We start from the raw sequence: 515,131 nt of genomic DNA on the forward strand, positions 1-515,131 counted from the left end.
ATGCTTTTTTTATTATTATTTTTATAAAAAGACCCCTTAAAGTATATCTAAAGGCAAATTTTTTTTTCGTTTAGGATAGAATGGGGAGGGATTAGAACCCCTGTTAGGTTTTTATTAGTGTCTGTGCCCTGGTTAAGGAGATTCCCCCTCTCTATTTGTCCTGTTTACCATTATCATTGAAAGTAAAAGTAAAGAAAATCCCAAATTTTGGGTTGTCCCCAGAAAAGTAATAGAGGGAAAATCTTCCAATGGGGACACTAGTTCTGGTGAGCTGGGGGTCCCCAAGGAATTTCCTTGATTTACAGGGATTTCCTCTCACTTCCCGTTTTGGCTTGACAGGGGTTATAACCCTCCTTTGCTCTATCCAAAATGAAAAAAAAAGTTTTGTCAGAAACAATTTGTTTCCTTTGAGGAAGTAAATCCGCGGATCTCCAGGCTCTTTATTAATGAGAAATCGACCAGCATCCTACTGGACACGCAAAATAAATTCTCCCAGATATGGACCCAGTGGATACAATATACTCATCCGTCACTGTCCATGCAGAGCTATAACCCATTATAGTAGTCCAGAATTGCAGTGCTGGCTTTGGGCATCCCCGACGTTCACTCCTCTTATCCTACCTCTCTTTCCCATCCTCCTACTGTGGACATCCTTCCTTTCTCTTTCCTTCTTTCTTATTTCCTTGTTGCAGATTTTGTTGTGGATTCAGACTTGACGTCAGGACCTGCTTTTGTGGCCTGTAGAGATATTACCTGGCTCATCTATACCTACTCTAACTTACAGGCTACAAGTTTTGTTTATTATTATGTGATTTATATTGTTGGATGTTTTTACATTCTCGGCAGCTACATTCTAGATGTCTACCATAGGTGTGCGCAGCCTATTGTATTAGGGTGTGCACCCCAAAGCTCTAACGTGTGTGTGTGTGTGTGTGTGTGTGTGTGTGTATTTATACATACACACTATATTGCCAAAAGTATTGAGACACCTGCCTTTATACGCACATGAACTTTATTGGCATCCCAGTCTTATTCCATAACAGCTTCAACTCTTCTGGGAAGGCTGTCCACAAGGTTTAGGAGTGTGTCTATGGGAATGTTTGACCATTCTTCCAAAAGTGCATTTGTGAGGTCAGGCATTGATGTGGACGAGAAGGCCTGGCTTACAGTCTCCGCTTTAATTCATCCCAAAGGTGTTCTATCGGGTTGAGGTCAGGACCAGTCAAGTTCCTCCACCACAAACTCACTCATCCATGTTTTTTTGGACCTTGCTTTGTGCACTGGTTCAAATGATTTGGTGGAGGGGGGATTATGATGTGGGGTTGTTTTTCAGAGGTTGGGCTTGGCCCCTTAGTTCCGGTGAAGGGAACCCTTAAGGTGTCAGCATACCAAGACAATTTGGACAATTACATGCTCCCAACTTTGTGGGAACAGTTTGGAGATGATCCCTTCCTGTTCCAACATGACTGCGCACCAGTGCACAAATCAATGTCCATAAAGACATGGACTTAGCAAGGGTGTCGGAAAATTAACTTCAAGTGCAAAAGTTCAAATTATAATAGTAACTAAAACATATAGAATTAAGTGTAACAATCTAAAAAATAAACATTCCGAAGTGCTATATTGATGTAAACCTCACAACTAAAAAGTTGACTTTAAGTTAATTTGTATTGCAATTATCTGTAGAGGGGTTTCCGCCATCCCTGCTAAGTAAAAAAAAAAAAAAAAAAAAAAAGCATGTCTTATTCTCATTTTGATGTGTATTACATGTGAAATCACATATCACTGGAATTATTGCACTTGTAGTTAATCTGTATGGCAAATCTCTATAGGAGGGGTCTCCACCATCCCCGCTAAGTTTCATGTTTTATGTTTTTTTTCAGTGTGATGTGTATTATATGTGACATTACGTATCACAGAGACTGGTATTGTGGTAATATTGAAGTTTATTGAGATTTCCACACATTAGAGGATTCCACTATTATTGTTAAGTTATTGATCAGTAAGTAAGCACTGCACTTTTTTTTTTTTGTGGTGTAGAAACAAGCCTTTGAGGCTGGGTTCACATTATTGTGAATTGGATGCAGCATTCCCTCATCCAATTCGCAATAGCAGGATATTTTGACCGTCTCTCTATGGGGCCGATTCACATATTTCCGATGCAGCTCCGGTGTGAATTTGCACAGGGGTCCTGTGCGTCTTTTGGTCTGTTTCAGGTCGGAATTCAGCAAAAAATTTGGGCTGAAATTGAACCTAAAATGGTGGACAGGGGCGCACCAGACCCCTGCTGTGAGCTGCATGCGAAGATAGTGTGAACCCAGCCTCACTGACACTTTTTTATTTTACCTCCAGTAGTTTATTGTAAATAGTAGTGCAGTGATTACCTATTATACTAAAGATCAACATGTGGAAATATTAAACATCAACAGATTTCAGATGTTCCCCACCAGGCCAGCCCCCCCATGGACAATGTGCCTGGCTGCTGAGTTCATCTCCTCATCCCTGCACTCAGTGCACTGATGGGCACTGATTGGCAGCACACATAGGCACTGATAGGCAGCACTAATAGGTGCCACTGATTGGCAGCACTAATGGGCACTGATCAGCAGCACTGATTGGCGGCACTGATCAGCAGCACTAATGGCACTGATATGCAGCACTGATCGGCATTGATAGGTGGCACTGATTGACAGCTCTGAGGCGCACTGATATGCGGCACTGATAGGCAGCACTAATGGCCACTGATTGGCAGCACCGATTGCCACTGATTAGCAGCATGATGGACACTGATAGGTATCACTGATTAGCACTGATAGGCAGCACTGGTTGGCACAGATATGTGGCACTGATTGGCACTCATAGGCGGCACTTATGGGTGGCATTGGTTGGCACTCATAGGCAGCACTGATATACGGCACTAACGGGTGGCACTGATTGGCAGCACTAATTGGCACTTATAGCCAGCACTGATGGGCACTAATTGGCAGCACTGATGGTCACTGATAGATGGCACTGATTGGCAGCACTGATAGGCACTGACAGGTGGCACTGATTGGCAGCACTGATAGGCACTGACAGGTGGCACTCATAGGCAGTGCTGATGGGCACTGATAGGCAGCACTGATGGATGCTGATTGGAACTGATAGATGGCACTTATAGGGGACATTGGTTGGCACTAATAGGTGGCACTAATTGACACTGACAGGTGGCACTGATGGGAATTGATTGGCACTGATAGGGAGAGGTGGAGTTTCACATTGTGCAGACAGTGAGGCTTGTAAGAGCCGCTTAGTGTGACATTTTCAGATAATGTAACTGCTTGCAGAGAGAGAAACCAGCTGTCAAAACTCAGCGGTAATGCCAGGGATGGGCGGGACTGAACAACTATGAAACACCAGCCAATGATTGGTCAGCTTAAGAAAGGGGGAGGAGCCACATACAGGTAGCGGCCCACCCAGTCCCAATCCCATTGGCTGGTGTTTGATAGCTGTTCGGTCCCACCCACCCCCAACATCACCGCTGAGTTTTGACAGCTGGTCTCTCTCTCTGCAAGCACTCACTATCTGCTCAATGTGAAACTGTCTCACAGGCAGCTTGAGCCACACACTGCTTGGATGCAACATTTCACAGCGGGCAGATCTCGGGAGCCAGCCGGCATGGGGCTACACTAACATGCAGGGGGTGATTAGGGTGTGCCCAGGCACATCCAGCACACGTCTATGCGGTCTATCTTCTTGACAATTTCAAAAAGTTTTCATATGCCATGTTTTGTACCTTTACATTTTTTCAATAAAAATCTATTGAAAGTGGAAATAGAGGTTTTGCCTATAGTTCTACTTCTATAGTAGTTGTGAACATGAAATGTTATATTCACTTTCTAGTACAGTTATAACTATGTATGTAGGCACCATAACTGCTTTTACACGTCTCAGAAATGATCTCTCCTACCTCTTTTATAAGGTTAAAATGTTCTGTCATGTGACCATGCATCTCTTCTTCTTGATAGTGGGGGGCGAGGTTACACCATATACTTATATTCCATAGTCTTATATTCCAGCAGTGATTCTCAAACTGTGTGCCATGGAACACTAGTGTTCCGCGTGAGATTTGCAGGTGTGCCGTGGGAGTTTTGAAAAATATTTAAAATTGCTAGTGCTTTGAAACCTTGAACATATCGAAAAATTAAATGGTAAATCAATGTTGCAAAAGTTAGAAAGTAACATATATAAAAACGCAATCTCTGTCAGGCTGTCATTCATTGGTTCCTTTCGTAATGCGAGACTTGTGCGAGATCTCGGGAGAACTCGATCGCTCTAATTATATTATAATAAGAGACCGTTGAATTCCAACTTACAACTGATGCTTATTTGTTCATTGCTTGCTTAGCGATGGAGAAATACTTAATCAAGTCTGAAACTCTGGAAGAGAAACTGTTAAAGGGGTTGTAAAGGTAAAAATTTTTTCACCTTAATGCATTCTATGCATTAAGGTGAAAAAACTTCTGACAATACCGCCGCCCCCAGCCCCCCCGTTTTACTTACCTGACGCCTCGAAAGTCAGCTTCGCGTTCCCGACATCTATTCCTCCGCTCACCCTGGCCGCTGATTGGCTACAGTGGATGGATTGGAAGCAGCGTAGCCATTGGCTCGCGCTGCTGTCAATCACATCCAATGATGCGGCGCGCTGGGGGGCGGGGCCGAGTGATACAGTGAGCGGCTATAGCCGCCGGCTGTATCATGGGAGTGCGCCCGCAAGCACTAACCACCATGCGAGGGAGCTCGCATTAAGGTGGTTAATGCTTGCGGGGAGGAGCTGAAACAGCCGCCGAGGGACCCCAGAAGACCAGGTTCGGGGCCACTCTGTGCAGAACGAGCTGCACAGTGAAGGTAAGTATAACATGTTTGTTATTTTAAAAAAAAAAAAAATTTACCTTTACAACCCCTTTAAATTAAAGGCAAGGAAGCAAGCGAAAGTACAAAGAACATTACAATCGCTTCAATCTGATTTGCTCTCGAAAGCAGGCACATCCTATTTTAAATTAAATATATATGTAAAAATGTTCTTCACCACAAAAATGTGTTAAATATTTTCAGTCGTGATGTGAAAATGTTTAGATCTTTTTGGTGTGCCGCAAGAGGAAAAAGCTTGAGAAACACTGATCTACAGCCTGGGGCAAGGTGCAGTCTGTGCTTGAACAGGGGGTGTACCAAAGGCAGGCTATGATTTGTTGGGAGGTGTGTGCCAGAGGTAGGCTGTGATTGGTTGGGGGGGGGGGCATAGTGGCTAAACAAACTCCCCAATGCAGGCATGCTGTATGTCTGCACAGTGTCCTATACCTCTTAATGGCCAAAGGATGCAAACCTTCCCCGCTAAAACAAATCTGTGCTTTGTGTGGTCAGTTTAGAACAATGAAGAAACGTGACTGGCAAGATCAACCAGGTATTTCAGATGGAAAAATTACATGAAAATTATAGAGACTACGATTTATCAAACACACACATATAAAAAAAATATATTTAGGGTAAGATACACTTTAAACACTTGCCGACCGCCTTGTAGCAGTTTTACTGTTACAGGGTGGCTGCTGTGCGCAGGATCACCTATATATACCTGATCCTGCACTTCCAAGTAAGGGCGAAAATGCACACCACTAGCAACTTGCTCCTGGTGTGATTACACACAGTGGGAGCTGGTCAGTGGGTCCTGTGTACTCGATGTCCGCAGACACCCACCGATCATCAGCCGCAGAGACAGAACTGCAATCTGCCTAGGTAAACAAGGCAGATCGCCATCCTGTCAGGAGGGAAGGCATTAACCCTGTGTTCCTGCAAAGCAGGGATATGGATCCATGTACACTCACTACTTTACATTGTAGCAGTGTCATTTCTTCAGTGTTGTCACATGAAAAGCTATAATAAAATATACAAAAAAATGTGAGGGGTGTACTCACTTTTGTGAGATACTGTACATAGAGCCGTCTACGTGGCTGTCTCCCTGTGATGCATTGGTAGGGTAGCTGCCCAAGGCATTAGTGGCGGATGGTCACCTGCCTGTGTTTGCTGGTAGGGAACATGCAACATTTAATATGGATTAGTACATGTGCTATCTTGTCATTTTTTTTTATACTAATTCTATGTCATTGTAGGCAATCCATTGTTTGTGTCTTGGTCCTGAGGAAGCCAAATTGTTGGCAAAACGTTGACCATATAGACAGTAGTCCATAAGGCTGCATTCACATCTCAGAGTTTTGAATCACAGACAGATTCGCTGAGATTCTGCCCATGATTTCAAAGCACCGAGGTGTGAATGACAAATCGCAGAAAGCACATTTGAGATGCCATTCATTTGAATGGCACCTAAAATCACAGTGTGGTTCTGCCACGACTGGCACACGACAAGTCAGAACACGATTTTAGGTGCCATTCAAATGAATGGCATCTCAAATGTGCTTTCTGCAATTTGTCATTCACACCTAAACGCTTTGAAATCACGGACAGAATCGCTGCAAATCTGCCCGCAATTCAAAACACCAAGATGTAAATGCAGCCTAATACATACAGTTGTATGCAAATGTTTAGGAACCCCTGACAATTTCCATGATTGTCATTTATAAATATTTGGGTGTTTGGATCAGCAATTTCATTTTGATCTATCAAATAACTGAAGGACACAGTAATATTTCAGTAGTGAAATGGGGTTTATTGGATTAACAGAAAATGCGCAATATGCATCAAAACGAAATTAGACCGGTGCATAAATTTGGGCACCCTTGTCATTTTGTTGATTTGAATACCTGTAATTACTTAGCACTGATTAATTGGAACACACAATTGGTTTGGTGAGCTCATTAAGCATTGAACTTCATAGACAGGTGCATCCAATCATGAGAAAAGGTATTTAACCACCTCAATACAGGGCACTTACACCCCCTTCCTGCCCAAGCCATTTTTCAGTTTTCAGCGCTGTCGCACTTTGAATGACAATTGCGCGGTCATGTTACACTGCACCCTAATTAAATTTTTATCATTTTTCCCCCACAAATAGAGCTTTCTTTTGGTGGTATTTGATCACCTCTGCGGTTTTTATTTATTGCGCTATAAACAAAAGAAGAGGGACAATTTTGAAAAAACACAATATTTTTTACTTTTTGCTATAATAAATATCCAATTTTTTTTTTTTTTTTTTTTAACAAATTTTTTCCTCAGTTTAGGCCGATATGTATTCTTCTACATATTTTTGGTAAAAAAAAATTGCGATAAGCGTATATTGATTGGTTTGCGCAAAAGTTATAGCATCTACAAAATAGGGGATAGATTTATAGCATTTTTATTATATATTTATTTTTTACTAGTAATGGCGGCGATCTGCAATTTTTATTGTGACTGCGATATTGCGGCGGACACATCGGACACTTTTGACACATTTTTGGGACCATTCACATTTATACAGCGATCAATGCTATAAAATTGCATTGATTACTATGTAAATGTGACTGGCAGGGAAGGGGTTAACACTAGGGGGCGCTCGAGGGGTTAATGTATGACCTAAGGAGGTGATTCTAACTGTGGGGGGAGGGGACTGACTGGGGGAGGTGACCGATCGCTGTCCCTATGTACAAGGGACACGCCATCGGTCTCCTCTCCTCTCTGACAGGACGTGGATCTGTGTTTACATGCACAGATCCACGCTCCTGCTCTGTTACCCGGCAATTGCGGGTGCCCGGCGGACATCGCGGCCGCCGGGCACGCGCACCGGGTCCCTAGCGACGCAGCGGGCGCGCGCGCGCGCCCCCTAGTGGCTCGGGAGGGCGAGGACGTCATATGACGTCCTCCCAGAACAATAGAAGCCTCGTCCCGTCGTCATATGGCGGTGGGCGGTGGCTTAGTGGTTAAGATGGTCAGTTGCAAGATGTTGTTCTCTTTGACTCTCCTCTGAAGAGTGGCAACATGGGGGCCTCAAAACAACTCTCAAATGACCTGAAAATAAAGATTGTTCTACATTATGGTTTAGGGGCAGGCTACAAAAATTTATTGCAGAGATATAAGCTGTCAGTGTCCACTGTGAGGAAATGGAAGACCACAGGCACAGTTCTTGTTAAGGCCAGAAGTGGCAGGCCACGTAAAATATTGGAGAGGCAAAGGCAAAGGATGGTGAGAACGGTCAAAAACAGCCCACGCACCACCTCCAAAGACCTACAACATCAACTTGCTGCAGATGGTGTCACTGTGCATCCTTCAACAATTCAGCGCACTTTGCACAGGGAGAAGCTGTATGGGAGAGTGATGCGAAAGAAGCCTTTTCTGCACACACGCCACAAACGGAGTCGCTTGAGGTATGCAAACGCACATTTGGACAAGCCAACTTCATTTTGGAATAAGGTGCTGTGGACTGATGAAACAAAGATTGAGTTATTTGGTCATAACAAGGGGCGTTATGCATGGCGGCAAAAGAACACAGCATTCCAAGAAAACACTTGCTACCTACAGTAAAATTTGGTGGTGGTTCCATCATGCTGTGGGGCTGTGTGGCCAGTGCCGATTGGGAATCTGGTTAAAGTTGAGGGTCACATGGATTCCACTCAATATCAGCAGATTCTTGAGAATAATGTTGAGGAATCAGTCACAAAGTTGATGTTACGCCGGGGCTGGATATTTCAACAAGACAACGACCCAAAACACTGCTCAAAATCTACTCGGGCATTTATGCAGAGGAACAAGTGCAATGTTCAGGAATGGCCATTCCAGTCCCCAGACCTGAATATCATTGAACATCTGTGGGGTGATTTGAAGCGGGCTGTCCATGCTCGGCAACCATCAAACCTAACTGAACTGGAATGAACCAAAATACATTCATCCAGAATCCAGACACTCATTAAAGGCTATAGGAAGTGTCTAGAGGCTGTTCGTTCTTCTAAAGGCAACCCTACTAAATATTGACGTGATTTTTCTGTTGGGGTGCCCAAATTTATGAACCTGTCTATTTTCGTTTTCATGCATTTTCTGTTAATCCAATAAACCTTATTTCACTACTGAAGTAATACTGTGTCCTTCAGTTATTTGATAGATTGAAATTGCTGATCCAAACACCCAAATATTTATAAATGGCAATCATGGAAATGATTGTCAGGGGTTCCTAAACTTTTGCATACAACTGTATTATCGTATGGATTGTATGTCCTTGTATGCACACAACCGATTATATGGACCATTCATGTACCATGTACAGATGTAAAGTGTCTCTTTGTTCCCCATCTGTTTGGAGTTCAGATGCATTCATTTTTATGAATTTTAACTTTTATAATAAAGATTATATGATTTTATTTGATAAGTCTCCATTCTGTTGCTGTTATAGCCAGTTAATTTAGGATACTGGAGATTCTTTCTCCATGCTATAGTAATTTTAGGGATGTGGCACCCCTAGAAAACAAAAGTGGTCTGCCTGACACAGGATAAAAAACAAAGACTTGATAGAATCAGGGAGTATTTGGGGTATATCTAAAATACATCTTTTAAAATGCCTTTATTAATGACTATTCCATCAGCCAAACGAGTGTTTGAACTACAAGCATTTTCTGCCAAAGGACCCTTTCTATGCTTCTTTCTGGATAGAGTGATCCTTTGTACAATGCTGCCTTTATTTCACATCAAATAGGATATTGTTCTTCCACAATCTCTGATTCTTCATCTGGGCTTCTGCATGCTTCCGTTGTCCACCATGTACCCAGGTTTTACCCGCATGTCCCTTATTCAGAGCCTCAGAAAGGATTTTTGTTGTCTGTTATGGGGGTGAAGCAAGGCATTCATAGGACTACTGTATCTTGTATGGTAAAAACCTTGCACAAGGCTTAGAAGATTTAAAGTGGTTGTAAACCCTGCTTTGTTATTATTACCTACAGGTAAGCCTATAATAAGGCTTACCTGTAGGTAAAATGAGTTTCTCCTAATCGTGCACCGTATAGGAGATATTCATCCTGCATGCAGCCGCTGACATCAAGGGCACATACGCTCTGAAGGTCCAGCATACCATACTGGACCTTCAGAGCTTCTTGCCGGAACCGAGGGCTCCCACGCGCATGAACGCCGGGAGAATGTCAGCCCTCTCAGCAGTGAGCAAACGCCACTGGAAGGGCTTTGTTCCAAGGTAACTATTTCATAAAGTGCTAGTATGCATAGCATATTAGCACATTATGCCATTGTCATGCAGTTTTTTTTTCAGCGGTTTACAACCACTTTAAAGTATAACTAAAGGCAAAACGTTTTGTTTTTTTAAGTTTTGGATAGAGTGGAGAACGATTGGAATGCTTGTCAGTTTTTTTTGCTGTCTGTGCCCCATTAGGGAGATTCACCCTCTCTATTTGTCCTGTTTACCATTATCATTAAAAGTAAAGGAAAATCCCAAGTTTTCGGTTGTCCTCAGAAAAGTAATAGAGGGGAAATCTTCCAATGGGGACACTAGTTCTGATGACCTTGGAGACCCAAGGAATTCCATTACTTTGCAGGGATTTCCTCTCACTTCCTGGTTGGTTATGTGACAGGAAGTGAAGGGAATATTCTGCAATGCGCTCTAAAATGAAAAAAAAAAAAAAGAAAAAACCTTTTGCCTATAATTCTCCTTTAAGGTTTTCCAGTCTCCGATGAGATATTTCACTAGAAGAATGACCACATCCTGGGCAGGTTTCTCTAAGGTATTTACAAAACAACAATCTGAAAGGCAGCTAACCTGGTCTTTCTTCCATCATTGTTCACAACCTCAGATTTTTGGATAAAGCAACATTCAGAAGTCCTTTGTTAATGTTTCTAAAAATATATATTTTTTGGTGCATGGCAGCATATGGTATCCCAATCCCTACATGTCTTGACAGTGCCAAACAGCCCCAATTTTTTTTATTTTAGGCCTCAAAACTTTTTGGTGAAAAATATTAAAGAAACAAGATATCTTTTTATTTTGGATAGAGTAAGGGAGGGTTATACGTAACCCCTTACAATTTTTTTTCCACCATCTGTGTCCCATTGGGGAGATTTCCCTTCACTTCTTGCCAAAAAGGAAGTGAGAGAAAATCCCTGCAAATTAAGAGAATTTCTTGGAGACACCAGATCACCAGAACTAGTGTCTCCATTGGAAGATTTCCCCTGTATTACTTTTCTGGGACAACCCAAAATCGGGTATTTTCTTTAACCTTCACTTTCAATACAAAGTGAGGGGAGATCTCTCCAGTAGACCAAACTTCTAACCCTTCCTCCTATTTAAAACAAGTGGTGTTGGGCTTTAAATTGATGCTGATTTCTAAGGGACACACTGCTTGCTTTCCTTATGAGGCATCTAAAAGAGCAACTGGTCATCAAGGCACTCAAAATGCACAAATGCTTTCTGAGGTTTGGTTAGTCACTTATAAAACGACAGCCTAGAGCAGTGGTTCTGAACCATGAACCTTATGTTAGCCAAGTAAACTGCATAGCTAGATAGGGTCCATGCCTAGGTATGAGAAAACTAGATAGGGAGGCAGTCTATTTGGAATATGGTTGTTGGTCAGCAAGGTCCTTAAAATGTATCTAAAAATTAGTTCATCTAAAGCCAGCATTTTTTTATTTATTTTGAGTAGTAAAACGTTAGAACCCATGTAAGGTTTTTATTGCGTTTTTGTGTTTCCATGGTGACCACTGATACTGGGGCAGCAAAGGGAAATCAAAAAATTTTGAGTTGTCATCAAAACAGGAATAGAGGGGAAATCTTCCACTTGTTTAGATGACAACTGTCTAATGCCGCGTACACACGAGTGGACTTTCCGGCAGAAAAGGTCCGACGGAACGAATCCGTTGGACATTCTGATCATGTGTGGGCTTCATCGGAGCTTTTCTGTCGAAAAATCTGACGGACCTTAGAAATAGAACATGTTTCAAATCTTTCCGACAGACTCGATTCCTATCGAAAAAAACGTTTATTTGTATGCTAGTCCGACAGACCAAAAACGACACAAGGGCAGCTATTGGCTACTAGCTATTGAACTTCCTTTTCTAGTCCGGTCCGTACGTCATCACGTTCAAAACAATCGGACTTTGGTGGGATCGTGTGTAGGCAAGACCGTTTCGTTGTTACTCCGTCGAAAAGTCCTTCGGAGTTCAGTCCGACGAGAAGTCGTGTGTACGCGGCATAAGAGAAGATTTTCTTCATTTTGGAGAGCTTTTTTTTTTTATTTCTTGCTACATCTTTAAAAACAGGTCATAGGAAATCTCCACAATGGGGCATGGCAAAAAGTAGCCTGACTGCCCACTGTTCCAGTCCTCCATATTACATATATACATGTGCGTATACTCCTAGTAATCAAATTCACACAAAGCATATTCTTTGTCATTTAATTATAGCCTCAGTATGAGAAAAGAGGCCCGAAGGCCTCAGCAGGTAAAATGAACATGGAGAGCTTCTGAAAATTATGTTTAAAACTATATAAAAATATCAGGTGCAAGTTGTTCATTTATTACATTTAGATATACATTCTAAAGATGACTGTGTTGCCCTTGTTGAACTAAGATTATGTACAAACACACACGTATATACACACACACATACATATGTACAATATATATACAGGCACATGCATATATATACACACATATGTGTGAGTATATGTAAGATTAATACACAAAAAATATATCCAGATACATAAGCATGTATCTAGATATATGTATATACAAAAGCAGAAATATACAATACAGTCTCCTCGTGATGGCAGTTTTTGCTGTCTGAACATAAGAAAGTGAGAACAACCCATAAAGAGGGTATGCCTCGATCCAAGTATGAATATATTCATGGTTACTCCAGTTTTACACATTTTTCTGCACCTGGTTTCCTTTACAGTCTTTCATACCCCCCTGAGAAGTAACAGGTTGTGGCTCTTGTCTGGCTCCACTTTAGGGAGTTGTTAAATTGTAGAAATCCTCTCTAAAAAAAACCTGTTTATTTTGAATCTGTCTAATTTCTGTAACCATCAATGTCACTGTCCAACATCATCCCTTGGCAGGACATTCTAGAAAAAAACTTGGATGAATCCAGATTGTTATTCCGGATTAACTGAACTACAGGCAAATACCAATCCAGTTATGTTTTATTAAAAAAAAAAAAAAATCAATGCATTTTTTTTAATACCGCTCAAACTTCAATGAACCTTATCTAGCAAGCGTGTCAGAACAGCATTGTTCCCAGCACTGCAGTTGTTGTTTTAGTGCACGGTTGAAAATGGCAACTGGGATTGAATTGGCTGCTACAGAGAAAATTACAAATCAGATCTTTTGCAGTCACTGTTTTTTTTTTAGCATAATCCGGGGGTTAAAAAAAAAGAAAAAAGTCTGCTTTGTTAAATTTACACACTATTCTGATGTAGCCATAGCTGTTGAGAACATTTTCAAGCAAATAAATACTGAATAGATGTTAAAGCTGACCCCCAAGCAGGCAGAAACCTATACATTTATATATACATTGAAATAGATCCAGACAGCCTTGTATTTGACCTATGCTAAGAGTCATCACACCCTCAACACAACAACCCCCGCTCCCCCAGCCTTCTGGCTACAAAGAGTGAGCAGCACAATGAAGAGATCATCACTCTGCGCCGAATTGGCTCCTTGTGCTACCTCTCCCAATATAAATACTGCTGTACAGAGGATTACAGGATGCTAATAACAGGACAAATTCAGGTACTTAAGCCAGTTGCATTTAAAAATACTGCACATTTAAAAGTTATTTAACGAATATGTGATTACATTCATTTGTGTCTCTTAATATCTGCCTGGGGTACCCGTTTAATGAAGAGATGTTCCAGATCATTGAGACGCACTCCATTCGTTCTCCTTTGCTGTTTGACCAGAAGCCTGAACTGAAAGAAATATTTAGACTGCAATTGCTGAAATCGCTTATTAAAATGTTAGTTGCCTGGATGTCTTTGGGTTTTAATCTTTCTGAGCCTTATGTTGCATGGAGACCTTAGGTTAAGTTACCTGACCCTAAAAAAAAGGGTCAATTCATTAAAGCATAATGGATGCTTTATTTTACCTATTGCTTTGCTATTTTTTGCTATCACAATTTAGGGCAAAGTGACAGTCTCCTTAAACCTCACCACCACAGTGATTAATTGTCCGGTTGGGAGATGCTGTAATAATACCTAGTGCTTATGGGTATAGGAGTGCATGTGACCTTCTCTGATGATGCAGTGCTCAGGGCTGAAAATCATCAATTGTGTAATCTCAGAAAACCTCTGACAGACTTTACAAGGGGTTAGGACTGCAGAGCAATGAAGCGGCAGGAGAGTGCTGGGAAGGCCAGAATAAGTGGGCAGGGAGTGGGTTTTAAAGAGGCCGACTAAATTAGCAATCGTTTAAAGTGGTTGGTATTTTGTTAAATAACAAACGTGTCTACACTTATCTGCTCTGTGCAATAGAATTGCACAGAGCTGCCCCGACCCTCCTCTTCTTGTTTTTCTTACCGGCGCTCCTGGCTCCTTCACTCTTGCTGGTGCCCCTAATAGGAAACCGATTCCCATGGAAGCAACTGTGTGGGCTCGCTCCCGAGCCCCACTGCTGTGTCCATTGACACAGACAGCGGGACTCGGCCCCACCCCCTGTTCCCTCATCACTGGATTTGATTGACAGGAGTGGGAGCCAATGGCTCCCGCTGCTATCGCTCTGCCTGGGGGGGGGGACAAAGTTAGGAGAAACTCTCATGCACAGCGTTGGATCGTGATGGGGTTCAAGTATAATGCCCCTTTTCACACATGCAGGCCGTTTGTCAGTTTTTCTGTTTTTCATTTATCTGTTGATGGATGAAAAACAGACATCAATGCATCTCTATGGAAAAACAGATGTAAATTATTATTATTATTATACATGATTTATATAGCGCCAACAGTTTACGCAGCGCTTTACAATGTAGAGGGGGGACAGCACAATTACAGTACAGGAAGTCCCCGAGTTACGAACACAATAGGGACTGTAGGTTTGTTCGTAAGTCGCAACACTGCATTTGTAAGTGTAACTTCCAGTCGGAACACTGCATTTGTAAGTGTAACTTCTGGTCGGAACACTACATTTGTAAGTGTAACTTCCGGTCACAACACTGCATTTGTAAGTGTAACTTCCGGTCGGAACACTGCGTTTGTAAGTGTAACTTCCGGTCTGAACACTGCATTTGTAAGTGTAACTTCCGGTCGGAACACTGCTTTTGTAAGTGTAACTTCCGGTCGGAACACTGCTTTTGTAAGTGTAACTTCCGGTCGCAACACTGCATTTGTAAGTGTAACTTCCGGTCGCAACACTGCATTTGTAAGTGTAACTTCCGGTCGCAACACTACATTTGTAAGTGTAACTTCCGGTCGCAACACTGCGTTTGTAAGTGTAACTTCCGGTCGGAACACTGCGTTTGTAAGTGTAACTTCCGGTCGGAACACTGCGTTTGTAAGTGTAACTTCCGGTCGGAACACTGCTTTTGTAAGTGTAACTTCCGGTCGGAACACTGCGTTTGTAAGTGTAACTTCCGGTCGCAACACTGCATTTGTAAGTGTAACTTCCGGTCGGAACACTGCCTTTGTAAGTGTAACTTCCGGTCGGAACACTGCTTTTGTAAGTGTAACTTCCGGTCGGAACACTGCTTTTGTAAGTGTAACTTCCGGTCGGAACACTGCTTTTGTAAGTGTAACTTCCGGTCGGAACACTGCTTTTGTAAGTGTAACTTCCGGTCGGAACACTGCTTTTGTAAGTGTAACTTCCGGTCGGAACACTGCATTTGTAAGTGTAACTTCCGGTCGCAACACTGCATTTGTAAGTGTAACTTCTGGTCGCAACACTGCTTTTGTAAGTGTAACTTCCAGTCGGAACACTGCATTTGTAAGTGTAACTTCCAGTCGGAACACTGCATTTGTAAGTGTAACTTCCGGTTGGAACACTGTGTTTGTAAGTGTAACTTCCAGTCGAAACACTGCATTTGTAAGTGTAACTTCCGGTCGGAACACTGCATTTGTAAGTGTAACTTCCGGTTGGAACACTGTGTTTGTAAGTGTAACTTCCAGTCGGAACACTACATTTGTAAGTGTAACTTCCGGTCGGAACACTGCATTTGTAAGTGTAACGTCCATCTGTGCATAGATGTGGGATGTTCCGGGCGCTTGTTATGTTATCTGGAGCTCTTCTGGGCATGCAGTACGTACAGGTAGTACTGCAGTATGTGATGTGTCCAGAGGTATCCAGGACAAGTGTGGAGCACAAGTTGCCGGCATTTGAGGCCGTTCGTAAGTAGGAGTCGTTTGTAACTCGGGTGTTCGTAACTCGGGAACTGCCTGTACAGTTCAATACAGGAGGGCCTTGCTCGTAGAGCTTACATTCTAAAGGGAGGGGGTGGTGGTACAAAAGGTAATAGTTGCGGGGAATGATTTGATGGGGGTGGCTCGGGGACAGTTGTTAGGTGGGTGTGGGATAGGCTTCCCTGAATAAGTGAATTTTCAGGGATCTCCTAAAAGGTGGATTATCATCCATTTACATAAACATCTGTTTTTTGGAAGGGATCAAAGCCCTATTTTTCTACCGCTAAAAATGGATCGGATGAAAAAAGGGATGTAAACGAACAAACAATCAGTTTTTTCATGAAACTATGGCTCTGGGACTCAAGTGGTCAAGGACGCTATCTGGTGGATGTAAAAAAATGATGTAAAAACAGATAAAAAACTGATGAAACTTTTTTTTGAAAATGCGTGACTAAACTGATGAATCAAACGGTCTGCATGTGTGAAAGGGGCCAAATGTGTGACACCGGTTTTTTACCTCAGGCCCCTTTCACACCAGCGGACCAATCGGGTCTGTCTGTTTTTTCAGGCGGACCCGATCGGACCACCCATTGTTCTCTATGGGGCAGCAGATGTCTGCAGACATGTGTCCGCTGTCACCCCATCCGATTCGGTCCACTAAAAACAGACATATGAGAATACATTTGCCATCCCCCTTTGCAGTCCCTTTCCATCTCACCGCCCCATAGATAACAGTGGGCTGTGCCTGTGTCTGCTCAGCATAGCAGAGCGGACACAGACTTGTCATCGCCTGCTTTTCAGGGATCAGCAGAGGGATCCCCCGCTGAGCAGGTGGATCTGCTTGGACGGATTCTGCCCCGTGTGAAAGGGGCTTAATGCATAGAATGCTTAAAAGAGGTTGTAAACCCCCCCCCCCCCCCCCCCAAAAAAAAAAAACTGTAAGACAAAGGCATAATGAGTTAGAATGCATCGCATACAAGCTCATTATGAAATACTTTCCTTAGAACGAAGCCCCTGCAGCAGCGCCCACACACCACTGAGACGGCTGACATCTTCCCCGGTGTTTATTGTGGGTTTGCAGGCTCCGGCACTGTGAATAGCCGGAGCCGCAATGTCATCACTCCCACGCATGCGCATGGGAGCTGCGGCGGTCACGGCACATGGATCTGAAGAAACGGTATGGACGGTCATTCCTTCAGAGTGCATGTGCCAATGACTTAATCAACGGGGTATACAGTAAATATCTAGTAAAAGGGTGCAAGTTTAGGAGATATTTACAGTACCCACAGGTAAGCCTTATTATAGTTAGGAGTTTACTTCATCTTTAAGGTTAAAAAATCTCGAGGCTTTAGAACCACTTTAAAGTTTGTTTTTTTACACCACAAGCATATCCTGGTGATAATTGTGATCTTCTGTAAATTGCCTAATGAAAACTGCAGAAAAAGTAATGCAAGGTGGGAAAAAAAACAATACAGGTTCATGAGAAAAAGTTTTTCATGGCTAAATAACCACTTTGTGGAAAGTCCACACCTTTATGTATGAGTAATAAATTTTCTAAAGAGAAAATCACCATAATTAACACTATGAATGCAGTTAATAGATCTCATACTGCTTAGTGAACTGGACCAATTAAGTGCCACAGTGCAGGTCACATAATCTCAACCTTTTATACATTAAACCTGTCCTCCTAAATAAAAATTAAAAAATAAGGATAAATTCTCAGTGCACTCAATACATCTTTTTTTCATATTTTGAACTGAAAAGATGATTCTAAATTTAAAGCCTGAAAAACCTCTGGCTGCTCTCTGACTAAACCAAAAACTCACAATAATGGCAGTGACAGAGGACTGCTTAATAATCATAACTTTTTTTCAGGAAAAATTACTAGCATGGCATGTTAACCAGCACACCAGGTTCCTTCCAATACAAATCTAAAAGTGGACCTATCTTTCAAGTGACACTAAAGGTAATTTTTTAAAGTAACAAACATATCATACTTACCTTCACTGTGCAGCTCGTTTTGCACAGAGTGGCCACGATCCTGCTCTTCTGGGGTTCCCCCGGCGGCTCTCTTGGCTCCTCCCCACATCAGATAACCCCCTAGGAGAGGCGCTCTACTGGGGGGGGGTTACCTTGCGGCGCGCTCCCGAGTCCAGCATTCGGCGTCCATAGACCCCCCCAGTGGTGGCGTCATTGGATCTGATTGACAACAGCGGGAGCCAATGGTTGCACTGCTATCAATCTATTCAATCAACAGCCGAGAACCCCCTAGCAAAGGGACGGCGCGTCGTCGTGGGACAAGTTCGAGGACTCAGGTAAGTAAAACGGGTGGGGTGCTGGGGGCCGGTCACTGACAGGTGTTTTTTCACCTTCATGCATAGGATGCATGAAGGTGAAAAAACACGAACCTTTATAACCCCTTTAAACTGTCAACCCTCTGCCATACAGGGAACACAGGGAATATATTAATTTCTTTATTAATATTGTTAACAGTATCCATTTAGTTCTGTTAAGCTTCCATGGGATCTTCAGGTTTCCACAATGCCAGAGAATGTTGACATTTTTCTTGTTGCCATACAGGAAGTGTAGGGATAATGTAATGTTGCATTTATGTTACCATTCAACGGTTTACTATTGATACCTACAGCTCCATATGAAACAAAAATTGAGCATTTCCAGTAGGGCACAATGGATACTTCAAAAGCCCTTATGAACTTGAAACAAAGTAAGTAATGGATACTATTTACAAAATGTATTATTTCACTGCCTTACAGAATCAATTTCATCACAAAAGTGGTGTTGCACTTTAAATTTATATGAAACAGCAGAGGGGATGAAATACTTACCTTATTATTCATGTGATCTCTGCACAGCAGGAACATCAGAATTCAGATTAGCAGATCTTCCCTTTCAGCAGAGATCACACTGCTAATTGCCTAGGCATTCCAGAGAAGGTTTCTTTAGCCAAACAATATATTTTGTGCCTTCTGCAACTGTGCATATATATATATATATATATATATATATATATATATATATATATATATATATGGGACCAGAGGATATAGGGTTTAATGACAGGTCCACTTTCTAAACAGTTGGTGTTACTAAATTTAAATGTTCTAAAATATTATACTGTATCCTAACCAAGCTTCCTTACATTGATCACACATTTAAAAGCAATATATCAAAAGCATTGTTTATGGGTCAACATGTCCACAAATTAATACAAACCTCTTCAAATTATGATATGCATAAAAGATTCACAAAAGTTGTGCAGGAAGGGACGATAGCATATGTTAAATTAATGCAATACTTAAATGTGAAAGTGCGATTTCTGTGGTAGTATTTTCTTTTTGTAGTTTGATTTTCTTTTTTTTCTTTTTTTCACTTAAAGTCTAACAGTAACAGCGATTCATCAGTGCATGAAACTGTGACAATCCCCTCCCCTGGGGCAAAAGTAGTTACCAAAAAAAAAAGAAGAGAAAAAAAAAAATCTGGGATTCTCTGGTTTGGACAATTCTACTTTACAAGCTCACAAGTTCTTCCAAAACGATTTCCATTAAAACAGCATGCTGGTAAAAGCAAAGTGGACGAGATGCTGTCATGCTGGCAGAATGACATTGGCAACAGATTTCTGTCCTTTCATAGGATAAGGCAGGGGACTGTAATATTTATGCAGTAAAACAAGTCTGGAGTGAGTTCGCTTTTTCGCATAAATATTCTCGGTGACCTGCTCGGAGCGCTCGTCTTATCCGTACCGGTCAGGTAGGTCTCGAGATTATGCCATGTAGATGAAAGTGTTGATATCGGACTCATCTCTTCGGATGTACTTGTGTTCTATGAGCCATTCAATTTGTTCTTTGATCATTTTTTTCTGTGGCAAGAACATGTTTTTCAAAATTTCTACTAGTTCAGTCTGGAGCTGAGCATTGGTAATTTTCTTTCTCATCTTCATAATTTGAATAATGGCCTCCTGGAAAATAAATGAAAGGTTTCTACATACGCAGAAGCTGATAACAGAGAACAGTGAATGCAGTTATAGACAGTTTCCTTCATTTGAAGATGAACTCCAGACAAATAGCTCAATGCACAAATGAAATACATACAGGAGCTGTTTTATCTGCCAAAGGATTGTATTTTGCCCATCCAGTTCTGAGATTTTTACAGCTTGCTACATTGCAAAGCTCTATCTGGCAGGACAGGAGACCTGATTTTTCTCGGCTACATTTCACTAACACTTGCAGGTCTTCTCCAAGCCTGTGACTGGACAGTAAAAAGAGAAGCAGCACACTGATGAGTTTATCAGTAACTTTGCTCTCTCCACCTGTCAGCATGCTACTGGTTAGCACATAAGCATTGTAGCACAAATGACTGGCACTTTGTGTTACTTCTTCATCTCCTAAACTGAGCGCTGACTGCTGTACAGTAACCGTAAGAGGCTAATACCAAGTCAAATTCAGGCACTGCACTGCTTGCCTTTCATTAATGAATCCAGACCATTCCTCAGCTTCTGCCATTTTGCTTCATTATTTGCCATGGCATTCATACAGCTTGTCAACAGAAGGGTATTCTAGATTTTTGCAATGAGCCATCTCCTATTCTGTCTGAGTCAGGTTATATGCCAACAGTGGTGCTATTCTCCTATAGCAAACCTGTCACTGATCTTTGCAAGTTTACTTACTATAATGTGTTACTAGGCAGAATATTTAGGTTGTGGTTACTTGGTTTTTGCATGTTCCAGGTCCTCAAGATATCTTATCCCATTATTTATATTGTACACTATATACTTCACTATATATCACCAGAATTTACATACAGCACAAGTACAAATGTAGAGGAAGAGGTGTTCAAAAAAAGGGAATACTATCCTGTACATTTTTTTTATCTTGGAGTATGGTACAGGGCTGTAGTCATAGACCATGGCTTATATGCAGGCTACTAAGGATGAGCTCAGGCGTGTTCGCAAACAGCACGTGCCAAGCCCGCCAGGAAGTCGTCACTGCACAGCACTAATCACAGGCAGTGAGACATTTTCGATCTCTGCAGTCGCACATCGAGACAATGTCTCACTGCCTGCGATTAGCGCTCCGCAATGCCGACTTCCTGAGGGGCTCCGCACGTGCTGTTTGCGAACACGCCTGAGCTCATCCTTACAGGCTACCTTCAGTTAACTGAATCACCTGAAGGTAGCCTGCATATAACCCTGGCAATCGGACAGCAGGCATCGGCCCGCGTGTCCTTTCCTCCATCATGGCGGCCATGCGTCTCCTCCCCTCCTCCTAGGCATCCAATAGGATCGCCTGTCCTTTCAGCCAATCGGGTGACAGGTCTCAGACCCGCTTCCTGATTGGCCAGGAGGAGGATCAGTGTTACAATAGCGAATGTTTATGTTCGCATTCTCTGCGCCCCGAGCCCGCCCTATTTTGAAGCCTATTAAAGCCTCTGGTTGTAATCATGTGCTTCAAACCGCAGCTAGCTGCCATAACCCCGGTATCCTCTTCTTCAGCGGGCGGTCCGCTTTCAGATAAAAGTGGTCTCTGCTGTGGATTCGCCGCAAGATCACTTGTATCGGTGGCGGGGGAGCCCCCCCCTCCCGCTGCCTGGAGCCGTCGGCAGCGGCAGAAGCGATTGGGTCCTGTGTCCTGGAGATGGCCCTCACCTGTCTCCATACCCTTTCAGGGCGGAAGCGACGTCAAAATGTCACTTCCGCCCATAGCACTTAAAGGGACATTTAAAAAAAAATTTTTTTCAGATGACATTTAATTTTTTTTTTTTTATTGCATTTTAGTATAAATATGTCTTTTTGACCTCAGATCTCATTTAAGAGGCCGTTTCATGCTTTTTTTCTATCACAAGGGATGTTTACATTCCTTGTAATAGGAACAAAAAGTGATACTTTTTTTTTTTTTTTTTTTTTAAAGAAGTGTATAAATAAATAAGAAAAGGTCAAATAAATATTTTTTTTTTTTACACGCGTCCCATACACGCGTTTCCAAAAAAAGTGCGATTGTAAGACCGCTGCGCAAATACAGTGTGACAGAAAGTATTGCAACGACCGCCATTTTATTCTCTAGGGTGTTAGAAAGAAAAAAAATATAATGTTTGGGGGTTCCAAGTAATTTTCTAGCAAAAAAAACTTTTTAACTTGTAAACACCAAATCTCAGAAAGAGGCTCAGTCCTTAAGTTGTTAATGGAGGGCCGCCTCTGATATAACCCATGGTCTATGACTACGGTCCTGTACTGTATGATTAGGATATGTTAAACAATCAATGCTTTGAATTAAGTGCTATAAAATATTATCAAGTGCTGTGGTTACATTAGTTAATCTTTGGGCATAATGTAACATACAAAACTGATCATCTACAACAATACATCATAAAATGCAGACAATGTCCTGGTACGCACCTGCGTCCTCAATATTCGGAGCTGTACAATGCCTTCATTTTCTTCTTCCCTCATTCTCTCGGTTGTGAGTTGCAAGCGTCCAATTAAATTGATCTTTCCTCTTTTCTGAACTTTTGCATTTTTTCTTAAGAGAAGAAAGTGGAAAAAATATTTGCACACGTTAGGAAGCTTGTAAAATGATATATCCATCCTAGGTTTCTACAGTATGATTTGTTTGATCAATTTAAAGGGAAACTGCCATGGAAATAAATATCTTTGTGGGAAGCCTTACATAAGAGATGCCATTCTACAACTGCTGGGCTGCATGCTAACATCAAGGTCTTAGAACTAGCATGAGGTGACTTCCTCGCGTGTCACAGCACTTGCTTTGTGATTGGTCCAGCACTATCACTATCGGGAGTAGAGGGAAAAATCCCCCAATGGGGACACTAGTACCGGTGACTTTCATCAAATCTAACCCCTTCTCACTTTAACAAATATTAGAAAAGGATTAGAAAAGGGTTTTGACTGGAGTTCCACTTTAATCTCATTGTGTTGAGAGCCTGTTTTTAGACATATACTAATACAAAAAAACAGGGGGGGGTAGTGCTGCGCTGTCCTTCATATATAAAGTAAATCCTGTGGGTATTCAAAGTGTGTACAAAAATGGTACATATATGTAAATAAAACCATTAATCATGAAAATAAATATGCTCCAAAATTATTAGTGCTACACAGTGAGTAGTGCATATGCTTCTCAAATCATAATATTAAGTATAATTGATCTTATATAGTGAATAAAGTGCTAATAGTGCATAGATGAGTAAATGAGTGTCTCAAGGCTGGACACTGAATCAAAAATACAATAATTCTTATGTAGTGCACAAAGTGGTATTTGTGCATTGATAAATGTAAAAACAGGTGTCTGAAGGCTGGACACTGAATCAATTGAACATAGAAGTATTGCGGTATTAAAATGTACACAAATCTTCACAGAAATAGTCTATTTGGAAAAGTCTTTGGTGATCTAGATGGGTGGCTTGATATATCCCTTCACCAGTGTTTGAAAAAGCATATAATTAGGTGACTTAGCCCCTTCTTCCCGTGTCACCTCTGTGCTCTCTGGCCTCTCACCTTATATATGCTTTAAACCAGCATATCATCTTATCTCCCAAGTGTGGTATATAGATATCAGCTCGCCTCTAAGGGTCCTCTGCTTCAGCGATTTCAAAAGTGCTGTGTATCATAGAGCTAGAGGAAAAATAGGATTTTTATAACAGCTTACCTGCAAAATCCTTTTCTTGGAGTACATCACGGGACACAGAGCCATAGTATTAACTATATGGGTATATAGGCACCTTCAGGTGATGGACACTGGCACACCCAAGACAGGAAGTTCACTCCCTATATAACCCCTCCTCCTACCAGGAGTACCTCAGTTTTTGTAGCAAAGCAATATACCTCTGTGTCCCATGATGTACTCCAAGAAAAGGATTTACAGGTAAGCTGTTATAAAAATCCTATTTTCTTTATTGTACATAACGGGACACAGAGCTATAGTATTAACTATATGGGATGTCCCATAGCAATGCTATTTGAGGGGAGAGAGACACAACCCGCCAAAAGGCGATATCCTCATGTCTTTTTACATCCACCTATAAAATCTGCTGAATGTATGTACTGAAGACCAAGTTGCGGCCTTACAGATCTGAGCCATGGAGGCCTGGAGATGCACTGCCCAGGAGGCACTAACTGCTCTGGTAGAGTGCGCCTTGACTTGAAAAGGCAGAATCTTACCTTTTAAACCATAAATAAATCAAAAAGTCGCGCTAAAAACTGAAGGTAACAACAGGCAAATGTCTAAAAAACCTCATAAGAATATGAGGGTGAATAGTAATCACTAAATAGATCAGTTTTATAGGAGTGCTGAGCAATGTAAATACACACTTTAAAAGTAAACCAAACTAAATGCTGTTAGTTAAGTAGGCCACGTCCTGTTGTGACGAAACGGCGTAGGGAGGAGGAGCTACGTCCCGACGACACCGCGATTCACACACCCGGAAGACACGGGTTACTTTGGAGCCGGCCGGCTTTTACTCACATGTTTTAAACCACTATGTTTCTGTAATTGCAACCTTTAATTTTATATTTAATAAAACGCTGGTTTTATGCTATGTGGAGCACTTTGTTTTTTGCATGGTGACATTTCCTTATTTGCGGAGGCTGGTGGGAGAGAGTCCCTGGATCTGGACGCTGAGTGCCTGCTTTAAAGATCCCTGGCTGGGGTTGCAGCCATCCGCTCCCTGGGTCTCCTGTAATTAAGAGACCATTTCTATCTGGTAAGAGGCAGCAATTTTTTCCAAGAGGTGGAGGTCTGTCTACGCACTCTAATTTTTACCACAGCAAGATTTTGTTACATTATTTCACAGAGCACTTGGAGACAAAGTCATTTTCTATGCATATTAATTTAACACGGATGGACTTTTATTATTACTGTTTTTGTTGAGCTACGGACTTTTTTTGGGTTTATTGTATTTTCCTTTATTCATTTTTATTATTTTTCCTCATTTATCACGGTTTAGTTTTTTAGCCACAGACTTGTCACAATATTCTTCCTACAGTTATTTGAGATATTCACCTGTCATTGATTGGGTCATGCAATATTGATCTTTTCACATGGACATAGTCAATGTTTTCTGTGTCCTACTTAACAGCATTTAGTTTGGTTTACTTTTAAAGTGTGTATTTACATTGCTCAGCACTCCTATAAAACTGATCTATTTAGTGATTACTATTCACCCTCATATTCTTATGAGGTTTTTTAGACATTTGCCTGTTGTCACCTTCAGTTTTTAGCGCGACTTTTTGATTTATATATGATTTATGGTTTACTACTTTTTAGTCGCAGCTTATATCTATTAGTGTAAGTGCAATTTTTGTTTTTACCTTTTAAACCATAAGCCTGAATTATAACTTGCCGAATCCACTTAGAAATAGTGGATTTCGACGCTGCCTGTCCTTTCCTAGGACCTCATGGCAGCACAAATAAGACATCAGTCTTCCGGATCTGAGCAGTTGTCTTTAAATAGACCTTGACCGCTCTCACCACATCAAGACAATGTAGTGACTTCTCTTCCCTAGAACATGATTTTGGAAAAAACGATGGTAGGACAATATCTTGGTTCAGGTGAAAACCTGAGACCACTTTAGGCAGAAAACTTGGACGAGGACTCAATCCGACCCTGTTCTTGTGAATAATCAAATATGGCTCTTTACAAGAAAGAGCAGCCGATTCCGAAACCCTCCTTGTTGAGGATATAGCAACCAAGAACACTAACTTCCTTGTCAGAAGAACTAAGGGAGTATGCTGTATCGGTTCAAAGGGCTGTTTTTGCAACACTGACAAAACCAAGTTCAAGTCCCAAGGGTTCAAAGGTGATCTAACTGGAGGATTAAGCCGCATCACCCCTTGCATAAAAACCCTGACCAAAGAATGCGAAGCAAGTGGTCTTTGAAATAAGACCGATAAAGCCGTGAATTGGCCCTTAATAGTACTCAAGGCCAGCTTCATCTCTACCCCTAATTGTAGAAAGGCAAGAATTCTGCCTATGCTATACTTCCAAGGGTGCCATGGAATATCGGCCCCTGTGAGAGTAGGTCTGGACATAGTGGAAGGGACCATGGATCCCCCACCGCCATCTTTACAATTTCTGCATACCAGGACCTTCTGGGCCATGCTGGGGCTACAAGAATTACCAGTTTTCTTTCCAGCTTGATCCTGCAAAGAAGTCTTGGCAGCAACTGAATAGGGGGAAATGCATATATCAGTGAGAACTGATCCCACGGGGTCACCAACGCATCTGTTCCGCATGCGAGTGGATCCCTTGTCCTGGACACAAAGTTGACCAACTTCATATTGAACCTAGATGCCAGAAGATCTACGTCCAGAGTCCCCCATCTTTGGCAAACAGCCAGAAAAATGTCGGGTGAAGGGACCATTCCCCCAAGGGAACAACTGCTGGCGACTCAAGTAGTTCACCTGTCAATTCTCTACTCCCGGAATGAAAACTGCCGATAAGCACGGAACATTCCTTTCTGCTCAAGTTAGAATATGGTTCACCTCCCTCTGTGCTGCGAGACTCTTGGTGCCTTCTTGGTGTATGATATAAGTCACAGCTGTGGCATTGTCGGATTGGATCCTGACAGGACAACCCGGTAACCTGAATGTACAGGCCTTCAGAGCCAGATGCGCTGCCCGAATCTCTAGGATGTTGATGAGCAAAGTTCTTTCGGTTCTTGACCACTGACCCTGGACAGCTGTCTTTTCTAGTACTGCTCCCCAACCTGAAAGGCTGGCATCTGCCGTTACCACTTTCCAGATAACTGGTCCGAAGGATTTTCCGTGCAGCAGATTCCGGGTTACCAACCACCAACTGAGGCTCTGGGACACCCTTGGGGACAGCCGCATTGGCAAATCTAGAGCTTGAACTGTTTTGTTCCAAGCAGACAGGACACTATTTTGCAACAGTCTTGAATGGAACTGGGCATAGGGATCCGCTTCAAATGAAGCCATCTTTCCTAACAACCTCATGCAAAGGCGAATGGAGGGATCTCTTTTTGACCTGACCATCTGCACCAGCTCTCTTATGGCGTTCATCTTTGCCTGAGGCAAGAACACCTTTTTCTGGGCTGTGTCTATGATCAGACCCATGTATCCAGCCTTTTTAGTGGTTTTAATGAAGATTTCTCTAAGTTGAGAATCCAACCTAGATTTTCCAGGTACTTGATGCACACGTTTTGCTCCAAACGGGCCACCGACTGGTCTATTAGCAATAGATCGTCCAGGTATGCCAGGATTGTTATGCCCTGTGCCCTCAGCCTGGCTAGAGGTGGAGCCAGAACCTTTGTAAATACCCGGGGTGCTGTAGCCAGCCCAAAGGGCAAGGCTACAAACTGAAAATGATGCTGTTCTACTTTGAACCGCAGAAACCTTTGGTGAGTGGGAAATATAGGAACATGCAGATATGCATTCCTGATGTCGACAGACGCCAGAAGTTCTCCTCCTTGTAGGATAGAAACCACCGACCTGATCGACTCTATGCGAAAAGAGAGGACCTTCAGGAATTGATTTTGATTTTTTAGATCTATAATGGTCTGACATCTCCATTCAGTTTTGGTACCGTGAAGAGGTTTGAATAGAACTGTGGGGATTCGCATGATCACCCCCTGAGCCAGTAATCGGTCTCATGCCCAAAACAGAGATTGCCTTTTCCTTGGATCTTTGGGAACGTTTGACCACAGAAAACGGGCCGGTGGAAACGCAGTGGAAACTCCCAAAACTCCAGTTTGTACCGTAGAGCTATCGTGGAGATGACCCATCTGTCCTGAATTTCCTCCTGCCAGATTTCTGAGAACTGCAGAAGTCTTCCCCCCAGTCTGGCGAGCGGGGGCGCCCCTTCATAATGAGGCTTTAGAATTCTGTTTTGCAGGTTTCCTAGGACTTCTTTTGTGCCTGGGCCTGACCCTGAGGCTTTCCTCTAGACTCTGATGGCGGAGGCCGTCGCGACTGCCTAGAGGCTGATACCCCTGTCGCTGGAGAAAAAGCCCACTTAAATGAAGGGCGTTTATGCCTTCTTTTGACTGGCACTTGAAATCTTTTGGATGTATTTGTCCAAATCATTCCCAAATAGCCAATCCCCATGAAAAGGAAAACCAGTCAGGAGCCTTTTGCATGGTGCTTCAGCTGACCAATGTTTCAACCACAGGATCCTATGTATGTGTACTAGAACAAGCGCAAAGCGAGACGCCTGGTGAATAGAATCTTTAATGGCATCAATAGCAAAACATAATGCTCTTGGCAGTTCGGCCAAGTCCCGGGCCTGTTGTACAGGAACCTCCTTAAGGGCCTGTCTAAACTGGTCCTTCAGGGATTGACAGATGCCTACTGCACCTGCCAAAGAAAAAGAGGATTTTAACAGGAATTCCATTCTTTTATCTGTTGGATCCTTAAGCATTTGAGCATTGTCTACTGGACAAGTTAGACTTTTATGCACACTGGATATAGCAGCGTCAACTGCTGATACATTCCATCTTTTGGTGAATTTCTCCTCCTTGGGATTAAGTACTGAGAATCTTTTTGGAGGGAGAAAATGCTTATCCGGATGATCCCATTCAGCATAAATAAGCTGTTCTAGTAATGCATGGACGGGAAACGCATGCAAAGTCTGCAGAGGTTTTAAGGAACCCAAGGAAGAAGCTGAACTTTCGGCTGACTCAATTAGGGGCAGCTTGAAAGCAGAACGAACCATTTCTGTAAGAGACTGTACCAGCAACTTTGCAGATTGCGAGGCTGAAAAGGGTTCATCCACCACTGATTGCTCCGAAGAGGAGTCATGGGATTGTCTTTCTTCCTGATCCCCTGAAGGTAAAACCTCATCCCTCAACCCACTGTTCCCTTGATAAAGGGTCTGCAGTGGGGGAAGGGGATCTACCACGCTTACTATCCCTTTGGATGGAGGATGCGATTAAAGCCACTAGTCTTTCCTCTAGCCCCAACAGGGAGGAGGAAAAGGCATCTTCAGTCATGTATACAGGGGCTGAGATGTTAGAAGTAGCTGCAACACCTACTGGTTCCAATGGCTCACCATGGCTAGCCACTTCTGGTATTTCAGGAGAAGATGACAATTTAGAGGCATGACTAGAGTCTTCAGCGCCTGGGATGATGTTTTTGGTACCTTTTTTGAGGTGTTTGCACTGGCCTTTTTGAGAGGCATAGTCCTAAGCACAAAAGCAGAGTCACTAATAAAATGCATTACTTGCTGAACAATAGTCTAGCAAAAGAAATGCCACTAATAAAAGTTCAGCCTAGTGCTGGGTAAAATGTCTTTCCTAAATTGGGAATGCCTGCATGCAGCCCTTACATGCCCCACCGCTCCTGTGTCCCATGTGACTAGCCGTACTCTCCAGCTAAGGAGAGACTGCCTTTTGGACTCAACTAACCCCTGCGCCTGCACCGTGTGTCCTTGTGGATGCTACGTCCCACACACAGCGCCGCGCCTAGGCCCTGCCCCCTCCGTACGTCACCTGCCCTCCCCTGTTTTGACATTCAGTTCCCGCGTGGGCGGCATACGGGTCTGTCACTCCGCAGACCCAGCAAGAGGGGAGGGGAAGAGAGGCAGGGCCCAATGGTGCCACTCGAGCAGAGCGGGGGAAACTACAGAGCAAAGGGAGCCGCTGCAGCCCCAGCGGGAGGTGTTGCGGGGGGGCACCAACCATTGTTGAATTTCCCAACCCTTTAGTCCCTCCAGGGGAGAGAAGTGCAGTATGGCAAATCTCTTTCCTGCATGAGGAAAACCCGCTGAGAAAATCTGCTGCCGAGCCCACACACATGCTGTGACACTGAGCTGAAGTGAGAGACAACGTACTAAGGTATGTGCATTTACTCCCTCTAGTGGAGATTTAAGGCATGACAAAATTTTACCCAAGGAAGAAAAACCATAGATGGACTTTTTACAGTTCCTAGGCTTCTTCCCTTACCTTATCCTCGCCTCAGGATACTGCTAACAGACAGATCCAATCCATCACGGTGGGCTGCGTTTGCAACCCTTCAAGGACCGGGTCCCTTTTTTATCAGGGTTCCACTCCCTTGGACCTGTATAGCACCGCGCCAGGAAAACTTTATGGTAATGTGAGCATGACCAAAGCACTGGATCCCAGTGTCCAGCCCTCCAAGGAGAGGTGTTACAGGCAAAACCTTGTTCTTCCTACCTGAGGCCCGGGTACCATCCACTTTGGACTCAGTGGCACTTTGGATGGATCCGGTCTGTGGAGGCTGTTTAAATCCAGTAAAGATCCCTCCAGCGGAGCTCTTCAGAGCACATCTTCACTCGTGACCAACACCTTAGACACTGGTGAAAAAACTGAGGTACTCCTGGTAGGAGGAGGGGTTATATAGGGAGTGAACTTCCTGTCTTGGGTGTGCCAGTGTCCATCACCTGAAGGTGCCTATACACCCATATAGTTAATACTATGGCTCTGTGTCCCGTGATGTACAATAAAGAAATGGCTGCAATTACTGACCACAAGCTACACTATATAAACCCACTTCCTTTACTCTCTACTATCCCCTGATGAAGTCACGTGACCGTGAGGATTCGCGTAGGGAGTGGAGGAGTACCGGAAGTGATGCCGCATAGGAATGAGTTTAGCACTCGTGGAATTTCGCTGGCTTTTTAAATGTGAGAGTATGCTGTTTACATTTTTTTTATAAATATTCTTAAAAACCTTATCACACTACGAGAGTGTTCCTCTTTCTCTTATACACTTATTTGGGAGCTTATTGCAAAGGAACGTCCCTGCAGGACTAATAGAGACCCAGTACCCCCTATGGTACACAGAACTTTGGAAATCGCTGAAGCAGAGGACCCTTAGAGGCGAGCTGATATCTATATACCACTTGGGAGATAAGATGATATGCTGGTTTAAAGCATATATAAGGTGAGAGGCCAGAAAGCACAGAGGTGACATGGGAAGAAGGGGCTAAGTCACCTAATTATATGCTTTTTCAAACACTGGTGAAGGGATATATCAAGCCACCCATCTAGATCACCAAGGACTTTTCCAAATAAACTATTTCTGTGAAGATTTGTGTACATTTTAATACCGGAATACTTCTATGTTCATTTGATTCAATCTCCAGCCTTCAGACACTTGTTTTTCCATTCATCTACGAATAGCACTTTATTCACTACATAAGAATTATTGTATTTTTGATTCAGTGTCCAGCCTTGAGACACTCATTTACTCATCTATGCACTATTAGCACTTTATTCACTATATATCAATTATACTTAATGGTATGATTTATGATTTGGGAAGCATATGCACTACTGGCTGTGTAGCACTAATAATTTTGGAGCATATTTATTTTCATGATTAATAGTTTTATTTACATATATGTACCATTTTTGTACACACTTTGAATACCCACAGAATTTACTTTATATATTAAGGACAGAGCAGCACTACCCCCCGTTTTGTTGTTTATTATATTAGCCACGGATAAGATATTAGTGATAGCAGCTGTTCTGTTTTCTATTCCTTACACTTATTTAAAGTGGTATCATGTGAGTAACACACTACAAAATATATACTAATGCCACTTTTTATAGAGTGCATATGTGCAGATTTCTTTCATTGTGTGCCAGCAACTCTTGTGCTATATACATACCAATCAACACAAGCCAAGCTTTTAATCACACTTACATCAAGCTGAACTCCTGGTTAACTGAAAACAAGGTGCCCTCTGTGAAATCTTTAGGAGAATTTACTTGTGGTTCATATGACAGAACTTGCCTCTTCAGTTTTGGGAACGCTACAAGAGACTGAATTAAGTAAAAGAAATTAGCACACTCTCAATGAATATTAACACATAACACAAACTGCCCATCCAGCACAGCAATAAACCAAAGCATAAAAGAACATGCTTCACTGGTTCCTAGACAATCTGCTCATCTTTGCAGGCTCAGTGTATACCCAAAGTCAAATATAACTAGGATAAGAGATAAAGCAGATAAGAGCCCACTACATGCAGATAAAACACCCTTTAACTACTTGCTACCCAGGCCAATTCTGACACTTCGCTCCTACATGTAAAAATCATTATGTTTTCTGCTAGAAAATTACTCAGAACCCCCAAACATTATAGATATGTTTTTTTTAGAAGATACCCTAGGGAATAAAATGGTGCCGTTGCAACTTTGTATCTTGCATAGTAGTTTTTCAATTGCATGCGTTTCATGCATAAAAAAAAAAAACATTAGTTAGCCCATTTTTTTTGCATAATGTGAAAGATGAAGTTATGCCAAGTAAATGGATACCTAACATGTGACGCTTTGAAATTGCGCACACTCATGGAATGGCGCCAAACTTCAGTACTTAAAAAATAGGATTTTTTCGTCATACCTGTAAAATCCTTTTCTTTGAGTACATCATGGGACACAGAGTTGGGCTAATATTCATTACCTGCTGGGTTATACTCTATCTCCAGGTGAATGGACACTGGTAGACCAAAGGTCTTTAGACAGGAAGTGATCCCCTATATAACCCCTCCCACACAGGAAGCACTTCAGTTTTGTAGCAAGCACTGAATCCTCAAAAAAGAGGGGAGGGATCTCTGTGTCCCATGATGTGCTCAAAGAAAAGGATTTTACAGGTATGACAAACAATCCTTTTTTCTTTTTCATACATCATGGGACACAGTCAGGCTATCCATTACCTGCTGGAACGTCCCAGAGCAATAGCCTTGAGGGGAGGGAGACACCCTGACAAACAATAGCCATTAGAACTTTATACGGCAGCCCGCAGTACACTGCGGCTGAAAGCCGAACCCTCGGCTGCTCGAACATCCACTTGAAAAAATTTGGTGAACGTATGCACTGAAGACCAAGTGGCAGTTTTACAAATCTGAGCCACAGATACCTGATGGCGAAAAGCTCAGGAGGATCCTACACCCCTGATAGAATGAGCTCTCACCCTAAATTGACGGACCCAATTGGCAATGGAAGCTTTGGAAGCTGCCTGCCTTTTCTTGGGTCCTTTTGGTAAAACAAAAAAGGAGTCTGGTCCTCGGATCCCTGCAGATTTAGACAAATAAACCTTGACTGCCCAGACAACGTCCAGGGAGTTCAATCGTCTCTCTCTTCCGCCGAACGAGGCTGAGAGATAAAAAGAATGCAAGATAATATTCTAATTTAAATGAAAGGCCGACACCACTTTTGGCAAAAAAGATGCAACAGGTCGTAACATGACCCTGTCATGGTGAAGGATCAAGTACGATTCCCTGCATGAAAAGGCCGCCAACTCCGACACCTTTCAAGTCGAGGTGATAGCCATCAGAAAGGCTAGCTTGCGTGACAGCAAGTCTAATAGAATTTCCTTGATAGGTTCAAATGGTTGTTTCTGTAACACAGACAGCACCAAGTTCAAGTCCCAAGTACACATAGATGACCTAATGGGGGGAAGCAAGCGAGTTGCCCCCTGCATAAAGGTTCGGACCAGCGAATGGGATGCTAAAGGCCTTTGGAAGAATACTGATAGGGCCGAAACTTGACCTCTGATTGTGCTTAAAGCCAATTTGATTTCCACAGCTGACTGTAGAAAAGAGAGAGTTCTCCCAACCACGTATTTCCGAGGATGCCATTTTTTGGCTCTACACCAAGCAATATAAGTCTTCAAGACCTTATGATAAATCTTCCTAGTGACAGTTTTTCTAGCATTCACTAGGGTAGACACCACTGGTCCCGAGATACCATGGTCCTTTAACACCCTGGCTTCAATAGCCATGCCGTCAAATTTAGAGACTGTAAATTGGGGTAGAATATAGGACCTTGAGACAGTAGATCGGGGTGACGTGGAAGCATCCATGGCCCGTCTATTGTCAGTCTCACAATCTCCGGGAACCAGCGCCAGGCTGGTGCCACCAGAATGACTGGAACGCCCTCTCTCCGAATCCTACGCAACAAATGTGGAAGGAGAGGGATACCATAAACCAGGGAGTACTGGCTTCATGGAACTACCAGAGCATCTGCTCCGATTGCCAGTGGATCTCTTGTTCGGGACACAAACTGCTGTAGCTTCTTGTTGAACCTGGATACCAGTAGGTCGACCTCTGGCCATCCCCAACGTTGGCAATTTTCCTGGAACACCTCTGGGTGTAGGGACCATTCCCACGAGCAGATCTGCTGGCGGCTGAGATAATTTGCCTTCCAGTTCTCTACTCCCGGGATATGGACTGCCGATAGAATCGGCACATGTCCCTCTGCCCAGGCTAGTATGTGGTTCACCTCCTTCAGAGCTGAACGACACCTGGTACCACCTTAGTGGTTTATATAGGCCACTGCAGTGGCATTGTTGGACTGAATCCTGATAGGGCAGTCCTGACGCTCCACCATCCATGACCGTAGGGCCAGTCGTACTGCCCGTAATTCCAGGACGTTGATGGGCAGGATCTGTTCTGTCCTCAACCATTTCCCTTGAGCTGTGAGCCCCTCTAGGGTCACTTCCCAGCCTGAGAGACTGGCATCTGTAGTCAGTACTCTCCAAGTTACCGGGAGGAAGGATCTTCCCCTTCACAGGTTCTGATCCTGGAACCACCAGTTCAGGCTTAACCATGTCTGAGGAGATAAGAACATTGGATAATCCAGGGGTTGTCCTCTCCTGTTCCAAGCCAACAAGATGTCCTGTTGTAGAGGCCTGGAATGGAACTGGGCATAGGGTACTGCCTCAAAGGAGAATACCATCCTCCCTAGAAGACTCATACAGAGCCGAATGGAGGGTTGTCTGGTGCCCCTTACCTGGTGCACCCGATTCTTCAGGGCACAGATCCCTGCGGGTGGCAAGAATACTCTTGCTTGGGCCGTATCTAGGATCAGACATAAATACTTTAAACCTTGAGCTGGTTTCAAGGCTGACTTTTTGGTATTTCTGATCCAGCCTAAGCTTTTCAAATACTGCACTGTGCACGTTATGCTCTGTTCTAGAGCCTGTAATGAGTGACCTCTGAGCAGGAGGTCGTCCAGATACCCAAGCATGAGGATTCCCTTGGGCCCTTAAAAGACCCAGTACCGGTGCTAGGACCTTTGTGAACACCAGGGGAGCTGTAGCAAGCCCAAAGCGTAGAGCCATAAACTGAAAATGACGTTCCTCTACTGCAAATCGCAGGAACCTCTGATGAGGCTGAAAGACAGGTACGTGTAAATACACGTCTTTTATATCGATGAAGGCTAAAAAGTCTTCCATCTGGAGCGAGGCTACAATTGAGCAGACAGACTCCATCCGAAAGGACTGGATTAGTAGATACTGGTTTAGAGATCTTAGGTCCAAAAATGGGCCTTGTAACCCTGTTTGGTTTTTAAACCGTAAAACAGGTTCGCTCTTTTGGATACAGGAACCTGAACAATCACTCCTTGATGCACTAAATGATGTAGTGCCTGAAGCAATAAGTCTCTTTTTGGAGGATCCAAGTTTAAAAACCTCTAAGGGGGAACCTCTCGCAACTCCATCTTGTAACCGTGGGATATGATTGAGGTGACCCACTCATCCTGAATTATCGTTTTCCAAGTGTCCGCAAAGTGCAGTAGCCTTCCCCCCACCCAATGGAGTGGGGGTGTCCCCTCAAAAGGAGGGCTTGGTGCTGGGTTTAGAAGAATTTTGGCCTTGTGGCCTGTCCCTGGCCCTAGCGCCCTGTTGGCGGCGGAACTGCCTTTGCGCTGAGATATTTGAGGAAGCAGTCCCTGAAGTTTTAAACAAGGGACGCCTGGTGCTTTGCTTCACAGGAAGTAAAGAACTCTTCCCTCTGGAAATCTTTTGGCTATATTTGTCCAAATGATCACCAAATATACGTTCCCCATGAAAAGGAAAACCTGCCAATAACTTTTCACAAGGAAGCGCGGCTGACCATTTCTTAAGCCACAAAAGTCTGCGCATATGTACAGACAAGAGAGACAAATGAGAAACCTGCTGTCAACAGCAAAACACAGCACTCGAGGAATATCTCTGTCTTATTTTCAGGCAGATCATCCTCCTGGTTAGGCCTATCAGGCCGTTTGACCTGATCCTTTGCGGACTGGCAGATACCAATTGCTGCAACAGCTGGCTGAATAGCTGAACTGGCCTAAGAAAAGGAAGCCTTTAATAATGACTCCAATTTCTTGTCAACAGGTCTTTCAAGCCCTGTGCGTTATCTACCTGACAAGTTAAGTTCTTGTTTAAGGAAGAGACTGCTGCATTTACGGCTGGCATGCTCCATTTTTTTTAACAAACTTTTCATCCATGGGATATAAAAGGGAAAACCTCTTAAGAGGAACAAAATCCTGTCAGGATGTTCCCAATCAGCATACACCGCCTGTTCCAGCAGGGGGTGTAGGGGGAAAGCCTGTGCGGCCTGAAGAGGCCTCAGGGATCCCAAGAGGAGCAGGGGGGCTCAGTCACCTCTGCAAGAGGCAACTTAATTAAGAAAGAACCATTTCGGTCAGAGTCAGGATCAAAAGCCTCTGCGACTGAGAGGCAGACATCAGCTGGATATCTTTTTGTCCAGATTGCTGGGAAGCAGACTCATCCGCCAGGCCTTCCACAGAATCCTGAGCTTTTAGCTCTTTCCCATTCTCAACCCATTCCTGCTCCAAACTAGGAGGCTCCAGGGAAGGGGATCTGTCATGCTTCTTGCCACCCTGTGGGATGGAGGAAATCCTGCCAGCAATCCTGTGCTCTAACCCTGCTAGGGCCGAGGACAGTTCATCCTTGGTGATAAAAGGTGAAGCAGCAGCGTTGACTGTAGGCACAATACCAGATAAGCGCCAGCGGCTCAGAATGGCCGGAAGCCTCTGGTCCTTCAGGGGATGCAACACTAGGGATACAACCAAGTTCCTCAGGAACTACTGACATAGGTGTGCCTTTCCCTGTAGTGTTAGTCCCACTCCTCTTTTTTGAAGACATTTACTAGCCACAAAAACAGAGTACTTGTGTGTAGTATTAAAACACCTCAAAAGGGAGACCCTTTAATAGGGCTCATCAAGCCCCTATGCAACTATCCTGCTAAGCACCTTAGCCTGCCAAGCAACACTTGGTGACTCACGTAACCCGGGTAAGGAGAAATGAACTGCTGTAAGTGGCTGTTCAGAGTCTGCTCTGTGTCCCACAGCTGCCTTCTGGAAGCACCACATGCTTGGCATATACTGTACAGCTTAAAAAAAGCTGGCTGTTCGCCAGACCGCTCTGTGCATGCGTGCGCATGTACGTGCATGGCTGTATTCCCGGATGACGCAAATCTTCGTACACCCAGATAAGGGCTACTGCGCATGTGTGGCGAAGCCGCATGCGCCATGACCTCCAAACAAACTGTTAAGTCCATCGGCGCTTTTGCGAATGCACTGCGCCATGGCCGCCAAAAAGGCAACTGCTGAGCACAGCGGCACTCTTGCGAATGCAAACACCCACAGCTAGCCCAAAACTGCCCCGTATGGTCACCGCACACAGATGTCCAGCCTCTAGCTAGCTTGACTGATTGTTACAATCACTGGGACACCCCACAATAATAAATAAAGGGGTTTCACTTACCCGTCCAGGCACAGGGCAGCTTAGAAACTAAGAGCCCAAACTTCACCCATCACGGCGTGTTCCTGTCACTTGAGGACCTGCAAGGACTGGGTACCCTTTTCATGTTTAGAGTCCACTCCCTTGGACCTGTACAGCACCCTGCAGGAATGCCTTAGCGCTGTGGTGTCCAGGATTCCACTTTGCAGGGTCCAGTGCCCGGAGGCCGCATTACAGGCAAAACGTTGCAGGATCTTGAGTTCTTTTTGCAAGGCTCGGGTACCATTTATCTAAGCACATAAAGCCTGTGTCAAATGGATCAGTCAATCCCTTGATTAATTTAAGAACCGTTCGTGGGACTAGAGACCTGGAGCTCAGAGAGCTCAAACAAACCATGCCATCCACCTTGCAGACACTGGTAAAAAACTTGTGAGTAAGTGCTTCTTGTGTGGGAGTGTATATATAGGGGATCACTTCCTGTTTAAAGACCTTTGGTCTACCAGTGTCCATTCACCTGGAGATGAAGTATAACCCAGCAGGTAATGAATATTAGTCTGACTCTGTGACCCACGATGTATGAAAAAGAAATCCCCATGGGCGACGCTTTAAACATTTTTACAGGTTAATTGAGGTTACAGAGGAGGTCTAGTGCTAGAATTATTGCTCTCGCTCTAACGTTCATGGTGATACCTCATATTTGTGGTTTGAACGTTGTTTACATATGTGGGTGCTACCTACATATGCGTTTGTGTCTGCGCGTGAGCACACAGGGACGGGGGGCTTTCTCCCTCTTGCCGATCGTAAGGGCAAGCCGGGAGAGGCACCAAAGGGCTGGCGGGAGGGGGGACGTCCCCTTCCGCTTCCTGTAAGAACGATCAAGTGGAGGAACAGCCGCTATGATTGTTCTTACGGTGCAAGGAATTGCCGGCTCTAAAAGAAGATATCTGAATGATGCCTGTAAGCTGCAGGCTTCATTCAGATATACCCACTCAAAGTCCAAAACGTCATATGACGTTGTTGGGCAGGAAGTGGTTAAATAATAAAATGTGAATAAATGCACTTACAAAGTAGCGACTTGATCATACCAAACCACCGGTAGATCAACTCCCAGATGTCAGGAGGGGAAGGGGAGAGAAAATAGAGAATATCATACAGTTAGTGCAAACAGTGGCCTGTTGACGCTGTCATAAGTGCACCTGTGAAGCACACGACCTAGGGTAAGTTCAGGGAGGGGTCTCACTTGGCCACCAGGCAGCCTGAAGTCGGGGTCAGTCTCTTTTGAGGCAAAACAATATGTCAACCACATCTGGTTCATGGGCTGATAAAAAAAGAAAATGGAGGAAAAAAAAGTATGAAATCAGGATTGTGGATCAGACTAGGATTTGAAGACACCTGAACTCATCCACACTAGTAGTATGGATTGATCAAGTTGTTGCTTCACCTTTTATTGATTAAATTTTACCTGCATTAAAGCGGTGTGCCACCCGTTTTTTTTTTAACCTCCCTGGCGGTAATCCCGAGCGTGACTCGGGGTTGATTTTCTCTGCCAGGAGCAGTAACCCCGAGTAACGCTCGGGGTAATGTTGCAGAGCCTTCAGCGGAGTCCCCTTACCTTCTCCTGGCGATCCAGCGGCGTCCTCCGCTGAGATCACCGCCGAGAGATCCGAACGGCATCCGACTTCCTAGTTCCATTCCCTGCGAGCAGTAGCGGCGCATGGGAGCGGAACTGGGCGGGAAATTCAAAAGTGACACAAAAATAAAAGAGGTGATACATTGTAATCTGAGAGGATTACACTGTATCATCTCAGATCTGACACAAGAATACTGTACAGTGCCCTTTGCCTGCCATTTTCCTGTCATTTGTGCCCATAAGATTTTTGTAACATGGCATCAAAGCGCCACTTTACTAAAAAAGCTCTTTTGGACCAGTTGAGTGACAGCGACACGGAGTTGCTCGCAGAACTGAGCGATAGTGAGTCGTGGGGAGATTTGTCGTCTGACACTGATCTGTCAAGTGACAACGGTGATGATCCTGCACCTGACCTCAGTGATGTGCGCACTTGGTGCCCAATAGACTGCAATACGGACCAGGTAGCGCCCCCAAGATTCCCCTTCACTGGATCACCTGGGATGAAGGTAGATGTTGAGAGTGACAACCCTCTGGCATACCTGCAATTATTCCTCACTGAGGTGGTAACTGAAAAAATTGTCACAGAGACAAATCGCTACCAAGAGCAGCAATCCGCTACGCTGCATGCCAGGTTTTCCAGAAGCAGAAGGTGGGAACCGGTGACCAAAGAGGACATCTGGCAGTTTCTGGGACTCATCATTCTTCAGGGGGTGGTGGGGAAACCGCTCCAGAAATGGTACTGGACCACCAATAAGTTACTGGCCACTCCTTTTTTTGGCACTGTGATGTCAGAATACCGGTTTTCCCTCATCATGAAGTATTTCCACTTCACGAACAATGAAGAATTTGATGAGCCCACGCATCCTGCGCCCAAACTAAAAAAAAAATCTGGGAGGTATGCTAAATTATTGTGACCAATTTCCAGCGGACCTACGTGCCAGAAAGGGACGTCAGCGTGGATGAAAGTTTGCTGGCCTACAAAAGACGCCTAAGCTGGATACAGTTTATTGCATCCAAAAGAGCGCGGTTTGGCATCAAATCCTACATGCTCTGCGAATCATCCACTGGGTACATCTGGAAGTCATTTACACCGGTAAAGGCACAAAGTTCAACCCCAGGTACAGCGGCTATGGGATGGCCACATCATCTGTCCTTACACTGCTGGAGCCATTGCTGAACCAGGGATATTGTGTGACCATGGACAATTTCTACACGTTTCCGGAACTGTATAAGGTTTTGCTACAAAACAAGACTGATGCATATGTTACCGATAGGCCTAACCGACGTGACATGCCATCTATGTTTGCCAAGAAAAAACTAAAAACCGGAGAAATGGTTGCCTGGCAGAAGGGTAAGATGATGGCAATGTGGTGGCGAGACAAGAAGGACGTGTGTCTCATGAGTACTGTGCACAATACCTTCACTGCCATGGTCCACACAAAAGGTGGGAAAGGTGCTGAAGCCGCAAGTCGTGATAGACTATAATAATACAATGGGAGGTGTCGACAGAGCCGATCAGGCAATAACATTTTATCCGGCTATGCGCAAACAGCAAAAAAAATATTATAAGAAGATTTTTAGGCATCTTCTGGAACAATGCCTTTGAAACGCATATATCCTGTACAGAGCAAAGAGTGACATGCCTCTTCTTCATTCAGATTTTATCTGGAAGGTGGCTGAGCAGATTCTTGTCAACCAAAAGAACGCCATCAGTAGCTGTGAACAGACCAGGACGACGTGCTGTTGACGTTGCCAACCCAGAACACCTGACTGGTCGTCACTTTATGGACTACATACCGCCAACCGCAAAAAAGGCAGCACCTACCAGAATGTGCATGGTTTGCTGTTCAAAGTGAGATGGCAATGGAAAGAAAGTCTGAAAAGAAAGCAGGTTCCATTGTCCTGATTGTGACGTTGGACTTTGTGCTGTAACTTGTTTCAAAATGTATCACACTCAGGATGTTTATTGAATTTTCTTTGTTTGAAAAATGTCATTATTTTGTATTACATTATTGAATACAATTATATTATTTATTAGATTATAATTCATGATTTTGTGTTTCAAACTTTATCATATCTGGGATGTCTACTAGAGTCTTGTTTGGTCAGGTTTAAGTAAGTAATTACTAAGAATTGCAGGCCTACAATACATAACACCAAATTTCCATGCAAAAAATTGTACCGCTTTTGGTACAAAATTCCTGACATAATCATACCGCCAGGGAGGTTAAGTCAGCAGCTACAAACACTGTAGCTGCTGACTTTTAATAAGGACACTTACCTGTCCAGCGAGCTCGCGATATCGGCCACCCCGAGGCCGATCCGTCCATTGGATCGGCTGCCGGCGCCGCCATCCTAACCAAGGGAAACAGGCAGTGGAGCCTTGCGGCTTCACTGCCCATTTCCTACTGCACATGTGCGAGCCGCGCGGCGCTTTGTGAATGGCCCCATTGTTTCCTGGGACACACACATGTCACAGAAGACAATGGGGCTGCTCGTCGAGGAGGAGGAATTGAAGAAACAGCGCCGTGGAATAGGAAGAGGCAGATTAGGAAGACTGCCTAGCAACAGGGGTTTCTGGTGAGTAAAATTTTTTTTTTTTTCAAATGTTTTTTAAAATATTTTTTTAAGAATGTTAATGTAATTTTTTATTTTCTAGGGTGGCTCTCCACTTTAACCAATACACTCCATTTGGCTTTATCTCATAAATTAATCTCCAACAAACAAAACATTTACACATACCCAAAGAGTCCTTCTCAGCTCTGCATCTGGTAATTCTGTTGCCAATTTAAGATTTTCAAAACTAATCTTCTCTTTAGGCCTCTGGTTCCAAGCAAACAAAACTGCCAGCTGAAATGTTGTCACCTCAAGGTCATACTGTCCAACTTCATTCTTAAAGGTTATCTGTAATGAGAAACAATAGCAGTTATAAAGATAAAAGGGAGCCAATCATTTACCAAATACAGGAGCTGCTTTGATTGACTGCCAACTCCCAGACTTTACTGGCTATGTACTTGTTTTTAAAAAGATCAGAAATGGCAGCTTACATATTTCTCATTATAAAAATATATACTGAAATGTGGACAAAATACAAAACAAACAAACATACATATACCATGTCAACCCTGCCTATCTGCAGAAAATGTATAAAGAAAAATGGAAACATGATACAACTGGGACCACTAGAGTAGAACTGCATGTGTACAGTATGTCCCCTGTATAAAGAATGTCTGTGATGACAGGTTCCTTTAACAGCAGAATTCTACATACAATATATACTTTTTTTCCCCAGTACAGCTTGTAGATACAGCTATGCTTAAAGTGGATGTAAACCTGAATTTTTTTTTTTTTTTTTTTTTTATCATACTGTAGAGTATAAGATTTCCTATCATTTGAGCCCAGTCTTGCCACGCAGAGTTAATCCATCTCTGAGCAATCCTCTTTTATTGTTCAGTGAGATAAATCTTGACAAACTGAGAAAAACTTTTTCAAATCCTCCCCCTTGCTGTGAGTGACAGGTGATTTACATATCTCCTGCACTAGCCTAAGACATGCATTATTTTTTAATTCCCACCCCCACTCCTTTCTTCAGCAGCTCTGCAAGGATTGGCTGTTCCACACCTCAGCATGATTTGTTATGCTGAAGTCATGTGGTTACTATCCTGTCTTTTCACTGGATGTTAGAGATCATAGCAGAAGTTCAGTGTTAGAAATACACAGGAGAAAATGCATATTGACAGGGGGAGTGTAGAGGTGGGCGGGGAGTCTACTGACATCACGACTCCACCCACGAGCTCCAGACAACAGACCCACCCACAGAATATGCAGTTTTTCGGGTCTAATAACAGAGGAGAGACATTTGACAGGTAAAGATACATGCAGGAGGCATGTATATCCTTATAGATAACCCCTATGGCAGTAGTTTAGAAAGGATGACATTGGGTTTACATCCACTTTAATTGTTTTTTTTTTTTTTTATGCGACTTATAGTGGATCCAGTAGGCCATGTCATAGGTAAAATTTTGAGGTATTGATTACCTCCTTATATAGCACATTACTACACCTAACAATGCCTTCATCAATTGTTCTCTCTATAAGGAGAACTCTATCTTTATTTAGGCATTACCCAGGGCCAGATTAAGAGCATCATGGGCCTGGTGCTGAGGATTTTGGTGGGCCTTTTTATGGAAACAAAATGAAAATGCAAACAATTTTTCGCTAAAACAAATTAAATAAACTCTCACCAGTAATATCAGCCATGCAGCCTCTGAGCAGCAGCAACACCACCAATACCACCTGCTATGCGGTCTCTCACCAGCAGCAACATAGGGAGACCACATTTCCAAACTGTCATTCAGAGACAACCCCCTCTTCCCAAAAAAAGATGAGGGTGGGGGATGTAGTCTCAGGGTTGGCGGGGAAATTGGCGGTGGAGGTGATTTGTCAGGCAAATGGCTGGTGTTAGTACATAAAATCAATCATCCTGACACCATGCTTGATATGGTGTCAGGATGATCAAATTCCATTATTTCAGTTACTACATTGTAATATATAGTGAAATAGTTCAACTCACCATGATGCAGAATCAGTGGGACCTGAGCTTGTCACTTGCCACCAGATGCAGCTTGTCACTTGCCACCCATAGCCTGCCACCAGATGTAGCGTATCACTTTCCACAGTTGCCTGCCGCTATATGCAGCATGTCACTTGCCACCAGCAGCCTGCCACCAGATACAGTGTGCCACTTGCCACCAGATACAGTGTGCCACTTGCAACCAGATACAGTGTGCCACTTGCTACCCACAGCCTGCCACAGATACAGTGTGCCACTTGCCACCAGCAGCCTGCCACCAGATACAGTGGGCCACTTGCCACCAGCAGCCTGCCACCAGATACAGTGTGCCACTTGCCAACAGCAGCCTTTCACCAGATACAGTGCACCACTTGCCAACCACAGCCTGTCACCAGATACAGTGTGCCACTTGCTACCGACAGCCTGTCACCAGATACAGTGTGCCACTTGCCACAGCAGCCTGCCACTAGACACAGTGTGCCACTTGCCACCAGATACATTGTGCCACTTGCCACCAGATACAGTGTGCCACTTGCCACCAGCAGCCTGCCACCAGATACAGTGTGTCACTTGCCACCAGCAGCCTGTCACCAGATACATTGTGCCACTTGCCACCAGATACAGTGTGCCACTTGCCACCAGCAGCCTGCCACCAGATACATTGTGCCACTTGCCACCAGATATAGTGTGCCATTTGCCACCAGCTCTCTGCCACCAGATACAGTGTGCCACTTGCCACCAGTAGCCTTCCATCAGATACATTGTGCCACTTACCAACCACAGCCTACCACCAGATACAGTGTGTCACTTACCACCAGTAGCCTTCCACCAGATAGTGTGCCACTTGCCACCAGCAGCCTGCCATCAGATACAGTGTGCCACTTGCCACCAGCAGCCTGCCACCAGATACAGTGTGCCACTTGCCACCAGCAGCCTGCCACCAGATACATTGTGCCACTTGCCAACCACAGCCTGCCACCAGATACAGTGTGCCACTTGCCAACCACAGCCTACCACCAGATACAGTGTGTCACTTACCACCAGCAGCCTTCCACCAGATAGTGTGCCACTTGCCACCAGCAGCCTGCCACCAGATACAGTGTGCCACTTGCCACTAGCAGCCTGCCACCAGATACAGTGTGCCACTTGCCACTGACAGCCTGTCACCAGATACAGCGTGTCACTTGCCACCAGCAGCCTGACCCCAGATACAGTGTGTCACTTGCCACCAGCAGCCTGTCACCAGATACATTGTGCCACTTGCCACCAGATACAGTGTGCCACTTGCCACTGACAGCCTGTCACCAGATACAGCGTGTCACTTGCCACCAGCAGCCTGCCACCAGATACAGTGTGTCACTTGCCACCAGCAGCCTGTCACCAGATACATTGTGCCACTTGCCACCAGATACAGTGTGCCACTTGCCACCAGCAGCCTGCCACCAGATACATTGTGCCACTTGCCACCAGATATAGTGTGCCATTTGCCACCAGCTCTCTGCCACCAGATACAGTGTGCCACTTGCCACCAGCAGCCTTCCATCAGATACATTGTGCCACTTACCAACCACAGCCTACCACCAGATACAGTGTGTCACTTACCACCAGTAGCCTTCCACCAGATAGTGTGCCACTTGCCACCAGCAGCCTGCCATCAGATACAGTGTGCCACTTGCCACCAGCAGCCTGCCACCAGATACATTGTGCCACTTGCCAACCACAGCCTGCCACCAGATACAGTGTGCCACTTGCCAACCACAGCCTACCACCAGATACAGTGTGTCACTTACCACCAGCAGCCTTCCACCAGATAGTGTGCCACGTGCCACCAGCAGCCTGACCCCAGATACAGTGTGTCACTTGCCACCAGCAGCCTGTCACCAGATACATTGTGCCACTTGCCACCAGATACAGTGTGCCACTTGCCACTGACAGCCTGTCACCAGATACAGCGTGTCACTTGCCACCAGCAGCCTGCCACCAGATACAGTGTGTCACTTGCCACCAGCAGCCTGTCACCAGATACATTGTGCCACTTGCCACCAGATACAGTGTGCCACTTGCCACCAGCAGCCTGCCACCAGATACATTGTGCCACTTTCCACCAGATATAGTGTGCCATTTGCCACCAGCTCTCTGCCACCAGATACAGTGTGCCACTTGCCACCAGCAGCCTTCCATCAGATACATTGTGCCACTTACCAACCACAGCCTACCACCAGATACAGTGTGTCACTTACCACCAGTAGCCTTCCACCAGATAGTGTGCCACTTGCCACCAGCAGCCTGCCATCAGATACAGTGTGCCACTTGCCACCAGCAGCCTGCCACCAGATACATTGTGCCACTTGCCAACCACAGCCTGCCACCAGATACAGTGTGCCACTTGCCAACCACAGCCTACCACCAGATACAGTGTGTCACTTACCACCAGCAGCCTTCCACCAGATAGTGTGCCACTTGCCACCAGCAGCCTGCCACCAGATACAGTGTGCCACTTGCCACCAGCAGCCTGCCACCAGATACAGTGTGCCACTTGCCACTAGATAGTGTGCCACTTGCCACCAGCAGCCTGCCACCAGATACAGTGTGTCACTTACCACCAGCAGCCTTCCACCAGATAGTGTGCCACTTGCCACCAGCAGCCTGCCACCAGATACAGTGTGCCACTTGCCACTAGCAGCCTGCCACCAGATACAGTGTGCCACTTGCCACTGACAGCCTGTCACCAGATACAGCGTGTCACTTGCCACCAGCAGCCTGACCCCAGATAGTGTGCCACTTTCCACCAGCAGCCTGCCACCAGATACAGTGTGCCACTTGCCAACCACAGCCTACCACCAGATACAGTGTGTCACTTACCACCAGCAGCCTTCCATCAGATAGTGTGCCACTTGCCACCAGCAGCCTGCCACCAGATACAGTGTGCCACTTGCCACCAGCAGCCTGCCACTTCCTCCAGGACTCTTCCAGGATGGGTAGAAGGGACAGGGCCAGCATAGTCAAACAAATCCCTGGAGCCCCCACCCCTCCTGATCTGGGATGGTATGGCTGTGTGTAAAATGAATGCCAGGAGTATTGATCAGACCAAGTTTTATAGAGGGGGGTGTGTACAGCCTTTGGGCTCACACTGGTGTGCTGCAGTTTGGGCGCACTGCTTGTGTATCTGCAGTTTAGAAATCAATAGGACTGTGGGTAAAACGCAGGAACACTGCGGATACACCAGCAATGGGCCAAAACACAGCAAAGCAGTGCGAACCCACCTAAAAGCACAAGGAGCCGAGTCTACATATTGAATGCAGTTATAACAGCCATTGCTGAAGATAAAGGTAAAAGAGGGGAGAGAAGGGAGATAAGAGTCCAGTCACTGAGCTCACACTTGGATGGGAAGCTTATCACTCAGATATCTGTTCACCTTCTATCTGCCGGCTGCTCTGTTCATAATTTCCCAACCAACCCACACGGCTCCTTCACTGCACACAGAGAGGGGGAGAGAGGGGAGGGGGAAGGCAGAGCCATTTGTGTAGGGGGGAACTGTGCACTGTGACACTGTAATAACCACAGTGAGCCAACACAGATGCAGCCAGACACCCCTACATTTACACACAGCTTCTCCTGTCCCAGAGAAGTTTATGGACACGAGAAATCAGGCTTATACTGCTGACTGTGAGGGCCGATTTTAAGGCAGGGGCCTGGAGCTGCAGCTCCATCAGCCCCTATGTTAATCCGGCCCTGGCATTACCACAGATCAGCATCTATATCATTGACTAAGATGTTGGCTCAGATGACACACTCATCATGGCTGGGGAATTCTTACCAGTGTTCACAGACACAGATCAGCCCACCTGCTGCAGCCTCTCACCCTGTGACTTGCTAATAGATTACTGTATATACTCGAGTATAAGCCGAGTTTTTCAGCCCATTTTTTTGGCTGAAAAACCCCTCCTCGGCTTATACTCGAGTGAGCCATACCTTTCATTACTAAAACAGCGTGTGTAACAGCGTGTGTCTCCCGCTGAGATATGCAGTCTGTTCGGCCGTCTATTGTAACAAAGCTCCGCCTCCTCCTTGTCCGTGCTAGAGGAACACTGATACAATGCTGGGAAACCGTATCAGCGCTCCATCTATCAGAGACGAGGAGGAGGCGGGGCTTTGTTACAATTTACAGCCGAACAGACTGCATAACATAGCGGGAGACACAAGCTGTTTTGGCAATGAAAGGTACGGCTGCAGATGGGCACAGTGAGACTACAGATGGGCACAGTGAGACTACAGATGGGCATTGTTTACCCAGTAGCTGCTGCATTTTCCCACCCTAGGCTTATACTCGAGTCAATATGTTTTCCCAGTTTTTTGTGGTAAAATTAGGTGCCTCGGCTTATATTCGGGTCGGCCTATACTTGAGTATATATGGTACAATGTTGCATTGTGATCCCATGGGGAGAAAAGACTAAGGAAATGCTTCCTCCAGTCTGTTGCAGACTGATGACAGGCAAGTTACTTACCTGAAACACAGGGCCTGTTTTTTAATAACAAAAGGTGGAAATTAACAAAAAAAGAATTAGTTCACACATACGCAAATTAGATTCACGTTTCCCAGCATCCAATTTGCATGACAGGAGACTGTGACCAGCCCTCAATGGAGCCGGTTCACACAGCTCCGGGGCGGCCATGGTGCGCATTTTAACCTGATTCGCACCTGAATCGGTGAACAGGTTGCAGCATATGTGAACCTAGCCTAAAATATATATATATATACACACACACACACACACACACACACATATATGTTTCAGCATATTGTCACATGTTAGGAATTTATTCATGTACACTCTGAAAAGAAGGAACTGAAGGGTCAGTACAACAGATTGTATTTTCATTTGATACAAGGATTGATATAACCATTTCAGCATACTCTATAAAATGCTGCCAATTATTAGTACTACGCTGTATAATATAAACGCAACAGCGCAATACAGTTGACAACACTAAACCATGAAAACTGGTATTAATGCTCATTAAAGTGGAGTTCCACCCACTTTTACAACTCTTCAGTATCCCTCACTAAACTGTGCACTGTAAACGAATTGGATATTTTTTATTTTTTTTTCTCAGCACCTACTGTATATCTGCTGTATTCATTCTTCACTTCCTCCTCCCTGGCCGTGGCCCATCACATCATTTCCTGTTTGCAATGCCTTCTGGGAAGGGGCGGCAACTTCCTCTGACACTGCCGTTGCTATGGAAACCTGACCTGAAACCTATTACACTGCTTGTGCTGCATTGAGCATGTGCGAGATCTGCAAGGATGAGATCCAGGAAGAAATACAGTCTGGCTTCAGATGCCCACACTTAAGATGGCCACAGCCTGCTGTAAGTTTATAAAATAACATACTACAGCTATAAACTAACAAAACAGACCTTTATTTACAGACTAACTTTACTAGAATACATTAAGCGTGTGTATTATATGGGTATTTTTATTTAAAAAGTATCATTTTGGCCGGAACACCACTTTAAAGATGAACTTCAGGAAAAACTGATTCTTAAAAGTTAGGTTGTCACCTCCTCACTATTTTACAGAAGATCACAGCTCAGATTGTATTTGGGGTGAACTACTACTGACAATTTGAGCATCTCCAGCAGCCTTCCAGATGTAATGTAGCAATCATTAAAGGTAACCACGCTGACCCAATCTAACTTTGAAAATCAACTGTACCTGTCATTCATCTTAAACACTGTGCTGATTAGGTCATGTGTGAGTAATGACACCTGTGTTCACCTTTAAAGGATAAGTTCACTTTTACAAAAAAATAATAAATGCATAATTTTTTGCAGGTAAAAAAAAAAATGCATTGTTATTTTTTTGTAATGGACCTGTGAAGCATTGCACCCATGATCAGCAAATTGTGGGTGCAATGCCACAGTCCTGCAGACTGTCTGCAGGACACGAGCAAGCAGTTACACTGTGACAGGAAGATTTAAAGAGGAGCTCCACCCCCCCCCCACCAGCAAAAAATTAAAAGTCAGCAGCTACAAATAATGTAGCTGCTGACTTAATATTAGGACACTTACCTCCTGTCCAAGGATCCATCAATGTCGGCATCCCAGCTGATTTTTCAATCGGCTCTCGGGTGCTGCCACCGCCATTCCTTGTAAGGGTTCTCTACTGCGCATGTGCAAAGCGTGCTGTGCTTTGTGAATGGCGTGGGAAGGGTATATGTCAAAAACAGATACCCTCCCAAAAGGTGCCAAATGTGGCAGCGGAGGGGGGAGGAAGCAAACAAGTGGAGCTTCTCCTTTTAGGGAGAGCTCCACTTTAATGAACTACCACAGTGCCTTGTAGTTTTCCCGTTCACTGTTGTTGGATGGTGATGCTAGGTGGGCGGAGCCCCGCACGGCCACGTTTTCTGCAGGCTGTGACAGCGGGAGGAGATAAGACCCCATGCTAGCTGTCAGAATGGCGGAGCAGGGGCCTGTGCACCTATAACATGTTACACCCTGAATATCGGTGTAACATGTAACAAGAGGTATATCAACGGTCTTTACCATGAAATGTATACTGTCTCTGTGTAGAATACTTTAAACAAGTACAAGTACTTGCAGACTCTGGCGAGCCAGTCCTAAGCAAATACTACTCACAATGCCATTAGACATTAAATGATGCCAGTGCAGTTTTCTTCCACTGTGATTCTTCTTGTAGAACTCTTCCACTTCAGGGATGAGGTCTTCCAGTTCAGTGGGGAGAGAAACAAAGACCTTTTCAGAGCTCCTTGACCATGCACCCGCATTTAAAATCTTAATGTTCACAGAATCAGCTGCCATAACAAAACAGAACAACAAAACAAGATTAGACCATAGAAACAAAAACTATGAAAAAAATCCCATCTTCCCCCAAATCATAATAGAGATACAGGATCTACCTATTTAATGTACAAGTTCATTCTCATCCTTGCTGCTCTGGTAAGACAGTGACTTTGAACAAGCACACAGGTTAGGAGTCCTAACCAGCCCATAATGGAAGCTCCAAAATTTTTATACTGACAGGATATCAGCCTCAGCAATGATATATATAGCAGCTTGTGGAAGTGCTGGTTTCACTAAGGGCCTTTGTTCAAGGATAGGATCTCCTGCGCTTAAAATGCATGTCAGACACAGGTCAGCAGCTTCCTACTGACTACACTGGAGAAGTGTAGATGACAGTGCAGAGGCTGCATTTGACCTGCTTTATGTTTCTTTGGATGCAGCAGGTAAAGCAGGTCAAATGCAGCCTTGTGTTTCACATTCAAATATATGCATCTGAGTAGTGCTGTGTTTGAGCAGAAAAGACTGCGTTTGACACGAACGCCCGTTTACAAAAACCCTTATAGTGACACTCAGATGGGTTGTGACCTCACACTATCCCCACTAAAGAAAAACTGCACAACAGGACTAGCATGTTTATGGGAGTGGCTGAATTCCTTGCGGTTTCAGGTTAATAAATGGAATCTCCTGAAAGGGCCTAGATCTTTCTACAAATTCTCTGATAAGCCAAGTCGTATGCTGGCCAGATTCATCCAAGGTTCACAGCAGAAAATAGGATTTTTTAAAACAGCTTACCTGTAAAATCCTTTTCTTTCGAAGGACATCACGGGACACAGAGCCACAGTAATTACTGATGGGTTATATAGGTATCACTGGTGATTGGACACCCTATCAGGAAGTTCAACCCCCTATATAATCCCTCCCCCTTGCAGGGATACCTCAGTTTTGTAGCCAAGCAATATAGTGTATTAGAAGAGGGGCGGGACCTCTGTGTCCCGTGATGTCCTTCGAAAGAAAAGGATTTTACAGGTAAGCTGTTTTAAAAAATCCTATTTTCTTTCTCGAACATCACGGGACACAGAGCCACAGTAATTACTGATGGGATGTCCCAGAGCAATGCTACCTGAGGGGGGGGGGAACCACGACCAAGTAGGGTGCAATCAGACCTGAGGACCCTGTACCGCTGCCTGCAGCACACTACGCCCAAAGGCGATATCCTCATGCCTTCTCACATCCACCTGATAGAATCTGGTGAATGTATGAACTGAAGACCAGGTTGCGGCCTTGCAGATTTGAGCCATAGAGGCCCGGTGATGCACTGCCCAAGAAGCACCAATAGCCCTTGTGGAATGTGCCCTGATCTGAAACGGAGGAATCTTCTGTTTCAAACCGTAAGCTTGAATGATCAACTGTCGAATCCATTTAGAAATGATAGCTTTTGACGCTGCCTGTCCTCTATTGGGACCCTCTGGCAGCACAAACAAAACATCCGTCTTGCGGATCTGAGTAGTTGCCCCTAGATAGGCCTTAACTGCTCTTACTACATCCAACGAATGTAGAGATCTCTCTTCCGGAGAACAGGGATCTGGAAAAAAGGAAGGTAGAACAATGTCTTGGTTTAAATGAAAATCAGAAACCACCTTCGGTAAAAAACTAGGATGAGGGCGTAGTACCACTCTATCCTTGTGTATAATCAAATAAGGCTCCTTACAGGAAAGAGCTGCTAATTCTGATACTCTTCTAGCAGAAGAGATGGCCACCAGAAAAATTAATTTCCTTGTCAACAAGACCAAAGGAATCTGACTTATTGGTTCAAAAGGCTGTTTCTGTAACACAGCCAGGACCAAATTCAAGTCCCAGGGGTTTAGGGGCGCTTTAACCGGAGGATTAAGACGCATCACCCCCTGCATAAAGTTTCGGACCAAAGAATGCGAAGCAAGTGGCCGCTGAAATAATACTGATAAAGCAGAAACCTGGCCCTTGATGGTACTCAAGGCCAGCTTCATCTCTAATCCCATCTGTAGAAAATCAAGGATTCTACCTATGACATATTTCCTGGGATGCCAACCTCTGGATTCACACCAGGTTATATAAGCCTTCCAGACTCTATGATAAATCATCCTGGAAGCTGGCTTCCTTGCATTAATCAAGGTAGATATGACAGGACCTGAGAGCCCACGACTCTTCAGAACGTGGGTCTCAATAGCCAAACCGTCAAATTTAGCGTTTGTAAGGCAGGATGGAACACTGGACCTTGAGATAACAGGTCTGGGCGTACTGGTAGGGTCCACGGGGAACCCACCGTCATCCTTACTATTTCTGCATACCAAGTCCTTCTGGGCCAAGCGGGGGCCACCAGAAGTACCGACTTCCTTTCCTGCCTGATCCTGCGAAGGAGTCGTGGTAGTAGCAGAATAGGCGGGAATGCGTAAATCAGTGAGAACCGATGCCACGGAATCACCAACGCATCCGTCCCGCATGCAAGAGGATCTTTTGTCCTTGCCACAAATCTGTCTATCTTTTTGTTGAATCGGGATGCAAAGAGATCTACATCTGGAACCCCCCATCTTTGGCATATGGCCCAAAAGACGTTGGGATGCAGAGACCATTCCCCTGGAAGTAACTGCTGGCGACTTAGATAGTCCGCCTGCCAACTTTCTATTCCCGGGATGAAAACTGCCGATATGCATGGCACATGCATCTCTGCCCAGACTAAGATCTGGTTCACCTCTTTTTGAGCAGCTCGGCTCCGGGTGCCTCCCTGATGATTGACATAAGCCACTGCTGTGGCATTGTCGGACTGGATCCTGACCGGACAACCCTGTAGCCTGATAGTCCAGGCTTTTAGAGCTAGATGTATCGCCCGGATCTCCAGAATGTTGATGGGTAAGGTCCTCTCTGTCTTGGACCATACCCCTTGGACCGCAGCCTGTTCCAGAACTGCTCCCCAACCTGACAGACTGGCATCTGTTGTTACCACCGTCCAGGTAACCGGTAGAAAGGATTTCCCCTTCTGCAGGTTTTCGGGTATGAGCCACCAATTGAGGCTCTGACGCACCGCATGCGACAGGTGCATCGGAAAGTCTAATGCCTGAACCTTCTTGTTCCAGGTCGACAGAATACTGTGTTGCAGCATTCTTGAGTGAAACTGAGCATAGGGAACTGCTTCGAATGAAGACATCATCTTCCCTAGTAGCCTCATACAAAGGCGGACTGAGGGACCCTTCTTGGTCCTTACTGTCAGAATCAGCTCTCTCAAAGCAGTGATCTTTGCCTGGGGTAGAAATATTTTCTCCTGGCTTGTATCTATAATCAGACCTAAGTACTCCAGTCTTCTTACTGGTTTTAGGAAAGACTTTTCTAAGTTGAGGATCCAACCCAGGTGTTCTAGATACCTGACCGTGGTCCTCAAGTTTCCATTCAAAGAGGCTACCGACCGGTCTATCAAGAGCAGGTCGTCTAGGTATGCTATGACAGCTATACCCTGAGCCCTTAATCTGGCCAGAGGAGGAGCCAAGATCTTTGTGAACACTTGAGGTGCAGTGGCTATCCCGAAAGGCAGAGCCACAAACTGGAAATGGCGCCCTCCTACCTCGAAGCGCAGAGACTTCTGATGAGCAGGAAAAATGGGCACATGCAGATATGCATCTCTGATGTCTATTGATGCCAGAAATTCTCCTCCCTGCAGGGTGGGAACTACTGTTCGAATTTATTCCATGCAGAAGGATTGAATCCTTAGGAATCGGTTCAGATCCCTTAAGTCCAAAATGGGCCTGACACCCCCATTTGGCTTTTGGACCGTAAAAAGGTTGGAATAGAAGCCCAATCCCTGGTCCTTTGCGGGAACTATCATAATGACCTCCTGCGACAAAAGTCGCTCTAACGCTAGAAGGAGCGACTGCTTCTTCTCTGGGTCTCAGAGAACATTTGATCTGAGGAACCGAGGAGAAGGGAATTCCTGAAACTCCAGCTTGTACCCTAAGGTTACCGTGGAGACTACCCATCTGTCCTGGAAGTCCTCGTGCCAGAGCTCTGAGAACTGTCGCAGTCTTCCCCCCACTCGAGTGAGCGGGGGCGCCCCCTCATGCAGAGGTCTTAGTGTTTTGCCTAGTAGGCTTCTTTCCCCAGGACTTCTTTTGTCCCTGGGGTTGACTCTTGTCTCTGGACCCCGATGGAGGCGGCCGTCGAGACTGCCTGGAGGCTGAAGCCCCCGGTGCTGGGGAAAGAGTCCGTTTGAAAGAGGGACGCTTACTCTTCTTCTTGACAGGTAAGAGAGTGCTTTTCCCACAAGAGATTCTCCTGATATACCGTATTTATCGGCGTATAACACGCACTTTTTTCCCCTTAAAATCAGGGGAAAGTCGCAGGTGCGTGTTTTACGCTGATCCCCGCCGATCCCGAGCTGTCAGATTTTCAAAATCGCGGACCGCGATTTGAAAATGGCGCCGCCGGAGCCGAAGTACACAGAGCCGGTCCTCGGCTCTTTCCGGCGGCTCTCGTTTACTTTCGGCTCCACTCGTAGTCCCGTAGTACTCGGATAGCTCCGCTCGGGACTACGAGTGGAGCCGAAAGTAAACGAGAGCCGCCGGAAAGAGCCGAGGATCGGCTCTGTGTACTTCGGCGCCGGCGGCGCCATTTTCAAATCGCGGACCGCGATTTTGAAGCCCTGGAAGCAGGGACAGGGGATCCCAGGCTGCACTGGGGCAAGGCTGCACTGGGGAAGGCTGCACTGACAAGGCTGCACTGGGGAAGGCTGCACTGACAAGGCTGCACTGACAAGGCTGCACTGGGGAAGGCTGCACTGACAAGGCTGCACTGGGGAAGGCTGCACTGACAAGGCTGCACGGGGAAGGCTGCACTGACAAGGCTGCACTGGGGAAGGCTGCACTGACAAGGCTGCACTGACAAGGCTGCACTGGGGAAGGCTGCACTGACAAGGCTGCACTGACAAGGCTGCACTGGGGAAGGCTGCACTGACAAGGCTGCACTGACAAGGCTGCACTGGGGAAGGCTGCACTGACAAGGCTGCACTGACAAGGCTGCACTGACAAGGCTGCAATGAAGGGCATTTAAATGTAAGTTTTTTTCCCTTCAACTTCCCTCCTAAAAGTTTTTTTTCCTTAAAATTCCCTCCTAAATTGGGGTGCGTGTTATACGCCGATAAATACGGTAGTTATCCAAGTCCTCTCCAAACAACCTTGCACCACGAAATGGAAACCCAGCCAGTAGCTTCTTACATGGTGCTTCGGCTGACCAATTTTTCAACCATAGGATTCTATGTATATGCACCAACCCCAGTGAAAGACGGGAGGTTTGCACGATAGAATCTCTAATGGCGTCAACCACAAAGCATAAGGCAGCTGGAAGGTTAGCAAACCCCTGGGCCTGCTGTTCAGGTAATACTTTGATGACCTGTTTAACATGGTCTCTTAAGTATTGACAGACTCCAATCGCTGCTACTGCAGGTTGGGCCACTGATCCTGCTAAGGAGAAAACATCCTTCAATATTATTATTATTATACAATATTTATATAGCGCCAACAGTTTACGTAGCGCTTTACAACTTGAGGGTAGACAGTACAAATACAATACAATTTGATACAGTAGGAATCAGAGGGCCCTGCTCACTTAGAGCTTACAATCTAAGAGGGAAGGTTAAGAGATACAAGAGGTAATAGCTGTGGGTGATGTGCTGATTGAGAAGATAAATGTACAGTTGTTAGGTGGGGGCCAGATAGGCTTCTCTGAAGAGATGAGTTTTCAGGGATCGTCTGAAAGTGGATAAGGTAGGAGAAAATCGGACGGATTGGGGAAGAGCATTCCAGAGGATGGGGGAGGCTCTGGAGAAGTCCTGAAGGCGAGCATGGGATGAGGTGACAAGGGAGTTTGAGAGCAGGAGGTCTTGGGAGGAGCGAAGAGAACGATTAGGTTGGTATTTTGTGACTAGGTTAGAGATGTAGCTAGGGGCCAGGTTGTGGATGGCTTTGTAAGTTATAGTTAGTATCTTGAATTTAATTCGGTGACTGAGTGGCAGCCAATGGAGGGATTGGCAGAGGGGTGTAGCAGACGCTGAGCGGTTTGTGTGGTGGATGAGCCTGGCCGCAGCGTTCATGATGGACTGAAGTGGGGATAGCCTATTTAGAGGTAAACCAATGAGGAGGGAGTTGCAGTAGTCAAGGCGGGAGATGACCAGGGAGTGGATTAGAAGCTTTGTGGTGTCATTGGTTAGGAAGGGGCGTATCTTGGAGATGTTGCGAAGACAGAGGCGGCAAGCTTTGGATAGTGATAGAATGTGGGGTCGAAAGGTTAGTTCAGAGTCCAGGATTACACCTAGGACCTTGGCGTGGGGAGATGGGTTGATAGTTGAGCCGTTGATCTTGACAGGGAGATCAGGGGAAGTGGCACCTGAGGGAGGAAATATCATGAGCTCGGTTTTGGATAGGTTGAGTTTGAGAAAGTGATGTGACATCCAGGCTGATATGTCTGCTAATAAGTTGGTAATGCATGAGGAGACAGATGGAGAGAGCTGGGGGGTGGAGAGATAGATTTGGGTGTCATCAGCGTAGAGATGATATTTAAAGCCGTGGGAGGCAATCAATTGACCCAGGGAGGTGGTGTAGATTGAGAAAAGGAGAGGTCCGAGAACAGAACCTTGGGGGACCCCGACGGAAAAAGGAAGAGGAGAAGAGGAAGTAGAGTTGTAAGTGACACTGAAGGAGCGGTGGGATAGGTAGGATGAGAACCAGCGAAGAGTACAGTCACGGAGACCAAAGGAGTGGAGTTTTTTGAGGAGGAGGGGGTGGTCCACTGTGTCAAAGGCAGCAGAGAGGTCCAGGAGAAGTAGTACAGAATAGTGTCCATTGGCTTTAGCCATTAGTAGGTCATTTGAGAGTTTAAGGAGAGCAGTTTCCGTGGAGTGTTGAGGGCGAAAACCGGACTGAAGGGGATCAAGAAGTTTATTCATGGTCAGATGGTCGCTTAATCGGTTGTAGACCAGTCTTTCAAGAAGTTTGGAGGAGAAGGAGAGTAAGGAGATGGGACGTAAGTTGTTGAGATTGGTGGGATCCAGTGAGGGCTTTTTTAGTATGGGGGTGACTAGCGCATGTTTTAGAGAGTTTGGGAAGATGCCACAAGAGAGGGAGAGGTTGAAAATGTGAGTTAGAGAGCGTAGAATCGAGTCAGAGGGTGAGCGTAGCATTTGCGAGGGAACAGGATCCAGGGGGCAAGTGGTTAGATGAGTGCTAGATAAAAGTTTAGCAACCTCAGTAGTAGTAGCAGGGTTGAATGAGGGAAGTAATGATTGTATCTGTGGACATGGAGTGTTGCATGGGGGAGGTTTTTGCGCATTGGCGATCTCCTCATGAATTGTATCAATCTTAGTTTTGAAGTGATTGGCAATCTCCTGGGCAGTGAGTGAGTTGGTGGGTGGAGGCAGTGGAGGACAGAGTAGAGTGTTGAAGGTAGAGAAGAGTTGACGTGGACTGGATGAGAAGGTGTTGATGAGTGTGATAAAGTAGGTCTGTTTGGCAGTGTGAAGGCAGGAGTAGTATTTTAGGAGGGCAGATTTATATTGTGTGAAGTCTTCCTGGGTCTTAGTCTTATGCCACAGGCGCTCAAGAGCGCGGCTACGTTTTCTGAGACTTCTGGTGTCATCTGTTTGCCAGGGTTGTAGCAGTCGGGGCCTAATTCTGCGTGTAGTGAGGGGGGCCAGCTTGTCTAGGGAGGAAGACAGTGAGCTGTTGTAAACGAAAGTAGCTAGGTTGGGACAGGACAGGGGGGAGATTTTGTCATAGAGGTGATCAGTAGCAGAGTAGAGAAGAGAAGGGTTGAGGTGGCGAAGGTTTCTGCGTGTAACTGTTAGGCGGTTGGAGGGAGAAGAGGTGGAAGACAAGGAGAGAGCAAAACTAATAAGGTGGTGATCAGAGAGTGGGAGTGGATTGTTGGAAAGGTTGCACGGAGTGCACAGATAGGAGAAGGCAAGGTCAAGGGTGTTGCCATTGGAGTGGGTAGGAGCCTGTATCCATTGCTTCAGGTCAAGCGATGAGGTTAGACTGAGAAGTTTAGAAGTAATAGTAGTGTTAGTGTTGACAGGGATGTTGAAGTCCCCAAGAATAATTGTGGGGATTTCAGAAGAGAGAAAGTAGGGTAGCCAGGCAGAGAAGTCATCAAGAAAGGCTGATACCGGTCCAGGGGGCCGGTAGATGACAGCAATTCTTAGAGAAATGGGAGAGAAAAGACGAATGCAGTGTGCCTCAAAAGAGGAGAGTATCAGAGAGGGAGGTGGGTGAAGAACCTGATAGGTGCTGCATGGAGCTAGAAGGATTCCCACTCCACCTCCCTTCCGTCCACTTGGTCTGGGGGAGTGAGTCCAGAGAAGGCCCCCATGGGAGAGGGAAGCAGGAGAAATAGTATCCGATTCATGAAGCCAGGTTTCCATTCTTTTATCTACAGGATCCCTGAGCATCTGAGCATTGTCTACAGGACAAGTCAGGCTATTATTTACGGAGGAAATGGCAGCATCAATAGCCGGTATTCCCCACATTTTAATAAACTTTTCTTCCATCGGATAAAGTGTTGAAAACTTTCTCGGCGGAAAAAAACCAGTGAGGATCTGCACTAAGACTTTCTCCTCTTGGGAAGTCGCAGAGGGTCCCTCTCCACCTGAATCCTCCGAAGAGGAATCATCCATCCCATCCCGATCCTCTGAAAGGGATTCATCTCCTTTATCCCAGAGCTCCTCTGTCTAAGGGTCTTGGGGAACAGAGGAAAGCCTAGTGCGTTTTCTTCCACTGAGTGAAGACGTAATCACGGCCATTAATCTTTCCTCTAGACCATTAATGGTTGAGGAAAAAACCTCTTGTGTAATATATACAGGGGCTGAAGTGCCAGAAGCAGGTGTAGCCCCTGACCCCGATGGCTCTCCCTAGCTAGCCGTCCCTGGCCCATCTTTAGGGGGGGAGGATGCTGCCGACAGGGGGCCCTCAGAACCTGAACGAGATCCCCTAGTGTCTCTGGTTCCTGGGGTGCTTGAACCTCTTCTACCCATAGTGCAAAGCAACAAGGTGTGAGGTATACAAATGAACACTGCCTGCTGAGCGATGTAGTCTGGCTAAAAGCCTTGCTACCCAATGCTCAGTCTGGTGTTACTTCAGTAAATGCTGCCTAGGAGAATGCCTGTGTCCCACCTTACATGCGACCGTCAGCTCTGTGTCTCTCAGAAGGCTGAGTGCACCTGTACAGAATGCCTTTAATAGCCTGCAGCTGGCCTGAGTGGGAGTCTAAGCACTCTGTGCTGACATCCCGCCCCCGCCTCTACCGCCCCCCCCCCCCCTCGAGTTTTGAAAAAAACGAGCGCTTCCCGCGCTGCCGACTCTCCTGTCATGCTTCCGGAGAAAGGCTGGGGATGGGGGGGGGGGAGGGAGGGAGGCTGGTAACAAGATCTGCCTGAACGGCTATCTTGAGAGATGGTGGCCATTAGGCCGCAGAGCCCGGGTGGTATAACCACTTTATAGACCCCTGTGGCCCCTCTCTAGCCTGGGGGGGAACATTCAAACATGAGAAATCCCCCTTTCCACCTTACCTGTTTGCAGCCTGCTTGAGACGCTGGGACATAATCAGCGATTACAACACCTGAGACAGAGTCAGCATGTGTAGGTTTGTGCTCTTGGCAGCCCCCGGTGGTCACAATAGGCATAGCATGCATTTACCTTAAAGGAGAAAAGCCACTAGAACTCAAAAATTCTGTGGAATCTCCTCTTACCTTATCCAGCCGCAGGGTGCTGTTTACACAGACCCAATCTTCACCTCTCACGGTGGGCTCCGTTTGAAAAAACCGTCAGAGACTGGGGCCCCCATCAGTAGGGGGATCCAACAGTTCTGGGACCGTAAAGCACCTCGCCAGAAATTAGGAAGTTTAAAGCCATTTTCTGATCTGCGGGGTCCAGCTCTCTAAAAAGAGAAGCATTACGGGTAAAACCTCGTTTCTTCGGACACGAGGCCCGGGTACCATTCAATTCGGCCATGAAAAGACACTTTGAATGGATCCGGTTCGCCTGGCTTGCCCCAGTATAGGATCTTAGGATATTCCCTTTGGAGCTCAGCACAGGACATCTTTACACGTCCATCACCTAAGACACTGGCGTAAAAACTGAGGTATCCCTGCAAGGGGGAGGGATTATATAGGGGGTTGAACTTCCTGATAGGGTGTGCCAGTGTCCAATCACCAGTGATACCTATATAACCCATCAGTAATTACTGTGGCTCTGTGTCCCGTGATGTTCGAGAAAGAAAACCTATATTCCTCACATAACATACTCATCTGCTGTTAAACTCAATACATCACAACAGATAAACAAAATGCTAATACATTAATACTACAACCCTTAAGCATAAAGATATTCCCTAAAAATCTTCATGTAAAAATCAAAAAGTGTCCAAAGATTGATGACTGTGCTGATTTATCTACTGTACTTGCCTGATTTTATCTGCCTTGTGTGAGTAGTATACTTTTTTTTATTAAACTGTTTTATAGTTTTATACTACTACGCTATGAGTTCCTTCCTTATCTCTATATTCCCCTAAGCGTCTTCTGCTGAGTGTTCTGGGAGCCCTTAAGAGTTCTGAAGTATGCCATCCATTCCAGCAGGAATCTCTCCTGAAAAGTGCAGCCAGGCCTCCATATCTGAGGTTTTAACTGTCTGTAAGCAGTTTGAGAGTTGGGTGTGCACCTAGGTGTGGAGTGGCATATGGTTACATAAGAAGATGGGGCTATATACACATTTACTTCAAGAATTTTTTTGCATGGTTCACTTTTTATTTGGACTGATTTTGCACCATGCACTTTATTGAATTATCATCTTTGGACACTTTTTTGATGAATTGATTTTCACATGATTTTTATGCAATATTCCTATGCTTATGAGTTGTAGTATTAATGTATTAGCACTTTGTTTGATAGCGCAACACAATCATTTTGTTTATTGTTTTTATCTGTATGCGGTAGTTTAGTGGGTACTGCTGTCACAATCTTGGTTGCGGTCAATTGGTTTCATATGATTGGTAGTTTTTTGACACTAAGCACAATCAATACTTTTCTTATTTTTGTTATACACATCACAAAAGGTGGCACAAGAATTTCAGTCCTACTATCATAAACTTTACAATCTATCGGAGCAATCCCTGGCATTGTTAACTCATAAGCAGACTTTCATTTACGTATTTCTTGCAGCTTTGGGCCTCCCAAAGCTGATCTCTGAAATTGAAGAGACCATAGAGGCTTTGATCTCTGCAGGAGAATTACATCTGGTTATTAATTTATGCCAATTTGGATAAAGTCATGGGGACCAAATGGCCACTCAGTACCATACTATAAAGCTTTTAAAGACCTTCCCAGGCCCTTTCTTTAGGCTTTCAATCCACTTAATGATGGCATGAAATCCCCAATACATTCCCTTCAAGCACCCATCACTGTGCTTTCCAAGGATGGCAAAGATTTGACTCCGTGTGGCAGCTACAGAGCGATTTGCTTTGCTCAGCGCGAACCTTTAAATTCTTCTCCAATATTCTCACCAACAGGCTCCTTCCTCATCTTTTCCATACTGACCAAGTAGAGTTTATCCCTCAACGCGAGAGGCATGAGAAAACACTACTAGAGTGTTTCATCTTACTCATCTGGCCAGATCGAGGTCTTCCCTATTGATGCTTCTCTCCACAGATGCGGAGAAAGCATTTTGCCATGCTGACTGGCAATTCCTAAGATCTATGCTCTCCTATATAGGTCTGGGTACCCACATGCTAGCCTGGATCTCTGCCCTCTATTCCACCCACAAGCAGCAGTTTGGATTAATAAAACATGGTCTGACTTTTTTGGCCTGTCTAAGAGAGGGGGGCCGGCTATACTCCTTAATTTCTGTCCTGACTTTAGAGCCTTTGTTATGCGCCATGAGAATGAATAGGAATATTACTAGCCTTATTAGTAAATCTGGTCTTCACCTCCCCAATCTATCTTTGGCTAGCTAAAGTTAATATTAGGAACATGGAAAGCCTTAACAGAGAAAAAAAGTGTGGTAATACCTGCCACCCCTTGGACGGCTTTTATGTGCTCTTCTGCATACCTGGAGCTGTTACACCCTACAGACGTAGAGGTGACTTAAATTACCTGGATATTAGACCCTTACTTGTCCTTTAGGATTGGACTGGGAAGTGTTTCTATGAGCCCATGGCAAAGTGAGCATTATCGACTTAGAACAGCCTGCGTTCTCTAGTTCTTGGGGCCCCCCTTCCAAGCCCCTTTCTCTTTTTGCATCCTCATTATTTAATTCTTGTCCCTCTATTTCTTTCTTATTCTAGTTCTATCCTAAACCTGAAAAAAATATGTTAAGTATTATCATACGAATACTGGTAACCTATGGGTGCAGGAGTTCACTCTCTTTTTCTTGAGACATTTCCCCTACAATTTGCCATAGCCGATTGTCTATCTACATGTTGATTATAAATTCTTTCTATGTATTACTGTTACGTACACAACTTGGATAGATCTCTCAGCTGCGCCTTAGATACTCTGCTCTGTGATCAGGATTGTATGCCTTTGTCTTTTACTAAATAAAGAATGAAAAAAAACAGGACTGCCATGGTTTTTAAAAGGACGCTCCTAAGATACTTTAACATAATTGGGAAAATGCAGTATAGTCTTGAGGCTCCCATAGCGCCCTACTTCACAACATTTTGTGACTATTACACTACAAACACAGAACTTAAACATTGCTATTCTTTAAATTATTTTATGTAATACCTGGAAGTGCTAATTTATTATTTTTATGCATTTCTTTGAAAGCTTGATTTAAATCTTCAGATACTTTAATGTCTTGGAACATCCGAGCCAGTTTATTTACATAGTCAGCAGGCATTCCGACTTCCTTTAAAATACAAAAAAAGTCCACATCAAAATGGTGCCATAAACCCTAATTAAGCCATGTAGTTACCAGCTCTTTTCTATCAAAGAAATGCAAAAATGTTTGTATATTATTAACAAAAAAGTTGGCATTAATTATGAAACAAGTATTCATTTTCAGCAGCCAGGAAACACAAGCTTGCACTGCAGCAACAGAACAGTCACATAAAAAAAATAAAAAGCTTGAGCACTAATATTTCCATTTTTGGTGTTCTGGCTATATAGGGCATATCATAGGGGCAGGGCTGTATTGAGACATTATGCTGCACTTAGCACACATAAAGGAAGACATCTTTTATATCATGTGGTCTGTAACACTATAGGAGGTAGCAAGTTGTAATATTTATATTTAAGGACTACTTTTACTCTGTGCAGTTTACCAAACAAGAGAAAGGCTTTACGTTTCCTTGTATCTCATTAATTTCCACAGCCCCTGCCCGTTTCCCTACAGTTCTTTAACTAAATGTCCAGAAGTGGTCAGAGGAGGGAAATAATATAAGATAGTTGTATCACAATGTGTAAAAGCTGAGGCTTGCACTGGCCTACAAGTACTTTTATGGTGAATGCAGCCCTGATTAGGGGGCACTTTTAGACCTGCCTATCACTGAAATTATTGTGCCAGTACTAACAAACTCTCCCTGCCCTTTACGAGAGAGAGAGAGAGAGAGAGAGAGAGAGAGAGAGAGAGAGAGAGAGAGAGAGAGAGAGAGAGAGAGAGAGAGAGAGAGAGAGAGAGAGAGAGAGAGAGAGAGAGAGAGAGAGAGAGAGAAGAGAGAGAGAGAGAGAGAGAGAGAGAGAGAGAGAGAGAGAGAGAGAGAGAGAGGAGAGAGAGAATTAAACCTACAAAGTTTACAATTTTTACACACACATTTTAGATGGCAACTCAAGCTAAATGGTTAAATACAAAACTGAAACACAAATCTGTAGATTTAAGTTTTCTCTCTGCTGAGAGTCTGTTAATCTTATGCTCCATATTAGAAGTAGGAGCGCACACATATGCAGGCTCCTAGTTCTGACACGGCACTGCCACTGACAGCCACTGGTCTACACCTGTGCCACTCCGACTTCTGACACCCTGCAGTCACTGGCAGTTGCTGGTCTACAATAACAATCAGGAACTAATCAGCATGAGTTCAGGTGATCACCATGACAGCAAATCACAGTGATCGCATGAGGCTGGTTTACAAACAAATCTGTCAAAATTCAGCTTTCACTGTACAATATAAAAAAGGTTTGCACAACACTGGAGAAACTTATTGGCATGTTCATGGTTATTCATGGATATCTAACAGGATTTCTATAAAAACTACAACTATACAAGAGAGAAACAATGTATTAAGGACATCTTTTTTACCTGAGCCATTCCACCATGTTTCTTCAATCTCACTGTCTGCGGAGATGTCCAGAATCAGACGTCTTGTGAGGTGAGCTTTGTGATATCTCATGAACACGTCTTTATTCTGAACATATTTGAGCACCAGCAGCTGTGAACAACAGAAAAGAATTGACTACATTACAAGAAGCTGACCTCATTTAAAAAAAGCTGGATGATCCAATTTCTTTAAGTTGACTGTCTGTCTATCATGTTCATTAAACACTGCTTCCAAAAACAGGAACAAGAACTGAAGACTGCTAAAAAATGTGTAACAATAAAAGAAAGCAACAAACAAAAATCTAAACAAAAAGACTAGCCTTGAGTAGACCTGAAACGGTATAATCTACTGCCTAAAGCTGGCCATACACTAGAAGATTTTAGAACAAATGTTTCTACATTAGTGTGATTTTCTGATTGTTAGTGAGGTCAAATCGCAGTTTCTTTTTCTACCACAATGACAAGTAAATTGGAAGGAGCAGGATGGAAAAAATTTCTTGAAGAAACAAATTTCTAACAACGTATGTAGTTTTCTCTTAGTAAAGTCCATCCATTCTAAAACTGAATTTTAAAAGCAAGCTAATTTTTAAGTGCTCTCAAATGACATTCGTCAAGTAATGGAAAGTACTGAGGATTTTTATACATATGTTCCTACAAACACTCCTTCGAAAATCTACTATTGTATGGCCAGCTTTCATCTTTATATGTTCCCTGTGCCCCTTGGAATATATTCAAGATCAGATTAAGCCCATTACCGCCACCCCTCATTCAACTGTCAAATGCCAGAATCTCAGTGGGCCATAGAGGCTTTGGCAGAAAACCAGAGGCTTTGCCATAAATTAGCCTTCGGCTCTTTCACACAAGCTTTCCAATAAAGTCCACCTGTCTGCTTTTCAGGGGGACCTGATCGGTAGCTCAATGGCCGGGCTGATGTAAACTGACTTGTTCGTTTACACCCGGCCTACCTACAAATCAATCAGGTCCAGAAAAAGAAAATGGGAAAGCGCTGCATCCTATTCTGTTTTTCTGGACCTAAACCTGATGGATCGGAGGTAGCATGATGTAAACGGACACAAGTCCATTTATATACAGCAGCCCAAAGAACTATCACAGGTCCACCGGTGTCTTGCGGACACAAACTGGACGGGCACAGATGTAAAGGAGAAACTGACATCCGTCACGTTCAGCTCCAATTAAGAAGGGGATCTGCTTACGGATCTCCTGTTGAACGGAGCAGAGCAGCTCCATGTGAAAGAACTCTTATGCTCTGTACACACGATAGGATTTTCCGAAACAAAACCGTGGATTTTTTTCCGAAGGATGTTGGCTCAAACTTGCCTTGCATACACACGGTCACACAAATGTTGTCGGAAATTCCGAACGTCAAGAACGCGGTGACGTACAACACATATGACAAGCAGAAAAAAAAAAGAAGTTCAATAGCCAGTGCGGCTCTTCTGCTTGATTCTGAGCATGCGTGGACTTTTGTGTGTCGGACTTAAGTACACACAATCGGAATTTCCAACAAGAAGTTTTGTTGTCGGAAAATTTGAGAACCTGCTCTCAAACATTTGTTGGCGGAAATTCTGACAACAAATGTTCTATGGAGCATACACACGGTCAGGCTTTCCGACAACAAGCTCGCATCGAACATTTGTTGTTGGAAAATCCAATCGTATGTAAAGGGCATTAGAGCGAACCTGTCAGATACACCAAAGAGTACATAATGACAATACAATACTCCCTGCATACCTGGGAAAAAATGTGCATCCATACCATGCTTGAATACAGGTCCTCTTCTGCAATTAAAGTAAATCTAAAGGCAAAACCTTTTTTCTTTTTTGATAGAGCAAAGTCTGGTTAAATCTCAATAGGTTTTATTTGATTTTTGTATCCAACTTGGGAGATTTCATTTCACTTCAACACAACACAGTATAAAGAGAAATCTTTTATAAGGCTGAAATCTAAACAACTGTCCCACTGAAGGATTTCTCCTCTATCTTGCTGTGGGGACAACTCAAAAATGTGGATTTTCCACCACTTACATTCCCAGTGACACTGGAAAAAAAGAAAGGTTCCTGCTGAACTGTCTGAATTCCCAAACTATTAAAACAAAAAAAGCTTTGGCTTTAGATAAAATTTAAGCGCTTCCCTTTGCAAGCCCTACTCCATTGTCAGAACCTCAGTGGCCAGTAAAGGGCACTTGTTGGCATTTAACTGTTAAGGGCAGGGCCATGACTAAAGCCGGCCATACATGAATCTAAATTTGGCCAGCTCAGCAGGGACCATCCAAGGGTAGGCCGATTGTACTCAAGCCAATCCATCGATCATTTTGGGTACAACCAAATTGTCAGATTTTTTTACATGTAATTACTGCCGGCGGCTATAGCCACTAGTAGTAACCATTGTGTTCTGCTGGCCGGGGAAAGCTCCCTGCACCCCCCTGCCAGCAGAACACAATAGCACTGCGTGAGGCATAGCCAAACACTGATTGTGTTGATGGAGGCATTGAGCAATTTTCTTTCCTTCCACCGGTAGTGGAAGGAAAGAAAAGTGAATCATCTATGGGCTGCTTTAGTGCTGAATTCGAGAGAAGCAGAGGCCCTTTTTATTGCCTGGGCCTGTAATCCAGGGTCCTTCCTAATCACACAGTAATTGGTCTGATTACAAACACAGGTACAAGTAAGTATCACAACTTGCCTGCACTTACCAGTATTGTTGGTTTTATACACTCTGGCAGGCCTGACTGGTACACTGTAGATCAGATATCGGAGTCAACTAAATAGAATTTGACAGGATGGTGGTAATTTAGAACTTGTGTCTGCACTGCTGTGATACTGGCTAGGATTCCCACTATGGAAAACAACTGCATACTTGCTTGTGGTTTCCCTGGGGTTTCCTAGTATGTTTGTGTTGTGAAAACACACGATAGTAAGGTTTTTTTTTTGAGAGCCAGGACAGATGTGCATAACCTGCAAGCTCTATTAAAGTGGTTGTAAAGGCACAAGGTTTTTTTTACATTTATGCATATGCATGAAGGTAAAAAAACCTTCTGTGTGCAGCAGCCCCCCTAATACTTACCCACTTGCCCCCTCTCAATCCAGCGATGTCCATGAGAACCTTGCCTCCTTGCCTCTCCGGGACTCGCTCTCCTGATTGGCTATTAACAACAGCGGGAGCCATTGGCTCCCACTGCTGTCAATCACAGCCAGTGGGCCAATCAGGAGACAGAGGGGGCAGGACCGAACCGAGGCTCCAAGTGTGAATGGACACACAGTGCAGCGGCTTGGCTCGGGTGCCCCCATAGCACGTTGCTTGCTGTGGGGGCATCCGACAGGAGGGAGGAGCCAGGAGTGCCAGCGTGGAACCCGAGAAGAGGAGGTTTTGGGCTGCTCTGTGCAAAACCCCTGCACAGAGCAGGTAAGTATAACATGTTTATTATTTTAATGAAAAAAAAACGGAGTTACTTACCGGTAACATCCTTTTCCAGGAATCTTTCAGGACAGCACCATAGAGAGACACCGGCTCCTCCCCTCTTAGGAAACACCGCCTTCCAATTCAATATTTAAATCTCATCCTCCAACGGCCCCTCAGTTCTTCCGCCTTCCAATTCAATATTTAAATCTCATCCTCCCAACGGCCCCTCAGTTCTTCACGAGTTCCTCCGGCCAGCTGGGGAGACACAAGAATACGTCATACAAATCTTTATCTTACCTGACGTTCTCATGCGATGAGTTCTCATAGATAATCAAAAACCTGGGTGGGTACTAGTGCTGTCCTGAAAGATTCCTGGAAAAGGATGTTACCGGTAAGTAACTCCGTTTTTCCCCATTCATCTTTCAGGACAGCACCATAGAGAGGATAAGCGAGCACCTTACCTTAGGGAGGGACTACTGCCTGCAGCACCTTACGCCCAAAGGCTTGGTCTTTGGCTGACAGCAGGTCCAATCTGTAATGCTTCACAAACGTGGAAAAACTGGACCACGTTGCTGCTCTACAGATCTGCTCCGGAGAAGCACCAGCCCACTCTGCTTGAGAAGTTGCCACTGCCCTGGTGGAATGTGCTTTAATACCCTCCGGGGGCTCCAAACCCCCGATTACATAGGCCTGGCTAATGGCCAACCTTAACCATCTGGCTATTGATCGTCTAGAGGCTTTGAACCCTTTCCTAGCCCCTGAAAACAAAACAAAAAAAGAATCGGATTTCCTAAACTGTTTTGTACTATCTAAGTACTGAAGGACGCACCTTCTAACGTCCAGTTTGTGAAAAATATGCTCCTGTTCCCTCACAGGATTCGAACAGAAGGTAGGTAAAATAATTTCCTGGCCCCTATGAAAACTAGAGGCCACTTTCGGTAAAAAGGCCGGATCCGTTTTAAAAATCAAACGGTCCGGAAAAACCTGAAAAAAAGGCGCCCTAATAGAAAGGGCTTCGAGTTCACTTACTCTCCTTGCTGTGGTGATCGCCACCAAAAACACAGTTTTGAGGGTGATCAACTTCAAGGTACAGGATTCCAATGGCTCAAAAGGATCCCCTGTAAGAGACTGTAAAACTAAGGAAAGATCCCACACTGGGAATGGGGAATTTTTAACAGGCCTCTGTCTGCCTAAAGCTCTAAAAAACCTAGCTACCCAAGGATCTATAGCTAGCGGTTTTTCCAGGAAAACGCTTAGTGCCGATACTTGTCCTTTCAAGGTGCTAAGGGCTAATCCTTAGTCCGCTCCTGCCTGCAGAAACTCTAATACTGCTACAGAACTTCGTACATCGAAGGAGCTTTCTGTGCACCAACTGTTAAAGCGTTTCCACACCTTTAGGTAAATGGCTTGCGTCTCTCTTTTCCTGCAATTTAGGAGAGTTGTCACTAGCCGATCCGAGAAACCTTTGCCCTTTAGCAATTCTTCCTCAGTAGCCACGCTGCGAGGTTCCATCGCTCCACCTGAGGGCAACAGATTGGACCCTGAGAGAGAAGATCCTCCCGGATAGGCAGAATCCAGGGAGGCTCCACTGTCAGACTCTTCAAGAGGGAGAACCACGGCCTCCTTGGCCAGTGTGGTGCGATCAGAATGAGGGTTGTGTCTTCTGACCGAAATTTTCTCAGAACTGCTGGAATCATTACGGGAGGGGGGAAAGCATAACACTTTGAGAAACGCCAGCTCTGAGCTAGTGCGTCCACCCCGGCTGCTCCGTCCCATCTGTTTAGGGAAAAGAACAGACGAGCTTTCGTATTCGCCTTTGAGGCGAAGAGATCCACGGAGGGGACCCCCCACCTCCGAGTAATCATCTCGAAGATGTCCTGGTTCAAGACCCAGTCGCCTTCCTTCAGCATTTTTCTGCTCAGAAAATCTGCTACGTGGTTCTGCTCCCCCTTCAGATGTATTGCAGAGAGAGAGAGAATACTCCCTTCGGCCCACCTGAGGATGGATTCTGCCAGACCCCACAAGGATCTGCTCCTGGTTCCCCCTTGCCTGTTGATGTAGGCCACTGCTGATGAGTTGTCCGAACGGACCCTCACATGCTGCCCCAGGAGTTCTCTCTGAAAAGCTCTGAGAGCCAACTCTATTGCTCTCAGTTCCCTCCAGTTCGAGGACTTCTTTGCGTCTTCTTTTTCCCAGGTGCCCTGCATCATCTTGGAATCTAGGTGTGCTCCCCACCCTGTGCCGCTCGCATCGGTCGTAACCGTTATGGACACTGGAAGAACCCACTCCAGGCCCTGTGAGAGATTGGCCCCTTTCCTCCACCACCAGAGGGACCTTTTGACCTGACTTGGCACAGATATAAGGGAGTCCAGAGATGCTGGACTGTGGTCCCAGACACTCAGAATAAACAGCTGTAGGGGGCGAAAGTGCAGCCCTGCCCACTGAACTGCCGGAAGCGTGGAAGTCAGTAAGCCCAGTGCTGACATTGCTTTCCTTACTGAGATCTGACTGCTGCCCTGGAGCAGTAATATTGCTCTGTCCACCTTCTGGATTTTTTCTGCTGGAAGGAACACTTTTTATTTTGTCGAATCCAGTACATAGCCCAGGAAGGTGACCTTTTGGGCCGGAACCAAACTGGATTTTTCCAGGTTCAAGAGCCATCCCAGGTTTTCTAAGCTGTCTCTTGCTACCTGAAGATCCTGGTACAACTGCTCCGGGGAAGGAGCAAACAGGAGTAGGTCGTCCAGGTACGCGACTACAGAGATGCCTCTGAGCTGCAAGAAAGCCAGGACCTCCACCATCACTTTGGTGAAGATGCGGGGGGAAGAGGATAGTCCAAAGGGGAGTGCTTTGAACTGTAGATGAAACGTTCCTTCCCCAGTTCTCACCGCCAGTCTGAGAAACCTCTGGTAACTTTCTGCGACTGGAATGTGCAGATAAGCGTCCTTTAAGTCTATTGACGCCATGAAGCAATTTGGGGGAAGAAGCGCTTTCACCGAATAGATAGAATCCATCCGGAATTTCCTGTAGGTAATTGAGACATTCAGAGGCTTCAGATTCATGATAAGCCTGAATTTTCCCGAAGGCTTGCGGACCACAAAAATGTGGGAGTAAAAGCCTCTGCCTATCTCCTCTACAGGAACTCTCACTATCACCTCTTGTTCCTCTAACTCCTGTAGGGAGGATAGAAGAGCTGACGCTTTCTCTGCACACTTTGGCAGCTCGGTGACCAGAAGTCTGTGCTGAGGAGGTTCTGAGAACTCTAGCTGGTAACCTCTTCTTATGATCCCTAACACAAACTGGTTGGAGGTGATCATCTCCCATTGTGGGAGGAAGGCCCCCAATCTTCCTCCCACCGTGGTTACCCCGTCATTGGGTCTTCTTGGGCTGTTCAGGAGGGCGAAAAATCGCCCCTCCCCGCCCCTTGCCCTTCTGCCCCCAAGCTTTTTTCTGCCGCTCTCCTTTTGGGGTTTCAAACTTTCTCTGGGGGCGAAACTTTCTTTTAGCCTGCTCCCCAAACTTCTTTTTAATGGGAAAGGCCTTTTTCTTATCGGCCGTCCGGTCTAAAACGGTCTCTAACCCTGGGCCAAACAAGAGATCTCCTGTGAGGGGAATTCCACAGAGTTTAACTTTAGACGCGCTGTCTCCTTGCCACGTCTTAAGCCATAGGGCCCTTCGAGCCGAATTAGTGAGGGCTGAAGACCTTGCGGACATGCGCACTGATTCGGCGGAAGCGTCCGCAATATACGCTACACCCTTAAGTAGCATGGGAAAGGAAGCCAAAATAGTCTCTTTTGGCGTTCCTGCCTCAATATGCGCCTTTATCTGCGTAAGCCAATATTCCATATTGCGGGCCACTACTGTGACCGCCATGGCAGGCTTAAGGTTTCCCTGTGACGAATCCCAGGACTTCTTTAAGAGAGAGTCCATCCTTCTGTCCATGGGGTCTGCAAGAACCCCCATGTCCTCGAAGGCCAGATCTGTTTGCCTGGAAACCTGAGAAAAAGCAGCATCCAGCCTAGGGGTCTTATTCCAGACTAGAGACTCCCCTTCTGAAAAAGGAAACCTTCGCTTCAAAGCCCTTGAAAAGAAAGGTTTTCTCTCAGGATCTTTCCATTCATTCTTTATGGCCTCAACCAAAACATCATGGACTGGGAAATCTTTCCTTTTTTGTTCCCCTTTGTACATTTGGTCATGGAGCGATAACACCTTCTTTTCTTCCTGAATTCCCAAAGTGGTGTGAATAGCTCCCAAGAGCTCCTCCACTTCGTCCAGGGAAAGCTTATAGCGAGAGGTTTTTGTGGATTCCCCATCCACCTCCTCCACATCCGATTCCCTTTGAGAATCTGAAGCGGTGCTATCTGGCTCCTCCTCAATTTCCACTCTGGAGCCCCCTGGTCTCTCTCCACTAACAGAGGGAGTATCCACTGGGCTAGGTGTAACACTCTGCTGCACTGGTAAAGGACTGCTTTGGGCTTGCGGCAACTGGAAGCTAGAAAAGAGTGCCTTAAAGGACTGAAAGGTGCTAGAAAGCTCTTTGACGGATGCAGCAAGATCTGTACCCTGTTCTGCTGCCTGTCTGACTAATCCATCAATGCACTCCTTGCAAAGTGCCTTGGTCCAGGATTCCCCCATACTAACTCTACAAGAGGGGCATTTTTTCTTTGAACCATGAGGCGACTTGCTTTTCTCTGTGGCTTTCTGAAAAAGAAAGAGAGAGAGTCGCCATAAATGCCCAATCCCACCAGTGCTTTTACAGAGGACCACCAGGAGTGCCCCCCCCAGGACCAACCACCACCAGGGTCCCAGACACACTCCCCTTCCCCCCAACCACCAGTGAGGGGAGAACACCCGTGAAGCTATCGGGATTTAGGCAAGGGAACACCACCCCAGGGTTCCACTTACCTTAGCATGGCTGGTGCTACTGTCTCCTGGAGCAGTTCTAGAGACCTCTGTCTCAGACATGTCCGCTGAGGATGGTGGTCGATCGTTTCCCCCGACAGCTGACTCTACAGCAAAGCAAGAGGGTCGCACCAGCCGAACGCTCGGTCCGTTTTCTTTCCCCGCGTCCGGAACCGGAAGACGCGGAATCGTCGGAAGTGCCCGCCCTCGCCGGAACTGACGTCACCCGTCATCCGACCCGGCCATAGAGCTTCAAACGCTGGCTGCACAAGCAGGAGAGACTCAGGCACTTCCCACAGCGCCCCCCTGGGCAGAAGAAACACGGACCTCCTCAGCTGTCTCTTTCCCCAAGAGAGGCTGAGGCGCGCCAATTCAGTTAAAAACAGGTAAGTATGGCTTCCCCAGCCTTTACCTAACTGAATAAACAAATAGTAGAGGGAAAGAGCTAGAGAGACCCGACTCCCCCTCTTCCTCACACCAAATCTTTGGCTTCAGTCTCCCTGACTGATCCGCCACGGTTCCCAAGCAGTGTCTCCCCACCGGAGGAAACACCTGAACTGAGGGGCCGTTGGGAGGATGAGATTTAAATATTGAATTGGAAGGCGGTGTTTCCTAAGAGGGGAGGAGCCGGTGTCTCTCTATGGTGCTGTCCTGAAAGATGAATGGGGAAAAAATTAAAGCTTTACAATCCCTTATACTATGAAAGTTGCCAAAATGTTATTATATCAGTGCATAAAAATAAACACATACCACTTCCTTCAGCTTTGCTTCAATTTCTTCGGAAGTAAGCTTTTTACTGAGAGGTGTTTTTCTTAACAACATATCACAGTAATTAGCAAGTAACTCCGGGCATTTTGACTCAGGCTGTGTTTTTAATCCCACCCTAAAACAATAAATGTTCATAAAAATCATTATTATTCAAACTTGTAAGTTACTTAAACATCACTTTAGCATGACAATGCAAATAAAGTCTGCACTATGATATCAATGTTACATGTTTGGTGGAAAATTGGTCTGAATTATCTATTTGCTGGGATTCTACATCTATGTAGTATTTATGTCTGTGAATCAAAAATTATCATGAAGTAAAACAAAGCAAGTAGTTAAAGCTAAACTCTGATCAGATTATAAATATCACACTTGGGTGCTCTCCTTTTCATATAGTAAGGGCCCATTTATGCCACTGTGTTGTGTGTACATTGTTGCACTGTTGTGCCATTCATTTTAAATGTCACTCTAATGCCCCGTACACACGGTCAGATTTTCAGACGAAAAATGTTTGATGGGAGTTTGTTGTCGGAAATTACGACCGTGTGTAGGCTCCATCGAACATTTTCCATCGGAATTTCTGTCACACAAAATTTGAGATCTGGATCTCAAATTTTCCGACAACAAAATCCGTTGTTGTAAATTCCGATCGTGTGTACACAATTCCGATGTACAAAGTTCCACGCATGCTCGGAATCAAGCAGAAGAGCCGCACTGGCTACTGAACTTCATTTTTCTCGGCTCGTCGTACGTGTTGTATGTCACCGCGTTCTTGATGTTCGGAATTTCCGACAAGATTTGTGTGACCGTGTGTATGCAAGACAAGATTGAGCTAACATCCGTCGGAAAAAAATCCATGGATTTTGTTGTTGGAATGTCCGATCGTGTGCACGGGGCATAACACGCCTCCACACTGCAGGCAGCACACGGTAATGCACTATTATGTATCGTGTGCACTTTTCATAAAAAATGCAGCAGGTATGATTGTTGATCTATTGTGGTGTGTTCATTTGAATGGGTTTTCCTAATGCAATGCGCATTCATTGCACCCCACCAGTCACCCTGGCCTGACTGGACACTAATGCTCCTTCAGTCTTTGGGGGTATAAAAGAGAGTCCTCAACATCCTCATGAGATCATTTTACGCATGACCAGAGCAGCATCTTTGTGGATCTGATTGTGAATACTGTAACCATGACATGTCCCTAGACTAAACGAACATTAGGTCCTTACTATACAAGAGGGGAGCACTCAAAGGTTGTTTTTATAAATAGACCCGCTTTTGAGCCAGGTCACACCATAGAAATGCAGTCACGAATGCTTTTCTGCATGCGCGTATTTAGTGCGTTTTGGTGCATCTTTTTTCCCCCTCTTTTATTCTTCACTTTAAATAAGGACATATGTGTGCCAGTGTGTTTTGGTGCGCTTGGGTGGGTTTTTGATGCATTTTACCATGGTCCAGTACAGTTCAGTGCAGAAAAAATGCAGCATGCTCTACTTTTTTTTTCTGGAATGCACTGGAACTGACTGCACTGGTGTGAACTATGCCATTGAAAACCATATCACCTACTATCCATGTGTTTTTGATGCAAAAAAACAAAAAAAAAACACTGGACTGCACTTGGTGTGAACTGGCCCTTAAAGTAACTATCTTTGCTTATTGACCCTTACAAGGAATGTATAGTTTTTTTCTTAACCACTTCCATAACGGCCCAATTCTAGCATTCCTCTCCTACATGTAAAAACCATAATTTTTTTTGCTAGAAAATAACGCAGCACCCCCAAACATTATATATAATACAAATATATATATTTTGCGAAGACCCCAGGGAATAAAATGGAGGTTGTTGCATTTTTTTTATGTCACACGGTATTTGCGCAGCAATTTTCTGGGGAAAAACAAAAACACTTTCATGAATTAAAAAAAAAAACAAAACAAAAAAAACCAACACATTATTTACCCCAATTTTTTTGTATAATGTAGAAGATGATGTTACACCGAGTAAATAGATACCTAACAGATCATGCTTTAAAATTATGCACACTCGTGGAATGGCGCCAAAATTCGGTACTTAAAAATCTCCATAGGCTACGCTTTAAAAAGGTTTACAGGTTTAGAGTTATAGAGGAGGTTTAGTGCTAGAATTATTGCTCTAGCTCTAATATTTGCTGGGGGAGCACATTGCAATGGCTTCTATCCTTAAGGCTTCTATCTCTAAGTTATTCTTTCTACAAGTGATATGCACTTCAATCTCTGCTTCAAGTTCTGCCTCACCTGATCATTCCTTCTCTGTCTCTTTACAGGTATGTGTCAGCTCAACCACATCTTCCACCGTTAAATGAAATTGGGATCTGCTTGCTGTCTCTGTGTGTATGTCTTTGGTATGTGTCAGCTCAACCACATCTTCCACCGTTAAATGAAATTGGGATCTGCTTGCTGTCTCTGTGTGTGTGTCTTTGGTATGTGTCAGCTCAACCACATCTTACACCGTTAAATTAAATTGGGATCTGCTTGTTTTCTCTGTGTGTGTGTCTTTGGTATGTGTCAGCTCAACCACATCTTCCACCGTTAAATGAAATTGGGATCTGCTTGCTGTCTCTGTGTGTGTGTCTTTGGTATGTGTCAGCTCAACCACATCTTCCACCGTTAAATGAAATTGGGATCTGCTTGCTTTGGTATGTGGCCTTCTCTATCTGTTGCCCTGTGTGCATAACCATGACGTTGTTTTTTGTTGCTCTGGACTATCTTACCTAAGTTTTATATGTTGATCTTATCTTGGCCTCTGGCCTCTTGCTATTCTGACTTTAGAAGCAAAAAGTCCACTTTGATTGTTAGGCATTCTTATCGTCACTCATGATTAATTAATGAACTTCAACCCCACCCTTATAACAGTATAAATTTGAGCATCCTTGAGGGGTCAGCACATTGCTGGGGGGAGCACATTGCAATGGCTTCTATCCTTAAGGCTTCTATCTCTAAATGATTCTTTCTACAAGTGATATGCACTTCAACGATTGCACGAAGCAAACAAATATAGCAAACTGCACTGGAAAGCACCTAACAGACTGCAGGTGACCCTGTCTCTCTAATAAGCTCTCCTTCCACTCTGTAACATGCACTCTCTACCACTGCTTCTGACACTCCTGTCCTCTCTCCTCAAACTCTCTTACCTTCACCCCCCCTCTCCACCCGCCTGCTTATACATATCACCCTGCCTTCTGTCCTCTCCCTACTACTGCTCCTACCAACTCTTGCTCATTCTACATCCATATACTGATAAAACCTCCAGTACTCTGAGACATGCCCCTTCACAAAAATCACATTCCCACATTACCTCCCTCACCCTCCTGCTTCTCCTAATCTCTGGTGACATATCCTCAAACCCTGGGCCACCATCATCTGTCTTTGCCCAACGCTCCCATCCCCCTACACCCTCTGGCAGGAGCCGCAACCCACAGAACTTGGTCTCTATTCCTCTTTCCAAAACCAGCCCCCCTTTTCCTGTGCCCTTTGGAATGCACGTTCTGTCTGCAACAAACTCACCGCCCTTCACAAACTCTTTATCACAAATTCCTTTAACCTACTTGCCATTACTGAAACCTGGCTTTATGAATCAGATACTATTTCTCCTGCTTCCCTCTCCCATGGGGGCCTTCTCTGGACTCACTCCCCCAGACCAAGTGGACGGAAGGGAGGTGGAGTGGGAATCCTTCTAGCCCCATGCAGCACCTATCAGGTACTTCACCCACCTCCCTCTCTGACACTCTCCTCTTTTGAGGCACGTTGCATTCGTCTATTCTCTCCCATTTCTCTAAGAATTGCTGTCATTTACCGGCCCCCTGGACCAGTATCAGCCTTCCTTGATGACTTCTCTGCCTGGCTACCCTACTTTCTCTCTTCTGAAATCCCCACAATTATTCTTGGGGACTTCAACATCCCTGTTAACACTAACACTACTATTACTTCTAAACTTCTCAGTCTAACCTCATCGATTGACCTGAAGCAATGGATACAGGCTCCTACCCACTCCAACGGCAACACCCTTGACCTTGTCTTCTCCTATCTGTGCACTCCGTGCAACCTTTCCAACAATCCACTCCCACTCTCTGATCACCACCTTATTAGTTTTGCTCTCTCCCTAACTTCCACCTCTTCTCCCTCCAACCGCCTAACAGTTACACGTAGAAACCTTCGCCACCTCAACCCTTCTCTACTCTGCTACTGATCACCTCTATGACAAAATCTCACCTCTGTCCTGCCCCAACCTAGCTACTTTCATCTACAACAGCTCACTGTCTTCCTCCCTAGACAAGCTTGCCCCCCTCACTACACGCAGAATTAGGCCCCGACTGCTACAACCCTGGCAAACAGATGACACCAGAAATCTCAGAAAACATAGCCACGCTCTTGAGCGCCTGTGGCATAAGACCCAGGAAGATTTCACACAATATAAATCTGCCCTCCAAAAATACTATTCCTGCCTTCACACTGCCAAACAGACCTACTTTATCACACTCATTAACACCTTCTCATCCAGTCCATGTCAACTCTTCTCTACCTTCAACACTCTACTCTGTCCTCCACTGCCTCCACCCACCAACTCACTCACTGCCCAGGAGATTGCCAATCACTTCAAAACTAAGATTGATACAATTCATGAGGAGATCGCCAATGCGCAAAAACCTCCCCCATGCAACACCCCATGTCCACAGATACAATCATTACTTCCCTCATTCAACCCTGCTACTATTACTGAGGTTGCTAAACTTTTATCTAACACTCATCTAACCACCTGCCCCCTGGATCCTGTTCCCTCGCAAATGCTACGCTCACCCTCTGACTCGATTCTACACTCTCTAACTCACATTTTCAACCTCTCCCTCTCTTCCCAAATTCTCTAAAACATGCTCTAGTCCAGTGTTTCTCAACTCCAGTCCTCAAGGCGCACCAACAGGTCATGTTTTCAAGATTTCCCTCAGATGAAACGGCTGTGGTAATTACTAAGGCAGTGAAACTGATCAAATCACCTGTGCAAAATAGTGGTAATCCAGAAAACATGACCTGTTGGTGCGCCTTGAGGACTGGAGTTGAGAAACACTGCTCTAGTCACCCCCATACTTAAAAAGCCCTCACTGGACCCCACCAATCTCAACAACTTACGTCCCATCTCCTTACTCTCCTTCTCCTCCAAACTTCTTGAAAGACTGGTCTACAACCGACAAAGCGACCATCTGACCATGAATAAACTTCTTGATCCCCTTCAGTCCGGTTTTCAACACTCTACCGAAACTGCTCTCCTTAAACTCTCAAATGACCTACTAATGGCTAAAACCAGTGTACACTATTCTGTATTACTTCTCCTGGATCTCTCTGCTGCCTTTGACACTGTGGACAACCCCCTCCTCCTCAAAAAACTCCACTCCTTTGGTCTCCGTAACTGTACTCTTCGCTGGTTCTCATCCTACCTATCACACCGCTCCTTCAGTGTCACTTACAACTCTACTTCCTCCTCTCCTCTACCTTTCTCCATTGGGGTCCCCCAAGGTTCTGTTCTTGGACCTCTCCTTTTCTCAATCTACACCACCTCCTTGGGTCAGTTGATTGCCTCCCACGGCTTTAAATATCATCTCTACGCTGATGACACCCAAATCTATCTCTCCACCCCCCCAGCTCTCTCCATCTGTCTCCTCACGCAGTACCAACTTACTAGCAGACATATCAGCCTGGATGTCACATCACTTCCTCAAACTCAACCTATCCAAAACCGAGCTCATGATATTTCCTCCCTCAGGTGCCGCTTCCCCTGATTTCCCTGTCAATATCAACGGCTCAACTATCAACCCATCTCCCCACGCCAAGGTCCTAGGTGTAATCCTGGACTCTGAACTAACCTTTCGACCCCACATTCTATCACTATTCAAAACTTGCCGCCTCAATCTCCACAACATCTCCAAGATATGCCCCTTCCTAACCAATGTCACCACAAAGCTTCTAATCCACTCCCTGGTCATCTCTCGCCTCGACTACTGCAACTCCCTCCTCATTGGTTTACCTCTAAATAGGCTATCCCCACTTCAGTCCATCATGAACGCTGCTACCAGGCTCATCCACCTCACAAACCGCTCAGCGTCTGCTACACCCCTCTGCCAATCCCTCCATTGGCTGCCACTCAGTCACCGAATTAAATTCAAGATACTAACTATAACTTACAAAGCCATCCACAACCTGGCTCCCAGCTACATCTCTAACCTAGTCACAAAATACCATCTTAACCGTTCTCTTCGCTCCTCCCAAGACCTCCTGCTCTCAAACTCCCTTGTCACCTCATCCCATGCTCGCCTTCAGGACTTCTCCAGAGCCTCCCCCATCCTCTGGAATGCTCTACCCCAATCCGTCCGATTTTCTCCTACTTTAACCGCTTTCAGACGATCCCTGAAAACTCATCTCTTCAGAGAAGCCTATCTGGCCCCCAACTAACAACGTTTATCTTCTCAATCAGCACATCACCCACAGTTATTACCTCCTGTATCTCTTGACCTTCCCTCTTAGATTGTAAGCTCTAAGGAGCAGGGCCCTCTGATTCCTACTGTATTAAAGTGTATTGTATTTGTACTGTCTACCCTCAAGTTGTAAAGCACTACGTAAACTGTTGGCGCTATATAAATCCTGTATAATAATAATAATAATAATATTTGCAGTGCTACCTCACATGTGTTTTTTTATTGTTTATTTTATCTACACTTTCCCTTTTTTTCTTTTTGATCCTATTACAAGGAATGCAAACATCCCTTGTAATGGGAATAGGGCATGACAGGTCCTCTTTATGGAGAGATCTGGGGTATAAATTATAAGCAGCGTTAATATTGGCAGCAAATTTCGATTTAGTTTTAGTCTTAGGACTAAAATGGCATTTTAGCTTTAGTCTCATTTTAGTCTTTTGCAAGTGTTTTTGTTTTAGTCGTATTTAGTAGGACATTTTAGTCGACTAAATTGTACTGGAGATTTATTTAGTCGACTATAATCTCCAGTACATTTTAGTTGACTAAAGTCATTTTAGTCGATTAAAATCTAATGGGTTTAGTTACATTATAATGCATTATTTAAGCATTTCTCTACAATTCCCAAACTCCTTATATACTCCTGGGGTGAAAAATCTAATAAGTTGATATTTATGGTATTAAGGTTTGAACGTGACACAGATTTAGTCGTTCTATAAGGTCTTTAAGGTAAACCAAGTTTCATACAAGAATATTGCTTTTTTTGACAGAAGTGTAACATTAAAAAAATAAAAATAACTCTTTGCGTGATGATGCCACCATGCAGTGCACATTTACATGAACTTTTCTGCTTTAAGAAAATATATGTTTGGGGGGGTGTTTATGTAATCTTCAGGCCTAAATAGATTTTGTAAGCATGGGTGCAAAAACAGCTCTGGCAACAAAAGGGTTAACCCTGCACAGATCAGACAGAGTGCTGCTCTCCAGTAGTGGACAAGCTGTGAAGCCTATTGACAAGGAGCAGGTCTCCTTCAGGGGGCTTTGATATATCAGTATGAAGTGTGAGTGTGTGGCAGTGTGTGAGAGGGTTAACTACACAGCCAAGTCCCCCGCCATCCTAATAGAACATCCCACTTCAGGCTGCAGATAACAGACATTGATAGTCTAACCTTTCTGCGGACAGCCTAATATCTACAAATGCCGGGCTCCATCCAGAGGAAGCAGGAGCTCCGTGGAAACCAGAGGTTCTGAGGGTAAACGTCCCTCCTTCACATTTTCATTTAGTTTTCACTCGCTAAGGAAAACGGAATCGATTTTCATCATAGTTTTCGTCAGAGGACGAAAATGTGGTGTACTTTTAGTTTTCATCACTTTAAAAATGACGTCACTTCTGGCCTCCGAGGCTCTATGGTAGATTCATTCTCTGTCTCGCCGATCGCACAGACGAGTCGGGAGAAGCACCGGAGGGTGGCAGGGGGGGAGAACGTCCTATCCCATCATCTGTAAAAGCAATCTAGCGGCTAGCTGCTATGATCACTTTTACTTTGCAGGGAATTGGCGGCTGAAAGAAAAGATATTTGAATGATGCCAGGCATCATTCATATATCTCCACTCCAGATATCTCCACTCCAATATATCCAGGATGTCATTTGTTGGCCTAGGGATGGGAAATGGTTAAGGTCAGGTAAATCAGAAATATTGCAAACTATTATTTTGTATTTTCTTTTTCGACCAGCAAGTGGAGCTTTAGGTACTTTTCACATGAATATCCTTATTTACCCCCATTGATAAAAAAAGAATGTTTATAAAACTCAGTAGTTCAAGGTGAAAGTTACACACACACACACACACACACAACACATTAGAGTGACTCATCCTCCATCAAAGAGCTCATTCTGAGGTTTAAGTGACAGCCAGTCTGCCTGAAAGCACAATGCCTGTAATATCTTTTTAGCTGACTCATGGTGCTCAGGAAATCCTCCATCATGTATGAAATGTTAAACGTAAATGTTATATATACAGTACCGTGCAAACACTTTAGACGCTTGTTGTAAAGTGAGGATGCTTTAAAAAAAAAGGGAAAAAAAAGAATAAAATGAATAATTTTTATTATTTCAAATCTAGGTGCATAAATTGAAAAAGAAAAATCAAGATAAATTTAAACATGTCCACCCTTTGCCTTTAAAACAGCCTCAATTCTTCCAGGTACACTTGCACACAGCATTTTCTAGGAATTTGGCAGGTTAAAAAAACAAAACACAGTTCTTCTGCTGATTTAGGCTATCTCAGTTGCTTCTGTCTTTTCATGTACTACCAGAAAGACCCAATGTTGAGATCCGTTCTCTATGTCTGAGGCTGCTGCAGAAAGAAATGGGGCCTCCCTAGTATTGTATGGTGGATTTGATTTAGTTTTTTTTTTTCTATTTAAGTACTTTGTAGGTTGTTTATTGATAAATAAAAAGTACTTATTTTTAAAAGCATCCTTTCTTTACAGCTATTACTATACTATATAAAAGATATAAGACAGCAGTTTAAAAACTATTGAACCTAAAAAATACATACAAAAAACACAAACAATAAAAAAAATACAAAATTAAATATAAGAGACCGAAATTACAGACTTATCTAAAGATGAAAAGGGTAGAGAGGTGCAACTAATAAGCAAGAGAGAGCATTACGCTTGTGTCTCCCCATCAACAATAAGAAAAAAGTACTTTACCCTTTTTGCTTTAGTGGTAGCTCCAGTTTAAATATTGTTGCATCATTCACCACAGCCTTGTATGCCTAGAGGATAATAACAAGCACAATGAAAATGTTTGTTTCCTTTCTAAAGGATACAAAAGTCACAAATGTAAAGATACAAACTCAAAAATCAATTGGAAAAATTTTATACATAACCAATGCTGCCTAAATATGTCAAAATATCCTATAATAAATAGGTAATTAAACTCATCCCTGTCATTCCCAAGATCAAATGTTTTTATACACTTGTCTGGTTACCATGGCGCTGTCACAGCATGCTTTGTGAAATAAAAAAGAAATCAAGAAGTGTTGAGTTTTTTTTAAGCATTGTGTAGCTGTCTTAAAGTGTTACTAAACCCACAACAGTAAAATCAGTCTGTATATGCAGTAAAGCATGCTGGTTATATTTATTGCAGAACCTAAGGGGTTAATCCTCCTCACTGTGTAAAAAGGCTGTTTGATCCTGGCTTCTCTGCTCCTTCCCTCCTTCCACTGTCCCCTGATAATACAGAGTCTATGGAGTCAGGCTGAACATGCTCAGTTTTGGTGTGTATTGCTAGAGAGGTTTTTTCTTTTCCTTGGGAGGGTACATGTGATCAGCACAGGGCCAATCAGCACTGTCCAGACAGAGGGTCAGGGGTTCTGCATCCTCATAGGACGGTCAGAAAACTCCTCCTCCAAGCTTTAACCAGTGCTTGGTTGGACACCAATAGACGTCACAAGACTGCTCTAACTGCTGATGGGAAAAGGTATTTAGCACGTTATATTTACTAAAATAATTGCATTTCTATGTTCTGTGTACTGGGTCTAGTAACACTTTAAGGCTATCTCACAGGGTGATTAAAAACTGTGTTCAGGCCAAAGTTTTAGTTATGCGAGTATACTTAAAGAAGCTTTGTCATTAAGTCAGAATGGTTTAATGGACAGTAGTGGTGTGGAAATCCGAAGACGAAACCACTGAGTGGTGTAGGGGACTCGGGAGATCAACACTCTCGGAAGGGTTGGTTGTGTCATATAAGGCACCTGCTTGATCGGTCACTCTTAAAAAGTGAAAGATCACACAGTGCTGTGTATATGTACAGGGGGCAACAGACAGACACCTAGAGCCACAGTGCTGATTCACTGTTCTGAATGGTCAGCACTGCTTATTCATAATAGTTAAAATGATCACTCCACTGAGCGCTGCAGTGCTGTGTGAGCCATCAGCCAGGGCTGTGCATGTTTAAGAGCAACCCCTGCTAGAGAGAGAGAGGGCAGGGACACTGTGCTGCAAGTGCAGGCATTGTAAGTTAGGCTGCTAGCAGGGGTTAAGAGCGCCCCCGCTAGTGGCCAAAAACCTCTGCAAAAACTACGGTAAAGTGCCGCAAAAAATGTTGGTGCTTTACCGCTGACGCCCCAGTGTGAAAGTAGCCTAAGGGATTGTAAGTAAGGGAAACTGGCAGTGAAGCCTTCAGGCTTCACAGCTGGTTTCTTATTGCGCATGCGTGCTTCCCTTTTCTCAATGGTCCCGCTGTTTTCTGGGACCTGTGCGTGTCCCAGAAGGCAGTGTGGGCTTTCGGGGAAGGGGCCGGAAATGTCGTAGATCGACGATCTTACCCAGAAGTGGGAGCGGGTACCCGTCAAAACCAGGTACACGCTCCCCCCAAAAAGTGCCAGACGCGGCAGTGGAGGGTGCGAACAAGTGGAGCTTCCCCTTTTGGGTGGAGCTCCGCTTTAACTTAAGCTTTTTTTTTTTTTTTTGGAGTAATTTAACAATAATACATGAATACATGGAGAAGAATAGATAAATGAGGTATAGCGGACTAAAATTTATGCCTACCTTGTCTCGAGCAGTAAGAAACCTTGGATCATCTTGAAAAGCTTCTTTTACTAGTTTGCTAAATCTATTAAACAATGTCAGTAATTGCTCTACATACTTCTCAGAATCCTAGCCCAAAAAAAAGAAAAACAGCATTATGCTTTATTCGGGTTATATAGCTCTAGCTAATTTATGGTTTGAGAAAAATCACCAGTAAATACAGAATGAGAAAAGGATGTGGAGAAATCTGCTTATTAGAGATAACTAAAAGAGCACTTAATTTTCAAAGAAAACGTTTTAACCGAAGCTAACATACATTTTTTCCCCAATGCTAAACAATGGAGACATGGTGATGAGCATCCATATGAAAAATAAATCAGTAAAACTTATTAGACTTAAATTAGACATGTTTCTTATTTGGGTTGTTACCAACAATTATCTTTTTAAAATGCAATAAATGTGATATTACTTTCATCTCTTAAATTACAGTGTATCACGGCTTGTATAGTAAGATAGCAAATTAATAAAAAGTGTGAATTCATCTCCCAGAGTACACTCTTGTAAATTAGGTAACGGCAGGATATTTAAGCTGTCCATAGATGAAAAAATATGAACCCCCCCCCCCCCCCCAAAAAAAAGAATAAAAAAAAAAAAAAGATTCCCCTGTTCAAGGTCAATATAGAAATCCTCCCCGTTGTGCCTTCTTAGTGTATTCTGACAGCAGGGACTCCTCTGTTCTCAGAATACAATGGTAAGTGATCACACTGATACAATAAACAAAAACGGTCAAACAAGAAATACCTTCATTTTGGTTCATGTATGGCTAGATTTATTTATACAACTCTATACAATTCAGACATGACTGGATTACATGGAAAAGATGATATAAGAACAGAATACTTACAGTAGTAATGGTTTCTGCAGCTGCCACCATGTCTGCTAATCCAGCACTCACAATGTGCTCCTCAAGGTCCTTTAACATTGGCTCAATTCCACTTGGAACTTTATCCATGAGTGAAAACATTAAGTGCAACTCTATTGAGAGACCAGAGAAGAGCTTTAGCCCAGATGGGATCATCCTTCCAAACACACACAAACCAATATAAAAAAGTGTGTGATACAGAACAAAAACTGACAAGTGTACCAATAGATATGAACCAGGACAAAAGAGCCCATCAGTAAAAACTGGGGTCAATGTATCAGTTATGTTGCCCAAGACCTGAATATCACAGATTTCGGCAACAAATCCACCATTTGTTTTATGAAATTAAATCCGCTGCGTTTCAGACATATACAGTGAGGCAAAAAAAGTATTTGATCCCCTGCTGATTTTGTACATTTACCTAATGACAAAGAAAGTTTATAATTTTAATAGTAGGTTTATTTCAACAGTGAGGCAGAATAACAAAAAAAATCCAGGAAAACGCCATTTTAAAAAGGTTATAAATTGATTTGCATTTTAATAAGTGAAATAAGTATTTGACCCCTTCACAAAACATTACTTAGTACTTGGTGGCAAAACCCTTGTTGGCAATCACAGAGGTCAGACGTTTCTTGTAATTGGTCACACGGTTTGCACACATCTCAGGAGGGATTTTGTCCCACTCCTCTTTGCAGATCCTCTCCAAGTCATTAAGGTTTCGAGGCTGACATTTGGTAACTCGAACCTTCAACTCCCTCCACATATTTTCTATGGGATTAAGGTCTGGAGACTGGCTAGGCCTTTCCACGACCTTAATGTGCTTCTTCTTGAGTCACTCCTGTGTTGTCTTGGCCATGTGTTTTAGGTGAATGTCATGCTGGAATACCCATCCACGACCCATTTTCAATGCCCTGGCTGAGGGAAGGAGGTTCGCACCCAAGATTTGACGGTACATGGCCCCACCCATCGTCCCTTTGATGTGGCAAAGTTGTCCTGTCCCCTTAGCAGAAAAACACCCCAAAGCATAATGTTTCCTCCTCCATGTTTTTTTTTTTTTTTAAAAGAAACATGTTTATTCAGAAAAAAAATACATGTAAAAAGCATACAAGCATATCGTACTCTATACATATCTCCTGAGTAGTTATGTGGTATTTACATGCATGCACAAACTTTTGTAAAATAAACTAAAAACGAAAACTCTGGCACTTTTGTAATGGCAATCAAAACACACTAGTAGGACACAATATTTCCCCATCCTCCCTTCCCGTGGTACATTATCATAATTGTGCAGACCTCAGGACAGTTCCCAGCACCAAACCTCTTATTGTAAATATATCTATACATCGAATGTATGGTATTGTTAAGCCATTTATCCCAAACCCTATTATACTTAGTCGGACATCCCCTGTGTTTATATATAACCTTTTTGTAGGGTAGGGACAGATTCACCATTTTAATCCAGTCCTGAAAAGTAGGAGGGGAGGCCCTCATCCAGTGTTTTGCCACCAGTTTTCTGGCGCAAAAAAGTGTTTCTTATAGAAGAGTAGCAGTAAATTTGTCTATGGTAACATCTGGAAGCAGCCCTAGTACACATAACCTTGGTTCCACCTGAACAGGGGATCCCATATCATCATGCAAGAATTTAATAATTTGATTCCAGTAAGTTTGGATAACCGGGCAAGACCATATAAGGTGGAAAAAAGAGCTTGATAAGCTTGTGCATCTTGGACATTGAGTGTCTTGATTTTGGGAGAATTTAGCTATTCTAGCTGGTGTAAGGTAAGATTTGTGGATTATATATAACTGCGTCATACGCTCCGGAAGCCTAGGGGAGGCCCTTTTAACGTTTTCCAGAACCTCGTCCCAATCATCATCCTCCACTGGGCCTATATCCTCTTCCCATCTAATTTTCGCTGTGTCAATTATGCCCGCAACCGAACGTGCCCAAAGGGCTGAGTAGAAAGTTGATATCAGTTTAGTCGATTCTACTCCCGTTATGACATCTACCAGGGACAACACTTGTGGAGTTGGGTACCCATTTGCAAATTGTGTTTGTAGGGCATGTTTGAGTTGTCTATAATTGAATAACATGCGTGGAGGCAGTTGAAACTCAGCACTCAAAGAATTAAAGTCTCTTACTTCCGATGGGGTAATTACCTGGTGCAGAAAAATTATTCCCTTTGTAGCCCATCCAACAACCCCAGGGATCGAAAGCAATTCTCTCAATTGCGGGTTGTGCCACAGAGGAGTATGGGAGTGAAAAAAATCCGCGCCGATTAATTTTAATGCTATCTCCCAGACACGTTGATGCTGTTTCAGTAAGGGTCCTCGGCCCACTGCTCCCCTCCCACCAGTTCTACCCCTGAACAAAACCTGTAAGGGGGTGTAGGTATCCTTATTGGGTTTATTGCAAACCAGAGCCTGGTACTTAGCGCTGTCTGTGTTGTGAATGTAGTAAAAGTGAGACAATTGTGCGGCTATATAGTATGAGTGAAAGTCGGGTAGGGCTGTTCCTCCTGATGAGGTAGGGTTTTTAAGAGTGTTCCAAGCCAGTTTATGCCTACACGAGCCCCAAACAAATGAATTGATAAGTTTGTCGATTGTTTTGAATACTTTGAGGGGGATAAGTACTGGTGAGTTCCAGAACACATACAGAAATTTTGGCATTATGATCATTTTAATAAGGTTGATCCTACCCATGATCCCCAATGGAAGACGTGCCCATACCTGTATGTGTGATTTAAGGTATAAAAAGAGCGGTTCTATGTTGTTGTCTAAAAATTCCGTGGGGTCCCTAGTTATTTGTAGTCCCAGATATTGAATGCATGCCACCCTCTGCAGGGGGAGACTTGCTGATAGTCTAGTGGGCGGTGATATATCTAGAGGCAGAATTTGTGAATTTGACCAGTTCATTCGTAACCCCGAATGTTTTCCAAAATTTTCAATTGTGTGGAGGGCAGCCTGTAGCGACGGACCTGAATCCTCCAGATACAGGAGCATGTCATCAGTGTATAAACTCACCTTTTCCACCAAGTTTTCCATTCTAAGGCCCTGTATCTTTGGATTGTTCCTAAGGGAAATGGCGAGTGGCTCCACTGCCAAAGCATACAGAAGCGGGGAAAGTGGGCAACCCTGTCTAGTCCCTCGTTCAAGGGGAAATGGGTCCGATGTTCTCCCATTCACCGACACACTGGCCTCAGGTAGATAATGAAGTAACTTAACCCACTTTATAAAATTGGGTCCAAATCCAAACCCCCTCAAACACTCCCACAGGTATCCCCACTCCACAGAGTCGAACGCCTTGGCGGCGTCTAGTGCCACCACTGCCCTATTTTCGATCTCCTCATGCACTGCCGAAACGTTCATGTATAGACGACGTAGATTCATAGCCGTGTTTTTCCCCGGCATGAATCCCGTCTGATCCGGGTGTATTAGGGATAAAATGATTTGGTTCAAGCGGATAGCCAAGATCTTTGCCAAGATCTTAACATTGGCCTGGAGTAATGAGATCGGACGATAAGACTCGGGGTACAGGGGGTCCTTACCCGGTTTGGGAAGCACTATAATCACCGCTTTTCTAAGTGAGTGGGGAAGGGACTCAGATTCAAAAATGTGGTTATATAACCTCAGTAGCTCAGGCACCAGTACCTCCGAATAAGCTGCATAGAAGTCTAGTGGCAAGCCATCCATCCCGGGAGCCTTAGCAGGCGCCAGGGATGCCACAGCCGCCGTAATCTCGTCCACGGTAAGCGGGGCCTCAAGGGCCTCCAGCTGTGATTCCGAGATCTGGGGAAAGGGAACATTTTGCAAAAATACCCGAGTTTCCAGCGCGGTGACCTGCACTTTAGAAGAATACAGATCTGCATAGTACACCCTAAAAGTATCCACCACTGATTTGGGATCAGTCAACAGTACATCACCCGTGTCCTTTAGGGAGACAACCACAGGAGGCCTAGTGTCCTGTTTAGCCAGGTACGCTAATAGTTTACCCGCCCGTTCACCTTGTTCAAATACTCCTTGTTTTGAGAAAAATAATTTTTGTTTAGCCCTTTCAAAGTGCAATTGATCTAATATACGGGTATGAAATTTAAGTGCTGAAGCTTTGTCTGGTGTGGGGTCTGTATTAAATTAGTTTGTAATCTCGTCTAGTTTCTCGGTCGCCTCATGGAGTAGCGTTCTTGAGGTGGTTTTTAGTCTATTTATACGTGTTGTCAGTAGGGCCCTGACGTGCAGTTTGAATGATTCCTAGACCATTCCCACGGAGGCGGTGTATCTGTTGGTGTTAAAGAAATGTTGCCACTCACCAGGTATGTCTTCCTGATCCCCCAGTATCGATAGCCAAAATGGATGGAGGCGCCACAGCCTAGGCCCCGTCGGCAGGGATAGTATCAGAGAGGCCCAGCATGGAGCGTGATCGGACAGGGACCTAGTGTGATAACCTGAGTCTGTTAGTAGAGGGAGTAGAATGTTTGAGGTGAGTATCATATCTATGCGTGACATGGAGGAGTGTGACGCAGAGAAGCAAAAAAATGCTCTATCACCCGGGAGCTGATGTCTCCACGTGTCTCTAATAGAGAATTCTGCTAGTGTGCGTCCAAGTCTGGTAGTGTTGGTGGGCTGAGTGTCCCGGTTCACCTGTAACCTGTCCACAGATGGATCTAATACCATATTAAAATCCCCAAGCCAAATGGCTGGTATTAAAGGGTGTTTTGTCATATAAAGAAGGCCCTCATTAATCAAAGTGGAGGTGTACGGTGGGGGGTATATAAAACGCCAATATAAGATATTGAGTGCCTGATATGGTGCAATGCAGGAAAATAAATCTGCCCTGAGGGTCAGTCTTTACTGATATACAGCTAAATGGAGTGGTCTTAGCTATTAGGAGAGAGACCCCCCGTGAGTATGGGGTGTGGGTGGCATGATAGGACCAACCTATCCACGGGCGTTTTAAGGCGCTCTGAAGTTGTCCAGTGACATGCGTCTCAGTCAAAACAATAATGGCAGCGCGATAGGATTTAAGACAACGGAAAATCGCAGATCGCTTAATTTTATCTCTAATCCCCCTAACATTCCACGTTAGGAACTTTATGCTAGGCATGCTTAAGTTGTTTAAGATTATTGAGACGCATGTCACTGAGGTGTGCCCGAGACATAGACACCCACCGCCCCCACCATCCGGAAGTCCCCCAGCCATACAGTCGCAAATTATGTCTTATAAAGTGTCCATCAGTACTTTCTAATGTGCCAGACGGTAATAACCATATAAACATCAAATAACATTTCCCCTCCCCCCCTCCCTGCCCTCCACCTCCCAAACTTGGTTGGGGCATACAACCCAAAACCTGTGCGATTGTGCAAGAGTAGCTGTCTACTCGCATAGTGCGAGCTATAGTTTTCTATCTTAACCTTTGTCCACTGGGGGCACATTACCGCTTTAATTAGCAGAGCACGTGCCACCAGTGAAGGCGAACAAACCCTGGTGTAAAATTAGCAATGCAATTGACAGATGGCATTACTTAGCAGTGGTCGGTATATAAGTGTTCCCAACCGACCACTCCGCCGTGATATATAGTAATCATACATGACATATCTAAAAACTGGTAACCAAAGGAAAAAGGAAAAATAACAACTCAAAGTGACATATGACCTCCCCTCCCACCCCTCAGAAAAATAAAAAGGCATTTCTGGCAAGGACGTGAGCATGTGAAAATATAGTCTGCCGACCGGGTCCATGTATAGGAGAAAAAAAATAAAAAAATAAAAGGAATTTTGCTTGTTCACAGCACAGGCTCACAAAGTTGGAATGATCTAAGGCAGATCCTTTTGGTTGTACAAAACCTGAGTTCCTCAGATGTGTGGGGTAAAGCATCCCATGCACATGTTAACCTCATGTAAAGCATAGAAACCCTTTGCAGGTAGAGTATGTAAGTCACTGTTCGCAGGGAAAGAAAAGTAAAGTAAATGAGGCAACTTACAGACACCAAAGCTGCAGACCTAAAAATCTAACTGGGGGGACTATTCCTCTCCGCTTCACGCTGGTCCAGCCAAGCCACTGCCTGGGTTGGGTCCTCAAAGAAATGTGCACGGTCCTCACCCACCACCCGAAGGCGGGCCGGAAACAACATTGCATACTTTAGGTTGTGGACCCTTAGGCGCCGTTTAACCTCTCCAAAGCGAGCCCGCTGTTTTTGAACCTCTGCAGAGAAATCCGGGAAGGCCATCACGTGTCCCGATTGGAACGGTATATTCCCCTTGGTTCTTGCCAGGCGGAGAATGGCATCTCGGTCCCTGAAATTCAGTAGCTTTGCTATGAATGTGCGTGGTGGTGCTCCTTCAGGGGGGCAACGGGCAGGCATTCGGTGGGCACGTTCCACGACGAATGTAGTAGAGAAGGCCTCTCTGCCATACGCAGTGATGAGAAGCTTTTCCAAAAAGGTGGCTGGGTCAGGGCCCTCTGAGCCCTCCGGCAGGCCAATGAACCGGATGTTAGATCTGCGGGCCCGATTCTCAAGCTCGTCGTGTTTCTGAGCGAGTTGTTGGAGTTGGCGCTGCATGTCCTCCTGGCAATGTTGTAGGGGGTATATTATGTCCTCCGCTCGACTTATCCTGGTCTCCATTTCTGTGACCCGCTCCCGGATCTTGGTCATGTCCTGGCGGATTAGCGAAATGTCCACCTTCACTTCCTCTATCTTAGAGGTTAATGTGGCTTGGCATAACGAAATCGCCTCCAGGACTTTAGTGGTGTCGGCTGCCTCGTGTTCTGCCTGTTGGGCGGCATGAGATGTTGCTGAGGCGCCATCTTGTCCCTCCAGGTCCCGGTCTACTCGGCGGTATCTGTCTAGGGAGGAGGATGCCGTGTTGTTTCTCTTCGGTGGAGACATGTTAGTCCAGGAGCGGCTGAAGTGGTTACCCCAGGTATGGGCCGGTTTGCCGGTAAGAGATGTGCAGGATATCGCTAACAGGATAGATCACTAGCGGAGCTCTGCTCAGATGCGTCCGCTCACACTGCCGTCCAGGCCACGCCTCCTCCTCCATGTTTGATGATGGGGATGGTGTTCTTGGGGTCAGACAGCATTTCTCCTCCTCCAAACACGGTGAGTTGAGTTGATGCCAAAGAGCTTGATCTTGGTCTCATCTGACCACAACACTATACCCAGTTCTCCTCTAAATCATTCAGATGTTCATTAGCAAACTTCAGATGGGCTTGTACATGTTCTTTAAGAGAGTGCTCCTAATCTCAGCTCATTACCTGTATAGAAGACACCAGGGAGCCAGAAATCTTGCTGATTGATAGGGGATCAAATACTTATTTCACTCATTAACCTCCCTGGCGGTTTTCCAGAGTGTGGCTCAGGGTTAAATTTCAGCACCATTAGCGGTAACCCCGAGCCACACTCGGGATTGCATTGCAGGATCCTGGTGCAGTATACTTACCTTGTCCCCAGGATCCTGCGATGCCCCCCCGCTGTGTCCGTGGGCTCTGTCCTCCACCCGAAGCCTCTCTGCGCTGGGCTCCTTTCCCTGCGAGTGTCGCGACGCACAGGGGTGGAGCCCGGCAGCAAATTCAAAAAAGTGAAAAATCATAATACATACAGTACACTGTAATCCTACAGATTACATTACTGTATGAAATTATTTCACATCCCTTTTGTCCCCAGTGCTTTGTCCAATGCCCTGCATGCAGTTTTATATTATATATACTGTTCTTTCTGCCTGGAAACTGGAGATTGTCCATAGCAACCAAAAAGTGTCCCTTTAAGTCAAAAGTGGTTTTAGACCAGCTAGAAAACATCGACAGTAAATTTGAACACTTGCAGAATTGAGCGACAGTGAATCGTGGGGAAATTTATTTTATTATTATTATTTTTTATAATTATTTATATTTATTTATTATATTATAATTTATGATTTTGTGTTTCAAACTTCATCATACCCAGGATATCTACTAGACTCTTGGTGGACAGATTTAAGTGTGTTATTGCTAAGAATTACAGGCCTACAATATAAAAAGCCAAATTTCTATGCAAAATAATTGTACCGCTTTGAGACGCAAAAATCTGACATAATCATACTGCCAGGGAGGTTAAAATACAGATCAATTTATAAAACTTTTTTGAAATGTGTTTTTCTGGATTTTTTTTGTTGTTATTCTGTCTCTCACTGTTAAAATAAACCTGCCACTGGAATTATAAACTGATCATTTGTCAGTGGGCACACGTACAAAATCAGCAGGGGATCAAATACTTATTTCCCTCACTGTACTTCTCAATTCTGGTCCACCAAAATCAGCTGTTATGTGTGTCTCGTTCATGAGAGAAGTATGGGGGTTCCTGCTGCTGGTCTTCTTTTGAAAATACTAGTGGCCTAGCCATTTCCAGCTACCATACTTTTGAATCACAGACCCAGAACAAGCATGTTGTAATATGAGTGACAGAAAAATGCCAGAATCAGTGACTCAAAACATGGAAGACAGTGCATCAATAGCCAGGAACCTAGCACTCTGAGGACAGGTCAGAATTGGCCAACAGGTACATTTGAAAGCAGTATTAAACTCCCTAACATTTTTTTTTAATCCGTGCCCCTGCATCTTCATGCCATATTGTGCTAGTATGCCCTGCAGACTTAAATGTAAAAGGAAGACCTCCAGCGCTGTGCTGTCAGTGTGCAAGTGCTTCTATCTTCACCTAGTCTTCCTTCCATGTTTGCTCTGTTCGATCAGTTGAATGGCCAGATCGCAATTACATTACCCCCATGCATGCGTGTGAAATGAAAATGAAAAATGATAGCCCAACCCCGCAGAAAGGTAAATTCACAATATATACCCCCTTACCACCTCCCTGCTACAGGAGGTTACAACAGGTAAGCTTCAGTGTCAGAGCTTATACAGGAGAATTTTGTCACGGTCACAAATACCATGGCAATATTTGGGCCTGGTGTATTGCTGCTCAGTACTGTCACTGGTGGAGGTCACATGCTCCCCCATATCTAGAATGACTCCGACAAAGTGGGCAGGCAGTGATGTAGTTTGAATCGGCGAGTATACCTTGATAATACCTCGATGAGGGGTGGGCTCTTTCAACTGCTAATAATGACTATACAGTAGCTGTGTTGATAACCTGACTCATAAAAATATTTTGAGGAAATAAATGAAAAAAACTGCAGCTGGAGAACTGCCATGGGCAGCTATTAAATGTGACCAGTCTTACAAAAAAGAAATCCATAAAAAAAACAAAAAAACTGTTTAAAATTTGATAATATGAATATTTAGCTATATTTTATATTTGAGTTTCTATGTTGTTTGCATCCAATCTGGCAGAAATCAACTAAACGTAAAAGGTATTTTTGATTGATAAGAAGTTGTTAAATGAAAACAAAATAATCAGTGCTGGTGGAAAATCTCACTGAACTGGACCAAACTGATATTTTCTTTGTTGTGTTAAAAATATTTTTAAAGAAAATACTATTTTAGGCCATCAAATCTAAAATTTAACATTTATTGTTACCTGTATGGCTTGCATATGAGAAATGCATATTGTGTTCAAAATGCTCTGCTAAGGCTATTTGTGCATTCCGAAACACCATTACTGTCCACATATGGAGCTATATATTCTAATGCATACTGTGAACAGAGCACACAACAAGGTGGGTGGGTGGGTCGTGTGCATTAGGTGACAGTGACGCATTTTGTCAAGTCAAAGACTTGTCAGGACATCCTGGCGTGCGGCGTCCCCTACCGTTGGAAACTTGCACATCTTGGGCAGTTTAGTATCCAATCATGTATGGAAAGGGTTTGTAAGGATGGTAACACAAAATTACCCAAGTAATCCTGTTCTGCTTATATATAAGATGTTGGTGTATCTGCAGCTAGGATTGTTGAAGCACAATAGAGAGGAAAAATAAGCCAAGACTTAGTCAACACTAGCAAGTCTATGCCAGTAATAGCGGTTTGTGGTTTTAGCACTGCATGGCTTTTCCGCTAAGCTTACCAATAATGTTCTTCTGTCCTGCTAAATGTGCATGCTTATGTGTCTTTGAATTTGCTAACAACCTGTGCACTTTGAATCTATCTCTACATGACAGAGTGGGCCCTAACTTATATTCAGTATTACTGACAACGTGGGCTGTGGCAGTTTACAATCAAGTAGGGCTGGGAGATTTCCCCCCCCAAAAAAAAAAAATCTGAGATTTTCTTAAAAAAAACTCGATTCACCATCCGAATCGAGGTTTTTTTTTTTTTGGACACCGCGCCGGTCCTGAGGAGCTGCGGGCAGGAGTTTTTAGGCGAGGCCGCGGCTTGGGCCTAGTCCGCGGCATCCGGCCTCGCGGACTAGGCCCAAGCCGCGCCCTCGCCTAAAAACTCCTGCCCGCAGCTCCTCAGGACCGGCGCGGTGAAAAAAAAAAATCTAAAAAAAAATCGATTTGCTTAAATTTTGAATCGATTTGACCTCTCAACTCGTTTCAAGATTTAAATCGATTTTTTCCCAGCCCTACAATCAAGGCTCAGATATATTCATCAAAGTCTGTACACAGAAATCGCACCAAAAAGGTAAACGTGCTTTTGTTTAAAACACAGCACACTACAACCAACACTACTAAGTTACCATGTGTTGTGATGCGCTGCAACTTATGTGCATTGGAGTGACATTATCAATGAATGCTGTGCCTTGGCAAAAAAACTAGAAATTGCCCAAAAACTCTATACAAGCCAGCAGGTAGATCAAGCCTGCCTAATAGTTACATAAAGCCACAGGTTTTCACTGTGCACCATTACAGCCTTCCAGCCACCAGTGTCCTAACAACCAATGATGTCATCGTTGATAAGGAGGACATTGAGTACTTGCCCCTCCCCTTCAGCACCAGGGTCACATTAGCTGAGTGAGGGAAAAGAGAAACATTGGAATACTAATCAGTACCAGTGTGCAAAGGCCTATTTGCTTCGGAAGAATAAATTGCCGTTAATGTTGGGTGTCCTACGCATTTGAATGTTGCTACATTATGCAAAACTATTAGTTTTGTTTTTAATAAATGAGGTGCTTCGAGATTGTGTGGAATTTTAATGGGTGTCTTGACTGAAAATAGGTTGAGAAACACTGCTCTAAGGAACACTTCTATTATAAGTTCATGGTTGCTGAAGAACTGAAGGAAATGCCATGGTTGTAAGGTTTAGTGAGTTAGCCAGCTGTAAGCAGTTTTGTTCTGACATAAGCCTTACATCCTTGTCTGGTACTCTATGATTACGATATATTTAAAATTTTGCTTGCTTTACCTGGATATAAAAGCCAAACTACAATTTTTTGGGAAAAATTAGAAGCTGCACCAGGTTTTAAATGTGGTCTGTGCACTTCACACGCTGTCCTGACACCTTTCACCTGGTAACCTGCCCCCTGTCGGAGGCTTGTAATCTTTGCTCTCTTGCAGCTACACTGGCCAAAGAATCTTCAGCATCTGCACACAATACCGGTTTCCACCCTCTAGCTGCAACACCACTTACTTTGTCTTGGCCAGTGTACTGATGTAGCAGCAAGCGGGTGGAACCACAAAGTGCATCAGAAAGCAAAGAATAATCAGAGACATGGAAGGGGGACAGGTATTAGCCAATTTTTGTTTTTAGAGGCAGAGTAGCGGTTTGTCTAGTTAAAAGGTGCACTTATTCTTTACATTAAGAATACAAGTTTACTAGTAACTACTTACTTTCTGTCTCATTGCGTTTGATCATTCCTTGGCACTCAGCTAAAATGGTTTCTTTGAAAGATGTCACCAGAGCATTAACGCAGCACTCCATGAGCTGTAATTTGGAGCATATGAATTAAAATAAGTATTTATAAAAGTACTTTATGAAAGTCTGTGTGAACAGGTGCACTTGAAACACCTCTAAAGCCTAATATTTGTTTTCTTTAGTTGTGGATATTGTAGTGAGAGGTTAGAAACACCGTCAGGTTTATATTTCTGTTAACATAAAGAAAAGAAATGGGCAGCTTGCAATAGGTAAATATATAGTACCCAAACAAACCAACAAAGAAAATATTGCAGCGCCTCCAAATAGAGAATATTACCAGCTTAAAGCATGTGCTATAAAACACAGCATTCATAATGTGCAAAAAGAATTCACTATATTCAAAAGTAATAAAAAAATAACGTCCAATACAAAAATTCCAAAATATGTGATGAATATCATCGCAAAGAAACTGTCTTTCACAAGCTAATGGAAATCCTCTCCACCATGCATTAGCAACAGAACTAAAATCCACTCATCGACATTAAAGCTGCCAGAAGAAAGCTGCAACAAACGCGTTTGTGTCAACAGGATCCTTCACACGTGATTAACCAGCTCCATTCTCACAACGGGGACATCCCCCAGTACCGCTACTCAAAAGAGAGCAGCCAGTTTTAAGCATGGAAGTGGCGGTGAGATGTCAGAGTGTAGCTCCTGCCCCCAAGCGTTTCATGCAAATGCGTGTCTTTAGGGGACGCCAGTTGGGGCAGGAGCTACATGCTGACATCTTTCTGCCACTTCCATGCTTGGTAAAAGCAGCTACCTTTTGGTGCGAAGTGGTCTACGGGGTGTCCCTACTGTGAGATTGGAGCTGGTTGACCATATGTGAAGGATCCTGTTGACACAAACGCATATGTTGCTGTGTTCCTCTGGCGACTTTAATGTCAGTGAGTGCGTGTTAGCTCTGTTGCTCACGCAGGGTGGAGAGGATTTCCATTAGCTGGTGGAAGAAAAAAAAGTTTTTACTTTAGATATACTTTACAGTGACCAGATTATGAGAGAAGTATAAGGGTTGTCATTGCTGATACCCTTCTAAAAATGATTGTTGTCTGGCTGTATGCAGCAAGAATACTTTATAAGTCACAGACCTGGAATATACATGCTGTAAATTAGTATTAAAAAATTGTCAGAATTCCTCTAATCTTTATACTTGTAGCTGGTCAATGGCTCAATGCACTAAAGTCCATTCAGCAATGACGGAAAGGTCAGAAATTCAGCTTGTGAGATTCTCTCATGACAGGTGTCATGCATTTACAAATACTAGAAATTCTTCCAGCACACTCACCGCTTGCACAGAGTTACATTCTTGCCTTGTCTCTAAGTATCGTTGGGCTCTCTTCTCTTCTTCTTTTAGTTTAGCATCTGCCTGTTCAGAGTGAAATATCCGTTATAAAGAGAATCTCTTCTGGAAGGCACACAGATGTCACACATTTCCAATATCATCTTACGTATTTCATGTAATTCTGTACACCGTTTTGTTGGAGGTAGGAAGGGGCCTGGGTTCGGTAAAACCTCTCTGTAGAATCTAAATAGGCTTTTTCAAAATTATCCCGATAGATCTGCAGTTTGTATTCTGGATTTGAACAAAGATTAACTGAAAACCAAAACACAAGACGAAACCTTTTCAATCAGGAAATCAGAAAACACTTCTACATAGGTAAATATGCTTTGCCTCCCAGTGCTGCCATGATCATGCATCAGACTAGAGACTGAATCATAACTTTGGTCAACCAATAATAATTACTGCCAGCATTGGGGATTTGCTCAGCTGATCGATCAACTTGGGTACATTCAGCCTGCCCATACATGGTTCGAATCTCGGCTGGGTCCTGCTGAACTGTCTATGGCCAGCTTTACTGAACAAAGCAGTTCCTTGCTCCTCTGCAGTCAGCACCGAGATCCTGCTGCGTTGGTGACCCAGGGCAGTGGTGATCTTACTATCCCCAGTCATATGACAGTGCTTGGTCCTACTGATTGTCTGCTAGGCCCAGACTCTATTAAAGAGTAGAAGCTTACATGCTCCTCCATACTTGAAAGTTCCTGGTAGTGTCACTGGCTACAGAGGAGCAAAGAGCTGCAAGGAAGTGCAGGGGATGCAAGCATACCGCAGTAAGAGAATGTCTTATAGACCTTGACACTTTGCCTTGCTTGGGCAAGATGACAGTGTCTTTTTAGGAATCTCATATGTACAAAACTTATTAGAGACATATTAAAACAGCCTTGCTAGGACTGTAAAGAACAGTAACAAAAAGATCTGAAAACACTTTTCCTAAAGAAAATGCTGTTTCAGGCTACCTTTTATGCAGGTTACCCACCTCAAGGCCTAAGCACCTGGTCATGTGATCTAACTAAAGGGGGTATGAGCTGACTGACCCTCCTCTTCAGCACTGGTCATATGATCAAGATTCCAGGAATTAAGACGCATACCAACAAAAGGAGCTTGGAGCAGCATTATCTCCAGGAAAGACAATGCTGGGTTAACACAGGAAGCTTTTTTTCGTTCAACCCAGCGGGCTGAACGACAAAAAACTTACAGATCGCCGCACTAAACACATTCGATGTTAGTATAGCGATCTCCCTGTTGAGCTATTGTGTTCTTACAGGGGGATTGCCCACCCCATAGGCTGCGGGTGCTGATCAGCTGCTCGTTTTCCAGCATATTCGTTCCACAGAAGCCGGGAGCTATACACATGGGCAACTGCTTAACTGACAATTTGTGTACCTAGCTTAGGTGTTATAGCCTTTCTTATTTTTCTTTATCAACCTCAACAAAAATGTTAACAATCCTTTAACTTATTATTTGAGTTTAGTTCCACTTTAGTAAAATAACAGCAGTATACATGTATTACTCATACAGTATAATACAAACAATAGACAATTATATTTTTGTAGACACTGCTTTTTGGGGAGAGGGAGTAAGTGATTACCCCTCACACAGAAAGAAAAAAAATCTGTCTCACCAACATAAGGTTCATATACTGTAAAAAAGATTGCTAGCACATTTTGTAACACATACCATAGGATTCTCTAACACCAATAACTAGTTGGGAATCAAATGCTTCCCCTAACCGCTCCGCGTGAACCAATTTCATTGCACTATCCTGAAGGCGATTCTTTATATTAGAAAATATAGATTCATTCCACGTATCCAGCATCAGCTGGAAGACAAGAAAAAAAAAAACAAGTGAAAAAGGAAACACAAGTATATCACCTTGCACAAGAAACATTGTTTCAACAAGAATTTGGAGGCCCATTTCATAAAAGCGGTCCAATCAGGTCCACCTGTCTGTTCTTCAGGTGGACCTGATCGGACCCTCCATTCTCCTCTATGGGCAGTCGGATGTAAACAGACTTGTGTCCACAAAGCGATATGTCTTTTCTTAAAGCGGTATTAAACCCAATACAGGAAGTCCCCGAGTTACGAACACAATAGGGACTGTAGGTTTGTTCATAAGTCGAAGTTGTTCGTAAGTCGTAACACTGCATTTGTAAGTGTAACTTCCGGTCGGAACACTGCATTTGTAAGGCCCTGTTTCCACTACTGCGAGTTGTTGTGCGACTTGACACATGTGAAGTCGCATGACAATTCAAAACCCATGTATTTCAATGACCCCCGTTCAAATTGGTGGGACTCAAGTCGCAGCGACTCCAAAAAAGGTTCTTACACTACTTTGTTCCTACTTCGGTGCGACTTGTTCTCACATGGCTTTCACCGCTCGCATGACATCGCAACACAAATCACATAGCAAAGTCGCAGTGTAAATCGCGCAACTTTGGGGACGCAATAGTGGTAACATAGCCTGAGTGTAACTTCCGGGCAGAACACTGCATTTGTAAGTGTAACGTCCACCTGTGCATGGATGTGGGATCTTCAGGGCGCTTGTTATGTTATCTGGGGCTCTTCTGGCCATGCAGTACGTACATGTAGTACTGCAGTATGTGATGTGTCCGGAGGTATCCAGGAACAGCGTGAAGCACAAGTGGCTGACATTTGAAGCCGTTCATAAGTAGGAGTCATTCGTAACTCGGGGACTGCCTGTATCAAAAATTTTACATATTGCAGCTTACCAATCCTTGGATGTGGTGGCTGCATTCGTTTTCTATTGTCTGTTATTTCCCCTGGTGATCCAGCCAGTAACACACTTCTTGTCTTAGGTTGTCTGCATTCTGAATGAAGTCGTAAAGCAGACATCAATGGACAGCAGCACTGTTACTCTGGGGAGAGGGTAGTGTTAAGCTGGTCTCACATGGATCGAAATTCAGCTGGTTTACTAGAAGTCAGTCTACCGATCGACTTCTGTTCAACCACCTTGACAGGGGGTGGTAGCAAACAATTTTTTTTTTTTCCTTTTTGGATAAAGGTTTTACATAGATAAATAAAAAATGACCATTGTAAGCACCCCTGCCAGTGTTAAAGTGGTTCTAAGGCCTAAACATTTTTTTACATTAATGTATTCCTTGCATTAAAGTAAAAAATGTTTAGGCATCAGTTTTGGCCCCTCGCCCCCCTTTTACTTACCTTAGGCCTCATTCCATCCAGCGCTGTGCACAACTGCAGCTCTTCTCTCCCCTCACTTCTGGGTCTCGCTGGCTTTGCTGGGGCACTGGGAGCCACTGGCTCCTGCTGCTGTCAAAGCCAGTGAGGGAGGGGTGGGCAGAGTCCCTCCATTGACACAGACAGTGGGGCTCAGGAGTGAGCACGCAATGGACAGAGAGAAGGGGCCAGGAGCGCCAGCGGGGCACCCGAGAAAAGGAGGTTTGGGGCCGCTCTGTGCAATTCTCTTGCACAGAGCAGGTAAGTATAGAGATTTTTTTTTTTTTTTTTAACAAAAAAAAAAAAATAACACTTTTTATTTACAATCGCTTTAAAAATGGCTTGTCTCTACTCTCCAACTGCTACGTGTTCTGGACAGCTTGGTCGGTTAAAGTAAGTTGAAAAATAGCAGACTTACTTGGCAGGGTCACCAGGTGAAAATAAAGGAAAAAAGCCTTAAAAAGAAAATCAATGCAGCCACCACATCTAGGAATAATGAGCTGCAATTGGATGCATTTTTTGATGGTTAAATACTGCTTTAAATCTTTTCTACAAGCAGGTCATATTGACACGTTTTTATTTTTTTAAGCAGCAAATCAGGTGTATTAGTACTATCAAGCAGTTACAGTCTATCGTGCAGGCTAGTGCTAGTATTAGTGTTAGTGTCAGAAGAAAGATGTGGCGTTTCAGCAGATCTGCTTTTTTTTCCATTTAATTTTAAGTGTCACATACAGTGCATCCAGAACGTTTTCACAGCGCTTCACTTTTTCCACATTTTGTTATGTTACAACCTTATTCCAAAATGGATTAAATTAACTATTTTTCTCAAAATTCTACATACAATACCACATAATGACAACGTGAAAGAAGTTTGTTTAAAATCTTTGCAAATTTATTAAAAAGAAAAAAAGAAAGAAAAAAAAAAAAAATCACATGTACATAAGTATTCACAGCCTTTGCTCAATACTTTGTTGAAGCACCTTTGGCACCAATTACAGCCTCAAGTATTTTTTAGTATGATGCTACAAGCGTGGCACCCCTGTTTTGGGGCACTTTCTCCCATTCTTCTTTGCAGGACCTCTCAAACTCCATCAGGTTAGATGGGGAACGTCGGTGCACAGCCATTTTCAGATCTCTCCAGAGATGTTGAATCGGGTTCAAGTCTGGGCTCAGGCTGGGCCACTCAAGGACATTCACAGAATTGTCCCATAGCCACTCCTTTGTTATCTTGGCTGTGTGCTTAGGGCGTTGTCCTTTTGGAAGATGAACCTTCACCCCAGTCTGAGGTCCAGAGCTCTCTTGAGCAGGTTTTCATCAAGGATGCCTGTACATTTCTGCATTCATCTTTCCCTCGATCCTGACTAGTCTCCCAGTTCCTCCCGCTGAAAAAATTCCCCACAGCATGATGCTGCCACCACCATGCTTCACTGTATGGATGGTATTGGCCAGGTAATGAGCGGTGCCTGGTTTCCTCTAGACATGACACTTGCCATTCAGGCCAAAGAGTTCAATATTTGTTTCATCAGACCAGAGAATTTTGTTTCTCATGTCTGAGAGTCCTTCAGGTGCCTTTTGGCAAACTCCAGGCAGGCTATCATGTGCCTTTTACTGAAGAGTGGTTTCCGTCTGGCCACTCTACCATACAGGCCTGATTGGTGGAGTGCTGCAGAGATGGTTGTTCTTCTGGAAGGTTCTCTCTCTCCACAGATAAACACTGGAGCTCTGTCAGAGTGACCATTGGGTTCTTGGTCACCTCCCTGACTAAGGCCCCTCTCCCCAGATTGCTCAGTTTGGCCGGGTGGCCCACTCTAGGAAGAGTCCTGGTAATTCCAAACTTCTTCCATTTACAGATGATGGAAGCTACTGTGCTCATTGGGACCTTCAATGCTGCAGAAAATTTTCTGTACCCTTCCCCAGATCTGTGCCTTGATGCAATCCAGTCTTGGAGGTCTACAGACAATTCCTTGGACTTCAGAGCTTGGTTTGTGCTCTGACTTGCGCTGTTAACTGTTGGACCTTATATAGACAGGTGTGTGTCTTTCCAAATAATTTCCAATCCACTGAATTTACCACAGGTGGACTCCAATCAAGTTATAGAAACAGCCCAAGGATGATCAGTGGAAACAGGAAGCACCTGAGCTCAATTTTGAGCATCATGGCAAAGGATGTGAATACTTATGTACGTGTGATTTTTTAATTTTATTTTTATTTTTTTATAAATTTGCAACATTTTTAAACAAACTTCTTTCATGTTGTCATTAAGGGGTATGGTTTGTAGAATTTTGAGGAAAATAATGAATTTAATCCATTTTGGAAAAAGACTAGCATAACAATATGTGGAAAAAGTGAATACTTTCCGGAAGCACTGTATATTCATGTGTCTGCACAGCAGTGCAGTGTGTTGCTGTGGGATGATAAGTGGTGCCATCTAGTGTGCTGTGGAAAAATGTAGACATGCTACACTTTTCTGCACTGCAACACATCGCACATCACTCCGGTGTTGTGGTGTGAACAGGTGACCTGCGTTTATCAAGTGTGGGAAAACCCATGCCATCGCACATAGCGTCCTTTTTTTTTTTTTTTTTTTTTTTTTTTAGGTATTGCATATATTTTAACAAGGAAAATAAGTGGCAGCAAGCTTGAACCTTTTGCTCAGTGTCAGGATATGCATACTGTTTTTATTTATACATTCATAAAGTGACATTAAAGCTTCTTTTTTTAATTAAAATAACAAACATATTATACTTACCTGTTTAGTTTTGCACAGAACAGCCCCAATCCTCTTCTTCTCGGGTCTCCCGCCGGCGCTCTAGGCTCCTCCGCTTCAGCAAGTGCCCCTATGGAAAGTGGCTTTCCACGTACCCACGTGGGCTCGTTCCCGAGCTGTCCTGTCTGCATCTATTGACACAGAGGAGGTGGCTCGGCCCTGCCCCCTCATCACAGCATTTGATTGACAGCAGCGGGGGAGCCATATCTACCTGAACAGGGAGGAGGGAGACAGTGGTGAGAAGCCGCTGCTCTCGTGCACATTGCTAGATCAGATTGGGCTCAGGTAAGTATAAGGGGGGCTGGGGGGATTCTGCAACACAGAAGGTTTTTCACCCAAATGCATAGGATGCATTAAGGTGAAAAACTTAAAGGCTTTAGAATCACTTTAAGCCTAAAGTGGTTCTAAAGGCAAGACGTTTTTTACCTTAATGCATTCCCTGCAGTAAGGTAAAAATTGTGCCAGTAATTGTACGCCCCCCCACCCCTTTATACTTACCTGTCTATGGACGCACTTACCAGGGCTTGGGAGTGCGCCCACATGTGTGTCCCCATAGTACACAGCTTGCGCACGCAGAAGAGGAAGAGTCTAGAGCAGTGATGGCGAACCTTGGCACTCCAGATGTTTTGGAACTACATTTCCCATGATGCTCATGCACTCTGCAGTGTAGTGGAGCATCATGGGAAATGTAGTTCCAAAACATCTGGGGTACCAAGGTTTGCCATCACTGGTCTACAGCATCGGCAGGGGACCCCAGAAGAGAAGGTTTGGGGCCAATACCTCTACACAGAAAAGGTAAGTCTATGTTTATCATTTTACGAAAAACAAAACAGGGCCTTCAGACTAACATCAGTATCTACCTTCATGTGAAATTTTAGGCTGCTGCTCTTGGGAACCTTGGAAGATTGAAAGAGAGGGACGCCACAATGTTATTACAAACAGGGGTCTGATGTAAAATGATAATCTGACCATAAGTGGATATATCATGCTGAATACAAACAAGCTTTAGGGCAGTCTTCAGTATTGCTTTACACTAGGACTAAGAGAAATAAAGACATCAGATTGTTGTTCACATCACATATTTAACATACTGAAACAATGGATCTCGGCAGCATAGATATAAAGCAAAGATAGCAAAATGTCTCACTGATCATCATTCTCAGTTAGACATTTACCTGTCTATCATGAACATTTGAATGGAAGCCTCCATTTAAACATTGAAAAACCCGATTCATGAAAAGAATGCTCCGATGCACATATGACAAAAAAGTAGCTCAATGTTTCCATTGATCAAGGCTTACCTTTCTAACAATACTGTCTTCCACATTTGATTTCTTGTTACTTCCTTGTTTTCCCATTAAAGTGATTTCTAACTGACAGAAGGGTTTGGGTAAGATGTCGCACTGTGTAAAGAACTTACGCCATTCTACAATATACGCCTTCAGTAAAGCAGTGTCATCCTGATGACTGAGTACTCTCTAAAAAATAAATAAAAAAAATATTCATCCAACAATTACGGGAAGCATTAAACCAGTGTCATTAGCCAGTGAGTTCTCTATATATTCCTATGCAGAATCCACTAGAGGATTCTGATACAGCATGTTGTGCTCTGTTCCCTTTACTAGCACAGGAATAAATGGTTAACTTGGTAACTAGCTGCAGTCACTGTTTGGCAGAGAATGTTCCACTTGGCTCCCTCAATCTTTCAAATTAAGTCTGTCAAGCCAGGTGGTGCCGAAAGGTCCACCCACGCCTCAAATTTTGCCCAGTTCTTCAGAAATCATTTGAAATTCAAGCCATGTATAGCTACTATTACTCTACCCAAAAGAGATGACCCTATCACCATAGTTTTCAATCATAGTGCTTACGTGGGTTTGTTATTGATCATTGTGCATTGAGCAAGGCACATAAATAGCTGTCAAACTGTTGTTAAAGACAAAAGGCTGTTACAGTAGAATTCAGTTAAAAAATGCATTAAAAAATTAATGATTGTCATCATATACTGTAACTGGGCTAAAGTCAGAAATCAAAATATTAAAACAGTCATTGCTGGATTGTTCCTAAAATAAGGGATCCCAAGTTTTAGTCCTGACCCTCACTAACCTAAAGAGCCATTGACATTGAACAAGCATGCAGGAGTTCAGATATCACTGGTTGCATGTCTTTTCAAGTCAGTGAAGCTGGGATCAAAGACTTTTTACTTTTAAAGTCAGCATTGGCAGCTTCCATATTTCTATCCACACAGGTTTATTATATTTTGAGTTCTGAGTAGTCAACTATAGCAGCATTCATAATAGCTCCTTGCATATCAGGGGAATAGTCTGATTCCTGGATTCTGTGCAGTCTAACTTCTATTGTCAAGGCTTTTTCTTATGGCACCTTCATTCCGTGGACATTGGACAGCTACTGATGATGTACTGTCAACTCCTGCAAAACAGCCTTACATTATCGCAACATCCAGCTTTATACTCAGCATCTTACTGATCCTAAGCCTCGGTTCACACTGGGACGACTTGTCAGGCGACCTAGGTCGCCTGACAAGTAGCGTCCCGTTCAGTACAATGGAACCGTTCTAATCGGAGCGACGCATGTTGCTCCGACTTAGAAAAAGGTTCCTGTACGACTTTGGGGGCGACTTGCATAGACTTCTATACAGAAGTCGTTTTGCAAGTCGCCCCGGCAGTCGTGTGCAGGTCGCCTCACCGCAAGTCGTGCCGCCTCTGGTGTGAACCGAGGCTAAGAGTGGTCCAAAAGTATGCCCTTCTCTGTGCTTGGGTCACAGGCAGTGTACACAAAGTCAGGAGAAAGGGAAATACATTTTTAGGCAGAGGAACTTCAAATGCTAGAAATATTTTTTTAGTTTACTATAATTTAAAGGAACTTTAATTTAAAGGAGGAGAAGTACAGCTAAAGCTAGTTTGAATGTACTTTTCCTGTGGATCATAAGAGAGCAGTTCGTTCTTCACTCCTGTGACGCCAAAGAGCAGGTGCAGGCTGGGGCAAGATTGCGACAATATGGTCAGGGTCTGCCCACAACCTTGGACCAGCACCTGGCTCAGCCTTAGAGCGAGCCTCAGAGCAGGAGTAGCAGAGAGCCGGTGACTGACAGTGACCAGCTCTCTACTTACAGAGCTCTGAGAACCAAGCGATCAGTGGTCTCTGCTCGCTCGGTTCTCAGTCATCAAGCCGGAGGGGGGACAGATGCGGCATCGGACCAATGCTGCATCCACCTAGCTAAGTATGATTCTTGAAAAAAAAAAAAAACTTTTCTCCATTTCCTGACCTGCCAGGCTGCATGCTCCGATAAGGGTCTGGTATGGATTTTGGGAGGGGACCCCACGCTGTTTTGTATTTTTTTTCTTCATGATTTTTAATTGCTGGCATGTTTTCTTTACGTTCAGCTGTCAGCGGGGAATCTGCGATATTTATCAGCACATTTTTCATTTTGTGATAAATACCGTATAATCTTTTTTTTTGTTTTTTGTGAATTTACTTTTTTTTTTTACCGCATGCACACATTTATGCAAATGAGTCACGTGACAATGTTGTCGCATGCAGTAAATGTTAATGAATTTACCCCTATTTGTCCTGTTTACCATTATCACTGAATGTAAAGGAAAATCTAAAGCTTCAGATTGTTCCCAGAACAGTAATAGAGGGGAAATCTTTCAATGGGGACACTAATTGTGGTGACCTTTGGAGCAGGGATTTCCTCTCACTTCCTATTTGGCTATGGGACTGGAAGTGAAGGTAAACCTCCGCAATGGGACACAGATGGCAAAATCAAATCTGACAGGGGTTATAACCCTTCCTTACTCTATCCAAAATGAAAAAAAAAAATGTTTTGCCTATAGTTCTAGCCTAAAGTGGATGTAAACCAGATTCATGAAATTTGAACCTGGGCACATATATCTGTAGTGTTTACTTATCTATCTCCAAAGCCCTAAGTCCTGTGTCTTTATGCTGTTCCGTTCTTCTGTTATCAGCATGATAACTTCTGACAAGTTCTCCGAGAGGGGAGATAAAAGCAGCTGGAAATTTGTGTTGGGGTGGGTGCTATAAATAGATTAGCAGACAACTGGTCTATTCACAGCACAGCTCTGCACATTCCTTCCTTCCTTCCTCGGCCTATGTGGAGTGGGGGGGTGTGTGCCTTTCCTCCAATCAGCTGTCAGACAGTGTATGCCACGACTCCACACACACTGCTGAAATAGAAAGGAAAAAAAATTGAACACGATGTTCACCGTCAACAGTGTATAAAAGAAGATATACAAATAAAATAGGGAGATTTGTTTAATCTCTGTGTATCATCTGAGGCTATTCACTTCACTGGGTATATGAGAGGGTTTACATCCACTTTAAGTGCAGGGAATTATGGCAGACACTCAATGGTATTTCATTTTATTTGTTATATTACATTTATGCAATGTCTCCCAGAGAAATTGACATACACCCACTGAATAGTACAATCAAGTATTAGGTCAAGAACAGAAAAAAAACAATACTACTCACAGCTTGAGCCTGCTTTATAAACTCTAGAATGTCTTCTTTTAAAGCCTGGTGGATTTTTGCTGGGCCTTTGTCATCCCATAGGCAAACTGCATGCACATCTCTAAAATTAAAAAAAAAAAGGAAAAGAAAAAATGTATCACCTTTCAGAACCAGATAATCCACAAAGTGAAGGGGAGAAAATATGTTAAAGAATCCCCCACAAGAAATATACATTTCAATGTAATGCATGACAACAAAATTATGAATTTCACAACCGTAGTTGTTACCCATGCCATGATGGAGGGTTTAAAAGTGTATATAAACCTTGACTGAATAACATTTTGTTTACTAATGCTCATTGTTTTATAAATAATTGCTTTTTTGAAATTACAATACCTTTTTCCCTATCCTGCTGCCTTTTGCAGCCATTGTGATAACAGTAGATCGTGACTGCATAAAGAGCACTGAAACAGCTACTCGTAGCTTGCAGTGGAAGCCTGTGTGCCAGGGTCACAGCTCAGGAGCACAACTAGAAGTTAGAAGACACTTTAACCGGTTCAATACCGGGCAATTTCACCCCCTTCCTTCCCAGGCCAATTTTTAGTTTTCAGCGCTGTCGCACTTTAAAAGTCAATTGCGCGGTCGTGCGACGTTGTACCCAAAAAAAATTGACGTCCTTTTTTCACCACAAATGGAGCTTTTTTTTGGTGGTATTTGATCACCTCTGCGGTTTTTACTTTTTGCGCTATAAACAAAGGAAGAGCGACAATTTTGAAAAAAACACAATATTTTTTACTTTTTGCTATAATAAATATCCCAATTTTTTTTTTTAAAAACACATTTTTTCCTCAGTTTTGGCCGATACGTATTCTTCTACATATTTTTGGTAAAAAAAATCGCAATAAGCGTATATTGATTGGTTTGCGCAAAAGTTATAGCGTCTACAAAATATGGGATAGATTTATGGCATTTAAAAAAAAAAAAAAAATTTTTATTTTTTTAGCGGCGATCGCGATTTTTTTTGGTGACTGCGACATTATGGCGGACACATCGGACACTTTTGACACATTTTTGGGACCAATCACATTTATACAGCGATCAATGCTATAAAATTGCATTGATTACTGTGTAAATGTGACAGGCAGTGAAGGGGTTAACCACTAGGGGGCGGGGAGGGGTTAATATGTTTCCTAGGGAGTGATTACTAACTGAAGGGGGAGGGGACGCTCAAGGGGAGGAGACCGATCAGTGTTCCTCCGTTCTGGGAACACAGATCGCTCTCCTCAGAGCTGACAGGCTGTGGATCTGTGTGTTTACACACACAGATCCACATGCCGGCCCGGTTAACGGGCAATCGCGGGTGCCCGGCGGACATCGCGGCCGCCGGGCACACGCACCGGGTCCCGAGGAACGCGGCGGGCGCGCGCGCGCGCCCCCTAGACGCCCAGGAATCCCAGGACGTCATATGACGTCCACCCAGGATGGGAGATCCCATCTGTGGACGTCATATGACTATGGGCGGGTAGGGAAGTGGTTAAATGGATTGTAAAGTCTCATGGTTTTTCACTTTAATACATTTTATGGATAGATTGATAGCAGCGGGAGCCATTGGCTCCCGCTGCTGTCAATCAAATCCAGTGACACGGGGGCGGGGCCCTGCCATCTGTGTCAATGGATGCAGCAGCAGGACTGGGGAGCGCGCCCGCATCGGTATCCCCATGGAAAGCAGCTCTCCGTGAGCGCGTCCGATGAAGAGGAGGGACCCGATGCGTCAGTGGGGGACCCCAGAAGAAGAAGATCGGGGCTGCTTTGTGCAAAACCCTTGCACAGAGCAGGTAAGTATGACTTGTTATTTTTATTTTAAAAAAAGGCGAACCTTTACAACCACAAGCCCTTTCCGCCAGTGCGAGAAGGGAGCAGAGAGCTGTGACTGACAGTCAGCAGTTCTCTGCTTAGGGACCTGTCAGAACCGAGTGATTGGCGGTGTTAGATCGCCCGGTTCTTAGTGTAGAGGTGCCGGGTGACAGGTGCGGCATCAGACCCATGCTGCATCCACTGGGTAAGTAATAATCTAAAAAAAAAAAGCCCAAACCCATACTTCTCTTTTAAAGACACTGTGTAGTCCTTTCAATGCTTTGCTGGATATACATTATTAAAGTTCAACTCCAGGCTAGCTAAATACACAGATGAAAGAGCATGTAAAAATTATGTTTTGGGAGTACAGTAAAGGACCACCGGCTACTTTACAGTGGGAGTAAACTCCCTTTGTTGTTTTGTACATACAGGTAAGCCTATAATAAGGTTTACCTGTAGGCACAATAAATATCTTGTCAATGTTCACAGTTTAGGAGATACCTGTGAAGAAGCTGGTGACGTCACTGGTGAATGCGCACAGCTCTCTCAATGGATGGCATGCCATCCATTGAGAGAGCTGTGCCAGGGCCGTGACTCTTGCGAGCATGCACAGAAGTGACATCATAGAGGCTTGGCCATTCAAACGGGCAGAGCCCACGAACCTGGAAGAAAGACCAGGTGAAGATGGATTACCTGTCAGCGGGGACAGGGTGCCGCTGGACGAATCCGTTTCAGAGGCAAGTCTGTCATAATGTGCTAGTCTGTGATGCAGTTTTTTTTTTTTTTTAGATGCTTATTACCACTTTAACCACTTGCCGACCAGCCACCGTCATTATACGCCAGGTCGGCACGATCCCGCGAGCCGTCGTAGCTGTATGTCAGCTCCTTTAAGCAGCATAGCAGCACCCGCTGCATTGCAGGAGGTGCCGATGCTCGTGGCCGCGATGACCGCCGGTAAACACACACATCCCTGTTCTGTAAGGCCAGGTGAGGCAGATCGTGAGTTCCTCCTAGCTAGGAACCACGATCTGTCATCTCCTATAGTCAGTCCCCTCCCCCCACAGTTAGAACACACCTAGCGAACACAGTTAACCCCTTGATCGCCCCCCTAGTGTTAACTCCTTCCCTGCCAGTGACATTTACACAGTAATCAGAGCATTTTTATAGCAGTGATCACTGTATAATTGTCAATGGTTTCAAAAATGTGTCAAAAGTGTCCGATGTGTCCCCCATAACGTCGCAGTCCTGATTAAAATCGCAGATTGCCGCACTTAATAGTAAAAAAAAAAAAAAAAAAAATAATAATAATAATAAAAATGCTATAAATCTATCCCCTATTTTGTAGACGCTATAACTTTTGTGCAAACCAATCAATAAACGCTTATTGCGATTTTTACTACCAAAAATATGTAGAAGAATGCATATCCGCCTAAACTGAGGAAAAAATTAACTTTGTTTTAAAAAAAAAATTATTAGCGCAAAAAAAAAAAAAAAAAACTGCAGAGACTATCAAATACCACCAAAAGGAAGCTTTATTTGTGGGAAAAAAAGGACGTCAATTTTGTTTGGGTACAGCGTCGCACGACAGCGATATTGTCAGTTAAAGCAACACAGTGCCGAATTGCAAAAATGGCCTGCTCATTAAGCAGCCAAATCTTCCAGGGCTGAAGTGGTTAAATCTTGACCATGGGTTATATGCTTCACCCCTTGAGATGAGGACACTAGCAAGCAACCCCTCCAAATCCTGGTATTCTCAGTTTTTAGCAAGCAATCAGAGGAAAACACAAGGGGGAGGGTGTTGTTCCGTTTCCTGTACTGTGCTCCATTAAAAGAGGAAACTAACTTGCCTGTAAATTTCATATCTTGGAGTAAAGTAGGTGACACAGGCTGAGTATTCATAGCCCCTGGGTTATATACTTGTACCTTCAGGTGACTAGACACTGGCAAAGCTTTTGGAGGACACACCCTCTGAATGCCTCCCCTATACCCCATCCCACTCCGTGAGTCTTCAGTTTTGTAACAAGAAACACAGACTACCCAAGGAACAGAAAGGAGGGTGGCCTGGGATGTCCCCCAGCAATGAGTGAGAAGGGTGGGCAACAAATAGGCAAACAGATAAAATAAAGGGCTTGAAACAAAACACGCCACACGTCACTTCCGCCATTCTTTGGAATGCAGGTGGAACGTGATCGGCGTCCCTGCTTGTTTTATGAGCTCTTTTTGATCGGCAACGTTGTAAGTGTTACAAATAAATTTACAAACTGCACTATGAGAAGCTTCTTTTCTCCTTCCTGACATATGTGATTTAGCATACCCTTGCCTGGTGGGTGTGCCTCTTTATGGGCCATTTCTCTTTCCATGGAGGATACATTTCTGATATACATGCTTACTATGACTATCCATGATGGATCTCATGTACGTCTGGTGAGTAGGATGTTTGCCTAGGGGATGGTGGAAGAAGGCACTTTTCACATCTTATTGTATGGACTATTAAAGAAGATATCACTTTCACTGATTGGAGACATCTGGTGGCGGTGTATGGACATTTATACATAACTTATATTTATCTACCACTTATTATACATATTGGTTTGGTTATGATAACCATGTTTAATTATGATTTGCATTAGTTGTTTTTATTAGAGAGCGTGGTATGAAAACGACTGTTTTCTTTTTAAAACTAGGCAAACAGAACTGTGCCAACACTCCCAACAACAACAAAAGGGCCAACAGACCAAGCTTAGAGTGCCACTGAAAGAACTGTGCGGCCAAAAGCTGCATCCGCAGAAGACTGGATGTCCACCTGATAAAACTTTGAGACCCCTTTCACACTGGGGCAGTGCGGGCATTAGTGGTAAAGCGCCGCTAGTTTTAGCGGCGCTTCACCGCTATTATAGCGGCGCTTTTCGGCCGCTGTTAACCCCCGCTAGCGGCCGAAGAAAGTGTTAATAGCGCCCATGTTGCGTCGCTGCCGAATCGCTTTGCACCGCTGCCCATTCATTTCAATAGGCAGGGGCAGTGGAAAAGCGGTGTATACACTGCTCCCCTGTCGCCCCAAAGATGCTGCTTGCAGGATTTTTTTTCCCTATCCTGCAAGTGCACTGCCCCAGTGTGAAAGCACTCAGGCTTTCACACTGGGGTGGCTTGAGAGGCGCTTTACAGGCGCTATTTTTAACTCCTGTAAAGCGACTGGGGGAGCTTTCCATTGCCGTTCATGGAAGACAGCCTCTGTGAGCATGTCGTTGTACAGACTAAAGGTATCCTGGATCATACTTAATGAAAAAATTGCTAGTGTTATTAATGATACTGTAAAAACGATTTGAGACCATCTGGAGTCTCTGGGCGGGCTAGGTACACGTGCAACTTTATGAGGACTTGACCATAGCAGGTCTGTCCTCAGGGACCACCGATTCCTCGCCTTTCTTGGGATTTCCTTTTCGCTCTCTCCTATTCTCTACTCTCTTTATTTTTCGTGTTTGTTTCTTTTCTGTTCTTCCTGAGACTTATAATACACAGGATTATCTCCTGTGAGATTATACAACCGGAGTCCCTGTTACTGTTTTGAAGTTTATGATAAATAAAAAGGAGATTGGGACTTTAAATGAGGCTGTTGACTGGTTGAGGTTAAATGATATGTGGACATGTTTACTGACACAACTGGGTGTAGATTATGTTACATAGATACATAGCATGTATGAAAGTCATGTCATATAAATAACCATGCACATATGGCATGGACAGCAATAATAATAATACATAAATATATACATACAGCAGCACACGGAAATGCAGAACATGGTAATATATAAATATGAAAATTCATGTATATACACATATCAATTTGGCAGCACTTAGCAATATTAAATTAATTGACTGAAAATTGTGTTGGTAGATGAAAAAGTTTATGGTAATGCAGCAAGAAGATTGCTATGCTTCTTGCTACTCTTTTATTTGGTCATTATAGCAATGCTTTAAATATGGCTGTGTTCATTACTCACTATTTTTATATACTTGTGCAAGGGTCCTGCCTGCTTTATGTGGTTTCTTTTGACCCGATTGTTAACCTTCTTACGATAATAATAATAAAAATGATTGAAAGTAAAAACCTTATTTCTGTGTATAGTCTGTAATCACATAATCACACACATACAGTGGGGACGGAAAGTATTCAGACCCCCTTAAATTTGTTCACTCTTTATTATATTGCAGCCATTTGCTAAAATAATTTAAGCTCATTTTTTATCCTCATTAATGTACACACAGCACCCCATATTGACAGAAAAACACAGAATTGTTGACATTTTTGCAGATTTATTAAAAAAGAAAAACTGAAATATCACATGGTCCCAAGTATTCAGACCCTTTGCTGTGACACTCATATATTTAACTCAGGTGCTGTCCATTTCTTCTGATCATCCCTGAGATGGTTCTACACCTTCACTTGAGTCCAGCTGTGTTTGATTATACTGATTGGACTTGATTAGGAAAGCCACACACCTGTCTATATAAGACCTTACAGCTCACAGTGCATGTCAGAGCAAATGAGAATCATGAGGTCAAAGGAACTGCCTGAAGAGCTCAGAGACAGAATTGTGGCAAGGCACAGATCTGGCCAAGGTTACAAAAAAAAAATCTGCTGCACTTAAGGTTCCTAAGAGCACAGTGGCATCCATAATCCTTAAATGGAAGATGTTTGGGAGGACCAGAACCCTTCCTAGAGCTGGCCGTCCGGCCAAACTAAGCTATCGGGGGGAGAAGAGCCTTGGTGAGAGAGGTAAAGAAGAACCCAAAGATCACTGTGGCTGAGCTCCAGAGATACAGTCGGGAGATCTGAGAAAGTTGTAGAAAGTCAACCATCACTACAGCCCTCCACCAGTCGGGGCTTTATGGCAGAGTGGCCCAACGGAAGCCTCTCCTCAGTGCAAGACACATGAAAGCCCGCATGGAGTTTGCTAAAAAAAACACCTGAAGGAATCCAAGATGGTGAGAAATAAGATTCTCTGGTCTGGTGTTACCAAGATAGAACTTTTTGGCCTTAATACTAAGCGGTATGTGTGAAAAACCAGGCACTGCTCATCACCTGTCCAATACAGTCCCAACAGTGAAGCATGGTGGTGGCAGCATCATGCTGTGAGGGTGTTCTTCAGCTGCAGGGACAGGACGACTGGTTGCAATCAAGGGAAAGAAGAATGAGGCCAAGTACAGGGATATCCTGGACGAAAACCTTCTCCAGAGTGCTTAGGACCTCAGATTGGGCCGAAGGTTTACCTTCCAACAAGACAATGACCCTAAGCACACAGCTAAAATAACAAAGGAGTGGCTTCACAACAACTCCGTGACTGTTCTTGAATGGCCCAGCCAGAGCCCTGACTTAAACCCAATTGAGCATCTCTGGAGAGACCTAAAAATGGCTGTCCACCAACGTTTACCATCCAACCTGACAGAACTGGAGAGGATCTGCAAGGAGGAATGGCAGAGGATCTCCAAATCCAGGTGTGAAAAACTTGTTGCATCCTTCCCAAAAAGACTCATGACTGTATTAGATCAAAAGGGTGCTTCTAATAAATACTGAGCAAAGGGTCTGAATACTTAGGACCATGTGATATTTCAGTTTTTCTTTTATAATAAATCTGCAAAAATGTCAACAATTCTGTGTTTTTCTGTCGATATGGGGTGCTGTGTGTACATTAATGAGGAAAAAAATGAACTTAATTGATTTCAGCAAATGGCTGCAATATAACAAAGAGTGAAAAATGTAAGGGGGTCTGGATACTTTCCGTCCCCACTGTACATGGGCAGCTGTTGTGTATGTTACATATGCAGGCTCTGCTTCTTGTTTTGCAGTGAAAGACAGTGGTTAACCAATTAAGGGCCAAGCTTTTTTTTGAGATTTGGTGTTTACAAGTTAAAATCATTTTTTTTTTTTAGCTAGAAAATTACTTAAAACTCCCAAACATTATATATTTTTTTTCCCCAGACACCCTAGAGAATAAAATGGTGGTTGTTGCAATACTTTTATGTCACACCGTATTTGCTCAGCGGTACTACAAGCGCAATTTTTTTGGAAAAAATACACTTTTTTGAATTTAAAAATAAGAAGTAAACAGTAAAGTTAGCCCGATTTTTTTTATTGTGAAAGATAATGTTACGCTGAGTAAATTGATACCCAAAATTGCGCCCTCTCGTGGGATGGCGACAAACTTTGACACTTAAAAATCTCCATAGGCGACGTTTAAAACATGGCTACAAGTTACCAGTTTTGAGTTACAGAGGAGGTCTAGTGCTAGAAATTTTGCTCTCGCTCTAACGATCGCGCCAATACCTCACATGTGTGGTTTGAATATTGTTTCCATATGCATGAGCGACTTACGTATGCATGCGCTTCTGCGCGCAAACTTGGCGGAACGGGGCACTTTAAAAAAAAAAATTCTTATTTTACTTTTTATTTTTACACTGTCTTTTTAAAAAAAAACATTTTGGGTCATTATTTTTCCTATTACAAGGGATGTAAACATCCCTTGTAATAGAAAAAAAGCATGACAGAACCTCTTAAAATGTGAGATCTGGGGTTCAAAAGACTTCAGATCTCATATTTACACTAAAATGCAATAAAAAAAATTAAAAATTTTCCTGTCATTTTTTTTTTTTTTTTTTTTTTTTACAAAAAAAAAATTTCCCCTTTAACCGGTTCAATACCGGGCATTTTCACCCCCTTCCTTCCCAGACCAATTTTTAGTTTTCAGCGCTGTCGCACTTTAAACGACAATTGCGCGGTCGTGCGACGTTGTACCCAAACAAAATTGACGTCCTTTTTTCCCCCACAAATAGAGCTTTCTTTTGGTGGTATTTGATCACCTCTGCCGTTTTTATTTTTTGCGCTATAAACAAAAGAAGAGCGACAATTTTGAAAAAAAAACACAATATTTTTTACTTTTTGCTATAATAAATATCCCAATTTAAAAAAAAAAAACAAAAAAAAAAAAACACATTTTTTCCTCAGTTTCGGCCGATACGTATTCTTCTACATATTTTTGTTAAAAAAAATTGCAATAAGCGTATATTGATTGGTTTGCGCAAAAGTTATAGCGTCTACAAAATATGGGATAGATTTATGGCATTTTAAAAAAAAAAATATTTATTTTTTTTTTTTTACTAGTAATAGTGGCGATCGCAATTTTTTTTCGTGACTGCGACATTATGGCGGACACATCGGACACATTTGACACATTTTTGGGACCATTCACATTTATACAGCGATCAATGCTATAAAATTGCATTGATTACTGTGTAAATGTGACAGGCAGTGAAGGGGTTAACCATTAGGGGGCGGGGAGGGGTTAAATGTGTTTCCTAGGGAATGCTTCTAACTGTAGGGGGAGGGGACGCTCAAGGGGAGGAGACCGATCAGTGTTCCTCCGTTCTGGGAACACAGATCGCTCTCCTCTGAGCTGGTGATCCACGGTCCGGCCCGGTTAACGGCAATCGCGGGTGCCCGGCTGACATCGCGGCCGCCGGGCACATGCACCGAGACCCGAGCAACGTGGCGGGCGCGCGCCCCCTAGGCGGCCGGGAATCCCAGGACGTCATATGACGTCCACCCAGGATGGGAGATCCCATCCCAGGATGTCATATGTACATACGTGGGTATTAAAGTGGTTAAGACCATTGGGCATAAGTGAAGTTTGACATTGCTTTCGCCATCCAATGGTGTGGAGCTGAGCGGGGGCCATCTTTCCCTCACTCAGCATCCAGCCTGTGAGGGAAGAGGACCCGATCATCTCCGCCGCTACAGACGGCTCTGGTAAGCGGCGGAGACGACCGGAGTGCGGCGGGAGGGGCCCTCTCCTGCCCCTGATAAAAGTGATCTTGCGGCGTATCTGGCATATAAACCCAACATTTCATATTCCTAATATGTGCCTGCTGTACCATATACTTGTATAAAAGATATCCTGTTCTCTTTGTATTGCTTCCTTTGTGTAAAATCCCTGGTGTCCCTACTAGTCCCCTTGCTTTCCCAATAACTGACTACACTAGGCATGACAGCACAGCATGGTCAGTTCTTTAGCTGTGCCGAGAACTCAGCCTGCTCTCCTTCAATGATGAGACTTCTCCTGACAGACTGGGAAGATCAGTGTGCTGCTGCTTCTCCTCCTCACCCAACTCTCTAAGAGAGAACCGCAGCTGAGAACCAAGGGTATGTGATCACTTATAAATAAGAGGAAAAAAGTATTTATATCTACATACAAATGTTTTGCCTTTCTTTTCTACTTTAAACTGAATGGGTTGTTTTGAAAGGTGAGAGTTTACATATACTTTAAGCTTTACCATCCCATGAGTTCTCTGATTCCTTGAAAGCCATGCTCTCTCTCTGTGTTGATATCTCAAACATGTTGGAAGAGTTATGATAGTAAATAATTTGCTCTGCATCTAGTAGTTCATTTACAAATTGTCTACATTTAATACACAACAAAAATGAGCATCAAGCTTTGTAATAAATGTGACACTGTAATAATAAATGTATATGTCTTTATTCCGAAAATACACTATACTTTACCTTTAAGGGTGTTTTCACACTGCTCCATTGAACAAATGCATTAAAAACGCATATGCATTTTTAGTGTGTTTTCTGGGTGCCTATTACCCAGCATGCACCCGTGAAACTTGGACATGCAACTCAAGGTGTGTTTGGCAAGCATCACTGATGGGCACAGAGTGCCATCCCTAATGGGCAATGATTGCCATACCTGGCGGGCTCTATTTGGGCTTACCTGGTGTTCATGGGTGGGCATCCTCAAGGGGGCTGCACTATCAATCAGTGCAGACCCCCCCTGTCAGGAGAGCAGCCGATTGGCTCGCCTCTACTTGTGTCTGTCAGCGTGAGTAGAGGAAAAACCAATACACCAATATTCCTGTTTACATCGTGATCAGCCGTGATTGGACACAGCCGATCACGTGGTAAAGAAGCTCTGTACCTAGATCAGAGATGCGGTGTGTCAGACTGACACACCACCGATCACCGTGCTGTGCGCCCCCGCGGGCGTGCGATCGTGGCTGGACGTTATATGACGTCCAGTCAGGATAACTGAACCACTTCCTGGCCATCATTCTGCTATAGGCCGGACGGGAAGTGGTGAATTTTTCAGCAGAATGATATAAAAGTACTACTTAATCGAATACTTACGAGAAGAGGTCGAACCACTGCTGTTTTGTGACGGACTCCTGTCGTAGGAGCTTCAGGACTATAGGTCTCATGAAATCCCATTTGTCCTCAAATTGAAGGGAACCTTTATTCTGTTTCAAAAGAAAAACAAAATTAGTACTATTGTAAAATTCTTAAATTTTACAGAGAAAATATATAAATAAAATACACACACGCTTTAGAGAAAAATGTTTGGGGAAACATGACCATGACATATAAGCTTGTAGGACATTCCAAAACCCCACCCCACCCGCGCCACCTCCATTCCTCTGGGAAGGCTTTCCATATGATTTGGAAAGGGTCTGTAGGAGTTTGTGGCCTCTCAGCCAAAATATCATTTGTGAGTTCAGGTACTAATGTTGGATAAGAAGACCTGGTTAAAATGTGATGTTCTGAATCACCCCAAAGGTGACAAATAAGGCTAAGGTCAGAGCCCTTTGCAGGACACTTGAGCTCATCCACAAACTGGCCACACCAAGTCTTTATGGAGCTGGTTTTGTGCACGGAGACACAGTTTTCTGTAACTGAAAAAATATTACCCCAAACCTTTGCCAAATTTGGAAACACACAGCTGTATAAAATGCCTGCAGACTCTCATTAATGTATTGCTCTCCAGACCGCTGGGTTGCGCACAAAAAAAAAAAAACTGTAGTGTGTACCCAGCTTTAGGGTACTTTCACACTGCTCTGTAGAAAAATCTCAATTTCCACTCATTTTAACTGCTTCCCGACCAACCACCTCAGTTATATTGTGGCAGGTTGGCTCCCCTACGCGGGCCATCATAGCTATACGTTGGCTTGTGGGGTTGGGATAGCAGGCGCATGCACACCCGCTGCACAGCGGGGGTGCCGATGCTCGTGGCCGATGGTCGCGATGACCGCCGGCCAAGAGTGATCGTGAGCAGAAGAGACAGAACAGGGACAAGTGTGTGTAAACACACACTTCCCTGTTCTGTTCTGACAGGAGTGACAGACCGTGTGTTCCTATTAGCTAGGAACCATGATCCCTCACTTCCTCTAGTCAGTCCCCTCCCCCTTCAGTTAGAATCACCTCCCAGAGAGCACAGTTAACCCCTTGATCGCACCGTTAACCTCTATACTGCCAGTGACATTTTTACAGTAGTCAATGCATTTTTTTTTTAGCAATGCCAATGGTCCCAAAAATGTGTCAAATTTGTCCGATGTGTCCGCCATAATGTCGCAGTCCTGATAAAAATCGCCACCATTACTAGTAAAAAAAAAATAATAATAATAAAAATGCTATAACTCTATCCCCTATTTTGTAGACACTATAACTTTTGTGCAAACCAATCAATATACGCTTTTTGCGATTCTTTTTACCAAAAATATGTAGAAGAATACATATCGGCCTAAAGTGAGAAAAAATTTGCTTTTTTTTAAAAAATGGGGATATTTATTATAGCAAAAAGTACAAAATAATGTGTTTTTTTCAAAATTGTCGCTCTTTTTTTGTTTATAGCGCAAAAAAATAAAAACCACAGAGGCGATCAAATACCACCAAAAGAAAGTTCTATTTGTGGGAAAAAAAGGACGTCAATTTTGCTTGGGTGCAATGTCGCACGACCGTGCAATTGTCAGTTAAAGCTACGCAGTGCCAAATCGCAAAAAGTGCTCTGGTCAGGAAGGGGGTAAATTCTTCCGGGGCTGAAGTGGTTAATGGTACAAAGATGCAGCATGCAGGACTTTTCAAAACGGACTGCACCTGTAATGCAGTGGTATGAAAGTCCCATAGGATTTAAAGGGAAACATTTTTCTTGTGTTTTTCTTGCATGGAAAAAACAGTGGGAAAACATATCAATGTGAAAGGGCCCTTAAGCCTGTTACACACTAGTATTTTTTTTATTTTGTTCAACCCAGCAGGGATGAACAAGAAAAACCTGACAGCTCAGGATAAGTCGCTGTACTAACTTTCCAACATTAGTACATCGATCTCCCCTGCTGTTCTATTGTGTTCTGACAGGGGGACGGCCCCTTGCCAGAACGCTCCGTTCAGCGCTCTCAGCACTGTTTGGGAGCCAATCGACAGACCTTTTAGGTCATGCCCCTTTCGACAGAAGCCAGCTTCTGTCAGACCGACTCCAGTACGAAAGGAATGTCGGCTGGTTTCTACTGAACCAGCCGATGCTGCCCGACATTTAGCCGTGTGTACTAGGCTTCAGGATTTGAGAGGAGGGAAGCACACAGAACAACTACACCCTCCTCTCTGCTACCCATTAACAGAAGCCTTTGTATTTTGTAATTGTGTTCACATAATACCAAGGCTTCTGTGAATGGGCAGGGGGAGGGGGTTGGGGCATAGCAGCTGCAGTGACTCATGTTCAAGATGCATAGCTCAGAAGGATCAGTACAAAACAGCTGTCAGATATAAATAATAGAGATAAGCCCAGGAGGTGCCATGCATTTTGCTGGACTTCAAGTGAGCCTTCATTTTTTTTTTTTTTTTACAAAATTCCTAGAGTTCAAGAGGTTGTAAAGGCAGAAGATTTTTTTATCTTAATGCATTCTATGCATTAGGATAAGCCTTCTGTGTGTCACAGCCCCTCTCAGCCCCCCAATACATACCTGAGCCCATCTAGATCCAGCAATGTTGCACAAGAGACTCGGCTGTCCGGGACTCTCCCTCCTCATTGGCTGAGACAGCAGTGTGGTGCCATTGCTGTTAAAGTCAGTGAGCCAATGAGGAGAAAGAGGGGGCAGGGCTAGGGCGCGGCTCTGTGTCTGAATGGACACAGGGAGCTGCGGCTTGGCTCGGGTGCCCCCATCGCAAGCTGCACTCAACAGGAGGGAGGGGCCAGGAGCGCCAGCGAGGGAAACGAGAAGAGGATCCAGGCTGCTCTGTGCAAAACCACTGCACAGAGCAAGTAAGTATAACATGTTTGTTATTTTTAACGAAAAAAAAAAAAAAATTAGATCACTTTCAGCTTTAATGTATAAGATTAACAAGCAAGAAGGAACAGTGGAAATCTACATTAGAGTACACTTCTAACAAGAGGCATTGAAACCCAGGTGCCACAATAAAGCATGTAAATAAAAATCATGTATATATACATGTGGACACTGAAAAACTGAATTCTGAATTGTCTGCTTAAAAATAATCCTTAAATGCCACACTAGCCAAAGCCCATATAGAAAGACTGAAACTTTGCTAATAACCATTAGTGCGCATTACAAAAAAAAAAAAAGTATATAACATCTTTATTATCCATCTTATCCTTGCATGAATAGAAGACACCAGAATAGAAATCCGACAAGTTCCTAGATGGTCCTGCAGCACAGCTATGCGCTTTTCTATAAATAAACAGACCCGGCCACATGCTGGCGGTGGTATTATTTCACATGTGCAGCACAGTCCATCTTCTATTCATTTACCCACAAAGTGGATTTAATCCATTTTACACGCACTAATGTTTTATGTGTTACATTATGGTTTTACCACATACCTATTTAAACATCAAGCACAAAAGATATTTTGCTTTCCTTTTATAGGTTTATATATTTTTTCCCAAAAAATAAAAATCAGAACAGTTCATTGTGACACAGTAGCTGTGTATGGTACAGTCACCGGCTTTGGATCCAACAGAAGATGGAACCATTTCACTGGGTTTAACCTAGACTTGGGTCCCAAAACTACGAGAAAAGGGAAAAGGTAGCACTAAAATAAAAATAACATAAATACGTTAGGGCTGAAACAACTAATAGACATAAATCGATAAAAAAAAATAGTTATCAACGATTTTTATTATCGATTAATTGTTTGGTCAATTAGATGGCCTGCATACACAGTGCAGCATGCATACAGCTCAGTACACCATCCATACAGTAAGGCTGGGTTCACACTGGTGCAATGTTAGACATGCGATTCCCACCGCACTGCTGTGCAGATTACATGCAATGTCTGTGCGATGCGAATTCAGCCATACATATTGTATGGCTGAATTCACATGGTATTTGCACCAAAATTTTGCAGGATCCTTTTTTTGGTCCGCACTGGAATCGGATTGCATGGGTGTTCACACCTATGTGATCCGATTCCTGCTCCATTTGTCAGTTCACACTGCGATCCGATCTGGGGGCGTCATTAACTTTGCACTGACATCCGCAGCTGTTCGCAGATGTCAGTGTGAACCGTCGGGAGGTGACATGAGATGCTGGAACCTGCACTGGAATCTCGCTGGTTCCTGCATCGCATATATGTGTACCGGGACTAAGTGCCCGAGAAGCTGTGAACGTGTAAGGAGCAATGCCTCATGGGACATGTAGTCCTGAGCAGGAAAAGAAAGTGATGTAAGGGCTCTGTGTAGGGAAGATCAGCATCTGAACCCAGAGAAGCTGGAGGCTGGTAGACTAGAGGTAAGGTAAAAGAGAAGTATGGGTTTGGGCTTTTTTCTAGATTCATACTTACCTAGGTGGATGCAGCATCGATCCGATGCTGCATCTGATCACCGGTGCCTCTGCACTGAGAACTGATTGATCGAACACAGATGATCGATTGGTTCTGACAGCTCCCCAAGCAGAGAGCTGCTGACTGCCAGTCACAGAACGGCCGCTATGATCATTCCTATGGGAGGCGAGAGGGGACGTCCCCCCCCTCCCGCCGCCCTCCTGTGCTTGTTCCGACTCACTGTTATGATTGGTGAGGCGGAGAGCGGATCCGCCGTCGCCGGATGTAGATCATAGAGATTTGCGGCGAACCAGATGGTTGCTGGAGTCTCTATGATCATCGGAGTCCGGGCGCGATGTTATGACGTCACGCCCGGCCTCTCCATTCAAAAAAAACGGCGCCGCTTTGGCTGGGAAGCGGTGATCGTTTTATTTTATTTTTTATTTCAGGCTTTCCAGCCTAGTGGTGAGATATGGGGTCTTACTGACCCCATATCTCACTATTAAGAGCACCTGACATGTCATATTGCTATTATAAGGGATGTTTACATTCCTTGTAATAGGAATAAAAGTGATCATTTTTTTTTTTTTTTCCAAAAAGTGTCAAAATAAAAAAAAAAATATAATTAACAATAAAAAAAAAAAATTTTTTAAAGCGCCGCTGTCCCCGTGTGCTCGCACGCAGAAGCGAACGCATACATAAGTCCCGCCCACATATGAAAAACCATACATGTGAGGTATCGCCACGAACGTTGGAGCGAGAGCAATCATTTTGTCCCTAGACCTCCTCTGTAACTCAAAACATGTAACCAGTAAAAAAATTTCAAGCGTCGCCTATGTGGATTTTTAAGTACCGAACATTGGCGCCATTCCACGAGCGTGTGCAATTTTGAAGCGTGACATGTTAGGTATCTATTTACTCAGCGTAACTTCATCTTTCACAAAATGCAAAAAAACATTGGGCTAACTTTACTGTTTTTTTTTTTTTAAACACAAAACTGTTTTTTTCCCCAAAAAAAACGCGTTCGAAAAATTCCTGCGCAAATACTGTGTGAGATAAAAAGTTGCAACAACCGCCATTGTATTCTCTAGGGTCTTTGCTAAAAAAAAACATATATAATGTTTGGGGGTTCTATGTAATTTTCTAGCAAAAAAATGATGATTTTTACATGTAGGAGAGAAATGTCAGAATTGGCCCGGTAGGGAAGTGGTTAAAGATGATTACATCCATGCAAAAAAGTCTCAGCCTTAAGCTCTACTTTAATTAAAAAAAAAAAAGATTTATATCCCTCTCCCAACCCCCCAAACCTTCATTTAGCTTCATACCTGACTCACAGTTAAAATATCCAAATATTCTACTTCTGTGTATATTATTATAGATATAGATATATATCTATATATGAGCTGCACGATTCTGGCTAAAATGAGAATCACGATTTTTTTGCTTAGAAGATAGATCACGATTCTCGCGGCGTAACATGATCTTTCACATTAAAACAAAAAAAATTGGGCTAACTTTACTGTTTCGTTTTTTTTTTTTTTTTTATTCATTGAAGTGTATTTTTTCCCAAAAAATTGCATTTGAAAGACCGCTGGGCAAATACATTTTTGACATTTTATTCCCTAGGGTCTCTGCTTAAATATATATGTTTGGGGGTTCCAAGTAATTTTCTAGCAAAAAATATTGATTTTAACTTAAGAAAGAAGTGTCAGAAAAAGATTTAGAGGCCTCATGCACACGAGACGCTGTTAAACTCGTGTTCAGAGGCAGTAGGACACTTTTTTCAACTGCCCCTGAACCCATTCAATGTTATTCTATGTGTCCATGTACACAGTCTCGTTTTTTGGCGTTTTTAGGCAGTTGCGTTTAACCTCGTTTTTCCAGAAGCAAAAAAATGGGTTCAGACGCAAAAGTTTTCCACGTTTTAGACGCCAAACGCGGCTAAACGCCGGTACCCGCGTTTAGCCGCGTTTGCGTTTATAAGTGTTTTTTACAACCCAACTTTGGGGCCCCATATCTTGGGGCCACTTGGTGCTAGGAACACACAGTGGAACTAGCACTACAACATATCCAAATTTGGGGTTCCTAGCACCAAGTGGCCCCAAAGTCGGGCCACAAAATGTCATTCTCTGCTGCAGAAGTGCTTGACATTTTGCGACCCGACTTTAGGGCCCCATATCCCATGGTCACTTGGTGCTTGAAACCCCAAATTTGGTGTGCTAACACAATTGGACTAACACTATAACATATCCAAATTTGGGGTTCCTAGCACCAAGTAGCCCCGAGATATGGGGCCCTAAAATCAGGCCACAAAATGTCATTCTCTGCTGCAGAAGTGCTTGACATTTTGCAACCCGACTTTGGGGCCCCATATCTTGGGGCCATTTAGTGCTAGGAACCCCAAATTTGGTTATGGTGTAGTGCTAGTTAGCACACCAAACTTGGGGTTCCTAGCACCAAGTGGCCCCGAGATACGGGGCCCCAAATTTGGGTCGCAAAATGTCATTCTTTGCTCTGCAGACGCTTTTAGACGCAAACGCGGCTAAATGCGGCATGCAAACGCGGCAAAACGGGTGTTTCTAAACGCCGGTTTCAGCTTTTAAAAACATGTGTTCAGCAGAGTTTGCACCAACGTCTTGTGTGCATGAGGCCTAAGTGGTTAAACTTCCTGCATTTACACGTTATTGAAAACTTGGCATACTGCCCTGATTGTTTATTTACACAGAAGTTATATTCCTTTGATCTAAGAAGGAAGCTTAGTTACAATGTTTCAAGTTAAAAGACTTGGCTGAATGCCTGGATGTTTTCTTTTGACAACTGAGTGAGCAGATAAAGTCTCTCCACTTGTTTATATGAAAGAATCGGCAACCTCTGCAGGAGAGATCGTCAGGGGAGGTGAATCGAGATCACGATTTTTTAACAATTAATTGTGCAGCTCTAATATATCTTTCACTGTTTCACAGTATAAATGAACCCTTATAAAGGGGTTAATTTTAGGTTTTTAACCCCATCATGACAAGTGATGCAAAAAGCATGCTGCTACTGTTAGATGTCTTAGCCCCAGTTCACACTATTTGTATGTGAATCACAAAGCAACTGCACCACATTCCTGTGTAATTTAGTACGGTGCGATTTGAGCCCCTCAAACTGCACCGCATCGCACCAAAAAAGTGCAGGCACCTTTTCTGGAGCTGCACTGCAGCTGCCACGCATGGTTGTTTTGTACCATGTGATCTGGTGTGGACAAACCACTTTGCCTTCATGATCCTTTTGGGGTGTTGTGAACTTTTTATTGACACCCGCAGTAGATCGCAAACACTATGCGATTGCAATGCAGCACGAGAAACGCACAGGGATTGCTGCATTACCCACACCACATATACATTATATTGTCAAAAGTATCGGAACGCCTGCCTTTACACGCACATGAACTATAATGGCATCCCAGTCTTAGTCCGTAGGGTTCAATATTGAGTTGGCCCACCTTTTGAAGCTATAACAGCTTCAACTCTTCTGGGAAGGCTGTCCACAAGGTTTAGGAGTGTGTCTATGGGAATGTTTGACCATTCTTCCAGAAGTACATTTGTGAGGTCAGGCACTGACCACATTTGCAGACCAAAGTCGCAATCTTGTTTATTTAATGAATAATTGTGCAGCTCTATGTAATGTTAATGTTTTTAGTCTGCAGTTTGGGTGTAACACTCCATTTGTTCATTAAATTATGCTAAATAAAAGAAAAATGGCATATTGAGGTTTTTATACATAGTAGGCAGGTAAGTGAGGTTGAAAAAAGACCATCAAGTCCAACCCATGTGTGCGATTATATGTCAGTATTACATTGTATATCCCTGTATGTTGTGGTCGTTCAGGTGCTTATCTAATAGTTTTTTGAAACTATCGTAAACTATCGTTACAGTAAAGAACCCTCTACACAGTTTAAGGTTAAACCTCTTTTCTTCTAATTTTAATGAGTAGCCATGTGTCTTGTTAAACTCCCTTCCGCGAAAAACCTTTGTCCCTATTGTTGGGTCACCAGTACCGTATTTGTATATTGAAATCATATCCCCTCTCAAGCGTCTCTTCTCCAGAGAGAATAAGTTCAGTGCTCGCAACCTTTACTCATAACTAAGATCCTCCAGACCCTTTATTAGCTTTGTTGCCCTTCTTTGTACTCGCTCCATTTCCAGTACATCCTTCCTGAGGACTGGTGCCCAGAACTGGACAGCATACTCTAGGTGCGGCCGGACCAGAGTCTTGTAGAGCGGGAGAATTATCGTTTTATCTCTGGAGTCGATCCCCTTTTTTAATGCATGCCAATATTCTGTTTGCTTTGTTAGCAGCAGCTTGGCATTGCATGCCATTGCTGAGCCTATCATCTACTGGGACCCCCAGGTCCTTTTCGATACTTGATTCCCCCAGAGGTTCCCCTCCCCCCCAGTGTATAGATTGCATTCATATTTTTGCCACCCAAATGCATTAATTTTACATTTTTCTACATTAAACCTCATTTGCCATGTAGTTGCCCACCCCATTAATTTGTTCAGATTTGCAAGGTTTTCACATCCTGCAGAGAAGTTATTGCCCTGCTTAGCTTAGTATCGTCCACAAATACAGAGATTGAACTGTTTACACCATCCTTCAGGTCGTTTATGAACAAATTAAATAGGATTGGTCCCAGCACAGAACCCTGGGGGGGACCCCACTACCCACCCCTGACCATTCAGAGTACTCCCCACTTAGCACCACCCTCTGAACTCGCTCTTGTAGCCAGTTTTCAATCCATGTACTCACCCTATGGTCCATGCCAACGGACCTTACTTTGTACAGTAAACGTTTATGGGGAACTGTATCAAATGCTTTTGCAAAATCCAGATACACCACGTCTACGGGCCTTCCTTTATCTAGATGGCAACTCACCTCCTCATAGATTAATAGATTGGTTTAGCAAGAAAGACTCTTCATGAATCCATGCTGATTACTGCTAATGATACCGTTCTCATTACTAAAATCTTGTATATAGTCCCTTATCATCCCCTCCAAGAGCTTGCATACCATTGATGTTAGGCTAACTGGTCTGTAATTCCCACTGGTCTGTAATTATATGATTTAATACAATAATTGGCCAAATAATTGATAAACTGCAGCCCTAAAATCAGTAACCCCATAACTTTTGGAGTAGAGAGGTAACTTAGGTGGGACCCTGGAGTAGAGAAGGGTACCAGTGTCAAGCCTGCTGCACACTTGCATGGTGGAAAGTGTCTTCCCAGACACTAGCTGCTCACTTTTGTTGCCAGCGGTTTATACATTAATGGCTGTGTGTTGAGTTATTTTGAGGGGACAGCAAATTTACACTGTTATACAAGTTGTACACTCACTACTTTACATTGTAGCAAAGTGTCATTTCTTCAGTGTTGTCACACGAAAAGATGCCCCCCACTGACCCCTGTACACTGCCCCGCTGACCTCGGTCCTCTAACCCCATCCTCTGTCTCGCTGACCCCTGTACACTGCTCCGCTGACCTCTGACTCCTATACACTACCCCACTCCTCTGCCCTGCTGAACACTGTGCTATGCCCTGCTGCATCCTGCCCCCTGCACTGCTGAACCATGTTAGCTAGTGGGCACAGGTGCAGTAATTGGGGCTGATATGTGGTGTGAAGATGCAGAAATTGGGAATGATCTGGGATCAGAGAGTGCAGGAAATTGAGTTTATCTGGGGTCTGAAGGTGCAGGAATTGAAGCTGATCTGAGGTGTGAAGAAGCAGGAATTGGGGTGAATCTAAAGCGCGAAGGTGTAGGAATTTGGGAGATCTGGGGGTTGATGGAGCAGGAATTGGGTCTGATCTGGGATGTGAAGGTGCAGAAATTGGGGCTGATCTGGGGTATGAAGGTGCAAGAATTGGGGCTGATCTGAGGTGTGATGGTGCAGGATTGGGGGCTGAGCAGAAATTGGGGTGATCGGAGATGTGAACGTGCAGTAATTGGGGTTGATCTGAAATCTGATGGTGCAGGAATTGGGGCCGATCCGAGGTGCGAAGGTGCAGAAATTGGAGCTGATCTGGGGTGTGAAGGTGCAAGAATTGGGGCTGATCTGAAGTGTGATGGTACAGGAATTGGGGCTGATCTGGGGTTTGAAGGTGCAGGAATTGGGGCTGATCTGAGGTGTGAAGGTGCAGGAATTGGGGCTGTTCTGAGGTGTGAAGGTGCAGGAATTGGGGCTGTTCTGAGGTGTGAAGGTGCAGGAATTGGGGCTGTTCTGAGGTGTGAAGGTGCAGGAATTGGGGCTGTTATGAGATGTAAAAGTGTAGGAATTGGGGTTGATCTGAAATCTGATTATGCAGGAATTGGGACTGATCTGAGGTGCGAAGGTGCAGAAATTGGGGCTGATCTGGGGTGTGAAGGTGCAAGAATTGGGGCTGATCTGGGGTGTGAAGGTGTAGGAATTGGGGTTAATCTGAAGCGTGAAGGTGCAGGAATTAGTGGTGATCTGAGATGTAGAAGGTTCAATAAGGTGCGAAGGTGCAGGGATTGTAGTGATCTGAGGTGTGAAGGTGTAGGATTTGGGGTGATCTGAGATGTGAAGGTGCAAGAATTGGGATGAACTGAGGTGTGAAGCTGCAGGAATTGGAGTTATGTGAAGGTGCAGAAATTGGGGTGATCTGGGATGTAATTTACAGCATTCACTATTTAAAAATTCCTTTTCATGAACGAAAGTGTGAAGTTGAAATGTCGATTTTTTGGGGCCGATATATTAGGCTGATTTTGTTTTTTATTTTTTTATTTTTTTCCCTTCATCTCATAAAATCTAACAGTTAGACCCCTTTCACACTGGGGCGTTTTTCAGGCGCTTTTGGGCTAAAAATAGTGCCTGTAAAGTGCCTGCAAAACGGCTCACCTGCAGTCTCAGTGTGAAAGCCCGAGTGCTTTCACACTGAGGCGATGCGCTGGCAGGATGTTAAAAAAAAAGTCCTGCAAGCTGCATCTTTGGAGCGGTGTATACGGCTCCTCCACCACTCCTGCCCATTGAAATGAATGCACACCGCTACCGAAGTGCCTGCAAATCGCTTCAGCAGCGGCGCTTCAGCGGCGCATTTAACCCCTTCCTCGGCCGCTAGCTGGGATATAAGCGCCCCACTAGCAGCCGAATAGCGCCGCTAAAATGACGGTAAAGCGCCGCTAAAGCTAGCAGCATTTTACCGTCAACGCCTGCCCGATCCAGTGTGAAACCAACCTTAAGTAATAAGTGATACAGAAATTTTTTTACATTTAAACATTTATTAAACAAAACAAACCTCAAATCAGTTCACTTGTATGTATAATTTAGATTTAAAAAAAACTATACCGTGTGACATAAAATATTCCAACTACCGCTATTTTATTCCCTAGGGTCTCTGCTAAAAAATATATATATATAAAATGTTTGGGGGTTCTAAGTGATTTTCTAGCAGAAAATACAGGATTTTTACTTGTAAGCAACAAGTGTCAGAAAAGATTTAGTCTTTAAATGGTTAAACTGAGAACTTCTACACACAGAGTCCAGCTCATTGATAAGTGTAAACATTGTATCTCTTCAGGTTCTTTTATCAGACTCGGCAGGCTGCCCAGAGAGGAGAGAAGTCCCTTCACAGAGGACTTCAGGCAACTTGCATTGACTTCTATTATAGACGTCATTTGCAAGTCGCGCTGAAGTTACAATCGGCCTTTTTTATCAGCACAATCGGCCGATGCCGATTAAGTAAAAAACACCAAATATCGGCCGATATATCGGTCGACCTCTAGTCAAGACTCATGATATACCATGTGTTATTAGGTACATTGAAGCCAACAGTGAGTTCCACCGTGTTATTGTGTAGCTGGAATAACAGAGGTACTTTGGAATGGCATTGTATAAGCAAAATAATTGCTCCTTCATTCGTTATGCCCACCACGGCTTCTGTATTAGATTGTTCGACTTGGTTAGCTAAGGTTTTTTGTTTGTTTATTTTTTTGGATTAGATGCATCAGCCGCAATGCCAGCTTCTGAGTGTGTTAATTGAACAGCTCTTGTGTAAGGTCCAATGCCAGAACTAGAACTTCTGCTGTATTAATACATTACCTAGTGCTGGTGAAAGTAAAAATACAATCATCAGTTTTATGACTGAAGTCAATGTTAGTACAGTTTAGTTGGGAACACTATGTCCAGCAACTAGATCTACTTAGGCTAGGTTCCTGTGGGTACGCATGTAAATCGCATTAATTCCCGCACCCAAACGTACTGGTTTTTTTTTTTGTTAGCAGACATGCAGGGGGTGCCATTGATTCTTAATGGCACTTGCAGGAATCTGAAAATTAGTGGTGCACCGAAACGAAAATTCCAGTGCCGAAATCGAAAATTCAGAATGCACTTGGCTGAAAACCGAAACGGGCAGTTTTTAAAATTTTTGTTTAATTATTTAACTTAATTGTGGCTGTCATTTTTGCAGTGAAGTCAATGGGATGCAATTTTGCATTGCAGTCAATAAGGGGTGTTTTAGCATTAAAGGCAAAGGAAAGCAGTTTTGCATCAAAGTCAACGGGAAGGGGTTTTGTGTTACAGTCAATAGGGGACGTTTTTGCATTGAAGTCAATGGGATGTGATTTTGCATTGAGTCAATGGGACGAAGCATACCATTATTGGCACCTCTTTTTCTATTGACAAAACACTGATAACCCTATTTTTGCCCGCTGGTTTTCGGTGGCCAATATATCGGCGCATCCCTACTGAAAATGCATAGGGCTGCAATTTAAAAAGATGCAGGGAACTTTTTCCTGCATTTCCCACACGTACAGCAGCCCATTTAAATGAATAGGCTGCTTTGCTCGCGCAAATGCAAGCCGCACCAACCGCATAAGTGTGAACCCAAGAATAAAGAGTCCCATAAACAGCTCAAACTTCTGCCAATTCTATCTGAATCGCCTGAAATTCAAGCCATGCCCCAGTTGAAGTACATTGGGAAGAAATGAGTCGGGTTTGCATTCTACAGCGACCCACATTGCTTTTATCCTTGTGATCACATTTTTTGTACACATCTGTGACTTGATGTATGTACTTTTTATAATAAATACGCTTTTTTGACCTGCACCATATGGAGCCTTTTTGTCTTTCACTATCCCCATATTGGTTGGGTTGAGAGTACTTTTATATCTACTACCTACATCTGGATCATTCCGCAACCGGGTTCCAGTTCCATCCTGTCCCGTGGGTGTTCCAGAGCACAGCATTGGAGTTCCAGGCTTTGGTCACCATAAGCTCGATTGACCCACTGCCGCTGGCATGTGAGTCCACCCTGTCCGGTAAGAGTATTCATCTATATTCCCTGGGTATAGGATACACTATCCCTGGTGTTACATCGGCCAGTCTTACTTCATCTCACTACCAAAAGTGTTTTTTTCTAAGAGTGGATTCAAAGTCCTCTTTATTTGTGGCCTATTTGCCTTTATGAACTCACTATATTGGTGACTCAATAAATCACTGGCTACAGCCACTGGACTTTGCACTTTCTTTATATACCAACATTTCATGTTTACATAATTTTCAATGCACTGTACAACATGTTGCTTTTATGATGGTTTATAGCGCTACACTGTTTCCACATATTTCTTTAACTTTGGTTAGCGCATTAATTTCACAAACATAAATCACACAAGCAGGAAATGACATTTCTGGGGGGTGTTCCATTCACCATCTGTGTACAGAACACCTCCAGGTAGCCACATTGCATTGCATTTTACAGACAATTACAGAGCTGCAAATTGAAAAGGAAAAGGTCATTTTTATTTATTCCAAACCAATGGGCAATTTTTAGTAACATTCATTTACAAAATGACTTGTGTCACAATTGGATACTATATTCTTTTTTATATTTGTTATTTCCCATGAATGTGGAGTTACCCTTTAAATGGGACACATTTAGTCTTTAAATCCACACTGCATGTTCCTGATCACTGGCCACACCAGTACAGTGTCATTTTGTACCATTGTCAGCCAGAACTATGTCCTGATTGCCAACTCTGATCAGGAACCAGAACAGCTACTGCAAAAAAAAAATAAAAAGAGGAGGCTTTTGAAATTCTAAATACAACTGATGACAGTACTGGGGAGTATACCTTACAACCAGATACAAATTTGAAGTACAAACCTGAGGGAAACTTAAAGAGGAACTTCACTTTTAAATTAAAAGTCAACAGCTACAAATATTAAATGACTTTTTAACCACTTGCCTACTGGGCACTTTTACCCCCTTTGTGCCCAGGCTAATTTTCAGATTTCAGCGCTGTCACAATTTGAATGGCAATTGCGCGGTCATGCAACACTGTACCCACTGATGGGCACTGTTGTGGCTGCACTGATAATCAGGACAGTGATAATCAGTGTAGATGACCCTTTCACAGAAGCCAGCTGCCGGCTCTCTCCATGATGTCAGCATGAGGAAAAGAATGCCAATAACCAGCTTGTGGTTACATCGTGATCAGCTGTGATTGGATACAGCTGATCATGTAGTAAAGGGTCACTGTGATTGGCCCTTCACCCCGATCAGCTGTGTCCTAAGAAAACAGCGATCACAGAGCGTACCACAGCGGGTGCACATCATAAGACACCCTCCGATAACTGGCCGACCTCGCTGAGCCATCATTGGGCTGTAGCACGGTCGGGAAGTGGTAAACAAATCAGGTACTTACCGATGCCGGGGATTTAGTGCTATCTTCCTGCAGCTGGTTCTCCTTACTGCTGTGCACGAGATTGCATGGCACTGTTGAACTGGTTCTGCAGCCTCCTGGAACATATGATGTGTTCAAGGAAGACTACGGGTGGGGGGTTAAAATGGTTCTAAAGGCTCAAGGCTTTTTACCTTCATGCATTCTATGCATGAAGGTAAAAAACCTTCTGTGTGCAGCAGCCCCCCTAATACTTACCTGAGCCCCATCTCAATCCAGAGGGACTCTCCCTCCTCATTGGCTGAGACAGGAGCAGGACCCATTGGCTCCTGCTGCTGTTAATCACAGCCAGTAAGTCAATGAGAAGAGAGAGGGAGTGGGGCCGATCTGCGGATGTGTGTGTGATTGAACACGCAGAGCAGCGGCTCGGGAGCAAGCCTGCTTGGGTGCCCCCACAGTAAGCTGCTTGCTCTGGTGGCACTGGGCCTGCAGTGCCGGCGGGGTACTCGAGAAGAAGAGGATCAGGGCTGCTCTGTGCAAAACCACTACACAGAGCAGGAAAGTATTAAATGTTTGTTTTAAAAATACAAAACAAAAAAAAACATGCCTGTTGAGTTGTCAAATGTAGTAAGGGGAAACCTTCCATAATGGAAATCTATTCCAGTAACAACTGTAAAAAAAGGGAATTTTACCTCGCTTGGAAGAGAATTCCTCTTACTTCCTACCTGTGACAAGAATCAAGAGAAATCTCACAGACCAAGGGTGTGGGGGATACTTTCTATACGGGGAAACTGTAGCATGCATAACTAAAAAAACAGCTAATTCATATTTAGCACACAAATCCTGTATTTTTATACCAGTGACTTGCTTGCCCTAACAGAGAAGGATTTAGACAAGCAACACTGAAACTATGTGTAGAACGCAGGTCAATGAGGCTTAAGCAAAGAGACTGGCAAAATGCCACACATACCTCAGAAAAATCCTGTTGGGTTTTCCTTCTTTCCTGGATGGACTTTCAAAAGTAATGCTAACAACAGTATAAAAAACTAGAAAGGAACCCATGAGATAGGTACACACACACACACAAGTCTCATTGACCATTGTGTATATTATTTATTATTATTATTATTATACAGGATTTATATAGCGCCGACAGTTTACGCAGCGCTTTACAACATTAGGGCAGAGTACAAGTACAATATCTAATCTAGGAGGGAGGGTCAAGTTATACAAAAGGGTAATAGCTGTAGGGGATGAGCTAATGGAGAAAATAGTGCAGTTGTTAGATGGAGGCAGGATAGGCTTCTCTGAAGAGGAAAGTTTTCAGGGATTGCCTAAAAGTGGAAAAATTTGGAGACAGTCTGACAGATTGGGGTAGGGAATTCCAGAGGATGGGTGAGGCTCGGGAGAAGTCCTGGAGGCGGATATGGGAGGAGGTGATGAGGGAGCTAGGGAGCAGGAGGTCTTGGGAGGAACGGAGATGGCGATTAGGTTGGTAGTTTGAGACTAGGTTAGTGATGTAGCTGGGGGCAGAGTTGTGGATGGCTTTGTAACTTATTGTTAGTATTTTGAATTTAATTCGTTGGGAGAGTGGTAGCCAATAGAGGGATTGGCAGAGAGGGGTAGCAGACACTGAGCGATTTGTAAGGTGAATGAGTCTGGCAGCCGCATTCATGATGGACTGAAGGGGGGATAGTCTATTTAAAGGTAAGCCAATGAGGAGTGAGTTGCAATAGTCAAGGCGAGAGATAACCAGGGAGTGAATCAGGAGCTTTGTGGTTTCACTGGTTAGAAAGGGATGTATTTTAGAGATGTTGCGGAGGTTGAGGCGGCAAGCTTTGGAAAGTGATTGGATGTGGGGCCGAAAGGAGAGTTCAGAATCCAGGATAACACCTAGCACCCTGACATGTGGGGACGGGTGGATGGTTTTGCCATTGCTCTTGACAGAGAAGTCAGGGGAAGAGGCACGTGGGGGAGGAAATATTATAAGCTCGGTTTTGGACAAGTTGAGTTTGAGGAAGTGGTGTGACATCCATACAGATGTCGGTTATTAAGTTAGTGATGCGTGAGGAGACTGATGGAGTGAGTTAAGGGGTGGAGAGATAGATTTGTGTGTCATCAGCATAGAAATGATATTGAAAGCCGTGAGAGGCTATCAGCTGACCCAGGGAAGAGGTGTAGATTGAAAATAAAAGAGGTCCAAGAACAGAACCTTGGGGGACCCCGACAGAGAAGGGAAGAGGAGTGGAGGAAGTAGAATTGTAAGTGACACTGAAGGTGCGTTGGGATAGGTAGGATGAGAGCCACTGAAGAGCACAGTCACGGAGACCGAGGGAGTAAAGTTTTTTGAGGAGGAGGGGGTGGTCAACCGTGTCAAAGGCAGCTCCAGATCCAGAAAGATCCAGAAGTAGGAGTACAGAATAGTGTCCATTGGTTTTTGCAGTTAGTAGGTCATTTGTGAGTTTTAAAAGAGCAGTTTCTGTGGAGTGTTGAGGGCGAAATCCAGATTGAAGGGGATCAAGAAGGTTGTTTCTAATGAGGTGGTCACTCAGTTGGTTGTAAACCAGGCGTTCAAGGAGTTTAGAGGAAAAGGGGAGCAAGGAGATAGGGCGTAGGTGTGGGTTAGAGAGTGTAGGATGGGGTCAGAGAGCCTTTCTCAGCTTCAAATATATATATATATATATATATATATATATATATATATTCCTTCAGCCACTGAACAGAAGTAGTGTATATGCGTTCACTCCAGGTACATTGGGCTGCATTGGCCACTCTTGTGCCCAACACAGTCCCAAAACATGGACAAAGCAAAATGTCCTATGTCCTAATTGTTCAGTTCACAACACTGCGTTGTGGTGGTGTGTGCTAAAAAAAGTAATACACTAGTACGGTTTTTTCACCACAACATGTCTACAATACATCGCATTGCAACACACTGCAGTAAATAAACATGAATGAAATGACATTTTGTGTCATTCCAGTAAAGTCGGGAAAAAAAAAAGGAAGAAAAAGTAAAACAGTGTGATGTGCTGTAATCAGAACATTGGCATTGTGTATACCTCAGCTCACACCAGCAACTGCATTACAAACGCCTTGTTCCCTTTCCTCCATAGAAAAGGGAATGCGAGACACTTATGCCGCGTACACACGACCGGACTTTCCGCCAGAAAAGGTCCGACGGAACAAATCCGTCGAACATTCTGATCGTGTGTGGGCTTCATCAGACCTTTTCTGTCAAAAAATCTGACGGACCTTAGAAACAGAGCATGTTTCAAATCTTTCCGACGCACTCAATTCCTATCGAAAAAAACGTTCGTCTGTATGCTAGTCCGACGGACCGAAAACGATGCAAGGGCAGCTATTGGCTATTAAAGTTCCTTTTCTAGTTCGGTCGTACGTCATCACGTTCGAAACTATTGCAATTTGGTGTGATCGTGTGTAGGCAAGTCGGTTTCGTCGGAACTCCGTCGAAAAGTCCTTTGGGGTTCAGTCCGACGAGAAGTCCGCTCGTGTGTAAGCGGCATCAGCCACCTCTCGGTGTGTATTTGACATACTGCATATAGGCTCAACAACTGTATGGTGAAGGAGCCAAGGGGTTAAACTGAACTGGTTATGACTGTAATTGGTATGGTCTTCAACTCACTTATTCTCCCCATGGTTTTCACTGTAAAACTGAACTTCCAGTCTCCAATATCATGTTATGCTCTTAGATTCTGCCATTTTACTGATCCAGATCCCCTGCAACACCCAAAGAGCTCAACAACTGGCAACTTTCTTTGGGAGAGAAGGAAGCAGAAACAGCCTTTCTCAGCTTCAAATTCTGAGTGTTCTGGAAGCCAGAAGAGACCCCAATGTAAAGGATGCCAGGAAACCTTTTACCTGCATAACAACCTTGTTGTTCACCTAGTTCATAATTTAGTACATCAGCTATGAGGGCAGCATTGCATCAAACTACAACCTTACAATGAGTACTAAACAGACCATTTACAACAAAGCTGCCATCAGACTGCTCCGTTCTCAGTTTAGAAAATACATGTGCAACCTAACTTGCAACTCTGCACAGCTAGTGTTGCAATCCAGACAGCATAGCTGAGCCCTTGCTTTCACTTTTCTCCAGAGTACTTGCACTCCTCTTGTCCATCCTCTATCTAATGTTCACCTCACTCTCCTGCTGCTCTGTCCCTCCCTTGGATCAAGGTTTCCAAATCTTGTGTGAGCTGCAAGTCAGACCTCCCTGTACTAGGAAGCGAGGGGTATTTTGCAACAAGCAGTACAATAATGGTGAGTATAAAGGGTTGGGGGTGAACTAGCAAGACAGACCATCACTGGCAAGTGACATGAACAAACAGCACAACAATGACATGGGGTGACTATGATATCTTATCCTGTCAGCAAGCTTCCAGTGTTAGACCAACAACACTGTGCAATGCTATAGCGTCTGACTGGTTTAAAGTGTTAACCATCCTTGATGCTCATGGACCCAGCAGATTTCATGCACATCTTTGGGCAATACCCCTGTATCTGCACATTCTGGGCAGAGGTGGTATCGTTTATCCACACAATGACCACTTATTTAGATACCGCTTACAGTGGTCTGTATATAAGGTCTGGTAAAGCCACCTGCCGAGCCTCCAGAACTCTAATTGGGCTGTTATTGTTCTACGCGAGGAAATTGATTCTTCTTTAATGGAAACCTCCATCTTTCCCCCACCCTAGTGATATGGAAAAATATGGTCAGTTCTACTCTGACCCTATATAAGGTCACCTACTTGTCGAGAGGATGCCCTAAAAGGTTCCACAAAGTGTGGGACATCTGGATTGAAGCCCCTTCCACTAACGCAGACCCCGATCTTTCTGACTAAGTAGCCTGTCCCCGGAGTTTGTGATATGAGTGAAACATACGGTATGAGCCACACCTGTTATTTTTATGAGAAGCAGGAGGTTTTATTTTGCAGGAGTCCTTAAAGCAGAGTTCCACCCAAAAGTGGAACCTCCACTTTTTTGCCCCCAACCCCCCCCCCCCCACACACACACACACCAATGACACATTTTGGCACCAATGCCACATTTTTTGACAGGTCCCCCTTCAGGAGACAGCGCCATCCCTCAGAAGTATGGCCCCCCCTACTACTTCCTTTGCCACCGTGTCAATTAGAAAGCGCAGAACGCTTCGCTCATGCGCAGTAGGGTACCGTGCCAGTTTAGGCACTAGTGTTATTGTTTGTTCTAAGCTGTGTTCAGCTCTATGTTCCAAACCTGGGTATGCCCATTAGGCTCCGTTTGAATCTTACTCTTTTAAATCCTCAATAAAAAGATTTTGAAAAAAAAAGTGTTAACTATTCCATTTTAATTCCAACTACAAATAAATGCAAATTTCAGGACTTAGACTAGTTATATAAAAAATAATTCAGCTATTAAGGCCTCATGCACACCGGATATTACTGATATTATAAAAATGCCAGTAGCATTAGTTGTAGAATGAGTTTTTCAGCATTTTTGCAGTAGCGTTTTTCAGTTGTAGTGTTTTTTAGCTTTTTTTGGCAAAACTATACTCCCACAAAAGCCTATGGCTGATAAACGTCAAATAGCCATGTTTTTCAGCGGTTTTTAACTTTTTTTTTTTTTTTTTTAGACTTAGGGCATTTTTACAGCTGAAAAACACCTCTAAAACTCACTAGTTCTGTTTTTTTTTGTTTCCTGCCAGAAAACGACCCAGCTGAAAACTGCTGATAATAGCCAATGTGTGCATGGACACATAGAATAACATGAGGGGGAGTTTATTGGCTGCAAAAAAAAAAAAAAGAAAACGTCTGAAGCCAAAAACAGCAGCTGTAAAAACGTCCAATGTGCATGAGGCCTTAGGCTCTGTTCTCATCTATGCGTATGGGGGCCACCATTGTAAAATCGCGCAATTATAATCACGGGACGCCTGTCGCCCAAAAGAAGCTCATGTACTTCTTTTGCGCGACAGGCGTCCCGTGATTCTGTTCGCACGTTTTTACCGCGATTGTCACCCAACGAATCGTGGGAAAATCGCAACGCGCTTGGGGTGCTATTGAAATCGACAGACAACATACCAGGAACACACGGGCATCCCACGATTTGCCGCTATTGCAAATACTGCACACAATTTCTACTACGGCGATACTTCACGCAATTTCGGAACGCAGAGATGTGAACGGAGCCTTATGCCCCATACACACGGTCGGACATTGATCGGACATTTCGACAACAAAATCCATGGATTTTTTCCGACGGATGTTGGCTCAAACTTATCTTGCATACACACGTTCACACAAAGTTGTCGGAAAATCCGATCGTCCTGAACGCGGTGACGTAAAACACATACGTTGGGACTATAAACGGGGCAGTAGCCAATAGCTTTCGTCTCTTAATTTATTCTGAGCATGCGTGGCACTTTGTGCGTCGGATTTGTGTACACACGATCGGAATTTCCAACAACGGATTTTGTTGTCGGAAAATTTTATAGCCTGCTCTCAAACTTTGTGTGTCGGAAATTCCTATGGAAAATGTGCGATGGAGCCTACACACGGTCGGCATTTCCGACAACAAGGTCCTATCACACATTTTCCATCGGAAAATATGACCGTGTGTACAGGGCATTAGAGTTGAATTCTAGCCTAACTCTAAATATACCGGTACTTAAAATGCTCCCTTCCCCCTCTTGCTGCCTATTCTGTGTAAGAAAGATGCGTATATTTGCCTTTTTTAGTCTGTTTCAGTCAAGTCATGTGATCCCATGTCAGTGAGCTGCAGGGGAGAGAAGGGAGCACTTGACAACAGCTGGAAATTTTGGGGAGCTATGACATCACCCATAGCCTCCCATGTCCCAGTCATTATTGATGCGCTCTCCTCTTCCCTGCAGCTGCCTCCCACTGATGCAGGGCAGCCAGAGCTGTTGGACCATGTGACTGGACCAAAGTGGACGAAAAATGGGTAAATATATATGTCTTTTTTTTTTTTTTTTTTACACAGGTCAGCCAGGATAAGTAATGGGGGGTGGTAACATGTTTAAACGTAGCAAGCGTTAAGGTGGAACTTTACTTTAACCACTTGAAGACCAGGCCTTTTTCAGACACAAGTAAAAATTTTTATTTTTTGTTAGAAAATTACATTGAACCCCCATACATTTAATATATATATATATATATATATATATATATATATATATATATATATATATATATATATAAAATTACTACATGAAATATACACACACACACATATACACATTATATATTTATTTATTTATATTATTTTTAGCAGAGGCCCTAGAGAATAAAATGGTGGGTTTTGCAATTTTTTTATGTCACAAGGCATTTGTGCAGCAGTTTTTTTTTTAAACGCAAATTTTTAGGAAAAATACATTTTAATTAATTTTATTGCCCACAAACACAAAATAACTTATTTTTCCATAAAATATAAAAGTTGGTGTTATGCCGAGTAAATAGATACCCAACATGTCACACTTAAAATGTGCGCTCGTGGAATGGCAACAAACTACGTCGCCATAGGCGCTACTTTAAAAGCCTTTACAGGTTACCAGTTTAGAGTTACAATAGAAATCTGGTGCTAGAATTATTGCCCTCACTCTGACGTTCATGGCAATACCTCACACGTGGGTTGCAATCGTTGTTTACTTATGCCTGCAGGACCAAAGCATGCATTCGCCTTTGTGTACAAGCATGGGGGCGCTTTAAAAAACAATATTATAAATATATATATATATATATATATATATTTTTTTTTTTTTACACGGTTTAATTTTTAATTTATTTTTATCACTTTTATTGCTGTTACAAGGAATGTAAACATCCCTTGTGACAGCATTAGGCAGTGACAGGTAATTATTATGGAGAGATATGGGGTCAATTAGACCTCAGATGTCTCCTCTGTCCTAAAAGCATCTGATCACACCAAAATCGATATGTTCAGATGCTTAACAAACTGGCGCTGTTTACATCTGGGAAACCAGAAGTGATGTCATTTCTATTTCCTATACCACAGAGATCATCGGGGATCTTCCGGTCCTCCACGATCTCTGTTGTAAGCTGGCAGGATTACCAGCTTTCATTCCCGGGTCGCCACCGGGACAGGAGATCCCAGAGAGGCACAGGTGGAGCCTCCGCCTGTAAAAGCAATCCACCAGCTAATTAGCTGCTAGGATGGCTTTTACATAAAAGCCGGCTGCTAGCTTTAAAAATGATACCGGGATGATGCCTGTAGCTGCAGGCATCATCTTGGTACAACCACTTAAACGCCAAATCAAGTACATCATTTGACTTTAAGTGGTTAACCAAGGTGGGGGACTTGATGGGGTAATTGTCTTCAGAAATGGCAATAAAGAGAATTCGGAGATGTGAATTAGTGCAAAGTTAAAAGGAGACATTCTTCTGGTGACACAGGACGCCTCATATCAGTTGTAGCTCTCATCAGTGGAGGTCTAACAATTTCAAGAAGGGCATCAAACATGTACATATTTATTCCGGTATAATCAAAGAACTTTTGGAGTGCGCCCGCAATTTGTGGTAAAGGAGTAAGGAAATGCCCCTTTGGAACGTCTCTGTTATGCCCCGTACACACTATGAGAAAAAACGGGTGAACGATCGGCGGGTTTTCCTCAATGTTTCACATCAAGTCGGAATGACAGAAATAATGTATGAAAATTCTTGTATGACAAAAGCTTTTTGTTGTTGTTTCTGATCATGTGCAGTCTCCTGTATCTGATATTTCTCATACGAAAATAGTTTTAAAACAGAACACTTTAAACGAAAATCGTTCATTCTGTTCCCTGATGAGAAAGATTTTGGAGTTTGTCCCGATAGAAATTTTTGTTCAGTAGGTTGGAATCGGCTGCCGAAAGTTGTGTACACACCATCAGAAAATCATACGATCGTTCCCCGGATGAAAATGTTCGCCCAATTTTCTTATAGTGTGTACATGTCAATAGACTACAGGAAGCAGCTTATAGCGACGCCACATCCCCCTCTTTTTCCTCTTTCCATGATCATCTTGAGCTGGACTAAGCCAAGTGCCAAAGAGAAGTATAGGAATCCATCCATGTAGCAAATTCACAAAAATGTCCGCTCTCACCCCGCCTAACCACACCTCAAATCACATCATTTCCTCTGCATCACTTCCCACTAGAAAGACACTCTCATGGGTGTTTAACAAGCTTTCTTCATGCTTTTTTTAATGCTTCAAAAACACGTCACAAATGCTATAGGCACGTTAATGAGTGTTGCCCTGCGCTCTGTTTTCAGTCACTGCTTTCCACTCTGAGCAGACCGAGAACTGAGCAATCAGTGGCCATGTGATCGCTCGGTCTTACAGCTGACATAGGACAGCTGCAGCATAGAGGCCATTATAGATTTTATTTTTTTAAACCCTGAACTTCTCCCTTAAAGTGGTTGAAAGCCCTTACATACACTCAATGAAGGGACTATACTCAGGTGATAGACAGAGATTAAAAAAATCCTGCTACATAAGTTGTACCTGTCTATCTGCAGCCATCTCTTCTCCACAGCCAATGAAAATGCAGAATTTATAAAGCTTGTCTGAGCTGTCAGAAAGAAGAGTTGAAGTTTCACTCCGCAGAGCTCAGTGAGGAGAACTAGGAGCTGATTGGAGGGAAAGGGCACCCCCCCGCCCCATTCACAAAGGAACAGAGCCAAGGCAGTCAATCACAGGCTGCGTGCTGGAGCACCAACCGGTCATTTATTTTTATTTTAGTGTTAGAGTGGGCCAACTCAATATTGAACCCTATGGACTAAGACTGGGATGCCATTAACGTTCATGTGCGTGTACAGGCAGGTGTCCCAATACTTTTGGTAATATAGTGTATCAGTGTGTGATGTCAGTGTTATAGATCCATATTTCTGTGTTTTAGATCATATATCAGTGTGTGATGTCAGTGTTATAGATCATATATCAGTGTTATATATCAGTGTTATTGATCATATATCAGTGTGTGATGTCAGTGTTATAGATCATATATCAGTGTGTGTGTGATATCAGTGTTATAGGTCATATATCAGTGTGTGTGATATCAGTGTTATAGATCATATATCAGTGTGTGTGATATCAGTGTTATAGATCATATATCAGTGTGTGATGTCAGCGTTATAGATCCATATATCAGTGTGTGTGATATCAGTGTTATAGATCCATATATCAGTGTGTGTGTGATGTCAGCGTTATAGATCCATATATCAGTGTGTGTGATATCAGTGTTATAGATCCATATATCAGTGTGTGTGTGATATCAGTGTTATAGATCATATATCAGTGTGTGTGATATCAGTGTTATAGATCATATATCAGTGTGTGTGATATCAGTTTTATAGATCATATATCAGTGTGTGTGATATCAGTGTTATAGATCCATATATCAGTGTGTGTGATATCAGTGTTATAGATCATATATCAGTGTGTGATGTCAGCGTTATAGATCCATATATCAGTGTGTGTGTGATGTCAGCGTTATAGATCCATATATCAGTGTGTGTGTGATATCAGTGTTATAGATCATATATCAGTGTGTGTGATATCAGTGTTATAGATCCATATATCAGTGTGTGTGTGATATCAGTGTTATAGATCATATATCAGTGTGTGTGATATCAGTGTTATAGATCATATATCAGTGTGTGTGATATCAGTGTTATAGATCATATATCAGTGTGTGTGATATCAGTGTTATAGATCCATATATCAGTGTGTGTGATATCAGTGTTATAGATCATATATCAGTGTGTGATGTCAGCGTTATAGATCCATATATCAGTGTGTGTGATATCAGTGTTATAGATCCATATATCAGTGTGTGTGATATCAGTGTTATAGATCCATATATCAGTGTGTGTGATATCAGTGTTATAGATCCATATATCAGTGTGTGTGATATCAGTGTTATAGATCCATATATCAGTGTGTGTAATATCAGTGTTATAGATCATATATCAGTGTGTGATGTCAGTGTTATAGATCCATATATCAGTGTGTGTGATATCAGTGTTATAGATCATATATCAGTGTGTGTGATATCAGTGTTATATATCAGTGTTATTGATCATATATCAGTGTGTGATGTCAGTGTTATAGATCATATATCATTGTGTGATGTCAGTGTTATAGATCATATATCAGTGTGTGATATCAGTGTTATAGATCATATATCAGTGTGTGTGATGTCAGTGTTATAGATCATATATCATTGTGTGATATCAGTGTTATTGGTCATATATCAGTGTGTGATCATATATCAGTGTGTGATGTCAGTGTTATAGATCATATATCAGTGTGTGATATCAGTGTTATAGATCCATATATCAGTGTGTGTGATATCAGTGTTATAGATCCATATATCAGTGTGTGTAATATCAGTGTTATAGATCATATATCAGTGTGTGATGTCAGTGTTATAGATCCATATATCAGTGTGTGTGATATCAGTGTTATAGATCATATATCAGTGTGTGTGATATCAGTGTTATATATCAGTGTTATTGATCATATATCAGTGTGTGATGTCAGTGTTATAGATCATATATCATTGTGTGATGTCAGTGTTATAGATCATATATCATTGTGTGATGTCAGTGTTATAGATCATATATCATTGTGTGATGTCAGTGTTATAGATCATATATCATTGTGTGATGTCAGTGTTATAGATCATATATCATTGTGTGATATCAGTGTTATTGGTCATATATCAGTGTGTGATCATATATCAGTGTGTGATGTCAGTGTTATAGATCATATATCAGTGTGTGATATCAGTGTTATTGATCATACATCAGTGTGTGATGTCAGTGTTATAGATCATATATCAGTGTGTGATATCAGTGTTATTGATCATATATCAGTGTGTGATGTCAGTGTTAGATCCATATTTCAGTGTTGTAGATGTATCAGTGTCGGATATCAGTGACAGGGCTCTGTAGGTCAGTGATGGAGTCCGGTTCTACGTCGGTGTTGCCGGTGACAGACTGACAGCTCCAGTGGGGGGCCGGGGATCCAGCCATGGACTCTCCCGGTACTGGAGCCGGTGACGGATAGCGGAGGCCACCATAAAGCAGCGCTGTGTGTGTGGGGACAGAGCCCGGGCCTCGCTGCGTAGCGGAGGAAAACATGCGCCCCCCGCCCGCAGGACGCGGTCACTAGCCATGGAGGAGGAGTGCTCCCTACCTTTAAAAGATGAGACGTCGCCATATTCCCTCAACTTGTCCTCCCGCCGGATCCCGCGAGATTTCCTGCTCACGGCTACCTCAGGACTCCGCGAGATCTCGGAGCCGGCCAGGGCCGATCATGTGACCGCAGGCCAGGGCAGGAGATGTCTGTCCGGTCCTCTGGCGTGCTATAGTATAGGGCGAGGAGAGCGCGGGAAATGAGGAGGAGAGGACGGGGTGGAGATGGATGGACGAGGATAGAACACATATAGTGTGTGGAGGAACATTGTACATACCTCAGGCTCTACTCCTACACAAATGTGCGAAGTTCACACTAGGGATATGGAATGGAGGGGGGTTGGGTTGCTTATTACACCCTCTCAGGGCCACTGTTTTACATCATTTAGACCCCTCATAACCTACCTAACCTGACAGGCAACCCCTCTACAGAGCATAGAGGTGAACAGTATGTAGCATACAGAGCGCAGGAGTCAGGAGTATGTAATGTACACAGTTCACTCCACAGGGGTCGGGAGTAGAGTTGCCACCTCATCCCTTTAAAGTGGGTAATATACAGCGTGTAGGGGTTAGGAGTGGGTAACATACACATTGTAAGGCTCAGGAGTGGGTAACACAGAGTGCAGGGGTCAGGAATAAGTAACATACAGATTGTAGGGGTCAGGAGTGGGTAACATACAGATTGTAGGGGTCAGGAATGGGTAACATACAGAACGCAGGGGTCAGAAGTGGGTAACATATAGAGTGCAGGAGTGAGTAACATAGAGATTGTAGGGGTCAGGAGTGGATAACATAATGAGTGTAGGGGTCAGGAGTGGGTAACACAGAGTGTAGGGGTCAGGAGTGGATAACATAGAGATTGTAGGGGTCAGGAGTGGATAACATAATGAGTGTAGGGGTCAGGAGTGGGTAACATACTGAGTGTAGGGGTCAGGAGTGGGTAACACAGAGTGTAGGGGTCAGGAGTGGATAACATAGAGATTGTAGGGGTCAGGAGTGGATAACATACTGAGTGTAGGGGTCAGGAATGGGTAACATACTGAGTGTAGGGGTCAGGAGTGGGTAACACAGAGTGTAGGGGTCAGGAGTGAGTAACATAGAGTGCAGGGGTCAGTAGTGAGTAACATACAGAGTATAGGGGTCAGGAGTGGATAACATAATGAGTGTAGGGGTCAGCAGTGGGTAATATACTGAGTGTAGGGGTCAGGAGTGGATAACATAATCAGTGTAGGGGTCAGGAGTGGGTAACATACAGATTGTAGGGGTCAAGAGTGGGTAACACAGAGTGCAGAGGTCAGGAGTGAGTAACACACAGAGTGTAGGGGTCAGGAGTGGGTAACATACAGATTGTAGGGGTCAGGAGTGGGTAACAGTGCAGGGGTCAGGAGTGAGAAACATACAGAGTGTAGGGGTCAGGAGTGGGTAACATACAGAGTATAGGGGTCAGGAGTGAGTAACATACAGAGTGCAGGGGTCAGGAGTGAGTAACATACTGATTGTAGGGGTCAGGAGTGGGTAACATACAGAGTGTAGGGGTCAGGAGTGGGTAATATATAGAGTGTAGGGGTCAGGAGTGGGTAATATACAGAGTGTAGGGGTCAGGAGTGGGTAACATGCAGAGCGTAGGGGTCAGGAGCGGGTAAAATATAGAGTGCAGGGGTGAGTAACATACAGAGTGCTAGGGTTAGGAGTGAGTAACATACAGAGTGTAGGGGTCAGGAGTGGGTAATATATAGAGTGTAGGGGTCAGGAGTGGGTAATATACAGAGTGTAGGGGTCAGGAGTAAGTAACATGCAGAGCGTAGGGGTCAGGAGTGGGTAAAATATAGAGTGCAGGGGTGAGTAACATACAGAGTGCTAGGGTTAGGAGTGAGTAACATACAGAGTGTAGGAGTCAGGAGTGTGTAACATATAGAGTGTAGGGGTCAGGAGTGGGTAACATACAGAGTGTAGGGGTCAGGAGTGGGTAACATACAGATCACCGGGGTCAGGAGTGGGTATCATACAGATCGCCGGGGTCAGGAGTGGGTAACATACACTTTGGGAGGGGTGAGAGCTAGCAAGGGGGGGTCAGATATGTGCTGGGGATGGGGGTGCTTGGGGGGTCGGATATGTGCTGGGGTGGTGCTTTGTGAGGGAAGATGGCTAGTGCAAGAAATGGGGTAGGGGGTTGGATATGTGCTGGGGAAGGGTGCTTTAAGAGGGGAGAGGTCTAGTACAAAGGGGGGTAGGGGAAGTTAAATATGTGCTAGGATGCTTTGAGAGGGGGGAGGGCTAGTGAAGGGGGGTCAGATGTGCTGGGGGGGTGCTTTGAGAAGGGAGAGGGCTAGTGCTAGGAGGGGTCATCAGATTTCAAATCCAACCCACACTTCTAGCATAAGTCTCTTCCCCTGCCAAAGTGGCCCCCAGCACATATCCTCTTAACCCCCAAATCACTCTACATATTTTATGTTGTTCTCCTTTGCAGCCACTCTCTCCCCTCCCCTATCCATCTACAGATCGTAATAAAAACTTTCTACAGACCTTGATCAGCGCGTCCCTGCACCTCCCTCTTGTGTGTTGTGTAAACAGAGCAGAGGAGGAGGGACCTTTGATCTACCATGCTGAAACAGGCTGCCGGCGGGGAGGAGAGACGCATCGGATGGCTGAGCAGACTTGTCATTCTCTGTGCAGTCCGGTTTGATTAATGTGTCTGGGTCTCAGGAAGATGAAAACCCAAACACATAATTTAAAAAACGGATTGTCTGGGAGAAAACCAGACAGATGGCAACCCTAGTTAGAAGTGGGTAACATACGGAGCGCAGGGGTCAGGAGTGGGTTACATAAAGAGCGCAGGGGTCAGGAGTGGGTAACCTACAAAGTGCAGGAGTCAGGAGTGGGTAACATATAGAGTGCAAGGGTCAGGAGTGGGTAACATTCAGGAGTGGGTAACATACAGAGCGCAGGGGTCAGGAGTGGGTAACATACAGAGTGTAGGGGTCAGGAGTGGGTAACATACAGAGTGCAGGGGTCAGGAGTGGGTAACATACAGAGTTGGGGTCAGGAGTGGGTAACATTCAGAGTGCAGGGGTCAGGAGTGGTAGCATGCAGAGGTCAAGAGTAGGGTTGCCACTTTTTTTTCAAGCCAAACCAGAACACTTTAGCGGCAGCATTTTTTTTTTCTTTGGAGTATACGCTATAAGATTGTAAAAGACCTGGGACACTTTTGGTGACCTGAAAGAGAGTAGTAATGTGGCGTGCATAGCGGGCCACGGCGAACAGTGCGTGTGATCGAGTTGTGAGTGTTATGCAGGAGTCAGAAATGTTTAATGTGCAAATGCAAGGGTCAGATATGTGCTGTGGAGAGGGCTAGTGCTAGCTGGGGGGTGTGGGGAGTTAGATATGTGATGGGGGAACTCCTTGAGAGGGGAGAAGGCTAGTGTAAGTGGGGTCAGATACTGTATGTGCTTGGTGATGCTTTGAGAGGGGAAAGGGCTAGTACTTGTAGGGGGGGGGGTTGGATGTGTGCTGGGGGGATGCATTGGGAGGGGTCAGGAGTGGGTATCATATATAGTGCAGGGGTCAGGAGTGGGTATCATACAGAGTGTAGGGGTCAGGAGTGAGTAACATACAGAGTGCGGATTTAAGAGTGGGTATCATACAGAGTGTAGGGGTAAGGAGTGGGTAACATACAGAGAGTAGGGGTCAGGAGTGGGTAATATACAGACTGTAGGGGTCAGGAGTGGGTAACATATAGAGTGTAGGGGTCAGGAGTGGGTAACATAGAGTGCAGGGGTCACGAGCGGATAATGTACATAGTGTCACTGTCACTCCAAATGTGCAGGATATTGCTGCATCTAATGTTACTTTATGAGGTTTATGTCTCCTCTCCCCTGACAGAACAGGGATTTGTGTGTGTACACACACAAATCCCCGTGCACACGATCGTGTGTGGTGTTCCTCGCCGTGCAGCAGGCATGCGCCCTCTGGCGGCTCTTAAAGGGGACCCTGTACCCATACAGGGTTTCGCGCAGCGGTGCCATTGTGCCACTGTAAAAGTACATGAGCCGGTCAGTAACCGGTTAAAATTATTTTAGGCCTGAAGATTACATAAAACCCCAAAAAATATATTTTCTGAAAGCAGACACCCTAGAGAATAAAATAGTGGTAGTTCTAATTTTTTATGTCACTTAATATTACCGCAGGTAGGCTCTAGGAAACGTAGAATTTCAGTAAAGGATACACTAAAGTGAATTTTAGGGCAATAAAACTACCCAAACCTTTGGTAAAATATAAAATACGAGGTTGAGCTGAGTACATAGATACCCAACATGTCAAACCTTAAATTTGTGTGCACCTGTGAAAAGGAGAGAAACGTCAGTACCCTATATTTTCTATAGGCGACGCTTCAAAAGCCCCCTATAGGTTATGAGTTTAGTGTTACAGAGGGGGTCTGGTGTTAGAATTATTGCTCTCAATCCGGTGTGCGCAGCGTTATGTAACGTGTATTGCAATTATTTATTTTTTTTTTTTAACAAAGGTAACGTGTATTGCAATTTTTAATGCATAGGCACCCTCGATGCACACGTTTACGTTCCTACGTGTGTATTATTATTATTATACAGGATTTATATAGCGCCAACAGTTTACGCAGCACTTTAGCGTATATGTGGGGTGAGGGGGTGTTAAAAAAATTTTGGAGGGGGGATTTTATGTGCTTGGGTGTAACTATTTTTTTGCAAAAGAATAAAAAACATTTCTTTATCACATAGAGGACAAAAAGTCCTCTATGTGATGATTTTTTATTTGACAGGTTCTCTTTAATGAGACATCCAGGATCTAAAAGACCTTGCATGACGTGATTACGTCACGGAGGGAGGGGCGCGAGTGTGTCTGCCGGAGTGCATCATGGGTACCCTCCTGGAGAAAGCCATGGCGGTTTCAGAGGAAGGGAGGGAGAAGGAATCGCCCCAGCCCCGTACATGTCATCCTAGCCGGCTAGCGCGGAGTCCGTTCGCAGCAGTGACGCTCACCGGGAGGAAGCAAGAGACCAATCGAAGTGGTAGTGGAGCGGGGTGGCATGCAGGGGACGTGAGTGGCTGGTCCTCCCCCTCCTCTACCCCCTTCCCCCACCGCGCCTTTCTGCGCTTGGCCCCCGGCATCTCTGAGCTGGCTGGTTTGAACGGTCTTGGTCTGTGAAGTGAGGACACGGAGGAGCTCTGTATTAAAGACCCGAGGAACATCAAGATCCGCTGTCAAGTTGATCAGAAGGGCAGAAAGAGGAGGTACCCCCACAGTGGATGTTATGAGTTTAACAGGGGGCTATGGTATGGTGCAAAATTAGAACCCGATGCTTTATACATACGAAGTTACTAGCACTGAAATGAAGATGTGTATATGTTAAAAGCATTTCTCCCTACCTGATATACTCGGTGATAAGATACTGACTTAGGCATATCACAGAGGATTAGTGTTGTGAAATTCCTCTTAGTGGTCACCATTAAGGTCCCAAAGAAATTAACACTCACAGTAGAGCACATTAGAAACATGACAATGGGAAGGAGAGGAAACATCATATAGTGTGCAGAGAGTAGCTGAATGTAGTAACATCTATCTGGAAGTTTGCAACACCAGCTAAAGAGTCAACAGAGCGCATATATAAATACGGAGTAGCTCATGTGAGATTATCTGAACTGTAGAACTTTTTTTTCTTTTTTTTTGGGGGGGGGGGGGGGGGTTTACCACATTTTGCTGATGTGACTCAATAATAAATAAGAATAATTATTAAATAAGAAGACGGGACGGTACGCAGGGTTGTTTTGGAGCTTGAAGACTGAAGGACCACCCCCTTATAGTGGCGGCAAGAATCCGGTGCAGATAACCCCGCTTTTGTTTTACATCTCACCCGGCAATTGATTGCTCTCCTTTCCCCTTTTTTCTTGGCCCGGTGTCTCTCTGTTTTTTTTTCCCCGCGCTTTCCTCCTGTGCCTGCTTTCTAAACAGAGTGGGTGGGAGGAACTAGAGTGGTCTGAGACTGGGGAAGCAGACAGGAGGGATAAAAAAGAAAGGCAACAAGGGGGGAGGTTCTAAATCCCTGAAAGACAAGGTTGCAGGGAGTACGATCAAACAGTTTATGACTCAAGGAGCCAGCCCCAGGAGTGTAGATCAGGGGGGACTAGGAGCGGCTAAGATGGAGAGGAAAAGGGAATCAGAAAGAAAAATTGGAGAAAGGCTAGACCACTCCAGGTATGATAAAACAACTGTAAGCGAGTTGGAAACAAATAGAACGGAGGAAAGAAGAGTCAGTGCCCAAATTCCTACAAAAGGAGAAATCATTGAAATGTTTCAGAAACTGGAAAACTCAATAAAATCAGACATAAATATGCTGAGAGTGGACTTGGGAAACCTCCTGGAAAGAGTAGAGATGTCAGAGAAGAAAGTAGATGAACAAGCACAGGAGCTATACAATCTTAAAGAGCAATTAAAAATAACACAACAAAATCATAAGAAAATTCTCTACAGAATGGAAGATCAAGAGAATAGAAGTAGAAGGCAAAACGTCAGAATCCCTTCTGTTCCAGAAAGAAAGGGTGAAGATCTGAGGAGTACCATAACTACATTATTAGGCCCCCTTTTAGATAGAGGAGTAGAAGACTTCCCTAAAATAGAGAGAGTGCATCGGGTCGGAAGACTGTATAATACGGATCGGGGGAGGGGTGGAGGGGGGGGTACCCTGTGTAGAATTCATAAAATGGTGGGAAAAACCTGTTATAGATTAGTGGTGCGAATTATGCATAGGCAACCAAGAGACAGATGACAACATTAAACTTTATGACATATAATGTAAGGGGATTAAACACACCCACTAAAAGACACAAGATACTAAAAGAACTAAAGTGGTATGGCGCTGGAGTGGTCTTCCTGCAAGAGACCCATCTTTCCCACAATTCAAATATTAATCTATAGTCTAGTGACTTCCCGACTTGGTACTATGGGAATACAATCACGAAGAGAGAAAGAGGGGTTGCAATAGGGTTTGTGAAGGGAGTCCAGTTTAAAGGACAGGTTACTTGACCCGGATGGAAGATTCCTCTTGAAAGGTATACTAGGGGAAATGGAATGTACATTGGCAAATATTTATGCCCCTAATAAGAATCCAACAAAATATTTGATTGGTATCCTGGATAAGTTAATGGACTTCAGGAGCGGGGGTTTGATTTTGATGGGAGACTTAAATTTCTGTTTGGAGCCAGGCATGGATAGTACGTCCAGGGCACAGGGAACGAATGACGTACAATGAAAAAAGATAAGACATAAATTACATGAGTGTCAACTAGTGGATATTTGGAGGATCATGAAATTCAAAACTCAAGATTTTACGCTTTACTCCCCTGTGCATGGGACGTACTCCAGGCTAGATTATATATTGGTAGACCACAGATTTTTAGAAAGGATAGTCGAATCTAGAATAGAAATAACTACTTTTTCGGACCATGCTCCAGTAGTAATGAAAATGCTAGTCTCCAGGAATCAGAGACAACCTTTTTCCTGGAAATTAAATGAAGAACTCCTCCAAGATGAGGTAGGTTCAAAGACGGTAGAAAAGGAACTAGAACACTATTTTTCAACAAATGAATCAAAAGAGATCTCTGGGTCTTCCTTATGGGAGGCTCACAAGGCCTATATTAGGGGGATCTTGATAGAAATGGGAGCAAGGGGAAAAAAAAGAGAGAACAGAAAAAATGAAAAATCTTATTGAAGAAACAAGAACACAAAAAATACAAAGGTCTAGATCACGCAAAGTACCAAACATTAGTAATTAAAAGGGACGAACTAAAAGATCTTACAGAACAGGAAACAAAAATAACATTTTATAGAATAGCTAAAGAAAGATATCAGTGGGGGAATAAAGCAAGTATACATCTAGCAAGAATGCGCCGAAAGAAAAAATCTATAAATTTCATTGAAAAAATCCAAACTAAGAGGGGAGAAATGGTCTATACAACGAAAGAAATAGGGGAAACATTTAAAAACTACTATAAGGAATTATATTCTGTTGACCAGACGGGGAAAAAAAGAAGAAAGATAACGGAATTCTTAAAAAACGCCAGGTTACCAAAGATCCCAGATAGTACTAAAAAGTTACTAGAGAACCCTATAACTGAGGAAGAGATAAACAGAGCTTTAGCAGATTCACCTCAGGGGAAAATCCCTGGCCCAGATGGGTTTTCAACATATTACTATAAAAAATATAAAGATATATTAACGCCAAAGTTATGCCAATATATGAATGGCCTGGGAACTGACTTTGAGCTGAGTAGGGAGGCCTTGTCTGCTACAATTACAGTTATTCAAAAGGAGGGGAGGGATGGTACCTTGTGCTCTAGTTACAGGCCTATATCGCTGCTGTACACAGACACCAAATTGTTTGCTAAAATATTGGCGAGCCGTATGAAAGGGCTGATGAACATACTGATACATCCGGACCAGGTAGGATTCGCCCCAAGAAGGGAGGGGAGGGATAATGGGGTGAGAACCCTACTTTTACTTCAGAAGATAAAAGAAAAGGGGCCCCCAGGTCTACTCCTGTCAATAGATGCCGAAAAGGCATTAGACAGGGTAGACTGGGGGCTCATGATACAGACATTAGAAACCATGGGTGTGGGTCCGGAAATGATTCGGTGGATTAAAACACTCTATCGCCATCCTATGGCATCTATAAAAGTCAACGGATCTCCTTCATCCTCCTTCGAAATGGAACGAGACAGGGCTGCCCCTTGTCCCCCTTGCTCTTTGTTTTGTCTTTAGAACCATTACTCGCAACAATCTGAAATAACCCGGATATTAGTGGATTTAAAGTAGGAGACGAGGAACACAAGCTTGCAGCATTCGCGGATGATATGTTATTTTATATAATCAATCCTAGGATTACAATGTCCGATTTATTAAAAACTTTAAAACAGTATGGTGAGATATCAAACTTTAAAATAAATTTAGCGAAATCTGAAATCTTAAACATAAACCTAAGCAAAATAGAAGAGGGGAAGTTGGAAAAGGAATTTCAGTTTGCTTGGAAGAAAGAAATAAAGTACTTGGGAATAAAATTAGCTAATTCAGTGGAGAAGATTTATAAAATAAATTACATCCCCCTATTAGATGAAATCAAAACTGAAAGTAAAAGAATTCTGAATAGACCATTGTCCTGGATAGATTGCATTATTCCATAAAGATGGTTCTCCTCCCAAAAATCATCTACAAGTTCCAGATGTTACCAGTGGCACTCCCACATTTCTATATTAGAAAGTTGAAATCGATAATAATGAACACTATATGGAAAAATAAGAAGCCGAGAGTCTCCCTCTTAATAAAGCAGGAAATAAAAAGAGGAGGACTGGCAGTCCCCGACATCCAAAAATATTATAAAGCAATAATATTATCAAGAGCGATAGAGTGGGTAAGGGATAATAATGAGAAAAGATGGGTAAACATTGAAATAAATTATTGTAAGGCACAATTGGGAAGTATAATATGGAATCCCCCACACTTTAGAATATTAGATGATAATACGCACATATTGACACGGGTTGTTTTAAGAGTTTGGGACACGTATAAACAGTTTAATAGGACTTACAACTCACCATTAATAGCACTAAAAGAAAATGATTATTTTGCACCTTGTGAAAAGAGTATTTGGGGAAACTGGATCAAAAATGATAGGACACAATTAAGAGATATAATAAAAAAAGGGAAAATAGTATCACTTCAAGAATTAAAACAGAACAAAGAAGGGCGGGTGATTAGTGAGTGGAGGTACCTCCAGTTGGACCACAGGAACTTACTTCAGCCAAAAAGATCAGGAGAGGATCTGACCGCTTTGGAAAGGCTGTGTTTAGCAGACAACACAAAAAGTACCATTTCTAAGATATATAAATTGTTGCTGACGGTGGATGAGGTGGAGGTCCCCCCATTTATCACAAAATGGGAAAGGGAATTGGGGTCACAGAAAGATACAAACACTATAGGGAAAATGTTGAAATTAACCCACAGTTCGGCAGCTGATATCAAAACAGCTGAGATGAACTATAAATGTTTAACTGGCTGGTATGCTACCCCCAATAAAATCCGCAAATATCAAAGGGGTAAATCGTCAGAATGTTAGCGGGGATGCAAGGAGGTTGGTACAATGGCTCACCTTTGGCGGGGCTGTCCCACAATCAAAAGCTACTGGAAAAAGATTTTATTCTTTATTAAAGAAATTACTAATATAGAAGTAGCGGAAGATCCGTGGACAGTATTATTACATGGAATAGAGGGTGATGTAAAACAATACAAAGAATCCTTGGTGCCACACCTGTTAAATGCGGCAAAAAGACTTATCCCTAAGAAATGGCAAGCGGTAGATAGCCCTCTCATGTGGGAATGGATTAATGCAGTTGAAGAAACATAATATGGAACATATGAGCCACTGTAGGGACGAACATAGGGAGGAGGTAAATGACAAGTGGGAGTGCTGGAAGGAATTCAAAAAAACATGGAGCTATGCAGAAGAACTTAGAATTTAAATCTTTAACGGGGAATGGTATATTAAATACACAGAGATTGGGTGGGTGGAGGGATGGGGATGTGGGTGGGGAAGTAAAGCTATTACTTGGGTATCAACGGGGTTTGTAACTTTTGTATTTGTTGTACAGTCTTAAAAGATATTTTGAAAATGCATTGATAAAAGCTACAATGATGTGAAAACGAGAAGGGACAAGGATGAACTGCAAAAGTTGAATTAAGTCTCTCAAAGAGTTCGCTGATGTGGCAATAAAAATAAATAAATAAATAAAAGACCTTGCTTGTCTCAAAAAATGAATAAAAAGCACCTGGGAAGACCTGGGGTGTGATACAGGTCTGTATGAGCAACACAGGGAGTACTTTCTCACTGGGAGGATCCAGTGGTGCTATTCCCCTCAAGTCCTGAACACAAATAAATCGGATACAGAAATTGGGGAAGAACCCCGTAGGAGTTCTTAGTGGAGGAAGGGAATAAAGCAGCCCCAGTCTCACCCTCAATATGACAAACTTTAATGACTGGCAATAATGTCACAAGAAGCAAACATAGATGCAGTAAAAAGCCAGGTGGGGGTGGAACTGCAGGAAACCACGGTGGTGTCAGCCTTGGTCTGGACAGACAGTGTAGGCATCTGCTCCAGCATTTACCTAAGACCTCATCTGTGACGGCTATAATGGCACAGATGAGAGGTGTAAATATCTCCCTATCCTCAGGGCAAGCTGGCTGCAGGGTGGAGTACCAACGGTAACCAACAGTCAATGACCAGATAGCAGTTAATGTTCCAGTTGTCTAGGTGTATCCTAGTCTCCACAGCGTCCCTGCTGGGGAAGAGTGGCACTGGGAGAATGAATGCTGAGTCCCAGTGGGGGATGTAAGTGTAAAAGGCAGGGGAAAAGGCAGTTCCTCCTTAATTCCTCTGTGGTTAGGAGCCAGTCCCAATGTCCCAATGGCTAGATGATGTCTGGAATCGCAAGACTGGAGGAGCCTCGACTCCTGCCAATGGCCCCTAATCAAGGGGATGTCTTTAGCGAAGCTGTGCAGTTCACCTTGGATTCAAAACGGTCCGGGTGTAGGGGAGTCCGCAGATATCCGTGGACCAATGAGGGGAAAAGGAAGCTTGGCAGCGTAGCTCCTCACAGTCTCGACCTGGTAGAGTGGGCTGACAGCTGAAAGTGTCAGTCACAAGAGGATCGGTGGAGACAAGTGTCACAGTGAGCTGGGGCTGTGTGCGGCTGGATGTACGTTTTGTCCATTAGGTGGCGTGAACTTCTTCAGCGTGGTATGCCCATGTGAATCCAATCCTTTTAAACATTTCACGTGGTTTCCTAATTGGGAATCAGCAGGGGGGGCACATCTCATCCTAGTGTTTGAGTATTTAACCCCCAAAGGGGTTCCAAGTCAGTGCGCTTTGGGTGGGGGCCACATACGCCATCTTGTGGGCGGTTAGTGAAATGTAATTCAGACAAAATAAATACAATACATTACAAGACATTGTGGCAGTACTATATCTATTATGTTGCTTACTCTTAACTAATTTTTTATATATTCAAAGATGGTTTATACATATTCACACATTAGGTAGCGACAGCTCAGCCAAATGTTATATAGGACAAGAGAAAACAAGAAAGGACAGCAGAGGCGAGAGTGAGAGTATGGCTTGTTTAGGTATATCTTAGTGCGTTAAGAACACCAGGTTCATTTCATTGTTCAGCCCTTTGGGCGCCATCATTCCCAAACGATATATCCATTCTTTTTCTCTCTGTAGGAGAACGGTATTAAAGTCGCCTCTCCTGCTGGGTAATTTAAGTGCAAATATACCCTTGAATCGCAGGCCTTTAGTTTGTCTATTATGGTGCTTGACAAAGTGTTGGCCTATCGGTGACTCGTCATCCTCTCTGCGTATACATGCGCCTGGTGTTCCCCAATGCGGACTTTAAGGGGGCGTTTCATCTTGCCAACATATTTGTGGCAAAGACACTCCAACATGTATAGAACTCATTAAGCTTCGCAGTTAATGAACTGCTTTATCATGTATGTCTTTTCTGTCCGTGTCATTAAAGGTGTCTGTTCTCTCTACCAGTTTACAGATATGGCACCTCCCGCAAGGGAACATGCCCTTGAGTTCTGGAAGATCGGTTAGCCAATTATGTGGCGTTGTTCTGGTGAATTCCGATCTTACCAGTTCGTCAGAAAGGTTTTTGGCAACCAACTGGGGTCTAGGGCCAACAATGTTCGCCAATTGCGGTGTGCAGATGCCAGTGTTTCATGAGGATGTTGCGTACCTCCTCCCAGCAGGAGCCATAGGGAGTGATAATTCTTACGGGGTCCGGCTGGCCATTCTGAGCCTGGTTTACAAGTGGTTTTACTTTTAGCAAGTCTGATCTCGGTCTCTTGGAGGCCTTCCTCCTAGATCTTCTCAGTATTCTGTGGGGACAGCTTCGCTCCCTAAATCTTCCAAAGCAGGAACACGTCATCTATCTAACTCAGCCATAGCAAAGCATGGCCAAGGTACATTTAGGAACAATATACCACCTCCTCTTCCCACCAGCCCAAATGAAGGCATGCATATGCCGGTGCCCAAGTCGCACCCATGGAGGTTCCCGCAAATTTTTTTGTAGCTGGTTCCCATAGATTGAAAGCAATTGTTGGTAAGAGAAAATTGCAGGAGTTCCAAGAGAAATTAATTTTGGGCTGCCATTGTAGGAAAGTGGCAGTCCAAAAAGTGTGCTATGGCAACAAAGCCCCATATATTGGGTATCGAGGTATATAGGAATTCTACGTCTATACTGACAAGAATTGCATCGGGTGGAACAGGAAGGTTGTCGATCTTCATCAACATGCGCCTGGTATCTTGAACAAAGGATGGTAATTTTAGAAACCATGAAATCAGACCGAGACAGAAGTACAGTTAAATCACACTTGTTTAATAATAAAAGTAAATAGTAGTAGTAAATAGTAATAGTATAGTAAAAAGTAAATAGAACAAAACATAGTCAAAACATAGCCAAAGTTCAGGAACCGGAACGGATAGTCGGACAAGCCAAACGTCAGGGAGCCGGAGATAAGCGTAGTAAAACAGCAAGCGGGATCTGGAGCCAGAAGGGATGTCAGCCAAGCAAGGCTTTTAACAGGAAAGCAGGAGAGTGTCTCTGTGATGTTGACTAAGGTGAAGACAGAGATCCACTGGGCTGGACGGCTTAAGTAGGCAGGGCTGAGGAGCAGGATATCATCAACAGCTGGGTAACTGTGGAGAGATAGGAGCTGGCAATTAGCCTACAGCTGAGCGGACAGATCAGAGAAGGAAGGGCTGAGCCCAGCCCTGACAGTACCCCCTCCTCAACGACCCCTCCCCCTTGGAGGACCACCAGGCTTGAGGGAAAAATGTCTGTGGAAATCATGGAGGAGGACGGGGGCATGTACGTCCGAGGATGAGACCAAGAGCGTTCCTCCGGACCGTACCCCTTCCAATGCACCAGGTACTGCATGCGCCCACGGAACCTACAGGAGTCAACAATGGACTGTGTTTCATACTCCTCATGGTTCTCAACCTGTACAGGGTGAGGACGTGGCACTGAGGTGTTAAAGCAGTTGCAGACCAAAGATTTTAATAAAGAGACTTGAAATACGCATGTTAGAAGGAAGGTCTAATGCGTAAGCCACTGGGTTAATCCTGCGAAGAATAGGGAAAGGCCCAATAAACCGAGGTGCAAACTTAGGTGAGGGAACACAAAGTCAGAGGTTGCGAGATGACAGCCAGACCCTGTCCCCAACCTTGTAGGAAGGCACGGGCAGGCTCCTGCGGTCAGCATAGAGTCTGTACCTGTCATTAGCATGTTGCAAAGCCTCCTGGACTTGTGCCCAAGTGGAACAAAGACCAAGGAGATGCTCCTCTAACACAGGAATACTCTGCGGAACAAATAAGTCAGGCAACATGGAAGGTTGGAAACCATAGTTCGCCATAAACGGGGACAATCAGGAAGCAGAATTCAAGGCACTACTGTGAGCAAACGCTGCCCATGGTAATAGGTCTGACCAGTTGTTATGATGGTCAGAAATACAGCAACGTAGGAATTGCTCCAAGAACTGGTTGGCTCATTCTGCAGCCCCATTGGACTGCGGGTGATATGCAGAGGAAAAAGGAAGCTGAATCCTAAAGTGTGCACAAAAGGCTTGCCAGAACCGGGACACAAATTGACTACCCCTGTCCAAGACAATCACCTTGGGTAGCCCATGTAAGCAAAAGATCTCCCGAGCAAAAATGGAAGCCAGTTCCTTAGAAGTGGGCAACTTCTTAAGTGGAATACAATGAGATATTTTTGAGAACCGGTCATCCACAATAAGGATAACTGTGTTGCCCTGGGAGTTGGGTAACTCCACAATGAAATCCATAGACAGGTGGGTCTAGGGCCTCTCTCCATTCGGTATGGGTTGTAGGAGGCCCACTGGAAGATGTCGTGGAGTCTTATGCCCCGTACACACGGTCGGATTTTCCGATGGAAAATGTCTGATCGGAGCGTGTTGTCGGAAATTCCGACCGTGTGTGGGCTCCATCGGACATTTTCCATCGGATTTTCCGACACACAAAGTTGGAGAGCAGGAGATAAAATTTTCCGACAACAAAATTCGATCGCGTCAATTCCGACCGTGTGTGGCCTATTCCGACGCACAAAGTGCCACGCATGCTCAGAAGAAATTCCGACACGGAACAGCTCGTTGTGGTAAACTTAGCGTTCGCAATGGATACAGCACTTTCGTCACGCTGCAATGTTAAAAATGGTTTAATACAGCGCACTCTCTTCTTCTTTATAATGTGACAAGAATAAAGTAGTTTTGCTGCTCATATTCACACAGACTTCTCACAAACTTATTTTGTTACTATTTATCGGGATTCCCTCAGTATATTTTGATTTCTCACATCTGACAACATCATTTTGTTGTATTTTTTTTTTTTTGGCTTTAATGTAGATTCTTTTTTTGTGTTTGTATTTTTTTGAAGGGTGTTATTTTTTTTTTTGGATTTTTATTTGTACTCCCGAAAATGTTTGTGTGTGTTTTTTGTATCAAGTTACCACAACACCATTGATATGTTGTTCTATTTAATCTGTAGGAGATTGTTTGGTGTTGTTGTCCCTTGTTAATTTCACATTTTATGTTAGAAATGTACCTGAATCGTCACCAACAAACTGTCCTTTTTGGATTAAAACACACACAGGAGAGTATAATTTCCCCAAAAAAATTGTATTAAGGGGTCACAACTAAACAAAGAGGGAGGCAACGCTGGAGAAATAGCAGAAGTGGGTGAAGCCTTGGACCCCCAGGGCAGACATCAATAATTTTAAAGCAAAATTGGTGTCCTTATCTAAGGGAGTGCAGACTGGTCCAGAAGTCCCAGAGATCCAGAAAGCAGCAGATGACATATATGTCCCCAGGCTGTGGTCATACGAGAGACTGCAGCTTTTGTCAGACCAGACTGAACCCAGGGTCATCACTCTCTTGTCTTCTATCTACGCTTCCTTCCACGCGGTGGCTCTGGTGGTGGAGTTGTGGCAGCAGGAGGAGGAGGAGGATGGTCCAACTCAATGACGTCGGTCTTGGGTGTTAGTTCCCCACTCACCCCCTTAGGTAGGACTTTATACAGAAGGTCCTCACAGAGCTTGCGTTGACCCTCCTGCATGCCCTGCAGTTTTGTGGCAGCCATGCAGGCAAAGGCCTCTTCAGGAGTGGGGAAGGCTCTGAGGGACGCAGAAGCCTCCTGAATCAGCCTGAGCGCAGAATCATGCACAGGAGTCGTCTTCCTGGCTCTTTTATATGGAAGGCAGGGGGGGGAGGAACCTGTGATTCTGTCAGGCTGCGACTGGTCCCAGGCTTCTCTTGGCTGACACTTAGCCCCGCCTCCTCCTGGCTGCCACTAATCCCCGCCTCCTCCTAACTGCCACATTCCACAACCTCCTCCTGGCTGAGGTCTTCCTGTGTACGAAAAAGGGACATAGTTTTAGTTTTTAATTCATCAATCACACACAATTTTCACCTCCTGACTGTTGCAAATTGAATGTTAACAAATATAACAGACTATCCTTCTGAGCCCAGCATTTTTCATTCTTGTCCCAATTTTGGGTGCCCACTACTGTCTATTGATATATAAAACACTTTTTGCAATCAGCAATTAGTGATCAATAATAACATCTAATAAACATCATTTATTTATTGCCCAGAAATCTCTAGAGGAATGCTATACCTGACTCCAGCTGGGTTCCTCCACTTCTTCCTGGCTGGAAGGCCCAGGTTGGACATCGGAAGCCTTAGCTGGGGTGGAAGGAAGAGTGGAGAGGGATTCCCTGACTTCAGTGTGGTCTGACAGAAATCGCAGTCTCTCATAGTACCACAGCCTGGGGACATAAACGTCATCTGCTGCAGCTCCGGATTTCTCGGAATCTGTGACCTTCTTGCGCTCCCTAAGATAAGTGCTCCTCAGGCCACCAATTTTGGTTTTTAAATAGGGGATGGTTGCTGTGGGGACCACCGGCTTCACCAACTCCAGCAGTTTCTCCAGCGCTGCCTGCCTCTTTTGTTTATTATTATAATGAGGATGTCTCACCTGCCACAGACAGGGCAGCTCCCTGTACTTGTCTATGAACAGGGGGAGGAAATTGTGGTCGTTGAACCCATCCATTTTCTCTGCAAGACACAACACAAGACAAACCCTAATGTCAGGCCAAACTCCCCTAATCTTGTTACAATATAGGCTTCCATTTCGAAGCAGTATAGGCCCAAGTTTAGATCCTACCTTCGTTATCACGATCGGCGCCTCCGATGCTCCTTCCTCGGCTCACAGATCGTACGTAAGACGCACGCGTGTTACGCTTTATACACACTGCGCATGCGTGTAACTCCGCCCGCCCCTGACGTTCTTTCTAGTCTATTCCCCGCCCCTTTTCGTTCGGCGCAGTGGGGGAAGAGCACATGGCGGATACACAGCAGGATCATGATAATTGTAGCAACGAGGAGGAGGAGGAGGAAAGCACGGATCCGGAAACGTCCCGATCCAGAAGGAGATTTAAGGCCTCAAATATGTCCTTTGGGGAGATGTTGGAGATGGTGGACATCCTGAAGAAGGCCGACTATGACGGAAAGTATGGACCTTACCCCAACCCTAATGTCAGAAAGGCCAAGATCATGGCGAAAGTGGTCAGGAGTCTGCACTGGAATTTCGGGGTACGACGATCGAAAGATCAGCTCAGGAAGCGGTGGTTGGACCTCAAATTAAGAGAACATGAGCAGTACAGAAAGATCCGGAGAGTACTGCAAAAAAGTAAGTAGTTGTGCTGTGTTCCTATTCTTTTGCTGTTTAGTACGTTCATGCTGCTCCATGTGCTTTTAGGAACTGTTGTACAGTTTAAAATGGCAACTTTCATGTTCATGGGCACATTATTCGTTCGTATCAAACATTTTTCTTTCGGACTATAAAATACCATTGTTTAGGCCATATGCATTTGGCCACCATTTTTACGCCCTGTACTTGTCTTAAAAGAATTTGGTTGTGTAGATGGCTTTGTTACTAGAATGAAATGCAAACTAGGTTCTGTGTAAGGAGAGGACACTCAGCAGCAGTTTACACATCTGGACGCTGGAGCACTAGTGTGGGACACCAGAACACCATTTTTATTAGGGGGCCACACAGGTGCTCCAGTGTATACTATAGGGGGGGTGCTACATCTGTGAAGCTTGTACCAAACAGGTAAAGTATTGCAGCTTGACAAAGGACACTGAAAATGCTACATTTTGGAACTCTGCTAAACTTGCCAATTGTATCCCACTTCCAAGCAGTGTTTCCTATTTATAGTTCTGCCATCAAATATCTGTGTGCTAATTATACCTTTTTGTTTTACATAGGGGAGAAAAGACTCGGAGGACACCCCTCATCCGAGGACACCAGAGCCCACCCCCCTCTGGAAGAAGGGGAAATCCCCCCAACACAAGCTGAGCAGGAGGAAGAAGACGTGGTGGAACAAGTCACCACAACAGGTGAGTGTCTGCGACCACAGGCTCAGGTAAGAGATGGATGCCGGCATATTTTTGAGACCTAATTTTTTTTTGGGGTTCCTCTCTTTTTAGGTGATCGTGATGTTGTGGATCCAGATCCTTTCACATCCTAAAGTGCCCAGATCCTGATCGGGGAGATCATGGGGTGTAATTTACAATTGGAAAAAAAAACAAGAAAAACATCAATGATGTTATTCCAAAAAATAAAAACATCATTGATGTTTTGGGGCGAGTTTAAAGCCCCTCCAAAACCCTTTGTTTTTTGGTGTGCCATCACGGGAGATCAATGGACGCGTTTTGGGGGTGCAACCCCTTCCTCAATAATAAAGTAGTTGAGAGGAAGGGGTTTCTCATCCCAAACACGTCCCTTGATCCCCTGTGATGGCAGCTAGCACATGTTGACATTCGTAAATTGCTGTGCATCTTCCAAATTTGGCTTTTCCTGGGGTGACTTCACACCATCTGAACGCAATATCAAACACAGTTCCTAAATACTCATGTCTGATATTGCCTTCGAGTTCTACAGTTTGTAAGTTCAAGATTTGTGTCTTTCTTGTTGGTTTTACACAGGCCTGTTTTATCGTAAATGGACATCTATTTTTGATAATGCTACCCCAAAAATTGTTATACAACAAACATGTTGGTTTGTTTGAAAAACCTTTGGTAAATGCACATGTGATTGTGCAGGTATAAAAAAGTTTGTTAATCAAGAATGTGTGGATTATTGTCTCAACACTACAACACTTTTGGGGTGATGTCATTGCTGTTTTCAGAGAAAATGGGGGTTATTTACTAAGGGCAAATCCTCTTGGCACTACAAGTGCAGTTTCAGTGCAGTTGCAAGTGCACTTGTAGTGAAATGTGTCTTTGCATTTAGTAAATAACAGCCAACAGTGCTTTGTATAAGGTTACACAATCACGCCATTTTCTGTACTCAACACATTTCTGTCAGGGTCAGCTAAAACAAACACAAGCAGTAAATGTCCACAAAGAATGTGTTTTTTTTGTTTTTTTATTATAAAAAGGCTTCACATATTTGCTGGCATATTGATGGCCCCCCTACCCGCAAAGAACTCCAGGTATCGTAACCGGACATCACGGGCACTCAGGGAGGGCAAGCCAGGACGGCCGCTTTCAAGCGCCATCAGTGTGGTTTCATGTATCATTCCGGCCTCAGGCCCAACTGAGCCAGCATAGTTGGCCGAATGTTTCCTTAAAAAGTTATGGAGAATAGAGCACGCCAGTATAATATGGTTCAGTTTATACTCCGCCATATGGATAGGTGTCAGAAATAGGCGGAACCGGCTGGCCAGGATTCCAAATGTGTTCTCCACCACTTTTCGGGCTCTGGCCAGCCGGTAATTAAAAACCCTCTGTTCCGGGGTGAGTGTCCTCATCGGTAATGGCCGCATCAGGTGGTCCCCCAGCGCAAACGCTTCATCAGCAACGAACACGAATGGGAGTCCTTCCACATTGTCCTCTGGAGCTGGAAAGTCCAAGCTGCCATTCTGCAGACGCCTGTAGAACTCCGTCTGGGCGATGACTCCACCATCGGACATCCGGCCATTCTTCCCCACGTCCACATACAAGAAGTCGTAATTAGCCGACACCACCGCCAACATCACAATACTATTGAACCCCTTATAGTTGAAATAGTACGACCCAGAGTTGGGTGGTGGGACGATGTGGACGTGTTTCCCATCAATTGCCCCTCCGCAGTTAGGAAAGTCCCACCGCTGGGCAAAGTGGGAGGCCACAGTCTGCCATTCCTGTGGCGTGGAAGGAAACTGTTGAGGGAAAAAAAAATAATTACTATTTTTGCTCAGAAACATGGCAAGCAGATTAGGCACAAACATTATGGGGCAACCTCCAGATAGCATTTATTAAGGGGAATTTAACAACGCCAAAGTATAAGGTACACCTATCATATTCCCCCTCCCCCCCCTCTCATGGGCCATTTCTAACATTATGGGGTGTGTGGAAATCTTGGACAGGTAACCCTCTTCACTTCATTGAGAGATGAATGCCTAAATACAGGGTATTACTTGGAACAGCCCCTCCTTAGTTACACTATTGGCAGCCCACTGGACAGGTAAGAAGTGTCATAATACAAAGATATAAATACACATTGTACACATTTGAGGACATTTGGACATTCTGCTATTACCTGTCAAGATAATAATAGGATACAAAAACTTTAAACAGTACCATTTGAAAGTATACAGGCAGGCCCTTGCACTACATGCTTTGGGTAATTCATCCATAAATCAGAGCACAAAACAGATGGGTATAGTGTGTATGGGTTTGGCAAAGTCAGCAGATAGATGATTGAGGATAGATAGAGAATTGGTATCAGCTGACTTACCAGTTGGGGGGAGGGAGGGTTACTAAAAATGATTTGGGGACACCACAAAAAAAAAGCCTCTGGCACTCTGCCTGAATTTAAAGCTAAAATAACATTTCTAAACATTTTAGGGGGTGTTTGGGGTAAAGCACTACTATGGAGCTGATAAAATACATTGTTAAGTGACTACATGAGGTGAATGTAGGGCCAGGAGAGAACATGCTGGGGAGGTTATTGAAGGCCAATCTGTATGAAGGACCTAAAAAAATAATTACATAAAAATCCTGCATGCATGAGAACAAAGGGGACATTCACAGCATATTCCAATCATGGTCATTAGGGAATGAGGAAAGAAATACAATATATTATCAAACATTAAATACAAAAAATGTGAGATTAAAGGATAAAAATCTTACCTTCATATACTCCTTCTGCAGAACCTGGATGATGGCAGAACAGGTCTCTGGGATAATGATCCCCAGAGCCTAATATGGTATTATTCATGAAATCCACATCATGGGGGGATCCTCATTTGAGTTCAGTAAGGACGTCTAGTTCCTCCATTGACTGTGCATCGATGTCCCAGGTGTATCCCTCCTGGGGTCTCCTCCTTTTTCTTTTCTTTTTGGGTTTGCTGTGTTTTTTCCAGAGTTCTTGAGCATTCCCTCCCCAGGTAAGGTCACCTCGGGTTGTGGCGGTTCATCTCCTAAAAAACCCACTGAACAATCTTCCTCATCCTCCCTTCCTGCAAAGGGAGTAGTGTGATTTTTTGATGCAGATCGTGAGCCCTTTCTGAGCCTTCTATATTTGCTACATCCTCTTATATTTGATAAATCGAAAATTTCTCCTTTCTCCCAATCATCAAGATCTCTTAAAAATTTGTACTGTTTGGTTGCCCTTAAGTTTTTTGTGCCTGATTAATGCAGGTTTGTTTCTATTTACTGAGGAATCGTTCATTTTGTAGGTGCTCCACCGGGGTTACCCGTTCTTGCAGTCCTCGAGGAACAATTTTTTTGTCTATATATGATTCAAGAGATAGAATCTCCCATTTACGATTTAATTGTTTGATGGTTAATTTGTTGTGTTTTTTGAATAAGGTTTTAATAGTATTTTCATCAGATGATGGCTGCTCACATGGATTGCCTGAGAAGGTAAGTCTAATCTTTTCTTCAATATCATCACCAATTACATATGCCATGTAAACAGTATTTGGCCGAGTGGTAGTCACCCTCTCTTGCACACACCGAATGGTAGATCTATACCATGTAGACTAGTCAAGTGATTTGCAAGTTCAGGAGATTCTGGGTGCTGAATTATGATCCAAAGAGGATCAGGCAATGACAGTCTGAAAAAATAAATAAAAAGCACCTGGAAAGTCCTGGGGTGTGATACAGGTCTGTATCAGCAACACATGGAGTACTGTCTCACCAGGAGAATCCGGTTGTGCTATTCCCCTCAACTCCTGAACACAAATAAATCTGATACAGAAATTGGGAAAGAACCTTGTAGAAGTTCTTAGTGGAGGAAGGGAATAAAGCAGCCGCAGTCTCACCCTCAATATGATCAACTTTAGTGAATGGCAATTAATGCAAATGTCACAAATTCACAGACTATACAGAAATAAAATGATTATGAGACAACGTTGTCACTTTAAAAGCACACATAGCCCGGGTTCACTCACACTGTCAATGTCAGATGACAAGAAGCAAACATAGATACAGTAAACAGAGAAAAAACACCTGATACCAAAAGTACGGTGAGGAACCCCTTGGGGTCGTTAATAGACGGATCAAACCAAATGTATAAAAGTTTAAATTTTTATTACAAAATATGAATAATATACATGTACAAACAATACATATCAAGCATAAAAGCCATATCTAACACCCCAATTGATACAATTGTATAGATGAGTCACCATCCTGGTGCAAAGGACTGGCGACGATGTGTATATAACACCTTATATGTTATGGACTACAAGTCCTTCTTCAGAGGTATTATGTTATTGATTCAAATGGGTATAGAATTTCTGCAAAGAAGAGGAAAGTATGCAAATGAATTCAACATTAATACAAAGTCATCATATCCATAATTGTTCAGCTAAATAGCAAACCATGCAGCATATTAGCATGACGTGATATAAAACATGAAATAGTTTACTTACATCGCAAACAATTCACATATCTGGAGGAATTGACTTGGTCAGGAAAAATGATTGGTCATTGTGGCATGCACACCTCAAATCCACCAGGCAACCACACCATATGGAAAAACTGGAGCTTGCTTCACTACGAGGACTCAGACATGGTGGAGCATAATGTAGTAATCCACCAAAATTGGACCGCTGCTTCTATTTATAGTATAAAAGATATATATGTATCAAAATCAATTGCTGTGGAGGTATATCCAATAATCAAATGAAGATTGCAGCAATCATGTGCCCTGACATCCAAGATGTTAGTACAGGGCAAGATGTTACAAGATATATCAAATTGAATAAACTAACCTTGCAGATAAATTGTGCTTGCTTATGCCCGGCCGCTCCCTCAGCATCTAAAAAGAGGGGGGCTGGTATATGAGCACCTGTGAGGAGAGCGGGATCCAATCGCGATGTTGATCATGATACAAAAGAGATTGGGAGGGCACAGCGCATCACAGGGTTCATCTCCCTGGAGTCCTCCGGTGACGCGGGGGGGACCGCATCATGATGCCGCCGATGCGCAAATGGCAGCGCTTGCATTCCAAGGTGGAACGCAAGCATATGGGGCCCAGAAGGGGCCTGCTCTGGCAGGAAGTGGATGTCTGAGACCGCTCCATCACCATATAGTGGTAGGAGAGGGTAAGGACCCCTGCGCGCCGGGAGTGAAGAAGTCACATCCAGGTCCATCACAGGATGTACAGGGGAATGCATGTACGCAGACAAACAAGTGAAATTTACAAGGAGACAATTAACTCTGGTTAGATGGTATGACAGAACTTATTGAGATACTGTACAGTAAACAGATTGAATTTGTGTGCAGTTCATAACATTACCAACCATTACAGTAATAGGCAAGTAATTAAAACATATTTTGTTGATACAAGACAAGGTAACAAACAACGATTACCGCTACATAGCATAAATATCAAAATCAGCAAATCATGAGTGCAAAGAGGTAGTAAGTGAGCCCATCTACACTATTTTAAAAAAATGATTAATTATTGATAGACAATTACCAGAAAATGACATTTAAAGAGATTGCTTTACATATCCAATTCACAAACCCCAGACTCAAATCCTGGGAGATAAGGCCTAAAGTTAAAGACCCCATTGAGTCCTGGGGCCACAGTAGCCTTCAGATGAAAAATCCATCTGAGTTCCGTCTGCAACAATAATTTGTTGTAATCACCTCCCAGAGATGTGGGGCCAATGTGGTCAAGTGCCAAAAATGTAATTTTTGGACATCTGTCACAGTGTATGAGGGCACTATGCCTACCTAAAGGCAGAGCCAAATCTTGTTTCTGAATACTCGCTACATGTCGGTAGATGCGGTGCCAAAACTCTAACTTGGTCTTGCCAACATAGGAACTGCCGCATTCACAGATGAGTAAGTATACCACACCTGTGGTGCGGCAGTTCGTATATTGTCTGGGTTTGAAAATTTGAAAATCCCCATTTGATAAAGTGATATTCTTTTGTGTGTCCATATATTTGCAATATCCACAATGGCCACACGGAAAAGTACTGCAATATTTTTGGATATTTTGCTTAATAGTGAGTTCACTGTGCACTAATTTGTCCCGAAGTGAGGGAGCCCATCAGAATGTAATGAGAGGACGTTCACCCAATAAGGGCGCCAAGATGGCATCCGTATGGAGCAAGTGCCAATGTTTTTGTAAGCTGTTCCTAACTTTTTGATGTTCAGAGGTATATTGAGTAACAACTTGAATTGAGTTCTCAGTCTCAACCTTTTTATGTGAAAATAATAATTCTGAACATGTTTTGTTTTTTGCCTTATGATAGGCCTTTTTTAGAACTGAATTGGAGTAACCACAAGCTCGTAATCTAACTCTTAAATTGGCCGCTTCCTCTTCAAAAAGTGCATCAGTAGAACAATTTTGTCTGGCTCGTATGTATTGGCCATATGGCATAGAATTAAGCAATGGTGCGTGATGGAAGCTGGAAGCTTCTAAAATAGTATTTCCTGCAGTGGGTTTGCGGTAAAGACTGCAAAATAAGTGTCCATCCTAATGTTTGATCATAATAAGATCCTAAAATGTTATTGCCTCCATACTGTAATTCATGGTGAATTTTAAATTTAATTTATTCTTTGAATTAATATAATTCAAGAACTGGTTGAGAAGTGTTACTGAACTGTCTCAATTGACAAAAAATGTCATCAATATAACGGTACCATGCGGTTACATGGTCAGTAAACATTGACGCAGTGTCATCCATGAATAAGTGACGTTCCCATTCCCCCAGGTACAGATTGGCGTAGGACGGGGCACACGAAGTGCCCATGGCCACGCCCTGTACCTGGAGGAAGTGGGAGTCAAGGAAAGAGAAAAAATTTTGTTTTAATACAAAATCTAGGGCTGATAACACTTAATTGAACCCTAGCAGGCTCGAATTGACTCTTGACGCCCAAGAATGTCACTCAAAGCAATCAGGCCTCTCTCATGAGGTATCGAACTGTAGAGGGCCTCCACGTCAATGGCCACCAAAATGGTCGGGCCACTAACGTGGAGACCATCAAGAATCTATAAAAAGTACATTGTATTTTAAACATGGGAAGGCTGGTTATCAATAAATTTACTAAGGTTGTCAGTAAGACTGCCTCTTCCTGAGACAATAGGTCTGCCTGGTGGTTTACTTAAATTTTTATGCACTTTCCGAAGGGCATAAAAAGTAGCTACTCTAGGATGTTTAATCCTGACAAATTCCCAAGTGTTTTTATCCAGTATTCCACAATAAAAGGCCTCACCCACAAGATTGTAGTGTTGATCAGCAAAGCCCATGACTGCAGCCTTAGATATTGGGCAATACCACTCACGGTTATCCAAAATATCGGTACACATCTGTATATAATCAATATTGTCCTGAATGATGATGTTACCGCCTTTGTTGGCTGGCTTAATGGTGATGTTAGGATTTGCCATCAATGTTTTTAAGACCTGTGATTCCGTCTGGGACAAATTCCCAGTTGAATGCGATGCAACTCTGATCTCCTGAATATCCTTGGCCACGGCCTTTAGATACAGTAAAAGGCCAGGTGGGGGTGAAACTGCAGGAAACCAAGGTGGTGTCAGCCTTGGTCGGGCTGTGCACAGACAGTGAGGACATCTGTTCACACCATTTACATTTTTTTCAGACTGTCATTGCCTGATCCTCTTTGGATCATAATTCAGCACCCAGGATCTCCTGACCTTACCAATCACTTGACTAGACTACACGGTATAGGTCTACCATTCAGTGTGCATGAGAGGGTGGCTACCACTCTTCCAAATACTGTTTACATGGCATATGTAATTGGTGATGATATTGAAGAAGAGATTAGACTTACCTTCTCAGGCAATCCATGTGAGCAGCCATCATCTGATGAAAATACGTTTGAAACCTTATTCAAAAACCCCACAAAAAAATTAACCATCAAACAATTAAATTGTAAATGGGATATTCTATATCCTGAATCATATATAGACAAAAAATGTACTCCTCGAGGATTGCGAGAATGGGTACCCCAGCGGAGCACCTACAAAATTAACAATTTCTCACTAAATGGAAACAAACCTGCATTAATCATGGTCTAGAGGTAATTAAATTGATTGTTGAGGAGGAAAAAATACAAAAACTAAAACTACTAGATTACATTTACGCTCTCCTGAATAAGCGGGCAATCCGCGAAAACATGTTGGGAGCATGACCATACATGGTTTATGGAAGGTTGATTGTATACATGGTACGTAAATTGGGGACATCTCCGGTCTCGGTGGTAACCTAGTAGAGGGTGTACTGCCACTCAGAATGGAAATGTCCTTCAATATTCGTTTTTAAAGCGGAGGTTCACACAAAAATGGAACCTCCGCTTTTCGGGACCCTCCCCCCCTTCGGTGTCACGTTTGGCACCTTTCAGGGGGGAGGGGGGTGCAGATACCTGTCTAAGACAGGTATTTGCACCCACTTCCGGGCATAGACTCCCACGGGAGTCTATGCCTCTTCCTGTCATGCTGCGCTGTCTGCTGGGACACACACGGGTCCCAGAGACAGCACGGACCATTCAGATTGCGATGCGCGACTCGTGCATGTGCAGTAGGGAACCGGGAAGTGAAGCCGCAAGGCTTCATTTCCTGATTCCCAAACCGAAGATGGCGGCGGCAGCAGCAGCATCCGAGGACCGAGGGACGGTTCGCCCTCGGGTGCCGACATCGCTGGCAAGTGTCCTTATTTTAAAAGTCAGCAGCTGCAGTATTTGTAGCTGCTGACTTTTAAATTTTTTTTTTCCGCGGGACTCCCACTTTAATATGTATGTTGATGTTATGTTAATAAACTTTATTTAAAAAAAATTATGATGCCTTGAGACGGCACCAGGAAAATCTTATTCCCTCCCCCCCAATATATATATATATATATATATATATATATATATATATATATATGAGCATTTGTTGTTTAACATGGTCTAGAGGTAATGAAATTGATCGTCGAGGAGGAAAAAATACAAAAACTACAACTACTAGACATTCAAAACCAAATTAAAGAAAGTCTGCAGCAATTAGAACCATTTAGTGACAAACCAGAATTTGGGAAGCATAATGAGCTCCTAAAGTAAATATAAATATAGTATAAAGAAATAATAAAGGCACAAAAAAACTTAAGGGCAACCAAATAGTCCATATTTTTAGGCGATCTTGATGATTTGGAGAAAGGAGAAATTCTCGATTTATCAAATATAAGAGAACGCAGCAGATCTAGAAGGCCCAGAAATGGCTCATGATCCGCATCAAAAAAATCGCACTACTCCCTTTGCAGGAAGTGAGGATGAGGATGATTGGTCCGTGGGTTTTTTAGGAGAAGAACCGCCACAACCGGAGGTGACCTTACTTGGCAAGGGAATACTAAAGAACTCCGGAAAAAACACAGCAAATCCAAAAAGAAAAAGAAGGAGACCCCAGGAGGGATACACCCAGGACATTGACGTCCTTACTGAACTAAAATGAGGAAACCCCCCCATGATGTGGATTTAATGAATAATACCATCATTAATTCATCTGACTTCACTCTACATGCAAGGCATATTAAATTACTTAGGAGAGGTCTGTCATTCTCTCCTACAAATGTAATGAAGGACTTTGAGGTATACAAGATATATGCTTCTTCCTAAGAAAGGTATACCTTAGGCTACTACATCAAAGACCAGATATTGAAAGTTTAGAGACAAATATGATTGCTTCTCAAGATCAAGCAACCCTTGACATTTTGGCTTCCCTATGGTGTGGAGAGGAAGACGAGCAGGAGGATCCACTAACAACAACTTCTCAGTATCCCAAGAGAAGCGGGTCTTCAAATCAGATTCTCCAAAATGCCATCGTTCAGGAAGAACAAGTGGCTTGGGATCTTCCTTGACCTTGTCCAAGAGGACCTGTCCTGTATGGATTGGACAACCCTTAAAAAAGACGACAACTTAAGCCAAGAAGAACGCATGGCCCTCCATGAACTAAAGGAAGCACCCAAACTAATCATCAAAAAAATGACAAAGGGGAATGTAGTTCTGTTCTCTGAAGAACACTATGAAAAACCCACTAAGTGATAGATCAACATATGAGAAACTACTGACTAACCCTTTTCCCTCGATTGTGGAAAAACAAAACTAAATAAAGTCTTGCTTACGAAGTGAACTTTTTAACTAAGAAAGAATTGGAATACATAAAGATAACGGAATTCAATACGCCTACAATTTATATTATTCCCAAAGTCCACAAGTCACTACAGAACCCACCAGACAGACCTATCATCTCAGCCGTCAAAGGCCCTGTCATAAACCAGATGTGACCAGAACTGTGTGACTGTGACAGAGTGAACCAGACATAAACAGGAATGTGAACACACCACCAACACAAACAGAGTGAACAAACTGAACAACCAGTGATAATAAACCAACCAGTATATATATAGCAAAAGGGAGTACCAGAATTGTAGTCAAGCCAGGCCAGGGTCATAAACAGGAGATCAGCAGATGGGGGGCCAGGAGTAAACAGACAGGGAACAAGATGGAAGGAATCAGGCTGCAGGGCAAGGATCCAGGGATACAGGAACAGAAACAAACAGGTTCAGGGTTCAGGATACAGGTATCAGGGTTCAGGTCCAGGATCAGGATCACAGATAAACAGGCTGCAAGTCAGGGCACATTGACAATACCAGGGCAAGGTGTGTGTGCACTTGCTGGGTATTTATACACTGCCAGGATCCATCCGCTGGTGGACGCCAGTACTGCGACCCCAAAGGTGATATAATACCAGCAGGAAAAAGCTCTGTCAGTTCCAAACTGCCAGGAGACACCTGCTGGTGGACCTCAGTACTGAACGCCAAATGATAGCTATTACCAGCGGAGGGAACCTTTCCTGACAGTACCCCCCCTCGAAGGAGCGACCCCCGGACGCTCCAACTAGCCGTTGCTGGGGAAAGTCCATGGCGTCAAGCCGGGCAGCGGACAAAGTCACATCAGGTTGGGCAATAAGTACATCAAGCTGGGTAGCAGGCACAGGAACCTCAAGCTGAGTAGCAGGCACATCGAGCTGGGCAGCAGGCACATCAAACTGGGCAACAGGCACAACGAACTGGGCAACAGGCACAATGAACTGGGCAACAGGCATGGGCACATCAAGCTGGGCCGCCGGCATGGGCACATCAAGCAGGGCAGCAGGCACATCAAGCGGGGCAGCAGGCACATCAAGTGGGGCAGCAGGCATGGGCACATCAAGCTGGGCAGCAGGTACGGGCAGATCAAGCTGGGCAGCAGGCACGGGCACATCAAGCTGGGCAGCAGGCACGGGCACATCAAGCTGGGCAGCAGGCATGGGCACTTCAAGCTGGGCAGCAGGCATGGGCACTTCAAGCTGGGCAGCGGGCACAGGCACTTCAAGCTGGGCAACAGGCACTTCAAGCTGGGCAACAGGCACGGGCACGGGCACTTCAAGCTGGGCAGCAGGCATGGGTACATCAAGATGGGTAGCAGACAGTGGCACATCAGGCTGGGCAGCAGACAGTGGCACATCAGCCTGGGGAGCAGACAGGAACACATCAGGCTGGACAGCAGACAGGAACACATCAGGCTGGGCAGCAGACAGAGGCCCGTCAGGCTGGGCAGCAGACAGAGGCACATCAGGCTGGGCAGCAGACAGAGGCACATCAGGCTGGGCAGCAGATAGGGACACATTATGCTGGGCAGCAGACAGAAGCTCATCAGGCTGGGCAGCAGACAGAGGCTCATCAGGCTGGGCAGCAGACAGAGGCTCATCAGGCTGGGCAGCAGACAGAGGCTCATCAAGCTGGGCAGCAGACAGTGGCACATCAGACTGGGCAGCAGACAGAAACACATCAGGCTGGACAGCGGACAGGAACACATCAGGCTGGGCAGCAGACAGAGGTCCGTCAGGCTGGGCAGCAGAGAGAGGCACATCAGGCTGGGCAGCAGATAGGGACACATCAGGCTGGGCAGCAGACAGAGGCGCATCAGACTGGGCATCAGACAGAGGCTTATCAGACAGGCTCATCAGACTGGGCAGCAGACAGAGGCTCATTAGACTGGGCAGCAGACAGGAACTCATCAGGCTGGGCAGCAGACAGAGGCTCATCAGACTGGGCAGCAGACAGAGGCTCATCAGACTGGGCAGCAGATAGGAACTCATCAGGCTGGGCAGCAGACAGAGGCTCATCAGGCTGGGCAGCAGACAGGAACACATCAGGCTGGGCAGCAGACAAGAACACATCAGGCTGGGCAGCAGACAGAGACTTGTCAGGCTGGGCAGCAGACAGAGGCACATCAGGCTGGGCAGCAGATAGGGACACATCAGGCTGGGCAGCAGACAGAGGCTCATCAGACTGGGCAGCAGACAGGAACTCATCAGCCTGGGCAGCAGACAGAGGCTCTTCAGGCTGAGCAGCAGACAGAGGCTCATCAGGCAGGGCAGTAGATAGGGACACATCAGGCTGGGCAGCAGACAGAGGCTCATCAGACTGGGCAGCAGACAGGAACACATCAGGCTGGGCAGCGGACAGGAACACGGGCTGGGCAGCAGGCTCCGCAGGCCGGGAGAGGGCAACACACCCTCAGACCGGGAAACAGACACTGGGACTTCAGGCTGGAACGCTGGCTCTGGTTCTTCAGACTGGAACGCTGGCTCTGGCTCTTCAGACTGGAACGCTGGCTCTGGCTCTTCAGGCTGGAATGCTGGCTCTGGCTCTTCAGGCAAGGTCTTAGGTAAATGGTGTGAGCAGATGTCCACACTGTCTGTGTATAGGCCGACCAAGGCTGACACCATCGTTGTTCCCTGCAGTTCCACCCCCACCTGGTCTTTTACCGTATCTATGTTTGCTTCTTGTCATCTGACATTGACAGTGTGAGTGAACCTGGGCTATGTGTGCTTTTAAAGTGACTACGTTGTCTCATAATCATTTTATTTCTGTATAGTCTGTGAATTTGTGACATTTGCATTAATTGCCATTCATTAAAGTTTATCATATTAAGGGTGAGACTGCGGCTGCTTTATTCCCTTCCTCCACTAAGAACTCATACGGGGTTCTTCCCTTATTTCTGTATCACCTTGCATGTCTCCTCTGGGCTCCACTAAATGAATTGCAATACAGATCGCATTGCAATACATCCCCTCCCGGCTATGCTAGCCAGGGACACTGGGAGACTGACCCGGAAGTGACATCATACATGACATTTTCTGGGTCACAGCAAGAATGGGAGGACATGTGTCCGCTCTTCTCCTTCCCCTCCACCCACCATGTCGGTCCCGGGCCTGCAGATGGGCAAGCTTAGCCCGGAATACATGGCGGGGTTGCGCGCACACGGGGGAAGTGCTGGTACTAAGGGTGTGTGGAGGCAATCGGGCAGCAGCGTAGCCTCCCGAATGAATCCCCCTGACAGGCAGTAGTCTGCCTGTTTTACACACATTTCGAGTGCCTGCAGCCACTGGATTGTGTGTGAAACTCCCTGTTGTCAGGTCTGTACAACGTATAGACCTGGCAGTGAAAGGGTTAAAATACATAAGCATGATAGAACCTACAGCAGGGGAAAAAAAACGAATTAAAATGGCACAGTGCACCTATAAATGTGATACATTTTGATGAATTTCGGTTGGTAAAAGCCACCATCCACAATCTTTTGGATGTGTGGGAGGGCAACTGGGTCTAAAAACATTGTGCAGCCTGACTTGACTAGAAATGAACAAGAATTACAATTGTAAAAAGTCTGGACAACGCAGTGCTGGTACTTAGAGCATGGGACTGGCCTAGAAGAACAAGGAGTCCTGGAAGTGATGGTTTGGCCCCCACAGAGTCCTGATCTCAATATCTTGGAGTCTGTCTGGGATTACATGAAGAGACAGAAGGTCTCGAGGCAGCCTACACCCAGAGAAGATCTATGGTTAGTTCTCCAAGATGTTCAGAACAACCTACTGTACCTGCCGAGTTTCTTCAAAAACTATGTGCAAGTGTACCTAGAAGAATTGATGCTTTTTGGAATGCAAAGGGTGGTTGCACCAAATATTGATTTGATTTCGATTTTTTTTTCTGTTTGCTCACGTTGCATTTTGTAAATTCATAGAAATAAACAAATAAAATATATATTTTTGAAAGTATTCTTACTTTATGGCATTTCTTCACTTCTGCCTAAGACAATTCCTGTCTGAATCGCATACGGTTTAACGTACTGCTCCTGTGTGAACCAAGGTCAAAGTCACTGTGACAAGCCTGGGTTCACACAGGAGCAGTGTCAGGATTCGGACTGGAATCAAACCGCGTTTGGGTTCAAATCTCATGTGTTCTTTGCAGTGCGATTGGAGCCCATTCATTTTGTATGGGCTCAAATCACACTGCAAAGGTATCAGTTTCAGGTATCGGAGTATTTGCACAAGTACAGTACTTGTGCAACTACTTGGTTTTGGCACCAATATCAGTATCGGTGCAACTCTACTGTGCAGCCAACAAATGTTGGAAGATCTGTGATAAAGTCTAGGGACAAGTGCTCCTAATTTTCTTTGCATTAGAAAGGGGCAACAAAGGGCCTGTTGGAGCACAAGATGAGATTTTGATCTGGGCATGGGTAGTACAAGCTGCTAGAGATTTCTTTACATTTCTCTTCATCCCTGGCCACCCATATCAATAGGTGAGAAAAATGTAGGTCCTGGGGACTCCAGAATGAACGCCCAGTGTGGAGCTCTGGGTCAAATAGAATTTTAGTCATGAGATTTGGTGGTACTGGGGTTTTGTTTAGAGAAATGGGGGAAGTGAGGGCTGGGGGTTGTTCCACATCCATGAGTTAAAAGACAGATGGTGTCAACTTTAATGTTGTCAGGAGCCGGTTTATTTTGACAAAATTAATAAAGGGGATAAAGAAAAGGGAGCAGTGGGCTTGTCTTGGATTGAGACACTGAGCGGACTAGAGATATTGTAGGTTATTTTGGTTGGTAAAGGAGATACCGCCACTTTTCTAGTGCCAACACAATGGCCAACAACTCACACTCCTTGATGCTGTAATTCTGCAGTAGAAAATTCCTTAGAAAAGAATTGTTGTGGAATTTTTTATTAATGTATGTTGTCAGATGCCCCCCAGTGTCTGTTCTGCTATAATATGCTCATGCGAGGGTATTCGCACATACAGACGCTAGTGGAAGACCATTGGATGCGGAAACCTTCCCGTGGACACGGCAGATCTGTTTGCTCTTGTAAGGATGTTTGTTTATGCCTCACTAGGTAACTGGCCACTCCATGGCGATCGCATTTAAACTCCTAAGTAGGCAGATCTGCGTACATGGGAACCATAGTATAACCATGCAGAGTTATGCCCCACTGGGCCATAATTTAGTATGGCTCGCATCATTGGTAGCAGATGGTTTTGCACACGACCGTTTGCACACGTCACTACTGCATTTCTATTTGAATATATACATGTGTGTTATTGGTTCTTTTGAACGAATACAAGTGTCTGATTGAAGGATTCTGACGCCACCACACTCTTTTGTTTTCCATGTGTTTAGTATAAATAAAGGCAGCCTGGCCATTTCTCTTCAGGATTATACTGAGCTCGAGGTGATACCAGCATCTCTTTGTGTTACTTGGAGAGATAAACAAGCGCGCTTTCCCGGCATTATATAAGAGTGCTGTATTTGTGCTTTTAAAGCGGGGTTCCCACTAAAAAAAAAAAAATTCAAAGTCAGCAGCTACAAATACTGCAGCTGCTGACTTTTAATAATCAGACACTTACCTGTCCCAGGGTCCAGCGATGCAGGTGATCGAAGCCCCGCTTGTCTCCTCCTCCGCCTGGCGACGCCAGCATTTTAACTGTGGGTGCCAACTGCGTATGCGCGAGCTGCGCTGCCTGCCGTGACTGGCCGCGCAATCATCTGGGACCTGTCACATGTCCCAGATGATTGCCTAGTGGCAGGGGAGAGAGCTGATCTCCCTTCCTACGTCAGGAGCCCAGGCGCCGAAGGAGGCAGATTACAAGGGACCCCCTAGCAACAGGCAATTTTTTAAATTTTTCTTTCATGCACATTAATGATTTTTTTTTTTTGGGGTGGAACTCCACTTTAAGCGCAAAGAAATTATATGCTTATAGGGAGAAGCTTAGAATTTCCCTGACATCATGGCGGGCCAGAAAGGAAGCCAACAGATCTTCCTAATTCAGCGGACCTCGAGGAGGAAGAGACCTCCAGAACCAGACCAGCAAAGGCCGGCCTATGGTAAGACAACCATACTTCAAGTTTTTTGAACATTTTTGCTGTTCTGTGTTCGGGATCTTGATTCTCTGTGCGCTGAATGAGGTAAGATCTGCCAGGCAAGAACCTTATGTTTTTTTTGTCACTTTCTGTATAATGACGGGACTTTTATTGTAGGCTATATTTTTGTCATTGTAAGTAGGTCTGTTAATTGGGGAAGCACCTATATTTAAATCCTCTACAGGTCCCATTTAATACAAACCTAAACTGTATGCTGTGTGTGACTGAGTAGGCTGTGTAACTGTTTGCTGTGTGTATGAATGAACAGGCTGACACCGTGTGTTAAAATGGCTGCTGCATATGTAATTGACCATGTGGCTGAACGGGGGAGGGGAAACCAGTATTGTTGATTGTCCTGTGTATGTATCTATTGACTTTCCAACTTTCAGAACAAAGTTTTGTTTTGTATTTGGGAACAAGAGTGTATGTTTAAGGCGTGTTAATTCATGTTTTATGTAACTTTGGCGTTTTTGGATATATTGTTTAGTTAAATATGCCTATATTTTAGTATGGGCCCTAATTGATATAGCCTAAAGTGTTTGTCTAGGGATAAGTGTTAATATTGGTGTCTCAATTTTTATAGTCAGTTTTTGTAGGGAGAAATCTTGGTTTGTGTTGGTTTTCATTTGTTAATGTCGGCCATTTTGCTGTAGTCCGGATTTCATCCACCATTTTGCCGTGGACCGATTTTCGATTGCTGCAACTGCCTTTTTGTTTCTGCTGATTTTAGTCTCGAGCGAAATATAGTCTGTTTTTGTACTGAATTCCATTTCCAGTAGAATCATTTAGTTTTTTATTCCAGCGGTCTACTTTGCACTGAATTTGTTAGCTTTAACTGAGTTTTTGTACTTTTAGCGGTGTGTGTTATTTTTATTTTTAAATGTTTGGGAGTTTCTCAGAGGGCAATTCATTGTTTTGAGGCTTGTATTGTATAGCCTGCAAAGGAGGAGGAGGGGGGCTTTGGTTGACCCCTTTGAGCCATCTTTTTAGAGGAGTTTCAGTTTTTGGCTTTTGTTGCGCTGTTGTGTGGTATTTCGCTCTCAAAACTTGTGGTTTGACTTTCCAGGGGATATCTGAGTCAAGGGGGATTCCCTCCCATTTGCAATATGGGGGTTTATGCCACCCTGTCCTGGGCAAACGTTTTTTAAATTGTTGAAATATATATGATGTTAGCCATAGATTTTTTTTATGTCTTGATAGACATAATATGAAGCAATTCGAGGTTTCCCCTCCCCCTCCCTCTTCCTGTTCAGGTGTGCAACAGGAAGTTGGTGGGAGGAGCTTGGGGTCTTTTGACTTGTGTTTGGAAGGACGAAATCATTTTGATTTTTAAATTAAATTAAGGTTTATAGTGTAATACAGTGTTGGGTAGAGAGCAAACAGAAGGCATCCATGTTATTGTTGTAATATCTAGGTACAGATAGAAGCCATAATATTGTTTTGAATAGCAGAGGATTTCATGGTGTTTTGTAATTGTTGGACAAACACGTTTAGAAGGCTGTATATCGTGAGACCGGTTGGGCTGTGTATGATAATCAGAAAATCCAGTGCGCGATAGTATTAGCAAAAACGTGAGGAGTAGTAGGCTAGCAGCCCCACTCGGGCCGTGTACAATAATCGGGAAGCGGGGGCGGTTATAGTGATAAAGGCGCAAACAATAACCGCTCCGAAAGTAAAGCGCAGGGTTCTCTGGGCACAGAGTCCGCCAAAAAAAAGCATTTTGAATCGTCATGGGCAATGGGTCGTCCATGCACTGACGTCATCGTTTCCATCCTATCTCGTTCTGAACGGGTATATGCAAGCCGGCCGGCTGTCTTATTTCCTAACAATTTCCACTGCGAATTTTAATGTAAGTGTATATATTCCTTATTTCAATAAATGGTCATACTGATTCACACTATGGAGAAAATTCTTTATTCTTCTGGGTCCCCCCGGTATGCTGATTGAGGTCCACCGCAAGGAGAGATCCTGCCTGCCCCTTTCTTGTGAGGAGTTTTGAGGAGTTGGTTCCCCTGAGTGGACGTCCTTAGATAAGCTGATATCTAGCTTACCTCTGGTAAGCGTACATCTAATAAGGTGGAGGATTTCTCACTGGGTGCTGGGTGTTTAACTTCTATGATCACCAATTCAATCTACCTTGGCTCCAAGGACTGTTTTTCTTCTGAACATTCTCACTTCATTTTTGGTTATTTTTGTTATTCGATACCCAATACTTGCTTTTATTATTATAAATTTTTGTCATATTTGTGTCCAATAATTTTATTGACATTTTATTTTCACTAGAATATTTATATTTTGGATCACTCGATAGATTGAATTTATCACTATTTACACATTCGTATATATAGTCATCATATATGTCATTTTTTAGCGCAGTCTTTTTTGATTATTTCTGTATATTTATGTGCACGCCCCACTTTAGGACTGCAGCTTTAAATATTTAACATTTCATCAGCAGCACATTTATCAGAGTAGCGCGGTAATTTTTGTTGTTTATTTCGTCCATGCACCCCAGTCAGACAGCTGCACAAATACATGAAATCTGAGTATGGGGCCATAAGACCCCTTAAGGATTGGCATATATGGTCAGAAGATACAGTAAGGTGTATTCCTTTGGAAGGTATTTTTGATGTCTGGAGGTACGAGACCCCAGAATAAAAATACCTTGGAAGTAGTTCAGCTATGGCTTTAGAAATCTGTAATGATTGAGTGAGTTGATTGATGTGTAGTACACGTTTGTGTGTTTAAAAATTATCATGCCTGTTTTTGGACTTTGTGTGGCAGGTCCATGCAAAGATGTCGAGATGCTCTTGTGTCTTTCCCATTGTATTTTTTTTCTATCGCTAAAAGAGTGAAGGCAGCATTCCGTCTGTTTTTTTTCTGCACCATTCTAAACCCTGCGTGTCTTCCTCCAGTTTGTAATGAGGAGGAAAAAAGGGGAGGATGATAGTGGTGAGAATGACAAATTTTCAAACCAATAATACTAACCGCTCTAATTCTAGCCAAGTTTGTGACCTAGTAGGAACGGCAGGTTCCACAACTTTTTTCCTTTGATGGAATTTGAATCAGCAGTCTGGTGAAGGACGCTCCCATAGGAACCTTTTTTTTTTTCAATGGTTCCAGGTATTACACCCCAGATGGTAAGATGCAGTGACCACAGTCATTAAGTTCCCACATGTCTGGGTTATTGCCATATGAGTTTTGTTTGGAGGAAAACCAAAACCAGAATTGTACTTTCCTCAGCAGCTGTCGACATTCTCAGCTGATGGGGTAGGTGCAGTCACTGTAACATGAACTTAAAAAGATCCACCACAGGGTTCATGAGTCCCTCCTGGACCCTGACACAATAACCAGTTTACATTCTTTCTAACCAGGTGACTGCCACTGCAAGAAGCTGCTCAACTACAACAAAGGATGAGGAGTATCTTTATTTGTATTTTTAAAGTGTATTTTCCAACTAGCTAAGAAAGCGAACAGGACACATGGTTGGGTCCACTCTAAATCTCTACCGAGCTCTAGTACCCTATCGATGGCGGCGGTACATGCTACAGTAGGTGACCGCGAGATTGTGTCAATCTCGCCGCATTTCTCAGCGAGAGCCCCGTCGCAGGAGCCAGCGCCGAGATGGTTCACTCATCGCGAAAGGAAAACTTTGTTTTCCTTCCGCGATGAGTGACAGGCAGTGCTGACAGCTGTCTGGTATGAATCCTGAGGCGGGAACACCCCCAGGGGCATACCAGGCCCTTAGGTCTGGCATGGATTGCAAGGGGAACCCCCTACGCCGAAAAATTGGCGTGGGGGTCCCCCCAAAATCCATACCAGACCCTTATCCGAGCACGCAGCCCGGCCGGCCAGGAAAGGGGGGTGGGGACGAGCGAGCGCCCCCCCTCCTGAGCCGTACCAAGCCGCATGCCCTCAACATGGGGGTGGGTGCCTTGGGGGAGGGGGGCGCCCTGCGGGGCCCCCCCACCCCAAAGCACCTTGTCCCCATGTTGATGAGGACAAGGGCCTCTTCCCGACAACCCTGGCCGTTGGTTGTCGGGGTCTGCGGGCGGGGGGTCTAATCGGAATCCGGGAGCCCCCTTTAATAAGGGGGCCCCCAGATCCCGGCCCCCCACCCTGTGTGAATGAGTTTGGGGTACATGGTACCCCTACCCATTCACCTAGGGAAAAGTGTCAATATAAAAAAAACACAGTACACAGGTTTTAGGAGTAATTTATTAGTCAGCTCCGGGTGCCATTTATATAGGCGGTGACCCCGCCCCCTTACGACGTCATGGTCCCAGCATGCGCAGGGACTCTGAGGTCACGCCCCCTTATGACGCTAGAGTCCCTGCGCATGCTGGGACCATGACGTCGTAAGGGGGCGGGGTCACCGCCTATATAAATGGCTCCGCAGCTCGCACACAGCATTCGAGCCAGAGAGAGCGTCGTGTCAAAATCGGGGAAGAAGAGAAGAAGAGACAGTGGCGACAAGACAGCGGCGGCGAGACGACAGCGGCGACAAGACAGCGGCAGCAGACTGGGCCCCTCGCTGGCAATAGAGCTGGAAGAAGATAGCGGCGGGGCCCGGAGAAAAGGCCGAACACCGGGAGAAGAGGCCGAACACCGGGAGAAGTCGGAAGGAGACCCCCCGAAGTTGGAAGAAGACCCCGGAGCTGACTAATAAATTACTCTTAAAACCTGTGTACTGTGTTTTTTTTATATTGACACTTTTCCCTAGGTGAATGGGTAGGGGTACCATGTACCCCAAACTCATTCACACAGGGTGGGAGGCCGGGATCTGGGGGCCCCCTTATTAAAGGGGGCTCCCGGATTCCGATAAGCCCCCCGCCCGCAGACCCCGACAACCAACGGCCAGGGTTGTCGGGAAGAGGCCCTTGTCCTCATCAACATGGGGACAAGGTGCTTTGGGGTGGGGGGGCCCCGCAGGGCGCCCCCCTCCCCCAAGGCACCCACCCCCCATGTTGAGGGCATGCAGCTTGGTACGGCTCAGGAGGGGGCGCTCGCTCGTCCCCACCCCCTTTCCTGGCCGGCTGGGCTGCGTGCTCGGATAAGGGTCTGGTATGGATTTTGGGGGGATCCCCACGCCAATTTTTCGGCGTAGGGGGTTCCCCTTGCAATCCATGCCAGACCTAAGGGCCTGGTATGCCCCTAGGGGGGAACCCACGCCGTTTTTTTCATTTAAAATTTGGCGCGGTGTTCCCGCCTCAGGATTCATACCAGACAGCTGTCAGCACTGCCTGTCACTCATCGGGGAAGGAAAACAAAGTTTTCCTTTCCCGATGAGTGAGCCAGCGCGACATGCACAGTACCCTGTCGCCGAGAACCAGCGCGATGGTATCGCGCTGGAAACACAATCTCGCGGTCAGGTACTGTATATGTGATGTTCATATTGGTGTGAGGAATTTTGACAAACTAGTAAAATCCAAACAGGCACTTGTCAATAGAATTTAACAATACATTTCTAAAGGGTAAAATTAATTATAATTATAATAATAGCTCTGGTTTTTGCCAGATTTGGTATCAGGACAACTAGGTAGCCCACAAGTGTGCTTCAACTTTAGTTTGGTATTAATGCGGATATACAGCTTATAAGGTAATTCCCCTAAGGCAAGAGGTTCATGTGTGCTGGTGAAACTCGTCTGAGCATCTTATGTCACGGACGATCGTGAGGATCTGATTGTGCGAGAGAAGGTAAGAATGGCAGGGACAGCTGGAAAGGAATTGCTTGTACACGGTGAGGCCTGAGCTTATGAAACGATTGAACAATTTCTCGCCCATTGAGGATGGGATGTTTCATGTAACTGTTGAAGCTACAAGGAAGTTCCCACAGTCCAAGGGGGGTTTCTGGGAATTCATAAGTGAAGATTGTTATACCTGGATCGGGGATACTAGTGACAAAGTTCAGGCCCATATGGATAAGGTTTAGATCCCTGCAAGGCAAAGCCAGAGCTATAGCTAGTGAAGGTTGAAGTCCTTTTAAGGGTCTGGGAATCTTTGGGGATTTAATTTTTTATTTTGCAGCGGATCACAGTTGAAGGAAGTAGGGATATATAGCTCAGGGTGCATTTTGAGTTTGCATGCAGTGGCAGAGAAATAAAATTGCACAGGTTGCCTTACAAAGATGGGGGTTATGCAACATTCGAAGCCCTATTAAGGCGACTATAGCAGAAAGTATGCTGCAAATATCCACTCCACAAGCAACACCTATAATGATGGAGCGTAAAACGCTCTATCATTGGTCTGATATGGATGGTCTTTTCCTACAATAATAGAGCGTAAATCGCTCGTTAATGGAGAATGGTCTTTTCCCACGATGATAGAGCGTAAATCGCTCATTAATGGAGGATGGTCTTTTCCCACAATGATAGAGCATAAATCGCTCATTAATGGAGGATAATCTTTTCCCACAATGATAGAGCGTAAATCGCTCATTGATGGAGGATGGTCTTTTCACACAATGATAGGGTGTAAATCGCTTGTTAATGGAGGATGGTCTTTTCCCACAATGATAGAATGTCAATCGCTTGTTAATGGAGGATGGTCTTTTTCCCACAATGATAGAACGTAAATCCATCGCTCGTTGATGGAGGATGGTCTTTTCCCACAATGATAGAGCATAAATCCCTCGTTTGTTTCAATGTTCTTATTGAAATTTTCACACAAAAAAATAAAAGAATACAATCTTGAATACAAGAATAAGCATAGTGTAAAATCCCTACAGTGTACCGTATTGCAAATACATGTCTTTACTATCCATAATAATTGAGCTATCCTCGTCCGTATGAGGTATCCTCAATTATAAATCGCTCGTTGATGGAGGACGGTCTTTTTCCACAATGATAGAGCGTAAATTGGTCGTTGATGAAAGATGGTCTTTTCCCACAATGATAGAGCATAAATCACTCATTGATGAAGGATGGTCTTTACCCATAAGTATAGAGAGTAAAGCGCTCGTTGATGAAGAGACCTTGTCAGAAGACCAATTTACAGTAACAGGTTCCCTAAGCTTTATCCATATAAGATAGCTGCTGTATGTTTATGCGCTGCACTTCCAGGGGTGGATGATGCCCTCTAGTGTCCGAGGCAGCAAGTGTCTTTGCCTTTTTTATAACTCGGTTGCCTTCAGAAATCCTATAAATGAGAAAGTGGACTTGTTCACACCAGATGCAGTCCAGTGCGTTTTTATTCTGCATCAAGAACGCATGGACAGTGTTTAACTTTGATTCCAATTACTTAGTTCACACCAGTACAGCGCATTCTAGTGCAGTCAACAAGAGTAGAATGTTGCATTGTTTCTTTATGGAACACATCTGGAAAGTGGCAAAATGCATTGAGAATGCATCAAAAACACTCATGCAGAAACACATCTGGAATGCAGAAATTGTGGTGATCTTGCCATCAGGCTTGCAAAGAATCTATACAGTGACAGATTTTGCTTCGATATATAAACTTTAGAAATGGCATTACATTCAACATTGGAAACTACAAGATTTGGCACGGTTTCTGGAAAGAGTGGAACCTAGCAACTGACTTTTGGTTGATTCTTTTGATAGACCTAGTACAAGCGCTGGAGCATTCAGTCACTGCTCTGAGAGCATTGTGGTTATGCCACTGGAGGGCAGGCGGAACTCCTACACAAGCCTTCGACGTTTACTATAATGGGAGGTTATTGTTCAGCTAAACGTTGAACAACGCAATTAAGGGAATGACAGGAGGAAAAGTCTGGACTGTGGCCACAGACTAGTAAGAGGAACCCGCCATCCTTCACTCAAGCCCACTGAACTTCAGAGGGTGCAGGAGGCCAAATCTTATAGGACAGGCTGCAGATTTAATAGATCACAGTGGAGGTACCTCAGTTACTCTTGACATAAAATCAAGCCCAGAGCAAGCTGCTATGGTGGCTGGAAAGTCTCTTTTAAAGGTGCGTCCAACCAGTCTCTTCCAGTTGGGGCCAGGGGGCCTCAGTGAAGTTGATGATTATAGCCTCCTTCTGGAGGGTTTGGACAACAATCACCAAAGACCAGTGGGTCCAGAAGACAGGTGGCAGGACAATGGAGAATTCCAAAGCTAACCACTGAATCCATTTAATTCATGTCCAACAGATCTCAGAAGAGAAAATGTTTGCAAAATGTTTATACTGTAACGAGGCCATCAAGCCAGTGATGCCAAAAACATAGAACCCTTTCTCCCCAGTTTTTCTAGTACCTAAGGCAGGAGCCTTCTGGCCTGTTTCAGTTTGAAGGAATTGAACATGTTCATATACACCAAAAGGTTCAAGATGGAGTCCATGCAGACAGTCACAGGTACAGTTCAGCAGGAGGACCAGTTGGTATCAATCGACCGGCCGACTCATACTTCCATGTACCGATCAATGCCAAGCACCAGAGGCATGTAAAATTTGCGGTGGCTAGATGTCACTTCCAGTTCAGGTGTCTGCCTTTTACAGAATTGGCACAGCCCCAGGAATCTTTTTGAAGATCTTGTTGGCAGTGGTGGTACCTTGGGCCAGGTGGAACATGAGGGCGTTTCAATTTGCCTTCCTTAGCCTTTGTGCTGGGCTGTCTATCAGAATCAGAAAATCTTTGTGCCTATACAAATTCAAAAAGAACTGGAATTTTGGACATCACCGCTGTGCTTCTTTTGGAGGCATGCCTCTCAGCCCAGTATGATTCTGAAGCCAGATGCCAGTCTCTGGGGCTGGGGACTCCACGATTTGAAGAAACAAGTGCAAGGCCATTGGAGTGCGGTGAAGCACAGACTCCCCAAGTATCTTGAATGGAAGTAAGCCTTTTTCTAGCATTGCAAGCCTTTTCAGGATCTTCCAGAGGGCCTGAGTAAGGTTGACAACAGGACAGTAGTAGCCTACATTGCCTGAAACGACACCAAAAGTCTTTTCTTCTTACATCTTGTAAAGAAACTTTTCATGGGGCAGAGAATCACTTACAGTAAACCTAACCGAACCAAGAGTTATTGGTTCGGTTAGGCAGAATATTTTTTTCAAGTGCCTCATTCCAAAATTGCCCCTATGGGGCATTCCAGCAGTAGTTCTCAGGGAGACTTCACTGAACATGCAGCTTCTGATATTTACAAAAGGATACCAATGCAAAGACTCCGTCATACAAGAGGTTCACAATGCCATGGAATTTTCTGTTTGATCTTTGTCTCTGGTCAAATGAAATCCTTTATGACAAGGTCAGTAACAGAACCCCCAATCCAATGAGACTACTTTTAATAGCATGGCTATGGAATAGGCTACACTAGGGGTGCAGGGATTCTCATCTGAGGTTGTTCAGACCTTGGTGACCAGAAGATCATCCATGAAGGCTACATAGGAGAGGATATGAAAGAAGTCTGTTTTGTCTGCTCAGCAAAAGCTTTCTCTCCTGTGTTCCCTGCTCTAGCCAATATTCTTGACTTTTTACAGTCAACGCTAGAGGTTAGTCTGGCAAACAACTCCATTTAAGGTACAGGTCTCTACTTTATCTTTTCACAGGCTGCAGATGGGTGCAAAAGCCAATGACCAGGTGCTTCTTCCAGATGACAATCCATATGACCTTGAGGGAAATCCTGGTTCCCTCTGTGGGACTTAGGCTTGCATCTGAGAGCACCCTTTGCTCCAATAGGTTTCAATTCCATTGAAGTACCTCACGGTAAAACTAGTTCTCCTGACAGCAACTACTTCAGACAGAAGGATGTTGAAGATTGCAACACTTTCCTGCAAGGGCTCTTTGGTGTCTTTTTCTCTTTTACTTTTTACCAGAGATAGGGATACCACATCTATCTCTAATTTTAAAGTGGTATCCAATTTTGGGGGGACTACTTCCCAGTTTTTCTGGAGTTTACACATGGGAGGAACTGAATGCACAGCAGGAAGACTTCAGTTTTCTTACACATGGTCGAGTTACTAACAGTGTACTTGGTCAAAAGAGGAAAGTGTACAATCTTTTCATTTAGCCATCAGGCCCTCAAGAGTCATCTACTCTTGGCTTACCAGGGTGATTAGACTGGCATGCAGAAAATAGGACTTTCTGCTCTGAAACAATTGCAAGCCTATTTGACTACTGGGGTGGCAGCCTTTGGGGCATTTATGCCAAGATTGCATGGAAGATATAGGTAAGGCCCCTTTCGCACTGGGGTGTCGGCGCCGTTGGCGGTAAAGTGCCGATATTTTTAGAGGCGTTTTACCGTCATTTTTGCAGGGGTTTTCGGCTGCTGGTGGGCCGGTTTTAACCCCCGCTAGCGGACGAAAAGGGTTAAAATGACCCGCAAAGCGCCGCTGCAGTGGCGCTTTTCCAGCGGTGCCCATTCGGTTCAATGGGCAGGAGCAGTTTAGGAGCGGCGTATACACCGCTCCAAAGATGCTGCTTGCAGGAGTTTTTTTAACGTCCTGCAAGCGCACCGCTCCAGTGTGAAAGCCCTCGGGCTTTCACACTGGAGAGACAGGAGAGGCACTTTACAGGTGCTATGCAGGCGCTATTTTTAGCGCTGTAAGCGCCTGTAAAGCACCTGTGTGTGAAAGGGGTCTAAGGGCTAGCTTGAAGGTCTGGAGCGGCCTTCATTCAACCTTACAAACTAAATATGCGGTCAGCAAGCTTGTGACAAGAGAGATCAATTCTTTCTTGCTTAAGCAGCTTTTCTTTGATTGTCAGTGTCTCTTTTCATTTGTTCTCTCCCACCCTATATTGGCTTTAGTATATCCCGTTATGTGCCAACGGGAGGATGGGCCAGTAAAACTGAAAATTGTTATCACTTACTGTAATTTTCCTTTCCTGGCCCATTCTCACGTGGTCATGTGGGGCTCCAAAGGAGGTGTTAACCGTTATGTGCCGATGTGAGGATGGGCCAGGAAAGGAAAATTATGGTAAGTGATAACAATTTTCCGTTTTCATTCATTTTTATTATTCAAAGCAAATTTACACATCCATCTATGCCTCAATGCTTTATTTTGCTGAGAAATCACTGTAAAAAACACCCCCTAGCATTTCTGGCAGTGGCCATCTTGAGTAAGGGCAGATGATTCCTGTAGCATTTACTTCCTAGAATCCATCTGCTCTTAGCTCGGGCAAGCAGGCAGGAGGCTGTGCTTAGCTGAGAAAACCCCCCCCTCCCCTTCTGAAGACTCCTGGGATGTATGGCATGATTTACATAGGCCTGGAAACCAGGAAGTAACAGAAGAAATGTAAAAAAAAATATGTTTAAAACAAGTGAATATGATATACAGTGCCTTGAAAAAGTATCCGTTCCCCTTAAAATGTTCCACATTTTGTCATGTTACAACCAAAAACATAAATGTATTTTATTGGGATTTTATGTGATAGACCAACACAAAGTGGCACATAATTGTGAAGTGGAAGGAAAATGATAAACAGTTTTCAAAATCTTTTACAAATAAATATGTGAAAAGTGTGGCGTGCATTTGTAATCAGCCCTCCTTCTATTCAAAATAGCTCAAGCTCTGTCAGATTGGATGGAGAGCGTCTGTGAACAGCAATTTTCAAGTCTTGCCACAGAGTCTCAATGGGATTTAAATCTGGACTTTGACTGGGCCATTCTAACACATGAATATTCTTTAATCTAAACCATTCTATTGTAGCTCTGGCTGTATGTTTAGCATTGTTCTCCTGCTGGAAGGTGAACCTCTGCCCCAGTCTCAAGTCTTTTGCAGACTCGAACAGGTTTTCTTCTAAGATTGCCCTGTACTTGTATTTGGCTTCATCCATCTTCCCATCAACTCTGACCAGCTTCCTTGCCCCTGCTGAAGAAAAGCATCCCCACAACGTGATGCTGCCACCACCATGTTTCCCGGTTGGTATGGTGTGTTGAGGGTGATGTGCAGTGTCAGTTTTCCACCCCACATAGCATTTTGCTTTTAGGCCAAAAAGTAAAATTTTGGTTTCATCTGACCAGAGCACCTTCTTCCACATGTTTGCTGTGTTCCCCACATGTCTTCTCACAAACTGCAAACAGGACTTCTAATTGGCTTTCTTTCAACAATGGCTTTCTTATCGCCACTCTTTCATAAGGGCCAAATTTGTGGAGTGCACGACTAATAGTTGTCCTGTGGACAGATTCTCCCACCTGAGCTGTGGATCTCTGCAGCTCTTCAGAGTTACCATGGGCCTCTTGGTTGTTTCTCTGATTAATGCTCTGCTTGCCCAGCCTGTCAGTTTAGGTGGACAGTTATGTTTTGGTAGGTTTGCAGTTGTGCCATACTCTTTCTATTTTTGGATGATGGATTGAACAGTGCTCTGTGAGATGTTCAAAGCTTGCAATATTTTTTTATAACCTAACCCTTTTTTAAACTTATCCACAGCTTTATCCCTGACCTGGCTGGTGTGTTCCTTGGCCTTCATGATGCTGTTTGTTCACTAATGTTCTCTAACAAACCTTGGAGGGCTTCACAGAATAGCTGTATTTATACTGAGATTAAATTACACAGAGGTGACTTCTGAAGGCAATTGGCTCCACTAGATTTTAGTTACGGGTATCAGAGTAAAGGGGGCTGAATACAAATGCACACCACACTTTTCAGATATTTATTTGTAAAAAAATTGAAAAACCATTTATCATTTTCCTTCCACTTCACAATTATGTGGCACTTTGTGCTGGTCTATCACATAAAATTTCAATAAAATACATTTCCTGACAGACTCCATGGCAGCAAACATGTGGGTTACCTCCGCCTCCACTCATCTCCTATAGGACCTCTCTCCCATAAATCTTTGCTCCAAGCCAGCGGTCGTGTTCCTTTTTTGTCCTCCCTCTAGGGACCGGTGTGGTTATTCGTCTACCTGAAGTTTTTTCTCTCCGCAATCAAGACCGGCCCGTGGCGAGCACTGGGAAGACAGGCCGCGATACTCCGATAAGCCCTGGCTGTTAGCAGGGTATGGAGCGAGCTAAACGGAAGATACTCCGATAAGCTTTGGCTGTTAGCAGGGTATGGAGTGGGCAAACTAAGGAGGCACTGGAAGAGCTAAAACCTTGCCATTGGCAGCCAAGCAGCGCAATGGCCAGATAGCCCAGCTATTAGCGAGTGGCCCTATCTTCCCCAAGCCCGGTGGGATCAACCTACCTGGCCCGGTCTGTCGCAGTGATGTATACTTTTATATTACAGATTCCTTGGCAGCAGTTTGTATTTTTCTGTTTGTCTGTTTCTTCTCTGGCTATAGTGTCTTCCAGTCTATGTCAGCTAGAGCGCATTTGTGTTCCAAGCCGCTGCTTTCTTTTCCAGCCAGGCGTCCCTGGGTTACTTCCACCCAGGAGCTCAGCGCATGGGCACTGGGGGCAGTGTAATTTCAGTGGAAAATTCAATCATCGGTCAGTACTGTTGATATTAGGAGTTCTCTGTGGGCAGCTTGCAGCAGCTTCCCTAATTGCTGTGTGCAATCATCATAGGTATATGCTCTGCATTAACACCATGGTATGCTGCCTCTGTGTTTTTCTGCTATGATTTGATCACCTGTGCAGTTCACACTATGGATGTGTCACTGCCCCCCGTGTGGCCAGCCCTGGTGTTAGCAGGTATGGGAGGGTGGGTTTAACCCTTTGCTTTCTTTGCTGACCTGGGTACTCTTTTTGGGTTCTTTAACCATTTCCTTTCTATCCTATTTTGCTTTTGTGAGTCCTTCTAGATCAGATTGACGATACACGGCACAAGATGATAAAGACCACAACAGGTCACAACATTCCTCTTCCAAAGGTATTTGGCATAGGTCACCGTCAAGGTCCAGCCTTCATAGCAGAAGCTATGAATCTTCCTCTACACACCCACCACTATATCAGCCGCTCCAGTCCCAGAGGGCAAGTCTCTGTGTGAGCCATGCTAATCCCAGGCGGTGGTGTTTTCCAGCAAATGGAATCCCTAGTGAGGCAAGTGGTGCAAGAATCCCTTAACCTCCCTGGCGGTATGATTATTTCGGATTTTAGGTGCTGAAAGCGGTACAATTATTTTGCATGGAAATTTGGCGTTTTATATTGTAGGTCTGTAAATCTTAACAATAACACACTTAAATCTGTCCAAACCAGAGTCTAGTAGATATCCCGGGTATGATCAAGTTTAAAACACAAAAACATAAATTATAATATAATAAATAAAAATAAATAATTAAAAAAAATTTAAAAAAATAGTAATAAAATAAATTTCCCCACAATTCACTATCGCTCAATTCTGCAAGTGTTCTAATTTACTATCGCTGTTTTCTAGCTGGTCTAAAGCCACTTTTGACGTAAAAGGGACACTTTTTGGTTGCTATGGACAATCTCCAGTTTCCAGGCAGAAAGAACAGTATATATCATGTAAAACTGCATGCAGGGCATGGGCCAGAGCACTGGGGACAAAAGGGATGTGAAATCATTTCATACAGTACTGTAATCTGTAAGATTACAGTACTGTATGTGTTATGATTTTGACAGTTTTTTGAATTTGCCGCCAGGCTCCGCCCCCGTGCGTCGCGCCGCTCGCAGGGAACGGAGCCTGGCACGGAGAGGCTTCGGAGGAGGACGGAGCCCTCGGACACTGCGGGGGACATCGCAGGATCCCGGGGACAAGGTAAGTAAAGCCGCCCCAGGATCCTGCAATGCGATCCCGAGTGTGGCTCGGGGTTACCGCTAATGGTACTGAATTTTAACCCCGAGCCACACTCGGGAAAACCGCCAGGGAGGTTAAAGAGTGGGATACAAACCACACACGAAGTCCAACAGCCATTGCGGCATGTAATCCCACCTGGAAGAACTGGAACTGTCCCAACCAAGGCCCGCAAAGCAAGAGGAATCTCTGTAAGCACCTTTGGGCTCCGTTTCCACTCGTGCGACTTGTCATGTGACTTTGGACACATGGGGTCGCATGGTGGGTCACAGCCCATTAAGTTCAATGGCACTCATTTCAGTCTATGCAACTTAGAGTTGAAGCGACTTTGAGGGGTTCCTGAGCTACTTTGATGCAACTTTGATCCAGGGACTGTAATGTCGGATCGGGGTCGCACTATGAATCACACGACTTGGAGACATAGCTGTAGAGAAAGTGTTCTAAACTCTCATTCTTAACAGAAGACTGGATAAGTGGAGCAAGGTCGCGAGACATCCTTCCCTTCTGAGCAAGATAGCCAAGCTCTATCCATTCAGAGATAAGGATGTGAAGCATCTAAAGCCTGCCTCTCTAAATGGCTGAGGCCTTGATGAGGCGAGCAAGCATGTCGCTCTTCCTTGGAAGATACAGTGAATAGCCAGAAAGTCCGCCTGGGCTCTTGTGGCCACATCGAAAAGGATGGAAATGTGGATGGAGAATGTGGACGCAGTATTCAGGAGCGCTTTCAGAAACTCTGTAGTTCAGGAGTCAGAGCTGGTGTCGGTTTCCATGAAAAGGCTCAAAATGACATCAGCCGCATAGTGGCACGGGTTATGCTCTCTTTAGTTATGGCAAAGTAAGTGCTATGGCTGGGGCTTGGACTTGCTGTTCCCGCCTCTAATAGGTGTAATGTAGCATTCCCTTTTAGGGAGCTTCATCTTTTGGCAAGCTAGATAGCACCGTAACCTAGGCCACGGTTGGCAAGTATAGATCCGACTTTAGAACTAGCACTGGCTAGGCCAGAAGAGGATAGTCCAGAGAACAAAGTTCAGAGTGTGCAAGGGTCACACATTTTTACAGACCAGGTCAGAATTTTAGGAAGAGCTGGTGAGGGGACCTAATATCCCCTCAGAAGTATGCTAAAAGCTTGCACTCGGAATCCAAGAAGCTACCGAGTTGGGCTTCAGACTATTGGGACGTCAAAGTGGTCCTTTTGGGATATGCATGGTCCATCAGAAGTCCTCCATCTTCTCTGGTTCATTTCCATGGATTTTGCCTCACGCCGAGGTATACTCATGCTTACCGTAAGACGTTACTGTTGCAAAGTGCTGCTGTGCCAGTCTCTGAATGCGAGAGATTTCAGGGCAGGTGCTCGCCCCTCCTGGTCATGAAGAGGAACAGCTTGCGGAGGCCAGTTTTAGACTTTGCACATCTGAGACAATTTTCAGCAAAGGAGAAGTTCAAGGTGGAAACATCCTCCCTAATTCATAGGGGGTCCAGCCAGGTGACTGGCTTGTTTCCAATAGACTTAAGATGCTTACTTTCATGTGCCCATTGTAGAAGACTTCTGCAAGTTCCTTCGGTTCACTGTAGGTCAAGACCATCTCCAGCTATTCAGGCTTTCAGCATCACCCTGTTTGTTTTCAGGGTCTTATTGTTGTTAAAGTCTATCAAAACATGCCTTCTTAGTTACGTGGATGTTCTTGACCTACTGTCCAAAGACAGGGCAGCTGCTGGAGCCCAGAGCTCAGGTCTTTTCTATGCTTCTCAAATTCGGCTGGCTGCTTAATCTGGCAAGGAGACACCTGGAGCTCACTCAGTCTCTTGTGGGCCTTGGGGCTCAGTTCAATATATTCTTGAATCATTGTCTTGGCTCTGGATCTCGATGTTTTGCCTTTCAGTGTCTAAAATGATTGGCATTATGGTCTCTACGGATCCAAGGATAAAGTGGAAGCAGGAGAAGGCGGCCTTTCTGGAAGGGGTTTCGCCAGCAGTGGGAGCCAGGAAGCAGATTTCAGGCCTTTCACCATATAACAAAGGGAGCGTCAGTGCTCTTAGGTAAGTCACTACGGCAGTCAAATGGAAATGCAGTAGGACCTATGCATTTCTTCCAGTCCTGGTCAACCTCGGGTTTTCTACGAACAGGGGTTGTGGTGTTAGTGGCAGTGATGCCTTATCGGCCAATTAGGTCATGGTTCCCCTTGCTAGCACAGTTCAGCTTCTGGAACCCAACCCAGAAAATGCCACTCCAGGTGAGTGATTAAACCAGGTAGGCGGGGGAATGGACTCCTTCCAAGGGTGTTAGCCTCGGGCTCGCCGGCCGTGCAATATGGATAAAAGGAATGGATGGCTGCACACCGAGGTAGTGATAAATCTCTTTATTGTAAAGTCCGTAACACAAATAACACCACAGGACAGGCAAGACGCGTTTCACACAGCGACGCTGCGCTTATTCATTACTGTAATGAATAAGCGCAGCGTCACTGTGTGAAACACGTCTACCTTCCTTTTATCCACCTTCTCCTCAGGCCAGGCCTTCTGTCACTGAGTACAATTCTACATCCATGTCTGCCACTGTTGAGTCTGACGGTCTGGTTCTCGAGATTGGATGTCCTTGGCTGCTTTTCCAGAGTCATCTTGAATACTAGAAGAATAAACGCAGACAAAGTTGGTGGGAGAATCTGGTCAAAGTTGTTCAATACATGTCTGCTGCTGACAGATCATGTGGTGATCTAGAAGTTTTAGATATTCTAGGCTTCCTCCAGTCAGATTTAGTTCTGGCTCTATCGGTCAGCTCCCTTGGAGTTTGTCAGCTATCGGTCTTCACAGGTGTTTTCCGGTCTAGGCATCTTTCCTGTCCAACAATTCTTCAAGGAAGCAGCTAGGCTCAGACCTCGTAAGAGGAGGTTTTCCAATGGAGTCTCTCTCTTGTTCTCAACTCCCCCTTGGGAATTGGAGCAGAGTTTTCTAGGGCTGTCTCCGTTAGAGGCCTCTCTGTCAAGTTTGCCTTTTCCCGGTTAGCATGTTGGCATAAAAAGCCTTAGAGATTGGTTCACTGGTCATGGAGAACTTTTTTACGTTCTTTCCAGTTGAGCGGTGCTGTTACCTATGCTTGACTCAATTCCCAAGGGTGCATCAGTCTTTGTGGGAGCCAAGAAATTATTCTGCCAACCTTAGAGTTCTAACGTGCATGGGAGAAAGCGCGCTGTGGCTTAGTTGGTTAAAGCGCATGTCTAATAAACAGGAAATCCTGATTTGACTTTCAGCAGCACCTTCCTTCAATTTTAGGAATCCCTCAGATATTGTAAAGTCATATCTACAAGCTACAGCTTCCTTCAGGCTTCAGAATGCCTGTTCATTCTTTTACTAGAAAGGACAGAGAAACAAGCCTCATCTAGGGTGATTGTGGCACAGGTTGTCATGGATGCTGTGTTTCTTTAAATGCAACTCTATGGTGCATCTCTGTTGTACTCACTTCCTGTGTGGTGTTTCCTGTTCCTGCTGGTTATTATTCAATGAACATGGCTTCTGTACACTAATGGCTTGTGCTGAACATGGTCTCTGTAAAGTAATGGCTTGTGCTGTCTTTACTTACATCACACTAAACACAGATTGCCTAGGTCATCCAACAGGCTCGCAGAGCCAAGCTTTGGAGGTAGTGTCTGCTCACCCCACCAGGAGTGGGTCTACATCTTGGACAGCTTTGCGTCATGTAGCTCCCGAAGTAATTTGCAGAGTGGCTTCCTGGTCATCTATAAACACGTTTGTGTCCCATTACTGTGTTAAACCAGCTGCCCTATCTTCAGTTAATTTTGGTTTACAAGTACTGTCGGTTGACGGTGTTAAACTTTCTTTGCTCAACATTTTGCCCACCCTCGTGTGTACTGCGAGTTATTTCCCACACGTATGCTGCCATGGAGTCTGTCAGGAAAACGGAAAATTTTCATATCAAATACTTACTGTAATTTTCCTTTCCTGATAGACTCCATGGCAGCAGGAGTTCCCTCCCAAATGTCTGGAGTAGGCTAATTACGGAACACGGCCACTGGCTTGGATCAAAGATTTATGGGAGAGGGGTCCTATAGGGGAGGAGTGGAGGTGGGGTTAACTAACACGTATGCTGCCATGGAGTCTATCTGGAAAGGAAAATTACAGTATTTGATAGGAAATATTCAGTTTTACGTTTTTGGTTGTAACATGACAAAATGTGGAAAATTTGAAAGGTTATGAATACTTTTTCAAGGCACTATACATCCCTATCTATTTACTAATGCTAGCATAAGCCTTAAAAATAGTCATTGTTGATTGATAGGCATTCTAGATCGCGGGCGGAATCGCCGTGATTCTGCCTGTGATTCCAGAATTGCGACGAAACACGGAACACGTTTGCGATACCATTATTTCTTAATGGCACCCCAAATGCAATGCGATTTTGGCGCAAATGTCAATCATCAAATCGCAGTACAATCATGGCAAAGATCGCAAACGCTTTTGGCACTGTGCCAAGATTTGGTACATGAGCTTCTTTTTGAGCATTTTTGGAGCAGAGGAAGGCCCATTAAAATAAATGCTGCAGCTCAAGTAAAAAACAAAAACCTAAAAAAAAAACAAAAAAAAAAAAAGGAGCGGCTGCAGCTGTCCCTGCAGATCTTTTTACAGTAGAATTCCAGCTTTAATAGCACTTTAAAGTGGTATTAAACTTAAAAGCTTACTAATATTTATATGTAATCGATGCATTAGGCTTTCTTTTATTTTCACCTGGTGAGCTGGTCAGTAGGTCTGTTTATAACAGAAAACTCTCTTGCAAGTGTATCAGTTAGGAGGGTTAAGACAAATCATTTACCACTGACAAGTGCTTACAATGGTCGACTTTTATTTATTTATTGAAAACTAAGCTGAGTTTATTTATGTTAATGCTTTATCTTAAAATAAAAAAAACTGTTGCTGTAACTGCTTGTATAATTGCAGTGTGAGCTGGAGTTTGGCTACAATTTGCTAGTGCATGTAAATCTGTAGGGCATGAGCTTCAGCTGAAGGACCGAAGGATCTGTTAGGATATATCCAGAATCCCAAGGCATAACCTTGGACCAGACACCTAAGGTCTGGCAGATGGACATGATCACAATGTTTGCAGGGAGTGACCAGCGAGAGAATAAGGTCTTAGAACGGACATCTAGCCTTTTATTCAGTGGGTCTTTAATACGGGGATGTCCTCTACAGAGACTGTGCCCTGTTATGACAATACCATATGGTGGAGGCATTCCTTAAAGAGTGGACCGTCCCCGTTGGGGTCACTGTTGTGGACCCCAACAGTTCCACAATGGGGACAATCCACGCTTTAAGGAAAGAGAAGAAACGTGGAAGCACGCTTGTGGCCTGAGACACCTATCATGGCCAGAATTTTCCCAGGTAGCTGAGAATAAGCTCATAGATAAATCAAAGGAGTTAACACTAAAAAGGTTAAAAAGTGTTTGTGAAGCCAATATTTTTTTCTTATAGTTCCCTCTGATATATAGAAGTAAGCTCCCCAGTGCATGTCATTTTTAAAAATATGCGGTATAATAGATTACTTCAGAGCGCCATTTGGCGCTCAGCTAACTGCCCGCTGGTTTCCTCTCCCGATACGATTGCTGCAGGGGGAGGTGCTGGGAAACCCTTGCTGACGTCAGACGAGAGGAGGAGACTGACGGGCAGTCACGTGAGTGCCAAACAGCGCTCTGAAGTAAGCTATTATACCATATATTTTTAAAAATTACATGCACTGGGGAGCTTACTTCTATATATCAGAGGGAACTATAGAAGGAAAATGCTGTTATTTTTAGTAGGGGGGAGGATTGGGGAACTGACAGGCAGAGAGGGGAAGGGGAGAGGGACAGAGGAGCACATAGGAGGGCAGGAGGGCTGCGGCTGACAGAGGCACATACTCTGACCACGGTGTCAGGGCTCATCAGCCCTGATTATTGTGGTCAGTTTACAAGGGGTAGGGTATAGCCAGGCAGGATCAGCCAGGTATTACAGGTGAGACAGGGGGCAAAATGACACAGCACAAGCACGGTGCTGTATAACATGCTTTCAAGGGAACAGGATCAATTTTTTTTTTTTTTCTGGGTTACCAAACGCTTTAAGGAAGACTCAGAAGTGTTTCAGCTTAGGCAAAAAACAGTGGCAGCATGGAGCCCAACTGAACATCTTGGAGGATTGTGGTGTGGGTGCAACTGAAGGAGACAGTCCTTCAATTCCATCAGACATTATTTTATAGAATTAATGTTTATAAAGGTACAGTATCAAACGCCTTAGCAACATCTAGATAAAGTACATCCAGTGGACTTCCGCCATCCAATGTTTAACTTATTTCCTCATAGAACAGTAACAGTGAGGCATCTTCAGAAAGCAAGTTTAGAAACTTCAAATTTATAGCAGTAGGCTGCAAATAACTGAAATACAATGTGAAAATGAACATATGATTTTAGATTTTGACCATAGACACTTTTATGTACAATTAGGAAAATGTATTTACCTTGCTCTGTGGTTTCTGGCAGGTTCACATAAGTCATAAGCAAAGATTTATTCATCACTTTGTCTTGTGACTGTCACAGGATCCTGGGAAAGTTGAGCATCTATATAATACCTTCTTGGAATTGTAAACTTTTCAAAGATCCTGCTGTGAGGCCAAGTGATATCTCCAACAGAACGTGACCAGAATAATAAAGTAAGTATTTTTGTTTATTTTTTTTTATTAGCATTTTTTTTAAAAACCATAGCTTGCTGTATAAATCGAAAAGGGAAAGCTACTATTCACAAATTTTAAATCAGCAGACAAACTTCAGGACATGTTCTTGCTCCCAGGACCACTCCTTGGACATGTTTCACCTTCTATTATTAAGAACATTGGGTGAAACATGTTAGAAGAATGGTCCAGGACCATGTGCTGAAGCTTGTCGGCTGATTAAAGCTTTTCCTGTGATAACATCATCTGCGTGAATCTTTTCTTTTGGATTATACCATGGTTCGTGGAGCAGTGACGGACCCTAAGCCAGCACCCGATTCCACTATATAAGGGGAAAGCCTTGAGGGTTGGAGCAGTGTACGTTTTTTTACTCTACAAACCATAGTTTACTGTAGACTGAAATAGAAAAGTAATTAATAATATTAAAATACAAAATGTCTTGTGTAGCAAGTATACAGTTGTGCTCATAAGTTTACATACCCTGGCAGAATTTATGATTTCTTGGCCATTTTTCAGAGAATATGAATGATAACACAAAAACTTTTCTTTTGCTCATGGTTAGTGTTTGGCTGAAGCCATTTATTATGAATCAACTGCGTTTACTCTTTTTGAATAATAATGACAACAGAAACTACCCAAATGACCCTAATCGAAAGTTTACATACCCCAGTTCTTAATTTCGTGTATTGCCCCCTTTAACATCAATGACAGCTTGAAGTCTTTTGTGTTATTTGTGGATAAGGCTCTTTATCTTCTCGGATGGTAAAGTTGCCCATTCATCTTGACAAAAAGCCTCCAGTTCCTGTAAATTCTTGGCCTGTCTTGCATGAATTGCACGTTTGAGATCTCCCCAGAGTGTCTCAATGATAGTGACAGGCCGATTTGGCCTTGTGTTTTGGATCATTGTCATGTTGGAATGTCCAAGTACGTCCCATGCACAGCTTCTTGGCTGATGAATGCAAATGTTCCTCCAGTATTTTTTGATAATATACTGCATTTATCTTGCCATCAATTTTGACCAAAATTTCCTGTGCCTTTGTAGCGCCCAAAACATCAGCGATCCACCTCCGTGTTTCACAGTAGGAATGGTGTACCTTTCAATCATAGGCCTTGTTGATTCCTCTCAATTTTGGTCTCATTGCTCCAAATGACTTTGTGCCAGAAGGTTTGAGGCTGGTCTCTGTGCCGTTTGGCGTATTGTAAGCGGGATACTTTGTGGCATCTGCGTAGTAATGGCTTTCTTCTGGTGACTTGACTATGTTTTTCTTTGCATCCCAAACAATTTTCCTGGCAGTTGTGGCTGAAATTTTAGTTGGTCTATTGGACCGTGGTTTGGTTTCAACAGAATCCCTCATTTTTAACTTCTTGATTAGAGTTTGAACACTGCTGACATTCTCAATTCCTTGGATATCTTTTTATACAGTTCAACTACCTTATCCCACAGATCCTTTGACAATTATTTTGCTTTCCCCATGACTCAGAATCCAGAAACGTCAGTGCAGCACTGGATGAAAGATGCAAGGGTCTGTCAGGAGTCCAGAAATGCAGTGATCTTTTATACACACACACACTAATTACAAGCAAACAGATCACAGGTGAGGATGGTTACCTTTAATAGCCATTCAAACCCCTTTGTGTCAACTTGTGTGCATGTTATCAGGCCAAAATCACCAGGGTGTGTAAACTTTTGATCAGGGTAATTTGGGTAGTTTCTGTTGCCATTATGATTTGAAAAGAGTAAACACAGTTGACTGATAATAAATGGCTTCAGCCAAACACTAACCATGAGTGAAAAAAAAGTTATGTTCTCATTCATATTCTCTGAAAAATGGCCAAGAAATCATCAATTCTGCCAGGGTATGTAAACTTATGAGCACAAATGTATATATAAACAAATATATACTGCTCTGTCTATAAAAGAAATAAAAAAAACTAAAGCAGCCAGCACAGCAGTGGATAAAGTTGCAAAAATGACAAATTGTATATATGCTATATCAGTTTTTCAATGGAAGGAACGTGTTTTGTTACAAAATTTGATAAAAAGGGCTGTTAAAGATGAAAAAAAAACAACTTTCGATTTATTTTTTTTTAAACAAACAGTTGAGACATTTTTATAATTATATTATATAATTATTATTTTTAATTTCATGCAAAACAGCAAGGAGAAAAGGGACTCACTTGTTACCGCAGACCTTCAAATTTTTAGAAGTTCTCACCATCGAAATGCCTGAGAGAAATCACTTCAAACTCCCCAGCATACGCTAAAAACTAAAACATCAGGTTTTGTGGACTGACCTTAGGCTCCATTCACATTTGGCGTTTTGGGATCGCAAGCAGAATTGCTACGATTCTGCCTGCAATCGCAAAAAACCATGTTTAGGTGCCATTAATTTTCAATGGCACCTAAAACGCAATGCTTTTTATTGTTGCGATTATTGCGTATGAATTGTGTGGCAAACCACAAAACTTGTCACCTAAAAGAAGCTCCTGCTCCTTTTTGGATGACAAGCTTCATGCTTTGCGGGTTGCCGTGCGATAATCATGGCAAATACCACACCACATTTTAGGTACCATTGAAAATCAATAGTACCTGAACATGTGTTTTGCGTTCCAAAAACATGCCGCTATATTCATCCCGGTTAACGATTAATTCTTTTTAGCTCTTAAAAAAACAAACATTGGGCTTTTTTAGGATAGTGCAGGGACTGGGACAACTTCTGTTAGCTTATTTTTATTACTGTGTGTGTCCCTATTGGTAAGGTTTTCCCTTATTTTCTGTGTGGTCTTCGGGACAGACAGCATTAAAAATTATTTTCAGTAGAGTAGGAATTGTTAAAACTGCATTCTAGTATGCCTAGCTCTTTGGGTCCCTGATGGGTGATTCTCCTTACTTCCTGTGTGATAACTGGGCTGGGAAGTGAGGGAAATTCTCACGAATAGAACAAAATGCATTAGCTTAAGCAGTTTCTATATAGGAAGGAATGCGGCCGAATACCTCCTAGCCAAAATGTTGATTTGGTCCACACATACAGAAGTCATTTACTGTTCTTGCCAAAAAAGACAATGCCATACAATTCTCTTGTCTAAAACTATTTGTTCAATATTGTCATCGCATGTCATGTAAAAATGTGTTTGTTGCTACCTATGTCTTTATGTTTTTTTTTTTTCCTAATCTTATTTGCTAAACTTATATCATATTATATTATACAGAGCAGGCTAATCAGAAAAAATGCCTGACACATGGTTCAAACTGCATTTTTAACTGCATGTACGTCGGTTCCGTACACGTGATAGCTGCAGGTCCGACAAAATCGATGACCGCCAGCCACCCGCAATCATGCACAGAGGCAGAATGGGGATCGGCCTTTGTAAACAAGACAGATCCCCTTTCTGACAGGGGACATGTCAGATCTTCTGTTCCCAGTGATCGGGAACAGTGATCTCTGTCATGTCCCTGGCAGCCCATTCCCCCTACAGTTAGAACACACCCAGGGAACACAGTTAACCCCTTGATCGCCCCCTAGTGTTAACCCCTTCCCTGCCAGTGTAATTTATTCATTGATCAGTACATATTTATAGCAATGTAATAATGTCACTGGTTTCCCAAAAAGTGTAATTTGGGGTCAGATTTGTCCGCCGCAATGTCTCAGTTCCGCTAAAAATAGCTGATCGCCATTACCAGTAAAAAACAATAAATAAAAGTCCATAAATCTATCCTGTAGTTTGTAGACGCAAGAACTTTTACGTAGACAAATCAATATACGCTTATTGCGATATATTTTTTTTTTTTTACCAAAAATATGCAAAAGAATATATACTGGCCTAAATTTTTGAAGAAATTTGTTTTTTTTAAATATTTTTTTGGGATATGCATTATAGCAAAAAAAATAAAAAATAGTTTTTTTTTTTTCAAAATTGTCTTTTTTTTTTTTGTTTATAGCGCAAAACATAAAAACGCAGAGGTGAAAAATAAAAACGCAGAGGTGATCAAATACCACCAAAAGAAAGGTCTATTTGTGGAAAAATAAATTTTGTTTGGGTACAATGTCGCATGACCGCGCAATTGTCAGTTAAAGGTTAAAGCGACGCAGTGCAGCATCGCAAAAAACGGCCTGGTCATTAAGGGGCCAAATCCTTCTGGGCCTGAAGTGGTTAATTAAAAGCAAAACCTGTGTTCCAAGTGACTTTGGAAAGGGAGATACAAATTCTAACAGAATACTAGTTCCCTCTGTTGAGAAGCATTTATGTTTGGTGTTTTGCAGAGAAGCACATTTTCACATTGCCACGTTTGTTTATCAACCAAATGTATTTAGCTGGCCATAGACGGTTCAAATTTCGGACGATTCAGCAGGAACCAGCCACGGCAATCTTAACAGGAGGTGGGAGCGAGTACCTGTCAAAACCAGGTACCCGCTGCCCCCCCCGAGAAAATAGCAAATGTGGCAGTGGATGGGGTGCGTGCAAACAAGTGGAGCTTCCCCTTTTGGGTGGAGCACCGCTTTAAGGTGTTTTTTTCCTTCTGTGTTCTGTGGGGGCAAAATACCTCCTCCTGGCTCTACTAATCAGTCAATTAGCCAGACACATGCTACTAGGACCTAAATACTTCATTATACCTGCACTGGAAAAGTGATGAAATAGGGGGAAAAAGTATCACTGACAGTTGTCATGAAAATAAGCAGAGGATTGGGAATGTAGTAGCTTTGTCCAGTTTCCATAAGGAAAAGGTCTACTTGCACCACTGCTGGTAACCAAAGACCTTGATGGAAGGCTTGGTAAGCCATCAAGACTGCACTGAATGCCAATAGATCTGTACAGGGGTTTTAGATCTGTTTGCAAGTTCTTATCTTTAGTTCCCATTGGTTTATTTAGCTGTGTAGACCGATGTACTTGTCCTGGAAAATAGTCTATTGAGGTACCAATCGTTCGTGTAGATCGTGGCCTATAATGTCTATGTTTGTTTAGAATAGCCTCCTCATGTTGTTGTCCTGGAATTTTATGTGAATGGGCAGAAGTTGCTGCACACTGGTTTGTCCATAGACCAAAACCATGACTTTCTTCAGGATTCAATGTCATATTTAGTTCAGTAGGCATGGAGAAAGCAGTTGAAGTGAATGACATATTGGCTGAGGTAGAAGTATCAGCTTCAGACTGTGAAGTGGGAATATCCTTTTTTCTCCTTTTTCGAACTGGTAATTCTAATTTTACTTGAGGGAATATAGTAGGAACGGCATCCCTTTTTAAAAAAGTTACCATACCTCGAATCTCATATGCATCTAGGGCAAAGTGTTGTGAACAAATGCGATAAGTACCCTTTGAACTATTAAAAATTTTATGGCAAAACTCTTCCAGGTCACCAAAGTCCTGATTAATGTGCAGTAGCCATGTTCTTATGATTTCCATGTCCTTAGGAAATATGTGAAGAGCGACATCTGGATTCTTCTTTCTCCATCGAAAAGAACATCCTTCAACAATGCAGTTCGGCATTCTGACAAATAAAAAAAACATATACAGTTTAATAAAAGTCTGAATAATAATAATAAAATGATGCAACTTAAATTTCAAAGAATTGCACATGCCCAGCGCAGTGTGATTTTGGAAGGTGTTCCTGCACTACTTTGGTGCAACTCCAGCTCTATAGACTTCTGTGATAACTCATAGAAGTTGCATTAGCATTAAATAATAAGCGATTCCTATAAGACTGATAAGCGGGGTTTTTTTTTTTTTTTTTTACCCTTACCTCTCCTCCAAGGTCATCCCTGCTGCCTAAAAACTCACCTCCCAAGCACATTTCATTCACACCTGAATGTAGCAAAAGCATGCGTTCTTACCCACATTTATTGCGTATTTTTCACACGTGAACGCACCTAGGGCAGTCCTTTCACTTGGCTGGGTTGCCCTACGCGTGTCAAACACCCCAATGTAGTTCAAGAACCTTATCGATCGTGTGTGCAGCAATCCGCACAGAGTACATAGGCTTTGCCATGCATTTTGGAAACACGCTGCAAACATGCATAGCATCGCCATAACGGCATGCTATAAAATGTGAAAATCCTGAACTTTTGAAAAAGCCCATTGGGCGCTACGTGTGAAGTGGGCAGTGACCTAATCATGCTGGGACTAGGTGGAGCCGTGTATGCAGAGGACTGTATTGTGAAATGCCCGTTTTTTACTTCTGAAATGTGAGTGGATTTTTATATGTAAATAAAAAAAAATGTTTTTAAAAATTGCATGGTGGAGTGCTGCAGAGATGGTTGTTCTTCTGGAAGGTTCTCCTCTCTCCACAGAGAAACGCTGGAGCTCTGTCAGAGTGACCATCGGGTTCTTGGTCACCTCCCTGACTAAGGCCTTTCTCCTCCGAATACTCAGTTTGGCCGGGCGGCCCGCTCAAGGAAAAATCCTGGTGGTTCCAAATTTCTTCCATTTACAGATGATGGAGGCCACTGTGGTCATTGGGACCATCAATGCTGCAGAATTTTTTCTGTACCCTCCCCTAGATCTGTGCCTCAATACAATCCTGTCTCGGATTCTTTGGATTTGATGGCTTGGTGTGCGCCTTTCCAAATCATGTCCAATCAACTGAATTTACCACAAGTGGACTCCAATCAAGTTGTAGAAACATCTCAAGGATGATCAGTGGAAACAGGATGCACCTGAGCTCAATTTTGAGTGTCATGGCAAAGGCTGTGAATACTTATGTACATGTGATTTTTTTTTATTTTTTAATAAATTTGCAAAGATTTCAAACAAACTTATTTCACGTTGTAATTATGGGGTATTGTTTGTAGAAATTTGAGGAAAATAATGAATGTAATCCATTTTAAAAGAACACCAACATAACAAAATGTGTAAAAAGTTAAGTGCTGTGAATACTTTCTGGATGCATTGTGAGGTCTAAGAAAAAAAAAACCCTCACAGGTACCGTATTTATCGGCGTATAACACACACTTTTTTCCCCTTAAAATCAGGGGAAAATCGCGGGTGCGTGTTATACGCCGATCCCCCGCTGACTGAGCGGAGCGGTCGCGATTTGAAAATGGCGCCGCCGACGCCGAAATACACAGAGCCGGTCCTCGGCTCTTCTCGGCCACTTTCGGCTTCACTCGAGCGCCGCCTGAACCTAGCCGAGTGTACTCGGCTAGGTTCGGCTAGCTCCGCTCACAGTCACACCCATCCCGGGCGGGACTACGAGTGGAGCCGAAAGTGAATGAGAGCCGCCGAGGACCGGCTCTGTGTATTTCGGCGCCGGCGGAGCCATTTTCAAACTGCAGTGACACTGACATGTCACTGCAGTTTAACTGCAGCCTGGGCTAGGCTGCAAAAGGACACAGAAAAGCTTCAGATCGGCACTGGCAAAGCTGCAAGGCTGCAAATGGACACTGATAAGGCTGCAAATGACACCAAGGCTGCAAATGACACCAAGGCTGCAAATGACACCAAGGCTGCAAATGACACCAAGGCTGCAAATGACACCAAGGCTGCAAATGACACCAAGGCTGCAAATGACACCAAGGCTGCAAATGACACCAAGGCTGCAAACGACACCAAGGCTGCAAACGACACCAAGGCTGCAAACGACACCAAGGCTGCAAACGACACCAAGGCTGCAAACGACTGCAAAGCTGCAAACGACTGCAAAGCTGCAAATGACTCTGGACAAGCATGCAGATGGACGCTGTGCAAGGCTGCTTTGATGGGCATTTAAATGTAAGTTGTTTTCCTTAAAACATTTTTTTCCTTATAATTCCCTCCTAAACTTGGGGTGCGTGTTATACGCCGGCGCGTGTTATATACTCCAATAAATACAGTATTTGCCACATATTTGTTTACACTTTGTTTTCTGGCCTGCCACTTTGTGAATAAAAATGATTCAGGCGACTGTACACATCTATGTGACAGTAAACATGGCACCCCACAACAATATGTTTCCTGAACTCACCTTCAAATCCTCAGAGCATGGAATATCCAAAAAAATCCCTTCAGGATGCTAAGTGGTGGGAGACTGTAAATGCACCAATCCTCAACCTCCCTTAGACCCCTTTCACACTGGGGCGGTTTTCAGGTGCTTGAACGCTGGAAATAGCCTCTGCTAAGTGCCTGAAAACTGTCTCCCATTCATTCCAGTGTCTTTTCACACTCGGACAGTGCGCTTGCGGGACAATCCAAAAAAGTCCTGCAAGCAGCATCTTTGGGAAGAATGCCCTGCCCATTGCGCCTGAAAAACCACTTCAGAAGCGCCGCAACACAGGAGTTTTTAACCCCTTCTTGGGGGTTAAAAGCGCCCTGCTAGCGGCCGAAAAGCGGCGCTTAAACAGCGTTAAAGTGCCACTAGAACGAGCATGCTTTACCGCAAACACGCCCGCAGCCCCAGTGTGAAAGGGGTCCTATGGTGCCTGAATGAAGAAGCACTCTGCTCTAAACAAATCCAGGTTCAGAGCTGTCAGGATTCTACCTGTTGAGGCTTTACATAGCAGAACAAGCACAGTTATAGGTCGATCTGCTGGGACCGAGTGCACAAGAGACATAAAGGGTCTATGTAAACAATGCAGATCTCCGTTCTAACTGGGGGGGAAAGGGATGGATTTTGTGTTCCTCCAAAGCAGGGAATAAAATCCATCTCTTCCCCTAGTAAAAGCAGCACATACAGTACAGTAAAACACAGGCTAGGCACACAGTTAACTCTTTGATCGCCCTAGATGTTTAACCTCTTCCCAGCCAGTGTCATTAGTACAGTGACAGTGCATATTTGTAGCACTAATCACTGTATTAGTGTCAATGGTTCCCGCCAAGTGTCAGATTGTCTAGAACATTATCGCAGTTCCGCTATAAGTTAGAGCTGCACAATTCATTGTTAAAAGATCGCGATCTCGATTCAACATCCCTGAGGATCTGTATTGCAGAGTTTCTTTCATGTAGCAAGCATAGAGAGTTCTCTGCTCACTCTGGCAGTCTGCCAAGTTTTTAACAACATTGTAACTCTTCAGTCTTAGATAAAAGGTCTGTGTGAATATGCAGGAAGTTTAACCACTTAAAGTCTAAACCTTTTTCTGACATTTGTTTCTTACAGTGAAAATCAGATTTTTTTTGCTAGAAAATTACTTGGAACTCCCAAACAATATATATATATATATATATATATATATATATATATATATATATATATATATATATATATATTTAGCAGAGACCCTAGGGAATAAAATGGCGATTGTTGCAATATTTTATTTCATACTGTATTTGCACAGTGGTCTTTCAAACGCATTTTTTGGGGAAAAATACACTTCAATGAATAAAAAAAAACGAAACAGTAAAGTTAGCCCAACTATTTTGTTTAATGTGAAAGATGATGTTTTGCCATGAGAATTGTGATCTATATCCTAAGCAAAAAAAAAAAATCGAGATTCTCATTTTAGCCAGAATCGTGCAGCTCTACTATAAGTAGCTGATCGCCGCCATTACTACTATAGAAACAAAAATCCCATAAATATATCCCATATTTTGTAGACTCTAGAACGTTCGTGTAAACCAATTGATTCACACTTATTGGGATTTGTTTACCAAAAACATGTAGCAGAATACATATTGGCCTCTATATGGAGGAAATTTGTGGTTTTTTTTTTTTTAAATACATTTTTTTATTGAATATGTTTTATAGCGAAAGTAAAAAAAAAATGCAGTTTTTTTCTGTTTATAGAGCAAAAAATAAAAAATGCAGTGGTGATCAAATACCACCAAAAGAAAGCTCTATTTGTGGCAGAAAAAATTACATACATTGTATTTGCCTACAGTGTTGCATGCCCAGGCAATTGTCAGTTAGGCTGGATTCACACTTATGCATTTTTAGTGCTTTTCGCATTTTGCAGATTTGCACTACAGAGCATGTTCCATAGGAAACCATGTTAAATGGACTGTAGTGCAAATCTGCAAAATGCAAAAAGCACAAAAAATGCATAGGTGTGAATCCAGCCTTAAAGTAACTTAGTGCCATATCATGAAGGGGGGGGGGGGGGGGGTGGGGTGTAAATATTCCGGAGGTCAAGTGGTTAAATACCCCCAAAAGAAAGCTCGGGCTCAAACAAAATGACATAAAACTCCTTTGGGTACAGCTTTGCATGATGGAGTAATTGTTGGTCAGACTTCTAGAGCACTGAAAAATATCCTGGTAATGAAGGGGTATTTATTACAGGCTAGTACGCAGGTGGTTAACCACTTTTCGCCTGCTGTATGCAAAATGACGACCGCAGGGTGGTTGAGTTATCCTGACTGTACGTGCGCAGCGCTCGGTAGTGCGGTGTGTCGCTCTGACACACCACATCAAGAGCCTATGACGTAGACTCTTTACCATGTGATCAGCTGTGTCCAATGAGAGCTGGTCACATGGTAACCAGGAATTGCCGTTTATTGGCTTTTCCTCTATTAGCAATGACGAGGCGCGAGTAGAGGAGAGCCTATCAGCGGCTCTCCTGACGGGGGTGGGTGTCTGCGCTGATAATCAGTGCATTGATTATCAGTGCAGACACATCAAGGATGCCCACTAGAGCCCAGCAGGGATGCCAATCAGTTCCCATTAGGGATGTCTGTCAGAGCCTTCTCGTCAGTGCTGCCTATCAGTGCCACCTATAAGTGCCCGTCAGTGCTGCATATTAGTGCCTCATCATCATTACCCATCAGTGACCATCAGCGTCTGACAGTGAAGGAGAAAATGTACTTATTTACAATTTATAATAGAAACAAAGAAAAACTTTTTTTTTTTTTCAACATTTTCTGTCTTTTTTTATTTGTTTAGCAAATAAGAACGCCAGCAGTGATCAAATACCACCAAAAGAAAGCTCTATTTGTGGGAAAAAATTATATAAATGTCATCTGGGGACAGTGTTGCATGGTCGCGCAAATGTCATTCAAAAAGTGACAGCGCTGAAAATGGGCCTGGGCAGGAAGAGGGTGAAAGTGCTCTGTACTGAAGTGGTTAACCACTTGCCACCCACCATATAGCAATATGACGGCAGCAAAGTGGTTTAGTTATCCTGCTTGGACGTCATATGACATGATCAGGACACACCGCAACTGCGATCGTGGTATGGAGCTTCTGACTGAGGCTTCTTACCACGTGATCAGCTGTGACCAATCACAGCTGATCATTGCATGAACCAGGAAGTGCCGGTAAATGGCTTTCCTCAGTTCATGCTGACAGGGGGGGGGTCTGTGCTGATAATCAGCACATTGATTAGCAGTGCAACCCCCCATCAGATGTGCCCATCCAGCTGCCAATAAGTGCCCATCACCTGCCAACCTGTGCCTCATAATAAACTCCTGCCAGTGCCCATAAAAGTGTCAGTGCCCCATCAGTAATGCCTGTCAGTTTGCTTCAGATGCCACTCAGCCATGCCTGTCAGTAGCTCCTTATCAGTGCTGCCTATCCAGTGCCACCTCTGTGCTCATCAGTTTTTTTTTTTTCAAAATTTATGGTCTTTCTTTGTTTATAGCGCAAAAAATAAAAACCGCAGAGGTGATCAAATACCCCCAAAAGAAAGCTCTATTTGTGGGGAAAAAAAAATGATAAAAATGTAGTTTGGGTACAGTGTTGTATTACCGCGCAATTGTCATTCAAAATGCGACAGCGCTGAAAGCTAAAATTTGTCCTGGGAAGGAAGGGACGAAAGTGCCCGGTATTGAAGTGGTTAAACTCTATAGGTTCTCTGATATGAGGATGTGTATGTCTGGAAGGGAAGGCTTTTCTCTTCATTCTGGGTGATTCCCTGTGAATGTGAACCAAAGGAATCAGTGTGAGAACCATGAATGATGACAGCACATGTAGCTTCCTGTGTGTAATACACACACGGTAATGATGATCGCAGTAGTCAATGTTTTATTCATGCATAATCAGAAGATGCCTGGCTGTGTTTACCATACCTCCCAACATTCTGAGATGGGAATGAAGGACACCTATCAGCAAAAGTAAAGCACACTTTTTTTTTTTTTTTAAATACACTTTTTTGAATTAAAAAATAAAACAGTAAAGTTAGCCCAATTTTTTTTTTTATTGTGAAAGATAATGTTACGCCAAGTAAATTGATACCCAACATGTCACACTTCAGAAGTGCGCCCGTTCGTGGAATAGCAACAAACTTTTACCCTTAAAAATCTGCATAGGCGATGTTTAAAAAATTCTTCAGGCTGCATGTTTTAAGTTACAGAGGAGGTCTAGGGCTAGAATTATTGCTCTCACTCCACCGATCGCAGCGATACCTCACATGTGTGGTTTGAACACCGTTTTTATATGCAGGTGCTACTCACGTATGCGTTCCCTTCTGCGCACGAGCTCGGTGGGACGGGGCGTGTTTAAAGCTTTTTTATTATTCTTATTTTACCTTTTATTTTTACACTGGTTTTAAAAGAAAAAATAAATTGTGTCACTATTATTCCTATTACAAGGAGTGTAAACATTCATTTTAAAAGAAAAAAAGCATGACAGGACCTCATAAATATGAGATCTGGGGTCAAAAAGACCTCAGATCTCAAATTTACACTAAAATGCAATAAAAAAAATAAATAAAAATGTTGTCATTTAAAAAAATGAAAAAAAAAAGGCCCTTAAAGAGCTATGGGCGGAAGTCACATTTTGACATCGCTTCTGCCCTGCAACGATATGGAGACGGGTGGAGGACATTTTCCCCTCACTCGTCTCCATGTCAGGCCACAGGAGGGATCCAAACGCCTCCGCCAACGGCTCCGGTAAGGGCACCGGATCGCGGCACGAGGGGGGGCCTCTCCCGACGCCAATAAAAGTGATCTCGCAGTGAATCCGCCACAGAGACCACTTTTGTCTTAAACTGGACCGCCCGCTGAAGAGGATACCGGGGTTATGGCAGCTAGCTGCTGCTATAACAAACTATATCCTCCTTCAAAGTACCGACGTATAACGATGGGGGGGGGGACGGTCAGGAAGTGGTTAAACCCACAAGTGCTTTTTTTTACCACTACTATTCCTTTATATTGGCTTTTGGAAATTATAAATGCAGCAATTTGGAAATCAGATAAAAGGTTTAGTGCTGGAAAACACTTTTTGATAGATAAAAAATACATTTTATTATACATCTTAATAGATCAGACCAGAATGAGGGACAAAAGAGGAGGTATGAGGGGCATTGCTCCAAATCAGGGACAGTTGGGAGCTGTGGTATTTACACTGAGCAGCTTCTATCTGAAGGTTCTAACACAGATCCCCCTGCATCACATCAGACCACCTGCAATACAGGACAATGGCTAATAAGCTTGTATTTCCCATCAGCAGACATTTGTGGAGATCAATAACATGAGAGATGTACCCCCCCACAATCCCCCGGGCTCACCTCTCACTTCCTCCATCGGCTTCTTGCACTGGGAATGACATAGAGACCACTCCCATCTAAAGTGACTGGTACCGCCCATTCAGCATGGCCGCGCCCCCTCTCACCATTGACACGCCCCTACCCTAGTATTGTACTAAGTATTCCTCCCCTTTTCTCTGATCGCCCATTCCGTCTTCTCTGCCACCACCTCCCCTTTCCGCCCTCTACTGATAGCCAATTCCTAATCTGAATCTGCCCACCGATAGTCCTTCCCCTCGTTGCATATCTTACACAAATAACCACGCCTCTTCCTGTAACCACGCCCCCTCCAGCACTTCTCTCCCATCTGATTGTTCACTTTACTCCCGCCTGCCCTTTCTTGCTTATGGCCCCTCCCTCTTCTGCTGTCCTTATGGCCCTCCCTTTTCTGCTGAGAATAGCGCCTTCAATCCCGCCCCATTCTGCTGGATCGCCATGCCCCTCAATGACAAGCCCTCTTCATCCCGCCCTTCTCTTTACAGAGTCCAGTAAGACCCGCCCCTCCAGGTGCCCGGTTTCCGGGTGGTGTTGGCGCTGTCTAGTGACGTCAGAGTACTGCGGTCGGCCCCATCAGCTGGAGATAGGATGGGAATCAGTGTAATAATGTGCAGGAAGATGAGAATTGTCAGGTGGTGGGCGGAGATGAGTCCACTAGGGGCAGGACAGAGCGTGCAGTCACAATCCACTTTAACCAGTTCGTATTTTGTTTTGCACACGTAAAAAATCAGAATCTTTGTCCTTATAATGACTTATTACCCCCAGCATATTATATATTTTCTAAAAGCAGAGACCCTGGAGAATAAAATGGTAGTAGTTGCAAATTTTTTATGTTGGACAATATTTGCGCAACTTTAGCAAGCGCATATTTTCAGGAATAAATATAATAAAACAAATTTTAGTGCGAACGCCCATATTATAATATAAAATATAAGTCAGGCTTGCATTAAGTAAATAGATACAAAGCATGTCAAGTCTTAAAATTGCTGCTCTCACTCTGACATTTGCAGCAATACCTTACATGTGTGGTGCAATTGCCTTTTACATACACATACGCATGCTGTGTGTGGAGGGCAAGGGGTGCAACTTTTTTTTTAATAAATTTTTTTTTACTGTTTAATTTTTCTTATGTATCTTTTTGATCACAAGGACAGAGGCCTAACTAGAACCTCCAGGGCCCCAGTGCAAGAAACCATGAAGGGCCCCTCTGACCCTCCCCCCACCCCTTCCACCTGAGCCCAGGCTTCCAGTTCTGGGAGGTTGTCCCCGAACATCCTCCCAGAACCCTGCCTCCCATGTGCCCCCTGGGGCGTGCATCCAGCATGCTCTGTGACTGGTAGAGGGTCAATCACAGCTGCCCTTGATACATGCTGTATCTGTTTGAGAAAAGGAGAGCCATCAACCGGCAAGACTCTCAATACATTGTTTACACTGATAATCAGGGCTCTGATCATTAGTGCCCTGATTATCAGTGCAGTGTCATGAGTGCCACCTATCAGTGCTGCCTATTAGTGCTCATCAGTGCTCATCAATGCCGCCTATCTATGTCCATCAGTGCACATCAATGCCACCTATCTATGTCCATCAGTGCACATCAATGCCACCTATCAGAGCTGCCTAAAAGTGCCGCCTATACAGTCCCGCCTATCAGTGCTCATCAATGGTTCGATGGTTATCAGTGCCGCTTATCAGTGCTCATCAGTTTCGCCTATCAGTGCTCATCAATGCCACCTATCAGTGCTCATAAATGCCGCTCATCGATGCCGCCTATCAATGCTCATCTGTGCCCGTCAGTGCCGCCTATCAGTGCTCATCAATGCCGCCCATCAGTGCTACCTATCAGTGCTTATCAAAGCCGCCTATCAGTTACACTTATCAGTGCTCATCAATGCCGCTTATCAGTGCCACCTACAGTGCTCATCAATGCCGCCTATCAGTGCTCATCAATGTCACCTATCAGTGCCCATTAGCAGGACTCATGAGCTGAGACCGTGTTTCCCATACAGCCCAGAGCCTGCACTGACAGTTCCCCCTCCCTCCTCTCTTGCGCGCCCGAGACCTGCTCTGCTACACATCTCTGTTGTATTCTGTGATTGTTCCTGGTTTGCCGCTTTCCCGTTGGGCTTGTTGTGAATTGCTGAACTTTTATATTAATACAAGTCCTGTTCTCGGCAACAGGACTCTGAGTGTTTACTGTAACTGCACCCTACTGCACCTCCCCACACTTGGCGTCAGTCAGCAGGATATGTCCCTTTCTGCAGCGGGTGCGCAAGGAGGAGCAAAAACCCAAAAACCATCATGGCACTGCTGGGATCGACCTTGGATCCAATAATCCCCTGACTGAGTGGGAGGAGAGATTAGAAAGCACTGCATGCCTGTATCAGGTTCCTTCTCAGCGATCACCCCTTGCAGGATGACGCCTGCTGAGTGGTGATGGAGCTGCCAGAAGAAGACCAGGCCACCTTTGAACAAATGACACGTTTGGAGGAACTGTTTGAAGAGAATGTGACGTTCTCAGAGCTGAGGCACAGATTTTACGTTCGGAGGCAGCAGGTGGACGAGAGTCTCACTCATTTTGCAGTGGCATGCAGCTGAACAGATATCACCAACTGGAATCACCTATTGAGGGACCGGTTCCTGGTAGGATTGAGGCTGGCCCAATCAGGAGTGCCCTACAAGAATGGATCAAAGCGCAACCCGCCATCTCTTTCCATGATGGTGTGGTGGATGCAGTTTTCGCAGGAGCAGGAAGATGCGTAAGCAACCATGCCATTGACAAAAATATATGGTCCATTGCACATGAAAGAGGAGGCCCTAAGCCTCTCACCACTGTCTGCCGTATACACAGCATTAAGGCAATTCTCAATGGACGTCGATCTCTGAAACAAGAACTGTCCTCACTCAAATTAGACTCGGTCCCATTCCCCAATGGTGAAAACCCATTACAGAGGGACCCAGAGGAGGGCTGGAAGTGCTGGTGGTGTGGCTGTTTTTTACATGTAAGCAAGAACTGTGGCTGGCATATATTCAAGAGCTCAAGCAGGCTACCGATAAACTAGTGGCTCCCGGGGGAGAGGGACGACCCCCTGGGCAGTAAACAAAGGTCCCAGTGTCAGGTAGAGGTGCGCATCTTCACAGGCCTCACGATTCGATTAGATTATGATTATCCTGTCCGCGATTCAGTGCGATTCCGCGATGCATAATGATGCATCATGATTACTGCGCAGGGTTTTCATCCAAAAAATTCAAGCAGTCAGAAGAACTCCATTTTTTTTTATTTTATATGTTCTTAAAAAAAAAAAAAAAAAAAAAGACAACACTACCTGTATGTAGCAAAGTCTAAACACAGCAGACAACTTTACAGAGGAGCTCCAGACTGACACCAAAATACTACAAGAGAGGGTCAGAGACTGCAGACATGATAAAAGAGAGGGTCAGAGACTGCAGACATGATACAAGAGTATGTCAGAGACTGCAGACTTGATACAAGAGAAGGTCAGAGACTGCAGAGATTATACAAGAGAGGGTCAGAGACTGCAGACATGATACAAGAGAGGGTCATAGACTGCAGACATGATACAAGAGAGGGTCAGAGACTGCGGACATGATACAAGAGATGGACAGAGACTGCAGACATGATACAAGAGATGGACAGAGACTCCATACATGATACAAGAGATGATGTATGCCATTTTATTAATTATGGTTTATGTATGTCTTATTGTCTTAGCGACTGATTCACATCACAACTTCATTGATACTTTTTTTTCTTTTGTATGATTTATGGTTTTACTCATTACTTCCCCACACATGCAATGAATGGCTGCGTGTGTGAGGCAGTGATGAGCAAAACCATAAATCATACAAAAAAGGGTATCGATTTCAAATCAATGAAGTTGTGATGTAAATCAATCAGTAAGACAATAGACAAAAGACATACATAAACCATAATTAATGTTATGATATTGTATTGTTACATTGTTCAGTATTTCCATCAATAACACATCGCTTGTTTGTGATCACTAGGGAGATCAATCACAAATTGCTATGTGTATGATCACCAGATATGGGACGGGGGGGGGGGGATACAGATCAGGAACATGGAGTGTAATCAGAGGGAACCGAATAACTGAAGCGTCTAGTGTTCAGTGTAGGGGTGACTGGTGTACTGGGGCAGGATAGAAGAGATCACAAAGTAAACAGAAGAGGCTCAGAACTTGTTTTGTGCCCCTCTTTGGAATCGAAAGTGGCACAGTCCTTCCCCCTCCCGTGTACACAGCGATTCTCACCCTCCGTTACACTCACCGGTATCATCCGCGGTGGCCGCAGTAAACAGACATAGCAAGACAGACACAAACCAGCAAACCCCGTCCATCTTCCTCCGCGATCTTCACCCTGACCAAGAGTGCACAGCACGTGACACCGCCTATCAGCCCCACCTATTAGTGATGAGGCCCTTTGCTCCTCCCATTGTAACTTTTATCACCACCCCCCGTAATCAGAGCCCTATAGACAGAGAGGATGACTCGTCAGGAGTTGGGGGGGCACTCGCTCCACGTGTCTCGCAGCACCAAGCTCAACAACGGGCAGCTGGGGATGACGTCAGCGAAGAGCGGGAAAAAAGGCACGGCCCACAGCTCCTTCGGCTGCTTTCGGCTCAGGTCAGACTCGGAGACTCGGAGGCAACGCATATAGCGGTGCGCAGGTGACGTCATCAGAAAATCGATTGTGCAAGGTCACTACGATTCATTTCAACACCCCTAGTGTCAGGGCTGGGCTCAGCCCTTCCTTCTCTGAGCTGGCTGCTCAGCTGTCGGCTAATTGCCAGCTCCTGTCTCTCTACAGTTACTCAACTCTTGCTGATATCCTGCTCGTCGGTCCTGCTTACTTAAGCCATCCAGTCCAGAGGAGCTTGTTTTGCTTTCATCTATCTAGCAAGGTTACTCTGTGGTATAAGCAAGGAAGCTGAGATTTCTGCAGTGTGTAAATTGTGCTTTTACTATACAAAGATGCTGTACATACAAAACTATTACAATATTAGGAATACAAGACTGAAAGATCACTATAACAAGCAAAATGCCTATCAAATGAACAGCCTATAGTCTATATCAATACAAATAAACTTAAAAGTTACTTATCTTCTGTTACTGTATGTTCGTGATCTCCATTGGCAACGATGCTTCTTGGACACCAGACAGTGTTCTTGTATCATGAGTGGCGGCTTCTGATCTTCAAAGCATGATGGTGTGTGTGTCTGTGTCTCCCTACTCACCCCTTTTATGTGTCAGGCTGTTTGCCATAGTTATCAAACAACAGAAAACATGCCTGTTTACTGTAGCTGTAGAAACAATGGACTGTTGAAAACTGTATCTACGTACCATTGTCTACTCAAACCAAGACAGTAATTTAACAGCCATTCTTTCAGTTTGAAAGCTGAAAGAATCCCAAACAAGTAATGTTTTACTTGTTTACTGTAGCTATAGAGTCAATAGCCTGTTAATTGAACACTCAATTGAATACAACAACGATATCTACCCCCATTGTATAAAACAGCATTTGTTTGAGAAATCTACTCAAGCCAAAAACTGACAATATCTCTATGACCAACCACTATTGTGTAATGTTATGTCCCATGTATCAAGTCTGATTAATAAAAAAAAATCATATTGTAACAAACGCAACACATTCCGCCCTTTTTTTTTTTTTCCTTTCAGACTCCATACAGAAAATCACTTCATTACTACGAAAACTCATTTTAAACATTCATTTTCCTTGAAAGCAACACCTCCCATTTCTGTCACTGAGAAGGTGTTTCAGTCTTTAACTAAAAAAGTTCATTAGAAAGTCCATTCTAAAGTTCTTTAGAAACAAGTCCAGGCTTGTAATACGTCAAAGGCCTTGCTCTCCACAGCTCTTGCGATCTTCCATCATTCTTTCCATCATGGAACCACTTTTCTCTGGTTTTCTTATGGATCAAATCGGAGACAGCTTGTGGAGTGGAAAACAAAGCGGATTATCTGTTCCTTCTAATAATACATAAACAGTAGATCCAGGCCCTTCAGCTAAAATCTCTCCTCTGAGTGGCTTCTTGCCTGGATATCTGACTAACACTTTGCCCCCTGCCTGTACCCACTTCTGACCCTCCCAAAGAACATCAATAGGGAGGAGAGGAAATATACTGATATTTCCCAGAAGATCACTGATGTTTATTTTTGAAGGTTTGCTGTTATGTAGCCTCACTTTCCACTCTTGCTGGGAAGTATCCACTAACCAGTCAGAGTCCCAGCCACTGTCTTGAAGCTCATCTGTCAATGCAAATGTAACTTCAAACCTTCCTGCCAGATTCCCTCTCATTCCTAGATAGGCTTCAGCTTCAGATACGTCACTCTTGGTTTCTATGTCATGGGAAGAAGTAACATGGTATCTGTTAAGCCCTGTTCTTTCAGGAACCTTACATAAATACTGAACTCTTCACTCCAGCTGTGGAATCTGTGCCCCAGCCCCTACCATCCTCTAATATGGTGTGCTTTTGACTATTGGCCTAGAATTTAACAACATGACTGCCTGTGTGAGGACCCGATCCCATCCCCTTAGTGTATGTGTGGGTGTAAGTTTGCGTATCTGGTCCTTCAATAGCCCGTTGTATCTTTCAATCAAACCAGCTGCCTGTGGATGGTATGGGATGTGGCACAACCAGTACACTCCAGAATCTTTGGCCCACTGCTGTACTGTTGATCCAGTGAAGTGTGAGCCGTTATCACTTTGGACTTGTTTGGGACAACCATAAGCAACGACAAGCTTGATCTGCACGTTTGCAAGGATGAACAAGCATAAGTCCTGAATAGGTGTCCACTGCAGTGCAATATCTCAGTCCATTGTTTCCCAGGGGCAGGGGACCGATGAAGTCAATCTGCCAGATCTCTGCAGGCCTCTCACCCCTCTTAATCCATCCGGTGGAGTACTTTTGCAATGGCCATTGTCTCACTTCTCCACACACTGTACAGTTCCCTATTACAGTCTTTATCATGTCCATGGATATAGGCAATCCTCTCTGCTGTGCCCATTCATATGTTGCTTTCTGCCCCAAATGTCCAGATTGCTTGTGGGCCCAGTTGGCCAAGTTCATCAAGACAGGATCAATTGGCACAACTGCCTTCACTTTGGCGATTTCATCTGCAACTCTGTTATAGTTCTCAAAGTCTGGGACTAGGGGCACATGTGCATCAACATGCCCCACTTTTATGGTGCGGGAGTGAGCTTCCTTCCAGATGTAGTCCCAGACTTCCTTGCCTCCCCACACCACCTTTCCATGAATCATCCATTCATTGGACTTCCACGTGGGCATCCAAGTTGTCAGTCCTTTAAAAACCGCCCAGCTGTCAGTGTAGATAGTGACATGGGAAGAAGGATCCTCCTGAAGAGTCATCACCACCGCTTTCAACTCTGCATACTGACTCCAATTCCGGTCTCCTGCAGGACTGTGTTTGTACTTGGGTTGTAGGCTGCTGCTGTCCATTTACGTCCAGACGAGCTGACTATGGCTGAGCCATGCTGACTCCTTCATGTCTTCTGACAGAGACTCAAAGGGTGGAGCCTCTTGAATGGGGGATGACTGCAGCACAGGAATTTCTTCTTCTGGCCGGGTGCTGGTAAAAGTGACAAACCCTGCCAACTGTTTTGAAATGTCTCTAACATCCCCAGCTGCAATACCCCCTCTTTCTTGAAGGTACCACTTCCATTTCATCAGTGTCTGGTTCTGGGCTACAGCTGCCCTAGTGGTCAGTCCATTATCTCTCACCCATCCTGCTATTGGCAATGCAGTATGGATGGTGACTGTGACCTTTCCTGTAATGGTCTCTACATGTTGAAGTGCTGTGTAGGCCTCAAACAGGTACTTCTCTAGGGGCGTGTATCTTTTCTGTGCCCCTGTCAGTTGTTTGGACCAATCCAAACCAAACCCAATCCAATGGGTATTGCTCTCAGTCCTTTCTTTTCATTTGGCTGCTACAGACTCCAAGATATGGTACCATTCTGCTCCACTACATCCAGATGAAATGGTACTCCTTGTCTCACAGGTCCTAATCCCCGATGCTGCAAAATAGCTTCTTTAGCAGTCAGGAATGCAGTCCACTGCTCTGAAGCCCATGAGAACTCAGTCTTTTTTCTAGTGACATTATATATAGGCCTCAGAATCAGTCCAAGATGTGGGATGAACGATCTCCAGAACCCCACAACTCCAATGAACTTCTGTGCCTCCTCTTTGGTAGTAGGGGGCGACAGAGCCTGGATAGTTTGCACAACTGTCTCTGGAATTTTCCCCTGCGGCCCAGTCCACATCATTCCCAGGAATTTCACTTCTGTGGCAGGTCCTTGGACTTTGTCTTTGTCGATAGCCCACCCTCTGTTCTCCATGTGATGTATCAGCAAGTGCAGTGCTTCAGTTACATCTTCTTTTGTTCCAGAGATCATGATGCCATCAATGTAGTGGAACACAGCGACTTTCAAACTCAGGGTACTTAAATTTCGGGCAATCAGTCCATGACAAATCGTTGGAGAATGAACATAGTCTTCAGGAAGCACGGTGAAAGTGTACTGGCGGCCGTCCCACACTATAGCAAATGGGTCTTGACACTCTGGGTCTATCAAAATCGAAAAGAAAGCATTAGCCAGGTCTATCACAGCATGATATTCTCCTGCATCTTTAGCAATTTTCTCAACAATTGAGATCATATCTGGTACAGCTGACTTCAATGGAGGTGCCACTGTGTTTAGACCTCTGTAATCCACAGTCATTCTATATGTCCCATCAGGTTGCTTTACTGAGAACACCGGAGACGAGAAAGGACTTACAGCAGGTCTAAGGATCCCTACTCTCAACAGTTCTTGAATAGTCTCCCAAATTTCTTTGTGGCCTCCAGGAAGTCTGTACTGCTTGAGACAGACTGGCTTCTCTGGTGGAGGAATGTAGACAGGGGTCCATTTCGCATGACCTCTGACCACAGCCTTCACCTCCCTAACCAGATACGCTTTATCAGGATACCCGAATGTGAATGTACCTCTTTCAGTCTGAATTGACTGACCTTGAAGTACATCCATCCCAAGAATATTTTCGGGTAACTCTGATACCAAAACATTTGTCATTAATCATGATCCCTTGCCAATAGCCAATTTCCTAACTGCTGGTGTGGTTTGCCCTCCCAAACCTTCTACATAAATCAAATCTCCTTTGTGATGGGAAGGATTACCTTGCAAAAGTGTAACTTCAGCTCCGCTATCAACTAAAGCCATTACATGTGTAGGAGAAGATGACTTCCCCCACCATACAGTGACAGGTGCATATGGGCGTCGGTCTCCTGCTGTCACTGCGCTCACGGCTATTACAGGAGACTCACCTTCCCTTCATAAAGGATAAGGAACCTCCCAATCCCCTTTTCTGATTTTCTCTAACTCCTCCCCAGGATAAAGGGATTTGGGTTTGGGTTCATGTTCAGTTTTGGGAATTGGTTTGGGGCTAACAGGAGGGGTCTGTTCTGTTTTCTCTAAGTCCAGGCTGATGTTATCTTCTTTTTATAAATCTCTTTTTATTTGAAAAGTTATCCAATACAGCACATACAAAAAAAAAAGAACAAAAAGCAGAAGAAAAGGGGTACATAAATAGGGACTGTCACTGAAATCGTCAGCACAATAAGATCAGGTATTCCCATAAAATTCTCTACATCCGATATATACCAATTCAAAAATATCTATACGCTGTACCTCTCTGGAAGGGAAGCATGAAAAACGTTACTTTATTTCCCCCTATCCCCCCCCCCCCCTTTTCCTCCCCTCACCCCTCATGCATCCTCACAAATATTCTACATCCCTCTCATCCTAAGCCTTCCTTACTCCACTTATCCATCTCTCACCCAATCCAGCCATGCTTTCCATATTTTCTCAAATTTCTTATAATTACCCCTTTTCTTATAGATATATTTTTCCCTACAAACCACCTCCCCTACTGCATTTTCCCATTCTGTCAATGTTGGGGCCTCCTTCCTCTGCCAATGCCGTGCGATAAGCTTTTTTCCCTGGAACAAGCATCTGTCTCTTGCCGTCTGCACATCCTTTGAGATCCCTCCCTCCCCCTTCAAGCCCAGCAGGCACTCCCCCGCCTCCACCCTCAGCGATGTCCCAAACACTAAGTTTATTTCCCCCACTATCCCTTCCCAATATCTATGCAACTTGGGGCAGCGCCAGAACATGTGGATCAAATCCCCATGCCCCCCTCTGCATCTCTGGCATTTCGCGTCAGGTCTCCTGCCCCACTTGAATAGCTTCAGAGGTGTGTAATATGCTCTATGTAGCAAATACAAATGAGACATCACTTGTGAGGGAGAGAGAGTGACCCTGGGACCCAGCGCCAAGGCCTGATCCCATTGATCATCAGATATTATGCCCACATCTTTTTCCCATCTAGCCCTGTTTTTATTTTCGACCCGGCCTTCTTGTGCTGCTGCTTTCAAGCACTCATACATGTCCGAGATCAGACCCTTTGTAGATCCCGCATCGATCAGCCTTCTCAAAAAGGTCATTTCACACCACACTGGCATTTCCTTCCCAAATTGTGCCTCCAGGGCGTGCCTGAGTTGCAAGTATTTATAAAATGACCTGTTGGAGATCGCATACTCCTCTACCAGTTCCTGGAAGGACTTTAACCTCCCTGCCCTATATACCTGTACAAGGTAATGAATGCCCATATGGTCCCATTCCTCTACACGCCCCATTTTCTTAAGCTCGTTAAGGCTATTATTATCCCAGAGTGGCGAGAATTCCGCAAAACCCTCATATCCCAGAATTTTTTTAGCCTGTGCCCAGACTCTACTCAGCAACCGGATAGTAGGACATTTGGTACAGAATGAGTCCGCCTCTAACCCCTCCGCCACTGTATCGTGTCTGGTGTCGTTCAATAAGATGCTACCCCCTGCTCCTGCTTCTCCTGGCCTATTACTACCTCCCATTTGTTGCAGTTGGGCTGCCAGGAAGTAACCTCGTGGATCTGGTACCGCCAAACCTCCTTTCTCCTCTGGTCGCCGTAGCGTCTCCAGCCCAATCCTGGCCACCCCTTCCTTCCAAATAAGTTCTCTAAATATACTGTCCAGTTTTTTGAACCAGTGCTTGGGAATCCAAACAGGAGAATTCTGCATAACATATAAAATTTGAGGTAGCCAGACCATTTTAATCAGATTGCAGCGCCCGGCGACCGAGAGGGGTAAACGTCTCCATACTTGACACTTCTGTTTAAGTTTCTTCATCAGTGGAACTAGGTTTCCAGATATATACTGGCTTGGGTCTCTGGTAATATTAATCCCCAGATATTTCATATGCCTAACCACTTGGACCTGGGATGCCTGATGTGGGAGAGGCTCACACAGGGTATCAATGGGCAAAATCACTGATTTCTCCCAGTTGATTAACAGCCCAGAGAAATTTCCGAACTCCCTCACTATCCTCATAGCTGTTTCCAGTGACTCCTGCGTGTCCGCCAAAAATAATAAAATATCATCGGCATACAAGGCCACTTTATCCACCCCTCTCTTCCTCTTGAATCCCTGTATGCCCTGTGCCATCCTTAGAGCCACTGCCAAGGGTTCAATTGCCAGTGCGAAGAGCAGGGGGGACAAAGGACACCCCTGTCTTGTGCCCCTGCTCAGCTGAAACCCCTCCGAGCATTGCCCGTTGATTTTTACCTTGGCCCTTGGCTCGCTATACAGCAGTCTTAGCCACCGAGCAAACCCGGGGCCAAGCTGATATTCCGCTAGTACCTTCCATAGGTAATGCCATTCCAGGGAATCGAAGGCCTTGGCCGCGTCTAGTGAGAGAATTGCTCTCCTACCGCTATTTTCTATGGGGATTTGCATATTGAGATATACCCGCCTTATATTGGTGCTTGTGGATCTGTTTGGGATAAACCCAGACTGATCCGGGTGTATTAGTTTAGGGATTATTTTGTTAAGCCTTGCAGCCATTACTTTGGCAAGGATCTTCACATCCGAGCACAGAAGCGATATGGGCCTGTATGAGGACATATCTATTGGGTTCTTCCCTTCTTTTAACAGAAGTATTACTATGGCTTCTGCCATGGAGGGGGGCAAAGCCCCCTCTTCCTTAGCCCCATTGAATACTTTCAGCAATAAGGGTAACAGTACCTCCCCATATTTTTTATATAATTCTATAGGCAGGCCATCCGGGCCTGGGGATTTTTGAGCCGCCATATCTCCAACCGCACTCTGCAGTTCCTTAAGAGTCAGTGGGGCATCCAACATTTCCCGATCTACCTCTGATATCGGGGTTATCTCCAGCCCCTCAAAGAAACTCTGCATTTCCCCCTCTACATTTACCCTGGTGGAACTATATAACTTCTCAAAGTACATTTTAAATTCATTTACTATATCCGGAGTGTTTTTTCTTATCTCTCCTTCCCTCCCTATAATTGCCGGTACTGCACTCGGGGGGCCGTTTGCCTTGATTATCAGAGACAGAGCTTTCCCTATCTTCTCCCCCTCTCCAAAAAAGCTCCGTCTCTGAAAGGATCCTATCTTTTCTGCCTTCTCCCGAAGCACCCTGCTGTACTCTTCTTGCCTCCTCACCCAACACTCGTGGTTGACTTGGGATGGTGTTGCTACAAAGTGCGCCTCTGACAGTCTTGCATTCTCTTTAGCTTCCATTTCAACAGCTTGCGACTGTTTTTTGACATGCGCTATTCTCTGGATTAAAGCTCCTCGGATATGTGCCTTCAAGGAGTCCCAGACCGCCTCAAGTGAAGCCGATCCTAGGTTTATACTAATATATTCTGAAAGCCCCTCCATCATTTTCTCCTCCTCTCCTATAAGTTCGAGCCAAAAGGGATTAATCTTCCAACTCCCCCTGCCATACTGTCCCCCCACTCTCACGGAGGCAATAACTGGGGTGTGGTCCGAAATGCCTCTTGGCTCATATACTATCTCTTCCACTACATTTAGTGCCTCCTCATTCCCCAGTACAAGATCAATTCTAGACAGGGTGGCGTGGGTCCTGGAGTGACACGAATACTGCCTCTCTCCAGGATGCCTCCTTCTCCAGATATCTACCAGTCCTAGTTCATCACAATACTGAAGAAGGGGACTCCTGTTGGCCTCTCCCACTCCAGGCTTTGGCGGGAATCTGTCTATGCTCCCATTCATCGTCATGTTAAAATCTCCCAATGCTATTACCGGTGTCCCAGGGAAGTCTGCTACAAACCTGGCTAAATCCTCCATTACCTCTGTGCAAAATGGGGGGGGGATATACACATTCGCCAGTATATATCTTCTATTTTCTATTAAACAGGAGAGGAAAATATACCTTCCCTTTTCGTCTACCCTGCTCTGCCCGCAGGAGAAGGCAAGCTCCGTACTTATCAGTACACTCACCCCTCTCGAGTATGATGAGTGGGTAGAGTGAAACTGCGTCCGGAACTGTTTGTTGCTCAAAGTTTCACATGTATCCTTCACCAGATGCGTCTCCTGCAGGCAGAGTATCTTGACGTTCCCCTTTTTGGCTATTGAAAAAATGATTTGTTTTTTAAGCTTGTCTTTTACTCCTCTTACATTCCATGAGCATATATTGATCCTTTTACCCGTATCTGGAATTTTACCCCTCCCTCCTTTAACGCTCCTGGACCCTTCTATCTGGTACCGTTATGATATTTTGATCCCCTATCAGGACTAATCTCTCATTATAAATGCAATAAGGGGGCACGTAGTATATCTCCCTATCATTTACCCACCCCATTAATCTAACAACCTGCATCCACTCATATCCACTCACAACACTCCCCAACCTCCACCTCTGGTTATGTACATGCCTCTTCCCCCCCACCCCCCATCCCCCGTTCCCCCTCTCCCTCCCAACGCCCCCCTTCCTCCCCACCCCCCCACCCTCCCTCCCCCATTCCACCCCCACGCCCACTTTGGGGCCTAACCCTCGGGCTTCTATTGTGACCTTCGAAAAACTTTTTGAGGTTTAAGAAAAAAAAAGAAAAAAACGATGAACTAAATCCAGTAGGGGGGGACTTTCCCCCTCTTGGGAAAAAAAAAAAAAAAAACAACAAACATGTATTTTGTGCTATTACCTTGTGCGTACATTGTGCATTTTTCTCTATAGACATTATATTACTATTTACTTAAAAAAAAAAAAAAAAAAACATGTATTTTGTGCCATTACCTTGTGCGTAATTTGTGCGTTTTTACTCTATAAATATATTATATTACTATTTATTACTATCTACTTAGTCCCCCTGGGAATACAAAACACACACAAAAAAAAAAAAAAGGGGGCAGAAACATGCATTTTTGTGCTATTACCTTATACATAGATTGTGCATTTTTCTCTATAAATACATTATATTACTATTTACTTAATCCCCCCCTCCCCCCTCTCCCACTCCGCTCCCCATTTATCACATCAAATGGAAAAAAAAAAAAAAAAAAAAAAAAAGTCCGGTGAGAAAACGACCCAAAAATAATACAATAAAAATTCCAGAGAAAAAAAAAAAAAAAAAAAAAGAAAAAACAGGAGATAATTCCAAACAGCACTCAACTTCCCTCTCCTCTCTTAATTCTTTCCTCAATGTCCTCTAGCCAAGTTGACACTTCATTGGGGGTAGAAAAAAACCTAACTTCTCCCAGAGCCGAGACACGCAGTCGCGCCGGGAACAACAGCGCATAATTAATTTTGAGTTGCTGAAGCTTGCGCTTACAATCTCCGAATTTGGCTCTTTGCCTCTGCAGCTCAGGGGAGAAGTCTGGGTAAATTGAAATCCTAACTCCATTGTGCTGGATGTTCCTTAACTCTCTTGCCTTCTGTAAAATAGTGACTTTGTCCCGGAAACACAAAAGCTTAAAAATAAAGGGTCTAGGGTGGCCTCCTGGTGCTAGGGTCTTGGGACCTATTCTGTGTGCCCGCTCGATAGCAAATGTAGCAGAAAATGAGTCCCTGCCGAACTTCTCCCTCAGCCAGTCCTCCATGAATTGAATGGGGTTGTTCCCCTCACAGCCTTCTGGGAGCCCAAGCACCCTCAGGTTCTCTCTGCGTAGCCTGTTCTCCATACTGTCCATTTTCTGTAAGCAATCCCTTAGTTGGATTTTCATGAGTGCCACCTCTTGCTTTAGTGGGTACACATCATCCTCCATTTGGCTACATCTCTCCTCAAGTGCTGTTGTGCGGGTACAAACCGTGCGTACTTCCCCTTTAACCACAAGCAGTTCATCTCTAATACTTTTAAATTGCTCAGACAGCTCGGTGATTGATTGCTTGCAGGTATTAACAGCTGTAAGAATATCTTGCAGGGATGGCTCTCTCTCCCCTGAACTGCCCTGGTCCCCCCCTATCGCCCCTTCTAGGCCCAGATTTTGTTGTTTATCCAGGATTCCTCTTGAGGCTGAGCCTGCGAGTGGAATAGCTGATGATGGAGCTATCAAAGTCCCATTTTCCTGGGTCTGGCTTCTCCTCCCAGGATGTCCCACCTGCTGCTGGCCCCCTCCTGGGTTGCTGGGTTTGTTGGGGGTTTGATTTGGGGTGTGCGCAAAGCGCTCTAGTTTGGTGGCTACTTGGTTTCCCTTCTCCTTAGCGCTGCGGGTTCCGAGACCCCCTGTCCCTTGCTGGACTGACCCATCCTCCATCCCCTTCTTCCTGGACATTTCTGATGGTATCCTAATAATTAGCTGTTTTACCAATACACCGCGCTAGCCCCCTGCCCTATAGTCCGGGCCTATATAGCCACAGTCCCCTTACCGGGGTATCGGTAATAGTGTCTCTCTGCAGCAGGGCTTTTATACTGTGGGTGCACACACAGCCAGTGTCTTACCCCTCCGGTGCTCCGGACGAGATCCCGTGCCACTTAGTCCCTTCCAGGGGTTTCCATCACCGCACAGCGCAGCTCGATCCCAGGTGTCAGCGCCCTCCTCTCTCACAGGAACAGGCGCTGCCGATGTATTTCCTGTACGATTGGGCTCCGTGCAGCTCCGTGTAGCAGTCCCACTGCGTTCACATCCGCGGTAGCCTGATTAGGTGCTCCGGGCAGTCTCCTGAGTCCCGCACTGTCAGACGCTGGATACGGAGCGAGGGGAGAGGGCTGAACTCAGTCACGGCGTCCTCTCTCGCCTCTCACCTCAACATCCGGTCACGCCCCACACATTTTTTTTTAGTGCAACTCCCTCACCCAGGCTGATGTTATCTTCACTAGGAGTAGTGTTTCTAACCCTGACAGTTTTCCCTACTAAATGTTTCCACCTCTTCAGCATATCTGCAGTAGAAATCCCATCTATCTCATCTTTAGGTACTCCTGCCTTTAATAGGTCCACCCACATTTGTTTCCTAGAAATAACTAGCCTGGTTTTCTCTTCACTTTCTGTCTTCTCTACCCCATTCCCTTTCTTCTCTGTGCTTTTCTGCTTGTATTCTTCCTGTTTGACCTTGACCTTATCTACTGCCCTGACAGGTTTTGTTTTAGTCTCCTCTAGCTCCCCCAACTGGCTTAAAAGGGTTGTGGCTTCATGAATCTTGCTGTTTAATCCCAGGCCTCCCAACAAAGACAATAATGGAACCCTGAGATTAAATGACGCAGACTTCATCAGCTTAGAGCGCAGAGCAGACGTAAAGGGTTCCATATCTGGACCCATCCATTCTGGAAACGTATTTAATCTGGTTATACAACCCATCTCACGTAACCTGGAAATACCCTCTCCTATTGCATGCAAAATATCAAACTCTATCTCCTCATCCTCACTATCATTTGAGGAGAGCACATCCTCACAATCCCAATTTTGGGATGTGACAATGGCACGTACCCTGGCTTTACTAACAGGTTTACGGCCCTTCCTTTTCCCTAAGGTATTAATTGATTTGGTCATGAGGGCTGCACACCACTCTTGCAAATCATCAGCCCGACTAGTAGTTGAACGCACACACTCTGAAGCAACTGCTAGCTGGTCTTTTAATACCTTAACTTCTGCCTCTGCCTTCTCCCTTCTCTGTGATTCAGTGTAAATAGCATTAAGGAAGTGCCAACCCACTGTGGACACTGTCCTCTTCTCTTTTTTACTTACATCCAACCCCTTAAGGCTAAAATCTACAAAATGATCTGAGACTTTATCACCCCAAGTCAGCTTCAAGGGAGAAGCATACTTCACAAATTCTTTAGCAAGAGGCTCCCACTCATTGTCTCTGGCCCAGATAGGTAAGCTGCACACTTCCTTCTGGCCACCAGAACCCTCTGCAGCCTTGCTTTTCCTAAACAGCTTATGCAGCATTTTACCTAGCACAAGCTACACAACACACTACAGAAAAACAGGTCTGCTTCAGTTGAATTATAGCACAGACCGCGGCACGAGCCCCCAAATGTTTTGCTTTCGTCTATCTAGCAAGGTTACTCTGTGGTATAAGCAAGGAAGCTGAGATTTCTGCAGTGTGTAAATTGTGCTTTTACTATACAAAGATGCTGTACATACAAAAGTATTACAATATTATGAATACAATACAAGACTGAAAGATCACTATAACAAGCAAAATGCCTATCAAATGAACAGACTATAGTCTATATCAATACAAATACACTTAAAAGTTACTTATCTTCTGTTACTGTATGTTCATGATCTCCATTGGCAACGATGCTTCTTGGACACCAGGCAGTGTTCTTGTATCATGAGTGGCAGCTTCTGATCTTCAAAGCATGATGGTGTGTGTGTGTGTGTGTCTGTGTCTCCCTACTCACCCCTTTTATGTGTCAGGCTGTTTGCCATAGTTATCAAACAACAGAAAACATGCCTGTTTACTGTAGCTGTAGAAACAATGGACTGTTGAAAACCGTATCTACGTATAAAAATGGTATCTACGTACCATTGTCTACTCAAACCAAGACAGTAATTTAACAGTCATTCTTTCAGTTTGAAAGCTGAAAGAATACCAAACAAGTAATGTCTTACTTGTTTACTGTAGCTATAGGGTCAATAGCCAGTTAATTGAACACTCAATTGAATACAACAATGATATCTACCCCCATTGTATAAAACAGCATTTGTTTGAGAAATCTACTCAAGCCAAAAACTGACAATATCTCTATGACCAACCACTATTGTGTAATGTTATGTCCCATGTATCAAGTCTGATTAATAAAAAAAAAATCATATTGTAACAAACGCAACACAGAGCTCTGCCTTCGCCTTATTCAACATCACAGAGATACTTTCCTGCATTCCTGTTAAATGACTCGCTTGGCTGACATCCCTTCTGGCTCCAGATCCTGCTTGCTGTTTTACTACGCTCATCTTCGGCTCCCTGACGTTTGGCTTGTCTGACTATCCGTTCCAGTTCCTGAACTCTGGCTATGTTTTGACTACATTTGTTCTATTTACTTTTATTATTAAACAAGTGTGATTTAACTGTACTTCTGTCTCGATCTGATTTCATGGTTTCTGACAGTAGGCGAAGGCCATGAATTCAGAAGATACACTCAATCCACTTGTTGGTAATATTTTTTCCAGATTAGATGAGCAAGATCAACTCATGGATCAGTTTGCCATGGCGTTACAAATGCTCCTGAGTCGCTCACCTGGAATCTCCCACTATGGCTGCTCCGGTACAACTTGAGTTGCAGGCCGTCCCTGCTGCTGCGCAAGTCTCTGTGCAGGCACTCGCCTCGAGTATTACCTCTATAAGAGGTATGTCTGATTCTGCTCTGCTTCCCCAGCGATTTGGGGGCGATCCAGTTCAATGCAGAGGGTTTCTCAACCAGGTTGAGATATACTTTGAGATGCTGCTCCAGGCGTTTCCCACGGACAGAAGCAAAGTAGGTTTCGTGATATCTTTGCTTTCTGAGAGAACCTTGGCCTGGGCAAACCTTCTATGGGAGACGCAAAAACCTGTTGTCTTGAGTTACCTTGAGTTTGTGGCTTCATTTAAAAGGGTATTTGACGTTCCCGCACGCTCCGCTTCTGCTGCCAAGTGCCTCATGTCCATCAAACAGAGTACGAGAACTGTTGCCAACTATGCCATTGAATTCCGTACTCTGACAGCAGAGGTTGCTTGGAACAGTGAGGCCCCCGTGGCTGCTTTTTCTCATGGTCTTTCTCATGGTCTCATCAAGGATGAGACAGCAGCCCGAGATATACCCACTGAGCTGGAGAAGTTGATCACGTTTGCCATCCTCATTGACTCCAGAGAAAGACTCTCTTTTAAGGAGCACTTGGGGAAGCCTCATGAACGTTTTCCTCCGAGCTTTGCAGTCCCACCCGTTCCTCCCTCACCTCGCATACCTCCTGGTACCGAGTCGGTCAGTGCAGATGAACCCATGCACTTGGGAGGAGGAGGAGGGAAAGACTATGCTTTTATTGTGGCCAGGCAGGTCACTTTTTGAAGTCTTGTCCTACCCGTCCAGAGAACACCCGAACCTTGAGGTCCTGTCATGGACAGACCTTAGTTGGCGTTGTTTCGTCTCCAGCCCCTGGTTACGGTCACCCTTTCTTGGGCTGAGTCGTCCGTCGAGATACAGGCTCTAATCGACTCTGGGGCTGCAGGCCTGTTCATTGATGCTGCCTTTGTATTGAAGCACTCGATTCCGCTGCAGCTGCCTGACACTCCTCTTGCCAATGAGGCTCTTGATGAGAGACCTCTACAGCCTGCCCATGTGACTCATGAGACGGTTCCATTGTCCATGGACGTAGGGGCTCTTCACTATGAAATAATCCAATTCCAAGTTATTTCCTTACCTAAGTTTCCGCTGGTTATTGGTTATCCTTGGTTACAGAGGCACAATGGTCACTTATGGTTCAGGAAAGCAGTGCCATGTCAAGCTGACAAGATTTCCCATATACGCCAATGTTAAAGACCGGGAGCAAGTCATATCAAGCTGACCAAGATTTCCCATAGATGCAAATGAGCACTGAAAGCTGAAAATTAGTCTGGGCAGGAAGGGGGTGAAAGTGTCCTGTATTAAAGTGGTTAAGGAGAACCCTATGACAGAATTAAGAAAAAAAAAACGACGTCGGTCCCCCGAAAATCCATACCAAGCTCTTTGGGTCTGGTATAAATTTTGAGGGGAAGTCCACGGCAAAATTTAAAAACAAATGACGTAGGGTCCCCACCAAAATCCATACCAGACCCTTATCTGAACATGCAGCCTGGCAGGCTAGGAAAGGGGAGACGAGCGAGCGCCACCCCTCCTGAACCATACCAAGCCCTCAACATGGGGAGGGTGCTTTGGGGTACCCCCCAAAGCACCTTGTCCCCATGTTGATGGAGACAAGGGCCTCTTCCCGACAACCCTGGGCTGTGGTTGTCGGGGTTTGTGGGTGGGGGGGGCTTATCAGAAACCCAGATCCCGCACCCCCAATGTGAAGGGTATCAGGTACATCGCACCCATTTACCAAAAAAGTGTCAAAAAGTAATAAACACAGAAACAGTTTTTGACAAATCCTTTATCAACCACTTCTGGACCACCCACTGCACATATACTGTGGCAGGGCGGCCCAGCTGCGCGAAACCACGTACCTGCACATCGTTTCGTGCATGAGATACTGTGGGCGTGCGCCCGCTGCACGCCGTGGGGGCGCATGCCGGCAACCCTTGATCGCTCCACAGAGAGGCAGAATGGGGATCTGCCTGTGTAAACATTCTGACAGGGGACAACATGGATATCTGCTGTTCAAAGTAATCAGGAACAGCGATCTCTGTGTTGTCCCAGTGAGCCCATCCCCCACACAGTTATAACACACCCAGGGAGCACAGTTAACCCTTTGATCACCCCCTAGTGTTAACGCCTTCACTGCCGGTGTCATTTGTAAATTGATCAGTGCATTTTTTTAGTACTGATCACTGTATTGGTTTCACTAGTCCCCAAAAAGTGTCACTTAGGGTCAGATTTGTCCGCCGCAATGTCACAGTCCCGCTAAAAGTCTCAGATCGCCACCAATAAAAACAATAAAAAAAAGAAAAGTCCCTAAATCTATCCCCTATTTTGTAGACGCTATAACTTTTTAACCAACCATATATACAGTATCTCACAAAAGTGAGTACACCCCTCACATTTTTGTAAATATTTTATTATATCTTTTCATGTGACAACACTGAAGAAATGACACTTTGCTACAATGTAAAGTAGTGAGTGTACAGCTTGTATAACAGTGTAAATTTACTGTCCCCTCAAAATAACTCAACTCACAGCCATTATTGTATAAATCACTGGCAACAAAAATCAGTACACCCCTAAGTGAAAATTCCAAATTGGGCCCAAAGTGTCAATATTTTGTGTGGCCACCATTATTTTCCAGCACTACCTTAACCCTCTTTGGCATGAAGTTCACTGGAGCTTCACAGGTTGCCATTGGAGTCCTCTTCCACTCCTCCATGACGACATCACGGAGCTGGTAGATGTTAGAGACCTTGCACTCCTCCACCTTCCATTTGAGGATGCCCCACAGTTGCTCAATAAGGTTTAGGTCTGGAGAGATGCTAGGTCAGTCCATCACCTTTACCCCCAACTTCTTTAGCAAGGCAGTGGTCGTCTTGGAGGTGTGTTTGGGGTTATCATGTTGGAATACTGCCCTGTGGCACAGTTTCCGAAAGGGAGGGGATCATGCTCTGCTTCAGTATGTCACAGTACATGTTGGCATTCATGGTTCCCTCAATGAAGTGCCGACAGCACTCATGCAGCCCCAGACCATGACACTCCCACCACCATGTTTGACTGTAGGCAGGACACACTTGTCTTTGTACTCCTCACCTGCTTGACACCATCTGAACCAAATAAGTTTATCTTGGTCTCATCAGACCACAGGACATGGTTCCAGTAATCCATGTCCTTAATCTGTTTGTCTTCAGCAAACTGTTTTCGGGCTTTCTTGTGCATAATCTTTAGAAGAGGCTTCCTTCTGGAACGACAGCCAGGCAGACCAATTTGATGCAGTTTGCGGCGTATGGTCTGAACACTGACAGGCTGACCCCCCACCCCTTAAACCTTTGCAGCAATGCAGGCAGCACTCATATGTCTATTTCCCAAAGACAACCTCTGGATATGATGCTGAGCATGTGCACTCAACTTCACTGGTTGACCATGGCGAGGCCTGTTCTGAGTGGAACCTGTCCTGTTAAACCACTGTATGGTCTTGCCCACCATGCTGCAGCTCAGTTTCAGGATCTTGGCAATCTTCTTATAGCCTAGGCCATCTTTATGTAGAGCAAAAATTCTTTTTTTCAGATCCTCAGAGAGTTCTTTGCCATGAGGTGCTATGTTGAACTTCCAATGACCAGTATGAGAGAGTGAGGCTATGTTTCCACTAGTGCGTCCCCAAAGTCGCGCGATTTTGCCGCGATTTTTTACCGCGATTTTACCGCGACTTTTTACCGCGATTTGAAGCAATGCCTGTATCTATGGACCTCAAGTCGCATCAAAGTGGGACCAAAGTAGTGCAGGGACTACTTTGAAGTCGCTGCGACTTGAAGTCGCACAGATATGAACGGTACTCATTGGAAATCATGGGAAACAATTTGTCATGCGACTTTTCAGTCCCAAGTCGCATGAAAAGTCGCACTAGTGGAAACAGAGCCTGAGAGTGATAACACCAAATTTAACACACCTGCTCCCCATTCACACCTGAGACCTTGTAACACTAACGAGTCACATGACACCGAGGAGCTAAAATGGTTAATTGGGCCCAATGTGCACATTTTCACTTAAGGGTGTACTCACTTTTGTTGCCAGCGGTTTAGACATTAATGGCTATGTGTTGTGTTATTTTGAGGGGACAGCAAATTTACACTGTTATACAAGCCGTACACTCACTACTTTACATTGTAGCAAAGTGTAATTTCTTCAGTGTTGTCACATGAAAAGATATACTGTGTGTGTGTGTGTGTGTGTGTGTGTGTATATATATATACGCTTATTGGGATTTTTTTTTTTTTACCAAAAATATGTAGAACACATATTTTCCTAAATTGATGAATAAATTTGTTTTTAATTTTTTTTTTTGGATAGGCATTATAGCAGAAAGTAAAAACAATTGTTTTTTTTGTTTTTTTTCAATATTGTCGCTCTTTTTTTGTTTGTAGTGCAAAAATAAAAACCAAAGAGGTGATCAAATACCACCAAAAGAAAGCTCTATTTGTGGTAAGAAAAGGACATCAATTTTGTTTAGGTACAACGTCACACGACCACGCAATTGTCAGTTAAAGCGACGCAGTGTAACAAATGGCCTGGTCATTAAGGGGGTAAATCCTTCTGGGCTGAAGTGGTTAAAAAATAAAAATAAAATAGTGTCCCTCGATTTACATCCATCGTCAGAAGGGGATGGTCCCGCCCCTTGCCTATATAAGAACTGTCAAAACAAAGAGAAGGCAGATGGCCGGTGGTCTCCCAAGAGGTGAAAGTGTTTTGATTTTTCTATTTTTTGTGTCAGTGGGCATCGTGATTGACGATGCATTTACATTGAGGGACACTATTTTTATTTCTTTTTTTTAATAAAGGACTTTTTCCTGTTTTTCTTACTTTTTGAAATGTTTTTGGCAAATGGATAGGGGTACGATGTACCTGCAAATCATTCACATATGGGGGGGATCTGGGGGCCCCAGATTCTGATAAGCCCCCAAACCTGAGACCCTGACAACCACAGGCCAGGGTTGTCGGGAAGAGGCCTATGTCCCCATCAACATGGGGACAAGGTGCTTCAGGGTGGGGGGGTGCCATGTTGAGGGCATGTGGCCTGGTTTGGTTCAGGAGAGGCGCGCACTCGTCCCCCACCCCTTTCCTGACCTACCAGGCTGCATTCTCGGATAAGGGTCTGGTATGAATTTTGGGGAGGACCCTACGCCAATTTTTTTTTTTTACATTTTGGCGTGGGGTTCCCCTTAAAATCCTATGCTATTTTTTTCCATTTTTTTCCCATTTTTTTTACAGCCGCGAGCAAGTTTAAATTACATTTTTTCCTTTAGAAATGTCAGTATTGCTGCAGCAGGCTTTATACATCGTATAGATGCACCACTTTACAGGCAGAAGGGGACCCCCAGGCACTATGTTTAAAGGAATTTTTCATTTTTATTGTTTCACTTTAAACATCATTAAAATCACTGCTTCTTTAAAAACAAGCGCTTAAAAAAAAATGTTTTACATTGATACATGTCTCCCAGGGCAGTACCCAGGTCCACATACACTTTTTATGGCGATAACTTGCATATAAGCCTTTAAAATTAGAACTTTTGATTTTTCATGTTCGTGTCCCATAGACTTTAATAGCATTCGCAAGTTCGCTAGAACTTTTTCCCTGTTCGAGATGTTCTGGTGCGAACCGAACAAGGGGGTGTTCGGCCCTTCCCTATATATAACTTAAACTTGTTTTTTAGGGTAAGGAAGGGTTAAAGCTGAACTGTACCCATAACAACTTGATGAAAAAATTATGTCCTTTAGGAACATACATTCCACAATAATAACTGAGCTACCAAAATTAGTGTGTGCATCCAGCATTGTTCCTGTTTCTTTGCAGAGGTTGCCGTTTTGCTGAAGCCCTGAGGCCCTGAGCAGCACCCAGATAGCAAGGATAACTTGCCACAAGTTTGTGTTAGCGTTTAATTGTAAGTCTGTTAACTTGCTGCCTATTTTCACTTGCAAGTTGTACACTTGCAGAGCACTTGAAGCACAAGTTCTAGTTGACACTTTTCAAATTTGTAGCAAATTTGCGTGGCAAGTCTCTAGCAAGAGCAAAGTTGCAGCGGTGAGTCTACAGCAAGAGTTCTGCAAGTCTACAGCATGAAAATTCAGCCACAGTGACCCCTGTAGTGGGATGACTATTGCACAACATAACTGTAGAACTTGCAGCAAACTAACAGAATGTTTGCAAAAAAGTTGATCTGGATTGATGCAGTGCAGATTTGCTGCAATTGTACAATAAACTTGTAAAGCCTTGCAGCACAATTGCTTGCTATCTGGGCAGTACATTTTTAGGTTGTTAGCAGATTGGCCTCTACATTTTCGGCACAGTGCTGAAAAATAGAGAGCATGTGCAGGGCAGGGTGCGACAATGTATTATTGGGTTTTAAATAAAGGCACTTATTTTTAATGTTTTACATACAGTATCTCACAAAAGTGAGTACACCCATCACATTTTTGTACATATTTTAGTACATCTTTTCATGTGACAACACTGAAGAAATTACACTTTGCTACAATGTAAAGTAGTGAGTGTACAGCTTGTATAACAGTGTAAATTTGTTGTCACCTCAAAATAACTCAACACACAGCCATTAATGTCTAAACCGGTGGCAACAAAAAATAGTACATCCCTACCTGAAAATGTCCAAATTGGGCCCAATTAGCCATTATCCCTCCCCGGTATCATGTGACTCGTTAGTGTTACAAAGTCTCAGGTGTGAATGGGGAGCAGGTGTGTTAAATTTGGTGTTATCGCTCTCACTCTCTCATACTGGTCACTGGAAGTTCAACATGGCACCTCATGGCAAAGAACTCTGAGGATCTGAAAAAAAGAATTGTTACTCTACATAAAGATGGCCTAGGCTATAAGAAGATTGCCAGACCCTGAAACTGAGCTGCAGAATGGTGGCTAAGACCATACAGCGGTTTAACAGAACAGGTTCCACTCAGAACAGGCCTCGCCATGGTCGACCAAAGAAGTTGAGTGCACGTGCTCAGTATCATATCCAGAGGTTGTCTTTGGGAAATAGACGTATGAGTGCTGCCTGCATTGCTGCAGAGGTTAAAGGGGTGGGGGGTAAGCCTGTCAATGCTCAGACCATAAGCTGCACACTGCATTAAATTGGTCTGCATGGCTGTCGTTCCAGAAGGAAGCCTCTTCTAAAGATGATGCGCAAGTGGGCCCGGAAACTGTTTTCTGAAGACAAGCAGACTAAGGACATGGATTACTGGAACCATGTCCTGTGGCCTGATGAGACCAAGATAAACTTATTTGGTTCAGATAGTGTCAAGCGTTTGTGGCAGCAACCAGGTGAGGAGTACAAAGACAAGTGTGTCTTGCCTACAGTCAAGCATTGTGGTGGGAGTGTCATGGTCTGGGGTTGCATGAGTGCTGCAGGCACTAGGGAGCTACAGTTCATTGAGGGAACCATGAATGCCAACATGTACTGTGACATATTGAAGCAGAGCATGATCCCCTCCCTTCAGAGACTGGGCCGCAGGGCAGTATTGCAACATGATAGCGACCCCAAAAACACTTCCAAGACGACCACTGCCTTGCTAAAGAAGCTGAGGGAAAAGGTGATGGACTGGCCAAGCATGTCTCCACACCTAAACCCTATTGAGCATCTGTGGGGCATCCTCAAATGGAAGGTGGAGGAGTGCAAGGTCTCTAACATCCACCAGCTCCTTGATGTCATCATGGAGTAGTGGAAGAGGACTCCAGTGGCAACCTGTGAAGCTCTGGTGAACTCTATGCCCAAGAGAGTAAAGGCAGTGTTGGAAAATAATGGTGGCCACACAAAATATTGACACTTTGGGACCAATTTGGACATTTTCTCTTAGGGGTGTACTCACTTTTGTTGCCAGCGGTTTAGACGTTAATGGCTGTGTGTTGAGTTATTTTGAGGGGACAGCAAATTTACATTAAAAATCAAAGGGAAGTAACAAGGTCACTTATCCAGCACTTAAATATGAAAATAAACTTGATAAAACTAAGCAGCTGCTATATTGATACAAAACATTAAGAAAATAAACAAAAAAGATCTAAAAAATAGTCCTTCCAGTTTAAGCAGCGCTAAAATAATAAAAACACCTTAAAGCCTTGTACACACGATCGGATTTTTCGACGGGAAATGTGTGATGACAGGCTGTTGGCGGAAAATCCAACCATTTGTACGCTCCATTAGACAATTGTTGACGGATTTTCCACGGACAAATGTTGGATGGTAGGCTTTAAAATTTTCCGCGGACAAATGTCTGTTGTCGGATTTTCCGAGCGCGTGTACACAAGTCCGTTGGACAAAAATCCAAAGTACAAACACGCATTCTCGGAAGCAAGGACAAGCCAGAAGCGGTCTGTCTTGTAAACTAGCGCTCGTAGTGCAGAATTAACATTCGTGACGTGGCAAATTATGAAATCTCGAAATGCAGTGCACAATTCTCTTCTTCTTTAATGTGATAATAATGAAGCTGCTTTGCTGGTGATACTGATGAAGTTATTGCAAGCGAATTTTCAAAGGCTTTTTTTTCTACTGATATCAAGAAATTATACTTTTATTATACTTTTTAAATAAAAATACCCCTATAATACACAAGCTTAATGTATTCTAGTAAAGTCAGTCTGTAAACTAAGGTCTGTTTTGTTAGTTTATAGCAGTAGTTTGTTACTTTATAAACTTACAGCAGGCCGTGGCCATCTTAAGTGTGGGCATCTGAAGCCAGACTGTATTTCTTCCTGCATCTCATCCTTGCAGATCTCGCACATGCTCAGTGCAGCACAAGCAGTGTAATAGGCTTCAGGTCAGGTTTCCATAGCAACAGAAGTGTCAGAGGAAGTTGCCACCCTTTCCCAGAAGGCATTGCAAACAGGAAATGATGCGATGGGCCGCAGCCAGGGAGGAGGAAGTGAAAAATGAATACAGCAGATATACAGTAGGTGCTGAGAAAAATAATTAAAAAAATATCCAATTCGTTTACAGTGCACAGTTTAGTGAGGGATGCTGTAAAATGTTGTATGTTGTAAAAGTGGGTGGAACTCCAATTTAAGATCAAAGATACATTTATGTTGGTGTCCCTTGTTAATTTTACATTGTATTTTTTAAAATGTAACTGCCTACTCCCAAACTGTCATTTGAAGTAAAACGCATAGCCAAGTATTATTCTCCAAAATTTTTTTATTGTGCATTAAAAAAAGAAAACAAATAAAATTAGACATGCTATCTGCCAATAGAACTTAACCAAAAAGTGCATTCTATGCATCCAAAAATATAGAAAATATACCAAATCAAATCATCATTCAACCAAAAAATAAAATAAAAGTATCATGCATGTGTCCTGCTTCTTAATATAGGGGGTCAACAATGGCAAGAGTTGGTGAAAGCAGGGGTCCGGAGATAATTCCGAAAATCATCCGGATTATTCTCCTGAAGCTCCAGCATCAAAGGCATATGACAAAATTGGTAATGATTAATAAAGCAACTGATTTTTGGTCCAAGAAATCCTCCTCCTCCTGTTCCTGGACTGAACTTGGGTAAAAGCAATAACTCCAAGGCCAATAATAAATAACACGTTATCTCCTCGGATTCTGCAACATGGCTGGTTGACGAACGTCCGTTCAGAAACGAACTGAAAAGTGCGAAATAAAAAGCGTGAATCAACACTCACCAAACTTCTACTAACACAAAATTAGCAGAAGGAGCCCAAGGGTGGCACCTGACAATTGAACTTCTATTTTTCAGCTCGTAGTACGTCACTACGTTCGAGTTTGTTGGTCGACAATTGTGTACCGTTTGTATGCAAGACAAAATCCAGGCACATGCCTTCGGACAAAAGTCCAAGATTTTGTCTGCGTAAAATCCAATCATGTGTACGAGGCTTATGTCTAAAAATATTATGTGAATCCAGGTGCTGAGAAATTCATCATATCAGTGTGATAGTTCATATCAAAAACATCAGCTGAATAGACGTTCGACCATCACCACACCATGTGATTCTGCTCCCTTTAGGAGTTGTACTCACCGAAATCCCAAAACACAAACATGTTATCAAAAAAGCGTTCAGTAGATATTGCACTGACACCCCTATTGACAAAGACGGAATGACATGACCACACGGCTTGTTGCATTTGTCATTGGCTCCGAGTTCTTCCTGGGAACCACCACAGACGATTAGTTCTCCACAAGAAATGATAATATCGGAACTGAATGTACTCAGTGCAATATCTACTGAACACTTTTTTTGATAACATGTTTGTAAGTGCATTAGCATAAGGGATGAGTTTGTCTGTTGAATACAGTTTTACACTATGAGGATTCCTTTCCTTCCTTATGCCCGAGCTGTATGAAAGGATTGTGGCTTGCTTTGTCTGGGCGATCCACAGGATCAGAATGTTCGATATTTTTCTGGTTGATCGACATTGGATTTCTATGCTGAATTCCTTTGGGCATTGATTACAAAGGCTGAACATATTATACAAAAGGCAATTATGTTTTGGGATTTCGGTGAGTGCAACTCCTAAAGGGAGCAGAATCACATGGTGTGGTGATGGTCGAACGTCTACTCAGCTGTTTTTATTGTTTTAGCGCTGCTTAAGCTGGAAGGACTATTTTTTAGATCTGTTTTGTTTATTTTCTTAAAGCAAATTTACACTGTTATACAAGCTGTACACTCACTACTTTACATTGTAGCAAAGTGTCATTTCTTCTATGTTGTCAAAAGATATAATAAAATATTTACAAAAATGTGAGGGGTGTACGCACTTTTGTGAGATACTGTAACTATACCTGCAAAAGGGGGTCAGGCTGAAATGATCTAGCAGGACTTAATGTTCTGATGAAAGTTTCACTTTAAACTATCAGGATAATTTTTAAAGTTCTATTTCCTGCATAGGTGATTTTCCTCCACTTTCTGTCTTGGATGTGCAAGAGAAAATCTCCTGAGGTAACGTCACATTTTATCCACTTGTCAGCATTTGTACACACTGAAATATTTCCCTTTACTTCAAGTAATACTAAAGCCAATAATAACAAACAAAAATAACAAACATGTTATACTTACCTGCTCTATGAAATGGTATTGCACAGGGAACCCCCTGATCCTCTTTTTCTGGGGTCCTCCACCTGCGATCTAGGCTCCTCCTCTTCTCTGTGTGCCTCTATAGCAAGCGACATTCTATGAGGGTACACAGTGCATGCTCGCTCCCGAGCTGTGTGTGTCTTTTGAGCCACTCTTGGCTCTGCCCCCACTTCCTCCTCACAGCAATTAATGGACAGTAGCAGGAGCCAATGCTGCAGCCCGAGTCCCTGTGTCAAGAGGAAGAGAGGGGAGAGAAGACTGCAGCCATGCACAGCGCTAGATCGATTGAGGGCTTGAGTAAGTATTTAGGGAGAAGGGGGAAAACAGCAAACTGTAAAATGTTTTTTTTTCTTAAACGGAATGTATTACGGTAAAAAACAGTTTGGCTTTAGAGCCAATTCACTTTCTCTTATGAACTATAAAACTGCTCATTCACACATGTGCAGTGACTGGCATTTTGTTGTACTGCCACTCACTGTTAGGGCACATAGAAAACAACTGCTTTCCATATGCCCAGTTCACACTGCGATGCAGTGGAGACGTGAATGAAGTGTCACTTTGTGTACTTCAAAAAATTTAAAAAAGGAAACTGGCAGCTGTCCCATGTTGAGATTGAGCATTTAGCATGAGGGAGTGAGAATGGGCTCTGAGAGTTTGTTTTTCCCCTTATTATCAGTCTCGGTGACAGTGAAGGAAAGGAAAGGGGAGTTCTATCCTTCTCTTTATAAATTCAGAAAAGTATTGCTTTTCAATACTCTTTAACCATCTCAATACTGGGCACTTTTTCAAAGCCTAGCCACATAGAGAGGCCCAACAGCCAAGGAGCACCTTCGGGCATTATCCACTTTAAGACCAGGCCTGACACTTTTTGTTTACAAGTAAAAATCTGTATTTTTGCTAGAAAATTACTTAGAAACCCCCCAAACATCATACATTTTTGTAGCAGAGGCCCTAGGGAATAAAATGGTGAGTTTTGCAAATTTTTATGTCACACGGTATTTGCTCAGCCGTTTTTTGAAAGCAATTTTATATACTAACACATGAATACACTTTAACGAATTTCAATGCACACAAATACAATATAATACCCAAATTTTTGGTAAAATATTAAATGTGGTGTTGTGCTGGGTAAATAGATACCAAACATGTGACGTTTTAAAATTGCGCACGCTTATGAAATGGAGCCAAACTTCGGTATTAAAAATCTCCATAGATGATGCTTTAAAAGCCTTTATGGGTTACCAGTTTAGAGTTACACAGGAGGTCTGGTGCAAGAATTATTGTTCTTCCTCTAACCTTTCATAGAGATACCTCACATGTGTGATGCGATCGCTGTTTACGTATGTGTATGGGACCAACATGTGTGTTCACCTTTGCACGTGAGCACGGGGGAACCGGGGCGCTTTACATTTTTAATTTATTTATTAGTGGGACACTGGTACACTGACAGATGTTTTTGTGCACTGTGACAGATGTTAATCGTCCACCGGCAAACACTGGCAAATGTTGATGTTGCAATGGAACACTATTGCAGATGTTTTTATGTACTGGTACAGTGGTACAGATTTTCATGGGACACTGGTACACTGTGACAGATGTTTTGTGTACTGTTACACTGGTACAGATGTTCACGGGACACTTGGACAGATGTTCATGTGACAGGGACAGTGGTGCTTGGTGTACTGTGTAACGAAATGTCTCACACTCCGCTGAGTGCTTCCATCAGTATACCACTTCCTCCCAGTCTGAATATAGATATCAGATATTCCAACCGCTCCCAAGCACAAAACAAGACGAGACTTGCTTAGCTGCTAACATGGACTCATTTATTAGAACCAAAATGACAAGTCTTTATATACAGTTAAAGAGGAGGTTCCTTGTACACACGGTCAGATTTTCCGACGGAAAATGTGCGATCGGAGTGTGTTGTCGGAAATTCCGACCGTGTGTGGACTCCAACGGACATTTTATCGGATCTTCCGACACACGAAGTTTGAGAGCTTGCTATAAAATTTTCTGACAACAAAATCCGTTGTCGTAAATTCCGATCGTGTGTACACAAATCCGACGCACAAAGTGCCATGCATGCTCAGAATAAATTAAGAGACGAAAGCTATTGGCTACTGCCCTGCTTATAGTCCCAACGTACGTGTTTTACGTCACCACATTCGGAACGATCGGATTTTCTGACAACTTTGTGCGACCGTGTGTATGCAAGACAAATTTGAGCCAACATCCGTCGGAAAAAATCCATGGATTTTGCTGTTGGAATGTCCAATCCATGTCCGACCGTGTTTACAGGGCATAACAATACAACTGTAACCTAATTAACATGAGCTAGTTTACTAAATCATTTACCCAGACTAGATGACTCAGAGACATGACCTCTAGGGCAGACTTCATGTCTCCTAGCTCACCAACTATACAATACACATATCATACATCTTACAATTGTAGAGTTAATTAGCACACTGGATGAAAAGATGCTTTAAAAGCTGTGACAAGTCATACTAGACTAATTTACATTATAGCAGACACAGACAGAGACAGGTGGCTGGAATTGACATCAGCATCTCCTCACAGTACGTGTCCCAACAGTATGAATCAGTCACTATTTGTAATATGGCAAATACAGGGTCCCCAGAGATACAGCTCACAAAGAGCACCATTCCCCCAAATGCCAGGGTCCACAATCGGTCGGCAAGAGGCTAGCATTCAGTCCCCTCCAAAAGCCTCTGTCCCGGCTAGGTCTGTCACATTTCACTTTCAGCAGCATACTAACACAGGAGGAGACCCCAGACGGGTTGACTCCGAAGTTAGTCAGTGGTTCCAGTCCTCTAATGCTGGTATCCACACAGTACCCCAAACAAATTTTTCCAGAGTATTACTCACCCAGCCAACCTCTGCCTCTCTCAGAGAACATATCCACCGCTGGGGAGAGGCCTGGACTGGCCCTTCTCCCTGGAGTCCTTTCTGCCGCTGGAGAGAAGACAGGGGGACTGGGCTCACGCCGTCATGCTGTTGGGGATCTGGGCCGACTGCTCAGCATCCCTGGGGTATACAGGTGGGGACTGAAGCCCCATCCACCTTTACAGGAAATCTGTCCTCTGTTAGTTGAAGGCAGAGGCCAGCAGCACTCTGCCCTGTTGCTAGCCCTTCTGCTGGAAACCCCACACCATCTGCTCCGGCTAACTGTTGGGGATGGAGGCCGACTGCCCCGGCTCCCTGGAACTCTGTAGTTGTTGCCGGTGCTGGGCAGAGTTTGGTAGCACTCTGCCTGGTTGCCATCGCTTCTGTTGGGTTTATGCTAGTGGAGACAGCAGGCCCATCCACCGACACCAGATCAAGCTGCAGTTGTGAGGTGCTGATTGCATTCTGTCCTTGGGTCCTGATCTGCTGCTCAGGAGTGATCGCCACTTTCTCACAATGGGCCTCCAGAACTGCCGCAGGTGTGGGGCAGAGGTCTAGGACCCGCTGTCCATTTGCCAGCACTTCAGCTGGGTTGGTGTCATCATTCTGGGGCACCGTCTGCTGTTGGAACTCCCTTTCACAGGTATTTTCTCACAGGGGCACAAATCTTTGCTGGGGAGGAAAGACCGCTTCCTCCACCCTGGCCAACTGTTGGGGAGAGATGAAGAACACCTCCCCTCCCTTCTCACCCTGCATCTGCTGCTGGGAAGTGACTGCCACTTTCTCACCCCGAGCCTCCGAAACTGCCACAGGTGTGGGGCAGAGGTCTTGGACCCTCTGTCTGGTGACCAGTGCTTCAGCTGGGGAAGTTCCCTGTAACTCCACAGATACTGCTGTTGGTGCTGGGCAGAGTACAGTGAAGTTTGTCCCCAATACCAGCTCTTCTGCTGGGGGCTCACCAGATTGTTCTTCCTCAGCAGAAAAGTCTATCAAATCCCCTGTCTCTGCAACTGGTGTCTGGGGATAGAGGTTCACCATCTCCTGTCCATGGAACTCAGAAGATGATATCAGTGCTGGGCAGAGGTTAGCAGAGCTCTGCCCTGTTGTCAGCACTTCAGCTTTGGGAATGGCAATCTCCAGATTTTCCACTGCCGATTCTTTGGCATGCTGCTGTTAAAGGCACATTCCTCCATCCAAGATCATCCCATGTAGAAACAGGATCATCAAGGTCAGTCAGCACTTGCTGCATCCTCCATAAGACCTCCGCCTCCCTAGCTGTGGGGGCAGCTTTGCAAAGCACACTGTTACTCTGCCACATTGCTGACTCTTCAGCCAGGATTTCAGAGTTGTCAACTGGTATTTCCTGATAGTCCCAGGCAAAGGGAGCCCAGCCCTGGCGCTGAGCAGAGTCTAGCAGCCGTCTGTAGGCGATCTCCAGCTCCCATTCCTGATTGGCCAGAAACTCTATATCTTCCAGTGCCCAGTGCACTTCCGAGACGTTCAGTAGCCCTGCTCTGTAATCCATGATTTCGTCCAACCGCCACTCCAAATCACTCCCAAAGTTAGAGTCCCCTGTCAGCTTCACATACAATAGTCCCAGGCCGCCATAGCCAAAGCCTTCCGTTGGGCTGTCATCCGCTATCCAAGGGTATGCTTGGGATACATGCCACCGGCGGGCTCTGTAGCTCTCATCCAGCCGCATCTCTGCCCAGACCAGCCTGCTTAATTCAGCTGTCTGCTCCTTGTGCGTTTTTTCTCCCAAAAGCAGCACCCGCAATCCATACTGCGACCAGTACCTTTCCTGGATGGAGAGGAGAACTTTTCCCTGGTGCCGCTGCTCACGGGCTAGCGCTTCCTTCCAGAGTTCACAGCAGATAGAAACAAACCATTCCAGCAGGACCTGCTCTGATACTGGTCCTCTGTGCTGTATCTGCATCTCTCGCAACCTCCTTCTGAATTCCACTTCTGGTATCTGTACCTCTCCTCTCCTCTTCTGCTATCCGAACCTCGGATCCAGGTGGAAGGTTGGATGTCCCAGACTGCAGGAAGCATCCCGCTGCTTGCCACAGACAGAGACAGGTAGCAAGGTGGCTGGAATTGACATCAGCATCTCCTCACGGTATGTATCCCAACTGTATGAATCAGTCACTATTTGTAATATGGCAAATACAAGGTCCCCAGAGATACAGCTTACAAAGAGCACCGTTCCCCCAAATGCCAGGGCCCATAATCGGTCGGCAAGAGGCTAGCATTCAGTCCCCTCCAAAAGCCTCTGTCCCGGCTAGGTCAGTCACATACTGTGTGGGGATGGCTGCAGTCTGTGTGATCATCAGTTACACAGAGAGCTATCACAGAGGCTGCAGCATCCCCCCTGGACTGAGCTCTCACTGGGCTCAGCATGGATTGCCCACACAGAGACACTTATCTCTGTTTACACGGTGTTAAGGCTGTGATTAGACACAGCCATCACGTGATCACAAGGACCAATCACAGCACCCATGTCCTGATCTGTGATGTGCTGTGTCCAAAGTCCGGAGTGCGCGAGCACCCATTCCGAGGGACCTACGAGTATGTCCACTCAGAGTGGTGAAGCTCCTGCCTGGCCGTTTATGTACATTGGCCGGGTGGGAAGCAGTTAGCAAACTTCATTTTCCAGATACTCGTGAATGGTATTACTTAATAACAACGTGTTAGAAGGAATGAAAGTTGCAACAGGATACAATTACTGTGGCAGGGTGCTTAAAATCACATACCTGTACTCCACCTGTACCTGTACATGATTTCGTGCACATATTTATAGCACTGATCACTGTATTGGTGTCACTGGTCCCAAAAAGGGTCACTCAGTGTCAGATTTGCCCGCCGCAATGTCGCAGTCCCGCTAAAAATCACAGATTGCCGCCATAACCAGTAAAAAATAAATAGTCCCTAAATCGATCTCGTAGTTTGTAGATGCTAAAACTTTTGTGCAAACCAATCAATATACGCTTATTGTTTTTTTATTTACCAAAAATATGTAGCAGAATATATATTGGCCTAAACTGATAAAGAAATTCGTTTTTTTACATTTTTTTTGGATATATATTATAGCAGAAAGTAAAATACTGTTTTTTTTTTGGTTTTTTTTTTCAAAATTGTTTTTTTTTGTTTATTGCCCAAAAAATTAAAAGCGTAGAGGCGATCAAATACCACCAAAAGAAAGCTCTATTTGTGGGGAAAAAAGGACATCAATTTTATTGGTTACATCATCGCACGACCGCGCAATTGTCAGTTAAAGCAACGCAGTGTCGTATCACAAAAAATGGCCTGGTCAGGAAGTGGGTAAAACTTTCTGGAGCTGAAGTGGTTAAAAAGCATCCGTGGAGAAAAATTTTAAATCATATATTCATATTCTTTGTATACAATGTATTTCAATTATTTCTAGCTTACTTCTATTAATCTGAACAATCTAGAACACATGTGTCAAACACAAGACCCGCAAGCCTAATCCAGCCCTCCCGGTCATTTTGTGTGGCCCTCGCACCTCTCCTGCAGCTGCGGTACCCCCCTCGTCACCTCCCCCACATTGTCTTGGCAGTCGGCAGGAAAAAGGAGGAAAGAACTCCTCCAACAGATCCTGTGCATCTCCATGCAGCCATGGAGAGGCTTGTCTCTGCCCTCATCGTCTCAGCAGTTGGCAGAAGAGAAGAGGACAGAACTCTTTGTGAAGCTGCAGCACCCTTCATCTACACCTCCCCTAGTCTCATTCAGCAGACTCCTGCAGCCCTCCTCTGGCCCTCCTCCAGATCCTGCACTTTCTGCTTCCAAGCCCCCAACTTCTTCCTGGCAGTAGCACAAGATAAGGGGAGTGCACTGTGATGTAAAGGAGGGTGTGGGGGGGGGGGGTGACTTCTGATGGTGAGGGGGCTCTTGACTTCTGGTGTAAGGGGGTGGTGGGATGCTCTGGACATCTGCTTGTAATTAATATGAGAATACTACAATTCTATGTTAGTTGAAAAGGAGGTTCACACACCGCTGGTATCATCCACAAGAAGCTTTATTGGAGACCGCGCAAACAGAACACCATGAAAGAAACATGCTCTGCTTAAGCAGTCTCCAGTAACGTTTCTTGTGGATGATAGCAGCGGTGTGTGACCCCCCCCCCCTTTTCAGACTTGCATTATCTGCTGCAGGAGTATGAGTGAGCTCCATGCTGGTCTGCACCTACCCTTCACAGCTTACGGCTTAAGTTATTACTAAAACCAGTAATAATCAAATGCAGAGACAATGATTTAATATTAAAAAGAGTAGATCTATTTATATAGCTTTACAGCTACCCTACTGCTGATGCGACCCTTAATAAGTTTTGACACCCTTGATCTAAAAATTTGTAAACTTACTTTATGAAGATCCCCACATATTTATTTGCTTGCATTCTGTAATATGTATCTACTATACCCTGTGAGTAGGCACTGCTATGTCACAGAATTCACAGAGCCTGCCTTCTATACGAGGCGTAGCTAGAACCTTCAATGCAAGAAACCATGACGGGTCCCCCCTTCCCTCCGAGCCCAGTGGCCTTCCCATTAATGAAAGAGCCTTTTACTCCCATCGCAGGGTCCTTTATTATGGTCCCACAGCAGAACCCTTTCACGTGTTCTGCAGTGGACCCCCTTCTGCCGTCTTAGGTAGGGTTGCCACCTTTTCTTCAAGCTGCACCTGAACACTTTAGCGGCGCAGGGCAATTTTTTCTGTAGTATAGACTCATAGGTGTGCGCAGCCTCTTGCATTAGGGTGTGCACCCCAAAGCTCAAATACATATGCATGTGTATATGTACTGATGGTGTCAGTAGGGCAGTGGACAGTGTAATTTTGTTTATTTTATTTAAAAAAAATAATTTTCTTTTATAACATTTTTTTGGGGGATGAAATATCAGTGGTCTAAACGGGGGAATATGCACCACACAAGGCGATTAGGGTGTGCCCTGGCACTATACATATATTGTATTTTGTGATTAAATACCATTTCTAATCATATTTCTAATCATATGGAATTATTTGCAAGAGTCCCCCCTTACATCAAAGTCCACAGAGTTCCCCCTTTACACCTGAATCCAGGAGTCCCCCCATCATATCTGAATATGCAGAGTTTCCCCTTACATTTGAATCCACAGAGTCTCCCATTACATCTGGGGCAGCTCTGTGGTCTCTGGAATGTAAAGGGGAATCTTAAAATTTAAGGGGGGCTCTGATGTAATGGGGGAATTCTGCGGACTCTGGTGTAAAGGGAAACTTTAATGTAAGGGGGTCTCTACTTACCAAAGCCCCCACTTACATCAGAGTCCGCAGAGCACCCCTTACATCTGAGGCCCCCTTACATTAGTGTACTCACTGGTAGACAGGAGAGAAAAGAAAGGGGGTAGACTTCAGTCACAGACAGGGGATGGAGGGGGAGCTCACTCACCTCAGGATGGATGCTCAGGCATTGGTAGTTGGCACTTTCATCATCCAGCTGCTGGGGTTCAAACGAGTGTGGGCGTAGCAGACACAGGAGGGGGAGAAATAGATTCTCTTTTTCGCCCCTCCTGTCTTTGGGGGGGGGGGGGGGATAAAGTACAGGTGGTGCATAAAGTTTGCTTGCTGCCAACAGCCTGAAATATGCTTTAGGTACACATGGCTATACGCACATCTGAGCGGTACTTGCATACCGGGCCTTATTTGTATAGGGACATAGGCCCGAACTCATACATTTGAGGCAAACAATCTGAAACATATTTCAGCTTGTCATTGGATTTGAGCAGTCTGTTCAAAAAATTGAATGTCCTGGGACTTACATCAACAGTATTTATGTTGTACAAATATATTAAAAACAATAATACAAAGTTTCATAGCATTTTGGTTGTTCACAAAACAGTTCCATTTACAATATTGCAGGGCATTAAAGAATACATATATATCATATATAATACACACACACATTATATATATATATATATATATATATATATATATATATATATATATATATATATATATATATACACACACTGTATCTCACAAAAGTGAGTACACCCCTCACATTTTTGTAAATATTTTATTATATCTTTTCATGGGACAACACTGAAGAAATGACACTTTGCTACAGTGTAAAGTAGTGAGTGTACAGCTTGTATAACAGTGTAAATTTGCTGTCCCCTCAAAATAACTCAACACACAGCCATTAATGTCTAAACCGCTGGCAACAAAAGTGAGTACACCCCCAAGTGAAAATGTCCAAATTGGGCCCAATTTGCCACTTTCCCTCCCCAGTGTCATGTCCCAGAAAGAAGCCTCCTCTAAAGATGATGCACAAGAAAGCCCGCAAACAGTTTGCTGAAGACAAGCAGACTAAGGACATGGATTACTGGAACCATGTCCTGTGGTCTGATGAGACCAAGATAAACTTATTTGGTTCAGATGGTGTCAAGTGTGTCTTGCCTACAGTCAAGCATGGTGGTGGGAGTGTCATGGTCTGGGGCTGCATGAGTGCTGCCAGCACTAGGGAGCTACAGTTCATTGAGGGAATCATGAAGGCCGACCTGTACTGTGACATACTGAAGCCAAGCATGATACCCTTCCTTCGGAGACTGGGCAGGGCAGTATTCCAACATGATACTGACCCCAAACACACCTCCAAGAAGACCACTGTCTTACTAAAGAAGCTGAGTGTAAACGTGATGGACTGGCCAAGCATGTCTCCAGACCTAAATCCTATTGAGGATCTGTGGGGCATCCTCAAACAGAAGGTGGAGGAGCACAATGTCTCTAACATCCACCAGCTCTGTGATGTCGTCATAGAGGAGTGAAAGGAGACTCCAGTGGCAACCTGTGAAGCTCTGGTGAATTCCATGCCCAAGAGGGTTAAGGCAGTGCTGGAAAATATTGGTGGCCACACAAAATATTGACACTTTGGGCCCAGTTTGGACATTTTCACTTAGGGGTGTACTCATTTTTGTTGCCAGCAGTTTGAACATTAATAGCTGTGTGTTGAGTTATTTTGAGGGGACAGCACATTTACACAGTTATACAAGCTGTATACTCACTACTTTACATTATAGCAAAGTGTAATTTCTTCAGTGTTGTCACAGGAAAATACTGTATACAATAAAATATTTACAAAAATGTGAGAGGTGTACTCACTTTTGTGAGATAGTGTATAGCTAAAAATAGTAGGTAGAGGTAGGAGGGGATTATAACGGTGCCAACAGAAAAATAAGCAATAGATACTAAAAATAACAATTTATTTTATTATATAGAACAGTACAGGCCCAAAGATTATAGACCGATGGTGACAGGTAATCAATTCCTACATGTTTCGCCAAGGCATTGACTTCCTCAGGGTAATAATATAGGCCTGTGCCAAAGACTTAAATAGGTTCTAGATAAGGAACAAATAGAAAGCATGAGATCACAATACAGATCATTTTTCAATTAGATACAATAGAGTAATCAAATAAGCATTTGCTATTGAATGCATGTCATGATAACCCCTCCACCCATATGAGGGATCTGCCCCGGAAACCCACATACATACCTAGCCACTCCCAATGGGAGCTGAGCAAGGGAAAACACCCCAAAAGGGGCCACCAAAACTGCACCGCGTCTATGGCTGTAGGGGGCATACAGAGACCTAGCAATCAGAGATAGAAAAATATACATGAAGGATTTTTGAGGTGTCATGGCACGGGATAAATTTGGGATAGACATTGTCCCAAAATAGAAAAATAGGGCTAACATAGCCTCAATAAACTTACAAGTATATAGTAAAACCAGTATACAAACACACAGGGGCGCCTCAAACAAGTGTGTTACAAAATAGACTGTAGTTGATCAGTTCGAACGAAGATCATTCAGATGTACATAAACTGTAAGAAGAGGAAGAAAAGGGAATTTCTAATTACAAAACTTAAATAGCTGATTGCCTGTATTGCTAAACATGATGGAGATGAAGATTGACTGATATGAGCTTACCATGATGGCATATAGGACAGGAACAGCAAACGCCAACACTATGTCCAAAAAAGATACTTAAGTCGCACACAGAGAAGATAGAATCGCAATAGTCAGCAGCAAGCGTCCAAAGCCTGTGTTTTAAAGAATGTACGGCCACATGAGCATCAAGGTGTAAAAAATAATGTACAAGCATGGCAAAAAGAGTGAGCATTTGAACATACCACAGTCATATACAGCAATGGTGCAGGCGCCCCTGAAGTCCAGCAAATGGATATGTGGACTGGCTGGCTATATAAGCCCCCACACCTGATCGGTGTTAGCCGATCAGTGAGCGGACAAAAGAGGCTCCCGTGCATGCGCTCCGCAATATGCACATAGAGCATACAATGCCCATAGTGCATTGCGGGAGAGAACCAGGTCACATGACGTTACGCACGGAGGGTTCAATGGGCGAGCTGTCAGTCCACATAAAGTGGATGTGACAGCGAGCCAGAACAAATGATAAAAAGCTGTTGGTAAAAAGCGATGATGGGGGCAGGGGCGGGCAAGCACAAAGGTAGAGTGCTGCCCTTGGGCGTTCATACAGCCAACAGCAGCGCAGAAAGGACAGGCACAATGGGGAAGCTATTCAATCAGATCAGCACAAGGGAAGCGGGGGACACGCAGTGAGGACCCGGGGGAGGGGGCGTGAAGGGGACCTCCATGTAAGGGGAGGATTGAAAAATGGTGAGGGGCCAAATAGGGGACCCCCTCAACACCCAAGCCCGCCTGGACACCCAGGAGAGGAGTATGGGTAGGTACCAACAGTGGACCCCACCACAGGTGACCATGACATGCATTCGAGGACAAATTACAAAAAAAGTGTATAGCTATCTATATATATATTACATTTATGGTTGGAGCCCTATGTCCGATATGGACATAGATAACACTTATAGTAAAGATGAGACTTACCATTGGAAATAGACCTAAAAGTGTGGACTTACCATATGAAATGGACCTGAAAGTGTGCCTTGGTCTAATGGCCGGTATGCCAAAATAAGGGGGCATACCCTGGTTTAAGAAATGATTTTTCTGTAAAGAGAAATGAATGAAATGAATAGTTGAGAAATGTTGTGAAATGGGGATGGGAGGGTGGGTATCGCGCACAGGAAACCGACAAGCACCACAGGTGAGCGGGCTGCTTAAATACCCCCCGGGCTCCTCCCATAAATTCAGGCCACCATACTGGCCTTCCTACTTATGGTTGGAGCCCTATGTCCGATATGGACATAGATAACGCTTATAGTAAAGATGAGACTTACCATTGGAAATAGACCTAAAAGTGTGGACTTACCATATGAAATGGACCTGAAAGTGTGCCTTGGTCTAATGGCCGGTATGCCAAAATAAGGGGGCAAAAACATTCAGGTAGGGTTATAATATTTATTGGTTTTCAGTTATTTATTGAGCCAATTTGGAGAATGCCTGTGCCATCTCTATTTGCGGATTGGGGATATACCGGGCGAAGCAGGCTGATTTCCATCTGCCTAGTCTTTTGATGATGTGGTCTGGAACCCCGTGGCGGGATGCTGCGGAGGCTGCTCCGATGCGAAAGGAGTGTCCGGAATACTGACTAGGGTCAAGGTGAAGATTGCGGAGAAGTATCCTTATGTGTTTCACAAACTGAGAGGCGCTTAAGGGTTTAACTGGGAATGGTAGAAGGGGACTGGTGTCTGGTTGCTCAGGCAGGAGTGACCGGAGTCGGTTGAGTACCGCGACTGGACACCAGCTGTTGTTGGTTTTGTAGAGGTGAATGTTCACTCCTGAGCCCGTTTGCTGGGTTTTAGAGACCTCCAGGTGCAGGATGAAATGGTCTTGGTATGGAAGCAAGTGCCGTCTGCATAGTACTTGGTCTGTGGGTTTGTTAGAGGTGAATTCGCCAGGTCGCAAGAACCCATAGTAAGCTAAATATATGGCTGCTTGTAAGACCGTGCTGGGGAGCAGACCGAATGGCGAAGTAGCCAGAATAGTTGACATGTCCCTAAAGATAGGCCCCGTAATGGGTAAGCGCTTGGTGCTGATGACTGGTTGTTGTTTCTGAATGCCCCTTAGGATGGCTCGTATAGCGTGTGATGAGAACAGTGAAGATTTCGTGGGGTCTCCAAGCGTCAAGAAATGTTGGATGCCGGCTAGATATAGCCGAATGGTATTGTAGGATAAGGCCAGCTGCGTTTGACAGTGCGCAGTGAAGGCCAGTACCTGTTTGACATCTGTTGGTCCTTTACGGCAGGATGTGAGAAACTTATTGAACGCCTTCCAAGCTGTCTGGTAGGCTTTGAGTGTGTTGTGCGAGAGTGAATGATTAATGAGCTGCGTTGCTCCGTGTAAATGTTGAACTAGTCCAGGGTCAGTTGTGACCAGACAGGGATAGGGGCCGACATTGGTTCGGCTTCGGGAACCTGTTCAAAAAAGGAGGTATAATTAAAACGTGACAGTGCGTCAGCAGCTAAGTTGTATCTGCCGGGAATAAATGCACAGTGTATATTAAACTGACGCTGTAAAGACAGTTGTACCAATCTGCGCAGGAAGGACATGACTGCTAGGGACTTGGACCTGCCTCTGTTGATGATGTCTGCTGTGGCCTGGTTGTCGGTGGTGAAGACTACGGTTTGTCCTGTCCAGTGGTGGCCCCAGAGCTGTGCAGCTGCCACTATGGGATAAAGTTCAAAGAGGGCAGATGTTTGAGTAAAACCGGGTATCAACAGTATCTGTTGAGGCCAGGGTCCTGAAAACCAATGGTGGCCAAAAATTGCCGCGAAACCTGTGGAGGCTGCAGCGTCTGTCACTACCTGGGGTGACAGGGGCGAAACCATGGGTATAAATAGGGATATGCCATTCCAGGCAGACAAGAATTCCTCCCACATAGATAGGTCCGCTATAGCTGCGGAGTCTAGATTCAAGATCTGATCGGGGTCTTGAGTTTCTGACAGGAATCTAAGCAGGCGTGATACAAAGGTGCGGCCTTGTGGAATAATTCGCATGGCGAAATTAAGCATTCCCAGGAGAGATTGCAACTGTAATGTAACAGTATCCAAACCAGGGACTGAGCGAACGTGTCGAAGAGCCACGGACTACTCTTCGAACCGAAGGTCAGTTTTGTGGCAAAATAATATGCCTCCTTCCACTTGATGCCATGCCAGCACCAAAGGGATGGGTGGATGGGCAGGAGCTTGAAGGCATCCGAGATGTCGGCTTTGGAGAGCCAGGCACCTGTACCTGCTTTGATGATTGCTTGTATTGCCATGTCGACGGAGGAATATTTTAGGGAAAAACTCTTCGGAGGGGATCAGGGAATTGAGACTGGGGATGTGGGAAGAATGAGGCGCAGACAGGTCGTACACCAAACGCAATTTATTCGTGAACTTGCCCTTGACAAGCCCAATAGGGCTGACTCTCCATGTGCTGAAAGGGGGGCAAGTGAAAGCGCCTATAACATACTCTCGATCTACCTCTGCTTCTAAGAGCTGATCTATGGCTTGTTCGTCAATGGCTGCTGAACGAAGATTGGCACATTCGTGAGTACTGTGGGGTAGTGAAATGAGGCCGGTGTGAAAGCCTGCTGTGAAGCCTTGGATAAGGTAGGTGGCCAGGGAAGGGGTGGGATGTGAGGTGAGGTACAGTCCTAACCATAAGAGGTTGATCCGGCTTAGTCATGCCCTCTTGTGTTGTTTGACTTCACACAAATTCCTTGGGTGTGCTCTTTGGCATAAGGTGCAGATGTGGAGTAGGCGGCACTGGCTGAAGTTGCAGGACCCGTAGTTGTAGTTATTACAGATGGCTGCCCCTCCCACGGTTCGGACTGGACGTCCGAATTTGTCCACCTGAGGCGTTGGTTCAGGGGGCGACTGACCCTGAATTGTACCCGAGGTAGAGGGAAACTCGAAGGGCCGTCTGATCGCCGCATTGGCGCACCAGGTGGCAGTGTGGGTGGAGGACTGACAAATCGCACACAGAGGTGAGCGTAAGCCGGCAAAGTGGCGGCAGAAGAGCTCTGTGTCCATGAGACTCCAATTTGTCGTAGTCTGGAACTGTGTGAGTCTGGCGGCGGCCTTAGCGGAAAAGGAACGGTGGTAATCATAAAACGCAAATCCTCCATACTTGTAGCCCAAGTCTACCACCGTATGGAGATACAAGTCCAGCTCTTCCCGTCTGCTGGGGGTGGCTGAGCATAAGACGTCTCTGAGCATGCCAAAGGCCAGGGTAAATTCTGGGACCGATAACTTGCGGTTCAATCTGGGGTCTTTGGCTTTAAGGACCACCGATATGTCACCCCAGGAGTAGGCCTTATTTTCTGCCAGATCGTGCACGGAAATAAGGAGAGAGGCCAGGTTGATGTCCCTGCCGTCCAAAATGACCTTCCTGATACTGGTTGGGACCAAATGGGAGGGGTAGACAATGGGGCTCCAGCCTGAGGTACCTGCAGGAAGGGGTGTCACGGTTTGAGTTGCGATTGGGTCAGGGACAGCCGTGGCCGGTCGAGCCTCCAGGAGTGCCACCCTGGTTTGGACGTCTGTAACCGAGGTAGACAAGGATGACACCATCGTGTGTAATTGTGAGATAGCTGATGATATTGACTGGAGGGATGCCTGTTGGGTACTGGGTCCTGCTGCTGGTGGGGGGAAGAGGAGTTTGAAGAGCTCGCCTTTCCTCGCTGTGGCGGGGAAGGGGACACCTCTGCGTCTGAGCTCTGCCGTCAGTTTGGGGATAGTCCATCCCCTGAGGGACTGCACGCTGCCGCTCTCTGAGACCGGGGAAGGTGACAGGGGGGCCGTGAAGTCTTCGCTGCCGGCCTGAGACATAGTTGATCTGGTGAGAATCTCCTGTCTTGAGCTCTTATTTTCCAGTTGACTGTAACCTATTGGGGGTGACATGAATTTCAAGTTTTTCTTTGATCCCCTGAGTCATACTTATCCGACTTATTCTCCCATTTTTTTTTTTTTTTTTACCTGGGGGGATATCGTCCAACCTGGTGCAGGGTGGACCTACTGAACTTTGACTGACCTAGAGGAAAATGAAAGGTGATAATTCGTGAAGGGATTGCTAACTAACTTGAAGCGACAATTTGCATGGTACATGCAATCTTTGTGACAATGAAATGATTTGAAATGTTTGCCTTGATTATGAAATGAGTGAACTCCATGACAGAGGCCCGGCCCGGTCGTGTCGTGACTGATCCGACCGTGAACCGGGCTCTGGAGCATGTACTGAAATGAGGCAACTGAAAAACATTGGTGCACACCGGGACGAATCGGTGCCTGTTTGATGCATCTGGATTCGAATCGGAGCGCAGTATGAAATGAAATGAGAGAAATGTTTACCTTGACCGAGGCTCGAATTGGTTGTGCCGTATTTTGCGACTGGCAACGAACCGAGCTCTGGTATAGGTATGGATACGGCCGAAACAAGTGAGGCATTCCGTGACGAATCGGTGCATCTCAGATGCGACTGGTTTCGAAACGGTGATGCGCTGTGGGAGTGAAATGGTAGTAATGGCATGACAGAGATGCGGATCAGTCGCCCGATATCTGCGACTAGCTATGATCCGGACTCTGGAGCATGTTTCAGAAATGAGGCCGAGCCCTGGGGCACGCCGTAACGAATCGGTGCAAGGAGGATGCGACTGGATTCGAAGCGGAGCGCGGTAAGTGCAGGTGTAACATATCGTTTGCCATGACGGAGGCGCGAATCGGTCGTGCTGTTGTAGCGACTGACTACGACTCGGACTGACTGATAATAACGTGACTCTGGAGCATGTACTGAAATGAGGCCGTGACTACTGGGGCACACCGGAGCGAATCGGTGCATCTTTTAGGTGCGACTGGATTCGAATCGGAGCGCGGTAGGTGACTGAAATGAGAAATGATTGAAATGATTTGAAATGTTAGAAATGAGTTTAGAAATGTTTCAGAAATGAGAAATGATTGGTATCGAACTGACGTGGTTCGAAAAGATTTATGCATTTACGAATCGCTATGGCTGTCTGCTGACACATGTTTAACAATTAAGACCTGTCTGAAATGAAGCGACGCTTGCGTCGCTATGGTTTCCTCAGATAACGCGAAATGGTAACATGACGACAGTGCGCGTAATACACATGCGGTTACGTTCGTGAAATTTGCAAGTGATTCGTAATTCTGATACCACGGTTTAGTGACATGACATAACGTACGAAAAAACAAAAATCCGAGGGGACCCTACCTGCGACAGCCCAGCCAGACGCGTGGTGCGAACGAATCGGTAAACGCGGACTTCAAAAACTCTCGGGCACGGAGATCACGAAATGCGGGAGCCAAGTATTTGCAAACGCTGAAATCGGAATAGTCGGCCTAGTGACGTATATCGCGCACAGGAAACCGACAAGCACCACAGGTGAGCGGGCTGCCTAAATACCCCCCGGGCTCCTCCCATAAATTCAGGCCACCATACTGGCCTTCCTACATATATCATCTAGGGCAGCAGAGTTTGACAGACTGCACAGCCTTGAGATCAATGGGTCAGCACCGTAATCGCAAAAAGAAATGGAAAAAATTGGCCTCCTGAATGTCTGTTCACCACTGCTATACTACCCTCAGGCAGTACTGCCTGACTGAAAGAGCCTTTAAAGACTGAACTTTCAAAAACCGAATATTTGTTTTAACTCCTTTCAGAAACTTTGTAACAAATTTGCTCTAGATCAAAAATGAGCCTCCTGAAGAAGTGTGGCGCTCCTGCAAAACACATTTAGGTACTCTACCCATATGGAAGACAGTCCAAATACATGTGGATGTTATTGGACTCAGCATTTTTATTGAATTACTGCCACTGGAATTTGATGTCAATGGGTACGGATTTAAGGGAGGCATTGTATTAAACATTAAATGTACACAGTTTGGTTTTTAACAATATTTTTTTTTACTGCTTGATACATGTCAATAAAAAAATATAGATTGTATTTACTATTGTAATATGGCTCCATAAAAGTCCAACTTGCTTCTTTACTATATTTTGCTCATGATATCTGGATGTTGGTGCTTTTAGCAACCTGTCTATATACCAATTTGCTAGATCAGAAATGGCTCTATTGATGCTTGCAGTTACAGCACACAATACAAGCACAAAACTCCCTTACCCTATTCATCCTCCCTCGCCCTCTTTCTGATGCAGTGGTCCGAGTGGTCAGTACTAAAGGTCTCATCTCTGAGGCATACACCCAGATGTTAAATTTCTTCTCAAATTTCTGCTGCTTGGCAGATTATTCCAGATGATATTTTGCAACCTACACCCATGTCATCTTTATCACTATACACAAATTAACACAGCTCTTCATCCTCCAGAGTATATTGCACCCCCAAATTCCTACATAGCATCTGTATGTGAGACGACCGCCACTGCAGTAGATGTAGTCATCCTCAAGGGAACCTCATACTTCTTCTTTGGTGGTGCCCCAAAATTAAGAGATTCTTGGCATGAGTGATTAAAACCCTTTTTTGTTATTCATCTAGTGTTAGAACCACTCATCTTTTTTTAGGTTACTATGATAGGTTTTAGGTTACTATGATACTCCTCTCATGGATGACCATTTATCCATGGAAGTTACAAGATCTCTGTTGCTCGTAGAATGATCACTTTAAAATAGAGATTAGCCACCCCTATCTCTGTGGAGGATTGGATATCAGAAATCAAGAGATGTATTTCTTTCAAAAAACACACATACTCCACTTCAACACAATGCACACATTTAACTCCATTTGGTCTTGCTGGACGAAGCTGATGTGCCCTCTCTTATCCCTGTAATGGTGTTGCCTGACTTTTTCTCCTATTTCTATGATGCACTGTTCTTTTGTGCGATACTGTACCGTGTGTTTACAACTGTAAAAGTATGTGTTGTGAGCTGTATGTTGTCCTCCCTTCCACCACTGTCTTGTTTGACAAGTTGTTTCACTGTGTAATCTTGAAAAAGGTTTCCCTGATTAAAAAAAAGACAAATATTTAAATTCTGCATTGGTATTTTTTTACTTTTTTGTGACTTAAAGCAGAGTTCCACCCCCCCCCCCTCCAAAAATTGTAATATTAGGACACTTACCTGTTCTGGAATCCAGCGATGATGGCACCCCAGGCGATGTTTCCATCGGCTAACTGATGCTGCCTCCGTCATTGCTGGTATGGGAACCTGGCAGTGAAGCCTTATGCCGCGTACACACGGTCGGACTTTTCGTCTACAAAAGTCCAACGGACGCCGACGGACTAAAGCTGGCTGGTAATCCGTTCGTGTGTGGGCTTCTCCGGACTTTCAGCAGACTTTTTCAGCCTCAAATCCGACGGACTTTAGATTTGAAACATGCTTCAAATCTTTACGTCGTAACTACGACGGACCCGAAATCCGCTCGTCTGTGTGCTAGTCCGACGGACAAAAACCCATGCTAGGGCAGCTATTGGCTACTGGCTATGAACTTCCTTATTTTAGTCCGGTGTACGTCATCACGTACGAATCCGTCGGACTTTTGTGTGGTCGTGTGTAGGCAAGTCCGTTCGTTAGAAAGTCTGCTGCAAGTCCGCCGAAAGTCCGCCGGAAGTCTGTCGGACAGGCTGTCGGACTTTTGTAGACGAAAAGTCCGACCGTGTGTACGCGGCATTACGGCTTCACAGCCGGGTCCCTACTGTGCATGCGTGAAGTGCTCTGCACTCTCTTACTGGCAGGGGAAGGAAGAGGGGGACAAGCTTCTAAAGAATACTTATAAGTATAACATTTAATAAAAGTAATGAAAGATACAGATAATATTAGAATATATAACAAGAATACTTAACTAAAGATGTTGTTTTATCATGGAATATTGCCCATGATAGTGTGGCTGGTGACCTGGTTCAGACACATGCCTAATGGCAGCTCTTATAGGAGACCTTCTAAAGAAAAAGGGCACATTCCTGAAAAGGAGATGAGTTGGCTGGCTTGTCCATATACTCAGTTTACAATGACATTCCAATTGCATAAAGTAATTTAAGGTAACCAGGATTTTAGAGGCTTTCTTAGATATTTGTGAGGCAAACAATAATAAGGAAATATGAAATATGCAATTTCACTATCAGGGATTCAGTAAAAAATATTATTAATCACACTCTTCCAAGTACCAGTACTCACTGTCATTGCTTATATTTTTTCACATAACATTAAGTTAGGCCTCCAGATCATTTGTAGTTTTTTATTGTGTCATTATGATTCAACTACACATTTTCAGTGTAAATAATAACAAAGAGTCCTGGAAGTGATGGTTTGACCCCTACAGGGCCCTGATCTCAACATAATCAGGTCTGTCTGGGATTACATATAGAGACAGAAGAATCTGAGGCAGCCTACATCCACAGAAATTCTGTGGTTAGAGTTTCTTCAAAAACTGTGCGCAAGTGTACCTAGAATTGATGTTCTTTGAAGGCAAAGGGTGATCACACCAAATTTAAATTTGATTTTCTCTTCTGTTCATTTACTTTCCATTTTGTTAATTGACAAAAATAAACTATTTATACTTCTATTTCCGAAAGCATTCTTAATTTATAGCATTTTTAAACACCTGCCTAAAACTTTTGCACAGTAATGTTTAGCTGACTGTTTAAACTTTACTTGTGTCTTGCAGAGCTGCTTCCTTAGAGGTCATCTCTTGAAATCCTGAAGATGTATAGATTGAAGGTAGCGACGGGGACTGACCTGGCTGCTAGCACCTGTAATAATGTCTCTATTGTCCTTGTGGGGGTGCATGGAGAAAGTGAAGTACACCAACTGCCCCATCAATGGTACAACTTCATATCTGGAGCTGTGAGTCTCACTACATAGTGCTGACAGTATTTGTAATAGGTTACAATGGCATTACAACTGTCATAGCAGCCAATGCAGCTGCTATGGGGCCGGGGTGTCAGGGGGACCCATTAGGGAGGCTGGTATTGGTAATTAAACATAGAAAATCTGTATGAATGTGTAGATACAAATCCAGTACTGTATCTTTAAGAATTGGAGAGGTTGCTGCTAACAATGACTCTGTAAACCCTGTGACATTTCCGATTAGGAGGAACAGACTGGAGCTATTTTCAGAAGCAGCAGCCAATCAGCGGGTGCCGACCAGTGGATGTACGTCGGCACCCGCTGATCGTCGAGGAGAGAGGTTGGATGGAGCTCTGCATATGTAAACAAGGTAAAAGCTCCATCCAGACAGCAGGGATATGATGGATTTTCTTTAGCTGCAAAGCAGGGAATAAAATCCATCACATCCATTAGTGAAAGCAGCACACATATTACACAAAAACATTGGTTTGGCACACATTTAACCTTTTGATCACTGTAGATGTTTAACTCCTTCCCAGCCAGTGTAATTAGTACAGTGACAGTGCTTATTTTTTTAGCACTGATCACTATATTAGTGTCACTGTCACCAAGTGTCATAAGTGTCAGTTAGTGTCTGACTGTTTGCATTCATATATCGCAGTCCCCCTATAAGTCGCTGATCGCCACCATTACTAATATAAAAAAAAAATTCTAGTATATATACTATCGTTTATAGACGCTATAACTTTTGCGCAAACCAATCAATATAGGCTTATTGGGGGTTTTTTTTACCAAAAATATGTATGAGAATACATATTGGCCTGAATTTATGAAGAAATTAGATTTTTAAAATTTCTTTATTGAACGTTTTATAGCAGAAAGTAAAAAATATAGTTTTTTTTTTTTCAAAATTGTTGGTATTTTTTTGTTTATAGCGCAAAAAATGAAAAACCCAGTGGTGATCAATTACCACCTTAAAGAAAGCTCTAATTTCACTTGGGTACAGCGTTGCATGACCACACAATTGTAAGTAAAAGTAACGCAGTGCCATATCGCAAAAAATGGCTTGGTCATGAAGGGGGGTAAATCTTCCGGAGGTCAAGTGGTTAAAGAGCATAAGGTTTTCTGTGAATGTACAAGGAGACAATGTGATGTTCATACACCCCTTGTCCAATCACAGAATGCCTTGTATTATTTGAAAGGAATACAAGACGTTTTCTGAATGGAGGAATTGCACAGCAAACGACCTATGCTGGTCGCTGACCTTTAGCCCAGTCCTTCACCTCTCAAACTTCAGCAGTGACATCACTGTCAGAGGCTGCATGTAAGTAAAATTCTTTATGAAAGAAGTAGCAGTGGAGCACACTTTATTACTTCATCGTTAACACTAAAAGTTAATTCCCTGCACTGCTGTCTCCCATTTAAGGACAACTTCTATCTGTAGCCCTGGTCCCGAGTAGTGTACTGCCTATGCTGACAGTTGCAATCCGATCTTAATTTAGGATACTTTATGTAAATGACACTGCCAAGTGCCAGTTAGAGAGCTAGCCATTGTGAGTAAGGGTATAAGAGCAGATCAGTTAAAGATCAGTTAAAATTTTCCGCAATCATGTTGCATCAGTGTTCTTATATCTTCATGATTCTAACATTTTGACAAATGTATATTACAAAACATATCACTTGATCTTTAATCTGCTTTTTTGAATAAGTCTGTTTATCTCTACCACCAGCATACTCTTTGAATTATCCATGACCAGTTTTTAGATTTGTAGTGTGTGCAGACCTAGATTCTACTTTTGACTTTTCCAGGTGACAGAGTTTAATATCACTGTAAATAAAGACCTTGGAGAGCTCCTGTTGGTTAGGATCTACATGGAGCGCTACCTAAATTTCCTTCTGGATCCCTGGTACTGCAATTATGTCACTGTGACCTGTCCCAAAGGCCAACTCTACCAATTCCCATTGTATCAGTGGATATTAAAATCTGTGGAGATCCCAGAAGGGAAGGGTGAGATATGACTTCATCATTCTTATAATTATATTAGAATTCTATTTAACTACCTATTGTACTTCATTTTCTTTATGAGGCAAATGTGAAAAATTATTACCAGACATTAGTGTTATGAGTTTAATTGTGGAGATCAATAAACACCACAAAAAAAAGTCCAAAAAGCTCCTTGAAAAAGCAGATGAATTATTCTTACCTCTCTAATGCCCCGTACACACGGTCGTGTGTGGGCTCCATCGGACATTTTCCATCGGATTTTCCGACACACAAAGTTTGAGAGCAGGCTATAAAATTTTCCGACAACAAAATCCGATCGCGTCAATTCCGAACGTGTGTGGCCTGTTCCGACGCACAAAGTGCCACGCATGCTCAGAAGAAATTCCAAGACGGAACAGCTCGGTCTGGTAAACTTAGTGTTCGCAATGGATACAACACTTTCGTCACGGTGCAATGTTAAAAATACAGCGCACTCTCTTCTTCAACTAAACAAAGAGGGAGGCAACGCTGGAGAAACAGCAGAAATGGGTGAAGCCTTGGACCCCCAGGGCACACATCAACTATTTTCAAGCAAAATTGGTGGCCTGAGGAGTCCTTATCTAACGGAGTGCAGTCTGGTCCAGAAGTCCCATAGATCCGGAAAGCAGCAGATGACATCTGTGTCCCCAGGCTGTGGTCATACAAGACCAGACTGAACCCAGGGCCATCAATCTCTTCTTTCCACGCTTCCTTCCATGCTGTGGCTGTGGTGGTGGAGTTGTGGCAGCAGCAGGAGGAGGAGGATGGTCCAACTCAATCACGTCGGTCTTGGGTGTGATTTCGCCACTCACCCCCTTAGTTAGGACTTTATAAATAAGTTGCTCACACATGAGGCATTGACCCTCCTGCATGGCCTGCAGTTTTGTGGCAGCCATGCAGGCAAAGGCCTCTTTAGGAGTGGGTAAGGCTCGGAGGGACGCAGAAGACTCCTGAATAAGCCTGAGTGCAGAATCCTGCACGTGACTCCCCTTCCTGGGTCTTTTGTATGGAAGGCGGAGGGGAGGAACCTGCAATTCTGTCAGGCTGCGACTTGTCCCAGGCTTCTCCTGGCTTACACTTAGCCCCGCCTCCTCCTGGCTGCCACTAAGCCCCGCCTCCTCCTGGCTGCCACTAATCCCCGCCTCCTCCTGGCTGCCACATTCCACAGCCTCCTCCTGGCTGAGGTCTTCCTGTGTATGAAAAAGGGACATAGTTTTAGTTTTTTAGTCATCATTCACACACAATTGTCACCTCCTGACTGTTGCAAATTGAATGTTAACAAATATAACAGACTATCATTCTGAGCCCAGCATTTTTCATTCTTGTCCCAATTTTGGGTGCCCACTACTGTCTATTGATATGTAAAACACTTTTTTCAATCAGCAATTAGTGATCAATAATAACATCTAGTAAAGATCATTTTTTTATTGACAAAAAATCTGTAGAAGAATGCTATACCTGACTCCAGCTGGGCTCCTCCACTTCTTCCTGGCTGGAAGGCCCAGGTTGGACATCGGAAGCCTCAGCTGGGGTGGAAGGAAAAGTGGAAGGAAGAGTGGAGAGGGATTCCCTGACTTCAGTCTGGTCTGACAGAAATCGCAGTCTCTCATAGTACCACAGCCTGGGGACATAAACGTCATCTGCTGCAGCTCCGGACCTCTGGGAATCCGTGACCTTCTTGCGCTCCCTAAGATAAGTGCTCCTCAGGCCACCAATTTTGGCTTTTAAATAGGTGATGGTTGCTGTGGGGACCACCGGCTTCACCAACTCCAGCAGTTTCTCCAGCGCTGCCTGCCTCTTTTGTTTATTGTTATAATGGGGATGTCTCACCTGCCACAGACAGGGCAGCTCCCTGTATTTGTCTATGAACAGGGGGAGGAAGTTGTGGTCATTGAAGCCATCCATTTTCTCTGCAAGACACAACACAAGACAAACCCTAAGGTCAGGCCAAACTCTCCTAATCTTGTTACAATATAGGCTTCAATTTCGAAGCTGTATAGGCCCAAGTTTAGATCTTACCTTCGTTATCACGATCGGCGCCTCCGATGCTCCTTCCTCCGCTCACAGATCGTACGTAATACGCACGCGTGTTACGCTTTATAGACACTGCGCATGCGTGTAAATCCGCCCGCCCCTGACATTCTTTCTAGTCTATTACCTGCCCCTTTTCATTCTGCGCAGTGGGGGAAGAGCACATGGCGGATACACAGCAGGTGCGTGCTAATTACAGGAACGAGGAGGAGGAGGAGGAAAGCCCAGATCTGGACACGTCCCGATCCAGAAGGAGATTTAAGGCATCAAATATGTCCTTTGGGGAGATGTTGGAGATGGTCGACATCCTGAAGAAGGCCGACTATGATGGGAAGTATGGACCTTACCTCAACCCCAATGTCAGAAAGGCCAAGATCATGGCGAAAGTGGTCAGGAGTCTGCACCGGAATTTCGGGGTACGTCAATCGAAAAGTCAGCTCAGGAAGCGGTGGTCGGACCTGAAATTACGAGAACATGAGCAGTACAGAAAGATCCGGAGAGTGCTGCAAAAAAGTAAGTAGTTGTGCTGTGTTCCTATTCTTTATGTTTATTACGTTTGTGCTGCTCCATGTGCTTTTCTTAAAAGTGTACATTTTAAAATGGCAACTTTCATGTTCATGGGCACATTATTCGTTCGTATCAAACATTTTTCTTTCGGCCTATAAAACACCATTGTTTTGGCCATATGCATTTGGCCACATTTTTTACGCCCTACTTGTATGAAACTAATTTGGTTGTGTAGATGGCTTTGTTACTAGAATGAAATGCAAGCTAGATTCTGTGTAAGGAGAGGACACTGAGCAGCTGTTTTCACATTTGGACACTGGAGCACTAGTGTGGGACCCCAGAACACCATTTTTATTAGGGGGGCCACACAGGTGCTCCAGTGTATACTATAGGGGTGACTCCATCTGTGAAGCTTGTACTAAACAGGTAAAGTATTGCAGCTTGACAAAGGACACTGAAAATGCTACATTTTAGAACTCTGCCAAAATAGACAACTGTATCCCACTTCCAAGCAATGTTTCCTATTTATAGTTCTGCCATCAAATATCTGTGTGCTAAGTATACCATTTTTGTTTTACATAGGGGAGAAAAGACTCGGAGGACACCCCTCATCCGAGGAGACCACAGACCCCCTACCTCTGGAAGAAGGGGAAATACCCCCAACCCAAGAAGAGCAGGAGGAAGAAGATGTGGTGGAATTTGTCACCACAACAGGTGAGTGTCTGCGACCACAGGCTCAGGTAAGAGATGGATGCCGGCATATTTTTGATACCTGTTTTTGTTTGGTTTCTCTCTTTTTAGGTGATCATGATGTCAAGATCCTTTCACATCAGAAAGTGCCCAGATCCTGATCGGGGAGATCATGGGGTGTAATTTAGAATTGGAAAACCTCAAGAAAAAATCAATGATGTTATTCAAAAAAATAAAAACATCATTGATGTTTTGGGGCGAGTTTAAAACCCCTCCAAATCCCTTTTTTTTTTTGGTGTGCTACAATGTTAAAAATGTTTTAGCGATTTTTAGATAAGCCAAATTTGGAGGATGCACACGGTGTGCCAATATGTGCTATCTGCCATCACGGGAGATCAATGGACGCGTTTTGGGGGTGCAACCCCTTCCTCGATAATAAAGTAGCTGAGAGGAAGGGGTTTCTCCTCCAAAACACGTCCCTTGATCCCCTGTGATGGCAGGTCGCACATGTTGACATTGGCAAATTTGTGTGCATCTTCCAAATTTGGCTTTTCCTGGGGTGACTTCACCCCATCTGAACGCAATATCAAACACAGTTCCTAAATAATCATGTCTGATATTGCCTTCAAGTTCTATCTAATGTGAACTTTGTAAGTTCAAGATTTGTGTCTTTCTTGTTGGTTTTACACAGGCCTGTTTTATCTTAAATGGACATTTCTATTTTTTATAATGCCACCCCAAAAATTGTTATACAACAAACATGTTGGTTTGTTTTAAAAACCTTTTCTAAATGCACATGTGATTGTGATTGATTCAAGGTATCTTAACCGGACATCACGGGCACTCAGAGAGGGCAAGCCAGGACGGCCACTTTCAAGCGCTGTCAGGGTTGTTTCGTTTAGAATTCCGGCCTCAGGCCCAACTGAGCCAGCATAGTTGGCAGAATGTTGGCGTAAAAAGTTATGTAGAACACAGCACGCCAGGATTATATGATTAAGTTTATACTCCGCCATATGGATGGGTGTCAGAAATAGGCGGAACCGGCTGGCCATGATTCCAAATGTGTTCTCCACCACTCTTCTGGCTCTGGCCAGCCGGTAATTAAAAACCCTTTGTTCCGGGGTGAGGGTTCTCATCGGGAATGGCCGCATAATATGGTCCCCCAGCGCAAATGCTTCATCCGCAACGAAAACAAATGGGAGTCCTTCCACATTGTCTTCTGGAGGTGGCAAGTCCAAGCTGCCATTCTGGAGATGCCTGTAAAACTCCATCTGGGCAATGATTCCACCATCGGACATCCGGCCATTCTTCCCCACGTCCACATACAGGAAGTCGTAATTAGCCGACACCACCGCCAACATCACCCCATCAATTGCCCCTCTGCAGTTAGGAAAGTCCCACCGCTGGGCAAAGTGGGAGGCCACAGTCTGCCATTCCTGTGGCGTGGAAGGAAACTGTTGAGGAAAACAAAAAAACGTAGTATTTTTGCACATAAACATGGAAAGCAGATTAGACACATACATTCTTGGCCAACATCCAGATAACATTTCTTAAGAGGAATTTTATAACTCCAAAGTATAAGGTACACCTATCATATTCCCCCCCCCCCATGGGCCATTTCTAACATTATAGGGGGGGGGGAATCTTGGACAGGTAACCCTCTTCACTTCATTGAGAGATGAATGCCTAAATACAGGGTATTACTTGGAACAGCCCTTCCTTAGTTACACTATTGGCAGCCCACTGGACAGGTAAGAAGTGTCAGAATACAAAGATATAAATACACACTGTACACATTTGAGCACATTTGGACATTCTGCTATTACCTATCAAGATAATAATAGGATACACAAACTTTAAACAGTACCATTTGAAAGCATACAGGCAGGCCCTTGCACTACATGCTTTGGGGAATTCATCCATACACCTGACCACAAAAGAGGTGGGTATAGTGTGTATGGGTTTGGCAAAGTCACCAGATAGATGATTGAGGGTAGATAGAGAATTGGGATCAGCTGACTTAACATTGTTAAGTGACTACATGAGGTGAATATAGGGCCAGGAGAACATGCTGGGGAGGTTAGTGAAGGCAAATATGTATGAAGGACTAAAAAAATAATTACATAAAAATCCAGCATGCATGAGAACAAAGGAGACATTCACAGCATATTACAATCATGGTAATTAGGGAATGAGGAAAGAAATACAATATATTATCAAACATTAAATACAATAAAATGTGAGTTTAAAGGATAAAAATCTTACCTTTATATACTCCTTCTGCAGGACCTGGATGACGGCAGAACAGGTCTTTGGGATAATGATCCCCAGAGCCTGGGGGGAGATGCCTGTCGAGAACTTCAAGTCCTGCAGGCTTCTCCCTGTCGCCAAGTACCGCAGGGTAGTGACGAGCCTCTGCTCCGGAGTGATGGCTTGCCTCATGCAGGTATCCTGCCTGCTGATATAGGGGGTCAGAGAAGCCAACAAACGGTGAAATACGGGGTCCGTCATCCTGAGAAAGTTCCTGAAATCATCAGGATTATTCTCACGGATCTCACGGAGCAAAGGCATATGAGAGAACTGGTCACGCTGAAGCAACCAATTCTTGGTCCATGAACTCCTCCCCACCCTGTTCATGGACTGGACTTGTGTCAAGGTCAGGACCCCAACACCAAGCCCCCGCACAGCACGAACTCTACAAGGAGTACGTATACGCAACATGGCTAGAAAACGGTCGGCTGCTCAGAACGAAGTAACAGAACGCACTGAAGAACAGCAAGGCCTGTGAAGAGCGACCTGAAAAACAGTAACGAACGAACGAACATGAACACAATGACAAGTCAAGGGTACTCGCTGCACACAGTGAAGAGCAGATACAAACCCACAAGCACAAACTGAACTGCAGAAAACGATCTGAAAGCCACGAGTCTGAAAAAGCGCGAATCGTCTCTCACCAAACTTTTACTAACACGAGATTAGCAATAGGAGCCCAAAGGGTGCCGCGCTTGGTTCTGAACTGGCCTTTTCTAGTCTCATCGTACGTTGTGTATGTGACCGCGTGGTTGGCAATCGGAAATTCCAACAACTTTGTGCGACCGTGTGTACGCAAAACAAGTTTGAGCCAACATCCATCGGAAAAAATCAGAGGATTTTGTTGTCGGAATGTCCGATCAATGTCCGACCGTGTGTACGGGGCATTACAGTCCATAACAGCATGTACACAGCATACATGTTCTTTCAAAATATATACTTTTTTTTCTTTCTTTTTTTTTTAATACATTCATACTTTTGCACATGCATTTCGCATTCAATCAAGGGAGGGGTGCAGGAATTTGGCTGGAGTTTGCATTGTCATGGTGCGGGTGGGGGTCTTGTAAAGAGCTTTACTTATTTTTTACCCCACCTTGGACCCCTGCATTATGAACATTATCCACTCCTGACCCCTCCACTTAAATATTACGCACTTGTAACCCAGAGCAGCGTATGCCCGGGTTTTATTTAACTATTCCCTTTTAAACTCCTCCCATTGTTAGTGCAATTTAGCCTCCTCGACCCATCAGTGGGGTGCACTATACATGCTTCTTTTAGCTCCATCTCTTTGACACCCCCCCCCCCCAGTTGATAGGTACAATTTACAATTTTACAGTTTTTGGTGAAACAGGCTGCCAAGGGGAATGCAAGTAAAAATAAAATTTGGGTATCACTGCTATAGAAAAAGGTTGTTTACTATTTGTCCCAACAATGGACAGTTTTTCTATAGTAATGTCTGGAGATTCTTTCACACATGTGCAGAAAAAGCCGAGCCTGGCTTTGAGACTTTTGGAAAATAGGCTGTATGGCTCCTAGTAGACTGAACCCCCAAATATCTCAGATAATGGCGGGGACAGGTAAGTGTAATGCTGCATACACACGAGCGGACTTACAGCAGACTTGGTCCGGCGGACCGGACTCCATCGGTTAATTCAATCGTGTGTGGGCTCCAGCTGACTTTTTTTTCCCAAAAGCTCGACAGACCTAGAAATGAAACATGTTTCAAATCTTTCCGACGGACTCGAGTCCGGTCGAAAAATCCGCTCGTCTGTATGCTAGTCCGACGGACTAAAACCGACGCTAGGGCAGCTATTGACTACTGGTTATCAACTACCTTATTTTAGTTCGGTTGTACGACATCACGTACGAATCCGTTGGACTTTGGTGTGATCGTGTGTGTCCAAGTCCGTCTGTTTGTAAGTCCGGCGCACCTACGCTACAAAGTCCGTCGGAAAGATCGTCGGACCAAGTCTGCCGTAAAGTCCGCTCGTGTGTACGCGGCATAAGACTTGAGGGTTTCCTGGAGTAAAGGGGGACATTTTTAGGAAAACTGTACTAAAACCACTGTTTTTTTTAGCAAAGTATATATGTAGTTCCACTCATGACATGGTACTGGTAACACAGCACCAATTACACGTCCTCTTTATTTTAATAACTTCACCAGACTGAGAACAACTAATACCAAGCTGCTATCAATTACAGTGAAAATGTTGTATTTAAGTATCTGATCCTGCACGGCGCAAACATTAACTCAATAGCATTATATAGCTCAGTGTTCATTGGGATTGGCTGTTTGGTACCCATATCAGGTTTATATGCTAAATAGGGGTATTGTGGTAGCAAATATGTGAATTTATAACCTGTTCTGTTTCAGGTGTTGTGATAACTAAGAATACTCACCCTGTTCTCCAGAAACAAAGAAAATTAGAATTGGAGATAAAAAGAGAAACACACAAGTAAGTGATCAGCACATACTTTCTTTATGTAGCACCCTCTAGTGTGTAACTAATGTAGGTAAATGTATTTGTGTGACTCATGGTAGTTGTGCGAGTCTGTAATTAGATGGGGTTACTGCAGGTCAGGCTGGAAGGCTCTGCAGAGCAGATCTCTGGTGCCTCCCCCTGGTACTACAAGCTTGGAGAAGCTTCTGGAAGTAAGTGGGTGGAGGGTAGGAGTTCCTGACTTGCTTACTTGAGGGGATCTGGCCAATCCCCAGGCAGAAGGCACTGGCTAGGTCAGCCCTTAAATATGGTGGAGCCTTAGCAGCAGGGGGTTGGATGCTGAGGTTTCTGTCAGTTGGCCTGGGAGGGGCAACCCAGGTCTGGGGGCTCCGGAATCTGGAAGCGGTCACAGGAGGGACGCACTGCTCTGAGCCTACAGCGGGCTCAATCATGTACAGTATATACAGTATCTAACAAAAGCGAGTACACCCCTCACATTTTTGTAAATATTTTATTAGATCTTTTCATATATTATTCATTGTTTGTACCCATAGTAGGGCCCAGAAACAATGGTGCACATTTTGCTTTGTTTTTTAATCCTACCTAAAACACACTGACCTGACCTTTAAACCCAATCTTTGACTCTGGACATGGCCTTTGACTTTATCCATGACCCTCAAAAGAGTGAAAATAATTACTTTACCATTTGTCGCCCTGCTCCTGCAGATATACTGCGTCGGGGTGGTACGGGCAGGCTCAGTCATGTATGTATATACAGTATATACATACATAAGGTCATGTCCAGAGTTAAAGATTGTGTTCAAAGGTCAGGTCAGTGTGTTTTAGGTAGGATTAAAAAAAAAGCAAAATGTCCACTATTGTTTCTGGGCCCTACTACGGGTACAAACAATAAATAATATACACATATGTGGTATCGCTTTGATCACCAGGTTCAGAAGAATTTATTTTGGATTGTCCTTTGGTGGTGGGTAGGGATGAGCCCGATGTGCGACTTGAACATCAGGTGTTTGCCTATTCGCCGAACAGCAAAAAAATTACGTGGTGTTTATGCAAATTCGAAAGCCGCGGAACACCGTTAAAGTCTATGGGACACTAACATGAAAAACCAAAAGTGCTCATTTTAAAGGCTTATATGCAAGTTATTACCATAAAAAGTGTACGGGGACCGGGTCCTGCCACAGGGGACATATCAAAGCAAAAATAAGTTTTAAAACGGATGTTTTTTCAGGAGCAGTGATTTTAATAATGCTTAAAGTGAAACAATAAAAACAGAATATTCCTTTAAATATCGTGCCTGTGGGTGTCCTTAGTATGCCTGTAAAGTAGCGCATTTTTCCCATGTTTAGAAAAGTACAACAGAAAAATTACATTTCTAAAGGAAAAAAAGTAATTCAAAACTGCTTGCGACTGTAATGAATTGTCGGATCCCAGCAATTTAGATAAAAATCATTGAAAAAAACAGCATGGGTCCCCCCCCAGTCCATTACCAGGCCCTTTGGGTCTGGTATGAATGTTAAGGGGAACCCTGCACCAAAATTTAAAAAAAAATGCATGGGAGTCCCCCCAAAATCTATACCAGGCCCTTGATGTCTGGTATGGATATTAAGGGGAACCCTGCGCCAATATTTTTTTAAAAAATAGGGTAGGGTTCCCCCACAAAATCCATACCAGGCCCTTCAGGTCTGGTATGGATTTTAAGGGGAACCCTGTACCAAAATGAAAAAAATGCATGGGAGTCCCCCCAAAATCTATACCAGGCCCTTGATGTCTGGTATGGATATTAAGGGGAACCCTGCGCCAATATTTTTTTAAAAAATAGGGTAGGGTTCCCCCACAAAATCCATACCAGGCCCTTCAGGTCTGGTATGGATTTTAAGGGGAACCCTGTACCAAAATGAAAAAAATGACATAGGGACCTCCCCCAAAAACCATACCAGACCCTTATCCGAGCACTCAACCTGGCAGAAGGGAAAGGGGGGGACGAGAGAGAGCCCTCCTCCTGAAAAGTACTAGGCCACATGCCCTCAACATGGGGAGGATGCTTTGGGGTCCCCCCAAAACACCTTATCCCCATGTTGTTCGGGACAAGGGCCTCATCCCCACAACCCTTGCCCGGTGGTTGTGGGGGTTTGCGGGTGGGGGGTTTGTGGTAATCTGGAAGCCCCCTTTAACAAGGGGACCCCCAGATCCCGGCCCCCGATGTGAATGGGTATTGGGCACATTGTACCCCTACTCATTCACCAAAAAAAATGTCACAATGTTAAAAATGACAGCAAACAATTTGGGACAAGTCCTATATTAAAAAAAAAAACTGTCCCACGATATCCATTCATCTTCGAACACATCGCAGATGGACCGAGAAAAACAAAGAAGAAAAAAAATGCAAAAACTCCGCCTCCATGGGAGGCTCCCGCTGACTGAATCCTCTTCGCGATGAGAGCTGTTATATAGCTGAGGGCGGGGCCACCCGGTGACGTAAATGGATTCAGTCGGCGGGAGCCTCCCATGGAGGCGGAGTTGTTGCGTTTTTTTTTCTCGGGTCGTCGGACGCTGTTATCGAAGATGGATGGACATTGCGAGACAGTTTTTTTTTTAATAAAAGGACCAAATTGTCTACTGTCATTTTTAAAATTTTGGCACTTTTTTTGGTGAATGAGTAGGGGTACAATGTACCCGATACCCATTCACATGGGGGGGGGGGACTTCCAGGTTGTGTGCTCGGATAAGAATCTGGTATGGATTTTGGGGGGGACCTCTGCGCCATTTTGTTTTTTACATTTTGGCACAGGGTTCCCCTTAAAATCCATACCAGACCTGAAGGGCCTGGTATGGATTTTGGGGGGACACCTATGCCAGTTAAAAAAAAAATTGGTGCAGGGTTCCCCTTAATATCCATAACAGACCTGAAGGGCCTGGTATGGATTTTGGGGGGACCCCCACATAATTTTTTTTTATTTTGGTGCAGGGTTCCCCTTAACATTCATACCAGACCCAAAGGGCCTGGTAATGGACTAGGGGGGAACCCATGCGTTTTTTTAATGATTTTTATCTATATTGCAGAGACCTGACAATTCATTACAGCCGCGAGCAGTTTTAAATGACTTTTTTCCTTTAGAAATATCAATTTGCTGTGGTATTGTTCTAAATACAGTAAAAATGCGCTACTTTACAGGCATACTAGGGAGACTCCTTAGGCATGATATTTAAAGGAATATTTCATTTTTATTGTTTCACTTTAAGCACTATTCCTGAAAAAACGTCAGTTTTTAAAACTTTTTTTTGCATTGATACATGTCCCCTGGGGCAGGACCCAGGTCCCCAAACACTTTTTTGTGGCAATAACTTGCACATAAGCCTTTAAAATTAGCACTTTTGATTTTTCATGTTCGTGTCCCATAGATTTTAACAGTATTCACTTGTTCATACTAGTGTGTAACAGGTGTGTGTGTGTGTGTGGGTGGTGTGTGGGGGGGGGGGGGTGTTCGGCTAATCCCTAGTGGTGGGTTATGGCAATAGAAAAAAAATACAGCTACGTTTTAAAAAATTATTTTTTTTCTTTTGTGCCAGTTTTTCTTTGATCAAAGAAGTCACGAAATGCAGATTACCATTTACCTACCACCAAATGAAAGCCTAAAAAAGCAAGGTATAATTCATTTGGATGCACTAAGTAGTTGTGATGATATGTGCAGTTTTGCTAACACATGTCAAAGTTGCAAAACTGTGTTCAGGTGTTTACATTTGTTTTAGCTTGGTCATGAAGGGGTTAAACCTGCCACTTTAGAATGGTTGTAACTGAATACTGACTTGGTTCTAGCAACTAGACCTTTAATAATAATATTCTGTTACGTAGGTGGAAAGTTTATGCAGAAGGTGCCCCTCGTTGCATTGATGTAGCCAATGATGATCCACAGAATCTGCCTCCTAATGATCAATACTCCTTCCAGAAGCAGACCAGTTTTGGTTCTGCATCATATTCCACGTATGTATCAAGCATCCATTAATCTGCAAGGAAACCCTAGACAATAAAAATTAACATTGATGCCTATCTGACTTCCCTAATGTGTCAGTAAACTGATTGCTACCTATCTGACTTTCCTAATGAGTCAGTAAATGTGCCACTACATTCTGTAGAAAACATGAAAATATTGCCTAGTACTTTATTTTCTATAGTATGTTTACTACAGTCATGTGACTTTTTTCTTGCTACGTATCACACTGTGAGATCAATGGGGCCAGGAAACCTCTGATGCATCCAGCAGACGCTCTGCAGGAAAGTTCCTGTTTTACTGTGCCTGCGCACAGTTTTTCTTTCTCCTTTCTAATTCAAATGAAAAAGACTTAATAAACAACACGTAAACAATTTTTTAAATTTAAAATGACAGCGGTAAGAAAATCACATAAATAATCATTTTTACAATGGGGGGGGGGGGGGGGGGGGTTTGTGGTTGACAGTCATGTGAGCAGATACAGGGGGGAGGAAGCAGATACCACACAAAATGCTGGAGCCACCCCACAAGCCCATGAAAAGAGTCACTTCCAAAAGAGAAACCAGACATTGAACAGGGTCTATACAGGGAACTGGTGGAGCATGTACACTGAGAGTGGCAACGCAGAAGCCAGAGGATTGGTTGCTACAGCATTGACACTAGAACAGAAAAGTGCACTGAAAAGGCATGATCAATCAGGCAATTACTAATAATGGAAATATGCATTGATTAAAGGTTAGGCATACAGGTAGAGATCACACTTTTAAATGCAATGGCAGAAAAATTGGGGTTCACTGACACATTATAGGCTGTCTGCTTTTCAAATCCCCTAAATCTTGTGATTAATAGAGAAAGATGATAATTATTGCTGAATTTAGTTTTAATGTTCTGCAGTAACTCATGTTTTAGAAATATTTCTAGCTAATAATGAATATAGTCTAAATCATGGCGTTTATTCGAACAGAGGAAAAGTAGTTCTTTAATATCCAATACTGGCTATTTTAATAAAGGAAGATTATTTTGCCTCTCAGTGCGACATTCTGTTACATTGGTGGCCAGTTAAAAAACAAAACTATTAGGGTAGAATTAGATGTGCATCTCCCTAGCAAAGCCCGAGCTGTGTTCAAATCATGCTCAAGAGGCACCACAGGCGGTGAGGAAGCGATGCGATGCCTCCTTACCGCCTGTTTTAACTCCCATTTTTGGTGACAATTGCGCCACAACCACCTGCATTGCATGCAATTGTGGGGGCGTTTTCATAATTTTCACATTTACTTGAATGTCTAGCGTTACATATACTTGTATCTTGTACTTGTTCTTGTAAACGTGTATCGTTGTATCACTACATTTTCGGAGATGTAAACACCCCCGTCAGCTGTCTATTGCAGCTTAAGGGGGGGGCAGTTGGCGGATGGCAAACATGCAGCTCAACCATGCATTTTTGCCTCCCTCAACCGCAAGTTTAAGCAAAGCCCTAAGTACACATGGGCTGAACATCAGCGATATCTGCCCGTTAAATAGAATCAAGCAGACATTTGGCCCATGTGTACGGCAGCTGGCCAAGTGCTGACTGGTGTGTTTTGGTGTGGGGCCGTCCCCAGGTCAGAACACAATAGCTCAGCGGGAAGATCGCTTTACTAACATCAGAGACTTAGTACAGCGGCTCCCCTCGAGCTACTCAGTTTTTTTTTGTTCAGCCCACCGGGTTAAACAAAAAAAACGAATGGTGTATACTAGGCTTTATGTAGCCAAGTGCTGGCTGTATTGCTTATACCACTCAGGGACACTCTTTACTGAAGATCGCATTGAGCTCCTTTCCCCTAATGCTCAGCATGAGAATAATTGCATCACTTCCTGATCGCAGAGGGAGAGAGACAACTACTGGCTGTCAAAAAAACTACTGGTGTCTTTTCTCTTTGTTTAAATTATGTCAGAACCCAGGGTGTCAGAGGTGTTGGGAGGCTTGCAAGGCCAGGGCAACCTCTGGGTACAGGCATCATCTAGTGGCCCCTATGCTAGTTAGTGAGAAGAATGTCCCTTACAACGTTGGTCAGTGTAAAGCCTCCTGATGATTAATGGGAAGTGTGCCCATTGAGGGAAATTTGGAAGAATGCCCCTTCCATTGGTGGTCAGCAGAAAGAATGACCCCCTTACAGACAGCTAAACATACCACTGCTGTGTCTTTTTTTTTTTTTTAACCTAAAAGAGGGGAGAAGCCCCACCAGTCCCACCTTGCTATCTTGTTGTATCAAAAGAGTCAGCTTATGTACAAAATGTTTAACACTGGAATCTGTATGCTAAGCACCTATGCATGGAATTTGCCCATTCGATAGAAACCAGCCAACAATTTTTTTTTTTTCCCTCCTTAAAGTGGTTGTAAACCCTTACAGACCACTTTTTGCTACAGGTAAGCCTATAATAAGGCTCACCTTATTATAGCTACCCAGGATATCTCCTAAACCTGCACGGTTTAGGAGATATCCCCTGTATTTGCATGTGCCGATGTCATTGGCACATGCGCACTGATGCAAACGTATGTGCCGTTGCTTCAGTTAGTGTGTCGTTACCGGTGGCTCCGGCGCGCATGCGTGGGAGTGATGTCATCGCGGCTCTGGCCAATCACAGGGCCGAAGCCACGATACCCGGAAGTAACCCCCAGGAGTGATGTCGCCGGCCAGAGCTGTGTACTGGCACCGCAGCGAGGGTTTCGTTCTCAGGTGAGTATTACATAATGAGCTAGTATGCTATGCATACTAGCAATACTAGCTCATTATGCCTTTGTCTTGCAGGCGTTAGTTTTTGTTTTTTTTTTCAAAGTGGGTTTACAACCACTTTAAACTATGTACGTGAACACAAGATGCGGTTTATTTCTTTAGGCTGGGTTCACACCTATGCGAATTGGATGCGGGTTTTTACCGCATCCAATTCATATAGCAGGAGAATTTGACAGGCTCTCTATGGAGCCGGTTCACGTGTCTCCGGGTGGCTGCGGAGCGCACTGCACAGAAAGGCTGTGTGCCTTTGCCTCCGTTTTAAGGCTGAATTCAGGCAAAGATTCTGCCCTGATTCGTCCCTGAAATGGAGAACAGGGACGACAGCGTTGCTGTGCGATCCACGGTCGGTTTAGGTGTGAACCGAGCCTGAAAAAAAACATTTAGAGGTCTGTTTATCAATCTTTTCACCCAAGATTGAAACAGTTTTACTTGGTGTACATCAGGATGCTAAAGCATAAATTCTTTAGCAGACCACCCTTTTGTTGGCCATACATGAGTACATTTTTTCACTCAACCAGCAGGTTGGATGAAAGAAACTGACTTGAATTCCCCTATCCACACATTTATTGGGACGCCTACTTTTACACGCACATGAACTTTAACTGCATCCCAATCTTAGTCCATAGGGTTCAATATTGAGTTGGCCTCTTTGCAGCTATAACAGTATCAAGTCTTTTGGGAAGGCTGTCTATGGGAATGTTTGACCATTCTTCCAGAAGCGCATTTGTGAGGACAGGTACTGATGTGGATGAGAAGGCCTGGCTCGCAGTCTGCGCTCTAATTCATCCCAAAGGTGTTCTATCAGGTTGAGGTGCAGACCAGTCAAGTTCCTCAACCCCAAACTCGCTCATCCAGGTCTTTATGGACCTTGCTTTGTGCACTAGTCCAAATCATTTGGTGGAGGGAGGATTATGGTGTGGGGTTGTTTTTCAGGGGTGGAACTTGGCCCCTTAGTTCCAGTGGAGGGAACTCTTAAGCCTCGTACACACAATCGGATTTTCCGCAGGCGTGTGCCTGGATTTTGTCTTGCATACAAACGGCACACAATTGTCGGCCAACAAACTCGAATGTAGTGACTTACTAGACATACTACGAGCCGAAAAAGAGGAAGTTCAATTGTCAGGTGCCACCCTTTGTTCTCCTTCTGCTAATTTCATGTTAGAAGAAGTTTGATGAGTGTTGATTCTTGCTTTTCATTTCACGCTTTTCAGTTCGTTTCTGAACGGCCGTTCGTCAACCAGCCATCTTTTTGCGGAATCGGAGGAGATAACGTGTTATTTATTATTGGCCTTATGCCCCGTACACACGGTCAGATTTTCAGACGGAAAATGTGCGATCGGAGCGTGTTGTCGGAAAATCCGACCGTGTGTGGGCTCCATTGAACTTTTTCCATCGGATTTTCCGACACACAAAGTTTGAGAGCAGGCTATAAAAGTTTCCGACAACAAAATCCGATTGCGTCAATTCCGACCATGTGTGGACAATTCCAACGCACAAAGTGCCACACATGCTCAGAAGAAATTCCAAGATGGAACAGCTCGGTCTGATAAAATTAGCGTTTGGAATGGATAGAGCACTTTCGTCAGACTGCAATGTTTAAAATTGTTTAATACAGTGCACTCTCTTCTTCTTTATAATGCTAGAAGAATGAAGTAGTTTTGCTGCTCATATTCACACAGAGTTCTTACAAACGTATTTCTTTATTATTTATCGTGATTCCCTCAATATATTTTGATTTGTCACATCTGACAAAATTTTTTTTTGATTTTTTTAGTTTTGTTTTGTATTTGTTTCAAGGCTGATTTTTTTTTGGTTATGTATTTGTTTCAAGGCTGATGTTTTTTTTTTTTTTTACTCCAGAATATTTTTGTGTGTGTTTTGTGTGTCAAGTTACCACAACACCATTATTATCTTCTATTATTTAATCTCAAAGAGATTGTTTGGTGTTGGTGTCTCTTGTTAATTTCACATTGTATTTTTGAAATGTACCTGCCTCCTCACCAAAAAACTGTCCCTTTTGAAGGGAAACACACATAGGCGAGTATATTTGTAAGAAAAATTCCTTTATTAAGGGCTCAGAACCAAACAAAGAGGGAGGCAACGCTGGAGAAACAGCAGAAATTGGTGAAGCCTTGGATCCCCAGGGCAGACATCAATTCTTTTACAGCAAAATTGGTGGCCTGAGGAGTCCATATCTAAGGGAGTGCAGTCTGGTCCAGAAGTTCCAGATATCCTGAAAGCAGCAGATGACATCTGTGTCCCCAGGCTGTGGTACTACAAGAGGCTGCATATTTTGCCAGACCAGACTGAGCCCAGGGCCATCACTCTCTGGTCTTCCTTCCATGCTTCCTTCCACGCTGTGGCTCTGGTGTTGGAGATGTGGCAGGAGGAGGAGTAGGACCTGGAGGAGGAGGAGGAGGAGGACTATGTGTGGGGTCACAAATGTGGGTTGCACATGTGATTTGGCCCCTCAACCCCTTATTTAGAGCTTCGAAAATTAAGAACTCACACAGGAGTCGTTGGCCCTCCTCCATCTGCATCATTTTGCATGCAGTTATGCCAGCAAAGTCACACTGTGTGGTGTTCTGAGGGCCTCTGTAGCCTTCCAAAAGAGGCCTATGGCAGCCTCCTCCAGGTTACTCCTCTTCCTGCCACTTTGTCTTTAAAGGTGGAGGGGAGGGACCTGGATATCAGGCAGCCTGCTTGGCCCGGCCACCCCCTGGCTGAGACTTCCCTGTGTATGAAAAAGGGACATGGTTTTAGTTTTTGCTTCATCAATCACATTCATAAATTAATACTCCAAACTATTTAACATCACTGATTGGACGATCAGAAATATTTAGAAGAATGCTATACCTGGCTCAAGCTGGGCTCCTCCACATGTTGCTGCCTGGAAGGCCCAGGTTGGACATCAGAAGCCTCAGCTGGGGGGGAAGGAAGCGTGGAAGGAAGAGTGGAGAGTGCTGGCCTGAGTTCAGTCTGACCTGCCAGAAAATGCAGCCTGTCATAGTACCACAGCCTGGGAGATAAATGTCATCTGCAGCTCTGGATCTCTGGGAATCCTGGACCTTCTTGCGCTATCTTAGATAAGTGCTCCTCAGGCCACCAATTAGAACCTTCAAATAGGTGATGTCTGCCATGGGGATCACAGACTTCACAAATTCCAACAAATTATCCAGCGCTGCCTTCCTCTTTGTTTGGTTCTTATATTCAGGGTGGTTTATCTGCCACAGACAAGGCAGCTCCCTAAACATTTCAATGAAGATTGGCATACAGTCCTGATCCTTTAAGATAGCCATTTTCACTGCAAGACATAACACAAGACAAACCCTAATGTCAGCCTAAAGTCTTCTAAACTTGTGCAAATACAGGCCTCAGTCTAGAAGCAGTATAGGCCCAATGTTAAATCTTACCTTCGCTATTACGATCGGCGCCTCCGTTACTCCTTCCTCCAATCAGAGATCTTACGTACTACGCACGCGTGTTACGCTTTATAGACACTGCGCATGCGTGAAACTCCGCCCTCCCCTGACGTTCTTTCTAGTCTATTCCCCGCCCCTTCTCGTTCGTCGCAGTGGGGGAAGAGCACATGGCGGAGACACAGCAGGTGTCTGATAATTACAACAACGAGGAGGAAAGCCCGGAGCCTGAAACCATGTCCTGTCACGATCCAGAAGGAGACGATTTAAGGCCTCAAATATGTCCTTTGGGGAGATGTTGGAGATGGTCGACATAATGAAGAGGACCAACTAAGATGGAAAGTATGGGGACCTTACCCCAACCCCAATGTCAGAAAGGCCAAGATAATGGCGAAAGTGGTCAAGAGTCTGCACCGGAATTTCGGGGTACGACGATCGAAAGATCAGCTCAGGAAGCGGAGGTCGGACCTCAAATTAAGGGAGCACGATCAGTACAGAAGGATCAGGAGAGTGCTGCAAAAAAGTAAGTAGTTGTCCTGTGTTCCTATCCTTTATGTTTATTACGTTCGTGCTGCTCCATGTGCTTTTCTTAACTGTTGTCCAGTTTAAAATGGCAACTTTCATGTTCATGGGCACATTATTCGTTCGTATGAAACATTGTTCGTTCGGCCTAGAAAACACCATTGTTTTGGCCATATGCATTTGAAAACATTTTTTATGGCCTACTTGTCTGAAAATAATTTGGTTGTGTAGATGGGTTTGTAACTAGAATGAAATGCAAACTAGATTCTGTGTAAGGAGAGGACACTCAGTAGCTGTTTACACATCTGGACGCTGGAGCACTAGTGTGGGACACAAGAACACCCTTTTTATTAGGGGGTCCACACAGGTGCTCCAGTGTATACTATAGGGGTGTCTCCATCTGTGAAGCTTGTACTAAACAGGTAAGTATTCAAGCTTGACAAAGGACAATAACATTTCAACATCTTGGAACTCTGCCAAAATAGACAATTGTACCCCACTTCCAAGCAATGTTTCATATTTATAGTTCTGCCATCAAATATCTGTGCGCTAAGTATACCTATTTGTTTTTACATAGGGGATAAAAGACTCGGAGTACACCCCTCATCCGAGGAGACCACAGACCCCCCACATCTGGAAGAAGGTGAAATCCCCCAAAGTCAACACGAGGAGGAGGAGGAGGAAGGAGATGTGGTGGAAATAGTCACCACAACAGGTGAGTGTCTGCGACCAAAGGCTCAGGTAAGAGATGGATGCCGGCATATTTTTAATACATGTTGTGTTTTTGTTTCTATCCTTTTAGGGGATTGTGATGTTGTGGATCCAGGGCATTTCACGTCTGAAAGTGCACAGATCCTGATCGGGGAGATCATGGGGTGTAATAGGGACTTGAAAAACATCCAGAAAAGCATCAATGATGTTCAAAAAAAAAATGAAGAACATCATTGATGTTTTAGGGAGAGTTTAAAACCCCTCCAAATCCCTTTGTTTTTTGTGCTTTCTGTGAGCTAAAAATTTTTACCATTTTTTGACATATTTGCGAAAAGCCAAATTTTGAAGATGCACACAGTGTGTCAACATGTGCTATCTGCCATCACGAGAGATCAATGTAGGCGTTTTGGGGGTGCAACCCCTTCCTCAATAATAAAGTAGCTGTGAGGAAGGGGTTGCACCCACAAAACACGTCCCTTGATCCTCTGTGATGGCAGCTAGCACATGTTGACATTCGGTAATTTGTGTGCATCTTCAAAATTTGGCTTTTCCTGGGGTGACTTCACCCCATCTGAACGCAATATCAAACACAGTTTGTAAATACTCATGTCTGATATTGCCTTCAAGTTCTACCAAATGTGAACTTTGTAAGTTCAAGATTTGTGTCTTTCTTGTTGGTTTTAAACATGCCTGTTTTTATCTTAAATGGACATTTCTACTTTTTCTAATGTGACCCCAAAAATTGTTATACAACAAACATGTTGGTTTGTTTTAAAAACCTTTTCTAAATGCACACGTGATTGTGCTGGTATTAAAAAGATTGTTAATCAAGAATGTGTGGATTATTGTTTCAACGCTCCAAAACTTTTGTTGTGCTCTAATTGGTGTTTTCAGTGACAATGGGGGTTATTTCCTAAGGGAAAATCCACTTTGCACTACAAGTGCAGTTTCAAGTGCACTTGTAGTGCAAAGTGTCTTTGCCTTTAGTAAATAACACCCAACAATGCTTTGTAATGTTACACAATCACGCCATTTTCAGGACTCACCACATTTCTGTCAGGGTCAGCTAAAAGAAACACAAGCAGTAAATGTTACCAAAGATTTTAGTAGTTAAATTTTTTTTTATTTGAAAAAGGTTTCAGACATTGTCTGGCATATTGATAGCCCCCCTACCCGCAAAGTATTCAAGGTATCTTAGATGGACATCACAGGCACTCAGGGGGGGCAAGCCAGGACGGCCAATTTCAAGCGCCGTCAGGGTTGGTTCATTTTGAATTCCAGCCTCAGGCCCAACTGAGCCAGCATAGTTGGCAGAATGTTGCCGTAAAAAGTTGTGTAGAACACAGCACGCCAGGATGACGTGATTCAGTTTGTACTCCGCCATGTGTATGGGTGTAAGAAATAGGCGGAACCGGCTGGCCATGATTCCAAATGTGTTCTCCACCACTCTTCTGGCTCTGGCCAGCCGGTAATTAAAAACCCTCTGATCCGGGGTGAGGGTCCTCATCGGGAATGGCCGCATAAGATGGTCCCCCAGCGCAAACGCTTCATCCGCAACGAAGACGAATGGGAGTCCTTCCACATTGTCTTCTGGAGGTGGCAAGTCCAAGCTGCCATTCTGGAGACGCCTGTAGAACTCCGTCTGGGCGATGACTCCACCATCGGACATCCAGACATTCTTCCCCACGTCCACATACAGGAACTCGTAAGTAGCCGACACCACCGCCAACATCACAATACTATTGAACCCCTTATAGTTGAAATAGTATGACCCCGAGTTGGGTGGTGGGACGATGTGGACGTGTTTCCCATCAATTGCCCCTCCGCAGTTAGGAAAGTCCCACCACTGGGCAAAGCGGGAGGCCACAGTATGCAATTCCTGTGGTGTGGAAGGAAACTGTGGAGTCAAACAAGAAAAAAAAAATTTCATTTTGCACATAAACAGGGAAAGCAGATTAGACACAAACATTCTTGGCCAACATCAAGATAATGTTTATTTGAGGGAGTTTTTAAAGACCAAAGTATAAGGTACACCTATCAGATCCCCCCCCCCCATGGGCCATTTCTAACATTATAGGGGGGGAGCTCCTGGACAGGTAACCCTCTCCACTTCATTGAGAGATGAATGCCTAAATAATGGGTATTACTTTGGCCAGCCCTTCCTTACTTACACTATTGACAGCCCACCGAACAGGTAAGAAGTGTCATAATACAAAGATATAAATACACACTGTACACATTTGAGCACAGTACCATTTGAAAGTATACAGGCAGGCCCTTGCACTACATGCTATGGGGAATTCATCCATAAATCTGACCACTAAAGAGATGGGTATAGTGTGTATGGGTTTGGCAAAGTCAGCAGATAGATGATTGAGGATAGATAGAGAATTGGTATCAGCTGGCTTAGCAGTTGGGGGGAGGGTTCCAAATGATTTGGGGATCCACAAAAAAAGCCTCTGGCACTCTGCCTGAATTTAAAGCACAAATCACATTTTAAAACATTTTAGGAGTGTTTGGGGTAAACACTACTATGGAGCTGATAAAATACATTGTTAAGTGACTACATGAGGTGAATATAGGGCCAGGAGAGCATGCTGAGGAGGTAAGTGAAGGCAAATATGTATAAAGGAGAAAAAAAATAATTACAGAAAAATCAAGCATGCATGAGAACAAAGGGGACATTCACAGCATTTTACAATCATGGTAATTAGGGAATGAGGAAAGAAATACAATATATTATCAAACATTAAATACAATAAAATGTGATGTTAAAGGATAAATCTTACCTTAATATACTCCTTCTGCAGGACCTGAATGATGGCAGAACAGGTCTCTGGGATAATGATCCCCAGAGCCGGCAGTGAGATGCCTGTCGAGAATTTGAGGTCCTGCAGGCTTCTCTCCGTCGCCAAGTACCGCAGGGTGGCGACGAGCCTCTGCTCCGGAGTGATGGCTTGCCTCATGCAGGTATCCTGCCTGCTAATATAAGGGGTCAGCAAAGCCAACAAACGGTGAAATACGGGGTCCGTCATCTGGAGAAAGTTCCTGAAATCATCAGGATTATTCTCACGGATCTCACGGAGCAAAGGCATATGACAGAACTGGTCACGCTGAAGCAACCAATTCTTGGTCCATGAACTCCTCCCCACCCTGTTCATGGACTGGACTTGTGTCAAGGTAAGGACCCCAACACCAAGCCCCCTCACAGCACGAACTCTACGAGGAGTACGTATACGCAACATGGCTAGAAAACGGTCCGCTGCTCAGAACGAAGTAACAGAACGCACTGAAGAACAGCAAGGCCTGTGAAGAGCGACCTGAAAAACAGTAACGAATGAACAAGAACACAATGACAAGAGTCACGCGTAACTCGCTGCACGCACTGAAGAGTAGATACAAACCCACAAGCACAAACTGAACAGCAGAAAACAATCTGAAAACCACAAGTCTGAAAAAGCGCGATTCGTCTCTCACCAAACTTTTACCAACACGAGATTAGCAAAAGGAGCCCAAAGGGTGCCGCGCTTGGTTCTGAACTGGCCTTTTCTAGTCTCGTCGTACGTGGTGTACGTGACCGCGCTCTTGGCGATCGGAAATTCCGACAACTTTGTGCGACCGTGCGTATGCAAAACAAGTTTGAGCCAACATCCGTCTGAAAAAATCCATTGATTTTGTTGTCAGAATGTCCGATCAATGTCCGATCGTGTGTACGGGGCATTGGAGTTATTGCTTTGACCCAAATACAGTCCAGGAACAGGAGGAGGAGGATTTCTTGGACTAAAAATTGGTTGCTTTATTAATCGTGACCAATTATGTCATATGCCTTTGCTGTGGGAGCTCCAGGAGAATAATCCAGATGTTTTTCGGAATTATCTCCGGATGAAGGACCCCTGCTTTCACCAACTCTTGGAATTGTTGACCCCCTATATTAAGAAGCAGAACACATGCATGAGCTTTTTATTTTATTTTTTGGTTGAATAATGATTAGATTTAGTATATTTTCAATATTTTTTAATGCATAGAATGCACTTTTTGGTTATGTTCTATTGGCAGATAGCATGTCTAATTTTATTTGTTTTCTTTTTTTAATGCACAATAAAAAAAATTGTGGAGAATAATACTTGACTATATGTTTTACTTCAAATTACAGTTTGGGAGTAGGCAGTTACATTTTAAAAAATACAATGTAAAATTAACAAGGGACACCAACATAGTTGTATCTTTGATCTTAAAAACTATGGGATAATGATGTTGTGGTAACTTGCACCAAAAAAAAAATAACAAGCATAATAATATTATTCTTGATATCACTAGAAAAAAAGCCTTTGGAAATTCGTTTGCAATAACTCCATCAGTATCACTAGCAAAGCAGCTTCATTATTATCCCATTAAAGAAGAAGAGAATGTGCGCTGCATTGAGATTTCATAATTTGCCACACCATAAATGTTAATTCTACATTACGAACGCTAGTTTACAAGACCGAAAGCTTCTGGCTCGTCCTTGCTTCAGAGCATGCGTGTTTGTACTTTGGACTTTTGTACACACGCTTGGAAAATCCGACAACAGACATTTCTCCGCGGAAAATTTTAGAGCCTGCCATCCAACATTTGTCTGCGGAAAATCCGACAACAATTGTCCGATGGAACGTACAAACGGTCGGATTTTCCACCAACAGCCTGTCATCACACATTTCCCGTCGGAAAATCCGATCATGTGTACGCAGCTTAAAGGCATCAGCATACCAAGACATTTTGGTCAATTTCATGCTCCCTTCCTGTTCCAACATGACTGGGCACAAGTGCACAAACAAGGTCCATAAAGACATGGATAAGTGAGTTTGGGGTGGAAGAACTTGACTGGCCTGCACTGAGTCCTGACCTCAACCAGATAGAACACTTTTGGGATGAATTAGAGTGGAGACTGCGAGCCAGGCATTCTCATCCAACATCAGTGCCTGACCTCACAAATGCGCTTCTGGAGGAAAAGTCAATTAAACATTCCCATAGACACACTCCTAAACCTTGTGGACAGTCTTCCCAGAAGAGTTGAAGCTGTATTAGCTGCAAAGGGTGGGCCAACTCAATATTGAACCCCACGGGCTAAGACTGGGATGCCATTAAAGTTCATGTGCGTATAAAGGAAAGTGTCCCAATACTTTTGACAATATAGTGTATGTATGGCTGGCTTTATTAGTCACTATGCAGACAAGTGATAAACTGCCTGGACATGGATTTGATTAATTATTTTGCTTGTTATATGTAGCACCCTCTACTTGGTGTAGGTGCTAAAGTGAAGTTTTTGGTAGAACAGCTAGCTGAAAGCTAGGCCTGTTTGTTTTGATCTGTGGGCTGGGACTGGTCTAGAGTAGGCTGGTGACTCACAGCTAGTTTAACCTTTCAGTTACCTCCCTTCTGCTTCTAGAAAGAAGGTGAGGAAGAGAGGTGGAGCTGTCTGGGGTGTTCTAAGGAGCCCTGACCAATCCCCAACCTGGATTGGCAGGGGGCAGGCCTCCTTAAATATCTAGGGTCAGCCCAGCTGGAGAGGAGTTGTTCGAGTAGAAGAACTGGAGATGGATTATTAGGCTGTCGGGCCTTTGAGGAAGCCCCCTACTCTGGGGGGTGGGTGACCTTGGGCCAGGGGGCTCGGAGCTGAACAGGAACCCCACACAACCCAAGGGGTGACTTGAACAGGAGCAGGAGAGAACAGTGGGGAATACTGCTGGGCAAGTCTCCAGGAGGGATCCATCAGGTGTTGGTGAGTGACAGGCACAGTCGGGAGAGCTGGGAGAGGCATACCGGAGTGGACTGGGAGTGTGTGTAGTGATATAAAAATATATATTGGGTGGTAGTATAGTGGTATCGTGGGTATGATAATTAATTAGTAAGTACTCTTCCGCAGCAACCCAATTCTTCCAGAGAGATGCACTTTATTGACTTCCAACACAGAACAAAGTCCAAAGTCCACAGGTGACAAAAAAATCCGACAGAGTATATAATTCAAAGTCCCATGTTCTTAGGTCTGTGTGTCCATACACAGACAAGCCTAACTTCAACTATAGACTGAATGCCGTGTTATATTCACCAGGCATTGAATGGCTGAGCAATTTGATTGGCCGTTTCAATTTAGGACTTTGATAAACTTTAGTCTATCAAACAGACAACAACCCCCAGCCGTGAACAGCCGTGAACCACCTCAATTTGCACTCCCGCATATCAACATCAACAAGTCCCCTTTAGATATATGTAATTAGATTAGATTAACAGATACCACCTGAATACCCTTTGAGATGTTCAAATAGACTTGCATAAGATTAACACATCAAAGAGTCTTCAGCTGTTAAAATTCAGTTGGACAAATCAACCATTGTCATTCTGGCCTGGTCAACATTGACTGCATGTGTACATACACACAACAATGTCCCACATAAATCGGTGAACATATTACAACATATACAACAGTGTGCAGTCTGAGATGGATGTAAATCCAGCGGGAGAGACTGTGATGTTACTGGCAGTGAAGTTGGGACGCTGCAGCCGGGAGGGCTGTCAGGGTCTGCAAAGGGCTGACTGGATTCAGTAGCTCACCAAAGAGGGCAGCTAGCACCGGAACTTTGTTTTGCTACATCATAGAGGCCCGTGGTCCCTGCCTGTAATAAGGCACTTTTGCAAAGGCCTGGCTAAAACCAGTGTTAGGCCTAACCATGTGCTAGCTGCGCCAGAAGACCTGTGCTGGAGGGAGAAGGAGAGATAAAGTGTTTTGCAGGAGAAGAGTATCTAAATTGTCCCAAACCAAGCAAGAATATTTTTCCTGGGCATCCCATGAATCCCTTAACCCCATTCAATTTCTAATCTCTCAATAAAAATACAAAAACAAAGCTGATGGACTTGTTCATTGTCTTGGAGTGTCTGGAAGTGAATGCTGGGCTGGACAGGGTGACAGGTGGGCCACAATAACTCAGCAGCCCCTACGGGGGTACCGCTACATATATATCATAACTGTTGTGCAATTGGCATTTATCATAGTTAAACCAATCTGAATAAGTGATTAATTTGATCCACTCATCCAGTGCTTATGAATGATTTCTTGCAACACTAATACTACTAGCATTATGTCACTGATACCAGTAATTATAACCCACCTGTCACCAGCCTTATGATGACTGTAGGCTTTGGTGATCCACTGCATCTGTGACTTTATTTAAAGCGGCCATGTGCCACATAACTGCTTTGCTGACACTGCTGTAGAACATTTTTTTTTTTGCTGCAAGGCAGGGTTATATGAGACAGATACAGCAAAGTCTAATATGATGCTGTACATAATAAAACAAATGCATCCTATGTGTACAATTTATAATGTCTTCATGGTAATTAACACTAATTAACATCTTTTACAAAATAGTTATTTTGGAGTGCACTTGCATATAAAAATATGGTTAGCATACAGTTCGGTGCTCCTCACTGAGGAATTTTAGGGCCATAACAATCCAAACAATATTTTTGCCCGAGGCAAGGTTTCTTCTAAACTTCCCTCATGTCTAAGCTTCAGTATGGCTGTTACCTGGTATGCCTGGTTTATTGGCTGTAGTCCATGATCTGGTAGTTCTGACCCTTCAGATAAAAGATCTGCAGGGAGAGGCTGGACATTGTGTGGAATTTACTGGGTACAGACTTCTGTGTACCAGCATTATCCATTCATAACAGGTATTAATAATCATTGTCCTATTTTCTCTTCTCTCAGTGGCTTAGAAACAAAGCTGAATGGTTTTACATTCAACACTGATTCATGGCATAACCTAGAAGATGTCAAACTTGTGTCCTGCCTGCGTAGATCACAATATTCAGGTATGTAAATCTGCTTCTGAATCTATAGTATATGCAACACGAAAGTGAACTCAATAATTCAAAGTCTGCAAATACATATCCTTAAACTGGTCTTGCATTTAGCTTGTTGGGGGCAAAGAAGCAGGTTCATTTATCCCCACCCTTGCCTAGAGGTGCATATTCACCTTCACTTCCCCCAATCACCCTTTTTTATCCTAAACCATAGCTCCCAACTGACCCTGACATACTGTCAACTCTTCTATGCATACATACATACTATTGCTAATAGGTGTCCCTCTTTCCCATCTTAAAAAGTTGGGAGGTCTGTGAAGGGATCAACATTCTGCCTAAAGCTGGCCATAAATGATTTGTTTCTTTTTTGTTCAGCCAGAGGGCTGAACAAAAAAAAAAAAAAAACTCAGAACACAAGTGAGGTGGATGGAGGAATCCTCCCCACCAAGACATTTTATTCCGACAGCAGGACTCTCCATCATCAGAATACACTGATCAGCAGCTGCAGCTGCTGATTGATCAAAGTTTTCCAAAAGTCACACCCGACAGAAGTCGATCTACTGATTGACTTCTGTCAAACAGTAAACAACACAGGGATCAGTCTGTCCCTGCAGCACAGGCCACATTTATTTCATCTATAGCTTGCACCTTTAAGCTTACACAGTGCTGAGGATTCTCTCTCAACAGCAATGTGACAAGGCTAGTCCAATGACCAAACACCAGCCGAGTGGGGGCAAGGGGAGTTATATGTTATCGTGTGCCCACTCACTTCACTTTATTTGTGGAGGAACAGTGTTGTCACCCTAGGTTGCTTTCCTGATTTGGACTACAGATAATTCTCCCTCTCCTTACCTCCATTACATAGAAATGAATTGTTCTGTATTTCACAAAAGAAAAAATATAATACTGTTCAGTATATATCAGTTCATTGAACAGAACATTGAACAGGAAGTTACATGGACACTGGAATCCTGACAGGACCATCAGTTATTTTTGCATACTGGCAGAAAATAAAGTCTATAAAGAAAAAAAAGCAGTAAACTTCCCCTCTCCAGAGAGCTGAACATTTAGCTCGCTGGCAGTCAGCAAGTGACATCTTTACTGTTTTGCAGAGCTAGGTGCACCACTGCTATTATCATACTACACATGCATTGCCTGTGTGTTTGCTTTTAACCACTTGCCTACTTGGCACCTTTATCCCCTTACTGCCCAGGCCAATTTTCAGCTATCAGCGCTGTCACACTTTGAATGACAATTACACGGTCATGTAACACTGTAGCCATATTACATTTTTATAATTTTCTTCACATACATAGAGCTTTCTTTTGGTGGTATTCACCACTGTTTTTTATTTTTAGCTAAACAAACAAAAAAAGACCGAAAAAACAAACAAACATTTTTCAGAGTTTGCTATACAATTTTGCAAACAGGTAATTTTTTTTGCTTCACTAATGTGCACTGATGAGGCTGCACTGATGGACACTGATAAGTGACACTGGGCACTGATGAGGCGGCACTGGTCGGCACTGATGAGATTACACTGATGAAGGCTGCACTGATGGGCACTGATAGGCATCACTGATAGGGGGCACTGGTAGGCGGCACCGATGGACAGCACTGATAGGTGACACTGATGAGGAGGCACTGATAGCCATTGATTGGCAGCACCAATGGGCACTGATAGGTGGCACTGGTGGACATTGATTGGCAGCACTGGTGGGCATTTTTGGGACTGCACTGATAATCAGTGCACATGTCCTTAGCACAAGCCGGTTATCGGCTTGTGTTTACATCCCGTGATCAGCTGATCATGTTTGTAAAGAGGTGCTGTGATTGGCCCTTTACCTGAAGGACTCACAGGGGGTGCACATGTAGCGCGATCACAGAAGGATGTTCATGTACACCCTCCCAGCATTGGAAGCCCGTGCTGTAGCCTTCTTTTGAAGTCTAGCCAAATCCTGACTATACTTAAGCCTGCCCCCACCCCTGTTCTAAGCCTATTCTAACTACCCTGTGAAAGAAAAGATGTCTATAATTACCTAGGCTAAGGGTGCTCTGGTCCAGTCGCATGATCGGCTTTTAGCGCCGGCTTTAGTGTAGGAGGGACAGCCGACAACGGATGCCCCATAGTAAGCCTTTGGGTGACGTCACTGCATAGGTTCTGCAGCTGTTGTTGGCGATCTCTATTCTTCACTGAGGCTGGGTGCTGGAGAGATCATGTCACCGGACCGGAGTGTCCTCAGAATAGGAAAGCATAGAAAATAAATACCAAAAAAGATTGCGCTGTCTGTTTCAAAAAATCAATACATTCTCACACAAATGTCCCTACTTGATAATTAAATCAACAAAGTGCAATGTAACTCAAATAAACTTGACAACAAATGTCTAATACTAACACCAAAATAAATCAGTGTTTAAACATCAAAGTGTTAATTTATTATTAAAACATAAGGTGAAATGTAACTCCGATAAAATATCTGATTATATTAATAACCGTATAGTGAAAAATCAATATCCAAAAACACAAAATTACTCAAAATGTCACAAAGTGTCCATATAGTGTTACAAGCAAAAATAAATGAAGGTGCGCTGCTCCTGGTGTACATCGATAATCAAATCGCAAAGTGCATCTGTGCGCCACCAGTACTCATTATAAACGTATAGTTACTGGATCATCATAATCTCTATATTATAGGAGATCATAAACAGCATGAGATAGAGGGTCTCCTTTATCCACCCAAATCCCATTACACGGCAGGACTGCACAGAAGCAAATCGTGGGTTCATTGATGGGCGTCTCAGTCTCTACACATCCGCATCAGATCTCACTGCAAATCCTTGGGTGAGCTATCCTTTAGTCTCAGAATAGTCAGAGAAAAACCTGGCAACGTCACAAGTTGAGTGAGGGCATCTTTCATGTACGTCAGGACATGCCTCTGTGCCTACTGCACAGGTTCTTCAGGCCACCACTGGTCCTACATCAAAGGGGATGAGGTTGATGGACCCTCCACATTTCAGGCCAGGAGAAAACAAATACATTGAGTGCCAGATACTCCGGGCTGAACAACAAATACCCCATAGTAAGCCTTTGGGTGACGTCACTGCATAGGTTATGCAGTTGCTGTCGGAGATCTCTTCTCTTCACTGAGGCTGGGTGCTGGAGAGATCATGTGACCGGAACGGAGTGTCCTCAGCATAGGAAAGCATAGACCTCTTTCCTTTCACAGGGTAATTTGAATAGGCTTATAATGGGGTGGTGCAGATTTAAGTATAGCTAAGATTTATTCCGTAACTAGGGGATGCTCTATAGTCCCACCCTTCTTCATACTTTAGCCTCCATTCACCACAAGTACTATGTTCTGTTGGAGCTAGATACACTATGATTTTTTTTTTACCTATCTGATGTTCATCTGTAAGGATCAGCTCAAGTTTTCGATTAAAGTATAACAAACATGTTATACTTACCTGCTCTGTTTAATGATTTTGCACAGAGCAACCCTGATCCTACTCTCCTTAATGCTCTGGGATCCACCCTCCCTGCCAAGTGCCCCCATAGCCAGCCATTTGCTATGGGGACACTCCTGCTTGCCCGCTCCTGAGCCCTGCTCTGTGTGTCCATAAGACACACAGAGTTGGTCTCTTCCCCACCCCTGCTCCCTAATCAGTAGGAGCCAATAGTTCCTACTGCTATAGCTAAGCCAAGGAGGAGTGAGAGAGCTGAGAGAGTCTCAACTCTCATGCACATTGCTGGATCAAGATCAAGCTTAGGTATGTATTTAAGGGAGGTTGTAGGGGGAGCTGCAGGCAGATGGTTTTTCAAAATACTGCATAGAATTCAGTAAGGTAAACAAACTTCTGCTTTTTACAACTACTTTAAGGCCCCTTTCACACGGTCGGACCGTTCAGGTCCGCCTGTCAGTTTTGACGCGGACCTGAACAGGCGCTCAATGCTAGCCTATGAAGCGACGGATGTCCGCTGACATCCGACCCGGTCCGATCCGCTAAAAGCAGACGGATTCCTCTACGTTTGGATCAGTCGCTCGTGGATCGGATCGGGTGAGATCTGATGAAAACGGACATGCTGCCCGTTTTCGTCCGATCACTCCATAGGCAGCAGCGGCGCTTGACAAGCCCCTCCCCGCTCAGTGAGCAGAGAGGGACCTGCCTTCCGTCGGCTCAGTGGAGATCAACGGAGAGATCTCCCGCTGACCGAGGCGGACTCCGTGGAAGCGGATCCGCCTCGTGTGAAAGGGACCTAAAACTTTCCTAAATGATCAGCAGGATGTAATTTGGATTAAGTCACTGTCTGCCAAGCTTCTGAGACTGTAAGTTAAAAAAAAAACAAAAACAAAACTCTCTAGCAATGCACACGAAGCTGAGCATGTGCAGGGTACCTCTAGGACTCTGTTCTATCAGCAGATGGATTGGGGACAGTAAAAGTGGAGGAGTAGAGAAGAGAGGATCAAGCAGCCTTTTTACACAATGCAGAGGATTAACCCCTTAGGTTCCACAGTGAGTATAACAAGCATGCTTTACTGCATTTACAAACTGATTTTACTGTTGCTGGTTTAGTAACACTTTATGCTACCTCACCAAAACTGGATCAGTTATAGGGATCACACTTTCAGTGCTCAGATTGCGAAAGCAGAACAGTCAAAAAATCATTTAAATCCAGACAAAAAAGTATCTCTTGCCCTGGAATACACTGTGAAATGTGATATCATCCTGGATCTAGAACAGTTTAGGACAGTGCAGCCATTATCATACAAGCCTGGACATGCCTAAAAGCTAATCACAGCATCCTACAGCCCACAAGTGAGCAATAATTTTTGAATGGACCTGTTATACAAGCCATGTTGTTCATCATACATGTATACAGAAGAAGCTGCCTGCATTACTATATGCCAGTTTGATTTTTGTTTTTAATGCCTTCTGAAACAAGTGAGACAGAAAGCTACATATGCCTCTCACAAACAACCTCTATGCACAGAGCTGTGCATCTGATACATTTCTGAGAGACTGCCAGTTAACTCCTTCATTGTCAGCACAATGGGATAAGGGGATCAGGAGCCTGGTCCCCAGCCAGGTCTCAGCAAGAGAGGAAAGAGGTAAATGGACTATCTCGGTACAATACAGTGAGGGTAAATACAAATACATTAGCAATTGTATAAAATGGTACAAAAGTTTATTAATGCGTAACACATAACAGAAAAATCAGTTGCAGATTAAAAGCATGGGTCCAGTCCATGTGTATCACCAAAATAATACTCCCCAAGTGGGGAAGATCACAGTGGGATAGTTGATCACGGAGAGCATCTCAACTAGTTTCGCGGACTGAGTCACTTCATCAGGAAGATATCTGTAATTTGATTAGCACATAATCAATGATAATGTAATTAATCACATACAGGAAAAAAAAAACTGTGGTTAGAGCAACATATCAATCAAGCAATATGCTGATGTTATATAGGGGCAGATGCGAGACTTCTTACCCACATCCCGGCAAACACGAGGCATAGGGCGTCACCAGTAAAAGCGGTCTCCTGCGGCGACTTGGGGAGACTAACAATTCAACAGGCTGGAGTCTGGATGAAATAAAGTACATGGAATGGGTAAACCATGCATTTAAAACAAAGTTGCATGTGGGGGGAAGTGAGGTGTGACTGGGGTGATTCAAGTTAATAAGAAATTACAAGTGAAATAATTGAATTGGACGGCGAGGGTGTAGGGAATGGGGGGCAGTGATTAAAAAAGTGAATGGAACTTGTGAAAATAAAACCGTGAGGATTGAAGCTAATTGATGGTGAAAAACATGTAGGACAATGTAAGAAATAGAAGTGAAATTAGGGTTGTAAATGGTGGGGCAGGGTAAAAAAAGGGGGGGGGGCTAATGGACAAAATGAAGGGAAAAAGAAAGGGAGGGGAAAAGGGGAGGATTAAAAAGGGGGGGGGGACCAGAGGGGCTAGGGGAGAAGAGTGGAAAAGAAAAGAAAGGGAGGGAGAAGGGGATAGAGGGGGGGGAGGAAGGAAAGTAGGAAAAGGGGGAAGGGAGGGAAAGAAAAAGAGGGGAAAGGAAGGGGGGAGAGAGGGAAAAAAGGGGGGAGGAGGAAAGGAAAGGAATGGAAAGGAAAAGGAAAGGACAAAGGGGTAGGAGAAAAAGAAAGGGAAGAGTGAGCCAGAGGAATGGAGTGGAGGTGAATCAAATTGACGTGTAAGGAAAGGAACACGGTATATACCTAATTCTCAAAATACACCAAATTGGAGGTACCGGGAGGAGAGGTCCCACTAAAGTGGGCGGTACCAATGTATAGGAGTACTATAAAAGGAGGGTAGAGAGTGACTGCGCACAAAAGCACAGCACTCCCACCCAGGTATCCTGTAAAGGAAAACACAGTGCCCAAAGTAAGTAAATAAGCCCATTATCATATCCTTTGAACAGGGAGGGCTACACAATAGCCGCAGTACACATGTGGTGTGAATCACGAGAGTGAAAGACTTACAGGTTTGTTAGGTAGAGGAGCTCCCAGGTCCAAGATCCAGCCTATGGACAAGCAGGCTGCTGCTAGCTACTTGTAGTCCCCAACCCTGTGACATTTCGCCAGCGCCGTCCGTAGCGCTGAAGTCACAGGGTCAAGGCTCCCGCACTGCGCACTCGCCTTGTAGCCAATGGGCGGAGCCCAAACCAGGATGTGAGCAAGTGGGAGGACAGCAGTCCCATGGTAGGGGCCCGTCCAACCACCAGGGAGCCGACCGAGCCGCCACAAGGGAACACATACCTGGGACGCCAATACACCGGCGTAGATCGCAAGGGAAGAGGAGAGGCAGTCACACCTGAATACAATATTATAAACAAAAGAATACACAGCTATAAAAAAACAATAGGAGATTATATAAAAAGAGAATATGAACAATATAAGGTACATACAGTCAATATAAGGGGTTTGTATAAATCCCCATAAAAGGCCACAACAACCATAGGAAATCACATCAGGGACTCAGGGATACATAGAGCCTGAGATATACAGATGAAAAAAAATGAAAACATACACATTACACAGGTACATGCACAGAAGGAATGTTTAAACTACATAGAAGGGCATAGATAAATTGCATATAATGGAACAAGTAGGCGCATATAATCTAGTTGCCAGTTATCGTAGCAAAAGGAATGTATAGAAATATAACTATACATTCAGAATTAAGGCAAGACCTACAGGAGCCCAGGGGAGAGAGTCTAGGCGACAGATAAATTATTTACAAGAATGGTCTATAAGAGTTGACTTAATTTAGGCCAGGTGGAATAGTGGCATTAAGTCTCTGGATCCAGAGAGTCTCCCGCTGCAAGAGCACTCTGTCGCGTTCACCCCCCCTGGCATCTGGGGGCACCACCTCCAGGGCCAAAAACTTAATAGCTCAAGGGTCAAATTTATGGTGAAGGCCTATATGCTGGCCAATGGTGGTAAGTTTACCATTAATCGAGTGGTATAAATGGTCTCCGATTCTCTGCCTGAGTTCCCTAATAGTCTTGCCAACATAGAACACCCTGCAGTCGCAAAGCAATAAATATATGACTCTAGTGGTACCGTATTGAGCTAAGGTGCGGGGAGTGAAAATTTCCCCATTGGGAAGTGTGAAGGTAGTGTCTGTGAGGATCCAGGGGCAGCGGGGACAATGCCCACATTGAAAAGTGCCCCTGAAGCACAATGTCACAGCAAAACATTACATTTCTGTGGAGGCTGAAACACAGCAAGAACCAGAATTATTATCAGATCAGGAAGTAAGCAGACAAGGTAAAGGCTTGGAAGGTTCAACAGAATTATGAGGCTGATAAAGAAGTGTTGGTTATTGTTAAGTGACTATTAACCTTTTTTTTATTTATTTATTGTTTAATAACAAACATGTTATAGTCAGCTGCCCTGTGCATTGGTTTTGCACATAACAGCCCTGATCCTCCTCTTCTCGGGTCCCCCACCAGAGCTCCTGGTCCCTCCTCTTTTGCATGTTTCACCATAGGAAGCTACTTCCTATTGTGGCACCAACGGGCTTGATCACAAGCCATACTTCCTGCGTTTATAGACACAGTCACTGCTGCTCTGCCCCACCCCTGCAGCCTCGCCATATGATTTTATTGACAGCAGCAAGAGCCAATAGCACTCGCTGTTATCAATCTGCCCAGTAAGGAGGGAGAGAGCTGTTGCTCTTGGGCACAGCATTGGATCGAGATCGGGCTCAGGTTAGTATAATGGGGGACTGGGGGGATCCTGTGCCACAGAAGGGTTTTTACCTCAATACAGTGAATGCATTAACGTAAAAAAACGTAAGGCTTTAGAACCACTTTAATCACTTATGGCACAAAACTGTTGGTTGCAAGTCTTTCCTCTTCCAACCCTTTCACGAGGTGCTGCAACTAGAGCAGTGTTTCTCAACCTCTTGTCAGTCGGAAGCACTCGAAAAGTATTTTCAGTCTCGAGGCACCCCAGTCCAGAACATGATTCACATTACTGCGTGTCATGGAACGCACGCAAAATTGCGCTCGTTCCTGACACGCAGACAAATGCTCTGCTCTTAATTCCTAATGGTACCCCACACATTGGCAAATGCGGGATGTTTTTGGTGCAGCAGAATTTAAAAAAAATGGGTTAGGAACTTCTTTCCCTACATTTCTGTGGGTGGGGCAGCTCATTGAAATGCATGGGCTGCCCTACACACAGCCGTGCAGATGGGAACCATGGGCTTGTTCACATGAGGTAGGAGGCAGTATAAACACGCAATTAAGCTGTTTTTACCACCCCCAACTGCACCCCCTTTAGCTGTAGAGGCAGCAGCTGGGGGTGTATACATGATGTGGCCATGGCTGGAAGTATAACTCTAGCTGAATGCGGCTACACTGCAATCATCCCATAACTGTGTGCAGTACACATGGTTGCAGTGTGGTGATGCTGCATTTAGAGGGTTTTTTTAAATCTATTTTTTTATTTTTAACGTTTCAACATATTCCAATCATAAGCAAAATTAAAGGGAGCCACAACAGAAAGAAAAACATAAGAAGGGAAATAAAAGAGAAAGTTCCAAGGAGATGGGAAAAGGGGGGGGGGGGGGAGTGAGTGAAAAGGGTCTGCGACAAGTATATATAGAAATTTAAAAAATTCAATCAATATTAAGTATTAGGTCAAACTCAGACTCACTCTTCACAGGGGTCTGCAATTATTTCATAATATAACATAGTATTCTTAAATTTGAGCCATTTTGCCCATGTCTTAGAATATTCCCTGGTCAGCCCTTTATTTCTGCAAGTTAATTCTTCCATTAGATGGAGCTCGTCAACCCTTCGTAGCCATTGTGAGATATATAGTGGGTATAGAACGCTTTCTCCAATGTAGTGGGATCAGAGATTTACATGCGTTTAACAGGTATGGAGTCATAGACATCCTATATTGACCTATCTCTTCAGTCGTACAATGAAATAAAAAAGACATTGGATCAGGTCCAATTACACGCCCCTGTATCAAAGATATCAGCTTCGCTACTTCTTCCCAAAATGGACAGATCTTACGGAAAGTTTTACCGGTGTATAATGCCATTTAGTAAGAAGTTAAAAATTTACCTCCATCATTTTACACAAAATGGCTGACATATGAGAGAGTTGTTTAATCTTATTTATTATTTATTTTATTTATTTCAGGTACTTATATAGCGCCGTCAATTTACGCAGCGCTTTACATATATATATTATACATTCACATCAGTCCCTATACCCTCAAGGAGCTTACAATCTAAGGTCCCTAACTCACATTCATACCTACACTAGGGCTGATTTAGACAGGATCCAATTAACCTACCAGCATGTCTTTGGAGTGTGGGAGGAAACCGGAGTACCCGGAGGAAACCCACGCAGACACAGGGAGAACATGCAAACTCCAGGCAGGTAGTGTCGTGGTCGGGATTCGAACCAGCGACCCTTCTTACTGCTAGGTGAGAGTGCTACCCACTGCGCCACTGTGCCGCCCATAATCTTATCTTTTTGTTTGTCTGTAAATCTAATTTGCAAGTCTGTTTCCCAAAGGCCTAAATAATCTGGGTAACATGGTTTTTGCAGGGTCACCAGAGCTTTATAAAACAGTAAAATACAATGTTGTGATGGGTCCTTATTAATTCTTATAGCGAATGAATAGGTTGCGGGAGACTCTGAAAAAATTGAGACAACTGTGCATATCTCCACTGATCCACAAATGTTAGCTGATCTGTTCCGCACATAGACTTTAACCGGTTCCCGACTGGCTCACGCAGATATAGTGCGGCAGAATGGCTCTCCTGGGTAAAACCCCGTATGGGTACGTCCTTCCCCTTTTCAGCCACCAGAGGATGCACGTGCGCCGCTGCATGGCGGGGGACCTGATGTGCGTGACCGACGGTCGCGATCGCTGCCAGCCACACACGATCGTGTGCACGAGCGCCAGCACGGGGATAAACACACAACTCCCTGTGCTGTCAGAGGTGTGGAGACATGTTGTCTGTTCCTAGTAAGTAGGAACAGCAATATGTCTCCTCTCTTACTCAGTCCTATCCCCATATAGTTAGAACACACTGAGGGAACACACATTTAACCCCTTGATCGCTCCCTAGTGTTAACCCCTTCCCTGCCAGTGACAGTTACACAGTAATCAGTGCATTTTTATAACACTGATCGCTGTATAATTGTCAGTGGTCCCAAAAATGTGTCAAAAGTCTCCGATCTGTCTGTGGCAATGTCGTAATATCACTAAAAATCGCAGATCACCACCATTACTAGTAAAAAAAATAAAAATGATAAAAGTGCCATAAAAATAGCATAAATATTTTCCATAGTTTGTAGACGCTATTTTTTTTTTTTAAATGGAGATATTATAGAAAAAAGTTAAAAATAATTATTTTTTTTCAAAATTGTCTCTATTTTTTTGTTTATAGCGCAAACAATAAAAACTGCAGAGGTGATAAAATACCATCAAAAGAAAGCTCTATTTGTGGGAAATTGACGCAAATTTAGTTTGGGTACAGCATTGCATGACCGCACAATTGTCAGTTAAAACGACGCAGTGCCAAATTGTAAAAAGTTCTCTGGTCAGGAAGGGGGTAATATTTTCGGGGGCTGAAGTGGTTAATGGTTTAATCTTTGAATCCTAAGTACCTGATGTAATGGAAATAATTACATAATTAAATAATTATGAAATGCAATAATTACTCTGGAAACCCTGATTCAAAAACTTTATCTAAAATTCCTGGCATAAAGTATTCATGTCTCAGCAAGGGCATTATTGGGGAGTTGCATTCCCAGCAATATTGGGTGTGTAAAGAGTCCCATACTGCCAAGGTAGTTCTAGTCAGTGGAGATATTGTGGATGCTAACCCTATCAATGGTTGTGGTAGCCATTGTACTACTGATAGGTCAATGTCTGTCAGTGCCATTTTAAGTTCAACCCAAAGTCTGGTCTTTCTAGCATATTTCCAATCTGCCATACGTGTCAATATGATCGCTAGATATTAGTTTAAAATTTGGTAAGGCCAGTCCCCCCAATTTTTTAGAATGGTATAGGGTATCTCAAGATATTCTAGTACAATGTCCCCTTCAAAAATAATGTGCAATAGTAGACTGTACCATTGAGAAAAATCCTATAGGGACACCCAAATGTAACATTTGAAAAACATAAAGGACTCGAGGACATTAATAACATTAATCTTACCTAGCCATGAATGACAAAGGAGGGACAATTTTTGTAAGACTAATTAGATTTTATTAAGCAAGTTATGTTAAGTTAGTAAGACTAGATGTAAGTGTAGCCAGGAGCTGGATATATATATTTCTGCAATCAGGAGACACTGTGTGGCTTTGCTGCGGGGAACAGTTTCCCTGTGCTGAGTTTGGCGCTGACCTGTTACCTCTTTGATACAGAGACAAGGCAGAGAAAAGCATATTGGGACAGGTAGTCCAAATGGATTTGATTTGCCCTCTTGCTGAATCACCAGGAACTACAACTACCAGATGGCTGATGGGAAAGAACAGACTACTGGGAGAGTATATAAGGGGAACTGATTGAGGCTTTGTGTGCTCTCTTGGGCCCCTGACTTGGATTGGAGTGCAGGGATTCTGTGACGGTGTGTGAGTCAAGGCCTGTACCACCAGAACCATCCAGCGCATATTCGGAGGGACATCTGTGGGCAACACTCCTTGTTTGTTAAGCGGCAGCCTGGAGGCTGCTCCTATTCCATCTATCCTGCGGTGACATAGTATTCGGGTGAGGCGTAGCGCACTGTGCCGGAGGCCAGACGCCATCCCCTGAGCCATATTCCTGAGGAACAGCCATCATCATCGTCTCTTGTTCCAGTGTGGTAAAATTAGATATGGTTTGAAATTCCTGCATTAACTGAAGTAAATTTGGCAATTTAATCCTTGGTTGTTGAACGTAAAATAGCACATCGCCTGCATATGCAGCTAGCTTATGTTCCTTTTCCTTCACTTTTACACCATGTATGTTTGGGTTAAGCCTTACAGTTGAAAGAAAAGGTTCTAAATAAATGGAGAATAAAATAGGTGATAATGGACAGCCCTGTCTTGTACCATTTTTAAGTGTATCACTTAGTAAGCCATTGGCCCTTATTCGGGCAGTTGGTTGTATGTATAAAGGGAAGATAACTGGCGCAGCACACAAATAAACATGAACATAAACAGGCACAATTATGCACAAAAAAAAAACCTAATGGATAATGATATCCATGGGCACAATAATAAAATCAATGGGACAAACAAGCTGTGAAAGCATCCATAAGTCCAATTAATTCAAATAAAACGAATGGTGGCAGCCGTCCTCAGAGAAAAAAAGCCAGCTCTGTAAAATCAAATGAAAGGACAAAACAGGAAGTGCCACCTGAGCGTAGTATTAACATAAACAATTTAATCAAAGGATTAAGCACACTCACAGGAACGCAATTAAAAATAAGCTCATCTAGTGCATGGGGAAGCTCCTCCAATTCATCTGACGGACTCCGCTCTACACACGGGGACCACAGAGGTTGCTGGTGCTATGTGGTAGCTGGATATTGTCCATAGAAGCTGGGAGAACTACTATGAACCGCAGGACAGATGTGACATCATCCAGTGACAGGTAGACAGCCAGGATACATACAGGAGGATGGGCACACTTGGATAGACAGGCCTGCGATTCTCGGTGGTTCTCTCAGCTTCTATGGACGCTATGCAGACACATGTACACACACATACACATGTATAGAGCCCTTTTAAAAGTTGCAGTACGGTAACTTCCTTCACATGACCGGGTACTGCACCATGGGGGGGGGGGGGCAAAAAGGGCACAGCACACACTCCCCCTGTCTTTGCTTTCACTTTGCTGAGTGTATTCAACAGTCTGATGGGCTCCCTCACTGCTGAAGTACAGTTCAGCTGGGGATCAGGAGCTTAGTCTCCTGAGACAGCTTTTTTCTACCAGCATGTCTTGGCACACCTGAGGACCTCTGGGGGAACCCCAGTTGAGAAAGTCTGAACTAGAGGGTACTCGCAAACAATTCAATGCTACCTCTAATGCCCCGTACACACGGTCGGATTTTCCGATGGACATTGTCCGATCGGAGCGTGTTGTCGGAAATTCCGACCGTGTGTGGGCTCCATCGGACATTTTCCATCGGATTTTCCGACATACAAAGTTGGACAGCAGGAGATAAAATTTTTTCCGACAACAAAATCCGATCGCGTCAATTCCGACCGTGTGTGGCCTGTTCCGACGCACAAAGTGCCACGCATGCTCAGAAGAAATTCCGACACGGGACAGCTCGTTCTGGTAAACTTAGCGTTCGCAATGGATACAGCACTTTCGTCACGCTGCAATGTTCAAAATGGTTTAATACAGCGCACTCTCTTCTTCTTTATAATGTGACAAGAATTAAGTAGTTTTGCTGCTCATATTCACACAGACTTCTCACAAACTTCTTTCGTTACTATTTATCGGGATTCCCTCAATATATTTTGATTTCTATAGAATAAATAAGTGTGGCGCTAAATAGTTATGTGCGTTATTGGGCAAAGCCTGACAGAATGGAAATCCGTGAGGACAACAGCTCAATAAAGTGTATTTAATGAAACACCAAATAACTTGTGTATAATACTAGTGAAAGTAATGTATAAATGAATAGGGGAATGTGTGAATAGATTAATCAAAAACTCTAGTGTGCGTTGGGGATCAACGATGGTAAGATCAACTCACTATAAATAGTGTGAAGAAGTAAGTGGAGAAATTCTTCCCCAAAATCTCAAATCAAAAAATGGTAAATTAAACAAAACTTGTGAGTAGTGTAGTGACACACATGAGAAATATAAAAACATGAAGCACCATAGCAACATACATTGCTGTCACGACCAAAAAGTCCAGCAAATAATTATAGATAACTAGTATAACTGCAGTCCAATGATAAATAAAAAGATCTGTAGCTGTCAAGATGAATGGTAGAAAGGCCTCAAATCCGGGGATGGCGTCCACAGGATAAGGAGCCCTGCATATATATGGACGGGATAGGCAAAAATACCCTTACCGGCAATGGTGGACCCCTCGGCCAGCGGCCTGGGGGTCGAACAGGCTTAGGATAAGGAAGAGGGTTCCACAGCAGCTGGAGATGTTGGGGGGAATCCACGACACTCACCAACCGACCTCTCTGATTGTAACAACTCCCGGTCTCCGAGGGGTCAATCAAGAACTGCTTACAGGAAAAACCGCTTCCATAAACCGGATCTGGATCCTCAGAAAATGGGGTTCAAAAAGAAGACCTCCCCATAGTGTAAATCCGCTTATTAAAAAGTATTTATTTGAAAATCAAGAGCTATACAGCACACCATGACCTAAACATCACAGTCAGGTATAAAACAATAAAAAGCGCTATAAAATGAAAGTGGCAAGACAGGCATAACCACCCGACGCGTTTCGTCCTACGGGACTTCAACTGGGGTACCCGTAGGACGAAATTTACCTAAAAATATTTTATTAAGGGGTCACAACTATAAACAAAGAGGGAAGCAACGCTGGAGAAACTGCAGAAGTGGGCGAAGCCTTGGACCCCCAGGGCAGACATCAATTATTTAAAAGCAAAATTGGTGGCCTGAGGAGTCCATATCTAAGGGAGGGCAGTCTGGTCCAGAAGTCCCAGAGATCCAGAAAGCAGCAGATGACATCTGTGTCCCCAGGCTGTGGTCATACGAGAGACTGCATCTTCTGTCAGACCAGACTGAACCCAGGGTCATCACTCTTTGGTCTTCCTTCCACACCTCCTTCCACGCTGTGGCTGTGGTGGTGGAGTTGTGGCAGCAGGAGGAGGAGGAGGATCGTCGATCTCAATGACATCCGTCTTGTGTGTCAGTTCCCCACTCTCCCCCTTACGAAGGACTTTATAAATCAGGTCCTCAGAGATCTTGCGTTGGCCCTCCTGCATGCCCAGCAATTTGGTGGCAGCCATGCAGGCAAAGGCCTCTTCAGGACTGGGGAAGGCTCTGAGGGACGCCAAAGCCTCCTGGATCAGCCTGTATGCTGAATCCTGCACAGGACTGGGAGTGGCCTTCCTGGCTCGTTTATGTGGCAGGCGGAGGGGAGGAACCTGAGACTCAGTCAGGCTGCGACTTGTCCCAGGCTTCTCTTGGCTGCCACTTAGCCCCGCCTCCTCCTGGCTGCCACTAATCCCCGCCTCCTCCTGGCTGACACTAATAATCCCCGCCTCCTCCTGACTGCCACATTCCACAGCCTCCTCCTGGCTGAGGTCTTCCTGTGTATGAAAAAGGGACATAGTTTTAGTATTGTTTTCATCAATCACAAACAATTTTCACCTCCTGACTGCTGCAAATTCAATGTTAACAAATATAACGGACTATCCTTCTGAGCCCAGCATTTTGCATTCTTGTCCCAATTTTGGGTGCCCACTACTGTCTATTGATATGTAAAACACTTTTTTAATCAGCAATTAACCACTTGAGCCCCGGACCATTATGCTGCCTAAGGACCAGAGGTCTTTTTCCAATTTGGCACTGCGTCGCTTTAACTGCTAATTGCGCGCATGCAATGCTGTACCCAAACGAAATTTGCGTCCTTTTCTTCCCACAAATAGAGCTTTCTTTTGATGGTATTTGATCACCTCTGCAGTTTTTATTTTTTGCGCTATAAACGGAAAAAGACCGAAAATTTTGAAAAAAAATTATATTTTCTACTTTTTTGTTATAAAAAAAAATCCAATAAACTAAATTTTAGTCATACATTTAGGCCAAAATGTATTCGGCCACATGTCTTTGGTAAAAAAAATGTCAATAAGCGTATATTTATTGGTTTGCGCAAAAGTTATAGCGTCTACAAACTAGGGTACATTTTCTGTAATTTACACAGCTTTTAGTTTATGACTGTCATTTCTTGAGGTGCTAAAATGGCAGGGCAGTAAAAAACCCCCCCAAATGACCCCATTTTGGAAAGTAGACACCCCAAGGAAATTGCTGAGAGGCATGTTGAACCCATTGAATATTTATTTTTTTGTCCCAAGTGATTGAATGATGGCAAAAAAAAAAAAAAAAAAAATATTTACAAAAAGTTGTCACTAAATGATATATTGCTCACACAGGCCATGGGCCTATGTGGAATTGCACCCCAAAATACATTTAGCTGCTTCTCCTGAGTATGGGGATACCACATGTGTGGGACTTTTTGGGAGCCTAGCCGCGTACGGGGCCCCGAAATCCAATCACCGCCTTCAGGATTTCTAAGGGTGAAAATTTTTGATTTCACTCTTCACTGCCTATCACAGTTTCGGAGGCCATGGAATGCCCAGGTGGCACAAAACCCCCCAAATGACCCCATTTTGGAAAGTAGACACCCCAAGCTATTTGCTGAGAGGCATGGTGAGTATTTTGCAGCTCTCATTTGTTTTTGAAAATGAAGAAAGACAAGAAAAAACATCACTATACCTCTCAGCAAATAGCTTTGGGTGTCTACTTTCCAAAATGGGGTCATTTGGGGGGGGTTTTGTGCCACCTGGGCTTTCCATGGCCTCCGAAACTGTGATAGGCAGTGAAGAGTGAAATCAAAAATTCACGCCCTTAGAAAGCCTGAAGGCGGTGCTTGGTTTTTGGGGTCCCATACGCGGCTAGGCTCCCAAAAAGTCTCACACATGTGGTATCCCCGTACTCAGGAGAAGCAGCAGAATGTATTTTGGGGTGTAATTTCATATATTCATATGGCATGTTTGAGCAATATATCATTTAGTGACAACTTTGTGCAAAAAAAAAAAAAAAAAAAAAAATTTGTCTCTTTCCCGCAACTTGTGTCGCAATATAAAATATTCCATGGACTCGACATGACTCTCAGCAAATAGCTTGGGGTGTCTACTTTCCAAAATGGGGTCATTTGGGGGGGTTTTGAACTGTCCTGGCATTTTATGCACAACATTTAGAAGCTTATGTCACACATCACTCACTCTTCTAACCACTTGAAGACAAAGCCCTTTCCTGTCGCATCATGGCAGCATACACCTATGGGTTGTGGCTCCGCCCCCGCAACCTGATAGGACCGCGTAGCTATTAAAGTCTGAGAGAGCCCCTGCCCCAGCATTCTCCTTTTTTTCCTCACCTGTCAAGGACCGAAAACATGCATCCCTTACCTAAAACATTCGCCCCAGCCAGGTTCTAGCCTCTCCTGGGTGGAAGTCCTATCCTGTACAGCCTCTAAATGAGCTCAATGGAAGGAACCCCACTCTGATGGTCTCAGGGGTATGTTACAATACATTACAAACCTTAAACAGGTTTATGGATCGCAGCGGTCTCCAGCTCCTTTCTGTGCACCTGTGGGTATCTTCCCCTCCTGTCTGTCTCCATAGCTCCAGCTTGTCAGGACATCCCACTTTCCAGCTTCCAAAATGGCGTCGGAGGCCTCAGAGCGCATCTGAGCATGCTCGAGCGTGACGTCATCTCCCCAGGACGGCGGCAAGTTTAAAAATGCTGTAATGTCAGCATTTTCTTGTCTCTTCTCTCCTGAGCCTGTAAGGGGGAATTTTGACCGGATTTCTTTTGCTACTCTACCCAGCTGTTCTACCCTGTCTCTCTCTTGCTATCTCCACGCCCAGGTAAGATCTATGATGGCTTTTTTTCTTTGCTTGTTTACTATCTGCTATCCCATGCATGCTAAGCCACCTATATAATTATAGGTTGATTCATCACCTTTCATGGAGACCGTTGCCCAGGTAGACCATCGCCAGCCTACTAGGTAAGAGGGGATGATGGGTAAGTATGAAGAGAAGGAAAAAGAGAGCCCTCACTAATGCTGTTTAAATTGAACAGCCCCACCAGGTCTTCCAGATCGTCACATTCAATACGAGGGGAGCCTTCAAGAAGGAGCCGCTCAAGCCACAGGCAGAGTCGCTCAGAGCGCGGCAGAAGTCGATCAAGTCGCAGAAGCCGCTCAAGTCGCAGGAGGAGCAGATCAAGTCGCAGGAGAAGCCGATCAAGATCAAGGCATAGTCGCTCCCACCACAAAAAATCCCCTGCGCGCAGGAAATCTCCTGTCACCCAGCCTTCCCGTCCACCCGGGAACTCCTGCTGGATTTGCGGTGCTACAGCACTTCCAGACAAACTGGCCTGTCACACATGCTTCATTGAGGCAACTAAGGACAGAGAAACAGAGGCAAGAGAACCAATTGATCCATCACCACAAGTCGCAGAGCCAGAAGCCAGCAGACCTATACAAAGTACCTCATCCACTGCCCCATCATCATCAAAGACGTCAGACCCTCTCTCTGACACTGATGATCTAGAGGCATCCACCGGCTTCGACTTCTCATTGATCGACCCATTCGTGAAGTCAGTAAAAGAGGCGATCGACTGGGTGGAAGAAAAAGAAACTCCTCAAAAAGTGAGGAAATACTTTCCAAATCTTAAAAAAGACCCAGAGAACTTCCCGTTCATTGAGGAACTTGAGGATCTAATTAAGGATGAGTGGCAAAAGCCAGAGAAAAAAACTGGCCTCAGCAACAGATTATCAAAACTCTATCCACTTAAAGAGCCTAACGTCAACCCACTAATATCTCCTCCAGTGGTCGACTCCTCCCTAATGCACCTCGCCAGGCACGTAACACTTCCAATAGAGGATGCAGTCACATTCAAAGACGTCCTGGATAGAAAGATCGATCTGGATCTTAAGAGAACCTACCTCTCGGCAGGTGGCGCTTGCAGGCCAGCAATAGCATTGGCTGCCGTCGGTAAGGCTATCTCAAGCTGGTCCACGATGGCCGAGAAGCTGGTATCGGAAGGAATAGAGCAGGAGAAAGTTATCTCAGCACTCCAAGAACTTAGTCTTGCAGGCGACTTTGTCGCAGAAGCCTCTGTGGATATAATTAAAACCACTTCAAGAGCAATGTTAAGCTCAGTAATGGCCAGAAGGGCGCTCTGGTTAAAACCCTGGTCGGCAGATCCCTCCTCAAAATCCAATTGGTGCAAAATACCCTTTGATGGCGTAAACCTTTTTGGAGAAAAACTGGACGTGGCTATTTCTAAAGTCACGGGGGGAAAATCGGGACTCATCCCTTCAGATAGGAGGCCCAGGCAGCAGAGACCACCGGTTTCTAGAAGAAATCTGCCAGATAAATACAGAGAGGCAAGATCCTACAGGCCCGGAAAAGAGTATAGGAGGAACTGGAAGAATCCCCAGTCATCATTCCTCAAGCTCCAAAAGTCTAAGACCCCTGCGTCAGGGGAACAAAAGTCTTTTTGAAGGTGCGTCCGCCCAACCAGCTTTAGTGGGGGCCAGACTCATGAGTTTCAAGCAGGTCTAGGCGGATACAATAAAGGACCCATGGACGATAGACACTGTCCAGTTCGGCCACAAATGGAAATTCAAGACATGGGCTCCAAGAGACCAATTCTCTGTAACCAGATTACCTGCATCTCGGGAAAAAAGGATGCTACTGACAAAGTACGTCCAAGACCTGTTACAAAAGGAAGCCATAGTGGAAGTTCCAATATCCCAAAGGTCAACGGGATTCTACTCCCCGTTGTTTCTGGTGAAGAAGAAATCGGGGGATCTACGCCCTGTCTTAGATCTAAAGAATCTCAATCGCTCAATCTTAGTCGAGACATTCAAAATGGAGAGCCTCCAGTCAATTCTTCGGGCCATGAATATCGGGGATTGGATGCTTTCCGTCGATTTACAAGACGCCTATCTGCACGTCCCCATTCACATCTCATTCCAAAAATTTCTCCGCTTTGCGGTAGGTCTACATCATTTTCAATTCCGAAGCCTCCCGTTCGGGATCTCCACCGCTCCAAGGACATTCACAAAAATCTTACTGCCAGTAATAGCCTTACTAAGAGAACAAGGATTGAGGGTCCATTACCTGGACGACATCCTTTTGCTAGCAGACAATCAGGATTCCCTTCTACTGCATCGATCCATTCTGATTACCACCCTACAAAACTTCGGCTGGATCATAAACTGGGGGAAAAGCAATCTGCAGCCCACTCAGAGAATGATATTCCTGGGGGCGGAACTAGACACCCGTCTCAATACGGTGGAACTTCCGCAGGAAAAAATTCCCGGCCTCATTCAGAAGGCAAGAAAGTTATTAGCCTCTACCACACTACCAGCCCGGGAGTACCTCAGCATACTGGGGTCATTCTCAGCAACCATCCCAATGGTACAATGGGCCCAATGGAACACCAGACCTCTGCAAGCATCATTGTTAAAACAATGGAACGGGGTATCATTGTCTCAGCCGATCGCAGTCCAGAAAGAAATAAAACAAACAATCACTCTGGTGGTGGACCAGATTGAACAATCTGAAGAGATGCAGGCATATAGTCCCTCTTCCTCAGGAAATAATCACTTCAGACGCCAGCCTGAAGGGCTGGGGGGCACACTACCGCCATCACGCAGTCCAGGGCCTTTGGACATTCAGAACACAGAACGTGGTTTCAAATATATTGGAGATGAAAGCAGCTTTCCAAGCTCTGTTAGCCTTCAGCCCCCTCCTCAGGGGGAAAGAGGTCCTGCTAAAATTGGACAACAGAGTGGCAGTTGCCTATATCAACAGGCAGGGGGGCACCAGGAGTCGCTCCATGATGCGGGAAGTCCGTCCAGTCTTCGAGTGGGCACAGCTGAACCTGTCGGGATTAACGGCAGCGTATGTCCCAGGAGTTCAAAATCAACTAGCCGACTCTCTAAGTCGGACCTTTGTATCAAACAACGAGTGGGCCTTAAGTCACCAAGCCTTTACCCTCATAACCCAGACCTGGGGGATACCGGATATAGACCTGGCGGCAACACCGGTCAACACGAAATGCCAGAGATATCTAGCCAGAATTCCTTTCCCATCGGCAGAAGGCACGGATTGCCTACAACACGACTGGAACTTCCGTTTGGGGTACATATTTCCGCCAACACCACTCATTCCGAGATTCTTACTCAGACTCAAGAGGTCGAAAGCCACAGTGCTAGCAGTCCTCCCATTTTGGCCGAGACGACCATGGTTTACGACGCTCCTCCAATTGAGCACAGCAGAACCACTGACACTCCCAATGACAGCGGATATACTGTCGCAGGGGCAACTCCTTCACCCATTTCCGGAGAGGCTGCATCTAACAGCATGGAGATTGAAAGGACTAGGTTCTTAGTCCAAGGTTGCTCCCAGAAAGTGATAGACACTCTCCTCCAGGCCAGAAAATCCACGACCAATAAAACCTATAAAAGGGTCTGGGAGAGTTTTCTCTTAGTCGCACAACAGCAATCCTGGAACCCGGCATCTCCATCAGTTCCTCAGATCCTCGAGTTTCTCCAGTTAGGTCTAGATAAAGGTCTTAGGTCTAGTACCCTGAAGGTACATGTATCAGCCCTATCCGCTATGACAGGAGTGAAATGGGCTCAAGAACCTCTCATCATCCAATTTCAGAAGGCTTGCCTAAAACTGAGACCACCTAGGAAACCTTCCTTCCCGACATGGGATCTTTCAGTAGTGTTGGAAGCCTTATCCCATGAGCCATTTTTTCCGTTAGAGAATGTTTCCCTGTGGGACCTAACTCTCAAAGTCACTTTCCTAATAGCAATTACATCAGCTAAAAGGGTATCGGAAATTCAGGCCTTACAGGCTAAGGAACCATACTTGATGTTCTATCCAGACAAAGTAGTCTTAAAACCATCGGATCGCTTCATCCCGAAAGTGTCATCATCTTTCCACTTTAACCAAGAACTATGTCTCCCCACCCTATCCACAGAACAGGGTGATCCACATCCGCTTGACATAAAGTTGAATATCCAGGCCTACCTCCTGGCAACCAGCAATTTAAGGAAGACAGAGGACCTACTGGTCATTCCTCATGGGTTTAGAAGAGGACAAGCAGCAACCTCTCGCACCATCGCAGCATGGTTGGTGAAGATCATTAAGAGAGCTTACGCATCTAACAATGCACGAGTACCTGAGGGCTTAAGGGCACACTCCACAAGGGCAATGGCGACCTCCTGGGCGGCCTACTGCAGGGTATCAGCCGAAACCATCTGCAAAGCAGCCACTTGGTCTTCGAAAACCACTTTTATCTCTCATTATAAAGTGGACTCCGCTAGATTGTCCACGGTAGAATTTGGGAGAGCAATTATTCAGGCTAACTCCTCAATACCTTCTAAATAAAAAACTTATCTTTTGCTCATACCCACCCAGTTTGCGAGTTATTCCCCATAGGTGTATGCTGCCATGATGCGACAGGAAAACGGAAAATTGTATACTCACCTTTCCGTAATTTTCCTTTCCTGTCGCATCTCATGGCAGCATACAAATGCCCACCCATCTGAGGTGAGGTATATATACACGGAGAATGCTGAGGCAGGGGCTCTCTCAGACTTTAATAGCTACGCGGTCCTATCAGGTTGCGGGGGCGGAGCCACAACCCATAGGTGTATGCTGCCATGAGATGCGACAGGAAAGGAAAATTACGGAAAGGTGAGTATACAATTTTCCGTTTTCTGACACTCATTGTTTACATGAAAAAGTTATTTTTTTTTGCAAAAAAAATACTTTGAACCCCCAAACATTATATATTTTTTTAAAGCAAATGCCCTACAGATTAAAATGGTGGGTGTTTCATTTTTTTTTTCACACAGTATTTGCGCAGCGATTTTTCAAACGCATTTTTTGGGGAAAAAACACACTTTTTTAAATTTTAATGCACTAAAACACACTACATTGCCCAAATGTTTGATGAAATAAAAAAGATGATCTTAAGCCGAGTACATGGATACCAAACATGACATGCTTTAAAATTGCGCACAAACGTGCAGTGGCAACAAAATAAATACATTTTTAAAAGCCTTTAAAAGCCTTTACAGGTTACCACTTTAGATTTACAGAGGAGGTCTACTGCAAAAATTACTGCCTTCGATCTGACCTTCGCGGCGATACCTCACATGCATGGTGCAATTGCTGTTTACGTTTGACGACAGACCGCCGCTTGCGTTCGCCTTAGCGCGAGAGCAGGGGGCGACAGGGGTGCTTTTTTTTTTTTTTTTTTTTTTTATTATTTTTTTGCTTTTTTATCTTATTTTTAAACTGTTCCTTTCATTTTTTTTTTTTTAATCATTTTTATTGTTATCTCGGGGAATGTAAATATCCCCTATGATAGCAATAGGTAGTGACAGGTACTCTTTTTTGAAAAAATTGGGGTCTATTAGACCCTAGATCTCTCCTCTGCCCTCAAAGCATCTGACGACACCAAGATCGGTGTGATAAAATGCTTCCCCAATTTCCCAATGGCGCTATTTACATCCGGCGAAATCTAAGTCATAAAATGCTCGTAGCTTCCGGTTTCTTAGGCCATAGAGATGTTTGGAGCCACTCTGGTCTCTGATCAGCTCTATGGTCAGCTGGCTGAATCACCGGCTGCATTCTCAGGTTCCCTGTCGAGACAGGAGAGCCAGAGAAAAACACGGAAGACGGTGGGGGGCATTCCCTCCCACGGCTTGTAAAAGCAGTCTAGAGGCTAATTAGCCGCTAGGATTGCTTTTACATGAAAGCCGACCGCTGGCTGAAAAGAATGATACCAAGATGATACCTAAACCTGCAGGCATCATTATGGTATAACCATTCAAAGTCGTGAATGGCGTACCTGAAGACAAAAAAAATGGTTAACAATAAAGCACAGTAAACGGTAAAGTATAAAAAATTGTTCGCTGGGTAGGGGTACTCGGGAGGACATAAAGAAAATGCCTCTCATGCAGCTGACTGCATTTGGTTGGGGATGTGAATGGGGGAAGTACGGGCGCTGCAGAAGTGGTGGGTTCCCAATTAGGATTGACGAATGCAGCAGGAAGGGCATTATGGGCACGACGGGCCTGTTTGTCTTCTTCTTGGTGGCAGCGGGACACTACTTGTGCTTGCCACCTCACCAGCTTGAACTGCACTTATGGGACTCGCCACGTCACCAAGTGTTACTGCAGTGCTGGTTTGACTACGACCGGGGTGTACTAGGCCGCTGGCGCTTGCCAGTTCAATAAAAAGCTACCAAAAAAACTGTTAGCGATCGCAGGGATCAGGCCTGACTCTGCGAACGCTGCAGTTATGCGTTAAGTGTTTTGTAAGTGACAGTGATCGATCGATACTGCACTTGGGTGGGCTGGGCCGGGCGGAGGGGCAAAATGCAGGTGCTAGCAGGTATCTGGGCTGATCCCGCTAACACTGCGTTTTTGGGAACCCTAAACTGCTGGGGACGCTAGTATAGATCTGATCGGATCAGATATTGATCCGTTCAGATACTATACCACTAAGGGAGGCGTATGCTGCGTGCGTGGGTGTTAGCGGTACTGGCGCTAATCTGACGCTGCTTGGGGCTGGTGCTTGCCAGTTCACCAAAATACTACCAAAAAAACTGTTAGCGATCGCAGGGATCAGGCCTGACTCTGCGAACGCTGCAGTTATGCATTTAGTGTTTTGTAAGTGTCAGTGATCGATCGATACTGCACTTGGGTGGGCTGGGCTGGGCCGGGCGGAGGGGCAAAACGCAGGTGCTAGCAGGTATCTGGGCTGATCCCGCTAACACTGCATTTTTGGGAACCCTAAACTGCTGGGGACGCTAGTATAGATCTGATCGGACCAGATATTGATCCGTTCAGATACTATACCACTAAGGGAGCTGTACGGTGCGTGCGTGGGTGTTAGCGCTACTGGCGCTAACCTGACGCTGCCTGGGGCTGGTGCTTGCCAGTTCACCAAAATGCTACCAAAAAAACTGTTAGCGATCGCAGGGATCAGGCCTGACTCTGCGAACGCTGCAGTTATGCGTTTAGTGCCTTGTAAGTGACAGTGATCGATTGATACTGCACTTGGGTGGGCTGGGCGGAGGGGCAAAACGCAGGTGCTAGCAGGTATCTGGGCTGATCCCGCTAACACTGCGTTTTTGGGAACCCTAAACTGCTGGGGACGCTAGTATAGATCTGATCGGATCAGATATTGATCCGATCAGATACTATACCACTAAGGGAGGCGTATGCTGCGTGCGTGGGTGTTAGCGGTACTGGCGCTAATCTGACGCTGCCTGGGGCGACGCATATCACCGCCGGGCGATCAGGGGGCTAAACCTTTATTCGGTAATAAACGGCGGGTGCCCTGACACTATAAAAAATAAACAAACTAACCAGCGTCACCCGTAACAGTTATACGGTGATCAGTGGTGAAAGGGTTAACTAGGGGGCCATCAAGGGGTTAAAACATTTATTAGGTAGTATATGGGGGTCCCTGTCGCTATAAAACGCTGACGGCGAACCTAAATATTTAGGTCCCTAACTAGCGACACCAGCGACACTAATACAGTGATCAGAAAAATGATCGCTTAGCGACACTGGTGACAGGGGGTGATCAAGGGGTTAAAACTTTATTAGGGGGGGTTAGGGGGGTATCCTAGACCTAAAGGGGGCTAATACTCACTGTCCCAACACTGTAACTGTCACAAACTGAAACCAATGCAGTAATCAGAAAAAAAAAAAAACTGCTGGTGTCAGTTTGTGACGGGGGGGGGGGGGGGGGTGTGATTGGGGGGGGATCGGGGGGCGATCGGGGGGGGATCGGGGTGTTTTGTGTGCCTGGCATGTTCTACTGTGTGTGTGTAGTGTTGTGCACTCACATACCTGTCTTCTCTCCTCGGGCCGGAACGGAAATTACCGAGCCGAGGAGAGATGACATCATTGACAATGATTCGATTGGCTGGCGGCGATCGCGAGGGGGGGCCACGAACGGATGGCCTCCCCCTCACCTCCGATTGCCGTAGGACAAAAGACGACCGCCCCGGGCACCGGGAGGGGGTCCGATCGGACCCCCCACCCGCGGAAGGCAAATCACGTATATGTACGTGATTTTGCCTGTCCGTGCCACCTTGCCGACGTACATCGGCGTGAGGCGGTCGTCAAGTGGTTAATGATCAATAATAACATCTAGTAAACATCATTTATTTATTGCCCAGAAATCTGTCGAAGAATGCTATACCTGACTCCAGCTGGGCTCCTCCACTTCTTCCTGGCTGGAAGGCCCAGGTTGGACATCGGAAGCCTCAGCTGGGGTGGAAGGAAGAGTGGAAGGAAGAGTGGAGAGGGATTCCCTGACTTCAGTGTGGTCTGACAGAAATCGCAGTCTCTCATAGTACCACAGCCTGGGGACATAAATGTAATCTGCTCCAGCTCCGGACCTCTGGGAATCTGTGACCTTCTTGCGCTCCCTCAGATATGTGCTCCTCAGGCCACCAATTTTTGCTTTTAAATAAGGGATGGTTGCTGTGGGGACCACCGGCTTCACCAACTCCAGCAGTTTCTCCAGCGCTGCCTGCCTCTTTTGTTTATGGTTATAGTGGGGGTGTCTCACTTGGCACAGACAGGGCAGCTCCCTGTACTTGTCAATGAACAGGGGCAGGAAATTGTGGTCGTTGAACCCATCCATTTTCTCTGCAAGACACAACACAAGACAAACCCTAATGTCAGGCCAAACTCCCCTAATCTTGTTACAATATAGGCTTCCATTTCGAAGCAGTATAGGCCCAAGTTTAGATCCTACCTTCGTTAGCACGATCGGCGTCTCCGATGCTCCTTCCTCCGCTCACAGATCGTACGTAAGACGCGCGCGTTACGATTTATACACACAGCGCATGCGTATAACTCCGCCCGCCCCTGACGTTCTTTCTATTCTATTCCCCGCCCCTTTTCGTTCGGCGCAGTGGAGGAAGAGCACATGGCGGATAGACAGCAGGATCGTGCTAATTACAGCAACGAGGAGGAGGAGGAGGAGGAAAGGCCAGAGCCTGAAACGTCCCGATCCAGAAAGAGATTAAAGGACTCAAATATGTCCTTTGGGGAGATGTTGGAGATGGTGGACATCCTGAAGAAGGCCGACTATGATGGAAAGTATGGGCCTTACCCCAACCACAATGTCCGAAAGGCCAAGATCATGGCGAAAGTGGTCAGAAGTCTGCACCGGAAATTCAGGGTACGACGATCGAAAGATCAGCTCAGGAAGCGGTGGTCGGACCTGAAATTACGAGAACATGAGCAGTACAGAAAGATCCGGAGAGTGCTGCAAAAAAGTAAGTAGTTGTGCTGTGTTCCTATTCTTTTTGTGTTTATTACGTTCGTGCTGCTCCATGTGCTTTTAGGAACTGTTGTACAGTTTAAAATGGCAACTTTCATGTTCATGGGCACATTATTCGTTCGGATCACACATTTTTATTTCGGACGATAAAATACCATTGTTTAGGCCATATGCATTTGGCCACCATTTTGAGGCCCTATACTTGTCTTCAAAGAATTTGGTTGTGTAGATGGCTTTGTTACTAGAATGAAATGCAAACTAGATTCTGTGTAAGGAGAGGACACTCAGCAGCTGTTTACACATCTGGACGCTGGAGCACTAGTGTGGGACACAAAAACGCCATTTTTATTAGGGGGCCACACAGGTGCTCCAGTGTATACTATTGGGGGGGGCTACATCTGTGAAGCTTGTACCAAACAGGTAAAGTATTGCAGCTTGACAAAGGACACTAAAAAAGCTACATCTTGGAACTCGGCTAAAATAGACAATTGTACCCCACTTCCAATCAATGTTTCATCTTTATAGTTCTGCCATCAAATATCTGTGTGCTAAGTATACCATTTTTGTTTTACATAGGGGAGAAAAGACTCCGAGGACACCCCTCATCCGAGGAGACCAGAGCCCCCCCCCCTCTGGAAGAAGGGGAAATCCCCCCAACACAAGATGAGCAGGAGGAAGAAGACGTGGTGGAAGTAGTCACCACAACAGGTGAGTGTCTGCGACCACAGGCTCAGATAAGAGATGGATGGCGGCATATTTTTTAGACCTAATTTATTTTGGGGTTCCTCTCTTTTTAGGTGATCGTGAGGTTGTGGATGAAGATCCTTTCACATCCGAAAGTGCCCAGATCCTGATCGGGGAGATCATGGGGTGTAATTTACAATTGGAAAACATCAAGCAAAACATCAATGATGTTATTCCAAAATATAAAAACATCATTGATGTTTTGGGGCGAGTTTAAAGCCCCTCCAAATCACTTTCTTCTTTTGTGTGCTACAATGTGCGAAATGTTTTTGTGATTTTTCCCAAAGCCAAATTTGGAGGATGCACACAGTGTGTCAACATGTGCTATCTGCCATCACGGGAGATCAATGGACGCGTTTTGGGGGTGCAACCCCTTCCTCAATAATAAAGTAGCTGTGAGGAAGGGCTTTCTCCCCCAAAACACGTCCCTTGATCCCCCGTGATGGCAGCTAGCACATGTTGACATTGGGAAATTTGTCTGCATCTTCCAAATTTGGCTTTTCCTGGGGTGATTTCCCCCCATCTGAACGCAATATCGAACACAGTTCCTAAATACTCATGTCTGATATTGCCTTCAAGTTCTACCAAATGTGAACTTTGTAAGATCAAGATTTGTGTCTTTCTTGTGGGTTTTACACAGGCCTGTTTTCTATAAAATGCACATTTTGATTTTGGATAATGACACCACAAAAATTGTTATACAACAAACATGTTGGTTTGTCAGAAAAACCTTTGGTAAATGCACATGTGATTGTGCAGGTATTAAAAAGATTGTTAATCAAGAATGTGCGGATTATTGTCTCAACGCTACAACACTTTTGGGGTGATGTAATTGTTGTTTTATGAGAAAATGGGGGTTATTTCCTAAGGGCAAATCCTCTTTACACTACAAGTGCAGTTTCAGTGCAGTTGCAAGTGCACTTGTAGTGAAAAGTGTCTTTGCATTTAGTAAATAACAGCCAACAGTGCTTTGTATAAGGTTACACAATCACGACATTTTCTGCACTCCACACATTTCTGTTAGGGTCAGCTAAAACAAACACAAGCAGTAAATGTCCACAAAGAAGAGCCTGGGGGGAGATGCCTGTCGAGAACTTGAGGTCCTGCAGGCTTCTCCCTGTGGCCAAATACCGCAGGGTAGCGACCAACCTCTGCTCCGGAGTGATGGCTTGCCTCATGCAGGTATCCTGACTGCTGATATAAGGGGTCAGCGAAGCCAACAAATGGTGAAATACGGGGTCCGTCATCCTGAGAAAGTTCCTGAAATCATCAGGATTATTCTCACGGATCTCACGGAGCAAAGGCATATGACAGAACTGGTCACGCTGAAGCAACCAATTCTTGGTCCATGAACTCCTCCCCACCCTGTTTATGGACTGGACTTGTGTCAAGGTCAGGACCCCAACACCAAGCCCCTGCACAGCACGAACTCTACGAGGAGTACGCATACGAAACATGGCTAGAAAACGGTCGGCTGCTCAGAACGAAGTAACAGAACGCACTGAAGAACAGCAAGGCCTGTGAAGAGCGACCTGAAAACCAGTAACGAACGAACAAGAATACAATGACTACTTAAAGTCACGCGGAACTTGCTTGCACGCACTGAAGAGCAGATACAAACCCACAAGCACAAACTGAACGGCAGAAATCGATCTGAAAGCCACGAGTCTGAAAAAGCGCGAATCGTCTCTCACCAAACTTTTACTAACACGAGATTAGCAAAAGGAGCCCAAAGGGTGCCGCGCTTGGTTCTGAACCGGCCTTTTCTAGTCTCGTCGTACGTGGTGTACGTGACCGCGTGGTTGTCGATCGGAAATTCCGACAACTTTGTGCGACCGTGTGTAGGCAAAACAAGTTTGAGCCAACATCCGTCGGAAAAAATCCTAGGATTTTGTTGTCGGAATGTCCGAACAAAGTCCGACCGTGTGTACGGGGCATGAGAGTTATCAAAGACTATGCCTTAAATATACTAACTGCTTAAAGCGGTACAATGCTACAGAGTCACAGGAAGAATGAAAGTGATCTGATGAGCTCAATCTGGTGAGAGACTGTTTAGTACTACAAAAAAAGCAAAGGCGCAAGAGAGAATCACACAACTTCGTGATTCTAAATCTCATCACTCTGCATCTATGAGACACTCTTCAAGACCCACCAAGCCTCTACAATCAAGATCTTCCACTATCAGCCAACAACTTTTTAAAGCCTGTGCAGATGCTGAAGCTTCCAAAATTCAGGTAGCTTGTCAGGACCAGGTTCATCTGCTGGTGGCACTGTGCCTTCCAGAGTAGGAGGTTGCAGTTTCAGTGTCCACCAGTGGGTATCTCCCAGTAGCCAACAGTCTCCAGTAATCAATCTCCACCAGATACTGATTGCTGGGAGGGTATATAGGTCTTTGTCTTACACCGGCACGATTTGATATGCGATTTGATATGCACCGACTGTCCTAATCAGTGCGGCGCCGACTTTGCGGCACCACACTGATTTCAAAAAGCAGTTCCTGCACTGGTAAATGAGATATTTACTGGCACCTGCAGCAGCCGGTGGGAGAGGGAAGCTGGCAGCGCTGCAGGGCAAAGAGGGGGGGCCCAGGCACACATGGGGGAATCAGATGTAGGCAGCACAGGGAGGGGGGGGGGGTCGGTGCAGTGGGAAATGGGGACAATTACAGAACAATGCGCTGTATCTGTATCTGTATCCAGCAGCCGAGGGAAAGGAGAGGGGGCAAAACCAGCTTTCAGCTGCTGGAGGGAGAGGCACAGACACATTGCATTATTTTGTAATTGTGTTCCTCTCCTGCCTCACTGATCTCCCTGCTGTCTGAGCCCCCCTGTGTACCCAGGCCCCCTACAGGAGGACTTGTGGTACCCCTCTATTGGCGGCCCTGCTGATGAATGTATAATAAGACTCAAAGCTGTTCACATGGACAACCCTGCCGCAGGAATAAAAGCTGCTTGGGACCATTAAGGTCCATAGGAACCATAGAAACCATTGAGGATGCTTTATTTAAAAGGTTGCAAAGCTTCCCAAAAATATCTAGCAGGGACATTCTGAAGTTTTAAGAGCTCAGTGACCTTTTCTGGGCCAAGGCTGATACCCACCTATCTGGCCTCAGTTACCTAGATACTGCTCCTGGGGTCAACCCAATAGTCTATGTTACCTTATGGTATACAGGAAAACGGTCATCAGTTGGATAAAGGTACAAAGAAGAAAATAACACTTCTATTCCTCCCTTTTCCTACTTCTGTGAGTAAATTAGGAGAATTGAAGATACAAAGAATGATCCAAGTTTCTTGTTTGGGGAGTCCAACCCTCTCAGTCCATCTTCTCCAAGGCCTGCAAGCTCACGCATTTCACATTGAGACCGCAGAGGTCTGGTGTCTGTAAAAACAAGACTGATATTCTACCTACATCTACTAGTCCCTGAAAAAACGTATCAGAACAAGAAAATCAAGAACACACCAGACCCACTTAGGAAATGTATTGGGTTCAGAAAAAAAACTTTTAGGTGCATAGAATGTAACAGTGATGATCAAGTGTAAGTATCTCATCCATTTCAAGACAGTCCCACCTCCGATATAAAAGGTGGTGGGGAGAGCACAGACCAAACAGTGCCTAATACTCCACTTTTCTCCACGTGTACAGAAGTCTGTGGAGAGGCAATATGTGACAGATCCTGTGCGAAATATGCCTAGTTCATGTATACTCCAAGGGTCAACATGAAAAAGCTGTAGGACTGTATACTATTCTAGATGTTCAGAATAACAAATCTCTAGCAAGATCAAAGCTTTTTGTCCTGTTAAACAGAACAGGAAATGTCTTACCATATACCCTGAGTACCTGTGCTGGCAATACAAAAGTTTCAGGCAGGAGAGCCATTGGTCTTTCAGTAGCTCCCCTAAATGCCAGTGTAGAAATACCATTGCCCACTCTTGTCAAGTGCAAACAGATTCCAGCCATCAGAAAGGAGGTCCCTACCCCTGCAGTTGCCTCTTATCGCCCTCACATGAGATACATACCAGACCACATACCATCCTTTGACAGAAGTGCCAATATCCTGCTGCTTCTCAGCTGGAGTTGCTGTTATGGCTGTTATTGAGCAAATGTTCCACTGGTTATTTGTTCAAGAGGACAACATAAACTTCCTCAGGCTCCGATGGTAACGCAGCAATGATGAACCCTTCACAAGTCACACTGATTCTACTTTTGAACTGGTTAATCCTGAATTTGATAGGAAATCAGAGCTAATACTGTTATGTCCCGTACACACGGTCGGATTTTCCGACGGAAAATGTGCGATCGGAGCGTGTTGTAGGAAATTCCGACCGTGTGTGGGCTCCATCGGACATTTTCCATCGGATTTTCCGACACACAAAGTTTGAGAGCAGGCTATAAAATTTTCTGTCAACAAAATCCGATCGCGTCAATTCCGACCGTGTGTGGCCTGTTCCGACGCACAAAGTGCCATGCAGCATGCTCAGAAGAAATTCCGAGACGGAACAGCTCGGTCTGGTAAAATTCGCGTTCGGAATGGATACAGCACTTTCGTCACGCTGCAGTGTTTTAAATTGTTTAATACAGCGCACTCTCTTCTTCTTTATAATGTGAGAAGAATGAAGTAGTTTTGCTGCTCATATTCACACAGACTTCTCACAAACTTCTTTCTTTATTATTTATCCTGATTCCCTCAATATATTTTGATTTGTCATATCTGACCAAATTTCTTTTTTGTTGTTTTATTTTTGTTTTGTATTTTTTTCAAGGCTGATTTTTTTTTAAAGGATGATAGATACTTGTGCGCACACCAAAAAAACAAATAAGGAAGATATAAAAATGTAGCTGCCACCATACAAGTGTTCACACACCAATCAAAGACAAATAGGAAAAAATATGCGGCGCTTACTACATATTAATAACTCAAAAGAAGGTAAGTAAATTATGTAAAACCAACAACCATGCCAGGAGATTACAAGACAGGAACTCCAGGTAATGATTATGTCTATACAATTGATCTGCCACTACATTGTGCAACCAAAGGTCACGACAAACCAGTATTGCATCAAAGAATGAAACTAATTTCAAACAGAAGCAAAGCCTACAAATAAACGGAATGTTACTAATCAGTAGCTGTTTCTATATAACAGGAGAACCTAATAAATAATTGCCAATACCATGTGTAGCGTGAATACATAACAATAAATAAATAATCCAATGAGTGTGAGAATAACTAACTCCACACACAATGCAGCATAAATTCTAATTAAGATCTTCAAAATCCACCACTCTAACAATAATATAAATAGATACAAAATAAATAATGTATAACTAAAAAGGTGAGTGCAAATATGGCAATCAGTGTGGCATCCAAAAAAATGTAACAAATAACTAATAGATAAATATGTGTAGCAAGTGAAACACAAAAAACCATATAGTGCAACATGAATATCTAATTAAGATCTTCAAAATCCCCCACTCCAACGATATTATAAATGGGAATGAATAATAATAAACTAAAGATTGGGTGAATGCAAATATAACAATCGGTGCAGCATCCAGAAAAAAATCTAATAAATAAATAAGTGTAGCAAGTGAAACACAACATGAAGTGCAACATCAGTGTTCAAATAAATCAAAACTACACACAAAGTGTAATATGGGACAAGAGTCCCATATATGTTCAAATCTCCATCGTGACAGATTCAATTGGAAAATCGTGCCAAAAGAGTTCCTCCAAGAGTAACCAGTGATAGATTAAAGGTGTGTGAGAGCGATGGTTCTCCCAGCCTCTCACCTCACGGCTGAACGATAACAGCCTTGTAAGCTAATGACAGATGATAAGACGGCTTCCCGATCTCCTTGATGACAGGGGTCTCCAGGCTTCTGCTTCCAGGTAGCTCAAGTGAAGTCAGCTCAAAAAAAGGGGGAAGGACTCCATAGTGTAGTAAATATATTCACCAATTTATTAAAACATTTGCCCACTTACATCTAAAATCATCAATAAAAACGAACACTACGGCGGCTCTCTGCTCACCAATCCCAGCCGTGATGGGAAAGACGAATGTAGCCGAATAACCCGCCTCTCTCCTCCCTTTTGGCACGATTTTCCAATTGAATCTGTCACGATGGAGATTTGAACATATATGGGACTCTTGTTTGAGACTGTTTCTTTTTTAATAATTAATTTATTCACATTATCGTTCTATTACACTTTGTGTGTAGTTTTGATTTATTTGAACACTGATGTTGCACTTCATGTTGTGTTTCACTTGCTACACTTATTTATTTATTAGATTTTTTACTGGATGCTGCACCGATTGTTATATTTGCATTCACCCAATCTTTAGTTTATTATTATTCATTCCCATTTATAATATCGTTGGAGTGGGGAATTTTGAAGATTAGATAGAATTAGAATTAGATATTCATGTTGCACTGTGTATGGTTTTTTTGTGTTTCACTTGCTACACATATTTATCTATTAGTTATTTGTTAAATTTTTTTGGATGCCACACTGATTGCCATATTTGCACTCACCTTTTTAGTTATACATTATTTATTTTGTATCTATTTATATTATTGTTAGAGTGGTGGATTTTGAAGATCTTAATTAGAATTTATGCTGCATTGTGTGTGGAGTTAGTTATTCTCATACTCATTGGATTATTTATTGTTATGTATTCACGCTACACATGGTATTGGCAATTCTTTATTAGGTTCTCCTGTTATATAGAAACAGCTACTGATTAGTAACATTCCCTTTATTTGTAGGCTTTGCTTCTGTTTGAAATTAGTTTCATTCTTTGATGCAATACTGGTTTGTCGTGACCTTTGGTTGCACAATGTAGTGGAAGATCAATTGTATAGACATAATCATTACCTGGAGTTCCTGTCTTGTAATCTCCTGGCATGGTTGTTGGTTTTACATAATTTACTGATTTTTTTTAGTTTTGTTTTGTATTTTTTTCAAGGCTAATTTTTTTTGGGGGTTTGTATTTTTTTCAAGGCTGATGTTTTCTTTGTTTGGTGTTGGTGTCCCTTGTTAATTTCACATTGTATTTTTGAAATGTACCTGCCTCCTCGCCAAACAAACTGTCCTTTTTGAAGGAAAACACACATAGGCGAGTATAATTGAAACAAAAATTCCTTTACTAAGGGCTCAGAACCAAACAAAGAGGGAGGCAACACTGAAGAAACAGCAGAAATTGGCGAAGCCTTTGGCCCCCAGGGCACACATCAATTATTTTCCAGCAAAATTGGTGGCCTGAGTAGTCCATATCTAAGGGAGTGCAGTCTGGTCCAGAAGTCCCAGAGATCAGAGAAAAGCAGCAGATGACATCTGTGTCCCCAGGCTGTGGTCATACAAGAGATTGCATCTTTTGCCAGACCAGACTGAACCCAGGTCATCACTCTCTGGTCTTCCTTCCACGCTTCCTTCCATGCTGTGGCTGTGGAGTTGTGGCAGGAGGAGGTGGAGGGGGATGGGCCAACTCACTCAGGTGGGTATTGGGTGTGATTTCGCCACTCACCCCCTTAGTTAGGACTTTATAAAAAAGGTCCTCACACAGCTTGCGTTGACCCTCCTGCATGCCCTGCAGTTTGGTGGCAGCCATGCAGGCAAAGGCCTCTTCAGGAGTGGGTAAGGCTCTGAGGGACGCAGAAGCCTCCTGAATGAGCCTGAGTGCTGAATCCTGAACGTGACTCCCCTTCCTGGGTCTTTTGTTTGGAAGGCGGAGGGAAGGGACCTGCGATTCGGTCAGGCTCCTACTGGGCCCAGGCTTCTCCTGGCTGCGACTAACCCCCGCCTCCTCCTGGCTGCCACATTCCACAGCCTCGTCCTGGCTGAGGTCTTCCTGTGTATGAAAAAGGGACATAGTTTTAGTTTTTTATTCATCAATCACACACAATTTTCATCTCATGACTGTTGCAAATTAAATGTTAACAAATACAACAGACTATCCTTCTGAGCCCAGCATTTTTCATTCTTGTCCCAATTATTTTTGCCCACTACTGTCTATTGATATGTAAAAAAACTGTATTAAATCAGCAATTAGTGATCAATAATAACATCTAGTAAAGATCATTTATTTATTGACCAGAAATCTGTAGAACAATGCTATACCTGGCTCCAGCTGGGCTCTTCCACTTCTTCCTGGCTGGAAGTCCCAGGTTGGACATCGGAAGCCTCAGCCGGGGTGGAAGTTAGGGTGGAAGGAAGAGTGGAAGGAAGACTGGAGAGGGATTCCCTGACTTCAGTCTGGTCTGACAGAAAACGAAGTCTCTCATAGTACCACAGCCTGGGGACATAAACGTCATCTGCTGCAGCTCCGGATCTCTGGGAATCTGTGACCTTCTTGCGCTCCCTAAGATAAGTGCTCCTCAGGCCACCAATTTTGGCTTTTAAATAAGGGATGGTTGCTATGGGGACCACCGGCTTCACCAACTCCAGCAGTTTCTCCAGCGCTGCCTGCCTCTTTTGTTTTTATTGTAATGTGGATGTTTCACCTGCCACAGACAGGGCAGCTCCCTGTACTTGTCTATGAACAGGGTGAGGAAATTGTGGTGATTGAAGCCATCCATTTTATCTGCAAGACACAACACAAGACAAACCCTAATGTCAGGCAAAACTCTCCTAATCTTGTTACAATATAGGATTCAATCTAGAAGCAGTATAGGCCCAAGTTTAGATCTTACCTTCGTTATCATGATCGGCGCCTCCGATACTCCTTCCTCGGCTCACAGATCGTACGTACTACGCACATGTGTTACACTTTATAGACACTGCGCATGAGTGTAACTCCGCCCGCCCCTGAGTTCTTTCTAGTCTATTCCCCGCCCCTTCTCGTTCGGCGCAGTGGAAGAGCACATGGCGGAGACACAACAGGTGCGTGCTAATTACAGCAACAAAGAGGAGGAGGGGGAGGAAAGCCCGGAGCCTTAAACGTCCTGATCCAGAAGGAGAAGATTTAAGGCATCGAATATGTCCTTTGGGGAAATGGTGGAGATGGTGGACATCCTGAAGAGGGCCGACTGTAACGGGAAGTATGGACCTTACCCCAACCCCAATGTCAGAAAGGCCAAGATCATGGCGAAAGTGGTCAAGAGTCTGCCCCGGAATTTCGGGGTACGACGATCGAAAGATCAGCTCAGGAAACGGTGGTCGGACCTGAAATTAAGAGAGCACGAGCAGTACAGAAAGATCCGGAGAGTGCTGCAAAAAAGTAAGTAGTTGTCCTATGTTCCTATTCTTTATGTTTATTACGTTCGTGCTGCTCCATGTGCTTTTCTTAACTGTTATCCAGTTTCAAAAGACAACTTTCATGTTCATGGGCACATTATTCGTCCGTATAAAACATTGTTCGTTTGGCCTAGAAAACACCATTGTTTTGGCCATATGCATTTGGCAAGATTTTTTATGGCCTACTTGTCTGAAAATAATTTGGTTGTCTAGACGGGTTTGTAACTAGAATGAAATGCAAACTAGATTCTGTGTAAGGAGAGGACACTCAGCAGTTTTCACATCTGGACGCTGGAGCACTAGTGTGGGACACAAGAACACCCTTTTTATTAGGGGGTCCCAGACAGGTGCTCCAGTGTATACTATAGGGGTGACTCCATCTGTGAAGCTTGTACAAAACAGGTAAAGTATTGAAGCTTGACAAAGGACAATAAAAATTCTACAGCTTGGAAAATAGCCAATTGTACCCCACTTCCAAACAATGTTTCATATTCCTATTTCTTCCATCAAATAACTGTGTGCTAAGTATACCTATTTTTTTTTATCATAGGGGATCAAAGACTCGGAGGACACCCCTCATCTGAGGAGACCACAGACCCCCCACCTCTGGAAGAAGGGGAAATCCACCCAAGCCAAGCAGAGCAGGAGGAGGAAGACGTGGTGGAAATTGTCACCACATCAGGTGAGTGTCTGCGACCACAGGCTCAGGTAAGAGATGGATGCCGGCATATTTATAATACATGGTGTGTTTTTGTTTCTATCTTTTTAGGTGATCGTGATGTTGTGGATCCAGGGCATTTCACCTCGGAAAGTGCACAGATCCTGATCGGGGAGATCATGGGGTGTAATAGGGACTTGGAAAACATCAAGAAAAACATCAATGTTGTTCAACAAAAAATGAAGAACATCATTGATGTTTTAGGGAGAGTTTAAAACCCCTCCAAATTCCTTTGCTTTTTTGCGTGCTAAAAATTATTGACATTTTTTGACAAATTGCTGAAAAGCCAAATTTTGAAGATGCACACAGTGTGTCAACATATGCTATCTGCCATCATGGGAGATCAATGTAGGCGTTTTGGGGGTGCAACCCCTTCCTCAATAATAAAGTAGCTGTGAGGAAGGAGTTGCACCCCCAAAACACATCCCTTGATCCCCCGTGATGGCAGGTAGCACATGTTGACATTCTGAAATTTGTGTGCATCTTCAAAATTTGGCTTTTTCTGGGTTGACTTCACCCCATCTGAACGCAATATCAAACAGTTTGTAAATACTCATGTCTGATATTGCTTTCAAGTTCTACCAAATGTGAACTTTGTAAGTTCAAGATTTGTGTCTTTCTTGTTGGTTTTAAACATGCCTGTTTTATCTTAAATGGACATTTCTACTTTTTCTAATGTGACCCCAAAAATTGTTATACAACAAACATGTTGGTTTGTTTTAAAAACCTTTTCTAAATGCACATGTGATTGTGCTGGGATTAAAAAGATTGATAATCAAGAATGTGTGGATTATTGTTTCAACGCTCCAACACTTTTGTGGTGCTCTAATTGGTGTTTTCTGTGACAATGGGGGTTATTTCCTAAGGGCAAATCCACTTTTCACTACAAGTGCAGTTTCAACTGCACTTGTAGTGCAAAGTGTCTTTACCTTTAGTAAATAACACCCAACAGTGCTTTGTAAGGTTACACATTCACGCCATTTTCAGGACTCATCACATTTCTGTCAGGGTCAGCTAAAAGAAACACAAGCAGTAAATGTCACCAAAGATTTTAGTAGTTATTTTTTTTTATTTGAAAAAGGTTTCAGACATTGTCTGTCATATTGATAGCCCCCCTACCCGCAAAGAATTCAAGGTATCTTAGCCAGACATCACGGGCACTCAGGGGGACAAGCCAGGACGGCCACTTTCAAGCGCCGTCAGGGTTGGTTCATTTTGAATTCCAGCCTCAGGCCCAACTGAGCCAGCATAGTTGGCAGAATGTTGACGTAAAAAGTTGTGTAGAACACAGCATGCCAGGATTATATGATTCAGTTTATACTCCGCCATATGTATTGGTGTAAGAAATAGGCGGAACCGGCTGGCCATGATTCCAAACGTGTTCTCCACCACTCTTCTGGCTCTAGCCTGCCGGTAATTAAAACCCCTCTGGTCCGGGGGGGAGGGTCCTCATCGGGAATGGCCGCATAAGATGGTCCCCCAGAGTAAACGCTTCATCCGCAACAAAGACGAATGGGAGTCCTTCCACATTGTCTTCTGGAGGTGGCAAGTCCAAGCTGCCATTCTGGAGATGCCTGTAGAACTCCATCTGGGCGATGGCTCCACCATCGGACATCCGGCCATTCTTCCCCACGTCCACATACAGGAACTCGTAAGTAGCCGACACCACTGCCAACATCACAATACTATTGAACCCCTTGTAATTATAATAGTATGACCCCGAGTTGGGTGGTGGGACGATGTGGACGTGTTTCACATCAATTGCCCCTCAATTGCCCCTTAGGAAAGTCCCACCGCTGGGCAAAGTGGGAGGCCACAGTCTGCCATTCCTGTGGTGTGGAAGGAAACTGTGGAGTCAAACAAGAAAAAAATGTTTTGTCATTTTGCACAAACAGGGAAAGCTGATTAGACACAAACATTCTTGGCCAACATCAAGATAACATTTATTTGAGGGAGTTTTTAAAGACCAAAGTATAAGGTACAACTATCAGATTCCCCCTCCCCCCTCTCATGGGCCATTTCTAACCTTATAGGGGGGGGGGACTCTTGGACAGATAACCCTCTCCACTTCATTGAGAGATGAATGCCTAAATAATGGGTATTACTTTGAACAGCCCCTCCTTAGTTACACTATTGGCAGCCCACTGGACAGGTAAGAAGTGTCATAATACAAAGATATAAATACACACTGTACACATTTGATAAAATACATTGTTAAGTGACTACATGAGGTGAATATAGGGCCAGGAGACCATGCTGGGGAGGTAAGTGAAGGCAAATATGTGTGAAGGAGAAAAAAAATAATTACATAAAAATCCAGCATGCATGAGGACAAAGGGGACATTCACAGCATATTACAATCATGGTAATTAGGGAACGAGGAAAGAAATACAATACATTAGCAAACATTAAATACAATAAAATGTGATATTAAAGGATAAAAATCTTACCCTAATATACTCCTTCTACAGGACCTGTATGATGGCAGAACAGGCCTCCAGGATAATGATCCCCAGAGCCTGGGGGGAGAAGACTGTCGAGAACTTCAAGTCCTGCAGGCTTCTCCCCGTCGCCAAGTACCGCAGGGTGGCGACCAGCCTCTGCTCCGGAGTGATGGCTTGCCTCATGCAGGTATCCTGCCTGCTGATATAAGGGGTCAGCAAAGCCAACATACAGTGAAATACGGGGTCCGTCATCCAGAGAAAGTTCCTGAAATCATCAGGATTATTCTCACGGATCTCACGGAGCAAAGGCATATAACAGAACTGGTCACGCTGAAGCAACCAATTCTTGGTCCATGAACTCCTCCCTACCCTGTTCATGGACTGGACTTGTGTCAAGGTAAGGACCCCAACACCAAGCCCCCGCACAGCACGAACTCTACGAGGAGTACGTATACGCAACATGGCTAGAAAACGGTCGGCTGCTCAGAACGAAGTAACAGAACGCACTGAAGAACAGCAAGGCCTGTGAAGGGCGACCTGAAAAACAGTAACGAGCGGACAAGATCGCACTGAATAGTACAATACAAACTGACTGCACGCACTGAAGAGCAGATACAAACCCACAAGCACAAACTGAACAGCAGAAAACGATCTGAAAACCACGAGTCTGAAAAAGCGTGAATCGTCTCTCACCAAACTTTTACTAACACGAGATTAGCAAAAGGAGCCCAAAGGGTGCCGTGCTTGGTTCTGAACTGGCCTTTTCTAGTCTCATCGTACGTGGTGTACGTCACCGCGTTCTTGGCGATCGGAAATTCTGACAACTTTGTGCGACCGTGTGTACGCAAAACAAGTTTGAGCCAACATCTGTCGGAAAAAATCCATGGATTTTGTTGTCGGAATGTCCGATCAATGTCCGATCGTGTGTACGGGGCATTATACTCAAAACCTCTGTGAAGTCAAAGACGAGGCTGAGTTCTCACAATTTTGAATGTTTTTTGAAGTGGTTTTCTGTTGTACGAGCTATTGCATGACTTATCTATGTTTCTGCCTTCCCCTCTGAAGAACTTGTTTCAGTGGGAGGACTGGTGCATGTTGCTTCCTTCTCCTCTAAAGGTACACTCATAAATTGTCTTCTGTGCCATCTTTCAGACACCTTCAAGGACTTTACAAGTTTTACAAAATGGTAAGGTTTGTATTCTTCTTCCATGTTCTCCCCTTTTCATCCCTTTTAGGTGTTTCTGGAATTGAGTTTTTACTTGCAGTGCTTGGACTTGACTCTCAGTTGTTTAATTTTTGAAATCATAGATTATTTTTTTAAAATTTTTTAATTTTTAATTTTTTTTTCCACTTCAGCAAACTTTTTCCGAGAGACAATATTTCAACTTTATAGTTCAATTTTGTCCCATCTCGTATTCACATCATTGTGGCTTATTTAAAATAACTTTATTAATTATTTAATTATTAATTTATTCTAATTAATAAAAAAAAAAAAAAAAAAAAAAAAGAAGGGATGAGGTATACAGGATCTAGATCTACTCTTACTACCCTATCTATTTCCTATCTCTCTTTCTCTCACATCTCCTACTCCCCTTCCCACCCCCCCCCCCATCTATCTGGTTTGCTTTTACTTCAGGTCCCTTAGGTTCCTATCTTATGGCCCTTCTCCTTCTTTCATCTTATTTAGATATGTGTCCAAGGTTTTAAATTCTTTCCAAGCCTTCCAGGTACTAATATGTTTATTATATCGTCCACCCTCTCTATTACTCAACAAATCCATCTTACAGTAGTAGTCTATTTGTTCATACAACTCTCTTATATCTGTTTTTTCACTTTTTAACCATTTCTTTGGGATCAGACCCTTTGCGGCATTTAGAAGATTTGGGACTATAGTTTTCATATACGTTTTTTTTGGTCCCGTATGATCGTGAAACAAACAGGTCCAAATATTTTGTTCCATTTTCTCATCTGTTATCTCCTTTATATTGTTTACCACTTCTTGCTAGTAGTCCTTTATTGTTGGACACTCCCACCATATATGCGTCATCGTTGCTATTTGATTACAATTTCTCCAGCACAGAGGTGATTTTTCTTGTTGGTATCTATGGATTCTCGTTGGTGTCAGGTACCACCTTGCTAGGAATTTATAATGCATTTCTATGGTATTCATATCCCAAACATTGTTATATCCCATTCCAATCATCTTTTCGATTTTTTGATCATCTATCTTTAAGTCCAGTTCTTTTTCCCATTGTTCAATGAAATCAGGTCTTCCCTGGCCTTCTAGATCTGTCAATATTTTGTAAACTTTTGATATTCCATTTTTCAGTGGCGTTCGGGTATAGCAGAGTTTTTCCAATGGACTTAATTTCTCTACTTCTCTAAGTGGATGCGGTAATGTGTTTACTAAGTGTCTTAGCTGATTGAAATTCAATTCGTTTTTCTTCCACCCGTGGCATTCTTCTAATTCTAATCGTGATCTTATCCTGCTTTTTGTGATAATATCTTTCAGTTGTGGATTTCTATCTTCATATCCAGCAAATATCTCCTTCCCTGGTGTGAAAAGATTTGTTCCCATGAGAGCTATTAGCGGTGAATTATGTACCCATTTGTTTTTTGCATGTACTGTGTCCCAAATTTTAAAAATATTTTTAGTTATTTTGTGAGTTTCCACATCCGTCTCCCTGAGCTTTCGTGGTATCCAAATATTTTTGTGCAGTGCAGTCCTACTTATCGTGTTTTCTATTTCCACCCATTTTCTTTCTCTGTTTCCATTTGTCCACGCAATCATTCGTGACAAAACTATTGCTTTGTAATATCTATATATATCTGGAGTTGCTAATCCTCCGTGTTCCCTATTCCTTGTGATTTGTGCAAATTTAATTCTCGGCTTTTTATTACGCCAGATGTATTTTATCAATATTGTTTTTATTATCTCGAAAAAAACTCTGTGGAATCCCAATTGCCAACATCTGAAATTTGTATATTATTTTTGGTAGTATCATCATTTTAAAACATATTTATTCTTCCAATCCAGGATGTTGGTTATATACTTTTTTTTTTAATGTCTTCCTTGATCTCATTATTTAATGGAATATAATTTGCCGGGTAAATTTCTTCTACCGTTGATGTTAATTTGATTCCAAGGTATTTTAGTTCTTCTTTTACCCATGTAAATGGGAATTCTTTTTGGAGGGACTGAATTTCCCTTTTTCCTAATCCAATATTTAATATTTCTGTTTTTACCGGATTTATTTTGAAATTTGAAAGTTCCCCATATTCTTTTATTTCTTTGATTAAGTTTAGTAGAGTCACTCTTGGGTTGGTTACATACATCAAGATGTCATCCACATATGCTGCGATTTTGTGCTCTTTTTCTCCAACTCCAAACACATCTTGGTTGTTTCGGAGTGCCGCCAAGAATGGTTCCATTGCCAGTACGTATAGTAATGGGGAAAGTGGGCATCCTTGCCATGTTCCGTTTTGCATCTTAATCACAGCCGAAAGTCTCCCATTGACCTTCACTTTTGCTGTTGGGCCGTTGTATAAGTTTTCTATCCACTTCATAATTTTTGGTCCCAATCCCAGATGCCGCAACGTGTCCAACATGAATCCCCAGTCCACCCTGTCAAATGCTTTTTCTGCACCTATTGACAGGAGTAGAGCTGGGGAATCACCCAGTTTCCCCCTACGTAACATCAATATTGTTTTTAGACTATTGTCCCTTCCCTGTCTACCCGGCACAAATCCAGTTTGGTCAGGGTTTATCCATAATGGTATTAATTTTTTTAGTCGGGTGGCTAAAATCTTTGCCTAGAGCTTTGTATCAGCGTTTAGGAGAGCGATCGGCCTATAACTCGAACAATTAGTTCTATCTTTCCCCTCTTTGGGTATAATTGTAATATATGCTAACAATGATTCTCGTCTTACTCCTTCTCCAATGCTATTCATATATTCATACATCCTGGGGATCAGATGTTCTTGAAATTTGATATAATATTTAGTCGCAAACCCATCTGGTCCTGGGCTTTTTCCTACTGGGGTTTCTTTTAGAGCCAGTTTGATCTATTTTTGCGTTATTTTTTTTCCAGTTCTTTTAATTGCTCGCGTTGTATTTTTGCTAGTTTTGCTTTCTTTAGATAGTCTTGTATCTTCTTTTTTTTTTTACTTCTTCTGATTGTGTTCCTTGTTTTTTTATCGCATATAGCGAGCTAAAGTATTTTTGAAAGGCTATTGCAATATCCGTTGTCTTGTTTACTAATTCTCCTTTCTCGTTTTTGATCTTTTCAATATAGTTTAGCAACTTCTTTTTTCTTATCATTTTTGCAAAATATTTTCCTGGCTTGTTATCCCATTTAAATCTTTCTTGTAGTACTCTATTAAATTCCCTTCTCTCTTCTTGTTCCATCCATTCCTTTAGTTGTTCTCTTTTCAGAATTAGGGTCAGGTATATTTCCTTTTCTAATTGCTTTTTATGCCTTTGTTCCAGTTCATATATTTCCTTTATAGTTCTCATCATGCTTTCTCTTCTTTCCTTCTTTTTCCCTGCTTTCCCTAGATATTAATTTACCCCTAATAACAGCCTTATGCACCCCCCAGTTGGTTGCTTTTGATAATTCTGGGGTGTCGTTCTCCTGGAAATATTTTTGGATTTCTTCTGTTTCCCGGTCTTCAATTATATCTTCATTTAGTCTCCATGTTCCTTTCCCAGAGGCTTCTCCTTGTAGGTTGATTTTCACCATTATTGGGGAGTGATCTGAAGCTGTTATTATTCCTATTTTTTTTTCTGTTATTTCTTCCAAGTTTCGATGTTCTATCATAATATAATCCAACCTGGAATATGTTCCATGTACTGTTGAATAGAAGGTATAGTCTTTTGTACTTGGATGCTGTATTCGCCATGGATCTACGAGTTGATATTCGTATAGTTTTCTTTTTTAGCTTCCTTAGTAATCTTATTTCTCTATCTATTGCATTGGAGGTACTATCCAGTCTATGGTCCATGGAGAAATTGAAATCTCCTGCCAAGATTATTTTGCCTTGTTTAAATTCCATTAGATCTTTTATTATTTCCAGGAAATATTTTTTAGGATCTGTATTGGGGCAGTATACATTAGCAAGTGTATATTTTATACCCTGTATGGAACCTATAAGAAAGAGGAAGCGTCCCTCTAGGTCCACTTTTCTTTGTTCTATTGTAAAACAAATATTTTTCCCCACTCCAATAGCCACTCCTTTCGCCCTTCTTATTGGTGAGTCTCCATAGAACCATGTTGGAATATTTCTTGAGTATATTTTAATGTTTGAATTTTGGGTAATATGTGTCTCTTGGAGAAATATTATTTCAGCCTTACTTCTTTCCAGTTCTTGGAGTATTATACTTCTTTCCTGGGGAATTTAATCCTTATACATTGTATGACACAATTTTTATACTATTTATATTTTCCATTTCTTTCTAAACCCCCCATGTCTTCCCCGGAACCCCCCCGGTCCGGCCAGAGGACCGGGGGACCCCACGGGTCGACACGAATGGGTATCTTGATTTTAATCCAGGGCACTAGGGGACTGTATCTACTCATACAAACGAACCTCTTCCCTCCCCCCCTATTCCCACTCCTCCTCCCCCCTTTTTGGTGTTGGTGATTTGACCTCATGGTCTTGAGAGCAGAAAAAAGTTATATTTTTATTTTGTGCGGCATGCCTTGTCCCCTCTACTCTCTTCTAATCAAGGTGGAAATCTATATGGTGCACTGGGCCCCTCTCTCCTATATTTAAGAAAGAATGACCCCCTGAGCACACTGTAGGTCCCAACCTCTCCTCCCGTCTCCACCATAATCCCACCCCCCATACCCCCCAGGCTCCCCCCCACCTCCAAGTAATAAGGATAAGGTGTCTTGACATCGCAAATCTATAACTTTGTTTTGTTCTATTAGGCTTAGGCTCCGTTTGATTTCGGTCTATGTTACTATTTCATGCGGATGGTTTCTTGAGCTCAGTTGCCATTGTGTTACATCCTGTGTCGTTAATTGTTCTTGTCTAGTTCCCATATTCCTAAAATCTTCTGGTATCAGGATTTCTAATTTGTTGCAAAAGTCCGGGATCTCTTCTATAAATCTTAATTTGGCACTTCTTCCATTTCTTCTTGCGATCAGGCATGCAGGGAAACCCCAGTTATATTGTATTTCCTGTTCTTGGAGGATTTTCAGTAAAGGTCTTAACATCTTTCTTCTTTTTAGCGTTTCTTGTGATAGATCTTGGAAGATTTGTAGTATGTTTCCTACATAATTGATTGGTGGTTTTCTCTTCAGATTCATCCAAATTTGATTTTTTTCTTCCCATTTTTTAAAACAAACGATTATATCTCTCGGTTTCTCCGTTGATAGTCCTTGGGGTCTTCTTATTCTGTGAACTCTTTCTATTTTTATTATGTTGGTGTCTTCTTTCCCCAGGATGGGGTTAAAAATCTTGTTCATTATTTCTGTTAAGTTTTCTTCTTGTGTGGACTCAGGAAGGCCTCTTATTCTCAAGTTTTTCCTTCGTTCTCTATTTTCCTGGTCTTCTATTTTGTAAATTTGTTCCTGTTGTTCTTTTTTTAATATATTTATTTCTCCTCTCAGTTCTTTTATCATTCTTGAGTGAGAATCTGCTTTGACCTCCACTTCTTCCACTCTTGAGAGAATACGACCCAGATCTTTATGTATTGTTGTTATCTCTACCTTCAGAGAGTTTTCCAAGGCCGCAAACATTTTTTCCATATCAGATTTTGTTGGTAATTGTGTTGTATGCTGATCTTCTTCCTCTCCCCCTTCTTTCACCTCCTACTTCTAGATCTTGTTCCATTCTGGATTCTGAGAGTAAGCCGTTCTCAATTGCTACCTTGTTTTGGCCCTTTTTTCCTTTTTTATCCTTCTTTTCGTTAATATCTGTCTGTCGGCCCTTTGTACTTTGTTGTCTCTCTCCCTCTCCATTTCTTTGAGATAGGTATCTGTTCATAGGGCCAGGGCTGGGGCCTAAACTGGTCTGAGGTGATTTTGCTACTGCCCTGGTGCTTTTTGCCGTTTTACCCCTCATTTAGTATAGAACAGGGAGGGGCAGAATTGCAAGGAGGGGGAAAAAAAAAACACCTCCAAAAAGATTTTTTCCAGTCAATCGTTCATATATCTTCCCAATCCTAAATCAATCGTTTAGACATTTCTTATTTATCAGACTGTCTCTGGGTCGATTTCCTAGTACTTCTCTGTTGGTTATTACATATATAACAATTATCCAATAATCCAACCAAGTATGCCACCGCATACCATTAACAATCATATATGCCTACATTTGTGCATGTGTGCCCGCATCTATACTCCATCGCATCCGTATGCCATCATCTTGTAACATCTCATTTTGCTTTAGTATTTTATATGTTTTATGTTGTTACTTCGGCTTTCCCTTTTTCCTTCTTTCCTTTCCCTCTCCATCTCCACCTTTTATCTCACTATTTCTCTCTTCTCTTTACTTTTTTCTTCCTCCTATTACAGACACGTTTTCATTCAGTTATTATTTAAATATTAGATATTCTCTCTTCTGTTCTTCCTCTTCTTTTCTTCCCACTTTTAAAAAAAGGAGAAAAAATGAGAAAAGGTGTACTTATCTGTGGAGAGGAAGGTAAGGGAACTCCTCCAACGGCATTTGCTATCCTCGATCCTGTATCCTCTGTCCGTCCACACACTCGGGTCCTTTCGGAATCCTCTTCGGCCGCCCTCGTCTCTTTCCGGCATGACTCGCCACCTCACTTCACTCTCCGTCAGCTCCCCCGACAGCCGATCGCCGAGCGGAGCCTGCCACGAGAACCTCAGCCGGAAGCCGAGCGAGGGACGTCCCGTAGCCGGGCACCGAACAAGAGATATCCCGGGGGCACCGAGCGTTCCCGCACTCGCACCGGCCAGACGCCGACAACAACCGACAACCGAATCCTCTCCCTCCTCCGCAGGTATGGGGGGCAATGTCTGCAGCAAAAAGGTGTGGGGGTGCTGGGACAGCGGGGACCGGGGGGGCACACTAACAGCGTTCCTTCATCTCGAGGCAGGAGGAGAGATCATGGAGACCTCACAGTGCGCAGCCTTCCGGCGCCATTAACAGACTCCTCCCTCCTCCCGACTGGGCCATTCTAACACATGAATCTCAAATCATAGATTTTGACGGGGAGTACCATGTTACACATGCATTGTCTGTCTGTTTGCCTTTATTCATTTTGTACCTACCTCACTCTGTAGCTAGGGGATTCTATATGTAGTTAGTCCCACCCCTCTTCATGCTTTAGCTTACCACATGTACTGTATTCAGCTGGAGCTGGACACTATTTTTTTTTACTTATCTGATGTTCATCTGTGAAGATCTGCACAAGTTTTTAATTAAAGCTTTCTACGATCTGCGAGACGTCATTTGGAATGGGTCACTGCCTGCCAAGCTAAGACTGTAAATGAAGTATGTTTGCCAACTTTAAAGCGGTTTAAAGGCTAAATATAAAATATGAAGAGGCAGGCTCATTATTTTGGAAGAGACATACAGTGTCTTCCCAGTAATAGGATACACTTACTTGCCTATTTGCAATCCTCTGTGGAATGTACACTAAGCTGCACATGCGCAGTTTAAATGTCTGCGTGCTGGGGTGATAGAAACATAGAAAAGTGACAGCAGAAAAAGACTGAGTAGTCCATAGAGTCTGCTTATTACATGACTGCACTTCTGCACATGCACGAGAGTGATGTCATCTCGCACTGGCCAATCAAAATGGTTGAAGACTGGCACTCAGAGGAAGCCAGGGAGAAGATGCCAGTGTTTACAAGGGATTTCACAGGTGTCAAACTATTGGAGCATAGATGAGTATTTCTGTCTTCAGTTCCACTTTAAGCCACTTGTACACTTGACCACCCACTATCTGTAGCTGCTTCCTTATTAAAACATATCTTAATTTTTAAAACTCTATTTCAGATACAGTGAGTAAGGAATGGAAAGAGGATTCTTTCTTTGGAAGCCTATATTTGAATGGATTGAACCCCACCCTGATCGAAAAATGTGTTAAAGTTCCTTGGAACTTCCCAGTTACTGATTGCATGGTAGCTTCATCCCTGGGGGCTTGCACAAACCTACAGAAAGAACTCCAGGTGAAGTAATTATCTGGTGTGGAATTCAGGATGTAATTATAAAATGAACTGGTATTAATGTTTATGTACACTTTTATTTTATTTTTGGATACAGTAGGGAAGGGTTGGACTCTTTGTCCATTTACTTTTTGCTGTCTGTGTCCCATTGGGGAGACTTCCTCAGAGACACAACAAGTGAGAAGAAAACTGAGACTTCACAGAGATTCTAATCCACGTATATTCCATCCAAAATGAAAATAATGTTTTGGCTTCACATACATATACAACTGCGGCCAAAAGTTTTGAGAATTATACAAATATTAATTTTCACAAAGTCTGCTGCTTCAGTGTTTTTAGATCTTTTTGTCAGATGTTGCTGTAGTATACTGAAGTATAATTACAAGCATTTCATAAGTGTCAAAGGCTTTTATTGACAACTAAATTTTTTGTTCACTCGCCTCTTGAGGGTTTACCACAAGTTCTCAATGGGCTTAAGGTCTGGGGAGTTTCATGGCCATGGATCCAAAAATTTGATGTTTTGTTCCCCAAGCCACTTAGTTATCACTTTTGCCTTATGGCAAGGTGCTCCATCATGTTGGAAAATGCATTGTTCCTCACAAAACGGTTTTTGGATGGTTGGGAGAAGTTGCTCTTGGAGGAAGTTTTTGTACCACTCTTTATTCATGGCTGTGTTCTTAGGCAAAATTGTGAGTGACCCCACTGATAACTGATACACAGAGCACCCCATATTGACAGAAAAACACAGAATTGTTGACATTTTTGCAGATTTATTAAAAAAGAAAAACTGAAATATCACATGGTCCTAAGTATTCAGACCCTTTGCTGTGACACTCATTTATTTAACTCAGGTGCTGTCCATTTCTTCTGATCTTCCTTGAGATGGTTCTACACCTTGATTTGAGTCCAGCTGTGTTTGATTATACAGATTGGACTTGATTAGGAAAGCCACACAACTGTCTATATAAGATCTCACAGTGCATGTCAGAGCAAATGAGAATCATGAGGTCAAAGGAAAGTGCCTGAAGAGCTCAGGGACAGAATTGTGGCAAGGCACAGATCTGGCCAAGGTTACAAAAAAATTTCTGCTGCACTTAAGGTTCCTAAGAGCACAGTGGCCTCCATAATCCTTAAATGGAAGACCTTTGGGATGACCAGAACCCTTCCTAGAGCTGGCCGCCCGGTCAAACTGAGCTATCGGGGGAGAAGAGCCTTTGTGAGAGAGGTAAAGAAGAACCCAAAAATCACTGTGGCTGAGCTCCAGAGATGCAATTGGGAGATGGGACAAAGTTGTAGAAAGTCAACCATCACTGCAGCCCTGCACCAGTCGGGGCTTTATGGCAGAGTGGCCCGACGGAAGCCACTCCTCAGTGCAAGACACATGAAAGTCTGCATGGACTTCTAAAAAACACCTGAAGGTCTCCAAGATGGTGAGAAATAAGATTCTCTGGTCTGATGAAACCAAGATAGAACTTTTTGGCCTTAATTCTAAGCGGTATGTGTGGAGAAAATCAGGCACTGCTCATCACCTGCCCAAGACAGTCCCAACAGTGAAGCATGGTGGTGGCAGCATCATGCTGTGGGAGTGTTTTTCAGCTGCAGGGACAGGACGACTGGTTGCAATAGAGGGAAAGATGAATATGGCCAAGTACAGGGATATCCTGGATGAAAACCTTCTCCAGAGTGCTCAGGACCTCAGACTGGGCCGAAGGTTTACCTTCCAACAAGACAATGACCCTAAGCACACAGCTAAACTAACGAAGGAGTGGCTTCATAACAACTCCATGACTGTTCTTGAATGGCCCAGCCAGAGCCCCAACTTAAACCCAATTGAGCATCTCTGGAGACACCTAAAAATGGCTGTCCACCATGTTTACCATCCAACCTGACAGAACTGGAGAGGATCTGCAAGGAGGAATGGCAGAGGATCCCCAAATCCAGGTGTGAAAAACTTGTTGCATCTTTCCCAAAAAGACTCATGGCTGTATTAGATCAAAAGGGTGCTTCTACAAAATACTGAGCAAAGGGTCTGAATACTTAGGACCATGTGATATTTCAGTTTTTCTTTTTTAATAAATCTGCAAAAATGTCAACAGTTCTGTTTTTTTCTGTCAATATGGGGTGCTGTGTGTACATTAATGAGGGAAAAAAATGAAATTAGAAAACATTGGTCTATACTAAACAAAAATTATCCTACTATTCCTGAATTCTATCATCCTCCACTACCCTTGTATATTAGAGGAAGAACGTTACGTGACAGACTGGTTAAATCAGATCAATGCAGCACCCCCATCCCCCGCATGACCTTTTTGGGTCCCCCCCAATATGGTTCTTTCCCGTGCCTTTCTTGTACTCAATGTACTAGTATGATAAAGGGAAAAAGTTTTTGTCATCCACACAAAGGATATAATATCAATATTGCAGATCATTTCACGTGTCAATCATCCTACGTTATTTACATTATTAAATGTCCATGTGGACTGGTTTATGTAGGAGAAACAACCCAAAAAGTAAAGGACAGAATTGCAAGACATAAATATTCGGTTCGGGACAAATTAGAAAAATTACCATTATCTAGACACTTTGTGGAAAAAAGCATACAGTGTCTCAATTAAGGTATATGGTCATTGATGGAGTACCCATAAACAGAAGAGGGGGGAATAGGGAATTAGCTTTGAAAAAACATGAAGCTCATTGGATTAACCGTTTGGACACTTTGCAGCCCAAAGGGTTAAATACTGACTTTGACCTGTATCTGTTTCTTTAGAAAGCATAAGTATACACAGGTGTTTTTCTATATACCATCAGATAATGTAAAGAATGTTCTATTTATTATGAATAAGTTTACATTATAGTGATGAACGATGTTATTAGATGATGGATCCTGTCACGTACCTGGTGATGGAGCCTGATATGCAGAGGACGGCCTCTCTTACAACTCTGACTTGGAGCCCCTGATAGAGCTGACAGGAAGCACCGAGATGCAGAGTCGCGCGAGTGCCTGGCGGGATCACTGAACCTGGAGCTGGATCGGAGCACTCGGCCGGGCTGTAGAGGTGTCTGTAGGAATCCCAGAGCAGTGGTAGGCAGGTAGCTGGAGTGAGTAGACAACCGGTCCCCACAGGCAGAAGTGCAGGTGCAGCAGAAGGGATGGTGGCACCCTCGAGGCTGAAGAGAAGGCAGGTACAGGCAGGTCGGGTCATACACAAACAGGCACGTCAGGAACAGAGGCTGAAGCAGAAGCGGAATCAGATTACAGGCCGGGTCATCATCAGACTGGCAGCGAAGTGGCAGAAGGAGCAGGCAGATGCAGAGTAGAGGACAAGCCGGGGTCGGATGCAGGCAGGAAACAGGAACGTCAGGAAGCAAGCCGGGTCACAACAGGAATGGAAGTCAGGTAGGTAATTGCAGGATACACAGGGAATGCTGTAGAGCAGACAGCACTGAGTCTGGAAACTGACTGAGTTTAAGTAGCCTGTTTGGGTGTCAAAAGCTGTCACAGGGTGTGTGTGCACAAATGGAATTCTGACAGGGGCAGAGGTAACAGGTCATCTTCTTCGGCAGCCATCTTGGGTGCTGGCATGCCCTTCCTGACAGGCAGAGGTAACAGGTCGTCATCTTCGGCAGCCATCTTGGGTGCTGGAATGCCCTTTATGACAGATCCCTTCTTCTTTCCTGTAGACGTGTTGAAAAAAAGTTTTGAAAAAAGTTTTTAAAAAACTCTTTTGCCCTGTACACACGGTCGGATTTTCTGACGGAAAATGTGTGATCGGAGCTTGTTATCGGAAATTCCCACCGTCTGTGGGCTCCATCGGACTTTTTCCATCGGATTTTCTGACACACAAAGTTTGAGAGCAGGCTATAAAATTTTCCGACAACAAAATCCGATTGCGTCAATTCAGACCGTGTGTGGACAATTCCGACGCACAAAGTGCCACGCATGCTCAGAATAAATTCCGAGACGGAACTGCTCGGTCTGGTAAAATTAGCGCTCGGAATGGATATAGCACTTTCGTCAGGCTGCAATGTTTTAAATTGTTTAATGCAGAACACTCTGTTTTTCTTTATAATGCTAGAAGAATGAAGTTGTTTTGCTGCTCATATTCACACAGAGTTCTCACAAACTTCTTTCTTTATTTTTTTTTTGCGATTTCATCAATATAATATTTTTATTTGTCACATCTACCTAAATTTTTTTTTTGGATGTTTTTAGATTAAATGATTTTCCAGGTGCCTCCATGGCAGCATACTAGTGATAGAGCTCCGCCTCGACTCCTCCCTCAGGACCAGTGAATAGCATAAATTAAAGACATAGTCCCTCCCCCAACATTCTCCTTTTTTTCTCATACCTCTTGTGCTGGTGAAGAGTAGCAGTGTGTCCATACCTCTGCATTCGGCAGCGTCAGCCGGGTTTAGCCTTTCCCGTGCGCAGTCCCTGTTCTTGGGCCGCTCACAGTGCTGATAAGACTGGGAACCCCTCTGTGGATCTGTTGGGGTCTTCTTGCAGAGTTTCCTTACTGGAACGCAGTCTGCCACTATATCCTATGATGATGAGGAGTCGCAAAAGGATCAGCTCCATTCTGCCAGACTTGTGATTTTACATTTTTTGTTTCCATTTAAAAAAAAAAAAAAGAGAAAGAAAGTTGCATTTGTATTTCCTCCCCCCTCTTTCCCTTCTGCTTCATTCCTTTTTCCTCCCTTTCAAAGAAAGTATAAATATAAGAGGCTGTAAGACATTTGTTAAATACCTGTAGGTTTACAGGCCGCTGTATCAGGAGAGACATCCATCGCCCTGTTACTTTGGAAGCTGTGTTGTTTTCTTTCCCTTCCCTTGTAGGTAGCGTGGCTCGGCGTCCTCTTCGTCCTACTGCGCATGTGCGATCCGGGAAGCTAATAGCCGTCGCTTGACGAGTGTTTTCTCGGCTCTTCCGGCATCAGCTCTACTGCGCATGCGCGGGCGCATGCGCGGTCTCTCGAAGCCACAGCGGCCATCTTTGTTTCTGGAAAAAGGGCCAATTTTTGCCCTTTTTTCTCAAAAAATTAAAAAAAAAAAAAAGGGGGCAGAGTGACTGGGGTTCATGGGTTCTACCCCACCCACCCTTAGGCTATTTAAGATCGGCCTTGGGGGCTGGTGGTCAGAGTTTCCTCAGCTGTGCCCTGCTAAGGTCTCTCTAAGCTGCTCTGTGGTAAGCCTTCCAAAAAAAAAAAAAAAAGGAACAAAGTGAATTATGTGCCTCTTAAAAAAAAAAAAAAAATAATAACATTCTTTTCTTTCCTTATCTTTCTTGCTATTTTTTTCCGCAGCTGATCCTTATGCCCAACTCCGAAATGAGCCATTCATCTCGCAACAAAGATCCTCACACCTCCGTTAGGTATGGGACCACCTATACGTGAGTATAAAAAAAAAAAAAAGTGCGCTCGCTGGCCTGACATGATTTTTCTTAAAATCATAGCCCTGCCCACTCCAAGAGGACCGAAAAATCCTCAAGGCACCACGATGACGACAGCCCAAGTCGCAGATCTCGTTCTTCACGCCACCGGTCCCGCTCGTCAAGACGTGAGTCCCATTCTTCGCGACATAGATCAAGATCCAGAAGACGGGACCGGTCCCCCTCTCCTAGATCCTATAAGAAGAAGAAGTGCTGGACCTGTGGGGCTAGTCCGCTGCCGAATAAGGTAGTCTTTCAGAAGTATCTCAGATTTGCAGTAGGTCGGATCCACCTGCAGTTTCAAGCCTTGCCCTTCGGTCTGTGCACCTCCCCCAGGGTGTTCACCAAGATTCTAATATCCGCTCTGGTTCCCCTGCGGGAGAGGGGTTTGAGGATATAACACTATTTGGACGACATCCTCCTCCTAGCAAGCAGTCCGGGTCAGTTGGTGTATCACCGAGACATTCTTCTCCAGTCCCTGAGAGAACTAGGATGGCTGATAAACTCAGAAAAGAGTCAGCTTGCACCTACACAGCGGATGATCTATCTAGGTGCGATGTTCGACACCCGGGAGGGGACAGTGTCATTACCATCCCTGAAGATGAGGATTATTATCCAGAAGATGGTCAAAACCATCGCGAGCCGGTATCGCAATGCCTGAGCCTCATTGGCACAATGTCTGCTTGTATACCGATGATTCCTTGGGCCCATTGGCATTTGAGGTATTTTCAGATGGGTTTCTTGGCGCAGTGGAAGAGACAGCGACTCTCTCAGACAATTCTGCTGATGGGAGCAATGCGCAGGAGCCTTCATTGGTGGACTCTTCCGGAAAACCTCTCCAAACCCCGTCATCTGGGTTCCCTCTTCTGGATCACAGTTACGTCCAACGCAAATGGACAGGGCTGGGGAGCCCATTGCGGGGAAACCAGGATACAGGGGAGATGGTCCTGTTCCACCCAGGGAGTAGTATCCAACATACTGGAGATGAGAGCAGCGTTCTTGGCACTAACTTTTGGCTTCTCAGATCAAGGGCCAGAGAGTACTTTTACGCCTGGACAACAGGGCAGCTGTCGCGTACCTGCAGAGGCAGGGGGGCACTCGCAGCACATCACTCCTCAGGGAAGTAGAGCCGATTATGCTCTGGGCAGAGAAGAACGTCCTAGACCTCAGGGCGATGTATCTCCCAGGAAGGTTGAACACGGAAGCAGACACGTTGTCGAGGAAATTCTTGGACAACAACGAGTGGGCTCTTCATCCCCAGGTCTTCCATCAGATTGCCAACCTCTGGGATCCTCCTCAAGTAGACCTATTTGCCAATCCGGGGAATGCCAAACTGACCAGATTCGTCTCTCGCCTTCCGTATACACAAGCGGAGGAAGTAGATGCCCTGTCATGCCCCTGGAGGTTCACCACCGCATATGCCTTCCCCCCCCCGGCCATTAATATTCAAGTTCCTCCTGAGACTTCTCAGAGAAACAGTCCAGGTACTGGCAGTACTCCCATATTGGCCGAAGAGACCCTGGTTTCCTCTAGCTATGCGCCTCAGTGTGAGCTCTCCAATCAGGATCCATCCTTTCCCTCAACTTCTGACGCAGGGCAGTTTAGTTCATCCAGACCCTCAGAAGCTGAACCTTCGAATCTGGAGGTTGAGAGGCGAAGGTTTGAGTCCCTAGGATGCTCCCCAGGGGTCATAACAACCCTCCTAGGAGCCAGGAAGCCAGCAACCAATGCTATATATTCAAGAATATGGGACAAGTTCTTGTCATTTGCTGCCTTAAATGAGTTTAATCCAATCTCTCCTTCTACAGCAGGTGTTCTCGGTTTCCTCCAGTCAGGACTTGATCTGGGTCTTGGCCTAAGTTCCCTCAAAGTCAAAGTAGCAGCAATTTCTGCCGCAACAAATAAAAGATGGACAGAAGAGCCCATAGTAGACACTTTCCTCAAAGGAGTGTTAAAGATTCGTCCACCTGTCAGACGCTCTTTTCCCAAGTGGGATTTATGCCTGGTCCTTGAAGTCCTCTCTGACCATCCATTTGCCCCAGTGGAACAACTGACAATATGGAACATAACACTAAAAACGGTTTTCCTGCTAGCCATTACATCTGGTAGAAGGATCTCAGAACTCCACTCTTTAGGAATAGGTGATGACCACATCTCTTTCTTCCACGACAGAGTGGAACTTCGTCCCCTTCGGGGGTTCACACCTAAGGTCACTACTCCAAGCCACCTTTTGGAGCCCTGGGCACTACCAGTATTTACTGAAGCAGATTCGGAATCTTGTCACGAGCTGGACATATCCAGAGTGCTCAGAGCCTACCTAGAGGCCACCAGATCCTTCAGGTGTTCGGAAAGACTCTTTATTGTACCATTTGGTAAATACAGAGGCAAAGAAGCCTCCATCAGAACTCTGGCATCTTGGGTGGTAAAGCTAATCCAGAAGGCATACAGGATGAAGAATATGGAGCCTCCATCCCGAGTGAATGCTCATTCTACAAGGGCAGTCTCAACCTCCTGGGCAGCAAGGGCTAACGTGTCATTAGAGACGGTGTGCAGGGCCGCCACCTGGTCTTCTCGCAATACTTTCCTCAGACACTACCATATTGACCCAGGAGCTCTCACAACGGTTGAGTTCGGGAGAAGGGCAGTCCAGGCTGCAATGTCTCATTCTAATTAAACATTTATTGTAAAGCATTATCCCACCCGTGTCAGCTAGTTATTTATCACTAGTATGCTGCCACGGAGGCACCAGGAAAACGGAAAATTGTATCATACTTACCGTAATTTTTCTTTCCTGGTGCCTATCCATGGCAGCATACGCTCCCACCCTCAGTATTCTATTTGACGGAGAATGTTGGGGGAGGGACTATGTCTTTAATTTATGCTATTCACTGGTCCTGAGGGAGGAGTCGAGGCGGAGCTCTATCACTAGTATGTTGCCATGGATAGGCACCAAGAAAGGAAAATTACGGTAAGTATGATACAATTTTCCATTTTTTTGGATTCTTTTAAAGCCTGATCTTGTGTTTTCTTTTTCTTTTTTTTTTTAACTCTAGAATATTTTCGGGTGCATTTTGTGTGTCAGGTTACCACAACACCATTATTATCTTGTATTATTTAATCTCAAGGCGATTGTTTGGTGTTGGTGTCTCTTAATTTCATATTGCATTTTTGAAATGTACCTGCCTCCTGACAAACAAATTGTTCTTTTTGAAGGAAAACACACATAGGCGAGTATAATAGAAAAAAAAATACCTTTATTAAGGGGTCATAACCAAACAAAGAGGGAGGCAACGCTGGAGAAACAGCAGAAATTGGCAAAGCCTTTGGCCCCCAGGGCACACATCAATTATTTTACTGCAAAATTGGTGGCCTGAGGAGTCCATATATAACCACTTACCAACCGGCCCATAGCCGAATGACGGCTGCAGGGCGGTTGGATAACTCTGGGAGGACGTACTATGACGTCCTCCCAGAATTCCCCTCTCGCGCGCCCCCTGGGGCGCGCACCCGAACACATCCGTGACCGCCGGGTCCAGAGGACCCGGCGCATCACGGATCCCGGTAAATGGCAGCTGATTGTGGCCGTTTACCATGTGATCGCGCCGTCAAATGACGGCGCGATCACATGTAAACAGACCGGTTCCTCTCCTCCCCTCCTGTGTACCGATCGGTACACAGTGAGCGGGGAGGGAGATGGATGGATGTCTGCAGCGCTGTGGGCTGTATGTGTAGTGCCCACAGCGCTGCACAGAGACATCCAGTCATCTATCCATCCATGCTCAGCCATCCCTACTACTATGCAATGCTGTGCAATACTCTGCAATACCCCCACAATACTCTGCAATGCTGTGCAATACTCTGCAATGCCCCCACAATACTCTGCAATGCTGTGCAATACTCTGCAATGCCCCCACAATACTCTGCAATGCTGTGCAATACTCTGCAATGCCCCCACAATACTCTGCAATGCTGTGCAATACTCTGCAATGCCCCCACAATACTCTGCAATGCTGTGCAATACTCTGCAATGCCCCCACAATACTCTGCAATGCTGTGCAATACTCTGCAATGCCCCCACAATACTCTGCAATGCCCCCACAATACTCTGCAATGCCCCCACAATACTCTGCAATGCCCCCACAATACTCTGCAATGCCCCCGCCATACTCTGCAATGCCCCCGCCATACTCTGCAATGCCCCCGTCATACTCTGCAATGTCCCCGCCATACTCTGCAATGCCCCCGCCATACTCTGCCATGCCCCCGCCATACTCTGCCATGCCCCCGCCATACTCCGCCATACTCCGCCATACCCCGCCATACTCTGCAATACCCCGCCATACTCCGCAATACCCCGCCATACCCTGCCATGCTGAGCCATGCTCAGCTGTACTCGGCCTCTGTATGTGGCCAGGCTGTGGAAGTCTCACACATGTGGTATCGCCGTACTCAGGAGGAGCAGGAGAATCTATTTTGGTATGTCATTTTTGGTAGGTACATGTTATGTGGTAGAAATATTGTATAAATGGACAACTTTGTGTTAAAAAAAAAAAAAAAGCGTTTTAACCACTTCCCGCCCGCCGGCCGTCATACAACGTCCTTGACTTTGTGCGGGGATATCTGAATGATGGTTGCAGCTACAGGCATCATTCAGATATCAGCTTTTTCAGCCGGCGATTCCCTACATCATGAGAATGATCATAGCAGCTGTTCCACTGCTTGATCGTTCTTACGGGAGGCGAGAGGGGATGTCCCCCCCTCCCGCGCTTCTACCGACTCACCGCTACGATCGAAGCCAGGATCGTTTTTTTTTTTTTTTTTTTATTTCAGGCTTCCCAGCCTAGAGGTGAGATGTGGGGTCTTATTGACCCCATATCTCACTGTAAAGAGGACCTGTCATGCCATATTCCTATTACAAGGATGTTTATATTCCTTGTAATAGGAATAAAAGTGGTCAAAAATTTTTTTTTGGGGAAAAAAGCATCAAACTAAAATAAATAAAGTAAAATGAACAATAAAAAAAAAAAAATTTTTTTTAAAGCGCCCCTGTCCCTGTGTGCTCGCATGCAGAAGCGAACGCATACGTAAGTCCCGCCCACATATGAAAATGGTGTTCAAACCACACATGTGAGGTATCGCTGCGATCGGTAGAGCGAGAGCAATAATTTTGGCCCTAGACCTCCTCTGTAACTCAAAACATGTAACCAGTAAAAAATTTTAAAGCATCGCCTATGGGGATTTTTGAGTAGCAAAGTTTGACGCCATTCCACAAGCGCGTGCAATTTTGAAAGGTGACATGTTGGGTATCTATTTACTCGGCGTAACTTCATCTTTCACATCATGCAAAAACATTAGGCTAACTTTACTGTTTTGGTTTTTGTAAAGCACAAAACTGTTTTTTTTCCAAAAAAAACGCGTTAAAAAAATTGCTGCGCAAATACAGTGCGAGATAAAAAGTTGCAACGACCGCCATTGTATTCTCTAGGGTCTTTGCTAAAAAAACATATATAATGTTTTGGGGTTCTATGTAATTTCCTAGCTAATAAATGATGATTTTTACATGTAGGAGAGAAATGTCAGAATTGGCCTGGGTGCTCCAGAACGCCTGAAGGTGCTCCCCTGCATGTTGGGCCTCTGTATGTGGCCACGCTGTGTAAAAGTCTCACACAAGTGGTATCGCCATACTCGGGAGTAATAGCAGAATGTGTTTTGGGGTGTAATTTGTGGTATGCATATGCTGTGTGTGAGAAATAACCTGCTAATATGACAATTTTGTGGGAAAAAAAAAAAGTAAAAAAAAAACCTTAATTTTGCAAAGAATTGTGGGAAAAAATGACAACTTCAAAAAACTCACCATGCATCTTTCTAAATACCTTGGAATGTCTTCTTTCCAAAAAGGGGTCATTTGGGGGGTATTTGTACTTTTCTGGAATGTTAGGGTCTCAAGAAATTAGATAGGCCATCAGTACTTCAGGTGTGATCAATTTTCAGATATTCGCACCATAGCTTTTGGACTCTATAACTTTCACAAAGACCAAATAATATCCACCGATTTGGGTTAATTTTACCAAAGATATGTAGCGGTATAAATTTTGGCCAAAATATATGAAGAAAAATTACTAATTTGCAAAATATTATAACAGAAATGAAGAAAAATGTATTTTTTTACAGATTTTTCGGTCTTTTTTCTTTTATGGCGCAAAAAATAAAGAACCCAGCGGTGATTAAATACCACCAAAAGAAAGCTCCATTTGTGTGAAAAAAAGGACAAAAATTTCATATAGATACAGTGTTGCATGACTGAGTAATTGTCATTCAAAATGTGAGAGCACCAAAAGCTGAAAATTGGTCTGGTTAGGAAGGGGGTTTAAGTGCCCAGTTGTCAAGTGGATAAGGGAGTACAATCTGGTCCAGAAGTCCAAGAGATCATTAACAGCTGCAGATGACATACATGTCCCCAGGCTGTGGTCATACAAGAGCCTGCATCTTTTGTCAGACCAGACTGAACCTAGGTCATCACTCTCTGGTCTTCCTTAGACGCTCCCTCCCCGGCTGTGGCTCTGGTGTTGGAGGTGTGGCAGGAGGAGGAGGAGGACCTGTATGAGGAGGAGAACCATGGTTGAGCTCACAAATGTGGCTTTGGCTTGTGAGTTGGCCCCTCGACCCCTTATTTAGTGCTTGTAAAATGATAAACTCACATAAGATGCGTTGGCCCTCCTCCATTTCCTGCATTTTGCAGGCTGTTATGTCTGCAAAGTCCTCTTCAACACTGTGGGGGGGTTCTGAGGGCCTCAGTAGCCTTCCAAAATAGGCCAATTGCTGCCTCCTCCAGGTTACTACTCTTCCTGCCACTTTTTTTTTGAGGGCGCGGCCACCTCCATGGCTGAGACTTTCCTGTGTATGAAAAAGGGACATCGTTTTAGTTTTTGGTTCATCAATCACAATCATAAATTAGTAATCCAAACTAACATAGATTTAACATAATTAATTTGACCAATAGAAATATTTAGAAGAATGCTATACCTAGCTCAAGCTGGGCTCCTCCACATGTTGCTGCCTGGAAGGCCCAGGTTGGGTGTCTGAAGCCTCAGCTGGGGGGGAAGGAAACATGGAAGGAAGAGTGCTGGCCTGAGTTCAGTCTGACAGAAAATGCAGTCTGTCATAGTACCACAGCCTGGGGACATAAATGGCATCTGCAACTCCTGATCTCTGGAAATTCTGGACCTTCTTGCACTCCCTCAGATAAGTGCTCCTCATGCCACCAATTAGGATCTTCAAATAGGTGATGTCTGCCGTGGGGCTCACCGGCTTCACAATTTCCAGCAATTGATCCAGCGCTGCCTTTCTCTTTGTTTGATTCTTATAATGTGGGTGGTTTACCTGCCACAGACAGGGCAGCTCCCTGTACATATCAATGAATATGGGTATAAAGTCCTGATCATTCAATATATCCATTTTCTCTGCAAGACACAACACAAGACAAACCCTAATGTCGGGCTAAAGTCTCCTAATCTTGTCCCAATCTAGGCCTCAATCTATAAGCAGTATAGGCCCAAATTTAAATGTTACCTTCATTATCACGATCGGCGCTTACAATACTCCTTCCTCCGCTCACAGATCGTACGTACTACGCATGTGTGTTACGCTTTATATACACTGCGCATGCGTGAAACTCCGCCCACCCCTAACATTCTTTCTAGTCTATTCCCCGCCCCTTCTCGTTCGGCGCAGTGGGGGAAGAGCACATGGCGGAGACAGAACAGGTGCGTGCTAATTACAGCAACGAAGAGGAGGAAAGCCCGGAGCCAGAAACGTCACGATCCCGGAGGAGACGGTTTAAGGCATCAAATATGTCCTTTGTGGAGATGGTCGACATTTTGAAGAGGGCCGACTATGACGGGAAGCATGGACATTACCCCAACCCAAATGTCAGAAAGGCCAAGATCATGACTAAAGTTGTGAAGAGTCTGCAGAAGAATTTTGGGGTACGTCGATCCAAGGATCAACTTAGGAAGCGGTGGTCGGACCTCAAATTAAGGGAGCACGATCAGTATAGAAGGATCAGGAGAGTGCTGCAAAAAAGTAAGTAATTGTCCTGTGTTTCTATTCTTTCTTTTTATTACGTTCGTGCTGCTCTATGTGCTTTTCTTTACTGTTCTACAGTTTAAAATGGCAACTTTCATGTTCATGGAAACATTAATCGTTCATAGGAAACATTGTTCATTCGGCCAATAAAACACCATGTTTTGTCCAGATGCATTTCAATACATTTTTTCTGGCCTACTTCTCTTAAAATAATTTTGGTGTCTAGATGGGTTTGTAACTAGAATGAAATGCAAACTAGATTCTGTGTAAGGAGTGGACACTCAGCAGCTGTTTACACATCTGGACACTGGAGCACTAGTGTGGGACACCAAAACACCCTTTTATTAGGGGGCCCACACAGGTGCTCCAATGGATAATATAGGGGTGACTCCATCTGCGAAGCTTGTACAAAACAGGTAAGTATTCAAGCGTGACAAAGTGAAAAAATATTTCTTCATCTTGGAACTCTGCCAAAACAGACAATTGTACCCCACTTCCAAGCAATGTTTTATATTCCTATTTCTGCCATCAAATATCTGTGTGCTAAGTATATCTTTTTTTTGTTTACATAGGGGCGAAAAGACTCGGAGGACACCACTCATCAGAGGAGACAACAGACCCCCCACCTCATGAAGAAGTGGAAATCCCACAAACACAACAGGAGGAGGAGGAGGGAGACGTGGTGGAAATAGTCACCACAACAGGTGAGTGTCTGCGACCACAGGCTCAGGTAAGAGATGGATCAAATTTATAATACATGGTGTTTTTGTTTTTTCTATATTTTTAGGTGATCATGATGTTGTGGATGAAGGTCATTTCACCAGTGAAAGTGCCCAGATCCTGATCGGGGAGATCATGGGGTGTAATAGGGACTTGGAAAACATCAAGCTAAACATCAATGATGTTCAAAACAAAATGAAGAACATCATTGATGTTTTAGGGAGAGTTTAAAACCCCTCGAAATCCCAAATTATTTCTGCTTTTTTTTCCTGAAAATTTTTTGCACATTTTTTGACATATTCTCGAAAAGCCAAATTTTGAAGATGCACACAGTGTGTCAACATGTGCTATCTGCCATCACAAGAGATCGATATATGCGTTTTGGGGGTACAACCCCTTCCTCATTAATAAAGTAGCTGAGAGGAAGGGGTTGCACCCACAAAACACGTCTCTTGATCCCCCATGATGGCAGCTAGCACATGTTGACATTCTGCAATTTGTGTGCATCTTCAAAATTTGGCTTTTCCAGGGGTGACTTCACCCCATCTGCTGAACGCAATATCAAACACAGTTTATAAATACTCATGTCTGATATTGCCTTCAATTTCTACAAAAGTTGAACTTTGTAAGTTCCAGAGTTGTGTATTTCTTGTTGGTTTTAAACATGCCTGTTTTACCTTAAAATGACAATTCTACTTTTAATGTGACCTAAGAATTTGTTATACAACAAACATGTTGGTTTTTTTGAAAAACCTTTGATAAATGCACATGTGTTTGTGCTTGGATTAAAAAGATTGATAATCAACAATGTGTGGCTTCTTCTTTCAATATTCAAAAGCATTTTTTGTTGTAAAGTTGGTGTTTTCAGTGACAATGGGGGTTATTTACTAAAGGCAAATCCACTTTGCACTACAAGTGCAGTTTCTGTGCAGTCTCAGGTGCACTTGTAGTCCAAAGTGTATTTTCCTTTAGTAAATAACACCCACAGTGCTTTCTAATTTTACACAATCACACCATTTTCAGGACTCCCCAAATTTCAGTCAGGGTCAGCTAAAAGAAAGACAAGCAGTAAATCTAAGCAAATTTTTTTTCAGTTTAAAAAATTTTTAAAAAATGTCTCAGACATTGTCTGGCATATTGATGGCCCCCTACCCGCAAAGTATTCCATGTATCTTAGATGGACCTCGCGGGCACTCTGGGGGGGCAAGCCAGGACGGCCAGCTTCAAGCGCCGTCAGGGTTGGTTCATTGAGATTAATTCTGGCTTCAGGCCCAACTGAGCCAGCATAGTTCACAGAATTTCTCCTTAAAAAGTTGGGGAGAACACAGCAAACCAGGATGATGTGATTGAGTTTATATTCCGCCATGTGTATCAGTGTAAGAAATAGGTGGAACCGGTTGGCTATTATTCCAAATGTGTTCTCCACCACTCTTCTGGCTCTGGCCAGCCGGTAATTAAAAACCCTCTGGTCCGGGGTGAGGGTTCTCATAGGGAATGGCCGCATAAGATGGTCCCCCAGCGCAAACGCTTCATCCGCAACGAAGACGAATGGGAGTCCTTCCGCATTGTCTTCTGGTGGTGGCAAGTCCAAGCAAACAAAAATATAAATACACACTGTACACATTTTACATTCTAATATTACCCATCAAGATAATAATAGGATACAAAAACTTTAAACAGTACCATTTGAAAGTATTCAGGCAGGCCCTTGCACTACATGCTTTGGTGAATTCATCCATAAATGTGACCACAAAAGAGGTGGGTATAGTGTGTATGGGTTTGGCAAAGTCAGCAGATAGAGGATTGGTATCAGCTGAGTTAGCAGTTGGGGGGAGGGAGGGTTCCAAATGATTTTAGGGCCTAAAAAACACCCTCTGGCACTCTGCCAGAATTACAAGCACAAATCACATTTTTACACATTTTAGGGGTTGTTTAGGGTAAAGCACTACTATGGAACTGACAAAATACATTGTTAAGTGACTACATGAAGTGAATATAGGGCCAGGAGACCATGCTGGGGAGGTAAGTGAAGGCAAATATGTATGAAGGAGAAAAAAAATAATTACATAAAAATCCAGCATGCATGAGTACAAAGGGGACATTCACAGCATATAACAATCATGGTAATTAGGGAATGAGGAAATATAATTAAATATATTAACAAACATTAAATACAATAAAATGTGATGTTAAAGGATAAAAATCTTACCTTCATGTACTCCTTCTGCAGGACCTGGATGATGGCAGAACAGGTCTCCAAGATAATGATGGGAGATGCCTGTCAAGAACTTAATGTCCTGCTAGCTTCTCCCCATCGCCAAGTACCGCAGGGTGGCGACTAGGGATGAGCCGAACACCCCCCGGTTCGGTTCGCCCCAGAACCTGTGAACGGACCGAAAATTCACACGAACGTTAGAACCCCATTGACGTCTACGGGACTCGAACGTTCGAAATCAAAAGTGCTCATTTTAAAGGCTAATTTGCTTGGTATTGTCCTAAAAAGGGTTTGGGGACCCGGGTCCTGCCCCAGGGGACATGTATCAATGCAAAAAACTTTTAAAAACGGCCGTTTTTCGGAAGCAGTGATTTTAATGATGCTTAAAGTAAAAAAAAAAAAAAGTGAAATATTCCTTTAAATATCGTACCTGGGGGGTGTCTATAGTATGCCTGTAAAGTGGCGCGTGTTTCCCGTGCTTAGAACAATCCCTGCACAAAATGTAATTTTTAAAGGAAAAAAGTCATTTAAAACTGCTTGCGGCTTTAATGTAATGTCGGGTCCTGGCAATATGGATGAAAATCAGTGAGACAAACGGCATGGGTACCCCCCAGTCCATTACCAGGCCCTTTGGGTCTTGTATGGATATTAAGGGGAACCCCGCACCCAAATTAAAAAAGGAAACAGCAGTATACAGGCTCTGTACTCTGAACAGCAGTATACAGGCGGTGCAAACAAGACAGGGACTGTAGGTTTGTTGTTAAGTAGAATCTATTTGTAATTTTGAACTGTTAGATTTTTTCGCTGGAGCTAAACACGTTAAAAATGTATTTTAAGCTTTTTGGAAAACATAGGGAAGGGTTATCACCCTTGTGACATTTGTTTTGCTGTCTGTGCTCCTCTTCAGAAGATTTCACCTCACTTTTTGTCCCAATTTGGGGTTTTTTGTGAAACAAGGATTGCTGATAAAGCATCAGTGGAAAGGAGAAATGTTTTTCCCATATTAACTCTTACAGGAGAGAATTTCATCTCACTTCCTGTTGTCTCCTTCCGTTTGCAAGTAGGAGTCATTTGTAAGTTGGATGTTTGAAAGTAGGGGCCTGCCCTATATATTCAGTAGAAATTTGGGCCTTAGGTGTTGTTGTGGCCACAACACTGTAACCCCCTCACAGGGTCCTGCTGTGAAATATTAGATCAAGAATTGTGCTCCCAGGATGTGGGTGTGTGTGTGTGTGAGTAAGTGAGTGCTCCTCCCCCCCTCCACGATCCCGGGCTAATGGACAATCCCACGGCCGACAGCTGAGAGGCTGCACACATGAGAGAGCTCACCTCGCGAGCAGAGTGTCTTCAGCTGTCTTAGTGCAGTAAGGATATGCTGGTACTTGAGAAGGAAAGACAACGGATCCCTTGGCTGTTCTACCCACTGGCTGTCCCGTCTGCTCAGCTCACTGGCTGTTCCTTCTGCTCTACCCACTGGCTGTTCCATCTGCTCTACCTACTGGCTGTTCCATCTGCCCTATCCAGCGGCTGTTCCATCTGCTTTACCCACTGGCTGCTCCACCTGCTCTATCCACATCGGTGTCTAGCTGTACAGGAGAGTGATTACATCCCAGAGCTTCTCTAATAACGGATGGATGCTAGCAAGGTAAAACAAACTTGATAAAAGCTGGGACCTGTGTAAGCTGAAAAAGCAGAGTACGGGGGAGAGGGCTTCACTTGTTTTGCTAGCTGGGTTACCTACCTGTGAGCCTCTCCGTATAACTGGACAGCCACACACTGACATTTTCCCTAATAGTAAACGGGTGGACAGCTGAGGTGGGGAGAGAAAAGGAAATTGCCACTGCTGCACTTCATCATCTTACCTCACCCAGACAAACTACACAGTGTAAAAGAAAAGGGAAAGAAAAAAAAAAAAAAAAAAAAAAGCGGTGTAAGAGAGAGAGGTCTCTGGTAGGCTGAATGCCGGTTCACAGCCCTTCCATACAGTAAAGCAAAGACATACTGGCATTCCCCAGAAGACAGACGGGAGGCTAGTTGGAGTGGGAGAGTGAGAGAGGTAGTGAGAAGAGCGGCTACTCTGACGGGCTGCATCCCCTCCCCCACCCCCCCAACTACCTGCTCTGTTCTGTTTGAGTGGAGTGTGAAGAGGGAAAAAGGAGAAGGGAAGAGAAAGAAAAATTTTTTTTTTTTTTTTTTTTAAATGACAACACGCAGACAAGCAGCTTTGCAACCAACAGCAGGGAGAGGCAGAAAATCGATAGAAGGCATTAAAGCGTACCTATCCCCCCGCATACCTGAGCAAATAGGAAGGTCATATGCAAAGAAACGAAGTGGAGGTAATATCATGGGCGGTGTAGAAATAACGGAACGAGAGTCCCGGGTAAAGCAGACAAGTACCCAGATGACACAAATGACAAATGACAGTGTCGTAGTAAACGGCAAGAGATCCCCTACAGCAGGGAGAGGGAGGAAGACCCCAGAGCCAAGCCCCCCCGGAAGTGATGGGACCCCCAAGGTAGTTGGGGCTAAGAACAAGGGCCAACACATACTTGATAATGGACATCAACCAGGGGGCATACAAAGCCCACTAGTAGAAAGCCGGGATACTATGACGCAATGGGAAGATAGCAGGTGGTCACTAGAAGAGGTACGGCCCATAGACACAGTTCCATGACTGAAAGAGGAGGAGAAGACCCAAGCCCCGATATGGACCAAAGCACCAGACAGGAACATATAGAAATAACAAGGTGGGACATGGGAGTAAGCGGGGCTTCACATGGACATGAGCATGACCAGGAAAACGTTCAGGATGGCAAGGGGAACCCACAGGGGCAGAATGGACCAAATGTAGAACCAGAAAGGGACATCTGGGAGTTGTTGAAGGCCCTCCCCACCAAAAATGACATCCAGCAATTAATAAAGGCAGTTGAACAATCATGTATGCAAGCTGTGGCAAGTTTAAAAGAGGACGTCAGGGATCTGGGATACAGAGTAGAAGGGGTAGAAAAAGAACAAGAAACCATCACACAGGCAGTGGTTGATGTACAAGAGTCCATGAAAAAATATGAAGAGATATTAAATTCATACAGAGATCAGCTGGATGAGTACGAGAATAAGGACAGGCGACAAAATATACGTATAAAAGGATTAAAGGAGTCAATCACAGCGACAGAATTAGCCCCAGCAGTGCAAAAAATTTTTGGACAGATTCTGGGGGATCAAGCTCCAAGCATTATTGAAATAGATCGGGCTCATCGGGTCCCTTTCCAGAACACAAAAGCTGACACACCCAGAGATGTAATTTGTAAAATTCACAAATACACCGTGAAAGAAAACATAATGAAGACAGCTCGTAACATTTCCACAATTACATTTGAAGGCTCAAACATAGCACTGTATCCAGATATCTCAAAAAGAACTCTTTTTAAACGAGGGTCGGTCCGCCCACTGCTAGAAACCCTACGAAAGGCCGAGATTAAATACCGGTGGGGGTTCCCCTTTAGCCTAACAGCTTCTAGGGACGGGAAAACTGCAACCCTACGAACAAAGGATGATTTAAATTCATTTATAGAGAAATTAGACCTCCCAAAGGTGGACTTTACGGACTGGAGAATAAACTCTTCAAGGCCCCCCCTGCAACGAACAGAAAAGTGGCAGGAGGTACCGGCAAGGGTTAACAGGGGTGGAGCCCAAAGAAGGACTTAGAGGACTTTTTTTTTTTCCCCCTTTTTTTTTTTTTTTTTCTGGGGAAGAGTTCCACAGGGTGAAGCCCGGGAGGAGGGGGGAATAGAGAGGGGGACTTGAGGGAAAATGAGGACCTTGTGTAGGTCAATAGGTCAACCCCAATTAAAGGGGAGAGTAATCCTGCGGAATGCAGGGAAGGGGGGTAGCATGCGCATGGGAGGTGTTGATATGCGCAGGCTCCCCGCCCGATTTTTAGAAATACCCCTAAAGAGAGGTTTTTTGAATGGGGGAAGAGTATGTAAGGGTTATGTCTATAACATAAATGTGATGTACTTTTTTCTTTTTTGTTATGTTATGCATAAGTATGTGTTTAATGGGGTACTGAATGTTGGGAATGGGGAGGTAACAGGGGGGGTGGGAGTGGCAGAGGGGAAGACAGAGATTAAGGGCAAGGGAGCAGGGGGTTCCTGGGATAAAAGGAAATGACAGCAATACTGAAAATACTTTCATATAATGTGAGGGGGCTGAGCTCACCAAATAAGAGAGGGAGACTGTGGGTGGAGTTGCAACACCTGGGAGCTGATGTGATTCTTTTGCAGGAGACCCACTTCGGAGGCGGCTCAATTCCAGGTCTGCCCCAGAATATACTGAAGCAATGGTATCATGCGGTATCCCCAGTAGCAAGAGCAAGAGGGGTCTCAATTGCATTTAAGAAATCATGCCCCTGGATATTGGAGAACGAACAATGCGACCCAGAAGGTCGGTATTTGTTTGTAAAAGGAGTAATACAGGGGAGGCGATATACCTTTGCTTCGATATATGCACCCAATGAAGGGACTGTTAATTTTTTGCTTAAGATGTTTAAAAAACTGGAAGAATTTAAGGAGGGATGTGTAGTGGTTGGAGGAGACTTCAATATGGTTCTAGATCCAAGCACAGACACATCCACGGGTAGATCCGCTCTATCTTTTGGAGCCATAAAACGAGTTAAACAAATCCTATGTGCACAACATCTTGTGGACAGCTGGCGAGCTCTACATCCAGGGACCAGTGACTTTAGTTACTACTCTAAAACACATGATATGTACTCACGGCTGGACCTTTTTCTGGTGGATCAATACTATCTGGGAAATGTTAACACAAGTACAATCGAACCAATAACTATATCCGACCACGCCCCAATAATTCTGACCATCAGACCAACTCAAATGGCTCGTGCAGAACGAACATGGCGGCTGAACGAGTCATTGCTAGATAAGGAGGAAACAGTAGAGAATTTAAGCATTAAGATAAAGGAATATTTTGAAATTAATAAAACAGCAGGAATGTCAGAGCAAGTGGTGTGGGAAGCCCATAAGGCGGTTGTAAGAGGGGAGCTAATCGCCATTGGTGCACACAAGAAAAAGGAAGGTAAAAGAGAGATAGACGAACTACTAGAGAAAATTAAGGCTCTAGAGATAAAGCATAAGGAAAATCTCAACCAAACAGATGGTAGGTGTTTGGAAAGCTTACGAGTAGAACTTTCACAATGCCTAGAATATAGAGCAAAGAGTAAGATCAGGTTTTTTGCTAACAGAGCATACAAACAAGGAGACAAATGTGGAAAGCTGTTAGCAAAACAACTTAAAAAACAACAGGATTCTAGACACGTGCATAGCTTATTAGTGCAAGGCAAAAAGATACAGGACACAAAAGCTATAGCTAAAGAATTTGGTAAATTTTATGAAGCACTATATAACATCGCTAAAACTGAACCATCTGAGGGAGGGGAAAGTGAGGAACAAAGGAGGAATGAGATAGATGAATACATGGAGAGCGCTGTCATGCCTACAATACCTAAAGAGATATCCGAGGATATGGAGCGTCCAATCACGGTTGAAGAATTGAGCAGAGCGATAGCAGACCTACCCTCCGGGAAAAGTCCAGGGCCAGATGGGCTGACAAACGCATATTATAAGAAATTTCTCCCAGTTCTGGTAAAACCACTTTGCAGTTATTTTAACTCTATTAATGCTGCAAACCCACTCTCTCCAGAAGCATTATTGGCATATATAACGGTATTACCAAAAGAGGGGAAAGATCCACAGGTGTGTGCTAACTATAGGCCTATCTCTCTGCTCAATTCCGATACAAAACTGCTGGCAAAAATCTTGGCCTCGAGACTTCGGGAATACGTAGGTGATCTGGTACATCCAGATCAAACGGGGTTTATAAAAGGACGGGAAGCCAGGGACAATACCATCCGCGCTCTCCATGTATTGTATTGGATGCGAAATGGTCCGGATAGGGCCCCAGGTATCACTCTGTCGATGGATGCCGAAAAGGCTTTCGACAGAGTGAACTGGGGCTTTATGAGAGCAGTATTGGGTAGGATAGGTCTGGGGGGGAAAATGCTAGGATGGATCATGTCACTATACGGGAAACCAAGAGGAAGAATTAAGGTCAATGGGACAGTATCCGAATGCTTTAACATACAAAACGGTACTAGGCAAGGGTGCCCACTGTCCCCTTTGATATTTGCGATAGTGATGGAACCATTTCTACGCAGAGTTAAAAAGAACGAGGAGATAGTGGGGACATACATAGGACATATGGAACATAAAGTAGCAGCATATGCTGATGATCAGCTATTTTTTCTCTCCGCTCCCCAGACATCTATAGCCGCACTGATGGCGGAGGTACAGAGATTCGGAGGGGTGTCTGGTTTCAAGATTAATTTTGAGAAATCAGTCATACTTCCTAGTAATATATCAGCGGAGATGGAGAGGTCATTGAAAGAGATGTATCCATTTATATGGAATAAGGAGTCACTGACATACTTGGGGGTACAAATTAGCGCAGACTATGAACTATTGTATGAACGTAACTATGGCTCACTACTGAAAGAAATAACAGACGAACTAAAGCAATGGAAGGGTAAATTACTGACCTGGTTCGGAAGAATCAGTGCCATAAAAATGAGCATATTGCCCAGAATGGTTTATGTACTGCGCACAGTGCCAATCAGGTTGCCAGTGACTCTTTTTAGGCAAGTGCGTAGGCTGTTTGTGTCCTTTGTATGGAAAGATAGGAGGCCTAGATTAGCCTATGATATTTTAAAAAGAAGCAGAGGTGAGGGAGGCTTAGGACTCCCGGATATATCTTCCTACTATAAGGCCATGACTCTAGTAAGAATAGTAGACTGGTGCCAGGACTTAAAGAGGAAACCATGGGTACAGGCAGAAATGTCAATGGCAGGGAGAAATCTGGCAGGAGCACCATGGATCCAAGGGTCATTGAGGGGGTTGTCACAATGGACATCACCGATGACCCTGAATTCATTGGAAATATGGGATAGAGTGAATGGTAAGGGTAGATATGCCCCCCAGACCTCCCCTCTGGCTCCTCTGGAGGGATTTCCTTGGTTCCCCCCGGGGGAGGAGACGGGTAGTCTGGGGGCATGGGGCCAGGATGGGAATACTAGATGTGGCAAGTTTGCTCCCAATGGAACCCTTCTATCACTGACAGAAATGGTCATGAAATTCGATAAGATACGAATGGCAGAATGGAAACATCATCAAATGAAGAGTTTTCTCAAGAAATTTAAACCATTAAGACCCATGAGCTCACTCACAACATTTGAGAGGCAGTGTGTACAGACTTCAGAATCTGGACATATGCTATCTCGAATGTATAGAATGATTTTAAGGGAACAAGAAAGGACACCCCCATACTTTGTAAAAGAGTGGGAGAGGGAGCTAGGCCAAGTATGGACAGATAAACAAATTAATAGAGCGATATCGTTAACATTCACAACATCTATAAGTTCAAAAATGCAAGAGATGGCATACAAGTTCTTGGCGAGATGGTATAGGACACCAGTAAAGCTAGCACAAATCTACCCAGCATCTAGCGATAGATGTTGGAGGGGGTGTGGACAGAGGGGAACATTTCTCCACCTTTGGTGGACATGCCCAATAATTAAACCATTTTGGGAATCAGTGGCCCCATGGATTGAGAAACTAACAATGGACTCCGTGGAATTCGGGCCCATACAATATTTGTTCCATGGGAACCCTGGATCTGTCAAAAAGTATAGGGAAAGCATAACCCCACATTTATTAAACGCAGCAAAAAAACTGATCCCGAAGTACTGGAGGCAGGATCGGAGCCCGTCAGTTATGGAGTGGAGAAACGAGGTTAACATAATAAAGGAAGCGGAGAGGTGGGTTCATGTGGTCAAAAACCAAAAAAAGAAATTTGAAACTATATGGGCAAAATGGGAACAATGCGCCAGGGAGATAATGGAAGAGGGAAATAATAATGGATAATGGAAGTAGAAATGGTATAGTCAATAAGAAATAAGATAAGCCCAGAAAGAAAGAGTTAAACAGTAACATGACTTCTCCAATGCCAATTAAGTAAAGGGGGTGGGGGGTAAGATAATGTATGGATATATGGTCCCATTTTTTCCAAGGGGTTTTTTTTTTTTTTTTTATATATATATATATATTTTTTTTTTTTATGTCCTCCATTCACCCTGATTCCCCTAATTAACACTGAGTGGTGAGGGTGATGTGGGGTAGGGGTGGGGTGTTTTTTTTTTTTTTTTTTTTTTTAAATTAAATAGGAATTATAATGATTATAATGATTTAGAATACGATTCAGAAGAAGGAGGATTTCACTGTATAATTAGTCCATTAGGTCTGCACATTGGGGGGAAGAGTAGAGGTAAAATAATATACAGAAAGGGGGGAAGGAAGAAGACACAATTTATTGTTTATAGTGAATTAAGACACGTATTGAATAAAGGGGAAACTTACTTTATAAATTTAATTCAGCACGTTTGGATATTGGGGGAGGAGTTGAGTAAAGTAAAATTAAAGATGAGGGGGGAAGAAGCACAGAAGATTAGGGAGGGGAAGGGAGGGGGAGGGGAAGGGAGGGGGAGGGGGAGAGGGGGGAGGGGGAGAGGGGGGAGGGGGAAAGGGAAAAACTCCTTTTTTTTTTTTTTTTCTTTTTTATGCACAAATTATGCAATTATGAATTTCAGGGGGGTGAGGTAGTATACACGATATAAATTAGAATAAGGGGGAAATCACTAATGTTAAATAAATATGAATACACGTTTTGAGAATTTTTTTTTTTTTTTTTTCTTTCTCTTTCTCTCTCACATATGCACAAATTATGCAATTATGAAATTCAGGGGGGTGAGGTAGTATACACGATATAAATTAGAATAAAGGGGGAAATCACTAATGTTAAATAAATATGAATACACGTTTTGAAAATTTTTTTTTTTTTTTTTATCCCTTTTTTTTTGTGGTATGGTTCGGGGAAGTCACGTATAAGTTATTGTTAATATATTGTTAATCACATTTGTAGGTTGGGGAAGGGAGTTGGAGTAATATAAGGATGGGGGTGGATGGAGATTTTAGTAAAGAGGAAAATTATGTGTTTTTTTTTTTTTTTTTTTACCATGGTTAAATGGGATACATGGGGTAATTAGTGTTTTGTTGTTGGATTTATCGGGTTGAAGTAGGAGTATAGTACGTTGAATGAATGTTAATGTATTATGTATTATATAAATGAATAAAATTTTGATTATTTAAAAAAAAAGATCAAGAATTGTAATTACATGCCCCTGTCGAACAGGGGCAGAAAAATTGGGCCTTTGGTGGTGGTGGTGGTGCCCCCACAACACTGTAAGTCCTCACTCACTCTTGGTGGGCGCAGAAACGGGCCCTGCTGTGAAATATTAGATCAAGAATTGTAATTACATGCCCCTGTTGAACAGGGGCTGAAAAATTGGGCCTTAGGCACTGGTGCTGGTGCCACAACACTGAAACCCCTCACAGATACTCTAGTTGGAATGCAGGAACGAGCTCTGCTGCAAAGTATTGCCTCAAAAATTGTAATTACACGCCCCTGTTAAACAGGGGCAGAAAAATTGGGCCTTAGGCACTGGTGCCACAACACTGCAACCCCTCACAGATACCTTAGTTGGAACGCAGGAACGAGCTCTGCTGCAAAGTATTGCATCAAAAATTGTAATTACATGCCCCTGTTATACAGGGGCAGAAAAATTGGGCCTTCGGCACTGGTGCCACAACACTGCAACCCCTCACAGATACTCTAGTTGGAACGCAGGAACGAGCTCTGCTGCAAAGTATTGCCTCAAAAATTGTAATTACACGCCCCTGTTAAACACTGTGCAGAGTTCGCACTACACTAACTTGTAGTTTTAGCTGAACACTGTGCAGAGCTCACAAAAAACTATCTTGTAGCTTATTTAGCTGCCTGCAGTATTGACAGGATCAGGAAAACACCACCAACCTTCTACAGGTAGCTTTAGCTGAACACTGTGCAGAGCTCGCAAAAAACTAACTTGTAGTTTTAGCTGAACACTGTGAGGAGGACGCACTACACTAACTTGTAGCTTTAGCTGAACACTGTTCAGAGGACACACTACACTAACTTGTAGCTTTAGCTGAACACTGTGCAGAGGACGCACTACACTAACTTGTAGCTTTAGCTGAACACTGTGAGGAGGACGCACTACCCTAACTTGTAGCTTTAGCTGAACACTGTGCAGAGGTCACACTAAACTAACTTGTAGCTTTAGCTGAACACTGTGAGGAGGACGCATTACACTAACTTGTAGCTTTAGCTGAACACTGTGCAGAGGTTGCACTATACTAACTTGTAGCTTTAGCTGAACACTGTGCAGAGCTCTCAAAAAACTAACTTGTAGCTTTAGCTGAACACTGTGAGGAGTAGTTTAGCTGAACACTGTGCAGAGGTCACACTAAACTAACTTGTAGCTTTAGCTGAACACTGTGAGGAGGACGCACTACACTAACTTGTAGTTTTAGCTGCCTGTCAGTAGGAAGATAACAGGAATGGATCTAGCTAAACTGAATACAGTATATATATATATATATATATATATATATATATATATATATATATATATATATATATATACACACATACATATACATACACACACACACACACACACACCTGGGATGCATATATATACACAATACACTGTAAGTGCAGCTAACTCACTGACTGTCCTGCCTAATCTAGCTAACTCAAATGAAATGACACAGTCTCTCTCTCTCTCTCTCTAAGCACGCCGGAACACATTACACAGGGCCGCCGTGCAGGCGGCCTTATATAGTGCGGGGCGTGTTCTAAACCCCCGAGCCATAATTGGCCAAAGCCACCCTGCCTTTGGCCAATTACAGCTCTCTACTGACGGCGCTGTGATTGGCCAAGCATGCGGGTCATAGTGCATGCTTGGCCAATCATCAGCCAGCAATGCACTGCGATGCCGCAGTGAATTATGGGCCGTGACGCGCCACACGAATTTGGCGCGAACAGCCCATATCGTTCGCAATTCGGTGAACGATTGAACAGATGATGTTCGAGTCGAGTCGAACGCGAAGCTCATCCCTAGTGGCGACTAGCCTCTGCTCCGGAGTGATGGCTTGCCTCATGCAGGTATCCTGCCTGCTGATAGTTGTGGACTAATTTATTCCAGCTTAGTTAAATGTGGTAATCAATGATTTTTGTATATATACAATGTGATGTGTGTTACCAGTTGCAGACATACGATTATACGATTGTGAGAAAGGGTGTTATCTGTTGAAGCCCGAAATGTCGCTGCCAGCTGCATCTGGTGATATTTTTGAAGTGATGTAACCTACTCTTCGGAAATAAATTTTCTTGTGTAGCAATCCTTGCCATATATATATATGATAGATAGATAGATATTGTGAGGGGGTTAGCTCGGCAGCGGGTGTGTGTGACCCCCTGGATGGGTTCACCACACAAAATCAGGCACAGCAGACAGCGTTGTAGGTGAAAAAACAAAGGTGCGGTTTATTTATACTATATGCAGTGAAAAATATAACAGTAAAACAAAAAGAAACATGAAAAGAAATCCTGGTCAGCTTGACCGCTTACTACACACATAGATTCCCTATCTAACAACTAGGTGCAGCCTTGTGCTGCCCCAGTCCCTATCTCCCTGTTTTAGAAGTTTGCCACACAGGCGTTAACTCACCGCACAGGACAGATACCATACTCCCCAGCAGGCCCGGACTGGGACAAAAAATAGGCCCGGGCATTTTAGGCTGAGCAGCCCATTTTGTATTTTTTTTAATACAGATCAGGGAAGCATGAAATGTTTGTTATTTAACCAACAATGAATCTATCTATCTATGGTCACTGCTGCCACCCCCTACTCAGGTGCCTAACCCCTTTTCGGGCGCCGGGCACCTAAATTACAGCGGCGGAGGTGTTTTTTGAAAGCACCTGATTAGAGCCATAGGCTCTAATATATTAGAGTCTATTAGAGCCATAGTCTCTAATAGGCATCCAAAAAGTTGAACAGCGGGGCGCCATTCTGGGCGTTTGCTGTTCACTCAGTGTTGTGTCATTTGATATCCTAACACTGAACCGCTTCTTAGCCAATCAGGTGCTCGGGTCTGTTATCTGTCTGTCACCTGATTGGCTGACATGACAGGTGCTGTGATTGGACGGCGCCTATCAGGCGTCCAATCATAGCAGAGGATGGGAGAAGACATCAAGCGTGGAGGACATCGCCACCGTGACCCGCTGCCCCACCGAGACAGGTAAGTGGCGGGCGGGGGGTGCACACTGGCAGAAATTGGTGGGCACAGTAGCAGCAGTTGATGGGCTCGTAGCGGCAGTTGATGGGCACACTGGCAGCAGTTGATGAGCACACTGGCAGCAGTTGATGGGTACAGTGGCTGCGTTTGATGGGCACAGTGGCGGCAATTGATGGGCACAGTGGCGGCAATTGATGGGCACAGTGGCTGTGTTTGATGGGCACAGTGGCTGCGTTTGATGGGCATAGAGGCTGCGTTTGATGGCACAGTGGCGGCGTTGATTTGATGTTTTTTTTTTCAGTTTGTTTGCGCCCCCCCAAAATTTTGAGCACCAGCTGCCACTGGTTCAGATTAGGATCCAAACACACCTAAGCTCACCCCTGCCAAGGGGAATGCTGCAGCTGGCTTTAAGGCTTCAGCCCGGGTTCACACTACTGCGGTGTGAGACGCCACGTGTAATTCGCACAGGAATCACAGCACGTTTCTGTGTGAATTACATGTGGTGTCTCTGGGGTGTGATTTGAGCCATGGATTTGTATGGCTCAAATTGCACTGCATTCACATCAAACTGGTACAGAACCCTTTATTGTCCACACCAGAATCAGAATGCATGGGTGTTCACACCCATGCGATCTGATTTGGCAAACTGCGCTGCGTTTTGCAAATCGATTGCCGGGTGTTTTTAACTTGACATACACTTTGCAATTGGTTCACATGGACAGGTTGCGATTTTAGATGCAGTGCTGAAACCACAGCAAATTTGCTGTGAATTCGCACCACATCTAGCGTGAACCCAGGCTAAGAGATAACAGTGAATTTTAGGGCACATTAAAAATATATTACCCACAATTCTATATAATATAATCTAAAAGGTGTCCTGAATTTAAAGTGTATGTATGATTTTTTGCTAACACTGAACTTACCCAGCCAGCTAGTACTAAATATATCACAATTACAAACACAAAAGAAAAAAAAAAGCATATATACACTTTAAATTCAGGACACCTTTTGGGCCCAAGAACTGTCCCTCTCTCACACAATGTTTTACACCTGCATTTACACACAGCATGATGAGAGCATGATTTGGTCTGGTTAGTGGTCTCTTTTACACAGTAAGAGTGATGCTGAACTACCTACTACTACTACATGAGTGCTCTCATCATGCTGTGTGTAAAACAAATTTTTTTTGCAAAGAGGCAGGCTGGCATCACTTACTTTCTAGCAGTCTTGTCCAGGCCCTGATATCTGTGGCTGCAGATACACCTTTCCGACATCAGGCAGAAGGGGATTCCTCCAGGCAGCTCCTCCCCCTTCATGGTCACCTGACCCCTTCATTTCCGCCCCCTGCACTGAATAGTAGGACGGTGTGCCCGGTGTGCCCGGTGTGCCCTATGGCCAGTCCGGGCCTGCTCCCCAGTCTACACAAACACAGAACTGGTACCAGGGTGGAGCATCTCCCTAAGCATGCTGGGGTTTTTTATATAGGTCTTAATGAGCCCACTTACTTCAGCTGGGCTCATTAACTCTTCCCCTGCAGGACTCCACCTAGTGGTATAAGTCGGCATAAAGCCTGAATCTAGGGCATACATATTTTCCATCCTGGATGCAACCAGGCGACTTTACCTGCCTGCTGTCACAATATACTATACACTACACTATAGGACAAACCAACCCTTTTTAGGAAGGTGGGGGCTATTTTCATGGGTTTGATTTGTGGAGTAAAAGCTTTTGAACAAAAGGTTTGTTGGGCAGACTAATTCAGATTGATTTTGCTGCAGACACAACACTAGACATTGAAGGAAGCTGCCACAGCTTCACACACACACAAAGATACACATCTGATTCAATCTTCATCTTAAGAATATAATACATTATTGATGTTATTTTTACGTTCTACATTTTGATATTGTTCTTGTAATATTTTGCTATTTTATTATTAAATCAATTTTTGAGTTTTTACATAAGAACTGAACGGACTTTTTTTTTTTAAATTATTTTTATTCACAGTTTTCAATACAAGAACAACAATAACATAAACCCACAAAAAAATACACCCCCCCCCCCAATCCCTATTATGCAATGTTCAATTATAACAGGCATTAAAACATAAATCACATGCTTTTCCGGCCTACTCGAGTCATTCTAACCATACATGCTTATATGAAATCTAAGGCAATGACTACAACCATCTGAAATCTATAAGCCCCATCTCGTTTCCTCCATTAGTGCATGATCCCTTTCATATAATATGTAACCCATCATTTACACAGTAACTCACACAGTCTCATCAGAAGAAAGCCAGCTCTGCCATACCTTCTCGAAATTTTTTGGGCACCCTTTACTTAAGTAAGTGGCTTTATATATATATATAGGGTTAACGCCTTATTTACCAGGCCTTTCCAGAAAGCTAAGGATGGGGCCTCAGGTTTTTTCCAGCATTAAAGGATGGCTTTGCGTGCATAAAACAGGGCGAGAGAAAGCATAGTTCTGCCCTAAGTGGTGCTACCTCCTCCACCAGGCCCAGCATACATACCGATATTGTCATGGGGACAGGTAGCAAGACCAACCCTTGAATGACCCCCATAACCCCCGTCCAAAATACCTGTATCAATGGACACTGCCAGAATACATGATCGAAATCTGCCCCTGCCACGGTACAGTGCCAGCAGGAGGCATCATCCAAACCATAGCTCTTGCTGGTGTATAATATATCCTGTGGAGTATCTTGAATTATATGTACCTGTCACGCGCTGATACCAGGACCTGAAAGGGGTGGTTCCACATTTCGTCCCAGTCATCCCCTTGAAAGTTAGGGACTAATGAGCTCCATTTCTCTCTACAGTAACTAAGTGCCGGAGGCCTTTTGGCAAACAACTCTTTATATGTTTCTGAGAGCGTTCCCTGTACTCACTTTCCCCAGCTCTGTTTGCTCTGGCCATAGAGCCGATAGCTTTTGCTCGAAGAGCATCCACAGAAGTTAAAGCCCTTCAGGTGGGTGGCATTAGAGAATGCACGGCCCTATACGCAGATGATAGGCTCCTTTTTCTAGAGGACCCAGGACCATCCTTAGAGGCAGTATTTTAGATGCTAAACATATTTGCAAATTTTTCAGGTCTACGGGTGAATTGGGAGAAGTCCAGTATCATGGCTATTGATGATGGAGCACAGGCGCGGGCATCAAACTTGGTGCCTATCGCCTGGGTCCACGAAACAAAATATTTGGGTGTCCGTGTCCCCTAAAGTTACAGATTACCTGACACTTAACTTAATGCCACTGCTCATGAAGACTAAAACACAACTTGAGGCCTGGAAACACCTACCACTCTCCCTAATTGGTAGGGTGAACCTGCTTAAAATGAAGATACTACCAGTGTTCCTCTATTTTTTACGTAATACCCCCATTTGGGTCCCCTGTTCTTTCTTTTGGCGCGTAAACAGCCTGTTTAGTTCATTTCTGTGGGGTTCCGGGCATCCCAGAGTGGGCCTGCATACATTACAGGAACCATATGGACATGGAGGACTAGCACTTCCTGACCTGTTCAAGTATTTTATTGCAGGGCAGATGGTATTTGCCAGACGTTGGTTAGCAAGAGACAGTGGAGATGCGGTGACAGTACTAGAGGCAGCTTTAATGGGATCTTATGAGAGTCTTTCCTATTTAGTGTACAGAGGGCCACGGGTAGCGGCGCCGCTGACTGGTTCCATGCGCGTTACAATTCGCACGTGGGACAAGGCAGGGGTGATTATGCAGTCTGATACGGCAGCATGGTCACCGGACACACCGTTATGGCTTAATCCCAGGCTATCCCATTTCAGCAAAATTCCAGATCCAGTAATATGGGCCAGAGTTGGCATCAAACAATTAAAGAACATAATAGAGGAGGGGAAGTTGCTTTCCTTTAATCAACTGAAAGATAGACATGATCTAAACAGACTTTCTTGGAACTTTCCTCATCAATATAATTTACAGAATATCGATATTAATACCATAATAATGGTATTTTAACAGTGGCGAGCCTTAGCCAGTTTCATTTTGTCCAAATATCGAACATTTTTGAATTATTTCTCCTTCCGCTTGAAGAGAGGGAAGATAAGCAAGATAAGCATTGATTATGCAGTCAAGCTTCCAGGAGAAATAAAAACAGCAAATGAACTTTCGGCATCATCGAATGAACCTGGAATCATAGAATCATCAGAATTGGTGAGATGTTTGCGCACCTGCAAGAAAATTTTCTTGATGGCATAATTTCCCGCCAAGAGAGGGAACGCGCGTTACATGAAGGAAGTCTGTCCTAAATTGGTAAGTAATTAATTCTATTGATGAATTATCTAGTGAGAGTAAATTAGAAATAAAAAATCTGTCAAAATTTGTTAAAGATGATGAATTATGGTGTTACATGTTCAATCAATGCTTACAGGCTAATATTAAGATACTAAAATCAAAATTTTCTTTTAAGAGATTCAGCAAACAGGTTAGAAATGTGATAAAGTTAGTTAAAGTTTGACACAATGGTATTAGGAGTTCCTAAAAGGAATGTTGTTTGTACAAAAGGGAAAACAAAGACTCAGTAGGATAACAGTGTATGTGTTAATTGTCCGATTTTGACTGAGCGAATAGATGATTTGCAAAGTGCAATTCAAATAAAAAGATATTCAGTTATCTGAATTACAGAATAATGTAAAAAGGATTTGTGTAAATTCTAAAGCACAGTCAAGCAAGAGTTTAGAGATTAATGATAGTGCAGACTCTAAACAGAAGTCTTTTGTACCAGATATACGGTCTATAGAGATTGATGACTAGGATCATAAAGTTTTGCTTAAAACAAAATTAATGAATAAAGATGCAGTACGCACACAAAGTTTTGACAGACAAAAGCAAAATGGCAATCAGAGCGTTGCCACGTGTATGACCACACCCAGCTATGGTGAGATACACGTTACAGGCAGAACCAAAGTTTCAGAACAGACAGGAAATGTTACTTGCTTACATTGTAAGAAATGTGGCCTTGTACAGAAAGAATGTTTAGAATATAAATTAGATTCACAAAGAAAAACTTTGGAATTAGAAAATGAGGAAATTTCTGAGCAATTCATTCATTCTTGTCCAAACAATAGGTTAAATGATTTGCCTTATGCCTCAGAAGTCAAACAGATCAGTACATTGACTGTTAATGACAGTTCAATCAATATGGCAAGCGATGCTGTCAATGAGAGAAATAGATTAATTCCATTGCCAAAATCAGGATTAAAAAAAGTATTGACTTCTCCAACATTAAATTATGTTGCTCTAATTGTAGCTGACATGTCTTCAGATTATAATTGGCCACATACAGGAACCAATCTCGTATTGGAACAATTGGTTTGATTACATAAAAGTCTTTGGCGTCAGACCAAAATTGATACAGGTTTGTTTAAAGATATTGAAATAGAAATTGAGGGAAGAGAACCTGAACCCCAAATTCCAAATAAGTTGCCACAAGAATCAATAGGTCTAGTTTCTGACATTGTACAAGAATTTTTACAACAAGGAATATTAAAGAAAGTACAAATCAGTGGTAAATAATTGTATTTGGCCTATCAAGAATTCTGATGATTCATATTCTTTATCAGTTGATTTAGAATCACTGAATAAATGTATTACAAATAACAAACCTATTGTTCCTAATTTAAATTTAATGTCACACCTGGATGCCAAGGCCAAAGTATTTTCTGTACTGGAAATCGCTATTAGTCATTTTTCTGTATCCTTAGCTAAAAGCTGTCAACATAAAACTTGCCTTCAGCTTTAATAAAGAAACCTATGCATTCACTTGAATAATTCCAGGATTGGACATTAGTGACGGTATAGTGTATGAGTGTTTAAAGAAAGTATTATCAAAATTCTCTAGACCAGAATGTATTTTACAGCATGTGGACAAGTTTTTTGTTGTCTACACAGAGTATAGAGGAACATGTCACTCTTTTGTTTGAGTTATTTACTCTGTTACAAACAGCAGAGCTGAAACTGAACACGGAGTCAGTTCAGTTGATGAAAAGTCAAAGTCTTCATATGCAAATCATTCATGGACAGAGACAGTTATCACAGGAAAAAGTTAGAAACATTTCTACTACTCCAGTTCCAACATCTTACAAGGCATTATATCAATTTTTGAGCCAAGTAAATCGTTGCAAAGAGTTTTTACAAAAATGTGATAAAAAAGTTAAACCATTATTAGATTTTTTGAGACAAAAAGATGTTGTGTTTGATTAATGCGGTCAAACCCAGACAGATGCCTTTGAAATGTTGAAAAGGGGTCTGCAGAATGCTCCTTCATTGAATACTATAGAAATGTGTCCGTTTATTTCCTTTGTTTTGCATACTGATGTATCTGAGAATTTTGATTTAGGTAACTTTGTCTCAATTAAAAGAAAGTGATCAGAAAATAATATTTTTTTTCTCCAGAGGTTTGACAAATAAGGAAAAGACCTTTGACCCACATATTAAGCAATTGTTTTTATTTTACAGTCAAAGTAACAGAAAAGATTGTAAGATCTACTAAGATCATTTTACAGACACCCGATCTATCACTAAAACTTCTTCTAGAGAGAATTAATTCAGGAGAATTATATGACAAATGTTGCCCATTTTTTAAAGCTTTACAATTTAAATCTATACAGGTAGATTTGGTAAAAGAACATTATGTTTGTACAAATAAATCTAGGAAACCTGTAAATGGTATTTTCAGAACAAGTGCTGAGAGAGGCTTTGAGCCAGTATATGTTAATGCTATTAAGAGTCGTTTATTAAGAGTCGTTCCTATGTGTTACCCAAAGAATGGTTATGCTATTCAGCAAAAATTCTACAGAAAATGCTGAAGTGGAAGATGCCAAAAATTAGAGTACAGCACGCATGACTCTAAATTTTAAAGAGGAGAGGTGAATGGACATAGTTCACTTCAGTCTTCTGGGTTGATTTGAAACCTTTCTGTGTGAAAACGAGGTTTTAAATCCTGACAAAAAGGAAAAATTGCATCCTGTTAAATTTAAAATACACAGAATAATAGCATAAGGAGTATAGGCCAGTTTAAGAAAAATAGAGCAAAGTAAGGTAATTAGAAATGTTATTACCAAAATATGTCTTTCATGTCATAATAAAATATTAGGATTGTGGTATGTAAAATGAATAAGTAAATGGAGGTATATTTTGCATTAGTAAATGCAAAATAATGATACTGCATTCTCTTTCAGGATCTGACTTATAAGTCACCAAAAGAAGAGAAATGTAATATTTCTAGACCTTCCAGATGAAAAGCAAACCCTTGAAACTTAATAATATCAGTTCTGGGAGAGGATTTGACACAAGAGATTCATTTGTTATAATTATTGTTGTCTTTTTATGTTCAATAAACTTTTTCCAACTTTACAGAGTGCAGGAAGAAGAATAATAATATGAAAAAAACCTCAAGATCTCTAATAAGAGAGAAACTTCTAAAAACAATTGACTTTTGACTACTGATGAAATAATTTATCCATCAAATATATTGTAGTTTTATATACAGTGCCCTTTAAAAGTATTTACCCCCCCTTGGCATTTTTCGTATTTTTTGCCTCACAACCTGGAATTAACATGGATTGTTTCAGGATTTGCATCATTTAATTTACAGAACATGCCCACAACTTTGAAGTGAAGTGAAGCAAACAACAAATAGGACAACATAACAGAAAAAGTCAATGTGCATAACTATTCACCCCCCCCCCCCCCAAAGTCAATACTTCATAGAGCCACCTTTTGCGGCTATCACAGCTCCAAGTTGCTTTGGATAAGTCTCTATGAGCTTGCCACATCTTACCACTGGGATTTTTTGCCCATTCCTCCTGGCAAAACTGCTCTAGCTCCTTCAAGTTGGATGGTTTGTGCTCGTGAACAGCAATCTTTAAGTCTGACCACAGATTTTCTATTGGATTGAGGTCTGGGCTTTGACTAGACCATTCCAACACATTTACATGTTTCCCTTTAAACCACTCCAGTGTTGCTTTAGCGGCTTCATTGTCCGCTGGAAGGTGAACCTCCATCCTAGCCTCAAATCACACACAGAGTGGTACAGATTTTGCTCAAGAATATCCCTGTATTTAGCACCATCCATCTTTCCCTCAACTCTGACCAGTATCCCAGTCCCAACTGCTGAAAAAGTTCCCCACAGCATGATGCTGCCACCACCATGTTTCACTGTGGGGATGGTGATCTTTGAGTGATGTGACCTGTTGGGTTTGTGCCAGACATAGCGTTTTCTTTGGCCAAAAAGCTCAATTTTAGTCTCATCAGACCAGAGCACCTTCCTCCATGCATTTTGGGAGTCTCCCACATGCCTTTTCGCAAACTCAAAATGTGCCATTTTGTTTTTTGCTGAAAGTAATGGCTTTCTTCTGGCCACTCTGCCATAAAGCCCAACTCTATGGAGCATACGGCTTATTGTCGTCCTATGTACAGATACTCCAGTCTCTGCTGTGGAACTCTGCAGCTCCTCCAGGGTTACCTTAGGTCTCTGTGCTGCCTCTCTGATTAATGCCCTCCTTGCCCGGTCCCTGAGTTTTGGTGTGTGGCCATCTCTTGGCAGGTTTGCTGTTGTGCCATGTTCTTTCCATTTGTTTATGATAGATTTGATGGTGCTCCTAGGAAGATTTGGATATTTTTTATAACCTAACCCTGACTTGTACTTTTCAACAACATTGTCCCTTACTTGTTTGGAGAGTTCCTTGGTCTTCGTGGCAGTGTTTGGTTAGGTGTTGCAGCCTCTGGAGCCTATCAAAAAGGTATGTATATGTAATGACAGATCATGTGACACTTAGATTGCACACAGGTGGACATCATTTCACTAATTATGTGACTTCTGAAGGTAATTGATTGCACCAGAGCTTTTTATCGGCTTCATAACAAAGGGGGTGAATACATACGCACATGCCAATTATCAGTTTTTTTATTTCTAAAAAATAGTTTTATGTATATATTTTTCTAATTTTACTTCACCAACTTAGACTATTGTGTTCTGAATCATCACATATAATTTAGATTAAAAAAAATTGAACTAAAGGCTGTAACAAAATAGGTAAAAAGCCAGGGGGGCTAAATACTTTTGCAAGGCACTGTATATACATTTGTATGTGACGTGATATGTTTATCATATCAAGATGAGATATTTTTTACACATCAACTTTTACAATCACATATAGTGTATTTTCAGAGTTGAAAGGGTTAAACATCCTTACAATAGAGTCATTGTAGTTAGGAGGAATGTCTGGTGTTAATTAAGATAACAGTACATTTTCCTAAAGTCATATAGACAAGTTTACATTGTAATGTGTATTTATTTTTAAAATCATCTCACATATATGAATGAATTGAAGTTAAGAAATATATTTTAGGTTCAAATTTTGACAAGGTTATTTGAACGGTTGTATGGATTATAAATTTGTGCTAAACACAATTTGGAGGGAAAGTATGAAACATATTATTCTGAAGTGACATGCATATTTTAAAGTATTGTACAACAATGTTACATTTATGAATATTAAGGGGATTGATTTATTTGGTAAAAGAAAAAGAAAATATATAGGAGGTGAAAATATTTTTATGGTATATGAAGCAAAAGGTTGAATAAGTTCACTTTTCCTTATATAGAATCAAAATTGAAAATATATTCAAATCAATTATCTTAAGATAAGAAGTATGTATGGATACGAATGACATGCGGTTGTATATGGATTTAGATATGAAAATGATTAAGATTGTTTAATCAATAATTTTGAGAGGGAAATGTTAGAAAGTTTCTTTAATCTAATATACATCAATTAACAAACATTAACAAATGAATGAATTGATTAGATCTTTACAGAATAATTGCGTTGTATATATATATATATATATATATATATATATATATATATATATAACTTTTAGTTATGGAAAAAAAGTGAAATTATATACACTTTTATACTTATGAAAGTATACATATTGTCATAAGCTTCATAAACATTTCTATAGAGAGCCAACATGTGGTAGTAGTTAAAGTCGAGCTGGCTTCTTACCATTCTCCCATCAGAAAATAATAAAACTTTACACATAGCTCTTCTTGCCCACCCCCATGGAATGTTGTGTAGAATAGAGATGGTGTTATATTTCAACATCTGGAGTAGACTGAAAGTTAGAAAACCATTTGCCACTAAGTCTGTGGAACTATAAGACAAACCAACCCTTTTTAGGAAGGTGGGGGCTATTTTCATGGGTTTGATTTGTGGAGTAAAAGCTTTTGAACAAAATGTTTGTTGGGCAGACTGATTTAGATGCATGATTTAGATGATTTTGCTGCAGACACAACATGATACATTGAAGGAAGCTGTCACAGCTACACACACACACACACACACACACACACAAAGATACACATCTGATTCAATCTTTATCTTAAGAATATATTAGATTATTGATGTTATTTTTACATGCTACATTTTCATAGTGTTCTTGTAATATTTTGCTATTTTATTATTAAATCAGTTTGAGTTTTTACACAAGAACTGAATGGACTTTCTTGGAACTTTCCTCGTCAATATAATTTACAGAATATCGATATCATGCTTTTGTGCACAAGTATGCCCCGTACACACGGTCGGACATTGATCGGACATTCCGACAACAAAATCCATGGATTTTTTCCGACGGATGTTGGCTCAAACTTGTTTTGCGTACACACGGTCGCACAAAGTGGTCGGAATTTCCGATCGCCAAGAACGCGGTGACGTACACCATGTACGACGAGACTAGAAAAGGCCAGTTCAGAACCAAGCGCGGCACCCTTTGGGCTCCTTTTGCTAATCTCGTGTTAGTAAAAGTTTGGTGAGAGATGATTCACGCTTTTTCAGACTTGTGGTTTTCAGATCGTTTTCTGCTGTTCAGTTTGTGCTTGTGGGTTTGTATCTGCTCTTCAGTGCATGCAGCGAGTTACGCGTGACTCTTGTCATTGTGTTCTTGTTTGTTCGTTACTGTTTTTCAGGTCGCTCTTCACAGGCCTTGCTGTTCTTCAGTGCGTTCTGTTACTTCGTTCTGAGCAGCCGACCGTTTTCTAGCCATGTTGCGTATACGTACTCCTTGTAGAGTTCGTGCTGTGTGGGGGCTTGGTGTTGGGGTCCTTACCTTGACACAAGTCCAGTCAATGAACAGGGTGGGGAGGAGTTCATGGACCAAGAATTGGTTGCTCCAGCGTGACCACTTTTGTCATATGCCTTTGCTCCGTGAGATCCATGAGAATAATCCTAATGATTTCAGGAACTTTCTCCGGATGACGGACCCCGTATTTCACCATTTGTTGGCTTTGCTGACCCCTTATATTAGCAGGCAGGCATGAGGCAAGCCATCACTCCGGAGCAGAGGCTAGTCACCACCCTGCAGTACTTGGCGACGGAGAGAAGCCTGCAGGACTTGAAGTTCTCGACAGGCATCTCCCCCCAGGCTCTGGGGATCATTATCCCAGAGACCTGTTCTGCCATCATCCAGGTCCTGCAGAAGGAGTATATTAGGGTAAAATGTATCCTTTACCATCACATTTTATTGTATTTAATGTTTGTATTTCTTTCCTCATTCCCTATTTACCATGATTGGAATATGCTGTGAATGTTCCCTTTGTTCTCATGCATGCTGGATTTTTATGTAATTTTTTTTTTCTCCTTCATGCATATTTGCCTTCACTTACCTTCCCAGCATGGTCTCCTGGCCCTATATTCACCTCATGTAGTCACTTAATGTATTTTATCAGCTCCATAGTAGTGCTTTGCCCCAAACACCCCCTAAAATGTTTCTAAATGTGATTTGTGCTTTAAATTCAGGCAGAGTGCCAGAGGCTTTTTTTGGGGGTCCCCAAATCATTTGGAACCCTCCCTCCCCCCAACTGCTAAGTCAGCTGATACCAATTCTCTATCTATCCTCAATCATCTATCTGCTGACTTTGCCAAACCCATACACACTATACCCACCTCTTTTGTGATCAGATTTATGGATGAATTCCCCAAAGCATGTAGTGCAAGGGCCTGCCTGTATACTTTCAAATGGTACTGTTTAAAGTTTTTGTATTCTATTATTATCTTGATAGGTAATAGCAGAATGTCCAAATGTGCTCAAATGTGTACAGTGTGTATTTATATCTTTGTATTATGACACTTCTTACCTGTCCAGTGGGCTGTCAATAGTGTAACTAAGGAGGGGCTGGCCAAAGTAATACCCATTATTTAGGCATTCATCTCTCAATGAAGTGGAGAGGGTTACCTGTCCAAGAGCTCCCCCCCCTATAATGTTAGAAATGGCCCATGAGAGGGGGGTTTGGAGGGGGAATCTGATAGGTGTACCTTATACTTTGGTCTTTAAAAACTCTCTCAAATAAATGTTATCTTGATGTTGGCCAAGAATGTTTGTGTCTAATCTGCTTTCCCTGTTTATGTGCAAAATGACTAATTTTTTGTTGTTGTTTGACTCCACAGTTTCCTTCCACACCACAGGAATGGCAGACTGTGGCCTCCCACTTTGCCCAGCGGTGGGACTTTCCTAACTGCGGAGGGGCAATTGATGGGAAACACGTCCACATCGTCCCACCACCGAACTCGGGGTCATACTATTTCAACTATAAGGGGTTCAATAGTATTGTGATGTTGGCGGTGGTGTCGGCTACTTACGAGTTCCTGTATGTGGATGTGGGGAAGAATGGCCAGATGTCCGATGGTGGAGTCATCGCCCAGACGGAGTTCTACAGGCGTCTCCAGAATGGCAGCTTGGACTTGCCACCTCCAGAAGACAATGTGGAAGGACTCCCATTCGTCTTTCTTGCAGATGAAGCGCTTGCGCTGGGGGACCATCTTAAGCGGCCATTCCCGATGAGGACCCTCACCCCGGACCAGAGAGTTTTTAATTACCGGCTGGCCAGAGCCAGAAGAGTGGTGGAGCAGACGTTTGGAATCATGGCCAGCCGGTTCCGCCTATTTCTTACACCCATACACATGGCGGAGTATAAACTGAATCATATTATCCTGGCGTGCTGTGTTCTACACAACTTTTTACGGCAACATTCTGCCAACTATACTGGCTCCGTTGGGCCTGAGGCTGGAATTCAAAATGAACCAACCCTGACGGCGCTTGAAAGTGGCCGTCCTGGCTTGCCCCCCCTGAGTGCCCGTGATGTCCGTCTAAGATACCTTGAATACTTTGCGGGTAGGGGGGCTATCAATATGACAGACAATGTCTGAAACCTTTTTCAAATAAAAAAAAAATTAACTACTAAAATCTTTGGTGACATTTACTGCTTGTGTTTCTTTTAGCTGACCCTGACAGAACATGGTGAGTCCTGAAAATGGCATGATTGTGTAACATTACAAAGCATTGTTGGGTGTTATTTACTAAAGGCAAAGACACTTTGCACTACAAGTGCAGTTGAAACTGCACTTGTAGTGCAAAGTGGATTTGCCCTTAGGAAATAACCCCCATTGTCACTGAAAACACCAATTAGAGCACAACAAAAGTTTTGGAGCGTTGAGACAATAATCCACACATTCTTGATTAACAATCTTTTTAATACCAGCACAATCACATGTGCATTTAGAAAAGGTTTTTAAAACAAACCAACATGTTTGTTGTATAACAATTTTTGGGGTCACATTAGAAAAAGTAGAAATGTCCATTTAAGATAAAACTTGCATGTTTAAAACCAACAATAAAGACACAAATCTTGAACTTACAAAGTTCACATTTGGTAGAACTTGAAGGCAATATCAGACATGAGTATTTACAAACTGTGTTTGATATTGCATTCAGATAGGGTGAAGTCACCCCTAGAAAAGCCAAATTTTGAAGATGCACACCAATTGCCAAATGTCAACATGTGCTAGCTGCCATCACGGGGGATCAAGGGACGTGTTTTGTGGGTGCAACCCCTTCCTCACAGCTACTTTATTATTGAGGAAGGGGTTGCACCCCCAAAACGCATACATTGATCTCCCGTGATGGCAGATAGCACATGTTGACACACTGTGTGCCTCTTCCAAATTTGGCTTTTCGCAAATATGTCAAAAAATGGTAAAAATTTTTGGCTCACAAAAAGCGCAAAAAAAAAAAAAAGGGATTTTGAGGGGTTTTAAACTCTCCCTAAAACATCAATGATGTTCTTCATTTTTTTTAACATCATTGATGCTTTTCTGGATGTTTTCCAAGTCCCTATTACACCCCATGATCTCCCTGATCAGGATCTGTGCACTTTCTGAGGTGAAATGCCCTGGATCCACAACATCACGATCACCTAAAAAGATAGAAACAAAAACACACCATGTATTATAAATCTGCCGGCATCCATCTCTTACCTGAGTCTGTGATCGCAGACACTCACCTGTTGTGGTGACTAGTTCCACCACATCTCCTTCCTCCTCCTTCTCCTGTTGGCTTTGGTGGGTCTCCTCTTCTTCATGAGGTGGGGGTCTTTGGTCTCCTCGGATAAGGGGTGTCCTCCGAGTCTTTTCTCTCCTATGAAAAAAAAAAAAAGGTATACTTAGCACACAGATATTTGATAGCAGAAATAGGAATATGAAACATTGCTTGGAAGTGGGGTAGAATTGTCTGTTTTGGCAGCGTTCCAAGATGTAGAATTTTTATTGTCCTTTGTCAAGCTTCAAGACTTTACCTGTTTAGTACAAGCTTCACAGCTGGAGGCACCCCTATAGTATACACTGGAGCACCTGTGTGGGCCCCAATAAAAAGTGTGTTCTTGTGTCCCACACTAGTGCTCCAGCGTCCAGATGTGAAAACTGCTGAGTGTCCTCTCCTTACACAGAATCTAGTTAGCATTTCATTCTAGTTACAAACCCCTCTACACAACCAAATTATTCCCATACAAGTAGGCCATAAAAAATGTTGGCAAATGCATATGGCCAAAACAATGGTGTTTTCTAGGCCGAACGAATAATGTTTTATACGAACTAATAATGTGCCTATGAACATGAAAGTTGCCATTTTAAACTGGATAACAGTTAAGAAAAGCACATGGAGCAGCACGAACGTAATAAACATAAAGAATAGGAACACAGCACAACTACTTACTTTTTTGCAACACTCTCCGGATCTTTCTGTACTGCTCATGCTCTCTTAATTTCAGGTCCGACCACCGCTTCCTAAGCTGATCTTTCAATCGTCGTACCCCGAAATTCTGGTGCAGACTCTTGACTACTTTCGCCATGATCTTGGCCTTTCGGACATTGGGGTTGGGGTAAGGTCCATACTTCCCGACATAGTTGGCCTTCTTCAGGATGTCGACCATCTCCAACATCTCCCCAAAGGACATATTTGATGCCTTAAATCGACTCCTTCTGGATCGGGACGTTTCTGGCTCCAGGCTTTCCTCCTCCTCCTCCTCATTGCTGTAATTAGCACACACCTGCTGTGTCTCCGCCATGTGCTCTTCCCCCACTGCGCCGAATGAGAAGGGGCGGGGAATAGAAAGAACGTCAGAGGCAGGCGGAGTTTCACGCATGCGCAGTGTCTATAAAGCGTAAAACGCGTGCGTAGTACGTACGATGTGTGAGCGTAGGAAGGAGTATCGGAGGCGCCGATCGCGATAACGAAGGTAAGATCTAAACTTGGGCCTATACTGCTTCTAGATTGAGGCCTATATTGTACCAAGATTAGGAGAGTTTTGCCTGACATTACGGTTTGTCTCGTGTTGTGTCTTGCAGATAAAATGAATGGCTTCAATGACCACAACTTCCTCCCCCTGTTCATAGACAAATACAGGGAGCTGCCCTGTCTGTGGCAGGTGACACACCCGCATTATAATCATAAACGAAAGAGGCAGACAGCGCTGGAGAAACTGCTGGAGTTGGTGAAGCCGATGGTCCCCACAGCAAACATCCCCTATTTAAAAGCCAAAATTGGTGGCCTGAGGATTACTTATCTTAGGGAGTGCAAGAAGGTAACAGATTCCCAGAGATCAGGAGCTGTAGCAGATGACATTTATGTCCCCAGACTGTGGTACTATGAGAGACTGCGATTTCTGTCAGACCAGACTGGAGTCAGGGAATCCCTCTCAACCCTTCCTTCCACTCTTCCCTCCACCCCAGCTGAGGCTTCCGATGTCCAACCTGGGACTTCCAGCCAGGAAGAAGTGGAGGAGCCCAGCTTGAGACAGGTATAGCATTCTTCTACAGATTTCTGGTCAATAAAGAAATTATGTTTACTATATGTTATTATTGATCACCAATTGCTGATTTAATAAAGGCATTTACATATCAATAGACAGTACTGGGCAAAAATAATTGGGACAAGAATGAAAAATGCTGGGCTCAGAATGATAGTCTTTTATATTTGTTAACATTCAATTTGCAACAGTCATGAGATGAAAATTGTGTGATTGATGAATAAAAAACTAAAGCTATGTTCCTTTTTCATACACAGGAAGACCTCAGCCAGGACGAGGCTGTGGAATGTGGCACACAGGAGGAGGCTGTGGAATGTGGCAGCCAGGAGGAGGCGGGGGTTAGTGGCAGCCAGGAGGAGGCGGGGCTAAGTGGCAGCCAGGAGAAGCCTGGGACCAGTAGGAGCCTGACAGAATCGCAGGTCCCTCCCCTCCGCCTTCCAACCAAAAGACCCAGGAAGGGGAGTCACGTGCAGGATTCAGCACTCAGGCTCATTCAGGAGGCTTCTGCGTCCCTCAGAGCCACCCCCACTCCTGAAGAGGCCTTTGCCTGCATGGCTACCATCAAACTGCAGGGCATGCAGGAGGGTCAATGCCAGCTGTGTGAGAACCTTCTTTATAAAGTCTTAACTAAGGGGGTGAGGGGTGAAATCACACCCAATACCCACGTGAGTGAGTTGGAACATCCTCCTCCTCCTCCTCCTGCCACAACTACACCACCACAGCCACAGCGTGGAAGGAAGCGTGGAAGGAAGACCAGAGAGTGATGGCCCTGGGTTCAGTCTGGTCTGGCAAAAGATGCAGGCTCTTGTATGACCACAGCCTGGGGACATACATGTCATCTGCTGCTTTCATTATCTCTGTTACTTCTGGACCAGACTGTACTCCCTTAGATATGGACTCCTCAGGCCACCAATTTTGCTGTAAAATAATTGATGTCTGTCCTGGGGGCCAAAGGCTTCACCAATGTCTGCTGTTTCTCCAGTGTTGCCTCCCTCTTTGTTTGGTTCTGAGCCCTGAATAAAAGTTTTTTGGTTTAAATTATACTCGCCTATGTGTGTTTTCCATCAAAAAGGACAGTTTCTGGATGTTAAATAACTAAAAAAAAAAAAAAACAAGATCAGCCTTGAAAAAAATACAAACCAAAAAAAAAATTCACATCAGGCTTGAAAACAAAAAAACAAAAAAAAAAAAACAAAAAAAATGATATCGATTTTTGATCAGATGTGACAAATCATAATATATTGAGGGAATCACGATAAATAAGAAAGAAAGAAGTTTGTGAGAACTCTGTGTGAATATCAGCAGCAAAACTACTTTGTTCTGCCTGCATTATAAAGAAGAAGAGAGTGCGCTGTATTAAACAATTTTTTACATTGCAGCCTGATGAAAGTGCTCTATCCATTCCGAACGCTAATTTTACTAGACCAAGCTGTTCCGACTCGGAATTTCTTCTGAGCATGCGTGGCACTTTGTGCGTCGGAATTGTCCACACACGGTCAGAATTGACGCGATCGAATTTTGTTGTCGGAAAATTTTATAGCCTGCTCTCAAACTTTGTGTGTCGGAAAAAACGATGGAAAAAGTCCGATGGAGCCCACACACGGTCGGAATTTCTGACAACACGCTCCGATCACACATTTTCCATCAGAAAATCCGACCGTGTGTACGGGGCAGTAGACTAAATAAATTCATTAATTTCATTGCTGATCAGATTTCATAATTGCTACCTTTCAGAATGGTCATATTTTGATGGCAGATTATAAAGTTTTACATGGTGTTCCTGCTAATACTATCAATGGAAGGAAACAATACATTGCAGCCCCTATGTGCCTACTGTGGAAAAATCCTCAGGATCAGATTGTTCCAATTGCTATCCAGGTAATTTAACGTATGTACTGTATGTATGTATGTACACAAATGCATTTCTGAAATCAGTAGTTGTAAAGGCTTATTTTTTTCCTGAAAAAATAAACATGGTATATTTACCTGCTCTATGTAATTTAATGGTATTGTGTAGAGTGGCCCGGTTGAATACTGTGCTGTTGAATACAGTCAGAAGAAAGACTCAATTGCAGTGATACCAGACTCACCCCTTACCTTTTACCCAGGTTGCTCTGTTTCAGGCCTCCCCTCTTCCCACGTTTTTTAATTCCAGACTCCCCTTTTCCCCAGGCCAGGCTGTCCATTCAAATACACTAGCATGCTTTGCAAGCACCTAAGAGGAAAATCAGCATGACTAACCTTTGTTAGGGAAAACATGTTTTCAGAGATTGTGATGCCTGAGCCATTATAAAAGTCTTTCAATGCAATATAATGATAAATGAACCAAGAGCAAAACATTTCAATATTTTTGGTCAAATGTTATGGCCACTAAATAAATCTTTTGTATTCTAGTTATCTCAGACCCCTGGAGAAAATGTTCCAATCTTCCTGCCCAGTGACTCGGAATATGATTGGGTTTTGGCCAAGATCTGGGTGCGCAGTGCTGACTACAATGCTCATGAAGTTGACACTCACCTTCTCCGTACCCATCTCTTAGCCGAGGTTTTCTCAATAGCAACTACCAGGCAACTTCCAATTGGGCACCCAGTGTATAAGGTGAGTAAAGAGTCTGAAATAATGAATAATTCTTTTATGGAGATTGACTGGATATTTTGCTGTTCTTCAGAAGAGCTGTTGGCAAAAGAGTCATAGTTAATATGTTGACATGAGGCAGATCATCTAATCTGGATGCCAACATTTTGATAGCAGGCTCCAATAATTTGTTGCATTGCGTATAAGTAAAGCAAATTTGATATATAGATATAGATATACATATATATATACACACACACACACACACACACACACACACACACATCAATTTTTAACACAATTCCAAGTAAGCAGCAAGCATTCGTCATATCATCCATCTATGACAGGGGAATAGCCTTCTTTCCTGAAAGGCTTTGATACACACAAATTGTCCCGAATAGCTTCACTGTACCATTCCTCTCACTTGGATTCAATTTTTTGTATGATTTCTAAAAAAAAAAAAATAAGGGAGCTGCAGGCCATATTATATAGCAACATACTTGTTAAGGAATCTTTGCAAATGGGCAAGCTTTGGAAGTGCACTAGTACCCCCAACTCCAGGCAACAAACAAGGATTCAGAGATAACCTTTTGACCTCAACTGAACTGATAACTGTGGGCAGCGGCTCACTTGTAGTACTTGGTTTGCTGTGCTATCTGGTGTTTCCCTAAAGTCCATCACTGCCCAATCTGGTAACATGAATGTGGAATCAATATCTTCCCTGCTAGCCCACAGCAGCTCTTGTGCTAAAGACTCTCTTCATCAGATATGTCAGACAAAGAATCTAGCTCAGAGTCTTACAGCTCTTTTGCAGGCATAAAGGCACACAGCACAACAAAGAAAGCAGAGCCTGTTTTCGCTGTAATAGGACCGGTCACTTAAAAAAGGACTGTTCTATCTGGAAAGCTGAGCAGCGAAAGCTAAAGCTATCCACAAAAGAAAGAGTCAAAGCAGCCACAAAGGAAACTGACATATTGTGGAGAGGCACCTTTAAAGTAACTCATAGTGGCAAGCCATGTGGCTGGTGCATAGACTCAGGAGTGACAAGCCACATGACTAGCGATGAGATCTTTTTTTTATTCCAAAACTTTATTGACAAGGTGACTGTACATTGCAGGAATAAAGGGTATACATGACAACCAATAACACGAGTATTGTACATAAGGTAGATAATGAGGTACAGACCGTCAAATCATATACAACATTTTTTTGTGAAGAAATAAAAACAATAAAAAGGTAAAACACAAAACAAACAAAGCCCGAGCTTATTGAGGAACAATTACTCAGAACAGCCTCTTTTGTCTACTCTCGGATATAAAGCTTAGAAATTCCCAAACTCAGGCCTAAACCATTGTAACTCTTGGTGGGTTCAACAGTATAATAACATATCTATCACTAGTTTTGGTGGGGCAAGACTTGGGTTGTCAAGCCAATTCTGCCAAATGAGATAGATTTTTTTTACCGCTTTTCAATGAGGATAAGCTAATTGTTCTCTGGGTAAAAGGGAATTAACATAGGCAATTTGCGCTTTAGGAGGCACGGTGGCAGTCAACCAAAATATAAATGTAATATAAATGTAATATAAGGCTAAGTAGGGCCTCTTACACAATTTGATAATTATTTGATGATGACTACATCTCTCTATCTTGGTAAGAGGAGTAGAGAACAGGGCACATTCAAAGTGGGTATGGAAGGGTGTAATTAGCGGGCTTTTGGTCAACAACGATGGAACGTGGGGTAAGGGGGGTGGGGAACGGAGATTTTCCCCCCTGCCTAGGTTTTTCTTTTTTTTTTTGTGTATGAGGAAGGGTTATGTATGTAAGATTGTGGAATGGATGTAATGTAATTGTATAGTTTTTATCTACGGTTTATGGAATTTAAAGCTGTATAATTAAGAATGGATATGTTGTATCTTTAAAAAAAGGAAAATAAAAATTTTGATTGTTAAAAAAAAACAAAAAAACAGTATAATAACTTATCTATCACTAGTTTTGGTGGGGCAAGACTTGGGTTGTCAAGCCAATTCTGCCAAATGAGATAGATTTTTTTTACCGCTTTTCAATGAGGATAAGCTAATTGTTCTCTGGGTAAAAGGGAATTAACATAGGCAATCCACTGCGCTTTAGGAGGCACGGTGGCAGTCAACCAAAATCGGGCGATCAGCTTTCCAGCCCGGTACAATAACCTGTTCACCATAGTATAAATACCTTTTGGATACATTTCAGCATCAATTGTGCCTAACAAGCACACCAAAGGATCAAGAGGTACAAGTGTTTGGGCTAGGTCAGAAATAACCTGCACAACCTCCGCCCAATGGGGTGCAAGCTTCGGGTAGCGCCATATCATGTGTATGAAGTCCCCTCTGACGGCCGAGCATTTCGGACATAAAGGAGAGTCTCGCTGTCCCCAATCGAATAGTGTATCAGGCTTACAATAAGCTCTGTGTATGATGAACAATTGTGAGAGTTTATGTGCAGCTGACACAGACACAGCAGGGAGGCCCTCTAGGGCCATGTCCCATTGATCACCATCTATAGCGCCGACATCAGTGGCCCAATGAGCTCTACTTTTTATTAATGTGTGATCTTGAATAGAGGACAATAATACAGAGTAGGCCCGTGAAATCAGACCCCTGCGAGCGGTAGCCTGCAGGATCTCCCGCAGTAGCGAAGAGCTAGATATACTGTAGCTAAGGGGAGCATTTGTGCTTGCGTCTGCATTGCATGTCAAAGTTGGAGATACTGATAAAATTGTTTGTGTTAACAAGATCTCCGCCCACAGTTGATCATACGCCTTTAGGGTACTAACACTATATAGTTTGTGAAAGTACCAGACCCCTTGCTGTCTCCATGAGGAAAATCCCTGTAGTTCACATAGTTCAGGATAATTAGGGTTGTTCCACAAGGGAGTAAACTCCATAGGGCCTTTAATATATAATGCCTCCCTAGCTGCCCGCCAGACTCTCCTAAGCAGATCTACCATTGGAGAGAAGGGGGGGGGGGAATATCGGGAGGTCCATTTCCAAATGAGAATTAGCTGTCAATTTAGGGTTGGACACCAGTTGAACTATAAGATCTAAATTTTCTCCAAGTCCCTATCCAGCAAATTGTTGCAGTTGAGACACCAGGAAATGCATTTTGGAATGTGGAACCACCAGTCCCCCCCTATCCTTAGCATATTGTAGGGTACTCAACTAACCCGGGCCTGTTTCTTCCTCCAGATAAGATCACGAAATTGTGAATCAATACGTTTAAACCATTGATTAGATATCCACATAGGGGAGTTATGAAAAATAGATAAGAGCTTTTTACTCGTTCCACAACTGATGACAGTTTACACCAACTTTGACACTTAATCCTTTGTTTATCAAATAGGGGGGGTTAAATTGAGTTTTAGATATTCAGACGGGTTCGGCGATTCCACCACTCCCAGATACTTGAACCCAGTGGGTTGTGGGAAACCAGTGGGTTGAGAGGCATAAGAATAGATTTTGACCAGTTTATGGTAAATCCAGAAAATTCACCAAATCTAGTAATAGTTTCCATAAAATTTTCTAGAGAACCCCCAGTGTCTCCCAGATACAACAGCACATCATCAGCATAAAGGGACACTTTGTCCTCCAACTGACCCCTGTGAAAGCCTACAATATCAGGGTTCTCATGAATCATAATAGCCAAGGGTTCCACTGCTAAGGTGAATACAAGAGGGGATAATGGACACCCTTGTCGAGTGCCCCTATGTAACAGGAATGGGGGGAGAGGGAGCCATTATTACAAAGCCGAGCTAGAGGCACGGAGTAGAGGACCTGCACCCAGTTTATAAAGTTGTCCCCCAGTCCAACGATGAGATCTTCTTCACAAACATTGATTACAGTGCAAAAGGCAAAGTTTTCCTAGCAAATGGGAAAAGCATCACATCAGAAGGTAAAGGCCAGGGCTTCCTGAACTGCATTACCCCACAAGGAGACAAACACAGTATCCTTGTAAAGAAAGTGCTATATGTTCTAGAACTAGAAGACAGCCTTCTATCAGTGAAAAGTCTTGCAAACAACGGCTCACAGTTAAGTTCCATGGTGATGAATGCACAATTCATGATAATAAGCAATTCCTCACAAAGGGAAAACTGGATGATCACCTATACAAGATCATCACCACAGACCAGCAAGCCACTATAGTCTGTAATGACCTACACAGCAAATGTATTCACTTATGGCACAGGCGGCTGGGGCACAGAAGTTCAGAAGCTATACAGAACATTATAAACAAAGGCATACCAGATTTGACAATAGCGCCTTGCAAAGTGCTCATGAAATGCAAGTGCTGCATTGAAGCAAAAGCCACACGTGCTCCCCTTCCACAGGTGTCTCAAAGAAAAACATCATACACAATGACGTATGCGGTCCAATGAAAACTCCAACGCCAGGCGGGAACAGATATCTACTGACTTTCATTGATGATTATTCCAGGTACACAACTACTTACTCTATCTGATGAAACACAAGAATAAAACATCAGAGAAACTTCAAAAGTTTGTTGCCATGTCTAGCAACAAATTCTAACGCAAACCAGGAAGTGGCCTCATACCTGAAGAGACAAGGAATAGTACACCAGACAACCACACCATACACTTCTGAACAAAACAGTGTAGCAGAAAGGAAAAATGGCACTCTTATAGAAAAGGCCGGGCGCATATTGCCGGATGCCAACCTGCCTCACAAGTACTGGGGAGAAGCAGTCATGACTGCAAACTACCTACAGAACAGACTACCCTCAAGAGCTATTAAAAATACTCCATTCGAAATGTGGCATGGATCAAAGCCTAGCTTAGGGCACATCAGAGTGTTTGGATGTAAAGCATATGCCTATATTCCAAGTGAAAAGCTATTCAAGCTGGAGAACAGAGCCATAGAGGGCATTCTAGTAGGCTACAGTGAGCAAACTAAGGGTTACAGAATCCTACACCTAAAGACTTGCAAAGTGACAATAAGCAATAGTGTTTATTTTGATGCAAGCCCATCATCAGAAACATCAATCCCTGAAAGCTGTGAAGTGAATATGTCAAACAAACCAGAAGAAGAAAAGGTCGACCAAAGTGAACCTGTGCAGGAGTCAGAATAAGAGGTGGAACTCACAATACCTAAACAAAGTTCCCCACCAGATCCTGCTGAACTGCCTGAAGTCAGGAGATCCACTCGGACTACAAAGGGGATATCACCCCGCAAGCTGTCATTCAATGTCAAAACACACAGCATACTTGAACCAACATCCTGGGAAGAAATAGAAAAACTGCCAAAACGTGAAGCCAATAAATGAAGAAAAGCAGCAGAAGAATTAAAGTCACTTCAAGAAAATAAAACCTTGTCACTCACAGAGCTCCCTCCTAACCGCAAAACTATAGGAAGTAAGTGGACTTTCAAGAAAAAGTGGAGCTGATGGTGTGTGTTTTTTTAATTAAATAAGGCACCTCATCCCAATAGGTAAATGAAAAAGTGGATGGAATGGTGGGATTATTACGGTGCCCAGAATTTTTTTTACAAGAAAACAGATTGTTAAAATTAAATTGATTTTATTACAAAAATCATTTTAAAAGGTAAGTGCATTTCATTTACAGTACAAATACATATAAGAGCATATACAGATATATTACAACCAGGGAGTGGAGGAATCGAATGAATCCCTACTAGTTTCGCCAATACATTGGCTTCTTCAGGGGATATAGTGGGTTGTAATTCTACAAAAGAAAAATTGAAATTAAATGATAAAGTGTACAGAATATACAAAAAACAGGGAGCAACATCATGCGAACCATCAACAGAAGTACATGGAAGCTACACAGTGACGCCCAATCAATAGGTCCCAGCTAAGGTGGAATTAGTATCAACTGAGAATCGCACATACCTGCCCAATGAACCACCAGGGGGGTAGCACGGGAAACCTTTAAAGTGGGGGCCAACTCCTTGCTGCCTTAGTGTGGCTGCAGGGGGCTTAGTGGAAAGTCCTGGAGGATAACTGTGGAAATATATAATTAAGTAAGGCTCTATAGCTCAGTTATAACAATAGGGGGAAAAAAAAGGACAAAAAGGTCCTCAGTACTCACCAGCAACAAAAATGTATAAGTAACAAGATAGAACCAGGACCCTAAAAGGATCGATGAGAGTAAATCAATCACTGCTACTAGTAAGTCATGTAGATTGAAAAAACTAAATAGAATGGAAAAAGAAATATATGTAATAAACAACAAAGGCAAAAAGGTAAAAGATTTCCTTGATCATCTAAAGCAAGTTCACTAATAAATCCTACCTGTTGGATCAGCTGAGTAGACTAAACTGCAAACAGGGAAATTGGGTACTTTCAAATGGAGCATTGGTTATGATGAAAGTGTGTAATGTACTACATCCAATGTGGTGTATGGGCCAGGAGAGTACAGCCAAAGTGCCTAAATGAAGTAAGGTAGTAAAGTGAATCAGTGCTGTGATATCTTATCCCTGCATATGAGGAATCATATAGCGAATATACCTTGTTGTTCAATACGGTCAGCGTAGCGTCCCCGGTGTGTCCGCAATCATGGACAATTGCTTCACCTATTTAAAGCCCCCCCACCTGATTGGCCACAAACTTCAGCCAACCAGGAGGGGACAGAAAACAATTGCCTACAACATCCGTGATGCCTTGTGATCCTCCGGAGGCGCGGGAGGACAGTATATGTCCAACACACAGCTCCAGGGGCAGGGCATGCAGATGGAGAGTGGCGTTGTGGTAGATGGCGGGGAGTGGGAGGTGATGACGAGCCGGAGGGCGGGCTGGCCTTCTGTGAAGGCCAGCCCTTGGGTGTCCATACAGCCACGGGCTGCAATGGAAGTGACCCAGCACAATGGAAGGGCTGACGGCCGAACGAGACACAGAGCAGGCAGCGATTCAAAGGATCAATAAGCTGGGAAACATTGAGAGGGCAGAACTGAATAGAAAACGGCTAGACATGCTCCAAGCCAAGTCGCTTAATTAACCAAGCACCCATGGAAAAATGGAACGCATGACGTTACCTACAAAGAAAAAATAAGATAAAATTAAAATAAACTAGTAACAACAGTGTAATGAAATGTATAGGGAAAAAAATATTTACAACCATGTTTCGCTTTACTACCTTGCTTCATTTAGGCACTTTGGCTGTACTCTCCTGGCCCATACACCACATTGGATGTGGTACATTACACACTTTCATCATAACCAATGATGAAAGTACCCGATTTCCCTGTTTGCAGCTTAGTCTACTCAGCTGATCCAACAGGTAGGATTTATTAGTGAGCTTGCTTTAGATGATCAAGGAAATCTTTTGCTTTTTTGCCTTTGTTGTTTTTGGCGATTATTACATATATTTTTTTTTCCATTCTATTTAGTTTTTTCAATCTACATGACTTACTAGTAGCAGTGATTGATTTACTCTCATCGATCCTTTTAGCGTCCCGGTTCTATCTTGTTACTTATACATTTTTGTTGCTGGTGAGTACTGAGGACCTTTTTGTCCTTTTTTTCCCCCTATTGTTGTAACTGAGCTATAGAGCCTTACTTAATATAATTATATATTTCCACAGTTATCCTCCAGGGCTTTCCACTAAGCCCCCTGTAGCCACACTAAGGCAGCAAGGAGTTGGCCCCCACTTTGGAGGTTTCCTGTGCGACCCCCTGGTGGTTCATTGTGCGATTCTCAGTTGATACTAATTCCACCTTAGCTGGGACCTATTAATTGGGCGTCACTGTGTAGCTTCCATGTACTTCTGTTGATGGTTCGCATGACGTTGCTCCCTGTTTTTGTATATTCTGTACACTTTATCATTAATTTCAATTTTTCTTTTGTAGAATTACAACCCACTATATCCCCTGAAGAAGCCAATGTATTGGCGAAACTAGTAGGGATTCATTCAATTCCTCCACTCACTGGTTGTAATATATCTGTATATGCTCTTATATGTATTTGTATTGTAAATGAAATGCATTTACCTCTTAAAATATTTTTTGTAATAAAATCAATTTAATTTTAACAATCTGTTTTCTTGTAAAAAAATTCTGGGCACCATAATAATCCCACCATGCCATCCACTTTTTAAGTGGACTTTCAAAGTAAAGTCAGATGCAGAAGGGAATATCCTCAAATACAAAGCCAGACTAGTTGCCAAGAGTTACTCCCAGATATTCGGTGAAGATTACGATGAAACATTCGCTTCCGTCGTAAAACACTCCATCATCAGAGCACTTCTTAGCGTTGAAGCCAGGAAGGACATGCAAGTGAAACACCTAGACGTTAAAACTGCTTTCCTGTATGGAGACATTAAGGAAGACTTTTACATGGAGCAACCACCAGGGTTTGTGCAAGGAGACAATCTGCAAGGATGTGGAATGAGAAAGTAAACAAAGTATTTACCAGAGAGCAGTGATGGCTGGTGGAGTTTTAGGACCAGACCCCGCCCCTCCCTTTTGACCCATCCAACTTGTCATAAGCTCCACCCCTTACAGAAACCACCCACTCCGTCCCCTCTATTCCACTAACTTCCACCCATTGGGGTTGATTTACTAAATGGAAAAAGACTGTGCACTTTGCAAAGTGCAGTTGCCCTCTGCAAAAGTAGTTGCTCCAGAGCTTAGTAAATGAGCAGAAGCTCTGCTGACTTCCATCATCCAATCATGTGCAAGAAAAAATGCTGTTTTTTTAATTTTCCTTGACCAGGATTGGGTACTCTTTGCAAAGTGAAGCCTTACCTCATTTACTAAGCTCTGGAGCAATTGCACCTGCAGAGGGCAACTGCACTCTGCAAAGTGCACAGTCTATTTGCCTTTAGTAATTCAACCCCATAGTGTCAGAAGTATACAGCTCAGCATCACAGAACACAGTATACAGCCCCAGCATCACGGGACAGAGTATACAGCCCCAGCATCACGGGACAGAGTATACAGCCCCAGCATCACGGGACAGAGTATACAGCCCCAGCATCACGGGACAGAGTATACAGCCCCAGCATCACGGGACAGAGTATACAGCCCCAGCATCACGGGACAGAGTATACAGCCTCAGCATCACGGGACAGAGTATACAGCCCCAGCATCACGGGACAGAGTATACAGCCCCAGCATCACGGGACAGAGTATACAGCCCCAGCATCACGGGACAGAGTATACAGCCCCAGCATCACGGGACAGAGTATACAGCCCCAGCATCACGGGACAGAGTATACAGCCCCAGCATCACGGGACAGAGTATACAGCTCAGCATCACGGGACAGAGTATACAACCCCAGCATCACGGGACAGAGTATACAACCCCAGCATCACGGGACAGAGTATACAACCCCAGCATCACGGGACAGAGTATACAACCCCAGCATCACGGGACAGAGTATACAGCTCAGCATTATGGGACAGAGTAGATACCTCCCATGGTTAAACAAAACCAATCCCTCCTACCACCATCCCTCTCCTCATCATTACACAGGACCCCTTCCTCAAAATTACCCCCCATTGTTACACAGCACTCCCTCCCTTATACTAACCCCATAATTAAACACAGAGAGGTTATTTGTTTAGGGTAGAGAGGCAGGGGGGGTGTTTAGGGTGGAGAGGCAGGGATTGGGGGTGATTAGGGTGGAGATGTAGGGAGGGCGGTGTTTAGGGTGGAGATGCAGGCAGGGGGGTGTTTAGGGTGGAGATGCTGGAAGGGGGGGGTGTTTAGGGTGTAGAGGCAAGGAGGGGGGTGTTTAGGGTGGAGATGCAGGGAGGGTGGGTGTTTAGGGTGGAGATGCAGGGGGGAGTGTTTACGGTGGAGATGCAGGGGGGTGTTTAGGGTGGAGAGGCAAGGAGGGGGGTGTTTAGGGTGGAGAGGCAAGGAGGGGGGTGTTTAGGGTGGAGAGGTAAGGAGGGGGGGTGTTTAGGGTGGAGAGGTAAGGAGGGGGGTGTTTAGGGTGGAGAGGTAAGGAGGGGGGGGTGTTTAGGGTGGAGAGGTAAGGAGGGGGGGTGTTTAGGGTGGAGAGGCAAGGGGGGGGTGTTTAGGGTGGAGAGGCGGGGGTGCTTAGGGTGGAGTTGCAGTCGGGGGGGTGTTTAGGGTGGAGATGCAGTCGGGGAGGTGTTTAGGGTGGAGATGCAGTTGGGGGGGTGTTTAGGGTGGAGATGCAGTCAGGGGGGTGTTTAGGGTGAAGATGCAGTCAGGGGGGTGTTTAGGGTGGAGATGCAGTCAGGGGGGTGTTTAGGGTGGAGATGCAGTCGGGGGGTGTTTAGGGTGGAAATGCAGTCAGGGGGGGTGTTTAGGGTGGAGATGCAGTCAGGGGGGGTGTTTAGGGTGGAGATGCAGTCGGGGGGGGTGTTTAGGGAGGAGATGCAGTCAGAGGGGGTGTTTAGGGTGGAGATGCAGTCAGAGGGGGTGTTTAGGGTGGAGATGCAGTCAGGGGGTGTTTAGGGTGGAGATGCAGTCGGGGGGGGGGTGTTTAGGGAGGAGATGCAGTCAGGGGGGTGTTTAGGGAGGAGATGCAGTCAGAGGGGTGTTTAGGGAGGAGATGCAGTCAGGGGGTGTTTAGGGAGGAGATGCAGTCAGGGGGGTGTTTAGGGTGGAGATGCAGTCAAGGGGGTGTTTAGGGTGGAGATGCAGTTAGGGGGGTGTTTAGGGTGGAGATGCAGTCAGGGGGGTGTTTAGGGTGGAGATGCAGTCAGGGGGGGTGTTTAGGGTGGAGATGCAGTCAGGGGGGCTGGTTAGGGTGGAGATGCAGTCAGAAGAAAGAAACCCCACAGCTGCCAGTCACTGCCACGCACAACAACACTCAGCAGCCCCACCCTTCCCCCTCCATGAAGCTCTGCAGCAGCTGAGAAAAGTGAAAGTGATCAGAGCTGGAGGGAAGTAGGGGGGAGGGGGGGGGGCAGGCTCACGGTAGGACACAGTACTCACTGTGGACCAGTCACACTTGGTTTGCCGCTCTGCAGAGGAGTCCGAGGAGGCGGAAGCATGATACCGGGAGAGAGAGAGACATGCAGGGAGGGGGAGTAAATACAGAAGGTCAGCAATCCTCTCCGATCCCCGCACTAACCTGGTCTCTGGTACACTGCCAGCTCTGTCTCCATCCATCCATCCATGCCACAGTGATCCACTCCCTGTCTCACATCAAAGGGTCTCGGTCCCGGATAGTTGCAGTCACGCACTCCACAAGTCACAATGTCATTGAGCCTGCTGGGAAACTGGAAGTGACGCGGCAGTGCCGAAAAAGCACCGCCCAATCACCCTCCGTTCCCAGCCAATAAAAAAGGCAGGACAGGAGCCAGGGACAAATCAGTGGCGAGTGGGAGTGTGTGCGGGCGCACAGCTTGCGCCCTGCACACGCCCTGCACACAGGCAAATCAGCTTTCCAGCTTGCAATCAGCTGATTGATTGCAAGCTGGGAAGCTTCCCATAGACTGCCGTGTGTTCAGCGCCTGGACACTCTTAAAGTGACCATTTTTTTTTTTTTTTTGTCAAAAGCTTGGGGGGGGGGGCGGCACCCGGGCGCCCCCTATGGACGGTCCGCCACTGCCAGAGAGGGATTCTCAAGAAGTAAAGCAGACCCCTGTCTCTACTCCAGGAATCAAGAAGACAGATGGCTATACATCCTTATCTATGTTGATGACATTATAACCTGTTTAGAACAATAAGGGGATTACAATCAGATAGTTCATAAGTTGAAAGAACATTTTGAAATCAAAGAGCTAGGGAACATTAGCTACTATCTGGGAATCCAAATAGAGAGAGAAGCTGATGGAAGTTATCTTCTCAAATCTCAGAAATCTTGAAACAATTCCATATGCAAAATAAATGTAAATCAATAAATATTGCGCTGTGCTCTAAATCAACAAATCCGATGGGTTAATGTAACCAATCATATATAGTGCAAGAATCACTTAATCCAATATACCGTAGCAAAATATGACAATAATTAAACTGATATAATATATCTTCTCAGTAAGTGCAATATTGTGCTAATAATTTCCAAGTCCATAGGTGTCAGTCCTTCGTGATTTCTTTAATTTATATAAATCCATGTGAATGTGCTCCAAACATAAATAGTTGTGCCACTACTCTCGTGTTCCCCCCTTTTGGCGCTATCCTCATCTCAGGGTGTGACCTCACAATTAAGGTTGGTCAATATGCGCTGCTGAGCCCCTCCTGGGCTCTTTCTTGGGTAAATCTCCAGGCTCCTGTGCTGATCCTTTCAATGGATATCCTTGGTGCTTGCACTTAAGAAACAAACTACATAGTGCTTATATCATAATAAAAAACACTTCTGTTTATTTAAAATACAATAGTTTTACTCACACTTTGTAGGAGCTTATAGCGCACCAATCTATATTGTGCAGACACTAAATTCCCAAATGAAGCCGTACAGCCATTTGTGTGTTCACAGCTCCTCACTGAGCTAGCAATATGCTATAGCACTATGTAGCTTGCTATAGCAATCCCCCTGAGGAAGACATGTGATCCCTTGTGTCGACACACATAGGGGAGGGGAGAGGATGGTGTAAGGTGTAAGCAGCAGCAGCAGCTCAGCAAGGAGCTGTGAACACACAAATGCCTGTATGGCTTCATTTGGGAATTTACAGTGTCTGCACTATATAGATTGGTGTGCTGTAAGCACCTACAAAGTGTGAGTACATCTATTGTATTTTAAATAAAGAGAAGTGTATTTTTTACGACATAAGCACTATGTAGCTTGTTACTTAATTGCATGCACTGAGGATACCCATTGAAAGGATCAGCACAGGAGCATGTAGATTTACCCATCAAAGGGCCCAGGGGTGGCTCAGCAGCGCATATTGACCAAACTTATTTGTGAGGCCACACTCCCTGAGGTGAGGATAACACCAAACCGGGGGGGGGGGGTTGGGGAGAACGAGAGTGGTGGCACAACTAGTTATGTTTGCAGCACAATCATATGGACTTATATATATTAAAGAAATCAGGAAGGACAGACACTTAGGGAAATTATTAGCACAATATTGCACTTAATGGGAAGATATATTATATCAGTATAATTATTGTCATATTTTTCTATATTGGATTAAGTGATTTTTGCACTATTTATGATTGGTTATATCAACCCACTGGATTTATTGATTTAGAGCACAGCGCAACATTTATTAATTTACATTTATTTTGCACTTTACATGGGGTTGTGAACAGTGTCAGAAGCTGGCTTTATATATTTTTCATCACCAGAAGTCTTAAGTGAACACGCAGGGTAGCTCCCAAGGCTTACTTACCTCTTAATTCCATATGCAAGATTCAAAGTAAGTGAAAACTAAAGAGCAATGAAGCAGAAAACTTGCTACCCAACAATGACATGCATTGCAGAGCAATCGGTAAGCTGCTATATGTTGCCACTGTGAGAAGACCAGACATAGCCGCAGCAGTGGGCTATGTCTCAGCTCCCTGTCAGCGTCACTGGAATGCAGTATTCCCATTTTGAAGACTACCAGGGATATATAAAGCTTACACAATCAGAAAGGGTCAATCCTAAGACCAAACACATCAACATCAAGTATCACCTACTGAGGGACAATAAAGAGCAAGATGTTATTGTTATTCAATATTGTTCATCAGAGGAGATGACTGCCAATGCACTCACCAAGCCTTTGTTGAAGGAACGTTAGAGTTATTTGCAGAAGAAGCTGAATAAAATTTGACAAAGCACATGCTGTTGAGAAGGGGTGTTGGAAAGAACAGCATGGTTGCTAATAGACTGACAATACTGTATGCATGATACCTATCTTTGCAGCAGGTGGCACTGTAGTATTATAGTGTATAGTTCATGTAATTCTATGATATAAGGTAATTAGAGGAAGTACCATCCTTTATGTGTTATATGCACTTGTTTGTTGTTCTCTTCCTGTTCAATGATAAAAGGCATGTAATGTATTTCTCCATGAAAGTAAAGCTTATTGCTGAATACAAGAAGCTTCCAGCGCATAATTCAATACCCTCCTAACACGGTTTACCTGCAGTTTTAGGTGTGCTGATGAATTCTATTGGCCTGTGTGTTTTCTGAATGCGCATCAAAGATGCAGCATGGGAGACTGTGATTTGCATTCATGAAAACAGTCTAATGGAATTTAATGCGAGCGCACCTAAAACTGCAGGTAAACCGCACACACAATCGTGGTGTGGCCAAAACACAGTGCACCAGTGTGAACCCGTATTAACCCCCGTTCACATTTACTGTGGCTTTGTGTGACTCTACCTGAAATTGCATGATTTAAAAGCCTCATCTCAGTGTGACTTTGGGTGCGACTTTAAAGACATCTGTGTGGCTTCATGCATGGATGTCTATTGAAGTTGCACCCGAAATTGCAAAAGTAGTGCATGTACTACTTTTTCAAATTGATGTGGCACCGCAAATTCGGCGTCTCATCGATTTGAACACTGTTATTGCTGGAAATAGGATGTGACTTGTCAAATTGCATGATAAATGGCTCCAATGTGAACAGGGGCTAAAAGATGAGAAAAAAGTGAATTGGTGAGGAGGTCGGGGTGATAAGAGTATGTGCTAATAAAGAGCTAAGTGATAGAGTTCAGAGCCTGTGCTAGGCTGCATCATGGGGACAGCACAATTACAAGAGCTAAAAGCAAACTGGGATGGAAAAGGGTGTAAGATCAGTGAGTGGAATGCTAGCTGAGACTAGAGGCTGCAGGATAGGTGTAGTGAAGATTTATGGAGGGGACAGCAGATAAGAACAAGGCAGAGGAGCAAGGAGGATCGGTGCTGACTTACTGTGATGATCCTGCAGGAAAGGTAGAGAGAGAGGTATAGAGGTGGAGTGGAGATGAGCCAGACCATAGTGAGAGTAACAGGAAAAAAGATGAAGTGTCCGCTGGCAGGAGAGCAATTAAGGGCAGGAGTGAAGCTTGCTAGAGGAGAGAGTGATTATTAGCTGCAGTAAATAGCAGAGATAAGGCAGCATTGGATGAACTGAGGAGGAGTCGGGAAATCCGTAGATATGCGGTGAATACACAGTCACTCCTGTTAGTAATATACAGTGAATACACAGTCACTCCTGTTAGTGAGGCAGGAGCAGCTACCGAAGCGCCCAGTGCGCCCCCCACCACAGATTAAGACACCGCCCAGGGCAGGTACCCCTTCCGACCCACCCCTTGTAACGTTCCTGCCCGGGCCTCTTTCTGGTTCTGGCCTAGATGGTCTTTGTGGCAGGGCTCGATCGCAGCAGCGTGAAGCCTTAACATAGCTGAATCTGTTCTGGATGGGACAGGTGCAGTACTCACATTAGTGGTGGTGTCTGTAGATGGCACTTCTCTAGCAGCAGTAGCAACATCTCTAGGCAGGACACTCACAGTGGGCAGTGCAGTATTGGCCTCCTCTGTAGCAATATCTGTGGCCTAATAAACTCTGTATGCACGAGACGGCACAGAAGATTATTCAGCTTTAAACAGGTACTCCCCACAATTCAGGCAGAAATGCACAGCCAGTGCTCCACACTAGTGACACAGCATACCCAGCACTTCATGATCTCCAGCTGTGTATAGCACGAAGCGACTGCATGGCTACAAACAAATGCCAGTGTCCATCAACAAGTTTTTGGACTACAGGGCACTAGCAGCAAACACCATATCACCCAACAGCAGCTGACCCAGGCAGAGATCTGGCCATGTCCCTAAACTTTCATCCTCTAGTGCAGCGACATGCAGGTTGTCGCTCTGTCCAGCACCAGAAAAACACAGGGACTTTCTGGGGCAGCAGCAAGTGGCAACTCCTCCCAATTGTTCTCCTGATCTTGTAGCTCCTGGGGTTTGTGCTCTCTTCTCCCCCAGTTCATGCAATCAGTCCTGAGATTTGCAGTTAACCCCTCAGTTCCCAGATGAAGTGAAAAAAGTCACCTCACTCTCAGCACAAGCTTTGGGTTCTTCCCCCACTGAGATGGTACAGTCCACAATCCCCACAGTGTCATGATGAAACTCTGAGTTGTGGTTGTTTGCTAGAGGCAATGGCAAACATATTCTGCCAGGCCCCACATTGGGTATAATAAAGACCAGTGACTGCTGCTCTCTGTCCTTGTGCAGTGTGGCTGGTCTTGTATCCGCCCCATGCCTGGTGTTTTCTACATACAGCCTGTAGTGGATGGACCTGCTAGGCCCCTCCCACAGCTCTGCTCTCTGCACAGGCTATGTGCAGTATATTGATGATGTCACTGCTGCCTAACTTGCTACAATTTGGGTTTGCAAAGGCATTTGGTGTACACAAAGTGGATTTATATCCCTTATTTTATATTCCTTATAGCTATTAAGGAATACATTTATTGAAAGGCTGTGTGCCTGGCATTCAGCTTTAAGGCATGGTGTGGGCATTACTAAGTATGTAGGATAAGCAGTGTGTTTTCCCTACGACTGTTAAAGTGATAAAGGAAAACCTTTTTATAAAAAAAAATAAACAAACAAAAAACCAAACATGTCATACTTACCTGCTTTGTGCAGTGGTTTTGCGCAGAGCAACCCGATCCTCCTCTTCTCAGGTCCTCTGCTGGCAATCTTGGCCCCTCCCCCTTAGCAGGCCGCTTGCTGTGGGTGCACTAGTGCGTGCTCGCTCCCGGGTTGGGCATAGCTCAGCGCCTCTCCCGCCTCACTGGCTGTGATTGATAGCAGCGGGAGCCAATGGCTCTTGCTGCTGCATCTCAGCAATTTAGGAGGGAGAGACCCGGGATCGAGATCGGGGTTGAGTAAGTATTGGGGGAGGGGTGAGGGGGGAGCTGCACACTGAAGGTTTTTTACCTTCATGCATAGAATGCCTTTACAACCTCTTTAAATGACACATCTGCAAGATCATTCCTAACACCCTGATGTGAACCAGACTCATTTCTACTTATAGAAAGCATGGTGAGACCCTGTTTTTGGAGAAAAAATTTCCAAAAGCATTCAGTTAAAATGGGGATTAGTTATTTATACGTAATGCTAGTGAAACCAGGTTAGATAGATATATTTTTCATGATGGTTCAGCTTTTAATGGTTAGAAGGCAATAATACCCTACAACAGCTGTTCTCAACCTGGGGGTTGCGACCCCCTGGGGGGTCGATTGCCAATTTGCCAGGGGGGCGCGAATGCTGCCAGCGAGATGTCACTTCTGGGAGAGGAGAGACCGCACGGAAGTGACGTTCCGTCAGCGCCATCTTAGTACTCTCTTTCCACAGTGAGGCTACACTTAGAAGTTGGCAAGCGGACATCTTTTTACACCCACCGAAGTCCACTTGCTGAGGACGAGTCTACCAAGATGGCGGCGACCAAACGAAACACAGACGGCTTGCTGATTCTGACTTAACACCAGTGATTTGGTAAGTCAGAGATAGCATTTTTGTACATCAATTGCCGCCACTGTGCCATCAAATGCCCCCACTGTGCCATCAAACGCCGCCACTGTGCCATCAAACGCAGCCACTGTGCCATCAAACGCTGCCACTGTGCCATCAAACGCCGCCACTGTGCCTTCAAACGCCGCCACTGTGCCATCAAACGCTGCCACTTTGCCATCAAACGCCCCCACTGTGCCATCAAACGCCACAACTGTGCCATCAATTGCCGCCACTGTGCCATCAAACACAGCCACTGTACTCATCAATTGCCGCCACTGTGCCATCAAACGCAGCCACTGTGCCATCAAACGCAGCCACTGTGCCATCAAACGCCGCCACTGTGCCATCAAACGCAGCCACTGTGCCATCAAGCGCCGCCACTGTGCTCATCAATTGTCACCACTGTGCCCATCAATTGCCGCCTTTGTGCCATCAAAAGCAGCCACTGTGCCCATCAAACGCAGTCACTGTGCCCATCAAACGCAGCCACTGTGCCCATCAAACGCAGTCACTGTGCCATATCAAATGCTCCCACTGTACCATCAAATGCTGCCCCGTGCCATATCAATGCTCCCACTGTGCCCCGCTGCCTGCCCGCCGTCTGCCTGGCACTTACCCTGTCTCTCGGTGGGGCATTTTATTCATTTGTAACTTATATGTTAAATAAATATTTTGCGCTGTATATTACAGATTGTTTTTGTGATTGATCACTACGCTTTAAAATGTTAAATTTGTAGGAATGAAAATACATCTTGCATATCAGATATTTATATTTCGATTCATAACAGTCGCAAAATTACAGCAATGAAATGACCAACGAAAATAATTTTACTGTTAGGGGTCCCCACAACTTGGGAAATTTTATCAAGGGGTCACGGCACTAGAAAGGTTGAGAACCACTGCCCTACAATGATGTTTTTACTGTCTAACCTACAGCAAACATTTCTTAAGTGTATGTTTTTTGTTTTTTTTTCCTAGCTGATAATTCCACACCTTCGCTACACCCTACATATAAATGCCTTTGCAAGGACGAGACTCATTGGACCAAATGGCATCTTTGATCAAGTAAGAACCAAATCAGTGGCTACATTCCTGCTGGCTGGACTGTTCCATTATTGACTGGGCAAAGTGATATCAATAACAAATTAAAAATATGAGAAAAACTTTACTATTCTGGAAATTATTCTTATTTCCAAAACTGTAAAAATTGTGGTGGTGTTGTTGGTTGGGAGAAGGGGTGGGGGTATAGACAGATTTGTGGATGGAGATTGAAATTCATTGCACCAACATCTACTCAGAACTATATTTTTAAGGCACATACTGTATATTTAGGACTTTATTTTCAGTCCATACTGCCCAAGCACCTGTAAAAGAGCATGATCTACCCCATTTGTTGTACACAATCAGTTATACACAATTGTTAATGAACAAAACTAAAATGAAATTATTGCAATCTCTATCACATATAACATACTGTCAATAAAGGTCCCAGAGAGTCTTCTTTGTACTTCCCCTCCCTTAAAGTGGAATTATCCCACAATCAAAGATATAATATATTGCATCTTACTAATCATTAGGTGGGGTGGCTGCATTCATTGTTTTATTTTTTATGTTTTCACTTAGTGATCTGGCCAGTAACACATATCCGGTATTAGTATCTACACTTTGATAAAGGTGCAGCAGAGACACCATTGGACAGCAGAAATGTCAGTCTAGGGGGAGGGTAGTGTAAGGTGGATTGTGCAATTTAAATACACTAACAAATTTAAGTGAAATTCCAGCTAACACCTTTTAAGCAGTTACAGCAACAGCTTTTTTTTAAATATGGGATAAAAGCTGACAATTGTAAGCACCCCTGTCAGTGTTAAATGGTTTGTCTCAGACTTACTGACCAGATCACCAGATGAAAAAGGAAAGAATGCCTAAAAAAGAAAACAAAAGCAGCCATCACATTTAAGAATTTGTAATCTGCAATATAAACCTCTCTGTGTCACTAGAATAAGGCTTACCTATAGGTACTGTAAATATCTCCTAAACGTGCACCGTTTAGGAGATATTTGCTGTACACTGCGCTGATGCGCTGTGAAGAAACGGTCTTTGTGGTGTTTCTTCACTAGCAAGTACCGTGATTGACGGCTCTTGCATGCATGCACGGGAGTGACGTCACCCGACTCTGCCAGTTACAGAGCCGGAGTCTGCTGCCCCGGAAGGAAGAGTGCGAAGATGGATGCGTCCACCAGCGGGGACAGCGCGAGCTTCGTTTGCAGGTAAGTGCCACTTAATGGGCTAGTATGCAACGCAACCCATACTAGCCCATTATGCTTTTACTTAGCAGGGGGAAAAAAGTCAAACCTATCAGGGTTTACTTCCTCTTTAACTGACTGGCTCACGTCTACAGTGGGGACGGAAAGTATTCAGACCCTCTTAAATTTTTCACTCTTTGTTATATTGCAGCCATTTGCTAAAATAATTTAAGTTCATTTTTTTTTTCTTATATTGACAGAAAAACACAGAATTGTTGACATTTTTGCAGATTTATTAAAAAAGAAAAACGGAAATATCACATGGTCCTAAGTATTCAGACCCTTTGCTGTGACACTCATATATTTAACTAGGGTGCTGTCCATTTCTTCTGATCATCCTTGAGATGGTTCTACACCTTCATTTGAGTCCAGCTGTGTTTGATTATACTGATTGGACTTGATTAGGAAAGTCACACACCTGTCTATATAAGACCTTACAGCTCACAGTGCATGTCAGAGCAAATGAGAATCATGAGGTCAAAGGAAAGTGCCTGAAGAGCTCAGGGAAGGCACAGATCTGGCACAGATCTGGCCAAGGTTATAAAAAAATTTCTGCTGCACTTAAGGTCCTAAGAGCACAGTGGCCTCCATAATCCTTAAATGGAAGATGTTTGGGACGACCAGAACCCTTCCTAGAGCTGGCCGTCCGGCCAAACTGAGCTATCGGGGGAGAAGAGCCTTGGTGAGAGAGGTAAAGAAGAACCCAAAGATCACTGTGGCTGAGCCCTAGAGATGCAGTCGGGAGATGGGAGAAAGTTGTAGAAAGTCAACCATCACTGCAGCCCTCCACCAGTCGGGGCTTTATGGCAGAGTGGCCCGACGGAAGCCTCTCCTCAGTGCAAGACACATGAAAGCCCGCATGGAGTTTGCTACAAAACACCTGAAGGACTTCAAGATGGTGAGAAATAAGATTCTCTGGTCTGATGAGACCAAGATAGAACTTTTTGGCCTTAATTCTAAGCGGTATGTGTGGAGAAAACCAGGCACTGCTCATCACCTGTCCAATACAGTCCCAACAGTGAAGCATGGTAGTGGCAGCATCATGCTGTGGGGGTGTTTTTCAGCTGCGGGGACAGGAAGACTAGTTGCAATCGAGGGAAAGATGAATGTGGCCAGGTACAGGGATATCCTGGATGAAAACCTTCCCCAGAGTGCTCAGGACCTTAGACTGGGTCGAAGGTTTACCTTCCAACAAGACAATGACCCTAAGCACACAGCTAAAATAACGAAGGAGTGGCTTCACAACTAGGGTTACCACATGTCCCGGACTGCCCGGGACAGTACCGCAATCGGCAGGTCTGTCCCAGGTCCTGGGCACCTTCATTCCGGGACAATACAGTGTCCCGGAATGAAGCTGACAGAGAGGAGCAAACCCCGCTATAGCGCTGGCGCTCGCTCCGCCTCCACCATCATCTGAGTGACTCTTCTAATGGCCAGGCCACTGGTTGCTACAGCCGCCTGGCGTCTAACAACCAGTTATGTAACGGCCGGGACTCCCTGCCCTGCATTCAAAGTGGAGGAGGAGTTAACTTCCACCCCCTCCACGCCTAGTGCTCTCTGCACGGCCGGCTCCACCTCCACCATGGATGCCCCCACTCCACCCACCTCCTCTATCATCTCCAGACCGGCTCCGCCTCCACAGATCTGCATGCAGCACAGCCCGCAGTGTACAGTCCAGGACTCACCGTGTCAGATCACTGCACCACCAGATCACTGGCAGCATCTTCTCCAGGGATCATCTCTCCTTCCAGTTCCGGGATTCCCTTCACTCAGCATTGCTTCTCCCCTCCTGCAGCATCTCAGTCCACACTGCACTCACCTCTCCCTGCATCACTCCCCCCTCCATTAGCAGGTTTCTTTAACTTCTCCCCTCCCACCAGCCCACCACCTACAGAGAACTCACAGACCTTCTCTGGGTCCCCCCTCTTCTCCTGTCACCCCCACCTATGGCACCTCCTCTCCTGCTCTGCCAGGGATCTCCCCCCTATGTGCCCTGACTGCTCCATACACCCCACCATTTGCTGCCTGCAGGGAGAGCAATCATACACTGAACACCCATACTTCTGCCTGCTGATTCTCGCTTCTAATGCCCTGCCATGGTGCCCCCTCTTGTGCCATGATTGCCCCTTACACATCCCACCATGTGCTGCCTGCAAGGAGAACAATCATACACCGAACACCCATACTTCTGCCTGCTTCTCTCTTCTAATGCCCTGCCAGTTAGCCCACTCCTATGCCATGACCCTTACATACCTCACCATGTGCTGCCAGAAGAAGGGAGGGCTAGGCATAGAGGACTTGCTAATATAATGTGGTCCTGTAATGCCCCACCCACCCCCCCGTACTGTCACAGTGGCACCCACCCACCTCCTCTATCTTCTCCGGGCTTGTGCAGGCTCCGCCTCCACCATGGATGTCAACTCCACCCACCTCTATCATCTCTGGGCCAGCCCTGCCTTCACCATGGACGTCTGCTGGCACAAACCTCCTCTATCATCTCCGGGCTCCAGCATGCTTTAAAGCAGGGGACTCCCCAACCCCTGTGCCACACTGCCACTGGGAGGAGCCACAGCGGCAGGGGGGGGGTCCACCTTCCCTGGGGAGGTCAGGGCACTGGTGTGTTAGACTGGTGGCAGGCTGTGGTGGCAAGCGACACTCTAAGGTGGGCAGGCTGCCGTGGCATATGAAGGTGACAAGTGACACACTGCATCTGGCAGCAGGTAACAGTGGCAAGTGACAAGCTTACGGTTCCCACTGATTCTGCATTATGGTGAGTTGAACTATTTCATTATATATTATAATGTAGTAATAGAAACAATGTGCTTCAATCATCCTGACACCATATCAAGCATGGTGCTGGGATGATTTAAGTGCCAACACCAGCCATTCGCCCGACAAATCACCCGCCTCCAAATTTCCCATCAACCTACATTCTCCCATCCCCCAACCTAACCCCCCCGGGGGGGGGTGTCCCTGAATGGCAGTTTGGAAATGTGGTCACCCTATTCACAACAACTCCGTGACTGTTCTTGAATGGCCCAGCCAGAGCACTGACTTAAACCCAATTGAGTATCTCTGGAGAGACCTAAAAATGGCTGTCCACCAATGTTTACCATCCAACCTGACAGAACTGGAGAGGATCTGCAAAGAGGAATGGCAGAGGATCCCCAAATCCAGGTGTGAAAAACTTGTTGCATCTTTCCTAAAAAGACTCATGGCTGTATTAGATCAAAAGGGTACTTCTACTAAATACTGAGCAAAGGGTCTGAATACTTAGGACCATGTGATATTTCAGTTTTTCTTTTTTAATAAATCTACAAAAATGTCAACAATTCTGTGTTTTTCTGTCAATATGGGGTGCTGTGTGTACATTAATGAGGAAAAAAATGAACTTAAATGATTTTAGCAATATAACAAAGAGTGAAAAATTTGAGGGGGTCTGAATACTTTCCGTCCCCACTGTATATAGTGCGGCAGAATGGCACTGCTGGGCAAAACCCCATATGGGTACGTCGTACCCTTAAGGAGACGCTTGGGGGACGCACGCGCACACCCGCTGCACGGCGTGGGTCCCGATGCCCGTGGCCTATGGGCACGATCGCCGCTGGCCACCTGTGATCTGCGATCACATTCACGAGCACCAGAAGGTGCAGCCCACTGGGACATAAAAGGCAGACCAAAGTGATGAATAAAGTTCAATAGCTCATGTATATTATAAACTAAGACATGAGTATGACTAGGTGAAACAATGAAGTCCCATAGTGTAAAAAGTAAAATATAAATCCAATGTGAATGGGAGATCTTCTGATCTATGATTCATCAGCATGGAAATCTTGAGTTGGAAATAGATGGAATACTCTTACCAGAACGGGTGGATTCGAATGTCAGCGACACCGAATCAAGCAGGCTTAGAGATCCAAAGGGGAGGATGACCTGAAGGGAGTCCCGGATCTCAAGGGACATCTCCTCTCCGCTCCACCAGTCAGTATGATGACCATCGATCAAGAGGAACCATGAGGGAAAGATGGAGGTATCCGAATCTCGTATGGGGGGAAAAAATTAAATGCGCCAATAGTGCGGATCAAAAGATAAATTTATTGGGTCACACCAATAAGCAAAACAATTAAAAGCGTGATCACATAGGATAAAATAAAGTGTAGGGAAAAGTGTACCTTTTCCGACGCGTTTCGTCCAATTGGACTTCAACAGGGGCTAGTTTACACTTGCTTCAAAACATGGCTTTGTTAAAGCTCTCTGAACGGCAGTTAAAGCCTGTGTCACTAAATAAAATGGTTATCTTACAGTCCTGTTTACACCTTGCTTTTGCTTGGTGCTTCGAAGAGGCTTCGGTGGGGCTTCGATATGGCTTTGGTGGAGCTTCGGTGGGGCTTCGGTAAGGCTTTAGTGAGGCTTCATGGGGCTTCGATGAGGCTTCGGTGGGGCTTCAGTGGGGCTTTGCCATAGACTTCTATGGAGGCTTTGAAGACGCTTTGAAGCACCACAGAAGCTACATGCGGTATAATTTTTGAAGTGAAGCTGAAGCAAAGCAAAAGCAAGATGTGAACAGGACTGTAAGCTAACCATTTTATTTAGTGACGTGGCTTTGACTGGCATTCAGAGAGCTTTAACAAAGCCTGTCCGAAGCTTTGTTTAGAAGCAAGTGTAAACTAGCCGTCAATGTGTGTTGAAGACGAAGCAAGTGTAAATGAGCCCTTAATGTGATGATTCAAGTTGCTGTCCAGTCACACCCCGATGTATGTTTTCTCCCTTCTAACTTCATCTTGGGGGGTGACTGCAGGGCCCAGCAACCAGACTTATCAACACTCTGCCTCTGAGCCGTTAACCCCTTCCAAGGTCAGCAATCACTAGCCAGCTGTGCTAAGCTCAAACCTCCATAGCATTCCCTTCTCATGGAGATACAAACAACTATGGGAGTGGCAACAACACATTGTGTGTGCAATTAACCCCTCAACTTCAAATCTGAGCACTATTCAATGTGTTTTGTCCGTCTGTGCAATTAACTCCTCGTTTCCATCTATAGCTCTGTGCCTATACATCTCTGAAAATACAGACAATGATAGTACTCATCAGGATAAAAATAAATATAAAAAAAATTGCCATAACAGTACTCCAACCTTGGAAATAGCAACAACTAGAGTAAATACAATGTTAAGGAATCCAATTAAAAATACATACAGATATTAAAATCTGGACAATATTCCATAAAGTTCAATATTAGACACATATACTAAAAATATATGTAGCGCTGGTAGATTTTTCAATCTACCGCTTATAGGTAAATTTAGTGGGTCATCTGTTCTGTACATAGTTCAGATTCAATCTATCTACCGCACAAGTACTGCCGGGTCAGCTTAAAGGTTCTGGTACTGTGTTTGCTGTTCATCGAAAACTACTACATCCTGTGGCAGAGGATCGTACGAGTTTGTTTCATTCAAGTCTGTGGCAGAGACTTTTTGTTCGTGCTGCGTTCCGGCTGCTAGGTTAGTAAGAGAAACCTATCCGGGCGGCCGGGAGATATAATCCTAAGCTGAGGATACATTCATTCTAAAGATTTAAATTCCTTGATGCTACGCCAAGAAAAGGTATTTGAACTTCCCTGCAACTCTCATTCTACCTCTTTCCTGCTACTTCTTCCAGTTATCTCCCATTAAAGCATTGGAAAAATACTGGTGCCTACATTGTCTGATAGTAAGCTCAACGGGGACCCCTAGACCCGGTACTGGTGAAATTACAGTTAACAAGGTGACGGAAACAGCCCGCTTTAAATCAGCAGCTCCACCGTGAGTTAGTGCTACATATATTTAAAAAATATAGACATAGTATACATTTAAAAAAACAAGGATCAAAACCCAATAATAAAAAATCATAAAAAATGATATATCTCCACACCCAATATTATATAATTTAATAATCACCAATGAAGCAGTTTAAATCTAATTTTATATTTAAACCTGCAGGCTCTAAAGTTTGTAATAAATATATCCATTAGTTTCGCACTAGGAGAGGTCCCTAACCCAATTTGAACCCCTCCAAGATGCTGGCACTCTTTCAACTCCCTTGGATCTTTATGATGATGGTGTCTAAAGTGATTTGACACACTGTGATATTTGTATCCTTTAGTTATATTTTGTATATGTTCACCTATTCTTATTTTCCAAATTGCGTTTGGTGCGTCCTATATACTGTACATTAAACCACACAGACATAGCAGTGCATACACTACATGCGTAGTGTGAAAATATTTTACACATATTTTGTTTTTCTGTATTCTCTCACAAGGCTTCAGTGACTGGGAAAGGAGGGATCCCAGTACTTCTGAAGAAAGCAATGGCTGAGCTGACCTATAGCAGCCTTTGTCTCCCTGATGATATAAAGGGGAGAGGAATGGAACACATTCCCAACTACTGGTATAGGGATGATGGCATGAAGATCTGGGCAGCTATGGAAAGGTAAAGATCGTTCATATTTAAAGATAAAAATTATTTAGTGTCAAAACTGAACTCCAGGTAAACAGCTAAATACATAGATGGGAGCTGATTTAAATGTATTTTTATTTATTACAAGTACTTATATAGTGCCATCAGTTTATGCACTGCTTTACATATACATTATCTCACAAAAGTGAGTACACCCCTCACATTTTTGTGAATATTTTATTATATCTTTTCATGTGACAACACTGAAGAAATGACACTTTAGTACAATGTAAAGTAGTGAGTGTACAGCTTGTATAACAGTGTAAATTTGCTGTCCCCCCAAAATAACTCAACACACAACCATTAATAAAAATGTAGAAAGCCTTTGCGCTACTAAGATGTGTTTTAAGTGAACTCTTATAAACTGTAGGCTTCAAATAAAATTATTAAATAAACGGTTAAATCACAAAGTGCATGAAGTGCAATTAAGGTACAATCAAATAAATCAAAGACAGCTGTCTGCAGCAGAATCTTCCAGTGTATCACAGTCCACTCTCAATAGATAATAATCATAAAGTGATCCCGCGCTACAGCAGAAATGTACAAAATAAACTTTTCACTAGATACGATGAATAAATATTGTGTAAATCTAATTCAATAATTAAAAAACAGTGCAAGTGCAAAAAGTGATAAGTCCATAAATTGGTAAATCAATCCCAGGGCATATGATTCAGGGTGATAATAGTCCCTTAATTAAGTCATCTAAAAAAATGTCCAAAAGAAGGAAATCGTGCAAAAGCAGTTCCAATAAAAAACTCAGTGGACAGGGAGAAGTTTAGATCCAAAAAGTGAGCTCACAGAACCCTCACCTTCATATCTTGATATACCAGCATGTAGTAATGAACGGGGATCGGTTCCGTTACTCCAACTTCTACCACCAGGGGGTCCTCCGTTCCACTATATGTAAGACCTAAATCGCCTGAAGTATCAGCATAAACCCATGTACAGGAATTTGTTCAGCTGTATCAATATCCACCACCAGGGGGTCCTCTGCTCCACCAAGTAGGTCACCTGAATATAAACTCCACGTCCACATATAGCCTCGTATTCTCCGCAGGGGGGGGGGGAGAAATGGATAAGGGTGGGAGAGAGAGAAAGCTCCAATAGTGTAGTATGTTATAAGTATAAAGGTTTTATCCCAAAGATTAAACTGGACCCCTGATGAAGTCATGTGATGACGTAACGCGTAGGGAGTGGCCGGAGGTTGGAGTATACCGGAAGTGATGTGAGAGCGGCGTCCAGACGCCTTAGCAGATTTATGCCTGTTTTTTAACTTTTTATTGTAAGAGTCCAGTTTAATCTTTGGAATAAAACCTTTATACTTATAACATATTACACTATTGGAGCTTTCTCTCTCTCCCACCCTTATCCATTTCTCCCCCCCTGCGGAGGATACGAGGCTATATGAGGACGTGGATGTGGAGTTTATATTCAGGTGACCTACTTGGTAGAGCAGAGGACCCCCTGGTGGTGGATATCGATATAGCGGAACAAATTCCTGTACATGGGTTTATGCTGATACTTCAGGCGATTTAGGTCTTACATATAGTGGAATGGAGGATCCCCGTTCATTACTACTTGCTGGTATATCAAGATATGAAGGTGAGGGTTCTGTGAGCTCACTTTTTGGATCTAAACTTCTCCCTGTCCACTGAGTTTTTTATTGGAACTGCTTTTGCACGATTCCCTTCTTTTGGACATTTTTTTAGATGACTTAATTAAGGGACTATTATCACCCTGAATCATATGCCCTGGGATTGATTTACCAATTTATGGACTTTTTGCACTTGCACTGTTTTTTAATTATTGAATTAGATTTACACAATATTTATTCATCGTATCTAGTGAAAAGTTTATTTTGTACAATTCTGCTGTAGCGCGGGATCACTTTATGATTATTACACAACCATTAATGTCTAAACCGCTGACATCAAAATTAAGTACACCCCTAAGTGAAAATGTCCAAATTGGGCCCAAAGTGTCATTATTTTGTGTGGCCACCATTATCTTTTCAGCACTGCCTTAGCCTTCTTGGGCATGGAGTTCACCAGAGCTTCACACATTGCCACTGGAGTCCTCTTCCACTCCTCCATGACTACAACATGGAGCAGGTGGATGTTAGAGACCTTGCGCTCCACCACCTTCTGTTTGAGGATGCCCCACAGATGCTCAATAGGTTTTAGGTCTGGAGACATGCTCGGCCAGCCCATCACCTTTACCCTCAGCTTCTTTAGCAAGGCAGTGGTTGTCTTGTAGGTGTGTTTGGGGTTGTTATGTTGGAATACTGCCCTGCGGTCCAGTCTCCGAAGGGAAGGGATCATGTTCTGTTTCAGTATGTCACAGTACATGTCGGAATTCATGGTTCCCTCAATGAACTGTAGGTCCCCAGTGCCGGCAGCACTCATGCAGCCCCGGACCATGACACTCCCACCACCATGCTTGACTGTAGGTAAGACGCATTTGTCTTTGTACTCAGAGTCCTCACCTGGTTGCCGCCACACATGCTTGACACCATCTGAACCAAATAAGTTTATCTTGGTCTCATCAGACCACAGGACACGATTCCTGTAATCCATGTCCTTAGTCTGCTTGTCTTCAGCAGACTGTTTGTGGCTTTCTTGTGAATCATCTTTAGAAGAGGCTTCCTTCTGGGACGATAGCCATGCAGACCAATTTGATGCAGTGTGTGGAGAATGGTCTGAGCACTGACAGGCTGACCCCCCCACCCCTTTTCCCAAAAAGACTCATGGCTGTATTAGATCAAAAGGGTGCTTCTACTAAATACTGAGAAAAGGGTCTGTATACTTAGGACCATGTGATATTTCAGTTTTTCTTTTTTAATAAATCTGCAAAAATGTCTACAATTCTGTGTTTTTCTGTCAATATGGGGTGCTGTGTGTACATTAATGAGGAAAAAAAATGAACTTAAATGATTTTAGCAAATGGCTGCAATATAACAAAGAGTGAAAAATTTACTTTCCATCCCCACTGTATATACCAGCCCTTTCCCTCTAGGAGCTTACAATCTTAGGTCCCTAAATGCCTGTACACACGATACAAAAATCAGATGGAAAAATTCATACAACAAGCTGTCTGCCAATTTTTGGATTGTTAGTACAGTGCTTTCGAAAGCAGATTTCTCTTTTTCGTCAGACAAAAGCTGGTTGTGCAGGCTATAACATTTTTTGTTGAATGTGAACTCAATGTCCGATTCTCGTTTCATTAGTACGGTTTTCATACGAAAAAAATCGTAAGAGCAAAACCACGCATGCTCAGAAACGAAAGAATACATACAAAACTATTCAACGCGTTACATCACTTCTGACGTTGTATTGTATTCTTGTAAGTAACCTCTTCACTTTCGACATGAGACTAGCATGCCACAAAAAATGGACGTTCGGTCATCCGAAAATCTAAGCGTGTGTACGAGGCTTTACTCACATTCATATATACACATACTAGGGCCAATTTAGACAGGAGCCAGCTAACCTACCAGCATGTCTTTGGAGTGTGGGAGAAAACCTGAACACCCTGAGGAAACCCACGCAGGAACAGGGAAAACATGCAAACTCCAGGCAGGTAGTGCAGTGGTTGGGATTTGACCAGGGGCGGATCCAGAGTCTAGTCTCGGGAGGGGCACTGCCAGAAAATATGTTTTTTTGTGGGCAATTTATCGGGGTAATGGCTGGTGTTGGCGCTTTCATCATCACGGCACCATGGTTGTTATGGTGTCAGGATGATTGAAGCGCATTATTTCTATTATTACATTTAACATAAAATGAAATGGTTCAACTCACCATAATGCAGAATCAGTGGGAGCCCCGAGTGTGTCACTTTTTACGCCGACCTGCCTTCAGATGCAGCTTATCACTTGCCTTGCCACGTCCCTGCCACAAGCTGCGGATTGTCACTTGCCTGCCGCCAGATGCTGATTGTCACTTGCCACGTCACATGCCACATGTTGCTGATTGTCACTTGCCACGTCACCTGCCACATGTTGTTGATTATCACTTGCACATGGGGCACATTCAGGGTACATCAGGCACATGGGGTACATCAGGGCACATCAGGGCACATGGGGTACATCAGGGCACATCAGGCACATGGGGTACATCAGGGTACATTCAGGGCACATGAGGTACAATCAGGGCACATGGTATAAACTCAGGGCACATCGGGCACATTCAGGGCACAACAGGCACATCAGGGCACATTCAGGGCACATGGGGTACATTCAGGGCACATGGGGTACAATCAGGGCACATGGGATAAATTCAGGGCACATCAGGGCACATTCAGGATTCAGGGCACATCAGGCACATGGGGTACATCAGGGCACATTCAGGGCACATGGGGTACATCAGGGCACATTCAGGGCACATTCAGGGCACATCAGGCACATTGGATACATCAGGGTACATCAGGGCACATTCAGGGCACATGGGGTACAATCAGGGCTAATAAGATAAGTTCAGGGCCCATCAGGGCTCATAGGGTACAATAAGGGCAGCGTTTACTTGTTTTCTTCATTGTTTTCTTCATATGCATATGCAGAGTAGCGCAGGCAGCCTCTGTAGTAAGTTCTCTCTCATGTCACGCTGCTGCTGCTCCCCCCGGCGGCCCCTCCTCCTCCTCTCTTCTCGTCCATTCCAGATGATGTCACAAGCAACATCTCTGGACTGGCCAGTTTCTCCGCTCACCTGCGGACCGGACCGCCCCCTCTCTGGATGTCTGTCCTGCTGCTCCTGAACACCCGCAGGCAGACTCACCTGTCAACCCCCCCTCACTCATCTGCCGACCTGCCGCTCAGGCTCTCTCTCACCTACCGACCCCCGCTGACTGGCCCACCCGCTCGATAACCCGCACACTCATCCTCCGGCTCCCGCCCGCTCACTCATTCACTGACTGACTGTCCTGCCAATCATGAATTTCTCGGAGGGGGCAATTGCCCTGTTGCCCCCCCCCCCCCTGGATCCGCCCCTGGATTTGACCTGATGACTCTATTACTGCTAGGCTTTTAAAAGCCAAATACATTTTGTCCATTCTGTTCTGAGATTTAGCCTGTGTTCTCATATATGGGAACACAGACATCGCATGTGATTTGCACCCGAATTGCTGTGCCGATCACATGCGATGTCTGTACAATGCGAGTTTAGCCATACAGTTGTATGGCTGAACTCGCATTGGATTTGCATAAAAAAGGTGCAGTGACTTTTTTTATTTCCTGCACTGGAATCAGATCACATGGGTGTTCACACCCATGCGATCTGATTCCTGTCCTAATCCACAGTTCGGACTGCGATCTGTGAACCAATCTGGCGGTCTCATTAACATTGTATTGACACCCACAGAGGGCAGTGTAAGCTGCCTGCGGGAGAGTTCCGCACTGGAATCGCGCTGGTTCCCGCAATGCCACAGTGTGAACCCAGGCTTACACAGCTTTGCCACATAGCACAGCCTTGTCTGGCAGGATAGAAGACCTGATTTTAATTTGCTGCAGTTAAGTCTTGTCCCAGCCTGTGACTGGACAGTGAAAAGAGAAGCAGCAGACTGATGAACTCATCTCTTTTTTGCTCTGTGCTCATCTTTCTGTCTCTCTCTTTACTATTCTTTACTATTAGTATGTTCTTTGTTAGCACATGAGCACTGTGGCATAAATGATTGGTTCCTTATGCTGCCTCTCTCCGTCCCCCAGTCTGAGCTCTACTGTACAATGAAATAGAAGTGGCTGATACCATGTCAAAATCAGGTACTTACACTGCTTGTATTAAAAAAATGTATAAATGTAATAATGTATTCATCTGTTTGGACTTAAGCTTTGATGTGTATCTCCTCCCTGAAAGTAACCTTTTCTTTTCTTTCTAGCTTTGTGTCCAACATAATTAATTATTATTATAGAAGTGATGAGATGGTCAAGGAAGACCCTGAACTTCAGGCCTGGGTAGCTGAGATTTTCAAGGAAGGATTCCTGCAAAATAAGTCTTCAGGTATATTTCCACTCTGGTGTTCTTAAAGGGGGGTTTCAGGCCACTATATATTTTTTTTTTAAAAGTCAGCAGCTACAAACACTGTAGCTACTGACTTTTAATGAGGACATGTCCAACGAGCCTGCGATGTCGGCCCCCGAGGCCGATCGTCCATCGGATCAGCTGCCGGCGCCTCCATCTTAACGAAGGGAAACAGGCATTGGAGCTTTGCGGCTTCACTGCCCGTTTCCTACTGCGCATGTGCGAGTCGGGGTTGTGGGGTTGTGATGTAAGGGGGGGCAGTGATGGCAAAGGAGGGACTGAGGAAATTAATGTAAAGGGGCTGTGATGTGAAAGACCTGAGTCATAGAAGAAAAATGAGATTCGGATCTCTGCAGAAAGAAAATGTTACCAACCGGATCTCCATGAATTATAATTCAGTACCCCTGTTATAAATAGATGAGCTGCTTTCTCCTTTACCACTTGCAATGCAAAAAATATCTGCAGGTGAAGAAAAGTTGCGCAGGCTCCATTTACACTTGTACGACTCCAAAGTTGCGCTGACTTTAGAGTACAACTCCAGTGCAACTTTGCTGCAACTTTGGATGGGTGCGACTTTGATACAACTTTGGCTTTGACTAGTGATAATGGACAACTGCTGCACAAATGTTGCATTGTATAACATTCAGGTGCAACTTTCATGCAACTTTTGAGGGTTAACATTGAAGTCTATGGTCCTCAAGTGGCATGAAAATAGGACCAAAAGTAGCGTATGAACTACTTTGAAGTCACACATATATGAATGGTTATCATTGGAAAACATGGGGAATGGGGTCCAAAGTTGCATGACAAGTCGCACAAGTGTGAATGGAGCCTGCGCACACATTTTTCCTGTACCTGCTTTAATGTGCTGCGTATTAACAAAAGTGTAATGTTAAGTAAAATTAAAGACAGACTTTACTTTTTCATTCTGGTTAGAGTAAGGAAAAGATATAAGCACTGTCAGTTTTTTGCTATTTGTGTCCTTTGTGGGGAGATTAAGTCTAGGTTTGCATCTATGTGGTTGTGGTTGATGCGTTTTTGCATGCAGTTTTCATGCATTTTGCATTTTTTTTCTTTAAAAATACTGTATATAGCTGGTTGCTAAGGAGCGGGCCGGGAAGCCGGCCGCCGCATCCTTAACAACCGATGTGTTATAAGCTGTGACCAAAAAAGTGTCACATAAAAAAACCCCACAAAGACAGTTTTTAACAATTCCTTTATTAAGAATCAAAAAATAATGTCCCCCGATGTAGATCCATCGTCAGTCAGGCCACCCACTGCACCGCCGAGCCCAAAAAAAAAGAAAAAAAAAGAACAGCTCTGCACATGATTTAGCCAGCCAAATGGTCCGGCGCTTAAGTGGTTAAAGTGGAACATTAGTCAGAAAATTAACTCCTGATAGATCACTTTAGGCTGGCCCCTTTTGCAGGTATAGCTATGTACAACATTAAAAATAAGTGCCTATGCTGTTTGAAATCCAGTAATACACTGTTTCACCCAGCTCTGCACATGCTCAGTTGCTCTCCATTTTTAGGCACTGCCGAGGCCGATCTGCTAGTAGAGGAATTAATCCCTCCTATACATTACAGCCAAGGAAGCTGCTTATGCTTGATATGCAACTGCCATGGCGCTGCACATGTGATCAGTCATGACAGAAGCCATTGGATGGTTTGACAGTTTAGTAGGACACAACCAAATGTGACAGATAGCATTCCCGGCATTCCAGGAATGTATTTTTTTTTAAACTGTTAACTTGTTGAGTTTAGTTTCATTTTATGATTTACTGCTGCTCACGGGCTCTGGGCTTCAGCAAAATGGCAGCCTCCAGCAAGAAGAAACAGGAGCAATGCTGGAGGCAATTTACAACACACACTAATTTTGGTAGCATAAATATTAATGTGGACTGTACTGTATATTCCTTGCTAAAGAACATTATTTTTTTTTAATTCAAAATAAAGTTCAACTTGAACAGAAAACACATACAGTATTGTCCTCTGTGCCAAGAAAAAAGTGACCTTCTTACAGCCACTCTTTTAGTGCCTATAAACATGTGCTCTCCCTAATCCACCATGTGCTAGTAAAACCACTGACCTTAAGCTAAGACCTTTTAACCACTTCAGCCCCGGAAGGATTTACCCCCTTCCTGACCAAAGCTCTTTTTACAATTTGGCACTGTGTCGCTTTAACTGCTAATTGCGCGGTCATGCAATGCTGTACCCAAACGAAATTTGCATCCTTTTCTTCCCACAAATAGAGCTTTCTTTTGATGGTATTTGATCACCTCTGCGGTTTTTATTTTTTGCGCTATAAACGGAAAAAGACCGAAAATTTTGAAAAAAAATGATATTTTCTACTTTTTGTTATTAAAAAAATCCAATAAACTCAATTTTAGACATACATTTAGGCCAAAATGTATTCGGCCACATGTCTTTGGTAAAAAAAATGTCAATAAGTGTATATTTATTGGTTTGCGCAAAAGTTATAGCGTCTACAAACTAGGGTACATTTTCTGGAATTTACACAGCTTTTAGTTTATGACTGCCTATGTCATTTCTTGAGGTACTAAAATGGCAGGGCAGTACAACCCCCCCCCCCAAATGACCCCATTTTGGAAAGTAGACACCCCAAGGAAATTGCTGAGAGGCATGTTGAGCCCATTGAATATTTATTTTTTTTGTCCCAAGTGATTGAATAATGACAAAAAAAAAAAAAAAATTTACAAAAAGTTGTCACTAAATGATATATTGCTCACACAGGCCATGGGCATATGTGGAATTGCACCCCAAAATACATTCTGCTGATTCTCCTGAGTACGGGGATACCAAAAAACCAAGCACCGCCTTCAGGATTTCTAAGGGCGTAAAGTTGTGATTTCACTCCTCACTACCTATCACAGTTTTGAAGGCCATAAAATGCCCAGATGGCACAAACCCCCCCCCAAATGACCCCATTTTGTGATAGGCAGTGAAGAGTGAAATCAAAAATTTACGCCCTTAGAAAGCCTGAAGGCGGTGCTTGGTTTTCGGGGTCCCGTACGCGGCTAGGCTCCCAAAAAGTCTCACACATGTGGTATCCCCGTACTCAGGAGAAGCAACAGAATTTATTTTGGGGTGTAATTTCACATATTCCCATGGCATGTTTGAGCAATATATCTTTTAGTGACAACTTCGTGCAAAAAAAAAAAATGGTCTTTTTCCCGCAACTTGTGTCACAACATAAAATATTCCATGGACTCGACATGCCTCTCAGCAAATAGCTTGGGGTGTCTACTTTCCAAAATGGAGTCATTTGGGGGGGGGGTTTGAACTGTCCTGGCATTTTATGCACAACATTTAGAAACTTATGTCACACATCACCCACTCTTCTAACCACTTGAAGACAAAGCCCTTTCTGACACTTTTTGTTTACATGAAAAAAATATTTTTTTTTGCAAGAAAATTACTTTGAACCCCCAAACATTATATATTTTTTTAAAGCAAATGTCCTACAGATTAAAATGGTGGGTGTTTAATTTTTTTTTTCACACAGTATTTGTGCAGTGATTTTTCAAACGCATTTTTTGGGGAAAAAACACACTTTTTAAAATTTTAATGCACTAAAACACACTATATTGGCCAAATGTTTGATGAGATAAAAAAGATGATCTTAGGCCAAGTACATGGATACCATACATGACATGCTTTAAAATTGCGCACAAATATGCAGTGGCGACAAACTAAATACATTTTTTAAAGCCTTTAAAAGCCTTTACAAGCTACCACTTTAGATTTACAGAGGAGGTCTACTGCTAAAATGACTGCCCTCGATCTGACCTTCGCGGTGATACCTCACATACATGGTGCAATTGCTGTTTACATTTGACGCCAGACCGACGCTTGTGTTCGCCTTTGCGCGAGAGCAGGGGGGGACAGGGGTGCTTTTTTTTTTTCTTTATTATTTTTTTGATTTTTTATCTTATTTTTAAACTGTTCCTTTCATTTTTATTTTTTTAAAATCATTTTTATTGTTATCTCAGGGAATGTAAATATCCCCTATGATAGCAATAGGTAGTGACAGGTACTCTTTTTTGAAAAAATTGGGGTCTATTAGACCCTAGATCTCTCCTCTGCCCTCAAAGCATCTGACCACACCAAGATCGGTGTGATAAAATGCTTTCCCAATTTCCCAATGGCGCTGTTTACATCCGGCGAAATCTAAGTCATGAAATGCTTGTAGCTTCCGGTTTCTTAGGCCATAGAGATGTTTGGAGCCATTCTGGTCTCTGATCAGCTCTATGGTCAGCTGGCCGAATCACCGGCTGCATTCTCAGGTTCCCTGTTGGGACAGGAGAGCCAGAGAAAAACATGGAAGACGGTGGGGGGGGGCATTCCCTCCCACTGCTTGTAAAAGCAGTCTAGAGGCTAATTAGCTGCTAGGATTGCTTTTACATGAAAGCCGACCGCTGGCTGAAAAGAATGATACCAAAATGATACCTAAACCTGCAGGCATCATTCTGATATAACCACTCAAAGTCCAGCAACATACCAGTACGTTGCTGGTCCTTGTTGGGCATATATTGTAAACCTTTTTTTCATGCAGCCTGTGGGCTGAACGAAAAAAAGATGTTGATCGGTGGGTATGCCCACCATTAGAATACCTCCCTTCATCCGCCCACTTCTAATGATGGGCATTCATGCACCGTATATATATATATATATATATGCCGAAGCATGGGGGCATCCTCCCGCAAAAGTTAGGAGCAAATCGCTCCTCCGCCCTTTGCTGCCCCCACGCTTCGGCATAAATGCTGAAGTATGTAACTGTGGTGGTGAAATCACCTCCGACAGCGCTGGAGTCACAGCTTTATGTATCGTGGGAGCAAACGCTGTTGCTGTCAAGATAAATAAATCCGCGCTGCAACTGAATGGTGTACCTGCTAAGCAAATGATGGTTAACAAAAAAACAAAGTAACATTACAGTATAACAGTAATACTTACCATACCTGCAAAGCAAATACAAAAAAAAACATAGTAAAAAATAAAACATTTAACGCAACCTGTGCCTACCTAAAATATATATATGCCGAAGCATGGGGGCATCCTCCCGCAAAAGGCAGGAGCAAATCGCTCCTCCACCCGCTGCTGCCCCCACGCTTCGGCATATATTGTGAAGTATGTAACTGTGGTGGTGAAATCACCTCCGACAGCGCTGGAGTCACGGCTTTATGTATCGTGGGAGCAAACGCTGTTGCTGTCAAGATAAATAAATCCGCGCTGCAACTGAATGGCGTACCTGCTAAGCAAATGATGGTTAACAAAAAAACAAAGTAACATTACAATATAACAGTAATACTTACCATACCTGCAAAGCAAATACAAAAAAAAACATAGTAAAAAATAAAACATTTAACGCAACCTGTGCCTAAAATATATATATGCCGAAGCATGGGGGCATCCTCCCGCAAAAGGCAGGAGCAAATCGCTCCTCCACCCACTGCTGCCCCCACGCTTCGCATATATGCTGAAGTATGTAACTGTGGTGGTGCAATCACCTCCGACAGCGCTGGAGCCACGGCTTTATGTATCGTGGGAGCAAACGCTGTTGCTGTCAAGATAAATAAATCCGCTCTGCAGCTGAATGGCGTACCTGAAAACAAAAAAGTGGTTAACAATAAAAAAACAAAGTATAAAAAAATTGCATACCTATAAAGCAAACATGATAAAAACATAACAATAAAACATTGCAGTATAGAATGCAGAACAATAGAGAGAGAACAATAAAACGACAACTACTTTTGGTTTTTTTATTTTATATTTTTTTTGTGTTTTTTTCTTCTTTTTTACTTTTTTGTGTTTTTTTTTTTTTTTTTACACTTTTTTTTGTAACTTTAACTTTTTTAACTGGTACCAGGTTTGGGTCTCTCAAAATGCGATGGCATCTTGGGAGACCCCGTAAAAGTGTGTCCTAGTCTGTGCAGTGCTGTACCCTACGCTAATACTCAACTAGTGTATGGTAGCGTTCAAAACATTCACCCATGCAAAGACCAGGATTGTCAGGACAGAAGGGACAATAATACCGGGTGTCACGCCTAAATCCGCACTTGCTGCAGACACAACATCTTTTTTGGGGGGCTCGTTGGGTAGGGGTACTCGGGAGGACATATTGAAAATGCCTCTCATGCAGCCGGCTTACTGCATTTGGTTGGGGAAGGTGAGGTGGAGCACCGTCTGGAAACAGAAGGGCTCTGACGATCTCTTCCTGGAATTTAAGGAAGGATCCAGTCCGTCCTGAAGCTCTGTATAGCACATGAGCGTTCAGCAAAGCCTATTGAAATAAATAAACAGACACTTTTTTGTACCAGCGTCTGGCCTTATGGGCAATTAGGTACGGCGCCAACAACTGGTCGTTGAGGTCCACCCCTCCCATATTAAGGTTATATTCGTGGACACAGAGGGGTTTCTCCACAACTCCAGTCGCCGTAGGAATTTGGACCGTCGTGTCTGCATGAAGGGAGGTAAGAACGAAAACATTCTTATTGTCCCTCCACTTCATAGCGAGCAAGTTATTACACTTCAAGCAGGCTCTCTCCCCCAGCCTAAGACGGGAATCTACAAGCCGCTGGGGAAAGCCCCGGCGATTAGGTCACACGGTGCCACATGCTCCAATCTGATGATCAAAAAGGTGGCTAAAAAGTGGCACGCTCGTGTAATAATTGTCCACGTACAAGTGGTACCCCTTTCCGAATAAGGGTGACACCAAGTCCCACACTATCTTGCCAGTGCTTCCTATGTAGTCAGGACAGTTTGTTGGCTCTACGTGACTATCTTTGCCCTCGTAAACCATAAAACTACATGTATAGCCTGTGGCCCTGTCACAGAGCTTATGCATCTTGACCCCGTATCTGGCACACTTGCTGGGAAGGTACTGTTTGAATGACAAGCGGCCAGAAAATTTAATCAGGGACTCATCAACGCAGACAACTTGATGGGGGGTAAACAAGTCTGCAAAACGTTGGTTTAAATGGATTACGAGGGGCCGAATTTTGTAGAGCCGATCGTATTCAGGGTCTCCACGAGGACGACAGTGTTCATTGTCGTTGAAGTGCATGAACCGCAAAATCTGCTCGTATCGTGCCCTGGCCATGGAGGCAGAGAACACGGGCATATGGTAAATTGTGTCAGTGGACCAATATGACCGCAACTCACTCTTTTTATTTATGCCCATGTTGAGGGAAAGGCCCAGAAAGATCTTAAATTCGGAAACCGTAATTGGTTTCCAATCTCTGGCAAGGGAGGACTGGGGAATAGTGGCGATGTGTTGACCAGCGTACAAATTGCTTTGGTCCACAATAGATCTAAAGAGATCTTCGGTGAAAAACAGCGAATAAAAATCCAGTGGCGTAAAATCAACTGTTTCCACCTGAATTCCGGGTTGGCCAGTGAATGGGGGAAGTACGGGTGCTGCAGAAGTGGTGGGTACCCAATTCGGATTGGCGAATGCAGCAGGAAGGGCACTATGGGCACGACGGGCCTGTGTTCGTCTTCTTGGTGGCAGCGGGACACTACTTGTGCTTGCCACCTCGCCAGCTTGAACTGCACTTATGGGACTCACCACGTCACCAAGTGTTACTGCAGTGCTGGATGTACGACCAGGGTGTACTAGGCCGCTGGTGCTTGCCAGTTCACCAGAAGGAACAGCGGCGCTAGTACTTCTCTGCTCCATACGAGGGACCTGCGGTTCTTGCACTTCAAGGACAGAAGAAGAAGATTGGGGTCTGGTACGCCTGACCTTAGCAGGGACCACAACTCCGTCGTCAGAGCTATCTGTCATGGAGCCGCTGTCCTCTACAGGATCGTATTCTGAGCCTGAATCTGACAGATGAGTGACTTCCTCTTCACTATCTGTCATGCTCAGAAACGTGTAGGCCTCTTCACTAGTGTACCTCCGATTTGCCATTTTGGGCTCTAAATTTAGGGGTACACTAGTGAGACTCACAGGCAAAAAAGCTCCTGACTGTTAGCGACTGATTCAAAACGCTACCAAAAAACTGTTAGGCCCCTTTCACACATGCGGACAGTATGTCCGTATTTCATCCATCCGTTTTCGGATGAAATACGGACATACATGCATCCCTATGGGATAGCGGGTGTCAGCGGATGTACATCCGCTAACACCCGATGTCGTCCGCCTCCGCTCTCGTCCGATTCTGCGGACGGAAGAAAATCCTATTTTTCTATCCGTCTGCAGAGCGGATCGGAGGAACACGGACAGACGGTCCGTGTTCCTCCGATCCCCCATAGGGGAGAGCGGAGATCTGACAGGGCGGTCCCTGCACAGTGTGCGGGTCCCGCCCTGTCATCTGCCTGCTCAGCTGGGGAAAGCGGAGCGATCCCCGCTGAGCAGCGGATAAACACGGGGCGGATCAACACGGATCCGTCCCGTGTGAAAGGGGCCTTAGCGATCGCAGGGATCAGGCCTGACTCTGCGAACGCTGCAGTTATGTGTGCTTAGTGTTTTGTAAGTGACAGTTATCAATCGATACTGCACTTGGGTGGGCTGGGCTGGGCCGAGGAGCAAAACGCAGGTGCTAGCAGGTATCTGGGCTGATCCCGTTAACACTGCGTTTTTGGGAACCCTAAACTGCTGGGGAGTATAGATCTGATCGGATCAGATATTGATCCGTTCAGATACTATAGCACTAAGGGAGGTGTATGCTGCGTGCATGGGTTTTAGCGGTACTGGCGCTAACCTGACGCTGCCTGGGGCAACGCAGACCTTATCTGATCCTAAAAACATAACTTGTATCACCGCCGGGCAATTAGGGGGTTAAACCTTTATAAGGTAATAAACGGCGGGTGCCCTAAAACTATAATAAACTATAAAAAACAAACCAACTAACCAGCGTCACCCGTAACACTTATACGGTGATCGCTGGTGAAAGGGTTAACTAGGGGGCAATCAAGGGGTTAAAACCTTTAGTAGGTAGTATATGGGGGTCCCTGTCGCTATAAAACACTGACAGCGAACCTATATACTTACCTCCCTAACTAGCGTAACCTGTGTCACTAATACAGCGATCAGAAAAATGATCGCTTAGCGACACTGGCGACATGGGGGTGATCACGGGGTTAACCTTTATTAGGGGGGGTTAGGGGGGTACCCTGGACCTAAAGGGGGGTACCCCAGACCTAAAGGGGGCTAACCTAACTGCCCTAACACTTATAACTGTCACAAACTGACACCAATGCAAAAAAAAAAAAATACTGCTATTGGTGTCAGTGTGACAGGGGGTACAGGGGGGTGATCGGGGGGTGAAATGTGTGCCTGCATTAATGTCTATACTGTCTATACATACTGCTGGAAACGAAAGTGAGTACACCCCTAAGTGAAAATGTCCAAATTGGGCCCAATTAGCCATTTTCCCTCCCCGGTGTCATGTGATTCGTTAGTGTTACAAGGTCTCAGGTGTGAATGGGGAGCAGGGGTGTGTTAAATTTGGTGTTATCGCTCTCACTCTCTCATACTGGTCACTGGAAGTTCAACATGGCACCTCATTGCAAATAACTCTCTGAGGATCTGAAAAAAGAATTGTCGCGCTACATAAAGATGGCCTAGGCTATAAGAAGATTGCCAAGACCCTGAAACTGAGCTGCAACAGTGGCGAAGAGACCATACAGCGGTTTAACAGGATAGAGTCCCCCCAGAACAGGCCTGGCCATTTTTCCTGTTTAACTCGCCAAGTTGAGTGCATGTGCTCAGCATCATATCCAGAGGTTGTCTTTGGGAAATAGATGTATGAGTGCTGCCAGCATTGCTGCAGAGGTTGAAGGGGTTTGGGGTCAGCCTGTCAGAGCTCAGACCATACGCCGCACACTGCATTAAATTGGTCTTCATGGCTGTCATCCCAGAAGGAAGCCTCTTCTAAAGATGGTGCACAAGAAAGCTCGCAAACAGTTTGCTGAAGACAAGCAGACTAAGGACATGGATTACTAGAATCATGTCCTGTGGTCTGATGAGACCAAGATAAACATATTTGGTTCAGATGGTGTCAAGCATGTGTGACGGCAAGCAGGTGAGGAGTACAAAGACAAGTGTGTCTTGCCTACAGTCAAGCATGGTGGTGGGAGCGCCATGGTCTGGGGCTGCATGAGTGCTGCCAGCACTGGGGAGCTACAGTTCATTTTTACGGAACCATAAATGCCAACATGTACTGTGACATACTGAAGCAGTGCATGATCCCCTCCCTTGGGAAACTGGGCTGCAGGGCATTATCCCAACACACCTCCAAGATGACCACTGCCTTGCTAAAGAAGCTGAGGGTAAAGGTGATGGACTGGCCGAGCATGTCTCCAGACCTAAACCCTATTGAGCATCTGTCGGGCATCCTCAAGGTGTAGGAGTTCAAGGTCTCTAACATCCACCGGCTCCGTGATGTCGTCATGGAGGAGTGAAAGAGGACTTGGCAACCTGTGAAGCTCTAGTGAACTCCCTGCCCAAGAGGGTTAAGGCAGTGCTGGAAAATAATGGTGGCCACACAAAATATTGACACTTTGGGCCCAATTTGGACATTTTCACTTAGGGCTGTTCTCACTTTTGTTGCCAGCGGTTTAGACATTAACCAATTCCCAACCAGCCACCACAGCTGTACTGCGGCAGGTTGACTCCCCTGCGTGAATCACCTTCATTGTACGTTGGACGCGCGTGCTCCCCCGCGACAATCAGATTAGTTCCAGAACCGTTCAGCCTCCAGACCCAGGCCAGTGATTTCTGGCCTGTACCTGGTGATCGGTTCTGGTGAATGGCAGACTGTCCTTGCCTGTGTAATGTAAACACAGGCAGAGGAAATTAGGTCAACTCCCCTCATGGAGCCCTTTTCGGTTCCAGCTCGAGAAGAAAAGACATCTACTGTGAGTACACCCACACTATGAATGAATGAATGAATGAATGAATGAATGATTGATTTGGAAAGCGCTGCAAATGCGAACTGAATCGCCTCAAGGCGCTAAATGCGTCTAGTGTTGAACAGCTTCTTAGAAGAGGAAGGCTTTTAGTTTTTTCCTGAAGGCCAGATGGTTTTCTTCCACGCGGATGTGAGTCGGAAGAGTATTCCATAGCCGAGGTCCCTGGACTGCGAATCTGCGTTCTCCCCTTGCTTTGTAGCGGTATTTGGGAATGAGGAGGAGGTTTTGGTTGGATGGTCGCAGATTGCGATTGGGTGTGTAGTTTTTTATTTTCTGTGGGAGGTATTGAGAGGCGTTACCTTGTATGCATTTGTGGGTGAGGCAGAGCGTCTTGAATGTAATCCGATTCTTTACTGTTAGCCAATGTATGCTCCTCAGGGAGGGGGAGATGGACTCCCAGGGTTTTTTTCCTGTTATCAGTCTTGCTGCTGCGTTTTGAATGGCCTGTAGGCGCGCAAGCTGATATTGGGGTAGTCCTATGTAGAGTGAGTTTGCGTAGTCAAGACGGGAATTGATGATTGTTCCAACTACTGCTGCTTTGTCCTTTTCTGGGATAAAGGGAATGAGTCTGTGTAGCAGGCGGAGGAGATGGTGAGAACCACTAACTACTGAACCTATTTGTGCATCCATTGTCATTTCTGAGTCAAAGATAACTCCGAGACTCTTGGCTTTGGTGCTCGGAGAGATGGTCTGTCTGAAGATGGTGGGAGGTATCCATGGAGTCTTGGATTTGGGATTTTGGTTAGCGTGTAGGAGGAGAAGTTCTGTTTTTGACCCGTTGAGTTTGAGGGAACTAATGGTCATCCAGTCATCTATCAAAGTGAGACACTTCTCTAGTTGTTGATGGTGTTTTTTGTTGTGTGATGTTAGTGTTGATGTCCTCTTTTTGCTTTGGTTGGGTGAGGTTGGTTGTTTTTTTCTGTTGGATTGATTTTCGGATGTTGTCGATTTTGTCGATGAACAAATCTCATAACTCATTGCAGAAATCTTGAGTATCGTTTGCTGGGGGTTCTAAGCAGGACGAGTTCATTGACTGGGTGACTATTTTGAAAAGTTCCCGCGGCTGGTTTATGGCAGTTGAGATGGTATTCGAGAAATTTTCTTTTTTGGCTGTGAAGATTGCTTTGTGGTATTTCACCGTGAGTACTTTGTAGTTTGTATGATTTTCCTTGGTAGGATTTCTTCTCCATGCTCTTTCAGCTCTTCTATGTTCCTGCTTGAGTAGGGTGAGAGTGCCATTAAACCATCTTGAGTTTTTTTTGCGGATGAGTGTTCTGCGTTTTGGCGCTACTGAGTCTGCTGTTTGTAGTAGTGTCTTGTTTAGAGAGTTGAGTGTTTGTTCCGTTGAGAGGTTTAAGTTTAGCGATTGTATTTTGTTTGATAATAAGTCTATCACCGGGCGCCATGAACCATTTTTTTTCTGCACAAGGAAGAGAGGGGAGTATACCCCCTAAAACTCTTTGTTTTTGGAACAGACCCTACGGCTCCCTGTACTATCAGAGAATCCAAGTAAGACAGTAACACCTGTTTCTTTTCTTCTGACCATGGTAGCAGGGTGGAAATAAATCTGGGGGGAGGAGTACTGACCATGTTTGGCCTGTGGAGACCGTGTTGATGGTCCAGAAATCTGAGATCGAGGCCACCTAGACATGCCGGAAGAGAAGCAGACTCGCCCCCACCTGACCCACCTGGGCGGGCTCAATCTCAAAATGACTTAACTGGCTCTCGTCCCCTGGACGCCTGGCTCTTAGCAGATTTTTGGAAGGAAGTCTGACCTCTGCGCCAATTTCTTCTGAAATCCCGGCCGGGCCTGTAGGATTGAGCTTCCCTTGAACACTCAGTACTGGGGTTTCTTCTGACCAGATGCCTATACTGGGGTAGGAAGCCCGACTTCCCACCCGTGGCTCGGGCTATAGCGCTATCCAGCCTGTTACCAAACAACGAGGGCCCTTCAAAGGGAATCCTACACCAGGCCTGCTTAGATGCTGGATCAGCAAGCCAAGGGCGCAACCATAAGGCATGCTTAGCTGTGACCGAGGATAGCATAGTCTGGGCCAACAGGCGAATAAGGTTGATTGAGGCTTCCCCCAGGAAGGCCGATGCCAGCTTCAATTCTTGGACTGCTGAACCCCTGCCCAGTTCTTCTGAGACATCTCTAAGTACAGAGTCCACATTCTCTGTCTAGGCTTCCATAGCCTTGGACATGGCTGCGAGGGCCAAGGTGGGTTTGCAAGCCATACCAGCTAACCCGTAAATTCTTTTGAGAGGTTGGTCTATTCTCCTCTCAAGGCTATCCTTGAAAGATACAGCATCTTCTAAGGGAAGAGTGACTTATTTAGCCAGTCGCATCAGAGCTGCGTCTACGAGGGGAACGTTTTCCATATGTTTCACTTCCTCTGCCTTGAAGGGGTATAATCTGGAAGTTTTGCTTGACATAGAAAAAAAAAACTTCTTATCTACCTTGCTCCACTCCTCATCAATAAAATCCTTCAATTCAGAAAGGAGCGGAAAATTGGAACGTTCCTTTCCCAGATGTTTAAAGAACTTCCTCTGCTTAGCCGGAGGAGTGGAAGGATCTTCCCACTTGAGGGCCTCTTTGACCGCCTTGATTAGTGGAGAAACCAGGGTGAAGTCGGAGGCACCGACAAATTCATCTCCCTACAATTCGCTATTTGAAGAGCCGGGGGAGGCATTATAAGGCTGGAATGGGCCCGGATCCTCCTGGGCCTCATCAGCCACGGAGCCAGATAGAGTGGTGGACTGGCTCTGTGTGCGGATTGTACCCCGTTCCTTTAGGGATTGCAGCACCACACGCTTAACAAGAGACTCCATCTGTTGGTTCTCCATCTCTTTCTCCCCAACCGCCCGGGCATAACACGGATCACAGAGTGACTTGCCCTCCGGGACTTGTGTCCCGCATCCCCAGCAGGCTCTGCGATTGGAGCAGCTGTCATGGCGGAGGGTGTGGTGTCTGGAGGAGGAATGGGAACATCTCTTCTGTTGATGGGTCCTAGACGGAGAGTCACGTCTGGACCTAGATGAAGAAGGTTGATGTTGTGGCCTGGCAAGGTCCCTGTTGTTCTGGACAATAAACTAGTGATCCCACCTGGAAGGACTCAAAAGGAGAAGGGCAAAAAACACATCACATTAGGGAATACAACCATCCCACATGAACCTGGCCCCCTCCCCTCACACACTCCACGTACCTAGAGCATGAGGGCTGGCCGTATGGAGGCGATGACTTGTCCATGGCACCCTGGGGAATGATCAGTAACAATCCTGCAGCTTGTAGGAACACACGAATGTCCTGGGAGAAGGAGCCCAAATAGCATGTAGCTTGCCCTTTAAGAGCCATCTCTGCCCCCCCCACCCTGCACCATAAACCCCCAGGCAGGCTTACCTTAACCTGGGAACCCTGGTGCATGGAGGAACTGTCACAGGGTCCCTACAGTGATCCCCAGTGTGACAGGAGCTCACAGGGATTTAAATAGACCTGGCCGCACTGTGCATGTGTGAAACCAAGGCTCAGCTTCGTCCAAGAATCGCACATGCGCAGAAGCGTGCTGGAGCCGGGACCCGGAAGAGGGAGCCGTGTCCTGGAATGCAGGTGCGTTCCAGACACCAAAGAGGGAAGAGAAGGGGAAAGGGGAGACAAATATAAGCATAAAAACGCACACTTGCTGCCATGGAAGAACCTTCAGACGTGCCAGCCGATCCGTGCCTGGGCAAAGAAGGGCCATCCCAACCACTGGACATAGAGGCCTGGAGCCACGCACCCTCCCATGGCTGGGCCCTGGGCTATCCTGACACAGTTAGAAGGTATGCCCGGCATCAACCTCGATCGATTGGACGTCCGTAAACGTAAGTGCATTGTTTGTCCAATGAGAGGACAGAAAAGGAACGCAGTCTCTAGCGGTGAGCTCAAATTTATGGTAGTGGGGTCCTATAGCATTGGAGAGGAGTCCGGGTTAACCCACATGTAGGCTGCCATGGAGTCTGTCAGGAAAAATATTTTTTCATGTAAACAAAAAGTGTCAGAAAGGACTGGTTAGAAGAGTGGTTCAAGTGGTTAGAAGAGTGGGTGATGTGTGGCATAAGCTTCTAATGTTGGGCATAAAATTCCAGGACAGTTCAAGATCCCTTGAAATGACCCCTTTTTGGAAAGTAGACACCCCAAGCTATTTGCTGAGAGGCATGTTGAGTCAATGGAAAATTTTATATTTTGCTACAAGGTTCAGGAAAATGACACACAAAGTTGTCACTAAATGATATATTGTTCACACATGCAGGGCCGATCCTGGGCGGGGTGCAGGGGGTGCAGTGCGAGGTGGGGGATGCTGAAGCACCAGAGTGCTCCCCTCCCTCTTCCTCTCCTTGTCCGTAGGCGGCTATCTCCGCCGGTCACTGCAGCTGTGTTTCTTGCCAAAGCCCATCCCCCCTCCCTCCTCCTGTCAGAGGAAGAGAGCGGAAACAGCTGGAGATCGGAGCGGCTGTGTCTCTGTGTGCAGAGAGACCAGCCGCGCAGTGACGTCACTGGGAGGGGGGCGGTCTGTGACCGACATGTTCCAGTTCTCCTCCTACTGTGTGTAACTCCTGCCAGCTGCCCAAGCCTGACACGCTGTGTCCTCCACACGGGCGGCGCGGCTGCACACTGTCCTCTCCTCTCCAGCTGCCGCCCAGGTGTTTTTTAATTAGCTTAATGGAGGGGTGGGGGTGGTTTGTCGGGGGTCTATACTAATGGAGGGGGTTTGTCCTGGGGGGTCTATACTAATGGAGGGGGGTTTGTCCTGGGGGGTCTATACTAATGGAGGGGGGGTTTGTCCTGGGGGGGCTATACTAATGGAGGGGGGGTTGTCCTGGGGGGGGGTCTATACTAATGGAGGGGGGTTTTGTCCTGGGGGTCTATACTAATGGAGGTTGAGTTTGTCCCGGGGGGTCTATACTAATGGAGGGGGTTATCCTGGGGGGTCTATACTAATGGAGGGGGGGGTTTTTCCAGGGGGGTCTATACTAATGGAGGGGGGATTTGTCTGGGGGGTCTATACTAATGGAGGGGGGGTGGTTTGTCCTGGGGGGTTTATACTAATGTAGGGGGGGTGGTTTGTCCTGGGAGTCTGTACTAATGGAGGGGGTGGTTTGTTCTGGGGGGATCTGTACTAATGGAGGGGGGTGGTTTGTTTTTGGGGGGCAGTACTAATGGAGGAGGGTGGTTTGTCTGGGGGGGTCTGTACTAATGGAGGGGGGGTGGTTTGTTCTGGGGGGTCTGTACTAATGGAGGGGGGGTGGTTTGTCCGGGGGGTATGTACTAATGGAGGGGGGTGGTTTGTTCTGGGGGGTCTGTACTAATGGAAGGGGGGTGGTTTGTCCCGGGGGGTCTGTACTAATGTAGGGGGGTGATTTGTCCCGGGGGGGTCTGTACTAATGGAGGGGGGTGGTTTCTTCTGGGGGGTTTGTACTAATGGAGGGGGGGTTTGTCCTGGGGGGTCTTTACTGATGGGGGTCTGTACTGAGGGAGGGGTTTATACTTAGTGGGGGGTCTGCACTGACAGAGGGGGGTCTATACTTAGTGCAGGGGTGTCTGTACTGAGGGGCGACTATAGTTGGCGGAGGGGGAGTGATACCACGTTTTACCACATCGGGTGACACCAACCCTAGGGACGCCACTGCAGCCGCAGGCTCTTATTTCCCCTCTCCCGCTCCTCCTCGCGCGCTGCTGTACTAGTCAGTGGCGCACCATGTTTCTTCCTCTGCCTTCATATCGGCCAGGGAAGAAAAAAAAGGAGCAAAGAATAGGATTGTGGGACATGTAGTCCCGAGGACTGGCAGCCCCACTGTAACACGGAAACTGCAGTCCACACAGCATGCCCAGCTGAATGGGAGAGAGAGAGCCAGGAGCCCGGGAAAGCTTTCAGGGAAGTACACCCAGGACTCCAGAGGGAGAGGGCAGTGCTGAGGGAACACCATCAGAGAGAGAGCCCCGCTGCCCTGTGCCACCAGAGGGAAAGCCACACAGCCTAGCACCATCCCTGGCGGAGAAAGGAATGGAGTTATTGCCAGAATACAGATCTGGGCTCTTCCTAGCGGAGTCGCCACAGGCAATTCAGAGTGAGCAGACTCCTGTTCAGAGGAACCATTGCTTTATCGCTGGGTCAGATGAGAGGGCTGATCAGCCATTATCTACTAAAGTCCATAGGAACTGCAGTCTCTGACCATCTCTTGTAACATGTCTGCAGTCTCTGACCATCTCTTGTAACATGTCTGCAGTCTCTGACCATCTCCTGTAGTAAGTCTGCAGTCTCTGACCATCTCCTGTATTATGTCTGCAGTCTCTGACCATCTCCTGTATTATGTCTGCAGTCTCTGACCATCTCCTGTATTATGTCTGCAGTCTCTGACCATCTCCTGTATTATGTCTGCAGTCTCTGACCATCTCTTGTATCATGTCTGCAGTCTCTGACCATCTCTTGTTTCATGTCTGCAGTCTCTGACCATCTCTTGTAACATGTCTGCAGTCTCTGACCATCTCCTGTACTATGTCTGCAGTCTCTGACCATCTCCTGTACTATGTCTGCAGTCTCTGACCATCTCCTGTACTATGTCTGCAGTCTCTGACTATCTTCTGTATTATGTCTGCAGTCTATGAACATCTTCTGTATTATGTCTGCAGTCTCTGACCATCTCCTGTACTATGTCTGCAGTCTCTGACCATCTCCTGTACTATGTCTGGGGGCTCTTTCTAACAGACTCTCTAGTCTCTAACAGAAGCCCTCTCTGTGTGCATCAGAGAGACTCCCCTCCAGGTCTCATTAGTGTACTCTCTTCCTGTATTTTCTTTATTGTTAAAAGATCATGGGAGGATCCCAGGGTAACAAAGACTTCTTAGGGGAGCAGCTCTGTGTTTGAGTTGTTGCCATAGTAACATTTGTAAAGGGGAGAAGTTGGTAAGATGACCACGCCCACGTGGGGGCACCAGAAATATTTCTGCACCCAGGCGTCTGTGACCCTAGGATCGGCCCTGCACACATGACATGGGTATATGTGGAATTACACCCCAAAATATATTATCTGATGCTTCTCCTGAGTCACTGAAATCCCATACGTGTGAGACTTTTTGGGAGCCTAGCCATGTACAGGACCAATCACCGCATTTAGGCTTTCTAAGGGCGTAAAAATGGTGATTTTACTCCTCACTACCTATCACAGTTTCTGAGGCCCTGAAATGTCAAGATAGCACAAACCCCCCCAAATGACCCCATTTTGCAAAGTAGACACCCTAAGGTATTTGCTAAGAGGCATGGTGTGTATCTTGCAGCTCTCATTTGTTTTTGAAAATGAAGAAAGAAAAGGTAATTTTTTTTTTCTTCATTTTTCAAAACTTTGTGACAAAAAGCGAGATCTGAAAAAATACTCAACATGCCTCTAAGCAAATACCTTGGGGTGTCTACTTTCCACAATGGGGTCATTTGTGGGGGGGGGGGATGGGGTTGTGCTATCTTGGCATTTCATGGCCTCCGAAACTGTGGTAGGTAGATAGAAGTGGAGTAAAAAATTTACGGCCTTATGCCGCATACACACGAGCGGAATTTCCGCCAGGAAAATCTTGGATGGTTTGGATGGTGTGTACGCAGCATTAGAGATCTTGAAGGCAATGATTGGTTTTCGGGGTCCTGTACACGGCTAGGCTCCCAAAAAGCCTCACACATGTGGTATCCCTGTATTCGGGAGATGCAGCAGAATGTATTTTGGGGTGTAATTCCACATATATCTATGCCATGTGTGAGCAATATATCATTTAGTGACAACTTTGTGTAAAAATAATTTTTTTTGTTGTCATTTTTCAAGCAATTGTGACAAAAAAGTAAATTATTCAATGGGCTCAACATGCCTCTCAGCAATTTCCTTGGGGTTGTAAAAAACCCAAAGGTTAACGTTGCACTAGAAATAAAGCAAAATATATTGAGAATAAAATAAAAGCGGCCGGCACCAAAAGTCTACTACAAAATCTCCAATGCAATGTGGTAAATAAAAGATGCAGCGCTAAAATAATAAAAATTGATAAATGTAAGAATTGTATCAGAAAAAAGTAATCGTGAAAAGACTCTTAACTGAGAAAACTGAAGCGGATGCCAAACAAAAAAAAAATTTAAATGCAAAGTGATAAACTAATAAAAACTAATAAACTTAATGAAACAAAATTAAAATTAAATATAAATAAACTGATGCATAAAGGTAATGGTGAAAAGAGCTCTCACCTACCAAAACTAAAGCAGATACAACTAAAAATTATTTTGACATAAATAAGTGATAAAGCATGAAAAAAGTGGGTCTATGACAAGTCTGAAGATCAATCAATAAAAAATGAATTAGCAAATCACTGAGAGCCAGAAAAAACAAAAAAAAAAAACAAAGTCCCGTTCCAATAAAAACAGTGCAAAAATAAAGGTCAATGAAGAGTCCATATAAAGTGTGAGGATAATAATCCAAGGAAAATAAGTGAAACCAGATCCTATATCCAAGATGATAGCACACCCGAGTGAGTATGAATGCTCTTTACTGACTAAGGATGACCACCGTAGGTGGTCTCACCAGGCACAGGGAATATTAAGGTCTCCCAGGAACCTATAACAGCATCTAAGGTTGCAGCTAAAATCGTGGCACTCGAAAGACAAAAGCAGAAATTGCTCCCATAGTGTAATCGTTCATAAAAGGTAATTTATTAGGCAAAAAAGATTGCACTTACAAGAAATTTCATCCAAGGTAAGCGTAATGACAAATGTAAATCAACAATTGGAAATCATGGCATCTCCACCGGCTTCCTACTGCACGCTTGCTTCCCATCAGTCTCAACAGAGAAATCGTAATGAAATCAATTACGTTACGTGATTTCCAATTGTTGATAAAAAGAATCCAAGGATCTGGTTTCACTTATTTTCTTTGGATTATTATCCTCACACTTCATATGGACTCTTCATTGACCTTTATTTTTGCACCGTTTTTATTGGAATGGGACTTTGTTTTTTTGTTTTTTCTGGTTCTCAGTGATTTGCTAATTATTTTTTTAATGATTGATCTTAAGACTTGTCATAGACCCACTTTTTTATGCTTTATCACTTATTTATGTCAAAATAATTTTTGTGGTATCTGCTTTAGTTTTGGTAGGTGAGAGCTCTTTTCACCATTACCTTTATGCATCAGTTGATTTATATTCAATTTTAATTTTGTTTAATTAAGTTTATTAGTTTATCACTTTGCATTTAATTTTTTTTTTTTGTGTGTGGCATCCGCTTTAGTTTTCTCGGTTAAGAGTCTTTTCAGCATTACTTTTTTCTGATACAATTCTTACATTTATCAATTTTTATTATTTTAGCGCTGCATGTTTTATTTATCACAATTTCCTTGGGGTGTCTACTTTTCAAAATGGGGTCATTTTGTACTGCCCTGCCATTTTAGCACCTCAAGAAATGAGATAGTGGTAAAAAATCTTTTAATTTTTATTTTTTTGGTATAATTCTTCTTGAGGGGGTGTGTCTTAGGCCTACATGATTTTGCTAAAAGGTGTCCCTCATTCCCATCTCAAAAATAAACCAAAAGCTGCGTAAATTCCAGAAAATGTACAATAGTTTGTAGATGCTATAACTTTTGCACACACCGATAAATATACTCTTATTGAATTTTTTTGTGGATGAATACATTTTGGTCTGAATGTATGACTAAAATTTTGTTTATTGGATTCTTTTTATAACAAAAAGTAGAAAATTAAATTTTTTTTCCAAATTTTCGGGTTTTTCGTTTATGTCGCATTAATAAAAATCGCAGAGGTGATCAAATACCCCCAAAAGAAAGCTCTATTTGTGGGAAAAAAAAGACGCAAATTTTGTTTGGGTACACCATTGCATGACTGCGCAGTTTTCAGATAAAGCAGCGCAGTGCCAAATTGTAAAAAGTGCTCTGGTCATTAAGGGGGTAAATCCTTCCGGGGCTGAAGTGGTTGAGTTATTTTGAGGGGACAGCAAATTTACACTGTTATTCAAGCTGTACACTAACTACTTTACATTGTAGCAAAGTGTAATTTCTTCAGTGTTGTCACGCAAAAAGATAAAATAAAATATTTACAAAAATGTGAGGGGTGTACTAACTTTTGTAAGATATTGTAGCTCCCAACTGTCCCTGACTTCAAGGGACTGTATCTGATTTGGAACAAAGTCCCGCTATCCCTCTTTCCTCCTCATCTGTCATTCATTTTGGTCTGGTCTTTAAAGTTGCATATAAAATGCAATTTATTTTTCAAATAGCGTTTCACAATGCTAAACCTTTCATCCAATTTCATTAATGCTGCATTAGTGAATTTCAAAAGCCAATATAAAGGAAAAGTAGTGGTAAAAAAGCACTTGTGGGTTTAACCAATCTTTTAATTTTTATTTTTTTGGTATAATTCTTCTTGAGGGGGTGTGTCTTAGGCCTACATGATTTTGGTAAAAGGTGTCCCTCATTCCCATCTCAAAAATTTGGGAGGTATGCACACACAGCAAAGTGTAAATCTCAGAATGTTCCCGGAATTATGCCGTTGCTTCTCAACCAAACAGTCAAATTAGTTAACTCTGCTTAGGCTATTTAGAAGAGAAGTAATGGCATAATACTGGGAATGGCCATAGATGGATCGAAATTCAGTTGGTCCTTTCTGAACCGGACAAATTTTGATCCATCTATGGCCTCCTTACTTACCAACTTGCATTTTGCCATTACACATACTAAATTGTAATTAAAATGCCTACTTACCTCTCCTGCTGTTGCGTTCTGCTCTTGGGAGCAAAAATTAATACCCAATACTTTCTACTTTCGGGCATTGGGATCATGTGAGTCACTTCTTACCTCTCATATGACAATACTGCTGCTTGTCAATTGGTTGCTCAGGCACACAGGCTGAGCAACCTTCTCCGGCTTTATCTCCTCACTTTAATGGCAAATGACGTTATAGGAAATCAAAGGGAAGGAAGTATACACTGCATTAAAGTGTGTGCTTGTATGACTGCCAAATACATTAATGTTCCTATAGACCAGTCTTTCTGAACCTTTTTAACACAGAAGAACCCCTGCCAAAAATTATTATATCTACAGTTCATGGTACATTAGTGTGATGGTCACTGGGAAGAATGCTCCTCACATTGGCGTCCATTGGAAAAATAATTTCTTACAGATGGCCAAACCCATGTTTTGTTGTCAGTGGTTACTTATCTGAGAAGTAGAAATTGTTCATTGCTCAAAGAACCCCTGGCAACCTCAGAGGAACCCTGGCTGAGAACGTCTGCTATAGACAGTAGTTACCAGTCTACAGAAATTGAATTGATCGTGCAGAAGGCTAATGTCTCTGGGACATCTTTAGACAGTCCTCCGTGACTGTTCTTGGGGGATTTAAAGCTGGACAAAGATGGATAGAATTTCTAATGTAAATTCTTAGGAAAACATTTGTACAAAAATTCTCAACAAACATTCGAATGTCATTTGAAAGATTGTGTTTGCTTTTAACATTTGACTTTGAATAATAGGAACAAATGAAAACTACATACATTTTTATAAATGTGTTAGTTCCAGAAACAATTTTCATCCTGCTCCTTCGAATTTTGTTGTCACTGTGGTTATAAATGAACTTCAGCTTGACCCACTAATGAGCCCTCAAAATTTCCACTTGCTTTCCTGCATTTAGTGAGTGGAAATTAGATTAGGGCGAGTGTGGAGCAGGGGCTGACTGGGCCGACAGTTTTCTGGCTGATCACTTCTGCCAGAAGCAACCAGTCCGGAAACTGTCAGGATTTGAAAATATTCCAATTGCGTAGCCTGGATCTACTGCTTAAACTGACAAACAGTATATATTCATATAATAAATGATCTCAACCAATCACCACATAGGCATTGCATACATGATGCAGTCCACGTGACCAAACAATGCATAAACAAAAGGTGGATAGCCTACCAAGAAGGTCACTTCAGTGGCACACCATGGTTGAATACAAATATTTTATTGTAGGAAAAATGCACCATTAATATCACAAAACAGCAAAAATTCAGTGAATGACCATCCAACAATATTAAAAAGACAACGTTGTCATGGTAAGAAAATCGCAGCTGCGCATGCACCCATTCATTCAGTCAGGCACACTGCTAATTGGTCTAAATGTCTAGGATTGGAAAGGACTTGATTGCCATAGAAACATGACATAACAGAAAGGAACATAACAGTCCAAATATTACTAGAGACCAAAAAGGGAGGAGTGTGTATGCTATAGAGTTAAGAGTTCATTAGAGCAGCTCAAGTAGAAATTTTTTCAATCACAGTTAGTCTATTAATTCCCAGCTGTAATGGGCAGACTGCTCACTAAAACAAGTTGGATGGCTGGCTGATACAGACTAGGTATGTCAGAGGTCAGTCTGGGGGGAGTCACCAACTTGAGGCTAAATTCCTGCAATAGAGTTCATCCTTAAAGCAGGGGTCCACCTATCTATCGTTTTTTTTTTTTTTTAGTTCATTCACAAACTTTTCTTTTCAGCATTACATACTCACATATTGTGTGTAATATGTCCGCCTGTGTCAGATTTCATCGGAAAGAATAACTTATATTATTCACTGCAGGCGGTTTCCATCTTCATTGTGGGCATTTGAAGCCCACAAGCATTTATTTCCTGGATGTGGTGAATGCTGTGCTCCCAGCATTCACCGCTCATTCCTGCACATGCTCAGTGGCATCCTGGGAAGCCTGAGACTAGCTCCCAGGAGTCTGGGAGAGGCTAGAAACACGCCTACTCCCACGGGAGGAGAACCAGGAAGTGCAAAGAAGAATAGAAAAATAAAAGGTAATTACGGCGATTTAAATTTTTTTAAACGGCATGTCAGCATCTAGGCAAGGAAGAGAATACATACAGATATTGTTCAAAATTTGGGTGGAACCCCGCTTTAAGAAGGCGGAAAGTGGAGACAGAGAATTGAAAGCAGAGGAGAAAGAGCCGCTCCTCCTAGATAACACTGTCAACTTCTACTGATAACCACCAGAATATTGAAAAAGAGTCTCACCACCTATGCTGTCTCCAGTGGATTTTCACCTCTCACTCCTAGTTCCGCTTTGTAAGCTTCCAGATGCACTGTCCTGTATACCGCCATGTACGGCTTTTGACCGCGGTGTCACGTTCTCTGGATTTGCCTCTAGGGGTCTGAAGAAGTTAGTGCTGATTGGCCAACGAAACGCATCAGCATGACGTCAGCATGCACGTGACGTCTGTGGAATCGCAGCCCGCAGCAAGTACGGTTTGAGAGGTGGAGGAGAAGTGACCCCTGGAGACCAATCTCTTGGGGAAGAAACCCTGTTAAGGCCAGGCTAGCAGCTCAAGACTTGAAATTTTGAGCCCTGCTCTAATGATTAAAAAAATGAACAAACTTTCTTAGAACATTCTATTCCTAAGAATTTTTGTTCAAAATTCTAGCCATCTATGGCCAGCTTTTAGCCTGGTAAACACGGGCTGAATATGGGCCGGTATCGGCTGGTTCAACAGATACCGGCCGGCTTCTGTCAAATTGGCATGCTGGAAAACCAGCATCAGATCAGCATCCTATGGCTATGAGTGCTGTGTTCTGGCAGAGAGGCGGTCCCCCTGTCAGAACACAATAGTTCAGTGAGGAGATTGTTGTACTAACATTTCATAGTTAGTACAGCAAACTCCTCCCAAGCTCCTCGGTTCTTTTTTTCGTTCAGTCCGCTGGGTTAAAGGAAAAAAAAAATAACTGATAGTGTGTACCAGGCTTTAGCAATTCAATGGCTTACAAAACTTTATTATAAATGCTTATGTTTCCCCTGAGATAAGTTGGAGCTCCTGGTCCTCAAGCTGTTTACTATTCCTTGTGTCATTGCCTAAATAGGAACATCCATGTCTCTACGGCATTCCTTTTTAGAGAAAAATCTGTGCCTGCAAACATTTGAAAGCTTTTCAGATTATGAATACACATATAATCGTTCTCCAAAGTATATGGCACAATGTCTGCATAAGCAGAGGAAATTACTTTATACTAAAACTTGGTTCTCTCTTTTGAGACAGAAGTCCCATATTCCTTGGGAACCAGAGCTTCTCTGATCAAATACCTGACAATGGTCATCTTCAGATGTTCTGCTCAGCATGCAGCTGTCAATAGTGGTCAAGTAAGTATGATATTACTGGTACTGTCCTTATTCATAATCTGAATTGCATACATTTAGACAGTTACAAGCATTTGACCACATCTTTGCCATTTAAAACAGCAACCAGGTTAAAGTGTGTAGCCCTCTTTCGTAGTGGGGATCCTCCCCAAACAGGATATTGTGCTAAACCTATAGGTAGATACAAGAACCAGAACCTTTGCTAAGTGGGAGAGTCCATAAAGACCTGGATGAGCAAGTTTGGGATGGAGGAACTTGACTGGCCTGCACAGAGTCCTAACCTCAACCCGATAGAACACCTTTGGAATGAATTTGAGCGGAGACTGTGAGCCAGGCCTTTTCGTCCAACATCAGTGCCTGACCTCACAAATGCGCTTTTGGAAGAACGCTCAAACATTCCCATAGACACACTCCTAAACCTTGTGGACAGCCTTCCCAGAAGAGTTGAAGCTGTTATAGCTGCAAAGGGTGGGCCAACTCAATATTGAATACTAGGGACTAAGATGGATTAAAGTCCATGTGCATGTAAAGGCAGGCGTCCCAATACTTTTGGTAATATAGTGTAGTTATTAATAGAGATATGTCCTGATAAATGTCCTGATAGATATTGGGCCCCTGATTATGATGCAGCTTCTTTCTTTGAAGACTTAAAGACAAAATCTGTGGTGATGAGGAGGTCTTCCAACCAGCCTGCAACACAGACCTAGCTATCTGGCATTAATTGTCTTTCTATCTGATCTGGCTGAATATACAGCAGCACAGTACATGTACTAGTTTGCCTCACAACAGTATAGTCTCTGGCAGGTGCAGTTGTCAGGATCACTTAGTGCTCCTGTTCCTCATTCCAGCATCTGGGGTTTCGGTTATGGCACTCGCCTTGTCTGTCTCTCCACCTGTAGGCTGATTAATGTGATCATTCTCTGGGTGGAAACCAAGCCTGTTATAAGCCAGCTCAAACCTCATTTGGGTGCTTGTGATACTTGTGTTGTTCCTGATCAAGCTCCCTGTCTGTCTGTCTGCCCTGCTTTGTTAGTTTGGATTTCCCTGTGTAGGACTTTGGACCGGATTATTGGACTATTCCTTGAACTCAGCCTGCCTTTTACCTTGACTGTCATAGAACTGCGTTATCTGTCTGCTAACCCCAATTATCTGTTTGCTTTGCTCAGTTTGCATCTGCCCTGGTGTGGTGACCAGGCACTATAGCATTGTGTATATGTCCTGGGGGCAACAGAGTACCGTTAGGCCCGCTTGCCTTATGGGAAAGGGGGCTGCTATAGGTGAAGCACACAGTAGCCAGCCATAGTGTCTGACCACCTGCGTTGGGGTAGACGTGACAGTAGTATGGCAGCTCTCCTTGAACAACATAGAAACAGCCACAGCAACACAGTCTTTGGTGGGCTATCAGTAGCACAGTCTCCGCCCACATGTCCCAGCAGCAACTCTCTGCACATTTCCTTGGCAACAGGTCAACACACCTAGGCACACTGAGAGATGTAATCCCTCACTTTGGTGCAGCTCAGTAGAGCAAACAAAGCACAGTCCCTTTCTTAGTAGTGTATGATAGTCTCTTCTGGTCCATTATTTAGTAGCATGAACAGAACATTTTTCTGAGTCTGCCTCTCACCTTTTACTGCCTCCTGGTTTCCTAAACCAGACCACAGGGGTAGAAAGTGATGTGCATAATTATCCATAAAACTGAGATATTAGCAGCTAACAGTAGAAGGCAGTAGACCCCTACAAGTGTCACCACATTAAACTAAAAAAAAAAATAAAAAGAGCACTAAAAATTTAAGACAGAGCACTTAAGCCCCATACGCACAGATTTTCTGCTGATTTTTATCTTCAGATTTACCAAAACCATGTAGTGCAAGGGCCTGCCTGATTGCATACAAATTGAAACTCCTAAGGTTTGACCTCATATTATATGGTTTTGGTAAATCAGAAGACAAAAATCAGCAGAAAATCTGATAGTGTGTATGGGGCTTAACACTTATCTACCTCACCACCCATCCCTCTGATCTTCGGCAATGATAAAGCTAATAAAAAAAAAAAAAAGGTTACTAATACTCATGTACCAATCTACCCCCCCCCACTCCCCCCTTCTGATCTTTATTTGAAAAAACTGAAGACGGCAGTGATTAAGATAGTTTTGGAGCCATGAGAAAGCCATGATTTGCTCTCAGAGTGCAAAGTTAATTAATTATATTTCTGTTTTAGGCTCAGTTCACACTAGTGCGACTCCAAAGTTGTGCGATTTCCAGTGCAAATTTATTGTGACTTAATGCGACTTATTCTACTCTATGGCACTCAAGTCGTAAGAAAGTCACATAAAAGTAGTGCAGGAACCTTTTTTAAAAAATGCTGCAAATTTATGGGTTTCGACTTGTCATGTGACTTTATGTGTCACAAGTCACATGATAAGTCGCACTAGTTTGAACCGAGTCTTACACTTAATAAGTGCTCTTGCTCTTCTACTAAGGTTTAAAATGTATGGGTCCTTTCAAAAAGCAGCGTTATGCTGTAGCTATAGCGCAGCATTAAAAAAATTTAGTGGAGTGCAATCAAAATAAATGAGAGGAAAAAAAAAAAAGACCAGAGGAGACCTCTGTTATACTGTATATTCCCAGATAGCAAGATAACTTGCCATAAATTTGTGGCAGTGTTAAATTGTAAGTCTGTTAACTGGCTGCACATTTTCACTGACAAGTTGTACAGCAAGAACTCTGCAAGTCTACAGCATGAAAATTCAGCCACAGCGACCCCTGTGGTGGGATGACTATTGCACAACATAAATGAACCAGAACTTGCAGAATGTTTGCAAACAAATGTAGCGGTACCCTCGTAAGGGCTGCTGAGTTGGTTATAGCAATCCGCCAATCACCCTGCTGCTATCCCCTCATCAATCACCCAAAAGACAATAAACAGTCAGTTGCTCTGTTTTCTTGCTTTTATTTGTGGGATGAAACTTGGAGAGATATGAGGGATGTATGAGATGCCCATGAAGATTTCAAAAGGATAGATTATCATCCATGGCCTTGGCCTTGTTAATGGATTTCCCCTGTAGAGTCCTCACTGCAGACTACTGCTTCTTCTGCTATCTATCTGACTGAAGATTTACTACTCACAGCTTCCAGTTAAACAAGATGAATCACTCTGAATAATTCCCCTGTATTAGACTGATGTGGTATTCCTGCTACAAATCAAAGAGCCAGAGGCCTATACCGCCTATCTTCCATGGCTCAATGAACTAAACAGCCCCACAGTCTCTAAAAGTTACTGCAAACATGAACTTGGCACCTGATAAACGACAGACTATTGCTCCAGCCCATCTACTTCTGTCCATACTGTGCTCCCCGGCCACACAGTATGCTACGCTACTCTCTCCAGTACTTTTGCTGCTTATGCTACACTAACCTCCTCCTTTGTATCAAAGTCCCGTGTTCCTTGGTCACAGAAATCCGATATGCAGATCTACTTCCGCCGCTTTACTCCTACTTCCTTCACTTGATCTTCTTCCCATTGAAGCTCAGTGTTCCCTGGTCACAGAAGCCCCATGCGCTCAGCAGAGCCAAAGATCTTTATCTTTAGTTTCCACTCAGATGGCTCCTCCATCCGTCCTCCTCGGCGCATGGCGCGTCCCCACATGGGGACGCCCAGGACAGCACCTTCCTTACTCCATGCTGTCTTTCCTCGAACGCCAGAACTCCTCCCTGGAAGCATGTGACCCCAGCTCATATAGGAGGCTCGCCCCCTGCCAATGCAAGTTAATGATTGGTCAGGGCTCCTCACATGAGCTGCCTGCCACTCAGGCCTCAAGTCCAGCCTCTCTTCCAGAACAATTCCTCTAGAAGCAGAGGAGGCATCTTTGAGCCAAAGTGCAGGTGGCCACACCCCCCACTATACCAACACTCCCACTCCCAGATCAAAACAACCAGGCCTTAAATGAAACACAGGCCTGGCTAAATTTACCTGTATCTGGGTTGGCCCCTAGTTTAAGGCAGTTGATTTGCTTGTCACACACATTCAGGACTTCGGAACTATAGCATGGAAGAAAGGTCATGTTATTCATTAACATAGTTGTCAACAGTTTCCGAATTGCCTGGGACATTCACAAATTCTAAGCAACTGTCACAAAATGTTCTTGTCCCGGGCAGAGTCACGAAAATCAACCTTTGTCACGGACAACTGCGGGGCTAGTTGCACAACATAATCGCAAACTGCCGGGGACACAGAACCAATCTCTCCCCCGGCCCTACCTCCTCTCCTAGCAGTAGCAGAATGGCTCAAGCAGTTCCAGGACAAAGAACACTCACTCACCAATGCTAGGAGGTCAGGTGGAGTTTGCGACCTAGTGATTGAGTGGGACTCAGAGGGGGGCTGTGGCCAGCATCGGAGCAGTGAAGATGAATGTCAGCCCGTCTTGAGGCTTCGACTGCAGCAGGTGTGAGGCTGGAGTGCACCTGACCAGAGGTATGTTTCAAGCTACAAGTTGGGCTCTTTCTACATCGCCATCTCTGAGGGAACATCGTGATGGCTGGGCTCTCTCTGTTTTTCCGTTTTTTTTTTTTTTTTGGGGGGGGGAGACACACACACACCTACCTCTATTCTCTTTTTACTATTTTTTTTTTTTTTTAAATCAAAAAAGGTTTTATTGAACATTCACATATTTTCCAGCAATAATCAATGCTCAGGTTGCAGTTACATATACAATGTTATTTCCTTTTTGGTTCATGTACATGTATACAGTATATGTTTCAACTGATCTATCCACTTATTGCATTTCTCCAGATATCGACAGTTCACCTCTCCCTGGTCCCACCATCCCAGCCCGCACTGTTTGTATTATACAATCTGTCTTGCATCCCCTCATCCTGTTTAAAGAGACTGCAGGAGTCTGGACATCACAAGCTCTCTCGGGCTTAATCCTGGTGTGTCTAGCCATTTTGACCAAATGCGTTCAAACCTGCTCGGGCATCCCCTGTGCTGGTATATGTACTTTTCCCTAATGAGGGTTTGTCCCATGTGTTCCACCCAGGAGCTGCTAGTAGGTGGAAGCGTAGATTTCCACCCCATTAGGATGAGTTTCCTAGCCTGGAATAGAGCCCTGGAGAATGCGACCCTGACCGACTCCTCAGGGATCTCCTCCCCCAGGACCCCCAGTATACAGCACATAGGATCAATGGGAACCTTTGTCTGAAACACCCCATTGAGCGTGCCCATCACTTCATGCCAGTACCGGTGGACAAGGTCCCCGTCGTGTTGTCGACAACGGGAACATAAAGGATCTGCCGCCCTGCCCATCTTATGCAGCTTTTTCGGGGTGTAGTGCAGTCTCAGTACTATGAACAATTGGGAAACCTTTTGTGCAACATTAAGGGAACACGTAGGTATGGATTGTAGGGCCTCCTCCCACTGCTCACCTGTGAGCTGGCCAAGGTCCCCCTCCCAGGCAGACATCGCATTGCACGGATAGGCCCGTAGGTGTCTTGCTAGTAACATCTGGTAGCATTGGGATATAATTCCTTTAGTTACACTACTGGACTGCAGTACACGGAACACAGGAGTGGGTGACAATGTCCACTCACTGGCGTCCCCCTGCGCAGCGACAGCATGCCACAATTGGAGGTAGGAATAGAGCATATTATCCGGAAAGTTAAACTTGGCCTGCAGTTCTATAAAGGAAAGCAGTTTACCGTTCCTAAATATGTGTGAAAGCAGTTTCACCCCGTACTTACATCATCTGGGCCCTTGTTGTAATTTTCCCAGCTCAGTATAAGATCGGTTACCCCCATATTGGACTGTGAAGCCTTGCACCCCCTGGAGTTGTCTGACCTTGTTCCATATTTTCTGTACTAGTGACAGCGTTGGGGTCTGTTTGTTGGATTTCGCAAACAGTTGTGCCTCAAGGCCCATGGGAATGGTCTCCGCTCCAGAAACAATCAGCATCATCTGCGCCACTGAGCCCTGTGGCTCTGGAGTCATGGAGCCAACCAGCTGTTGCAATTGGGACGCTATATAGTACAACCAAGGGTTGGGGACCGCCAACCCCCCGTTGTCCTTAGACCGCTGTAACTGTTCTAGCTTAATTCTGGGATGTTTAGTATTCCATAGTAGTCGACGAAAAAGTGTATTTATTATTCTGAAAACTTTTAGAGGAATTACTATTGGTGTATTGTGTAGGAAGTATAGCAGCTGGGGCATTAAGATAATTTTAATTAAATTAGCCTTGCCTGCAAGACACATCTTCAAGTTATTCCAGGTATTTATTTTGTCTCGAAAACGGGACAGCAAGGGATGTCTTTAGGGAACAGTAGTCTCCAATCCTTGGCGCTATTTGTATGCCCAAATATTTGAAATTAGTGACCAGGGGGATGGGGCAATGCTCAGGAAGTGCAACCCCCTGGTCCCCGTCCAGCATCATCAGGGCCGACTTAGACCAATTTATAGTTAACCCGGAGTGGTGGCCAAACAGCTTTATTATGGACATCACCTCTGACAAGGAATGACTCGGATCCCCCAGGAATAGTAACATGTCGTCCGCGTACAGCATTATTTTTTCGTGCAGAGTTCCATATTGAAACCCCTGGATCTGGGCACTGTTTCTTATAAGGGCTGCCAGTGGCTCTATTGCGATCGCAAAGAGCAGCGGGGACAACGGGCAACCTTGCCTCGTCCCCCTGCCCAGGGCGAAGGCATGTAAAACTCTATCTGCCATTCTAATGTTGGCCTGAGGGGATGCATACAGTAACTTAACCCATGCTATAAAATGTTCCCCAAAACCAAATTTTTCTAATACTGCCCATAGATATCTCCAGCTGACGCTGTCAAAAGCCTTGTTGGCGTCAAGAGACAGCAGTGCTCTTTGACCCCCATTATCTGCTTGCATTTGCATGTTTAGGAACAGTCTCCTCAGATTTGTGGCTGTGGACTTTTGTGGCATGAAGCCAGCCTGATCCTAATGTATAATGGAGGAGATAATCCTGTTGACCCGGAGCGCCAAGACCTTGGCAAGGATCTTCACATCACTCTGAAGTAATGAGATAGGTCTGTAGGAGCCGGGGTCAACCGGATCCTTCCCCTGTTTAAGAAGTAGAATTACATTCGCTCTTGCCATAGATTCAGGGAGTCTACCCGCTTCCAGGCAAGCATTAAAAACTTTTAACAATTCAGGAAGTATCTGTTCACCATATTGACTATACACCTCCATAGGGAGGCCATCCTCCCCCGGTGCCTTACATGTGGGAAAAGAGCAGGCCGCCATCTGGAGTTCTTCCAGAGTCACTGGAGCATCTAATTGTTTTTTTATTTTTTTTATTTTTTATTTATATCAGGAAACTGGTCCACAGGGACCTCAACAACATTACAATTTGTTAGGCATTAATGCAATTACAAACACATAGTACATGAATGGTGATGTATGTACATGAATAATATCTTAACTTTCGTATGTATAACATCAGCTTTTACCTCTGATGACAAGTGTTAGTTGGCTCAGGGTGTGACTGACGTTCTTGGTAATGACTGTCTAAACTATGACCTCTGTAGATTTCTGGTACAGAATCTCATATACGTGGGGATGTTTCGTTTTCTTGTTTGTAGTAAGTTAGGTCAGGTGGGCCCAGCCTCCTTTCTTTTTCTAAGTATTTGTGAAATAGGAGAGAGTAATAGAGATTGAAGCGGGGCAATGCCCTGTGAAGGTGAGAAAAGAAAAAGAGAAGGGGGGGGGGGATAAGTGAGAGGTGCTGAGAGTGTGGGGGGGGGGTTCTAGGGGAATTCACGTACATGAATTGTGTTTCGGATCGATGGGTACGATATCTCACGGGTGTGATATGAAAGACTATCCTTTTAAGTTGGTGGAGACCCTCCTCTGAGGGCTTGTTCCTCTGCTGAATATTTAAATATGTTCCATAGTTGCCAGGTCTTGGAGTAGGCTTCCTGTCTATTTTGGCTAGTAAGGACTAGGTCTTCCATTTTATTATTGTCTTCTATTTTTTGGAGCCATAGGTCAATAGCTGGTGGGCAATGTGATTTCCAGTAAAGAGGAATACACGATTTAGCTGCATCCAAAAGATGACGTACTACCGATTTTTTGTATATTCGTGTCGGGATGTCATTTGCGTGTAATAGAAAGTATGCGGAATCATCTGGGATTACGCGGTCTGTGAATTTTTGTATTATCTGGCGGACCTCTCCCCAGAAGCACTGTATGCGGGGGCAGGACCAAAAGATATGTAACAGAGTCCCTTTTTCCCTTTTGCAGCGCCAGCATAGATCTGAAGTTGTTGGAAAAAGTAGTAGGGCTGGGGTCCTGTACCAACGTGTAAGGATTTTATAGTTGGTTTCTTGGATTTTGGAGCAGATTGATGATTTATGTGTGAAAATGAGGATATGCTGTTTCTTCTTGTTGGTCAGATGACAATTTAGGTCCCTTTCCCACTTATTTAGGCTTGGGAGTTGATAGTCTTCTGAAGGTGTAATTAGCATGTTGTAAGTGAGGGATAGAGTATGTGCTATGGTGCCCGTCTCCGTACAATGCTCCTCCAAGGTCGTGAGGGGTTGATTTATGGCTGTAGGAGGAACTATGGTGCTGAGGAAGTGGCTTAGTTGGTGGGCTCTCAGAAAGTCTAGCTTATATTGGCCTACTGGATCAGTAAGTTCTGTAATCGTCATCCATCCTCCCATGGTAAGAAAATGTGAGGCTTGAAATAGTCTTGAATCTCTCAGGGCACGAAATTTCATGTCTTTAAAGCCCGGTTCAAAGTTGGGATTGCCTAATATGGGGCGTAGTGGTGAGTCGGTGGAGGAAAGGGAGGTCTGAGCTATCAGCTGTGTGCATACTTTAGTGGTGGTGCCTATCAGTAGTAAGTCTGCCTGGCACCATGGTGTTCTATTCAAAGGCATCTTACTCTGTGCTTTCTCTATCTGTGTCCATAGTTTGGTTTCTCCATCTCGACACCAATCTAAAAGTCTACTTAAATGTACCGCATGATTGTAAGTGCGGATTTCTGGCATGGCTAGGCCTCCGTGTTGTTTTGGAATAGAGAGTATCTTCTTGTGAATTCTAGGTGTTTTCCCTGCCCACAGAAATTTAATGAATAACGTACGTATTTGTCTGAAGTACTCTGCGGGGATATGTATGGGTAGAGCCTGTAAGAGGTACAGGAATTTGGGTAAAACTGTCATCTTGAGAATGTTACAACGGCCAAACCAAGAATGTAGGCCATTGTTCCATTGGTTGAGAAGTTTTTGGACGTTTTTTAGAAGGGGTGGGAAATTGAGTTTAAATAGCTGGGAGAACTTTGGGGGGATGTGTGTGCCTAAGTATTTTAAAGCCGTATCAGTCCATTTTAAATTGAAACTGGCTTGAAGGTGTGTGAGTTGTGGTTGTGGTATACCGATCCCCATCGCTTTCGATTTCCTAAAATTAATTTTTGGGTTTGAGAGTTTGCCATATATGTCGAATTCGCGCATTAGGTTTGGGAGGGAGATAATGGGTTTCGTTAATGAGAACATCAAGTCATCTGCGTAAGCGGATACTTTGTGCTGTGTTTTATTAACTGTTATGCCAGAGATATCTGGATTTAATCTTACGTGACATAGAAAGGGTTCTAGTGCAAAAAGTAATGGCGAGAGAGGACAGCCCTGTCTGGTTCCGTTAATGATCGGAAATGGATCCGAAATTACTCCATTCGCTCTCACTCTAGCTGTCGGGTCTGAGTATGCTGCCGAAATCCAGCTTAGCATCTTGTCTCCTAGGCCTATATGTTTTAATGTGGAGAACATGAATCTCCAACTCACCCGGTCAAACGCCTTCTCAGCATCTGTACCAAGGAATATACAGGGTTTTTTTTTTACTATTGACTATGTGTACTAAGTTTAGGACTTTGGTGGTATTGTCTCTGGCTTCTCTGGTGGGTATAAAAACCAACTTGGTCCAGGTGTATTAGGTAGGGTAAGTAGTGTTGTAGCCTGGAGGCAATAATCTTGGTGAAAAGTTTAAGATCGGTATTTAATAGGGAATTTGGGCGGTAACTCCTGCATTGGGTTGGGTCTTTGCCTTCTTTTGGTATCACAGCTATCTGCGCTTGTAGTGTGGAGCTATGTCGTTTTGCCCCTGAGCTAAGGTTATTAAATAGGTCTACCATATGTTTACCTATGGAGGGGAGTAGTGTTTTGTAGTATGCGGTGGTGAGTCCATCCGGTCCCGGCGCCTTGCCCGGTTTGGTGTTTCCTAGTGCTGTTTGTAGTTCTGTTAAGGTGATGGGTTCTTCTAATATTTCCTTAGCTTCTGTCGGCAAGGTTGGCATAAGGGAGGAGGTCACATAGTCTGATGTCATTTCCTGAGTTGGTGAAGTTGTGTTCAGGTTATAAAGAGAAATATAGAAAGATCTGAATTCTTGGGAGATGTGATGTGGTAAGGAGAATTTTTGTCCTTTGGAGGATATGATATGTGGGATGTAAGACGCTAATTTTTGTGTCCGCAGGGTCTGGGCTAGTAGCCTTCCGCATTTGTTCCCTGATTCATAAACTCTTTTCCTACAAATCTGGAGTGCGGCCTTGGCTTTGAAGTGTAATAGGTCAATGATCTGTTTGCGGGTGGTGTCAAGATCAATGCTTACTTGGTCTGATGGAAATTGTTTATGTTTTGACTCTGGTGTCTGCAGCTTGAGAAGTAATGAGGATAGTTGCGCTGTCCTTTGTTTTTTAAGTCCGGAGCCAAGTTTGATAAGAACCCCGCGGACTACGGCCTTATGAGCCTCCCATATTATCCCTGGTGAGCTGTTCAGCCTCCATGGTTGTCTTTGTGTGTTATGCATATCTGAGATTGCGTAGCACAGGGTTATTGGGGCGTGGTCTGACCATGTGATTGATCCTATTGTGGTGTCTTTGATAGCTTGTAGGTATCTGTGGGAAATCAAGAAGTAGTTGATACGTGAGTACGTCTGGTGTTGTCTAGAATAGAATGTGTAATCCCTCTCTCCAGGGTGGAAAAGGCGCCAAGCGTCTATTAGTTGTGCGGAGTGTAATGATGTAGTAATTCTCTTGCGTACGTCCCGTGAAGACGAAGACAGTCCAGTGGAGGTGTCTTCTGTCGGTATTAGAGGGATATTTAGATCTCCTCCTATGATAAGTTGTCCTTCTGTAAATTACATGAGACTTTCTATGTGATGTTTCAGAAATCTATCCTGATGGTCATTTGGAACGTAAAGGTTTGCTAAGGTGATCAGCGTTTCTCCAATTCGACCTTTCAGGAATAGAAATCATCCCTCACTGTCAGTCACTACATCAGTGAGCTTCCACAGTACCTTGGCTGAGAATAGTATGGATACCCCTCTGGATTTTGCTTCAGTGTATGTGGAGTGGTATACCGTGGGGTAATACCTGTTTTTAAGAATTGGCAGAGTATTTACTCTGAAGTGTGTCTCTTGTAGGAGGACGATGTCTGCTTTCATGCGGTGCATGTCATGAAGCAGCATACGTCTCTTTTTGGGGTGTGTTCAGCCCTTTTGCATTTAGTGAGACTGTATTCAGTACATCCATGTTCGTGAGTTTTGGGGGGTTTAGGGTAGGAGGGTATGTGTGTGGAAGGGACAGAAACGGTGAAGGGAGAGGAACAGATGGAAAAGTAGAGTAGTGGGATTGGACAGGCAATCCCAGGAGAGCAGGAATTTGTTAGGAGGCTGTGCAGCGTTAAGAGAAAATGCTAGTGTAGCTAGAGGTAGCTAAAGTGCTCTCCAGTTGTTTACTGGGTACTGAGCGCAGGCCTATGTGGGTTGGTGGATAAACAGAGCCAGAGAAGTGAGCTCCTAGATCCCTCCATCTGTCCCAGGCACTTGTTAGTGTCATATCTTATAACGGCAGTTTGACTAGAAATAACGTCATACAGTATTTCTATAACACGGATAACATATATATTAAGGCAGTAAATGGTATAGATCATTCCAACATATAAACAATAAAACTTGGAGCAGTAGAGCAGTTATAGCAAACGTTCTAGATAAATGACCCTAACCCTGACTGCCTCCCCCCCCCCCCCTCTCCCCCCCCCCCCCCTCCTCTTTAGGTTATTATTTATTATTATTATTCAGGATTTATATAGCGCCAACAGTTTACGCAGCGCTTTACAATATAAAAGGGAGACAATACAGTTATAATATAATACAATACAATACAATAGGATTAAGAGGGCCCTGCTCAGAAGAGCTTACAATCTAATAGGGTGGGGCAGGTGGTACAAAAGGTTGTAACTGTGGGGAATGAGCTGGTGGAAGTGGTAGGAGATTAGTTGGAGACGTGATAGGCTTTCCTGAAGAGATGAGTTTTCAGGGATTGCCTGAAGGTAGCAAGAGTAGGGGATAGCCGGATAGATGGAGGTAGCGAGTTCCAGAGGATGGGAGAGGCTCTGGAGAAATCCTGGAGACGAGCATGGGAGGAGGAGATGAGAGAGCTTGAAAGCAGGAGGTCTTGAGAAGAGCGGAGAGGACGATTTGGGTGATATTTGGAGACGAGATTAGTGATGTAGCTTGGGGCAGAGTTGTGAATGGCTTTGTATGTTGTGGTTAGAATTTTGAATTTAATTCGCTGGGTGTTATGAGTGACCTTATGCGCCTGTGAGCCAGGGGATGTCCCCCCCCCCTCGACTTAGTCCGTTGGCCACATAGACACATGGCAAGCGTCTGTCTCCTGGTCTAGTGTTTATGGGCATTTGCTCCTCTCCCCCTCAGTAGGGTTCCCCTGCAGGAGCAAGATGACTCCAAGTCCTCCAGACCCTCAACATGCAAAGTTTCAGTTAGTTATCTAGGCGAGGGTCTGCAAGGGTGGGGAGGGGTGGCCATTATCAACTTCAATATGCATAAAGTACTGTAAAGTGCGGGGATTTATTACCTGTCCTCTGTTTGCAGACATCTCTCCAACGTCGGTGGGGTAATCCCTTTCCTCCCTCTTACACCCCCCCAGGTAAAGCCCTCCTCCTCCCCAGCGTTATAGCTGAGGTAGAGAGAGAGGTTAACAGAGTAGATCCTGAGGACCCTGACTTGGGTCTTTTTGGTTAAGGTATAAACTGGTCCGCAAGGTGTCACCTTGAAACAGGGTATAGTCAGGATGGTTCAGCCACTTCTGCCTTCCTGTTTCTTTTCGTGCAATTTTCTTCAGTGGTTCCATCGGGGATAATAGTATTTAGTTTCTGTTTGGCATTATTTATATCGTCAGCTACTTATCCACCAGCGGGGGTACAGGGTATACCCGTCATATAGTCACTAAGACGGAGATAGTCCCGTAGCATCGTCTTATAATCAATACGCTGGCTCAGTTTGCGGGGTTTGAGCAGATGTATGTGCCATGAACGCAACATGTAGTGGGTTCTGAGGAGTTCCCTACTCCCAGCAGCATTCATCTGCACCGTCTCGGGTTGTCATGTTATTTGTGCAGGTTTTTTTTTTTTTTTATATATAGGCCAGCTCTGAACAGTATTCTGTTCGAAGGAGAGGATGCCGTGGTCTGCGGGTGGGGTGGAGGAGGGTCAGTATATGTACTGTCCACGTCTTTAGTCTCTGCTGAAGCAGAGAATGGGGGGAAATCCTCCCGCGTGGGGGACCGGTAGTTGCCGTTGGTTAAAGTTGTGCCCGCCAACAATACACATGACTCTTAATGAGAGTGTCACCCCGTGATAGCGGCTTTCTATGGGGATAGTGTCAACTGTGGGTCCATGTGGGGGAGGCTGTCAAGGTCTCGTGGGGTTCATCTTACTCACGCTGCTCCTCTCCCGATGCAGCCCGTTGTCTTCTTCTGCTCCTCTGTTGGCGGGGTGGTGCCGGTCCCCGGTACGTTGATACGCCGGATCTGCCTGAAGGTCGTGATAATATTTGAAGCCAGTCTGGTACTTGAATCTGGTCGGCATCAAGGAAACGGAACAGCGCAGGGAGATCCCCCTGTGTTTGCAGGGTGAAGGCGGCTCCATCTTTTCAGAATGTTACCGCGAGTGGGTATCGCCACCGGTAGGAAAATCCCTTCTGTTTGGCCAGGTCCAAGATGGGTCTTAACAGGGCTCTGCAACTTAATGTTGCTCTGGAAAGGTCAGGTAGCACTTTGATAGGTGATCTCTCCAGCACCACCTCACCCATCTCCCATGCTTTACGTAATATGGCCTCTTTTTGTGAGTAGCGCAGCAGTCTGCAAATAACATCACAGGGCCTCTCCGGGTCTGCCGATCTGGGGCCCAAAGCCCTATGTGCCCTATCCATTTCAATTAGGCTGGATGGGTCCTCCAGGATGATTCGGAAGATCCCCTGCACCGTCTCCCCATGTCCTCCACTTCTGCTCATTCTGGTATTCCCCGGAGCCGTAAGTTATTCCGACGGCTCCGGTCCTCAATGTCCTCTAGGTGGAGCTGGAGGGTAATGGCGGTGTCCCGATGCTGGTCCCGGGATCGCTCGAGTTCTGTCACCCGGTTTTCCAATGTGGAAATGGAAGCCTCACCCGTTGTCACTCTATCCGCCAGAGTGGTGACATCAACCCTTACTTATGTCTCGGCGGTGGGTCTCCTCCAGCCGGAGGATAAGGGCTTCAATGTCCGTTCGAGAGAGGAGGGCTTGTAGGAGCGCCCGAATGTCCTGGTCTGCCTGGTAGTTCCCGGGAGTTTGTCCAGGGGTTGCCATTTCAGGGTGAGCTGTAGTACTGGAACGGTCCGGTGAGGCGGGGATGTCAGTAGGGTGTTCCCCGTCGTTCCGAACTTGTGCCACTGTTGCAGTACTGCGTGAGGAGCCTCGTGGTGCCGCCGCTCTCACTCTGGGGGAAGCCCTCTGTTTCTGGATGAAATAGCGGTGTATATCACTGGAGGGTGCGCTGAAATGAGTCACCCGAGGTACTGCTCTTGTCCTGCATCTTCTGGCCGATTGCATGCCGTTCTAAATGCTGATTTTGCTGGTAAGGAAAGGCCGGGGCCGGGAGCTCAAGAAAAAGACAACTTCACACAGCCATGTCCAGGCCACGCCCCCCATCTAATTGTTTTTGAGCTGCTGGAGACAATAAAGGTAAATCAATGTTTGACATGTATGCGGTTAGATCTGCATCCGAGTAAGCATCCCTCGGCTTATACAGGTCTCCATAGAAGTATGCCAGCTCGGATATAATGACCTCCGGTGAGTTAACTACTTTCCCATTGGCAGCGCGAATAGCTCCAATGGCCGGCGACTGCTGTTGTCATCGTGCAATTTTTGCAAGTAGGCGGCCTCTTTTCCCCCTCCTCGTAAAATGCCAGCTTCGTGAAGAACCTTTTGGGCTCCGCAGTGGAAGATCTCAGCCGGTCCAAGGAATCCTGGGCCGACATCCATGCCTCCCTGACGGAGTCAGTAGGATCAGTTACGTTAATTTTAGTTGCCTCACCAAATCTCCCGCCTGTTCTAACAGGATCGAGGAGTTGTGTTTAACCTGTTGTATTTCCTGAATGAAAATCCCTCTTAAATGAGCTTTGAAGGCTTCCCATTTCAAATGAACATCAGTTAAGTGTCGGTGTGTTTTAAAAAAAGCCCTGATCTGAGAAGCCACTCTTTCCTGTGAAGCAAACAGCTTCAACCAGAAAGCATTTAACCTCCACGGGGCTCTGGGTAAATTGCTGGGGGGTCCGGTAGTCAGCTATAAAGCTAGTGGAGAGTGGTCTGACCATCCCTTGTTAAGTATTCCACTTTAGATATGCTACCAACCAGATTTGGGGTGCCTATGCATAAATCAATACGAGATAGTGACCCATGGGTCTTAGAGAAACATGAAAATTGCTTGCTATCTGGGTTACGATTGCGCCACATATCAATCCATCCTACCTCTGCAAGTAGACGGCTAAGAGCAGTGCCCCGTCCACCCCCAGGGGGCTGCACAGGTGGGTGTCTATCTAGTTTAGGGTCCAAATAGCAATTAAAGTCACCCAGTATTACTACCGGTATATCCGGTTTGTTAGCTAAGTAAGAGATTAACAGCTGCAGCACCTCTCTGGAGAATGGAGGGGGCACATATACAAAAGCTAATATCAATGTGATTGTATATAATTTACAATACAGAAACACAAATCTACCAGATATGTCTATCAGGGAGTCCAATTCCCGGTACACTAGGGCTTTATGTATCAGTACACTCACTCCGCGTGAAAAAGCGGAGTGAGTGGAGTGATAGGCCTTACCCACCCAGGCGTACTGCAGGAAGCTGACCGTGTCAACCCTCAGGTGGGTCTCCTGCAGGCCAATTATAGCCGGGTGGAACTTCCGTAGTCCAGCCAAGATCATAGATCTTTTTAGCAGATCATTCACTCCCCGGACGTTCCAGGACACTATGGGTGTATCCGACATTACAAAAATGTAATCCATTTCTTGTAAGTGTAACAAGGTCCTGTGGCACTGGGTAATGCATCCGTGGGCCTCCAATCTGTAGTCCATGTGCGGACTGAGATGGTCAACCGGCAGCGTGGGTCACGGGAGGTGGTGATGAAGCAGTTCATGCAGTGGAGAAGCATCAAAATTTTTGTGAAAGTGCTGTAGACTCGTTTGCAGAGTACAGTGAACCAAATAATAAATAATAAATCCAAATGTAAAATAAAACCTGTAAAACAGCCCCCGCTGACAGTGCCGAGCGAAGGGGTATCAAAAATCGTGGGGCTCGGAATGCTCTAACCGCGCCAACGGGGCACAAAAACTCAAGCCATAAAAACAGTGGCAACATGTTGAGTTCACCTAAGTGGTTAAACAACAATTGTCAAAAGCTCATAGAATATTGAGAGTCACTCGCTGGTACTTGGTAATATGGAAAGGTCCTCTGTATAAGGATCGTTAACAGCAGTAGAATGTGGGCGCCCTGTATACCTGCAACACATGGGGTAAATGTAGTCATCCTTCCTCATTTTCGCATCTGCGGCGACGCAGGTCTTGCTCGTTCTGGTCCAGCCATCCTGCAGCATCTTGCACGTTTTCAAAGAAGTGGTTCTGGTCTCCGGCTGTGATTCGCAGCTTGGCAGGGAATAGCATTGCATACTTAAGCTGTAATCGTTGCAGTCATTTTTTAACATCTGCAAACTAGGATCTTCTGCGCTGTACTTCAGCTGAGAAGTCGGGATAAAAGGAGATTTTGGTACCGTTTAACTGTACAGCCCCCTTCTCTCTAGCAAGTCGTAGTATTACTTCACGGTCCCAATAGTTAAGGAGCCTGGCCAGCATCGCTCTAGGGGGGTTTCCAGGTGGGAGAGGTCACGGTGCGCCCGTTCCACCGCATACAGAGGAGAGAAGGCCTCTTTGCCAAATATTTCCTGCAACCATCCTTCAACAAACACCGTGGGGTCCCTGCCCTCCACCTTCTCTGGGAGCCGCACTATACGGACGTTGTTGCGTCTCAGGCGGTTCTCAATATCGTCAGTCTTTTCAAAGGCCTGGTGAGCATGTTGTGCGGCCCCCCTTACATCTCTGTTTAAATGTGGCATCTGGTCTTCTATATCACTTACTCTCCCCTCTACTGCTGTGGTTCTTTCCCTGATTTTTTGAATGTCCTGGCGGAGGAGAGAGACTGTCTCCTTCAACCCCCCAAATTTTTCTTTGAGATCATCCACTGAGGCGGTACATTTGTGAACCGCATGTAGTATTTCACTGAGCGTGGGTTGTGGGCTATCCTCCACCTGCAAATCAAACAGGCCCGGCATAGGATCAGGGACAGAGTCCATAGTATTAGCGTCTTGCAGCCTGTCTGTGTCCCCCCTGCCTGCCTGCTCCATGGACACTGCTGGAAGCTGTGTACTGTTCTGTGTGGAATCTGCAGAGCCTGCCAGCTTCTGTGCGTAATATAGCATAGCCCTGTGTTGGTCTTTGGTCTTAGGGGGTTTCTGTGATTTACCCTCCTGCTCTGCTTTCTTGTCCTGGCCTCGTGGCGTTCTCTGCGGCTGAGATGTCCAGGTGCCATCTTGGAAGTCCGCGGTTCCTTCGGGTCATCATGCCCAAATTTGCAGCTGTACCTGTGTCCTGGAGTGACAGGGAGATTGTAGGCACCAGTCACTGTGGTTTTCGGGCACCAGAAAAAGCGAGGAGAGGATCAATCAGAGGATCAACAGCGGGAGCTCCAGTAAACAGGTCTGTTCACATACCGCGCTAGGCCACGCCCCTCTTTTTATTATTTTTAAACTGATAATCTCTATTCCATTTTCCACGGCTGCCAAATGCATTCAATGGGATGTGTTTTAAATGTGCTGAATGTCTGAGTAATAAGGTTAAGATGACATCTAGTGGCCATTGATAGCAATTACATGATCTGGCCACTATTTAAGATAACTTCACTGACCCCTCCTTGCTCTGAGGAAGCTAGCAACGATAGGCTAGCAAAACACAGCATCAGCACGTCAGTGATGGAGGGATGGCCGTAGTATGCAATACGAGCAGCTTCACATGGTTTTACATGTCGGAGGCACAGTGACCCCTGGAAAGGTTCCTGAGCTATGGAGACATTGACTCATCCATACTGACATCTAGGAGCTTTATTGCTCTGGCAGAGCAGAGGAAGACTGGGAGTGAACGGTGGATGTCCTAGTGGAGATGGCAGAGGTGGTGAGATGATATCTAAACTATACTGAACGTCATATGGTTTATGCCTGAGCAGCTTGGATTCCTCCCCCTCTCTCCGTTAAGTGAATTTTTCCACCATCTTCCTCCCCTGATGAACTATTCCTCCAGAATTCTAGCATTCCAGGGTGATCACACCATGTTTGACACAGGTCATTACCATAGTTGATACCTGTCCCGGATTTCCCGGGACATTCCCGGGATTTAGACTCCATTCCCGATTTTATTGTTTCCCGGTAAATGTCCCGAGAAATCCGGTTCTTCAGGGATTTTTGCCGCCGCCTGCCGCTAGAGGTCCGCGGCCGTCAGAGACATTGTCTCCGCCGGCCGCCATTTTTCAGAAGACCAGGAAGACGGCTGGGGGGGCTAGACGAAGCTCCTGCGTCGCCGCCCACCCTCCGCCCCGCCTCACCCCGCCTACCCCCCGCCCTGCTGCCAGTCTGTTATGGAAAGGGGCGGGGTTCTAGCCATGCGGCCGGCGGAGGAAGACAGTATACATTGTCTACTACACTACTAGGACACCTGAGGTGCGGAGGCGCACCGCTGGGGGAATCTGATGTTAGGGGGGCTCCACTGGGGACACCTGATGTGAGGGGGGGGCTGCACTGGGGACACCTGATGTGAGGGGGGGCTGCACTGGGGACACCTGATGTGAGGGGGGCTGCACTGGGGACACCTGATGTGAGGGGGGCTGCACTGGGGACACCTGATGTGAGGGGGGGCTGCACTGGGGACACCTGATGTGAGGGGGGCTCCACTGGGGACACCTGATGTGAGGGGGGCTCCACTGGGGACACCTGATGTGAGGGGGGCTCCACTGGGGACACCTGATGTGGGGGGGCTCCACTGGGGACAACTGATGTGAGGGGGGGCTCCACTGGGGACACCTGATGTGAGGGGGGGCTGCACTGGGGACATCTGATGTGAGGGGGGCTGCACTGGGGACATCTGATGTGAGGGGGGCTCCGCTGGGGACACCTGATGTGAGGGGGGCTCCGCTGGGGACTCCTGGTGTGAGGGGGCTCCGCTGGGGACTCCTGGTGTGAGGGGGCTCCGCTGGGGACTCCTGGTGTGAGGGGGGCTCCGCTGGGGACTCCTGGTGTGAGGGAGGCTCCGCTGTGGACTCCAGGTGTGAGGGGGGCTCCACTGGGGACTCCTGGTGTGAGGGGGCTCCGCTGGGGACTCCTGGTGTGAGGGGGGGCTCCGCTGGGGACTCCTGGTGTGAGGGGGGCTCCGCTGAGGACATCTGATGTAAGGGGGGGCTCCGCTGGGGACATCTGATGGCAGAGCAGAGGAAGACTGGGAGTGAACGGTGGATGTCCTAGCGGAGATGGCAGAGGTGGTGAGATGATATTTAAACTATACTGATCGTCATATGGTTTATGCCTGAGCAGCTTGGATTCCTCCCCCTCTCTCCGTTAAGTGAATTTTTCCACCATCTTCCTCCCCTGATGAACTATTCCTCCAGAATTCTAGCATTCCAGGGTGATCACACCATGTTTGTAACAGGTCATTACCATAGTTGCTACCTGTCCCGGATTTCCCAGGACATTCCCGGGATTTAGACTCCATTCCCGATTTTGTTGGGGACTCCTGGTGTGAGGGGGGCTCCGCTTGGGACTCCTGGTGTGAGGGGGCCTCCGCTGGGGACTCCTGGTGTGAGGGGGGGCTCCGCTCCATCTACAAGGACAAGGTGATTTTGTAAGGAAAGCTGGATGCAGGGACCAGGTATGGTCTGTCAATACTTTGGGCCCTAATGGCAAGATGGAGCAAGTCCTCAACCCAAACTTCTACAGGTGAGCTGTTGCATTGAACTGCCCTTCTCTGGTATATGCCTTACAGGCAAGTTTTCATAGTTTTTTGCATTAAGAAGAGATGTAATTTGCAAAGCCACTGGCCATAATGTAAACATGTAAATGTGTCCTACAAAGATTTTACATAACACTGCAAAACATTTGTTTGCCCTCATTCAGGGATTAGCACTGTTAGGCAGGATGTGTTATATCATTATAGTAGTTAAGATTTAGGTTAGATAGGATGTATCTCTGCTATATTCCAGGGCTCTGGAAGATAATGGCATGTCATGATCATTACATGATCATGACACGCAGATCTTTACAAAAATTTAGATTTTTAATTAAGTTCAGTGTATGTATTTATGGCCACTAAGTTGTAGTACAGTGGTGAAAATTTTTTATGGACTCTAAAGCACTATATTCTAATGCTATAGCCTATTGCTGTGCACTGTTGTTCTGTTGGAGGGCCATTTCCACTGAGATCGTGCTCCAACATTAAATTGTGATATTTATGCTGCTTTTTAACTTTGTTTTTTTGTAGGTGAATCATCACAAGAAATGTATATCTTGGTCAATACTTTGAATGTGCTAACATTTTTTTAGCTGGTGGTAGGGCCCTACCTAGGCTCTATTTACATGCATGTATGCTGTACGAGTTCTGTTCTCAGTCTCCTCCAAGAAGAATGTACAAAGTTATTCTACCTCAATTATAAAATGTTGATTATGTACAGTGGCGTAGCGTGGGGGGTGCCGTGGCCCCGGGCGCAACATTTAGGGGGGCGCAATTTCGTACCAGTAGTGTCACTACTGGCTGCCTCCTTCTAATTTTAATTTCCTGTGTCCCCCGCGCTCTGGCCACCATGTTCAGTGTTTGGCGCCCTGTGATTGGGCGTATGGGGGTCATGTGCGGCGTGTGGCTGGCCTATCTGCGATCACGGTTGCTCCTGAAGTCCTGCCTCCGCACATGACCCCCATACAACCAATCACAGTGTACTGGGAAACAATGAACGTGGCGGCAGGAGCGCAGGGGAGACAAGCACTGGAAAGTGTGAGCCGCTGGGGTGCTGTCTTCTCTTCCTCCTTCTATCCTCCGGACCGATGCAGGACAAGAAGGTGAGGAATGGATAAACACGGGGGGGAGGGAGAAGAGAAGAGAAGAGAGAGGCGCGTAAATGTAATGTCAGTATAGGAAGACTGTAGGCAGGACAGTATAGTGGACAGTGTAGTATAATGGACAGTGTAGTATAGTGGTCAGTGTAGTGGTCAGTGTAGTGTAGTATAGTGGTCAGTGTAGTATAGTGACAGTGTATTGTAGTGTAGTATAGTGGTCAGTGTAGTGTAGTGGACAGTGTAGTATAGTGGACAGTGTAGTGTAGTGGACAGTGTAGTGTAGTGGACAGTGTAGTATAGTAGTCAGTGTAGTGTAGTGGACAGTATAGTGAATAGTGTAGTGGTCAGTATAGTGGTCAGTGTAGTGGACAGTATAGTGGACAGTGTGGTGGTCAATATAGTGGACAGTGTAGTGTAGTGGACAGTATAGTGGACAGTGTCGTGGTCAGTGTAGTGTAGTGGACAGTATAGTGGACAGTGTAGTGGTCAGTATAGTGGACAGTGTAGTGTAGTGGACAGTATAGTGTAGTGGTCAGTATAGTGCAGTGCACAGTATAGTGGTTAGTGTAGTGGTCAGTGTAGTATAGTGGACAGTATAGTGGACAGTGTAGTGGACAGTATAGTGTAGTGGTCAGTATAGTGTAGTGCACAGTATAGTGGTTAGTGTAGTGGACAGTATAGTGGTCAGTGTTGTATAGTGGTCAGTGTAGTGTAGTGGACAGTGTAGTGTAGTGGACAGTGTAGTGTAGTGGACAGTGTAGTGGTCAGTGTAGTGTGTAGTATAGTGGACAGTGTAGTGGTCAGTGTAGTGTAATGGTCAGTGTAGTGGATAGTATAGTATAGTGGTCAGTGTAGTGTGTAATGGTAAGTAAAGGAATCAGGTTGGTCAGTGTTGAAATCAAGTAGGTTAGTGTAGTGGTCAGTATAGGAATCAGGTAGATCAATACTATTTGAAGGGAGTCGGGGAGGGCTAAAAGTCCGCAGGTTAGGGGGCACAAATTACTTGTGTAAACTCTATTAATTTGCAAAACCAGAAAATTAATATAAGCGGCGCTGGTGTTAATAATGTAACGTGATGCAGTGACCAAGTGTATAACCAGTGTACTGAGTGATATCAAATAAACAAATCATATATATCACACAAAGCCATCAATTGTGCATCATAAATCGCCCCCCTGGGTCAAACAAAGATTAGATAGTAAAGTCCATCCATAGAAGAGACACATCCATAGAAATATCCATAGAGAAGACACCGTGAATGAGGTGCAGATTTCTTAAATGTCCACCAAATCAAACGTGCCAGTGATTCCTCTCCCTTCAGATTGAACACTCACCGGATAAATATGCCTCACACTCTCGTGTTTTGGCACATAAGCGTGATAAACCTTACAATCTGGTTTGAGCGAAAAATCCAAATTCCATCCGTGTATGTACCATTTCATTCCACGTGCAAATAAAAAATGCACTGATAGTGTAGTAACGTAAAACCAAATTTAATTAACTGTGTATACTTCAAACATTGCACTCACATAAAATCTCTTTAAGCCAAGCAAAAAAATCACAACAACATAAACTCCCAGTCCTCCTGTGTAAACGCCCAACACCAGATGTAATGATGGTCACGGCGGACCCAAGGTGTGCGGATAAGGCTCTCACCACCACTCACTGATCCTCGCCTGCTCAAACTTGGATCCCCCGCTCACAAACTCAGATTCGATACAGCGCGTCCTCCGTCACACGCTGCTACTGATGGATGCCGTACAGCCACGCCCTGACATGTTTCGTCATACCTAACTTACTCATGGGATTTGCTGTACGGTACGGCTCCTCCCCCTCTTATACCCTTCACATCTAACCCGGCTAAAGGCTACGTAACACTTCCGCTCACCAGGTGTCCCCGCGGCCACAATACATCCCGCATTGAGACGATCACCATCAACAAGGGAGGCAATTACATATGAGCCTGCATTCCCAAATCTTTCGTTAGTGTCGCCGTATCTCAATGTCAGTGATGTACATCGGAAGACATTAGATCAATTAAAAATAGCTAATAAAATTAGTGAATAATGAATACATGTTTCACACATGCAGATTGATATATTATACAGAATTACAAATAAAAATAAAAATACAAATAAAAATACAGATGAAGTCCATATATCTTAAATATAATTTGATTAAAATCGCACACTACTCTACAGCCGATTCATCCAGTTAATCAGAATAATTTTTTATATATATGAAATTGTTGCAGCTAATAAAAGTTGTGTATGTATACATATAGTTCAAAAAGTGTATATATACATATATAGTTCGCTGATGGTGTTCATGTTCTGCAACATATTACTCACCCCACACCCCAGTAAATAAACTATGTGGGGCCCCCTAGAGGTCAGGCCTATAATTACATCAATTTGGACATATTATACGTAAAAAATTAAAAATCTTTTATTTTTTTTTTAGCACACTTTTCTTAATTAATCAGTCCAAGAAACACACAAGTGTAGGGGGGAATCAAATCTAATGAGTCTAAGAGTAAGATTGCTTAATATAGTGCCACTCACTCTAGATATCCTAAATGCAAGGTCACTGCATATTAGTGAACAGCATCCCCAAGATCAAGGTCAACTGACATAAAAAATTTTTAATCAATATTCAGGAACATATAAATCATTCAGGGAAATCTCTATTATTCAACTGATTCAAAAATTATTTATAAAGCAATTCAAATCTACCTCAATATTGAGGCCCCTAGGCAAGAGACATTTTAAACGGAATATCCATAGGGTCTCCCTCTGTGAGAGGTTCCTGACCCTGTTTGACCCTCTCCATGATGGATGTACGCAATCTATCCAACAAAATTGTGCTAAGGAGGGATCCTGATTATGTTTCTCTTTGAAGTGTAGCGATACACTATGATGTTTAAAGCCATTTTTTATATTTGTAAGGTGTTCAGCTATTCGGATCTTTAGTAATCTTTTAGTTCTCCCTACATACAATAATCCGTATGGGCACCATAATAGGTACACAACATGCGAAGAATTGCATGAGATAAATTCCTTTATCTCAAATGTTTCCTGATCTGCATTAGTAACCCTTTGTCATACCCCTATTCGAGACCCTTACAGTCTTGCAGCATACACATTTCCTACATGGAAAAAATCCTTTTAAGTCAACACTCAAAGTTTGTTGACCCGGTGGATCTAGGATTTTTTTAACTACCCGATCCCCAAAATTGGGGGCTCGCCTATAAACAAATTTGGGTAATGTGGGTAAAATGTCCCCTAATTGTCTGTCTCTACCCAAAATGTGCCAATGTTTTTTAAAGATGGCTTCCACATCCCTATATTGGAAATGAAAGCCAGTGATGAACCTCATTTGGTGTTGATCAGTATCCGCTAGTGGTTGTTTACTCCCAAAACATTGGTCTCTAGGTATATCTGCTATCTCCTGTATAGTTTTATCCAGCATGTGTTCTTGGTAGCCCTTTTGCACAAATTTGTCCTTCAGGACTTTAACTTGAGTGTGGTAATCCTCCAGCTCAGTACAATTCCTTCGCACTCTCAATATTTGCCCCTTGGGTATATTACAGATCCAAGTAGGGTGATGTCCACTATTGATTGTCAAGTAGCTATTGCGATCCGTTGGCTTAAAGTATATTTTAGTCCTCAGCCCATTCAATTTCCTTTCAATAGTTACGTAGAGGAAATTGACAGTAGTATCGCTAATCTGGTACTCTAATTTGATATTGTTAGGGTTGTTGTTCAGGAGCTCCAGAAACTCAATCACCGATTCCCTTGATCCTTCCCAAATGAACATGAGATCGTCAATAAAACGACGGTAAAATTTCAATTAGGGCTTCTGGGTACTGAACACCTGCCTGTCTTCCCACTCGGCCATAAACAGGTTGGCGAGGCTGGGAGCAAATTTTGCTCCCATAGCCAGGCCAACCTGCTGTGAGAAGAAAAATCCGTGGTACCAAAAATAATTATGGGACATGCAAAAGTCCAAAGCATGTCCCAAAAACCGTTTCTGCATATGGGGAATGTTATCCCTCCTACTCAACGCCCAATTAAGCGCCAGCAGTGCATCCTCATGCTGTATGATGGTAAACAGTGAGGATACATCAGCTGTTACCAGGTAAGTTTCTACATCAGGATCAATCACCACCATTTTCAAGTGTTGTAAAAGGTCTGATGTGTCCTTCAGATAGGCTCTAGTCGTTATGACACTAGGTTGGAGAAATCTATCCAAGTACTCTCCTAATCATGCCGTGACTGATCCGATCCCATTCACGATTGGTCGTGCTGGTGGTGCTTGCATGTTCTTATGAATTTTCGGCAGCGTGTAGATCACTGGGATCCTACATGCAGACGGCACTAAGTAATGTTTTTCTTTAATACTTAATGCGCTGATTCAATTGTAGCTTATACATTTCTGTTGGATCAGATCCTAACCTTTTGTATGTGATTCTGTCCTCCAAAAGTTCCATGAGCTGGTTGTGATAAAAAACTTTGTTCATCAGGACTACCCCTCCCCCCTTGTCCGCTGGTCGGATAATGATATTTTTCTTATCCTCCAGGGATTTCAATCCATCTCTAATGTATCCTGGGTTCAACCTCTTCTTAGTGGGGAGTTCCTCAATATCTCTCAACACCAAATGTTTAAACACTTCAATGAAGTGGTTATTCGATAACTGAGGATTGAAGATCGATTTGTTCCTCAATCCGCTATCAATTCTATTCACCACTCTGTTAGCTCTGATCCCTGATTCCACAGGGTGGCTCAGGAAATACTTCTTCATGTTTAAAGTTCTGATAAATTTATGCGTGTCTATATATATTTCAAATTTGTTCATCCTTTTTCTTGGTGCACATTTCAGGCCAGACTGTAGTATGTTTAATTCTTTCTCATTCAATTCAACATCACTAAGGTTATATATACCTGTATCTACGTGTCCCTTAGTCTTTTTCTTGGGTTGTCTGTGTCTCCCTGCCCTACATCCCCTTCTTCTCTTTGGAAGGGTATAATGTCTCTGCTTGGGTACTGTGGTGGTCCATTTCTGTCTCCTCCCCTGCGATCCACGGCGCAAATTACTTGCCTTGCCCCGGGTGCTGACGACCCACGCTACGCCACTGATTATGTAGAATGCCACATATTTATTGTTACAATGTTATTTTTCCCTTTCCCTCTCCTCCTTGTTTTAGATTGGGATACTTTGCTCTTGGAAACAAAAGCTTTTATGTTCGTTGCGTGGCCCATGAGGACAGGGCCGATATTTAACTGAGTGGATGTAGTACCCTCCTAGCTTAGGTTGCTAGGCAAAATTAGCTTTGGCTCCTTCTGTAATCAAGGGAGCAGGAATTGTTCATTCTGGCCTGTTCGGGGTCTCACAGGTTGGGAGATAAATTGCTTCCCTTTCTTCTGAAAGAAACTTACAGAGATTAGGAGGACTGATTCAAATCAACCAGCCTGAAGATTTATTGGGACTCCAGCCTATCCCTGGATGAGAAGTGTCCAAAAGAGGGAGAGATTAATGAATAAAAAAGAGGGAGTGTGGATAAATAGTCAGACACTGGAGAGCAGTGTTTTTTCTCCCCAGGAGGGTTCCACAGGTGCAGGGGCTGCTGCTGACCGGCAGCCCATGGACTGAACAGCTGCTCAAGAAAGCTACAAAGGTGCTAGGATCTGAGGCTCAAGTGCACTTGCTTAGAAATTACTGCAGAACCACACCACATGGGATCTTTCCTGATAGGTATCATCTCATGCACGGGATTGAGATTGTGTGCTGGATGCTGCACTGGGTATCAACAGTTGCTCATTGCAGCAGGGTAAGCAGAGACCCAAAATTTTGCCCCCTGGTCTTCAGCTGCGGGCTTTTGGGCCTTGGACTGTTCTCAATCAATAACACTACTGTTAGGAAAGACTGTCCTCTAAAAACTAATACTTCTGTCCATTTTAAAATATCCCAGGCCAAGTTCCTCTCTCTACCTTTTAAAGTTGTACAAGCAATAAACCTTAAAAAGATATCCCCTAGACCAGCAATGGCGAACCTATGGCATGTGTGCCACAGCTGGCCCGCTGAGCCCTCTCTGTGGGCACACCAGGGGAATCCTCCAGCCAGGCAGTCACTTGCACTGGCGGTTCAGGCACGGAGGAGGTTTAATTCTGTGTTGGCACTTTGAAAGAAATAAGTTGGTTTTGTGTCACGGTTTGGGCACTCTGGCTCAAAAAGGTTCGCCATCACTGCCCTAGACTGTTCATTGGAGCTGGATGAGTGCACTTTTGCTTGGGTGACTGGCGGCCTTTGTACTGTTTGGGAAAGAACCTGGTACAATCAGCAACCCCTGGGGGGTAGCACTACAATTGTTATTGGTGAGTGCATCAAAAAGTATTGAAGCCAAGGGGTTAGCGAAACAGGCAGGCAACATTTATAAGGATTTTTTTTTTTATAATCTTAATCTATAATATGTTATTTTATTTGTGTTTGCCTCTTCTGCAGTTTGACTTCTATTCTTGGATGCCTAATGGCCCCCCCACTATGAAAAGACCCCCACCCAGCACCAAAGGTGTCACTACAATGGAGACTATTTTGGAGGCATTGCCAGATGTGAACAGTACAACTGTTGGCATATGTACTGTGTGGGTTCTCAGCAATGAGCCCATGGATAGGGTGAGTGCCTGGAAGTAGTGAGAAGTAATATGCCTTGGGCTTAAAAATGGTATAACACATGATCTATGTCTAATAGAACTTAACAATTTAATACATTTCCATGGTCTGCTATAGCATGTAGTGATTGTTTATTACTGAATGGATGTATTGTAAGGAAAATCACAGCAAGGTCTCCTTTACAGAGGCGTCTAGGAGAGTACCCTGATGAACGTTTTACAGAGAAGACCCCACAACAGTTCATTAAGAAGTTCCAACAGCGACTGTCTGAGATCTCCAAATGCATCCAGGAGAGAAACAAGACCATGCATCTGCCCTATCCCTACCTGGACCCAAGTCAGATAGAAAACAGTGTCTCCATTTAATAGTGGTAGCGATGGATTTGCTTTCTGACTCTGTTATTCAACTCTTTCAGTGCTTTGCATCTTTACTTTCAAAATGTGATGGTATCATTGCAGATTAACAGAATATTTATTGAGAAATGTTGATGAAATAATCTCTTCTTTTAGGAATAAAGGCTTCTCCGGTGAATATCTTTTTACGTAAAAAAATTTACTATTTCTTCACTGTTGTGTTCCCAGTTCTCTCCGCAGTAGTATACAAGTGTTTGTTGCAACTGAACACGACAACAGTTAGGAAAACATTAATACGACAATAGGTCCAAATGCAGAGTATTGCGTTATACATGCATTGTTTGCCTTTAAATAATTTTTTTCTCCCTCACGCCATAGCTAGGAGATGCTCTGTATAGCTAGTCCCACATTCTTTTCAGTGCGTCTTTAATATCTGTTCTGAGCACATGTAATTGCTGGAGCTAGACATACTATGATTTTTGGACCTATCTGATGTTCATCTGTTAAGATCTGCACAAGTTTCGGATTAAAGCTTTCTGCCATCTGGAAGATGTCATTTGGATCTAGTCACTGTCTGCTATTTTACTGAGACAACTATCAATATACAACTATCTTGCCACAATTGGTTCAATTATAGAGATCACAGTTAAGTGCCTAAATTGGAGAGGCAGAATGCAGAGTATATACAGTGCCTTGAAAAAGTGTTCTTAATATTTTCCACATTTTGTCATGTTACAACCAAAATTATACATGTATTTTATTACGATTTAATGTGATAGACCAACACAAAGTGGCACATAATTGTGAAGTGGAAGAAAAATGATAAATGGTTTTCAAAATGTTTTACATATAAACACGTTAAAAGTGTGCCGTGCATTTGTATTCAGCCCCCCTGAGTCAATACTTTGTAGCACCACCTTTCACTGCAATTACAGCTGCAGACCTGTTTGGGGATGTCTCTACCAGCTTTGCACATCTAGAGAGTGACATTTTTGCCCATTTTTCTTTGCAAAATAGCTCAAGCTCTTTCAGATTGGATGGAGATTTTCAATTGGATTTAGGTCTGGACTTTGACTGGGCCATTCTATCACATGAATATTCTTTGATCTAAACCATTCCATTGTAGCTCTAGCTGTATGTTTTAGGGTCGTTGTCCTGCTGGAAGGTGAACCTCCGCCCCAGTCTCAAGTCTTTTGCAGACTCTAAAGCCCCGTACACAGGATCGGACTTTCCGACAACAAAACTGTAGAATTTTGTCTGAAGGGTGTTGGCTCAAACTTGTCTTGCATTCACACAGTCACACAAATGTTGGCCAACAATTACGAACGTAGTGACGTACTAGATGTACTACGTGTTTTTTCAGCTCTTTAGCGCCACCCTTTTGGCTCCTTCTGCTAATTTTTATGTTAGTAGAGGTTTGAGCGTTGATTCATGCTTTTCTTTTGCGTTTTTCATTTAGCGCTTTTCAGTTAGTTTCTGAACGGCCGTTCGTCAACCTGACATGTTGCGGAATCTGAGGAGATAACGTATTATTGGCCTTGGAGTTACTGCTTTGACATTTTTTTTTGGTTGAATAATGATTTGATTTGGTATATTTTCTATATTTTTGGATGCATAGAATGCACTTTTTGGTTAAGTTCTATTGGCAGATAGCATGTCTATTTTTTTTTTAATGCACAATTAAAAAATTGTGTAGAATAATACCTGGCTATGTGTTTTACTTCAAATGACAGTTTGGGAGTAGGCAGTGACATTTTAAAAAATACAATGTAAAATTGACAAGGGACACCAACATAGTTGTATCTTTTGATCTTATAAACTAGGGAATAATGGTGTTGTGGTAACAAATAATAATAATAAAAAAAAAATAATAATAATAATAATAATACTATTCTTGATATCACTAGAAAAAAAAATCTTTGAAAATTCGTTTGCAATAGCTCCATCAGTATCACCAGCAAAGCGGCTTCATTATTATCCAATTAAAGAAGAAGAGAATTGTGCGCTGCATTTGGAGATTTCATAATTTGCCACGTCACGAATGTTAATTCTTCATTACGAACGCTAGTTTACAAGACCGACTGCTTCTGCTTCCGAGCATGCATGTTTGTACTTTGGACTTTTGTCCGACGGACTTGTGTACACACGATCGGAAAGTCCAACAACAAACATTTGTTGGCGGTAAATTTGAGACCATGCTAGCCAACATTTGTTGGGGGAAAGTCCAACAACAAATGTCTGATGGAGCATATACACGGTCGTACTTACCGCCAACAAGCTCACATCCAACATTTCCCGTTGGAAAATCCGATCGTGTGTACACGGCATAACAGGTTTTCTAAGATTGTTCTGTATTTGGCTCCATCTATCTTCTCATCAACTCTGACCAGCTTCTCTGTCCCTGCTGAAGAAAAGCAATCCACAAAACATGATGCTGTGATCACCATGTTTCACGGTGGGTATAGTGTGTTCAGGGGGATGTGAAGTTTTACGCCACGCATAGCGTTTTGCTTATAGGCCAAAAAGTTCAATTTTGGTTTTATCTGACCAGACCACCTTCTACCACGTTTGCCATGGGCCTCTTGGCTGCTTCTCTGATTAATGCTGTCCTTGCCCGGCCTGTCAGTTTAGTGTCTTAGTAGGTTTCCAGTTGTGCCATACTCTTTCCATTTTCGGATGATGGATTGAACAGTGCTTCATGAGATGTTCAAAGCTTGGGATATTTTTTTATAACCTAACACTGCTTTAAACTTCTTCACAACTTTATCCTCGACCTAAAAAGAAGTTTGGGGGTGTTCCGCACAGATCGTTACGTGTGTACTATAATGAGAGCTGCTGCCTCATTATAGTACCTAGGTAGGGTCCATATGTAAAAAATCAGGGAAGATAGTGGGGGTGGCGCTGCTCTGCAAAATGTGTGTGTTTAAAGTGCTAGTGCTTGTACACCTCTCAGAGTACTCTATTTAATAAACTAAAGTGACTGGCGTTCTAATTCCACAAATTATAAGTATACATAAGGTAAAGTGACAAGTGCTAAATGTATAGTGACTTTAAACATATGCTATGACAGTCAAAATTGAACAAACAAATCCTGGTTTCATATTAAAGTGACAAGTGCTGATTATTTGTGAACAAACCACAAAAGTGAGTAAATATATGCAAACCAACAATGATGAAATAAATTTAAGCAATCGATAAAGTAACAACTTACGTAACTTAAAAACTCTATTGTAGCAATCTGGATCAATTTATGAATAAAGAAATCCTGGTGTTTGTAAGCAGATAAAAGTGCAGGTGCTCCACTCTGTGCTCCCCATGTTAATACACTCACCAGAGAGTACTCCCCTCTAGGGGGTATCACGCTTTCACAGCCAAACTGCTGTATTTTAAGACACAGATCCCCGCTGGTATATATCCTTGCTTCTTTATACAACTAGCACCTTCATCTTAGTATATGCAATATATGCAAAGAAAAATAACATTCCATAGTGCAATAAAGTTTTATCTCCTTTTATTCCATGTACAGAAATGCACTTACATTTGTTTAGTGTAAAACAGGAAGTCTGGGATTCTCATGCACTCCACGGACTAAACAGGAAGTGACTTAATGATGCTGAAGCTCTGACCTATGCGTTTCATCAGCACAACGTCATCAGGAGTGGCCTCCTATTGACATACTGATGAAAAGCATAGGATGAAGCTTCAGCATCATTGCGTCACTTCCTGTTTGGTCCAATGTAAGTGCATTTCTGTACGTTTTCACAGAATGTCTAGCTCCAGCAATTACATGTGCTCAGAACAGAAATTAAAGACACTCTGAAAAGAAGATTGGACTAGCTATACAGAGCATCTCCTATCTATGGAGTGAGGGAGAAATAAAAATATTTAAATGCATGGGTATGAATACTTTTTCAAGGCACTGTACATATAAGAACTAGGGACACAAAGCACAATAGAGAAGCCGTTTTTTGGAAACTGAAAGATGATACTGTATGTGTTTTAATTGCATATAATGCAAACATGAGATTCTCAGGTCACTTCTGAAAAAAAACACTATTTGACCAATATGTGTGTAACTGCGCTCAAAATATCAAGTGTTAAACTACCTAAAGCAAGAACAGGTATTAAGTGTTAAAATAATACTATATACAATTTATTCACTTTCAAAATATCTGTCCCCAGGCGAGATTCAAAGCCAGGCATGCCAAAGTACCAGAGAGTAGCTTTTTTGCTTTCACCAGTTTAGCATTTTCATGATGGTGTCAGGTTCAAGGTAAGAACATTATTAAGTGAAATCACTCAAAGAGTTGGTAGCTGAAATGAGAATGAGGGGTGTTTGTGGGTGCACAGCTTTAAGTTACTCTTAATATCTGAGGCCAAACTTAAACCCAACCCCTGCTAAGCACTATTTACTTCTAAACTGGTCACAAAGGGTAAGATGGGCAAAAGTACAGCATAGATCCATCGGGTTCCCAAAGGTTTTAGAGCAACCTTAAAGTATACCCAAAGACAAAACTTTTTTCTTAGTTTTGGATAGAGTGAAGATGAATTCGAACACCTGTCAGTTTTTATCGCTGTCTGTGACCCTGTTAGGGAGATGCACACTCTCTTTTTGTCCTGTTTACTATTATCATTGAAAGTAAAAGTAATTCCAACATTTTGGATTGTCCCCAGAAAAGTAATAGTGGGGAAATATTCCAATGGGGACACTGGTTCTGGTGACCTGGGGGTCCCTAAGAGTAGTGGCCCCATTGGCTTTGAGTAAATAACGAAAGGAGAGCTTCTGACGGGTGCAGTACTTTTATTCTTTGTCTCAAAGGTGTGCATTAAGGTTGAACACCACAGAGGTTCTCTTGACTCCTTAAACACTTTAAGCACCATAAGCACCATTTGCACCGTGAAAACTGTAAAATGACATACAATACATCGTCTACAGTGATCACCAAAAAAGGCGGTTACAACAGAATTACAAATGTGGAGTTACAAAGTGGTGTTCCATTATCTATACACATATATCCAAATGAATGTAGCACTAACTCACGGTGGAGCTACTGATTTAAAGCAGGCTGTTTCCGTCACCTTTTTACCCGTGGTTTCACCAATACCGGGTCTAGGGTCCCCGTCGAGCTTATTATCAGACAATGTAGGCACCAGTCACTTGAGTACTTTTCCAATGCTTTAATGGGAGATAACTGGAATAAGTAGCAGGAAAGAGGTATAAAAAGAGTTTCAGGGATGTTCAAATACCTTTTCTTGGTGTAGCACTAAGGAATTGAAATCTCAGGGATGAATGTATCTTCAGTTCAGGATTAAATCTTTGCCCGCCTGGATAGGTCTCTCTCACTAACCTAGCAGCCGGAACCCAGCACGAACAAAAGTCTCTGCCACAGACTCGGGCGAAACAAAACTGTACGATCCTCTGCCACAGGATGTAGTAGTTTTCGGTGAACAGCAAACACAGTACCAGAACCTTTAAGTCGGCCCGACAGTACTTGTGTGATAGAGTAGTTTAAGATGCATCCTCCAATCGAGTCACCAAGCCCTTCTTAAGACCAGCCTTGCATGGTCCCTTCCAAGATAGGCCCTCCCCTGGATCTTCCCGATTGTCCGACTTCTTCCCACAGGACAGACAGCACAGGACCATCCAAGCGATAGCAGCACGCCCCAGACAGACCTCTGGGTCCACCCGCACGGCTGCAGCAATGCAACCCTCCAGCCCGGAGGGCCACGAGGTAGAACTCACACATACCTCTAGGCCAGGAGGTCTACGGGGCAAAAACATGGCGTCTGTCCCATAAATACTCTCTCCCAGAATGCAACTTGGAGGACCACCTCCGCCGAGTTATCTCCGGGACAGAAGAGCACTCATACACTTCAGCTTGTTGCTTTCCAACACCGACCCATGGTGACGACACCCACGGGCACAATGTGGAACTGCACGCAACACAACCAAACTGGAACAGAGGCTAAATCTGACGATAAATTGAATCTGAACTATGTACAGAACAGATGACCCACTAAATTTACCTATAAGCCGTAGATTGGAAAATCTACCAGTGCTACATACTCCCCCACTACAATAGACGTTGTCCTCAACGTCTGCCAAAATATAACTCTCAAGCCTGAGAGTAGGTATTTGAACTTAAAACTTGGATGAGAAAGAAGAAAAGACAGTATAGAAATGTTACAGTTTCAACATTTATACAACAACATATTCACATCAGCAAAAGAAATCACATTAGTCATGTCACAAAACCCCACTATCTACCTAGCTGAAAAGCCTAACAGCTTGATAGGAGATCTAGTTGTTCCTGAAAAAAACAAAGTTAGACACACACAAAAATGTAGAGTAGCATCACTAAATAATTTAGGAGCAAAGCCTCATTCCACAAAAGAATAACATTCTAATTCTAATGAAAATGAACTAAAGTAACTTGAAAAGTCCATCCCTATCTCTGGGTAAATTATATCCTTTCGGCAAAGGAAATCCAGCTAGCAAAAAGTCTTTGGATTTAGAAGCACTGAGACGAATAAAGTCTCTTGACCACGGAGATCTCTAAACACTGACACTATCTGGCTACATACCCCAAAGTTACTTTTTTTTTCTTTTAGAAGAATAGAAGGCAACGGTCCCTTTGCATAATCACCAATAAAACTGGGGATCTGGTAATGTCAGTTTATTCCCTAGTTTATCCACGGTGGTGATAAAGTAAACAATGTCATCTTTTCCGGGTCTGCAAATGACCACCTTGTCAGTATAGATGTGCTGACCATAGTTCCAATGCAGCAAACATCCCTTAAAACATTCATCCATAGTAACAGAATACCCAGCTTTTCAGAAAGGTTTTGGCACAGACAAATAGCCCCAAACAGCTATACGGTACCATTGTTCCCGGTTGGCCTCAATTTCCTGCATAATTTCCTGAGTAATGTAGGGAAATTCCAGACCATATTCTGTGTCAACTTGTTTGGTGAGCACTCTCTGTAAACGGGCAAGTCTAGGCAAAGTTCTATTTTTCCCCAAACCAGGAGGCACACAAGAATTTGGTGATTTGCGCACCATGGATACGATGGGTGTCGACTCAAACTCAAGCAAACTAGCAACTTTAGACAATGTCTCTTTGGTAGTACTGTGCGGCTCCACACAAGGTGATGTCTTCACAGAATCCATGGCTATCTATTCTGAGAAAGTGAGGGCAGAAGCAACATCTTCAACCGGGGCCCACAATAGTTCCTGTGACATTGTCTCAAACAAATCATCATCAACGGAGAGATTTTACATAGAATCTACCTCCGAGTCTCTCAACTCTTCCGCTGGCAAATATTTACAAAGAGTCCCAGATATGTTCCCCTTTGATCTCTCACCCGTTCCTGACGTGGACTTCTCCTGATCCATATATTCCTCAGTCTCCGGTTCGGGTAGTCTCTGGGGTAGGCCTCGACCACGGCTGCGGGAAGCCTTCACATATCCCACCTTCCTTTGGACAGGTGCAGCGGGGATAGGTATAGTAGAAGTAGAAATAATGGTGATGTCCGCTGATGAATCGGCAACAGCGACATCTCCCTCGGGAACACTCACGGTAGCAGATGAGATCACGGCCTGTTGTTCTTCAGCAGCAATGGCAGTAGTCTCCACTGTGGCGATTCCTGTAGCCCAGTCCACACGACAAGCATGGGGCGACATTGTAGGCTGCTCCACTGTGAACAAATATTCTCCTCACTGCAAACATCGGACAAATGGACGGAGATGTATGGCCAGTCCTTCGCACTTGTGGCAAAGCATGCCCAGCCCTTCGATATCTCCAACTGTGTATAGTACGAACCGCACCTGCGGCTTCAAGCGAATGCCGGTACCTGTCAGCAGGGTTACGGTTAGCATAGCACTCGCAGCGGTACTCGTAGGGAACATCTTGGACCCCATAGTTGATGGTACCAATGGGAAAGAAGACATGGCTGCACTCTGATCCTCTCAATACAATCACGAGGCCTCTCTTCTCCTTTGGCACCAAACACACACACCTGCGTCCCACGCGGCAACAAGTAGATGTAGCTCCTCCCACTTGTTCCTCTGATCACGTAGCTCCCGGGCTTTTACTTCTCACCCGCAGCCTATGGAGTCAGAAATAAAGTCCTGCAATTTAACCCTTCTTTTCCTGGAAAAAGTGACAAAGTCCAGAAACCTCTTTTAACATAGACTCTCGGTGAAATACTTCTCAGGGCTACTTAGGGCAACGGCAAACAATCCCGGACAAGGCCCCCACATGTAGCACTAACTCACGGTGGAGCTGCTGATTTAAAGCGGGCTGTTTCCGTCACCCGTGGTTTCACCAATACTGGGTCTAGGGTCCCCGTCGAGCTTATTATCAGACAATGTAGGCACCAGTCACTTGAGTACTTTTCCAATGATTTAATGGGAGATAACTGGAATAAGTAGCAGGAAAGAGGTAGAAGAAGAGTTGCAGGGAAGTTCAAATACCTTTTCTTGGTGTAGCACTAAGGAATTGAAATCTCAAGGATGAATGTATCTTCAGTTCAGGATTAAATCTTTGCTTGGATAGGTCTCTCTCACTAACCTAGCAGCTGGAACGCAGCACGAACAAAAGTATCTGCCACAGACTTGGGTGAAACAAAACTGTACGATCCTCTGCCACAGGATGTAGTAGTTTTCGGTGAACAGCAAACACAGTACCAGAACCTTTAAGCCAACCCGGCAGTACTTGTGCGATAGAGTAGTTTAAGATGCATCCTCCAATCGAGTCACCAGGCCTTTCTTAAGACCAGCCTTGCATGGTCCCTTCCAAGATGGGTCCTCCCCTGGATCTTCCCGATTGTCTGGCTTCTTCCCACAGGACAGACAGCACAGGACCATCCCAGCGATAGCAGGCCCCAGACAGACCTCTGGGTCCACCCACATGGCTGCAGCAAAGCAACCCTCCAGCCTGGAGGGCCGCGAGGTAGAACTCACTAACACATACCTCTAGGCCAGGAGGTCCACGAGGCAAAAACTCCCAAAAACATGGCGTCTGTCCCATAAATACTCTCTCCCAGAATGCAACCTGGAGGACCACCTCCGCCGAGTTATTTCCGGGACAGAAGAGCACTCATACACTTCAGCTTGTTGCTTTCCAACACTGACCCATGGTGACAACGACACCGACAGGCACAATGTGGAACTGCACGCAACACAACCAAACTGGAACAGAGGCTAAATCTGACGATAAATTGAATCTGAACTATGTACAGAACAGATAGCCCACTAAATTTACCTATATGCGGTAGATTGGAAAATCTACCAGCGCTACATTAACATTAAACATTTAAGGAAACATGACTATATGTTCAAACATGTGGATTGTCTACAGCATATCTTTTAACTAACAGCATGGACTCAATTTATGCCTAAAAACATATACACTGACAATGACAATGCACCTTTACTGCATACCTTGCTCCGCTTTAGAAAAACTTCCATAGACTGTCGCCATCCCACAAGGTACTGCTGGCTTGCCTGGATGCTGAACCAAATGAAAGCCCCTTGCAAAACTAGAGGAAGCAGGAAGTGTCTGGTGATTAAAATAATCCCCAGAGAAGCAAGAGGAAAGCAGTAAAGGTTCCACCTGTCATTCAGTGCTGAACAAATATTTAAAGTGACAAACGGACAGTTACACTAAGAAATTCCATTAATTTGCAGGGATTTCCTTAAACTGCCTGTTTGGCTATGGGACAGGAAGTGAAGGTAAATCTCTCTAATAGGACAAAGAAGGCAAAAATAAATCTTACAGAAGTTATAACCCTCCCTTGCTCTATCCAAAATGAGAAAAGTTTTGCCTATTGTTCTACTTTAACATTGATGACCAGTGTGACTCAGCACCTGCAAGTTGTAACCAGGCAATCTATAAGTGCTGTCAAGGCTGTTTATAAAATAAACTTCTTCCTCTGAAAGCACTGAGTTGAGCACTGTGGTAAGTACCAAAGGAGAAATAAGCAGGATTAGCATGTGATCAATGCGCAGAGGCATCTGCACATCTCAACTCCTAAGCAGCAATTTTATAATCCCTATATGGACATGAACAGCCAAATACTAGTCAGAAAATGAAGATGTATGTTTTAACACAAAGTTGACAGTTTTGATCTTTCTAACACACAGCATGGCCATAGTTAGAATTACACCCAAAACACATTCTGCTACCCTCCCCAGTATGGGGATATCACACGTGTGAGACTTTTTCACAATCTAGCCACATAGAGAAGCCCAAAATCCAAGAAGGATCTGCAGGCTTTCTAGTGACATAAATTATGCGTGTAATTTCCTGACTGTCTATCACATTTTTGGAGGCCCTGGAGTACCAGGACACTGGAAACACCTACCACATTTGACCACATTTTAGAAAGTAAACACCCAACATATTTTCTTATAGATATTTTGGAAATTTCATTTATTGCCACATTTTTTGGAAAACATGGAAAGAAAATTAATATTTATTTATTTATTTTTTGACATTTGACTGATTATGTACTCAACATTGCATCTTGTGTATCACATAAATCAACCAATACTGGATAGAAAACATTGTATTCTAATGGTCGCCTCTGTACGAGTGATCAGCGAATACAGTGCACCATGTAGCCTCATCTACAGCAGTACCTGTTCCTAAAAGTCAAGCAGGCCTAATCTATTGGTCCTGGCTTGCCCCAATACCACAATACTATGTTTACTAGCCAAGCAGTACAGGAGGCTGAACAAATGGTAAACAAAAAAGTACCTGTAGTTCCAGGAATACAGTTGTCCTGTCAGGGTTTCTCTGATTTTAAATTAAAATATGATTTCTTAATGAAAATACCTGGACTTCAGATAAACTCAAAACCAATGTGTCACATAAACATTTACTGTAGAAACATGAAGAGTTTATTCTGCAAATAAAGTTGTGTACAGCTAAATTAAACCCATAGACACTTTAAGCTGAGAGGCAATGAAAGAATGTACTATTTTAATAGTCAACAACCAGTTTTTACTTTCAATAATTTTAATTAGTTTTTTGACAATTAGACCAAGAGAATCATATTTCCTGACAGACTCCATAGCAGCATAGGTTTGGGTTAACCCCTCCTCCACCTCTCCCCTATAGGACCCCACTTCCATAAATCTTTTCTCTGAGCCAGAAGGCGCTTTCCTTTTTTGTCCTCCTCCTAAGGACCGGTTTTGTATTCAGCTACCTGAAGTTTTTACTCTCCGCGATCAAGACTGGCCAATGGTGACCACTAGGAAGACAGCACTACCACATATCCCCCCCCCTTGTTTCGACCCAGAGGGCAGAACACACTACTACAACCTCCTCACTTTGGCATGACCATGCAAGCTACTACCCACATGGGCCAAATCTGATGGATAGTTGGAGGGAACCCTCTATGTACGGGCACCCTCTTACTGTTCAAACTTAGCATCACTTGTTTCGTTATGTATACTGCATGCTTCATTTTGTCAGTTTCATCACCAACATCCTCATATGACTGCAGCCCCATCCTAGTTTCTCTCTGAAGGACATCCTGACTGTCTTGCCACTCATTCATCTCCACACATTTTTTAGGATTAGCAGTAGGGATGAGCTTCATGTTCGAGTCAAACCCATGTTCGACTCGAACATCGTCTGTTCGACCGTTCGTCGAATTGCGAACGATATGGGCCGTTCGCGCCAAATTTGTGTGGCGCGTCATGGCCCATAATTCACTGCGGCATCGCAGTGCATTGCTGGCTGATGATTGGCCAAGCATGCACTATGACCCGCATGCTTGGCCAATCACAGCGCCGTCAGTAGAGAGAGCCACCCTGGCTTTGGCCAGTTATGGATCAGGGGGTTTAGAACACGCCCCACACTATATAAGGCCGCCTGCACGGCGGCCCTGTGTAGTGTATTCCGGCATGCTGAGAGATAGAGAGAGAGAGAGGCAGTGTCATTTCATTTGAGTTAGATAGATTAGGCAGGACAGTCAGTCAGTTAGCTGCACTTACAGTGTATTGTGTATATATATGCATCCCAGGTGTTGTATATATATATATATATATACACTGTATTCAGTTTAGCTAGATCGGTTCCTGTTATCTTCCTACTGACAGGCAGGCTTGTCTTGTTACAGTATTTACAGCTACCTGAAGAAAATTGCTGGTGTTCTTTTGATCCTATTAGTACCACAGTCAGGCAGCTAGACTATTTACAGTTAGTGTAGTGCGTCCTCCTCACAGTGTTCAGTTAAAGCTACAAGTTAGTTTAGTGTGACCTCTGCACAGTGTTCAGCTAAAGCTACAAGTTAGTGTAGTGCGTCCTCCTCACAGTGTTCAGCTAAAGCTACAGGTTAATTTAGTGTGACCTCTGCACAGTGTTCAGCTAAAGCTACAAGATAGTGTAGTGCATCCTCCTTACAGTGTTCAGCTAAAGCTACAAGTTAGTGTAGTGCATCCTCCTCACAGTGTTCAGCTAAAACTACAAGTTAGTGTAGTGCGACCTCTGCACAGTGTTCAGCTAAAGCTACAAGTTATTTTAGTGCGACCTCTGCACAGTGTTCAGCTAAAGCTACAAGTTAGTGTACTGCGTGCTCTGAACAGTGTTCAGCTAAAATTACAAGTAAGTGTAGTGCGACCTCTGCACAGTGTTCAGCTAAAGCTACAAGTTAGTGTAGTGCATCCTCCTCACAGTGTTCAGCTAAAGCTACAAGTTAGTTTAGTGTGACCTTTGCACAGTGTTCAGCTAAAGCTACAAGTTAGTTTAGTGCGTCCTCTGAACAGTGTTCATCTAAAGCTACAAGTTAGTGTAGTGCGTCCTCCTCACAATGTTCAGCTAAAGCTACAAGTTAGTGTAGTGCGTCCTCCTCACAGTGTTCAGCTAAAGCTATAAGTTAGTGTAGTGCAACCTCTGCACAGTGTTCAGCTAAAGCTACAAGTTAGTGTAGTGCATCCTCTGAACAGTGTTCAGCTAAAGCTACAAGTTAGTATAGTGCGACCTTTGCACAATGTTCAGCTAAAGCTACCTGTAGAAGGTTGGTGGTGTTTTCCTGATCCTATCACTACCGCAGGCAGCTAAAGTATTTACACGTTAGTGTAGTGCGACCTCTGCACAGTGTTCAGCTAAAGCTACCTGTAGAAGGTTGGTAGTGTTTTCCTGATCTATCACTACCACAGGCAGCTAAAGTATTTACATGTTAGTGTAGTGCGACCTCTGCACAGTGTTCAGCTAAAGCTACCTGTAGAAGGTTGGTTGTGTTTTCCTGATCTATCACTAGCACAGGCAGCTAAAGTATTTACATGTTAGTGTAGTGCGACCTCTGCACAGTGTTCAGCTAAAGCTACCTGTAGAAGGTTGGTTGTGTTTTCCTGATCCTATCACTACTGCAGGCAGCTAAAGTATTTACACGTTAGTGTAGTGCGACCTCTGCACTGTTCAGCTAAAGCTACCTGTAGAAGATTGGTGGTGTTTTCCTGATCCTATCACTACCGCAGGCAGCTAAATTATTTACACGTTAGTGTAGTGCGACCTCTGCACAGTGTTCAGCTAAAGCTACCTGTAGAAGGTTGGTGGTGTTCTCATACTGTAGGCAGGCAGTTGATTTTGCTAGCTGCAGTATCAGTATATATATATATATATATATATATATATATATATATATATATATTTATATATATCCCAGCTTAGTGCAGCTACAGGCCATTAGTATGTCTGGAAGGCCAACAAGGAGAGGCAGACAGTCACAAGCCAATAAAAGAGGGCAAGCAGGCTCTGTGTCTAGAGGCAACGGTGCTAGTCGTGGAGATGGTGCATCCTCATCAGCACGTGGCCTGGGACACGCTTGGTCTTTTTTTCAGCAGCTGGCCGCGTTGAGCCGCAACATGCGGAAGACTTGGTTGAGTGGATGACCAAGCCGTCCTCATCCTCCTCATCCTCCCTCACCCATGCTCAGGGTACTTTGTCTGGCAAAGCAGCTGCCAACGTGGCCTCTTCCCTTGGCTCAATGGCATCAGTGACTCCTTTCCTAGCCCCACCATGTCCTCCTGAGGAGTCCCTCCAACTGTTTGACCACAGTGTTGGGTACATACTCCAGGAGGATGCCCAGCGTTTAGAAGGCTCCGATGATGATACTGAGCTAGATGAAGGCAGTAACGTGAGCACGATGAAGAGTGGTGCTATCCCCTAACAGTGGGACTTGAGGTAAGTGCCCACACCACCTCTAATGTAATAAACCAATCCTAAATCCCAATTATAGAAAGTGGATTATCAATATTAAATATCAGTAGTCACACAAAACATCAATTGCTCAATGTGATAGTCACTACTAATGTACTAAAGTGACATGTATATTATTACAAGTGACACCCCGTGAACAGTGAAAAGAAACGGTATTGTGATACCACAAACATAGACCAATAAATAATGAAATTAGAAAAAATCCAAAATACACAAATCATGTGCAAAATATATGATTTAAAGAAAAATAGAACATGTGAGAAAAAATTCAATAAAAATTATATACTGGAAAACAGTGAGTCCACATCTGTTTAGAATGATGAAAATCAATATATTGAATGGTGAAGAAAAAAAGTTCAAAACGTGCAATTGTCTTCAACCTGCAAAATGCTGTAACTCCGTGTACACTACACCTCAGTGCCGTGATTCCACTCCGTTGTGAATTGCTCACTCACAAGCTGATAAGGCCTCACACTCTCGTGTTTGGCCGGCAAAACACCTCAACCCACTATCATGGGGGTTATCATGCAGCCACCGATATCCGCTGTTGAGTGTACCGAACACTTTTCCTTGAGAAATTGACTCCAGCATGTAAATCTTGAAAACCTGCTCCAAAATTTCACCAAACTGCTCCCTCCACCACCTCTTCAGATTTTAAAAACAATAAAATTTATGCTTGGCAAAACTCCAATTTAGGGGCCAATGGTGGGGTGGAGCCCACCAGCAAGGATACAGTCCCTAATTTAGTATCAGCTGACCAGCAAGGGACACCTTCGGGGGTCGGAGTGGGAGAGCTAATACTGAGCAGAATACACCAGGATACAATTATGGAGGTACACGACCACAATATGGGAGGGGGGGCAGTATTATGGGAGCCACCAACATGGAGAAAATTATCGTTCACCAAGGCCATATAATGGCGCTAGGGGTGGACATAAACAACAATATAACCGACATCCCTTACCGCGCCTCCACCAACAATACAGAGCCAACCAACTGTTAATTATAACACTTATCATCACCCCCAACCCTATCAAGAGGGGTATCCCACCCCACCCCAAGATTTCTATGGAGATATGGGAAACCAGGTCCCCATGTACAATAGGTATGCACCATTGATGGACTATGATCCTCATGGACAGTATTTTAATAACCAAAAACCGGGACCAGCTCCTTTTTTAGGGCACCGGGGGGAGAGGGGGGAGGGGTGGGGGAACCCCCAGAGGGGGCAGCCGCCCAGGCAACAACAAGGGAGGAGGAAAAAATCAATATGTGAACCGAGGCCCTATACCGTTCCCAAGAGAAGAAGGGGTTGTAGAGCAGGGAGATGCAAACAACCCAAAAAAGAGATTGAGGAACACTTGAAAGATGGGATTTTTAATCTAAGTAGAGCACAACTTAATAATAATGAATTAAACATTTTGAGTTTGGGGCTGAAATGTGCACCCAGGAAACCTATCAATAAATTCGAAGTATTTATAGATACTCATAAATTCATCCACACTTTGAATATAAAAAAACACTTTCTAAGTCATCCAGTGGCTCTGAGGGGGACTACTACTACTAGGTCAACTAGAATAGATACAGGACTTAGAAATAAATCGCTATTTAATCTCCAAAACTCCAATAACCACTACATAGAGGTTTTTAAAAATCTGGTTTTGGATGATTTGGAGCGATTGAACCCTATTAAGAGAGTTAATCCAGATCATATCATGAATGGCATTAAATCATTGGAGAAGAGAAACAACATTATCATCCGGCCAGCAGATAAAGGGGAGGTGTGGTCATCTTAGAGAAAGACTTTTACCACAACCAATTGTTGGAGATGTTAAGCGACCGTGACACTTATTGTAAATTGCCCTCAGACCCGACTAATAGCTATAAAATGCAACTTAGTGCTTTGGTGGAATGGGGGTATAGTATTAATGCCCTTAATGCTAAAGAAAGGAGTTATCTTGTTCCTAGTGCGTGCCGCATTCCAGTTATCTATACCTTGCTGAAAATTCACAAAGACAGTAGAACACCACCAGCACGACCGATTGTGAACGTTATAGGATCTGTCACAGCTAGATTGGGCGAATTTTTAGATACGTTCCTCCAGCCTAGCGTAAAGGCTACTAAAGCGTATCTTAAGGATACAAAAGATCTGCTACGGTCCTTGCAAGAGGTGATATTCAACTCAACCTCTAACTCATATCTGGTCACGGTCGATGTGGCCTCGTTATACACCATGAGGATGCGGCATTGGCTCTAAAGTGGGCATTGAGTGGGCGGGATGATATCCCCCACATGCAGAAGATTTTTGTTGGTCATGCGTTAGATTTCTGCATGACACACAATTATTTATGGTTTAATGGTCATTTCTTTTCACAGAAGGTTGGCGTAGCGATGGGAGCTAAATATGCTCCCAGCCTTGCTAATCTTTTCCTAGCAGAATGGGAGGACAGACGAGTATTTAATGGTAGACCATCCCAACTTTTATTTTACCGTAGGTTCATAGACGACCTATTGTTCATCTGGGAGGGGTCAAGGGAATCGGCAGTGGAATTCGTGTCGCGACTGAATAACAACTCCAATAACATTCGATTGGATTATGTTATCAGTGATACCACAGTGAATTTTCTTGATGTAACTATCACTAAAATCAATAACATTCTGAACACCAAAGTCTTCTTTAAGACTACAGATCGGAACAGTTATCTGTCCATCAGGAGTGGATACCACCCCGCTTGGATAAAAAATATACCAAAGGGACAGATGTTAAGGGAATTGCTCGGACTTGGATACTTATACCTCTCAAGCCAACCTATTGAAGGAGAGATTCCTCCAAAAAGGATATGAGAATAGCAATATAGATAATATTATTCAGGAGGTAGCTACTATCCCTAGGGAACAGTGTTTGAAGGACAAGGAGACTGGGGCACCTACCAACCAGCTTCAACTGGGATTTATTTCAAATTTTCATCACCAGTATAGAGATGTCGAAAATTTTTTTAAAAAAGACTGGCACATCCTGTGTAGAGATAGACACCTGGGGGAGATTTTGTCCAATCACCCCAGATTTATCTATAGATGGGCAGGCACCAAATTTTGCCCATAGGGTGGTCAAGAAAATTCTCGATCAACCCAACCATCAAACGCTAAAGATTGGCCTTAAAGGGTTTTTTGCATGTAGAAAGTGCATTTGTTGTAGAACGGTGCGGGTGAGAAATAGAGGTACTACGCAAATCACCAATGTAGATGAAGAAACATTCAACATCAGTGAATTCATTACGTGTAATTCCTCCTTTGTAGTCTATCTCTTGTGGTGCCCGTGTGGTTTGTTCTATGTGGGGCAAACCAAGAGACTACTGAGGGTAAGAATCGCTGAACACTTATCCAATATAAAAAATGTTTTTTGACACCATAGTGTTTCTCTTCATTTCAAGGAGAAACACAATCAGGACCCCAGCTTGCTGCAATTTTGTGGCATAGATGTGGTGCATCAATCTTGGAGAGGGTCTAATAGGGTCAGGGATCTCTCTCAGAGAGAAACCCGATGGATCTATCTGCTCAAAAGTTTATTCCCTAGTGGAATGAATATTGAACTGGACCTGAATTGCTTTATTAGCAATTCCTGAGGGCAATACAGGTTCCAGTTCACCTTTAGGGGGAGGTTGTATGGTCCAAGGTTATAGTACTGTAATAGGATGGCCTATGAGTGGCATGTTTATTTTTATTTAATTTTATTTTTATTTTATGTTTATTTTTATATTTTTATTTTTATATTTATTTTTATTATTATTTTTTTTATTTTTATTTATTATTTATTATTTATTATTTTTTATTTTTGAGGTTTATTTTATTTTATTTTAATTTATTTTGTATTTTATTTTATTTTATTTTGTAATATATATTTTTTTTATTGCTTTTGTTTAGACATATCACTCATGGACCATAATTGTAATGGGTTAAACCTGCACACAAAAATACATTAGTTTAAAAGCATGGTTTATGTAAATAGGAGCTTTGTTTATATTGCTAGTGATAAAGCTACCTGAAATTGTGTCTGGCTCTGAATCCTAGTGAACATTGTTTACCTATATATTGTATTTTGGAGGAGTTTTGCATGTGTATTCTGGACATGGGGACACAGGAAGTGTGGAGACGCCAAGTGATTGACGCCCGCCCAGTGTACATTGAAATTTGCACAAAACTGTGATTGCCTTGTCGAGTAGCCAACCCCATGATTAAGTCCGTATGACGAAACATGTCGGGGCGTGGCTACGCGGCAATCGTAGGAGTCTGATAGAGGGAGATCTGACGGGAGACGGAGCGGGGAAAAAAAAAAAAAAGGTGGTGGAGGGAGCAGTTTGGTGAAATTTTGGAGCAGGTTTTCAAGATTTACATGCTGGAGTCAATTTCTCAAGGAAAAGTGTTCGGTACACTCAACAGCGGATATCGGTGGCTACATGGTAACCCCCATGATAGTGGGTTGAGGTGTTTTGCCGGCCAAACACGAGAGTGTGAGGCCTTATCAGCTGGTGAGTGAGCAATTCACAAGGGTGTGGTGGAATCACGGCACTGAGGTGTGGTGTACACGGAGTTACAGCAGTTTGCAGATTCAAGACACTTGCACTTTTTGAACTTTTTTTCTTCACCATTCAATATATTGATTTTCATCATTCTAAACAGATGTGGACTCACTGTTTTCCAGTATATAATTTTTATTGAATTTTTTCTCACATGTTCTATTTTTCTTCCATCATATATTTTGCACATGATTTGTGTATTTTGGATTTTTTCTAATTTCATTATTTATTGGTCTATGTTTGTGGTATCACAATACCGTTTCTTTTCACTGTTCACGGGGTGTCACTTGTAATAATATACATGTCACTTTATGTTAAAGTAATGTTATATTAGGATCAACACTTTTAGGTTATTTGTATCACATTAGTAGTGACTATCACATTGAGCAATTGATGTTTTGTGTGACTACTGATATTTAATATTGATAATCCACTTTCTATAATTGGGATTTAGGATTGGTTTATTACATTAGAGGTGGTGTGGGCACTTACCTCAAGTCCCACTGTTAGGGGATAGCGCCACTCTTCATCTTGTTGTTTTTGACCTTATAGATGATCCAGATTTTATCATTTAATTTTTAAAGTGGCAGCTAGCATAAGGACAGGTATAGGATACAGGGCGCAGTGGTAGTAGGACGAGATTTGGTGGCCTTTTTCTTGTTCACTCACAGTTTTATAGTAACGTGAGCATGGACAGAGGGGGTGCCCAAGAAGGACAGCAATCTGGCAGTCATGCTCCCCCTGCTGCAGCATACTGCCAGGTTTGCTCCAGTGATGAGGAGGGAGGAGATGATGAGGTCACTGACACAACGTGGGTGCCTGATAGGAGAGAGGAGGAGGAGGAGGCACATCACCAACGAGGCAGGATGCCCTCCAGGGGCCAGCCTAAGGGCAGCACACTGACTGCATCACACCGCAAAGCTCCACATGTGCAGGGCGCTGCTGTCTCTGCGCGTTATTCCAAAAGTTCTTTGGTGTGGGCCTTTTTTGAGACGAGTGCATCAGATGCTATTTGCAACATATGTCTCAAGCGTATCTCGCGTGGCCAAAACATCTCCCGCTTGGGCACCACATGCTTGACCAGACATATGTTGACCTGCCATGCAGTTCGTTGGCAAGCATATCTAAAAGACCCACACCAAAGAACAAAGAGGACCTCTCCTTGCTCCTCATCAGCTGAGATCTCCAACCCCACTATACCTTCAACCCTCTCTGAGACCTGCACTGAGAGGAATGAAGGTGTAGAATTAGGTGTGTCACAGCCAAGTACTTGTGGGCAATCTTTCGGTACACTGACGTCAGATTGTACCAGGCAAATTTCCCTGCCACAGCTGCTGCACCACCGAAATAAGTTTGCTCCCAGCCATCCACATGCCCAGCGGTTGAATGCTAGCTTGGCAAAATTGCTAGCACTTCAACTGCTACCTTTTCAGTTGGTAGACTCTGCCCCCTTCCATGAGTTTTTGGAATGTGCGGTTCCTCAGTGGCAGGTACCCAAACGCCACTTTTTCTCACGGAAGGCGATTCCGGCTCTCTGCCAGCATGTGGAACGCAATGTCTTGGCCTCGCTGGACAGGGCGGTCAGCGGTAAGGTGCATATTACCGCTGACTCATGGTCCAGCAGGCATGGACAGGGATGTTTCCTAAGTTTCACGGCGCATTGGGTCACTCTGCTGGCAGCTGGGAAGGATGCAGGACAAGGTGCAGAAGTGTAGGAGGTTGTTCCACCACCACGCCTCCAAAATGCCACTACTAATGATTGTGACACACCTCTCTCCTCCACCCCCTCCTCTTCTTCTTCCTCCATGGCCTCTTCCTGTGCTTTGTCCTCAGAACCAGCGGTGCTCAGTAGGCATTCAAGGGGCTACGCAAGTACGCAGGCCAAAAGATGCCATGCGGTACTTGAGCTGGTGTGCTTGGGGGACAGGGGCCACACTGGGGCAGAGGTTCTGTCAGCTCTGCAGGGATAGGTTCAGAGGTGGTTGACACCATGCCAACTTAAGGCAGGAATGGTGGTTTGCGACAATGGTACCAACCTCCTCTCCGCCCTCCGACAGGGACAACTGACCCATGTGCCCTGTTTGGCTCACATCCTTAACTTGGTGGTGCAGAGGTTCTTGGGCAGGTACCCGGGCTTACAGGATGTCCTGAGGCAGGCCAGGAAAGTCTGTGTACATTTACGCCAGTCATATAATGCCAGTGCTTGGCTGGCAGACCTCCAAAAGGAGTTTAACCTGCCCAAGAACCGCCTAATCTGTGACATGCCCACCAGGTGGAACTCAATGTTGGCCATGCTGCAGCAGCTGCACATGCAGCCGAGGGCCGTCAATGAGTACCTGTGCGACTATGGCACCAGGACAGGGTCAGGGGAGCTTTTTTTTTCCCCACGCCAGTGGGCCATGATCAGGGATGCATGCACTGTCCTGTCACCATTTGAGGAGGCCACGAGGATGGTGAGCAGTGACAGTGCATGCATCAGTGACACTGTCTCCCTTGTCCACCTGTTGGAGCACACGCTGTGTGGAATAATGGACAGGGCACTTGAGGCAGAACAGAGGCAGGAAGAGGAGGACTTCCTTAGCTCTCAAGGCCCCCTTTATCCAGACAGTGTTCCTGCGTGCCCGCCGATTACACAGGAAGAGGACGAGGAGGAGAATTGTGTCAGTATGGAGGTGGAACCTGGCACTCAGCATCAGCAGCAGTCTTTAAGGGATCAGTCCCAAGAAACACATGGACTTGTACGTGGCTGGTAGGAGGTGGCTGCGGACCATGTCGTCCTTAGTGACCCAGAGGACTCCGGACCGAATGCCTCAGCAAACCTACGCTGCATGGCCTCCCTGATCCTGCAAAGCCTGCGTAAGGATCCTCGTATTCGTGGTATCAAGGAGAAGGACCAATACTGGCTGGCAACCCTCCTTGATCCACGTTACAAGGGTAAGGTTGCGGACCTTATCTTGCCATTGCAGAGGGAGCAGAGGATGAAACATTTTCGGGAGGCCTTGCAGAAAGGTCTGTGCAACACGTTCCCAGAGACTGGGAGGTTACAAACTCCTGTTTCTGGACAACGTGTTGCTGAGGCTTTGGTCAGTCAAAGAAGGAGTGGTGGAGAAGGTGGCCGTCTGACCGATGCGTTCAGACAATTTTTTAGTTTGCAGCCCCAAGGTATGATCGGTTCCAGCAACCATCGCCAGCGTCTGTTTTACATGGTGCAGGAATACCTAGGGGCAAGATCTGACTTGGACACCTTTCCCACCCCTCTGGGTTACTGGGTCTTGAGGATGGATCACTGGCCAGAGCTTGCACAGTATGCAATTGAGCTACTGGCCTGTCCTGCATCCAGCGTTCTTTCGGAATGCACATTCAGTGCTGCGGGAGGCTTTGTAACCGATCACAGGGTGCGTCTGTCCACCGACTCGGTCGATCGACTGACCTTCATAAAAATGAATCAGTCTTGGATCACCTCCAGCTACCAAGCACCTGATGCTGATGTAACCGAATAATTTTTTTTGAAATGTCAGATCCCTTCAAAGACTGCCTATGCTGATGCTGAGTGACTATCCTGTTATGCTGAGTAATTATCCTCTTCCTCCTCAATGATCATGCTGATAGCTTGTAAGAACATTTTTGGTTCTGGGTGCCGCCACCAGTGCCTAAGGCCCAATTTTTAAGCCCCCGTTTAACAAGGGCATGTAATTACAATTTTTGATGCAATTCTTTGCAGCAGGGCTAGTTCCTGCGTTCCAACTAGAGTATCTGTGAGGGGTTGCAGTGTTGTGGCACCAGCACCAGTGACTAAGGCCCAATTTTTCAGCCCTTGTTTAACAGGGGAGTGTAATTACAATTTTTGATGCAATTCTTTTTCAGCAGGGCTCGTTCCTGCGTTCCAACTAGAGTATCTGTGAGGGGTTGCAGTGTTGTGGCACCAGCACCAGTGCCTAAGGGCCAAATTTTCAGCCCCTGTTCAACAGGGACATGTAATTAGAATTCTTGATCTAATATTTTACAGCAGGGCCCGTTTCTGCGCCCACCAAGATTAACTGTGAGGACTTACAGTGTTGTGGCACCAACACCACCACCACCACCACCACCAAAGGCCCAATTTTTCTGGCCCTGTTCAACAGGGGCATGTAATTACAATTCTTTATTGAATATTTCACAGCAGGGCATGTTTCTGCGCCCACCAAGATTAACTGTGAGGACTTACAGTGTTGTGGCACCAGCACCAACACCACCACCAAAGGCCCAATTTTTCAGCCCCTGTTCAACAGGGGCATGTAATTACAATTCTTGATCTAATATTTCACAGCAGGGCCCGTTCCAGCGCCCACCAAGAGTAACTGTGAGGAATTACAGTGTTATGGCACCAGCACCACCATCACCAAAGGCCCAATTTTTCTGGCCCTGTTCAACAGGGGCATGTAATTACAATTCTTGATCTAATATTTCACAGCAGGGCCCTGTGAGGGCTTATGGTGTTGAGGCCACAACAACACCTAAGGCCCAAATTTCTGCTGAGTATATAGGGCAGGCCCCTACTTTCAAACATCCAACTTACAAATGACTCCTACTTGCAAACGGAAGGAGACAACAGGAAGTGAGATGAAATCTACCCCATAGGAAGGGAAATTCTCTCCTGTAAGAGTTAATATGAATGAATGAATGAATGAATGAAGGATTTGTAGAGTGCTGCAAATGCGAACTGAAGCCTCAAGGCGCTAGAATGCGTTCTCTGTTGCCAGCTTCTTAGAAAAGGAAGGTCTTTAGTTTTTTCCTGAAGGCCTGATGGTTTTCTTCCATGCGGATGTAGGTCGGAAGAGCGTTCCATAGTCGAGGTCCTTGGACTGCAAATCTTCGTTCTCCCTTTGCTTTGTAGCGGTATTTGGGAATGATGAGGAGGTTTTGGTTAGCTGATCGAAGGCTGCGATTAGGTGTGTAGTGTTTTATTACCTCCTGGAGATATAGCGGAGCGTTTCCATTTATGCATTTGTGGGTGAGGCAGAGGGTCTTGAATTTGATCCGATTCTTTATGGTTAGCCAGTGTAGTCACTTTAGGGATGGTGAGATAGATTCCCAGGGTTTTTTTTCCTGTTAACAGTCTTGCCGCCTTGTTTTGAATGAGTTGTAAGCGCGCAAGCTGATATTGGGGTAGTCCTACATAGAGCGAATTTGCGTAGTCAAGTCGGGAATTGATGATTGTTCCCACAACTGCCGCTTTGTCCTCTTCTGGGATGAAGGGGATGAGTCTACGTAGGAGGCGGAGGAGATGGTGGGATCCGCTCACCACTGATCCTATTTGTGCATCCATTGTCATTCCTGAGTCAAAGATGACTCCGAGACTCTTGGCTTTGATGCTTGGAGAGATGGTCTGTCCGAGGATGGTGGGATGTGTCCATGGGGTCTTAATTTTGGAATTTTTGTTGGCGTGTAGGAGAAGAAGTTCTGTTTTCGAACCATTAAGTTTGAGGGAGCTGATGGTCATCCAGTCATCTATTAAAGTGAGGCATTCCTCTAATTGTCGATGATGATTTTTTTGTCCGGTGATGCGAAAGTAGAGTTGGGTGTCATCAGCGTATGAGTGGAAGCAGAGGTCCGTTTTCCTGACGATATTGAGAAGTGGGCGGATGTAAATGATAAATAGCACTGGTGACAGGGGTGAGCCCTGAGGAACTCCGCAGGAGATTGCCCGGGTTTCCGAGGTGAATGTTCCTAGTTTCACTATCTGAGAGCGATTCTCTAGGAAGGATGCAAGCCATTTTAGAGCAGGACCTGTAGCTCCTGCCACTTCTGAGAGGCGGACAAGTAAAGTATTGTGGTCCACTGTATCAAATGCTGCGCTGAGGTCTAACAGTACCAGGAGACTTGATTCTCCGTCATCTGCTGCTTCAAGGGCGTAGTCCCATATTTTGAGGAGTGCTGTTTCTGTGCCATGGCCCGGGCGGAAGCCTGATTGCAGAGGGTCCAGGAGTTGGTGTGTGTCCAGGTGGCGTTGTAGCTGCAGTGCTACTGCTTTCTTCATAATCTTGGAGATGGTGTTGAGGCTTGTTATCGGTCTGCGGCAGTTAGGGTCCTTAGGGTCGAGATTGGGTTTCTTCAGCAGGGGTTAGACGATGCCTTGCTTGAGGGAGGTTGGTACAGTCCCTTCTTTGAATGATTGATTTATGAGGTGTGTAAGAGTAGGGGCCAAGATGTCAGAACATTCTTTCAGGAGTTTTGTGGGAATGATGTCGTTTGGTGATGTGCTGTCTCAAAGGCTTCTGATGATGTTTGTAGTCATGTCAGTGGTGATTGGGGACAAAGAAAATTTTGGTGGTTGTGTGATGTTCGTGTTGATATCCTCTTTTTGCTTTGGTTGAGTGAGGTTGGTTGTTCTTTTCTGATGAATTGATTTCCTGATGTTGTCGATTTTGTCGATGAAGTAATCTGATAATTCATTGCAGAATTCTTGAGTATTGTTTCCGGGTGGCTCTAAGCAGGTCGGGTTCATTGACTGAGTGACTAATTTGAAAAGTTCCCGCGGACGGTTTAGGGCAGTTGAGATGGTGTCCGAGAAATGTTCTTTTTTGGCTTTGAAGATTGCCTTGTGGTATTTCACAGTAAGTTCTTTGTAGTTGGTATGATTTTCCTTGGTGGGATTTCTTCTCCATGCTCTTTCAGCTCTTCTACGTTCTTGCTTGTGTAGGGTGAGCGTGGCATTAAACCATCTTGAGTTTTTATTGCGGATAGGTGTCCTGCGTTTTGGCGCCACTGAGTCTGCTGTTTGTAGTAATACCTTGTTTAGGGAGTTGAGTGTTTGTTCCGTTGAGAGGTTTGAGTTTAGCAGAAGTATTTTGTTTGATAATGTGGTTTTGAAGAGTTCGGAGTGTAGTTTCCTCTGGGATCTATTCCAGTTTGTTGTTGTTGCCCGTTTCTGTTTTTGGGGGGTGGTGTTGATGGTGATTTTAAATTTGATAGCGTGGTGGTCCGTCCACAGTAGTGGAGTGTTGTCAAGTATGTTGATGTCCATATTCTGTTTGAAGATGAGGTCTAGAGTGTGTCCTGAACCGTGTGTGGGAGCATTTATCAGCTGTTGAAGGCCTAGTTCTTCCATTTGGTTGACGCAGGCGGTTGCGATAAAGTCTTGGGCAGAGTTTGCCCAGAGGTTAAAATCCCCAAGTACCAGCAGGTTTTTGGTTTTCAGGGTGTGTATTGAGAAGAATTCAGTGAGTGGAGTAAGGAGATTGGTCTTTGGTCCTGGTGGTCTGTAGGGAAAAACTTTTCTCCTTTCCACTGATGCTTTATCACCAATCCTTGTTTCACTAAAAACCCCAAATTTTCAAAAAACATTTGTCATTGGGACAAAAAGTGAGGTGAAATCTTCTGAAGAGGAGCACAGACAGCAAAACAAATGTCACAGGGGTGATAACCCTTCCCTATGTTTTCCAAAAAGCTTAAAAACAGATTTTTTGGCTGGAGCTACACTTTAAAAATGTACCAGTTCAAAATTACAAACAGATTATACTTAACAACAAACCTACAGTCCCTGTCTTGTTTGCACCGCCTGTATGGTTCAGAGTATATAGGGCCTGGGGGTCCCACGCCTTTCCTTTTTTTAATTTGAGTGTGGGGTTTCCCCTTAATATCCATACAGGACCCAAAGGGCCTGGTAATGGACTGGAGGGTACCCATGCCGTTTGTCTCACTGATTTTCATCCATATTGCCAGGACCCGACATTACATTAAAGCCGCAAGCAGTTTTAAATGACTTTTTTCCTTTAAAAATGTCATTTTGTGCAGGGACTGTTCTAAGCACGGGAAACATGCGCCACTTTACAGGCATGCTATAGACACCCCCCAGGTACGATATTTAAAGGAATATTTCACTTTTTTTTTTTTACTTTAAGCATCATTAAAATCACTGCTCCCGAAAAAACATCAGTTTTTAAAAATTTTTTTTGCATTGATACATGTCCCCTGGGGCAGGACCCAGGTCCCCAAACCCTTTTTAGGACAATACCATGCAAATTAGCCTTTAAAATTAGCACTTTTGATTTCGAACGTTCGAGTCCCATAGACGTCAATGGGGTTCTAACGTTCGTGCAAATTTTCGGTCCGTTCGCAGGTTCTGGTGCGAACCGAACTGGGGGGGGGGTTTTCGGCTCATCCCTAATTAGCAGCAACCACATCACCTTGACCATCAGGTCTGCCATTATTTTTGTTGTCACCCATGGTAACCAAACCATCAAAAATTGCCAATGCGCTGCATTTTTCATCATGGTCAGAAATATCTATGCATTTGTCATAGTTCATTCACCCATGTTTGGCGGGGCAGTATCTGGAGAGGAACTGCACCCAGCGGACGGGTTGTCTACAGTAGCTTCACTATACACTAAGTCCACTGGCATGAGATCCTCTGCCAGCAACTGTCCTGACCCCTGACCATCATCGCATAAAATAACATTTGGACCTGTGACTAAAATCACTTCATTTATTGCTGTGCCATCTGGCACTTCCACCAACACCAGCTCATTTGGCACGGCATCACGCATTACCACATCATTAGGCCATTTGTGGATCACAGACATGACCTGTTCTGTGCATTCGCCCTTACTTGGCGCTTCCATCTCATGAGCAAAATCATCAGCAGGAGAAAGTGCACCCTTGCATATAAGTTGCTCTGCAGGTCCTTTATCTGGCACCACAGAATTCATGTCTGCTCCACTCTTACTAACAGAGGCCTTTTCCAACAAAGTCAACAGGTCTTTTGCCCACCTGTCCCAGTCTGTTATCTCTGCGCTCCTAGAAGTACCACGCAGTACCGCTCCTACTGCACAAGGAGACCCAGAGGGACAGAGTGGTCCAGCAACAGACACATTGCACATGTCACTTTGGTTCAAATAAGACTGTGGTACTACATTTTTAACCATAGTAGACTGCAATACCACACCTTTTCCACCTTGCTCTGGTGGCGCATCATTAACCACTTCAGCCCCGGAAGGATTTACCCCCTTCCTGACCAGAGCACTTTTTACAATTTGGCACTGCGTCGCTTTAACTACTAATTGCGCGGTCATGCAATGCTGTACCCAAACAAAATTTGTGTCCTTTTCTTCCCACAAATAGAGCTTTCTTTTGATGGTATTTGATCACCTCTGCAGTTTTTATTTTTTGCGCTATAAACGGAAAAAGACCGAAATTTGAAAAAAAAAATGATATTTTCTACTTTTTGTTATAAAAAAAATCCAATAAACTCAGTTTTAGTCATACATTTAGGCCAAAATGTATTCGGCCACATGTCTTTGGTAAAAAAAATGGCAATAAGCGTATATTTATTGGTTTGCGCAAAAGTTATAGCATCTACAAGCTAAGGTACATTTTCTGGAATTTACACAGCTTTTAGTTTATGACTGCCCATGTCATTTCTTGAGGTGCTAAAATGGCAGGGCAGTACAACCCCCCCCCAAATGACCCCATTTTGGAAAGTAGACACCCCAAGGAAATTGCTGAGAGGCATGTTGAGCCCATTGAATATTAATTTTTTTTTAATTGAATAATGACAAAAAAAAAAAATTACAAAAAGTTGTCACTAAATGATATATTGCTCACACAGGCCATGGGCATATGTGGCATTGCACCCCAAAATACATTTAGCTGCTTCTCCTGAGTACGGGGATACCACATGTGTGGGACTTTTTTGGGAGGCTAGCCGCGTACGGGGCCCCAAAAACCAATCACCGCCTTCAGGATTTCTAAGGGCGTAAATTTTTGATTTCACTCCTCACTACCTATCACAGTTTTGAAGGTCATAAAATGCCCAGGTGGCACAAAACCCCCCCAAATGACCCCATTTTGGAGAGTAGACACCCCAAGCTATTTGCTGAGAGGCATGTTGAGTCCATGGAATATTTTATATTTTGACACAAGTTGCGGGAAAGTGACAAATTTTTTTTTTTTTTTGCACAAAGTTGTCACTAAATGATATATTGCTCACACAGGCCATGGGCATATGTGGAATTGCACCCCAAAATACATTTAGCTGCTTCTCCTGAGTATGGGGATACCACATGTGTGGGACTTTTTGGGAGCCTAGCCGCGTACGGGGCCCCGAAAACCAATCTCCGCCTTCAGGATTTCTAAGGGTGTACATTTTTGATTTCAATCCTCACTACCTATTACAGTTTTGAAGGCCATAAAATGCCCAGATGGCACAAAACCCCACCCAAATGACCCCATTTTGGAAAGTAGAGACCCCAAGCTATTTGCTGAGAGGCATGTTGAGTAGTCCATGGAATATTTTATATTTTGACACAAGTTGCGGAAAAGTGACAAATTTATTATTTTTTTTTTTTGCACAAAGTTGTCACTAAATGATATATTGCTCACACAGGCCATGGGCGTATGTGGAATTGTACCCCAAAATACATTTAGCTGCTTCTCCTGAGTATGGGGATACCACATGTGTGGGACTTTTTGGGTGGCACAACCCCCCCCCCCAAATCACCCCATTTTGGAAAGTAGACACCCCAAGCTATTTGCTGAGAGGCATGGTGAGTATTTTGCAGCTCTCATTTCTTTTTGAAAATGAAGAAAGACAAGAAAAAAACATTTTTTTTTCTTTTTTCTATTTTCAAAACTTTGTGACAAAAAGTGAGGTCTGCAAAATACTCACTATACCTCTCAGCAAATAGCCTGGGGTGTCTACTTTCCAAAATAGGGTCATTTGGGGGGGTTTGTGCCACCTGGGCATTCCATGGCCTCCGAAACTGTGATAGGCAGTGAAGAGTGAAATCAAAAATTTACGCCCTTAGAAAGCCTGAAGGCGGTGTTTGGTTTTCGGGGTCCTGTACGCGGCTAGGCTCCCAAAAAGTCTCACACATGTGGTATCCCCGTACTCAGGAGAAGCAACAGAATGTATTTTGGGGTGTAATTTCACATATTCCCATGCATATTTGAACAATATATCGTTTAGTGACAACTTTGTGCAAAAAAAAAAAAAAAATTGTCTCTTTCCCGCAACTTGTGTCACAATATAAAATATTCCATGGACTCGACATGCCTCTCAGCAAATAGCTTGGGGTGTCTACTTTCCAAAATGGATCATTTGGGGGGCTTTTGAACTGTCCTGGCATTTTATGCACAACATTTAGAATCTTATGTCACACATCACCCACTCTTCTAACCACTTGAAGACAAAGCCTCTTCTGACACTTTTTGTTTACATGAAAAAATTATTTTTTTTTGCAAGAAAATTACTTTGAACCCCCAAACATTATATATTTTTTTAAAGCAAATGCCCTACAGATTAAAATGGTGGATGTTTAATTTTTTTTTTTCACACAGTATTTGCGCAGCAATTTTTCAAACGCATTTTTTGCAGAAAAAAACACACTTTTTTAAATTTTAATGCACTAAAACACACTATATTGCCCAAATGTTTGATGAAATAAAAAGATGATCTTAGGCCGAGTACATGGATACCAAACATGACATGCTTTAAAATTGCGCACAAACGTGGCGACAAAATTAATACATTTTCATAAGCCTTTACAGGTTACCACTTTAGATTTACAGAGGAGGTCTACTGCTAAAACTACTGCTCTCGATCTGACCTTCGCGGTGATATCTCACATGCATGGTGCAATTGCTGTTTACATTTGACACCAGACGGACGCTTGCGTTTGCCTAAGCGCGAGAGCAGTGGGGGACAGGGGTGCTTTTTTTTTTTTTTTTTTTCTTTATTATTTTTTTACTTTTTTATCTTATTTTTTAAAACTGTTCCTTTCATTTTTTTTTTTAAAATCATTTTTATTGTTATCTCAGGGAATGTAAATATCCCCTATGATAGCAATAGGTAGTGACAGGTACTCTTTTTTGAAAAAATTGGGGTCTATTAGACCTTAGATCTCTCCTCTGCCCTCAAAGCATCTGACCACACCAAGATCGGTGTAATAAAATGCTTTCCCAATTTCCCAATGGCGCTGTTTACATCCGGCGAAATCTAAGTCATGAAATGCTCGTAGCTTCCAGTTTCTTAGGCCATAGAGATGTTTGGAGCCACTCTGGTCTCTGATCAGCTCTATGGTCAACTAGCTGAATCACCGGCTGCATTCTCAGGTTCCCTGTTGAGACAGGAGAGCCAGAGAAAACACGGAAGACGGTGTGGGGGGGGGGCATTCCCTCCCCACTGCTTGTAAAAGCAGTTTGGAGGCTAATTAGCCGCTAGGATTGCTTTAACCACTTGCCGACCGCCTAACGTATATATACGTCGGCAGAATGGCACGGGCAGGCAGAATCACGTACCTGTACGTGATCTGCCTCCCGCGGGCGGGGGGTCCGATCGGACCCCCCCCCCGGTGCCATCGGCGGTCGGCATCTGACTGGGAGCGTCGGGAGGCGAGGGGGAGACCATCCGATCGTGGCCCCCCCCTCGCGATCGCTCCCAGCCAATGGGAATCCTCCTCTGCCTGTGTGTAGTTTCACACAGGCAGAGGATGTGATGTCATCTCTCCTCGGTCTGGCAGTTTCCCGTCCAGCGCCGAGGAGAGAAGACATGTAAGTCCACACAACACAAACACACACAGTAGAACATGCCAGGCATACTTTACACCCACCGATCCCCCCCCAATCACCCCCCCCCCCCTGTCACAAACTGACATTAGCAGTATTTTTTTTTTTTTTTTTCTGATTTACTGCATAGTGTCAGTTTGTGACAGTTACAGTGTTAGGGCAGTGAGTATTACCCCCCTTTAGGTCTAGGATACCCCCCTAACCCCCCCCTAATAAAGTTTTAACCCCTTGATCACCCCCCTGTCACCAGTGTCACTAAGCGATCATTTTTCTGATCGCTGTATTAGTGTCGCTGGTGACGCTAGTTAGAGACGTAAATATTTAGGTTCGCCGTCAGCGTTTTATAGCGACAGGGACCCCCATATACTATCTAATAAAGGTTTTAACCCCTTGATTGCCCCCTAGTTAACCCTTCACCACTGATCACCGTATAACTGTTACGGGTGACGCTGGTTAGTTCGTTTATTTTTCATAGTGTCAGGGCACCCGCCGTTTATTACCGAATAAAGGTTTAGCCCCCTGATCGCCCGGCGGTGATATGCGTCGCCCCAGACAGCGTCAGATTAGCGCCAGTACCGCTACAACAACCCACGCACGCAGCATACGCCTCCCTTAGTGGTATAGTATCTGTACGGATCAATATCTGATCCAATCAGATCTATACTAGCGTCCCCAGCAGTTTAGGGTTCCCGAAAACGCAGTGTTAGCGGGATCAGCCCAGATACCCGCTAGCACCTGCGTTTTGCCCCTCTGCCCGGCCCACCCAAGTGCAGTATCGATCGATCACTGTCACTTACAAAACACTAAACGCATAACTGCAGCGTTCGCAGAGTCAGGCCTGATTCCTGCGATCGCTAACAGTTTTTCTGGTAGCGTTTTGGTGAACTGGCAAGCACCAGCCCCAGGCAGCGTCAGGTTAGCGCCAGTACCGCTAACACCCACGCACGCACCGTACACCTCCCTTAGTGGTATAGTATCTGATCGGATCAATATCTGATCTGATCAGATCTATACTAGCGTCCCCAGCAGTTTAGGGTTCCCACAAACGCAGTGTTAGCGGGATCAGCCCAGATACCTGCTAGCACCTGCGTTTTGCCCCTCCGCCCGGCCCAGCCCAGCCCACCCAAGTGCAGTATCGATCGATCACTGACACTTACAAAACACTAAACGCATAACTGCAGCGTTCGCAGAGTCAGGCCTGATTCCTGCGATCGCTAACAGTTTTTCTGGTAGCGTTTTGGTGAACTGGCAAGCACCAGCCCCAGGCAGCGTCAGGTTAGCGCCAGTACCGCTAACACCCACGCACGCAGCATACGCCTCCCTTAGTGGTATAGTATCTGATCGGATCAATATCTGATCCGATCAGATCTATACTAGCGTCCCCAGCAGTTTAGGGTTCCCACAAACGCAGTGTTAGCGGGATCAGCCCAGATACCTGCTAGCACCTGCGTTTTGCCCCTCCGCCCGGCCCAGCCCAGCCCACCCAAGTGCAGTATCGATCGATCACTGTCACTTACAAAACACTAAACGCATAACTGCAGCGTTCGCAGAGTCAGGCCTGATCCTTGCGATCGCTAACAGTTTTTTTGGTAGCGTTTTGGTGAACTGGCAAGCACCAGCGGCCTAGTACACACCCGGTCGTAGTCAAACCAGCACTGCAGTAACACTTGGTGACATGGCGAGTCCCATAAGTGCAGTTCAAGCTGGTGAGGTGGCAAGCACAAGTAGTGTCCCGCTGCCACCAAGAAGACGAACACAGGCCCGTCGTGCCCATAGTGCCCTTCCTGCTGCATTCGCCAATCCTAATTGGGAACCCACCGCTTCTGCAGCGCCCGTACTTCCCCCATTCACATCCCCAACCAAATGCAGTCGGCTGCATGAGAGGCATTTTCTTTATGTCCTCCCGAGTACCCCTACCCAACGAACCCCCCCAAAAAAGATGTTGTGTCTGCAGCAAGCGCGGATATAGACGTGACACCCGCTATTATTGTCCCTCCTGTCCTGACAATCCTGGTCTTTGCATTGGTGAATATTTTGAACGCTACCATGCACTAGTTGAGTATTAGCGTAGGGTACAGCATTGCACAGACTAGGCACACTTTCACAGGGTCTCCCCAAGATGCCATCGCATTTTGAGAGACCCGAACCTGGAACCGGTTACAGTTATAAAAGTTAGTTACAAAAAAAAGTGTAAAAAAAAAAAAAAACACATACAAAAATATAAAATAAAAAAAAAATAGTTGTCGTTTTATTGTTCTTTCTCTCTCTATTCTCTCTCTCTATTGTTCTGTTCTTTTTTACTGTATTCTATTCTGCAATGTTTTATTGTTATTATGTTTTATCATGTTTGCTTTTCAGGTATGCAATTTTTTATACCTTACCGTTTACTGTGCTTTATTGTTAACCATTTTTTTGTCTTCAGGTACGCCATTCACGACTTTGAGTGGTTATACCAGAATGATGCCTGCAGGTTTAGGTATCATCTTGGTATCATTCTTTTCAGCCAGCGGTCGGCTTTCATGTAAAAGCAATCCTAGCGGCTAATTAGCCTCTAGACTGCTTTTACAAGCAGTGGGAGGGAATGCCCCTCCCCCCCCAAACGTCTTCCGTGTTTTTCTCTGGCTCTCCTGTCTCAACAGGGAACCTGAAAATGCAGCCGGTGATTCAGCCAGCTGACCATAGAGCTGATCAGAGACCAGAGTGGCTCCAAACATCTCTATGGCCTAAGAAACCGGAAGCTACGAGCATTTTATGACTTAGATTTCGCCGGATGTAAACAGCGCCATTGGGAAATTGGGAAAGCATTTTATCACACCGATCTTGGTGTGGTCAGATGCTTTGAGGGCAGAGGAGAAAATCTAGGGTCTAATAGACCCCAATTTTTGCAAAAAAGAGTACCTGTCACTACCTATTGCTATGATAGGGGATATTTACATTCCCTGAGATAACAATAAAAATGATTAAAAAAAAAAAAAAAATGAAAGGAACAGTTTAAAAATAAGATAAAAAAATAATAATAATAAAGAAAAAAAAAAAAAAAAAAAAAAAAGCACCCCTGTCCCCCCTGCTCTCGCGCTAAAGGCGAACGCAAGCGTCGGTCTGGCGTCAAATGTAAACAGCAATTGCACCATGCATGTGAGGTATCGCCGTGAAGGTCAGATCGAGGGGCAGTAAGTTTAGCAGTAGACCTCCTCTGTAAATCTAAAGTGGTAACCTGTAAAGG

General features: G+C 44.1%; 2 protein-coding genes and 1 long non-coding RNA gene across 3 annotated transcripts; 1 reads left to right on the forward strand and 2 right to left on the reverse strand.

Moving 5' to 3' along the window:
• Positions 1-19,468: 19,468 nt before the first annotated feature.
• On the reverse strand, positions 19,469-148,182 carry CUL5 (cullin 5). Its single transcript, XM_073613504.1, is given in 21 exon segments — positions 19,469-20,259; positions 22,693-22,816; positions 31,936-32,054; positions 42,134-42,295; positions 50,607-50,782; positions 63,559-63,682; position 64,792; positions 65,072-65,093; positions 65,096-65,201; positions 74,159-74,291; positions 83,393-83,457; positions 85,235-85,342; positions 86,118-86,248; positions 97,827-97,920; positions 99,194-99,274; positions 99,357-99,502; positions 100,925-101,066; positions 106,511-106,687; positions 109,722-109,821; positions 120,736-120,845; positions 148,043-148,182. Coding segments are annotated over 21 exon segments (2,340 nt in total). The 5' UTR covers positions 148,067-148,182; the 3' UTR covers positions 19,469-20,064.
• A 55,941-nt stretch (positions 148,183-204,123) lies between these two features.
• Positions 204,124-481,109, forward strand: LOC141127240 (polyunsaturated fatty acid lipoxygenase ALOX15B-like). The gene is made up of 15 exons (XM_073613507.1): positions 204,124-204,226; positions 267,901-268,079; positions 269,892-270,090; positions 278,018-278,099; positions 281,956-282,084; positions 297,259-297,362; positions 347,077-347,249; positions 393,931-394,074; positions 394,591-394,794; positions 413,104-413,190; positions 420,729-420,898; positions 426,791-426,912; positions 451,953-452,053; positions 480,040-480,210; positions 480,393-481,109. The coding sequence occupies exons 2-15, from the start codon at positions 267,939-267,941 to the stop codon at positions 480,570-480,572; spliced, it is 2,007 nt and encodes a 668-aa protein (XP_073469608.1). The 5' UTR covers positions 204,124-204,226; positions 267,901-267,938; the 3' UTR covers positions 480,573-481,109.
• On the reverse strand, positions 206,294-217,671 carry LOC141127241 (uncharacterized). Its single transcript, XR_012241504.1, has 2 exons — positions 217,591-217,671; positions 206,294-209,729 (listed from the first exon to the last, which is right to left on the reverse strand). It is a non-coding gene; the product is annotated as an uncharacterized lncRNA (long non-coding RNA).
• Positions 481,110-515,131: the final 34,022 nt, after the last annotated feature.

Source organism: Aquarana catesbeiana, linkage group LG02 (assembly GCF_042186555.1).
Source record: "Aquarana catesbeiana isolate 2022-GZ linkage group LG02, ASM4218655v1, whole genome shotgun sequence".
Classification (NCBI taxonomy): Eukaryota; Metazoa; Chordata; class Amphibia; order Anura; family Ranidae; genus Aquarana; species Aquarana catesbeiana.

Bases quoted from the DNA above. Each gene is read 5' to 3' on its own strand.
- LOC141127240 (XM_073613507.1), top strand. From the start codon at position 267,939: ATGTATAGATTGAAGGTAGCGACGGGGACTGACCTGGCTGCTAGCACC. The intron at 270,091-278,017 runs GTGAGATATGAC...GTTCTGTTTCAG, and splicing joins GGAGATCCCAGAAGGGAAGG to GTGTTGTGATAACTAAGAAT. The intron at 420,899-426,790 runs GTAAAGATCGTT...TTTTCTTTCTAG, and splicing joins ATCTGGGCAGCTATGGAAAG to CTTTGTGTCCAACATAATTA.